Genomic DNA, 576,409 nt, shown 5'->3' with positions numbered 1-576,409 from the left:
TTACACCCTCACTATGCAGGAGGATGAAGAATACCTAATTGATAGTCTAAATTATTCATGGCCATTTTATTCCCACTTGCTCATATGCCAAGATTGCCTACCTTTAATATTTCCCCTACCTGATGTATCTACAAAGAGCAATCAAACCGCATCTCGGTCTTCAGCTGCTCGGCTAAATGAGCTGTGTACACACACTTTCCTTTCATGAAAGGTTCTCCAGTCTCCTCCATGTTTTAGCAGACCTTTTCTGTATCTGTTTCATTAAGAATCCAGCTTTCTTTAACGTGATTGATCAGAATCACGCGTTTTATTCCAAACAAAATCTTACTGGGGTCTTTCTTATACAAGGACATTTATGCTTGCCTTCCAGCTCTTCTAGAAATGTCTCTCCTATTGCATTTTAGAGTTTCAGTTGCCTTTTCCATGCCCACACCGCACTGGGGCAAACGGTTGGAAATATTTCTGTGTCATTGCTGGTTTCCTGCAGAATTTTTTCTGCTGCTAGGTCTCTTACTATTTCTGTGGCCTTGCTCTTCAAGGACATTCAGTTCTTGCTGTGGGATATTCTGAAATTTCTCTACACTGATGATACCTCCTAACTTTGTGACTTTGATAGATTTTAATGATCAGACATCTCTGTTTACCAAATGGGTCATTAGTGAAAATAATAACAATTGGTCTTAAGATTTACTTTTTAGGAGCTCTGAATAATTCCCTTTTGACACAGCTCAGCTTCTCTTCTTCTAGGACCGTGCATGCCTTGCAGTTCCTCTATAAATCTCAGACTTCTCCAGGTAGGAGATACCATTTTATACTCGGCTCCTCATCAGCTACTTTACTGAAGTCCAGACAGTCAGATTTCCCTTCTTTGTCTAGCTAATTACTTACTGTATCAAAGAAAGCTATTGAATTAGTCTGGTATTATCTAGCCTTAGTAAATGCCAATTCCATTTTATTCTGTTTTCCAGTGACTGTCATGACTTCTATAATTCTCTCCTCCCACATTCTTTCCTAAAGCCTGACATAAAAAATTCATGTACACAAAGCAAAATATATCATGACTTTTGAGTGAAATCCATGTTTTATTTGTCTTTGGTATAGATTAGTTATTTATATCAATATGTATTTTTGACTAGCAGGTAGGGTTGAGCAGCAGTTGTAAACATATTGGATGCCTTGCTATATTCACTAACAGAAAGGTATATGCATCCTTTTTTGTTCTAAATATTGCTAGTACCACTTTTTTTAAAAGGATTGGTATATAAATTCAGCAGGCTGCTCCGACTGAGACATGGCCTCACACGGTACAGGGTCTTTTCCTGAACAACTTTGTAGTCCAACTCAAACATGATGTGTGTTGCAGAAAATCAGAAGACAACATGTACAGTGACTTGACTTGTAAGGTGATCACAGGCATTGGGCATGGAAGAAATACAGGTTTTGAAGAAACAGAAGAATTGGGGAGGATTTGGCTGAGAGGTACTGGATGATTGTTCCAGATGGAGATAAATTACACATGGTATTGTCTTCTTTGTGCTTAATTTTTAATTACATTGTGGGCAGTACACAAATTGAAAGAAGAGCTGGTAAGAAACTAAATCGAGACTTGAATTTCAAGTCCAATGCTGACCCACAGACTTTGCATGTCCTTGGGCAAAATGCTTTCTCGTTTTTTTTTTTTTTTCCTCTCACTGCCTCATCTGTAAAACAGAGATAACACTACTTCTTTTTTCCCAACCTGACTATTTACATAATAAAAGCCTTTCCATGCATGACAGTCTCATATATTTGTACAGCATCTAGCATAATGAAGACCTGGATTTTGGGACTACAATACAAACAATGCACAACAATTAAGATTATACATCCATCCAAAATATACCTAATGCACCTAATACTGCGGTACCTCACCAGAGAGAGATGACTTTATTACACAGTGAACTCTGCTTCTGTGACTTCCGCAGTCCCTCCTTTTGTTCTGCTCTCTCGCCTAAGGAAGGGTTTGGCAGGGAGGTGGACTTCAGGACAGTTAGGAGCCCTCCTGTGGGTATCCTTTTATGGTCTTCTGCAGGTGGAAGGAGGGATGGACCCCGAAATCTTAAGGGACCTGCAAGGAGCTGGGCAGCATCGTGCAGAGGCTCTGCATTTCTGCAGCAGCTCTCCCGTGGCCCCGTTCTCCTCCCACCGTATCAGGGAAGGCCTGCCTTGAAGGCAGCTTGTTCCTCTTTGAAAAACAAAAAAAAAAAAAAAAAAGGCCTCAGCCCGCAATGTCTTGTCTGTATTATCACCGGGGAGGACTGTGTACCCACTGCAGCCCAGCCCAAGCACAGAGCTGTCCTTTCCCTCTCAGTAAGCAAATCCTACGCTCTTGGAGAGGTCTCAGTACTTTCTGGGGATGCCACAGGGAACACTGGACCTGATCAACCTGTTCCACGCTCGTGGCGGGTGGGCACAGTAATAAGCATCCCCTCACCAGCAACCTGGATGCTACAGGATGGGAGCTTCATCATTGTGCTGCACGTTTTGCTAGGAAATCTTAGCTCAAGAATTTATGCACATCTTGGAGAAAGACAGCTTCCCACATCAGAATTTCCCCATAACCTGTGTGGCCAGAAGATAATGCCCGAACATGGCTCCCGCTGGAGATCAAGCTGTGTCTGTGCTGCAATTTCTCTGCACGCTGAGAGAAAATAAAATGGAGGGCGCTTGGCTGGCCCTAACTGGCGAGTTCAGGCCTTGAGGCTGGGTTGGCTCTGCAGCTACTTGGCATGAAGAGGAGTAAAAGCATGCATAAATTAGGAGCTCTTAAGGCCAATTTCCTTGTTTGGTCCCAGAGTAACTGACTGAGGGCACTTAACATTTGCAGCAGTAGACCAGCTCCTCCCCATAGGCAAGGTGACATTTTTTAGTGCTTCCTTTGTGCTGGCAGAGACACTATTACATTAATTTAATTGTGCAGCACTGTCCTAGCTAAAAAACACAGACATATTAAAAAAACCTAATTTCACCCCTGTGAGAAACTATGAATATGATATTGTTTATTAAGATTTATGTCAAACCCAGTGTAAAGATTAAACTGCAAAAAGACATGAGATCACTTATGTAATAAACGGGTTAAATTTGTTCAGGAAATCAAGAAGGGGGAAGAGATGTTGAGAGTTAACATGCCTTGTGTAAATGACAATACTTGCTCGAATTATGTGTGGAGGTCCCGGAAAGAGGGCACTTGCTATAACTTACTAGATAAGGGGGGAAAAAGTAATGGGTATCACTCCCTAGATAAGGAAAGGAAGAACAACAGCTGCATTCCTCCACATCAAAAGACATTCCATATCAAAGGACAGTCATCCTTGAGAAGATCTACCGAATCTGCATGATAACAGACTTACACCAGTGAAGAAAGAAGAAACAGGACAAGGCGGAGACTTACAAGAAAAGGGTACATGAAATGTATATAAGGAATGTAACTGTAACCAAAAGTACGGCAGTTGGTGGAGCGCAGACTCCCCTGCCGTCCAGCGCTGTATTTGCTCATATTCTACTTGCTATAATTAATAAAATTTTAATTGGATTATGATCCCTTGTGGTCGCAATTTATGACAATTTTGGTGCCGTGACTCGGATAAGGAACGGTGGGCTTCTGTCCTCCGGGGAGGCGCCCCGCGGCAATCCGCGGCCCCGTGACCGACAGCCTACCTCAACCTTACCGACGAACCTAAATTCTAGAATAGTGAGCAAAGGAGAGACCGGTAAAATCCCATAAAAATTCTGTGCACGGGAGTCCGGACGAAGACGCAGGACGCGTAAGTATATTGCGAATTTGTTCGCGGGTTTGCCGTTCGGGCGGGATTGGGTTTCCTGGATTATAACAAATGAGAGGTTCGATATACTGAACCAAGCAAGTGTGGACTCTTAAGTACTGCGTTTCCCATCTCCCGCGAGGGACTGGGCCAGGAACAAGGGGAGCGAGTGAGTGTGTGTGTGTGGATAATCCAGAAGATGGGGGCGAAGGGCAGCAAGCCTTCGACTCCCATGGGAAGGGTACCCACTGTACCTAGGAATACCCCTCTGGCATATATCTTAGACAATTGGAGATATTTCCCTGCAACCCTAAGGAAAGATAAGCAGAAAATGATAGAATATTGTACTAAGATATGGGGAGGGAAGAAGATTTCTAAAAATGTCTTTTGGCCAGTCTATGGGTCAGAAGAGGATTGGGTAAAACAGCAATTAAACCTCTGGGTTAATAATAAAAAACCCCTTAACCCGGAGGAAAGTCAGTATGCGGAAGTGTGGCTAGAAAGACCGGGAGCTAGACTTTACCCACTGAATGAAATAAAAACTAAACAAAAGAAAAAGAAGGAGGAGTTAGACGAAACCCTTCTAACCCACCCCCCCCCTTACATTCCTCCTCCTGCTCCCGCAGCCCCTCCAGAGGTCCCCAGAGCGCCCACTCCCCCACCAGAGTCGGAACAAGGGTCCCCCCCCTCCTCCTAAACGCGTGACTAGAAGTCAGAAAGGGGCAGCTCAGATGTATCCTCTGAGGGAAATGCCCATGGGGGGACCTCAACCTGTGATTGGATATATTTCTGTACCCCTAAGCTCGGTTGATCTACGAGATTTTAAAAGAACCGAGATGGGAAACTTAATTGAGGACCCACTCGGAGTGGCAGAAAGATTAGATCAATTTTTGGGACCAAACCTTTATACTTGGGATGAGATGCAATCTATCCTTGGTCAATTATTTACTACCGAGGAAAGAGATATGATTAGACGAGCAGGAATGAGACTGTGGGATGCTCAGCATGCCCAGGGACCCCAAGCAGATATTAAATGGCCACTCCAAAGACCTAATTGGGATAATCAGGATCCGGTGCATAGAACTCATATGCAGGACCTGAGAACTATAGTAATTCAGGGGATTAGAGAAGCAGTACCCCGTGGCCAGAATATCAATAAAGCATTTAATGAAATGCAAAAGAAAGATGAGAGCCCTACTGAGTGGCTAGAACGACTGAGGAAAGCCCTTCAGCTATACTCTGGGGTAAATCCAGACGACCCTTTAGGGCAAGCGCTCCTCAAAACTCAGTTTGTGGCAAAATCATGGGAAGATATCAGAAAGAAAATTGAAAAGTTAGAAGACTGGCAGGACAAAGGGTTAGATGAGTTGTTGAGAGAGACTCAGAGGGTGTATGTACGTAGAGATGAGGAAAGCCAATTGGACTGGAAAGTAAAGAAGCAGGAGTTGAATGCTATTGTTGTGAGAAGAGAGGACACTTGAAGCAGAGTTGTGGAAGGAAACAGTAGGATGAACAAATGTTTGGAGGTGAATGGGGGAGTCAGGGGCTCTGCTTATTGGGGACTGGAACATCTACGGAGCCCCGAGTGGAATTGAAGTTGAGTCCCCAACGGGAGGGAGTGCAGTTTTTGGTGGATGCAGGGGCCGAAGGATCCACCGTTCAAGGGCTGCCCTCCGGCTACACCCTTGCTGGGAACACCGTGAATATTATAGGTGCAAAAAGGAAACCTCTTGAGGCCCTTGGTGATTTGCTCTGGCTCCCTGGGGCGGAATACGGTTTGTTAAGAAGGGGTTTGGTTTTGAAACTGAACTTGAGCGTTTAAGGTCAGGGAGCGGAGTCCGGCTCCGTGCGGTCGCGGTGGAGCCGGCGCTGCAGTGGCAGCGGACAACGTCCTTTGTTACAGCAGCAGAGGCAGCCCCCCCCCCCCTCCCCCCCCGCCCCGGCAACGGCCGCCGCCTCTCCTCGCGCCGCAGGGCTGTAATGAAAGTCAACTCTGTAAACAGCCAAAGAGAGTGGGGCTTTCTGTGCGACTGCTGTATCGCTATCGATAACAACAATTCAAATGGACTGTGCTACCACAAAGGTTCACAGTCACCAAATCTATTTGGACAAACTTTAGAGAAAATTTTACAAGAATTCATTTCTACCCAGAGAAGTCAAGTTATTACATTATGTGGATGATCTATTAATAACAAGAGAAACTAAAAAAAAAAAGGAACCAAAAAAAAACAACCGAGTATGAAATTGTAAAACCCCCACAAACTAAAAAGAAAATTCGACAAATATTGGGATTACTAAGATATTGTAAACCATGACTTAAAAACTACAGTGAAAAGGTGAAATTAACTAATAACCAACTTAAATGGTCTACAAAAGATGATTAAAAATTACAGAAAATAAAAAGGGCATTAATACAGACACCTGTATTAAGCCTCACAAAAAAAAAAAAAAAAAAAAAAAAAAAGACTCAGAGAAAATAATTTGTCAAATAGAGAGACCCAGAAAACAGCCCTGAGGACTCAGATCACCAAAAGTAACATAGTAATCTTCTTTATGTTCCTATATAATAGTTCTAAGAGTAAAATATGTTACTCTGCTGTAAAACTTCTGTGACAAGGAATTGTGTTTTACCTCTGAATATTTAAAGTTGCCAATAAACTATTCCTGTTAGCAGGTTAATAAGAATATAAACACTACACGGTCCTGTGTTAATACCTAATTGTGTTTATAGGCAAAATTCAAAGACTTTACTAAACTATCTGAAAAGTAATACTAATTTCAAGTTGTTAAAAATGTATAACTTTTAAACTAGTTACTTGCTTCTTACTTGATTTGAAAAAGGACTGTAAGCGATTAAGGTAAAAACCAATTCATATGACTGTTATAGGTTGTCTCACAGGTATTTATAACAGCATCTTTTTCCAAATACTTTGATAGTTGTTGTAATACATATTTTAATAATATTTCATTAAATTTATTAACTTAAGACAAATGAAAATTTATATATACACAAAACTACTTAACTTGTCAATAATGAATGTGAAACAGTGTGTATTAAAGAGTTACTTATGGAAATATCGAGGTAATCGACTCAGAGGAACACACTTTGTGTCGAAAATTGTTAAAAATCTAACAGAAAACTTGGATATTAAGTGAGAATACCATACGCCATGGCACCCACAAAGTTCGGGAAAAGTTGAAAGAATAAACGGAGAAATCAAAGGTATTTTGACTAAATTAATGATAGAAACCAAATTATCATGGATTAAGTGCCTACCTATGACACTATTAATTCTAAGAACCAGACCCCGAACAGACTTAAGAATATCAGCATTTAAAATGGTGTATGGGATGCCCTATAGAATTGAAAGTCCACAAACAAATGTTTTGATTCAAGATTGTGTAATTAATGAATATGTTTCACAATTAGCAGAACATCATAACAAGCTTTGGGAACATGGACTGATTGTGCAACGACCTCCATTGGACCTAAAAATTCACAGTTTTAAACCTGGGCACTGGATATTGGTTAAAACGTGGAAAGAAGAAACCCTAAAACCCAATTGGGAGGGACCTTATCTTGTTTTGCTTACAACAGAAACAGCTGTCCGGACTGCTAAACGTGGATGGACTCATGCCAGTCGCATTAAAGGCCCAGTGACAAGACCCCACTGGAAAGTAATCAGTACTCCAGGTGACACCAAGATAACCTTGAAAAGATAACGTAATGATAGAGACTTTATTTGATTATTTTGCTGCATTACCTTTTAGTATAAAGTGTATATTGCTGTTTATATTTGCTATAATTACTTCTTCTTTTATCTATTATACATGGAAGCATACAAAGTGTACTAAAAGAAATTGCTAAATTTATGCAAACCACACAATATTAAATACAGAAAATGTACTAATGTAAATAATATTCTAGATATACAAATTAGGTGTAATAATTTGAACTGCAATTGTTATCCATTTGCTTGTTTCAGGTGTAAGGTATGCCAGAATAAATGGTGGACACACTGTGAATATGAATACCCTCCTATAGGAGTTTGCACACAGTATTGGAAAAATCCAAAGAACTCTCACTGAATGGAAACTAAAACAATTAGAGTCTAAACAAGAAATTATTTGAAAATCCCATGAATGGTGGGAAATTTTTGCTAAAGGAATAAACCCACAATATTATTGTTACCATTCCAACAAACCAGTCCCCTTTGTAGCTGAAATCTTGGCTATAAAGTGCAGAAGGGAAATACTAACTGTGTCTTGCTTTGTCCCATTAGTCAAAGCTGCAAGGTGGGAAGCCTATTTAAACAGGCAGAAAGCCCCAAACAGCTGTTCTCCTGAAGAATTCCCTTGCTGCCGAGAAGATGATATACCCCGTGGCTCGAAGCAACCGAGTCGACGGGCAAGGCAGAGGAGGAACAAACTGTGGAGAAAAGAACCAAAACAATGGGACACAAAAGCAGCAATGGTCGAACTTCCCCAGGACTGGTAAAAATAAACTTAAATTGACAAAATTGACAGACACCCTTTTTCCTGGTATACCATTAGTTTGGTTATTGATAATGACCCAAGCAAATGGAAACCCTCATGAACCTATGGCCTGGAAATTATATAATTTACCAGAATCAAAATTAATTCAAACTCAGATTGGTCCAGGAAAGTGGAACTTCTCCGTGCATCTATATTCCCTGATACCTATAGAAGGGGGCCCCCAAGATGCAGCAATGCTTCAAGTCCAATGCAAGGCATTTTATATATGTCCAGCAAGTAACCCTGGCAAAAGTTATTGTAATTATCCAGGTCATTTTTACTGTGGCTATTGGGGTTGTGAAACTATTGCTTCAAATTGGAAAACGCAGGGAGATAAATATATAGATGTAACTTGGGGACCCCCAGGCTGCACTCCCCCAACACATGATTTTAGTGGAGACCCTATAAAACCCTGTGTCGAAGTGTCCTGTAAAAGAATTGAAATCACCATAAAAAAAACCCCAAGATGACACATGGTTAATTGGCCGTATCTGGGGAATTAGATATTGGGAACACGGAACGGATAGGGGAAGTTACTTTAGAATAGTTAAAGAAAAACTTCCTCATGATCCTTTGTTGATAGGACCAAATCTGGTCCTGAATCCACCCACTTCTTCTGAAGAAAAAGTTGCCCCCGTAATTGTTGTAACCCCTTCTCCAGACTCTCTTTCGGAAACAACTAATGATACTGTGACTGAATTCTCCTTATCCAGGGACCTAGAGTTGTCAGAATCCAAAGACCCCTTATGGAATCTAATGCAAGCCTCTTATCGTGCCCTTAATGAAAGCAAACCAAATTTAACTAAGGAATGCTGGTTATGTTATAATGTTAGACCACCATATTTTGAGACAATTGGAAAACTAGGTAAGATTCAATGGTCTAATGGTTCAAACCCACGAGAATGTCCATGGAATGACCAGAAGAATCATACGCAAGGAATCACTATTCAATTAGTAACAGGCCAAGGAAAATGTATAGGTACAGTGCCCAAAAAGTACCAGCCTTTGTGCAACCGAACAGTCACTAACACCAACATAGAGAAACATAAGAATCAAAGGGACAAATGGGCTATCCCGACACCAGGAGCTAAATGGGTTTGTTCAGACATTGGAGTAACGCCCTGCCTATCCCTAAACGTGTTTAATCAATCTCAGTTTTGCATACAGGTGATTATTGTTCCTCGTCTGATCTATCATACCTCTGAGGAAGTGCTACGCCACTTTGAAGGAGACCTGAATAGACAAAAACGAGAGCCAATTACAGTGGTAACCCTGGCTACACTGCTGATAGCGGGCGGAGTTGGAGCAGGTACAGGCATAGCCTCCCTAGTAAAAGGCCAGGAATTACAAAGTTTGCAGATGGCTGTAGATGAGGATTTAGCAAAAATAGAACAATCTATCCAAAATTTAGCCACTTCAGTAAAATCTTTATCAGAGGTAGTGCTGCAAAATAGAAGAGGATTAGATCTATTGTTTTTAAAGGAGGGAGGGTTATGTGTAGCTCTCAATGAAGAGTGTTGTTCTTTTGCTGATCACACGGGAGTAGTCCAGGACACCATGTCTGAACTCCGGAAAAGATTGGACAAACGTAAAAAGGATCGCGAAGCGAACAAATCATGGTATGAAAACTGGTTTAATGTTTCACCTTGGCTAACCACTTTGTTGTCTGCTTTAGCAGGACCGCTTATTATGTTGATTTTGGGACTTGTATTTGGGCCTTTTATATTACGCTATATTTTACACTTTATTAAAGAACGGTTAGACATGGCTAAACTGCTTATTTTAACTACGAGGTCTGGGGAAAAATATAAGAGTGTACCTATTAATGAGGATGAAGATTGTTGTGAAAACGTTATGCCACGTGAAAACTATACATATTGTAATTGTGAAGTATTACCTTGTGAATGTTATGATAAATGTTGGGATTATGAGAAAAGTTTGACTTACAGTACCGAAAGTGAAAGTAACGTCTAATAAACAATAATAGGACAAAAAGAAAAAGGGGGGATTGTGAGAAACTATGAATATGATATTGTTTATTAAGATTTATGTCAAACCCAGTGTAAAGATTAAACTGCAAAAAGACATGAGATCACTTATGTAATAAACGGGTTAAATTTGTTCAGGAAATCAAGAAGGGGGAAGAGATGTTGAGAGTTAACATGCCTTGTGTAAATGACAATACTTGCTCGAATTATGTGTGGAGGTCCCGGAAAGAGGGCACTTGCTATAACTTACTAGATAAGGGGGGAAAAAGTAATGGGTATCACTCCCTAGATAAGGAAAGGAAGAACAACAGCTGCATTCCTCCACATCAAAAGACATTCCATATCAAAGGACAGTCATCCTTGAGAAGATCTACCGAATCTGCATGATAACAGACTTACACCAGTGAAGAAAGAAGAAACAGGACAAGGCGGAGACTTACAAGAAAAGGGTACATGAAATGTATATAAGGAATGTAACTGTAACCAAAAGTACGGCAGTTGGTGGAGCGCAGACTCCCCTGCCGTCCAGCGCTGTATTTGCTCATATTCTACTTGCTATAATTAATAAAATTTTAATTGGATTATGATCCCTTGTGGTCGCAATTTATGACACCCCCCCCCCTTTCTCAAGTTTTTTGCAAACAAAAAAGAACAGGAAAAGTGATAACAACTGGATTATTGATAATACATAGTTAGTAACTGCTTAATTTGGTTTCACGTACTGTGCAAGAAGACTGCATTGTGTTGTGGCTATTGTTGTTTTATGGGAACCGAGACTAGATATCAGGTGTCTGTTACAAATGTTAGGCACAAAATTAAACACCCACACATACCGAAATGACCATCAACATGACAGAAAAAATTATTCATTTTGCAAGCAGAAAAAAATGACAAAGCAGAGGAGTGACAAATGGTCTCGATAAATCCAGAGCTGCAATTTAATGCATGGGATAAGGACCTCTTTTTCCACGTAAAGACTTCCAACTCTTGCAGTTTCTTACTTCTCCATAATTTAGCTGTGCACATATTTGGCATTTGGAGTGTGACGGATTTACACATTTGCTACCAAATGAGCTGCAAGAGCTAATCAGCTCACACAGAATTGCACATATTAATGAAGAAGGCTCTTCTGCATGCCTGTGATGTAGACACCCACTTAACTGGGGCACCAGAGACTAATTTGAAAAGATTTTGTTCATGTAGAAGCTTTTTCTCCTATGATGAATGCTTGCAGGGAATCATGTGTTGGAGGGAGGGAGGGAGCGAGCAAGCAGTATCTGCAAAATCTGACTAAACGGTTCTCATTACTGAGTGATGGAAGAGCAATAGGAAAGATAATTTATTGGTGGCTCAAAGCTAATAAGAATAATTAGCACTACGATGCTTTCTAAGCAAACACAGAGTAACTGTTCCTTAAGGAGCACCGTCTCCCTGCAAGAGTGGCATGTGCTCTGGGGGACTTCCAGGGGCCGGAATCTTACAAACCAAGGACCAGGTCCAGCAGCTGGGTGGAAACACCCAGATGTCCTCCTGGCTTTAATTATGGGCCAGCACTGGAGCTGTGATTCCCTAAAATTTGGGCTAACAGACCATCTTTTTTTTCTGACCTCAAAAACAGCTACACCGGGCTGATGAATACACAGAGTTTACAGTTCAGCTTAACTCCTCGGAAACCAGAGTCTGGAAATCACTGCCTTAGATACTGAGATTTTTTGCAACATTGCATCATACAAATACATACATTTGGCATGTCTGCCAAAACCTTGGCAAAAGCCGAGCCAGTCGAGGGTGCTTAGCAGCAAGTATTTCAGTGGCGCTCGTCAGTCAGGCGTTCCAGGAATCCCAGTTGCCAGCAGATAAAATGGCATTTGGAGTCATTTCCTTTGTAGGAACACTCAGGTACCCTCCTTCCTTAACCAGTAAATAAAAGCAGGATGCACAGAGAAAGCATAGCACCTTCTTATGACCAGCCAAAGAAAACAGCAGGAGAAATTTTAGTTTCCAATCAGTTCCAGCACAGGACAGTTATGTACACAGCCAGAGTAGCCAAAGGGCTGCACACCCATGGTTCCATCGGAGCCATGGAAGCTCAGGGATGCTGGGCTGCCAAAGGCAAAGGAAATGCCAGCGTTTGGCCCCAACGCTCAGCACCTGCTGATAAAAGCTAATTTCCCCCCCCCCCCCCCTCTCAAGTTTTCAGAATTTACTTCTGCAATCCCAGTGTACCATTACAGACCCAATCACACTAAACTAAGCCCATTAAATTAAAATGAGGTGCACGTGGACAACAGTCCCCACTCCCCTGAGTGTCGTTTTCAGCGAATGGCTTTTTTCAGTTTGTAAAATGCAGTTGGCAGGGGTTTAGTATTATTCTAGGAAATCCATATAGGCAACATTTCTTTCTCATACTATAACGCTATCAAGAATATGGAGTGATTTTGCTTTTTTTTTAAAAAAAAAGAAAACAGACTAAGAAAACACCTGTAGGCTAAGCTGCCAGGTCTTGACTTCTGTTTTGAAAAGCAGTTAGTCTCTAAAATTAAAATCACCCATGAAGCAATTCCATCTGAAATGAAACTGTGTCTGAAGCATTCTCTTAGAGCTTACTCATGATGGGAGTTGCATCTGCTTTTTTACTCCCAAATTAAATGCTGTAAAGAACATAAACCTCACCCCTCTAATCTTTTTTCACCATTAATATCAATCCATCTTTGTGGATGACTATTGAGACAACTCAGTCAGCAAGATCTGGGGACCTAATTTGGTCTGGGTGGGAGTTCAGAAAAATTCCCAAGGCTGTTTCACCCAACTGCAACTAGTTAGGAGGGACTTGGGGGTCAATGGGGCTATCAGATCCAGAATGCAATTTTATAGGGGGAGGAAATAGAAAATGGAGATTTGCTAGGTTGCTTTTCTTGATCCAGATAGGAAAGCAAGTCTCTTCCAGTCTCTCCTGTAGGAGTTGCTCTAGTTTGAACAAATAAGGACATAGTTATTGGGTAAGAGATAGATGGATGACTCCTTTACAAGAGAAGCCAAATTACCTTCTCGGGTTAGAGGGGACTGGGATATAAGCTTATGCTCATCCTGGGACTCCAACCTGGGTCTCCCATATCCCAGAGTATTCACTCTCCTGAGATCTTGTCCAGGCTCCCTTTTTCCTCCTTTTGGTGGATAAAAGAAATCCAACATCTCAGGCTCTTTCATTAGATGGGGAAAACATTTCCTATCCAGCTGCTACTAGTCTGCACAAAACGCTTGGTCCTGCTACCCTTTGTCTCTTGGTCCAACTACACAACAGGACTAACACAGACCTGTAGGCTATTTATATCTTGTTTCAGCCAACGCTGAGGAACAAAGTGCTACACAATCCTTGCTCAGCCTCTCTGCTGTGTATACGTTTTACCCCTCCTCAACAAGACTTAATCTGTTTAGGGTTAACGGTGTAGTGGATGCCCAAGACCTTTGAATCACACTTTAAATGGGCTGAAAGACCCCACCCATAATTGCAAGCACAGAATCTCTGATTCACTGCAAACCATTTTGTTATCAGCAATTAAGTTTCTTGCTGATGATTCATGATTTGAAAGCCCAGATTACTCACTTCTAACCATGGCAGAAATTCTATGTGGTTACGAATGCCTGGGCTATGCATCTACTACGACAGGCTGGAAAGTCTGAATGTATGAAATGCCCAATTGTTTAATTACACAAAATAAGAGCTCTTACATATAAGATACTTTTCATTCACAGTTTGTAGAAAAAATTTGAAAAGCATTTCAATTTCAACTTGACTGATACAAATATAAACATAAACTGACTTCACTAGCAAATATAAACACCATTTTTTGCTTTACTGGAGGCAACAGAATTACAACAGTGTTAACTGAGATGCAGACCTGGTCTACTAATTAAAAAGGCTTGGAAGCAAAGCTCCTAGCTCATGGTACACTCTAGTTCACAGTAACTAAGGCTTTTGTCAGCCATTTGATGTAATCGTTTATGGTGTTCAAAACTGTATTTTTCAGAAACCATTCAAACTATAAACCAGATGAGTCAGGACCCTGCAACAGAAGGTAAATTATTCTCAAATATTTTATATTTGTGCATTAACACATGATTAGCCAAGAAAAAATGAATGCCCAAGTCTGAGAAGTAACTGACAAAAGACTGAAGGGAAAAACGAGAATCCTTAATTTTAATTTTATTATGGTGTAACCAGCTGTAAGGAATTACTGGTCTGAAGCACAGTGTGCAATTGTCCTATCCTAAACATTTACTAAAGCCTATAATTCAGAATGATCCTGACTAGTGAAGTCACCATTGGCAAGCTATGATATTTTTTTCCTTTTTTTTTTCTTTTTTTTTTTTTTTTTTAAGAAGTCTACATTTCTCAGCAATTAGCACAAACATAGGCACAGCCTATGCACAGATATGCTCAAGCATTTCTGGACACTGCATTGCTTTAATGCCAGCTGCTTTGACTCAGAGATCAAAAAAAGTGCAGTAAGTTCTGGATTGATCATACTTGATAGTTTGCTGGTAAGCAAAAGAATCTCTATTTGAAATCTAATGGCATCAATATGTATTATTTCCTAAATGCAGGGCAGAATACTTGCTACTAATGTGAGGATAGCTTAAAAGAAAGAATTACCATGATTTTACGCAAAAGCACTAAACACAACAACATGAAGTAACTATGCTAACAGAAAAGAAAAAAACCCACCAAACACAGTAAGATACTTAATAAATTAAGCTACTTTCACACTAGGATATTATGTACTACCAGGCAGCTGATTTTTTGAGTGAAGAGACTCATCAGGTGCCTAATAAGAGAAGATTCTTGGCACAGCTCCATCACCATTCAAATTGATGTCATGGTTAACAAGCTGGCTACCATACAAGGGCAATCAGGCTACCGGTATTCCAGATTACTCACTAATGGCTTCAGCAGCTTAACGAGTGCCAAAGACACAGTGCCATTAATTGGGCGAGAGAGAGGAGGAAAAAATATCCAGGAAGGAGGTAAGATGCCATTCACCTCCTGAGCAGCACAGCACCAAGTTGTCCATTAGCATGGCCTCCACCGAGGATCCAAACTAGCAAAAGAAAATGAGATGGGCAGACCGAGGAGCAAAAGGGAATTTCAGACCCAAGGCACAGTTCTTCACTGTAAAGAGCTGTTTCGTCCGCCTGTTGAGTGCCAAGGCAGATGGAGGCCAACCCTCGCACCGCTGAGCACCCCGCCGTACTGCCCAGCACGCCTGGATGCCGGGCTGGCCCCAGCAAAGGGGCGGTGGGCATCCGTCCTGCGTGCGCTGGCTTCTCCTAAACCACCACCAGCTACTACGGTCATTCACTCAGCAGGGAAGAAGCTGAACAAGGCTGATTAATGATAAAAATACTTGTCTTTCTAAAAATTTATTTTTAGGTCAAAGTGAATCACAACTTCCTGCCCCTCCCTCTCCCCTCCTGTGAAGACATAAGTACCTCCAGATCAATGTCTTTTTTCTTTTTGAGCATCAAGAGTGTACCACATTTCAACTGCTGCTAATACAGGTTTTACAGTGATGATTTTGTCAGAAAGAGATAGTTTATGCAACTCCTTAAAGAGCAAAAAGGAAAGATCCCACATACAAATGCAGATAAACTTTTGGAATGTAAACACGTAATATACATAATTGCTGCACTATCAAAAGTATTACGCATTTATCAAAACAGTTGAGCATAACACTTTCCAACACGTATTTGATATGGCCCAATCATAATTTGCAGGGAGACTGTATACCCTATAAGGGTAACTGTATACCCCTGTAAGATAATCACTCCTGCCGTAACTTACAGATACATTTGACAATATTGATGCCAAAAAAGGAGGGTTTAGTTTAATTTTACCCATGCTCTGCTGATTTTGATACTTGGCTTAATTCACTCGATACATTCTATAAAGGTATGTAAACAGTCCTGATTTAAAGACCAGAGAGATTTAAATGAAATCAACAGATCTGGACTGGTCAGTGTTAATGTCTTCATTAACTCAGATACCTTATTTATCCCTGAGCACCTTAAAATTGTTCCCCCAAATCACACTGAAGAACATGTAACTAGTTCACAAGAATGTAAAACTGCATTTGGATAAATCTGTGTCTTACAAGTCTCATTTTTCTTCACTGGTTTAAAAAAAAAAAACCACAAACAAACCAGAAAACGTGTCCCCTCCCCTTTGTTTTTAACATGTACTACAATACCTTTAAAAAAAAAATTCACCCTATCAAACAACATCACCTACAGACACACTACAGACTACAAAAATATTGCATAGGAGTGTCAGTGGGCATAGTCTCACAACATGAGAGAAAATGCTAAGTTTTCTTTAAAACATTATGGCAACATTCTAATTTATTTTCCTTTTAAAAATCAAGTGGTTTCACTTTATTTCAAAATTGTACAAAATGGCCATGGCTGTTTATAAAAAAAAGTCTCTGTCTTGAGAATATGTGAAGTCTCAGGTGCATTAACAAAAGACCTGGAACTATTCACAGTGCAGCGGAAAGCTTCTTTTGAGGCAGAAATTACAATTCATCCTTCTTCTTTCCTACTCTTTCATGATCTCTTTCTCTCAGGGTTCGCATGAAAGTGGTGAATCCGGACTCCTGGTTTTGGAGAAAGAAAAATATGGGTCATATTTTTACAAACAAACCAAAACAATGTGTCAAGAACACCGTTAGTCTCCATATCCCACAGCAGAATATAAACTAAGGAGCGGTTATTGCTTCTGCATTGCCTCATAGTGCAGTGCTCTGGTCCAGTGCTGCTCCACTGCAATGCAAGGGGAAAATATCCATGCAGATTCCACATGTCAAACTTTGAAGAGATGGCACACAGAGAAAAAGCCCCTAAAACTAACAGGACAAGGTAAAATCTGTCCATAGAAGTGCCATTGATGCCCTTTTGTCGAAAACACTCAAAGACATTTTCAAGCTGCATTTGTATGCTACATGGGTCATTTTGAAAGCAGTTCGTGGATCATTTGTTGGCTATACCCACATTTGCCACCATTCCTCATCTCTTAACAGTTTTGCTCATGATCTTCATCCTTTTCCACATATTCAGATGATGGGAATTAAATTTTTTCAAGTTACTATCAAAATTATTGTCAAACAATTTCAAACCTGGATGCCTAGATGCCGATCTCCGTATTTCAATAACTTATGATTTCTGATTATCTAAGGCTGTTGGATGCCTGCGGTTTCCTTTTCCAAGGAAAGCTCTGAACACAATTTGCAGGCAAGTAACACTGATCCCACCCAATGTGACCATTTTTACTTTTAAGCAGTCCCAAACCACACCAGTGAAAACTGGTGATAAAGAGGGAAAATACAAAGAGGTAGAGAACAACAAACAGGAGTTTGGCTTAAAACAATGTTGCGGAACAACAAAAAAACAAAGCAAAGCAAAGCAAACAAAACAAAACCAAACCCCAAAGCTGGGAAGCTTTTGAGAAGGCTGAACAACAAAACACTCTTCTAAAACTATTCACTATTCTTCCACTGAAAAAAGTGAAGTGGCAAGTTTTGGCCATATGTCATCTGGAGACAATTGGCAATCAACAGCCCCCATGAAAAGACCCCAGTTTTCAAAGCTATGTGTCTGGAAGTCATTTAAAGTTCACTTGGTCAGAGGGTGTCCTCACTCTTCCTTGCTTGAGCTGCTTGGGGTGAAACACCCTACAGTCTCTACTCTGGAACTGCAGTTCCCTTGGAGGTGTGGAGGACCCCTTACAGGCTACCTTTGGGGGTCATGCTCTTCCCCATAGCCAGGGTTCCAGTGTGGGGTGGCAAGGAGCTGAGAGCTCCTGCTCTACTGGCCACGGCTCCTGCTGTAGCATGTCGTGTTGCTCCCACAGCAGCTGACATTGCCTCTCTTCTTCCCTGCCCATGTGAAATGATGATACAACTGGTGGATCACACTGAACTAAATGCTCAGGGACGTCTACTGATTTAGTGCCAGAATCAGGAACAGAACACAGGTTCACTGGCTCCCACTGCTCTCTCCTAGGATTTCTGTTGCAAAATAGGAGGCCGTTGGCCTAGGTGGTTCAAAAGGTGTTGTCATGCTGATGAGAAGTCCTTCAACAGCGCAGTCCCTTGTTACTGAAACAGATTTGTGAATAGACCTGGGAACTCCATGGAAGGCACTGTGCTAAGCACTCCCTCCAGCGTTACCACAATAGATTAAAAAAACCTAATTTGACGCTGCACAAGCAGAAGACCATAGGTCCCAGGAGAGGTGGAGGGGGAACACAGTTGCCAGCAGCAGAGAGATTGTGATGTTCCTGTCGGGTAATTTAATTCTACCCAAGAAAGGGTTGGCTGCACATACGGGATTAGTCAGTCCACTTTCCAGCATGGGGATAATCATCTCCCAACTGCTGTGGCCTCAGAGCACTCCTGTCTCGCTAAATTCTTTTTATCAGCCACCACAGCTCCTTCCTTTCATATATCATTCCTATAAGTATGGATTAGAAATACAAAAATTGCAGCTGAAATTTTACTTAATTGTTGGCTACTGCACCCATCTTTACTGTTGAGAAAAGATCCACAATTGGAACTAAACACAGTATCCATAACAACACCTGGAACAGCACCATAAAATGGTCATTACTGGGGTCCTAATGCTGCAGAAAACTGGGAGGCAAAGCCCCGTGAAGACTTCCTTAAGATGCTGACTGACAAAGAACCTCAGAATTTGGCTTTTTTCTTCATGCTTCTCTATAATTTGGTGAGCTGTAATAGCAGCAATAACTTTCAGGCAAGGCTGTTTTATCAAATTCACTGGATGGCTTAAGACCCCAAGTTTTCTTGCAGACCCTAGCTTCTCCAGGCTATCAATCACTGCTGAGGAGTAACCTCCCTCTAGGAGGTTATGACAAAGAACACACACAAATAATTGGATTGCTCCCTTATTTTCAGGCACTTTACAACCACGGAAGGCATTATGCCATTTCTGCCCCTTGTACTCATAGCATATAATTAGCCGGCCACAGCAGGACAAAAGAATGAAACTTCAGCCCATGGGCTAGATGGCACAACTGGTCTTTCCATCCTGAGCTCCAGGAGTGAATCTGATTCAGGGTGAATGAGATATTTAGTTTCCCCCAGTCTCCAAAGGACAGCTTTGTTCCTCCTATAAAACCAATGGTCTGTCACCGTTTGGCAGCCTGGTAGACCTATAACATGTTTGCAGTATATGCACGATCCATATCCAGAACCGATAGGAGTAAGTTCTGTATTTTCTGGCATTTCTGCACCTAGCAGCAATAAACCCTTCACTTTCACTCGGTCCAAATTCACTTGCAGACTTCAGCTTAAAGAGTAAAATATACCACAAAGTATTACCAAAACTCCTTTTTCCTCTTCTCACGTTCCTACAATAGACCAAGTATGTTCCTAATGCAGAGATGTACGGGGTGTGGTACACAATGATTCAGCCATGTAAGACAGTAACAGAAGCAGTTAAACATCCTTTCAGCATGGTAAAAATTTACTCTGCAGTTTTCATTTGCAAGGCAGTACAGGCAGAGGAGACCTTCCTCCCTCTACCAGGTGATGACTCTTGCTTTCACTTACCCCTCTTTCTCCAGTATATTTTTCCACAAATTTCCCATAGTTGTAATAGTTGAAGGTGGGGTAGCCATCAACCCCCTCCTGCTTACACAGGTCGTGATTCTGTCCTTTGGCACAGTCCACTGCAGCGTAGGCGATCTGAAACACAAGAGATCAGCATGAGGCAGAAGACAACAAAGCAAGATTCTACTTCGTGGTTATGCTGCTGCAGCTTAGACTTAACACTAGGAGAGACCCAAGTCTTCTGCCAAAAACGCAATGGCTCAGCTGTGGAGGAAGATCACAGGGTGGTCATCAGGTCAAGGCACACAAATGGAAGAGCAGAAGCCTGCTCCCTCCCAATGAAATGCTGTGCTGCTCACACAGCACCTGGCCTGTGCAGCTGCAAGGTGTGTTCAACTCGGAGCAGAAAATCACCTTCCTAGCCTCCCCATTGAGCACCGCGTTAGACTCCAAACGGGAAATCCAGAGGCTGTGTTAGTAGAACCGAATCTAAGCAAGGCGCTCATCACAGCTCTATCACGCTGCGGTATTTTTCCTGTACTTTGGTTTTAAGTGATGAACAGTGACAGGGTGACTTTAATAATGGTAACGACCCACCTAACCCAACCTCCTTCCTGTGGCATGGCTAATGCTCGGAAAGTTACCTCTTCTGTTCTTGGAGAAACACGGCTGGTCACTTACGCAGGCTATTAATAGACTAATGATTTCTGCCCCAAATAGCTTTTGTAAACTCCATTCAGTTCTCCCAAGGTTAAACAGACATGGCTGAGAGACCAGAGCACTGCCTACCAAGTAACGCACGTAGAGAAGAAGGGTGCTTGCTTGCCATCTCAGCCTGGGTTTATGTTTCCTTTCCTGTCTTTTTTCAGTCTATCCTTCAAGGTAGGGACCACACGTTACATGCAGCCATTAGTGAAGTGGGCTTTAATTCCTTTTGAAGCCTCTAGATGCTACTGTCACACAAACAAACCCCGAGTAGGAAACAGCCTGACGTGCTCTCAGCCTGCTGGCAGCAGAGCAACACCCTCTGTCCCTGCCTGCTTCAGCGCAGGCAGTGCGAGGAAGCGCGACCTCACAGCCCTTCAGCATCAGCTCAGGCTAACCCTAGTTTAGAGCATTTGACATTTGAAACCTGAATCCGTGAAGTACTGAGGAGGGGCTGCATTTCACGTTTCTGATGTTGAAACAAAATACAATTCATAGGCTTCTACTTAAAGCAGCCGAGCCCTCTGCTGTGATTTCACACTGACTGTTCCCGCGAGCGGCAGTTCTGGCTCTGAATGTACACGGCTGCTTACGCAGGCTTGCCTTCACAGCCCCGTTACGTGCCCTGCTGAAGAGCAAGCAGGTTTAAGTACAAGCTATGTAAAAAAACAAAAACAAATTAGGGGAACGATTTTTGCAATTGTGGGTTACAATGTATTACGTGCTAATTTCATAGCAGACACATCTTAACCTGAAATTTCCGTTCCACGAGCCTCCTTCAAACAATCTGATCAAAATACCTTTTGCTTGCATGACTTTAGGGTTGCAGCTGAACTGTTCTTCCATAATTAAAAGATCACTTAATATTCCACAGTGCCCTCCAGTTTCATGGTGACACTGTCAAAACGAGAAAACCTGATCTCATTATCCTAGGAGTAATTAAAGAGATTGGCAAAGCCAACTTCAGTTAATTTGCTTGTTTTGTTTTGGCTTTGAAAGCCTGACAAGACAATACTCAGTAAGATCTCGCTTGGGTCTATCTTCAGATGGAAAGCACTATATAAAGTGAACAGTGTTCTTACCTGAAATATTTGGTTTCTGTTTTCCCATTTAAAACATTAATAAGGCTATTACAGAAACAGGACTCTTGAGACCTGCTAAAACCACGCATGATCACACTTTGGTTTTTTCCCTTTTCGTAAACAGAAAGACTCCTACTCATTCAGGGCCAATTAAAATGAAAGGTTAGGAATAATACACTGCAAAAGAGTTTCATCGAAGTATTTATGCCTTCCTGACCTTAGCAGCCAGCCAAAATTTAGAGCTCTTTTGGCTACTTCTGTGTAAAGGAAAGCTTACAATGGAGACAAACATTTATTTCATGTCACAGTATTAATGTAGAAAGAATACTGGAAGTCCTGGTTCCCTGAAAACAGGAAGAATAAATAAAACCGTTTTTTTTCTCACTGCTCTAAATATCACATGGGGAGAGATTACAGCCAGAAAAAGGGGAAGGTATATCTGCACTCATCCAGATATTAGTAGCTGGTCTGAGGCATGAAACTGTTGTGACTTATGACCCGTCTGTTCTTAAATTGTCTCTTGGAGATAAAGAAAATTAGGTTTTAGTACATTGGAAGAAAGAGGAGCCCTCTTTATCTGTACCTCTCTGGAAACATCTAGACCAGCTTTGGTTGGAGCAAAAAGCCCAATTTCATTTACAAAAGGCTTTTGTGAGAAAGGCCCCCAGTGAGGAGAGAGTGCACTGGAGGAATGCAATGCCATAAGCCACTGTTAACCTTGTTCAGCACATCTTTACTTGTTGCCTCAAAACAGATGACTGATGAACTATGAGGTGGCTTCTGAAAGAAATGCTTAGTAGTCTGCTTGAGATACAGCTCTCCTCTACAGCACATGGAAATCTAAGCTGGTCCATCTGTGCATTTGTTGTGCACTGAAATAATACACAAAGATCCCAGTCTAAGTCTGGCCACAACAGTCACATTAGCCTAATGCTATAGCTAATCTAATAGGTCTAATGGCGAGAGACACGTACATCTGGAGTAGCGTTTGGAGGACATGTCCATGGTCTGTCATTCTCCGAAATGCTCATGATACAAACTCCCACACAGCCCCACGGGCTCACCGCTGCTCCTGCAAACGTCATTTTGAGCTCAGCTCTTCAGAACATACATTCCTGTTGGGTTATTTTTACAGCCAACGAGAGAAGAGAAACAGCAATTTTCAAAAGCCTTGTAACTCATACAGACCTGAGCAAAATTTCATAGAGAGACATCTAATTCCCAAGACTGTATCCAAGGCTGCATTTCAAATGCCTGCTGCCAACAGTAGCTGAGTAAGAGTACTTAGGAGAGCTTGAGTGATTACTTTAGAGTGGAAATGTTAAGGCAGCCTAAATATAGAGGTTGCTACCATCTCTATACACTCATTACCATAGCATCACAGTCCTAATTGTCTTGCCTGTCTCACAGCGGAAGATCAAATATAGCGCACTGCAAGAAAAGTAAAGTAATGCTGAAAAACATTTGTCACAAAACGCACTTCTGGACTGAGGACCAATTCCAATCTCGGTTCTGTCAACTTCAGACAGCTGAACTCTGAGATGTACCAGAATTTCAGCAAACAGCACCAATGACCTTTGCTTCATTCTGTTTGTGTTTTCATGGACTGTGACTATTAAACTCCATTTCTGTTAGAGCAGTCTCCTACGGTAGTTTTCAGTTAGGGAGAATTACTTCATTACTATACTGAAAGGCTGCACATAAAAAGATGCGGCCCACAAAAAGAAATCTTGCTTGAGTCCTGGCCCAAGTGAGCAGTGATACACTGCAGGGAGGTTCTCCTCTCATTTTCAATCTTCTTAGCAACAATCAGTTCTTCTGCATCACTAAAGAAGGAAATTGAGTCAGGAAAAACAACAACCCAACAAACCCTCTACCAAAACGTGGTTAAAGACTTCTGGAGAATATTACTCTCAGAAATTATCTTCATATTCAACTACCAGCAACAAGTTCCATAGAAGTTCACTGGAAAGCATAGGTTAGCAAGACCCATATGCTTTGCCTTGTAAAAACACTAACTTTATTCAACCTGAAATTTCAAACAGATGAAGCATAAGACACCCCTGATATGTATCCAGGAGCCAAGACACTTTGCATCACCTCTCATCATGAGGGAAAAAACCTGTAAAAATCTGTGAGGGGGGTGTCTGTGTGCCTGTGTACACACACACCCCCCCATTATGGAAAAAACAGTGTAACAGGTTTCAAAAGACAAGACTGATTTTATGAAGATTTTGACTGATAGGGCTAAAATTTAATTTCTTGCGCTTTCCTAACTTTCCTCTAACCAGAGGGAAAAAATCCACTGAAAAAAACACTTCAGGAAGAAAAACACCCAAGTGCCATATCTGCAACACGAACAAAACTCCATAGGGTTATGGATTCTCCATAACCCAAAGCTGCGCTGCCTTAGATATTGACAATACACGATTATATACAAGTTCTCTCCCCAGAGGCAATGTCATTCAGGTTTATCGCCGTCCTGTTCAGTAGTTGTAGCAGGAATAAAATAGTTACCAAATGAAAAGATAGTCAGAGACTGTGGACCCCAGAGGAAGTTCCTTGGAGTACATCCAGCTTTCTTAATGTTATTGGTAGTTCCTCACAACTGGTTTGCAGCTTATAAAATTAATAATATCGGGTTAGTATGCATAATGATTATACATAAAAATAATAAAAATTAAAAAATATTACCAGATTAGTATGCATTTCTCCTTTATTCCATAGTCAGTATAGTTTAACATGACTCTACCAACATCTGAGACTGGAAAATACCTTTATCTGAAAAGGGAAGTCCCACAGCAACATTTCATGGTTTTACCAAAGAAGTGGGAGCTTAACTACAGAGTAGCAAACTTAACTCCGCATAGCATTAGAATGTGAGCAATGTACAACCAGCTCTGAAGAGCTACTAAAAAAGGAAATAGAGCATTGCATATTGTTCAGATTAAGTGGTCTGATCACGAATGCCGAGCTGTTGCAAAAATCAGAACTTTTCATTTAAGTGCTTAAATAGAAGTGGAGCTATGCTGAAAATGTGACCATTGATCTCCGTGTGCCTCAACTGTAACAGAAGGATGAAGCCTTATTTTTTTTTACTGCATAAGTGTTAGTGGGAAAAAGGACTTGCGGTATCATCTAATCATACATCAGGAATCACAGTTCCCTTCCAACAGAATTACGAAACAACTTTTTGCTCTAGAGGGATCTTGCAGGCAAAGAACACAATTACATCCAGCGGTTCAAATAGATGTGTAGAAAATTGAAAGTGGGATCCCTTGACCTTCCAGGTAACTCGTCCTTTCTATTCTTAAACCTCTTTCGTTTTAACAGTTCGTCTCCCAGTCACCATATGATGATATAGTAAAAATACCCCCTGCAATCCTAGTTGTTCTCCTGTTAAAATATGTACTGCCACACACTGGTTTATTGATTCAAGGAAATAAATCTCTCCTGGAGCTAATATTGACTTTTGTTATGAAAATGGAAGTGAGTAACTAACTGAATATTGATTTGAGAGAGGAATGATATATGATAAGCTTAAAACAAATTAAAATAAAAGTAAAATTGCAGCATGGAAAAGAATGCTTCCAAGCAACATTTTTAAAGTATAGTCAATTCCTGTCATCAATAGATGACAATTACCTGATTATTAGAAAAAAAAGTCTGTTGTTGCCAGATGTCTTAAAAGCACCTATGAATAAGACAGATGCACATTCTCTATGATTCCTCCACAGGTTTCTATTTATATTACCTGTTCTGGACCTGAACGGCAGTTACGAGCTGGCCTGCTAAAGCCTGTTGCAATTCAGCTACTGTTCTCAATGTGAAAGGCCTTGCAAATCGAAGATTCATTATTATCTGCCCTGATGTGCCATAGCAGCATTACCATAAGCTACAATTCATCAGCTATTCTCAAGGCAGGCCTATTTGCAAAAGGAAGATCCATTAGTAGGCACCATGATGTACAGTGCTAACATCACCATATTTAATGAGTCTAATTAAAAAGAAATTCAACACATGCTTTTTAAGCAAAGGGAGGTCAAATTCTTGGCCAAAGTAAAATATTAATTCATTTGGATAACTCTGTACAGTGATTTGGTTGACATAATGATTTTAAGCCATGGTTCAAACCATGGTTCACCAGTACACACTGGGGACTCACCAGTTTCAGTGCTGTCTTGCAGCTCCCCCGCTAGCACCCCAACTCACCCCATTAGCTGCACCCTTTCCAGCAATCTCGGCCACAGCTGTTTCCATACAAACTCACTAGAACGCAGTTGCAGTGCTCTAATTTAGGTCAGTGCATTTATACAGGAACAGTCTTCTGTGAAAATGGAGAAGATTGGTCAAACAGCAGCCCCTTTGGGGGAGTTCCAGAGATTTGTTACTGAGATGCCTTGAGAAGTCAAGAGCTTTCCTTCAGCAAATCCAAGCTGGAGCATCACAAATCAGTTCCTTCAAGCTGAACTTCAGGATCAGCCAAAAGGCAAAATGCAGATTTTTTGGAGATTTAACTCGTGCCCTTTCAAGAGTCTCTGGAGTAGTTAGTGAATATGCCTTCCTGCTCTTCAATCTGTTCAGCAAAGTGACAATCCTCACATTTGCATTTTCTGACGTACACTGGTCATTGCCAAAACTCGAGCTGCGGAGCACAGGCCAAAGGCTTTCCCCTGGCAGCTGTACGTAAAAACCACAGCACCCCAAGGCAAGAATGCTCCAGATGGCTTTTTTTTTCTTTCTCTCTCTTTTTAAATAACTGAAAGCAATATGGTAACTGCTTCACTGGACTAGCCTCTCCACTGATCTGGCCCTACTGGCACTGAATTTCTCCAGGTACATGGAAAGATGCAGAGGCTCTGGTTTTTGGGTTACACCCAGAGCCATGTTTTGCAATAGCCACACAACTGCCCTAAGCAGGCGAGCAGGCTCAGTATTTCTGCTAAAACCACTAGCAGTGATGTGGCCAACAAGAAGTGACATTTGGGGCCAATGTTCTGAGCACTGCGTTTTTAAACTCCAACTCCAGCAGTGCAGATGATGAAAAAGTACACAGCATTACACACAGCCCCAGGGGAGGGGGGGCTTCTGCGCCAAAACCACCTCCTTACAGTGAATCTGCAGAGCCAAAGACATGTATTTAACAGCTTCAAGCTCTGCTCATCTTCAAAATTCCAATGTAAAGATTCAAAGTCTCCCAAAGGATACCTTTTAAGATACCATTTATAACCAATTCAAGGCTGGAATGTTTTTGATTGTTCTTTGGCTTCTGCAGAATTAAATGTTTAATTAAAGGACCACCCCTGTTGAAAAGAAGATACAGTTTAAATGCTACCATACTCTGTTGAAGTAAAAAACCTTTCTCCAGGGGACAGAAAAAAAAAAAAAAGACGACACTACTACAGACTAAAAATGAAAATTAGTAATCTCTCCCTGTTTTTGAAAGAAGAAATACTTCTTCCCTCTTAAGCAGTAATTTTACAGAAGTTTGAAACCCTACAGAACTATGAATTAGCCAAAGTTTGAAGGCTCAGCTCAGTCTGAAACATGGGAATATGCCCAGTGCTGCTTGCGGGAACAGCCATGTGCCCTTCTGAAGTCTTAAACAGGTTTATTTTCTTTTCCACAAGGGCACAACTGGCAGCAAGAAGCACCTTGGCAGGTTATGGCTGTACACAATTAAATAGGGCTTCCCAGATAATCAATCCCTGGCACTTTCATAAGTCACTGGGGTGGAATAACATCATTTTCCCTAACTGCATACACCTCTTTGAAACTGTACCAGCCTAAATATTCCCTACTGGCTCTCCTGTTCCAACTCATTACATTTTATACCTCCCCACTTCAGCCTTAAACTGAAGTCAAGAGTTGCAACCGTCAATCTCTGCTCTGCTCTCAGAGTCCTTTCATAACCTGCAGTCTGAACCGAAAGCTTCACAAGCCTTCATTTACCACCACCACCATGTCCAATAAACTGCACCATGATTCAGATTGCTTGTTAATACATCCTGGGGCTCCAATAAGCAAGTTTCACATTGTTTGGTACATTTCCTTCACCTCCTCTGACTGAAATTTTAATGAGTTTAGGAGAGAGAGGCTTCATTGGGAACTACCAGAGAAGTGGGAAAACAAGGATACTTTCTCCAAGATCTTGGAAGCAAACAAGTAACCAAAAGGCATCTAAGCACACAAATTTACAGCAGTAAGAGAACTGAAAGCTGCATGCCTCTAAATCTTCTGTGTGCCAGAGGGCATAAGTGATGGACTTCTAATTTTATGCAGTCAGTGATATAAGACTGATTTGTTTCTTGCCAATCTGATGCATCTTCTGTGAGTTACAGAAAAGAGGAGAGGAAGAGAAAAAAAACCATGACAGAAATTCTTCTGTTATGGTAGTAGGCAGATTAATAGGGATATAACTGTTACAAAATTACCTCTTCATTTAGAATATAATATAGAATAGACTATTTCAGTTGGAAGGACCTACAATGATCATCTAGTCCAACTGCCTCACCAATTCAGGGCTGACCAAAAGTTAAAGCATGTTATTAAGGGCAAATGCCTCTTAAACATTGACAGGCTTGGGGCATCGACCACCTCTCTAGGAAGCCTGTTCCAGTGTTTGACCACCTTCTCAGTAAAGAAATGCTTCCTAATGTCCAGCCTAAACCTCCCCTGGCACAGCTTTGAACCATTCCCACGCGTCCTATCACCGGATACCAGAGAGAAGACATCAGCACCTCCCTCTTTGCTTTCCCTCCTTAGGGAGCTGTGGAGAGCAATTTCCATATTAAATTGCCAAATCTTTTCCATGCCACACCTAAATACAAAGCAATTGTGAAGTTGGAACAAAATCGGAGCTCAGAATGAAATACGGTTCATGCAAAGATAATAAGCAGGTTTCTAGCTAGTTGTCTGGTTAAATCCAGTGGCTCAGATGGTTGGGGTTTTTTTAATCCCAGATATGCACACACTCAATTAAAATGGTTCAGCTGATGCAAGGATATTAACTGGTGTGCTTCAGCCACCAGACGTATTTTCAAGGGAAAAGCACAAGGGTCCTAGAATGGCCTGGCATCCTGGACTCAAGTCAGCCAACTTACAGAAATATATTATATTTATGCTATGCAAGCAAAGATTAGTTATATAATTGAGGTCTTCAAGACTGTCACACAACTTGTGGTTTCTCCACATGCACCCCAACGACTGACAAAAGTTGAAGGGGAATGGAGATGAGGCAAATTATCTTTTATTAATCTTCAAATGAGAAAGAATGTGTTTTGCTTCATAGAAAAGAACTCTTACCCAAAGAATTAAACAGAAAAGACAAAACATTAAGGAAAACAGAATAGCTTAAAAGTGTAACTCAGTTTGACCAAAAAAGATACAACCCCTCCGATGCAGACACTTTCTATTAGTGTAACAGCAATTTTATCTATAAGCCTACCACCTTCTCAATAAGGAAAGCCTATAAAGTACAAATGGTGGAAAACATCCTTAAATATTTTGGAAATAATTAACAGCAAGTTACCTTTCGATCTTCTTTAAAGACTTCGGCAGCAGTTGTAAAATGCGGAATGGCATTTTTGCAGTGGGGACACCCTGTTTGATACAGGAAGAAAAAACCAGCATAAACATTAGTTGTAAATAAGATACTGGGACAAACTCAAGACACAAGGTGAATTAGTGGAAAATTTGTATTAAAAATAATTCTAGACAAGAGCTCTCCAGTTCTGGGAAGAGCGGGACAAGACATCTGTAGATCATGCGTCAGCTACATGAACTTAGGCGCGTGTTTAAAATCCTTCTGACTTCAGGCAGTTGAAGCGTATACTTACAGTTACATGACATCCCATATAGAGACCATGATGCACAGGGCTTTTCTCTATCGCCAGTGCCTTAAGATCATTTTAAGATCACTAGCCACAAAAAGACAAACTATTTCCCTGCTGCTGTACCTCCTCATGGGTATTACCACATAGGTTACTACCGCTGTTGCCACAGATACCAGCTACATTTGGACATGGGAATAAAGACAGCGCAGTTGTGACTAGGAGGAGGTTGGAAGTTGGAAAGGAAGTCGCCAGGAGCTTTTAGAAGTGTTTGAGAACTGCCTGTGTTAGAGCCAAGCCATCGGGAACACAAGGGAGGGGAAGAGAAGCAAGTCCAACAGGATACACATCTTTTACGTAGGGAGAGCAGAGGTCCAGTCCCAGGTTGGGATGACTGCTGCTGGCCTTCCTGGAGACCTTCCTCCTGTTCACCACAAACAGGCAACCCCAGAAGAGTTTTACGGACACAGCACACTAGAACGCCACAGCTTTGTGTGTTTGATGGGCCGATACTTGTTTGTACTACCACAGCATTGAACAAAAGGCCAGTTCATCCCTTGCTTGCACTTGCGTACACTAAAGTTACTCAAACATTTCAGAAGCAGCCACAGAAAGGGAACAAGAACTGCTCTCTTGACTCAAGATTCAGATGTGAGTGCTCTTAATGCAGAAGCAATGTTTACTGTCTATGATTAATCTAAGCTACTCTCAAAATATCAATACTAAATAAGGCTTTGAAAAGGAAAATACCTGCATATGTGTAACAAATTACTTTTTTCAAACACAGCATAAGAGTTTGTTCCCAAGCAAAGACTCAGGATGCTATTCTTTGCTTAGCTGAAGGGAAAAAAGTAATGGACACACTTCTGTCAAGCCTGTATGACGCCAGCAAAGGCAAAAGAGTTCATCCTGCTATTATTTCTAGATAGGAACAGAACAGAGCACAGACGAGTTGCTCACAAGCTCTAGTTACAGCTTCTGCTACTGTTGTTTACCAGTATTTCACAATTATGAACAAGTGGCTGTGTTACTTTTAAGTCAGTACTGAACAAATGCCCTCTTAGGAAGCCTGCAGCCACCCTCTCAAACTGTACTCACCCTTTTGGCTGACAAGAAAAACAGTATCTGTGAATAAACACTACACACCTCTTTCCACAAAGGAAAGGCTGCACACCCCTTTCATCTTCACCAAAATGCAATTTCATTGCTTACATGCACTGCTTTGAATTTTAAGAGTATTTTTTTCTTCAGAATAGGATTTTCAAAGCACTGCAATGACACACATGTGCATAAATACACTGAGAGTCTACGCAGCAACTAAGAATACCAGAAAGTCAAGGGGACATATCCTGGGAAACTGAGGCACTTCTGCAAATCCATATTAATGGCTTCAAACTCCTTATGCAGCATAATGGCAGTCTATCCTGATGACAGCTGTGTTTCAGTAGGGAGAAAGTGCAGGTCCTCTACGGCTTCCAAACTGTTAACACTGTTGAGTCATTCGGCATTTGTCTGGGAGAAAATGGTCAAGAAAGAAAAGGAGGAGGAGGAGGAAGAAAAGAAGAAGGAGAAGGAGGAGGTGGAGGAGACTAGGGTTCCAGGCTGCTCCCACGTCCATCAGTCTACTTCGGTGACCCATTTTCTCTCTCACCACTTGCCTGTCCTATCTCCCGATACTGAAAAGCTTTCGGGTCAAGCCTGCCTCTCAACACATCTTGGATAATTTCCTGTACTGTGGGGTGACTGCCTTGGTTGACTTATTAACACTGCTCTACACAAATACATCAGAACTGGTGACAACATCTAAAAAGAATTCCAGGGACAAAAAACCGAGAAAGATCAGGCACCCCTAAAGCAAGAACACTTGTTCTAGTCTACATGCTTACATGCTGTAGTTTACTGGAAAACACTTCCAACTGTTACAATAAACCATAAAGGTTCCTAAAAACTTAAACCTTTCAGGTTCCCCTTTCTACTTTTGATCCTGAGCTTGAAATGTAGATTTCACCAAACAGCAACTTCAAACCCTCAATAAAAGATATTTCAAGAGAAACACAAGACTTCATGTCTTCTTATTCCCCTCTAACACCTTTATGATACATCAGTTGATGTTCTTCCCATCTTGCGGGTGCTGGTTCTACAGAGAATGGAGTATTTGATAAAGCCTCCCTCTAAGCCCCCACTAAAGTTGCAGCACATAAGAGCTCTCTATAAGTCATGCTTTTCAAGAAAACCAGAATGTGATTCAACAAATAACAAGCATATTCTTTCAGACAGAAAAGTCCTATAGCTATTAAAAATGCAATCTGCCATTTTACAGGGGCCAACAGATAACTGGTAAGAAAACAGCCCAAGTGGCTGTTCAGCTGGTGACTGCTCAGAGAAGCATCAGCAGCTGCTTAAAGTCCCTTCCACCCTAGTGAGTCACCACTGCACATGCTGCTGCACGGTGTTCAACAGGTGGCATCAAGAAGAGCTTTGAGCGTGGTTCTCAGCAAAGATGCCCATCTTGTAAGGCCAAAAGGAAGCGTCTGATTATCTAGACTGTTACGGCATTTTGGAAAAGGCAGGCAAAACCAAATATGGTTTGAGGTTGTGGTCAACACCACCACACAGAGGAAAGGCGCGCCATGTAATTCAAAACAACTGATAAAGGAACCTATGCTCACAGCTTTTGTTTCCTCTTCTCTCTGATCTTCTCATCTTCCCACTCTAATACCAAATAATAAAAAGTTACCTTCATTTACCGATGTGAAGCTCCATCCCTCCTCCCCTCACTTCTCTCTTGGCCCAACATCCTTTCTTTACTGCACTATGCTTGCAAAACTAAAACACAACCATATGGCTTTTGGCACAGCTGACTCAAAGTCCAGTAGGCATTTTGTTAGCCTTGGACATCCATCCATGGAACAGATGTGAATGCTATGCTGAATTCCCAAGGAGTTTCAAGGAGTCACCAAAAAAGGGGGAAGGAGCACATCATATGGAATAGCAGAACTTCATCTGTTACAACTTAGAAGGATTGCCAAATGCAGCAAACACTTGGAAGTCACCCAACCCAGTCATTCTATTTAAAGCACACATGCCAAAAAAAATAAAAGCAGAGGTTGATGTCTTCATTTTGACAGACGGAAAACTTGTTCTCCCCATTCCCTCTTCACACCCACTATCACACGTTTATTTTAAGTGTTAACACTATCTTCCAGATTTGAAGTGCAAAGAAAGGAAATGTACTGAGCACTGTACATGAAGATAGGAAGTGTGCAGGCTTCTTACAAAGGATTTTCCAGATGGGCTGCAATGGAAAGAGATTAAACTGGTGCCATCTGAAGGTGTGGGTAAGGTGTCAAGAATCAAAATGTCCTGCCCCTTCTCACCAGTATTTATAAGACAGTAAGTTACTACGGACTAAAGAAGTGGGAAGATTCATTCCATTTCATTTTAGTTGAATAATTTGGGTGCTATGGTAGGCACACAGGCTTTCTACAAGGCCAAGAGGTGGACTTTCAATTGAGCAGCATTGGAAGTAGCACTTCTGGGAGCAGAGCCTTCTAACATAGGTCCAGGGCTTTGCTTTACCAATTTTCTTCCTTTGCTTTTACATCATTGTCAAATTTGATCTCGACAGGGTTAACAGCAGATGTGAACTGAACAGTAATTTCCTGTGCCTGACTTGAGAAATCTGAAAGAAATCTGCTCCTGGAACATCCAGCCTTTCCACAGGACCTCAGCACTGGCACTCAAAACCTCTAATCACTTCTGCAAATCTTGAGCTAACTTAATTTCCTAATGCAGAAACACACTTGCATCGCCTGGCAGGGAAGCAAGAGAGCTTGACATCTAATGCACATGCAGTAGCATGTGTTAAGGCCATTCTCTGTTCCCAAACAGCAAACGATACAGCTTTATTACATCTCTGGCCAGATGTTCTCACCTCTCTGTCCTCAAAACTTTGCATTTTAGAAGCCCCCCCCAACATGCAGTCCATGGTGGTATCTGCTCTACCTGACCACTGAAGCCTGCCAGCAGATGAGGGCTGCCTGCTTAAACCACAGGTCTGTGGATCCATATGAGAACACCTACAATGAAGGGGTTCCAATTTCTCTTTGCCTTCACACTACAAATTTAAAATTTTACATGAACTCAGTATTTTCTACAGGTTTTTTTTTCACCATTCATGCTGTGAAGTTGGTAAGGGCTGGGAAGGCACACTGCAGCACAGTCACAGTGGGCACCATCACATTCCTCACCCTAAAACCCAAGCAGTTCTCAACTGATCCAGTACATGAAAAATATGGTTTCTGTGGGTAAAAATTCAAGAGGAATGGCTGATGAACAGCAGACAAAGGAAACCAAGTAGGCAAGCAAGCAGGCTTGATTCAGACCCATTATCACTGACGGGGAGAGGGAGTCAGATTAAATCTCCTCTAATTAGAGAGACATTTAAATGAAAGCTAGTGGGTCTTTTGAGAGATGAAGTGATGGAAAATATATATTGCCCAGCTTATTTTCTGTGGACTGAATTTACTGACAGCAGGAGCAACCGCACAGTACAGGATCTCCCCTGGGTGTCTTTGAGGAAAGAACCAATGAGTCAGCGTTGATTTGGGCACAGAAAGGTGTTGGAGAGGCCAGCGTGGAAGCTGGCTTCCTTCTCACAGAAAGACTGGTTTGAGGACTCTGAAGAAATAAAGAACTGTAGGATTGAGCTGGATGTGGTTTCATGCATGATGCTACAAAACATTTGTATACATGATGTAAAAGAAAGGTATCGCATGGGGAAATAGGAAAAGTTACTAAATGCTCACATCACCTTACAAACTTTTTTTTTTTTTTTTTTAAACAAAAAGCAGACTGAGGAAAAAACGATACAAACCCATTTGTCAGGTAAGGTAAGAAAGACACAAAACTGATACTAAAAACCAAGTACACATTGCCCCAAACATAAGAGTAATCAAGCACGTGTTGTGGTAGCAATTCAATAAATCCACAGAAATGATATCCTGTATTCAGAATTGTAAACATTTCCCATAATTGCAGGGTCCCATGGGATGCAGAAGGAATGCAAAGAGGATTTCAAAGCAATAGAACAATCAAGTGAATAACCTACATATCTTTATTACGTTCAAAATGGAGAATTTTTCATTGGACAGGGTTTCTTTTTTTAACCAAGTGCATTGTTTAGAGATGACAGCAAGTCAAAAGAAGAACTTAGAGGTTCTTAAAACTTCAATGTACAAAAGTATTAGGACCAGATTGCAATTATAAAGATGTCTCCAGAGTAGTGCATGAAACAGATGCACCCTGTTGGACAATACATTTAAAATAAAATTGTTTGAAATTTTCAAATTGCCTAAAGTAATCAAGTTCTCTTTCCAAAAAACACAGGTTTCTACTTGCTTAAATATGAAAAATGTCCTTTAAGTTACTTCATGCATTGTTTAATTTGAAACTACAAAGCCCAGTGATATAATATAACCTCTCTACAGCTGAACAGTACAAGGTTAATTCAGTTTCCTTAGAAGAGTGGAAGCTGTATTAGCATAGCACATAGAAGAAAGGTGAAGCTGTTTTTAATGAATATAAATCAAAAGCTAACAATTTGTACAAAATAGATAAAGGAAGCAAATGGACATCAAAGCAGTAACTACAGTCAGCAGAGGTAATAATGATATTTTAAGTATATAAGGGGCTTTAAATGTATTAGAAGCAAAAGAAATCCAAACAATACTAGCAATATAGCTTTGAAGGAAAATGATGGAGTTGTCAAAAGGAACTTCAGTGAATATATAAATGAAAATATTAAGTAGGTGTGGAGAGGGCCTCTATGCCTGGCACTTCCAAAATGCTGTTTGCAGTTCTGGGTCCACAAATCAAGAATGAGTTCAAACCGGAGGGGGCTCAGAAAACCCATAAGAAAAATAACAGGACTGGAAGGTGCATTTGGTGGCAAAGGGAGTCAGGAAGCTCAGTGCGTCAATAGCTTAAATCCAAAGATTAAGAAGTGATAGAAATCAAAAAAAGCCAGTCTAGTTTTCATTATGACGAGCTATTCAAGCTGGGTGCCAAAGGCTAAGTAACCTCCAGAGCTGGCTGCGTGCTGAAGCTAGTCATATTCAGACAGGAAATTCACATTCCCAATCGCTAGTGATTTCTAGTCTGAAATGAAATGGTTTTCTAAAAAAGTTGCTTTCATGCAGTGGTTCTCCACCTGATCAGACTGCAGCCAGTCCCTGACTCGCATCGCTGAGCTGAAACTGCTACAGAGATGATATGGTTTTGCTGTCCTTGTATCACCGCCTTCCGAGCGGCCGGGAGGTGCGGCGTGCCAGCACTGCCCCACAGGTCAGGTGCGGATGACAGCCCCTGCTGACCCTAACCTGAACATCCCAACTAAAATGACTCTACACCAGTGCAGATCAGGCATTTTGACTTCAGAAAGCACTGCCTTATACTTCTTGCCCACCATTAATACATAACGATGTATATAACCCCACCCATGTTGTTTCTGTGTGTGCTTTTAGCACCTTGTACATAATAAAATCTCATAAGTAAAGTAACAAAGTGGTGTGCATATATTTTACATGAGATTTTTCAAAGAGATAGTTTAAACATGCATACATTTTAATGTTGTAGACTGTTTCCATATCAGATACACTAACTTAAACTGTCAGTATTTTCATAGCAAAGTCCTGGCCAACTCCTTAGAGGAGATCTGAAAGCCCAGTGATTTGCGAGACCGTGGCATTTGTGCTGTCTGTGCTCTATCCTCAGCATGAGGAAGGGCTCTGCTCCCCCTTCAGCACTCAGCTTCCTTTAGTACTTCTCAATGGGTATCCGCAAATGCTTTAACTATTATCAATTAATTACGCTTCAAATTGCCCCTAAGAGAGACAGATGTGATTATTCCCCTCTGTCATTACACCCAAGGTTAAATGGAGTCAGGAAGAGGTTAAGTGACTCTCAGGGTTCACAGTTCTGCTTGACAGGGAGAGGGCTGTAAGGTGCTGACTCCATTCATTCAACTGCAAAACCATTGCGGCCTCAGAGGGCTTAGCACGTGGCAGGATGTTGCCCTCAGCATGCAAAGTGAAGAGCAGGGAATGACTTTCCGATTCTCCCATCTCTGCTTGAAATCATCACTGTCTAAATAACAGGGGCAGATACTGCCCTCCGTTATTGGTTTTTAAATGACTGCAATTCTAAGCAAGTGAAAGCAGCACATTGCACAGCTATCAAAGCAAACCCCGGAGCTTGTAGACCACAGAGTAAAGCAAAGCCTGTTTCCACTTCAAGAGTTCCAAGTGATTAACTAGAATTAAAACAAGAATATTACTTGGTCAATCAAGGCAAGACAGGCCACAGACAGTAATTGCACAGATAAGAGCTATAAATGGGTATACTGCTTAAACCAACGCAGTTCGTGACGCTACAGAAGTTGCTGAATCCACAGGCAGATTTGAGAAAGGCATTTGGGGATGTTACTGAAAGGTTAATTCGCTTTTGTTCTACCAGTAGAGAATTGGAGGGCCTTTTAATTGAATATCTGGAACCAAAGCTCATTTTATGACATGACCTGACACATAGCATAATCATATTTCCAAGACACGAGATAATAGTAATTGAAAGAAGGGGGATTTGTCCTTTGATTTGAAAAAGGTCATGAGGTTTTCAGTTAAGCATCAGGTCAACCAGGGCTTGCCTTGCTACTTGTAACAACAACAGGCAACCTACTACCAATTTCACAGCCTGCTGTTGCATTTTGTTGCGCTTTATTCCAAGCCATCTGAACTCTTATTCTGTAGCACTTCAGGGGTATACAGAGGAGATGAGGGATACAAAACCCAAATCTTTTGAAACCACAGCCTTAGACATGAACAATTGCAATAGCAGCAACAGAGTCATCACAATAAAGTCATCAGAACAGGCCAAATTGCAAAGGTGAGAAGAGGAGAAAGACTCAGTGCAGAACTCCTGGACTGTTTTATCCACTACAAAAGGCAAGGATATGACCAACTGCAGTGAACTACAAATTACATGACAGCACTGAGCATTCGGCAACAAGCAATCCTTTAAGATGGAAAGCTGTACAGCAAGCCATCTCTGGACAGAAAGGGTTAAAGAGCAATAGTTACATCCAGAACAAAACTTAAGTGTCAGTTCCAGCAGACCTGGATTTTTCAGATAAACCGTGTCACTGGCCCATGTGGCACAAACGAAGCTGGTAACAGCAGTTAACCAAGTCAGCATCAGCCTTGGTTAACGGCAAACATAATCAAACAGCAAACAAAATCATTTTGCCATCTAACACACCAGCAGATGCAAGTGGTAATCAGAAGATAAACTGCTCTGAGTTAGCAGAGGTCCAGCAGGGCATTGGGGGAGGCACCATTGAATTACACCTGTGTTAAGTGAGGCTCAAAAGCAGCCCCTGTTACGATAATGTTGCATCACCAGAAAGAGCATCTGTCTTATTGGAAATGGGGTTGATGACAGTGCATAAGGGTGGGTGGCATATTCATAGTCAAATGTCTCCTAATGTACCCCACACAGACTTTACGTGACATTGCACCAACACAGCTGTGTGTCTGCGAGGAGAGAATTTCACGGGGCAAGGGCAGGCACTGCTCCCTCCCCTTCCACTTCTCACAAGCCTGAACTGGTTATGTACAGGTAATATTCTTCGCACCAATTCAAGCAGCTGTAACATTTTAGGGTTACAACAGATTTAAAGCGTGGAATTTGTTTTACAAAACAAGAGGAGCTGGATCACCCTGACAAATTCTAGTTTAATGCCACAGCTCCACAACAGCCAACTCTGAGCACCTCCATCATGGCTACCTGCAGTCCTGTGAAGTGCCTCAACTTCTAAGTTGAAAGCAGTTAAACCTGTTCTCTCAGTGCTAATTAATATCCTCGACACAAACACTGGGGCTAAGAGCAGTTCTGCCAGCCTGATTGCAGAGACCACTCTATAAATTCATCCTTTATCAAACCCAGCCTGTTAATGGGCTCTGTGGCATCAGCACTATTTACACCGACAGGAATGCATCTCGCTAATGCAAGCCTGTAGCAAGAGCACCACTAATGCAGGAGAGAAACCAGTTAGTGGCAGAGCTAACATATCAAAATTCTGCAGTGCCAGCCCACGCAGGATTTAAAGCCTCATTATCAGAGGGTCCAGACCTCGCTTCTGCCTCAGTCAACAACCAGAAAATCCTTCCTGCAAGGGTTTTTGCCTAGAAACGGATTCTTTCTGTTCAGCATGTTTTTAATAATTTTTTGATAGCTTAAGCTTCATTTACAAACACGCACATTTTGTTCAGGCTCTTTGATACAGCCTCCTAATGAAAACTTAACAAGATGTGCTTCCAAGCGATGGAAAACCTCTTGGTGGGAGCCAATCCGAGGCCATCATGGGACACTGAATTAATCTGTGCTGCTGCTTTGCTCGGTGCATCTGGACCCATTAACTCAACTGTTGAGTATTTTAGCCCCCTCTGTGCATCCTTCATACAGAACTATACCACACAGGTCTGCTCAGCACTGAGACTGAGAGTGGTCATCTCATGCCCAGTGGCCACTGGCTGAAGCCTCACAGTCAAAATTGCCGTGTTTTGTTACAGCAGTCCCGCTTAGCCAGAACATTGCATTTTCCCACCGAACCTTCCTATGCAAAGGCTGAGATAACGATGCAACCAGCTTTGTCCCAGCTTACTTAAAAAAATGAGACAGAAGGAAAGGAAACATTACCACTTTAAGAGCAGCTTTTTGATGACAGCCTGGGTCCCACAGGCAAGCTAGCAGGCCTAGATGAGCATACTGGCCCTCCTGGCTGTTAGCGTCAATAGCCAAAACACAGTCTGCACCCACCCTGCACACAGTGCAACCCACTCTGGCAAGGACTTTCAACTAAGTGCTTTTTTGTCATTGTATATTCCTCAATGCGTGACTTGGACAGAAGAAACTGGGCAGTTTTTATTGTGAAAAGACAGAGAAGGAGCATACCAGGATATGGAATGATTAATATTTTGAACAAAGCCTGTGGGTAAAATTAATGCAAGTTTGCTTTAGCTCTCAGCATTTTCTGCACTGCTGATGAGACACACAGGGATGGGCAGGACTGATTTAGTCAGAACTGAAAAAACGTGATCCCTGTCTGATTTCTTACTGCTGAAGAAACCCCTATCTGATTTCTTACTGATGGCCAGGAGATGACCCATCAGACAGCAATGATATCAAGATTCCTGCTTGACTTGGAAGCCAAAGAATTCTCTTTGTTTTGTATCAGAACAATATCCAGGTACCATCTCCCACTAACATTTTAGAACAACACAGAGCTTTTTAACGGCTCAAACACCATCCCGAAGTCCTCTGTGATTTTATCAGGCGCAGCAGATTAAGCACCCCCATTTCACTTCTACCAGGTCTGAAAGAAAAACCCTACAAAAAATTTAAGTGAAGAGCTAAGGAGGCTGATGTCTCTTAATTGCACATCCTCTCATCGCAGTACAGCCACTTACTCAATACAAAAATACCTCATTAAAATCATCCTCAGTTTGTTTTATTTCTGGGTGTTCTTTGGGTAACCCCTGTGGGTCAGGCTTCACCAGAAAATAACCTCTTCCAGCTGACAAAAATAATTTCCAGCAAAGTGAAAGTTTCACTGCTGAACAGAGAACCGGAAATCAGCTCCCAGCAAAGTATTTATTAAAAATACCCATTCTGCAAACCCTGTTGAGTCCCACAAATTGAAGCCATTTGGCAAGTTAATAACATTGGCAGCTGCCACCCTTACGAACCATTAAAAGGGAGCATTTTCCCCCTATTATTTCTCATTGCCACTGAAAGTATTTTCTAAGAACACTTATTACCTGTGTTTTTACAAAAGCAGGAACTGAATGAATGTGCTCAGTGCCGAGCCCTTCCAGTAAAAGTGACTGACCTAAAAAGCAAATGCCCCCGCCCCCCGTTATTTGGGCCTGTTAATGACTGGTCTATTATATATAATTCCTGTTTCTGGCGCAGTTGATTCATCTGTAGTCTCTTTGCAGGCAGCAATCTCGATGAAAAAATGATACAAATGTGTTTTCATGTGTTGGTCTCATTCTTATGAGCCACAAGTGGATAGCTGCTGTTTCTATGCAAGAATTAGTAGGGGCTGTTATTAAGCCTCTCCTTTTATAAGAAAACCAGAACTCGATGGGAAGGGTAAAATAACCCAAAACCCAAACCAAAACCAACAAAACAAAAACAACCGCCAAAGCAGAACAAAAAACCACTGTGTATTACAAACTCCAGTGTTACTATTCTTAGAAACACAGCATTGCTGTGGTTGGAAGGCACTTCTGGAGATCATCTGCTCCAAGTCTCCTGCTCAAAACCAGGTCAATTCAAGCAGGTTGCCCAGCACTGCGTCCAGTTAGGTTTTTAGTATCTCCAAGGATGGAGACTCCACACCCTCTCTGGTTAACCTGTTCCAGTGTTCAACCAGCCCCACAGTAAAAAAACCCTCTTCTGTTTAAGAGGGTTAAACAGAACCTGCGTTTCAATTTGTGCCCATTGCCTCTTGTCCTGTCCCAGGGCACTGCAGAGAAGAGTCTGGCTCTGTGTTCTTTACCCCCCGCATTAGGCACTTACGCACACTGGTAAGATTCTCCTGACCCTTCTCGCCTCCAGGCTGAACAGTCCCAGCTCTCTCAGTCACTCCTCATATGTCAGATGCTCCAGACCCTTAATTACCACCACAGACCTTCACTGGCTTCACTCCAGTATGCCAATATTCTTTCTGTACTGGCGAGCCCAGAACTGGACAGAGCAATCCAATTGTGTCTCACCAGTGCTGAGTAGAGGGGATCAGCCCCCTTGACCTGCTGGTGATGCTCTGCCTAATGCAGTCAAGGATGCCCATCTATGGAGTCTGTGTCGCCAGCTCTGAATTGTTTCTACAAGAGCACAAAAGACCTAGCATAAGTTTGAGGGAGCATCACCCAAGAATAGCTAAAACTGGACAGTCACATCACCAAATTATGACATCAAAAAGACATATTAAATCCTAGGGACGAACAAGGCAGAAGAGGGAACCATGTGAGTTTTAGTTAGAGAATGTGATGGTCATTAATTTGGTAGGGGTCTTTGCATTGGCTCAACAAGAAATTCCATGTAGGACTCCAAGGGCCACTCCAGACAGAAGTTTGGGTTAAAAACACAGTACACTCCTGAAGAACTATCTGCATCTCCCTATTTCATTGAAAAATGCTCACCTGGCTTCAATCACTTTTTTTTTTTTTCCCTTAATTCAGTTTGAGTAATGCAGCAAAAACATCTCCAACTGAGAAGACATGTTACTTACTGGAACTTTGTTGACCTTTGTGATTCTGACAACTAATCACAATCAACTGCTTCTATTTTGCACGGTTTTCAGCGCTACAGTAGGAAGAGGTTAAAATTTAATGCATTGGCAACGTCAAATCTCAATTAGCTGGGATAATGGAGTGGAGAGAGCACATAAAAGTAAAAATGCAGATAAAACACATTCAGATAAGCTATATGAACAAACAGTGAGGACATAAGAGAAAGAAGAAAGAAAAGTCAGTGAGCTGATCCCATAAGAGGCACTGATGCAAACTGATCAGTCCAGAATGCTAGGCATTTAATGCTGTGAGTCTTGAAACAAGATAGACCACAGACATGCAGCTAGTGCACTTCTGGCCATAGCTGGTTAAGCGCTGCAGTCTAACTGGGCTGGGCTGGATCTATTCTTGTCCATTTGGCTCACTTCCCAATCTGGCCCACAGCCCCCCAAATCCTGATCACCCACATACCAGGCTATGTGTGTACACCAAACCATACTCAGACTAGTAGTCTCCTCTCCCCATTTCTGGACAAAGCCAAGCAGTTACAAAAGGAAACCTGAAGTAGTTGATGGTATCCAGCACTCCAAGGAGTGGTCTATGGAGATAATACAGACACAGATCCTATAAACCCTCCCAAAATGCCTCTCAAATGCTGATGCAATAAGCTTACTGCTTTCAAATGCTCCTCAAACCCCTCATGGCAGTCCCTGGGACACAACACACACCTGTGGCATCATGCTTCACTTTAGCAGACTGTATCATTGTCCTCCTCTTATTTTAGGCATTTTGAACTCGGAGATAAGGGAGTGGGATGATGATTACATCTTAGGACCACAAGAGCCCCACAAGGGTCCAGAGAAGAGCCAGGCCAGGCGGTGTGCAGCACAGATGCCAGCAGCCTGCTCCAAGTGCTAGCCCTGAAAAACACCAACAAGTGCCAGCCCGCACCACGAGCCTGCGTGGCGTGGTGGCCACAGAGGATACAGACCTACCCAATGGACCCAAACGAAGAGCAGGCCCAAGGCAGTCATCAGCACAAGTAGCATTAGCTTTTCTGCAGTTGGCACTTCTGCCCCAAGTCAGTACTGGGGAACCTGCCCCTACTGCTGCCTCCTGCCCCAAATCAGTCATTACAGCGCACAGAGATGCAACTGGAGAGGAATGGGAATGTGAAATCAAGAGCATCACTCTCTGTGGGTGTCAAGTCCACAAGAGTGGATTTTTTTCCCAGTAATTTCAAGAGTTTTGATTCTGATTCTCAGTCCTTAAAATATTCCACAGGCACCAGGAATAACCTTTATGCTTCACCTACATTCAGGGTGATGGAGTAATGAGTTCTCCATCTTTTCCATGTGGATGTAGCAGTCTTCTCTTCCGGAGCTAAATCACTGTGAAGCACTGTTCAGGACCATTAAAGCACTGCTCAGCTCAGTCCAGAGTTATCGGCATAGCAGGAGATTGATGGTTCTCCTATACATATTAAGTAATTTGGACTGGAAGCTGCCACAGAAAAACCGGATACGATTTTAATTTGCATGTAAGATATATATCTGTGGCCTTTGCCTAAAGGTTTGTCACTCTAGCCAAAAGCTTTACAAAGGTCAGAATATTCAACTTTCTGCTTTAAATTCTAATGACAGATGAGAGATACATTTCTTAGCATAAATATTTATATATAAACATACTTTTTATATATATGCATGTATACACACCCCCCCAATCTTAAAATATCTCAGCATATGTGTAAGTGTAACAAACACTGTCATAGAGTCAAAAGTGAATGGAGTAACATACTGTGAGTCTGCACTGACCTAAGATGTGGATCTGAATAGGAAAAGAAAATTATTTGAGATAATGGGGCCTGGCAATTTTATCCGTGTTCCTTCTGCACTAAAATAAGCAAGTTAAGACTAATTGGCAATATAAGCTCCAAGAGGTCTCAAGATTGAGAAAATGGTAAACAAAAGCTAATCTATCAAATTTAGCAGGAGGCACATTATCACTGCAGAAACACTGAAAAATAGAATGATTTGTACCGTTCTATTGCATTAATGATTGTTTCACAGAAACCAGAGATTTAACATACTCATCTGCTACTTTCCCCTGCACCCAACAAAGGGCAGGCTCGTTGCAATCCCTCCGTGCGCCTGCTTTCTCCTTTGCACAGACACTTCCACGTTTAGAGAACAAATCTGACAAATCAGAAACTGTGCATGACCCACATACTGACAACACAATAGCAACGCTGACCATCTTAGGAGCCACGGGAAGGCCAGAAGTGGTTCCAGTTAACTCCTCTCTGTCCTGTATATAGGAGGTCTCATGCAGCACTGTATCCTGAACAGCGCAAGAAGAACGTGTCTGAAGGGCAGCCTTAAAGGACCCAAAAGTTACATCATGAAAGCCTTGCTTATACAGCCCGTTCATACAGACAGGTCTAGGCTGATCTTTATTCACCCCTCCTGGTGTAAGGGTAGAAGTCAATCTGCAAATAACTGTATCATAATTAGCCCATCAGGCAAGTTTCATGCTTTCAATCCAGAGATGTACGTACTCGTTGCAGATAGTGTCTTTGTTTTAAACATGGCCTTAAAAAAACCCAAGAATTTAAGTGCCTTAAAAAGACGCAGGTAAAAACCAAAAGAGAACTGACTCTCTTCCACAGAAAGTCACTCATCAGGTAGAGAGAACTCAAGAGATGGCAAACTTCTAAACCCTACCATTTCATCTGCAATCATTTGATTTTACTGTTACGGCTTGCTCTTAACCAGTTGAGGTCCATGAATTGGAAATTCCTGGCACATGGGCAATTTTTAGTCAATAGGTGGTGGGAACTGGAGTTCAGAAGGGATTAAGTGCCTTTTCCTTTTCTTTTACAACCTTCCAGAAATCTCCCTTCTGAATTGCACCCCTCCCTTCTCCCACATTCCACATCCAGCAGGGCTTCATGGGAGCCCAAAAGCATTCATGTTTAATTCTCTAACAGAAAAGCAAAATAAGGGGCTGCCTGATTAAACATTAAGAACCTGAGCTTTTTCTCCCTTGCTGGAAAATACCTTCAGTTTAATGGCAACAAGTTAGTAACTGCTTATTTGAAGGTTATCCATGAATTGCAGGGCTGGCTGTGTGATAGGGAAGATTTTTCCTTGCATCTGGGGCGGCTGAGTCATGGTGCTATATAATCAGGTTAATACTACCTAATACTAAGTGCCAGGATTATCTTCTCCCCTTGACAGACCCCACAAAAGTTAAGAACCTGTACCAAGTCTGCCTGTCTCTGGGACAACACAGGAAAACAGAAGAGGCCCCTCCCATTCGTCTAATTTGTAAAGGGCCTGATTCAAAACTTTTCTAGAAATATTCTCAGGAGCTTCAAAAAGAAAGCATGTGTGCGGTGCACGCAAAACAATCTGGGAGGAGGAAGCTATGTCCATATTCCCAGTGGAGATTTAAATGTAGATTTATTACAGACGAAATTTATTCCATCAAAATTTTTTCTCAGCCCCTGGGGACTGATTCCTCCTACACCACTATATCGATTTCACTACTGAAGTGCTGCACTAATGAGTCAGGCTCTCCCTGTCCATTGTGCTACTATAAAGGATCACATTTTGTTATATGGACCATAAAATGCAGCAGAGGAAAATAAATCTGTTTTGGTTTTGTACCCCTGCCTGCTTTGGTGTCTGCATTAACGCGGTAACTCTTTAAATAAACACTGTATACTGTTTTGTTTCCATTTATAAAGATACAAATGATGGTGCCAGTGATGGTCCCATGCAGTTATATTCAGAAGCAGCTCTTTCCCCTTAAAAGTCTGGGGACAGCAAAGGAATTAATTCAGGATTTCATGAACTGTAGGGTTTATAAAACCCATCCATGTAGAGAGGTATTCACTCACATGGTGCATAGAACATGACAAGGGTGTGCTTCTTCTTCTTCAAGGACTCCCTGAAGTCTTCTCCAGCAAGGTGGATAACACTAGTCTGTTTTTCTTCCCATGCAGGCTCAGGCGGAGGTGGTGCTTCAGGACTAGAAAAGAAATGAGACTGGTTTGAAAATGTTTCTGGAAGCAGGCAAAGGGGCATCACATCCTGGTCGTAACTACCATGAGGGAACTGTTGTCGAAAAATCCTTCAGGGTGACAGTGCAGTAGAAAAACCTGCTCAATATTTCCAACACCAGATAACAACAAAAAAGAGCCAAGTTAATTTCTGTAACTCAATAAAAATATAATTTAAGTGATTGTACTCAGGCATATGAGTAGGAATGCAGAATAAAGACTTCCTACATTGCATCCAGCATCTGGGTGGAAAGAACATTGCTCTTGTATCACTGTGTCATCCATAGGCATGAATTGAGAAGAACAGCAAGCAGATGGAATCAAAAGGCAACCAATATAGAACAGCATCTTCCATTCAAACATCCTTTTTGTACTCTTTATCGCTATCACGCAAACTTCTGTAAAGAATTTCATGACCTTCTCTTGAATTCAGATATTAAAGCCAGGATGCAATAATCAGCACCGTTCCACTTGGAAGACTGGGAGTGACTGAACTGGAATATTTTACCTTGATAAAGAGAATGTCAGGTTTCAATTATGACTGCACATACTGACTAGATCAGAGCAATCCTGCACATCTAGAGAGCCTCTCACAAAACTTCTGCTATTCACCAGCTCACAGTCTTCTCTCAGACTCATTAAATTCATTCCTGCTGTATCTTAAATAGTGATTACTTATATAAAATCATCAGAATGGTGCCATGGTATAAAGACCTTCATATGTCGCCTTGGTAATAAATTAGCTTTTCAGACTTTCCTGTCACTTTGAATGACACCATTTTAAATTGTATCAGGTACATAAAAAGCAAGTGGAAAAAAACCTCAATTTTTTGAAGTCCTACTCAAGGTCATTTGGTGGACATCCATCATATTTCCATCGATACTGATTTGCCAGTTGTTAGTGAAAGAATTAGGGCAGCTGGTCTGAATTTTCACAGGAACACAGTTGATGTGAACTATCATTGATTACAGTTACAGTCAGAGGTGTGACTTTATCTCACACAGACTTTCCCATGCTGACCTGAAATAAGCTACCCAGATACTGGTAACAACCCAGCGTGGCAGCACAGACTACAGTCACCGCAGAGGGACCAGAGCTGAAACCTGCATTGCTGTGACTAAACCACTCATTGGGATAGGTTTACACAAGCTGTACTTTTATCTCCAGCCTGCACCCCAGATGCATCCCTATTTCCACCAACTTCAGTGCAGCTGTGACAATTTTATCCCTGGTCAGCAAACAAGGATCTTGCTCTACTGCCTCTCTAGTTGGGAGAACATCCAGCAGTCAAGAGCAGGAGACAAGTTGTCTAGGTTTCCCCTGTGTTGCTGACTACCTGAGGCTGCAGACAAAAGTATTCCAGAGGCACAGCAGGATCCAGAAGGGATTAACAGCCCTTCCCTCTTCCTCATTGCTTACTCACCTGCCAATACGTACAGACAGCATCAACCTGACTCTTTAACTCAATATAAATTATGTAGCCCTCAAAATACTCCAGCAAACCAGTGAAACTAGGACAGTAACTTAACATCCAATACTGACACAGCAGCCTGGAGCCTGAGTATGCAAGGAGGCTGAAAGGGAGTACTGTGTCTAAATGTAAAATATGGATAAAACTTCCCAACATGCTACAAAGATGCTGCCAGAGCATATCTATTACCTGATTTGAAGCACTTAGAGAAGAGACAAGACAACCAAAAAAACCCCCCCACATACAACCTCTCTCCCCCCACCAAGTAAGAGGGGAAAAATTAAGATTACATTCCTCAAGCCAACTACACTTAATGGTTAAATGATTTTAAAACTTCACAAAACACTGGCAGTTTTTCCTCCATTGAATAATGCAGAAAATACATTAGGCTTACAGTATCTAAAGGAAATGCATATTTTATTCTGGAATACTTATAAAGAGAATCGTACCAGCAATTTACTTCTCTGATATGAAATTATTTTCATAGTACATCAAACTTAATTCTGCATATTTTAGCACACCACCCAAGAAAAGTTTGTTAGTGCAGACAAAGGTGCGGGTTTTGTTGGTCTCGCTGGCTTTCCTTCAGCCCCATGTAGCTGGTATTCTAGGCGTTGGCTCTGAAATGCTGGAAAGAGAAAAGTACAACTGCAGAAATTCAGTTACTAGCAGTGAAAGATGCTGCTTAGTATAAAGAGGGAACAACAAATGTTCTGTTTATTTTTCAGAGCCATTGCTATTCCTTTTCCAGTGAGAGGCTTAGGGTGTACTTGAAAAATATTTATTTTGGGAAAGAATTATCAGGACAACTATGAAAACCCCCACAGCAAATAAAGGATTTGGTGTATTAGAGGCCATAATTAACATACATGTTTGTATGGCTTTGAATACTGGAATTCAGTTTGTTTTTGTTAGCAATGGATTTAGGCAGTTGGCAAAGCTAGGTTTAAGATTTACTTCCTCACCAAAGCAGTCTCCAGGAGCCAGTAGCCAGGAACCCAAATACTATCTCAGACCCTCAAAACTTACTTTAGCAGCCAGTCGATGATCTTCTTCTTTGTTCTGAGGTGTGGCAGAGTGTATTTCTCCTCTCCATCCTTAAAATACTTCAAAGTAGGAAACCCTGAGATGTGGAATCTTTCTGCCAGCGCCTTGTTGACGGTAGCATCGACTGCTGCAAGGACACCTGGACTCTAAAAAAGAAACCACTAACTGTAAATTCCAGCAACATACACTCACCCCTTTGGCAGGAAACAGTGGACTTGGGGGCAATCACTCGTGATCTAGGCGTCTTCACTTTCTCAGGTACTCAGCACAGACACACACAAAGACACAGAGGACTGATGCAAAACCAGGAAGGGACATCTTATGGACTAAGCATAACCAGAGTGTTACTGGTTCTCCTCCCATTTCTGACAGGATTCCCTGTATATAACTCACTTTATAATGCTTAAGAGCTGTTCCCAGGAATGGCATTTCCTCCCACAGATCCCAATTTCTCCCAGAAGAAACAAGCATTGTTAAAGACAAGTTTATTTCAAGGCAAATTCATCTTTCTGTAACTTGAGGGCACTTTACATGGACCACCTTTACAGTCACAGGAGAATAGATGCTTCTAGAGCGTGATTCGTCTGACCTTTGTTTTTCTCATCTCCTCCTTCTTCTCCAACAACTACAAAGGGACTCTAGATGTCTCTACTGAAGATGCTTGAAGTATGGGGGAGACTAATCCTACTTCTCTTCTTGCATGGAGTACACAGTGTGAGACTGAATCAATAACACTAATACTTATATTATTGGATCTCTCTTCTCCAGCCATGCTGATGGAGCACTTAAGAAGCAGCTAATGGAGTGATGCAACCATAAAACCAGGGTATTTCAAAGAGGGATCAAGCCCCTTTGTTTTTTTCCAAATCTAATTCATAAATAAAAGCCTATGTTTCTTCACATTCAATGCCTTTAAGAAAGAGAAAAAAAAAATCCATTTTGGATTTGATCATATTATGTATAAGGCCCACAGCAGAATACATAAACATTTTTCGATTTTGTTTTCATTCAAGACAGAATGTTCTTTCTAAGACTTTGGCAGGGCTCATGCATTAGCGATGAGACTGTACTTTGGAAGCACATTTTGAAGGGTCCTGTGGGAGGATGAGAACAGCTGAATTTGGTGTAGGGAGAAAAGTCACTTTTATTACTCCAGTTATTTATTACTGATTATTTGAAGGATATAATAAAGGAAATTAGCTTACATCACTGGCTACATGGAGAAACTCTGCAGCCTTCTCATATTCTGGCTTCATTTTCTTACAGTGCCCACACCCTGCCAAAAAAAAAAAAAACAAAACCAAAACCAAACCCAAAACCAAACAATTAGGTTGTAGATGCCATGGTTATTCATTGACCCATCTAGCCATTATCAAAATCTAAAACCATGTGGTAGAGTTTTACTAGAATTTAGTAAGCATTTTACTTAATTTATTTGTGAAGCCTTAGTATGATGTAGGGTCTTTTCCAAAGTGGTCACTATGGCTTAAACAAAAAATTTAATCTACTATAAAAATAATAATAAAACCCCTGAATTCACATCCACACCTCTTTCCTCCCAGAAAGTACTATAAACACAGTATTTGTCAAGCCCATCGCTTCTACCCTGCTCTCAGGAGAGGCACAGCCTCACCCATTTCAGTTTCCAAATCTTTATCTGCTTTAAAAAGAAACAACACAGGCCCTCACGTGACTTCCTGACTTTAAGCGGAGGCTTATACTAGCACAGCTTAATTGAGTAATGTAATTTGAATTAAACTGCACTGATAACAAGCCCCGTTTTACAGTGGTGCAGCATGTCCCTCTAGCAAGGATTTGCACTGATTTAATCACATCAGTGTAATTACACCACCACATATGTTCTTAACATAAGCAGGGCCTGTAAACCTGAGATAATGGTGCTTTCTCGCTCGTGCAAAGTTCTCCAGAGATCTGCCATTACTTCACTGCTAAGTGCTGACATGACAATAAAATAAAATGAATGCGTAAGCGAGAAAAGCAGATTTAAAATAAATTATTTGGGTGTCAATTAAACTGCTTTCAGCCAGTGCAATTGCTTCCAGGCAAGCTGAATTTTCAGGACCAGGTGAGGTTCCCGCCGTGACATCAAGCTATGCTTCAGCACCTGCGGCGCAGCGCGATGCCCTCGCCCCGCACAGCCCCTGCTATTGCCCCCAGGGGACCAGCACAACTGGAGACCCTGCAGGGTGAGAGCAAAGGGTCGGAGCGAGTGGCCGAGACTGACGCTCGGGCAAGGCGAGGGCCAGCTCCTGCACGCAGACCGGAGGCGCGGAGGGCTGTAATAAGGGCCGCGGCACGACCCAGACGCCCTGCACTCGCCTGCCCCTGTGCAATGTAATCTCAGCGCAATCCCTTGCCGCACTTTCTCCTCTTGTTTGCAGCAGCAGCCAGCTTTACTTTCTTCAGCTGTTATTGCTGGAACGGGCACTTGAAAGGCCAGACTTTGCTGAGCTTTTGAAAGTCGCATCAGAAAATACAGCTAGAAATCTGTCTCAATGCAGCTTCAGCAAAAGCCATTTCTGAGGTGTATGGGCAACAGGGTTGGAGCTACTTTTACACCAGTCTCTAAAAGAAAATAAACCAAGGACTCTGAACCTCAGTGCTGCTTTGAATCCCACCAATGGGATGACTGCTGAGGCCAGCAGATGCAAACCTAAGCCTGAACTCAACCGACCACGTTCTATACAGCACGCGTCAAAGAGCGTTCACAACCAAGAAGTGATAGGACATCCAGGTGTAACTTCACCACAGCAAACGGGGACTTCAGCAGAGCTCCAGCCACCTCAGCACACCATGAAACACTTTCAGGGCACGTTTATAGAACAGGGTGGATACATTTAAATCAAGACTGTAAAACCCACCTGAGAATTACAGCAAATACGCAACCGGTTGATCCCAGACCAAACTCCAGTTCAAACACCAGCTAAGGTCCATACCACTTAATCATCTGCACAGCAACCACAGCATTAAAAAGCCCCAAGTCCTTCTTTTGAGGAAAAAAAATAATGCTTTAATGTGGTAGGAGCAGCAGAACAAGGGGATTTCAGCCAGAGGAGGAAGCTTTGCTGTGATTTTACACAGTGGTGGGAGCACATGCCACCAAGCTGGGAACCTGATGCGACAGCTTTAGAGGTGAATTCAGGAAGAAGCTGGAAAAGGCTGAGGAAGAGTTACTGTCTCAGCACTGCTTGTCTTGGTTAAGAGCACGAAAGAGGCTGGCAAAGTGATTTATTTGCCACCCACAGAAAACTTGCAGGCATATGGCTTTACGGAAGGGGCTGACAGTTCCCTTTGACACCTGCCCGAGTTGATTTATTTCTCCTTTTAGGAGCAGGGAACTTTATTCATTTTGCGTGCTCCTCCTCACTTCTAAACAAAGGGCATCTCGAGTCCCAGCTCAGATACCTGGGAACCTCTCTGAATTAGCTAGCTCAAATTTATACAAAAAAAATTACTTTTTTGCAGGGCTAACTTCACCTTGGTGGGCTTTACACAGCATGTCCTCCAGCCAGAGCAAGCTTCACACCGTGCTCTTGATACAGTATCCACACAATCTACGCTATATTCCAAAATCATTAATATTAGATCTGATCAACCAAAAGCATCAAACCACCTGAGTTTTCACAAACCCATGCAGAAAAAAAAAAAACCAACACAAAAAAAACCCCAAACAAGCTAGGCAGACTTTGCCCAGGAAATAAAAAACAGTCCAAAGCATCTGAAATTCATGTAAGTAATATTTTGGAGAAAGTTATCCAGACTATGAAATGTCACTGTTCCGAGTTCTTTCATGAACATCACACAGACACAGCACTACTGACTGCCACAAAGCTAACTCGCTCATGCTTAAAATAAAGGGGAAGCAGGATCAGGTCTTTAAAGGCACTTAAATGCAAACTGAAGTCCTCAAATCTTTATCATGCAATGCTTGTTCTACCCCTGACAGAGGACAGCACAATATGCCAGCCTGGAAAAAAAGCCACCACATCTGAATCTGAAAGAGGGACAACGAATCTTTAGAGCTTCTCCCGTGATAAAAAATGCTTCTCTGGCCATCTTTCTAGAATTTTGCTGTTGCGTGCTACAGCCTGCTTCCACCTACCATTGCTGAAAAGGGGAGATATGAATTAGAAGTCAGAACTACACGCTACAAATAAATTAATCTCTCCTATGATTATTTATCCTACCTTTCAATAATCCCGTGAGGATTGCCATTAAATTCTCAAGGCCAATGAAAAAGTCATTTAAATGAATTCCAAGGTCACTGCCTCTCCTTTGACTGCTACATTAGGTTGTTCAGCAGCAGCTGTATCCCTCTGCGCTAAGCTCCTCTAGTTTTAGACGTTTTCTGTTCATAAAATGAATGGGAAAATAACAACAACCCTACAGGCCCTTAGCCCAGATGCTCCAATGTGCTGCATAAGGTCTGCTGGGACAGTGGAAGGAAGCCCGCAGGTCTGTAGTGGGCATCTGTGATAGATGTGCTCTCAGAAGATGCACTGGCATGTCAAGTGTATACCGACATTAAAACTAAAAGACTAAGCAAGGGAAGTGACTCGTTCAATCCCAGGTAAGAAGAGAAAGGTCACAGTCAACACAAGGATGCCCCGCAGTCTACTCCAAGCACTGACATCCTCTGAGCCTCTCTGGGTCATGGCTGGTGGAAACACCCAAGGGACTTGTAGGTGTCTACACAAGAGGACTCCCACAGCCTCAGTCTTTTCTCAGAGAAGACAAGTAGCTCCCCTCTGCAGGTGCAAGACAGAGTTACTCTCCATCTGGCAGCAGAAACCACTCGGGGTTCAGTGCCTGGCTCTGCTGAACAGTTCTGGACAACTCCTTTGACGTCTCAACACCTCATCTTGCTCCTCTTGCACAAAAGGAGCCCCAGGCTCCAAGGGCCAGGGCTCAAATGGAAAAGAGCACATGGAGTAAGAAGTATAAAGGAGGAATGTTACAAGACAGGAAAACGAAGTCAAAGCTTACAAAAATCAGTGCTAGGACATCTGGTACAAGACAGGCCCTTGCTAACCATTTTTAAAACATATGTCTAAATGAAACAAGGATTCTGGTTTCCCCGCTTATTTAATAATCAATCTTCTTATTTGCACTGTGCAGCCAGGCAAATAAACAGCTCCTTCCTTCAGTGCAGTCACTGTCACACAGATCAGATCAGCTGTACCCCTGGAGCGACAGCAATCAAAGGTCTCCACATTGCCCCAGCGCAGACAAGTCACTTCCCTCCAGAATCCCACTGCGGGGCAGAGGACAACACTTGCGCAGCTCTTTGTCCTTCCCAGAGTGTGACCGTATGCAAGTGCAAAGGCAAAGGTGATGCTAACGTGCAAGGGCGAACAGCGCAAGGACAAAGGGAAGGTTAAGAAATGTGCCAAGCAACTTTTTTTCCAAGTAAATATCTATATTTATTTACAGCAGCCTGTTTGGCACCATGGCAAAGGCTCACAATACAGAGCACAGTTGCTCCAAAGGTTTTTAGAAGTGAACTAATGCAAACACTTCTACTGTTAAAACCAAGTTTTGCCTGCAGAAGACCGGCAGAAAACCAGTCAAGCAGCTCCAACTAAGCTCCTGCATATGCTGTCTTAGTGCTATCCACAGAACATAAATCTCTTTCTCTCTGTCATTCACTGTTTGCTTCTTTCAGGTTATTATAGCGATATAAATAAACACCATGCTTTTGGTCATGTCCTCTCATTTCAAGACAACATTGTCTGAGGATCTGAAGTGTACGTGACAAGCAAGAGATAAAAGCCAACATCCAGGTGGTTGTGGACAAGGAGTTTCTGACGTGAGGAACCCTAGAGATAAATTAAATGGCAAATAAAGATTTTAAAGAATCATTACATTTCTGCCATTGACAGACTGCTTGAGTACTGTTATCATGTACCAGCTATTTATTGTATCATGCCAGCTCTACAACCATCTATAGCTGCATACCAAAAATACCTCAATTAGCCTGAGGAAAAAACAAATTTGAAGCACAAAGCATATCCTTCTTTCAGCAAGTAGGTCCCTTGCAGTTCAGACTACAATCATAGAAGATTTACAGACAACTTCAAGAAGAGGGGAAAAAAAAAATCTCAAAAAATTCAGATGTACCTTTTCTGTCTAAACGATTAACACCTGGGGATACACCTTTGGTTTCTCCATTCCTAACCCCAGAGGAACAGTGACCTCTCAACAGAGCAGAACAGCCAGCCCTTATGCATCCCCTGTTGTTAACTTGAACATACACCTGTGTATATAAAAGTAAGAGTATGTACATGTGTACATGATGGGGAGACACAATCCTTGGAGCCAGGGCAAGGATACACACAAGTCCCAGCTGTCTTAGCACCAATGCGAGAACACAAATGTATTCTCTTCTGCCATGGAAGTCTTTAACACGCAAAGGTTTCTTATGCATCATGTAGAATAGCTCTAAGGTTTGACATGAGGCAGCTCACAGTTCTTTCACCGGTGTAGGAGAGCATAAACTACAACAGCTGCAGATTCTCTTGCATAATTTAGCCATCTGCATTGCAGACATCTGATTGGAAATCATCCACAAATTTAGCAGGGAGTGAGGATGACAAAAGCAGCTGTTTCTCCCCATAATCACAGGTACAAATTTGCAACCGTGTTGGTTGCATGTTCACTTGATAGTCATAATAGTCATAGCCATCAGGCCATGCCCAGATCTCCAGGTTTCCGCTTTAAAAAAAAAAAAAAAAAAAAAAATCACCTTATGAAGGATCAGGGACTTAAGAAATTTCATGCATCCTTTTCCCTCTGGGTACTTACTCCTACCAAACCATCCATCTCTTTCTCACCATTAGCACTGCCCACTCAGGTAAAATTCCAGATACTTAAAAGACAAAGAAGTTTCAAGGCTTGATGCTTTCTTATAAAATCAGGAAGAACAGCTTCAACATCTTTAACATGACATTGAATTCAAATTTTCAATAGCTAGAAATATGTGCACACATACACAAATTCAGAGCCCCCACCTCACTACTATACTTCTAAAGGTAGGTTTGATTTGACCAAGTATTACATTGCTTAGGGATCAGTGACAAGCAGACAGGTTTATGGCCTTACAAAAGACAAAGCCTGTGAAAGGTCAGCCTAGAAAAGACTCTGAGGAACTAGAAGTATAGAATTAAAAGGAAAATACTTCAGCAGTCATGCTACATTTATAGGGTTGCAGCCTAATGCCTCGGCTGCGTGGGCTGCACAGTTCATCGCAGTGACAGGACAGCAGTACAGCATCTCGTCCCCACCATTATCACCATCTCACTGGCATTACCACAAACTCACAGTGCAGTCAATCTGTGCGTGCAATGATCTGTGCAAATCCAATCTCAGCATGTGCGCACAGGAGAAAGCGCCTGCCTGCTTCCAGCAGTCTTCAGTGTGAAGTCAGGGCCCAAAATGACTACAAATCGGTCACCCCTTCTCCTACCCATATGATTTGCTGAGGCGGTAGGGACCCCACCGCAGCCACCGCCTCTCTTGGGAGCACCTCGTGCTCACACGGCAGGCACAGATGTCCCCCGGGGGAAAGCCTCAGGGCACCAAGAATAGAGCAGCACAGCACGGGTCACTACCAAACGATTCGGGCGGACACCAACGAACTCCTGATCAGGCCACAGGAGCAGACCACCCCATGAACTACCTGACACCTGCCTGGACCATGGGGATGAACGCTGAGCGAGCCAAGCCTCGCCTCCCTAACTTGATCACCTTGGTTGTAGAGGTGAAAGCATTTGAAATCCAATTCTTGACTGTGTTTTCTATGCTGGCACAACTGTTTCCCGCCCAGCATCACTGAAACTGCTCAGCAGCAGAAGATTCATAACAGTTAAAATACAAGTTCGGATTATTTAATTTTTTTTAAGAAAGACAGTCAGATCACTACATTACGTAAGATAAATCAGATCAAACTGAGAAGAGAGCTTAACGAAACGTATCCTCCAAGAACCCTGCCTGCATCCATGCCATATTCACAGCTCTGGCAGAAGAGCTACCTTCAGCCAGAAACAGACCTGGGCAGGGGAAGGCTCAGCACAGAGGGGGAGAAGCACCAAGCGGGTCCTGCAGGCCGCCTCCATGGGATTTAAAAGACAACAGACCTGATTAACTGCTTCTGCCTTCATTTCTGGTCATGCTGGAGCATATCTTCTCTTGACATAAAGGCTCAGGGGAAAGGGTAAATATTCTCCAAGGCTAACCCTCAGCCACAGGCTGCTATGCAACCTCCCAGGGATCCCTGAGAGTTCAGCAGCGAGAGAGATTTCTGCTCTATCTTGCCCTCAGAGTGCGCTCTCTCTGCTTTTAACCTCACAGGGAGCCGTGGCTGAGCCAGGCTTCTGAAATTAGCCTTTGAAAAATATACCCCCATCTGCAACAGCACGGACCCCAGCACAGGTCCAGGAACTATCTTTAAGCTAATCACCATCTTTATTTAAAATAAACTAAAAACAAACAAAAAAATATCACATTGTTCCTTATTTCCATTCCAAATCTGGTTTCAGCTTCCAGCTATTGGAGATTACGCTACATGTATATATCCCCTTAGTCAAAACTATATGGTGCAACTGGTAGAAATCAGTGTTGGGAGACGATGGTGCCTCCTACCATCTCTCTTGGGTGGGAGAAGTAGTGAAGGAAGGTGGATCAGCTGGCATCAAGAGATATAAATTACACTTCCTACACCAGCTTGGAGGAACGTGGCCCTGAGTAGGTGTTGAAAATTAATCTTCTCCTATTGAAATGTGAAAGAGAGACAACAGCATGGTTGCCTTAAGGTGAAATTGTTGAGAGTTTATGAAAAATACCACCAGAAGGTTTTCTTCTCAATTAAACCATAATTATTCCACATCCAAAAAAGACACCACCCCACCCCGCCCCCTCCATTGCCAGATGATCAACAAGATTTCGCCTTAGGGAGGGAAGAGAAGTTGCACTGCTTTCTTTCACACTCTTACCCCACTATGGAAGACGACTTTATACTTCAGATTTAGCAATGAAAATGCCAGAGAACAGAGGTTAGATGAAATAGCTTTGAATGTCCAGCTCAGGAAAACAGCATAGCAAGCAAATGATTTCCTAGGATGCAATTTGTATATAAAACATCAGCAAAAGGGATACAATGCAAAGAGATCTTCCTAAGAAAGGTACATCCCGAAGCACTTAAGCTTATGGGGCAGGGATTTTAAAAGCAATGGTGACATTGGCTGTTACTGTGAAGATACATATAAAAGTCAAGTATTGGGAAGGGATACTATGCAGAATACACAGGTTTTGTCCAAAATCAGAGCAAAAGTGGTTACCAGCTGAGACACATTCACCTACTTAGGAGAAGTGTGCTGCGATGCTCGCTAACCACAAGCAGTCAGGGCCCCAGAAGACAAACCTCCACCATCAGCACAATGCCCCAGTATCAAAGCAATGGGTTCATTTATTAGTAACTTGGAAAGACAGCATCACTTGCCGACTCACCATCTGAAAGGGCACAAGGAGCAGACAGGCAAGCAAGCAATCTTTCACTGTAGGTTTCTCTGTTCATTATTTGCCCTTTAAATAAGTTCTCTACCTTCCACAGGATAATAAAAATGGAAGCCAAAAAGTATTTAGGAAGATAAACTTGATAATGAAAACTCTACTGGTAATGATTCAAGTAGCAGAAATACTGTAAGGCACTTTCCAAATGAGCGCCCTGCACTGTATATTAAGCTTATCCAGGCAAGGAAATTAATTTATTTCAGAAGAAATAAACCTGGTGCTTAATTCTTAAAGCTAATTCCTACTGTTAACCCATCATTAGAGGCAAGCAAAGTAAACCTATAAAAATAAGTTATGCTTCACTCCTACGAGAACTTGCCATGAGACTGTTAAGGGCTTACACATACACTGGAGTCAAGCTTGCAGGAGGACAGTCACCCAACTCACACACTCAAACGTGGACTTTCACAGCTAAAGTTACAGAAGTCTTTTAAAAGACCACTCTGAATAAGTAAATAATCTACAAGAGATACCCAGAGAAAGGGAGAATGGGGCGAGTCTCCCTTCAGCTGTCACCTCTCAGCTGCCCCTCGGCCCCCGGCAGCCACAGCTACTCCTCTGCAATAGTCTCAGGCGTCAAGGGCTTGTTAGGAGAGAGGGAAGGCAATAGTAATGTGAGAAATGAGGCAGCAAATCCCGAAAGAAACTAATGTTCCCTTCACATCACCTGCCATACATTCACAGGAAGATTTTTTTTTTTTCTAATTGGAATAGCCTTCACAAATGTCGTCTTTAATATTGAAGCTAATTTCTCCCTATTGGAGGCGACCATACAGTGATGCATTTTGAACAAATCCCCCAAATTTCACAAAACCCAAGTATCTGCAGTTCAGCTCCTTTCTTTCCTCCTTTAATACTGTCCTGAATACCGCCCTCGATACCCACAACTGCTAGCAACTAAGTTATTCAAAGTACACACCGTGTCCCCCACAATGGCACCATGGCACAGAGCAAGTCAAGATCCAGCCTGACAGCAGAGTAACCATGAAAACCCCAAAAGTCTGGGTTTGCCCCTCTTTCTCTTACGAAGCTGAACCAGAGCAAGCCAAGGCTCCTCCCTTCAAGTCCCGGCATGGGCAGTAACCAGGCTGCAAGTCATCAATTCTAGCTGCGATAATCTTGTCTGAGCTGCGTGCTCACCCAGTGGCAGATGGGTTTTTCTCAACTTGGGGGCCAAAAACCTGATTGTCTGCCACAAGCCAGGGAATGCCGAAGGCAAAATCCTGCTTCCTTCATGTTAATCAAGACTTTGCAACGTTCATGTGTCTTTCGTAACCCAATTCTTGCAATACTGGAGCATCTTGCAGTCTGGATGTGGCTCGCTAGATAAAACTCCCATGCAAGGTGAAATGTTATCTCCACAGATTGGAAACCGATATAAATATTTAGCAACTTGGGTCATGACTGTACAAATCAAAGCCAGGCAAGGAACTAAACTTTTACATCTCCAGGCCAAGGCTATCGCTTTTATCACTGGATCATCCTTTTTTATGACTTTACCCTGCTCAAAGAGCACAAACTGCTTCAAAAGGACAATAATCTTATATGAACTGTGTGCTCTAGTATCAAAAGACCAACCCAAAGGAGACAATGGACTCAGTCATTACTGTCTTCACCCTTTTCATTAGGTATCCTATCAAGTTTTACTGCACAAGCTAGTTATTAGCGTTTTTATACTCTCCACATTCCTATTTATATTAAGTACCACTAAAAACCCATATTGATTTTTATTTTTAAAACCTCAAGAAACGTAAGTGGGATGGTCATTAAAGGAAAAATCCATGTCAGCTTCTCCATTTTTCCAAGAACTCCTGTTTTAATGTGTGATTAATCTCCACTGAAAATCATTGCTGGAATTAGTCTAATGAGGCAGGTCGTTGCACTTAAGTGTTTACACTCCCTCAGATTTTTGGTGATATTCAAATATATGTAATATCAAGCAACATCCTGTTGTAGACTTACATGCTTTCAAATATTGATGAAACTAGTCTGAGTGCCCCAGTCCTCCTCCTCCCTGAAACCAACAGTCAGAACTTGTTCACTTCAGTGGAAGCAGATTCAGGAGCCAAGAATTTATCTGTTTCTAACTAGCTTATAGGAAGAATATATCTGTTCCAGGAGCCTGCCCGTAACGTACCGCTAGAAAGTACATACATACGATGAACAGAAAGTCAGCACAATTTACAACCATCCAGGGAAACATTTTATTATACGTTTCATTAAAAATGCGCTAAGGCAATGTTAAAGTTAGGCACCTAAGGGACATAGAGAGTCAGGAAACGCGATGCTGAAACTGAAACAGATCTCTTCATCCGTCTGTCTAGACTCTTAAACAGCAACATTCACCATCCCGGTGCCCTTGTACAATTCAATCTTTCAGTGATCGGGGCATTGAAACAGCCCATCCTGCCATCTGCACTGTTTTACCAAGAAACACAAAAGAGCTAGATACTGCCTATGGCCTACATAACGGTCCAGAAAGTTTGCCTTGTTCAAAGCTTTCTCTAATTACTCCAAGAGCAAGGTGAACATTTTCGCAGGGTTTAGTAGGAACAAGATTGATCCCACAGCAAGCAATGGATGCCTCCTTGTGTATTGTCCTATGGACCAGCATACACAGCTATATCACGTGGATATGGCATCTGCCAAGCTTCCAAATGTTAAAAACACACGACCTGCCTTACACACTACAGGCTTCCAGTAATCCTTTCAGGCTGCAGCCAAGGCAGCACAGAACAGCTTGCCTTCGTTTTTTTCTGACTACAGCATCACTGAATAACAGGCACAATTGTTTCTTAAGTATTGCCTGTACGGAAAGTCCAATTTAAAAAGCAGAGTTCATTCGTCAGGTTGGATTGTCAAAGCTTATAAAGACCTTTCAGGAAACTCTAAAGCAAACCCTGGACCAAGGGCTACATCCTGCCAAGTTTTTGGCTTCCAACTCCCTGCCATTTCACACAACCGAAGTGCCTTTTGAAAACATGGCTCTTCTTTGTAGCTTCTGGCTTTCAATTAGCTCTTCTCACACACAGTTATCTTCAATGAAGGACTGATCAACATTATACAAGCGGAAACAATGGCAGAGTGCAGATGTGGAGGAACACTAGAGTATATGCTATTACTGCAGCTGCTGATGCTCCTCCTGGGAAGCTACCTGAGACCCCTCCATGAGGACACCAGACAGATGTACGGCTTCTCTTCAAAACACCTGATCTGGCTGGTGCCAAGGCTGAAGCTCAAAGGCAGACCTTTAGTGATGAAAGAGTATTTTCCACCTGAACTAAACTGATACCATCAACAGAGACAAGCAGAAGCTTCTTATGAAGAGCTACCACTAGATGATGTCAAATAAATTAAGAGGGTTCCTAGCACAGGTCTAATAAGAACAGCTTCCCAGCTACCTACCTTTTGTCTTTATCCTGGAGGCTGTGTATCTGAATGCAGATGCCAAAAGCTCTCTACATAGCCACTGAGCACAGCCAACATTTTATTTTAAAAATCACAGATGTCAGATACAACAGGGACAAAAATTAAAGGCTATTTCCATCCATTCTATATTCAGTGCTGCTTGTTGTTTGGATAACCCACAAGCCTGCAACCTCCACTTGTGCAAGTGCATTGGTTTACATTTTAAAAAAAATATCCTTGACTGAATCATGAATTAACATGGAAAAACTTAAGGATTTATTTATATATCATGGGCTGCCAATGTTAGGCTGCTGCTGACCTGTGCTAGAAAGGCTATTTTTTCAGGCTGCACAGTAAATTAATTCTTCAGCCTTTTCAACTCGTGGCCTTTCTGTTGAGGCTGCCAACAGACGTACCAATTAGCACCCACTGCAATGGTAGCCTGCTTTCACAAGGAGCTTTCATAGGGAACCAGTGGGGGTCTGAAAGGGAGACTTATTTATTTATAGTTGTAAAACCCAGTTAGAAAAAAACCAGATTTTATTTTGTGCGCACATTTTGGATTTGCTTTACTTTAAATATAAAGTGAGCAATAGATTCCTACATCCTAATCTCACCACATGCAGCAGTAAGAAACAAAAACAAGTCTACTGAAACCAATGATGGTGCGCTGGCAGGGAGAGATCCAAGTCCATTGCTTGGTTAGAAGCTGGAGGCCTTCATCTTGTACTGGGCTAATTGGTTGGCATTCTTAATAATGAGTCCACAAAGTGGCTTAAAACCTTGGGGTTTAATGCACCAGAGGGAGGAGGGAAGGAGTGAAGGGTGTGAAACGCTGTTTTTCAAAACTAAATTGATGAAACAGCTCCCTGTGCAATTAAAAACTTGCACAGCTGAATAGTTGGCTTTGGAAAGCATCAACTGCGTAATTTATGGGGTTGGTTTATAAAGGGAGAGAAAATATCTGAGGACAGGAAAGGAATTTCACGGACATTTCAACAACACATCAAAACTATAGGACATTTTATCATCTCAAGATTTATTTTTGCCCTCCCTTCCATTGGAGGGAGCAAGAAAGATATATCAGGGCTGTATCTCCAAAGCAGTTTCCAAGAACAAATTGGCAGGGGGAGGAAGCTGCATTTACCCTGCCTTCCCTCCTTATCAAGGGTGGAAAACCGTGATGGCTCCAACATCCCACAAAGGGTATTGGCATTTTTTCTAACCTTAAGTCCTGCAACTACAGCTTATATAAAGTCTCTGAAGAAGTACTATGAAGAAGGTTGGGAAGAAGACAGGTTTAAGACAAATTTAAGTTCACATACAAGGAAGAAATGTTGCAGGAAAAACATTTTAACAGTTTAATCCTTTAAAAAACAAAGGCACACTCACACTAACAGTACAGCCAAAGCGCCTTTTTACCCTGTTACCTCTGGCACCAGTACTGGACCACAGACTTCACTATGGCTAATGGGGCATGAGATGGAGGAAAAGCAACCCCAAGCAACCATCAGAGGTGACTGACGATCACCACTAATTAGCATCAGAGACTACTCAGATCTGTGCTTGCTGAACGTACAGAGAGAGGCTACATACAGTTTATGGTGGCACCAGGACATTATTCTGCATGAGGCTGCAAGAACGGGTACACTTTAAAATGTTAGCAATGTCATTTGTGTTAACAAAACATAATGAAAAGTAACTCCTCTGCATGAAAAGCAGACACTTTCAGAACCCATTTCTGAATTGACTTTAATTTCAATCCTAGACTTTAAACACCTTTCAGTAGCATTTGAATTGACTTATCAGCAACTTGGTTAGGTTTATTTTATGCAAGAATCTGAGATGTGCTTTGGAGAACAATGCTGTGAAAAACGTAGAAAGGGCAATTCATGGGGTTTTTATTAGAGAAAATTGAGTCAGAAAGACTGCAACCTGCACTAATTTGGCAAATATTTCAGACAGAATAATTTTTAAAATTGCATTTGACTCCCAAACAGTTTGATGGGGAAACTGAAAACACAAACAGGGCTTTTTTGTGCTCAAGTGACTCAGGAGCATTTTAAGTCCCAGCGAGTCCCCATATTGCTAAAGCATTTAACAACACTTGACTGGCAGCATAACCCATATTTAGAGACATTCAGAACTCAGCTGTTGTCTTGGGCACCTAAATAAATCGATCAGCTGTAGGCACAGATATCAAGAAGCACATAAAGACATGTAGTCTTTATTCTCATTGCTAGAAGACTATCATAAGGAGCACAGGTGTCTTTATGTTATGGTACAGAAATAGCTTTGGTTGGTGCAATACATCTTCTGTTACAGACTCGGAAATAGGCCCACTAACATAACTGTGCTATCTCATGTTAGCAAATATGATCAACCCAAGCAAAAACTCCAAAACCTTTGGGGGAAAGGGACATTCATTTGTTCTTTTGTATAGTGCAGGAGATCTCAATTCATAACTGAAGGTTTTGGGTCCAACAGCAACACAGAGAAAAAACACTTCAGATGTCTGCAAGACTCCAGTCTGGATATATTCAGGATAACACTACACTCACCACCAGCAATTATGAAATTTCAGTAAAGTGCTTGACTAAGGAGCACGACACTGCACACCCTTCACAGATGGCTGGGGAGAGAGAGTGCTTTCAGACTCCTGGCTGGTTGGGTCACTGTTTACCTATGCTAAATATTCAGATTTATTGAACATCCTCTTAAGGGCTTTACAACGGAGTTTCAGAAGGTTAAAAATCCTGCTTCATGCCCCTAGTGACCTGCAAAACAAAAGCAGGATGAACTCCTGCCCACCCACACTCACCCACGTTTCTCAGGGCTGGCAGTAACGACTGGAACCAGCACATCTTCTGTTTAATGGTTGTGCTAAATTATTGCAGTAAAGGTATAAGGTCTCTGACAGCAAGAGGTGCAAGTTGCACGCTGCAGACCTTCCTGATGTATTTAAATTCCACGTAGCTGCCCTAGTTGAACCTAGTTATGCTAGGCTGCACTTAACACAAAATGCTGTGACGCCTTTAATTGGGCTAGTAAGTGCAACTGATTGTAAATAATTATAGTGTGGTCCACAGGGATGATCATTAGTAGCCACAGGCATGGAGACCCAATTGGCCACATTTATCACAGTGCCTAATTCTGCAGTTCACAGGTACTTACCAGGGATGTGTTTGGTTCAGCTGTATCTGCAGCACTCAGCAGGGGTGGGGGGTCTGTGTAGGTGGGCAGGGTGCAGATAAAAAGCTTACAATTCCCAACACATCTTTCAATACTACACTCTACTAATGCATTGGCCATCTGACTATGCAATTAAAGCATCACTGAAGTAGTTCCCCCCTCTAGTAAAAGAACTTCTCATGAACACAAGATGGATAGTACGCTAGAAAATATCCCAAGTCATGTACGCTGCATGGCAACACAGGGTTTTAAGTACTTGCTAATTCCAGGCCAGTGTTGAAATCCCCTTGCTTATTCTTAATCACACAGAAGAATATCCTTCGTTCTGGGCTTATTTTGTACATCTGTTTCAACAATTTTTTTTATTAATACATAATTTTTAGAAAAAACTTTCTCATCCTAAGCTACCAAGGTTAAAACAAGTAAGATGTCCTCTGTTTTTACTGCTTCTTTTACTGGAGTAATTTACCTCCTAATATTCATAAGGTGACTCCATTAGCACATTTAAAAAGTGCTAGGAGAAGATCTTTTAATCATGGAGATAACTGTTTATGATAGTTGTCTGTCGTTAATTAGTTTGCAAGCCTTACACTCTCTGCTGAGGATGCCCTGAGAGGATTCTTACTAACACAGACTTTTACACATGTACAAGCTGGATTCTGCACGTAGGCATACCACTACCACCTGAATGTAAATAAAATGCCCCAAATATTCAAGTTGTACTTAAAATGGAGTTGTTCTGGCAAGGAACATTCTTTATCCCAATTCTGAGCAGCAGGAACATGTTATCAGGAGATTGCAACAGCCCAATTCAGGCATTTGATTTACTTCTAAAACAGCATTTGCCGAAGTACTGCTGTACCTTAGCACAGAATACCCCTCAGTACAAAACATACGTAGCTGGAAATGTCCCTCATCTAGGTCACATAATATCATTACCCCCAAAATTGTATTACTTGTGTTTTAGAAAATATTAAAAAAATAAAAACTGAAGAGACCGCTGCTCAGATTTATAAATAACTTGAATTTACTATAAAATTTGATTGTAGGTGTGTATTCATCTATTTTTAATCTGACTTCTTAAAGGAATAAGGTTTGCAGGGCCAACTGTCCATTTCTTCCCTCTCTTCTTCCTTCCAAACATGACTGGACTCCTTTGCCCATTTACAAACTCAAAAAATGGCAAAGCTTTTAAATACAACTAAATCTCTGTAAATATACAGAAATCTGGGGCTAGAGAGAAAGGACACTTATCCCAAGCCATTGTGCACAGAGAGGGAAAGGAAGGAAATACGGCAGTTACGTTTCTGTTTGGCAGCAGTTGTTCAGCGAAACCAGCAAGCGTACAGCTCCCAAGGAGCAGCAGCCCATGCTGTCACTTGCACACTGGGGTGCATGGAAATCTGGGGAAGGAAGGATTTGGGCAATGAAGGATAACTCCTGAGCAAACCAGGCTTCATCAGTTCTGCTACTTGTGTTTTGGTTTTCAGACCAGGAGTTAATCTCCAGTCCCACTTTTATTAGTACAAATAATCCAGCGAACACAGTGACAAAACAGCAGTCAGCCACCTGCCTCAGGGGATCAAATCCCTAGGTATTTGATTGGGCAAAAGAAATTCATTATGGTATGTTTTTCAAATGAGTCTTATAAGCAGACCTTCAAAAAAGGCGTTTTGGAGCTAACTGCTGCTGGTTTAAAGGAAAGCAGGACTTCAGCCTCTGTGCCAAGACCCTCCGTTGTTCAGCTGTGAGCACACAGCCTGCCTCCAGAGCCCTAACCTTCAAATCTATGCCCATGGAGATGAACATCTCACCCAAGTGCAACTGCCAGCACAGCGGCGAAAGGCGGCAGAAGCTGTGTATCACCCAACATAGCAGATTTGAGCCTGAACTTTCCATCGCAGACACAAAGAATTGGTAGAACCAGCTATGTAGCTGAAACAAGTTACATCCTAAGTGAACTAAGTGGTTAACGCACTCTTCTACCCAAGAGCGTACAGGAGGACGACGTGGCTGGAACAGCTTTCTGAAGGCAACCTGCTGCATTTTATTGCTCAAGCTAAAACCTCAAGTCAAAAAAAAAAAAATCAGCCCAATGCATTCTCAGCCAAACAGTACCACTACCAGCTCTGCATTAGTTTTCAAAAGTCCTGGGGACTTTTCTGAACTTAGATCAAGTTTTGACATACTTCAGCACAATATGTAATCACCATCACCCCTTACCACTGCCAGAGAACAAACCGTGTCACAGGAGTGAAAATGCTCAAAATGACACATCAGCAGCCATGAGCAAGGACTCAGGAGCAAACAGTTCTCAGGTTGAGTTGCTCAATCAGAGTTCTGCTTTGAAAGCAAACAACACAGAACACGAGCTGAAAATAGGAAATCGTGCTGTAAAATGATGAGTCCTCAGACTATTTAAGCATCATTACACTCTTCAGTTATGTTTTGACTCACCCTACAAAGTGTCACTTCCAGAAGCACATCTCTGTCCTAAGCTTCAAGTCAGCAACTTCACAAATATTTCATGCCTTGTGTATTTAACAATCGTCACAAACAAGAAAAGCCTGGACTTTGAGTTCACGGCTCTGTGAAACCTCCACAGACAATCATCATTGGTTTTGTTAGCAAGCATTTGGCTCAGGGTACAGAATAATAGAAAAAGACCAAACTCACATGGTGCATGGAACATCACTAGCACAGATGAATGATCTTTTATAAACTTGTCGAAGTCCTCATCAGTCAGGTGATAAACTACATTTTCTTCATCTGCCCAAGGAGTCTCTGGAGCCTGTGGCTGAGGTGCCTGTGGGCTACAAGACAAACAGACACAGCTTAGAAGCAGCTCTCTGGTGCTAAGCAGTCATTTTGGCAAGTTGGACTGCAAGGAATCACTTTGTGCAGATGTCCATATATGTATGACACACTAACCCTACTGAACAACTTCCACAATTGTACCCACCCAGAACTCATAAGCACTGAAACTCAGATAAAACTAGAGGAGGAATAAAAAAAGTCCCCAAGAAGCTCAATGAGGACAGATCAGCAATGGAAGGGGATGGAGCGAGGAGATAACCAGACTGCTTGGGTATTACATTACAGAAATCAGATGCATCTTCTGTTACTCTTTTACCTTCCTCAGCAGGATGCTCCCTTTTTCACAGCATTCACACTTTGTAGTTCACAGGAGCCATTGCAAATGAAAGAAAAAAGTAGTGAGCAGCAACAGCCAATCTAACCAGTCACCTTGAATACCAACAGCATGATTAGGGCTGACAGAGAAAGGAGGAGCTGCCTTGTTGGGACCACAAGCTAGCTATGCAGACCATTTCTCCAGGAATATACGGGTTTACCCTGAACAACCCTGTGACCTGAGGAAGCATCTTTACGTCCTCACTTGGCAGTGGGCTCGTGGACATAATTCAGCAAAGCTACTCAACTGCATGCTTAACCTAGAAGATAACTGACATGTTCTACAGACTTCACTATGATTGCACTTGAGTTTAGCCATCTTTGACGGATCAGAGCCAGAGCTCAAAGGCAAATCTGTGGCAAATCTGGAAACTGAACCCAAGCTCCTCTGGACCAGTTCAGTGTTCATCATCCCGCTAAACAATTGTTCTTGGCTTTTATTAATGTACATGAAAAAGAGAATTTGGCAGATATGAAATAAACTATGCTAATTGACATTTTATTTATTAAAGCAGTGTTCACATAAAGGACACCCAAACATATGAACATTTGGAGCCAGACTTTGAAGCTATTTTATCCTTGCCAGTGGCAGTAATGAGTTCTAAATACCCCCAAAATTTCCCAAATTTTTTGGCAAAGTACAGGTCTGGATGTGACCCCATCTCTGGTGAAAGCAGATTTACTATTTTTGATTAAATGTATTATTGTGTTAGCTGCCTAGAAAAAGGAATGGCAAACGGATAATAACTCATTTATCCTGCCTTGCTCATTTCTAGGCTGAAAGCCTAATTTGATAAAAAAAGCAGTAGAAAGATACACAGATTCAGATAGCAAATTCTGTTGATGTAAGCAATGGGTATGATCCAAGAATATTAAGCAATCTATGCAAAACTGTGATGCACACCTCTGCTGCTGCTTATGTGATAAACGAACCAAGAAACAAAATCAAAGCAAAGACTGGAGGTGCACTCGGCCAAGCAGCCAAGAGAGAAAAAGAAGCAGGTCCCCGTCCACAAGCCTACTGTCTAAGAAGTTTAGCAGATAATCAGTTTGCTTGTTGCCAAGCCTGTAAAAGAGCCATAATCTGCAGGTATCCTGGCAGAGCGAAGGCTTTCCAGAAAACATCATGACACTTAATGAATTTGGAAGGGGAGTTGGGGTTGAGTAGTCAGAGCATGATGAACACGGACACAGTGGCTACAAAGCACTGGGAGAACGCTGTGTTTAGCAGGGCCTGGCATGACCTATTTCAGTAAGGAATTAGTAAAGCAGGGCACAGGATGTTTATTCAAATGGCCCAATTTAAAATGCTGTGCATGCTAATAAGCCTACACAGGAGTTGGTAAGAAGCACCTCAAGGCCTGGAGGAAGTAACAAGCAAAATCTAAAATGTCATTTAAAACAGAGACAAGGCACATCCAACGCCTGAAGACCAAAAATAGAATGACAGAACTCTGGAAGAGTTATCAAGAGCTAATTCAATTAAGAACAGAGAACAAGTTCTTGATTTAACTGAGTAGCTGGTGCTAAGGAAGGGCCCGAGAGGAGTTTATAAAAACAGCAAGACAAACTAAGCAGCTATTGAAGGCAGCAAGAAGCTGTCTGGCTTGCCTACCACCTAGGCTAATACAGCTGTGTATCAGATTTAGAAAAAAAAAAAAGGAAAAAAAGAAAAAACAGAAAGAATTGTGGTATGTACAAGATAGCATCTCTCATGTTAACAATGCTGTGTGTTGGAGTAAGGCTGTATGACGGTTTCTCTCCATTGCCTTATGAAAACATCTGAAACTCAGTAAGATAGTAGCCAGTGCCTATTAGGAAGATAAGAAAGGTTAAGTATCCATAAGACTGATGCATTAGCACACTTCAGCATAAGAAAGAAGCACCTTCAGTAAGTAGTAAAAGAAAAGGTGTTGGAGCCCTCCAAACTAGCAGCTCTTATTCTGAGAGGAAAGAACATGGAAAACATCCTTTCAATAACTGAAATAATTCTAACTGTAATTAAGTTATATCATGCCCTCCCCCAAAAATTAGCATAGATCAACCACTTTCAGCACTCTACCAGTAACATTTAGAGGGGAAAAAACAGAGAAGGGGGAGAGGGAAGAGAAAACAGTTGCTTTTCTGCAGTGTGTACACAAAAAATAGGTCATTTCATACAGCTCAATATCTGCTGGATTCTCTTTCAAGAATCTGTTATGACAGCACATGCACGCACAGTATAAAAATGCACTGGCTTTCCTCACAATGGGCTGCCATATACACTGTGGCACTGCCATGCCCCTGCTCCACAGAGCAACGTCTCGCATCCAAGTAACTTCCTGACACAATTTTAATGTTACACTACTCTGAAATACAGCCTATACACCCTGCAGCTATCTAATTACACTCTTTGGCTTTCCTAAAGCTCTTGCCATACCATTTGACTACTTGTACTGCAGATTCCTCAGAGTAATATAATATTATGCATGTAGCAGATTTACCCCATGTACGGTTTTAATTGCAACATAATTACCGACAAAATCCAAGTATGCATAATTTCTCAACATGGTTTCCTTAAAAGTTGTACTTGTTATACAAAAAAGGGGCAAGGCGGCTACTGCTCAGATCATCTTTTGGGAAACTAATAAGCATGCACTAACACTAAGTGAGGACAAACAGCTGTCTTTACCTCTGGACTGCTGAAATACCAGCCAAAGCCCACAGTGGCTTGTTAGCAGAGATTATCATTGGAAAGAGCTTGCAGCTGTTCTGCTTTGCCTCCAGTAGCTGTTGTGTTCACTTGCTGTCACAGCTCTGATACAAAGGCACTGCATATTACAGGGATTATCTGGATACTATGTGGGCAGACAGGGCTAAAAAACCCAGCCCAAACATCTAATGTTTCATATGTGGTAGCCAAGAGAGAACCACATCCTTGCAAAACTGCAAAGCATAATAAAGTGCAGGTGATGAAGTCATATCCTTGCTCCAAGGGCTAATCATCTCAGCATTGCTGGAGTTGCCATCTTGATCATTTATATCTGAAGGCTTAACGGACTAAATGAGGCTTAAAGACTATGGCTAAATTCCTCCTCTTTGATCCACTGGGCAGTACTTGCCTGCAGTGTTTGTATCTCCTGCTGCTAACAGGAACGCTGCTGTCGTTTCATTCGTGGGTTCCCAATCCTATAACACCTAGCCTACCACTGCTGAAGACCCTGGGCTACCTGCAACCACACACATCCTCAGCATAGCCCCACTGGTACAGTAAAACACATGTATTCTGAGCCAATTTTGCTAAATCATATTATCACAATAGTTTGCAACTGTCTGTTCCTTCCCATGCATTTGTTTCCTTTTATTAGCTTCATTTCAAGATTATTTCTGTGGCTGCAGCAAACAAGGGAGGGTTACAAAGATGACATAACGCCCAAGAGCTGGGGCTAACTGCTAACGGTATTTCTCCATCACCAGACTATCTCAGCTCTCTCCAGCCGCTCTATCGGCTTCACTGACAATGTGCTGATTTGCATCAGCTGAAGAGCAACTATACACACACACACTTTTTCTGTCTCCCTGTCTCAACTGCTAGGCCTATAGGCTCATTCAGCCCTCATAATATTTATGACTGCAAATAGCTCTCTTTAGGTAGAACAAGATGCTTTCTACACCACTTCATGTCATGACAGGAAACACAGACTTTGCAAAAATGACTAGCAATCCAGAGTGCCTTGATCTCCAGTTTGGCTCTGTGAGACACTTGAAAGGCTCCAGCTAAAGGCTGAAGAACCAATGAGAACTGCACACTTGATATATACATTTTTAATAAACAACAGAAGTCAGATCTTTTGCAAGGTATTAAGTTCAGGCACCCAAGATCGCTGGAAATTTAAGTTGGCATTTTTAATGAAGCTGAGATCTGTGCATCTGCATTTATTTTTGGTCCACAGACAGTCTCCTATTACAGACAAAATGCAATTGTGAAATGCAAGGCATGCATGCTAAAAACCAAACATTAGGCAATCTCTCTGTACTAGTTTAGCCAATCTCAGCGGGGTAGTTTTGTTTGCTCTTCTGAGCAGAGGGAATGAGGGAAAGATGGCTGTTCCTAAACCATTACATTCTGTAAATAATGAAGAGTACATAAAAGGTGGAGTGCATGAAGTTCAATGCCTTACTTTTTCAGCCACTCTGCTATATCTGCCGCAGTAGCACCATAGTTCTCAAAGTGGAACAGGAACTTTCCTTTCCTGTTAAAGCAACAAAACAAGGTTTAGTCCTTGCCCTGGAAGATAAGAATATGCAATTATAGTTGAGTGTATGATGATTTCTAAAGTAGTAGCAAAACATAACTGACTCAAAATAGCAGATTGTAGGATATCCCCGGACATTGTATTCTTCCTTTATCCTTTCAAATTCAGCAGAGTAAACATTCATCCCCGCAAGAACCTGAAAAGACAGAGCATAATCATATTGATCCTTACAATATAGCAGGAACATTACAACTTTTTTAAAAGAGTTAAGTAAAAACAACTTAGCTGTGGGCAGATTCTGATTTCATTCATGTTGCAGTAAAGCAAGGGGATCTCTGTAAAAGGCAGTGAAGTTTTTCTGAATTTGTGCAAGGGGGAAACAGAGCAATATTTGAGTCTAGACCACAGAAAGTACATGCCAATCAGCTTGTCACCTCCTCCTTGCCCCGGAAGTGTCTCTTTCTTTTTATTCACCCACTAGCAGAAATACCTAAAGGGAATGCTCTCAATCATACCACTTGTGCTCTTCTTTGCATATTTGGATTTTAAGCTACAAGCCTAACTAGATTTCTTTTTTCTTCTTCTGCAAGTACATGGCTTAGTTTGCATCCAAACATTAGCTCAGACACAAGAAGTTCCATCCTCATCTCTCTGGTTTCAACTCCAGCAATGAATTTACAATCTCAGCTAATGTCCAGAAGCTCTAACCAACCAAGCACTGGCATTATCCCAGTTCAAAAATACACTTACTGAATGGCAAGGGGAAATCAGCATTACTTTGATGTGAAAGTAAAACATACCCTATTTCCATGAGCCCAGGAAATACCACATGGCATTTACATGCTTTAAATATGTTAACTAACCTGATTGGTAGGGTGTAATGAGAATTAAGAATTAACCTTGTCCTACAGATATCAAAAGGGGCACAGAAGCATAGTAGCTTTTCAGACTAGCAAGTGAAACAAAAAGCCTCTCCTTCCCTTCCCTTACCTCTGTCCCAATCCATCTTCCATCTTAAGGGCCCTTCACCCCGAGCTTCAGGTCAGGGCTTCTACAACTTATCCTGTGCCCTGCAACTTACCCTGTGCCCTGTCCAATTGTCTTCAAAAATTTCTGACCTGAAAATTTGAAGATGGGACTGATTCTGGGTTTCTGTGGGCATAGGATTCATACAGAGGTCATTCTGCTGTCAAACCTGCAACCTGTGAGTTGCTGAGATACCACTTCATGATTAACTTAGTTTAATGGCACTGATAGCTTAAATCATTTCAGCAGCAAGGTCTTAATCCAAACCCCTCCTCCTTCCCCCTTCAAAAACAGGATTTTCTCCTTCCAGCTGAAATACCACATCAGAATTTAATACCAGGTTCCTGACTGCAGCAAACTGCACAGACCAACCAAATGTGCTCAGAGCCAGCATGACATAAATCTTAAAGCAGAAAATCCTCGTTTGAAGGTCAACCTTTTCTAAGAATGTGCTGGAAAGTCACAAAAAGATACTTTGTTTTCTCTCCCCTATCCTGAGAAAGGATAAAGGAAAGCTAAGTGAGAAGAGTACAGAAATAGGGTTTATACTGGCAGGCCAAGTCTCTTTCTTTGAATTCTCCTTGTAGTTCCAACAACCAGACTCACGTAATTCATATGATATTATCTAGACCCAGTTCTCCCCTTCCTTTATCCTCTGTGTCACCACTTGAGGGTAAGTAAATGCAATAGGATCAAGACACAGTGGCTGCTTTATAAAGCGACAACCAGGTTCATTAACTAATGCCCTCATAAACACCAGTCTACCAGATTTCATGTTTGCTATGAACTTTCAGAGGATTTCCTAGGTCTTAAATGGGCATTCCTGGCCATTTCAGATACTCTGCTACAATTTCACTGCGTCCACCCAGCCTGCAACGATTGATACAAGTCAGTAACTTGGATTCATTCTGGTATTCATACATAGTATGAAGCATAATTATCAAAAAGCCTATTACAATGGGATTAATTTTTAATGACAAAAGTAACAGCTCTAGCTGGCCTATAATGACAGAATTATGTAATATCAGGCTGTCAAGGACCATCAAAATACACCTACTACCCAAAGCCAGGATCCTCCCTCTATACCTAGGTTGTTTGTGCCAGATGTTTAGCTAATTTGCTTTTAGCAAATGACTGACCGACCCTGACTTCAATTGAAGTCCATTACCTCTTGTAATAGCCATAGACGATGCGAAGATCAGTTTATTCCTTTCACCTCTGCAGTGACATTTGACATATTTCACCACTTATCTGCTCTCTATCAAGTTACCTATAACCTAAACTGACTCTGAACTTTTCCTAGCTGGCCATGTCCTCTGGGCTTCTGACTGTTCCTGTTCTCCTGTGACCCCTCCCTTGCTTCACAGTTTTCTTGATGGGATTGCTCCAAAATTCATACCTTGCACTACCACTTGAAGCCTTCCTAGAGCCAAGTGTAATGATCAGGTTAAACAAAGGCTTCCTTTATTTGATAGCTGAAACAAGCATAGGAACTTGATGGTTTTCAAGTATATATTCTCAAACACATCAAGTCTCATGTGTTTACCAAAAAAAAGACAAGCACCAAAGGAAGAAAGCACTTAAGCGCACACTGAAGCTGGTCTTTACCGAGTAAACCATTCCGGCACACTCATGAAGTCCATGGGCATTAAGGAGATGCTGAAGTGCTTTGTTGACCACCAGTTCCTCCCTGCACTGGGCCCATAATTCACCTCCGAGTCACTTGCCAGAGCCCACCCTATCCACCAACCACAGGAATCTCTCGTGCCAAGGATAAAATAAGCCATCCTCTTCTGATTCGGAGCCCCTTTTTTCCTTCTGCACTGGGTGTAATGGAATTGTAAGATCTAAACCGAATGTAACACTAAAAATGCCACCTTGCCTTCCTGTAACAGTACCAGGACAAGAAACAAACAGTTCCAAGAGAACACAACAACCAGCAACAGGTACAGTTCACCTTTTCATTTTTATGACCTATTAAATAGGCAATACTGTATTTCATTTTCCTGCTATATAATAGCAATAAGCGCTTTTGAGCCTCGCACATCCTGACAGCTAATGACAGGTCAGATTAAAAGGCCAAACCCTTCAGTTCATCCAAACCAATCATAAACTTTCCAGCAAAGTCTGATCTGGAGGTCAACACTGCTCTACGGTACCCCGTGGATAATTTATGATGGATACAGTGCAGTTAAGTTTAGAGATGGCAAACTGTGTACACATCCCACTCCGGAAGCTAATTAGGTCAAATTTAGATGAACAAACTGATTTTTGTGAAAGACACATGTGGCAGTGTGGCAGTGGCGTAACTGGACTTTCCTCTGAACTGATCCTGCACTAAAAACACTTCAGTGCAAAACGCACCCCTGACCTGAGCTGCATCGAACACAGGCACTGTCAGTCTCAGAGCTGTGTCACAGCCCTGTCACTCAGCTGCGCAGGATTAGTCTGGATCTACAGAAACCACTTCCAAGTGAGGCAGGAAATAAACTAGAAGAGATCTGGAGTCTAAATTCTCCGGTCTGAATTTAATAAAAGCTGCACATGGACAAGGAAAGGATAACTGCAGGAGAACATAGCGCTCTGCAGCACGCCTTCTCTCTGGCACTACCTCTGCAGGTGATTCTTTACATTCCTAATTCCTGCCCACCCCACACCTCGCAATGTACCCACTGTGCAAGACAGGAGTGACTACCCAAAGACCACAGCACATGCTCCACCAAGGCGAGATGGCATTAGAGTGCTGTCTGGCTAGTCTCCTAAATGAATCTGAACAACTTCCACTCATTTCAGCCCTAAACAAACAGGGATTTAGAGAAAACACTTCCGAGAAACAACTAGTTGGGAAAACATAGAAAGTCTGACAGCACTCGGTGCTTATGAGCAGCAATGGCCAGAGCTGCCCTAGCGATGAAGAGCAGTGCTTCATCTTTGCCTCACCACGTGCTGCCTCTCTGGAGGAAGCCTGTAAACTCAGCAGTGAATGATCCAACAGGTAGGATCAGACCAAAGCCAACTAAAGCCATGAAACAACAATCCTATTTCTTTGTCAGCCATGTGTTATTGGTATCATATAAATTATACATTAAGCACATTATAAAACCTTAACTAGAGAAGTGCCTTTGACTTGCTTTGAGACATCAATACGCCTTATTAGTACAAACAGGCAATTAAATTATTTTGACTGTTGTGGATGGATTTTACTACAGTCAAAACTTACCTTCATTTCAATCCGGTATGAATGCTAACTTTGTTGACAGAGCTATAGTAAAACTGTAAGATTTTATTAATGCTTATGCTTATTGGCTAGGAGGACAATCAGTAGCTAACATAGGGAAACCCCCCCCTCCCATGACACTGATTCTCCACTAAAAAAGTGGATTAATTATTACTATAAAGGCATCCATCCCTGACCCTGCTATGAAATATCAGGCCAAAAAGCTGATCAAACCCATTATGGCAAACATTTTTTTATCTTTACCAAAATGAGCTCAAAAGGACTACAGACACACAAATTAGAGGCTAAACATAAACCTACATAGTGTCAGAGCCTGTTTTTCCATAGCAAGAACTACACTGGATCTAAAGGGCAAGTGAGTTAACACCTCATTCTCCAAAGTTTTAAAAAGAATAAAAACCAAGAAGAGAATCCTGACGGGATCTGGAACAGAGTCATTCATTTCTGTTTTGTTTCAACTTGCTTAAAAACTCTCCACTTCAATAAATAGTTGTGGTTTTAAATACTAAAAAAAAAAGTGCATTAAAAGGATTTTTTAAATTTCATATAAATCTTATCTTCTCACTTACATATTTACCCTTCAGTTCTGTGGCTGCCTGCTGATAAGATGGCATCATTCTCTTACAAACACCACACCCTGATAAAAAAGAAATTGTGTAAGTAATATGCCAACAATTCAGCCTGTTCTAAAGGATCTATGTTCCAAACCATATGAAACAACATGGTTTTATATTAAAAAAATTTTAGAACAAAATTCTTTATGTTTCATTAAATAATTATTAGATTATTAGTTTCTAAGAATATTACTCATTACACACTGCTAATTTTGCATGTTTTTCAAGTTATTCATTTTCATACTCTTTTCTCATCCCAGTTTCGGAAAGAGTAACACTATCTTATATTCCCCAGGCTCTGAGCTGAGCCCAGAAGGGAACATAAGATGAAACTCACATATCAAAAGTCAATGGAAGATGTCATGCTTGTGAACTCAAACAAAAAAGCTTTGTGCATTTCTGGTCTTCAAGGGACAGGGGGAGGTACTTCAGGTCCATCCTAGCTTAACAAGTCTTTGAAATTAATTTGAGAAGCATTTCCTAAACACATTAAACAGACATCAAAAGTTAAAACAGTGCTCTGTTAATTGAGAAGACATAACTCAGAAGCAGCAACAGCCCTTGTAAGATACAATAGCTTTATGTGCTGAGGAAAAGACAAACGGCGAGTAAGGAAGACCACTGACATATAGTTGGAGTGTACCAAGAGCTGTTTGGTGACGCTCTGGAGTGTTAAGCAGATTAGTAGTAAATCACCCTGTAAGCAGCAGATTTCACCCCTGCCAAGTAAAATACGTGCATGCACATGGGAAGAGGCAGGAGTGCAGACAGCATGAAAGGAAGGAAGCTGTGCCCAAGCACTCCAGACACTTATTGTGGAAACTCTTGGGTCCACCACGGGACAGTAGTCAAAATTTTTGTTCCAGTGAAGAGACAAGAATTTTGAAAGTAAATTCCAGAAAGGAGGAACAGATTTTGCAGCCACTGGTTTAGGATCACATCAGCATGCCTGGAGGAACATCCTCTAAGAGAGCTCTTGTTTCTGCAGTCTTTCCACTTCTGATCTCTCTGCTCAAATTGCCAGTGAGGTTGTTAAATCAGTGCTGGTCAAAATGACAATTTCTTGGTGGGCATGGACCACTCATTTGAGGTCCGCTGATGTCTTGCAGCTTCATCCACACCACTGGACAGACATCAGGAGATACGAGCTGTTAACACCATCTTGTGGATCCTCTGTTTCTTCTCTCTTCAGCAGCCTCAGGCCCCGAACTCTCCCAGCTATAGATCTCCCTCTCTTTCCTTCTTCAACCTCTTACCACTCCCTGGACTCCCTTCTGGAGCACAGGCACATACCAGCTTCCTACACCCAGCCATCAGCCCTACAGTCCTGCCATTCCCAGCTCTGCTACTGCCTCAAACTCATTACTCCCAAACCCACTTCAGTGCAACCTCTCCTGCCCATGCATTTCTGGGTTATACTCTTCAGGATGCTGTCAAGCCACACACATCCCTGTGCAGGCATAAAAGAGTAACCTCAAAAAACTAGTTTTCTTCTGTTCTTTCTTCTTGTATTTTGTGTCAAAAGGGGGAGCTTAATTAAACACACATTAGCTTTTCCACAAGTTAACACCTCTATTTTTAAAGCCCTGTTTTCAATGATGTTATAAACTGCTCCTTTTTGTTGCCAAACCAAGATTGTCTCCTGCAGGAGTCTTCTTTGACAGAGTTAACTACAAATAAATCTGAATGCCTGTAAGTATACCTAATTTTTCATCTTTAGTGCTGTCTGACTTTATAATATAGGTCTGAAAGTACAGTGAATGGTCTCCAAATGGCAGGTAATATCTTCTAAGGAAAGCATGCCTTTGCTCTGAGTTGTTTTACCCAGACCAAGCATTCCTGAAATATTAAAGAAACTACATGTAAGTTTGCAGTCGCTTTCATCTTCCTCTACACTGATACGTAACGAAAGAGCCCATTTCCTATGAATCTGCCACAATAAATCTAAAGCCCCTGCTTCCAAAAAAGCAAAGGAATAATGCAGCTGTCTTCTCCATAGCTTCCCAGACAAATCCTCTGATGTCCTCTTGTGCCAAAGACCTCCCTGAGTCACCCCTTACAAGTAAAGAAAAGCAGAATTTCCTTTAGTGACCAGCCTTGATTTGCTGCTCCCAGTTATGAAAGGTAACACCTGTATGTAACCAGTAACTTCAGCTGCCCAAAGCCAGTATTTTAATGCAACTGCTGGATGTATTCTGTCTCCAGTAACAGGAGTAAGAAAAGAAAAATTGGACAAGAACCAAGTCAGAAGGTCTGATGTGTTAAATAAAAGATGAGTTAAGAGTTGTGAAATCAGAGGGGAGAAAAAAAAAATTACAAGTAGGCTTCCTTCACAGCAGTTTAGAAAGCAGTAAAAGTATTACAGCACTGAAGACTAGCAGGTGTTTTGCTACTTCAAATGAAGAGAAACTGGAAGGAGGAGGGTTTCTGGGGGAAGGGTTCAAAGAGAACAAAGGGTTAGATAAGGCACATTTGAGGAAGAGACTCAATTGTAGAAAACAATTATTCATGAAAAAGGTAAACTGTGAAAGCACTCTGCAGCTGAACTCTCCCTGAAGGGGTGATTTACAGGCAGAGCAGGCCTATCGTCTCCCACTGATGCTAAGGCAGCAGCGACTGGGAATAACCACGCACCATGCCAGTCCACACAGGACCATCCTGCTGCAGAGTCTGAAGGCACAGAGCTGCAGCTAATTTAATTGAAAGAAAAAACATTCTCTTCGTGATGCATCAAACTAAGTCTTGGGCAATTTTGGTGATCTTGGCAGTATTCAGATGAGATTCAAAAGGTAGAATGGCATTTCAGGCAGTAATTACAAGAGAAAATACACTGAGAAACACCAGAAAACGCTGCCATGAGACACCATTTTAAAGAGCATCAGCCAGAAAATTGCTAGTGGTGCCTAACATCAATTTCCCTATCAGGGCAGTGCTGGGAAGCTTTTCTAGCTTAGGTCATATGTTCATTCCTTTCTCATGGCTCCCCTGCTTTCCCCATCTGAGCAACAACTCCGGTGCAACTCTACCTTGTTCTGAAGAGCTGGAAAGCCTCTCACATACCAGGAAACACAAAAAAGCATTTGTAAATCTGCAAAATTAAGGTACGAGTGGCGAATGCAATGACAAGATAGCAGCAATACAAGGTCAAGGTCACAAAAGAAATGCAATTACTCCAATGTGCTCTTCTCTTTCCTTCCTGCTCCGCCCCCCACCATGAAATCCTACTTGTGTTCAAGTTACTCCTGCCAATGTGAGTAGGAACACCCAGGTTACCTCCTGGATGAAGTAGGAAAGATATTCCTGCTCCTGACCACTGCACTGTTCCCTCTGCCTGCAGTTTAGAAGAACAAATATTTTGGGTTTTTTTTCAACTCCATGGTTTCCTCCAGAGATCTTTCGCTTGTGTGGAACCAGCTTGTCTTATGCTATGGCCCAAACTGCATAAGTAAAATGCATCTGCAATACTCATTTGCACTTACAGCTCCGTACAGGCCAGAGGGCTAGGCACTCTCAGACAGATGAATTAACACTTATGCACTCAGCATACAGTGTTTCTGTTTTGTACGACACAAATATAGAAAGGACAACGGGTAAAGAAATTACAGAAAGCAGCTGCTTGAAAGAACAATGAGCAAGAGTCATCATCACGAGAAAAAGGCAAGACTAGGGTACAAGCAATGGGCAACTAGGGGAAAACTGAGGACAAACAGGCAGAACAACATAAGGAGCTGAATTATAAAGGCGGGACAAGATGGTATTAGCAAAGCACAGCTGAGGCTTCTAGTCAGATTAGGACATCTCTCAGTGGAGAAGGAAGAGTGACATGACAGGACATGCTGGGTTACTTACATGGGGCATAGAACATCATAAGAAGAGGTTTGTCTTCCTTCTTCAGAAGCCTTCTCAATTCCTAGTGAATGAACCAAAAAAAATAAAAACAGACCTATACCCAAGGACGCCTCTTATTATTTGTGTTACAACTTCAGAAGTTAATATATGAATTCATAGAGTACAGGATCATTTATCTGAGGGCAGAGGAGTCATCTTTCCTAACAGACAAGACTTGAGTTTCTTCTCCTTGCTCAATTTTAACTTGAAAGAAGATGGCAAAATTTGTTATAGATTCAAGTATCTGCTAAAAATCCTAGACCAGTATCTTCACTGTTGAGATGTGGAAGTTGCATGGCTTGGTTTATTCTCACTGCAGAATCTCTGACTGGAAACTTTTTCTTCCCTGACCCATCCAAAAAAGCCATACTCTAACTCAAAAAGTCAGACAATAATAGACAAACCAAGTTCAGCTTCCACACTATGAAACCTTGTCGAATCTATGAGAAGCTATAAGAAAAGATTTTTCAGTACCAGCATGATAGAGAAACCAGATGAAGTTTTCAACTTGAGTGCAAGCCTTGGAAGGTTTGTAACAGAGCACATAGGGTGAACTTAAAAATTAATCTTCCTACAAAAACTGAATGTCAAAATAACTGTTTCTAACATTAAAAATGAAAGCTAGAAAATTGAAAAGGCCCTTTACAAAATACCAGCTAGAGTCCAATCAATTAAAGTTTTAAAAATCTATAGACTAGAAAACTAATACAAAAGACCAGGCTGATCATATTAGAGATAATATAATGGGTAGCTCTGTGGTGGCACTGGCTTTTTAAGGTAGTTTCATTGTATTTGCTGCTTTCCCACTTAACACCAAGAGAACAGTTACTGTACAAGGTTAAATCGCTCAAGATCTGGATCTTGTTCCCTTCTGCTCCAGACTTCCTCAGGCACATGAGGGAACCCAAGATTTAATGACAACTTGCAGTTGTAAGAGCAGCGGTTTACCTCCTACTTGCATCCTGCAGTGACTGCATCTTGCAAGCTGCTACACTTTCCTGAGACAAACAGGTCTCTTACACACCATCCATAATGCTTTGATACTTGCCATGTAGCTGGTAGACTAATACCATGAACACTTGTAGGGGCGAGGAAAGCAGGAAGCAGGAGACTTTATAGTTATCACAATCCACAAACTTTCTCAAATCACTTAAAACAGTTTGGATGCTTTAAACTTCCCTTCCAAAGAAAAGAAATAATGGTGCTTTATTAACACAAACATACATACTCCCTTCATCCTCTACGTTTATAAAAGGTATAGAACATCTATCCAGCTAATGTACCTTTTCACTGTCAACATGCACAACATCTTTGGCTTCAGGATCTTCCTCCCACAGTGGAGCACCTTCTGGATCCTTGAGAAAAGCCACCAGAGACTATAATAAAGAAGGAAAAAAGCTTTTAAAGCAAAATGAATGGAAACCATGAGACATCCAATCTCAAATCCATGCTGTCATGCAAACCCCATCCAGTTAGAGCCTTTGCTTTTCTGCTCATATACTCATCTGCTCTAATGCAGATGAACACAAATCTCCTATTGCAGAACCAAGTGATACATGGGTGTGTACTTTCCTCATAACCGATATCCCAACTTACCATTCCCGTTTCCACTACAAAACTGGGGGAAACAATGTGGAAGTAGACCAGCACACAGACAGTAGCTTCAAGGATCCATCAGGGAGCTCTTTCAATGGTACTAGATCTGCAAAACTGCAAAACTCCCTGGCTTAGCAGGGAAGATTTCTCTTCATGTAGAGCTCAGGTTCCCATGACCTTCACCATATCTAAGTAACCTACGAATCCAATAGGACTAGTTGGAGGCCACACTGATACTTGCTGTGAGCAAAAGCAAGTAACTCCACACTTAAAGATCAAATTGCTTATTTGGCCAAAGGAAGAAAAATCCTACCAATAGTTCCCTCTATGACCCATCTACCTAGAAACTGCACTCAAGGGATTTTTAAGTAGGATAATAAGAAGCAAATGTGACAAGTGGGAAATATGAGACCCTATGATTCTGCAGCTGCCATATTCAACAAGCTGAGTACACATGCATGCATACTTTATAACTGCTTTACCCGACTGACACGCAACAAACGATCCATTTCAGCAGACCACAGATATTCTCTTTATCATAAGAAAATACTCTCTGATGGTTCTGATTTGAGCCTGAGGGAAACTCCAGCCCTCCAAAGTCAATGAGATGCTCTCCATGGATTCCAGCAGAGTCGCACTGCCCCCCACTTCCAGCTGTACAGGGAAGCACAGGCTTGATCACTGTTATCCTCAGACTTCTGTGCTCTAGGAAACATAATACTTGGTATTCTGTGTTGTCCCACAAACAGGGTCTGTTTACCCAGTATGCAAGCCAATAACACAGAGTCGAGGTATTTTCAAATTCATTTCATTGATGTGCATGAATGGGTACCTGTCTCAAGACAGCACCCCTTTGCCTCAATAATTTCCACATTTATATACTTAAGTAATACATATTCGTTGTTATTTCCCTTAATGATTGGTTCTTTCTTCCTTGCCCTTCACGTAAATTAGTGTGCAGACTCTGTCTTCTTTCTTGTCTTCTTTTGAGTAGCTGGTATCATTTGAGTAGGTGGTCAATGAGTTGGTGGTCGCAATCTCCACCTTTTACCTACTTCTTCCCTGATCTTGGCAGTTCCAAGCGGTTCTTCGAGGTTTACTGACCAGACCCCAATCTGCTATCTTTTCTAACGTAAACATAAAGCCCCATTGTCTAATAGTTAGTTCCTAAACCCTAAGACACATCTAGTTATCGTTTCCCTATTTTAAATATTAACTGATGTGGGCTGTACACAGGACTTTAGCAGCTCCCTGGTTATTTCAATCATATTATACATATTAATTGATAGTAAGATTGACCCTGTTGCATTCTCTGTGGCATTGCTTGTAGGCACACGTCCACTTCCAGACAGGATCTCTGCCGCACCACTAATGTAGTGAGGTCCTGAGGAGCTTCCTTCAATGAAAGAGTGAGTGGATGATGCTGCCACAGCACTAAGTGGACTTACTTGCAGTTGGAGCAAAGAAAACCTTCATTAAAGCCTTTTTCAGCCCATGGGATATTTTGCCAAAGCAACTCATGACTGAAGAGCAGAGCGGAGTATATAGTAACACACACCAAGAAGATCCATCTAAAAGCCTAGGTTTGTACTCCACCTTCTCAAGAGCAGGTTAGCAGCACACCTCGTGACACATACCACTGAAACAGCCTCAGAGACATCTTTGCCAACCTCTCTGCCTTTGATAGGTCTGCTCTGGTACAACATCCCAACAGCTTATCAACAGACAGTGGAGTTCAGCTCATTTTCCTGCATCTCAGTAATGCAAGGCTCAGGAGGATTCAGAGCTTATGGCACGATCCACTTATTGCATTTATGTTTCTATCTACTTGCACAGCTAATATTGAAGAGATTTGTCTTATCACAAGCGGCAGCATATATTTAGTCACCAGACAGCAAGCAAAGCACTTAATGTACACAGTAAGAAGACCTAAGGGGTGAGGTGGTAGTGCTGGGACCACAAACACTTCAAGGAGAAGAAATTTGTTTTAATATGGCATTAACAGAGAAAGGAGCTAGCTAGGAAAAAAAATAAAATCAAGTGATTTATAATGGAGTTACAGTTGTAAAAAGCTCTAAAACTAGAGGCATTAACATCCCGAATGATGCCCTAAGAAGACTTAATACTATATGAGGAAAGGAAAGAAGACGACAAAACAGTGGAGATGTTCTACGTTTAGGAAAGCTACATCAAGTTCTGCTCGCTCTGAGTCTGCACAGACCTCAACTATACACTGGAGGGGAGGAGAGGGGGGTCAACATTTTAAACAGCTAATGAGTGCAATTGACTCTGCTAGTTTCAAGAATTCCTGCATGCCACGTTCAGTCATGTGGAAACAGATGTGGTTAGAGGATGGGGGATTAAAGAGATTTAATTCATCCAGCCTCTCCCTCTCAGCCAAGACAGAAAAAATTAGATGTGTAATGTCTTCTGGCAGGAGCAGGCAGTACATTGCCTTGCACTCATTACTCCACGCAGTGAAGAGAACTTCCTGTGTGCCTTTAAATAGGAAAAAACCACCCCCACCCCACCCCGCCAAACAAACTACAGCACTTGCTAATCACAGAAAAGCAGTGGTCCCCAGGCTGCTGGGTTAGAGACCAGAGAAAGGTCCAGGCCACAGCAAGCCCCACGTTGAAGAACCAGCTACGCTCCTGTCCTGCCATGACATGGTCAGGACCTGCTTTGATCCCACGGCACCCACAGAGCCACACTGGGCTGTAACCCGCCGCCCAACTGCCTGCAACAGCTTTGAACCTTAAGCATTGATTCAGCAGAATACAGGACATGGCTTCAGCCAGCCTATGCTGCTAAAAGCAAGCAAGTTTTAACAGCACAATAGCTGGCTATCACATATGGACCTCTGTTTTAACCTGAAAAATATGTATACATACACACACACAAATGCATCCCTGTACTTTTCACTCCTTGGAAGCATAATGCAATATTTTTATATTTATATTTTGTATTTATGCATAAAGTTAATAAAAAGACTTCCCTTGATTCCACGCACATGCTCCTTAACAACAGCAAACTTGAAAAGGATTCAGAGTATAGAGCAGGACCAATTTATTGGGTTAGTCTATTCCCTTTGCTAGTACCGAGCAGATTTATACTTTAATGAGTTTTCTTCATTTTAGAAGGAGAGCAAAACTCTCCCTGTACTTTATCCTCCAGAAAGGGCTTCATCATGTAATAAACACAGCCTGGATACTGGCCTTATGGCACTGTCAAGGATTAGGACATGGTGGGGCTAAACAACATATGAACAGACGTATCAGTTAAGATCAAAGACTCATCTAAGCTTAGATCTCCAACAGCAGCTGACTACAGATACTTGGGGAAAAACTATGCTAGTAACATTCTAAAATAACATACACTCTTATATGCTCTCAATTTCTGGCAAAAAGTAACTAAGTTTATGGACTCTGCACCAGCAGTTGTATTTGGACCTCTGTGCTTGCTAACTATCAATGGATCTATCCTTTATGATTATCTAAAACTGTTAAGATTCCTAAATTCTTGGCTTTCACAACATGTAGCTATGAGTTCCACAACTACTTTTTTTTTGGTTTTTTTTTTAAACATTGCAGTTATTTGTTTCAAATCAGCCTTCTCAAAATGCCCCTGTTTACACCCAACCCTGGAGAAAAAAAAAAAGTAATCATTCCCTTTTTCAAGCTATTCACAGTTATACAAATATCTATTGTAATCTCCTCCAGTTATCCTTTTTTCCAAGCCCAAGAATCTTCACGTGAATGTTCAAGCCATCCATGCCTCTGATCATCCTCACTGCCCTTCTGCAGTACTTCTACACCCTTCACTTCATGGGGCAACCAGAATCGCATACAAGATACAAGATGAAGGAACCCAATGGACTCAGAGGGTGGAATAACATTTCCTCTTCCATTCTCTGTTCCTTTCCTATCATTTGACTTTTAAATACTGTTAAGCGCAGGGCCAGTATTTTCAAGCCAACCACTGTCCTGTCTGGTAATTCAAAACCCATTACAACAGTCTGCATGACTCCAGCATAGCTGGGCCCGCATCCTTTCCTTCCCTCATGCTCTTTACCCCACAAGTTCCTACTTTCATATTGACAAACCACTTGGTATTGTGAGAACCTAAGCCCTTCTGCAAAGAGTTGGAATTTTTTTTTTTTTAAACTATTCCTAATAATTTGGCACCACTGAATTTTGTTATCTCACAGTCCACCACCCTTTACAAGATACCCCAGACAGCTCAGATCTAACACAGGTCTCAGCAGAAGGAGGTTCTGACTGCTAACTTCACCCCCACTGTGAACAATGAGCTATCCTTTATTCCTCATTTTTCTAACAGTAAACCCACAAGGGCATCTCTGCTAATTAGATAAAGATTTAGTTACTTTAAGAAATGAAAAGCTTTTCTTAAAAATACAAGTACACTATCAGCTGCATCAGTCACATCTATGAAAGTGCCATTACTTCAGAAGAATCCTTTTACAGTTCTTGAGAGCTGTGTCCATCATTCTCCAAAATGTCATACATATATTAGTATGTCTATTGGATGCCTGGAAAGAACATCCAAGTTTTATTGCCACAAGCTTGCTGAATGATGTGAAACAAATCCTTTAATCTCCTTGTTCTTCAGTGTGTCCACCTGTCCGTAAAATGAGTATGATACCCTACGTAATTGTGTTGCTCTGCCGCTCGTTGTTTGTGATGTACTGGGAGATTCCTGACAAACACAGCTGAGAGAGAAAGAAAGGTCACTGCCTCAACAGAAGAAAACAAGAAGTGGTATAGAGGGAGAAATATAGAAAATATTCAGGCAGCTGCGAGCAGCAGAACAAGTAAACACTCAGCTGAGTTATTTGACTACTGCCCAGATCTGATACACTGTCCAACCTGTAAATCATAAGCAGATGGTTTCACAGGGGCAGTTAAAGTAAGAAAGACTAGAGCTCCTAAAGTGAGGGAGCTTCAAAACACCTCTTCCACCCGCACTGGAATCCCACATCCCTGTCCACAGGATGCTGCTTCCTTCTCCCCAGCAGGCAGAGCAAAACGGAAGGGGGAAATGCTCATCACAAAACAGCAACTGAAGGAATAAATGGTATGGTTCCTGTTGTGCTACAATTGCCTCTCAGCCCCACGCTCCCTGGGGCTCTGCAGGTGCTTTCCAGTTGATCTGATCTGTAAAGAAGAGTCACAGCACTGATTTCTGGCTGCAGCACTTTATGGAGGGCAGGAAAGACATGTCATGCCTTGTTTAAATCACCCAAATTTAAGCAACTAACAAGTCACCCTTGCCCCACCACCCACCAAGAGGCAAAAAAATTCACCAGGTGCATTCCTTCACTAAGTGCAGAGGGAGCTTCAGGCACTTGCTGACTAGGCGGGGTATCTAACATTGCCCTTCCTAGCGCCAGGCAAGATTTCTACTGCAGGAGATGGAAAGATACACCACCCTACTCTCCCAACCTCAGGCGAATCCTGCATGACAACCCCAAGTGCAGGCTGAACAGATGATTCAAGCCAGGGCGTGCTTCCAAGACAGTCCTCCCATCACTACCCCACAACAACTCTGCCCGTGAAAGGAAGGTCCAGAGCAAGCGCGCTTAGGAACGGCCACTCTGACAGACTCAGGTTCATGTAGCATCTCACGCAGGCTTTCCTCCATCCCAGGCCAAACCCCTGAACGAGCCAGAAAGGAGAAGTAAACGCAATGATGTCAGCCTGGGGTGGTGCCACCAAGCCTCCACAAGACCAACGATGGTGCAGTGCCTGCGTTTGCTGGAGGAGGAAGAGAAATGGGAACTGGGCATTAGAGCTGGACAGAAGTCATTTCTGGAAGCCAAGACATCGCAGGGCTGCAGCCTGACGTGAGGCTACTCCCAGCGCCTCACCAAGGCTTCACAGAGGAAGGCTGCAAACTTTTGGCCTGCTTACTGTGCTTTTAGTCCACCATTTCCACAATCATCAAGATCTACACATGCATTTCATGTTTCATGTCCTCTGCCTTCCATTGCCCTCACAGAATGTTGCTTTGTGTCAAGGTTTGCAGGAGAAGGAAGGTCGTTTTATCCCTGCTGCACTCACGGCATATCCATAGGAACTGTGGTTCCATAATCCGATAAAAGATAAGGCCACTCAGCTCTCTGTAAAGTTTATAGACACACAACCTAAAAACCTCAGAGAACTCCTTATCAAAATGCAGTATCAGCTAATGCTTTTTAGTTATACTGCCTTAACAGCATCTTGTAATCAAACCAAGAATATCCCTATTTGTTACCAGCCTGCAAGTTAACTCACAATTCACATTAAAGTTCAACATGGGTTCAATCTTTTTAATAATACACAATTTTCCTAGATCTCTGGTTGGCAGACACGTACACACACAAAAACCTTTAGGTCATTCTGACAGCTGTTTATGAAGATTAACCCCCTCCCTTTCACGCCTTCAGCATGAAAAAGTACCAACACCTTTTTAATCCACAAATGTCTCCCCCATATCTAGCAAAACCAAAAGAATAATAATCAAATATTTAAATTTACCTTCAATGTGACCGCTCTGTTATATTCAGTATGAAATGCACCGTCCCTGTTGAACAAGGAGTAGGGAATAGTGTTAACTTACAGAAACGTTGCTGGAAATCATACAGCTGCTCTTCCTCACTTCCCACTAACTAGAAAAATGTTATCCTGCTGAAGCCACAGAACTAGGTAGAATTTACAGTACAGTAATTTCAGGGGGAAAAAAAAAAAAAGAGTAAGGAAAAAGGGAGGGTGCAAAAGAGAGTGTAAAGCAAACAGGTTTCTAGGAAATAATTTCCTCCCTGACACTTTAAGAAGAATATTTACTAAGGCACAATCTTTGGAGATGGAGATGCAGCTGCTTGGTGTCTCTTACACTTAACGGTACTCCCACTCCTATTATTTCCAGGAAGAAAATCTCTTGCTGTCTCACTACACTTGCCTTTCTCCACTTTATGAAGTACTATCTCAAGTCTGAAAAGCAAGCATAGAGGTGAAGCAACTCGCCCAAGGCACATGCCAGTGGGCACGTGACAGAGAAAGTAAGAGAGCTCAAACCTCAGGCATCAGCCCTGTGCATTGGGTAGTTTTAGTCCACTGGGCATCTCTCCCAGGCACCCCGCTCGTGCTTTTAGCATACTCTATTCAACAGCAGAATAAATTTATCTCAACTTCTGTCACAACACATGCTTGCAAACTGAAGAAACAGCAGTCAATTTCACATGTCAAAGGATAAAAAAATAAGAAGTCTTTCTTCATGCTGCAGCATTATGGAGCTGCAAGGAGAACAAATGGTCCTAACAGGGGCATCAACAATTAGGAACTACAAATCCCAGCCCAGCACTCACTTATAATGGAGTAATTCCACTCCTTTCTCCTTTGAATTAGGATCTACTTTCATCTTCTTGCATAATTTTCGGCTTTCAGTATCACTGCAAAAGACACATATTGGAAGAAAAATGGTTACAAGAAAGGAAATCAAATGCATTCAGTTCTGAAAACTCATTGCTGTGCTCCCTCATCAGCAACTAACAGTAATTTGGAAGCTGTTCAGCTAAGTTTGTGGGACAAGCATTGTGGAAAGCTGCATTAGCCAATTTAGTTTCTCCGTTTGCTTGGTCAGGACACAGTGAACTGTGTTAAAACCACATTCCAAAGGCAGACCCTAACCAGTAGAAAAGCAGCCCGTTCTAGCATGTGCAAGTACCTCAGTAGACCTTCTGTCCATGGGATTAACATAAAATTTCGGAAGTCAAGTTTTCAAGACCACCATACTACTGTTAGGGTGGTGTTCAGAGAGTACTATTTGTGAAAAGATTCAAAGAAGAGCAGGTCAGCTTTTATATCTGGGAGAAAATAACACAAACCAAAAAGAAACATCTTCATGGTATCTCAAAGCCCAGATCACAAGTGACTAGCCTTAAAAGGTCCTGCAGAAAACAAAAGCCAATTCAAATTTTGAAGGCCCAAGCCCAGCAACCCCATTCACTCTAGGTATGAGGGATGTGTCCTGGAGCCACACCTGGCAAGTGGAGATAAAGACCATCTGCCACAGCTCCTGAACAAGGAGGCATGTAACAGCAGACAGACCTGCTGGAGGTGGTTTTCAAACTGAACAAGAGTGAATTGCTTCCAGCACCAGATCGGCTGAGTTGAAGAAGAGAGAAGGGTCACTGGAGAAAACTGCATATACATTTGCTTAGGTGGGCAGGTAAAGGGTCTTCATGGCCTAACTGTTGTCCTAAACAATGAGAAGTGAAGCTATAAGGATACTTTAAGCTTAAGTGAATATGAAGTCAAAGACCTCAGGAGATGAGTGAAACAGTACAACTACAAAGAAAAGAGGATGATTCACACTGACAAGACTATTCTTTGCATTGACAAACAGAAAGATTAAAAAGCTTGGAAACTTGTTCCCAGCAGAGGACAACTTGTACCTTTTACGCAGATAAATCAATTTAGAAAATGAAAACACTGAAAACCCATCAAGTTTAAACTGATTAGAGACACATTAGAGACACCGAGATGCAAGGGTTGCAAGAACTCCACCAAATTAAGTGCTGCTGCCAACACCAGTGCTAATTCTCCCAATGTTCTCCAGCTGCCTTTCTGCAAATGTAAGGAACAACAAACAGTAAGTTTGCAGTGTGCTGCAGATGAGAGCACGCCTTTGTGGAAACTTCCCAAATGCTTATTGTAGAGGGAAATGAGGAGGGATGTGCCATGGATACATGCATCAAAATCAGAATATTATGCTGAAGACAGAAATGAGCATTTTAAGGGACTAACAAAGCATGCAACTACCTCACTAGGAAGGAGCACCTGTAATCCCAGTTGTGTGTTTATCTGAAGAGTCTTACTGAATTCATGTCAGTTCTGCATTTTCAGATCATAGCCAAAGCTAGGCATTGTAACCCATAAATGCCTTCTTTGCTTCTCCAGGAAGCTGGAGATCTGAGCCTGAGAAGACAGTTATTTTCCTGTTGTCTGCTGCATCTTTGTTTTCCCCAGACTGTAGTGGAAGGTGGAGCTAAAACGTGAGTAACGTGAACATGTCTCCTTGTAACAAAACTAGATTACAAAACAAATAGCCTGGATTTGGAGTTTTGCTGAAAGCTGGTTTGCCATGTGGAGTTTGTACAGAAAGTCTGCAGCAACATCAAACCCAGGGGCCAGAAGCATCCCGTCTTCTCTCACCTGCAGCCCTCCGACAGTCCCACGGGCTAAACCTAAGTGACTCGAAGGTCAGGGAATCTCAGGAGGAGGCACCAGTTTCAGATCGTCCTCCTGTCCTACCCTAGACAGATCTAGAGGCATAGAGAAGCCCTTGTGGCCCTGCTGCAGCTGACTGCCAGACAGCTAACTAAAGTCAGCCCACACCACAGTCAACATTTGTAAATGCTCTTCTAGACACTTCCAAACATTTCCAGGATACACATATATTTGTGGCCATCTCAGCCTTGCCAAGACAAATGTCAGGTGGTTGACGTGAACAAGTGTAATGCTGAAACCCACCTCCAGCAACAGGGTCTGTGAAACCCCCGAGATGTACAGACAATTGTTCCAGCATCAGTAGAGGACCAAAATGGGTATCAAGACAATTCTGCTACCAGTTCTGCCACCAATTTGGTGCAACTTCAAGCCAGGTGGGGAAAAAAAAAAAGTATAATTGTTCCTTATGTGTCATTTAGAAATCCAGATACTCATCTTAGAAAAGTTCTGCGGGCTTTATAGTAGAAAAAGGCTACAAAATATTACTACAGCGATGTACCTCTGAGCAAACAACTACCAACTCCTACCAATTCATTTTCTGTTTGCATGAGTTTCTGTTAAAAAAAAAGAAAGATATGAACAGCTGTTTCACTGGAAGAAAACAGGATCTAAGCCTGCCCTGCTTTCAGGACTGTTCCACTTGTAGAGATTCACATAGCTGCCTGAATGCACATCCATTACCACAGGAAAGAAAGCAGCAGTTTGGTCCAGTATGTCTCTTACCATTTAGTGGGCAGATTCTCTGCACCGCTGCATTGGGAGTTCAGTCTGTTTATGCAAGCTATCTGCACTGATGCAAGGGATGGAAAAGGAGCAAATTCCCAGAATAGGAAGTGTCTAAATATGTATCAGTAATTTTTTCATGCATCAGTGCATATTTTTGCACATGCCAGACCCCCCCCAGCTCAGATGCTATACTAACGATTCTTTGTAAAAAGCAGAAAAGGAGTATGGAAATGACAGAGATGGACCCATTCTGCTTTTTCTTTCTGCTTTCACTTACAGCCAGACAAAAATAACCTGCAAAGAGCAACCTGCTCTGATATCACTTGGTAATGACCATTATCTTTAATAAGAGTAAATATCAACACAGATGCAGCCTCTGCTCTGAGATTTGTCTCTTTTGGATCTCAGCCAACAGCCTCTCTCTGAAGATGAGCTCCTCAACTCTCACATGGGAGAGGGTAATTAGGACTCCAGTTCTTGCAATTTAATTATACAACTTGAAGAGGCAGTGTAAGAGTTTGTTATAAAGACTAAAAGAAAAAGAAGGGGAAAAAAGGAACAAAAAAGCAACAAAAACCCAAAACCTAAAAGTAGGCCAGAAACCACCCCCAAAATCAGCACGCTACCACCCAGACACTCCGGACAAGGCACCAGGCTCAGGAAACACTGGTTTGAGGATGAGGTCAGTAATGTGCCCCGAGCAGCCATCCTTGGCTGCCTCCTGGCATTTCTGTCCAGAGCAATTTGAACCCTCCCAAGTCCCTGCTGTGCTACTGCTGAAGGGACCCCTACTTTGCCTGCAGGCAGTCCTACAAATCATCCAGCTTCATCTCTGTGGAAAATCATCCAATACATCACCCTATCTGCAATACCACAAAGGGCCTAACCAGCAGCTGTCTATGTGGTAATAAGGTCAAACCCTAAGCGGCACCATGGCACAGCTTCCTTCCACTCTCATAGGCATGTTCCCCACGCTCCCACTTCCCACAAAACCAAACCTGGGCTCCAAACGGCTCCTTTGCTATAGAAGCAAAGACATATGGCAGCTTGGTAAAAAGAAAGATAAAATGAAAGATCCAAGTTGACCTAACTAAGCAAGAAGCCTAAGTAACAACAAAGAGTGCGTGCATCACAGGAATACTTCAACCCTTTCCATTCACATCGCCATCTCCTCTACTGGGAGACACTTCTGTCGTTTGGGGTTACGATGGAGCTGGCGGGAAGCTCGACTGGAGCAATCCCTGTAAACCTCTGGGGTCCACTGTCAGCATTAGCATGCATGAATAATCACTTTACCCAGGCAGCCAGCTGTTACCGGGGCAGGAGGAAGGCGAAGGGCTTGAGAAGGAGATCTGACCTCCTTTGGCTCACCACCAGTGAAGCCAGCCCCTGAATGGGACATGCCGCAGGCATTCCTCAGGAGCAGCACAGGATGCTCTGCCTGTGCAGGGCTGCGCACGGGCCTGGCAGCTCACAGTCGTAGGATGGAGAAGCACTAAGAGATACTGATGGCAGTCCACAGTGGCAGGAGCAACCCAGAAAAAGGCTTTTGCAGCAATGTGTCAAGGTAATTTGGAGAGAGAAACAACAGAGAACAAAGCCAGACAGGAGGAACACAAAATAAGGTCCAGGAGTTTGGCCACAGTAAGTCCACATTGGTTTCTATAAACAAAACAAGTCTGAACTGGGTAGATCCTGAGTAGAAAATGGTGCATGGAGGTGGCAGTCCAAAACACCCTTCTTGGGGCAAATTCAAATATTGTCCTGGCAGGTCCTGAAGGCAGCAGGGTAAGACCGAATATCCTCGGCACCATCCTCTCTCACAAACACAAATAAGATCTTCTGCAGCTCCTTAATTATTTCCCTTACCACGTAATGCTGCCCATTGGCTTCTCATCAAGAAGGGAAAAACAACCCTACAATCACATCAGCCCCTGAGGAGGAAGGATCTGGAATGACTGTCAAATCCCCTCTTAGGAGATGACAAAAATGCCATCCAAAACCAGTTCACGTCTCCATTTGCCAACGTAATAGCAGCATGTGCTGGCCGTGCCACTTCGATGCCACGGTGCTGGCATCTACTAACACTTTGCAACACAGACCAGACCCAGCCTTCTTTTTCACCTCTACCTACACTGTTTCCAGGCACAAGAGAAGTAATTAATAAAAACACCAACAGCACCAATTTAAGTAACAAGGTCAGTAAATCTGCTTGCACAAAACCTATCTCACTCCTCTATCAGCATATCATGTAACCACATGTGAACCACAGACCTCGCAATCTGTAAACAGATTTTATCTCTCCTATCTGTACATCTCTCGGTCTGAAACAAGGCTCAACAATCCACATAAATTACGCTTCAGCAGTCCCTTACATCACAGTTGTGCCTGTAGACCCCAACGCAACGGAGGCTCTGTTGTGTCAGTGGCTGTACAGATACAACACTGTCACTGTCCCAACAGCTGGAAGAGACAAGACTGAGCAGGTAAGGAGGAGGTACAGGCTCTAAGAGCAGGGCGATATGGCAAAGCAGAAATAGGGCTGCCTACAAAGCAAGCCTCCCAACACTGGAAAAAGCTTTAGAAGGTACCAGTCAAAGCCATCACCTTGTTACCAGCACGCTCTCTCATTATTGTCTCTGTTGTTTAATTGCTTTCATTCTTCTATGTTATGGTGAAAACCATCGTACAGAGAACAACTCCAGTTATAACTTCAGGGAAGTGCAACCGCAATTTCAGACCAGCCCTCAGAAGTGAATTATCAAACAGGGTTTCCCAGCCCAATGCGCAGCCTCTGCAATGCCCTCTGGCTACCTTCCATAGAACACCCTCTCCAGACAACAGACTGATGAACATCCTGAGAAAGCATGGAGTTGAGATCCTGCCAAACAATTAATTGAGCTTGTGACCCAGAAAAGCAGCAAAATGGGTGTCAACACCAGATATTTCCTCAAGCCACCTAAAAATAAAAAACACATTTGCACTTGCAAACCTAATCTGAAAGAGGAAGTAATTAACAGTCAGTTGTAGTTAGATGTGCTCCTACAAAGTTTCAAAATAAAAAATGCAATTCATTACCCATTGTTGGGGTCAATACGGGATTTTGACTATGCTCCTTGCACTCATCAATCCCACCCTCCAACAAGGACTGTGTGATCCCTTTACACTACAGCAGTTGGTGTACTTTGCTGACCAAACAAAAACAGACAGACCCCCTGCAAAACTCTCTTCCTCTCAGACTGCAGGCATTGCCTCCCCATCATCCTCACTCCTCCCTCCCAGCCCGGAGTGGCAGCTGCCACAACTACTGCTGCTGACAGTATGTCACATTCGTAAGGCTTCTCATATTCTCTAATGATCCCAGACCTTTCCGTATTACTCTCTTGAGAGATCTGAAATCAGAGGGGGGGAAAAAAAAAAAAAAAAAATCACTTCTAAAACCATCAGCCTAGCTTGCAAGAGCACTTCTCCAAAGAGCTGTGCTAAGCAGCCGCTGGATGGTAATGGCTTACATCTACTTGAACAGAAAGCCCATACACAGCTCTCAGTGCAGACAGGCACTTTGATACTATGTTCTGAGTGGGGTTTAAGAACCTGCAGACACCAAAATAGGAACAGGACCCAGGAGAGACAGACACAGAAGTGATCAGCACAGGAAGCTTAAAACACAAGATTTGTCTTTAAAAACAGAGCAACATTTTGCCACCATTCTAGTTTCCTGATGGAAATTATCTTATAAAAGAAGTAACAATAGCAACAGGTTTCCATAGTACAGAACAAACGAGCCATTCAAACATTGTGGCAGATTAAAAGCTTGAATCGTTTAAGGGATGGGGGAGCATGAAAACCAAAACCAGAAAACATGCTGTTGAAAAGAATTAAAGATTAGGATTGGGAGACTGACAGGACAGAGTCTCATCTGAATTTAGAGCCTGATTTTCCCCCCTACAACACAGCAAAAAGCCTCCCTGTGACCCACAAGGCAATCGCAGCCTTCTGCTCCAAACACTCCCCTGGAACGTGCCAGGAATGCAAACAGAATAATCCATGTGCTGCAGAGACCCGGCACCACTCGTCACCCAATACAAACGACTCCCTGTGCCCATTAGTCAATTAGAGAGGCCAGGAATCTATATGAATGAGATTAAAAAGAAGTATTTTCTGAAAACTAAAACCCATGAGATTAATTCCTACTGGAAGCAAGAGCGAGCCAAAGAGCAGAAAGAAACCCAAGACAAAAAGGTAACAGGTATCATCAAGCAAAAACAATTAAGGGAAAAAATTATAAGCTCCAGCCCTGCAGAAGTCAAGAAGTTACAATGAATGGTACTTTCCATGGAAACATAAATTAGTAAGAGGCACTCGGCAGCCCACATACCTGCACAGAAATAAGGTGAACACATTCACAGGAGCTACCAAAGGCTTTGCAGGAACTTCTAGAAACACCGAACACTTGAACTCTCTTTGCAAAGCAGCAGCTTTCCTCATTGGGCTCATCCAGACCTCCTCTAACTCACACAACCTGTTACAGCAGAACACTGTCCTAACCTGGGACACAAGACAGCTCTATCTTTGAGTTCACACCAATCTAAGATCCCCGCAAAAGCAGGTTTTGAATGTATCACCCACAGGCACACAGACACTGCGGCACATTATACTGTTCCCTTGGTAGCCTGTTTTATGACCTTTAGCTGCACTATGGGTCTGGAGAGGATGCTAGAGGATGTTTCAAATGAAGTATTGAATGCAGGAAAATGGAGGTAACTTTACATAAAATCTTAGCTCGCTTACTCTTCATTTTAGTCTGAAAAGCAGAAACGTTTAAGCTGTTAATGAGCAATTCTAGGCAAAATCCATGGAATACACAGTTAGGATGAAACTGAGACTTGAGCCCAGGCTTGTACACCCAATAACTACAGTGGATTTTAGTTAAACACTGTGCATTTCTGAATTAATGCAATATACCTAAGTGCATTTATGTTAGAAACTGAGAGCTTACTTAAAGGAATTTTTTTCAGACTGGTATGGCACTTCCTGCATGGTCACTCTTACAGGAAAATAAAAGGGCTTTAATGTGAATTAGCATTAACCACGCAGAGGTTATGACAGAGACAGGAGGAAGGCATTGAAAATCTATGCTGCAAATGCACAGTTTGCCCATATAAATTGCATCCACACAAGGACCACGTTGTCAGTGTAACTACACTTGTGAAGTGTTCCTGATGGACACCTGGCTTACCGCCCCTGGACCAGCTGCAAGCGGAGCCCCTGCTACCTCCCCCAGGCTGGCACCTAACATTACATGCCATCCACTCCTGAGCTGCCACTGCCCTTTGCCTTCAAGGCAACTGTCGAAAAAGGCAGAAATCCCATGCACAGCAAATCTACTTGGATGGAAGGGGTCGCATCAGTGCAAGAGCAGCACTCCTTTCTTCTTCCTTTTTTCTCTCTCTCCATTAGATCTGGTCATTTTTATTTGCAATTTCAAAGCTTTTCATCAGCTTTAAAATTCAACTACAAGGAAGGGAGATGAGTAGACTTATTCTCTTAAATAAATCCTTCTTCTGATCAGCTTTATAGGAGTGAAGGTAAAAACTAAAGAGCAAAATGACACTTAATGCCAGCAGCCTTACTTCTGAAATTCCTCCCTGCTATTTCAAGGCATTAAAGAAATTCATTTATGATTGTGTTTATGGGTAAAGCCTTTCTGTATCAATGCATTAGGAAATTAGAAATTTGGGAAGGAAGATTTCATCTAAGAGGCAGATAAACACGGAAATTGGGGGAAATCCCAGAAAAGACAACTACTCATTAGATTTGGTGCTATCGTGAACCAGCACATATTTTAGATGCATAGCCTTGAAAGGCCTGCCTTACCAGCCAAATTACAGTCTTACCTTTATGCTGAGTGTCATGGGATTGCAACAATAACAAGCAATTATTGGGAATGGGGACTACAAGAATGACGCACAGGACACACGAAAGGGACTACAAGAATGACACGCAAGAGCAGAAAAAGTGGGATTAAAACCAACCAAAAATTAGTCAGACATTTTAACCAGATGGCATTTACTCTTCCTAGCAGTCTGATGTGCTAAAGCTGAGCACACGCGCTATGACAGCAGATGGAAATCACACAGCTTTGTTTATGTTTGGGACCTACAGTAAAGGGAACCATGCAAGTTTGAACAGAGAATAGTTACCCAGAGCCCAAGAAAAGGGTGGTTTTTTGAAAACACCAGTCCACAATTAGGCAGGGGTTATAGCCAATAAAAACCTCAAGACAATTCAGTAACAGGAAAACCAGAAGTGTTCACTAAATCACGTTCCGGATGGAAAGAGCTAGTTTTCAACCTCCTCTGCCACCTCCTCAAAGCTGCACCTGATCACAATGCATTTTATAACCTGCCAAACACATTTTCTTCCCTTCAGCAAAGCCATTTTACTTTCTTTCCACTTCACCCAAACTAGTTACACTCTTCCAAGTAACATCAGTCCTTGGCCACCCCATGATCTATCACAAAACCTACTCAAGAAGGCTAGAGGATTACTTGATAATAATTATTCTTCAAAACCAGACCTCAGGGCATCACGAACTGGGACTGGAGCTTTGCCTGCTTTAAAGACAAGCAACAAAAATTTTGTCTTTCACTTAAGCAGTAATTCCATCTTATTGTGTTCCCAAGCACATCACTTTGTACCTTTTATTTGCCACCACAAGGATTCGCCAGGAGTTTCTATTTTTCATAAAACTCCTCGCTTACTTGACCACATCGACGCTTACCTCCAGTTGGACTAAGCCTCCAAAGATGGAGGTTTCAGGAGACGAGGGGGGATGTCAAGGCTCTGCAGCACACACCCCGACCATCCGTCTGCCTACGCAGCACACACCAGCTCCACTGCACCCCAACCTGCTGTTACACGTAGCAGCAGCCAGACTCTGAGATTGCACAAAAGGACATGACATTTTCTTTTTTGCAGACATCTTAAGCTTTCAACTCCCTATGGAGCCCTTCAATTTTCAAAATTTCTATCAGCCTACTACTAAAAATAATTCAGTAAAAAACCCAACCCTCTGCTTGCTTACATGCCCATCCCAATAGCATCTGAACACACTAAACAAAGAGCGCTCATTCATGCTGCTGTAGCATTTTTCCTTTCAAAGTTCTCCAAACTCTTTATAAACATTGACTAATGAATCAGGCAATATTTACCCAGTTGCCTGGAAAACAGATACACCTTTTTTAACAGCACAAAGTAACAAGAAGTAAATAATTTGCAGAGTCAGGAACAGAAGCTGGGACTCTTGGCTCCTATTAACGTGGCGACTCCCCAAACAAGAGCCCCAAAATACTTGCTCATAAGATGACTGATCCATCTCTCTGGGACGCTGAAGATTTACCAGCCTGCAACGTTGTGCTCTCTCCTTTATACCATGCATCTTACCAGGCATGATTAATTCAATGTTCTGTTGTCTCTCACACCACCATTCATTCAATATCAAACATCTCAGCAAGCACTTCCTAATTAAAACATGGAAAAGCTAGAATAAAACATATTTTTATCACATTATTTGTGGGTCTTTTATTCACAATTGAAATAGCTTCATGTCTAATTGTGTACAGACCCACGCATGCCATCTCAGCCCACAGGAGCAAACAGTGACCACTGTAATGCTGCAAGCAATTCTTGTGCTGCCCCTTCATCTCTAGAAGGAGGCTGGGCAAACCGCTTGAAATCTCCTGTGGACGAGGACCTTATCTGCAATACTGCACACAGACGCGTCCCTGGGCACATTGCACTCAGCATGGCCCTGCTCCAGCGTGGCACTTAACACAAGTGAACCTACCTGTGCAGGGAAGGGCAGGTACCTGGCACTTCCCAGCCCTACACCTCTTAAGCCCAGGCACTCTGGGGACCTCTGCTATCCTGCCTCAGTGACAAACTACGTGGCAACCTCCTCTACTCCACACTAACACTCTCAGCAAGAAACCAAGTATTTCCTCATGCCGTGCTGAAAAACAAACCTCCCTGGTCTCCCCGAGACCACTCAACCTGGAACTAAAAGCTCAAGTATAACCTCTGTCTCATACCACAGACCGAACAAAAGCCGAGGCCAAGAAGCACGGTTTCCACGTAAGCCAGCAATTCAGGAAGCCGTCTTCCAGCCGCAAACCTGCACACATCCCTGTGCTGTATGAAATACAGAACATACTGCTGAGACTTCGCAATCCATAATGATTTCCATCAGTGGAGCAGTATGTTCTTGCTTTCTCCTGAAAATGAGGGGAAGAAGGAGAATGACGAGAAACAAAAAAGCACCACCAATAAAGAAAAAAAAGAGAAAAAGACTGCCAACATCACCACAGGGAAGCAGAGACACAAACCAGAACTCTGCATGTATGCCAGCCTTGCCAATGCTTGGATCTAAAGGCAAAGAAGTCCACTACAGCAGGACGTGAAGAGCAAAGCCAAAATTCCCTGCTAAATATTGCTGCCAAACAAGCCATTTCTTGTCAGTATTTGTAAAACAAATTGAGCCTGTGCTGTAAATATCTCTGCATCTGTGCGCTGTTTGTTTCGGCATGAAGACTTGCAAATAAGCTTCACAGCATATTTGCAGTGGGAGAATAGCTTGAGGAACTCTGGTAGGACTCAGCTGTTCAGGCCCTATAACTGGCCCTTTGTGACCGGTGACAGACAGCAATACTACAGCCTCTCTCATATTATCACTGCAATGAGGTGGGCAGCAGTCTGCAGCCACCTGTATACCGGGGCAGGGGGGGGAGAAAAAAAAAAAGAAAACCAATAAGCAAAGGAAAACAATCTTTCAAGGAAAGAAAAAAATTGTTTAAAAGTTACCTCAACACTATGAGATTGACTCCTGAACCCTTTAAAGGTTTAACAAGTAGATCTATCACAAAACTCAGTTCAGGCTCAAACTGTTTGGGGGTGGGGGTGAGGGGGGTGGTTTGCATGCATCAAAACCTCCTTTGCCACAAGCTAGTCTTCCAGCTCACTTTTCCCCATGAGGCAAGTTCACAAACTCTGTTATGACATCCCTCTGCAGGAGGGAAGAATAGAAGAGACATCTCTAACAAATACCCAGCTACAGTTGGACAGATCATCTATTTTTCCCAGGTTCTTCCCAAATGAGTGATCTGAAAGGAAGCGCTGCTCAACCCTTGAAGAGAGAATTACAGCTATTGCCATGTTACAGCACTGTGCCCACTGTCTGTCACTCGGCAGTGGCAATCTGATTATGATATTACTGGCATCAAAGCAAATTTTGGGAACCTACAAATCCATTCCCAGGTCTCCCAACCTCTTACAGCATGACCTTCACCAGGCTGCTTCACTCTCTGGGAATAACTCACCTTTCATTACAAATAGGAAGCTTAACTAAATTTCCCCACCGTGGTCAGAAGAAAGGCACTGCACGTACCAAGCTTCCTATGAAATGTATTAAAGCACTACCTGAAGGAGACTTTAAAAATACATTGATTGCAAGTAAATCCCATAACAAAGTTTGGTTTAGATGACAACATTTGGAAAGGGAGACCATATTCAGTTTTGATGAATTGAAGTTTATTTTACAGCAAAACCGAACACCACATTTCCCTCCCCATCACCATCACTTACAAACTCAGGAGCAGAGAATGACTCATTGAATGAAGTACCAAAACTTCCCTGGATTTCAAATTGAAGTCCTAAACACTGAATCTTTCCTTCTCCAACCCAGAACTAAAATAAATCCTGGAGATGGTTATTGCTTAGTTGTATTATAGCAGCATTTTGAAGGGCCAGATGAACAGCCTCATCATTCCAGCAGTTGTATACACATGCCACGTGCGCACACACACAGTAAGCAGTTAAGTCCCCCAACACAGAGGTAGCCTAAAAGAAAAGGGAAACAGAAGACACAAAAAGGTAGTGACCACTCCAGAGTCACAAACAGGGCCAACTAGAAACTAAAGCCAAAAAGCTGGCCCAGCATCCTATCTGCTAGCCATCATTACTGCCAACCAAAAATTGTTTATCAGTAATTTCGTTAGAAAAGGAGACTGGATTTCAGAGGTATGCCAGATCTCCACATAACATTCTCCTCATCAGGGTTAATACAGTTGGCTTGCTTTTCAGCAGGTGCGAAGTGGTACAGGCTTCACTGACTTCCAAGGAGCAGCCCTGCTTTCTGCCAGTGGATGACTTGGAACACTGACGCCATCAGTTGGGCAGAGATTAAAGTCTTTGTGCATTTGGATGAGCCCAGCAGAATGCAAACAGAAGGCAGAAGCAGAGGACTCCACGGCAGAGATACCTGCCTGGTGGCAGGGGGGGAGCAAGACAGGTTAACCAACAACAAAAGCACGTTAACTTTGATTTACCAAATACTTATTCTGGGTCACTGCTTGATGGACGGAGGTTGGTTTCAAAAGTGTAATTTTAAGGGAGCCACAGGATTTTCAGAGCTGACTTAGATTTGTGCACAGCGTACAATTTGCTCATACTATGGCAATCCACCCAAACACACAGGTAGGCAGCAAGTTGTTCCTCTGCAGCACAGGAAGGGGAATTTGCCACCTGCAGGCAAAGCTCTCAAAGTTGCAGAGGCAGAGAGGCACTACGATACACAAGCTAAAACCACAGGCAATGTGTTACTGAACAGAACCACAGTGGAGGCTTTCACATCTGCAAACCAGAAAGTACACACCTTTTCATTCCTCCCCACACAAGCAACCACTTACAAAAACAGGTTTCCCTGCCTTCACATTAAAAATTGCCATGAACCTATACAAGCACAGAGGAAGTTCTTTTAAAAAAAAGCACATTTTATTGAGAAACACAAATGGGTGGACGCTTCAAAACCAAGCAAACAGCCCTCCTGCTCATGCAACATTTGCTGTTGGAGCAGAACTGCATTGCCTTCCAGCTGAGGCACAACATGAGGGATTCCTCCTCCCCTGGCTTGTGGGAAAGCCAGAGCAGTCAGAGTTTCCATGCTACATGCCCCCTGTGAAAGGCGATGCTAGCTGGGGTGTCCAGCTTCAGGCTGAAAAACATGCTGTCAGAGAAGAAGTGTGACAACAGCCATAAGGAAAAAATGATCCCCCACCACTGGTCCAATGGAAGAAAGGATGGTAAGATATAGGCTCCCTACAGCTATGAAGAAACTGCACAGAATGATGTGGGTTCCGTTACAGGCAAAAAGCTTCAAAGCCATCAAAAAAGCTAAGTCAGCAATAAAAGCCAAAAGGGGAGAGGAAAAAAACCGGAGAAAAACAGCATGACATACCCGCAGTCTATCCAGCTTATAGTACCTCGTCCTTTCACCTCCTGGGCCACGCTGGACAGTAACCTGAGTGAGCTTTCCGCAGCAGCAGCTGGAAAACAGAATAAAATAATAACAAAAATAAATCAACAACAGCATTATTACTCCACAGAAAAACACAATGGTGCATTCCTTTGTTCTGAAGCACTAGAATAACATTTTGTCTAATTTGAAGAAACCAGTATGAAAGGGATCAGTAAAATCTTCTGTAAACTAGAAGGAATGCTGGCTGCAGCTGAAGTTGGGTGGTTCCTTCCCTCCACCCCCCTTAAACAACACACTGAAATTCATACCTCCAGGCACGCTCCCTGACCTACATTTACAGAGCTATACTGTGTCCTCTACTGCAAGCCGGCTTCCATCCCAACACTGCCTTTTTCCTGTGCCTGGGCATTAACCAGTTTGTACCACTGCCTGCTAATTAGAGCAACCTCATTTAGGACATTGATCAGCTGTAAGGACCAAGTCATTCAGCATCTCTGCCTGCCTCAATTCTGTCCCTGTCATACACAGAAAATAACATGCTGTTATTCCCATGACCCTGGGAGATACCCAAACCAACAGTCATGAGGAGCTCAAAACTATTAGCAGAAAGCACCCAGAAAAGGTCCTTCCAAGAACTTGCTGTATTATAAATGCACAACTGAGATTTTTATAACGCCATGCCACATGTGTAGATTTTGCAAAATACTTCCATTCCAAAAGAGTCTTATAAATGGTATTACAAATAAACACAAAAGAAAAATGCGACAAGAGCTTGGGAGAGAAAAATATAGATGTTCAAACAAGTATCAATTCCCCCAAAAATCTAACAGAAACTGTTTCCTGCCTCAATAAACAGAAAAAAGAAACTCAGAGCCTCTTCCAGATCTATTTAAACTGCTGCTGCTCCACAACTACTTCAACTAATTGAATACAAGAATGGCTATATTGGGTCAGACCAAATGCTTCTATAGACCAACATCTTGTCTCCAACGTTTGAGAAAGTGAAGTCAAGAGGAGAGAAGTAGAGCCAGAGGGTAGTGATAGCCCCCTCAAATAATCTCTAAACTTCCACAGTTTTTATCACAACAATCCCCCGAGCCAGAAACAGCTTCTTTGTATTTGACAGCCTTTGCTTGGGCCTGATGCCATCAGAGATGCTAGCCCACACATGTTAGCTCTCAAGAAACTCTCCTACCCCCAATACTGATAACATGCAACTGCCACATCTCTCCAACATAGGGACGTAGACACATAGGGGAATTTTTTGCACGTACTTAGAGTGGAACAGTTTGACAAACACCCTTTAAAAAATAAGCATTCGGGATACAACAGACTTGTCCCAGAAGACTCGCTAGTTGAGCCGCCCTGGCAGAATACCCAGTTGGTAGGGTGAACTAAACATTTCCTGTACATGAGGACATGTGAAACCAATGCATTTTCTGCATGAGATAGAAATACTCATCTAGTTTTGCTCATCTGAGAAGCAAAGCCTTTGTTCCAGCAGCAAGATCAGATGCTGGCCAACAACTCATCACAGCTGGGGGATGTGTATCTGGGGTTAGAATCGCACCTCCAACTTCATATCTCTTTTTTCCCCTCCCCTCTTTCTGGGTGACAGTTAGGCAAGAGATTTCTAATTGTACAAGGATCACTGTTCTAGGAAGAAACATTAATCCCACAGTCAGCTCTGCATGCAATGCTTTAGACTGCTAAAACCAACCAATTAAATAACAAAAACAGAAAAAGAAATCTCCACAACACAGCTTTTGAACAATGCCCATAGGGCAACATTTATTTGATGAGTGTCAGAGCTGCAGTGTTCTGGTTGCGCTTCTAAAAATGAAAGCAACCATCACCTAAAATCTTAAGCGTAAAAAGAAAATTTTCCCTTTAAAAAGCTGAATAATACAGATGTCCTTTTTATCTAAAGCGTTCCTTTCAAAATCAAAATGCATTAAAACTCTTTTATGACTTTCACTTTGAACCTGTTACTACAAAACCATTTGGCCAAGTTTGAGCGCTCAACGTTTCCCACTATAGCAAAACACAAATATTTTAACAAAAATTAAGTCACATATATCATTTTAACTGTTTCAGGATAAGCATATCTTTAGGAAACGAAGTTAATTATTCCAGCACCTGCACATTTTTGTCTGCAAAATTCTCTGATATTGGGGGGTGAGGAAGGGGGGATATTGGGTCACCACATACCGCTCCAATTTGCTACACTATAAACCCAGAGCACTCTGCCAATGTCATTAAGCTTAATAGTGATAAGACCTTTGCAACAGGTCACAAAAGGAGGACCCAACCCCCAAACAAAGCATTATCTCGTATTGCTTGCCTGCAGGAAGAAAAAAGAAGCAACAAAAACAAACAATAAAGCACTAAGGAAAATCATCTTAGTGACACGGTTTACTTCATGCTGTCCAATGACTTCCACATCCATAACAGCATTCTGCACTTGCATATGGAGCTTAAAGATTGTTTCTTCATTTTACATAGCGTAACAAAAAACAACACACCAAAACAAACCAGGCAACAAAGGAGAAAAGGTACCTCAGGAGGAGAATAGAGCAAAAGAAAGAGCAATCAGACAGGTAAGAGCAAGAGTGAACAGCCAGAAAGGACAGCCTGAATGAGAGAGAAGACAGCAAAGAGATTCAAGGGGACAGGTGGCATGACATGAAATGAGCCATTTCTCCCTCTTACACAAGCAGCTCGTCTTTTATTTTTATATTTTGTTAATTAAAGTTGAAAGACAACCATGGGACACTCAAAGCTGTCAGAAGCAAAGATGGATTGATTTCAATACTACAAACACTAAGCCTTTCAGTGTGACCAGGAAATCGAAACTTGCAAACTACTGTGATAAACACACCAGAAAGCTCTGGCTGACAGCTATTATGAGCAGCCAGTTTTGGAGACAAAGCCAGAATAAAATACATTTTTGCCAATGTGACAGAGCTATTAGAAAACCAAATTAAGACGACTCCAATCTTGAAACATCAGGAGCCTCTGAGTTGGAACAAAGGACACCAGTCCTGAAGAAGCCCTTGTAGTCACGTAGTAGCACCTTGCAGTCACATAAGGCAACGCTGAACAGAGAGCAAGTAAGGGCAAACAGCTAAGTCATCTGAGCATGTACACAGGTAACCAAACGTGCACACAGATGTTCAAACACGTGCACCTGGCTGGGCGCAAAGAGCTGTGACATCAAAAAAAATAATAAAATAGGACTTACCAGATTTGGAATACAGCGCTAGTATGTTATTCCGTGTCCTGAGAAGCTTCTTAAAATCCTTGTGGTCACTTATTTTCTCTATGAGTGGAGAGACCTTCAATGAGTACATGAACGCCGGCAAGAATGCCTACAGAAACATAAAGCCAGAAACATTAGTAACAAGGTCCATGCTGAGAAACAAGACACAAACTGCTTTTGAAATTGCCTTGACCTTTTTTCACAATCTTGAGACATGCTGCCTTAAATAAACGATAATATCAATTTGATCAGCAAAAGAAAAAATAAAAAACCACACACATGACTTACTGAAACTGGACCAATACCACTCCCAGCAAGCATCCTTGAATGGAAAGATGAGATAAACAGATCAAGGAATAGAATACTGTTTTAGTTAAGAAGCCACTCCCTTTAAAAGTAGAGTTCCTTAGTCAGATAATCAGATAAAAATTCTTACATAAATTTAATATACTGTAACAAGAGAAGCAGCAAATTACCACTTCAAGAGCACTTTTGACCCTAGATCTCAGAATACACTGCAAACTCAGTCTAGTACTTAGATATCCCACAGAAGACAGTGAGAGCCAATAAGTTAAAATAACTAACCCACACTGACACAGAGCAGATGAAGGAAACGAAAACAGAATTTGCAAGTAATCCAGCACCCGCATCACAGCACTAACCACAACCCTCTCCTACCCACCCTTCCAAAGTGGATCAGGGCTGATGTTTCCCACTGGCCATACCATACCTCACGCACACACCAGTGCCTTTGCCGCAAGATCAAGTTTGGCTTCCACTGGCCACAGGGAAGGCACGGCATTTAATCTCTCTGCATCTCAGTTCTGTATCTATGCAAAGAAATCATTTTTTTGTTGCATCTTTTGGTCCATTTAAATTACAACCACTCCACAGCAGAGTCTGTCTTTTATGCTACCATGAAGTAAAACTCCTATCAAAATATGACCATAACCTCAGCTGGGGCCTCTACTGCTCATTTGTACTGTAATAATCATCAATAATAATAATAATAATCTTATCCATCAGGCTATGCTGCCTTCCTACTGTACTGAATTCATACTAATGGAATGATTATAGGAAGCTTAGCTGGAGAAATTGTCTAGTTTACATTCACCTTACAGTAAAACCTTAACACTTAATTGCTTGGCTAAAAGCTTTAGCTCATTTGCCTAACACACACAAGAGGTTCAATGTTTTCTTAATTACAGAAGTAATTTTGATCATGTCTCACTCCAACTGGGCTGGAAAATACGTCCAGGGTGGATGTGAACAAGTAAGAGGCTGTTCTTCTTGCATCCCCTGTATTACAGATTGCAGCATTCAAAACAAGGCACTAAGCCAATCAAAGTCAGAACATGCAGCCCCAGGCACTACGCTTCATTACAAATTCAGCTATTTGCAAACACCACGTCACTAAGGCACAGAAACAAAAGACTGCACCTACAAAACATACTTTGTAAGTGCCAAAGTTTTTACATGTGGAAAGGGGAGGAGGCGTATTGTGACACAGGAGGTAGAGGTAAGAAGCAGAGCTAAAACAGAGGTCATCCTCAAAACGACCCCAGGACACGTTCAGGAATTTAAAGTCACTAGAAGATACACCTATAAATAAAATATAAAAGGCCACACAGACTTAGAGCAAACAAGTTATCCCACTCCGCAGGCAGGATTCCTACCACCGAGCCCTGCTGACCAGATGGTCTAAATGCGAGAAGAGAAAAAAAAGCACATTTGCAAGTCAGCCCCTACCTTCAGCATAAATGTTCTTGATGCTTTAATTTGACTGACAGACTCGCATTCTTCTAAATCCAGATGTCCAGAGCTCAGCCTTCCTACTTCAGGCTGATGTATGTGAATCATTTGTGTATTTTCTGAGATAAATACATGGTGTTGCCAATCAAAGCAGACAAATATAGTCGTGCTAAGTGAGGTGACAGAGACATGCAAATTCCTGCTCAAAACTCATCGCAATCAGAGGCTGTACAGGAGGGATTAATCTAACATTGACTTATGAGCAGATCTCTTTAATCCTAAGTATTTTTTTTTAAATTTCCCTTCACCTCAATTTTTTCTAATTATCCAAGTGTCTTAAAGTTTTATTTATGCCTTTAGTTACAGAAGACTAAAACTAAACTTTACTGAAACTAAGGCTGAACACAGAGGGAAAAAATGAAACTGCAGGTTGCTTCTTTGGTTTAGAAAACCGGACTCAATTAAGGATACTGTAGTCTGTGAACTCAGTGCCAAAAAGAAATAATTGGACCAAAGAAGCCACAAAGGCCACTTTCAACATGACATCAAATGGTATTATGAACTTTGTTTAAACCATCTGTGCAGTTTCACCAATAGGGTGGAAGTATGTATATTTCATGTTTTTTCCAGATGGAAAGGCTGTTTAGCCAATTTCAGCAGTTCTGCCCCCCCACCCCCCTCACCCCTTATAATGGCAGAGCTATAAACCTCTTGAAGAATTGGATTCTGGAAACAGCGACAGCTTTAACTACCGTCTTGTCCGTGTTGCCACTAACCGAAAACTCGCTGCCCTGGTGGAACAGTAGGCGCCTGGAGGGAGAAGCACGTCACATTGCATATATCCACTGCTACTTTGCCTAATTCCTTCCCAGGTATCAAATCAATACATGCTACTCATTTTCCTGCAGTTTTACTACAGCAGCTCTCTCTGATCCAATGGTTTATACCAAAACCCACTGGGAAACGCATTGTGCATACAAGCACACCAGTCAGCCCTGCCGAATAAATCATCATCTCCCTTTAATTAAGATTAATGTTGCAGCCTTTCCTGGTTATAAAACCCAAAAGGTCCAAGCTGAAGGCATCCAGTTGGACAAAAACACCCTGCCTGCACATTTAAGGCAGTCGCAGCAATACTGGGAGGTTATCGGCTGAGCGGAAAAGTTCACTGTCTCCCAATAAGCATTTGCACTACATGGTGTTTGCAAACTGATAAGAATTAAGTAGTTCCACGCTCTCCAGCTTTCTCCTGCTGAAATAAATGAAGACCCTACCCAGGAAGGAATGAGAAGCCAGTGTATTGCTAAACCTCCTGAAGAACCTCTGCCTTTGCTACCAGCTCCACTGAAGGCAAGTGATGCCAAAAAGTCATTTCCAACCGATGCCAGTCCCTGCCATGGGGCTGCTTTGCCCTGCTGCAGCGCCAATGCTGCGATGAACGTACCAGCACCTACAGCCTCACCAGGGCTACAGCCACTAGTTCTGTCAACAGCGTGAAATTAAGAGGATGGGAAAAGGGAATCCTATGGAAGCAGTTACACGCTCTTCTTCACGGAAAACCAGGCTCTTATTCCTGCACAGCCCACAGGCAACCAGCAGCAAAGACAAGGTTCATTTGCATGTACTGTGCTATGTGACTTTAATTGTGAGATATGACTCAGGTAGATTTACTCCAGACATTTTGCAGGCGAGCTCATCAGCCAGGCACTCCCCAATCAAGCACACTGCTTCTTGTTTAAATCCAGGACACAAGAGGAGATGAGCTCATATTAAAAAAGAGGTCAAGAAAGGTGACAGTCCCTCCTGGGCAGGAAGCCTCTTTTCATATGCGTCAGGAAGTGCTACATTCACACATATGGAACTCTATAAATAAGAAACAAGCTAAATTCTCTTGTCACTTGAGCATCCTAAAGCTTTAAAATCTATTCACAACCACTGCTGAAAAGTTAAGAAACACTCGAAACATTTTTCTCAAGAAGCTGCCTACCTTGGTACCCGTTAAAGTAGAAGGCATATTGGGACCAACACATGCAACATCTGTGCCACTCCTGCCCTGCGACAGTTATGCTGACAAGAAATTACAACAAAACTGAGGGAAAGTCTATTCTATTTCATGATGCTTGCGCAGTGCCTAGTGTAACATGGCTGGCTCAGTGAGCTGGAACCAATACAATAGTCACCTGGTGTCCTCAGATGCACGAAACTTTGGTGGAGACCTTCAGAAAAAGGCAAACTACACACGGCAGACTATGAAATGCAAATCTGGTAGCACTTCTAGTCTACAGATTTTCCCCAGCTCAAGATCTCAATCTGAATTTATTTTCACAGAATTTTTTATGGTGTAGGTCGCATGTCAGTTGTGCGATTATAGTGTCTGATCTAAGATGCATGAAGGATACTCAAGTAAAACGTAAGTGAACCCAAACCCTCAAGACAGTCAATTCAAAACTGCTGAGAGACACTGCTATTCAAGTACAAGGTACAAAAACACACGTGCTCTAGCTCTGCCTCTGCTCTTCAAATCAAAGTATGTATTTAAATATATAATCTTGCAAGCTAGGTGGAAGTAGTCTGATCAGTCAAAAAGGTTTAATTTTCCTTTTTTTTTCCCCCACTCTCCAGCAACTCCTTGCAGAGCTGCCGAATATATGCAAGCGTTAAAGAGCAGCAAAACACTCTACAACCCCATTCCCTTAGAATTGGTACCCAAGAAACATCTGAGCTTTCAGAAACCCAGAGGCAAAGAGAGTTACAGGCAAATAACTATTTTCTAATTACACTTCCAGGACTGACACTATTGAAAAATGTGGTCATCCCTCAAGGCTGTGTTTTCTCAAAACCATCAAGGATCTGAGAAAGCAGAGTTTATTTCTCAAGTTTTTACTCTTCTCTGAATCTCATTTCAGAATGAGAAAAGGGAGTATCTTTCAAGCAGCCACAAGAACGTATTTTCATATTTTATATTTATTATTCAAATTAAATGTGATAAATGCTTAACTGCTGTTCCCACAGAACCCAGTTCAATTTATGAGCTGTGCCCCACAAAAGCTTTGTGACAGCACGGTCTTTTGCTAAGGATAAGCAGCATGCCTGGAGATTTATTTATTTATTTATTTATTATCAAGTGCAATGAAAAGTCATGGTTTTAAAAACAAGAAAATACAAATCAAAATTAAATAAGGGAGAACTATCAGAGGACTAGCATTGTACACTGGACAGAAAAACTCTCCTATTTCTCCTATTTGCAGCTCAAGAGCATGAAAAAATGTATTTCCCTGGACACAAATTATGCATAAAAAATATAAATGGATACACGGCTGAAACAGTGCTTAGGTGCCTTAATCCATATGTCAAAATACAATTTTTATGTGCACACTAACACTTAGATGTATAATTAGGTAGACAATTTGCACACTATTCATAAAGAATAGCTGGGGGTGACACGAACAACGCTGCTTCTAGCACAACTGCTGCTTGGCAGGGACGCAGTTTTACACTCAACCACGATTTCAAAAGCCCATTTTTCAGGAAGACGTTGACTTTGATTTCTGTCTTAGCTTAACCGCCCACTGATGTCATTCTCATTTTGGGACAACAACATTCAACCCACTGTAAATATGATCAATGAGCAACCCTGTACATACAAAACAGATTGTGTCTGACAAGGCATTTTATGGGAATCTAGCTGAAGAGCAAACCTGCCTCAGAATTCCAAGCAGTAATGGAGATAACTGATTTTAATTTCATAATTAAATTTCTTTAGGAGGGGAGTAGTTCACATTCTAAACAGAGGTCTCCTCTGCTACATTAAAATGGGGGGCAGGGGGGCGGGAACAGGCAAGAAATCCCAAGAACAAGACTGGATCTCACCTTCCCTTTCCCACTCACTTTCCAAAGACAACCCTGTGGCGAAGCGCACACTTAACTTCAGAAGGTAGATTTGAAGGAACATCTCTGTACTGCAGTGATGGAGGTTCGTAAACCTGCAGATCAGCCGGCGGCACAGCCAGGTCCTGGGGTGCACGCAGCGTGCACGTACTGAAAATACCAGGTCTAAGTCATCTATCTCCAGGCAAGAGCAAGAGAGAAACAGATCTGTTGCTCCCTTCCCCCCAATTTGTTCTCACTTAAAAATACAAGATGTTCAAATCCAAAGTCCCCTTGTTTACAAGAATCACAGTTTGACTGCAGATGTTTTATCTTCCTTGTTCATCATACAAACTACTCTTGACCTTGTGCAATAATTGCTTGCTTTTCACTTACAAGCCCTCCCTCTGCTGCTATTTACATTCAGGGTTGTGCTGCTTTGATCACTGAGCCATTTGTAACAAATGCCTTCCAAGATGGATAGTGATAAGTAGGACAGTCCCCTGTTTTCATTCATGATTAATATCCAAAATAGCTGTAGAAACGTTTTAATCAAATCAGATGAGGGGAGACAGGTTATCTCTGTTACCTAAAGGTACCTCAAGTAAGCCTGCTAAGAATTTATTATTTGAAAGAGGGGGGAAGAGAAAGGGTAGCACTTGGGTCTCAGACTTCAGGGGTCACAATTGAAATAGCCCCTGCAGTAGCCCATGCAATCCCACTCGGTCCACAAAAGCACATTCTCCCAAACACATCTGAAGGGGATGGCCAGGTGAGGAGCGCTCCAGAAGACACACCAGAAGATAAATAACTTCTGCATCGGAAGACTGACAGCATTAAAAAAACATGGTTTTGCCTGACAGATTTACTTTTGCGGTCACTCCCAACTGACACTTCTTGGGTTTTGTGCATTTCCCATGAGCTCCATGGAAGAACGCACTCTTACTCTGTATATAATCCAGATCAATTAACTCTCACCTCAAGCCATTCAAGGAATAAAATAAAAAAAACAAGCACTGCTGACATTTTATTGTGGTGGGTCATAGTTACAAGAGGCAAGTGTCATATCTTCTTTTGCTCACGAAGGAAGGCAAATTAAAATCCTGACACAGAGTGTCTTGGTATTCTTTAACTTAGGCTGAAAAATGCTACAAATAAGGCACTCCACTTAACATGGTGCTTGCTATGTTCATTTTCCAAATATAGAAGATAGCAAAAAATACCATGGAGACGTCAAGATTTGACTAGACTCTACCGTTCATATTGTTCTTAAACACTGGGTTTTAAGGAACATAAGCTACAGGCATAATAGACTATACTAAAGGTTGTTCTTAGGGGCTCTGCATAGCCAATTAATTGTATGGTTTATCACTGTTTTTCAAGTGCTTAGTGAAGGAAAACCTGTGCAACTATTTACTAATTAACAACTGACTGTAATAGGGTCAATTACTAATGCTGACAAATAACTTTGTCCTTATTAGGAATATGAAGCTCACTCTCTCTTCAAGCCAGGCATTGGTGCAATATATATTAAACAAGCTGTTGATGAAATAATGTTTCAGGCATCACTTCTGAATGAGTACATTTGGATGACTTCAGAAGCTAAGGGCATGAGCAAACCATATGCCACATAATCCCCCACTAAAAACTGCATTTTGAAGAAGTTTAAAGAAGCATAACCTACTCAAAAAACACATAGGAGATGCTATAAAATGACAACAAAAAACACTATTAATGGGACTTCAAAGAAGAGAGGGCAAAAAATGACACCTGAAAATCCTTAGCACTTTATATGGCACTTGTTAGCTTCAAAGCATTGCGCAAATATTAACTAATTAATCCTCAGATTTTTCTGCCAAGTGATAGGAGACAAAGCTTAATTTAAATAGTTGGAGTAAAATTCACACAGAAAGGAAGTGATCTGCAAGAGGCAAAAGGGAGGATACATCAGAGCAAGCCAGCACACAGCTGATCCTAGAGCAGCACACAATCACATGCTCATGGCGTGCCATCTCCTGAAAAGTGAGGGGCAGGGAGAAAGTCTATTTGCAGTCACCCAGCAAATATGCTGTATGACGATAAACCCAAAGACAACAGACAGGACATCATCAAGGTGGCCGCAAATGAGATTAGCTTTGTTATCCATGTTCTGCAAGTGCACAAATCACAGCCCCCTCCACCAATGCTTCCAGCTACTCTCAGCTAGCAAGTGCTAAAACTTAAGACCTGCTTTGCCATCCCAATTTTTTGCCATTCACAAGCTTGAAATGGTGGCACAATCAAGGTAAACCATAACTAACTTCCAAAGTGACCCTGTCTGCATCAAGACATTTAAAGCAATGCTAGTTTGTGATTCTGGTCGCAAATTGCATTGAATTTTTTCCATTCACAGACCTCCAAACACAAGTCTGAAGAAAGGTGAGTCTCATTACCTCAGTTTTACTGAAATGAAGGAACTCAAGGAACTGCATCACCAAAAAGCAAAAGAAATGGTCAACAATGGAACAAGAACCTCTTCAATTACCAATTGCTCATGACATCGTGAACACACCCCTGGGCAGAAACACCACCTCTGATGACCACAACACACTTGCGGCAATATCCCAGGCGCTTTGGCACCAAAGCCAATGGATTTAAAACATCACTCCTTAAGGTATGGAGTTGAGTAACAAAACCAGTCCTGAAAGCCAAGATTTGATTTGGGAGGTGGTGCTGGTTTTGGCTGGGGTAGAGTTAATTTTCTTCATAGTAGTTGGTATGGGGCTGTGTTTTGGATTTGTGCTGGAAACAGCGTTGGTAATACAGGGATGTTTTAGTTATTGCTGAGCAGTGCTTACACAGTCAAGGCCTTTTCTAATCCTCATACCACCCTGCCAGTGAGCAGGCTGGGGGTGCACAAAATGTTGGCAGGAGACACAGCTGGGACAGCTGACCAAAGGGATATTCCATGTCATATGACATCATGCTCTGCATATAAAGGTGGGGGAAGAAGGAGGAAGAGGGGGATGGCCAGAGTGATGGCATTTTGTCTTCCCAAGTAATTGTTACACGTGATGGAGCCCTGCTTTCCTGGAGGTGGCTGAACACCTGCCTGCCAATGGGAAGTGGTGAATGAATTCCTTGTTTTGCTTTGCTTGCGTGCATGGCTTGTGCTTTACCTATTAAAGTGTCTTTATCTCAGTCCACAAGTTTTCTCACTTTCACTCTTCTGATTCTCTCCCCCATACCGCCTGGGGGGAGCAAGCAAGTGGCTGCATGGTGTTTAGTTGCCAGCTGGGGTTAAACCACGACAGAAGGGCATCTGAGGAGACAGAGCATAGCCCACATCACAAGTTTTAAAAATCTGTATTTTGAAGAGGGAACAGACGAAGTAGGAATGGGATGGCAGGACAGCAAGTAAGGGATTTTCCTCTGCAATACCCTCTTCTCTGACTGTGGCAAAACACTTCCCAAAGCAGCTCCTGTAGAATAAACAGGAACTGGATGGGAAAAGGTACTCCCAAATTCAGGCTGAAGTACCACCACAGGAAACAGCACCTGAGCACTGCAGAGGAGAAGCAGCGCTCGCACCCTGCCTGCAAACTCACCGGAGGCAAAGCCACTGCTGACACGCTGCAGGGCTACCTGCCACACAAAGAGTGAGACACGTCCAAGCCCTCCCCACAGGCCTGGACTCACAAGTCCGTGTCAGCGCTCACCGGTGCATTCCTGTGATGTTACTGGGACTTGAGGAGCTAGAAGTCCGAAATGTTCTTTTCAAGCCTTTCTTTGAAGGCACCAGGTTCCCAATGGCTGTCAGTCAGTCAGACTCAGAAGACAAAATGACCTTTGCCATGTTGGCCTGAGATAATATTCATCAGTGTTTGCAAAGCAAACAAATCCCAGATGTGTAATCCTGTTGGAAGCAGTGGCTGGCCTCTGCTAGGGAAAGGACAGTACCCAATACATCAGAGGAAATGCAAATCTACCTCGGTGTGAAACTCCTTCCCAATGCCTTTAGCAGTAAATTCAGTCGTCCAAGCGTGAAATATAGTCAACTACTTGACATACCAAATAGGGAAGTATCTCTAAAGTTAAACCACAACTTCCCTATGGCTCGCCAACTCATTCAAGAAGAAAAACTTCACAGCAGGCAGAGATCACTGCAGTTTTCCTCACGTGCGTGTGTCACATTCACAGTGATGCAGAAGGTAACAACTTAACAGTAGAAGATACTGAAGTATTTTCTTCATCCAGCTTTGTAGCTTTCCTTTTACAAATGCAGGAAGTCTTACAGAGATAAGGATTTCAATTCTCGGAAGCCACCTCCAATTTTGGGTCCTACTTTAAAAATGAGCCCTATTTTTCAGGAGTACTAGGCATGCATAACTCTAACTGCTGTCCCAGGTGCACTGCAAACACTCAGCACTTGTGGGGAAAAGAAAAAAGAAAAAAAAAAGAAATCACATTTGGGTACATAAAAAAGGACGGTCTGGAAGGAAAGACAATGTTCTCATTAACCTCTGTCCTACCAAGCAGCTAGTATTACCTTCACTTTAACTTTACACACTGAGAACGTCCCAATTTAACAGCCTCACTGACTTTGCAAACATTGACTCAAGAAAAATTTTAAAGCAGGTTTTGCAATGTCACAGCTGTAGGCTAGTTTTTTAATCCTGGCGTACAGTTACACATTTCAAGATGAAAAATCGCACCTTCAAGTGCAAGATAACACAAATTGGAAGAAATAATTTAAGCTACTTGAATACAGCAAAGGGGAAAGAATTAGCTGAATCAACAGCTCAATTAAGACATCTGCTCAGCATGCAGTATCACACAGCAAATAAAATGCTGGGGCAAATCAAGAAGGGTAAGAGAGAATAATGTGGATAAATTATAAGGGCTTCATATAATTTCACTGACAACAGCAGGCTCACTCTGCTCATCTCAAAGATACCAGTTCTGCAATACAAAAGGTCCAAAGAAGGGCAACTAGAATAGTTAGGAACAACAGATTCACATGAAGAAAGCAGAGGGGGGGAAAAAAAAATAAATCTTTTAATCTACAGAAAGAAATCACAGCAAAATGCTTACATTAACATAACACGAATGTTACAGTAAGATAAGGTCTGACAGTTGCAGTAGATATAGAAGGAAATACCACAAATAACTCCGCGTGCTTAGTTATTTTAAATTAAGGGAAAATTCAGTCCACTTGTAACTCCACTTGGTCCACAGTATATACTTAATCTAAGGAATTCACTGCCAAAAAGTATCATTGAGAAAAGTACTGTGAATATTACAGATGAGCCACAGGTAAAAAAAAGCCACACTAAGACCTCTCCAACATTTTAGGAAGAATTCAGCCTGACTTCAGTTTCACTTGAAATCAGTAACTAAATTGCAGATAGCAGAGGTCTGTGCTTATAGACCAAGCTTAGAACAAAACAAAAATTGTGCAGGATGCACAGGATTTCTTTTCCCTCCTCCTGAATGAGCTGATAGCTAGGCCCCTGCCAGGGGCAAAAGGCTACATCAGACAGGGCCGATTCTTTCTGTCCCACAATGGCAATTCTAATATTAGCACAAAATAAGCATAGGGCAATCAGCAATTCCACGCTTGATCTCTATGAATTAGATGAGCACTCCTAAGTCATGCGTTTCCAAATACATTTCGGATCACGCGTGCGTAAAGAAATTAATGTAATTTTTCATTAATTATTAACTCTATTTGTCCAGGCAGAAGGAAGAACTGTAGTTCGTGCCAATAAAGTAAATAAAGGAGTGCTTTAAAGCATGCCTTTGCCAATCTTTTGAGCTATTTATGCCAAATTCTGTGGATAAAAAAAAAAAAAAAAAAATCAGACTTTAAAATATTTCTGTAAGTCTAGGAGTCTCCCTGAGGTAAGGGCTGTTCTACTTACTGTAATTTCAATGAAACATACCCTGTTCCTCCTGAACGCACTAAGATGGAGAGCACCACATTCGAGGGACGCACGGGCAGGGCCGCCCGGACTGCCCACGGCCGCCCGGACTGCCCACGGCCGCCCGGACTGCCCACGGCCGCCCGTGCCCGCGCACAGGTGCACAAAGCCGAGCGAGGCCAGCTTTGCAGCGGCAGAGCCGCGGCCGAGGGAAACCCGCTGCCGCCGCGGCACCGGTTTTTCACACGAAACTTACTCACGAACGAAGCGCCCGCCGGTCGGAGCCCCCGGGGCCGGTGCCGCCGGGGGCTCCAGCCCGCAGCCGCTCGGCGAGACGCCGCCGCACGCCGCGGTGGGTTTTCTCTGGATGTTTTTTTGAAAGGCACAGAGAAAGGGAGCGAGGGAAGCAGGAAAGCAGCGCACGGGCTGAGGGCCGGCGAAACAGCCGGGAGGAGAGCTGCCGGAGCCCAGCCATGCCGGGCTGTGCCCCGCCGTGCCGAGCCCGCCCAGGGCGGCGGCGGCGGCGGGTGCGGGCGGCGGGGCCAACCGCCGCGCCCAGCCCGAGGGGCCCCGTCCGGCTCCCAACTTTCCCCCAACTCCGCCGGCCGCGCCGCGCCGAGCGCCCCCGCCCCGGCCCGGGGAAGGGGGACACCCCGTTCCCACCCCCCCCGCCGCCCCGGGGCGCGGCGGCCGCCGCCACTCACCGCCAGGCCGAACAGCAGCAGCGGGAGCCGGCCGCGGCGCCGCGCAGCCCCCGCGCCCTGCCCCGGCGCAGCCATCGCCGCCGCCGCCGAGCCGGACCCGCTCCGGACCCGCCGCCGCTGCTGCTGCGGGCTGCTGCCACGTCTGGCGGCGCAGGCGCGCTCCGCCGCTACCGCCCGCCCGCGCGGCGGCATGACGGGGCTTGTAGTCCGCCCCGCGGCGCGGGTCGGGGCGGGGGCGAGCATCCCACCCCCCCCCGGAGAGCGGGAGCAGCTCCCGCAGGGATGCGGCGTATGGCAAAAGAGAAACAAAACCAAAAAGCACGCCCCCCCGCCCCCCCCCCTCCAGCTACCGCCGGCAATCACAATTAAAAAGCAGTTTCAACAGAGGTTAAAAAGAAAAAAGTTCCAGCTCTTCTTCTCTAACGTCCCACTGGCCTCCCTGCTAGGATTCGGTTTTTGTGCCTCCACCCCTCTCCCAGTGTGTACCTTGCGCTAGAGAGCCTTCTGGCCAATAACCTCGTTCTTGATGCTTTTTTGTCAGGGCCTTTAAAAGCTTCTGCTGGTCTGAGGTCTGGAGTAAGAAGTGAGTAAGGGAACAAAAAATAAGGGAAAAGAGATGGAAGAGAGGCTTAGAAACTAGGACCTGTTCTCCTTGTAAGTTGGTTCCACTTTTTATCATTAAATCCTAAGCGAGAACCCTGCTTTATCCTCACGTCGGCAACGATGCCAAAGTGCAAGCAAATAAATACACTGAGTCTGACCAGGATCAATGTGTGCAACCTCCATTACAATCACGCCGTTTGAATGATTGCTGCACCCAGACGAACAAATCGGTCTGTGCCCCTAGTTAGGCACATTCGGTGAGCCAGCTCTACCTCGCAAGGACATCCCAGATGTCCCGCCAGTAATCTTAAGGTCAAAGTGGGTCAGCTGGGTTATAATTGGCTTCCCATAAACAGAGGGGATCTTCACCTACCGCCCAGTGGCCGTGTGAAATTCTGCCTTGGCTCAGGAACATCAAAGGAAAATCAAAGGCATCTCTTCGAGTCTGATCCTTACAGCTGACTGTCGCCTGAGCATTAGACTAAGAGGCTGGCTGCAAGGGAGCAATTTGTAGATCCATACAGCTGACTGATCACTTCAAGCGGTGATCATGAAAACTGAATGCCGTTGACATTAACAAGTCCCCTGGTGGAGATGTAATTTTGCAAAGCAGAAACACACGTAGAGAAAGTTATTACTATTAACATTTACACTTTTGTGGCATCTTTTGCAGCAGAACCAGAGCACGCTTTTCTCAGTCACAGCTGGATAACCTTTAGCAAATCATTTCACAGTGCTATGCCTCGCTTCCCATTTGCAGAAGGCCTCAGTTAGCCTGCCTTAAAATGGGGTTAGCAATCCGTAGCTCACTCTAAAATGCCAGTGAATGTACACGAGGCACAGCCCAAGAGCCATCAGAAGGCGTTTGGGATGAGGAAGGGCACACAGCTGGAGAGAGACTTAGGGAAGGAAAAGGTAGGAATCTTTTCACCTATAGTGGAAGGACCCCAACCAAAACATCCTTTGTGTCAACTATCTGTATCCCTAAAGTATATGCTACCTGCACTGGTACTTCTCACCCGCAGTGCTTACTGACTGCGCTGGAATGGATGGAGGGGTGTGCTGTACTAGTCACCACCACCGCTAGTGCCAGCTTCCCAATCTGTAATAATCAGCCTGCTGGCAAAAGGGTCCAGATCCCCAGTTGATGCCCATTTCAAATAAGCTATCAAAACCTCCAGGAATAGGTAACCTCTTCCAGGTGCTGTTCACCTTCAGATCCCCAGCCTAGAGCTGAAAGGCTTCTGCATACAACTACCCTGACTCATCCAGACCTCTAATCTCAGCTGGATATCCAGGTCCTCAAAGACTGTTTGAATCCTCCTGTGACTCTTCTGTGTAGAAAACTGTTATACCTTCTGACACATCACATCACGGTTACCAGTATCAGGCAATGCAGAAGTAACCTCAATGTGGTGGAATTTCTGTGCTGTGTCATCACCATAGGGGATGTGCTGCCATTGTGGCAGGAAAGGATAAAATCCTGGGACATGGTTGTTTTGTCACAGGAGTACATTTTTATCACGATGGCAAGAGGAAACATTCTCGGGAAGGAAGAAAAAGTGAAAGAAAGAAAAAAAGAAGACAAGCTATTTCAAACTGTACTTCTGAAAGGTTATATAAAAAATCCAGTTTGGGAAGCTGCAATTCTTATATACAGAAGAATATAAAAAGGGTATCCATGTGGCAACTACAGCTTCTTTCTTTCAGTTCAGCTCAATAATTTGTATTGACATGACATGCATTGCCAAAACTTAAGAGACAAGATCATTGAGCATCTCTCTTGGGTCAAAATAATACATCAAGTATCAGTGCTAGACAAGGCTTTACACAGCGGCAACTACTTAATCAATCCAGTCCTGCATTACTAATGAACTCATTACAGTTGTATCTGCATGCACCGCTATCCAGAATCCCAAGTTTTGCCCTGTATCTGTTCAGTATTAATATTATATGCTGCTTGCTTGTCTGTAATATTTGTATACGGCACCACAAAACACCGGGAAAGCATTCATTAATTCACCACTGAGAAGCAAGAAAGAATTACTGCCCTTGGATTATAGATCAGAAAAGAGTAGCAGAGAGATGATATGATTTGCTCAAGGCTGTAAAACCAGACAGTTTCAGATCATGTTCATTTCCAAAGTCTGCACTGGGTCTGCTAATCCTTACTTGTCTTACTATATTCAAACACCTCTTTTACCAAGAATAAAATACAAAACTGGACTGACAGTAAGTATGTCTGTAAGGAATTACACCTTCCACATTTCCTATACGTTGCTGCTTTATTTGACAAGCTTTATTCTTTGTTCTTTTTTCAAGCTGAACAAGTCTCTGGCGGCCTCTCACAAAAGGTAAAATGAGTCACCTTTACCACAAAAAATGACAGCAGAGCAGACAGAAAAAGATACAAGCACTTTGCAAGCCCTACTGAATCCAGGGACAACGTGGTCTACACTGGGACCCCAAACTACACAGCATTTGCCCAAAATGAAAGCAGGATTTGCTCGCTGCCTTTACATAAAGTTCTCCTCCTACCTTCCAGCAACATCTCTTCCTTCTTTAGTTCAGCTTCAGCCAACTCATTTTGATCTGTGGGTTTATCTCCTGTAAGTTTTGTGACATCTGTGTCATAGCACTGACTGCATCAGCTGAAAAGAGACATACGAGCTGGTTGCCATCAACAGATTGATGGTATTGCAGCCTTTGGCTCCTCATGACCTTTTCTACAGCTCTTCAGCACATGATGAAAAGGAAAAGAGACAGGACCAGCCCCTGTAGGACTTCACATGGGAGTAGTCTCAGAGATGAGGCACAGCTGTACGTGTCTTTTCTCCAGCTGACATCTGTCAGAGGGGACAGCCTGAAGGCAGCTTGCCACTCCTGCTGCCTCCTCAGCACCTGATAGCAGGGCTGCAATACACACAACTAACAAGTTCCATGGAAGATCATTAGCACACCAAAATAAGGGATATGAAGGTGCAGCTGTTGCATAAAGGATTGTTGCTTAGGTCAAACATTCCAGTTTCATACTTTTGCATGAAGTTTTTTAACACTGTTTTGTTAATCATAGAATGATTTCGGTTGAAACGGACCTTAAGGTCATCTAGTTCCAACCCCCCCTGCCATGGGCAGGGACACCTTCCATTAGACCAGGTTGCTCAAAGCCCCATTCAACCTGGCCTTGAACACTTCCAGGGATGGGGCATCCACAACTTCTCTGGGCAACCTCTTCCAGTGTGTCAACACCCTCACAGTAAAGATTTTTTTCCTAATATCTAATCTAAATCTACCCTCTTTCAGTTTAAAACCATTACCCCTCATCCCATCATTACACTCCCTGTTAAAGAGTCCCTCCCTGTCTTTCCTCTAGGCCCCCTTTAAGTACTGGAAAGGTGCTATAAGGTCTCTCCAGAGCCTTCTCTTCTCCAGGCTGAACAACCCCAACTCTCCCAGCCTGTCCTTATAGGAGAGGTGCTCCAGCCCTCTGATCATCTTCACAGCCCTCCTCTGGACTCGCTTGAGCCGGGTCCATGTCCTTCTTATGTTGGGGGCCCCAGAGCTGAAGGCAGTGCTCCAGGTGGGGTCTCATGAGAGCAGAGTAGAGGGCGAGAACCACCTCCCTTGATCGGCTGGTTACACTACTTTTGATGCAGCCTGAAATGTGATTGGCTTTCTGAGCTGCAAGCGCACATTGCTGGCTCACATTCAGTTTTTCATCCACTAATACCCCAAGTCCTTCTCCGCAGGGCTGCTCTCAATCCACTCATCGCCCACCCTGTATTTGTGCTTGGGATTGCCCTGACCCATGTGCAAGACCTTGCACTTGGCCTTGTTGAACTTCATGAGGTTTGCACAGGCCCACCTCTCAAGCCTGTCAAGGTCTCTCTGGATGGCATCCCTTCCCTCCAGCGTGTCGACCGCACCACGCAGCTTGGCGTCATCGGCCGATTTGCTGAGGGTGCACTCAATCCCACTGTCCGTGTCACCGACAAAGATGTTAAACAGCGCCGGTCCCAATATTGGCCCCTGAGGAATGCCACTTGTCCCTGGTCTCCACTTGGACATTGAGCCATTGACCACAACTCCTTGAGTGCGACCATCCGGCTGATTCCTTATCCACCAAGTGGTCCATCCATCAAATCCATGTCTCTCTAATTTAGAGACAAGGATGTCCTGTGGGAGAGTGCCAAACGCTTTGCAGAAGTCCATGTAGATGACGTCCATTGCTCTTCCCTTATCCACCAACGCTGTAATCCCGTTGCAGAAGGCCACCAAATTTGTCAGGCACAATTTGCCCTTAGTGAAGCCGTGTTGGCTGTCACCAATCACTTCCTTATTTTCCATGTGCCCTAGCATAGCTTCCAGGAGGATCTGCTCCCTGGTCTTGCTGGGCACAGAAGTGAGACTGAGTGGCCTGTAGTTCCCCAAGTCTTTCTCTTTCCCCTTTTTAAAAACGGGGGTTATGTTTCCTCTTTTCCATTCCGTGGGAACTTCCCCAGACTGCCACGACTTCTCAAATATGATGGATAGTGGCTTAGACACTTCATCCACCAGTTCCCTTAGGACCCATGGATGCATCTCATCAGGTCCCATGGACTTGTGCATCTTCAGGTACCTTAGATGGTCTTGAAACTGATCTTCTCCTACAGTGGGCGGTTCTTCATTCTCCCAGTCTCTGCCTTTGCCTTCTGCGACTTGGGCAGTGTGGCTGGAGCATTTGCCGCTGAAGACTGAGGCAAAAAAGTCATTGAGTACCTCAGCCTTCTCCATGTCCCAGGTAACCAGGTCTCCTGTTTCCTTCCAGAGAGGGCTCACATTTTCCCTAGTCTTCCTTTTATCACCAACATACCTATAGAAGCTTTTCTTGTTGCCCTTGACATCCCTGGCCAGATTTAATTCTATCATGTCTTTGGCTTTCCTAACCCAGTCCCTGGCTGCTTGGGCAATTTCTCTGTATTCCTTCCAGGCTACCTGTCCTTGCTTCCACCCTCTGTAGGGTTCCCTTTTGTGTTTGAGTTTGTCCCAGAGCTCCTTGTTCATCCATGCAGGCCTTCTGGTGTTTTTGCCTGACTTCGACTTTGTTGGGATGCATCACTCCTGAGCTTGGAGGAGGTGATCCTTGAATATTAACCAGATTTCTTGGGCCCCTCTTCCCTCCAGGGCTTTATCCCATGGTACTCTGCCAAGCAGATCCCTGAAGAGGCTGAAGATTGCTCTCCTGAAGTCCAGGGTAGTGAGCTTGCTGTGCACCCTCCTTGCTCCCCTAAGGATCTTGAACTCCACCATTTCATGGTCACTGCAGCCAAGGCTGCCCTTGAGCTTCACATTCCCCACCAGGTCCCCCTTGTTGGTGAGAACAAGGTCCAGGATAGCACCTCTCCTTGTTGGCTCCTCTATCACTTGGAGAATATAGTTATCATCAAGGCATTCCAGAAACCTCCTGGATTGGTTATGCCCTGCTGTATTGTCCTTCCAACAGATATCAGGGTAGTTGAAGTCTCTCATGAGGACCAGGGATTGTGAACATGAGATTGCTCCTATCAGTCTATAGAGGGCCTCATCCACTCAGTCTTCCTGGTGGGGTGGCCTGTAGCAGACCCCCACTGTAATGTCACCTTTCCCTGCCCTCCCTTTAATCCTGACCCACAGGCTCTCAGCCAGTTCCTCATCCATCCCCAGGCAGAGCTCCATGCACTCCAGCTGTTCATTGACATGGACAGTAACGCTGTCTCCTTGTCTCCCCTGTCTGTCCTTCCTAAAGAGCCTGTAACCTTCCATTCCAACACTCCAGTCATAGATGCCATCCCACCATGTCTCTGTGATACCAATAAGATCACAGCCCTACAGGCATGTGCGCATCACTAACTCCTCTTGTTTATTCCCCATGCTATGTGTGTTTGCATAGAGGCATTTAAGTTGGGCCCCTGAGGAAGCTGACTTACTGGCTGGAATTCCTTTGTGCTGCTCTTCAGGTGCTCTCCTGCTGACCTGTAATCCCTCTCCAGGCTCTGGGCATCTATTGCTGGCACTGGCATCAAACTGCCAGGAGTGGCAGGTATTGAGGCTCCCTTCCCCTGGCAACTTTAGTTTAAAGACCTCTTCACCGGCTTGGCAAGCCTATCACCAAAGATGCTCTTCCCCTTCTCTGACAGATGGACCCCAACAGCCCCTAGTAGACCAGGTTTCTCAAAATGAGTCCCATGGTGTAAGTAGCCAAAGCCCTGGCTGTGGCACCAGTCCCATAACCATTTGTTGATTCACTGGATTAATGATGGAAATACATCATAAGTCTCAAGGGACTACTCTCTGTTATTCAGCTGTGACATATCTGTGCTTTTCACCTGGTTTGCTTGCTGCAGTCAATGAGAATGGCATGGAGGCAAGTCAGGATGGAGTTTAGTCTGAATGCTTTTACCTCAACGCTCTGCAAGGATGCTATACGCAACCATATAACTCAGTGCCTCCATTTTCTGCATCATATCCCTTTACATTTCTGAGGTCTAGAAGGACTGTGGACTTTTTGTACACACCTTGCACAGCACAAAGAAGAAATACACACAAGCTGTGTGCTTTCATGGGAATTTTACTTTTGTACTTTATTATTCTTGTTTCCTTCATTCTAGAATAAAAGTACTTTTGGACCACAGGTAGACAGATGCTCTTTATATATCGGAGGTAGTGCAGGAGTCAGTTAAAAGTTGAGTACAGATATTTTCCAAATATTTCTTCCTAGAAATTTTCCATTACAGTTTTTATTGCTTTCTTTAAGTCTGAGGTCTGCATGCCCCTTTACATTTAAGTGGCCCTACTGTTAAGAACATTGTCGTTTCTTTCACTGAATCTCCAAAGCTGGATATAATGTGTTCCTGAGTAACATAAAAACCTTCTACAGTATGGGCACCTTGCTGGCAGGTAGTAGATAATTTATGTCTCTCAGTTACCTGCTAAGAGAATAGTTTAAACAAGATTAAAACAACCATTGGAATCTAGCTGTTGTGCACTGACTGCAGCACTACTGCATGTTTCCAAAGTACTGTGGTCAAGATAGTTTTCTAGTGATTTGCAGAAGCTTTCTAAAATATTTGCAGGCTGTTTTACCTTTACTGCATTATCAGGAAAGTGTCGAACAATGAACTTGTGAAGAGAGCTGAGATCTGAATCTGAATTCAGTGCATAGCCCAACCACACATTTTCTGCATGAGGATTTACATGTCATATAATCTAGCAGGGGCTGACATCTCCACCTGTAAATCAGAAATAGGTGCATTAGTGGAGTTTAACTAACACCCCTTGGATTGTGATGGCATCTACATACTTTAGTAACAGGGCCCCAAGTGGTTATTTTAGAACAATATAGGTCTCTCTTCTGCTGGCAAAATATTTGCCTTCAATATGCAAGTTCACATACCAAGACTGATTCTGCAATGGTGTGCAGTGGTAGTCTCACACTAACAGCTGGCAATAGAGAAGTAGATGGGGCTTCTCTTGCAAATAGAGTTATTATGCCTCTGGTCTGGGTACACAAAATATTCATCCATATGAAGGACTGAATATAAAGGTAGGACTATAAACATACAATCAAAATACCATTTGGTGTAAAACAGTGTTTGCAATACTTGCCTCAGTCTTCAATGGAGCTGTCTCCATCCACAATAGCTGAGCATCTGTCTCCATATTATATCCAAAAATGTATTAGCATTCAACCATCAGTATACATTTGCTGCAGACAGTGTTCTACTAAAATATTTTTTGTACATCTATCCTGTGAGAATATATCCCTCTCCATATGTAGATAGATAATTTTATATCTACTTTTTTTGCACACGTGTGTACACATATACGTGCACACATATACATGGCATGTATTAAACATATGCTTTGTGTGGATTTATATGATAGTATATAATATTAGTAAATATCCAGTCAATGGATATTTACTGTTTTTTTCTCTATTTTTCAGTCTTCCTGGAGTTAGTTTGTGTGATTAAGTACTGCTTGTTTGAGCTCAAGATCAGCAGCCACAATTAAGTGTTTGACTATGTGGTTACTAGCTACTGCATGCAATATGGTGAAGTTTAATGACAGGGATTTTCTTCCTGAAAGACCTTGTCTTTGCAAGGACCACTACTCAGAGCCATATGAAAAAAGCTGTGCTGTGATGATGCTAGCATAAGAAAACCCAACCTTATGATCAAATCCCTTGGCTTTCTGCAGTTGTACAGTCAGAGTAGCAGTTTAAGCAATTCAGTATGGAATTTACTAGGTCCTTAGGATTTTATCTCTCTAAACCTCCTTCCTTCCCTGCATATTGCAGTAACCCATCTTTTAGTAGGGAAACACCACAGAGATTGCTGCATGGGAAAAGAGATTGTAGAAGAAGCAGGGAAGCAAGCAGGAATAAGATCTTGATCCTAAACTCTTTGAAGGTAATGGATTGACTTCAGCAGGCTTTGGCTCAATCCCCAGCTGTCAGGCAGAGAAGTCAGTAAAGGAAGGAGGAAAAACAGCTGAGAAACAACAGGGAAACAAAGGAGGCAGAAAGAAAAAATACTGAAGATAAAAGGAAGAAATCAGAAAGGGTAAAAGGTAGAGTGCCAAGGGAAGAGAGGCAGAAGAGAGCAGTAGTGGATACGACTAAACCATAAATAGAGAAGTGAGAAAAAAACAACAGCGAACAACCCATTAAATGGATTGTGCAGGAAGCTGATATGCTCCTGGTTTTTAAGCTGGTTGTCTACTTAGCACAACCTCAACATTGCCGTGACTGAGGCTGCAGCTACATTTACCTTTTGATCTGCTTTATGTCATGCCCTGCATCCCAGCTCCTCTGGGCAGCCATTCCAGCACTTTAGAGAACACTATGGCTTCCAATTGCTGTATGTGTCTAGGTTTACTACACAAGGAGGATTCTGCTGTGCATCTGGATCTCACCTTAAGTATGGAGTTGAGCTCCTGCAGAAGTCAATGAGAGTGGAAGGAACTCAGTGTCAGAGAAATATGGAGTCTTGCCCCTTGCTTTCACCACAGCAATGAATAGATAATTTAAGGTGCGACTTATAAGCACAAGATTGTTTTGCGGACCAAGAATAGGAGTTAGGAGACCTAAATTCTGTTTCAAAGCCCTGTCACGGAGCTCTGGCAACCATTAATAACTCTATAAAGTATTATTTTTCTCATTTTCTTCTCTTGAAATATGCATAAGTCTGGTGACAGGTGGTTACTCAGCTGCTGCTTGTGAAACAGTGAGATTTGTGAACAGTTTCCACTGTGAAACCCTCCGGTAAGGTCTGTGTTGAGAATGGACCATCATAGTAAGATTCAGTTGTTCTCCCAGATCTTCCTTTAAGAATACATTCAATTTTTTAAGATACTTAGCAATACCTCTGCATGGCTCTAGGTACCATAACACAATGATGAAACCCTTGCAACATTATAACAACATTGGGAGAGAACTCTGACAGCCAGGTGAATTCTTATCTATATTTTCATTATCAAGGGTATCCTCATGCCTGCCTTCTCAAAAAACCTTATTGGTTTTTTGTTTGCCGAAACTGAAAAAAATTTCTCACCTCCTGGGATTCATCCTAGGTCTCTGGAATTGCAGTATTGCCCCAGGACAGCCAGACAACAGTTCCCTGGGATCCAGAAGAGTGATTGGGAGCTCCAGACAGCAGCTCTCCTCCCCTTGCCTCCCTGTGCCTTTGGGAGAATACTGACTGGAAAAGCCAGCCTGACACTCCAGCCAGATGCAGCCAAAGCCAGGATCTCTGCACAAGCAGGTAACAGTTTGGATTTTGGACAGTAGCATCTTTGCTTTGACATAATTTTTGGCTTTTCAGGAGTACGCAGGCTGAGAAGTACCCCCAGGATCAGATAAGAACTAGAATGAATCTGTGGGACAGCAGGCTGAGCAAGGAAACATGACCAGGAACCAGTGTGGAAGTGTGGAAGGCAGATCTAAGGGAGATTGTAGAGATACAGCTAGGGATGGTGGGCAAAACTCATGGGTGGATGAGGAGTCTGCAACTGCATGAGGACATTGGGGACAGAGTCTAGGACTGAATGATGGGTTGAATGAGGAAAACTCAACTGAATTTTCAAGACTGGTGGATGAAGCTTAAGGTAACAAGACAGGAGCTAGCGGGACAGAAGCTGTAGGCACAATCTTCCCCAGAGCCATTAGGTTCCCAGATTTCTGCTCTCAGTAAGTATGTGCCTCAACACACTGATCTACAGAGGGCAATTTGCCATTTCTATGAGTTAACTCTGGTGTCTCAACTACCAGGATGGGAATGTTGAAGTTTACTGATGTCAAAGATGTAATATAACCTGCAAAACAGAAATCTTTTTTGTCTGGGTTGCTTTTTAAAAAAAACTAGGAAATCTCACACACACAAACTCTGATCAGAGGGAACAGAGTCACTCAAAAGTTAGGAGATGCTAGATTAAAAATGCTTGGAAAACTGTACTAGCCTTCTTGAACATGGTATGTGAGATGGGGTTTTTAACTACGTGATTATTTTTTTTCCCACAGATTGCCTAACCTGTTTGTTGCAATAGCTGGGACATATAATTAAAGGCAGGTGATAACTGGAAGGAAAAAGATGGTCTTACCATTAATGCAATGTGACCTCTATAACATTGGGCAAACTGCTTAAATGAAAATTTTCCCACATTATCTCTAAATGTTCATATCTCTGTTTCTGAGTATCCAACTTGGTATCTGATCAGATTTGCAGAAATGCTGAGCACTCATAAGAGAAACTGAATTCAATAGGAGCAGTGCAGTGAGTACTTAACACTTTGTACAGCTGACTCTTCTGAAATCAGAGATCCTAGACAGTTAGACTGTACATTCACTCAGAATAGGAAACTGAACCTTATTTTCCCTATCTATGAAGTGGAAGGCATCCTCTTTTGTCCTACTATGTATTGGAAAGGCAAACTTGTCAACAGGCATGAAGCACTCAGGCTCCTTAATGATAAACAACATACAAAAGACCCTGTGATAAAGAATATAACTCATATCAAAGGAAAGTCTGAGTAGCATAAAGTAAGGAGGCAAGGGACATATATGGATCATGGAGGTTAAATTAAAATATGAAGAGCTACACATGTACTAAACACCACCTATCCTGTGCACTGAAAGAGGAAGGGGATTGTGGAAAAATCCCCTACTGTCAAATATTAACAGATGCCTGTTTATCTAAGAAAACAGTTTTGCAGTGACAAGAATGTGTTCAAAAACATTCTGTCAAGCCTATGCAAAAATGTGTTAAGGACCTATAAAATGGAGATAATGATACTTTTCCTTGCTAGTGAAGTGCTTTGAGAAGTGCTGGTGAAATCTGCTGCAAGACTTAATGCATTTTTCTTTTCACAGAAACTAGAAGATCTTACTGAGTGACTCCAGGATAGCTCTGAGGATGGATCTGAAGACAATTGCAGTCAGTGGGAAGTTAGTTAATTTCAGAGGTTTTGGAGCAAAATCCATGAGCCATCAAACCCAGTTTCATTTTACGAAGTGACTTGATGTCATGAGCTGTAGACCCTAGAGACAAAACCATGGATTTAGGGTTATTAGGGTGACATAAGCCAGGATCTGGGTTTGGTTTATTTTTTAAACAAGTTGCATCTTGGCAGCAATCCAGAAAAAAGCAATATGTATAAAAAAATAAGAGGAAGGAGAGCATGGTAATAAAACAGCTACTGAAACTAGATCTGTGTAGACAGTGAAGTCTGTGAAATATAAGAGGGGGACAGCACTGAGACGCTAACAAGGCATTGTCCAGCTAAACTAGTAAAAAGCAATAAGATGAGGTTTAGCTGAGGCTGACGAGGTCACCTCAAGCTCATTTCCCCATGTGTGCCACAGAAGGAACATAGCCGAAACGGACACTTTTTTTCCCTTCTGTCAGTTACACAGCAGAAAAACTTAGCACCTGCTGAAGGCACTTGTCAATGACAAGCAGCAAATGGTAGCACTAAAAGTGCAAGCCAATGCAGCAAACGTGACCTAAGAAATACAGGCTGACAGTGAAAAATGCTGCAGATCTGAAGTGCGCCATAGCTCTCTGAGTTTATGAAAGCACTACATCTGGGCAGCTAGCATGGGAAACAATGACAGGACACGTGCCTGAGATGTTACTATGGAAAGACAGAAAGTGCAAGGTCCTAAGCATCATCTAGAAATGGAGTCTTACAACTATAGTGAAAAAAAGGTAACCAGATTCCCCATTTTTAACCTCTTGTTGCCAAATTCCCAGGCCCTCCTCTAAGTCTTCAGCTGGACGCACTGTTGCCAGCACTATAAAAATACTCCTTACCATGTCAAGGAGCCAAAAGCTTCTGTCTCCCACAGGCACAAGATCTGCTCCACTGTGAGTTCCCATGTGTAAGCTTTTATCTCACTCTGCACAGTTTACCTGAGCCCCATGCCTTTCTGTGGAAGAAGGCTACATATACATTAATGCCATAAGTAACAGGATGTTACTGTTACTGCAGCTGAGCTGCAGCTGCTCTGATAGGTGAGGATTTGATAGATCAGTTGTGCAGGGCCTCCAGAAGTAAAAGGACCCCAGGTATTTTCTTGAGTTGCTTATGCTTAAAGCCTGCCCTGAGGGGAACGTGAGCAATCCTGGATTCAGTAAATTTGTCTAAATGAAGAATTACTAAATACTTACATTGTTCTAGCAAACTTCCCAAGATGAGTTCTAAGCTCTAAGTTCTTTTATTCTGTTGTGGTCTCTTTGGAAGAGGAATCCCCTTTTCATTAGACAGCATCTAGCACCATGGTGTTCTGATCTGATTAGAAGCCCTTCATGCTAGTGTATTGCAACATCATTATAGTAATAGTATTTTCCATTTCTTCTTGATTCAGTCTTGAGATGGTCAGAAAAGACAGAAATGGAAATGTTGAACTATGTGTATTCTGTAGATTCTTCCTTACCACGAATCTCCTGGGTTTGTGCTTTTCCCTGTTGCACTAATATCCGATTGGTTGTGTATTCATAAATGCCAAACTTTCAAGTAGGAATGGACTTGTTTTAATGTCTACTTACAGGAAGAGTTTAAGGGCAAGGACCTTTTCTATAATTGGCATATAGACATAATTTCTTCATAAGGAACATGGATGTATTTGGGTTACATAAACCAAAACACTCAGCCATCGGTACCACAAGAGGGACAATATGACTTATGCAAAGGAAAATCATGACTCTCAAATCTGCTGGAATTACAAAACTGCAACTTTAATAAAAATCTGTTGGTTATATGCTGTGTTAATACTTTAATACTAAAATACATGCAAGCAAGGTTACATGATGAGACTCAGCAAAATAAGTTAATTTTTCTGCAATGTCAACTCATGTTCCTTGGTTAAAGCATGTTGTGTGGAAAAAGCATAGCTGACTTCTGATATGGTTTTGCTATTGTAGTTGTATTTATATACTGTAGTAAAATGCACTTTTAAATTTCCTTCTTTTTAAAGCTGTTTATTGTTTTTCTCTTATCATGGGGACAATACTACCACAAGGCCTATTTGATCTATAATTGCATATTGGCAGATGAATTTGTTAACATAAATATCAGATTTATTTGCCCACATAGCTAGTAATATATTTAAAATAATTTAAAATCCATTTGACCTTTCACTTTTGATATGTTGCTGAGTTCTGAGTTTCCTCATACACTTCACCAAGTGTATGAGTAAAACAACTTCCTTCCTTTGGAGTAATTTTATGTTTTGTGTAGTAAGCGATGCAGAGAAAATAAATGTTCTTTGTTTACAAACAACGGAGTCCCATTCAAGTGTTAAGCAACTGTTATTATTAATTATTTACATTGTGATAGCTCTGCAGAGACACCATCATGGAGTATGGTTCTATTATGTTAGCTGCTATACGAACATAGAAGAAAAAGATGATTGTTACTATTCCTTATGGCCAATATGCTAAGTTGCCCAAGGTAACAATGATTTGTTTATAAAAAGCAGCAAAAGGGCCTGGATTAATCCAAACAAAAAAGCCTAATTGTACTACTAAAATCATTTGTGGTAAGGAAGAAGGAAACAAAACTAGAAAAGAATGTGCTAGATTAACCTCACATCTGTTTACTGTTAAAATAATAGGGGGATCAGCTATTCAACTCTTCAGAAGGGCCATTAAAAAAAAAGACAGAAGAGGAATCAAGATGGTCATGAAAAGAAATATGCTAAAGGGTATGAGGCATTTTTTAATGGCTGCTTCCTACATCACCTTCTGTGTGCTGAAATACACCAGTGCACTACTGGAGCATCAAAGTCAGAGCAGAGCAGGCTGTAGAAGAAGACCTAGATGACTCATTACTCTTGCCAGCTTTGGCTTAAACCCAAACAAGCACCAAGTTCCTGTTGTTGCTCTTTCTTCTGGACCTTTTTTCTTTCTCTTTTTAGCATTTTTTTTTTAGTAAGGGTTTTGCTTAGTTGGCCAAGATCACAGGCCTTGTTGCTATGACATTAAATAGGCTGAGATCCCTGCATTCAAAATCCTGAACCCTATTTAACTTTTTAGGACTGGTCATGAACAAACTTTTGATTCACTCATCCCATCAAATTTAATGTAACAGTGATGCAGGGAGCTTACAATCTAGAAGCATTACTCTAATCTAAATTTACAAAAAGACTATTATACCTTCTAATTTTGTACCCAGACCTATTTGAAAGTGTTTCTGTTGTTAATAAAACCAGCATCGATACATGTTAGATCCTTCAGAAGATCTAGGTTTAAGAGACTGATGCAGGAAGTCTGTGGCATATTAGGATACTGAAGTCTGTAAAACTACAGGCTAGCATTCTAATTACTGGATTACCTTTCCTTCTCTTATCACATTGCTGTTTCCAGCAGATTTGATTCATTATCGTTGCTTCTTTTTCAGTATGATGCCAGTTTCCTGGGCAGCCAAGACAATATACTGGGTTCCTCTGAATTCTCCAGAAGCAACAGCCTCCCACAAAACCCCACTCCCTTCATAGTGCCTATTTAAGCATGGATTTGTATGTCAGGAAAGCAGTCAGGCATGCCTTTTTCTATATGCTTGCTAAATGATACTTAACATACTGTGCCAGAATCTAGAGAAGGTTGTTTTCTCCCCTAGACTTTCTCTGAGAAAAAATTGTTTCCTTTCTCTCTAAGAGGGTCTTTTCCATCGAGCTTTTGGGGGAGCAATCTCTGCTAGAAGGCATGATCATGATCATAAATGCATCTCCGTACTGCAATTCATGTATGAGAATTAGAGGGAGCAGTCCCTGTCATTTAATCTGATCCACAGGGGGCTGAGAAAGAAGCAGGCAGAAGCAGTGTCTGCTCAATTTATCAACAGCACATTTGACAAAAAAAGTACATTTCTAGCCTGGTTTTGGTGGAGAGCTGAGCTTTTGACAGAATTATTTTAATTAAAACTATTTCTGGTGAATGGTATTTTTTTTCTGCAGAAAATTGTAGCTGAAGCAGTGATCATAACCCTAGCTATTACAATTTTGTAACATTATTGAAGTCTTTCATATACTTACTTTGATTGTCTTATACTCTTCTTTTTAGGCTGTATTATCCCCCTTGGTGTGTTGTGGCCACATGACTGCTGCGATGCACCACTTCCCTGTACAAATAAAGTGAAAGAGGAGGGCATGTTGGTCTACTTACTTATGACAGGGAACCCAACCTACAAGTAAGAATACCGTTTTGCAACACCTGGACTACAGTTCCCAGGAGGCAGTGCAACTATGTTTAGGAGTCAAAATATTTTTCTTTTTCACTGCTGTTTCAGACTATTCTGCCTAAAAAAAGTCTCCTTAACTGCCCATTTTCCAAGCAGCTCTAACCAAGAATCCTCAATGAGACAACAGAGGAAATAACAGAGGAGAGACCTAGTTAAGGAAAAAAAAAAGAAACGTAGACTTCCAATTTTCAGATGTCATCGTCTTCTAATGAGTTTATTTTCTATTATGTGAGGTACTTAGGCTGCTTCTTTAGAAAAATTGGAAGTTAATAATGATCAATCTACATTTACTCTGCACATAACCATAGAGGTTATGATGCATGGCATAATTGCAGTGTACTGAATGTTTCCCTTTTATGGCTGGCTGCAGAGACTGTAATAGCCTGTTACTCATTTCTAGGTAAAGGAGTTCCTCCTTCAGTTTAGGTGGCAGGAATTTGTGCTTCTGCTGCTGAGATTTTCAAACTTGATCCTGACTGGCAGTTGTAGACAGCTACATTTAATTATCATACAAGCAACATTGTTTTGTCATTCTCCTTTCAAAACAACCCCAATGCACCTGACAACAATACTGTATCAAACAAACCAAAGATGCTTTTGTAAAGGAAGGAGTTTTTCTGAACACTTTTCGTTACAAGGAAGAATTTATCACATGTTTTAAGTGTTCTTGTTTCTTTGTTTCGTTTCTCTTTCCCTCAAAGATGATAAAGAAACAGAGAAGACCCAAGGTTAGATCTGGCATAATTCCAACACCAGTCCATCTCCTATTCACCAATTAATTATTTATCTATTTTCCTGAGAAAGACAATCAATATGCAGACAAAATCAGGATGTATTACGTGTATTTACAAGCAAGTGAAACACAACAAAGAAAAAAGAAAGAATTGTAAATTTAAAATATTCTTAGATCAAGGATGAAGTGAAATTTCATGAATGTATTCAAGTACATTGGCCCAAATCCATGATGGCTATTAATCCATAGCTCACAGATGAATTTCTTTCACTGTTATTTAAAACAGAACAAAACCTGATTCTGGAGCAGTTACAATGAGCTGACAACTTCGGCACAGAGCACAATGTACTGGATTAGACTAGAGAAAACACATTTAGTTAGATAGCTGCCACCAAAGAGAAAGGATGAGCTTGTAGCTATGGCTTTAGTGCACAACTGAGAAGAACTGGATTCACTTCCTGTGAAAATCATCTCCTCTCTGTGGGTCTGTTCCCTGAGTAACATAAATCTATTTTTACCTTTCTGCATCGTGAAAGACTTCGATGAAGACATGCTGTGCCGCCATTTGAGACCAAACCTAGGCCTTGGGGAGCAAAAGCCATGTACCCTTTCCACCTGAAGGACGACCCATGTGGAGCCCAGCCCCACTCACATTTACCTAGGTGACAGCTCTGGCCATTTCAGCCAAAAAGTGGCTAAATTTTGAAGGGAAGGATGTAGTGAAACTGTTATCTGTGCTGACTGCCAAAAAGGATGAGCAAAATTCACTGGAGATGCCCTGTGCAAGAGCATACCTGAGCTGGCAGAACTGCGTGGCCCTGCAGAGAAGCTGCTGGATGGGGGAGGCCAACGGGGCGTCTGCCCTGAGGCAGGACCCAGTCTGGCGGTCTGTGCATGTGATAGCGTCTCTTTTACAGAAAACTGTGAGCTGGGTGAGCATCCCTCAGCTTGCCCGGCATCCCCTTTCCCTCAGGACTTGGCACGGCACCCTCACGGCACTGGGTGGTGGTGAAGGGAGGGCGACCATCAGCAGGGCCCGCAGAGCTGGTTCCTGCTGCCATGTCAGGAGCTCTTCGGTGGCTGTCACCCGGGAGGAGGTAAGGCCTGGAAGCACGGGCTTCAGTCATCTTTGGGATGATGGGGAAATCATGGTGTTCAGAGCTCCACATTTACATTTATAACTGATTTAGAGGACTCATGAAGGGGTTTCCTGGGTTTTGGGGGGGAAACTTGAGACCGTCCCTCCTGAGCGTGACAGGAGCTCTCTGGGCGGGTGCCATGTCCCTGTCACTGCTCACCTGACCCTGAGGCGGTTTCATCAGTTGTGAAGGGACAGAAAGATGTCAGAGTGCTGCTGGAAGGTCTGAAGTGGACAGCACTGAACCTCGGGAGTCTAGACGTCCTGAGGAGTGGCTGTTGGAAATGTCCCTCTTAGGGCAACAGTCAGCACTGAGGGGGCTGCCAGCTGGCAAAGGGGGAGGAGGCCATTATTCGTAGGAGGTTTCTGTGTGAATTTCATAAAAAAGATTTGGGAAGGGGAAGAAAAAGCAGACTTTGTGGTGCTGCTCCACAAGGAACAGGTGCCAGGGAGCCATAAGGGCTGGTGGCTCCCTGGGGTCTGGGTGCGGCAAGGGCTCTGGGGCTGGCAGGACATGGCCGCCCTGCCAGGGAGCAGGGCAGTGGGGGGGAAGTGGGGCAGCTTCAGCCCCAGGCATCAGGTACTTCCCTAGGGACAGGGACCCAGCTTGGTGGGACCCATGGGTAGAGCTGTGGGGAGCTGGAGACTGGCACTGCTGTGGCATCGCTGGGGCAGGAACTGAGGGCCCCGGGTTGGGCTGGAGTGGGGATCTTGGGCCGTGGGTAGGTGGGGGGAGGCCCTCGGGGCTGGTCAGGGCATTCAGGCCTAAAAGTGCAGTCAGGACCCTGGAAGTGGGCTGTATGCTACTGCAATAACTGGACGAGAAAGGAAATGAAATATCAGAGAATTCCATAAAAGGAAGCATCTGACAAAAATAAGCGTTTTTACTGAGCATGTACTTCAGCCGTGGAACATATTGTCACAGGAAGCCAGTGAGGCCAAGACCTTAAAGAGATTGAAGAAGGTTTGGTCAGTTATGTTATAGCAAGATTTCCCAGATTTGGCATAATTTATGTCAGATTTCAAGGAGATTTTAAAGTGTGTGCTCCAAGGAAGAATTGAGTCTCTCAAGAGATTAATTTGAGATTTAGAGCAGAGGAAAAAGTATACGTATCAGATTATGGCACTGCCCTCTTAAGCTACTATTAGAGAGGATACTGATCTGGACAGATTGCCAAGTTGACGACATATGACAATTTCTATACTTTAGGCTGAGTGCAGGCATGAAAAACAACAGTTCATGTGAAGGGCATGCGATTTTAGATTTTACAAGGGCTACACCAACTTAGCTGCTGACAAATGAAAGCATATCTGACCTGAGCATCTTTCAACCAGTGAGGTTCCATCTTTCAGGAAAGAGGAATAACTGACAAAAATGTTATTGCTTCCAGAAATTAATTCAGGTTTCCTGCTCTTTTATCTGGTACATAGCCTTTTGTTCTCTCTCTCCCCTGCCCTCCCTTTTTTTTCTCGCATGCATAGGAGAAGGGAATTCTCCATCACTTAGGTAGTCACTTGTACTTACAAAACCAGTCCGGTGTTATAACATTTCTAATGACATGTGAAAAATCACCTCTGGATGTGCCAGTGTATCAGCACAGCAAACAACAAGCAGGGCATGGAATCCCGTGGCAACTCACGTATGAGTTTAGACAACATCCATACAAAAGTTACAGTATGTGAACATGGACAGCAAGCTGCCATTCGTACCAGCTGGCCTGCTGTCATTCCCAGTTTGAGCAGCAAAATTTGGTTCTTCAAAGTACACAGACTACAATTTGTGACCTTAAAAAATTACTGAGTGAGCCTTAAAGAGAAGGTTGCATTAGTTGTATCATGCCTTTCCCATAAAGCGTACATCTGTGTAAAAGGTAATAAATTAGAAACGTACTTCTTTATATACTTTTAACTCCTTTCTACCTAGCAAAAAGCCCAAGCACTTCAGGAGCTATTGAGATCCCTTTGCCTACCACCGAAGTGCAGTCATTTCTGGGCTGCAAACCAGCAGCTGCTGCATGATGCACTATTGAGCAGTTTGAACACTGTGTGTGAAGAATACTCTCTCTTGCTGAAACCACATGGCAAGTATAACCAGCAATGCGTGAGCTTGGAGATTTTCAAATACTGTATTGTCACAATCTATGCCTCAGACCTTTCATGGATTCTGTTGTTCCTTCCAGTGTCCCAGTCCTTTTCTCACTATTGTTCCAACATGCACTGGAGTTACCATAAAAATAGTTGAGCAAAATTAGAGTGACTATAGGAAACAATGTGAAACTGAGCTTCCTTCAACAGGAGGTGTGCATCTGCTTTGCTGCACGCCGTTATTAAGCATGCTTTTGGCAGAATTGTTGGGACTTCACATTTGTTATTGTGGGTTCTTTTTCTATTGCGTGCAGACATTTAATCTTCTCTCCAGGTCATTCTGCATGTTGGTTCTTTCCTCTCAGTTGTTAGATGCCGTCTTGCTTTCAGCATTGGCTGAAAGTTTGCTCATAGCTGGATTTTCATCAGAGATACCTGACACAGAAAGACGTCAAAGAAGTATGCTTATTTTGGAGCCTAGCTGGTCCAAAAAAGAAAAAAAAGAAAAAGCATTTGGAAATCTTAAATGAATCTTGACCTGAGCTCCAGGGAGCAGCAAGACATCACAGCTCTGAGACTGACAGATGCTTTACCTCTGTGACAACAGCAGTATTAGTAGATTATAGTTTGTGAGCTGCTGTGTTTGCTGAATCAGCAAAATTGACTGCCTGGAAACTGAACTGCTAAATGCTTGAATGCCTATGTGAAGATCTTGTCTGACTTCCTCCTGCTATTCAGAGGAAGAATTAGGTCTGGATTACAGATGAAAATCTGGATTAAAATGAACCTGAACTTTCATAAAATTAAGATCTTCAGGTGCTCGTCACAGCTGGCTCTATTAAAGGATGTGATTATTCAGACCTAGCTTTCAAACACTCCCAAACTTTGGGAGCTGAATCCAAATTCTAACATTGTTATTCAGGCTCATCAACTGAACACCTTTGAGTAACTCCAAGTGGGTATAATCCAAGACATGCAGTGAGGTAGAGGATATGTGTTTCAGTGCCCATCACTGAACTTCATGAACCTTCAGTGCCATCAATTGTAGCAATGTGGCACCAACCTCCAACGCTTGTTGTGAATTGTGCAGTGAAAAATTATTGCTACTTAGGCTGCATAATCTTTTCCCTTGTTACATCAGGAGCAAATGACAGTTTGAAGTGAGTACTGCTGCTTCAGCTCAGCATCTGATATGTTTGCTTACCTGATGCAGTGTTCTTAGGCGGTGATTAATGAGAGCTCTTGAGTCAGAGCCTATAACCATGACGAGCATTAACAGGTAAACCTACAAACAGTAAAGGGTAAAGCTCCTAAGGGAGGGAAAGATACTGACTGGTATCTCAGTCTGGCTGCTTATATATTGGTCCCAATCAGATTGTTCAGAATTTGTTACATTTCAACCCAAGCCTCTTAAAGGTCCAAATAAATTTATTCATGAGAATAAATCTTTGTAGTCCAATCTGAACCTACAGAAACTGGTGGCTAACTTCTCTTATTTAATCAGATCCAGACAGACAATTCATATTGGAATGTTCATTTTCTTCTGTGGCAAAATCAAAACTGCCAGCAGTATGCTTCTATGTAGAAACAAGGACATGCAGAAATGCCTGCAATATTAACAAACCTGGTGGTAGCTCCCTGTTTGTTACACAGGGGTATACAAGTAAAAATGCCCACGGTCATCAGTGCATTTAAGCACATGCCTACCTTTAAGCAAGTGCTTGAATATTACTGTACTTCCTTGAAGTTTAATGGGACCTAGGGCCACTGTTCAAGGATAAATCGATATTTATGTTCCTTGAACACCTGAGATGGGCTTGCTCATGACTTTTTTTCTTTGCTGGATCAGGGTTTATAACTCTACAAGTTGATTTCTATCCTAGTTTGTCTAAATATTTCAAGCACATTTACAAAAATAAACCTAATCTTCTGCCAGTATTCCACCTCTCTGGTCTCATGACATACAGGACACAAACCACTGATCTTTCCAATGATCTGACTTACAAATCTAGTTTTAGAAAGCATCAGCAGCTAATCACTCCTGCAGCTGGAATGCCTACATTACTGTATCTCTGTTGCATGTGACTAGCTTGGAAAATGAAGTTAAACTTGTACAATAGAAGTAATTTAATACATGATTTAGAACTTTAACCATCTTACTATGAATTAATTTGCATGCCTGCAAACCTTTACTTGTATGAGCAACCCTATGTGTTTTGACGAGGAAGGAATATTAGTGAGGTTTGGCCTGCTGACTGTAGAAATGATTGCATCATAGATCAGTGGTAATATTTACATGAAATGTAGAAGTTCCACTCATTGTTCAGGGGAAAACAGTTTCAGTTTTTCTGTCTTTTTTCCTTCCCTATCACTGTTGAATCTCACATGTTTGAAGAAAGGGAGAGAAGAATCAAGCCTCATATATCTCAGCCTGTTATGACAACCTGAATAGAATATATAGGCAATCAAATAATTGATCACATTTAACCTGATTACCTACTGAATGAAATCATAGCTGCGACTTAGATAGGTCACTGCTCTAATAAGCCAATTCTGTTGACCCCCGACAAAGCTTCAAGCACCTTTATGGCTGATGGAAGGGATACTTAGTATCTTATGGAACTGGATTTTATGTTGTAGATTCATAGTAAAATTTAGGTTGAAAGGAACATGTGGAGGTCTGTAGTCCAACCTTCTGCTTGAAGCAGGGCTACCTTCAAAATTAGTTCAGGTTGCTCCAAGCCTTGACAAGGTTTGAAAATCTCCAAGGGTGGAGATTGAACAGCCCTTTTGGGCCCCTGTCTTGGTGATGCACTAGACTCACTGAGATGATTTTTTTCCATATTTCCAATCAGTATTTCCCTTGTTGCAGCTTGTGACTGTTGCCTTTTGTTCTTTTGCTGTGCATCTCTGAGAAAAGTCTGCGTCTGCCTTCTCCAATGGATTAAGATTGTCGAAGACTGCAATGATATCCCCTCTTGGCCTTCCCATCTCCAGGCTAAACAAACCAGTTGCCCCAGCCTCTCCTTGTACATCAGGTACTCTGCTCCCCTAACTGTCTTAGAGACTCCCTTCTCTGGAGTCTCTCCAGGTTGACAGTAGCTGTTCTGCAGGCCCCAAACTCCAGCTGCGGGGCTGTTTGCTCAGCCCTCTGCCTGACATGGTGCATGGGGTACTTCTGACCCCGATGCATTTGCATTTGTTGAACCTCATGAGGTTCCTGCTAGCTTGTTCCTCCAGTTCCTTGAGGTCCTTCTGAATGGAAACCCTGCTCTCCAGTGTATCAACCACTCCTCCAGTTTGGGTGTCACTTGATGAGGTTGTGTTGTGTCTCAGCATCCAGGGCCATATGGCATAGCAGCAGGGTAACATATTGACTTAGTCAGCAAGTGATAATTTTCATTTTATCTGGCAGGAATAGAATTCTTGATAATTGTTGACCAGAATTCATGGAATATTTTTGGCCACTAGACTACACTGAATATACAATATACTTTGCAGTACATGTTATGCTAATTAGAAATATATATAGTAATTGTATTTTGATTATACGTATCTAAATATGTTTTTATCTAGTAAAGTTATTTCTGATGGACAACTTCGCATGGAAAAGGAATAGAAAATAGATAATCAGTAATATATAATTATATACACATATAGGAAGTGGTTGGAATTATCTGAGTAGAAGGATTATGAGTGCACTGCTCAATACCTGCGACTCAATACCTGACTCAATACCTGACCCTCCCCACTCCAACCCCCCTCATCTGCGCTGCTGCACTGTATGCCTTCAGAAGTCATTATGAAGCTCTTGCTTGCTTTGCTGTTGTGCCTTATATTTGAGATGCTACTGCTACATGTTGTGATGGCCAAGCTGAAGGAAGGATGTGATGTTTTGGAGAAGAAGTTATAGGGGGTTTAATTGCTGGAAATGCAAAGCAGAAAGCTTCTCTCTTAGTGCACTAGCCTGCTCTGCTGCAATCATTTTTCTTTATTGACATCCCTGGCTGTGCCAGCAAAGGGAAGCAGACACTCTCTGTTTGGAAGCAGTGCAGCGTACAGTCTAATGCGACAGTGTTCTTAGCTTTCTGTTAATGCAATGTTTGCGGTATCCCACAATCTGTTTACTGAGGTACTGCATGAAAAAAGGTGGCTGTCTCTTCCAGCTTTTTTCTTTAACAAAAACAGGCCACGTTGTAGTAACATCCAGCTCAACCTCTTCCTGGTGTTTAGGTTTACCAATGATAAAATAACAATGAATATTCATATTCCATGTATTACTAGCTCTTCTTGGGACAGCTCAGCCTAGGCCCAAGATTCCCTTTCATCACAGAACTGCTTCCACCACCTTTCTTTTTGTGTGGGAGAGAAGAAGCCGCCTTGCCTCAATGAATCAGCCAGTGAAGAGGGCAGAGAGGGCTCTCTGTGGGAGACCTCCACCTCCTTGTACTTCACAAGGAGGTTTCCCTAAAGCAGAGCCTTCCATCGCATTGCCAAGTCACAAAGGGGTACATTGCAGTTCAAGAGGGAACATGGCTACAATGTGCAGATCTAAGCTATGTTCCCCTAAAGTAGCAGGCAGAGCTGTTGGGTTTAGTGTTACATTTCAGGTTTGTTGTTGAGAAATGTCTCAACCTGTGAAATCATACCTATCCTGTCGAGGAATTTGAAACCATGTTTTCCCAAAGATCATGGATCTGTCTCCATCAGTTCCAATGGGCCTCTTAAGAGAGGAAAGATTTTGTGACTCGGTCACAACAATCATAGGTGAAGCTACAGTACAGTTTCTTTTTTAAGACCTTATTTTTAATACCTGTCTGAAAATCTGCAAAATGGAGAGTTGAAATTTAAAATAATTGGCCTCTGCCTAAAGATGAAAATATGCTTTAAAAGCAGTTCATATTTTGATTGAGAAGACTAAAAGGGTTTCATTTTAAAAATATTTTTTTTCCTTCTGACCTTTTAGTTTAAACAGCCCTGCAGCTGAAGTGGGTGAGATTTGAAAGTGAATTCATTTTGATTTAAATTAAAAGCATCTGAATATCACATACTGAGTAGGTTCAGTATGGTTTTTAGTTAAGTTAATTAAAAACAAGCAAGTATGGAAGGACACCGTATTAACTGAGTGCTACAAATTTCCTAAGTCCTCAGAATGGCTTTTTGGCCATGAGTTCCAAATACTACAGGAGAATTACAATCTGCTGAAGAGACATTCAGTTTTACCAGCATGTTCACATTCCCACTGTACCGAGAATTGTATTTTCCAAACCAGATACTGCAAGCTGCATTACCAAGACATTGGTCATCACATAAATGGGTGGAGGAAGGAATGCTAATTCTTTCAAAACCTGCTCACATTTAGACCCAGACTTTGCAGTAGAGCACAGCTCCCTGGACATAACAGTTTGTTGTATAAGTGGGTCCCTGTAGAGCATTTTAATGTAGCTGTTTAAAGGAAAATTAAAATAGGGTGAGATACTGCAAAGGTTGTAATGGGAACTTGCAGTGTTGTGCTCATCTTTGAGCTGAATTGCCTAAGGTTGGATACAAAGTCAGTAGATAAGCTGTCAACAGCCCTGGATTCACTTTCCATTCAAATCTGGTTCCTGTACAGAACATTCAGTGAGACATTTGATGTGCCAAACAACATGTCTTTAAATTAAAGTTTAAGTCTTACTGTAAAGGTACCTATACTCCCCAGGGGAAAAAAAAAATCCCACTTATATTTGCCAAGGAAGTTTTCAGTCCCTCAGATAATATATATCTAGGAGCACCATAAAGGTGTTCAGTGCTAGGTTTTACACTTCCAGTCTCAAGGCAGAAGTAATTTCCAATAAACACAGCCTCTAGGCTCAGAGCATGAGTTAGAGGAGGAGGGAAAGCAGTTTCTGATGTAGTATCAAACCTCCTAATGGTGTTGTTAAAAACTAATTTTTCACTGCTTCTTTTATTTGCCAACAAATAGGTGACTGCTAGGTGCTGTATATCTTACCTCAATGTGGGTGCTCACTGGGCAATTACAAGTGTCTCAGGTTAACATTCCTTCCCACCTGGTATATCATGTAGTTAACTTTTACATTTCATGAATCTTTGTCTACAAACAGGGACCTTTCTACTTCTGTGAGACTCAGTGGGAATACTCAGGCCTGCCTCTATTAAGTATGATGACTTTTGCTGACTTCCTCGTGTCGAGTGACATATGAAAATTGGCAATTAATAATGCCTGGCTTCAGAGGGAGAAACAATTGTATATCACTTGTCTGTAGGCAGCAGAGGCTTCAGATGTAATTCTCTGAAAATAAAGCAGTTGTCCCAATTTAAGCTCATTTGATTTCTTTCCAAGTGAAATACAGTCACTCCGGTGATAGACTCGAGTCATTCCTCTGTATTTTTCTATTTGTTCCATCACAGCCTCTTCTCTCCAGGGAGCTCATTTGTATTCTCCTGCTTTCAGGTCATCTGACTCTTAGTTCGTGTCATGGATTTAACTTTGCCTTCTCTTTAATATAAATTAAAATGTTACTGTCGCCACCAGACTGAGCCCGGAAACCACAACTGTGACTATTTAGCAACCTATTTTAAATTCAAGAAAAAAGCCATGTACCTAAATATTTTATGGCTAATGGCCATTTGGCTTCAGATCTAGATCTCAGTATTCAGGATAATGCTTACTACCACTATTATTGCATGCCATTGCTTTTGAGTATTTGCTGATACTGTATTTAGAAATGCTTTTTTCCCCTTTTGAGAAAACACTGCATCATCTAGAAGGGAGTTTAGGCTCCACTTGGGTCAGTCGCTTGCATCAGCATAAAGTTGTAAAGAACATTTTGCCGCATATATTTTGACTGTTTTCCTCATGGCAACCCCGCTTCTCCCCTTGCAGCGCTACGGGGAGATAAAAACTTGTAGTCAGCTACTGATGTGACTGGCTGAACACATGTGCCCAGCTCTAAATTTAAGCATAATTTAAAATTTTTGCCACTGACATATGCGCTTTCCCCTTCCCTCAGTCTATGTGAAATGGTCTGGCCATCTACAGCAAAATTACTTTTCTAATGAGACTGCTACTACTGTGGAATCGTGGTCCAGAGATCAAGTCTGGGTGAATATTGTCGCCTAGCCTCCAGACGATGAGGCCAGAGTCAAGATTTTCCTCCAGATCTCCCCCTAAAACATCTACCAGTAAAGCTTATCTGAACGCCCAGAACAGCTCGAGTTCAAGCAGGTCCGCACAGCCAGTTCGGTCATAGATTGATTTTCTGTGTGCACCTGCAGACTAACACAGCCTACTGCGGTTGGGCTGCAAAATGCAATGCTAGCTGCGATTCAGGGTACTGTCTTTGGATGACCTCACTCACAAAAAGCCTGGGCCTGATCTCTTCCTGCCCCACAGAGCTCTGTTCTACACTTGCGGGTTCTTGTCCCCACCAGCGCCCAACAGTGCACTTGGTGTTATCCTGCCGCCTTCTGCCCTACGGGCCAAAGACCTGTCATCCCTCCGAGTTTTGTTCCTCCTCCTCCACAGCCCGCGCCCCTGCTCCCTTTAACTCTCCCCCGTCCCCTTCGGTGCCCTGCACCGCTCCGCTTGGAGGCAGCAAAGGTGGCCCCTGTTCTCCGCAGGCAGTGGCACTCCCCCTTGCACAAGCACTGCTCTCCAAGCAATGGGGTCTTGCCCCAGCTCCCTACAGCCCTCACTCCTCCAGCCAGCTCCCGGGGAAGCGGTGCCAGACCTCCTGCTGCCCAAGCCGCCGGCTGGCCACGCAGCCCGCTCACACGTGTGCGCTACACAAGCCCACAGCGTGCGCAGGCACCCGCCTGGATCGGTTCCCCGCCGGCTAAGGGGGTGCGCCCCCGGCCCCGGGTGACCCCGCGGGTAGGGCGGCTCCGTGCCGGCGTGTGCTCGGGCCGGGCCGGCCCGTCTGGGCCCCGTGCGGCGCCGGTCGCATCGGGAGGCACTAGCAGCACCTAGCGGTGAAAGCCGGCCCGAGCGGCGGGGAGGGCGCAGCGGGGAGGACGGGGCTCCGCCACAGACCTCTTATTTTTGGTGAAACTGCACTTTGCGCTGGCTAGAAACCACCCGCAGCGAGCACCGCATCTCTCCCTCATGCGCGACTGGGGGGACAAGCCAGGAGAAGAGCAGAGTGAGGGGTGTTCCTCTAGCAGAGGTGGCTCTGCACAGAGGTGCAGGTCAACACCTCTGCGAGCAACTGTGATGGGTCTTGCCAAGAGCTCAGTCTCCGCCAAGCCTGGAACGGGAACCTGGTACATCCTCTCCCTAGTGAGGCTTAGGATTTGGAGACTGAAAACAAACTGATATAGATCACTTCACATGCAATACCCTGACTTTTCCCATGGCATTTCTGTCTTTTTCAAAGAACCTGAACTGTACTGCTTTGCGTCACAAGCCCTTTACTAAAAGGATTTGAGTAGTTTCCCTGTCTGGCCAGTGATTTTGGAGATGTCATGCTGTGTAATGGCATTACGGTGTCAGGACCTGCGTGTCCAAGGAAACATTACAGGACTTTAATTTATGTGCACCTTTATTCATGGGTGTCTGAGCAATGTGTGCACACACATGACCAACAGAAGTACTGCCAGCTTTGGGGGAAAACCAGCAAAATAGTAGCAGGAAAACACTAGAAGAAGATTTTAGGGCAAACTATGTTCTCTTTAACAGAAGAGTGCTATCCATTAGACCTTTACATGTTGACAGACATTGGAAAAACAGTTTATGTGATCTCATGCTACTTACTGTTCAATGCTCAGTGCTTCATCTGCAAGTCTTAGGAGGAAGAAAGGTTGAGCCAAGTCTTCTGGAAATTACATGTGTATTTGCGGCATTCGGTGAGGTGTTTTATCCCTGAGGCTTAGATAACCAAACCGCCCCGCTCTATAGTGAAACTGAAAAAGAAAGCCAATAGTGTCCCAGCACAGCAGTACAGCCCTGCACTGTGTTCTGCTCCGAACACCCAGGATGCTGTACATCATTATTTAAAATTTAATCTGCTAAATTGAAAGATATCATCCTGCATATTAGGGAAATAGAGGAGCTTGACAGTTATTTACTATTCACATGTAAATTAAGACAGCACTCTAAGAATATGCTATCACAACAAATCAGCTAAAGTTTTTCCTGTAGGTATTCAGCAGAGATGGGGATGAAAAAAGAGGGGCAGATGCGATGCCACTGTGCATGGGGCAGTTTGCTCATCACCTTCCAGGCTATGCCTGACTTGGGGCTTATCCCAGGGTTTTGAGCAGAATACATAGCCACATTGCAACTAGTTTGTACCCATTAACTGTCCTACACTTTCCAGTGCAAGTTTTAAAATGGAAAGCGGATTGAAAATGCTATACATATAAATAATGTATCAACTGTTTCTAACAAGCTGTATCCAAAAATGCATTATTGCATGAGTGTAGTGATATAGTTACTTGATTAAGGAAGAACTGAGAAATTAAGTACAGGCAAATAATTGCGTATTGTATTATGATCATTGCAGTGGATCTATGCTGTTACTTCTCTGAGACGTGAATTGGGAGAACACCCACTGCCACCACAATTGGCTGTCATAGCATTGATGAGCCATCATACAATTACACTGCTCTTATATAGCTATAACATACTGTCAACATGAACGACTGGATCAGTCTACAGAAGAAAAAAATCCCAGTCTCATTATATACGTACACATACATATGCAACGGCATCAGTGCAGGCCATTCTATCTGGGGATTCAGCTGATAAGTAACTGAGGCTCTTATCTTCCGATTTTTAAATGTCACTAAACCAGACCAGATGTATTTTTATCCTTTTGCTGCCAGGCTGCTTGTCCAACAGCAGAGATCATCCTATAGCTTTATGCGGTTGCCGCTAACGGTGTACAGGCACCGTGCAGCACCGCGGGGACACCGCGGCACATCAGCCACTTGCAAAAACACGTTTGATGTAGTCGTGCGTGTGTGTGTCCCAGCGATTCCCCGCGGGCGGCCCCCGGCCGGCAGCGCCGGGGCGGCGCGGGACTGCGGCCGCTGCCGACCGGCCCCGGGGCTCGGCGGGCCGCGGAGCGGAGCGGAGCGGGGCGGGCGGCGTTCCCGCCGGGCAGCGCACAGCGGCGCTGCTTCTCCCTTGCGCTCCGCGCCGCGTACGCGCCTCGCCGCGGATTTTCCGCCGGCGTCTCCGCTTCGGCGTGAGAAAACTTTGACGCGTCCCTCCTCAGGTTCATTTCGACCCCGTTCGCCCCCGGCGAGCCGGGGCACATCGCGACGGGGAGACGCAGCCTCAGCCCGGGCCCCGGGTGAGGGGAGCCGCCGCGGGCGGGGGGGACCGCGCTCCGCCCAGGGCTCGCTGCAAGCCCTGCCGGGCGGCCCCTCCAGAAGGCCGCTGCCGCGGGGTCTGCACGGCAGCCCTGCAGCCCGACGTCCGGCCGGAGGGCCCGCGGCCGCGACTCCAAGCCCCAGTCCGGCGGCTCCCCCGCGCCCCGCTCCCATCCCAGCCACCGCCACAGCAACGCTGCCGGCCCTGCCCCTTCCAGCAGGGAGAGATGGGGGGGATTTAAATACAAGCATCGCTCCGGCGCTGGCTCTTATCCTCGCTCGCGGCTGGTGCCTCTCCTCCACCCTTAGACCTCCCCACGCCGGCGGCACTTGAACCTGTCCGCCCGAGAAGTGTGCCATCCCCCTATCCCCGACCCCCCCCCACCCCCCACCCCGCCTCGGGCCAGCCCCGCCGGCCGCCCTCGGCAGGGGTCCGGCCTCGGAGCGCCGCCCTGTTCCGCGGGACCCCCCGCCGGCCCGGGGCGGCCGGCTGCGAGCGGCGGGGAGGGCGGGGAGGGCGATTCGCCTGCGAAGAAATGCCCTGTTGAACTTTGAATATATTAGTTGACATCAGTGCGAGTTGGGGCTGCCAGCCCCTAGCTCCCTCCTCCTTCCCTACCTCCTCCTCCTCCGCCTCCTCCCTCTCCTCCCCCCGGTCTCCGATGGAAAGAGTTGAAGCCGTGCTGATAGGAGCCTCCTGGAAGAGACAGCGGAGCGCAGGGGAGGACTTCGGTCCCAACTCCGGCCGCGCCGCGGGGACGCTGCCCGCCGCCGCTCGCATGGCCCGAGGCGGCGCTCCCTAAGCGCCGCGCTGGGGAGAGCCGCCGCTCCGCTCCCCTGCTCGCCCCGCGCCGAGCCCAGCCCCGCCGAGCCGAGCCGCGCCGCGCCGAGCCGCGGCTGCCCCCGCTCCTGCGGCAGCCGGAGCGCGATGTGCCGGTGAGCCCCGCACCGGGAGCCCGGCGGCCACCCCGTAAGCGCAGCGCGGCGGCGGGCCGGGGGGCGGGCGGCGGGCCCGGCCGCGGGGAGGGGGCGCGCAAACTTCCCAAGTTGGCGGGGGGCCGGGGCGAGCGGGCTGCGCTGGGATGGGGGTCCCGGGGAGGTGGGGAGAGCCGGGCTCCTGCCCGGCTCCGCCGCCCCCGGCGCAGCCCTGCGGCGGCCGGCGCGGGGCAGCGCCGCGGGGTGATGGAGGGGCCGGGGGCACCCTGCGGGGCGTGGGTGTGTGTTTGTGCATGGCGCTCGGTGCGCCGTCCTCCTGCCCCCCGCGGGCTGTTGAGCGAAAAGGGCTTTTCTTGTCGCTGTTTTTGCAGTCCGGCAGCGCTGGAGAGGACGTTAGGTAGGAGGTGGCAGTGGAGGTGGTTTCTTTCCCCTTTCTCTCCCCTCCACCTTCCCAGCTCTCCCTAAACCCGCTGAGCGGGGCTGTGGCGAGAGGGAAGGGGGTGCAGTGGTAGGAAGCCGGATAGCCTAGACGGAGGGATATTAATGATTTTTTTTTTTTTCAGATGGTAATTTGTCTTTGTGGTAGGGGTGGCCCGTTAAATTTCAGCTCACGTCCTGATGGAGATCAAAAGCGAAGGGGAGAGGGAGAGGGAAGCAGAGCGCCTTGTGTGGCTCCTTAGCTCCGTGTATTGTTAGAAACTTATGGGGCCGGGGGTGGGGGGGGGGGCAGGAGGGAGGATTCCCAGAAACAACCTTTGTGGATCCAGCTCCAACACCCACACCAAAAGTTGGAGATCTGTATTTTCCAGCACTACCATCTGCTCCCCGGTGCTGCCCAGGAGCACGCATACTGTTACGCCTCAGAGGAAACAAACAAAAGGTGTGCTTGCCAAGTCGGTGCTGAACCTGTCTGTTCATGGGCTTTTAGGTGGAGCGTAAGTATAGAGGAGTATCTTTATCCTAAAGGTTCACTGTCCTCTGTTGGCTCAGTTCAGACTCGTAGATAATTTCCTGCCCTTAAAAAAGGTCTCCAAACATGGCAGATGCCAGGTCCTGGGGGGCTTTTTGTTTTTATTTTTGGCTGGGTTTTAATTTTTTTGCTTTTTTTTTCTTTTTTTTTTTCTTTTTTTCCCTTGAACTAGTTATGCATGGATATATAAGTTTGGGATCATATTAAAGTTTCTTTTTTTTATTGCGCAAGTGTTCCCTCTCATTACAGAAAATACTTCTTTTCCTAAATTATAGTCTGAGCAGCAAGAGGTTAGCTCTCTTTGCCTCTGGATAGGTTCAGTGGTAGGCTGAGACCCCAAGCTGACTGCACTGCGAACAAAATAGAAACCAACTAAGCTAAAAGTTATAATGGGCTTTGATTCTTATTGCTGTTTGAGATCAGCAGAGATCCCGGGTCAGTGAAGGCAAGGAGCAGGAGTGAGAGTAGCTGGAACAAGCTACTCATACAGAAAAGTGCTCTCTTGATTATATGTGTGATTTGTAAGCACCCAAGGGAGAAAACTGGTCATAAACTGCAGAGAAGGCGGCAGTGGGAAAAAGAAAAATCCTGCTGATATTTAACCAGATTTTTTAATAGAGATTTCGTTTTTTAACAGCCACTTGAATCATCTTTTTTCATTTTTTCTCCCTTTTGTACTAAAACTTTTCTGTTCAGATTGGATTGGATGATAAATAGACTCTGCACTAGGCAGACTATAGTAGGGAATCTCTGCATTTTAGGTTATGCCTCTTGCGTTTTCAGTGAAGTGGAGGCGATTTCTCCTTTTTTTCTCTCTATCTTGCTTTTTTTCCTCAGAGAGGTTAAGTTTTTGTCCTTCCCTGTCAGGGACATGTTAATCCTGAAGTCATGGAGGGGAGAGAGATCCCGCCATTCAGAATATAGATATTTGCTTTGTTCATCCCCCCAGCCCGTTAGGCTGATGGAATTGGCAGTGGCTGCCCTTTGTGACCTCCCTGCCTTCCCGCAAAGAGCTGGGGCAACCAGGGAGGAGAAAATGTGCAAACTCCAGCGAGTGAAAAAGCACAACCCCAGAAGACAAAAGGCTTGAACAAAGAGATGTAGGGGATGAGTGTCTGTGTGGGGAATGACTTTGAACAAGGTGGCCCCTATCAGTTTGCATAGACTCAAAAAGATGGCATAAGGACGGGTTCAGTAGGAATACGTGTAGCCTGATAAGAAACTCAATACAAGTGGTGCCATGGGATTTTATTTGCTTTACAGTAAGATGAAACAAGCGCCCAAACAAAATGGCTTTGGTTGTCCAGTTTGATTGCCCTTTATTGTCCAGGCAGACAGCTGACTTGGGGGAACATACACGCAGACTTTATAGTCTTTGCTTCTTACCTTCTAGTTAGTTGTAAAAGTCCTGCTTGACTTGGGCTGAGACATGATGGGTCCTTGTTAGAGGAAATGTTCCTGAGAGAACAGGAGAGCAGTCTCACTCTGTGATATTAAACGTGGCTTGAACAACAGATTTCTATTTTAATGAGGATTAATAATCATGTGAGCAGTCATGCTAGGGTTAAACAAGACCATCTGCATGAATATGTTTTCCTGAAAACAAATACATGACATGAAAAGTTTCTGCGTGAAGCCTAGGCTGTTGACTTGCTGTTTGGCAAAAGGGGGCAGTATCAAACAATACCACAAAGCAATCCGCTGTGCCGCTGCCTTTCTGCCTCCAGTACTGATGTGTGCTGTATCTACTGGGATCTTGGAATTTAGGGTGTTTGTTATCTGGTACCCTTATTCAGGTGATTCCTTGTGAAGACGTCAGGGAGGTTAATTCACTGCATACAAGGTGCAGGATCAAAGCTGTCATTGTTTTACTTCGTGGTTGCATCACTTCCATGTGCTGGTTTGACCAGTGAAAGCTTGGAAATTAGGGACAATGCTGTATGATTGCAAAGCTACTTTTGTTCACATTAAGTGGGCTGACAGCAGTAACCTTAACCTGTTCTCACTCCACTGATTTTAGGGAGAGCATGATGAAGCCCTAGCTTTGGATTGCTGTTCATATAAATGCCCTTCAAGGAATTGTCATCAGTTTCCATAGTAAGAAAAGCAAACGTTTTCTTCTCTAAATTTAACTTTCTTTGAAAACTCATTTATTTCCAGCCTAGACAAATATATTGATCTGTCTTATAAAATACTGGTTTTAGAATGCATTTAAAAGCCTTTTTACCTTTTATTTATCTATATGCCTGGAATGATTAGATTAGCATTTCTTAGTTCATTTTTTACTGTGAGCCATGGGTAATTTTATTGAGGGTCTGTCATTGAAAAGCCATGCACTGGACTCCAGCTTTGTCAGGTCTCCTAAGTGCTGCTCACTGCCTTTGTGGCAAGAGCTGCAGCAGCAAGTGCAGACTGGCCCCAAGAGAGAGGTGAAGTGGTGAGGAATACAGAGTCTGTCGTAGTAACATGAAGATGTTCTGCTGCCAGGGCAGTGCTAAGATGCAGAGTTTAGGTGCAACCTAAACTTCAGCGTGATGTCTGCAACTGGATTTGCCTTGCTTCAGATCATGCCCAGCCACATCATTTCTGGTGTAAAACTGAAAAAGGGAAATTTAGTCATCTGCAGATAGAGGTGGAGACAATTCAGAATGGTTCTCTAGGGTGAAATTCATTGGTGTTTGTTGTGCAGCAGGTATGTAGTATCAAGTCATGCTGAGATTGCAAAGTCAGTCTTAAGTGATGGACTTACTTACCTTTTACAGACCGAATACTGTGAAGGTGAATTGCCACTATTTTAGGTTGAATCTTTGTGATTTAGTCCAGGAGACAAAAGCGTGGAGTATTACAGTGCTATCCCTGCTGTGCCTTCAAACAGGCTGGGTCTGAATATGAGTGTTGTTGACTTTGAGGATCAAGTCAACTGTTCTTTGTTATTGTTCTGTTGCCTTTTTTTTTTTCTTCTTAAGGAGGAAAAAACCAACTCACTGAAGGGAGTATGGCAGCTAGTGTTACTGTAGGGATTGTTTCTCTTCCTTTCACAGTGTGCTGCTGACTCCTCCAGCATGCCCAGTACCAGGACTCATCCCATCTCTGTCCATGGTGGCAGTTTTCATTAGTTTCAGTGGGAGATGTCTGAATATGAGATACAAGACTTCGACAGGTATTTGAGCCTGCAACTTGTGTGAACAGTGCCTTGCTTGCTAGAGATTATTCTTCAAGCACAGTTAGCCTCAGTATTTATTTCACCTCTATTCTCATTGTTGTCCAAAAAAAAATACTGCACGACAGCAGTTATTCCTTACCCCAGACTCAAACCATGTGAGCAAAGTGCAGCAGAGCTCCGACAGCACAACTGTGACTTTCAGTATGCAAGGTCTCCTTGACTACAGCGCTGCAACTCCCGAAGTTACGTCTGCTTCAGCACTCATATAAAGCACAAATTTTTAAGGTCCGCACAAAAACATTCAGAGTGATTTTCTGATGATGAGTGTATGAGTAGTGATACTCTGGAAGTATTACTGTTATCAAATATGTATCTACAAACCAAATGGGTTTGTTTTGTTTCAAAATGTAATAAGTCTGAGAGGTAATTTGCATGTGAAGGATGTTACCAAGTTACAGCGTATGTCTCTGAATTGGTGACAGGGCTATTCATGTACTTATAATTAAGCATATACCAAAGCACTGTGCTGGTTAAGGACTGGTGTGTCTTTATTTACTTATTAGTGAGCTTTAAATGAGATCATAAGTAAACATGCTGATTACTAGTCTTAATCCCCAAATCAATTGTGAACTCCTTGGGAGTTTATAAATAATCTGTGTAATTTCATTGTTCTTCAGTAAGGGGTCAATTGTGGAGACAGCACAGGATATTTTCTTCCCAGAAGCTGCTGTGAAGGAGCTTGATCTTACAAGGTGCTACATGTTCTTCATTTGTGTTAACGCGTCTCTGGGAAACAGCACCCTACATGATCAGACCCTGATAAACACAAACGTAGCAGTGTCTGATCTCAGTGGGTCACCTGCTTTGTTGAGCAGGCTAAATGCTTATGGGCTTGCTAGTCTCAATATATAACATACTCCCTATTAGACTGTCGCTGGAAGTGAAATAAATTGCTGAGTGCCGATTTCAAAGGTTTGATTTTATCCATTGTGCAGCAACACATGACCAGCTGGGATGGAGCAACCTGCAGAGAAGAACCATAGCCATCAGTTTCATCTCTGCCAAATATTGTGCTGCATTCAAAAGTTTAATCATAACTTCAAACCCACGAGGCAGCCTCTGTAATTGGGAATAGTATGTGATCTGGTGATGCCAAATGGATCCTCTGGTAGCCTTGAACCCTCCGTGATGTGGAGGACATACCCTGATGCTGGATATGCTCAGGTGTTAAGCAGAGATGCTGTCTGCAGTCCTGCAGACCAGCCAGGCTAAGTCCTATTAGATGATCTATAAGCTATTTGCAGTTTAAGAGTTTGTGGCTTCTGAAGTTTGTGTATTTTGCAGATTGCTTGTGCCATAGTCTTCAAAAACTGTTAGCTTTTAAGACAAGCAGATGGCTTTAACAAAATGTATTTGCTAGCACCTGGAACAGGTGGATCTGGAATCAATTTATGCAGTGTGATTTTTTCCACACCCCTTTTGGAATAATTTTATACCCTGGAGCCACCTAAGATGCTTATTATGTAGCCAATAGGGAACAGCTTCTGTCTGACTACATAAGATTTTACACATCTTTTATAGCTAATGCCTAGATTGAAATGCAAAATTTAGTGCTGGGAGTGCATGCGAATTTGTGAAACTCCCTGGAGAAGATGTGGGTCCGTGTATCAGTGAATGAATTATGCTCCTCCATAGACAGAGAGGGCTTTTTTTAGTGGTAACAAATGTCCTGTGTTTGGTGTTTGTCATTTTAAAAGTAGTATTTTTCATTTCAAGTGCAAACCTTGTGCAGGTTACTGATGTAAAGTAAAAATGAGAAAATAGCTTTAACTTTATTTGAAGGGATAACAGAATGAAAATTTCTTATGTGGTGTGAAAGTGTCCTGAGTCAGAGATCAAATTGGTGTTTCCAAAATATGGCTGTGATGGTTACAACTAGTTAGATGAGAAAGGAAAACATCCTGCCTGTCTTCTCGAGGGGCAGGAAACAAACTCCAATGAGACCTTGGCCACATTCTCATTCTTGCAACAGAATCAGGCCCAACAAGCTTACCTGGCTGTGTAGATTCATAATAACTTCAAAGAGGTTTTGAGTGGCTGCTGGGACTATCTGCACAACTCAGAGGTAGAATTAGGAACTAAATCTGGGAACACTTTTGGGCCAGCCTCTTAAGGGAAGAGGATGCTGACTATGGATGGCCTGTTGGACAGGTTTAATTGCTTTGCTGTGTTGCCTGGCCACATGGAAGTTGTTTAGTGTGCTGTTTCAGCTAAAGGTTGCTTACTTATCTCCTATGATGCTGATTTACAATAGATCAAAGATTGGGGGGTGGGGACGGGGACGAGGAAGGAAAGGGTAGGAAGTTCACTCTGGATAACTCAGTTTGACAGGATAATATAGTAAATTCAAGAACATAGAAAGAGATGCTTTTTGGAGCCTGTATATAAAATGCAGGGAAGGAAAAATTGGCTCTGTCTCAAAAGTTTGTTAGAGTGATTACAGATCTCCCCGCCCTGCCTCACGTTCCTTTCTCCGCTCTCTCTTCCTGATTGAAGATGATTGTCTGCCAGAAGGAGATTTTCAAACACATGGTTTGGACAGGGCAATCAGTCTATATTTATAAATCACTTAATATTTCACTCTCTGACCTTTTTGGGGTCCATTCCACATATGAAGGGCATTTTCATTAAAAATACAAAGCTGAGACTCAGTTTCTGCCTGTGTCTGAGGTGCTCCTCCAGTCTAAGAGAGCTTAGCTTTTAGTTGTAAGTGCAGTTAGTAACCACCTATTTAAAATAAAAGACAACAGGGGAAAGAATATCTTTAGTGGCTTGTGGTGGGATAAAGATACATACTTTATTCAATATGATGCACCGTAACTACGCGCTGTTCCAATACTGATGAAGGATGATGTCAGGTAACACATAATACAAATTACAAAGAATTCCACAGTTCCTGCTTTGTGAGGATAATCAAGTGATACAATAGTGCAATTTACCTTTATTTCTGTTTTGGCAACCATACTCAGCAGTCAGAAGTAGTAATTATCAGGGAGAGAAACTGAGGCATAAAAGGACTATGGCCTGGAGAATTTTGTGCTCATCTGTTAAAGATTTCATGAAACATAATGATGCAGATTGGTGCCAAGTAGGATTGCCAGTGACTGAAATCAGTATGAATTAGACTTTGAGCTCGGTGAAAAGTCTGGTCTTACATGACTTGCTCAAGGTAGTAGAGTGCATTAGTGGCAGAGGCATGGTTAGAACTCCTGAAAACGCTTATTCACATACTTAATTCTGAATATGTAGTTAAATCCTATGAATGAAATGTTTCATCTCATTGCTTTCCTGCATCAGAGCCCTAGACTTGTGCCTTAGAAGACTATGCATTTATCTCCTTGCTAAACATTGCCAGTAGGTAACTTGATCATGCAAATCTTTTACTCACCTAAGCAGTTCAGTTCAAGTTAACGTGACTACAGTTTGAGAAAAAAAAGTACCCTGATTGCATGTGCACAATTGGTCCCAACATTTGAAGATGAACTAGGGATCATTCCTCTATGTTGTATTTTTATATGCACACTGGACATGCATCTATATAGATTGAATTAAAACAAAAGCAAGTGATTAACATGTTTAAAATTTAACATTTTCCCTCCTTAACCAACAGAAATTGTTCCCAAGAGAGTAATTTACTAGATACCTTCTGTATTTGCCTAGGACTGTACATCAGGAATACAAACCATGATATTGCTAATGCTATGTGTTCCCTCTAATGGGTCTTTGAAATATTAAACCAACTTATATTTGGAATGAGCTTTGCACACCTCCTTGTCTGTGGTTGCTTTGCAAATCCAGGCTTCACTGCTTTGCCTCAGAGAATTATGAGTTTATTATACTTCTGGAATGCTAATAGCATTTCATTTTTTCCCTAAATTTCTTCTTTGTATTTATTTATTGATTCTTCATTTGAGCACAGTTTCGCAGATAATGATGGTACTACTGAGAATAGCTGGTGTGAGTTAATTTTAAGAAGGCTGAAGTTACAATGCCATCCTTCTTTGCCAAGAATCTCTCTGTAAAGTTCATAAGTTAAGGCATCCAAAATGCTAAATTAGTTAAGACGACTGGATAAGATTACTCCCAATGTTACATTTCATTCCTGGTTTCATAAAGACAAAGTGTATCAAGGCTGGCAAACCTAAATTTAATTTTTCATTGAAAACTCATTGGCAGATTTGCAGATGATACACTTTAGGGAAGCAGTCTTTTCTATGGTCACTTGGTCTTTACTCAAATGAAGAACATTGACTTGTGAGAGAATACATATGAACCGGGTTTTTAGCATTTCACCCTTTAGTTTACATGTGCTTTTGATTCCTGGAATTCTTCCCCATCTAGTCCCTCCTCCCACAGTGGTGGAAGGTAACTCCAGAAAGGTGCTTTCAGTCATTTTATCTGTCTTCCCTGAAGGCAAAGAAATTCCCTGAGCTGATTGATCTTCAAGCTGGTCAACTATTCTAAACAAGCACTCAATTTTGATTTAAATATTTCTGAAGGAAGATAGCATCCTGCAATTCTTGGTTAAGCATTTAAAAAATTCAGCAGGCCTTGCAATTATGTTGCTTCTTAGTTTCTCAGTTGCTAGCTTCTTGGTCCTGTTATGCTCTCATCTGGAGAACAGAGCATCACATTTTGTTCCTGTGGAAGTACTTGTGAACAGCAATCAAGTCACCTCTTAATTTCTCTGATATTTCAGGATGGTACTGGATTCTTCTGTGTTTTTTCAATCCTTATTGCCTGATGGCTCTTCTCTGAATGCTTTCTAAGGATGCTACTGGCCGAAGAAGACAGTAGTGCTGACAGCTGCAAAGGTTTGGGAGAACAAGAACAGCAGAGATTGCAGAGCAGAACTGAGCAGATAGATAGCAGGAGATAAGGACTATAAAGTTGGAAGGCAGAAAATAGGGATAGTGGTATAGGAAGCTCTTGGCATGAAGAGCCTGGTGTGATACATGGATGGTGAAGAACGGGAATAGCTGTAGTGGTAAAAGGCAACAGCAAGTTTTTACTGGCAGAGGAGGATGGCTGGGAGGTGGGTAGGGACTGCAGCAGCAGCACTGCTTATAAATCAGAGCAGCGTTTTATCAGAGGAGCTCTCTGCAGGGAAATGTCAAAACATCTGACTGTACTTCGCCTGGGCATAACCAGACTCTCTTTTTCACTCAGGAGCACTGTGATATAGGCAAAGAGAAAAGAGACACTTTAAACTAACTGAGGGCAGAGTTCAGGTTGAATTTGTGTTGGGGAAGCCATTCTGTTCTTGCAAGTGTAAGATCAGAGCCTGCAGAATAAAACTCACTTTTGCAATCTGTACAAATGCATGAAGTTTTACTCATTTCAGTGAAATGACCTGTGGATGAGAATTTACCAGCCTGAGTTCTTGATTGCTAACACAAGGCAAACACTCTTAAACTGTTTCCAAAAGTTATACTATTGTACAGTTGGGCTGCAGTAACCTTAACTGTGATACTTGTGGTCTGAGAGGACTAGAACCTTCCCAGAAGTAGTACAATTTCTGTTTTTAGTTTGGAAAGATGTTATCATTTAATGAAAACTCTTTGTTTTCTGGCAGCCTACTCTGCTATCCATTTACAAAGCTCTCAAAGGACTTGGACGTCCATGAAAAGTGCAAGAGCCCAATTCTACTTACAGATACACTAGTGCAGCCTCATTGAAGAGCTGCGGTTGTGCTTGACTGAGGGCTAGTAGTATGAGCCCAAACACTCAAAGACAAGTTTGTACCTATGGGAAAGGATTGCATAGGGATGGTATTGGTCCAGAGGCATTTTCCAATATTAGGTCTGCAGAATTATGTTGTTGCAAAACCTAGCACCAAGAGAAGCATTTCCAGTTTTAATTAAAACAAAACCCAAACCAATAAGATCTCTATTTCTGTTGAATTTTAAGCTTCGCAAATGTTTGAGCATGAGATGCAGAAGTAATTGATTAGAAACAGAAGTAGAATAATGAGGCTTGCTTTTTTTTCCTTTCCCGAGCTGATTCAACTGAGGAAGGAAAAAAAATCTCTGAAGTTTTTACTTGGACTCAGTAAGACGTTTCTACACAAATAGACCAAATGAACAACTGAAGTGCTTCAGTGAAGTTATCACAAGGACCTGAGCCAGTGGATTATTTACACGGCAGACTTTTACCTGGTAGAATCAAGGGTTTAAATTAATAGTATAAAGAACTGGAAATAATCTGATGTCTGCAGTTCTAATGGTCTAAGATATCTGTAGAAGAGATAAGGGCCTGATCCTGCACCAAGGGACATCAGTAGCAAAAGTTCCATTTATGTAAGTTAAATTTGATTTTTTTCATTTAAAAAAACCCCAACATTCATGTCTTGCAGTTCTTATCCAAGGACTATTTGCTTTTGAAATTGGCATACTACCTGAGTCAGGGCTGCATGAGTTGGCCCCAGGTTTTCAACCTGACAGTACCTCTTTAAAATGCAGCAGTATAATTTAGGCATCTCTTATTTGTTTTGAATAGCAGAGCTAACATGTCTGTCAGTTACAATGACTTGATAGACATGATTAAAAGGCAGGAGATAAGGAAAAACGCGTGCTTATCACAGCCAACCCTCCCCAATGAAGAAGTAAGTGGCTCAGTGGCATATTTGCAATTGAGGTGTAACTGAAAGCATTTTTAGAAATGTGCTTTGTAGACTGCTTTGAAATGGTGTTTTCTATTATGACCAGTTTCTGGAACAGATTATCATGATTGTAGGAAGCACTTCAAAGCAGATTGATGTAGGAAGATCTTTCCCCGAAAACTTTGGCTTCTCTGCAAGACAGAAAGCTACAAATGTGCCTGCAATCTGTGTTGTTTCAGCTACAACAGCATTTATTTGATAAAAGTGGGCTGCTATTAATTTCCTAAATGCTACAAAGCTCTTTGTATTTTGCTGGCCCCTCTGTTTCACAGAGGGTGTCAAAGGTTGTGTTTCCTTTCTCCCATATCCTTCTAAATTTCTGGTTTGTGTTTTTTTAAAGGCTGAGATTTAAACATTGTAATGAAGTATTGAGCTGCATCTGATAAACAGTCAGACACTAATTTAATATATCGGTGGCCAGACTTTCACAGAACAGGTCTTGATGCATAATCTAGTCCATTCCCCAACCTCAGACAGCATCAACTATACCTCCATCATTCAGCTGAACACAGGCTCAGCTGAACTCGGAAGCAGCTAAACCTTGGTAGGAACTGGAGATGTGCTTAAAATATATTAATCTCTGGATTTTCACCCACAAGACTTGCTATATTGCATTTCAGCAAGAATCCTAAAAATGTTACTTGAAGGCTAAAGTTTGTATCTTTGAGAATTGAAGTCTTCTACATACTTGCAAACACAGGAGCAAATGGGAAAAGCCAACTTTCTGTTTAGTATGAAACCAGGTGGTAACAGCACATTGGAGTGTGGTGGGATGCCAGTAAATTCTTCTTGTTTTTCAAGGGTATTGAAAAGGAAGGAAGCTTGTGCAGAAAATGAAAGGCAGCGGTAAGAAGAAAGACAAGAATCAACTAGAATTGTCTTGCTCCACTGTATTTAGTAGCACATGTAGAGAACAGGAAGAAGAATTTACAAAAAAATTGTCATGTTATTTTGTGCTTTATCCAGCTGTAATATATCAAGCCCATTGCATTGTCCTTTATGATTCGTAAGTGGACAAATTTCCCTTTTACCAGGGGAGACGCTGAGGCAAAGAGAAATTGAGTCACTTGTCTAAGCTTGTAGAGGGAGGCAGTGAATAAGAGTCCTGCAATCACAGTTGCTTTTCCTTGTTTGACAGCAGAAATATGATGAATTCTTTATGTTGAAGGGCCTTGAAATAGTCCCTGCCCTTTCTGGGAAATTCTCTTTCCCTATAAAGCAAGGCCAAATGCTGTTGATGGATACCTTATGAATACGTATGGTAACTGTTAAAAAATACAATTTCTTTTAATCCACAGTGTCATCAAATGAATAATTCTGACAAATTAATTTGATACCAAAATATTGTGTTGCTTTTCTCTATCAGCTCTTTCAATAACTAAAGCAATACACTCTGTGTGCTATCATCCATGGATTCAGTTCAAAGCTGCCATCTTGCTGTTTGAAGCCCCACCAAGACCTTCTGTTTACTCTTCTGCTCAAGTGTTTGTCACCTTCCGGAGGCTGGGAGTCTGTCTTGTTTATTAAAGAAAATAGCTGTTGGCAGAGAGAGTCTTCCACACAACTCGTGCTGTAGGTTGCCTCTTGCTTTCCTATAGCCACACCATGTCTGGTGTTCACTACAGAATGTGGGAACGGAGGCACCAAATATGCTTCAAGTTCATGTATCATCAAACACTCTTCAGCATTGGCCTGCTCTGCCTTGGCCCCTGTAATGCTCTCTTTGTAACTGTGCTATGTGGCACTTCTTAACCTGTTCACCCTCACACGCACATCATGTCATTGTTTAAAAACCTGCTTTATTCCTTTTCCAAGGTGCTTTACTTCTTTCTTGCTCTGTTACTTAATTCTGTAAAATTTATTCTTTAGTCTAGAATACAATTCATTTATAAAATGTGGTGAGTAAATGAAGGATGCAAAGGAGTTATTCTGGTTCTTTCTGAAAAAAATGCAGATGACTTTTAAATCAGCTTCTAAAGCAGACAACTCTGTGAACCCTTTCTTACCCTTTCTTTTCTCCAACATAGAAAATTAATAGCCAAGCACCAATTTTGCCTGCATTTTTAGTGAGCATCAATTAATCTACTTAATATGTAGTATGCTTCTTGCATCTACACATAATTAAATCATATTTGTTCTTAGAAGCTATTCATCTAGTGTAAACCTGCTTCCTGAGTAAATATTTCTTTAATTAGTAGAACAAATAGATTGCGGGATTTGGAGTTGATTATCACAGCATTCCTTTCCCTGATGTCTGCTTCAGATCTGCACAGCGGAGAGGTCTGCTAAATACAGCCAGGGAACACAGCAGCAAGCTTTTTTGCAGTTTGAAAATAAATACATCTTATGAATACTTCACACCTACAGAACCTTTCATTTGGGGATTACAAAGTGCTTTGCCATGCTGTGTGGGTATTATTTATTTCCATTTTAGAGGAGGATAAAGTGAAACAGAGAGAGATTAGGGCCAATACGCAACATCCCTATGTTGTATTAATAGGTGTAGCTCTACTAAGATGTATATGGTTGTACGCTACTCGTGTAGAACTGCAGAGGACATGGCTTTTCATACAGGCTAATGAGGCACGGTGTCCATTTTTGGATGCCTGGTTGTGCATTTCTGGTCTCAGGGGTCCTGAAAGCTCAAAGCAGATGGAAGTCATGGAGAGTTACAGACACGGGGGATCTCAGAGCTATACCTTTCCAGCAAGGCATCTCATTTTCAGGTTTGGCTGCTGACAGTTTAGTGCCTTAGGACTGGGATGTGCAGTCAATGGCAGAGCTGAGAGGAGTGCAGGCGTCCTGCTGCCTGGCCTTGCTGTGCCAGAGAAGAACAATTTAGTCACAGATGCATACCCTTGTCTTCATTGCACAACTCATCTAGCAGGGTGGAAGCTCCATCTGAACAAGTATGATAGCAAAGCCATGTGCATGTCCTTAGTGTTTCTGCACTTGCCTCTGGGAAGTTGCGTGTATTTGTGGGTGTCACTGTTTCCCAGGATTTGTTATGTAGAGACTGCATAGGAGTAATTCCCCAGAAGTTATGGGAGAAATACATTTCTTGTGGGAGGAGTGTTTAGGAGTCGTCAGCAGCTTCATGTTTCTTACCTGGAGGGTAAGAAGTTTCTGATAGGGGACAGTAGATTTTGAGCTCTGACTTTCTCCTGCTGGGTTCATTAGCCAGAGTTTAAAGCACTTCCCCTCCTGAGCTGGAGTTTCTTATGTGGGAAAGAGACGTAAGAGGCCATAGCCAGATGAGAGCCCCAGTTAAGGGTGCAGGTGAACAAGGCTTGTAAGTGGATGTCTTGAGTCTGAGCAGAAGACTGTGTCTGCCAGTGAAATACTGTTTGGACATATCCTTAATGGAAACAAAGGGTTTACTGTGGAGTCAGCAGCCAAAACATCCTTTCTGCTGTTAGAATGCAGTATGCCACATGTGCTGCGCTTCCTTCTGGCTTTGCTTTGAACAACGGAGCTGGCATTTGGAGGAGACTCATGAATGTCAGAACTGAGAGGGGCAACTGGATGCTGTGTGATATCACGTTAATGGCGGCAGCTCTTTGTATCTGCTTGTCTTTGGGTGGGTTAAATTCATAAAACCATGTCCACTCACACACATACTGACTTACAAAAATCCTCTCTTACAGTTGCTGTTTTCTTTTTTTTCTCACTGGAGCTGTTAGATGTAGCTAACCTGGTCAGATAATGGACTGTGAAGGAATGAATATGTCACTTAAACAAAAACATCCTTAGCAGCTAACTGGTTTAGAGCCTTATTTCTCTATGCCTTTTGGTTCTGAAAGCTCAAGGGCTGTTCCCTCATGGCTCTGAGGGCTTTATTTTAAAAGCAAAGGCATCAACTGCCCAAGTTAGTACCTAGGATGTTGTTAGTGCTGATACAGCTTGTGCCTTGTCAGCTAGCACAGGTATTCCTACCTGTGCAGTGGTTGCATCTCCTGCCTGTGGTGGAATGATAACTCAAGAGTGTCTTTATGTGGTTTAGTGTAATCCTCTTAACCACAAGAAGATGTTCTGACTGTGTAATACAGTATCCACTCAGGGAGTTAGCAGGAAATGCCTAGTGCAATTTAGATTTATGTCCTGGATTATTAGGCAATAATTTCCTTTTTGCAGGAAGTTCTAACTCACGCACAGGTCAGATGGTGCAGGAACAGGAAGTTTAAACCAACTCCAAGAGGATGTCTGATGAGTGCTCTCTGCCTCGACTTTCCACTGTGAATGAGTATGTGTAACCTGTTTTGTTCATTGAGATCAAAAGTTGTTTTGGGATGAGAAGTTGCTCCGTGGATAGCAACTTGTGCTGTGCCACTCATGTGGAACATCCACCTGTCTCTGTAACACAAATAGCAGTGGGAATCCATCTGAAATCCGAGTGCCTTGTGGTTTAAATGCTTTCTTTTTGTTTTCAGATAACAATCTCTTTAGCTCTTTGAGGCATTTAATGAAAATTGTTTTAGCAGGACTGCAGTATCTTAGAGAGCATTGTGTGTGTTTTTATGTGGTTAAGAGTTGAAACCATACAGTACAGCTGGAGCCTTAGCGTTTTACTGTGCTGTGATAGGTAGCATCGATTTTACAGTTAGGTGAGACTGATTTCAAATGTTCCCTTATTGAGTTTATTGGCACCTACAACTAACAATGTTAAAAGGTTAAATGGTACACATGTTACACTGCACACAGCCCAAAAATTTGTTTAGAGAACCAAAACAATAGATTCTCTTGTGACTGGTCCCTTCACCCTACAAAATTTCTCTGTGTGGATGTCTAGCCTTGATGAAGTTGTTCAAGATCACTGGATGAGGTCTTCTTACATCTTTTCTGTGCCTCTTGTGCAGAATATTTCTGGCTGAAAACTGAATTGAAGGAAGGGCAGAATGGGCTTTTGACCTGAACATAGGTTGAAGACTCAGAGCATTCCTGACACATCTGGGAACAGCCTGGCATCCATGGCTAGCATCAAGTCCTGTTACAGGCTTACTGTGTGAATATGAGCATGTCCCATAAAGACTCCATGCTTCATTACTCAGACCCCTTACAAAGAAAATAGTACTTCACAGAGATGCTGTAAGACTTTGGTCACTGGGATTTGTAAAGCTCTGGGAACACTTAGTCTGGGCCAGCTACAGAATTGCAAGTGTTAATATTGCTTGGAGTCAAGTAATCCTGTATAAATGTCACTTGCTTTGGTCTGTGTTAATGGTTAGAAAGGGACATGAATTGACTGAGAAAGAGAGATATGTGCTGTGATTGCTTAAATACAAACCTGGGAATTGTTAAGTTTTAACTTCTAAACTCATACCTACCAGGAGCTCACTCATTGCCTTGGGCAAACAATGGGAAGTCAGTATCAGGTTTCTCTGTTGAAGTAATAATGCATAAGAAAAAAAGAAAAGAAGACAGACAGCATTTTCTAGAGTTGTGAGAATCGGAGATTATTTTAAAGCATTGCATGAAAAGTGCTATATATTTTAAAAGGTTTCCCATCTCTGCATATTAGTTGTGTGCATAGGAAAAAATCAGTCTGAAGCACGGCTCCCATTTGGTGATTTCTGTTTGAAATGACCCTTTCTTTCATCAAAACAACAGAAAGGACAGATGTGTGCTATTAAAACCAAGATGTTCTTGTTCAAACTGGCAGCATTATCTCTGAAACCCACCCTGCTGGAGCAGTGCTTGCAAAAAACCTAGATTCCTACCAGTTAGCTGCTGCTAACTCTTCCACTTCATTCCCCAAATTACTTGCAGAACAGCTGGCATTAGCCACCCTTATTTCCTTTGATGCAAGAAGTTTGCATTTCCCATTCTTAGATTCCTCCACACCTGTGCTCCCAGTAACAAGCAGTGATCAGCGGTGAGTCACTTGACACACTGTGTGTCTAGTGTTGGCTTTGCTCCTAGTGACATGTGCCAGCCTGGGCAGAAAAAAAAGAAATTAAAAAAACATAAACCCCAAAGGCATGATAACTTGAATTGTTTCCTTTCAACCCTTGCCTTTCCTCCCCGGAGTGGAAATCCAGCTTGCGTATGGAGTTCACGAACTGGAAACAAGCTGCTGACTCTGTGGCTGCTGTTGGCTATGATCCTCCAAACCTCAGCATTCGAATTGAAAGCCAGACCTCTCTGGTGCATTAAGGCTTGCATACTAGCTTTAACTGTTGAGCTTCCTTTCAGGACCAAGAGATTACAAAAGAGTTGCCAAAGCTCTCTTGTCAGTGCTCCTGTGATAGCCTAGCTAACTTGACTTTGAAGTGGGCTGCAAATGAAGATGATCTCCATTCTTTCCTCTACAAGTGCACATTGCAAGGGTCCAACTGCCACTGAAGCTCCCGTCAGCTTGATTTGTTGGCAGCAGCTTTGATGTGGACTGAAATGCTGAGACCAAATTGTCTCTTTAGAACTACACCTCTAAAAGTTACTCAAGAAATTACTGTGTTTGTTCCTTCTGAATTTAAAGCCTATGAACTGGCTATGGGCCTCCTGCTATGGACCTGATCCATGGATCAGGTGATCCAGAGATGACTGAAATAAAAGGGGGAGGGTGTCTTAAAATTCCTTCCATCAGCTTTGGATCAGGCTCTTCTTTTAAAGATTCTTGTCCTCTCTTCTAATCCAAACCAAGTATTCTTGAGGACTGTGCATATCTTTTCTGTTTCAGAAGTTTTTGCATTTCCCTCCTACTGGCATGCCCAGTTCACAGTTCCTCTCATTTAATGTGACTCGTGGTCTGTAGAAGCAGGTTGGTTTTCATTACTGCATCAGACATGGATAGCTACCAATATTGTATTTTAACAGAAGGTGGAATACATCAATGTTGTACAACTGAAGTTAGAGCCAATAGCATATTTTACCTTTAAACTAGTGAGTCTACCAAAGCCAGTATTTTTTTAAGCTGAATGGGGACTGTACATCTGTTGCGGTACAGCTGGAATACACATCGTTAAGGGCAGGGTGCCTTCTCCAGGGGCTGGGTGTAGTGCTTTATATGCTGTCCACCTGCAATGGACTGTTTTCACTTGGCTGCACTGAACTGTGGTCATGGTTGAAAATAAGCAGATTTGTTATTTAATACCTTTGGCAGTCTGACAGAGAGTTACAGTAAAAAATCTAGAGTGCACTTGGTTGGCATCCTGTTCCCATCAGGAAGGGCTCACGTAACAGCAGATCCCTGTGCTTGTCCTCTTCTGCTAGGGGTGTTATACCTGCTGGAGAGAGAAGGACCTCTGGGGTGTTGCTGTTTATTGACACCAGTCTGCAAAGGATAATCATAGTACCACTGCTTCTCAGACAGAGCCTTTTGGGCTTGGCTGCCCTCTTTGGTGAGGGGAGTGAAGACAGTGTTTTGTAGCCTGGAGTTCACGGCTTCCTGATGCAGAGAAGAGCTGCTGTGTTAGGTTGTCCTTAGAGGTCATGGATCTGCTCTGCTGAATGCAGGAGGGCAGGTCTCTTCTGTTTCTCTGTCAGAAATCCCCCCAAAGGCAAGAGCACACTTCAGTCAAATTGCTTCTCTTACAGGCTGGTAAATTATGTCGCTCTTTTGGCTGGAAATGGGCTGAGCTCCAACCTTTCTCATGCTGTTTGCCCTGTAACCTCTGTTCCTTTCCCGATTCCCATCCGCATTGTCAGAAATGGGCAAGCTCCCATCTGCTGCCAGCCGGGCTGCTGCCCTCCCGGCAGGGCAGGGCTCTCCGTGGCCCTGCACAAGATGCTGGCAGTTCCCTTCCCTCCCTCTGCCCAGTCCCTGCAGACTGCAGTGCTTGGATGTTGTCCTTTGCTTTCATCCTCATAACCGTACCTAATCCAGTGATTACAGCTGTTTGTGTTTCACCAGAAAACCTCCGCATCTGTCTGACGGGCTGGCTGGAGTGGTAAGGGAACGAGGAGTTTTCAGCCACTCCAACCTTGGGCTGAAATACACAGACTTTTAATGACATTTTCAACTGAATGCTAACGGTAGCTGCTTATGAAGCCAAGAATGTGTCTCTTCATGCCACTCGAACACTTTACTGAGGGTGAGGGCACAATTAGTCATTCAGCAGGCAAACATCTGGTGCTTTTGTGTGCCCTGCAGCTCTTCCTGGTTAGCAGGCCTCACCTCGGCCTGGCTAAGCTAGGAATGTGTTAGTGCAGACATTTTAATTTTATGCTTTTAACCACCACCATAAATGGGCAGGGGGTAAAACTTGGTTGCTCATGTGGTCTTTTCCAGTTCTGTATCCTTGTATTTCTAGATCCCAGCTCATTCTGGACAACAATTTATCTCTCTAGGGATGTGTGATAGATAAAAGAAATAGGATTTTCAGAGGATTTCTAATGCATTAACTCTATCCTTTCAGGCAGAATAGGAGTCAGAAAACCAGGGAGAATAAAAAATGCCCTTATGCAATCTCTGCTCCTTTCCTCCCCATGCTTGGCTTCTCTTCTGAATCCCAGAGTCACCCTTTGAACATGGGCGATTCATGGCTGATAGTTGAATCCTTGCAAAACTTCTTCCTTTTGTTCCTTTTCCCTGCCCTTGTTTCCTTCATTTTTGGCAACCCACCTAGGCTTTTAATCCTAGAATGACAAGTTTCTTTGTTTCCTACAATTGGGGGAATGCCCTTTTCCAAATGCTTCTTCTTGTAGCCCACCTGCAATAACTGGCTTCTTCCACCTCTTCCAACTCTTAGCACCCTTTGGCCTGTCTGCACATAAAACTGCTTACTTTGTCTTTTGATTATCTCATGTCTTCTTCCAGAAGCAGTATGAGATGTGCGATGGGCTCCTAGTCCACCTAGCCTATGGCTGTTGGAAGGTGTCTTGAAGTTTGGAGCCTGAGCTGAAAATGCATTACAGCTGCTGGGAATGCAAACGGTGTTTGCAGACAGAGCCCTGAATTGCTCCAGGTATCTCAGTAGATCTTCAGTAGATCTTAATCGAAACCTGTTTTCTTCATCCAGGCATAGCTTCAAGGCACACTCAGTCTCAGAGAAACATGGTGCAACTGCTCTGTTGTTTTGCAAAGTGCAAGGAGAAGTTCCAGTTAAAGTGACCCTCACCATCATTCAGAAAGTAAAATCTTTGTGGTGAAAAGGCTTTGCTGCATGAAATTTCAGTAATTACAATGTGACAGATACAGCATATTGTACAGGGAGAAGTTGTGCTCTTTGTCTGTTGTATGTTTATGGAGACTAGTAAGCAAAAGGTGAGGGTCTTTTGATGTTTTGACCCAAAGAAGAATTATGAGTAAATCATAAGCTAATTAGAATTGGAAAAAGGCTGACAGCCTAGCCAGTTCATCCCTTGTTAATGTGGGATTGTTCCCTACAATGCATTTTCTCCTGTTGGCTTTAAATAACTAAGCGTCTATTGCGTCCCTTGAGAAAGCATATCATTCACTAGTAGTGAACTCTGTCTAACAGCCAGCCTAAACTTTCCTTCATTTCTTTCCCCTTCTCCTAACTAACTCTTCTAAGATTTTTACACTTTTCCAGTAACTGTAGATAGCTCTGTTGCTACTATATGTGATGTTAGTGATCAATGATCAGTGTAAGCTTCATTCTTATAAACTGCTGTTTATGCTGCTTCAAGTTTCACTCTGGAGAAGTACATCTTCCAGTGCCACTAATTAATGCTCAGCTTAAACTCCAGTATGTCCTTTAATGAAGGCACTTGTGCATCTTATGTGCTCTGAATAAAGCTGTAGCTCTGTTTACCTTTGAAAATGTGGCACCACAGTTGGAGCAAGATGCATCCACGCAGTGGAAAGCCACTAACCCCTTTTTTAATGTGACTGTTAACACCTGTTGATGTGGAAGCCCTAGGAAAGTGATTTTACTTGTCAGGATAGAATCATAGAATCATAGAATGGTTTGGGTTGGAAGGGACCTTAAAGATCATCTAGTTCCAACCCCCCCTGCCATGGGCAGGGACACCTTCCATTAGACCAGGTTGCTCAAAGCCCCATCCAACCTGGCCTGGAACACTGCCAGGGATGGGGCATCCACAACTTCTCTAGGCAACCTCTTCCAGTGCCTCACCACCCTCACAGTAAATAATTTTTTCCTAATATCTAATCTAAATCTACCCCCTTTCAGTTTAAAACCATTACCCCTCATCCCATCACTACACTCCCTGTTAAAGAGTCCCTCCCTGTCTTTCCTGTAGGCCCCCTTTAGGTACTGGAAGGCTGCTATAAGGTCTCTCCAGAGCCTTCTCTTCTCCAGGCTGAACAACCCCAACTCTCCCAGCCTGTCCTCATAGGGGAGGTGCTCCAGCCCTCTGATCTTCATGGCCCTTCTCTGGACTCAATCGAGCGGGTCCATGTCCTTCTTATGTTGGGGGCCCCAGAGCTGAAGGCAGTGCTCCAGGTGGGGTCTCACGAGAGCAGAGTAGAGGGCGAGAACCACCTCCCTTGATCGGCTGGTTACACTACTTTTGATGCAGCCTGAAATGTGATTGGCTTTCTGAGCTGCAAGTGCACATTGCTGGCTCACATTCAGTTTTTCATCCACTAATACCCCAAGTCCTTCTCCGCAGGGCTGCTCTCAATCCACTCATCGCCCACCCTGTATTTGTGCTTGGGATTGCCCTGACCCATGTGCAAGACCTTGCACTTGGCCTTGTTGAACTTCATGAGGTTTGCACAGGCCCACCTCTCAAGCCTGTCAAGGTCTCTCTGGATGGCATCCCTTCCCTCCAGCGTGTCGACCGCACCACGCAGCTTGGCGTCATCAGCCGACTTGCTGAGGGTGCACTCAATCCCACTGTCCGTGTCACCGACAAAGATGTTAAACAGCGCTGGTCCCAATATTGGCCCCTGAGGAATGCCACTTGTCCCTGGTCTCCACTTGGACCACAACTCCTTGAGTGCGACCATCCGGCTGATTCCTTATCCACCAAGTGGTCCATCCATCAAATCCATGTCTCTCTAATTTAGAGACAAGGATGTCCTGTGGGAGAGTGCCAAACGCTTTGCAGAAGTCCATGTAGATGACGTCCATTGCTCTTCCCTTATCCACCAACGCTGTAATCCCGTTGCAGAAGGCCACCAAATTTGTCAGGCACAATTTGCCCTTAGTGAAGCCGTGTTGGCTATCACCAATCACTTCCTTATTTTCCATGTGCCCTAGCATAGCTTCCAGGAGGATCTGCTCCCTGGTCTTGCTGGGCACAGAAGCGAGACTGAGTGACCTGTAGTTCCCCAGGTCTTTCTCTTTCCCCTTTTTAAAAACGGGGGTTATGTTTCCTCTTTTCCATTCCGTGGGAACTTCCCCAGACTGCCACGACTTCTCAAATATGATGGATAGTGGCTTAGACACTTCATCCACCACTTCCCTTAGGACCCATGGATGCATCTCATCAGGTCCCATGGATAAGTTTCTGAATGGAGCGTTGTGCATGAGAGGTACAGATTGCTTTTCCCAAACTCTGTATGTGGGTGTGTGTGTGCATGGGATATATGGTGCAAATGTAGCTGAGATATTTCAGTCTTCCCAGCTGTGAGTTAGGGGTAATGATGTCACTTGTAGGTGCTGTTGTAAAACCTTCAGAAACCAAATACTAATCACTACTGTGTCAAATGGTGCCTTATCTTTAAAATACGCTCACCTGCCACCAAATCCTAGAGGACCCCTTCCTTTTGGCTGTGTCAGATCTGAATCTGGACATAGAGCAAAAGGGTTTCAGTGGAAAATACTCCTGTTTAGACTATCCTCGCCATCAGTTTGATTATTAGGCTACCATTTTCTTTTATTTCAGCTCAACGACCAAGCAGCAATCAGGAATTATACATCAACCTCTGTTTCATATTTTATGATTCATTGTAAATTAAAACGAATCCTTTTTTGGAAGCCTGAAATTTTACCAGTGGCCAAAGATCCAGACAATCCATTTAGAGGAAGAATACTTGTAAAAGTAAGAGCGCATAAAAAGCATCACTGGCTGTGTCTTTTGGTGTAAATCATATTCATTTCATTAAAAAGTTTTGAACACATCCCTTAAACTTTAATACCTGAATTTCAAGCCCAGCAGTCAGTGGAGTTTTTAGCACCAGCCAGAGAGTACTCATAGTTGGCAGGCAGATGGTCCTTTCCCCTCTTTTACATTCTTTTAATGCACTAACACTGCCAGTTGGGCGTTTGAAAGCCTCATTAATTTTCCTCGCTGTTTGGCAATAAGACCTTGCTTGTTCCTTGCTGTCTTCCATTACTGAAACCTGTGCAGTTTTCAGATTGCTCCTACTTGTTGCTTTGATGTGGGGCTGGATTATTTACCTTGCTCGGGAACCAAATGGTGGAGATGTTGAATGATGTAGAAGCACACTGGGATGTGATGTCAAAAACACAAGTGGTTAGAGTGTGGAGAGGAGAAATTTGGTGTGCGGTTGCAAGGAGGGAATTAGAAATGAGAGAGAAAGGGTCATGTCAAGGCAATATTGACATTAGATTCAGCAAACTCAGAGGAGACTGTAACTTTCTCTGGTTATATTATGCGTGTTTTGATGTTGTGGAGTAACCAGCGATGTTTCTCCATACTTTCTGGAGAAGTCTCAGTTTTCTACAGAGCTCTGGAAGTACATGATGCATCTAGACTCCTGGTGTTGCATAACTTCCCCCACCCCACCCCCCCAGAAGAGAAATGCTTTACAATGTAGCCCTCCTTAATAAAGTGAATCTGCAGAATTGGCAGCATGGAGCTGCATGTTGAGTGGTTTCGAATGGTCCCATATCTCATTATCCAAGTTACAGGATGGGTTTTTTGACTGCCTCCCCTGCAAACTCATTTTGAGACAAGTGTGTTAAAAATGCATGTGTCCTTGGTTACCTGGAGAGAGCAGAGGTGCTTTGTAGCTCTGAGTTAAGTTAAACGAATAAAGCCTGTATTATTCATCAAGACAAAATCATTTTCTGAATCTGAAAGAAAGAAACTGTCTTGTCTTTGAAAATCATTTATCTGGCCTTGATTTTCCTGAGGGCAGCAAGTAGAAGTCAAGTTTAAAACGGAGACTAAAACTCCTTTTCTGTGGGATCAAGAAAAGTAAATTGCCATCAGAACCACTTTTGATCAAATGAGTGTCTGCTGCAAGAATTGACTGTGCTGCCGGCACAGCACAATGTTACAGTGTTCATCTGCTCTCCAGTCAGTTAGCATTGCTTTGTGCTCATCCTCTTGGTATGCCTGGCAAATTGAGAAAGATGGATGTGTAAAAGGTTTTGTCTTTCTCATATGGACTTCTCAAAGGTGAAGAGCTTACTGATGGATCAACAGTAGTTGCATCTGTCAGCACGTGTACAGAGAAACCACTGGCACTAGGAATTCTTGGTAACAGCACCTCTGCTGATGGCGTGGAAAAGCATTGCTTGTTATGTCATGCCTTAAAGAGGATGTGACTAGCATTCTACAGATGTTGACCTGGGGTGTGATTGTCTGGGTTCTCACAAGTTGAGAAGAGTCAGATATGACCAGATCTTCAGTGCAGAATTGAGGGTGATAATCATGATTCATGTGCTGAGTTCCTCTGCCAAAGGGTAGGATGTTGCTGGAGTCATTATCTTTAAGGTAAGAAGTAATTCTGACATCCGAACTGTCTTATCATGGTCAGTATCCATCCATTTCATACCTCGGTGCTCTTTGATTTTGAGCCCCTGAGTCTTGGACAGATTGCAAATTGGAGCAATTTATATTCTTGCTGCCATGGTGAGTTACAGAGGAGAATAAATCTCCAGAGAAAGGTGCACTGGACTTGTGTGTGAATAGTCACTAAGCAACGTCACCAAGGGGACCAAGGCAGCCACAGCTGGGGGATGTGTGTGTGTGGCAAATAACAAAAGTAATATATTGATTGATTTTCCTGAGCTTTTGCACGAAGAGAGAGAGTCTGTGGAGAAATTTCTCCATACAAAGAATTAGGATTGATGAGTTTGGAGAATATGGATCCATATTCACTTTTGGCCTATCAACCAACTCCTCTCTTCTAAATTAACTTCCTCGGACTTGTAACAAGTAAGCTTACCAACAAGCCAGTAAGGCACAGCAAAAAATAATATATATTTTTTGCACTAAAAATTCAATTGATGCCTTTTAATGCTTGATGCCAATGGTATTGTTATTACTTTTTTACTGATTCTCTTCTACCATAGTGGTAGGTAGTAAGGTAAAACCCAAACAAGATACAAGAAATATTTAGCTTCCTCTCCAGGAGGAAGAGTTCCAGATGTTCCCTATACAAGGACTGTTCAAGATATCCTGTATTTGTGTCTGCATGTAATTCTCCATAGCATTTCAATTGGTTGTAGTATTCCTTATTATCTCTCCTAAAATATTTGTGCATCTGTAGGATATGCTGTTAAACAGGTACTGTTTTCCACTCCAAATGTGACTGTATTGCTGGACAGGGTGGAATGTCTCCTAAGCATAGTTCACAAAATACTTCGTTACTCTGAGCGTGAGATTATTCTACCAGTAATAGAATGTATTTTGCCTCCTTAATAGATATCAGACTTATTTTCTTTAAAAGGTTTAAAGAAAATCTACCATTTTTCTTACTCTTTTGTAAACTGTATTAGTTCTCACCCAGATTCTTGCAATAGCATTTTGTCTGGCTATTTTCTCCTCTTCATTATACAGCAGAACTTAATTGAACTGAATGAACTATACATGAACATGAAGTGGTGATTACTCAGCCCTGCTCGTGTTAATTCACAAATGTAATTTAACAATTTAAAAAAAATCTTAACTGCACTCAGTAGCTTTAGAGCATCGATCACAAAATTAATTAGAGCTTTCTAAATATGTCATGCAAATTATGCATTACACCCCAAATACATATACCATATAGAATTCATAAGTGTCGGGGAAGGCTTATTGCTGCAGCTGCCTGCAGTATGCCGATGTGACTACTTACATCGCAGGAGTTACTTTTTGGTGGCTGATGCTCTGTGCGATGGAGGCTGCCGTCAAATGTGTTGTAGTTGGAGTTGAGCTGGAGTAAGATGTTATCACTGCAGCTGCTCATCTCCAAAATCTTGCTGGACGTTGTTTTATTTAGGTTAACATGCTTCACTTCTCATTTGCAATGGGTTAGGAGCACTCATAGAGTTGATTTTTATGTTCATCTGACAAGTGGTAACATGCTACCACAAGGTTTATTGTTGTTTTTTCATTGTCTAGGCATAGGTATTGCTTAGATTGTAGTTGTATGTTTTTGTTTGCCCTGTATTAACACTCCAGTTTTTGAAGTCTTTTCTTCCTCAGCTGCTACTTACCTCCAATCCTTCTCTCCTCAAATCTTGTAGTCTTGACTTAAATTTTGGCCAGATTGTTTTATTAATTTTTAAGTAAGATGCCCTTTGAATCTATCAGGTATGACAAGACATAGAAAAACTACAGTATAGTAAGAGTATCATTTTGTGGTAAGCCCATGTATAGTGCATAGCACAGTGGGACCGTGGTTCTTCACCAGGGCTGTGAAGTCTCAAGTACCCCACAGAGATGCAAGACTGGGATGACATTCCAGACTATTGACTCTGCTCCCTGCTCTTGAAAGATGGTGTGTTGTGCAGTCCTTAATACATCTAGCAAGACCCATTTTTAAAGCATGTAGGTGTCTTGTCCTCGCTATCTGCACTGGAAAACTGTTAAAGAAACTCAGTCCTTTGATAGTCAGAAATATTTTCTAAAGTGTATGCTAATTCTATTCAGAGATAGCTTATACCATTTATTTTCTTGTATGAACACTTTCTGTTAACCTAAATAGCTCTTTTATACCTGATACATTTGTAGTCAATAATCATCTCCCCTCTCAGCTTTTGTTCTACTAGGCTAAACAGTCTAAGCTCATGAGGTTCATGAAGTATCTGATAGCATCAGTAGGTTTTCTCTGGACCTGCTCAAGTATTGAATTCCTCTTCTTTGGGTACAGGATAGAACTGTACTGTACAGCTCCCTTAATGCTTTCCCACCTCTGCTAGAAAAATGTGTTTTAATACAATGATGTGGTTTTGTTTGTCCTTTTAAAAACTAAGCCCTGTTAATGGCTCAGGTGCTCATGAATGCAGTTATAAACCCAGGCCTTTGTTTTCCTCTTTCTAGCCAGTGATATCCACAGAATCCTTGCTGGTTTTAAAATACATGATCTTGCCCTTTGCATTATTAAACTTCTTGTTCCACACCTCTTATGTCATGTATGATATCACTGTTCTCTTCTGTATCACCAGTTTTTTTGAACTATGAATCAGAATCGCCTTTCATTAGAACATGCCGATGAATTGAAAGCGTGTGAAATGTAGATCTCGGGCTGCAAGTTCCTTGTGTAGCTCTTGCTGAGCGTCTGCCTCATCTGCAGGGACTTAGGCTGTAATGAAACTACAGAAGTTGCATTCTGAAAGTTTTCATCTTTCAGCTCATGGTAGCAGACCACACATTTATCTCTGAATGTCTTTAGTTAAATCCCTAACATACCTGTCATGTTGGTTTCCACAGTGTTGCAAGATCTTGTGCTGTGCTGAACTATTTCAGTGTGTGCACACTTCAAGGTACTCAGTGTTTGCTAAGATAAAGCTGCTTTGCTCAGGACAGCTTTTTAACAAATGTTTCAAATGATACATTTCTAGATGTGCCCATGCAGGACTCCTTGCAAGACTGTAGCCTAAATCACTTTCAATTTGATTATGATACAGAGGGAGTCTATGTCAGGCTGTGTATGGGTATTTACGCTTCCCTGTATGTGTAGGATTCAGAGGTTGCCTGCTGTGACCCACTGTCATTCCATTAACAAAGTTGGAGCAAGCATGATTTACTTCAAAGCAGTAGGACTCCATATGGACAAAATTTATGCCTATGTGGAGCTCTTCACTGGAGTAGGATTTTATGCAGTATTACTGAATCTACTTATCTAGACATAGGTTGGGCATTCCACTTATTGGCAAAACCTGAAGCTGGTCAAATTCCACATTAAAATTGTCTGTTGCAGGATCCCATTGACCTATTCAGTGATTCAAGTGAGGTTACACCAGGGGATGAGTCTGGCCAGTTAATTTACCCTTGATGACAGCAGTTGTGCCACTGATCTACACAGTCAGATTGTGTTTTGGCATCAGAGGGACTCCGGGGAATCTCACGTGATCTGTGCTGTGAAGTTAATTTAATAATGCACCATTGTTTTCCCTGAGCTTGATCATTCATTCCTTGCTGAAGCTAAGGCCCTCAGGATCATCACATTTAGAAACCAGCTACAGCTTTCCATTTACAGGATGTCAAAATCCCTGTGTGGTCTTTCTCTCAAAAAAACCCCCAAAACCCAAAGCACAGTGCTGTGTGCAAAAGGAGGCCTGATGGAGGTTTCTGCCAATGAGGGGCACATTGTCATCCCTCAAGCTTTACAATTTACTAAGAGCACTGTAATCCATAATCACTGCCCCATGAAAAGCTGGCATCGAGTTTCTTTAGAGCTGATCATGGGTGAATCTGCAGGTGCTCATTCATGAAGGAGCTGATGCCATCCATTCTGATGAACACGAATCCCAACAGGTTCAGGGGGGAACATCCAGTCCCTCCAGGCTGCGGTCTTTCCGTATCATGCCTGCAGATTTTAGCTGTGCCAGCTAGAGGCATTAGGCCAACTTTAGCCTTGGTGTAAGTCCATTAACATCAGTGGAATTGCCTGCACCTACACAAGGCTAACTTTGGCCCACTGTGGATAAACAACTGTCAATATTTTCACTAAGCCCTTTTCTTTATTCATGGGTTTAGAAGCTGGCTGTAAAAATGTGCTCCATGCTGACATTTGGCATACAGCATCTCCTCATCCTGGGAGCACGGATTTTCTTCCTCTGTAAACCAAACCAAAACAAATAGAAAACCCAAACCCCATTGAGGAATTTTAGTCTGATTTCCTGGATTAGAAATAAGTAGGAGTTTGTTTCAGATTCTTTCTTATTCACCTGTGTCTCTGGGGTGGATTTGTGTTAAAGATTATCATATGCATCTGTATGTACATACAGCGAATCTGTTCTTATGTGTGATGTCAGCTCATATTGCCTTGCTTTGGTAGTCGGGGTGAGATGACCCTTTTAGGAAATACAATGTATTGCTTAGGCCACTGTGTCCATACATCAGTGGCTTGTGCTGAACAGGTAGCTTCTTTGTGGTTCTGTATCCCTTACCTAAATCAATACAGCTCTGCTTTTGTCTTCATGCAAGGATGTGAGTCTTGATAAATTTGTTTGTTACTTAAAGTAAGTGTTCACATAGGCTTTTATGCAGACAAATTTCAGTTTTAGAGTTGCTTGAGAGTAATTCTTTGCGGTTTTGCATGGCTATTGTCTGTTGGTGGCCAATGGTGTACTGCAGACAAGTCACATGTGAGTCTGTCGACAGTCTGAGTGAATGGCAGAAGTGTTCACAGTAAACAAGGGGGGGGGGGGGGGGGGGCTTGAATGAGTCAGTTGTGCAGACGCTCATGCCAAAGCATACTTACATGAGCATTCATGAAACTGCTGGGAATTCCTGTGTGCAATTTCTTTGCCTAAGTTTTTTTTGCAAATTCAGTTGCTTTTATGGACAACAACAAAATCAGCCTCACAGCTGTTTGTAGACAAAAATGCATTTGCAGTGTTTGTCAAGAGGAACTTGCTGGAAGGAGTTCAGATAAAAAGGGAACCTGCCTGGTGCTACTGCTAACATCCGGGGGTGAGATCAGCCGAGAAGTGGGTGCAGTAAGGGCAGGCTCTGGTTTCTGCCCTCAGGTCTGTCCTGGATCCCGTATGGCTACAGCAGACCACACAAGGATAATTAGGAAATCTAGGTGTGGGAGGGGTGTATCTATTAGCATATTTATCTATTTCACAAGGATATGGCAAATTTTGAAAGATAGTCATGCTCATGCCTTTTAAACAGCTGTACTTATTTAGGTTGTTACTGTCTCTCAGCTGTTCATTATCTGCTGCTCAGCTGACTGATCATGTAAGTATTCCTAATTTGTTTCAGTACAAAGTGAAACAGTTCATTTAATGAAGCTTTTAATTAAGCTGATAGCAAAAAGGAATGGCCAGATCTTAAAGCACCATTGTTTTCAGAAATGAGGATAGGATGTTGGCTGCAATATTTGCAAACACCTATGGAGGTGCAGAGGTAGAAGTGATGGTTCAGTTCATATCTTTAAGATATGTCTTACTCTAAATCCATAGGATATACTGTTTCTAACGCACTTTATGGACTGCTTTCTCTCCTCTGCATCGAAATACGAAGGCCTGGAAAATAGAGCCAAAGAAAACTGGAAAAAAATTATGTTATTGTAAAGTGCAGGCTTACTGGAAATTAAATCCAGGCATCACAGGAAAGCTGTAGATTCAGACTTACTTGTGTTCCTTATTGCAGCAGTGTTTACATGGCCAGTGGTGGAAGAATCCCAGTGTTCACAGATCCTCCTTTTTAGACTAGAACACCTTCACAGGTTTATCTAGTGCATTGCCTTTTTTAGCTTATAAAGCATCAGTCCTGGGGAAGCATGTGTTCACAGACCTGTGAGCAGTAAGACCTTGTCTGGTTCTTCATAATGAAAATATCACAGCCATCTGCTTTTCCAGTTGTAGAGCTGTCCTGGTTGGTGTCTCACTGGCAGACCAGCTGCAGGCAGCACTAGATAGATACACATTTAGTATTAATTTAATGTACACTATACAATCTAGTACATTTTCACACACTCCTTTGATAACGCTTATGCTTTAGTTTTCAGTGCTTCTGGGGTTGGGGAAAAATCAGGCCCTGAGGGCATGCTGGCTCTGCTTTTGAAGACTCTGAGCTTCAGAGGGAGCTAATGGAAGCTGTGGGTGCTCAGGACCTCTTAAAGTTTAGCCACAGGTTGTGCTATATTTGCTCATACAAAATTAGTATCTCATCTGCAAATAGTTCCACTTGCTTCAAAGCAGTCATGAATTGAAGAAGGCACAGTAGGAGCGAGCCTTAGGGCCAGAAGACTGGAATCATTAGAATAGAGGAGCATGAGTCTCCCAGGGATGCCTCAGCTCTTTTTGAAGGGGTCGGTCCGAGGGTGTCTCAGATCCTGATAGGACATTTCTGCATGCTGCTGACCTGCACCAGCTGAAGATCTACTGGCCAAGCTGATGAACTTATTCTGCTACGTGAAGACCTATTGTTACATTACATTATTGTTTACAAAATAGAATGTAAAATGCAATGTTGCCATTATGTTTTTGATATGTTTTTTTGGTTTGGACCAAACCCTCAAAGCTAGTTTTGCTTTTAACTTTAATCAATTTCCCTTTCCAACCCTGTGTTTTCTTCTTTATTGTCTGCCCTCTACACTCCTGGAAGGATCTTGAAGTATTTGCGCAGAGATAAAAACAAATGGAACTGTGTCTTGGAGTCTTCCTTGTGAAGAAAAGCTTGACATTGTTATAAATGTTGGAAAAATAACAGGTTTATACTTCAACTTTGAAAGCACTTATTGATGCTCACCATGTCATAGAACATGTATTTGTTAAAACAATGCAGCATTTTTCATGGCCTCTGGTTTTTACTGCTCTACCCTCTGTACGTCCTTTACTCAGCCTCTGATGATTTTGGTACCTGAGCACAATTGGAGCTTGATGCATTAAAGTATTATGGATTTGTTTCTCTGTTGGCTGTTAAATATGCGCCCTAGTTCAACCTGAAATTATGGCCCAAGTGCAGGAATTACAAGTGATATTCTGTACCCAGGGTAATTCAGGAGGTCATCATTGCCTAATCTGGCTGTAAAATACAGTAATTTGTCTAAACCTTTGCAAGTACTTTAAAGTACTGCAAGGTGCAATATACTCTAAACAGAGTGAAGAGCCATCATTAGAGAGGAAACGAAAATAGCCTGGCGTGCTTAGTCCAGCAAAGCTGAGTTAGAAAGGGGATATGAGTGTCCATAAATATATCACGGGTGTTAATACCAGGGAAGGAAAAGGACTATTTAAGCTAAAGGACTAGGCTGGCACAGGATTAGATATGTATACATTGGTTGTGAGTAAGTTCAGACTGGAAACTCTAATCTTCTGGCCACTAGAGAAGTGAGGGGCAGGCTTCTGTCACAGCATTTGAAAGGGAGAATGTGTTTAAGGTGAATCATGGTTGTTTATGAAAGGGATCAATGATGTGGTTGTGTGCGAGAACAAGAGACTGGATGACCTGGTAGAGTTCAATGAGAGAGCATAAACAGCCAAACTTTTGTTACATGCATTTAAGTGTCCAATTCAAATCAATGTCAGCAAACCCCAGCAATGTTACAGCTCAAATCGTCCTTAGTTTACCCCATTGCACATATTTCCATGACTTTGTAGGGGGTGAGATCTGGATATTATGTGTAAGATCTTACCTTGATAAAGTAAAACTTGACATTCTCATGATGGCCAGCAGACTGCCCAGTAGGAAAAGGAAGTATGTTCGCCTGCTTGTCACTACTCTATTTAGACATGACTGGGTAGAGTAAATCTCTCGAGTTGTCTTCCATATGCAGTATTCTGTATCATATGAATCCCTTGAGTGAAGTTTAATGAGAAAGCAAGGTCACAGAACAATAAGGGAAAATTGCTGTGTTCCAGCTATGAAGACAAAAAGATTGATCGAGTCAATAGCCATTCAAGTCAGAGGAAACCTTTACATTGATTTCAAGGAAACCAGATCAGAGCCTTAGTGAGTAAATTACTGTCTGGTCTCAGCACCGTGTCTGTCTAGTATCGTGATATAACACAACTATATCTATGAAGACATTTTACTCTGTGTCTGTGCTGTAAGGCCTAAGAAATAAAAGAAAAAGTTATCCCAGTTGGAGCATTCTCCACACCACAAAGGTCATTAATTTTTATCTGGAGCTGTGAAATATAATTCAGAATTCTATAGAAAATGCACGTTGGCGTTTGTGATCTCTTCTTTAGGAACAGTCATTTTCCTTCTCAAAAAAGAGCAGATAGTCACTTTTCTTCAATCAGTAAGGAGAGCTCTGTACATCAGGGGTTTCAATCAAATGCTGAATTTTCTTCCTTGGTGATTTAAACTAAAGACTAGTCCAGGCTGAAATGTTGGATCCTAAACCCAAGACTCTGGGACAGGTTTCTAAGTTTACAGCTCAGTTACCCTATCAGAGGAGTGGCTGTCTCAGCTGGCATGTTATTCTTGTTAGTCTAGCAAAAAAAGGTGAATCCAGAGCAAGATCCACAGAGTGGTATTGTTATACTTGCCCCAAATTATCAGTACCCTCTTGAAGTAGCTGTAGCACAGGCACAAATGGTGTTGCTGAAGCCCTATTATGAACTCCCTTTTTTGAACTCCATTTTCAAGACGATGATATGGGGCTCAGAGGCTGAGGGACTGAGCAGGCATCACTGGCAGAGCCAGTACTGAACCTAGGTTGTCTGTGTCACAGTATTTAATTGTAGGTACTATCACTTAGGTCACTGAGCTGCATTTTAAATTTTCAGCTTGCTCTAACCTCAGGGGCCTCCCATGTCTTCTGAGTTACATGTGTGGAGAAAATGGTATTTTTCAGAAAAGCCTTCTTTCTCCTCATTAACCCTGAACATTTTTAGAATATGTTGTATGTTCGGGGCTGCCAATAGAAATTTCTTTTTCATGTCTTGCATTGTCAGACAACAGACCAAAGCCAAGCAACGGAAAAAGACATGGAAAACTGCATGGCAAATGAAACCATATTGCAATTCTGAACATTTTAGGTATGCTGGCTTACTTTCCAATTATGCAGACAAGACTGTCCCTGTTTCTTCTGCTATATAAATTGAACTACCAGGTCTTCAGGGATAGGACCCTCTCATTAAAACACTGTTTAGTGTGTTAGCATTTTGTTTCAGAGCTGTCCACAGAGAATAATTGAATCTGACTATTGTGTTTGTCTGTGCAAATAGACACCTCGTGCATTCTCTTCAGTAGCACTGCAAAGCCTCCACTTAGTATGCACACGCTGCAATGGCAGCTTAGCCTGCCCTCCCCTGCATGGGATATGTATGTATCCTGGATGCATTTGCATGCACTTACATCAAGATGTGCTGGCAGTTTTTTATTTTGCACCATCACTGTGGGCTTTCCAGGCCACAGAGAGATGGCTCTGTGGATGAGGAAAAGCTGATCCTTTTTCTGCCTCATAGCAGGTACTTGAATGTAAGTGTTTAAGCATTGCTAAGTTGGAGGTGTAAAAATTTTAGGTGCTGTGTGAGAAAATACTTGGCGCAGTAAGGAGCATGGGCTGTACTGGTCACATCTACGGAGACCCCCCTTAATCCCCGAGAGCCATCTGCCATCCACTTGCTGTGGAGTGCTGTGACCTCTGTCTCATTCAGTGAGCCCCTATTGAAGGCGCGGCTTGTCAGTGGATCACGCAGCTCACCAAGGGGCAGTGCCTGGAGCACAGGGTCAGTGCAGTGTTGCACCCCAGCATGGTGTGTGGTTCCCAAAGGGCTCCAGAGCTTTTTTCTGTTGTGTGATCCGGTGTGTCAGGAATATCCTGTGTTAATTGCTGGAGCAGAGGAAACGAGAAGTCTGCAAGTACCAAAGTTAGAAGCACGTTCTCTCATATTGCTCAGAAATGTAGGGGACGTTCCCACGGTACTGCTGCTTCCCATCTTCCACCCTCCTGAGACATTTCAGAAAATACAAAGCTGTCTTCACCATTTTCACGATGTTCTCTCCAGCTTGTAAATGTCAAATCTGTGTTCCCATGTTCTCTTTGGGCTCTAGCTGTGTTGGGGTTACTGCCCTCTTAGGTCAGCTGCTCATTAGGTGGTGTGAATGCTCCCTGCTGTTTTAGTGCAGATGAGCTGGGTTAGGGTATATACTATTTCAACCCAAGTTAAATGACCTTTCTGCTTCAGCTCTCCATTTGTTGTTGATGTATGGCTTCTCTGGTCCCATTGCACTGGGAGCTCATGTTGAGTTCCTTGTTTGCTCTGACCCCCTAATTCCTTTCCTGGAAAGCAGTGGTTTTGCAAGCAGTTCTTTAGCCTTCAGGGATGGATTGCGTTCTTGTCGCTAGATGAATGATCCTCCCCATTTGACTAAATTAACTGTATTTTTTTTTTTGAGTGGAACCAACATATAAAGAAGTCTGGAGCACATTTTACACTCACCTAGACTGTGGAGACCAACTGAATACATCCCTTCTTAAAGGCAGCTCCTAGTTTCTTTGTGTTCCTTAGCTAGGTTCCTTTTTTGGTTTTGGTCCCAATCTGTTCCTCAAGAACTGAGAATATGATCAAATTCAAACAGTTAATGTCTGTGGACCTAAGTGTTACTATTCCAGGTAGGGGCCCAGCTCTGTGTTCCAGGGTCCTCTTTGGCATCTTAGCTCTGCAGATGTTCTCTCTTGTCACTCTTTGTCAGATGTCACTTGTCACCCCGATCAGCTCTGTGCCATTGGGGTCAGGCAGCTCACACGCTGTGAAGAGAACAGAGCTCAAATGCTGCAGTGGTCAAAAGTGCATCTTTGAGATGGGCTGCATCAAAACCGTCAGGGAAAAAGAGACCTGATGAGTGTGCAGATTTGAGAAGTGTCTGTCTCCTCTCTCCATATTGACTCATTTAGCTCTAATCTTTGTAGCTCCGATGTGTCTCTGGCATTTTCAGCAGCGTCACAACAATGTTGGTAAGGTAGGAGCTTCTTTAGGAGTTGGAGGTGAATAGTTTTCCTTTCCCTAAACTGGCATTGGGCATACACAGCAGAGATAATGCACAGGAGCCTCACTGTTAATGTGAACAGAATTGGAACAGATAGGACATATTTGCAAATCAGTTCCTGACTTCTCCATGCATGTCTTTATCCTCTGCGATTTCAGCAGTGTGGTGGAAGCAGATAGTATCCTGAAGCTTTTTTTCTTCTTTCTTTCTGGCGTAAAATATGCAGGATATTATAGACATCAACTCTTAAATGCATACTAGCATATTTTACGCACAGCCTAGCTCGCTCTCTCTCCCCAGGTAGGAGATATTTAAAATAAACCCAGCGCATTCAGAAGCACTAATGCAGCAGTTAGTTGAAGGGAGGTGACCACAGCAGCTTCCTCAAAGGCAAGTGTAGCCTAGTGTACTTGGCACTGGCCTGGGACTGGGGAGCTGAGGTACTATTTCTGGCTCTGCTATCAGTTTTTCCTATGCAGTTTCCCTGTTAGTAAATACAGACACGTATCTATCTCCTTCATAAGAGCTTTAAAACCAGTTGGGGGAAGTCATGGGAGAGCTGTGGGAATGAAGAACATGCTTGGAGCTGGAAAAAATCTGTATTTTTTAATTTTTGTGCTAATATCTAAGCAGGCTCCTGTTCTGCCTTGCCTGAGAGGCCTCTGTTAGGAGAGGGGCTTCAGCCTGTGTGATGCTTTTCAAACATGCAATGTAAGTCAAACCCAGCCCTGAACAGATGGCAAAGTGCTCCATACAGCTAGACCTCATGCCCTATTGCAGTGAATGGGACACTGCTGCTATAAACAGCTTGCAGGATGGATGCCTAATTAAAGAGAAGAGGCAGTAAGTGAGCATTGCAGTAGCGGGGAAATGGGGAGGTAACTGGAATAAGTGGGAGTGGTTGAGTAGTCTAGATTGCACACAACTGGATTTCAGATTCTGGTTTCACTTAGAAAAATTCAGCTCTTTATGCCTGTGTTTCTGCTTCCATTTAAAACTAAAACTATTTTTTAACCTCTGTTTATCTTCAGAAACCTTTTTCTGCCTGTTTTCATTCCATTTTTTAAAATTACTAGTTTAACCCAGTAACACTTACCATGGATTTTCTTGAGGGGAAGAAATGGATTCCGCAATTTCAAGCCAATAATGATCTGTCCGTGTATAACATGAAAGAAAGAAATCGAAGGAATTTTTTTACAAGGAACAGACGTCTCCGTAAACTAATCTTTTCTAAGCCAACTGTGGAGTGGTGTAGTTTTCTGGTGTTTCCCATGAAAGCATACATAACTCAGTGCTGTTCAGCAGTTTCAGGTCATTTGATGGGATGTAATTAGCATTCTGTAATGAGCTGGCGAGCCCACTGATGATCTTGCCAGGGAAATGTTTAGGAATCTGCAAAATGTACTTTGTACATCACACGGAATTGTTAGATCCATTAAGACATTTCTCCTCAGCTCACAAGGTGCATTTGATGCATATATACAGATGTGGTGTGTATATGGGGTATGGTGTGGCTGCTTAGAAGAATGTGATGATATCAAAATCGGTGGTTCACTAACAATTCGTTTTTTGTGAGCTGCAAGTACTATTCTCATTGATGGCTTAGAAAGGAGAAGCTGACAGTGTAGGATGAGTAGAAGAGAACCTGGTGTGTAGAAGAGCTGCGCGTGTGTGTGTGTAGGGCATAAAGCCTGAGGTAATGGATATAAAACCCCACTGTGAGTACACAGGGAATGCCTGATTCCTGCCCATTGTTAGAGGGAGATGCTCCGTGGGGGAGCAGGTGTCTTCTTCAGAGCTAGTCACTGGAGTTTGGAAAGGATCTCAGGGAAATCCAGTTTATACTCAGAAAGCAGTATATAGCACATGTTTTCTGAAATACTTTCTGACTGTGCATGTTCAGCACTAGCAATAATTTAGGCCCCAATCCAATACCCACAGAAGCTAATGGGTGTCTTTCTGTTAACTTCTTTTTAATAGACCAGGCCCATAAAGAGAAGACAAGCGTATTTTTAAGAGCCTGCTAATTTGTGGAGCATGTGTTACTTTGAGTGAAATCCCCTAGCACACTGTGAATGGAACATTTCCAAAAAAAAAAAAAAAAAAAAAGAAAAAAGAGTAAATATCCATTTGTGGAAGCTAGGAAACTGTAACGGCTGAGAAAGGAAAGGTCAGCTGCATTGCAGGCTAAAGACTGAAGATGTTCATGGTTATATGAATGTGCTTTTTCCATGTGTGGGAGTTTTGAAGATGCCTCGATATTAATTATATAGGGGAGAAATTAATAATAACAAGAAATCCACCCAAACAAAGCCCAAACCTCCTCACTTTGCCTCAAAATGAACTGCATAAGTGTAAGGTGTGAGGGAGCCAACTTCCTTACAGACAAAAAGAAAAAAGTTTTACCTGCTCTTTCATAATCAACACGGCTTTTGCTGCAAAAATATATTCTAAATGTCAAAAAATAATTTGATAAGTGGCATTATTACATTGCATGTTAGTATAACTCTATTTCATATTGTTTGTAGAACTCTATTTTATTTTTATTTTTAAAGCCAGAATGGCCTATGAGCATCAAACCTCATTTTCTGTTAAACTGCAGAACACGGAATTCCACCTGCTAATTCCAGCATTAAATCCAATAGTATATGACTGTGCTAGAACATACCTATAGTAGGAAGAAATTCAAACTTAGAGCATGCAAGAAATGGACAATCTGTGACATCCCAGGTTGAAGGGCTATGTAAAGAGTAAAAAGTCTGCTTTTCCAGTTTGTTTGTCTAATTTCACCTTCTAGTGCTTTGATCTGCCAGATTAAAGAACTGCCTAAGATCAGACACCAGATATTGTGTAGGTACTTACAGACTGTGATCAAATCTCCTCTTAACCTGCTCTTTGATAAGCTAACAAGATTGAATTTTCTAAATCTCCCACAGAAAAGCGTGTTTTCCAGACTGTGAATCATTCTTGGCCGTTTGTTTGATACTGTTGCACCGGTGTGAAACTGGAGGTGTCCAGTGGAGAATCAAGCTCTGTTGCTTTATTTATTTTGTAGAGGCTCTTGTTCTTTGAAAAATATTAGGCTTTAAATACCTTCCAAAATGTGACAAGCTCTGTATTTCTGCCAAAGAAAAACAGACAGTAGTCTAGAAGCGTCTCCCCTTCTTGAGTAAACTTACAATTGTACGTATTTGCATACTGGTAAATGTTTCTTTAGCACTGCAGAGAGGCAATGATGGTGAAGTAATGCTCACTAAGTCCCACCCAAATGGTGCTTGAAAAGCTTCTGAAAGTACCAGGACATGTTATGGTTGGGACCAATGTGATAGCAATGCCAATATCATGTTTTTATCAGCTAGGTAACTGAATCATCTATCCACATGATCCTGTTGCTACTGAAATCAGTAGGGAGTTCTCCACAGATTCCTGTGCAAGCAAGAGGGTACCTAAACACTGTCATCTCCTTGGAGGCTGTGCCTGCTCAATCCTGTCATCTCCTTTCTGTGGTCAGTGCATTTCTTTGGAAATCTGAGCATTACAGTAATACTGTATTATAAGTAAGGAGTGACTTTCAGCTGAGATCTGGCTGCAGATTTTGCTGGCCCAGACAGAAGGAGGGTGCTCACATATTTATTCAGTGTGCCAGTAAAGAAGGAAAGTTGGCTATTGGCTGCAGTGACACAGGGTCAAAACTGACAGCCATCAAAGCCATCAGAGTTTAGGAGAAGTTCTCTGTGTCATTCATTAGACCTATCACACTAAAGCCCCTTTTCTCCTGGTGTCTGCCTTTGACAGCATGCACCCATAGATGCTTAGGGCAGAACCTATGCAGCATGCAGTGCATCAGGATATAGAGAATTCACCCCTAGAAGGCTCTCCCTGCATCCAGGGCTGATACCTTTTTTAATGTTCCTAACATAATCCTTTTTAAGTTATATCATTCGAGCTCATCTTCACCAGAAGATAAATCCAAACATCCTAGCTCATGCCAGCATTAGATTGCGGAATACAGGTCTGTCCAACCTACGTGGTGGGTTGACCCTGGCTGGATGCCAGGTGCCCACCAAAGCTGGTCTATCACTCTCCTCCTCAGCTGGACAGGGGCGAGAAAATACAACCAATGAGATAAGGACAGGGAGATCACTCAGCAATTACCAGTCACGGGAAAAAACAGACTTGACTTGGGGAAACTAATTTAATTTATTACCAAACAAATCAGAGTAGGATAATGAGAAATGAAACCAAACCTTAAAAACGCCTTCCCCCCACCCTTCCCTTCTTCTCAGGCTTAACTTTACTCCCAATTTTCTCTACCTCCTCCCCTTAGTGGCACAGGAGGATGAGGAATGGGGGTTGCGGTCAGTTCATTAAACATTGTTTCTGCCATTCCTTCCTCCTCAGGGGCAGGACTCCTCACTCTTCCCCTGCTCCAGTGTGGGGTCCCTCCCATGGGAAACAGTCCTTCATGAACTGCTCCAGCATAGGTTCCCTCCATAGGCTGCAGTTCTTCATGAACTGCTCCAGCATGGGTCCACCGTGGGGTCACAAGTCCTGCCAGCAAACCCGCTCCAGCATGGGCTCCTCTCTCTACGAGGCCACAGGTCCTGCCAGGAGCCTGCTCCAGCGTGGGCTTCCCCCAGGGTCACAGCCTCTCTCGGGCATCCACCTGCTCTGACGTGGGGTCCTCCCCGGGCTGCAGGTGGACATCTGCTCCACCGTGGACTCCATGGGCTGCAGGGGAATCTCTGCTCTGGTGCCTGGAGCACCTCCTCCCCCTCCTTCACTGACCTTGGTGTCTGCAGAGTTGCTTCTCTCACATATTCTCACTCTTGTCTCCAGCTGCAATTGCTGTCATGCAGTAACTTTCTCCCCTTCTTAAATACATTATCCCAGAGGCACTACCACCATTGCTGATGGGCTCAGCCTTGGCCAGTAGTGGGTCCGTCTTGGAGCCAGCTGGCATTGGCTCCATCAGGCATAGGGGAAGCTTCTAGCAGCTTCTCACAAAAGTCACCCCTGTAGCCCCCCTGCTACCAAAACCTTGCTGTGCAAACCCAATACACCCACTTGTTTGAGAAGTAGATTAAATTTTTAACTGCTTTTTGTCTAACTTAGTGCCATTTGGTGCATGGTTTGGAAGCTTATGCATTCTGAATGGGGAGAAGGATTTATGGTTTAGCCAAAGAAACAGTATGTGTGCTCTCAAATATGTTAGGTGGAAAGTAGCTTCTGAAAGGAAACTCAGATCCCTCATCTGACTCAAATAAAATCAAAGTACAGTGTACACAATTGTTCTTGTGATTTCCTGGTTGTAAAAAGGAATAATTCAGCTGATGTCAGGAAAGTTATACCTGGTTGATAACTAAGTAAATGACAGCAAAAGCTAGCAGTGAGTCTTCTTTTCCTATGGACCTGTACCCCAGAGTCTGTTCTTGAAGAGCTTCCTGGAACTACAAGAAGTCAGTGAGAGCTGAAGGCATTCAGGATGTTAAAACTTACGTTACACAAACATGAGGAGTTTGGTCAAGGCCTTAAGATAAGGTATTATTATCTGTGCTAAAAGAAGTTTAAATTCTCCCCCTGTAGGCCGGAACCTGTGTTGCATAACACGTGCATGAACATTGTCAAAATCCAGCTATTACAATTAGTGCAAGTGTGGTTGAAGTTGTATTGATGCTGAATGAAGAAGAATATCTGCAAGAGGCAGCTTGCTTGCAGGATTCACTGGAGTTGGCACATAAAGCACTGTTCAGCCTAAACGCATGAACTTCAGCCTCCTTTGTTCCTCTTAGGTCTGCTTATATTTCAGATAAACCACCAGCAGTTTGATGTTTATAGTGGAATGCAATCTGAAAATCAATGTTCCCTTGTCTGCTTTTGCCATTGTGCTCCATTGCTCTTTGTGGTCTTATGTTATTAAAATTACATCAGGTGTGTAGCTGTATTGTATGATTTGGTAGTTGGAACGCAGATAACACTTGGATTATTGGGTCAGACGTATTTATTATCCATTCAGAGAGGGTGGATATCTGATGTGAATTTCTGGAAGTGTCTGAGTCGATTTTGTAAGCTGAGAACAGCTTCCCCATCATTGGCTGCTGTGTGCAGACAGTCCTCTGGCTGCCGCTTACCTTTACTTTATTGTATGCTCCACTGGAGCATAATGAGCATGTATATTGGAAATAGCTCGTTGTGTGTGTGGTGAGAGGAAAAAACCTGTAGATGGAATCCAGCATCCGCTGATTCCCTGGCAAAGGAAGAAGGGAATGGGTGTTTCTCAATCCTTTGTACATGCTGTGTGGGGCTAGCACTTGGCTTCAGGGTCAGACTCTTCTCTACTGCTGGTACTGATTGAGGGTCAAGGGCCAGGTAGAGGCAGGTGTGGACAGAGGGGAATAGCTCCAGTGAGCAAGACAGTCATGAGCACTGACCAATTGGGTGTGTTACAATGATCGCCTACTACATCTACCTGTCTTACTGTTACCTTTTTGTCATCTCTGAGTTGTACTCAGTGTCTCTGGATGCTGCCTCTCTTCTTTCTGGGTGTGTATATTGTTGCGAGTGGGATAGCACGTATATCTCTGCCTGTGCTACAGGTAGGAGTTTTCAGCTGTGGGCAGCAACAGGTGATATGCTACGGTGCACAGCTTAGGTGGTGCAGAGCAGCATTTCTCAGAAATGCCCAGGTGAGCGCTGGAGGTGCTTGTTTAGCAATCCAGAGCCAGGTGATGACACTAGTGTGATGCCTTTTTGGGTTAATTAGTCTTCCTTGGAAGCAGGTTGCATTAGCTTGGCAGAGTGGTTACATTGCTCCCAAGTGCCAAACGAAAAGTGGTTACGTTGCTCTCAAGGCTCAGCCTAGCTTGTTGAGAGCTGTCTTGGGTGTCTGCCCAGCAGTGCACTCCAGACACCTACTCTTGGGGATGGAGACAGGTTCAAACAGACTTGTCCTTGCATGGTGAAGAGAAGGGAATCATCCAAACCAACTCCACAGCACATGGCTGGACTTGTGCAAAAAAGGAGTCAAAGCCTGGATGAGCAATCTGGCCTCACTTGGAAGCTAAGTAATGGAGAAGTACATGTGCGTGCGGTGGCCCAGAACATAGCAGGCGGCACATAAAAATTCCCCAGCCCCCTCCCTCCCTGCAGTCCTCAGTTCACGGGCAGAACCCTGCAGGTTTGGTTCAGAGAGACTGCGAGTGAATCCCCTGCAAACTCACATTCAGTTACGTTCCCCTCCCCAAGAGCCAGCTCCCTGCCCAGCCTTTTCTTGTAGAAAGATGCACAGTTGTCCTGTACCTCAGCTTTTTCACTCAGGTGCTTGTATGCTGAAGAGGGGAGGTACAGTGCCTTCCAAGTGAGGAGAGGTGCTCAGCCAGCAGCTGCTGAACTTCCCTATCAGGAGCTGAAACTCATAGACGTAAAACGTTGAACCCAGGTTCATCTGAAGTCTTGAGAATATTTTACAAAGCTATATGCATATTACCCAATAAAATGGATTGCACCTGGCCAGCCCTTGCAGCTCTACATCAAAGGGATGCACACACGGAGGAGGGGAGGGAGGGAGGGAGCTGGGGAGAGATTTCTCATTAGATTGTTATCTAGGAGATGATGCTTGGCCCAGCAAGCCTGTTGCTTCCAAGGTTATAGTTGAGAGGGGTTTTTTTTGCTGCCATCATAAATAGCTTGTGGCTCCTGAGTCTGACTTGTTGGATCTGCTCCCTAGGATCAGGTATGGTCTTTGTCGTACACGTATCTGGCTCTTCTCTGGCAAGGTCCAATTTGCAGAGCAGCTCTTTTCATCCCAGTCGGTTCATCAGGAGGGACCTAGCTTCCTAAGGGTCTTGTTTGTAGAGAGCTGTCAAAATCAGCTGGGCTTAATCTATGCTTCAGTATCTAGTCTGTCTGGGACTTTGTGGTCCTTCACATGCTTTCTTCAAGATTTTGTTTCCTTTCTAGTCAGTCCCACCCTTGGGCCTGTGTACAAATTGTTACTGATTCTTTCCTTCTCTGGTAAGTTCAGCCGAGTTGTCCTCAAAACCAGTTTGGTAAAAACACCAAGCTCTTGGTGCCCTGTGGTGTTAGCGCTCATCTCTGGGCAGCTGCAGAGCTGGCTGCCTGGGGGAGCTCTCTCAGTGTCAGGGAAGAAGCTCGGGCTGCCATATCCCTCTCTGCAAGCACCCATATACTAAAAAAAAGGAGGCTTACACATGCCCGCGGAGAGTCCGGAGGTTGCAGAGGGGATAACTGGCAATATCAACCCAGGGTCTATTAGTGTGCCATACACCTCAGCAGATATTTCTGTAAGCAGCAGTGCCTACATTAATTTTGATCTACCTTGGTTCTGGATTAAGCTTTTGCAGAGTCCCAGTTTTCTTTTCACTGAGTCCAAATTTCCAAAGCAAAGGGAACACCTGGAGTGGAAGATATGGCAGATGTCAGCGATTTAGGCTATAAAATTATAGGATATCTTATTTCTCTCAGTATGGGGTTCATCAGCAGCTACGCATCCAGGTATTTAATTTTAAACTATTAACACATAACATGGATTTGCAGCTCTATTTTCAGTGCAAGTATTTTATAAAATATTGAAATTTAACACAGCTCTATATTCCTTGTTACAGTACAGTTAAACCTGTAACAGCAGTTTCTTTCTCTATCAAATCCTGTAGAATCCTATTAGCTGTTGAGCTATAAAATCCAATTGGCCTTTTTCCCATAAGATCAGCTGAGAAGATGCGATATAAATTCAAAATATTAGCACAGACTTTAGCCTAGGGCGAACACTGTTCTCTGCAAGGATATAGGGCCTTCACTGTACTTACACTAATATTTGTGACATACCCTTTACCCTCAGCTTGAGACTTCGCTTTCCCAATCAACAAACCTGTCTGCTTGAGACTTAGTTGATGAAGCAGTTGATGCGTCCTGCTGTGAAAGTAAGCACAGCATTCAAGGGTCATTTGAAGTCCAGCGTTCCCAAGTCCTTTCTTTAAGACCACTTGAAGAGGGGGGGAAAACTGGAAGAAAACTCTGAAGAGGAACTTCGCACCGAATGAGCAATTTGGATGAGAATGTTATGCAGCCGCGTGAAGCCGTGGGAAGAGATGACCACACAAGGTTAATTGCATCTGCCAAGTGTTTCCAGATTTAAAGAAAGAAGAAAAATGTTAAATCCTACACATTTTCTTTTTCTTGTCTGCCAAGTCCATTAGTAAGCTTCTTAAACTAGCACGTAGCTCTGTGGATTCTTTCAGGCCTTAAGCATGTTACAGGCGCGAGTAGTGTGGCCCACAAGGCACTTGCGTTTTCCGCAGGAGACAGGAGGACCCATGCTGTAACCACCGCACTGATCATGGGGTCAGTGATGGCTCTGGCACAGCTGGAACTCGTAAACATGGCTGGGCCTGGGTCCAAACCAAGCAGACCGCTCGGAGAGCTCTGTGGCTGCAGCCCCCACGGTCCCAGGGTCCAGAAGGATTTACTCGCACGCAGTGAACGTACAGGACCGGTGTAGAGACTGAGCGTGTAAACTCAGCCTAACGAGAGCTGGGGAGTTAGCTCAAATCAGGCAGGGCTTTTCAGCTTTGTCTCAGAGCTGGCCGTGCTGGATCTGTGCTGACTCATAGTAGCGAGATGTCTCTTTACTATTTTCATTGTCTTTTTTTTGTTTTCTGTTACCTGGGATATTCCGACTTCTTGTTACTTTGGATAGCAGAGTGTGGATGGTGTATGTGATCTGTTTTTTTCACTTAACTAGAACGTAGGAGTTTAACACACACCTTATCATTGGCATCCGTTATACCAATAAAACCAGCAATTAACCTGTTAGCCCTGTCTGAGGTTGACAAAACGAGTTGCATACAAATTAAAGTTGTTGCCCAGCAAAATGGGATCTTTTTCTCTCAGAAATAGGAAAGTTTCAGAGGCAGTTCACTGAGATCAAAAGAGAAACTAACCATCCAGGGGCTTGAGCCAAGTAACTTGAAAACACATTGATTGCTTTATTGCTAAAAATCCTTTCATTACATTATGACGTGGACTAAATATGTAAAAACAGGCTTGAATTGCTAAGCTGCTTGCTCATTTAGTTCAGTAGCATAAACACGCAGTACCTCACGCTGTAGATGAGGTTTGGGTGTCCTCTGGTTGTACGTGGTTGGTAGGAAGCAACTTGAGGATCAGAGCTGGTTCTTGCAGGAGATTGTTACTTCTTTGGCAGGATGTGAGTCAGTAACAGGTAAGGTCTACAAAGACATGACTGGAGGGGTGAGTTGGGGCAATCTGGGTTACCAGTAGGACAGAAAGCCTCACCTATCAGCAGCATGCAGTCATAGCTTTGGGCACATTGTGGTCTTGCCAGATCTTGTGTAAGAAATGAAGTTTGAGCAGGCCTGCTCCTAAAGAAAGACACTTAGGGTTGGCAGATGATGACTCGGACGAGAGAGTTGTTCCTGCTGATTTGGTCAGGCATGGTGTCACTAGTCCTCCAGGAAAGGTATTAAATGAAGTTTCTGACATTTGAAATCATTAATTATCACTTGGCACTTTTCAGAAGTGAAGAGGTGTCAGTTCCATTTTGCATGGTTATTTCTTGGCAGATTTAATGGAATAAGAAGTCCTGTAGGATTTTCTTCTCCGTACCATTAAACAGCAACTGTGTGCATTAAGCAGTGGCCATGGTGACCTCCAGCCCCAATCCTCCTAAAATTCATCCCCTTTTTCATACATGAAGCCTGAATAAATTCAGTGTAGAACTGTGGCCATAGTGTGTAAGACACCATTATACCCTCCCAAGAAGAAAAGTACTGTAGAAATTCAAGATCAGTATTTGAAAACACCCTCCAGGTCTGGACTCCTGCCTTAAACTCTATCTGAAAATAAGCAGAAGTGCCAGACACTGCCTGTTTTGCCCTGCCGCTGGCCCCCTTCCTTCAGAGCAGATTAGGAACAAATGTGAAACTCACCGGCTTGCTTAAGCACTCCAGTGAATTTAAAAGCAAACGTGACGATAAAAAATAAACAGCCTTTTGATCAAGTTTTAACTCTGTGACTCGTTAGTAACAATGGAGATGTATTACATAAAATAGACATGTAATATGTAATAATTTCTTCATCCCATTATTAAAATTCTTTGTGATGTCTTTTTATAGTTAGTAAAAGAGTAATGGGGTAATTGAGGGGAACTATTCACATATTGTTGGAGGAGATGAACAAACTTTTCTTCTCATTGCTGTTTCCTCCTGTGAGAGAAAACGCATTCCTTCTCTGATGATGTTGTGACTTTTGTCACGCTCTGCTTCTGAGTGTATTTGTTAATTGGCACCTCTTGGATGAGCCTGTCTGTCAAAATCACATGTAGCACCTGGATGTGTAATGTAACAAAATACTCTGAATGTTTGAAAGGAATTCAGATTTAATATCATATTCTATAAATAAAGTCTCCTTGTTGATAGGAGATTGATGTGATATGCCTTTAATCATAAAATTTAAAAGTCTTCTGTGCATTTGCTTTTTAATGTTGAAGCTTTCAGATCCCCAAATTAAGACATAACTTAGGCCCATGAATAAGTGCCATTGAAGATGATGACCCCTAGGTATATGCTTAATTTTAAGCACATGCTTCTTAAGTGCTGCACAAAGTCAGGCCCCACTCTTCTTAAAATTAATCAGATTTTCTTCTCAGACTTTATTGGTGCTCTTATTTCTGTGGATTTTTGAATGTCGCTAAGAATGGGGATAGACTATTTGGTTTCCATAATACTCCTTTGGCCACAGTCCTGCAGCCAGATCCAGAAGAGTGCAAACTATTATCATAGGAACAGAGGTTTCCTGTCTGCTGTGCAAATTTATAATCCCCTTTCTTCACTCATAGAAAGCTAAACTTATATCCAAGAACAAATGACCATGCAACCAAGCTCATGGAAAAGATCACTGACATTGAAGGAAGGGATCTCTATTAGCATGTTAAGTTTCCCAAATGAATTACAGTTGTCTCTTCTCTTGTGCTGTGTTCCACACTAGTGGCTTTGCGGGTTGCAAGGTACGCTCAAGCCTCTTCTTTAGGAATAACGATTGTAAGAACTTCAACTAAAGTCCGCTGGGGTCAGTGCAAAGGTCCTTACTGACTGGTTTTGATCATGCCCTTGTTTTCTGTTCAGATCAAATTCCTCCTGAAGTAGGAGCTGGGTTTAGGAGAAAGTGTCCAGCACTTCATGTGGAATGTAGGTGCGGGTTTGGAGTCCTTTTCTTGCGAGGTGGAGATCTATGCATTTTGGAAGGAGAAGTATTCCACATTCTTACAGTCGCGTACACAATGTGGAAGGCTGAAGAAGCATGTGGCTGAGCATAAAAATGAAGGATAAAGTGCTTTCCTTGCCTTGGCGAGAGTGAACACACAGACAGAGAAACGCACACAGACAGAATGAGCCCTTTCATGCGGGGAGTCATGATTTACTGATGCGCTGACTGCATACCAAGTGCAGCCGTGTGACAGGAGCAAGGCTCTGTCCCTCGGGAGGCCGGGGGAGCTGACACCCAAACACCTTGAATCCCATTTTCTTCTTTACACTAATATTGTTCCACTGCCTGCATGAATTTACTGCTGACCTATACCAGTCTGTATATTAAGATTTAAGCCCTGTCTCATCTTCTCTTCCCTCTATTTCCAAACTGGTGTAAAAGACAGTAAGGTGATATCAGCAGTTTGCATAGGGAGTGCTGGGCTGTCAGCATAATGTACTTTGCTCAGGTGTGAATGACTTTGGTGGCCGAGATATGGGCCTATTTCCTTTAGTACTGATGATCACTTATGTTGCTATAGCCCCCGCTGGGTCCCATTCTGCTGGTTATTGCAGCAACTCTGAGGAAGAGGCAGTCCCTCTGCCAGATCAAGGGCCTGACTGATTTCACGTCCTCCGTGACAGGGTAAATGGGTTGAAGTCAATGGAGCCGTGCTGGGGTGAGAGGAGAACGGAGCATCGAGCGTGAGGATCTGCCTGCTTAAGGAGTTTTTATGGCTCCCAGTGCTGTGATGTTTGAATGCCTCACAAACTTTAAGACCACTCCTGTGAGAGTGGGAAGCAGTGTCATCCCTGCTTAACAGCTGGGGAGCTGAGATACAGTAAGATGAAATACCTTGGCCAAGGTCGCTCTGGAAGTCTGTGATAGAGCAGGGTCTGCCAAATAAAACCTAGCCAGATCTCAAGCTGGTATGTGGACGGCTGGGCCAGCTTTCCTCCTAGCATGGGGTAAATGGGCTGTCCTTGCCTTCCGTCCCCTTTTCCCTCATCTTCCTCCCTCTCTTGTGTTGCGGTGGCAAGAGCTGCTTACCTGCAGGCCACTGAAAAGGATCAGGCAAAGGCCAGCCTCTGGGATGGTGTCCCTGGCACAAGCCGGCTGTGATCCCCCAGGGTACAGGCGGAGGATGGATGCCCATTTCCCAGGAGTGTGGGAATCCAGGGTCAGCACACCACCAGACTGTTCATTACCAGGGTCTGAACTGTAGCACCTTCCCCTCTCGCATTTGTATTATTTAGGGTGACTAATCATAATAACAAATTGATTAAGGTTAACTGGATAAAGTCATCTAAGTCATATTTACTGCTAAACTAACTGCCCAGGGAGGTGAATTAATGATCTTTACAGAAACCTTTTATGGTTATTTGGCCACAAGGTGCGATCTGGTTTGATCTTTTATGCAACATAAATCAGTTTAATGGTTAAATCTGTGCAGCTAGCTGTTGAATTTAAATGAGGGCTTTTTAAATGAAGTATGATGCTTTTCCACACACAGAGGGACATTGAGCAGGTGTATATTGCAATTAAATGGGAAAACTTACAATTAGATAATGTTAAGTTTGTGACACTGGCTGACAGAAGCCTGGAGATTCATGGTGAAGGTCCATGATCAATCATTAATTCATGCTACTGCGGAAGGAGTAAAATTGCAAATGGTTTCAGTTGAGGTCAAAGCAGTGTGGGAGAGCAATGCAGGTCGTGCAGTGGATGGCTGATACCAGCCATTCATTTCAATAGCCTTGGGTTCAAATACTCTGTTCAGTCACAGATGGAAATTATTTGGTCTTAGGAGACAGCTCTCGCCCTTTCTAGCATTTATGCTTCTTTTGGCAATACCCAGGAAGGTCCGGCAGAAACCAGGGACGTGTTATAATAGGCAGGCTACAAACACGTCCTGGGAGATGGCTTCAGGCAGTTGCAGATTTTCCAGGATGGGAGAAAGCTAAAAAGGCATTAGCAGCTCTGCTGGCCTTCCTGCACTTTAACACTGTGCTCCTAAATCGCTTGATGTAGTCACAGCTTCTCATCCCTCATTTAGACAGCAGTAGTATCTCTCCCAAGAGCTTATTGTTTAAATGGTGAATACAGTTTGGGAGGTGGAGGCTGACAGACCTCTGCTAATGCGTCCCAGGTCAACAAACCAGATCTGAAAATGAAACCAGCACTTCTGACCTACACAGCCCTTTTGTCCAATCCACAAGACCACATGCCTGCTGGGTCTCCCGTGATTCCTGTCTTCACCCAAGGATGGAAAAAGGGACCAACTATTAGACAGTACAGCTTAGCCATGATCTGCTTCCCAGGGGATTTGCTGAACTTGAGAGCAGTCTGTTAGACACACCTATTTACTCAGGTGTTTCCTGAAGAAAGGGAGAAGTATTTGGGAAGTTGATTGAGCACTGGGGAAAAGTTGTTTGTAGTTGCGAAGGCATGGAGAAGAGTGAATGGTTCCTATTTGATTGACTTCTGTTCTGAGTGTGCCTATGTTAATGTTTTACTGGAAATATTAAAGAACAGGCAAAGAGCTTTGGGGCAGGTGGTGAGTGGAGGTGTGTGAAAGGATTCATGAACACTCAGGTAGGGATTGGTTCAGGCAGCATGAGACACTTTTTTCCGTCCAAGTCAAAGTGGCTGATGGGGCACAGTCCTCCCAGTCTTGTCTCCTGTTGAGCAGAATACAGTTGCCTGGTTTTCCTGTAGGGCTCAGTCCTGTTGAGTAATGGAGCTCAAATACTCAGGGATTCTGCCAAGCCTTCCTGCATGTTTGAACTCCCTGGTGTGACCCAGGGCAGGCAGCACAGCTACATGCTCACAGTGTTGAGCTGGGTCCTGGGGGACTTGGGTCATCCAGTTATAGCCTTAATTCTTTTGCCTGGATGACTGTGCTTACTGTGTGTTTCTCTTCCATCTCCCATCATGGAAGAGAAATCTAGTAATGCAGAGCTCTGGGTAAATATTGGTTGTAAGTATGAGCATGAAAATGGCTGTATAAGAGTTAAGCCTGCTTACCATGGATGTGTTAATTTTACTGCTTGAAGTAATACAGTGTCTGTAGAAGATCCACCTGTGTGCAGGATCAGAGCACATCATGGGTGCTTCTTGGATTATGGCTTTTCAGAACTGCCAGCCAGTTTGTTTTGTTCCTCCCTGGTGGATCACCTGTGCTGAACTTCTCTCCCAGCAAAGTCAGTAAATAATATTTTAAACACTTAAAATAATAATTTACATCTTCAAAGCTCTTTGCAAACACAAACTAATTGAGGAATCTTTGTCAACCAAGAAGTCACAGTTTTGTCTTTTTGGTTTTTAACTTACTATGTTACAAAATGCACCTGAACGTTGTAATAAATGCTGCTCATAGAGCAAGAAAAGGAAAATGTCATGGATTTCTTTCTCTCTTTTTTTTCTGGTCAAAGCTGTGATTGATGAAGTTTTAATTCCTTTTTTCTTTATTAACTGGCTCAAATCACAAAAGAACAAGAAAAAGAAATTAGCTACATTCCCTCCAGCCTGCTTCTGCTGTGAATTTGCAGTATTGGAAATTGGGGCTGTTCAGATTCTAATGCTTTTTACCTTTTGTTTATTACCCTTTTGCGCAGAACAAAATAGAAAGAACATCACAAAAATGTGATTTTTAGTGCCTTAAAAACTGAAAGGGAGGGTTCAACATAGCGCCTGAAACTACTTCAGACAATATCTTTTTGTATTGCACTAAAATGCAAGTTGGTGCATTAAGTCTCCCACCACTTTGGTGAGGTAAGTAAATATTATGATCCTATTTAACATATGCCTCAAGCCACATAAAAAGCCAAATAGAGACTTGGCGTACTTGGATGTAAATCATTAAAACTGCAGCTCCTTAAATGAAGACTGAATTCAGTCCAAAGAGAGATGTTAGGACTGGAATTAGACTCGGTCTGCATCCCATCTCCTGTATACCAAACTGTGATTTAATAACATACTGACATATGAAAAACTGTACTGATGACTGTGATGGCATTTCAGATTTTCACTGCCATGTTTGCTTTCCTGTTTTGAAATCAGATCTTGTTGTTTCTGCTGTGCTTGGGCTCATATAAAGGGTGATAACCAGTCTTGGATCTGGCTGGCTTACCCTTAGAGGGGCTGTTGTCTGGAGCGCTGGTATTGTATGAAGCTGGTATCTCAAAACAAAGTTTGAAAACTTGCTTGGTTTCAAGTTCAGTCTATACGATGAGCAGTATAGGATTTCCACGGAAGTACATAAAGAGGCTTGGACTCATGCAGAAATTTTTTTAAAGGATGAAGCAGGGCTGTTGTGGGAGGCTTGGAAACTGGTTTTGTTTGGAAACAGTCTGTTTTCTGTAGAAAGACAGTCTGAGGCTGGGTGGAGAATGCAGGGTGCCAATTTCTTTGTTTCTTTAGTCAAGTATTGTTCTTTACCACTTAACAGAGAAATTAGCTTATTTATTTTTATTATCACGACTTTCAGGATTCTGAAAATGGACATTATGATCACCGTATGCCAAGCCTGCACTAGTCTTTCAGTAACCTTTATCTATGATTCAGGATGGACATCAAAACAGAAATCAGAGAAATTTTGTTTCATTTCCAGATTATTAGAGTAGGCTTGTTCATGTGGTTCTAATGTGGGGTTTAGATTTGATAAACATCAAGATATGGTGGCTTAATTCTGTCAGGAGAGAGAGTGGTCAGCATCTGAAATATCTGGCCCCGACAAAAATTACTCAGGGATGCATAGGTTCATCTCTGCTCCGATTTTATGACTTGATTTTCTTGATTTGATATTTCAAGTCTGATTTTAAGAATGAGGTTAGTCCATTCTGCTGGAGGAGAGATGTAGTCACAAATCATCATAGTCTCCCAGTTTAGGAAGGTCAAAATGCCTCTTCTCCTTTCTGTCCCACTGCTCAAGGAGGAGGCTGAGAGGTAAGGATTGCATGGGGACTCTCTCTCAAAACACATGCAGAGTCTCAGCAGTTACTTTGGTTGTGCTTTCAGATTTGCCCTGGCAGAGTTGTCCAATTAGGAATAAAAAATAGTGTTGCAGCCTGACTGTGGTACCCAAAGAAAGAGCCAGTTACTGAGCATTCAGCATTGCTCCCAATTAAAGCTGCTATATAAAACATGAAGCAGATGTTCTGTGGTGATGCAGGCATCGGTGAGAAGCAAAGCAAGTGAAGGTAAATCAGCTCTGCTAGCCCAAGTGTCCACCTCTCCGTAACTCCGCCAGATACACTGCAGGGAGGGAGTGGGGAGGTGGTCCAAACTGTTCAGGAGGTGGAAGCAACTCACAACTGGGGGTAAGGAGGTCTCTGGCTGTAGCACATCTTCATTAATTGCCAAAAAAGATTACCCACTTGACACTGCTGCTCCAAGTGTTCTGTCTTCAGTCCCACCTAGCTGTGCTGTAACTCTAATTTTCTGCTTCTGCTGCAAGGAGGAAGCAAAGCACCATTGCCATTTTCCCTGCTTTGCCCTTGAAAGGTGAAGATGCTCCTTCACGGGCAGAGAGGAAAGGCCTGTAGTAAAGGCACTAGCATAGGACTTGGAGGATTTTGGTTTAATTCTTGCCTCTGCCACAGACTGCATGTGTAACCCTGAGCAAGTCGGTTAATCTCCATGTCCTTTCAGTACTGCAGTTGCAGGATAATCCTCCCCCAGCCTTTTCCTTTCTTGTGTAGTGTATATGCTATTCAGGGCAATTGCGGTGTTTCTTTTGTGTAATGCAGTAACTGGACAGTGGGACTCCATGGGCTGCAGGAAAAATAGAGCAATAACGCAGGCCACCCTGAGCTGATTCAGGCCTGGGGCAAATGAAATTGGAGGGTGAAAGGCTGGTGCTTGCCAGGTTTAGGAGCAGGGCTGTGCCTGGTGGGCGCCTGCAGGAGTGGGGCACTGGCACCTCTTGAGAGAGCTCTCACAGCTGTGCTAAATGTTTCTGTGCTGATGTGCGCTGGAGACGAGGACTCTGCACCGTGACGTTGCAGTGCCGCGTCAGCCACGAGGAATAACGAGGTGCTCTGCTGATAGGAGAAACTATGTGTGTGCTGTGCAAATTCCTGTGGGTCCAGATACCAGAGTCATTTCAAAGCAATAAAATTCCACTTGCAGTTCTTGTTTCATTTCCCAGACCTGGGACTTGCTTTATTTACCTGAGGTTCACAGTGCCTCTAGTAAGGCTTGGAGGAACCTAGAGGCTAAGATCAGATTTGTAACTCTGTAGGACAGTCACCATTTGAGTTCAACATCATGCTGGACACCTCACCAAGAGGCTGTCGGTTCTTAAGTTGACAAGTCACCCCCAAGCTAGAACCTGAAGTAGTTTGTCACAAATCCCTATGTCCTGCTGTGGCTGAATTTTAAATGGTCCAGTGATGCTAGGTCACCCTTACATATTGTTGTATCTCTTACAGCATCGTGCGGCTGTCAGTAATTTGCTGCTGAACACTTCTGAAACAGAAGAAAGCTCTGCAGGGTGGCCGCTCCCCAGCAAGATAAAGCAGAGCACAGAGTAGAAAACAAACGACAACACAGAGAGATGGCCAGTGGCCAGGTTTGATGATACAATTTTTAGAAAATTGTGAGTCTGTAGAGAAGATTTCTGTTTTCCCTGACACCCTAATGATTCTTGTGGCTCCAAGGCATTTGAGTGGAGAGGCACCATGAGAACCGCTATTCAGTTCTGCAGGAATAAATGGAAACCTTGTACTGCTGTGTGACAGCCCCAGCCCTTCTTCTGCAGGGGAATCGCTACATCTGAGTAACAACTCAGAAGTGGCCCAAGCACGTGCTGCAAGCTACCAGACCCAGCCGTGCTGAAAAGCCCTTGAGCGCGTTTTGAGGAACCTCAGAAGGGTTTGTGTGTTCGATTCAGATCTGGCATTACTTCTGTCACGGCCTGGATCCACAACGTCCCTGCAGTGACTGGGGCCCAAGCAGCGTGATTTACAAGGGAAGTTACTATGTTAAATAAAAGTTACATAAGGAATAATTTACCCCCAGCCGCACACAATAATGCTGCTGTAATGCCACCAAGGCGCTCTGCTGACATCAGAAACCGCCTGTGTGAAGTTTCAGTGTCTTGTTAATCTCCCTAGGCCTCACGGAGGGGCTTGCAGCCACAGCTCGTGCTCCTTCATCGCGCACCCTCCCCTCGAAGGCAGCCAGCAGCTGCAGCGCGGGGGGCACGGGCACGCAGCCCTTCCAGCACAAGCCCTGCACCTCCCAGCTCAAGTCATCCCCCACGCGAGCCGGTGCGGTTTGGTAGGGGGAATTACCCCCATCCCTCCACTCCTCTGGCTGGCTGGGTGCAAGCTCCAGCCTGGAGGCTGTAAGCGGAGCCTTGGCATGGCACTGGGCTAAGCGCCTCCTCGGGGCTTATTAACTAACTCCTCTTTGATGCTTGCTGCAAAAACAGTTCTGTGGCTGCTGGTTTGCATCCAGCGAGCCCAGGGCGCGTGTAGATGTGGTAGGAGCGCGCCCACCTAACCTGCAGGCATGGTCGGCAGCGTGCCAGAGCAATGGCCTCGCGGGCCCGGAGAGCAGCTCTGCTGCCGGGCTTGCCGGATCCTGACATCTGGCTGCGAGACCTGCGAAGGGCTGGGAATGCGGGCTGGGAGCGCGGGCTGGGAGCGCGGCCGCCCCATGTAGAGAGCAGGGCGAGAGTTGCTGAGCCTAGTGTGATTTACACCGGACCCTCGTGCCGCCCCCTTCATCGGGCCCCTTGGACTGTTTGAGTGCTCCTGACCCCCCAGACCCTCTCCAGTGGGACTGTAAGCTATAATGTTTCAAGTGAGAGAAGGATGTCAGGGGGGATAAAGAGGAGCAAGGGAAAGGCACCTAATACGATTTCAGAGAGCCCTCTGGCAGTCTGTCCGTGGGAGGCTGCCATGTATAATAAGGAAACGATTTGTCTGGGAATGATTCAGCGTGTAAAACTCTCCCTCCCTGACCTCTTCCTAAGCCCCCAGCACGGGATTGCAGGAGGTTTCCAGCAGAGGAGAGCCGATAAGACGCAATAGTTTTCATATGCTTGGAGGAGACGTAGCAGTGTCCGTCTTGAGGCAGTGTTCTCACCACCACGCAGGACTGTGTGGAGCCACATTTCACCTTTACCCCGTGTAGGGAGGTGGATTTTGCCCTGCTTGAAGACACAGTAACCATCAGGGAACTTTCCTTTTCTCCCCATCCAGCCATTGGGCTTGTGCTTCCCACAGCCTCTCCCCCTGCCCCAGGGACCGTGGCTAGCAAAATCCCACTGGCAGCTGCAGAGCTCCTTCCCTGCTTATTTTCACACGGCTGCCTCCACACTCTGAGCTGGCCCACTGGTATTTCCCCGAGGTTTCCACCCCTTTTGTGGGTGACCATGGGGAGGGCTGGAGGTTGGAGCTGCTGCCCTGTGGGAGCCTGGCAATGGGGACTGGTTTTCAGCAGGGGAAATCTGTGTGCATTTTCTGGAGCTCGCTCTAGACACAAGAGTTGAACTGTTTTTGCTTCTCGGGTGCTCTGGGAGTTCCTCCTGTCCAGCACTGTAAGCCTCTACCTGACTTGCACAAATGATTACAAAACTGCTGTTTCTTGGGAATTGAACTGTTTTTATGGGTTGTCAGGTTCTCCCAGCAAGTGTGGTGCATACTTCCCATTCAGCATTCACCGTGTGTGGTGGAGGGGAAGAGGAGAGATAGCAACAAAATAAGCTCAGCAGTGTTGAGTTTGCAAATGCTGACTTTTAAAATAGTAGCCACCCATGCATGCTTCCTTGTCCCCTAATACTCTCATTGACATTTTTGCAGCTTTTTTTCTTTGAAAAGCTTGATTATCTCTTGGGGGGGGGGGGGGGGGGGGAATCCTCTTTTGCTGCTTGCTTTCTGCAGTTGGTTATACCAATGCAAAAAGGATATGAGGTGTGAACAGATCAAAATGGGCAGGGATTTCTGGGCAATCTGAGAAGGCTGCAGGTCCCTGCCTGCTGCCACTATCACGTGAGGAAGGAGCAGCTGTGCTTCTGTGCAGTTCCCTTCCAGAGCAGCGCAGCTGTCTCCAGATCTAGCGTTGCTCTTTTCCTTTTCATTAGCTGAATGTAGAGATGGCCAAGATTCCTGACCCTACAAGTTCTGGGCAGTCTAAACTCTCCATGTGGCTGAAGGCCATGAAATGCATACAGCATCCCTTGGGGAGCTGGAGGGGGAACCGAGCCTAATTCAGAGATGGGAGAAGAGGCAAGCTCTGCAAAGGAGCGACCATTCTGCTGCGGGATGAGGCTGGACTGGGCACGCAATGGTGTTCCAGGGTGAGAAGTTAGTGACCTTCATCAGCTCACTTCCCCTACAGCAGTGACTTATACCTGCTGCACTGCTGGTTTGTAAACAGCCCAGCATGTGGGCTGCGTTTGAACTAGTTATGAGTGTGCCGCTAAAAAGCTGCTGGTGGGCACCACAGGTGTAGTGAATTCACAGGGTGCAAGACCAAGGTGAGTGAGGCACCCAGTGTTAGCCAGCAGTGAGGCTAATGCTCAGCAGTAAAGGAGATGTCAGAAGTTCAAACCAGTACTTAGGGTTTGTGAATTCACCTTCTGAATGCATTGCTCTCCAGGTCCTTCAGAGATACCACCATTGACTGTAAGTGAAATAACTCCTTTCCCTGTTATTAGGTGATATCTATTAGCAGACAGCTCATTTTCTGTTCTGTTCCTGGCGGAGACATTTTGGCCAGAAGGAGTTTCCAATCTGGCAAGCAGAGCGAAAGTATTACAGGAAGAGAGAGAAGTCGAGATCCATGGAGGAAATATTTTTATTCTCTTTTTCTCGCCGGTTTGAAAATAGCCCCTAAGCAGTATATGTCAGCCAGGAACTGAATTGTTTCAAGTTGCCTCTACATATGTATCAGCTAGTAACAAGTCCACTCTGCACTTCTGTCTCTTTTCTGATTTTGGTGGGAATTTTGGGAAAAGCAGCCTCAACTGGGGTTCCTATCTGGGCTGTGTATTTGCTGGATATGACACTAGCTGAAACCTGTTGCTGTGGGGGGTCTGTGTGTGCAATAAGCTGTCCTTTGTGAATGTCCTGTCCTAGATCCTAATATCCAGAGATTGGCTCTGAAATGTGTAGTATTTTGTCAAAAGCTTTTGCCTCTCAGCAGCTACAGTTTGCTATCACAACGCTGGATAGACTTGTTACCAATATGAATACCCAGTCCCAACTTTGTGTATTGTACTTTATTCCCATAGGTGCCAGTATGAGTGCATTGCAGTCTGGCAAAAACCGATAGCGGAGTCAAAACAGGGAGTGTGGAGGAAAATCAGTGGCTAGCTGTCTGTCAGTCATCATCTTCCTTGCTCTGCTGTTCACTTTTGCTGTGTAGAACAAATCATGTAACCTTTCTGTGTATCAGTTCCTTCCTGTATAATGAGGACAAATATTAATTTGTCTCCTAGTGACAGCGAGAGGTTGCGTTCATACTTACAAAGTGCTTTGGTAATCACAGTTATTCCGTCAGTGCCGTATATTGTTATCCTGCCATCTGAATGATCACCGTTTCCCAATGTCTGGCTGCCTGGAGCTCAGTCTGTGGGGTACTGGATGACCAGCTTCCTGCTATGCCCATGTACTGAACACGAGACAACCAAGAAACTGCGGGTCTGTGCTACTGGTGCTGGATGTGACACCTCGATCTACGCTGTTACTTTTTAGGCTGGTGCATTGGTAGCACAAGGAGCCGTTGTGGCAAGGACAGTGTGTAGCTCCACCGGGAGAAGAGGCTTGGTGTCTCATTGCCCTCCCCGAGCAGCTTACACATCTCTCTTCTCCCCCCCCCCCCCCCCCCATCACCCAGCCCAAGAGCCTTTTTCACCACCTGCCCTGTGAGCCCCCTGAATTTTCTGCTCTCCACCCATGGCTTGTGATGGGATGGTCAACAAACCCATCTGCTCAGGCTCTGTGATTCTGCACCTTGGCATGGTGGGGGGCTAGTTCAGCAGTAATTAACAATGTCCACTTCATTAACACTTCTGCCATGACTTTTCTATAAATGCCACACCAGCCCTTTCTTCATTACCTTTTCCCCACTTTACTGTTGAATTAATTCTTTCAGACCTCATCCCAAAGGAGCTACTGCTCGCTCACTGATATATAAGGATTTCTTATCCTCTGGCTTTTTCTGGTTTTCATACCTGGAATATTATTTCCCCTCTTGCCCTGTCCTCCCTAGACAGTTAATGCTTTATGTTTCATTTATAGTCCCTGCCTGATATTTTCTCTCTGCATTTTGTCATCTCAGTCTTGGTTTTTTTGCTTTCCCAGTCTCACTCTTTTGTACAGGAAAATGGAGTTTGGAGTTTTTCTAAATCATCCTGTAAAGCTACACAGAGCACAAGCTCCCAGCAGCAGCATTCTAGGTGCTGGCTAAAAAGTACTCCCAGAAACCTTGCATTCTTCTTTTTCTATTTAAATACATTTTTCGGTCCCTCTGCAGAACTTGGTTGCAGTGCTGCAGAAGCTGTTGGTTGCATTTCTGTTGAGAAGCCCAGGACTCTTCCACACAGACAGCTGTGCAACCACAAGGGAAATACTTTATTTTTCTTCTCCTAAGAGCCTTACAGAAGCTAATCTTCACAAGAGCCCCAGGGCCTGGGGTCTTGCACAGATAGGAAAGCTGGCACACGGAGACTTAACTAGGGTCACAGGAGGAAATCAAAAGCAGAACTGGGATTAGGATTCTTGCACTGGTGGATCCAGGCATGTCCTTGGAACATCTTTGACAGGTCTTCTGCTGCCCCGGTGCATGCACACCACCCACCCTCTACAACACGCAATGGAAATTGCCACCAGGCGTGGAAAGCTAACAAACTTTGATGCAGGAAGAGCAGTAGGACTGAGGCATAGCTTTGGGAGAAGCATGGATTTATTATTATGGTACATATTTTGATACATGACACATAGGATACATTTTATGAAATGTCCCTTTTAGTTGACTAAAAAAATCAGTTACTTGCATACAAGATTACTGCTTGAAAGGCTTTCTGTTTGCAAACACCCAAACAGCATAGAAGTTAATTGCTCTAATGTAGTCAGCAAGCCATTTGCCTCACACTCTGGTGTTGATATGAAGCATAGAGGCTTCGCACAGGGTGGGAAATCCGTAGGGGTCATTTTTAGGACTCATTTGTCAGGGTGTGTGCAAACCTATCTTGATGGGTTTTCCTGGGCTTTGCCTCTCTGGAAACACCGCCACAGTGCAGCAGCAAACCACGACTAGCTCTGCCTTTGACTGCAGACAGTGTGTTGTTATGCTCCCTCCCTGACACCGGCTTGCCTCTCTTTTCTGCTGCATAGGGTATGTTGGGGGTATCTCGAGTGCTGCAGTGCTGTGGCTGAACAAGCATTCCTTCTTGTTCCAGGAAAGACCTGGAACCTGGGGATAGCCTGTTTAAGGTCACCTTGGATATTTCTGGTTGTTGCTGCAGTGTGTTGCTCTGACCTATCTGCACGCCAGTGGTCCCAAGCTGCTGGTTTGTAGGCAAGAAGTTGGGATGCTGCTGCTTGCTGTATATTGTCTTTTGAATCTTGCTGCAGAGGGGTGTCTGGACCCTGGGAGGGAAGCTGCTTTGGTTTGGGAGCCATCCAGAGCATATATTCGCTGATCCCATGGCATGTGAATTATTACTTTTTAATCATAAATGAAACAAAGCACGAAAGCTGAGATGTGATGTAGAACTCAAACACCCAGCAAGTCTGGATGTTCGGCTTTCGCAGCTCGGGCCAGTATCTGCAGAACATAAAGGGTTAGTTATTCTAGCAGTAGCATGATTAGGTGCTATGAACACTAATGATCCAAAAAGCTCACTTTTAGCTTACGTGAGAATTATATCCAATGTTTTCATGCCTGTTAACTTTGCAGACAGCAGGTTTCCTAGAGGAGCCAGAGATCCAGGCAACTACGTGAAAAGTTACTGCAAATGCACGTAGTGTCTGACTAGAGCTGTGGTCTGTAGTGGGAAGTTAGACAAGGTGAGACTGTAAAAGGCCAGTAATTGTACACAGGAGATGGCTGTGATTGCTTTGAATGTGGAGCCATTGTCAGGAACACAGAGGGAAAAGCATAGTCTATTTGAGCGCTCTTATCTCAAGCTTGTGGCAAAGTGAAGTCAGGAAACGATTGGGGGGTGCTGTTGTTGTCTGTGCATTTTCACCTCTGGGATTTATAGAAACTTGGGATTTTGTGTTGCCTTTGGCATGGCTTTGCTACCCTTTGCCAAGTTTCATTAATCAACAGCCAGGGGTTACATGAAGGGTATGGTGTCTATCCGATGGGAATTCAAGGACCAAAAGGAGAGGTTTCAATAACGTTTGTTTAAAGGCACTTCAAGGTTTGTTTTTTTTTTTTTATTTATTTTTGGCTCCTGAAACATAACTGCCATCCTTTAACTATTATCAATGGCATTAGAGCTTCACGTAGTAACAGCATGCTGGGATCCATGAGAGAGTGTCAGACTGGCTTGCTGCTACATGAAAAATGTCAAATCTTCCAGCATCTCAGCTCTTGATTTTTGTCTGGTTTTTCGCACTTTGGAGTTTGATGCCATCATCTTATCAAAGGGAAAAATGTCTGAAATTAGAACTTCCTTTAAACAGATGCTTTGCGGTCTCAAATAAGTACAATTTATAGGCATAAATTGGAGAGAAATTTAAATGTTGCAGGCAGCTACATTCACCAAGTTGCTGGGATCCAGCTAAACAGATGAATTTTTACTCCAGCTTCCCATCACCCCTTGAGCAGACCTTTCCTTCCGAGATATTCCTCTTGATTTGCTCTTATCCCTGAGACTCTGGTCTGTCTTCCGTGCTGAACAGCACCGCTATCCCCTTGTCTTCATGTCTCTTGGGCATCGCTGTTCCCGGTTGTGTGATAGTGTTGCACTTCATACATTGCTGCATGTGTACAGAAAGCCTTACTTATGGCACATTAAATGAAACAGTATGTAAAGCGTGGGCTAAACTCTGCGATATTTTTAGTCTTGGCCTTGTCATGGCCCTCACTCTATTTCTCTGGGAAACAGTTGCTGAGTAGCATCATTTAGCTTGTCCCACATAACTCTGGGCTCTTGGAAAGCCTGAGTTTCCTGCCAGTCTTGAGACTTCTGGGATGGCTCTTTTCCCACTGGGAATGTGCCCATTTTAGCATATAAGACCTCATGCCTTATTAATTTTGATGAGTATTTGGGGTGCAAAGGCAATCTCATGACTAGATGTTAGTTGTTGTATTTATTGGGGGGGTTAAAACCCAAAGGTCATGAGTTTAAACTGGCTAGGTGATGTGTAGCAAACATCTGTATCCCCTTGCTCCTTTTGCAGAGCAGTTGGAGACGCGCTGCATCGCTACTGTCAAGGGTTCCTGATGCATAGATAGTCCCATGAAAAAGGACAAAAAGCATTACTGCCACTGGCAAATGAAGATGCTAAGGATGAGTGGAGGACAGAGAGCCAAAACAATGCCTCCAAGGAGAAGCAGTCACTTTAGTCCCACAGTGGCTGACTGCTGGCTGGACTGTCAGCACAGCGGATGGACAGCATTCAGCTCAGCAAATGTCCAGCTGCTAGTGAGGGTATATGGGGAGAGAGTGAGGGTCGTGGCTGCGAGTGTGGGAGAGAGTTTGTGATGTGGGGATGTCAGGAGATTTGGAAGAGGGATATTGAAAGGCCAGGATGGGATTACAGGAGACATAAGAGAACTGGGATTACAGGGGTGGCTGGGCGTGGAGGGACACCTGACCAGGATCCCATGGCAGCATTAGCATTACTGCTTCCAAAACAGCTTGCGTGAAATGCTGGGGTCCAAAATGAGGGCTGATTAACCTGGGGCTGGAGATGTGGCCCCTGTCTGCCCTGCCCTGTCTGTCAGGATCCCTGTTTCACAGCTGAATAGGCAGAGGGGCAGATAAGCCTGTACTGCCTCCAGCTCCTGTGCAAAACCCATCTTTTAGCCCAAACCAGTGAGGATGATGGGCATGAACCAAGCTCTCTGGCTGTAAGCTGTTGTGTTTAAATGCAGGCACATGTTCTACTCTGCCCATTGCTTCAAGCAGTTGTAACCTCTGGCAAATGGTAGAGGCAGACATCTGGGGATGGTGATGCCTTAACTGCCATAACATGATTAGCTAAGGCTCATCTGGTTTTTGAACCTGTAGTATTCACCTTTGCAATCTCCTCTTTCTTACCCTGAGCACTAAAAGCTTTTTTTTTTGGTGTAATGAGAATTTCATGTAATAACATGGCTGCAGAAACTGCAGCTTTATAAAGAAGAAAAAGTTGTGAGATTTTACATCACCATGATCTATTATATTACATAAAAATTAAATAATATTTTTCCCATTTTTCAGAGACAGAGAGAAGCGCTTTTATTAGCTGAGAAAACACACATGAAATTCAAGTTTTACATGCAACAGCACAAAAGGTGGGTGGCAAGGTTGGGAGCAGAGCTGACGTCTTCCATGTCTTAACACAGAGAGGGGAAAAAGAGAGCAGCTGAAGATCCTGAGCATGGAGTTTTTCCTCTGCTGGACAAAGTATTACATTAAGAACTAGAGTAATATATTTTCTGCAGTCATTATACTTGCTTAGAAAAGGAAGACCTTTATATATTTTAGTTCAAAACTAATTGTTCACTTTTAAAACAGCTAATAATCTGAGGAGTGAATTTAAGAATGAGTTTTTTGAAGAAAACACTGCTGGTCCCAAACTGAACCAAGAATTAGATTAATCACAGTCTTCTGTGCAATAGAAGGCATTTGAGAATCCATCAAGTTCATGGGAAAGTGATCTTGGAAGAGCAACAAATAAATACTGTGACCTTTTGACCCTACTAGCCCTGGAGCTGTGGTAAGTTTGCAGTCAGGCACTTGGTTCCAGACAGGAATTTTCATTGCTGCAGTGAAGTAAATCACCATGAGGAGGAGGCCTCGCTGGCCCTGTCTGCATGGAGATATTTTCAGAGCTCTAATTCCCTGTGGGTGCCCCCTCCATCAGTGACAGCATAAATGGGAGCCGAATGATAGATCTGCGCAGGAAGCCTGAAATACCAGCATCTTAAACGATGCTAGTTAACACAGTACCAGAAATGCCAGTGTTATCACTGCTGTGGTCTGCAGTGGTGGTTCTGGCTGAATTCCAACAGTGTGGGATGAATTTGTCCCTGAGGCAGATTTAGTGACAGGACGAAGGGTGCTGTAGTGCTCTGCAATAGCACCGTCTTGATGTGGCACGTGAAGGACACGGGAGGTTCACCATTCCTATCCACATCTCTTCAGCAGTTCAAATAAGCTGAATTAATGATGGGAAGTGAAATAGCTTTTGGAAAAATAATTGTTTTTCATGATTATTAATTTAATGATCCTTAGAAACAAATGCTTTTTAAACCTTATGTTAGGGGGGGGAGAGTTCCCCTGCAATTAAGTTGGCTGATTTGGGGTTTTTGGCTTTGCTTTCTGGAGCCTAGGCAGAGCTGTGTCTACCCTGGTTTGGACTCTTATGTCTCATGTTTTAATTACAGTTAAGCTGCAGACATTGAACTAAGTGTCATATTGCCAGACTGGTTTTCAGACCTTGTGAGATCAGGCCTGGAGAGGTTTGATTTGTCTTGTAGAGCCTGAAAACTGAAAAAGTGACTAGAGGTTCTTTTTGTTTTGACTTAGATATTTTATGGGGATGGAGGCTAATCTTTTATTGTTCAGATTTTCAGTCTTCTCTCTCCAGCTTTAGTTCCAAATAAATTCTGGAAGAAGCCTGGTTTCCTGCAGATTTGTGTCTTGTGGTTGGTTGTGAACCCTGATGAATGTAGCTAGGTCTCACATATAAGGCTATTTCCTGTGTGGTTTAGTTTAATAAGGCATGACTTCACATTTCAGCCTTTCTTGAAGCTGCTAGATCTATGTCCTCTCTGGAGCTCATGTTCATGTAGTTTGTAAGAACTTACTTATCCCGGAAATCTCCACTTTTCTCTGGTCTGGATTAAAACTAGTCCATGAGTTCCCAAATTATAAGGAAGAAGAGACAGTCAGACTGCACATTGGGTCTCATTTCCTTAGGAATCAGGAACAGCACTGATTTTTGTGTAACTATAGGAACTAACACTTTAAAGAAATGACTGGCTAGTGCAAGACTTGGGATAAAATTGAGAGTTGAAAATGATGGTTTCTCCTGATCGGTCATCATGCGCAAGGGAATAAAAGGCGTGATTACGACTGAGACTGCTTGCAGAGACAATACAACCAGCCTGGATGTTGTTTTGTTCTGCTTGATTGCCGCCTTCTCCATGTGAGCTCAGCGTGGCCATGTCCAGGATGTCATGTGAGGAGAGTAAGAGGAGTTTGTGCTCTGTGCAGTCAATATCAGGTTGTCCATGGAGGATATGGTTAATACAATTCTTCTCAGCATTGTAGCTCCTGCTGGGGGTTCTTCTGCACCAACAGGCTTCTTGAAGTTGCTCACTGATACAACTGTATGAGCAGGAGTCTATAGGAGATGCCCTGCCTTTGTCTTTGCGGTCTGTGTGGGCTCTGTCCCTACCCTCAGTAAAAGACTAGGCATGTCAAATGTGCTGAGATCCATTAAAATGAGTCCTTTTCCTCTAATCCCAGCAAAATCAGTGCTGCTAAAAGGAGTCTTGCAGTCATCATGCCTAAAAGGCTGTTATGGAGCAGTGCACAGGACTCAGCTATGGAGCAGTAGAAACCTCTGGAAGGAAATCATAGGCTTTTTTGTCAGTTGTAGAAACCTCCTCTCCTTCCTCAACATACATGCGCAGTGTGAACCTGTGAAATGCACAAGAAACAACAGCTATAAACTCACTTCTCTGAAATATTTCCCCTCTTTTCATCCTCTCCCATCTGCTCTTTTCTTGTGTTTCTGTTCCTTTGGCGATGATAAAGACCCCCCACATTCATTCTGTGGATTCCCTGCCCCTCAGGCAGCCAGTGAAAAGTACAAATGGCATTTGGTGTAAATCAGAGTAAGATTCTGCTGGTCCCCCCCCCCACCTTTTTATGCTCTAGGCCTTAGTATAATGAAGGAGAAGGCAATGATTCTTATTTAATTTACATTCTTTAAGGCAGATGCCTTTGGCATGTGTGGGACGCGAAAAGACTGGTCACTGTGGCAATGTGTGAATGACTAAGTCTGGATTGAGGGCTGATCTTTCATTTATTTAGGCAAAGACAGGAATGTGCCCCCTGCCTGCCTTCCGCAGATTGCCCTCACCTGCCATACCCTCCCTTGTTGCCTCTTTGTGAGCAGTGATTCATGGGCTCACCAAGAACGTAGCAGCTGCAGAGCATCCTGGTTCCAGAAATGGTGACAACAACTGCGATGCTGCTCCACCACCAGCTGAGAGACGCCCCCATAACTGGCCAGAGCAATCATTCAATGAAAGGAGAGATCTTTTGGCTGAGAGCTGTGCCGGGAACTTTGTTGTACTATACACAGAAAAGCCAAACTAGACGAGCTAGGTTGGCCTGACCTGTCCCTGTGCAAGAGGGAGTAGAGTCTAGTCCCCCACTGTGCCTTACGCAATATTTCCTCTTACTCTGACTCATTTTACCACGACAGAGCAAGGGGAAGCAACAAGTTTGGTTCTGCCCCTTGTTTTCCCTGTAGGGCGGCTGCACCCAGCCTGATATTTAATGTTTCTTACAGTGAAGTGGATGCAGCTTTTCTGTGGCAGGACTGAAGGACCTGGAACTGCCTGTGCCACTATTTGTTCCCTGGGTCCTGCTCACTAGGAGAGCTGGTGCCAGCCTTTACTCAGAGCAGATGATGTCTTACAATCAAGATGCAAGTGATACACTATTAGGATTTTTTTCCAAGTAAAAAATGGCTCTCCAGTAATGTAAAATTCTTCATCCCTGATCATACTGTAATGGGCACATGGTAGTTCTTCTGCTCCCCCAGCATATCATCCTTTTTGATAGACAAAGGTTTGCTGATTCGTTTGTTTGCCATTTTTTCTCTCTTTGAAAAACTCCTTAAATTTCCTTCACTGGTAAAACATTTAACTGCCTTAAGACTGCACCATGGGTTTGAGTCTGATTTGTTGAGGCTTTGAGACCAGACAACTTTATTAACGACAGTGGGTTCCTTTTCAGATAAATCCTCCTTTTCAGAGAACATCTTTCCTAAAGAGTTTCACAGCTGATTATGGACACAAATAACTCATCAGAAAAAGTTAGTGATACTCAGTGCTTGGCAAGCCCTGCGTTATTATCCAGTTAATGCTGCGGCACTGTGCATTTCCAGCTGTGTTGCAGTGGCACGCAGACCTCAGCAGCTGTTGCGGAGCTCATCAAATAGCTGTTGAGCATCATCCCTGATTTGTCATAAACCTAAAGGTTCCTCTGGGGAAAGAATGTTATCGCCTGCCACAGCCTGGCTACACTACAGTGATGCTCCCGCACTGTTGTTATCTTGGGGACGCTGCTTGTTTGAATTCTTCCCCTCTCCCCTTTGCCTTTATTATTTTTCCTTTTTTTGGGAGTGTTGTGCTCAGATTATTCATAGCCGTATGCTTCTGACTGACTTGTCTGGAAATGCAGTTTGGTGTGCACTTCAGGGCTACCTGGCTTCATTTCTTGCTAACCAGCTGAGTTTACATTTTAAAAAATATTTAGAGGTTGAACAATCCCAAGAGGCATGGAACAGAGGTGTTTTCTGAAGTGCTTGGGTATGGTGTGCCTATAGAGAGGAACAGAGTTTCAGGTGTAAGCTGTGGGATGGACAAAAGCTATGTTTTATGTAGGATTTTAGTGTTTGCACTTATTCTGAGTAGGAGGAAACCCAGAAAGCTTCAAAACTGGAAGGGAAATTCTGAGGGGGGAAAAAGGTTTGTTTGGGGTTCACAGAAAAGTTTTGTTTTAAGAAATGCTTATCTTCAGATGCATAATACAGAACATGCTGATGCAAAACCTTATTTCAGTATATTTTATGCTTCTCAAAGTTTTCCATGTCTGATTTTCCCATTTCCAGAACTTTTCCAGTTTTCTTCCTTTTTTTCTTTTCAGACACAATTTCAGCAGAACTGATATGATTTCCCAAATTGTTTTGGCTCAAGGAAAAAAGCTTCCAAAGATTTTCTGACCACTTCAGTCTTGGTGCTGCTGAAAACCCTATTTTGGTATTCATGTGCTTCCTAGATACATGAAAAATCCAGCCCAAGGTCTGGTGCAGAAGTGTTTTGCAAATGCAAGAGATCACAATTAAGTTTCTGATCCTGGTGGCCAGATCACTTAAACTCTTGATGTTTCACACATTTCTTGATACCATGTGAACAACAATAAAGTTGTTTTGCTTTTTGGGTTCTATGATTGTCTAGGCAGGGTCCAAGTTATTGCAGTCCCTAATTTCAGAGTCCAGCTTTTTAATTCAACCAACACCCCTTCAGGCTTTTAGTTTGGAAACACCCTGTTCAAGTCACTGCTAAGTGGCCCTTATGTTTGTATGGAAACATTATCAAAGGAGACATGGAAGTCACTCCTGGCCAAATCCCCATTTGGCTGTCTCTGAGAAACACCTTGGCAACAGTATTTTTCCTTCCCTAATTTCCACTGCAATCCCAAGAGATTTGCAGTGATCAGGTCCAGGGACACCCAAGTACTAGTGACAGGTGAAAGTATTTGTGTGTTTTCACAGAGAATTGCTTCTTTCCTGACTGTGCTTCTTGCGAAACTTGCCAAGTCACCATGATTGGGCTGTGAACATCCCAGTGACAGTGGTCTATAAATATCCTGGATGGATAGAGACAGTGCAAAAAGCAGAGCACTTAAGTGGTAAGGACTTTTCTGTTGGGCCTGCTGGGTTTGTGAAAGTTGTCATTGTGACTGTCACAAACAGGCTGCAAAACATATTTTCAGCTGCTTGAGATAAAATGGACAGAGGTGGAGGCTTTGTGTTGGCTCAAAACAGTGAGATGCTTTTGGGCCAGAAATGTTCTTTCTGCTGCCAGCCCCCAGAAGACTTTTTTGGCCTGAAGGCTCATGTGTAACAGCTTATATATTAGCCCAATAAAAGATACACATGATCTATGTTGTCTCACTATCAGTCCATCACCTAAAATGTTGCTGCAGCTAATGGTGGCTCATATTTGATTTGTATCCAGTGTATTTTAAGGCTGCAAAACCATCCAGCCAGGATAGATGTCTGTCTCAGTGCTGTCCTCTGCCTGTTATTATATATGTTTGTATTAATGATGAGCTATCCTGTAGCGTTAGTTGATTTAAATATTGAAAACAAATGTTCTCCTATTTCTCTGCCTTGGGGCTAGGAGTGATTATTTCAGCCTCTTCAGTGTATATGAATCTGCATCTGTCAGAGGTCTCTATTCTGCAGTGAGCCCAACAGATGAACTCAGTTTGCAAATTCATCTGAGAAATGCTAAAATTGGCACCTAGTTCTGCAAGTACCTATACTGGTAATGTATCCAATAGTCTAAATACCACATTGCTTTGGAATTGCAGTTTTTTAGACTTAGCTACTTGGGTCGACGTCTTTCTGTGTCTTTGTTGTTTATATCTTGATGTTTCAGTGTCACCAGGATACATTATTATGACCCTGTGATGCAAACAGCCCATTGCTGAGGGTTTTTTTTTAGTAACTTGGCAATGTTATCTAAAGCAAAGCAGACTCTTGAAATTGGGACATACTGCAATACACAGGGACAATGAAAAGTATTTGTGGTACAGAGTATTTCTTTCACATTTGAAATCTCCGTTATATCAATCTTAATCAGAAAAGGAGTGGCTGAAGCAAAAAGTAATTTTTTTCTGTTTAATGTTTCTGATAAAATTAGCATTCGCAGAAAATACACTTAGAAATGGTGTAAGAGTTTCACACAATAACCTTAATATTTATAGTGCTGTTTATAAGTATGTGTTTAGGGAGATATAAAATTGTAGATCATTGACCTGATAAGCCATAATATCATTTTGAGAGCTCTTTAGGTGTGTCGGCTGAATGAATGTTTAGAATTGGTGCAGCACATGTAGTAAAAGTTTGCATGAAAACCGTATTGATTTCAGGTGCAGAGGAAGCATTTCAATGCAGAATAGATAGGCTGCTAGATTTATCTGTGTTCTAAGATGGGAGCAGGCAGAATTTGCCCAAGGGACCCCTTGTAGTCCTAATGTGAGACAGCGCAAGGCAGTGGGAGGCATTGTGTATGAGATGTAATGAAAGACTGTGAGCTGCAGCTCCTGGGTTCAGCTCCTGGGTCTGTCTCATATACCACGACGAGGCACTCTGTGATGGACTCTCTCGAATGCCCTCATTTCTAGCCCTTGACATGAGGGAGAGCTGCTCCCATGACTACAAGCAGAGAGGCAGAAGTAGATGCTGCAACTCTTCGTGCCGCTCTTGACACGAGTCTAATGATAAGTCCCCAGCACTTTTTGGCTGCTGCATGCTGGTTTCAGCATTTGGGGGCTGCAGAGCTGGGATGCCATCAGCAGCAGAAGGCGTAGCCCCTCCAGAGCAGTGCATCAGGGGAGAACCTACATCCCTAGTGAGTGGGCTTAGCCCCTCCAGAGCAGTGCGTCACGGGAGAACCTACATCCCTAGTGAATGGGCAGTGGAGAAGGCAGAAGGAAAACAAGAAAGCTTGGGACACATTGCTATGAGTTGCAGAAAAATAACAGGAATTTTGCAAAACTGATACTCGATGTGGTGATGTGCCATTTGTGGTGATGTGCCATTTATGATGAAGTGACTCGATGTATCCAGATAATTTTGAACATTTTGTTTCTTCAAGCCAATGTCAAGATCTTTTTGTATCCTGCAGTCTGGAGCTCATTAAGTGCATGACGCATGGAAAACTGTGTTTGCCTCTTAATAGTGTAATACTGGGGAAAACAAGTTCTTAACCCCATTTTCTGTTGGACACCTTCTGCATTCCAAATTCAAGCAATTTTATGTATGTGCACTTGAACGTTTGTAGGTATGTCTCGCTGTGTCTGAGTGTGGATTTGAAAGTCGCGCTCTGTGCAAAAATCTCCCCTAGTCACCAATCCTTGGTTGAAGGCAGAGGAACAAAATACATAAAGCGCAGTGCTCCATCCACCCGTCATGGCCTGAGAGATGGAAATGCCCCCTTACTGCCAATGTTACAAACGGGTATTTCTCCAGAGGGAGATATTGAAGGATGCAGTGCATTTAGGAGTTTGTTGTTGTCTGCTTCAAAGTGAGGAGAGAATCAATAATTTGTTAGGCTGTGAGCTGACGGCTTGTCTGAGTGCCAGCTCCGGTGCCCTCCAGGATAAGCTGCCAAAGTGACTGAGGGAGCAAAGCGGGATGTAAATTCCACAAGTCATTTTCCTGAAGCTCTTATGTGGGAAACCTTTAGAAGCCTCTCGGTAAGGACAAAATCCTTCCAGGCTTAATTCTTGTTTGAGCAAAATTCCTTCTGAGGTCACTAGACCTAATCCTGAAGTCTTATCACTTGTTTACCTTGATGGGATTTGAGTGTGTGTGGGGTGGGGGGGAACAGAGGGAGGCATGGTCTTGGCATAGGGTGTGCTGGAAATGCTTTCCTGGGAGGCTGGAAGAAACCTGCCAGGCTTAGGCTCTGCAGAATTGGGTGTATATGTGAAAGGAAGGCTTGCTTCAATAAAAACAAACTTTGCTTCCTACTTTCTCAGCAGTGGTAGAAAGAGCAGGTGAGGATTCTTCTTTTCTGTGGAGGCTCTTTGGTGCCTGGGGGTGGCACAGCCCCATCTCTCAGGGATGGTACAGCTCACACTTCCACGTGTGTGCTTCATTCAGAGGTGGTTTGCATCTCAGACCTTGCTTCTTTCACATCCTGCAGGAAAAAAAGCCCCCCAGGCTGGTGACCCCCAGGCTGGTGACCCCCTCTTGTCTTTTTAATTGCAACACAGTCCATCAAAGTGATAAGTAGCATCAAATGTAGAAGCAGGTGAGAGCTGGAACATTGGTTTCTGTTATCCTCAAGCTGAGAAACAAGCTCTGGGTTTGCCATGTGGCACTGGTGAAAGAACCTTGCAGGGGACTTTGGAGCAAGCCCTGGCTCTGCTTGCCCCACACGTTGTCGTGGTGAAACCCCGTAAAGGCCCCTCATCCCTGCTTTGCAAATTATGGCATGCCAACAGTGCCCTCAGCAGATTTCTCCTGCCTGTCTTTCCCCCCCTGCCCCTCTTTCTCCCTGCAAGTTGAAATGTATCTCCTTTATAACAGACTCAGCGTTTATTAGCCAAAGATCATGCCTCTTTATTAACCTTCCAATAAGGCTACATCAGCTGAGTGAAACACCATTCAGCAGGCCATATGGTATCATAAAAGTCACTGCTGGTGTCACACAGCTGTGTACAATGCAGGAAATGGAGTTCCTGCTTTTTGCTTTGGTTTGAGGCTTTTTGCTTTTTAGTAAAGAGATGGAAATCATTCTTTTCTTCTCTTCTGCTTTCTGGTGAGTGACTTATAAATGGCCTGTGTAAAATTGGCTCTAGAAAATATATTCAGAAAAATATATAGGCTGTTGCATTGTTTTTATGAATCCCAGGTCATGATACAGGGGAGATTCCATGGTAAAGTTTCATTAAAAGTAAAGGAGGAACACTAAAAGCTCTGCTGCTGATCCAGGGAAAGTAAAACTTGGTCGAGCCAAGTAACACTGGGCCATCTTGTACTTTATTCCCTGCTGTTTATCTAAAGCACATTTCTTACATTCAGTAGATTTCTACTTCTGGCAGTTTATATCTCCATGAGTTTAAGAGCCTTTGACTAATTAAGAGCAGGGAGATTTTAAGCATGCTGCCACAGCCCCACTGAAGGAATAATTTCCAAGTGTTTTGCTCTCTGGGGGTATATGAGGCCAAAATTATAAATAAATGTCTGTGTACATATACATACGTATATTTAGGTGTTCAGATTATATTTATATCCTTATACATATTTGTTTAAAAAAAGTCTTAGAAATGACCACCTTCAGATGGCAGAATATATGTACTGTAATGCAGTCTTCTAGGTGGGTCTCCAGTTGTGTTATAAGCTGTTTGCAAATTAATCATGGAAAAAATTTAAGAGGTTTGATCCTATGGGTGAAGAAGCATGTGTTTGTGTGAGTGCATGTGCATGCATGCAGAACACGACTGTGAGGTATGCCTGTGCTTAAACTGATCAGACAAGTTTTATTACTTCTGTCCATCGATGCTGCTTTGAAATATGGCAGGCCGATCCTATTAGGGTAGCTCAGAAATGTCTTTCCAAAATGGCTTTTGGGCCCTGGTTCCCACACTCGTTTACTTCCTTGATTCACTTCAAAATCTGCTCCCCTCAGCATTTGCTGCATTTGTTCACACAGATGCATTGAAAAATGGATCGTTACCCAGCGGTTTTCTGTAACAAAAGGTGGGGTTTGGTCCAGATCCAGAGAAAGATGTACAGGAAAAGATCACAACCGAGGAAACTACTGTGTCAAATTGCACATGAACAATGAGAAGGTAGTATGCATATGAAAGAATACAACTGAGTTAAAAAGATATACAAATGAAGGGAGAGGTAATTCAATTGAAACTCACAACTGCATTAACCTTACTGGGGTTGGACAGTGCCTGACTCCACAATAAATCCTGTACACCAAAGTTCAAGATTCAGTTTCAGGAAAACATATGACTTCTTAACTTCTTCCCTGTTTGGCAGCATGATCCAGTGCCTTTCACATCACTGTGAACCTGGTTGTCAGCTCTCATGAGGCTTGGGGCAGCACTGAGAACCCCACGGATTTTTAATTCCATGTACAGATGTTTGCGGAGCCACAAGGGACGAGGCTGGTCTGAACCAGAGCCTGCAGCAAATGTATCCTGAGTATGAGTGAGGATGCAAAATGAAAAGAGTCAGGGAAAGAAAGATTTGTTGATGGAAGTTAACAAAACACCTCTCATTTTAGTGCGATGTGTTTGAGAAGAACAAAATCACTCATAAGGCCTGAAGGTTGAAAAACAGCTTTGTCAGGATAAGAGAATTTACAAATGCGTTATTATGCTGTTGCTAAGATCACACCTGTAGTATCATGCACCAAGATCATGCACCAAGTTCATGCTCTTAACTTTAGAAACCAGTCTCCAAAGGGAGACCACAACATTCAAGGAGATACAAAAGTGGGAAAGAATTTAGCCAATTTCATCTAAAGAAATGTTTAATGGCAGGGTGATCATCTTAAGGGTCATTTAATACTGGGGAAAGGAAATGACACATAACACAAGTAGTAACACAAAGAACAATGAATTCAATTTAATAAAGGGCAAATTCAAATTGGAAATGAGGCTAAACTTTTAGATGGTTAAGGGCAGGCAGAAAGGGAAATCGTTTGCTTAATGAGGTAGTTATGACAAACTAGATAGAAATATTCTGGTTTCTGATTTCAGCAAGTGTGGAGTTGAATCTTTCCTGCCTGATACAGTGAGCTCAACCGGGGAGCCCAGCAGTGTTTTGTCAGCCTTGTGTATCACGACCATTAGCTGCATTAATAATCCATGTTTGAATAAAGGCACTACAGTAGCATTGGTACATGTTGAGAGTCCTTTTGTCTCTAACAGTGAAGAAAGAAATCAGATTTTTTGTGGCTTCACAATATGAACGAAAAAGTTAAGTGTGCTGTGGTTGTACAAGCTGAGGTTTATAGACCACGTGGAGATTTACAGCCCTACAGCATTTGTGCCTGGTCAGAATCATGTTATAGAAAGGCTGCTGGGCATTTTTCTTAGGGTTGCATGGGACTTGGGTGATTCACTCTGCACTGTGTTGCAGAGACAACTGGACACCCCAGAGGTACCTGTTCAAAATCCTACTCTTGTATTCCACTTCCACTGTTTCTGTGAAGCAGAGCTGACCTGATGGCTATTAGTAATGCAACGGTTGATCTTAATTAACCACCTACAGGTCTCGCTGCTCCAAATGGGCTCTTAGTCTCCTGCCTGCTATAGCACTTTTTAGGAGTGTGTCTGAAAACAGCCTCGTATCTGTGTTGCCAAGAAGGCTTTATGGAAAAAAAGACTACGAATGCATACTGCTAGAACCTCGCATCTGAGTAAAAGTGGACCAAATGTATTTCTAGTGTAAACTTACTGGAATTAGTGAACAATGCAAGAACTGATATTGATATTTAAGTCAGTGATTCTAATACGATGAAGACAAGTGATTAACAACAATGTCTATCTCTTTGTGGCACAGATATACAGTTGATACTTCTTGCTTTATTTTAAATATATTGATGGGCACAAAGTATCTAATTAATGAGGTTTCATAGGGATCCCAGTTAACAGGTAATGATCACCAACTGGTGGGTTTTGCAATGTCTGAAAATGAAATGATAGCATTCGGTGCATGGAAATGGCTCATATTGTCCAACACAGCTGATGATTACTGTATTTAAGTAACAAGAGTTCTCATAAGGATTTGACCTGCACAAAAATTAATGCAATTTTTCCAGGACCTTGATAATGATCAGGAAGTGAATGTAAAACTGTGATCTCATGTCATTTTGAAAGTTAATGGAATAACCTGATGGGCAAAACTTGCTAGGGATCTAACTGTACACTGAAAAAGAAAAAAAAATCTTAAGGCATTGGTCTCTGCCAGCAGCAATGGAAATGGAAATGGAGAAAGCAGTAGATTTTATTCTGCAATTTAGCTGAGATGAAAATGGGTGGTGTCCCGAAGAGACATAAAGCAGTGTTGCTTTTTGTGAGGAAAATAGGTCAGCCTAAATACTAACATTGGTTGTTAACATCCTACTATATATGTGTATGTTGGAGAGCTGGTTGGAAAATTAATTTATTCCTGTCAAACCATTGCTTTTATAGAAATCTTTCTTTCACTTCGAGATTTTCATTGGAAAAATTGAAAATTAACAGTTTCTGGCTACCAGAAAGTTTCGGATGGAAACCTCGTTTCTGGTCAAGTTTTTTTCCCCAGTGCAAACACATAAATGCTTGCAGAAATAGCCATCTTCACTGGTGTAGATGTTATTTCCTCTACAGCAGAAATGAATCAATTTTTTCAATTTATTCTGTTTTGTCTCTTGATTCTATACATCCCTTACTGGATATACCGTCCACCTTAGCTGCTAGCTCCTTATTCCGGTTGTGAGTTTCTAAGTCTTGGTTTCTAAGTTTCTGTTCCAGTCATAAGTATGTAGGGTGCTCAGAGGGCTTGTCATCCCAGTTGCTCTCAGATCTCTACTTTTTGCAGATGAACTGAAAATTAGTAATAAAGTGTTTGTGATGTTCAGTGAAAACAATGGCAGCAGTTGCCCTGGCAGTGAATGTCAAAGAAAGAAGCTGTAAAGGCTGAAGAAAGTAGATGCAAATTATCAAAAGTAAATGCAAGACTTTTTTTTTTAAATAACTCACTCTTTTTGGCTGGGGTCAGATCACAGATTTAATCCATCCCTCATATGAGTCGTTGAAGTTGTTGAATAATAACCCATAAAATTTATACTAGTAGAGTTGTTCCAGGACCCTGGGAAAGGTAATGCTCCCTGGGTGTTTCGCGGGAATAGTTTTTGGACCTATGTAGCACATTAACAGTGTTCATCAGCTAATATGTAGCACTTACTGGACTCCGCTGTGTAACTGGGGAAGTTGAATTGTCAGCAGGAGGCCAGAGAAAATGATCTGTTGGTTCCTTCTTGCCTTCACTTGTCTGAATAATGGTCCTAGATGCCCCTATAAATGCCCACAGGCATGTGTGTGTTTGCACTGAGCAAAGAAAGTATGGAGCTGCAGAAAGCTGTGTGATTAGCATGAAAACATGCCTTCATGCAGGCAGTCCTCTGTGTTGTTAAAAGGTAAAAGCATGGATGTTTCAGAATTTGTTGGGATATTTTATATAGCTTAGGCAGACTGGTGTCATCTATTATTAGCAAGCAGAGCTGGCTGGGAATGTGCTAGTGGTTGCAGGTCCCTATTTAAGATACAGATACATACATCTCTCTGAATAGCCAGTAACTTTGTGGCTTAGTCTTTCGGCTGAGAAGTGAAAGATGAGTGTTAGAGGGTCTAGTTAAATTAGGCAGCACAGAGATTTAAACTTAAGCCTTTTGGCATCGAGTTGTTCCTTGGGGTGCAGATGCCAGTTGTACTTTCCCTAGAATGTCTCATTTTTATCCCCATGTAAAATGGGAGAAGCTTTGTAGGATGAGAAAACTCTTCCTGTGTTGTTAAAGTAAGGACTTATTTCCAATATCTTCCTTCCTTGAAGTCGGTGTTGGTAGCCTTTTTTTGGTTAGATACCACAGACTAATTCCTATCTGCTCTGGGTCTGTAGTTGAACAGAGTAGTTTATCACCAAGGGTAAATAACTTTATAACTGCTTCTCTTCATTTTATCTTGGCTTGTCAGTGTCTGGCAGATTCTCCATCTTTTATGCCATTCCTCTTCAGCTCACTAACAGAGTCATCATTAGCTCTGCATATAGGGCAGACTTGGGGATTTCATCACTTCTCTGAAGTTTGGTTCACTCTTTCTTGGGTTTTCTTTGAACTTTATTTTCTTTATAGGTGAAAAAGTCTGGGTTCTGCTCTGAATCTGGTCTTCACTTTGTATGGTCTTAACACTTGTAATTACTACTGGACTGGACTGACCTGAAGTGGTGCTGTAACTGTTTGGAAAAGCATTTATGATGTTGGCATGTATCTCTCATTTTGTTAAGTTTACTTGTACTGTTTAGAACAATCTGAGGAGATTTATAATTGCTTGTTTTGTAATACAGCCACAAAGAATTAAGTAAAGGCTTTATAAGTAATCTCTGTTTTCCTCTAGCCAAAGAAACACTGTCATATTTTCATATATCAGTTTATTTAGGGTCAAAGTTTGGCTTCTCTCTGCATTTGATAGGCATATATAAGTGCTGCATCTGAATAGTTCACAGAGGAATTTAGCACTTTGATTTTTAAATGCAGTGCCAAACATGTGGAGACAACAGTGTAGCTTGATTAGAATGCAACGATGGGAGGTATATTTTCATCAAAAATTACTACGAGAAGAGACGACAACTTAGGAAACGAATTGCAATTAAAATTGTAACTGAGTTGTTGATACTGGAGATGGATAACTGCTAGCTTTAGATATTTGCCAGCTAGGCAGAAACTCAGAAAATAAGTGTTTTCTGAGAACACAGATATGGAGGAAAGATGGCTTATGCTTAAGACTCTACACTGGGACTCAGAAAATTGACTTCAGTTCCATTCCTGGCTGCCTCACAGGATGCCTCTGTAGTCTTGGGGATGATTACAAACTTTTTACCATATGTTTATGCTGCATCTAGTGATCTGGAGCCCTTATTTTAGTTGGGCTTCATGAGATTCTAACCTACTGAATATTTACTCATTAGTCTCTACCAGCAAGTAAACAAATGGTCTTTGGAAAAATTAAACTGAGTCATGTTTACACTGACAAGGGATTCTGTGACTTGGTCAGTGAGGGATGAAAAGTAGGGACTTTGGAGATGATGACTATATCAGACCCGACGCTCAGACCAGGCATGGGATCATTTAAATTGTTTCCAAAAGTGTTGTGAGGAGGGAGAAGAGAGAAGGGGAGGTGTTGCTTACCATGAACACTATGGGCTATTTTTCCAAGATCTTAGTCATATAACTCAGGAAAGAGGAAGGACCTGACAGAAGTAGAGAAAGCCTTCCTCAAAGAGGACTTCATAACACCATCATTGTATCAGCCAAATGCAGGCACTCTTCTTCCTTAATCAAGGAAAAAAAATGCCTTTTTTTTTTTTTTTTTTTTTAGATAAATCATCCACAGACAAGCTTATGAGAAAAATAGAAGGAAGAAGGCCAAAGAGGCATGCCAGAGAAGGAAGTTTGCAGAGTGCAAGGGGTTCAGAGAAGACTGCAGTGGGACTGCCTCTGAGAGGGAGCGTTTACATCACTAATTCTTGACGGGTTTACCTTCTGGGACTCTGACCTTAGACTGCTGCTGGGGCATTTGTCTTGGACTTGGCCTCTGGGCTGGTGAGTTAGTGATGGAATGACACATGTCTCTGTTGTGCTGAAACATGACATTTTCAGATTGCTCAGTGTGAGGAGTTTTGTCCTCTGATCATTCTGTTTCTCCTGCTCCAGTGGTGAGAAGATATGTCAAGTAGTTAAAGCTCAAATCTGGGAGCTGGAAGATTTGGCCTCTGTTTCTGAGGCTGCCACAGCCTATTTGTGATTTTGGACAAGGCAAAGGAAGACAGATGTTAGATGTAGGGTTTTCCAAATGTCTCAGGGCTCTCTTAACTCTGCTGTCATGGGACTCAGTGGGACTTTCTCCCTTGACTTTGTTGGGAACAAGGACCTTATATTTCAGAATGTGCATAAAGTAGGTGGGTTTCTGTAATCATTTGGATAAAAAATATGTGTGCCTGCTGCAGTGCAGGGAACTGAGGCAACTTTTGCAGATGCTGTTTAGTGGGCGGGGAAAGCACAGTTTGAATAAAAAGGTAGGTCACATTCAGGCCCTAGTTATACCAGTTCAAATCCAAAATAATATTGTTGGTGTGTTTAGCCAGAGGTCATTGTTACACAAATACCTACTATTTCACAATCACTCAGTATAGGTAAATGTGATGCAGTGTGGGCAGGGGAACAGTGAATGGAAATTGGCTAGTTTAGTCCTAGAATATATCCCAGACAAAGTAAACAGCATCGCAAGGGGTTAGCTTTGTAATACTGCTTTTCCATGGTAGCATTACAAGAAGATACTATTTACAGCTTGTGCCCAGTTTGTGCTGTCTGAAACTAGGAAAAGTTTCCACTTTTGAAAGGTTGGAGCTTCTGTTTGGAAAATAGAAAGGCATTTTTAAGTTCCATGTAGAAAATTAATTTTTTATTTTGACAGAAATATACAATGTTTCCCTCTGATTTTGTAGAACGATGGACCCAACACAGAGTTTTCCAGAATAACCAATCTGGTCCCATCCTGTTGATTCATTTCACTTTGGACTGTCTGGCAAAGAGATATGGGTCCACACGAAGTTGTTCTAGGGGAAGCGGCAGTATTGGTCCTGCAGGCAGCTCCCAGCCTGGGAGTCCTCTGAAAAAGAGGCGGCGTGAAGGAGGGTGCAGGAATTGATCAGGTGGTGCAATTTGCAGAGACCAGTCTACAGAAAGCTCTTCAGTAAGCCCCAGAAATCCCAGATGCACTGTTCATTTGCAGGTTGCTATGCTGAGCGCAGATTTGGTCATCTGACAAGGGAGGACAAGACCATATGGCCTAATCCTGCTGCTGGAAAAGAATACACAGCCAGAGGGACCGACTGCCACTGTCCCCAGAGAAAAAGGAATAGTTGTGTGCTCCTTATGCTATGGAGGCTTGCTCAGGCAAGTCCCTCCTGTACTGTGGGCAGTCTAGAGGCAGAGGAATGTTATCTTATGAGAGCTATTTAACTGCTTATTGTGGATCCTAGAAGCCCTGTGAGTTTGATCTTAAAATTTGCTTGGACTTCCAGTACTTTGGTTTGTGGCATGGTGCTGCAAGCTTGGGGTTGCTGGCCTGGAGCCATCACTGCTGTAAAAGCACAGACCCTGTTAGCTGTTTCTCTGGTGTCCTGCAGTGTGAGCTGGTGAGGAGCCGCACAGGGTGCCAGTAGAGACCAACAAGACAAGCTTGGTCCCCTCACACCTCTTTCTTGATAGACCTGCCAAACCCAAAAGACTGGATGTGTCAATGTTGACAAATCAAGCTTTACTGTCAGGAGAGTCGTGTTGGAAATTTCCTGGGCAGATCTACTTACTGCATCCTGGGTCTGGTTTAGAAACAATGCAAAGAGTTTTGCTCAATGGGTTTTACTTCTCTGATCTTCATTGCCCAGAATGGTGCACAGCAGCTGTACTCTTTGGCGGGGGAATAGCATTTTCTTTGACTAAAGATGTTTGCAGTTATTTCCCATCTCCCCTTGAACTCCTTTCATATTTATATTCATATTTTCAATGCTAATGAGAATCGTGACTAAATGCGAAAAAGGTCCTCTGTCCCTTAAAGCTTCTCTTGGAATAGCCAAAGAGAAAAAAAAGTAATGAACTAAAGCTCCTTCTGAGTCTTTGACTCATCCAGTCACCTAAATTGATCAGTGTTAAAGAAAAGTGTGTGGCTTGGTGTGACCACGCAGGGCACTCTGACTGGCTCCATGTCTTACATTGCTTTAGCTGGGTATCACAGCATGCATATGGTGCAGGATTATGCTCTGTCCTCCGATGCCTGCCACACTTACACTCTGTAATCAGACTGAATTTGGGATGAATGTCGACTACAGCAGAAAACTATTTCCAAGCAGCTGTAGGTTTAATTTAGGCCTTTTAGGATCAAATTTTCATCTCCATATAAATCCACTGGAGGAAAAAGTTTACTTAGATGCACACCTGTTGAAAGTAGAATCTAGACTTAAATGTTGTCTTCAAGCAGTGTCCTGGGCCCTGCCTCTGTGACCTTCCATGTATATAGCCATGCTTTTGGTGACAGCCTTAAATTAACAGTCATGGCTGTATGTGGACTAGGCAGGAATGAAAACAGTGCCTAACTCCATGTTGTTCTCAGTAGAAACATTGCAAGCAATGGGGACTTGTGTTTGGGAGGCACCGGCCCATAAGTTGGGGTTCCTCCCTTTCCCCAGCTGTGCCACTGGCTTGCCATAAAATCCTTTGCAAATCACTCACCTTCTCTGGAGGTTCAGTTTTGCTTTTGTAAAGCAGGAACAATGATTCCTTTCAGCTGTGCTTCCACAGCAGTGATTGAGCAGGGCTAACAAGCAGTAATGCAGTCTTCAGGGAGTAGCAGCGCTGAAGCTACTCTAGTGAGTGTTTTGTACTAGGAGAAGAATGGATCCTTAAAATATTTAATCAACAATCTCCGGCTATATATACCCCCCACTTCTGCATTAAATACTCTTAGTGATTTAGGGCTTTATTATGTCTTTTCCTCTTTTGTTTATCTCATGTTCTTATCAACAGGAGCTTCACTTTAGACCATGATAAAGCTTTTTAACTGTACTTTTACTGGCTATAGTTGATAGGAAATCTTCTGCTTACTTTTTTTTTTAATAGTAGTGACCCCATTCTCACTTTCTGAACTATCTTGACTTTTTTTAAAGGGAAGCAATAATGAATTTCCATATGGGCTATACCTTGTAAAAAGATTATCTCCATTTATTCTTTTTATAAAGTTTTCAGAAGGGAAGGCACTGTCCCAATGCACAGAAGCAATTTTTCTTTTCAATGGATGCTGTGACTCAAATCTAAACCTTTGCTCTCAGAGGAACACTTTTCAAATGTTTACTCACTGCTTGATTCCTGATAGGCAGTCTGGAAAAAAACCAGATGAGGTGTTACTCCTGAAAGTTATACTGCTTTATATTGTTTGAAAGGCAGAGATTGAACTGATTTGTCTAGCAGCTTGCCTTTTCTCAAATGGGGGAAAGAGTTCCTTTGTAGCTCAGGCTTTTATCAACAGTCCAGTTAAAGTGTTTTATATATATACATAAAAAATCATACATTTATATAAAGCCTTTCATCTTGATGGCTCCAAAGTAGTTGACAAATCTGTCAAGTAATTTGTCAACTATCTTCCTCAGAAGTTATCTCTTACTCCAGCACAAAAATGGAGGTATTTCTATGCTGGGTGAAATTATTCGTGCTACTAATAGCTTTTTAAAGTAACCATCAGACTTGGGATGCATGTGTTACAAAATTTTAATCTAAGAATTTTAGAAACTTTTTCCTGGTTATCTAAGGGGATTTAATTAAACATGAAGCCACCTTCTTGTTCTAGTGAGGCCAGGGAGAAACTGGTGCGTGAGGTGTGCTGAGCAGGAGATGATTAGCACTGTGTGTGTGCTGTGGGTAACTGGGGGGAAAAAAAAATACAACACTGAAGACAAAACCAGGGCCTTAGAAAGATCCCCTTCTGACAGTCACTTGGTGGCAAATTCCTGTTTTGCAGTACAGCTGGAACAGATTGTTGTATGTGGGCAAAAACTGCATGAACTGATGGGGATGCCTGCTCCTCTCCGGTGCCCCTGTAACCATTCCAGGCTTGGAGAGGAGCCTCTGTGCCAAGAGCGGGTTGTCTTCCCGGGGCTGGTGATGCTCCTCACAGCAATTTGCCCTTTATCTCACTGGTGACACCGTGAGCTTCCGTGGGCAGTATTTCCATGTAAGCCTTATGTATGAGCAGTGTTTGCCTCTTCTGGAAGGGCTCTGCATACACATCCCACATACAGGCACACTCTGCATCTGTAAGCCTTTGTCAGAGGATTCTCTTGGCTGTTGGACCTTTCCCTTGTGCAAGTCATTGGCTACCTCATGAACAAACACGTTGCAAGGTGACTAAGGGTTTCATGATGGGGTCCGTAGCATGAGTGTATTAATGGCGTCAAGTGCTATTTATTGGCTCCAGTGTATTTCACTGCGCCCTTGGCGCATTCGTGCTTCCTGTATGAAACTTGGCTGAAGGAGTCAGAACTGCAAGACATCATCCCAAATTCCAGCTGGGATGCATAACTTGGCTACATGACACTCTCCCCTCTTTGCCCCCCTTAGTCACTTCCCATGTTAAATAGTTTCTCAGGACTCAAAGGGGAAGGGGGAGATAATCTCCAGGCCAATGATTCTGATAAGGAGAAAATTGCATAAATAAATTAGCCATGATGAATAGTAAGAAATTGTCACTTGTCTCACTTGCCTGGAAGTTGTAGCTTGCTGAAATGACAGTCCTTTTCTTGCTGTTGGGGGGTAGGGATGTAGAGAGTGAATGCTGGGGGTAGGGATTTATTTTAAACATATTTTCAAATTGAAAAAAAAAAGTGTGATTTATTTTCTTTTGCTGCAGCCTGCTCCCAATTTTCAGTTTACATTAATAGCTGTGGGAACAGCAGTTCTTATTGTCATGTACTTTAGCTATTAACACTGTGTCTGGTTTGACAGTACATCTCTCTTAATTTTTTTTTTTACTCCCTTGCGATCATAAAATATGTATCAGCCTTCCTTTCTAATATCCTTTGGCATGTCCAGCTAGTTAATTTGTGTCTTTCTTTCCTCCTTTAGAATTTGATTTTTCTAACATCATATACTTAATCAGAAACAAACCAACTCTATTAAAATTTCCTTTTATTTTTTTTTAATTAGAAATTTGTTTGAATTCATATTTAATGGAATGATTTCTCCAGGAGCCCCTAACGGCTTTCTACCCCAAATGTTTGCTTCATTGATATTTTAATTGCTGTAATAATCAGCATTCTGAATAAGAGGTCTTTCCCCTAGCTCAGTAAACCCGTCCTGGCTGAGTAAAGCATGTCTGTGATTTATGTGCAGATAAACAGCTTTGGATCCTACCCAATCACTTCATCAGTTTTAATTTGGCTGCCTAATCAGTAGCAAACAGGAGGGTTGTTTTTTGTTGTTTTTTTTGCTTTGTTTTGTTTTGAACGGGGTGGGGGGGTGTTAATATGGGGTTTGGCCTGTTCCCCAGAATGGCACAGATAGCTCCCCATTTCTCATCATGTTTGTGTCAAAGCCAGCTCTGACTTTCTGAAAGAGTTTATAAGAAGGGGATGAGATGCCAAGACCTGCCTTTGGGCTTTCGTTGGTATCCAAGGAACCATACAGATATGCAGTCTTGAACAACGAATCTGCTCTTATCTCATGGTTTATAAAGGACATCCCTCAGATGCCTGAGAAAAGTGGAAAGGCTCATATAGAAGCAGATTGTATTTTCTGTGCGTGTTTAGGGGTTGATGTCTTCAAAATTATTTTCACAGCAATCATGTTACTGCTGTTGCTGTTACTTAATAGACATAATGACTTTGATGGGGTCCAGGAGGTGGAGGTAACTGGAGCCTGTGGGGTGCCCCTGTGCAGGGGTAAGAACAGTACAGCCCACTCTCACCTTTGCAACTCCAGCCTATAGGTTGCTGTTACGTGTCAGCTATGGGCAGGGTGGTCCAGATGACCCCAGACTGAGGGTCTTCTAACTTCAGGCTTGTGACCAGAGTTCCTGACCTCATTTTTGTCTACCATAACCCAAGCAAATGCCTGTTAAGGTTAAAACATTGAACCATTTACATTATTATCTGTTAGTGCCATGTGTCCAGAGGTGAAGTGTTCTCTGATTTATAAGCAGCCTCTGAAGGATTATGGAGGGCAACCCCATTTTTGTCATCAGATCTAGGGCAAGCAATACCATCTGTAATAATAAAGCTTACCTAAAGAGCTTAACATGGTTTGAGTAGTAAACCATGGCTTTGTGTCTCTGAACCTTGTCAGCTACACTGGCTGCCCTTAATTTCAGCGTGTAACTGTGCCTGGCCACCTCCCTTACACTGGGGGACTGCAAGAGATATTAGTAGCTGTTCTTCTGTATCTTTTTTTTGCTCTTTCACAGCAGCCCTTGCTATGTAAGCAAGCAGCAGGCTTGGGAAAGTAGTGCTAGGCTGGGTGGCCACCACTGGACTGTTTAGGAGACAGGTTAATTTGGAAGGAGAAGACATTGGCATTGTTACTGTATCTTCTTGGGGGTTTACATCATAACCCAAATAACGTATACCACCTTTTTTTCCACTTCGTGTTAGAACCCCACAACTCTATGTTTCACTATTACCAAGAAGAATCCCAAGAAGAGCTGCTAAACTCCAACTTTTTGGCTCAGCCTTAATTCCTTGCACACACCCATAGCTGTAGGGGCTTTAAATAGAGCTTTGAATCATCATGAAATTCAGAGAATTAGGCTGGGCTAGAGGGAAGGGCAGCAGGATTTGTGGCAGTTTGGGATCAGTTTGCAGTGCAGATGTGCATGTCCTGAGGGACCTTGGGTGAGGTGTTTAATCCATCTGCTGTGCTGGGTTTTTTATAGCTTGCAAAAGGGCAATAGTGTCTCCCGCCTTAGACTGAGGATGAAGAAAGGATAAAACCATGAATAAAGAGAAGACATTCAGATCCTGTGGTGGCTCTGGTACAGCTCCACCTCTGCTACAGCAGTCACTGGGCTTTTTATCTGCAGTGCTCAAAGATTTTTTCAAAAATGGTTGTGAGCTTTTTTATAGTCTTCCTGTGCATGGTCAGGGGAAGGCAATGTGGCTTGCCCAGGGTTGGGGAGCAGTCAGTGACAAGGTGGCAGTCATGCCCCTGCCAGCAGATCCCACTTAGCAGAGCTTAGCTGGCAGCTCTGGAGATGCAAGCATAGCCCTGGGGAGAGCGAAAGTGACTGCTTTCTCCTGCTCTGCAAAGGCTGTGAGCCAGCTATTGTACTAGTCCCACAGGTTCCTTGCCTCAGGATGGGCAGTTTATTCTTTTAATTTTGGAATTCCCTGCCTTTGGCTAAGACAGCATGGATTTGGAGGTGTGTGTGGAGCGGGAAGTTTGACTGTTATACTATGCTACTTATACTATTCTGCTTCCTTTTAATTGATGACAGCACTATGGAGGTACTACCAGGCTGGGATTTTCCTGGCTCTGACTGGGAACAGTCTACAGGTCTGGTTCTTTCAACCTCAACAGGAGCTCTGAGCATCCTGTTCATATTAAAATTAATGTGAAACGAGCTTCCAGAGTCCTGAAAGATGAAGACAATCCCATCTGTCTACCTGCTGCTTTAATGGAGAGATAGGAAAGGTTTCATGCTGTAACCTGAGAGGGAATTCAAACATCTGAGAAATAACTTCAGGAGAAGGCCCAGTTTCTTGCAGATCAAAGGATGAGTTTAGGGAATCCTCTATTCTCTGATGAGAAGGGAGCTGTTATGTTTAGAGTTAGGCAGTTTGCAGACCAAAAGTCCTTCCGGTGATCAAACCTGAGAGTTTGCGCTGACCAAAGTGGCTTACTTTTTAGAAAAGACTACCTGTCCTGGAGGTTTGAGCTAACAGATGCATCTTATTTTCTTACAACCTGGTATGCTGGGCTCTGAACTGCCTCCTGGGATGTCACCAAAAAAGCATTTCCACTGTTATCATTTTAAAGAGCAAGAGTCAACTGGCAGTGAAGGCTGAGTCCTTTTGCGGGGTGCTTTGTCACCCTTGGGTTCCCTTGGGTTTCCCACCTTTGGGACTCAGCCCTGGCAGAACAGCTGCAGAAATTTTCTCATCTTCGTCCCTTTCCTATGATTTCTTCCACAAGGGAAGACTGATAGGAGAAGGAAGGAAATGTGAGAGTGTGTATGCATGTTAGTCTTAAAATCTTGAAAGAAGGGACTGTGAGAACATTTTCAGGGTTATGGAAATATGATGAATGAGGCTTCTTGTAGAAAACAATTGCTTCAGTCCTCTCAGTGAACTGGGTGACTGGTTCCTCTGTTGCTGCAGTTTGCTTTTTTCAAATGTTGCTACATTTATTATGACTTTTTCTTTATTCTTTTTTATTTTCCCTTTTCTCTCTCCCTTTCCCCTTTCCCTTTTCTCCTTTCCTGTTTCCTCTTTCCCCTTTCCTTTTTCTTTGCCATTTTATTTTCCTTTTCCTTCTTCTTCTTTTCCTTCTTTTCCTTCTTTTTCTTCTTTCCCTTTCCCCTTTTCCCCCCTTTCCCTTTCCTTTTTCCTTTTCCTTTCCTTTTCCTTTTCCTTTTCCATTCACGCTATTTAGAAGCCATTGTTCAAGGCATAATTACCAGGATGGTGAGAGGTCTGCCTATGGCTAAAGTCTGATGGCCTGTCTTTGAGTGCGGCACCTTAACCCATGAGAGCCCTCTGGCATGATACAGGGTTTCGGCAGACCAGATTTTAGTTTCTCTGGAAAAAACGTTTTGTCTTTTTAGTATCTCCATTCCTTGTCTGTGATGTAGAGTTAGCAGCAAGTGCTCTTTCTCAGAAGTGTGGTGAGGAAAAACCCATCTGGTTTGTGAATGCTCAGATATTGCTCTAATGGAAGCCATATAAATAACTAGATAAAAAATTTCAGTGAGATCATCTGTCGAGCACAGGTAGTAGGGTCAGAATGTCTTCACACTGAATCAGTTCTTACTGGCTGAGTGGGATTTGTGCTCACAAGCCATTGTGCAGAAGCGTCCTCTGATTTTTGCTGTCTCTGTCTTTTCCCTTCCTAAACTTTTAGCTCCTTGATCTCTTGCTGGTAAGCTCCATGGAGCAGAGACTTCCATGGCCAACGTCTGCACTGTGCTTAGCACAAAGAATTCAGGCATAGGGTAGGCTTTGGGGTGCTGCCGTAATATGAAGCTTAATGATAAAGTATTAGAAAATAATCTAGAATTTGTTATAATTTGTTACAAGTTTTGCCTCTTCCATCAGGTTGTGGTGGAATTGGGGGGTTTGGATAAGACAGAAGGGTGAAAATATTGAAAATAACCTTTGAGGTGTGGGTTTCTTGAGCAGCTTTGTTCATTCTGTGCTTTGCTTTGGGATCAGTACCCTTGGTGTTTCAAAGACGGGGGATATGGGCTCACAGCTAGTGTGCTAGCTGTCTGCCCTGCCAGGCTTGCTGTGAGACCTGGGGCAAATTATGTAGGCTGTGTTCACACGTCTTCATCCGGCTGCAGCTCCTGGATTGACTTGAACAGTTTAAATAGGTCTTTACCAACCTGTATCTGACTGCATTTGTGAGGTCTGCTGAACAGAATGGAGGGTGCAATGAACTCTGGCAGGGGTGAATGATGAAGCAGGGTGATGGGTGGTGGGGACAGGAATGTCCCCAAGCAGGGCACTGCAGTGAGGAATAAGATGTGTATTCACAGCCTACATTTCTCACTGGTGCAAATCTCCCACTTGGAAACTGGGACAAGAGCGATTCCTTGTCTCTTCCATGAGGAGGAAGCATTCAGGACTGTGAAAAGTTCAGGAAGCGCTGCACAATTTCTAAGTTAGATTGAATGTGTTAAAATATTTATTGTTTCTACAAACACGTGCTGCTAGCAAATCTGTAGGCTAGGATTTTTGCAGAAGGCAAATATGAAGAAAATTACTGCAACTGAAGCAAATTTTGGAGCAACCTTCAGATGAGCATTAAGGAAAATTTTTACAATGCTTTGTGGTTAAACCTGAATAATCTGTTCTTTACATTTTGCTTCCAAAACAATGTAAAAATTTGATGTTAAATTATCTTCCGCATCGGATAGAAGATGTAGTTAGAAATATCCACTGAAGACTCTTTTTCTGATGTTTCCACAGGATTTTCCCTGGAACGTGACTTTGAGTATGACACTTCAGTAATGCAGAGGCTGTAAGTAAATAATATAGTGTTTGCAACCCTTCTTTAACAGCCATGTTTACACTCTTTCCAGAGCTTTGCTAGAACTCATCTTTGCTAGGCTCTACCTTGTGAAGAGCTTGCAAGGAAGTGACTGAAAGATGACATGTTTCTAAAGTGGATTGTGCCATTTTAGACACTTTGCTTTATCAGCTTCTTGTTTCATTTAAGAACTCCAATAATGGTTGCTTAATCTGCAGGAGAAAAGCCCAAGACATCTGTCAGTATTGCAGGAAATGCCACGAGCAGAGTAAAATCAAAATACCTCATTAGCGTAGATGAGCAGTGAATAAAATGCAGTGATACATTACCAAAAGCTGGCATGCAGTTGGTTCCCAGGAACAGAACAAAGGCCAAGAACCTTATTTTGCTTGTGATACCACTAATTAAAAAGGCCTACTAGAAGCTGAATAAATGAACCCAAGGGGCTGCTGACCTGGTCATGTATTTGTTGGCCTTTGGTAACTTGGTGTCAGAGTTGGGTATCTGAGGAGTCTTATCACAGAGGCAAGCTTTTGTGCAATTCCTGGTTGTGAATGCTTGAAAAAGATAAAATTTCCTTCTCTTCCTCAACTTTTCCCATTTTTTTCTAAGGTGAATTAGTGAGCTGATAGTTTTGGTAGCTCTTTTCTGAATTCTGCATTGTTTTTCCTAATCAGTTCTCTCAGATCTGCTCAATCTCCATTTAATTCAGTCAGCTACTCAACATCCAAAGCTTCTGTAATAGAGAGTGCTAATTTTTCCTTTTATTTCAATTGTAGTTGATGGCTTTTGTCAGGTGTTATCATATAACTCAATCATCCACCGTTGGAATTTGTAATTTAATCAATAAGGGAGGCCATTTTTCTCAATGAGATCAAAAGAGAAAGAGCTCAAGGAAAACACACGGTAAAAAGGTGAAAAACAAAAAAGGGTGATAGGAACTGTGGTTTGTGCTTAATAGCTACACACACTGGTGGCTGTATCTGCCTGGCAAGTTGCAAGCAAAAGAGATACGATTGTTTTAGAATTAATGTATCTAATGATTGCACCTCTGCACTCATCTTGCAAAATCTAGAGGGAAAGTCATGGATGTTACTTCAATTGCTATGACAAGTACTTCGTATCAGTTCCACCACACTGAATGGTGTTAGCAACCCTGTACATGAGCAGTAGTGTTCACACTAGCAGTTTGCTATCAAGAGAGACACCAGGAAATTGAAACTCTGTGCTATGTGAGATCCTCCAACCCATCTGTTCACATGCCTTTGTTGCATTGCTGTTGCTTTAGACAAGGGTAGAGGAGGGAGTAGCCACGACATCAGGCCACTCTTGATGCGCTTGCTGAATGGCTCAAGGCTTTGAAGCACAGGGTTCTCCCTGGCCTCAGTAAAAGGTGGCTGCGGCCTGTGTACCTCCCCTGTCCCCTGCCTCTGTGTTTGCTTCCACTGCTTCTGTTGCCCCAGAGGAGGGGGTGGTACTGCACTGGCTTGGCAGGATGAGAGAGTGGCTACTCACTACTAGCAGTGAGAGCTCTCTTGGTTTCATGCCCTGGCCAATTTGAGAAGTGCAATGTCTGGAAGAACATCTCTGCCAGTTCTGCTGCAGAAGTGAATTTTGTCCCAAGGTTGAAGGTTTATTTTGCTCTCAGCCTCTGGAACGCAACATGCCTTCTTCACACTGCCAAGCAGCTTTGAGCAAGGCCTGGGAGGGAGATTGAATGCCCCACTGGAGAAGTACTTGTGCTGGGTCACAGCTGGGAATCTTTCCTTGGCTCCTTAATTTCAGAGGGAGATTGCCTGGACAGGTCTCAATATCAGACCTCTGAAGAGTCAGCCATGGTTTTGCTGATAAATTACTGATAAGTATTGTGGTCTCAGCTTGGCAAGGTTCACAGAGCTCAAGTTGAAAGGTACCAAAATTATTCATTCAGAAAATGTTAAGATTTAAAATTACAGTAAATCATTCGGTCTTTAAGGGACATCGAAACACTGATTTGCTTATGTCCCTCCCAAAGCCCTGTTGCTAGTGCTATAGCCGCATTTTCTGCAAATGAAATGTTGAGCCAGCCATTGAAACATGCACCTTGGGGGATTTTTAGAACATGTTTTGTAATTGAAGCAGACAGATTTGTAAAGAAAGGCTTAAGAATACAACATTTGGGGGAAATTTTAACATGCAATGTGTGGCATTTGTCTCAAAGGTTTTAGTATTCCCCTTGAGTGCTACTCCAGACTGAGTAAAGAGGTAGTTAGAGAGTCTTTAGGTGCTTATTTTCAACTGGGTTGACAAACTTTTCCTGTGATAAGCACATAATTTCATAAGACAATAAGACAATCAGCTGATGAACTCTATGGTGAATAATATTTAAAAAAACCTACCCCAAACACTACAGCAGAAGCTACTGCTTAATTGTGACAGAGACTTACCTCAAGGTTTGTTAAGTGTTGAACATCGTGAATTGAAGAATGGCTGGACAAGTGCTGCATTGGGCTTGGTCCTAATTTCTCAGCAATTCTGCCTTTTTGCAGCCCTCTTGAATTCAAGTGCTGCTCCTGTTTTGCACAGCTGTACCAGAAAGTTTTGGACAAGGAATGTGTGAAGTGTGCCAATCAGACGGCTACAAAATCTACAAAACTGCAACTGGCCAACTTCTGACAAATCAATCCCTCTGCCCTTGGAAAATACCGTAGAAGCCTTTTCTTGTATGAGCAATATCATAAATATTGGTTGGTCTTTTTTTCATAAACCTATGTTTAAGTCTATTCTCCAACTTCTCAACAGTGCCAAAGAATTACCAAACATGCACCATATGATTTCTTATGATCTCTGGTTCCTTCTGGTGCACACCACATAATGTCATCAAAGTCAGTGCCATTCTGTCTGTCGTGTTTGGCCAAATATGAGAGCAGAATTTCTCCCACTGAGTACCTTAATGTGCTGTATTTGAAGATTGACTTTTTGGACCAACCAGAGTTTGACTGGCCAAAGCAATCAGTGTGTTGCCTAGCCAGGCAGCCTAGGGAACCCAACTGTAAGAAGTGAAAAGCTTCTAATGAGAACTGAGGTTGAAAGCATTTCTCGGGGTTGATTTAGCACTCAAGAACTCAGTGCTTTGTGGAATTGGAGCATCCTCAGAAATAAGCAATGGCACATGCAGACTGCCCCTCTGTTCTTCCCACAATAATGACTTCCTCTTTTCACCTAAAAAAAGAGAAAATAAGTAATTATGCTTTAGTCCCACTTTTCAGTGGTATTTTGCACAAAATGCCTCCCACAGAGCAGAATAACTGGGGGGGTGAGAGCCGTGCATGTGTATAGTATGCCCAGAAATATTTACGTATATGTTCATTATTTTTTTCCCCCGTAATATCTCTTGCTTTGAAGCGGATACAACATTTTGAAACACTTGGATTGGCTTTTCTGTCCTGCTCCCAGCACCAAATCGCCCATTTTAGTGATTCCATGCAGATGAGGAATTTGGAAAAAAAAGAACATTGCAGCCACTTTCAGCTCATCTCTTAAAGGACATTGAGTTTTGCTTCCACTGTTTTTGAATTCAACAGGCTGCAGAAGGACTGGGTGTCATTTAGCTATTAAAGATTTTTGTTTTCCTGATCATTGTGAAGTAGCATCATTAACACAGGCAAATTACCATGCTTCACTGTGCTGTATCCATGGTACATTAGAGGCCCTTTCCCATTGGTAAAGCTGAGTCTATTCTTCTGTAAAATGAGGGGCCCATTGGCAGTTCTTTGGCAAGTGAGACAGAGGGACTATTTAATGAGAAGAGTGGTCTAATAAGGGGGAAAAAGTTGAACATGACAAGTGCAGGGAAAGATAGCAGAAGGCTGATTTATAAATCACTGCATAATTGGGCCAAAATATTCATCTGTTTTCAGAGGGCCAGGGAAGAAGGGGGCTGCAGTTTGGGGGTAAATGAGTAACATGATTTTTCCAAAGTACATTTTAGAAAAGTCAAGCACTCTATTCCATTTCTCTTCCCCATACCAAGTGCTGTGCTTTCAGACTAATGGAAACTGGTTTGTATTGCTTAATTTTCTTCTTTGAAATGGCGTATTGGCTTTTGGTGAAGAAATTGGACTTATGCTTGAATACGTCTGGATTTTACAAATAGGTTTTTAGTTTAATAAGATGAAACCAATTAACCAGAAAAGTCATTGCCAATGGATTTTACAAGTACATAAAAATATATTGCTTTTTCTTGAAGCATTTCATCACCCTTTTAAATGTTCCCTTTTCTTTCCTTTGCCACCAGTGACAAAGCACTGTGATGAATTTATCCCCTCATGCCTTTTCCTGAAGACATTGATCTCTGGCCCTGATCATGTGTGTGTATGTGGGGGGCTGTAGGTATGTGCATATGCATCTATTTATTTCTGTCTCACTTTGCCCTTGGTGGTGTTCAGTGCATTTAACTTGTGGCCTGAGAAAAAACAGAGCACACAAGCTATAAAAAGGTGTTCTTAAAAGATGACTTGAAGCGGCACAGGACCCAAGGGCTAATGAGCAATCTCTCAAAACCAGGTGTTAATGCAACCGGTGAAACATTTAGTGCAGCAGCGACGTTGAGGAAGGCAGTAGCACCTGTTGTTACGCCACTGCATCCCTGGGAGAGGAAGCATCTCCTGGAAGCTCTTCTGTGGTCCCTCGTTACGCCAGCTTTGCCTTGCAAGTGAGGGTAGGGACAGGGACAGGGACACATCGTCCTGCAGCAGCATGGAGGTCTGTGGAAATAAGGTCTGGTCTCTGCCTGCCTGTCTCTGAACAGTAGTGCTCATTTAATCACCTTTAGTGATATTTTACTTCCACTCTGAATAATTAAATTGGAGGGAATTTCAATATGAGGCCCTGCCAGCCTCCTCTACCCCTAAACTTCCATCAACTGTCTGCCTGCAAGAGGGCTGGATGACACACAGGACATGGGTGCACGCTGAGGAACTACAGGATTTCTCCTTCCATTACCTCAGCCTTCCCCATTCCCTCATAGCCTTGCCTTCTGCTTAAATTGCAAAGGATATTAACTTCTATGAGCATGTGGGGCGGTAACCCAGGCAGGCATCGCCTTGGGATGACATGGTTTTCCCTGCTCTGATCAGCTCTGTGTAAACTGAAGCAAAAAGAGTCTGCTTTGATCCCTAATAACTTTGCTAGTTTGCTTTAGTTACCAGCTGATACAGAGATGACTAAAGTGTGGTACTTTGGGGTAAAACAGGGTGTCTGTCCAAGTACATGGCATATGACACACAAAATTAGCTGTTGCAAACAGACACCTCTGTTCATACCAGCTTTGCCCGATCCTTCAAGAAAACAACTGTATCATCTGAAAGAATAACAAACACTAAATTTTGGTAACAGGAAAAGCTTTAATTCTCTTCTTCCGTAAGCAATGGGAGTGTCCTGCAGGGTAGTGCCCTTTTTGCATCCTTCCTTCCATTTAGCAGTGGTTCTTACATTTTAAAAATAAGTCTAGATATTTTACCATCAGCCTGACATCATTACTAACACTCTGAATATTTACCATTTAGTGGTGATCTAGTTGAAGGAAGTGATTACATGGAGGGCTTTAAAGGAGATACCCCTTTCAGTGGGGTGTGAACTTCAACACAAACCAAAAGTCCTCCTGGATTTGTGAAACTCTCTCAATTAGCCACACCAAGTTGTGAATGATGCTGCCCTTTCAAAAAGCCAGGGCAGCCCAACACCTCCTTCCAGTAGCTGTGGTGTGAGCAGCATGTGCTGATTTACATCCAAGCTCTTCCATTGCTTATTTAATTCTCACTTTTTTTTGGCCTTTGTTGAATTCCTAGGCTGTCCCTCATATTAAAATGACCTTGTTCCTCCAGGGAAACCTCCCCCCATTCAAACAAATGCTACCAACACCAAATAACTGCTTTGTGGTATCCAGTTTTGTCCTGCATTTGTTTTAAAGCTTCCCAGGAACCCTTGGCTACTTCGCGCAAACTGTTAACTTGAGGGTAATAATTTTGTCTGGGTTTTGTCACAGAAATTCAATTAAGGAGGATTATGAACACAGTTGTAGGCCTGTTTCATTTACAGTTGCAAATGAAACCCAGGCCACACACTGATCGTTTATATAGGAAAGGAGATGCTGTGTAGTTTTGAGTGGCTGAATTACCTGCATGTTCCTTTGTGTGGCTTCAGTTATTGCAGAAGGGAGGGGAGGGAGACTTGCAAAATGAATAAAGGACTGACGGAAAGGCGGGAAGGAAATCACCAAGGGAAAAACTACCCCCACTGCTTTTCCCTAGGAGGCACACTTCCCGTCTACACATAATAAACTCCACGGGGAATTTCTTCCTCCTTAGAAAACATATCCCGAAGGGCAAGAGTGAGTAGTCCTTTATTTATTTATTTATGGTTAACAAAGAGCAATATTCTGTTTTCGTGGCCTTGGTTTGGCTCCAAGTCCCAGAGCCACCAGGGGCAAGGCATACGGTTTCACTTTTTTTCAGGTTTTATTTCTGGGCCATGCAAGCCAACTTTTTTATTCCTTTTTTCTCTTTCCAGGTTTCTCTGTAAGCAGCTGAATTCCCCAGGTAGGAAAGGGGAGAGGAGGGGGAAGGGAGGAGAGGACCTTTACCAGATTGGAGCAAAATGATGGCTGCTGCAGAGGCTGGCTCCTGATGGAAGTAGTGTGTTTGGAGATAATGAAAGAAGAAGGGATTTTGTTTATTTTGTGGGATGCCTTTTTTAGTTATGAAGGGCAAAACAAAGGCAAAACTTGCCTTGATGTCCTCTGATGAAATGTCTGTGTTTGTAAAGGAGCAATATATCTCAGCTTTGCTTTGCAACAGTAAACTTTGGAATTACTTTACACCACTCTGGAGACATGTGAAGGGCATGTCACTTGGTCATCTCTTTTTCCTTATACAGGCTTTGTCCCACAGCTTTGGGCTCTGTCCTCTAACCCTTTGGCTGGGAAATCCCACATTGATTTCCCTGGGGTGTTGCCTGCCTGAAGACATGGAGGATGTGGCCTCCTATTACTAATAAGGCTTAGCTCTCATCTACTAAATTTTATTCATAAGGAGTTATCACCTTTTTGCAGGTGGGGAAGAGAGAGGTAGCCAAAGGTGGAAACACAGCGCCAGTTGAGTCAAGAACACGAACAGTACCAGTCTGTTCCCTGTCCTAAGTATCTCCTGCTAGTGAGCGCTGGAGTGTCTGCTTAGGGATCTACACCATGCATCACCTTTGATTAAAGCTCTCCTCAAGTATACTCTATTTAACAACTTGTTTTCCTCTTGATTTTTACTTTCTTCCTGATTCTTCAGTTCCAGGAAGGGTTTTACTGTCCTTACTGTGGTTTCAACTATGTGCCCAAAAGGCTTACTGGATTCTTCACCAGATAAGGGGAAATAAGCTCTTTTGTTTCTAGCTTTAGATCAGATACGGTTTCCATACATCTCTTTGTATAGAGCCTTGACACTGTTGAAGACTGAAAAGAAGCAGGCAGCTTATTAACTCTCAAAAACTTCAGCGAAATTCACTGGAAGTGATGCAGTGAAGTGTGAACAATATCTACTGTTGCTCCACATCCAGGGCAACTCATCCTGTGGTGAGGGGCTGTTACAGTGATTTATATTTCTCAGTTGTTTTGTGGTGGAGTTGTCTTGTGTCAGATTAAACTTGTTGTGAGAGCTTGTTGTTGAGGCAAAACCTGGATGAAACAAACCAAAAGGCCTTATGTAAAGGATGATCTGTGAGTCTCTTGCTTTCGGGGCATCTTTTCTGAAGAAGTTGGGACAATTGAATTCAGTGCCCTCAGCATCTTTCAGTCCGGATGAACATGACTTTGGAGCGGGTATTATGGCTAGATGGATTTGAGTTTGAATTACCTTGCAAAAGTCAGTGGGTTCATGTTGACACAAAAACAGTGGGGGAGAAAAGGAGGAGAACTGAGATTTTGCATAACAGGTTATTTTGTTACAACTGATTGAGGTGACATATCATAATCCAGTTTTGTTGTGTAGTGGAGGAAGGAGACGAGCATCTCCAGGGTGTGACTCATCAGAAGGGTGTTCCCACAGGTGACAAGAGCTGACCTTTGAGCGTGCTGATCTCCTCCTGCTGACATACCAACTGCCTTGCTGCCTAGCCTAGCCCAGCTTTCAGGTGAATAAAGTAGGGTGAGATGAATCTCTGCCTACGTTTCAATCACATGTTTTATATTTGGTAAAACATATAAAATTAGCCCTTTTTTAGCATCTCTCAATCTGTAGATAGTAAATTTAGATCCTTAGCCAGCATAAATGAGTTAAACTTAAGTGCTGAAGAGCTGATTTTGCTGGAGTAACTTCTGCTTTGCTCCAGTTCAAGCAGAGTCAATTCTCTGTGGAGTTCTTGGGGGGTTGTTCCAGTAGTACCCCTAAGCTTAGTGCCTAAACGTCAGCAAAGGGCTGCATGGTATGTAAGGTACACATGATTTCATATGATGCCTTATGTTTTGCATAAAGTGCTTTTAGATTCATGACATCTGGCAGCTTTGGCCTCTCAAAGTGTAGCAGAGATATAATCCTTTCAAATCAGCTCTGATGGTGAGTGAAATGTTTTTCACTAGCCTAGTTTAAAAATCATATCAGAGTCTTTCCCTCCTGTGGCTGATAACTGTTTTAGCACAAACAATGCACACCGGCAGTAGCCATTTTAGCAGTTTCCCTGGAACTTGCTGTACATTTTTCATTCTTTTCTTTCTTTTTTTTTTTCTTTGAGCAAGCTTTTTTTACACAGAAGGAAAAGCGTGTAGTTGAATCATAAAGCTAGATAAAGTATTGTGAGCCTGTGTTGGACTGAGGTCCTTTTCAGCCAAATAATGACTTTTTCTACTTATAATAGAAGAATTGAAAGAGATGTGGGAAAGTAAGACTGAAGCACACTTGGGAGCCTATATTTCAGTAACGAGGAGGAGGCTGACCGTTAATATGGGAATTAATAACCCTCCAAAGCCACCTCTTTTGAGCAGCTGCAGTAGGAACTGGCAGTGCAGAATGCACAGACTAATTCTCTTTCAGAGCAGCTAAAATTAAATGTTTGTTACAGCTTTATGTACGTACACTCTCAGCGGGGGCCGTTTTCCTTCCCTTTAGGCAAACTCGGAAGGGGAAGAACATTTAACAGCCTCGAACCACCCAGTCTGTGTGCCATATGTATGCACCACTGAGCCATGCCCGGGTTGTCAGTGCTTAGACTTCCCGAAAGGTGGAATCTGGGCTGGTTGCTAGCAATCCATGTCGTTAGAGGCACCAGAGCAAAATGTTAATGTTGATCAGAAAGGGAAGGTTTGCAACTGTAAGCAAACGGAGAAGATCCATCATGTGTTTTCACAGATGATAAAAGGCTAACAGTGGCAGTCTGCTTATCAAATAACTAGATTTATTGAAATAGCCTGTGCTCTCATTAAATAGTTTTCCTTTTATGTTTTCATTTTATTTCATCTTACTGAAGGTGTCTGGGTTTTTTTCCAAACCTACTATTACTGCCATGGCAAACTGGCTAATTTAGATAATTTCTTCTGTTAATGCTTAAAAGAAGCATGGACTGCAGTGTTCTCTTCATGCTGATGTAGGGGGACCTCAGCGCAAAGCCAGTCCCTGTCATGAAATCTGAGCTTCCTGGAAAATTATAAAATCAATGTAATAATTATAAGTTTGTTCCATGCAAGATGATAGTGCTAGGGGAAGTGTGGCTACACATTTCATTTAGCGTAAGCCTAGTGCCCTCTGCTATGCACAGAAAATGGGGTAGGATCGATCATTTTTAATCACTAGAGAGGAATAAAATGCAGAAACAAAAATGTTGCTAGCATGGTATGACATCCCTGTGCTGAAGGGACTGTTCCTTTCATGGCTCAGTAAGGTACCTCATTTTGTGGTTTTGTTCCCAGGGGAACAAGCTGCTGCTTTCCTCCTTTTCTGAAAAAGTTTGTAAGATGAGAAGTGGACTATTAATAATTGAAAATGCAAGTTGCAGTAATGCCATTTGCATAAGGTTGTTTCTTGACCCATGGAGGATATTCACTGTTTGTTGGAGAAAAGATCAGCAGAGGAACTGTGGGAGCCTGATGGATCTAAAAGGCTACCTGGCAATAAACATGTTTCTCAAATGAATCTTAATGTGGTTCCCAAGTCTGGAGTTCTCTATTTATAGTCTGCCCTTTTTCCTGGAGGACCTGTGATACTATCAAGAGAATCAATTCCCCCCAGCACGGAATGTGGTGGCAGTAAGTAGGCATTAGAGTGGAGAGAGGGTTTTTCAACAAAGGACATGGAGACAAATCCTTCCTCCTGCAGAATTTGCTTTGTGAAGTTTAACAGTCCCAGTGACCTTCACTGGGAAGGTCCTTCTCCAAAGACATTTTAACGGTGAACTGTATGGAGTTCACCTGTCTGCTGCAGCAGGGGTTAAGACTGAGTTGACTCTGCTGATATTTTAACCTATAGTTTCAGGAATTGTGGTGGGGTTTTGTTTGGGCTTTTGGGGGATTTCTTTGTTAAGCCAGGTGCTTATGCTGCAGAGCCATCCTTCCATGCTGTTTTGAATGCTAGCGGTACCGAAACATTACTCATAAAGTGCACACACTGTTACGATTCCTGACTTTAACTCTTAGCATATTTATAGGCCTCATTTCCATTTTTTGTGGTCTCATTAATGGAACAGCAATAATAAATTGAAATGTTAATAGGCGATCATTTCACCAACAGCAGAAGGTATTAACGAACTTGATAAGATAGTTGAAAGGAAAATAACTTTTTAGTAGCGTAATTTTTTTTAACCATAGCCCCGATTGTCTCCTTCCAAACATGTGTAATTGGGGCAGTTTTGAAACTGTGAACATAATTTCATATGGACATTTTTTTAATCGGCTTTCTGGATGCCTTGCATGGGAGATGGGCCATCTGCAGAAATTCCAGTGGGGGCAGCCAGTCTGGAAGTTGAAGCATGAGCAGACTTTGCTGTAGTCATGGAGGTAATGATAGAAACCCAGAAAGCACCTTTTCTCTGTGTGAGTGAATGACCTTCATTAACACGGTGTGAAAAAGTGGTCCTCCCTGTATGAAGTGGGCAGTTCACATCCTGTTGTGAAGCACTTGGAGACAGTGTACAGATATGGTCTCATATAGGAGTTAAATTCCGCAACAGACAAGGGAATTGTACTTACAGTCACAGATTTGCTGAAGGACCCTGAGAAGTCTCTTGGCGGTACTGTATATCACTTTTCCCACCGGTAAAGTGGAGGGCTTTGAGTTAATGGAACACAGTAGGATTTTCAGGCTTGGTCAGTTAGTATCTGTGGCGAGTTAGTATCTTCTGAGGGAGAGATGGTACACTGCGGGGCAATCCTCAGCTGGAAGTAAACAGTACCAGATGCTACCCAGGACCTTTCCCAGTGCTATACCTTGTTGAAGACCTCTGTGCTGGAGTTAGTAACAGCTGTAAGGACATTTCTATATGCATGTTTAGAAATTAAAGGCTAAAATTTGTAATAAATTTGCAGTAAATTTGCAGTAAATTTGCATTCTGGCCCCTGGTACAAAGCACCTGTTCAAGTCTTTTGCTGCTTAGTTCTAGAAAGTTTGTTCCCAATGAGTTTTCATCTCTCTGAGCACATGCATTAATGCTTTTTGGATTTTGCTTACCCACAAATATAGTATAAAAGTTTGAAGTGGATTGGTTTTCACCACCCTTCTTTCTTTCTTTTTGTTAAACTGTAAGCTTAAAAGTACTAGAGTGGGTCAAGAATTGCATATTTGAACTGGTTGTTTCCTGCAAGAGAACAGAGATTGGCATTTAAACATGCCAATCATCTCATAATCAGTAACCTAGAAACTTAATGTAGTCTTGTGAGTACAAGTATATGCAATTTTTTGACAAAATAGAAAAAAAATTTTCAGATGAGGGATGTGATTGGTCTAATTCTCTCTTCTTTTGCAGATATTATTAATCTGAAAATTACTTCTGCGTGGTGCCGTTGTCTTGCTTCCATGCAGGCAAACTGCATGAGCATAAGTCCACTGAGCTAAGCACAGGATGAGCAAGTACATATGGGTGCAGACAGATAAATGCCAATGCAGGGACATTTGAAACGGGGTGGGGGTGGGGGGTGGAAAGAGAGATTATCTGTCTAGCCTTATTGGCAAATAATCAGAAAAATGACTGGAAGTATTGTATTGCATTTTTTCTTGCTTAGGGCTTGATCCAAAACTCAACAGAATGAGTGGGAAACTTTCCATGATGTGCTTGAGCTTTGGGCTGGGACACCTGAACCACGCTTACTCTTTCTCTGTCTCACTGCAACAAATCGCTAAGTGCCTCAGGCAAATAAAGATATTTTCATCAGCCAGCACTACCAACACTGCCTGGCACTGGCAAAGCAAACTTAAATCTGCTGTGGCTGTAATGACTCTTCAACGTACAGAGAGGAAAACAGTTGCTCTGAGTAAGATGACATGGATATGGATACGGATGGGGATATCACCCAAGCACGTGGTGTAGGGTTATGTGTTTGATAAGGTGTCATTTTTAGATATACAAGTGACCTTAAAATGCTTATACCAGTTTGCTGCATCATTGTCTTTTAAACTTGTTACTCTTGAGATTCAGTTCAGTTGTATTTAATTTTCCCCCAGTGTTTTTTATGTCTTATAAATTCAGTGTGTGCAGATTTGGTTTGGCGATGGAGGTGGAGCACAGCTGGTGGAGTGGAGGAGCAGGGAGGGAGCAGATCTTTTTAAAGCAGCTAAACTTGTAGCCAAAAAAGATACTGCATTTATAATGTTCCCATTCTTCTCAATACTTAACAAGAAAAATGATTGTGTGTGTGTGACGTGAATATTCAGCACAGAGCTTTGGTAGCTGACCGCTCTCTTTTCACAGCCATCCAACCGCACACACATTCCTAGGGGATTACCTCACTGCCAGCGCTCCTCAAAGTGTGGGATACGCCGAAGCGGACCAACTGCAAAGCTCCTTTCTGCTCACTGTGGTGCTGATTTTAGGCAATGACCTTTAAAACCACAAACCTAACCCTACATCTACCTCCAAAAAGATTTTTATCTGTTAGCTAAGTGGGAGAGATGCTGGGAGTGGAAATAGGGTAGAGTCTATAGGTTACATGTTGAAATTCCTCTCCAAGCTTTCTACTCCTCTTTGGCTCTAAACACGCAATAACTTGCCAGCCAGAGAATGTTTGTCCCTTCCTTCTCTCTCTCTTTTTTGTGTTCTTCCCTTGTTTTGCATATTCTGACAACACTGTTTACTTCAGCCCGCAGCTCCCACTGCTTTGTGTGCTTTCTCCCCATCTCACAATTGCACAAATAAATCACTGAGGAAAATTTGCATTTGATGGAAATTTTTAGGTGATATTAAGTTTTATGGGTGGAATATAATGTATGTGAGTTAGCTTAATTAAACTGAATTTTCATTTGTGACACAGAGGTCTTTATCTGTACAAGGCTATTTTTGTCTCTCATCTTTTTTGCTATTAAACATGCCAGTGGATTTGAAAACCCAAGGATGACAGGTCTCAGAAAGTATCATCTCTCTTGTATCAAAATATCTGCTTATGCCAAGCGGAGCAAATCGGCATCATCACAGAGCTGAACAGTTAATTTGTGCCAGGAATTTCTGAATGCCAGGCGGTCAGAGTCTGAGGCCCATATGTGTTGTAGCACCCTCTAGTCGCTCCGTTGGTAACTTGCCTCACTCTAGAGGAGAGATCAAGTCTGGCAAAATAATTTAGATCAAGTGGAAGTTGATTAAAAGTTTGTCCAGAGTTTCTGTGCCCTGATACACTGCATATGTTGAAAGCGGCGTCCTTCCCCCTCCCAAACAGTAGCGTGCATCCCGGAGCACTGCTGGATTCAGCTTTGGTGAGCACAAGGTTTCTCTTGCCCCGCTGCTTGTCCTGCTGCCACGGCAAAGCTTGTGGATGGGGCATGGTTCGCCATTGAGATTGCTGGGCCTGCGAACACATGCTGCCTGTTCTGCCACCCGGGTTGAGGTTGTAACACCTGCAAAGCCGTGGGGAGCACATGGGAAATTCGTCTCATCGGCTGCTGCAGCTTTGTTTCAGAGAGATGAGGAACCACGCTCCCAATTCCCATTTTCATCCAGCTCTTCATACCTGAATTTCATACCTGAATTGAAGGAAAGGGCAGAAATACCATTATAACCTGGGTCATCCACCTAACTAGAGCATGTTTAATGCATACCATGGGCCAGGAACTCGGTCTGTGATATTTCTCCCTCCATGAGCATCAGGCTGGTCTGTAAGCCTCCTGCAGGATCCCCAGATCAGGCCTCCCAGAGCACAGGTACTTGAGAGGGCTCCATATGAGTTCTGACTTTTTGACTGTTTCTCTGGAACAAGACTGGCAAATTATAGCTTGAGATTGTCACACTGATTAATACTAATAATGCTGGTGCAGCTCCCCAAAGTGCATAAGGCACTGATGAAAGTGCTAGTTTCAATTTATTTATTTTTCAGGCCAAAGATTTCCACATTTGCACAACTTCCTTCGCTGCCATTTTCCATGCAAAGGGCCTGCATGCCCCTGAGACTGATACTGCATCTGCTCCTCTGCGAAGACAAAGATAAACTGCTTCATGGTGTGTTGTTATTTCGCTTGCTCTTCAGCATAAGAACAAGCAATAAGAATGCATTTAAGATGTTAATGAAATTAATGAAAGCCAGATCTTGGAAACAGCTGAGATTGTTGACTGTCTCAGGCAGATTTGTACTTCATTTTAATTACAGATGAGCCAGAACCAAAACCCTGATTAGAATTGCTCCAGATTTTGGATCCACATCTCTCAGCTTTGCAGTTTGGACCAGTTTCCAGTGTTTAATTCGCTTCCCATTTTATTTTTCCTTCTGGTTTTACTCCAGGTGTTTTAATGTTTTCATTTTGTTTTTGTGAAAGACTGGCCTCAGTGACGGACATGAGACCTGCTGCCACAAGTCCCGCTGGGACTGCAGAGGCATAATTTGGTAGCAGGATGTGCTGATACGCACCAGGGGGAGCGTGTACTAGGCTGTGGGTTGATAAACATTTCTGTGCCATCTACGCAGGCAGGTGGCTGCCCCTACTGGCATTCTGGCAGCTCAATAAAATATGGTTCCTGGGAAGACCTCCTTTGGTTAAATGGCAAATGTCTTTCTCTCTGGCCTGAAACGGCCGTGAGTCTTGACCAGACCCCAGCCGCAAATCTGACTAATGGTTTGTTACCATGCCTTCGCCCGTAATGCCAGAAGACCCCATCGATGGCGCGGTGTTCTCAGTTTGCACGTATATCAATTCCATTGCAGAATTTATACTTTGATTAAAAAGAAAAGCCTCTTGGAGACAGTGTATTAATAATGAACAAATTCCTTTTTATGTCTCCTGGATATAAGGGGACCTGAACCCTCTCCCTGGGGAGAGACAATGGTCTGAACAGCCCAGTTAGAAACCTCAGAGGCAGCAAGCACACGGAAAAGGCTGGTTTATTATCTTTGTTCTTTTGTTGCTATACTCAAATCCCAGGAACAGTGTTACTTTGGGCCATGGATATCGTGCTGTGCGTTTTTAGGGTAGGTTGAGAAAAACACCTGATCATAATGGCTTTAAAAACAGTGATAAAAGAGGGAGAGGAAAAAATAATTTACATTAAATGCTACAGTGCTTCATTTACACAATATAATAAAAAGCAAATTTTGTGATTCAAGTAATGATTGCAGGTTATTAAACTAGGTTTTAAAGACTATATAAATGAAAAGCTTTTAATATGTGATGAACATGGATGATAGTGTGCTTGAAAATAGAATCTTTATTAAGTTTGACACATTTGTTCTCCACCCACCCACTTCCCTGCTACTTTACTTCGTCCCTGGATCACTATCACAAAAATGCGCCAGTGAGACAAAGCTTTAGCTGGGAAACTACATGGGAAAGCACCACCTTCCATTGCTGCCGGGGCCTGGAGAACATGACATTTTGGGAAGAGGCCGTAGCACCATGGATTCCTACTGATTGGAGCAGGGGTCGTGGGGCAGCTAAGGCAGGTGGGGCTCTGCTTCCAGAGCCAAATTCGTCGCAGGATGGTTTCCATCTACATGTGTAAGAGAACTCTCCTACACCGATCGTTGAAAGATTAAGCAGAGAGTTCACTGAGATGTGAAAGTTGCTCTCCCTGGACAGCCGTTCAGTTAGAAAATTGGCAGCTGGTGATGCTAGCAAGCGTTGGGGTTGATGGGCAGAGCTGAGCTGTGCTTCATTAGGGCCTGATTCAGAGCATATTGGCATCAGTGGGTGCCTTCTCACTGGCTTGAAGGATCTGGCCTGGGCAGTGGCGGAGTGAGAAACTTTGACTGCTTCTTTATCTTTTGGAGGGTTAGTTCTGACTGTCATCAGATTGGGACTTACTGACCTGGAGGGGAAGTGGAAGAGGGAGAGGCAGAGCTGTGCTGCTGAGCCATGCAGCAGATGGTAGAGCCTTCCTTCTCTCAACCGGTAATAAACTGATGCTGGTGTAAGGGAAACTGTTCCCACAGGTACTGCCTTTTGATTAGATATCTGAGAGTCATAAAAAACTTCCCATAATGAGGGTGAGCAAATCAGACAGCCCTGCCCAACTACAGTTTTGGATAACTTAATTTTACCTGCTCAACTTGCCTCCTCGTTTCAGTGGAATATTCTGCTCTATTTTGCTAAATTATTAAAGACTGATGAGGTTTCCAACCTAGAAGTGGCTGCATTTCAGTGATGGATGAGTTGATTCTTCTGTGGATATAGTAATCAAGGCATTTTTAAGCATCTTCGGCATGAAAGGCACAATATAAATGTGAAATATTATTTTGTGCCATGCAGCTGCTCAAATCTGAAATACACATTATGTCTCGGTAATATAGACAGTGCTTAAGACTGTTAAATTAAACTATTAAAGCCTATAGAAAAAACAGAGATGACAGAGTGCAAATTAAATCTGAATTATCGTTAAATTGCTGTGCCAGTAGTTTTCAAACTCATTCATAGTGACCTGGAAGAGAGCAGGGGGAGTGGAATGACATTCACATCTCCTAATTGGAATCATTATCTGTACTTTGTTATCATGCTGCCCACAACAAGGGCATGGCTGGGACAGTGGTGACTTGGGTAGGGCAGAAGGATGCCTGTGGACCACAGGGAATACATAGGGATGTAGTGAATGTCCTGCCATCTTTCTGATTTAAAGCCAGGACATGGCCAGGCAGTCACTTTGTCAGATAGATAGTTTTTAAAGGCGATAAATGACTGCAGGCTCTTTTCTGTGCAGGGCAACTGAGGTGGGAAAGGGGGGGCATGGTGCATGGCTGGGTTGTGCTTCTGAGAAATGTCGGTGTCCCAGGGACATGCCAGTCCTTCCTCCCCTCTTCTCTCCCCTGCTAACAGCCCAGGCTCAGTGGGGGGCCTCGCTGGACCAGGAGCTCGTAATAATTCCAGCTATGGGCCTTCAAGGAATATCAGGTGGAAAAGGAGTTTTTTAGCTCCTCTAAATGAGCTGCCTGCCAAAACGTGAGCACATCTGACAGTATGTTCTCAGGTGCTTTGTCCGGTTCATTTATATGCAGTTGCAAGTGATGAAATTTTCAGAGCTTCCATTGGAAGTTTATCGCTACCCCATTCTCTAATAAACACTCCACAGTGCATTTTAAAATTAAGATTTTGCCTTTGTTTTCCTCCTGTCATTACTCATGATAGTATCTCCGTGTACCTCTAAAAAATCCCTTTCCATCCTTAATCTTTACAAGCACTTGCACGCATGTGGGTATCTGTTTATTGTAAGTCAACCTCGTGCCAATCCATCAGTTTGCCTCTTGGAGCATTTTATGACAGCAGAAAGTGATTAATTTTCAAAGCAGACACAACCTTTAATCTGCAGAAAAGGAAACAAACTTTCCCCTGCTCCTTTGCTGATTGAATCTGGAAATGAATGAATGATACCCGACTCAAATGTGTTTCTAAAATAGTTTTCATTAAATATAATTGGTCAGTGCTGATCATCAAAAGTGTCTTGAAGATTGGCCTATATATATATATATGGTACTAAAGTCAGAATGAGCTCAGTGATCGATATTCATCCAACATCTTAATCTGCTCAACAGTATTAAATGGATTTTCCCAACGTCCCCACAAAGCGAGGAAATAATGTAACTCTTGAGCAGGAATATTAAAGCAGAGAGGATAAATGTGATGTCCAAAGCAATGCCGAGCAGCTCCTGACTTGTATCTTTGTACCTGTCATCCTGCTGTTTGTCATCATCAACTGATGCAGTTACAGCGGGGGAAAACTCCTTAGGCTGGCCAAGAAAAGCTGGGGTTTGGCAAAATTGGAGGAAACACCTCAATGTGGCTTTCTCTGTATGTGCTTTTGTAGACCTAGATCTGTCAGCTGCTCGTCACCAGTGGCTGAACTGGGATTAAACCTGAGCGCACACACGGCCTTAGTTCTGAGTATAGTTTATCTGTTTTGTGGGTGGTTTATTAGCTGCTGGGCTCCAGTACAAACGGTGGGGACACAGATCCCTGTCCTTAAGTCCATCCTTTGCTATACTGCTAAAATACATTTCCTGCTTCCAGCATGGGGCTGAACCTTGGTCCATGGGAAGCTAAACTCAAATATGCAAGTCATTTTACATACTGCTGCACTATAAAAATCATACTAATTTTATATACATATACAGTTAGCTCAGTAATGGCTAGAGATCTGTGTTTCTCCCTAGACTTACTGTAGGAAATCTTTTCAATTTCCCCGCTGCAAAACGAGAGGGTAACTAACAGTGTATTTAATTTAGTTATTTAAGGCCAAGCCTGCTACGGGACATTTGTCTGTGGCTATGACTTCTGGAGAGATTTGAATGAATGACCAAGAAGAATCTGAATCATCCAGTCATGCAAATTAAACTATTTCAATAATATGAGGGCTACTTTTCCTGATCCATAGTAATTGATGAGGCTCATTATATGTTAATATCACTCCTTTTTTTTAATCTTACATGTAATTTGCTACAGTGTTTCAATGTGAAGGTATTATTAAGATTCAGATGGCAATTTCATTCTAGACTGCTCTCTACAGTTGCTTAAATAAAAATTAGCGCTTGGGATGCTATTTTCTCTAGAGGCAGAAAAAAATATTCTTTTTGATACTTCAGATATAAATCCATTCAGCCACTGCTGAGTTTTCTAATTGTGAAAAAATGCAAAGTACTACCTCTTCCAAGCAAGCACTGCTTCTCTTCCCCCTCTGTGGTTCAGTGCCCCTGCTGAAGGTCTTGTGTTCACTGCAGCAGCTGGGGCTCAGTTCCTAAGTGCACAAACCCTCTGACTTTCATGTTGGCTGTGACCAGTGACCACTTCCACCATCCGTATGTTAACGTTAATTATCAGTGTGCATGGCGCCTGTGGGTACAGCAGCCAGCCACTCCAAGATCTGCACGACCAAGCTATTGGTGCACACATCCTGGCATGAACCTTCATGAAATGTCATTGAAATTTTGCCAGGCTTTAAGGGTTTATGTGGGGCTTAAACTGGGCAAAAAGCCTTGGTGGTGAGGGCAGGAAAGGCACGTTGCGTGTCCATGTGCTTGTGTGTGTGTCATCGCTTTGCGCTGATCCTCTTCTTTACGACCAGGCTCTGGCTGTATGTGGGATTTGATGTCTGCCTACCAGTTGACTACACACATGAGCTTACGCCGGGGATGCAGCTCGCTGTTGACAGAAACGCTTTGGAACGTAGCGTATGAAAAGAGCAAAACGAAATGTTTCTGTAATATCATGTGAGGAAAGACAAATGTGGGTGTACATGAAAACATCCAGGCGAGCCTGCTGACACAGGCGGGGGGGGAGACGGGAGTTTCTGTGCTTTTGTAAAGCAAGTGAAATAGTCACCGCCTGGTAGTGGGAATTTCTGAAGTGGATGGCAAAATCTCATCTTTTTTTTTGTAGCAACCATTTTTTGGAAGAGATTGTTTTGTCATTATTTCATTTAGGCTGCCATTAGGTGCTTTATGAACCCCATTTCAGAGGTCTTCTTTGCTGGCTGCTTGAAGAGTCCTGGGCCATGTGTCCAGAGCACAAACCTTGTGCTGGGGTGAACTACAGCTGCCTGGCAGTGGTGTTGCTTGGCAGGGTAGACCAGGTCGTTTCTATACCCAAAGGGAAATGTGCATTTTACAGTGCTCTCGGTGTGAGGCCCCATGGGGGTTCATAGGCTGTAACATACAGAAATTGTCCCACCAAAGCAATGCAGCTGCCCCAGGGGTAGAAGAAGAGCGGAAGAGGGGAGGCTGCCTGTGGCGGGGGCTGCAGCCCCTATGTGGGCAGGGGGCAAAATCCCACCTCCACCCTGCTGCTGGAGTGGACCGGACGATGTGAGAACACCTTTTTCAGTGAGATAAATGCTGGGGGGTCTGTAAGAGCCAGAGTGATCATCAGCCTGCTGTGCAGTGGGGAGCACTGTGCAAAATCACCGAGTGGCTTTCTGCCTCAGTTTCCCCTCCCATAAATTGGAGGAGGTTTTTCCAAAGAATGCTGTAAAAATTATTACGTTACAGTGATGCCGTGGTGTGAGGGACCATGTGAGTCCTTCAGAGAGACAGCTTTCTGTCTGACAGCTGCTTTAAAGATGTAGAAAGAGACGCAAAGATTTGGCTTCACTTTGCACCATGTGGGAAAGCAGGATGTGTCTTTCAAAAAGGAATTTATCACAGCGTTGTAGTTTTGAAGGACTGCAAGTGGTGTGGGTCCTATTCGCCCCTGGTGTAACTGCAGCTCCTGGGCCTGGCTCACACAATAGCAGGGGTTTGGGATTGCCCGTCCATGCAGGTAGCTGCAGTGGGAGCGTGCTGTCTCTGTGCCACGTGTTGTACCATAACGTGAGTTTTGGAATCTGGCCTGTTTTTAATAAATTGTACCTTTTCCTCAACTGCTTCCTGTCTAAATACTGTGCACTAACCCAAAAATGAGCAACCATCACAGCAGCTGTCAGTGGATTTTTGTATGTTCTCGGCAAAGACCCTCTGAGGAATTTCCTTATTAAACAGCCAAGCTATCAAAAGTGCCTTTTCCTGCCAAAAAGGGCAAAAAGCAGAGAGAATTGAATGAATGTTCAGTGAAATTCTGTTGCAGTTTAATGAGACTGGGCCTTGGAAGGAGATGTCTCCTGGCTGGTCCCTGCTGCAAAGAGAGTAAAAAATAATATGCTGGAGTCTTGAGCATAAAACCTTTAGCATCTTTGCTTTGACCCTTTCGGGGTATACCGGTACTTTGACATACTGCTGATGGATACTGTCAGCCCTGGAGCTGAGCTGGGCTGGGGGGGCTTTGTAGGGCATTGTGAAGTGAAATCTTGGCTACCCATGGACAAACTCTAATCTGGGAGGCTGGGGAGTGTTGCTTCAGCCTCCAGTGCATTTCAGACTTTATCTTCAGGAGAGAAAGTACTGACCTCAGTTGCAAGAAAACAAGTTTAACACCAGGTGTGTCTGTAACTTTTGGTGATTGAGTAGAATGCACCAGGACTCTCCAGCCTGGAAAAGAGCTGGACCAAGTGGGCATGTGGTGGAGATCCAGCAGACAGGAGAGGGCATGGAAGCAGGCAAGGAAGGGGGAAAGAGGAAGGATGTGGCTTCAGACACCTGGAAGTCACTGTTTTGCTTGCTGTGTTGTTTTATGGCTAATTCTAAAGGAGCATTGGTTAGATAATTGCTCTTGGAGGGAAACTGTGAGAAGATCGGGGCCAGGGGTGATAGCGGAGGAATTGGCCTAGAAAAGCATTAGGACAAGGCTTGATAGAAGCAGTACCTGCATTTTTGCAAAGAAGGAAACAAAATGATCTGATTTGAAACAGAGGGTGATGTTAAAGAGAAATACCGTGTCTGAGAGACAGATGAACCGATCACATGAATTAAGACTATTCATTTCAGTGGTAGCACAGAAATGTGCTGTCTGCTTTTATTCCATCTCAGCCTGGTTTTGGCCATTTTTATTCTGAGTCACTGCTGGAGAGTGTCCTTTAATGCTGCCCTCCAGTACAGAATTCAGGAGCAGGGCTCTTTTCCAGATCTAAGTCTTTCTATTATCTTATTTCTTTCCCAAGGGAGCAAAATTGATTCCCAATAAAGCGGCTGGTTGATTTTTAAGATTCTAGCGCTTGCCTATTTGTTTGATCTTTTGGTTTTCCATTTAACAGGTTGCTTGCTCCGTCCCGCCTCTAAATGACTTTCATCCAGTCTGTGGGCACGGACTGCAGCTCCACGTCCTGGCTATTGCACGCTGCACCCCTTCTCCAGGGCTTCCCACCACATTGTTGGATATGAAGGCTAATGAAAAGTGTTGTTTCTCCTTGTCCTTCAGTGGATTTGATTTTTATTCATTTTGTCCATGTCTGTCAGGACGGGATGAGTGGAAAGGAAGGGGGAGTCACCAAAGCTCTTTTGTCACAGACCCTGAGCAAACTCTGCTTCACTCTCCCCTTACTCCCCAGAATAAATTACCACGTTTTTTTCATACCCTTGCATTTTCTTTAAGTTTGTTTTTTTCCCTCCCATCATAGCCTTTAATCCTTGTTGCCTTGATTCTTTCTTTTGGCACTGAGAGATCCTCAGCTTTGAGGCATTTCCTATTTTAGTGAATATGTTTGGCAGTGATAAACATCAGAGCATGGTCCAGGCCAACAATGCAATACATACCTTGATATTTCTTATTTATTTCTGATTAATGTTCACACACTCAAGCCAGCCAGTTTCCAAGTTAGAACACTTTTTTTGTCTGTCTCTGACTGCTGCAAACTCTTCCTTTTATGTAGAGGAGGAAACGTTTTTTCCTCCTGCTTTTAAAGGGGTGCAGTAGCACTAAGGAGGCTGGGTTAGGAAGCTGGCTGGTAACTTTGCACATCGTACACAGGTTTGAATAGGACAAAGTCTACACTCCAGAGTTACTTTGGTTGTGCAGCGCTAGGTATTTGTTTGCAAACGATGCAAAAGTGAGTGTAGCTATGTCTGATATTCAGCATGATTTTTTAATACTTTTCTGATGATAACTTTATTCAGCAGGAAGTCAGTTATTTAACACACATATCCTTCTTGGGGATAGTACATCCCTACAGGATTCCAGAAGGCTACTGGCAGAACAACTAAGGGTGCAGATTTTAAGCAGTGCTTTAGAGAGTTGCTTGCAACTCTCATTACTTGTTAGGAGAATAGGAATTGCCATGCCAGGTAAAACTGGCAATCATTCTTCTCTGATGTGCTGCCAGTGAGAGTATCCAATGTCGGATGCTTTAGGGAAGATGCAAGAAACTACAGTGTGCCATAAAGGACCTTCCTCTGACTCACACCCATCAGAGCTGGCTGGTGCCCTGAAGCGTGTTGATGTAGCATAGACAGTGATTTTTAGCTCATGACTGATGTTAGGAGTGAGTCGTCAGTGTTACAGAGCAGAGCAGTGATGGACGCAAAGGTAGCTGGAGTGGTATGGCTTGGCCAAGTGTGGAATCGGGGAAGGTCAGGGTAAATTGAAGTAGTGCAGTGGAAATTCTCAATTTTCATTACATTTATCACTTACAATCCATACAGTCTAGTCCTTTCCTTTAATTGAATAAATTAAGTAAATCATTTATGCAAGTCCATAGGCAAATATTGCAATAATGTGTGTCTTAATTTGCTCAGAATTAAAATAATCTTTGCTAATGAGTTCTTCTGGTCTATCATGGAGCAGTGGAGACTTGTGAGCCTCTGAATTACCGTAGAACTTGAATGAAAAATAGGTGGGCTTTTTTCCTCATTGCTTAACTAACCTAATTCTGCTCTCACTTTTAACTGCTTTTATATGTTTGGATGACTGGGATTTTGTTGTTCTTTCCTCATGTATTTGAGCCAGCAGAGCGATCACTCAGTTTTGATCTAATAACCGTGTAGGAGATGGGGGCTACTTGGCTTCCTGTAATTTCTTGACCCACCACCTATTAAACAGAGAAGTAACACAGAATTGATACAGATGACTTGGCTATAAGATCTCAATATATAGGATGTCAGCATCAGCCTGAAATATCCTGCCTGGGGAGCGTCAGACGTGAGCATTGCCAACCCTGACATCACCTGCCTAGGGAGGCTATGCCATATCAATTATTCTGGCAGGTGGTTCCCTGGAACAAAGAGAGATTAAATATCCCAAAGAATTTTACTCAGCTTTGTAAGACATTATTTAAAGGAACTTTCAAATAAGGTTTTTGTGTTTCTTGCTCTCTGGCTGTGTAATGACAGGACGCCAGGCATTGCTGGCTGATTTCATAGGTGCGGGAGACACAGATGCTGGCGTGGTGGCGAGGTGCTGCTCCTGTTTTTTAAGAGGACATTTGCTGAAGAGAGGCTCGCTCAAGCTGCAGAATTGCAGCAGCTTTAGCCATGGTTATGTGGACAAATCCATTTTCATTCAGCACTATCAGCAGAGTGAAACTGGGTAAGACTGCAAATTGTCAAGTACGTTGGCCCGTGGTGTAGCGGCCAATTTCACACTGCTGCCCTCAGGGACACGGCAGACGTTGCTGCCGAGGCAGACTCACAGGCACTGCGATTCCATCTCTTGCTCTCCTCAGAAAGTAATCAACTTGACTTTGTGGGTTTGGATTTTTTCTCTTGTGTTTCAAAGCTTCAGCACATCTCTTGTTTTTGGATACAAATTGTCCCCTGTAGAAGACTCTGTTAACACAGGGACAATGCTTGTTGCCCTCTACATGGAACTCTTGTATTCTGGTTTTCTGGGAACTTTGCTGTGTGTGGGATCTTCATCAGTAAAGCTGTGGTAATGCAGAAGTCAGCTTGTGCTGAATTGCCTGAATTTGGTGGCTAATCTGTACTGATGTCCATGCTGTCCCAGCTTGGCTGCTTTCCTTTCCAGATGGAGCTAGATGAGAGCTGGCCCATTTTTGTCTACACTGTGGTGTGAACTCTCTTGCAGTTGCATTAGAGTCTGTGATGATGACAGCACCTATTTTGGGTGCAAAATGATCCTTAAAAAAATTTAAAAGGCAACTTTCAAAAAAGGAAAGAACAAAGAAAGGAAACGAAAGGAACATACCTAGGTCAGCTGCATGCACAATTTTTCACTGTTCTTCCAAGAGAATGGCAAACCTTTCTTTCCTCTGCAATTCCAAGCTGCTGAATTGCTCTGGGATCTCTGATTTATCCAAATATCCTCTCTCACACTGAAACCAGACTCTTAATTGCTTATACACTCTTCTTACAGTTGAAAATCCTAAGTCATTTTAACATTTCATCTACTGTCTTTACTCCATTGAACAGAAATAATGGAAAGAAGATAGAGTGATAAAGAAAAACACCGATGGGAAGTAGAATGAAAACTGATTGATGAGACACAATGTAGTTAAGCAACAGATGTTAAGCACTGTTAACTGATTGTCTTATTATATTCTTCCAAAGGCTCATCTCCCCCGACCCTCACAGGCCGAGTGATCTGGATGTGCGTACGGCAAGTCAATGCAAATCAGAAGCAAAACATTTGCCCGTAGACTTATAAGGAGCTTTTCATTTAGACAGTGGTGGTATAAATGCCAGCCTGATCTGATCTATTAGTGCAGTTGAATCTAACCTCTCTAGCCTTTTAAACATGGGAAAACAACAGCTCTAAGTGGCTGTGAGGTTTCAATTACATTTGCACCCCAAAGGGACGCAGCAGTGACCTGGTGCTGATGGATTCATGAGTATGTTATCTGACAGGAAGGCGGGTTTAAAAACAATTGCTGCAACACGTGCTTAGTTATTACATTAGACTACTTTACTTGGCTTGGATGTCTCTATTTTCTCTTCTCGGCAGGCTCAGGTAGTCCAGAGGATTCCTACCATTGATACAAAGATTATTTTCTCATAGTTGTTCCAGAAATCGAAATCAAAACAAAAGTCATTTTAGACATTAAAAAAACCCACACCAACATTTGAATCATCAGCATGGTGAGAAGCCTTTTACTTCAGACGGTTTTTTAAAAGCTGAGAAGATTCTTTTCTCTGACTAGTCTGAACAAGAGTGATTTCAAATGTAAAAGGATGAGTTAGATTTTTGTAAACACTTTTACATTTAAATCCCTAGAATAAACATGCTTCATTGGTGTATAGTCTTGCCCACATTATGTCATGTAAGATCTTGGTTTACTTAGGTGGAAGCCATAGAAGATTATTCTTGAAAGTTATGAATTTCTTTCCTTATTCCTCTGGAGCTTTTTATCCTTTTTTGGGGCTAATCGTTATCAAACAAAGAATTAAATATTGATGGGAAATAATGAAAACATCTTAAATGGGCTGAAAAATATACAATTGTCATGGCTATGAAAGTGTTCAAATAGTAGTGTTTCAGCATTTTCTAGTATGTCACAAACCTACATGTGTACATTCTAGCTCAAAACAACTGTCCTGTGTAATGGTTTCAGTTTTACAGATGTATTCACCGTTAGGCTATGTGTGAAGACTACTAAACAGTTTTTAATTAACTTATGTCAAACGTTGCATAGCGGTACATCAACAAGAACTTACAAGAAGAACAAATCTTCATTCAGCTCAGATCAATACATGTACATAATTCATTACACCTGCACAGAAATATCCTACGAAGACACCTTAACGCTGACCCATGAGGCTTTGCAGACAGCAGATGTCTATTTTAATAATTATTGCAGTAACAGGGATGAATAGGAATATACCCTCAGATGCTTTTGCACGTAGTAGCACTTAATGGTGCCTATATGTCATCTATCTGCTTGCATTAAACTGTGTAAAAGTTACCTCTTGCAGAGCTAGGAGCTGAACCAGGTGTTCCAGCCATATTAGCCCCAATTAACATCCTCTTTGATCTTGTAATAGCTTGATGGAAGTGAATGGCATGGACCTGAGCTTGGATTCATCTGAAAGCGTCTCTTTCTTCAGCAGACCCTAATTTTGTCTTTTCAACTCCTCAGAGCCTGTCTACCAGGCAGTGTCAAACGTACAGCTATATAGTATGAGTTTGGATCTTTCCAGCAGAACTATGGCCCAGATATTCTCAGGCGAGTTGTGTAGCTGTCCTCCATTCTGCTGTGACTAAGATACTTGTAGTACACATTTTGAAGATGGTGTGAGTATATCTGCATGTTGCACAGGGATTCCAGGGTAGATCAGTCCTAAAATGTGAGGAGCTCCTCACTTGAGCTGATAAGATTGCAAAACAATATTGGGCTATGCAGAAGAAGGTGGTATTAAAGGTTTATAAGCTATTATTTTTGTATTCCAGTAAGAAATACGCTTCGGGAAGAAAGAAGTCCCAATACTATTAACTGTGTAACGTCTTTGAAAACACCTCCTACTGTTTTGCTACAGTTTTGTCTGGGCCATTTGCTTTTTCCTTCAGTGGAGGACAAGTGGTTGAGTCTCTGATAGTCTCAGCTGGTTCAGATATCCCTGAGGACCACCACCAAAGTTCTTGCAGTGGACTGGGTGCCAATACATAGCAAGTGAAGGTCTCTGCACAGTTAAGAGACTGATGCCTGAAGCAAGTGACTAAAGAGGTCCATGAGTGGGTATTTTTTGATGAGAGCCCACCCGCAGTGCTGCAGCAAGAGGAGGAGAGATGAGAAGAAATCAGAGCACGGTGACAGACAGTTATGTGGGCTTTGTCTCCAAGTTGCACAGAAAGTAGTTTGACGTAGCCAACAGCTTTGCAAAATTTTCTTCTTAGCAGTCTGTGCGTGGATCAGTCAGGAACGTGACATCTGCTTTAATAATTCTTCCTTATTCCTATTGCCCTTCAAGTGTCACTGAGGTACAAGGACAAGGAAATTTAATTGTGCAAATGGCCAATAACAAGCAGCTTTTGCAAAACTCACTGCCTTGATAGAGCTCTGTGGTAGCAGCATTTCCAGTCCATTTTCTTTAGCTGATCCCTGCTGCTAACCCTACTATATAAAACAAACCAGCTTGGGACAAACAGGAATGTGTAACTTATCCATCCCTCCACCTTTCCAGCAATAACCTCTTGATGCATAAATTAATGGACTTTTTACCTGATGAGGTGGAGAATATGAAATCAGGAATTTTCACTTTGCAGTGTGGTTCCTATTTGAAACTTGTGTGACCTCCCTGTGACTGCCAGGTTAGTGGCAGTAACACATTTTACTGAGAATGTTTGGCAAGGAGGGGTTTTATTTTGTGCTTTTCCTGTCTGACAGATGGTTTTTGGTTGAAGCAGGGGTAGAAATTCCCCACAGTAGTTGCAGGGAGACTTGGCCACATCCACTGGCATTAATTATAATAATTGTCCTTCATAATTAGCCGCGCGCCAGTGCTGGAGGCACAACGTCACGTCTCTGCTGACTCTGTCTGATTGTCGGGTCCTTTTGTGGATTGCTCTCCCACAACTGGGAAACAGATTGTTTGGGCTGGAATAAGAGAGTTGTAGGTAGGCAGCAGCTGCTCTTGAGCTTTTTTTGATATGCTAGTTGGATGTGTGAGATCAAATTGATTTTGTTCATTTAACAGCCAGTTCAATGGAGGAGGAAGAACAGCATGAGCCCCTGTAACTGGTAATGCTCTGTTCTGATCGAGGCTCTGCCTTAGATGACACTTAGGTGTATTTATGACTCCGTAAATGATTGGTTCCTGTTTGCCTGCAAAACAGCCCCTACATGTACTTACTTCTGGCAGAGAAGCCCTTACTCATTGCATGCCATACCAGCTTGTGCAGGTGGTATTTGGTTTGACCTGAACTTGCTGTAAGTATTTACTCAGTGAATACAGCACTGCTGAAATGACACAGGGATTTTCTTCCTTGTAATTTAAACCTGGAGCTATCCTCACTGTCAAGACCCTCATATTTAACATGTAAGCCTGTGTACAAAAAGGAAGGCTTTCATCTGAGCCCTGAGCCTCACTGATGGTGAAGAACCCAGGCTTATACATTGCTTTATCAGGGTCCTCTGCTTTCTGTGTTAGCACACAGGTAGTCTAAAGCTTAGCAACCTTTCCTAAAAGGATTTCACATCAGTGGGAACAAGGGACTTACTGGGTACCTCTTAGACAGGAGTGATAATCTTCACTAGGAAGTGTGAATATTGCAGGTGGGTTACTGCAATACACAGAAGCTAACACCAGTCATGGGGACAGCAAGGTTGGGATGATGAGGCTTACACTACTAAATTTTCCTCTGAAACTTAGTCCTTCGTATCACACGTAGTCAGTCATATCAAGCTACAAAGTGCAGAACTTTGCTGTCATTCCTACATCAGCAGAGCTGTAACATCCTCCACAGCATACAGCGCATTTGATCATGTCTGCAGCAATGCTCTGAATCCCCACAGTTCGTTTCACCCTAAAATCTCAAAGCATTTTACAAACCTAAGTAACTAAGGTCTTTTGTTAAGATGGACAGGCAATATAAGCACCACATTATCAAAAAGCAAGTTAGTGTTTAGAGAGGTTAAAAGAACTGCCCAGTCTGTGCTGAGATTCAAGTCCAAAGTTCTTGCTGGCCAGTCCTGCCTCTAAGCATCAAACCTGCACCAGGTAATCCACTAACGTGAACGATACCCTTCTGCTCTTGCCAGTGGACTTGGACTGAGTTACAAGTGTGCAGATCTGGCTCCTACAATATTGTGTGAAAATTGGTGTTTCATGTTCAGGGTACAGCATCAATGCAGTGCTGAAATGAAATCCAATTTGTGTCAAGCAGCCTTGACAACGTAGATACTGCGGTGATGCTGTAGTGAGTGAACAGGTAACCAACCATGCCAAGCCACAAGATGGATGTTTTCCAGAGACACTCCTATGCAGTATGTTACGAAGCCTCAATGATAAAATGATTAATTTCTCAAAGCAAAACAAAGACACTCCACGTTATCTGGAGAAGAAATGCAAGGTGGCTGCCAAACCTGAACTGTGGAAGGAAATCTGTGCTCATTGTGCTCAACTAGGTCTTTTAGAAATGGCAATAAAATCACAGTTTCTTTTCCTTTTTGGCCTCATGCCAAGCCAAGGCTGACACCAGGGGTGGATCTGACTCTTTGCTCTGTTCGGTCTGGTGATGCGGGAGCAGCACGATACAGCTGACTGTGGCGCTTAAACGAAAACTTGCAGAGAAAGTGAGAAAATCTACATTTCCCTCCTGCATCAAGTGCATCAAATGACTTCAGCTAATAATATTGCATTATATTATTAAAGCTAAACTCCAAGGGAGCAGGTGGCCCAGTGATGTTATTGCACCTCCCAAGTCTGTTGGCAAATGTGTCATCTTAATGTCAAGTGGGAATAAGTTTTGGTGGCTGCAGTCTAGGGGTTTTTCAAAAGCAGGGAGTTAATGGTGATGGCTATTAGTGTTAAATGTTTGCTTTTTGCAAAGGAGTTGAGTGTGATTTGGACTAGTCACTGTAGAGAGGAAAAAGAGACAGTGTTTTCTGTGAAGACATTCAATTCCCAAACCATTTTGAAAGTCTGGGGGAGTTGGGACTACCTCTTCTCTAAACTGTAGGCAATGTGTCTACGTCCAAGCTTGGAGGGTTATTTCTGCAGGCTTGACTGGAGGAGAAGGCATGGATCAGAGCAGGAAATCCTTACTTGTTGCCTGTCTGCATTATGCATAGTTTAAATCAGCTCCAAATTGAAAAGAGAAATTTAAATAGAAAGAAAACCCATATCCAGTGTTCTCAGTATTCAAGAAAGGAAACCAAGGGAAAGAATCTGCATCTCAATCTCATCGTTGCGTTAAAGGAGATGTACTGAATTTGCAGAATGGCTGCAGCAAGTTGTGAATAATGTATGAAAAGGAAAAATTGCTTCCCTGTGCACAGAGAGAATGCAAACAGCTGTGCTGTTTGCTCCGTGCTGGTTACACAGATACACCGGCATCGCTGGGGACCCATGAAAAAGAGTGTAGCAAATCCAGAGTTCCCGAGTTTTCCCTCCTGCTCTGGCACCATTCCTTAAGAAAGTTTAAAATTGCTTTTATGGCTTATAATTAATTTTTGTTCCTTTTCTCTTCTTTTCTCCTCTGTTGGCAACTGGCCAGCTAAGGGGAGGGAAAGGGAATGAGAAAGATACACAAAGAGGCCAAATAAGGAAATACAAATCTAAATACGTTATAGCTAACGTTTTTAATTTTTAAAGCTCAACCTTCTCTTTTTCAATGTTGTTGTTTATTTACTGTAGATGAGAAATCGGGATTAGTAGGCTTGCAAAAGCCAGTGTCTCCTGGTACTACAAACTAAACCTTGATTTCTGTTGCCTCTGTGTTCACCCACTACCTTGAGCAGTTAATCTAGAGAATGAGTCTTACGAGGAGCGGCTGAGAGAACTGGGGTTGTTTAGGCCAGAGAAAAGGAGGCTGAGGGGAGACCTCATTGCTCTCTACAGCTACCTGAAAGGAGGTTGTAGTGAGGTGAGTGTTGGTCTCTTTTCCCAAGTAACAAGCGATAGGACAAGAGGAAATGGCCTCGAGTTGCGCCAGGGGAGGTTTAGATTGGATATTAGGAAAAATTTCTTCACTGAAAGGGTTGTCAGGCATTGGAACAGGCTGCCCAGGGAAGTGGTTGACTCACCATCCCTGGAGGTATTTAAAAGATGTGTAGCTGTGGCACTTAGGGACATGGTTTAGTGGTGGACTTGGCAGTGTAAGGTTTGCGGTTGGACTTGATGATCTTAAAGGTCTTTTTCCAACCTAAAGAATTCTATGATTCTATACTTTGATATGACAAGTCAGAATCTGCTCAAAATAAGGTTTATGCTTCAATGCGTCACAGGTCAGACCTTCAAACATTTTTCATCTTGATAGTCTCCTGGCCACAAAATGAGACCTGTGCCCAGTTATGTGACATCTTTATGGTGGTGTTAAGTAAGGTTGAGGACCAGCAGCGCACCAGTCTTTTTCAGAAAGTTGTCTGAACTCTGGTCTTTGGGAGAGAAGGGGAATGAATGCAAGTCCATTCCTTACTTAGCTTTCATTTAAATGAAATAAGCTTTTAAAAATATTTAAATAAGCTTTAAATCCTACACTCTAAATTTAAACAGATGAGTGAATAGTGAAACACAGCTCGAAGAGCTGTCCCTCACTGCCAGGAGAACCTTTTGTCTGATGCGGTAAAGAAAACACAGACAATTAGTCATTTTTATGCTTTCAAAGCATTGGTTTGATGGTGCCAAACTTTTTCTGACAGATCTCATCTACTTCAGTTATATGCCACTCCAGCTTATGAGGTTTCTAGGGCAACTGACATCTTCATAGTGAACCACCCAGTGTATTCTCAGGATTCACAGAAGGCTGCTCTTAGTGGCTCCCTTTCCTTTAGCACTCATAGATTTCAGTAGCTCAATTTCTAAAATCACAACAGCAAAGTATTATTATTATTATTTATGAGCACAGGTGAATGATTTCTTGTGTTGGATTTTTGCAAGGCTGATGGTTAGGAAGGCTTCAGCTTTCTCCTCTTGTCAAGTGTCTTCATAGGCAAGGGGTCTTGGCCAAGAATATTGCTTGTAACTCTCTTGAACTTTGTTGGGAGTAACATTAGCTTCACTGCTCTGGAAAAATGTAGTTGTCTCAGCCTGGGAGCTGGGCTTCTCATCTGAGGAACAAGAGAGGAGAAGAGAAAGGCAGTAGAAACAAAGAGCTCTGGGCTGGGGTTGCAGAGAGAGGGAGCTTTTGCAGACTGTCCATGAAATTGCTTCTATCAGTGACTCGGTGCATCCGAGTAAGCTGATACAGAATTATTGGTATTGGTGGAACATGGTCCTAAAAGGAGAGGAGCTAGTTTCCTGGGTAAAGGAGAAGGAAACCATTGCCCTCTAAGTCCGCAGCCTGGGGGGATTTCAATGGGATGCTGTGGTTGCAGAATGCTTGTTCAAGTATGTTTATTCTGTGGATCAGGAAAACCATTAACCATGCTACCTAGAAGAAATAAATAATCTGATTAGCCTGAAATTCCAGATTCTGTGGGATAATGTGTATACATGTTACGATAATTAACTATGTTTGGCTCCAAAGTCAAGTCTCAGCTCTTAAAACACTTTCTTGTGAAATACGATCATTTTATCATTCCATGTAAGATGGATGGATAGTGATAAAGAGATGTAAGGAAGCTGCACCACAGCTGGGTGCAGTCAAGACAAGAGGCATGGAGTTACACTGATGTATTCACAGAGACGTTCCCCTGTGTATTAATACTGTGTTCCAGTGGTGTCTGAAAGCTCTTTGACAACACTTTTAGGCTGGGCATTGTGTATTTGAAAAGCATCTAGCATGTTGGTGGCAGCTATTTAGGAAGCAGTATTCTTCATTGCCCATTGGTATTATTCTTCCTGCACTAGTGGCTGTGTAAAGGCAGAAGCCAAACAGCATTGATCATTCAGATCTGCTCATGGTTTCCAGGGCAAAATGTAACAAAGAGGCTTGCTGGCTCATCAGCTAGCCAAGGATAAATGGGTACCATGCTTTTCACCAGACCTTCTCTATGAGGTGGTAGAGGGACAAGGAAATGCAGAGTTAGCTGTTGAAAATAAATGATAAAGTTACTTATAATGCTTACACTTCCAGCTGGAGCCTGTTTGCTAACACCGTCCACCCCAGCCACTAATGCTTCCCGCTTCACTGATGAGTGTCCATTTTCTAGTCCTGGCTTGGTATAAGAATATCATGAATAGGATTTTTTATTTATTAGCTCTGTTAATGTGGCACATAGGGGCTGCATTACGCTGGGCATAGTACAAACACATTTATTTAGACTTGTGTGAAAATTACTAATGAGAAAAGATGGCTGGCCAAATCTCTAGGCGTTCTGACACCTCTGAACAAAACAATGATATCCCAACAGTGTTTAAAGTGATGATTCCAGCAGAAACTCAGCCAGCTGCTTCCAGAAACTCCTACAGCATACCATTAGCCTTCTCTAAATAGTCTGTAAAACAGAAGATTTGACAAATGTTGGGAGATGGTCTTTACCCTGAAGTGTTTACTGTCCAAAGCCTCCACCTTTCAGAGAAGTGTCTGCTTATATGAAGTTGTCCAGTGAGAAGATGTTGTTACTTGTCTTCCTCAAAATTATGCACATCTCTGGATGGTCAAGACAGAAACCAAAGGGAGAGGAAAGGAAAACTCTTGTTTGCTTGAGAAGAAAGAAAAGATGGAGACTTAAAGCTGAAAGGACTTGCCTGAGGCCATGTAGAGAGTCAGTAGCAGAGCCCAGAATAGAAGCCAGATGTTCTGAGTCTGTGGCAATATGCCTTAACAAGAATTTAACAGAGAGTTGTTTTCCCTCAAAGTCTGTTTTCATCTCCCTTTTGAATTATCTTTTGGTTGTCTTTTTATTTTTTTAAAAAGATATCTAAAGAATGGCATGGGGAGTTTCAAACAAAAATGATACACTGAGGAATCCAAGCTTTGGGACATTTGCTTGGGTTCTGATTTACCATGAGCAAGAAGAGCTGCTCTGATCCTAATTCTTAGGCAGGAACCTCAAAGATTGCAAGAGTCTATAAATATTTGCTTTATTTGCAGTGAAGAGTACAGGAAGTTCTGAGTTAGCCTAATTTAGGTTTCAATATAGGCTATTTATGTACTACCTCCTGGGACCACCTCTGATTACTTAAAGAGTGACCTTATTGGAAACCAACAAGTAAGTCTGCAGTTAATTATAAAGGATTCAGAGCTCACTGCAGAACCCTAACAAAGGTATTTTTGTGGATGATGTTACGTGTTTTTATTTAACAGCTCACATCAGGAGAGCTAAAACAGATGGTGTACTTGTTACTGCTCTCTGAGAACACCTATAGAAAAACCCTGATAATAACTGAGACGGGCCAAGCATAATAGGTCAGGAGTAATGGCAAAGATCAGGCTGTCTGGGCTCACTAATTACCATCTGAAAGCAATAATGAACTGGTCAGTGGGGTCAGGAACAGGTGATGCTGTGTGGAGGAGGAGAAAGAGGGTTTTGTTTGTCTTCTGCATTTGGAAGAAGTGGTTTCAACATTGTTGCCTCTTCTTTGACTTTATGATAATGGCAGTGACTTAATCTAATCTAAATGTGGTCTTTGGAGAAAATCTGCTCTAGGACTTTTCAAAATAATTTCCTGAAGGAAAGAAGATTCTCTCTGAGTAAAGTTCAGAGTAATGTCTTAAAGAGAGACACGTAAAAAGCTGACTTATGGGGCAGCAAGTTTATACATGGGATGATGCTCCTCTGGGGCATTACAGAAAATTATTATACCAGATTTTGTTCATCAAGGCAAAGTAAGCTAAGTCAGATACAAGGCGAAGCCCTTAGGAGGGGGAGGAACGTATTCAATTTAGTGAGGCAACTGTGATAGTAATTAAAGCCCAGATGGAAACCTTTGAATGTGTCTGGCGTCTGTGTATCCGCTGTGTTTTTTCTGTTAACTTGACATTATAAAAGGAGCACCCAAAGAATAAAGAGATGGTGTTTGAAATTTCATCAGTCAAGCACTGTCCCATATTTGATTTATTGTAAACAATCTTCAAAAATTGCTTTGGGTGTGTATGATACAGGCAGGGAGTTTTCTCAAGTGGTAATTCACAAAGAGAGAAATTGTACGTTATTTCTAGATTTGTCTTCACTGAAATGCAGTCAGGATTAATCATTTGCCAGCTCTGTCTGTGAACCTCTTGTACTTCGGACATATGGATAGAATTTTATTCTGCTGTTATATATTCGCTCTGAAGCAGAGTGCCATGCTGTTTACTTTATGAGCATATATACTGCAAGATTTCAGTAAAAAACCCTATACAATAAAACTAATGTAAAAATCAAGGATTAAAAAGGTAAACGTTGTCCTACTTTTCCCCTCTAATACACAAGCCAAGAGCAAAGGATGGTATTGTATGGAAACACTGTTAAAGGGTTAGAAAAATGTAAAGAGTGATTTGCTATTACTGCTGAATGGAGGGCTGGGAGTGGCTGTAACTCTGCTGGGCTGTCGCACGCACCGGGACCCTCCAGTGTCTCCTGCCTTGTGTTTGAGTCATTACTTTATCTGGAGCAGACAGACTGCTTCCAGTCCCAAATCCTCCAGCATATGCGCTACTTGATGTCTAATACAGTCACGTGTGTTGCGCTAAGATTTACTGCTACCACTTGAGTAATTGGAGAATTGTAGCCCATGCTCACATTTTTCCTGGTTTGATAGGCCAGGCTCAGGGTGCCAGCATCACTGACCAGCCTTTTGTGTCAGAGCAAGGGGAAAGAGTTAGTTGTTTGGAGCAAGTCGAACGTCCAAAAAAAAAAAAGAAGGGAGAGGGGAGATATTCCTCTTCAGGTGTGTTAGATCGCTTTTTCCCATGTAAGCTGTAAATACATATTTAGGGGCTTTTCAAGAAGTCTGTTACTCCCTAGACAGACCAGTTTATTGGCAATTTTGTGATGTTACAGTTGCAGGCAAAGCTGTAGTTAAGCATGTGTAATTAGTGGCAATATTAATGGTCTTTAACGACACTAACTCCAGGCAGTGGTGTTTTCCCCAAGTTTTCATTACCTTTATGCTGATAATGGCTTACATCCTTTGTACTAAATCCATGTTGCCAAAAACCTTCTGGTAGTTTTCACTTAAAAAAGTATCTCCATGTGAGCATATTTCCCCCATGTATGCTGTCAGTCTTCATTATCTTTTTTTTTTTTTCCCCCCACTGAAGAACACGGGTCCTCTTTTGCAGTCTGTATTCTGAAATAATGACAACAAAAAAGCCACTTCTTAAAAATATGAAGCTTTCTTTTAATGGAGATTTTTTTAGGAGCTCTGCTCTTAATTCACCTGCTCTGTGGCTATGTTAACTCCTCTGCTCTCTGCAAGTGGTTTACTGCTCATTGAGAGAACCCAAAATCCTGAGTTCCACGACTCATAAATTTGAGACAGATTCTATTTCACATCTAATTTTTTTTTAATCTGCATTTTGCATTCATGTTTAATATTAGAGGGCATAACAAGAGTATGTTTCTATGGAAGGTGTTTTTTACATAAGCCAGGTTGCCACCTATAACCTTGGAAGTGGAGTCACAGTGTTTGTGGGCTCTGTGATCAATCCTCCGGAAAGGGATAAGAGACTTGCAAGTCGATAAAAGACTTGAGTGTAGTGCAGAAGAGGAGCCTATTCCTGATCACCTTTTCAATCAGCTTTTCACCTGCCATCCTGTGACTTTGCTTTAAGCCAAACTAATTGTAATTAAAAAAAATATCCTTTTTTTATTCCCTAAAACCAACATCCTGTAAAGTTTATAAGACCACTGGTTATATTTATGGCTCTTATACCTCCAAAGAGGTGCTGCAGTGCTTTTATCTGCAATTTCATTGCCACCACGGGACTGAGGTCTGAATCTTGCATCATCGTGTACATAAGAGGAGACTTAAGAGATTTATAATGGGAAAATGCTGACAGCTTCGTAATTTATTGCAAGGCTAACGGGCAGCCCTGTAGTTCCTGACAGCTCCAAACCCTTGTTCTCTGGGATAGTTTGTTTCTAATCCACTCCCTTTGCTGGGTCTACCCCCCTTTCGCTCTGAATGAATGGACCTAAGTTGATGAATATCTATATTGCTGCATTTTCCCTTGGTATTTTAACAGCCTTTCACTTTTAGGACTTCCTATTGTTGAAATTTGTAAGAGATTTCAGGAACTTCACAGCAGAAGGGCTTTTTCATATAAGTTGCCTTTTTTCTTGTTGTTCCTTCCTCAGCCCAGAGTATCTTACATATTCATTGTCACACCGGATACTCCAGCAGCAGCTTTACATTTGCGAGCCCTGGTACTTTGCTGCGTCCAAAAAATGGGTAGACACCGAACAATACCTGCTTTTTAACTTATTTGAGGAGAATGCTGTGCATCTGCATAATGGTCTCACACAGAAAGTGCTTTATCTTCACGAGTTAGTGAGTCAGTTTAGGGGTATTCTATTGGCAAAAGCTTTCAGAGAAATTATGCATGGTAAATTAATGAAGGCCGTCTGAGGTATTATTGTGTGTGAATGCACATGCCATTAGAATCAATGGCTGGCTGAAAAAAGTTAACGGTCATTAAGGGACTGTTAAAAAGGCCAGTGGACACAGATTTACTCTCTTGCAGGGCTCTGGTTGGGTTAGGTGAAGACAGAGATTGCTATTTGCCTCCAGGCCACAGGACAGCCCAGGCTTTGTGCTTTCCTGTCCCCATTTCTCTTGGCTCCTGTCACTGGCAGATTTACAAGAGCCTGCAAGAGACAGTCTTCTGAGCAGGTAAAGACCTTTGCGTCACTTTTCCTTATTTTACAAGTGGTTGGTAACAGAAAATCCAAGTGGGCAAGCTTGAAAGGGCTTAAAAGCTCTGACCATCTCCGTGGGGGTGTGAAATGCAGCTCTTTAGTGGAGAAGTTGCAAAAGAGAAGGTACTGTTTGGTTTTGGATGATGCTACCCTATCTGATGGCGAGTCTTTAAAATACTGCTCACCTGAGTAGTGGGGTATTGCCTCCAATTTATGTTCAGATAGCAAGAAAATAAATCGAGCACTGCGACAGACCTAACCATTAGCCAATGATACGGGAAATGGAGCACTAAACACCAACTGAAGATTAGGCAACTGTGTACTATTACTGGCAATTCGGCTGTGAATTTGTCATACACAAAATATAAGCGATGCAAGCTGTTTCCTGCGCACCTATATTCCCCTGGGCTGTGTCCTTTCCCTTGAGCACTATAGATTTTTTTTTCCACATTGTATTTTGAATGCAGTGATTCTGACTGAAATAAAATGCATGGAGAAAATTAATGATTTGGTATCTTCTTGGTGCTGCCAAAAGAAATACAAAAGAGTCTTTGATCTGGAGGCTTTTAAAAAGTGAGCTGGACCAGTTACTGATACTTACTTACTGGCCTAAGTAAGTGATAAAGCGACTGTGTCGAAGTTTAATTAGTCTTGATCAAGATAAGTTTTTAAGATTTAGAACTAGTGGCCTTTTGAAGAAGAAAGGCTTCTAGTTGTCATTTATGCCACAACATGTCCTTTTATCATACTTCATGTGTCTCCAGCACGAACAGTTTTTATTTTAGAGGAAAAGAGAAATAGCTCATTTGATGGAGATTAGCACAGACAAGCTTACTAATATTTGAAGGCAATTTCTCTGTCTTACCTTTTTCTCTGTTTCATATCCCACAGAGATTACCTCAGACTGCCGTTGTTAGTCACCGTTATTTATATAAAGATATGTAATGCATTTGTGCTTGAGGGGTCGTCTGTAACAGGGTATGCAATTTCAGGCTGTAGAGACCGGCAGGAATTACTGTGAAGAATTGCTTTCCAGTGACAGCTTTATCCTGCCTGTAATATGTCATTGTGTGTGACTTTCAATTAATCACGCAATAACAAAACATTGCGTCTGGCGACAATGGTGTGTCCATTAATATCGAGAAGTAAGTCTCAGCTTTATGAACACAAATGCTGTTGCGGTCCCCTGCCCACCCGCGCACTTTAATCAGCAAGTTTCAACCCAGAAGGAACATTTCTCTCTTCTCCTCTCCCCCATCATCCTCCATTGCGATCTATTAAGCTGCAATCCATAATGTCTCGTGTCTCTGTAATGGTCTGATGGCGTGCGGTTTTAAATGATTGCATGAATTTGACTTTGTCTCACTCTGCCTTGACCTTGGTGTCTTCAGTGGCTTCCCTTCCCTCTGTTTTCAAATCAGTAGTGGGTGGTTGGGAGACGAAATGGAAGAGTGACAGAATGGACTTTGGAGATATTTCACAGGAGGTTTAATGTTATTCTTTGAGGAAATGGGGGAGACAAGAGGTAAGAGAGAAACCATTACTAGAAGACAAAACACAATGATTTGCAAATTTGCAGGAGAAAAGGCATCATGCTGTCGAGCATAACTGGCTCCATAGATTGAAGCCGCTTGTGTGCAGGACCTCATTGGTAAGCACAGTGGAAACCTTGCAGTAATTCTTCTTCTTGCTCACTCTCCCATTTATAATAAGATTGCTAAGTAATATATCAATTTAAGTAAAACCCCCAAATCTCATTGTGTTTTACAGCTGTATCTATGTCCTGAATGGAAACATAAAGAGGCACTTGGGTGCTCTGTGCTTGGGCTACAAAGAAAGACAGACACCCTGGTCCCAGTCACCAAGTATTTATCCCTAGTACTATATCCAGCCAAATTCATGAGTAGATTCTCACTCCACTGAAATCCTTGGTCTTTCAGTTGATTTCTTCTGGGTTTCACATTGAGGTTTCACACCTGGTGCAACATAAATAGGAAGCCTGGTAGTAATTAGTGTCAACGCTTTTCTTTTTCCTCTAAGAAAGAGAGGAACTTAATTTTTAAAAAGTGCTTGGCTGGACAGTGTCAGAAGAATCTCCTGAGTATCCCGAGCGCTGGTTTACAGCAGAGCATTAGCATCTTACATGAAACAGAGGAAACTAATTTTTATATCTCTTCCAATGGATTAATCCTGTTCATGAATTTGTGACACATTTGGCTGGTTGCCTTGAGAAGTGCACAATGAAAGAGGCATTTGTGTTAGTCGTGGATTTTGACAATGGTGTTTTGGGTGGGTTGGAGTACTTTCACTTTTTGTAAATAAAAAGCAAAAGTCTTTGGGATTCTGAGGAATAACAACAAGGTTTGTAGCTCCTTGGGGAAATCTTCGTGCTCTGGCTTGCTGAATCTCCCCATTGTCTCCAAATTATCAGCCAGACAATAAAAAATAGTTACTCAATGGTTTATCTCAAACATGGTTATTCTGGGGAATATGCAGTATTATACCAGTGCCATACAAGGTTCTTACTCCCTCTGGGCAATGTGACTTCTGCCAGTTGGCAAGGGTATTGGTTTTGGTTATTTAATTAAGGCTAACCCCGTCTATCCTGCTGGATGAACAGTGGATCTCACAAGATGCTGAACTTGCTAAACTATATGAAATAGAAGCACCTGCCGTCTCATGGACTTGAGGGCATTCACTGCCACAGAAGGTGATCTCCTTGGTGATTCCTGGCAGATGCAAACCAGCACAGCTCCATAAAGCCATTTACTGCCAGGTGGGGGGCTGTCTATTTGCATCAAGCTTTTCCATCAGGTGAAGGCTGTTGGTGCGTGTGTTAGGATCCAAGCACACACAGGGGAGGCCTCCAAGAAGGAGGGTTTGTAATCAATTTCTTATTCCCAAATTATTTTTCCAGGATACCCACAGTATGGTGTTTGAGTAACAGAGTAATTTCCTAGCTATTAAGTACCTGAAAATCAGCAGTAATTAACTTAGCGCAGATTCTTCTCTTCCTCTCCCTCTCCCTCCTCTTTGCTCAAAAAAACAAACAAACCCCCTTTCTCAGCAGAGGAAATGCAGATGGAAGCAGTCTCTTCCGCCTTAGTGCAGCCGCGTACAGACTACATCTTTTTCCCCCCCCTTTCAGTTCGGTGAATAACATAATTGCTTTGTTATCCCTCAGGGGATTTGTAATATTAACATTGGTTAATGACATTAATTCAAGTTTTTACCATTAATAAAATGGCATTGCTTAAAATTAAGCATTACATTTCAATTAGTAGTCCATCAAAGACTTTAATAGTCTGGAGCATTAAAGTGGTATTTTTTTTTAATTTCTTATTAATTTTTTATTGTATCATGCTAATTTCCAAAGAGTGATTGAAAGCCCAGCTGATCCAACAAACGACCCTATCTGCCATGTTTCTTGAGGGAACTTCTTTCTTTTATGACATTATGCAAAAAGGTCACATTTCCACAAAGCAGGAATCTGTTTCAGTCACCTCTTGAATTCATTATCATCCTTTTTACTTTTTAACATGAGGCACATGATATACAGGCACCCCAGGTGGACATGTTTAAATTAATCTAGTAATAATTGATTCAGAAGAGATTTGGAGGACAGAATTTGCATAAAAGCCATAATGAGAGCAAATCCTCCAAGGCCAGGCTGAACAGCTAAGTCCCTGAATAACTTACATCTCCTAAACTAATTTGGTTATATATGCAGGATGAAGGTGTGGGGGCTGGAGCGCCATGTGATTGGAATTCATTACAAATAATTTATCTTCTCCAGAAAGTCTGGCCTAGGAGTGTATTAAAATGATATCAGCCCCCAAACGCTTGCTCAGACCCTGCTTCCTGGAACACGATGGTAAGGTTTCTGTCCGAGGGATTGTTTGGGTTTTTTAAAGCATTTCTGAGGAGGAGAGCTGGCACCCTGGGGCTGGGGCATCCACTGGCAGGCTGTTACTCCTGCCTGATGGGAGAAGATTCAGATGTCCAGTTTTGGCTGGACATCTGAATTTGTCAAAAACAAATGAGTGTGGAGGATGATCCCAGCTTTCGGTCTCAGATATTCCTCCCTTCCATTCCAGCATGGAGCTGCTTAGCTAAGTTGTAGATTGTGGGGTTTGCATTAAATCCTGGATCACCTTGGTGTCTTTGGGAATTTAGGGAGAGGGACACCTTACAGGATGGGGACTGTACTGTGTACTCTTTAGGTAAAATAAATCTGTGGACAGTGAAAATTACAACTGCAGTTCATTAAAAGAATGCAGCCAAGGGCTTTTTGAAGGTCACCTGTCCTGCTTCGCTTTCCCTTTGCCTCAATACCGTTTTTGAGAAAAGCTCTGAAAGGATGTTGCTGTAAACCAGCATAGTAATACCTGTGTTCTTAGGCTGGTGAGCTTCAATTAGTAGGTAACACAGTACCATGCTCCTGGTATCAGGGAAGTTGCGTAGGATATTTGGAGGAAGAAAAAAATGCAGCTCAGCCTTTTTGGAAGCTGTTGATCACCAGATATTTTTCAGGGGAAAATTGATGTCACTGGTGTTTTCAGCAGATGAGGAATCAGTCCCATTTTGTTTACAAACAGCAGTTGGTAATGACCTTTCATTTGTGAGCTGTATATTTTCTACACTGCTTCCCTTAAGTGCTGTCCTGCAGCCAGGTAGCTCTGGGGAGAGCCACTCTCCTCTACAGTATCCCAAGTGCAATGCGAGGTCAGGGCAGACCAAAGCAGCCCAATGAGGCGGAACAGGTGACTGCTGTTCCAAGAAATATGGGAAAAGCTGGGCACAACAGGAGAAAAAAGAGTCTGGCTGACAATTATTATTTTGTCTGTTCAGATTTGGGCCACATATAGGCCATTTGAATGCCTTCTAGCCAAAGTTTTCCATATGATAAATGATACTGTGCAGTGCCAAGAAGACGCTGCAGCGAAACATATTCTTGTTTCTAAGCAGGCTGAAACTTGGAACTGCACTACAGCAATGCTTTATGCTTATTCTCCTGGAGTTACAGTTAAACCATGAATATGTGTTATGTGGCACTGGGTAATCACAAATCTTTGACAAAAACAAACAAGCTGTGGTTTCTCTCTCCTGCATGGGCAAGCATTAAAAGAAATTGTTCTTCTCATCCTGTTGGTGCAACAGTAGAGGAAGGAGCCTCTGGGAGGGATGAGATGTGTTTGCGACGTGGAGCAACCGCCTTTGAACCTGGCGCATGGGGCTGCGTGAGTGATGCAAGAGGATTTGTGGGATGGAGCAGAAGGGGGTTGGGTGGCAGGAGCTCTAGCCCTGGAGCTAGCACTGGAGTCTTTAAACTGGAAAAACAAGGCTCTAGGGAAAGTCAAGCCCATATGTTATGGTTGACTCTCAGGCAGGAGGTTGATTGGTGTGATGATTTCATGGCTCAGTTTTCATCTGCTGGAGACTTGAATTCTGAGATTGCATCAGGTCAAAGGAGAATTAAGTGGTTTTTCTTTTAAATTTCATCTTCTTACTGTTTTCCCAACTGCGTGGTCACAGGGTCACCATAGTGGCTGCTATGTAGTTTATCAGGATTGCCTATCTGCTTGACACAACCTGGGGACTGCAGTTGTCCCCAGCTTGCCCTGATGGTGTTGAAGAGAGAAACCTTGCAAGTTACCACACTATATTAAGTCTGATAAAATTTGGAACCATTGTCGCTAACTTCCTTACTAAAAATCCCATGGGATGTCTCCAGTGGACCCTCTAATTAGAGCTGAAAAACCCCCTAGTGTCAGTAAAACAACAATTAGTACTGTAATAAGTCAAAAATTCAAGAACATTTGTGGTTTTCATCTTAAACTTTGAGACAAAAGAAAGCCCCGTACCAAAAGCATTTGGAAGAGTCAGGAGGAGTTTACTTCTCTTTCTGTCTCTACCAAAAACTGGCTGCATTTACTAGTGACTGAGTCACAGCGTTGGTTCATGCCACAATTGCCCCAGCTGTAGCGTCACAGCTCCAGTAGGGAGGTGTGTCAGCAGGAGCACCGCACGTCTGGAAATCACTGGGAATAGAGGACCGTCTCCAGGCTGTCAGGCACCAGAGTGTTGTGGAATGACATTGGCTGCGCAGTGTGGTATTAGGGGCTGTGGCTCTTCTAATTTGCAAATTTACAAACCATTCCCACATTGTGCAGGGGAGCAACCTGAAGAAAAGCTGCGGTGTTAAGTGTTTCTACAACAGCTATAGGCTTAGGGCATGTATCTATGGGCTTAAGTACCAAAACTCAAGCCAGAAAGAGCCCTCGCAGCCAGGTGACTATTTGCAGTAAGTCTGATGCTGAATCTACTATACTTGCATTATGTAGCTGATCTGCATGTAAACAGCACTTCTGGCCCCTTGGATTTACAGCACCCATGCAGAGGACTCTACGTCACACATACAGCAAGAAAGGTGACTGCACTGCAAGGGATGCCAAGCCCTGGGCATGCTCCCCTGCTGCAGATAGGGCCTCTGGAATAGTTATTCTTGCTGTGTTGCTGCTGTCCTGTGAGCCCTGGGATGGCTCCTCTCTTGGACTGTGTTACACATGCATCCTCTCCTTTTGATGGAGCATCCGGGGGCTTTGACTGGGAGCCAGGAGCTCCTGATTTCCAATCTAGGCTGCAGTAAACTTCATGTCTAGATTGCAGTCGTGCTAAGTACCATAGCATCCACTGCGTTCTGCTGTTATGCTAGCCTCTGCCTTCGTCTCTGTGTTTCACAGATGGAGCACATGAAAAATAATTCCATAGTCAGTCCAGGTCCTAGAATCACCAAAAATACCTCCACTTTGACGTCTCTGTTGACAGCCTCTCAGAAAAGCCATTCTGTGACCAGCAAATAGAAGGTCTTTCCATCCCGCCTGTAGAAGTAGTATTCTAGAGAACGGTGGAGGCGTACCACAAGGGAAGTAAATGAATGTAAGCCTTCATTGCCAAATACGATCTTTGGATAAACAGAAGACTTCAGACTCCAAGGCACCTTTTCACAAGTGCTAAATTCATACCCCAAACAAATGCTAACAAGACTTCTCATGTCTATATTATGTGTAGCCACTAAAAAAAAGATGTAGAGCCCTTTGGGGAGAGCCTCTTGAAGCACTTGGGGACACACTCAATGTGTGGTCAGGTTAGCGCTATTCAAAAGCAGGTCTGAGTGTCAGCAGAGCACGTATTTACTTATGCCTACTGGGTTTGGCAGGAACCCAGCATTACGGTATATTTTGCTCTGTTACATGGGCTTTTATTGTTGAATCAGCTTTATTTAACGGGAGCTTTCTATAATAGGCTCCTGTTCTGGGGGGCCTCCACTAAAGGTGAGGAAACAGTTCAGTTTGAAGGACCATGCAGCCATTGACTATGCTATTGAGGCCAAGTAACCAAGTGGTGGCTGATGATGGCTCATTGAGGGTGTACACCTGTCCATAAAGAAGTGGACTGACATCAACCAATTAATTTTGTATCGAGCTGTTATTAAGAGTTTTGCCTTTGTTACCTGATCTGAATGAGAACATCCTATTGCATTTTGTGGGCTTGGTTTGGGACCTTGACCGGTCCTGGGTGGGTTTGAACAGCAATCAGCAAGCGTTCTAGAAATAAAATGCTCCAAAGTGCACTGTCAGTCTTTGGTGGTTCCAGCTCCACTACAGGCTTGACGAGCCATGAACCTAACAGTATATTAGGTTGAACTGATTTCTCCTTTGCATAGTATTACCTGAATTATTTATATAGGTAACAGAAAAGTTGCAATAAAGTGACCTGTGTTGTGAGATCTTGATTGTTTATTCCTGATATAAAGCCTACTGTGATATAAAACCTACTGTGTGATACTGCAACCAGTGCCTTGCAGACTGTGCGAGGCAGGAGCTGTGAGAGTACCCCAGTGGTCAGCATGGAGCTCGAGCTTCTGCTTTGCCGCAGGAAAGCATATTACCTGCACACTCTTGCGATCCATCCTGCTGCTGAATTGTAGGGGTTTTTTAAAGATAACTGTTGGATTATAGTCATGAAAATGTGGTTCTGTCTTCCTGGGGTGTTATGAGAGTGAGTTCAGTGTGAGGCTTTTAGATGCTGTTGTAGTGGAGGCCATGGGCAGCCCTGAACGAGGCAGGCACATGAGAGCACGGCAAAACCCAGCCAGAACAATGCAGCGTGTAAGCCGTTGTGAAATTAGAGGTGAGCTTGCCGATTCTTCAGGAGACTGTACGGTGATTTAATTAAAGCAAAACAAGATCTCTTTACAGATTCTCATCTGAACAGTAGTTAGACCATTCCCATATGTTTGCCTCAAAAGTAAATAGATGAGAAAACCTCGTTATGCGGGAGCCCGGTCTAAGTGTGCACATGAGATCTGATGCGTGGACGTGCAAGTGCAGCGTGCCGTGTTTCGGCTGTGAGACAGATCCATCTCGCCAGCGCAGGCATGGCTGAGGGCTGAGTGTACGGATGTGGCCAGGGGCAGAGGGAAAAGTTGTGCCTTTTCTTTGATAGTGTGAAATGGCCCTTGGAGCCAGTCTTGTGGAATGAATTCCAGCTGGTGAGGGTGGGAGGGGAGGGCAAGGAGCGGCGCTTGAATAAAGGACTGAGGTTTTGTTGGCCTTGGAGTTTTCTAGGGCAGAGCTGCCTGTGCCAGCCTGTCATAGCTGCATTGCTGAGCTGTCTTGCTTTATGATATTTATATTTATTTCCCTTATTCTTCCAGTACTTTTTTGAATACTTTAATGTCCACCTCTTTCCATTGCTCTCCTTCCCCATTCTAATAAAATCATAACTGTGCCAATCACAAAAGATCCCAAACAGAAGAATTAATGCTTTTACAGGAGGTTCCTTTTTTAGTCCTTTTAAAAGGCATCTCTTTTCTTTAAAATGAAAGATGAAGCATTTTCTTTTATCCTTAAACTTTACTGTCACGTTTTATTAAGTCAAAATGATAGTTGCAGTCAGAGGAAAGCAGGATATGGATTCCTGGAACAGCCATTTTTAAAGTGTGCTTTGTTTTAAAGCCCTGAAGATTGATTGAAGGTATTTTTCTTTAGACGTGGAGCTTTAGTGAAAGGGGGCCTGATCTGAGTTACCCTCTGTAAATCAGGATTAGTTCCTGTGAAATCAATGGAGTTACAATGATACAATACAGGGCGAGTTGGAAAAGACTCATGCCCCGAGAATGAATAAGGGAGGGACTCTGGGTGATCCCTTGAATGCTGCGCTTGTGCGAGGGGGTGAAGCCACGAGGCAAAGCAGAATTATACGCTTTCCGTATCAGGCTGCCATGAAACGGCCTGGGTGAGAAATGGGCAAGCGGCAGTGAGTTTGTGCTCACATGGGTGCTGTGGTTGCAAATCTCAGCTTTGGGGACGCATTGAGAGTGCAGACAGACCTCCTGCTTTACCCAGAAGGAGCAGCTCTTTGCCCATCCCCTGCCACCGCCACTACAGTCAGGGAAGCCCGTGAGCTAAGAGAGCCTGATTTAAGAGACAAGAGGATGGTGGCAGTAGTGGTGCTCTACAAAATACCTGTCTCTGGAGCATATTTCACCGGATCCAATGGAGCCTGAATTTGTTGACCTTTTGTTGGCAGAGGGCCAGAGGGATTCACTGTGCAGAGTAGAAGAGGGGAGAGAGACGCCCCATCACTGGCCCTTGGGACCGTGCAGAGGCGCAGAGGACAGGCTTTCCTGAGGGAGAGGACAGATTAACTTGGACAGATAATCTTATTGGACATTTTCATCCATTTTTTTTTAACGTGTCTGCATTGTGTGTGGGGGGGAATAGCTGAGGTGGTAAAGATACATGAAAATGAGCAAATAAAGAATTGAAACGATATGTCCTATCTGAGATTTGAGTTTAACCAGGGATTTGAACTCTTGTCTCTCATCTGCACTGAAACCTTGACAGCTGATTTCTTGAGCTCTAAGCCACTTTGAGCAAAGAGTCTAATAAGAACAGCTCTTCTTATAGCATTTAACTGTATCTAAACGGCTTAACGCTAGGGCAAGTTCCAGCAGTGCAAACCACGACTAGCCTGGGCTGTGCTTAGGACATGCAGTGTTTTAGCAGCCTGGATGAGGACTGGTCCTAAGCACGGGTCATACGCCAGCCCTCACAGTGAAAATCTGCAGCTTGGGCAAAACTGGAGGCTTCAGTTTGGCCATCTCCAGTAGAATTAAAATATTTACACTTCATAACTAGCTGCTGGACTCTCCCAGGCAGTTACTAGCTTGCTCCTGGCATACAATTGACCTGCTCTTGCACATGGCACTGCTTCATATTCGGAGTATGTATTTTTCAAAAATAAAGTTGCAGCAGCTGGGAATAGCAATTACTAAGTTAGAGTCTCTCTTAAAATATTGAGAAAAAAACGAGCAAGGCAGCCTGGGAAGGGACAGGTTGAAGGAGTAACCTTTTGCAATGCTATCCACTGTCTGAATATTGTTTAGCTGGTGCTCTAGGGCTCAGGCTTCTGTCGTCCTTGATCAAGCTGGCATTTACTCATTGACTCTGACTCCAGTAGGCACCAGTTCAGGGCTGCACACGACTGATTTTGTTCAACTTCCCAGCACATGAGAGCTCCACACATTTGATGGATGCAATTGGACGTAGGAGATAGGGGACATAGGGAAGGATACAAGTTTTTTATAATGTTTCTTTTTCATCTTTGTTTGGTCATATATTACTTTCCATTTCACATCAAGTTTGAAACCATTATTTTCATGCACACACTTTGGATTTCCCTATGACAGTAAGGAAAAAGAAGATGGAACTTTACCCCAAATACTGCTTACAGCTTTCTAAGGAACACTAAAGTCTCTTGGACTGTGGCAAAATCTCCCAGGGAAAGTGGCAGAAATCCAGCTACTTGGCACATTTTACAACTAGTCCAGACAAAACACTAGTAAATGTACTCTGCTTTGGCACAGAATAGGCTGTGGGATGTTATGAAGCTTTCCTGTATGCAACTTTTTATCATTTCATGACCCTGAAGAGTGTGAAACTTGAATTTACTCATCTGCTGATTGTAGACCTCACAGGGCCTTAGAGGAACATACCGTGTTTGATTTAACAATTTTTTTCACCTAGCTTGAGATCATTGTTTGGATGATTAGTACGTGGAAATGGCCATATTGGCTCAGACTAAAAGTCTGTCTAGTTTAGTACCTTATTTCTAGGATTATCCAGTAATGGCTGCACTGGGAGGAGTAGAGTATGCATAAAGTGAGATTTCCATGACTGTCTCTTCCAGTTTCCAGCAAGGATATCTGACAGTGAAGAAGTCCTTTTGCCTTCTGTGCATTTCCCATGAGAACCATCTCCAATCTAAGGAAAGTTTGGCTTTGTCTCTTCTGGAACTTTAAGCGGATCCGAGCGCTATACAGAATGCGTCTCTCTGGGGTTCATATCTCTGTGCTGTGTTTCACCTCTGGATCTGTACTGAAAAGAGTGACCATTTAAACCAAGGGCTGAAAATACAGTCCTATGCTTCATCATCGATTATTTTTATTACAACATGAGTTGCACAACATCTCCATCATGTGAGATGCCACAGTACTCAGCGACGTACACCCTGCAATATGCTTGTGCTTAATGAATAAACGCTGTGCTGGCCTTAGCTTTGACTGATTTCACATCTCTTACTTCTGCCAGTCCCATTTTTTAATTTAACATATTTGCTGTGTTTAAAAAAAATCCACCTCCATAGTGAAGTGCTGTAAAACCTCCTTTGGAGAACTGGAAGGGGATTTTATACATCCCTGCATAAAATCTGCATGTATATGGAGGTGGAAAAAATATGAAATGCTGTATTCTCTCGGTCACACTGGTTGGGAAACCAAGTCCCTAGAACTACCCCAAATCCTGAATGCCAGTGCTATTTTCAGTCAATGGTATGTAGCTGCTGCTGAGGACACGCATAATGGATGCGCTGGCAACTCATCTTCATGCCAGTGTTTAAAATCACAGAGAAATACAGATAAGAATAAAACATAGGATCCATCTTTCAAACCAACTGTCTTCCATTGCTGCTGTAAGCAGCCCCTTATTACTCCTGTGATGCCCAAAGACCTTTACAAACTTCTTCCAGCTCCTTAATGTCACAGTATTATCCCCTATATTGGAGTTTGCTCCATACCACAAGTCTGTCATTGTGTATCAGTGCCTCATGTTACCAGCTACCAGCCTGGCCACTTCAGCTCACTGACGGTGTTTTGGAGACTCCAAACAAAAATATAGAGGTATCAGGCACTGCAGGTGTTGATTGTTACACTACTTTTATGAATCATTACACCTGCAGGAACTGAAAATCTTGTTATGTGTGAATTTAACCAGAATCAGCTTTATCACTACATAAGATTTAAGGGTAGGAGACTCCATGTGTTTGCAAACACGTGTTTGCAATAACTGAATGAAGTTACATAGGAAAATACAATGCGCATATCAGTAAGATTAAATTTGGCAATGCATATTTTCCTAAGCTGCAGCAGCATCTTGGGGAGCTTGTGGCATGGGCTAATTAATCTTCCATCCCCTGCCTCAGCCCTGGTAGGCCCGGGGGAGTTTTAGAGCTACAGCTTTTCTGCTGCTGTTGTTAAAAATGATCACGTAGAAAAGGCATGACTTTCCTCTCTCCTAGCCTGAGAATGAGTGCTCCTCCTCTTTAGCAGTGCCTCAGCTCTTGTGACTGGGAGCTATAGCATCCCATGATAATGCAGGCAATTGACTCACTTTTCACCATTCTCCCCATTAAGCTCTTTTAATTTTTATGTTACCCTAATTAGCACTTTCCTGGCAACACCTTTAAATTGGCTTTTCTTGTTTCAAGACATTTAAAACAGCAGTGGTAAAATGTATAAATCCCCTATTTGAACACTGTTAGTTGCACATGTGTTTTCACGACGACTGGTGTTGGCTGTTCCTTAGCGATCTCTTGAATGTAGCATGATATTTAAACATGGACATGTCATGAAACTGAGGAGTGAGTTGTCCACACTGGGGGACACATTTACATCATCTGGAGTATTTGAGATTTCATGTTGTCAGCACTGGCTATTGCACACCAGCTGCTGTATAAGGACATATACCTCAAAGGTATACAGAGATATATATTTAGGGAGCTGTGCGCTTCCCTTCTTTTTGAAGTTAGAAGCCCAAACACAGTTGTAAATTGGGTCTTTTTTTTTTTTTTAGATGCTGTTTATGGAATATTATCTTGTCTACTTAGCACAAGTGGGATTGGGATGAAAGGGGAACCTCCACCTTTCTCTACCCGTGTTACACACTCTAGATAAGTATTCATCTTTCTGAAAGTGGAATTATTTGTATTTCAGGTATCCTCCCTGGGCCTACCTTGGAAGCTAGATCTGCAGCCGCCCTTCAGTCATGGTTGTTTCAAGATTAAAGGCCATTTCCCTGTCATTGCCAAGCCTTTTTCTTCTTGCTTTTCATCTCTCAGCATCACAGAATGTACCTGAATACTCTGAAGCTGAACATCAGCAATGCATCAGGAAAGAACATCCCACAATTGCTTTTGAAGGTAAGAGCTTCCATTCCTGTTTCAAGTTCCAGTAGGATGAGCCATTTTGAAGTCCTTCCTGGTGGTGTTAGGCATGATGATTTAGTCTGTGCTGTTTTCCTTACACCTGTTTTCTACAGGCTAGTGCAAGTGGTCTGATGAATCATATTCTCTTTGATGCTTTACAGAGTTTTAACTTTCAGGTTTCACAGCAGTCGCTTAGTTCAGGCAGTTTTGGGACTTCTGGTCTAAGAATCTCCGTTTTCAATTCTGCTACAGCTCCCTGTAATCTTGTGCCATACTGAAACTGTGTTTCGGTTTCTTTTTCTCTAACTGGATTTAGTAATGCTTATATACCTCACCTGGCTGGTTGGATCCAGAGACTTAGTAAGTGAAAAGTGATAGAGAATTTGGACATACCTGAATCCAAGAGTAGTAAATTGTTTTCAAATTGCAAGGAGTGGCTGCCTTTTTGTTGCTTTGTTTTGGTTTGTTAGGTATTTATCACCTCTGCTAGTAGTTTTTCTGTCTTTCATCTGGGCATTTAACTTGACAAGGTCTTAAGAATGTGAGAGGGGGCCTTTGTGTTGCAATGGGCAATCCTTTTACTGTTCTTTTACAGCATGGAATTTCTCTTGTCCTTATCCCAGTTGGATTTTCCATGAGTGTACTAAGTTGCTGTCTGTCCAGTCTGTCCACTTACCCATGTGACAGTTAGATCATTATATGGGTACCACCATTATTTCTGAATTCACCCCAGACTAGTGTGCTAAGCTCAGTGTGCCAGCATCATCAGCTGCTGAATCGCCTTGCTAAAAATGGTTTCCTCCTAAATGTTGAAATATCGATTTTGGTTCCCATTTAAGACTTTGCAGTGCATCTACAGTTACATTCTTCACTAAAGGCAATTAAGTACCTTGTAGTGTGTCTCTAGTTAGGTTCTTTGCTAAAGGCAATTTAGTTGTGGTTCTGTGACCTTTGAGATAGGGTTTCCAGGAAGAAAGTAGTCAAAGGCTTCCTTGCTGACCTTTCAGGGTTCTTCTAGAGAGCTTTACTCTTCTTTACAGAGGAGGAAACTCTTGTCTCTTAATTTGGAAAGTGTAAGAGATTTCTTGTGTGTTTTCCATTATCTGTGCTTTAAAGTAAATTAGCAAAATCTTTAAGCCTACATGATATGGCACTGGCTTTAACTTTGCTTTGGTGGAATGGGTAAATAAACCTTGATTTTAATCGTTAAATAAGTCTAACCATCTGTTTAACTGGGGAGGGGTGAAGGGAGAAACGGTTGGGGTTGAAAATGTGGTGGAACTCAGTTGGATATTTAAATAGATAACACAATAATGAGGATGTTATAGGTACAGAAAAGAGAAAAAGTGTGTGCTCTTCCTATTAACCAGGAGCACCAAACTTTGAGTTTACAGAGGGTGTGTTTGCAGGATCCAGCACTGAGATAAATCATTCTGCAGGGAATATTAGAGCCCTGATTCTTGATGTTGAGGCATTGGTGGGCATTTTTTGGCACTCAAAGTGAGTGCTTCTGTGCAGAAGTGATGGCTATGTAAACACACCCATAATCTGCCAGTTTGCTTTGTTTTAATCGGGCATGAATTTTTTCACAGAAAAAAATAATCTCTCCTCCCCTTTCACTGTACTTGTTCCCTTCCTCTCTTTAATGATAGAGGGCAGGAACTGGTATGAGTTAGTTATAACTTGACAATTATACAAACAAAATAAAGATTGAAATTGCAGGCAGATCAAGAAAATGACCCAGATTATCATTTGGGTCTCTTAAACCCAAGTTAGATTCAGAGTTATTGTTTTTTCTCAGCACCTGTTTCCTCATGATTGTTCATGATACAGTTTGATCCTGTATTTTCTGCTGCAAAGCTCAGCTGGAAAATACACAGGAATAAAATTAAAGGCACCATATTGCCACTGCACGTAGTATTTAAGTTCTATGGAAGAGGGCTCACATCTCCAAAACCACATCTCAGTTCATAATATAATTTATCTTAAAGCTTTACCCTGTTCTGATGCCAGCACAAGCAGGTTTAGGCAACAAGGGGAGACGAGCAGGGGAATCTACATCTTATGTGCTGTTCCAAATTGCTCTGAGGATGTCTCCGCTTAACAGTGTGGCTCATGGGCTTTCTGTGGGTCTCCAAATTCATCGTCCCATGGATCACAACCTGCTATACAATGGGAATGCCAAGCCAACGACTGAAAGAGTGGCCCCAGCAGCAGCTCTGCTGATGCTCCCGCTGCCAGGGGAGAGGATTATGTTACACCAGCAATTTTCAGTGGATGGGCAGTAATAATAAGTACGGCCCCAGACCATTCAGTCATACAGGATGCATTAATTTACTGCCAGAATGAATAGATTAACAAAACAGTTTCTGTTACAAAGGGGTTGAATAGCTTCTTTTTCACAACCTTGCTAGCCAGGCTTCCCATCACAAGACAAATGTGATTCCATAACATCTTTTGTTTTCTCCAGTCTTCAGTTCTTACCTTGGTTGTTCTCAGCCTCTCTTTTTATCGTACTTTTCCTCCAGATTACAATATTCTTAACATCCAGTTAGCTGGATAATATCCTTGTCATGGAAGAATCCAAGTAAAACTCCTTTCTGTGTACTTTTAAACTTATTTCCTGAGAAATTATGTATTTTCTATCTCTCACCTCTTGCTTATTGTATTTCATCCACACTAGTCAACTGTCTGTTTGAATTGATATCTCTTTGTATTGCTATGGGAGGGGTAAGAAAGCAAGAATACAGTTGCATGATCTACTCATTTAAGTAGAACGGAGTCTACGTATGCAAAATACTTTTACTTTAGCTGTGTTTGGACCTGAAGAAATGCCTGTTTCTTTACAGAACCCATTCCCCAAACCACCTGCTATTACTTGTGACCTAGAGAAAATGGTCTAGACAAGTCGAAGGACATAAATTCTGGTCCTAAACATGCTTTTTTTACGTGCTGAAGATAAAGTTTGCACTGCTGGGAGAGATGTGGGCTGGGAAGGGGCTGTGAGCTGAATGACTTATCCTAACAGACTACATAGAGATAGTAAGGCACAGGTTAGGAATTTGTGCTGTGAGCACCGTCCTGTGTATTTGCACAGTACCAAACTAACACAATGGTGTCCCAATTTCCCTGGGGCTTATAAATGATGCTGTGTCCTGGGTTTGGCTGGGATAGAGTTAGTTTTCTCCCAGGAAGCTGGGAGGGGGCACAGCTAGGACAGCTGATCTGAACTAGGCAAAGGGATATTCAATACCATATGGTGTCATGCTCAGTATATAACTGGGGGAGCTGGGCAGGGGGAGGAGGAAGGGCAGCTCGGGAATGGACTGAGCATCAGGTTCCAGGTGGTGAGCAATTGCATTGTGTATCACTAGCTTTATACATTCTTTTATTAGTATAATTGTTGTTGTTACTTCTGTGTTGTCCTATTAAACTGTCCTTATCTCAACCCATGAGGTTTTACCTTTTTCTTCCGATTCTCCTCCCTATCCCACCAGGGCAGGGAGGAGTGACCGAGTGGCCACATGGTGCTTAGTTGCCAATGGGGCTTAAACCACAACATGCTCATTGTACAGTTCACCAACAATAATAATGTACCCAGTTTGGGCTTTTCATAATTAGATTGTTCTACTATGTGCTTATAGGAAATCCAGTTAAAGTTTGATTTCCCTTGTTAGATCAATAAGAAAATGATCTCTTACTTCCCAGGAGGCTGTTTCTGGTGTCTTATTACCTATTTGGCTGTGAGTGGGTAGCTACATTAAGGATCTTGCATGCTTGCTTGTTTTTCAGTGAGTTGAGAAATTAGTGAAACAAGTCAAGTATATCCTTAGTGCATCCTTTTCTTATTTATACATGCATGTACACATGCGTCCAAGTCCCATTTCACTAAACAGTATGTCATTCTGGCACAGCTCCACTGTGGACCACTCTGGTAAGCCAAACACCAGAGAAATTGTTTCTAGTTCTTGTCAGTCATGCTCATCTTTCTTGTCTTTTCCATATGTATATTGAAACCAATAGGTTGGTCCCTGCATTTGCAACTGGGCTATTCCCTTGCCATACTGTCCTGGTTCTGAGCAGTATCCTTCATTGTTATACAGCTGTTTCTTGGACATAAAGCACCTTTGCTATTCATTAAAGAACTTTGGAGCTCCTTTGTAACATGCCCTTTGGGAAAGCCAGAAACATCTTCTGCCGCAGCAATACTCTGTAAGATTTGTTATTTCGAGAGCCAGAGCCATGACTGACATGTATATATGTTTGTATGGGTGCAGAGTGCTCGGTTTCAGCTTGTTTACCAAGGAAATGCTTAAAAGTTTGCAAACTCCTCTGTGTTATATGAATCACTTTGATGTTCACAGCGTAACTGGAAATGAGTTGTAGACAGGTTTCCACTTGCAGTTTCTACCATTATTTATTTCTCATTAGTTTTATCCATTAAATCGCTATGCTTAGGAAGAAGTATGATAGACTTCCCAGGTTTTTCTCCATCCTGTCTCCCAGGGCTTTCTCCCCTGGGTCGTGGCAGTTAGGGTAAGCTGGAAGAACATAATTTGTCCCTGCTTTAATAATTGCAGCCTGTCTTCATCCATAAAAACTGATCCCATCCTGAAGCACAAGAGAGAGGTGGACTTGGTTAAATAGCTTACATCCCAGATCTTCTCAGGACTGCAAATCTCAGCTTTGCAGACTGTATCATCACAGCTGGTGTGAGTTCTCAGTGTGTGGCATTTGACCCATTGTCTAATCCTCAATCTCTCCTAGATGCAGACAAGTTGTTCTGTCTGTTGCCTCAGGTTTTCAAAATGAATTAGTTTGGGAGTGTTTAAATCTGGGATTTTACTTCAGACTGTCTGTAATTATTACTTCCTACCAGATGAATGTGATTCAGGTTGCTTGAGTGTAGCTTGCTGTATATTTTCTCAATATTTTCTTTCTTTAAACAACATTTTATTGAAAAGTAGCCAGCTTCAAACACTGAAATCTGTGGGGAGCAGTTAAGTGTTCGCTTGTTGTATTGAAAGCAAAAGCTGTTTTAACTTTGTGGGCTGAAGGATAATAGGGCATGATTTATTTCTTTTGAAGGTTCTTGACATTTTACCAAACACCCCCACTATTGTTGAATTGGTCACTAATACATTATTCCCCTTACTGTATATTGATGGAAGAAAAGCACATTAGCATCCATCAACTCCAAAGGCCAGCTAGGAAAGCCCCTTAGGAAATTCTGATAAAGATTTACACTTTTCTTGAGCAAGTGAGATTTTGACTATCCAAACCAAAATTTTAGTTAATGAAGGATGAAGATTGTGGGGTGAAGTATGAGAGGCATATCTGGCTAAACATCAAAGGGAAGGCAAAATACATTATGGGAGAATTGCCTTCTAGCTCATAGCCTTGCTGCCCTTGAATCTCCATACAGGGAGTCCAAACGTTAACTAATGATGGAGTGTTGACCAGAAACTGGTGGCATCCTCTGGGTGCTATAGAATATTTGACCTTTGGTGCATTTCAGTATAGATTTTGTTTTCATTAAGCAAGCCTTGTGGCAATTTTCTTTTTAATCTTGAAGAATGGAACTGTGGCAAATGAAGCTGGTATTTTATTCTTTAGAGTTCATTTAGGATTTGTTTGAAAATTATGACTGATAAAGCCATAAATATACAGTGGTTAGGGAAGTAATTTGCTCTCAGGCAAAACTTCTGAAAATTACACCCAACAGCTCTCAATATATTTTACATTCCATAATAATAATTATAACAATAATGCTGCTAGTTCTTTGACACTTCCCCATTAATGGTGCCCAATGCACTTCACAAATAATTGCAATGAGATTTGACTGAAAAAATTATTCAGTGTGCTGTTCCTTGGGGCCTCAAGAAGAAAAGGGGTTTTGGAAGAGTGCCCTTCATTCACAAAATGCTTTAGACAGTGTGAATCATGACAAGGAGGAAAGAAAAGGAAGACCTTACGCTGAAGCTTCAGGAAGCAAAGTGATTGAGTAGCTCTCACATATTGGAGTGAGGGAAGGTAAAACTTTAAAGAGGTACGATAGCTCAAGTGAAGGAGCAGCCTCTGACCATGAGTGGTGGTGATGATGAGAGGGAGGGCATCCACAGCAGCAGGACTGAGTGACGTGGACTCACGGTGTGGAGGAAAAGGTGCTCAGAATGTCACCAGTGCAGTATGTGTGGACCGAGGCCATGAGAAAGTCTTGTCGGCAGCAGAGTAGCTTATTTATATTTTCCAGAGGTACTGCTGGTGTAACTGGGGCTAACAGCAGCAGCTAACAGCAGCATGTGCGTGGTCCTTTCTTTGGCACAGTGGTTGGTTCTAGGACATAGAAGTGGGCTGCCTCTTTTCAGATCCTAGGCACACCTCAGAGAAAGGAAACAGGGTCGAAAGCAAAGCAAAGTGCTTTTCTTCTTTTTCTGTGGTTCAGTGCAAACAAAGGCATGCCTTACAGAAACCTCATTCTCAATTTAAAGTTTACTTAGCACAGTTCCCTAACTGAATAAGTTTGTGAGCCAGTGGTATGGCAGACCTCATTTATTTAGCACATCTGCTTCTGATGAGCGTTAATATATCACATTCTCCTAAAACCTTCCATTCAAGGATGTCATTATGCTTTGATAAAGTTCACTTTAGCACTAGCAATCTCATAAGAAATATTCTTATTTAATCGTGAGGGGTTCACCCTGGAAAGCCATGAACAGTCTCAGCTCAGTCAAGCACTTAATATGTACTTACCTTGAAGTCAATGGGATTGTGTACTTGAAACCAAGCGTATGCTTATGTGCTGAGCTAGGCTACAGTCAAAGTGCATAGCACTGAAACATCAAGTTTGTAAATGGAAAGCCTAGCATATCATTTTGTTTCTAGAGTGTTCTGCTACCATAGGTCCAACTTGCCAAGTTGTTCCTCTAACATGGCTGAATCAAATGGTTAAGAAATCCAACACATTCCTTGGCTTAGTATAGGATTAGCTGGATGAAAGTTGTGATCTGCAATGCACAGTAAACTGGGTTAGAGGTTTCTATAATCATTTCTAGCTTTGGGAGGTACAGATATAATCCTGAAGAAACTCTTGTGCTTTGGCTTAAAAAGCTCTGACTTCATAGATCATCCATCCTTTCTTTTTTATAACATTGGGAGATCCTTAGAATGTGTTTTAATGGAAGTGCTTGAGCTGCAAAATTCAGATCTGTATTTTATACATGGGGATTGCTCTGGTTTACAGCACATGAATAAAAGAGGTGGAGGTCATTGGTGAAATGTGGTCTCTGATAATCCTTTACTATTATTAGCCAGCTTCCAATTTAAAAATACTGATCCTTATGAGAACAGGTTCATTTCAAAAGTCTTTCAGGATTTTACAGCCTCTGCTCTGATTTATTGGTGTAACTGACTCACGGTGGGACCTTTGTTCAGAGAAGACAGGAGTCCTCATAAGCCTGGCTAGCTAAAAAGTACAAACTGAGTTTGACTTGGCATCTCCAGTTCAGTCTCTGGTGAGCCAGCAAAGAGGGTCAACTTCTGTTTCAGATGTTTATCAAATCAGACACATCTGCTTCTGTGGCAGATCTGGCTACCTGCAGGTGAAATTCAGAGTTTAGCCATGCTTTCTCTGCCCTCTCCTACATTCTCACTAGTGGTAACAGTTGTCCTGAATCTTGCATCATCTCTGCTGGCACAACTGGCTGGTGTAGACATGTAACTGTAAGGATAGTGAAAAAAAATTTGCCTCCAGATGTGGGGGAGGCAGATTGAATGATGGTTGAATGATGACAAAGAAGTGTTTTTTCCATCAGACTGCAGTGGCTGTAGGAGCCAAGATGCAGCTTGCTTTCCTGTCTGAAAAGAGGGATTATACTGATCAGAATGTCATAGGAAGCTGCAAGTGATGCATGAGCACTCACCTTATCTTTCTCAGCAAGGGAGATTGCGTGACAGCTGCAGGGCTTGTCTCAGTAAACAATGGATCACAATACTTAAACGCTCTGCAACATCCTTAAGAAAACAAGAAATCTCTGGGTTTTCTAACAGTGGGACTGTGTGTGGCAGCGGTTAGCTGAGTTTCACGAGGTGGTGGTGGGGCACAGGGCTATGGCTGCATGACACCGTGCAGTGCTGTGTGGGGTAGCAGGCAAGGTTTTTGAGGAGGGTTGTTGAGGAGGGGAGGCAGTGTTATGGTAGTGTTTGCCCTGGTTGGTAGCCTGCTGAGGAAAGCCAAATCCATTCTTTCCACGAAGTCCTGAGCTGTTTAGACACAGACCTTTGGTCCTGTTGATCTCAGGCATGGCAAACGGACATGCTTGTGGCCATGTATCCATATCCGACACTCCTGCAGCACTGTGGCATCTCTTCTTGCTCTTGATCAACCATTGCCATTGAGGATCTGCAGTGCTGTATGTTGAGTCAGCATCCCTTGAGGTATATAAAAGAAGTGTAGATTTGGCACTTAGGGACATGGTTTAGTGGTGGACTTGGCAGTGTTAGTTAACAGTTGGACCCGATGATCTTAAAGGTCTTTTCCAACCTAAGTGATTCTATGATTCTATGTTAGTTGCGGTTTCAGGTCTTGTGGTGGTCTGAGCAATAGAAGCCATGCTGAAGAGGGAAGACCCTCTCTCATGTTGCACGACTTCTTTCCCACTCCCCCAGCTTGAGGCCTGGGGACTCACCGAGTGGAAGTCTCCCATCGCTGCCCTCAGGCAGATCTTGATTGAGCTTCTGCCTGCCCTCCACCATGTGCAAATAGGAACCCAAGTGAAAAGTTGAAGGGGCCAAGACTGGCCTCTCTGATGGAGCAGAAATGCTGAAGAACTGTAGAAATGTGCCAAACTGGGAATGTGACTTGCAGTCCTTCAATCTACTTCCTTGGGGGGGCCCCGGACAACTTAACAGCAGGCTGTCCCATACTGGAAGTGAGCACTAGTTCATGCTTCTTATCTGTTTTCTTTATCTGGGATTGAATCCCTGGGTTCTTCCTAGTAGATTGGTGTGTTTTGCCAGCTGCTCCAAATTAATAATCAAAAAGTAAATAAACAAGCAGTCACAATTGTACTTTTGCAAAAATTAGGTTTAGACTAAGTTCGTTCTTCTCCATATTGAAACAATTTAGCAACACTTGTTTTGAAGAAATGATTAAAATTTAGGAAACAAAGAGTCAAGATGCTTGGTATGCATTAGCAATAGTTAGTGCTTCCTGTATATCACATGCGTTACAGATAATTAGGCCTTGATGCACCAGCCAGTATCCCTAAACCCATTTAACAACTGAAAGCACTGAGACACTAAATAGTTTCATGATTTGCCCAAGACAGAGGACTCCAATATCAGTGCTATTGGGCACTTAGGACCATGCCTACATCTCCAGATGTCATTTCTCTCTTGGGAAGAAAGAAACTCAGCAAAGTCAGTTCAAGGATGAGCTGTAGGCAGTGAGGGGAGAGGCGCAAAATCATCTAGATTTGACATAACTTCATATGATAACATGTCTAGATTACTATGATTATTGTGATTCCTACAGCTCTGTGAAGGTACAACCTGAGTCTTTGGTTCTTTTTTACCCTTCAGGGTGGTAAAGAGCAGAGCCTTTTCTTCTGTCCCCTTCTATTCCTTGGTAGCTGAGAGATAGGACTATTCCATCTTTCACGATACCAAGAGAGAAAAAGTCTTATTCTTTCTTCTTGCAGTCATCTCCTATCCACATATTCTTGGACAGGTTTGAGAGGGACATGTGCAACTCTTTTGCTTCTTGGATCTCATTGAAAGGGAATGGCTCACTGCAAGCAGCTATCACAGTGACCCTCAAGCCACTCATGGGGTAGCTCGTTGCTTCCCTCATCTGAGGAGAAGTTTCATAGACAGGAAGAATTGACCAAGTGGGCAGGAAATGAATTAGAAACACGTCTGGAAGGTAAAGACTGCTAGAAAAGAAAGCGGGAGTGGGAGGGGAGGTGAACGTGGGGTCAGAGGGGTAAACTAAATGAAACGATGAAAATGAGACAGCTGGAAGAACATCCGAGTTGGATTCAGGTATTGAGGAAAGACAGAAGGAAACTGCTGGTTTGGCCCATTTTGTAGAAGGGTGCATACTCTGCCAACAGCCTTCTGAGCCTTCATAACTGTGAGTGGAGATCAGACATTTAAGAAGGCAGTGAAGCTAGAAATTGCAGCAGTTGGGATGAGAACATGTTTAATGTACAATTAAAGATTTCAATGGATCAGGTTAAAGAAAGAGAGAATACCAGTAATGAGGTGGAGGTGGTGATGGGAAGACAAGACTGCAGGGTGATATGTATGTGTAGGAGGAATTCTTGGGTAAAGCCAGCTTGATTTTTTTGGCCTCATGAGTAAAGTTGAGCTCTGAGTGCTGACACATTTGTTTGCTCAGCTCTGCCCGCGCAGCAAAAGATTTCCCCTTCTCCTGATAAATTTGCTGAATTGTGGAGTGGTTTTGTGTTGTGGAGGCTACTTTTACATCTCAGCATGGGGTAGGAGTGAAAGTTATTTTCCAAAGACTATTGCACTAACCTGTAGTGTGACCTACAGCAGAGAGCTAAAATTTAAAATGAGGCTGATACTAAAATATGATTCATTGCCAGTCTAATAAAGATAATACTGTAATTTGACTTTAACTTCTATGCATTCTTGGAAGTGTCCACACTTGCTGCGTTTGAGAAGACAGGTGGTAGCATGGATAGTCATTAGCCTTCTGATCTTTGGTTACAGCCTTGTTTGCTTTGTCTCTCATGGGTTCTGGTTGGTGACCCGCACAGAATGGAAACTGTGGCCTCAGCCTTAGCAGGCAACTGTCTACTTACTTTGTGAAAAATGCTCTGAATACTGAGGATAGTTGAAGCAGAGGATGGTCTGAGATGGTAGGTCGGATTATGAAAAGGGGACATTTCATCAGTCTGTACCAAGAAGACAGCCTGAAACCTTACCTTCTGTTATTTATATCTGTTGGTCATGGTTGGGATCCAGCACTGAGAGTCTTCCAGGCTAGTGGGTGGTCTGAAAAAGATCTAAGTGGTTGAGTACTTGCAAACTGGAGTATCTGCCAGTCACTATATATGGTTTGCCCTGTTCCAGCGCTGAAGCAAACCAAAAGGGGCGGAGATTGAACAGTTACAGAAGTCATAGCTGTTGTCTGGGTCTCCCCAGGAATGCTGAAGTACTCACACAGAGTAATCAAACATGCCACGAACTAGTAAGCTGAGTTAAGAGAACTTATAAGAGACCATACTGAGGCAGTAAGGGAAGCACTCAATGTGTGGTCAAGTTAACACTGCACAAAAGTAGGTCTGAATAGCTGCAGAACAGGTATTTATTTATTCCCATTGAGTCTGGCAGGCCCCAAGTGCGATATGTATGCCCTACTTCATTGCACAAACTTCTATTGTTGAATCAGCTTATTTTACAGGGGCTTTATGTAATATATGTGGTTCAGGTGGTCTTTTCTGGAATGGGGTCCCTCGGAATCTTCCTTCTTGTTCAACTTCCCTATTTTCCTCCTTTAAGGTCTTTTTATGATATCTTTGAAGCTTTTCTGTGCAATCCTAGGATACGAGCGTTGTTAGATAGGAGCATGGTTAGTCTGTATATGTAGGTATACCCTTATTTTGCACAACGAATCCTTGGTCCTGTTTAGTTTATTTTCTTTTGCTCCAGCCTAGGAAATCCTTACTGAGAATTATTCCGGAAGAGGTGTTCTTGAATAACACAGTGGTTAGCCATGCTCTGTGCACCTAGCGATGCCTTTGCAACTTCAAGGCATGGCCATTTACCCTCTCTGCTCTTGCGTGATGTGTGCTGGATGCACAAAGCTGTTACAGCCTGCTGGAGTTGGGAGCTACAAGTGGGCTCAAGTAAGATGAAGCAGTAAATGCTGTCCTTCAGACCGGGAAGTCTCAACTCAGTGTTTACATGTAGTTTTTTCTTTCCTCCAAAACACACAGTGTAATGGTGAGGTGGGGAGCAGCTGGTTTTGAGGAGACGAAGGCTCAAGTATTACCAGGTTTACCACATCTTTAGAAGCTGATCCAAAACCCATCAAGCTCAGTGGAAAACAGCCAATGATTTGAAGAGCCTCTGGATCAGGCCCTTAAACTCAGCTCCTGCAATTTGGCACGCCATCCTTTGTGCAGCTGACTAATCCTCGTCCCAGTCCTGTACTCTCAGGAAGCCAGTGCAGAGCAGCATGTTAGTGGACTGCAGGGACCACCCTCCGAAATGGCAGAGGGCCTCTTTTCACCTTGTGTTATGCATGCATAATAGCCTGAGCACAGCTGTGTCTGCAGACTTGTATTTCCTGCAAAGCTTTGTCTTCTTTGCAGCTGGATACCTGAACCACCTGGAGCTGTGGAGGGACTTGCAGAGCTTTAGAGGCTCTGAATCAGATGTCTGGCGATGGATAGTGTTGGAAACTATTAAACTTTTGTTCGCTGGTCCTTGTGTGGAGGAAGTGAGAGCATGGATCTTTAACCCCCTGGAAATGATTAGAGATGAGAAGCACAAAGGAGGCCTTGATGAACATTTTGCCCCTAAGCCATGTGGTTCCTAGCTTTCCGGCTCCTACTGCCGACATGCAAAGCCAGGGCCTTGGTTTTTAATTTTTCATACTGTTTTTAAACAGATACTTTTGCAAATGTAAACATGCCCCAGCACTGAAGGTTTCCAGCCAAATTAAAGAGTCAGCACTGGAAAAATCAGCCTTCTGAGAAAGGTCAAATACAAGCAAACTCTGGAGTTCATTGGGTCCATATGTGTAAACTTCAGCTAATATGGGATAGACCCAGGGCAGCACTTACCTTGCAGAACTGAGCTAGTTTCAGAACGAAAGGCTGGAACTGTCCTTGGGGATGCCTGTGGTCCGAGCAGTGGATTTGAATGTGTCAAATGAAAAAAGACCCATGTACTGACTCTTGGTTGCATTTCCATTCCACTTTATCCCTTCCCTCTTTACAGGAAGAAAGAACGTTGGGAAGGAAAATGTGCCGTTTGGCATTAATTCTGACAACTCACACTTAGACATTCTTATCTGGGACCATGCTGGGTTTAATAATCTCCAACTACATGCCTATAAAAGCTTAATTTTGCTATGAGGATGCATGCCTTGCAGCCTTTAATTTAATAACCGGGAAGGGTTTCTTTGTAAGTTGTACCACCTGCAGTAGTAATAGAAATCAAGACACTGCCTGTTATTTCTTGGGCTTGATTGACATTTCAGCCAACATGGAAAGATTCAAGCCACCTACTGCCTTTAATTTTTTTTTAATTATTTTTTACCTGTAATTTGTCAGAACTTGCCATTAAAAGGAAGAACTGATGAGTGTACCTCTCTGAAGTGAGAAGCTTTTGCTTAGAGCAGCAGATGAACAAATATTCTTCCTGCCACTGCACTGTAATAGTGGGTTAGTTAGTAGGAAAGAGTTGGTAGGAGAGGAGGTAAAATGACAAGAGAAATTATGGCCTAAAAGCAGGATCTTTAAAAGGTATCATCATTATATAGCAATCCCCTAATCCCACCCCCGTCAGCCAACAGAAATGCCAGGAGATCTGCAGCACATGTCAGCCGGCTAACCTGCCTGAAAGGTGTTATTGTTGCTGGTTCTGCTGCTTGGCTCAGAAATGTCTCTGCCGCTAAAGAGCTACAGGAAAAGAAGACAGAGCCCCATTAGTTAGGAGAATGCCGGAGGTGAAACTGCGTTGCCTCCCTGGTGCTAGTACATCATTAAGGGTCCCAGAGGAGTGTAGGAGGTGGAGATGCTTGAAGGTTAGATGGGCTGAGTTATTCCTTAACTCATGCCTTTTCATTGAAGAGCAGAGGAGGTACACGTGTTGTGTGCAGTGCGACAGGAATGCTGAGAAGGGCTGGAAACGTTCAGCTTCTGGTGACTGGGTTTTTAGATTGTGAGCCTGGAGGTCTTGTTGTCGGAGAGCCCCTGGCAGTGTCCAGTTAGGTGGGGCATGGGACCAGGCCTGATGGTGTCCAGCTCCATAGTGAGGGGGCTTAGGAGCTGTTATGAAACATGGTGGTGGTCAGGGCAGAGGCAGAAGCTCCATGACAAGATTCTGCTTTGGGAAGTGAGGCAGGACAAGTGGAGTGTAGGGACTTTTATATGTGTTTTCTTAAGGTTTTGATAACTGAAGGGCTTGATTAGGTTACATCCATGCCTGGAGGCAGAAGGGGCTTGAAATTGCTCAACAACTATCCCTACGTCAAAGGTTTTAAGCTGTTGCACATCTGTAATCCTACAAAGCATGCCAAGACACCAAAGGCCTTAATAAGATTCCTCATCAGCGTTGTCATCTCACCCCTGTGGAAAGGGGAACTAATACCTACAACAAAACATTCAAACCTGACTGCCTTCAGTGAGATTTCTCAATTTATCGTTGGGGGTATAAGATGACAATGGAGCATGTTTTTTCAGAGCTCTTTTGAACTGGTCTGAACCACATCGTTATTGTTATGAGTCATCAGGTCATTGGCCTGTGTATTGCTAACCTGTTGGCATGAGGCCAGAAGGTATTACTTTTCACATTGAGCCTCTTGGATCTTCAACATGCAGTCCTTGAATGAGCCAGGGTTACTTATCAACAGGTCACAGAAGGATTACAGATATACTGATTTGCTCTCATTTGTGCCTTGCTCCCTCAGATATTTGGTATTCTGCATGTATTTTAACAGCCAGAGTAGTTAACAGTTGGAATAAATTTGTAAGAGAAGTCCTCACAGCAAAGCTGGATGGCTTTCTGAAAGATATGTATTAATCTATCCCCAGTTATTTCATGCAGTAAAGGTGTAAGGTGAGAGGCTGAAATTTTGTGATCCGTGATACAAACAAGGTCAAAGTTGGTAACTGTATTGAAAGCTGGAATTCTGGGAATGCCCTAGCATCATGCCTGAGAGTACCCTAAAAATAGTAATTCAGCTTTTTCTTTAAACAGGTGTATTTTTTATTACATCAGGACTATCTGCCCTAGATCTCTCAATTGATGTTGTGTTAATAGATGCAGCTTCTGGAAGAGCTTTGTCTCCGTGAGCATAGCGCAGCCAAATCGATTGCTTTGCATTTAACCTGTGTGATTGCAGTTTGGACAATTGCCTAGATTGGCAAATCCAAGCTAGTTGATAGAGCCAGTCTCAAGCTTATGCAATCTCACAGCCACAAAGATGCTGTGATGACCCTCACCCCCAATCTAAATTAAGGGGGATTTAACTGATAGGGATCCCAGATGTTAGGTAAAGTGAAACCTAGAAGAGAAACCTGAAAGAGAAGGCAAAACCTGTCATTGGAGCAGCCAGGTCTTCAGTGCAGATCATTTCTACTCTAACTTGGTTTTCAATCAGTTGACCCCATCTTCTCTTTCTGGAGGGCAGCAGTTTCCCTTTGCTTAGCACAGAAGGCAAAGCTATGGAGGTACTACAGCAGGCAACCTAGTCCCTGTACACCACTTAACCCTGGCGCTGAAGATGGTTCCCCAGTTTTAACAGAAGTAAAATTGAGCTGCTGTTGTCTCTGAAACCAATGCTGGCGCTCCATCTTGGATGTGAAAATAACTGCTGAGACAGCCCCGTGTTTATGTGCAGTTTTTTGCACGTTCTGCGGAGGATCAGAATAAATAGAAACCCTTTAAATAGATTATTAATTAGCCTTCTCCTGACAGATAACTCAGTAGGAAATCCATTAGTGGATGTCCGGGTAAGCTCACTGCTTCTAGAGCAGCTTTATTGTTTTCTGCTTTCTCGTTTTCGTTGCAGATCTGAAGCCCTGGGTGTCGAATTTCACCTATCCAGGTGTGCATGACTTTTCTCAGCTTGCACTGGATGCCAACAGGAACCAGCTCATTGTGGGAGCAAGGTAAAGATAATCTTTTAATTAGCCCAGGGTTGCTGCTCAAGCTCTTTCCCTTCAGGTTCTGGCTTCAGAAGAGAGTGTGTTTCCAGCTTATGTGGCCATTCTCCACCTCAAAAAGAAAGCTATAATTTATGTAGAGGGATTTAGATTCCTAGTATAATTGCAGAGAGAAAATCACTAGATTTTTTTTTTTTTTAAATGCAATCAAAATGACTAGTTAATGAAGCAGAATGCTGGCATCTCCCTTGGCATCGTGGATGTTAGAAGAGTTATAGTAAATCATTTTGCACCCTCTCTCTGCCAGCACAGAATTTGACTTTATGGTTTATTTGCATGGCCAGACTTTCCCTCTGTACCAAGTTCATCTACACACCTTTGTATAACTCATAATGACAGTGTAAATGATTGCTTTCTTCTCTTTTAGAATTCACTCCATAACCTCTTTGCTTCATCTTGCTGATGTAGCCAGATCCTCACCTATGCATTTTGGTGCAACTGTCATGTTTTGGCCCATTGTATATAACCAGTGTATATTTTCCTTTATTTTCAAACATTATTTTCATTTAGGATGCCATAAGAGTAGGTTGGAAACACACAAGATGAGCATAGGCAAGCTCTAACAAATTTAGAGCTGCATTTGTAACAGGAGAAGAACTATAGTTCAGTGAAATAATATACGTCAGGAGTGGTTGAATCATGAGCCCCAACAGCAACTAATTTTTGTTGCATAATAAACAGATAAGACAACCCAAAAAGAAAAGACTAAGCATGGCCTAACAAATCAGTTTAAGTATAACATTTAGAATCAGATAACATTGTGGTAGCAGTCTCTGCTACTAATGAAAATGGAGGAAGAGACTGCTTTCTTCCCAGGTTATTCAGCATTAGAGGACAGGAGGTGAGGAGCAGAGCTGGAAGAACTCATGATATGAACAAGAGAAAAGAGCAAGATGTGTTGCAGAGGGAGAGTTTCTTGCTTCACAGAGTCAACTGAAGTGTGATTTAATATACATTTTCTGTGTGTATTTGTGCAGTAAATAATAACACTTACCTTCCTGTAGCTGTTCAAATTGCCAGAGGCCCTCCTGCTTTTCATACAGAAACATTTTACTTTTCAAGCCGCAGCTTTACCTGTGCTGGAATCTTTAACTAGCAATTATTAATATTTATTACTTCAGAACAGCATTGCTTTGGGGACAGCTGTGAACAGTGCCTTCTGCCAGGCATTGCACAAACACAGGCACGTCGCTCTGAGGAATTTATGGTTTACATAATTCGGCTGCACGGCAGGTTTCCCCCTGCGCAGACGCTGCTAACGCTGACATGCTTCACCCCTGCTCAAACCCCAGCGACATGTCCTGGAGGGAGTCTCTGTCTCCACAAGAGTTTGTACGAGCGTGGTTAGACACAAGGCTACAATATCATTATAAACAGGGGAATGACAGCAAATTTGGCTTCCTGCTGGAAGTACAATATATTGCAGTGTATTGCTTCACGAGGAAGCAGTAACAAGTATTTATAGAATTTCCTTGGAAAAGTCAGTTTTTATGAAACGCTACCCACCTGACTGGGAGGCTGCAAGTTTCAATGGTGCCACACGGCTCTGCCGAGCAATTCTTGATAGAGTTAATGGAGATGTCATTTCCCAGGGTGTTTTTTTTCGGGTTGGATACAGGCTTGGTGTGGGGAAAGTGGGGAGTGCCGAGCCCTTTCCCTCTTCACCATCTCATTTCCACCCTGTGCGAGGTGACAGGGAGAGGTGCCTGAATATGGGCGTGTGGATGGAGTCCTCGGTGCTGCACAGCTCTGGGTGTGCTGAGCTCCTGGAGCTGTGCCAGAGAAATGGGAAGGGGAAGTAAAGCTTTTTCTGTTCCATCCTTCCCTGATAAATCCACACCTTGTTCTGGACTATTTTTAGGGGTGATTTTTTGAGTCATTAGTTGCTCGTGCACCATCTGCTTGAATTTGCAAATGAAACAATACCTCAAAGAGATAGGAGCTGTCTCTATCCATCTCTACAGGGTGTAATTTATGAAACCTAAATTTAAATGTTAACCATGTTTAAATGTGCTACTGTAGATCATATTAGTAGTAACGCCAGCTATTCTGGGGTTGTGGAAGGAGTTTGGGATCAGGGTGGAGTTTATAAGTACTCCCACTTCTCAATTTCCTGGTTAATATCATTCTATTAGATGATAGCGTTATAAATTATTTCAGACTAGTTCTTTCTGTCTATTTAAAAGCAGTATGACCTCACCACAGCATCTCTTTGGCTTAGTTCATCCTGTGTTTCAAAGCTTCACAGAAAATGCTTCCTAGAAGAAAAGAAGATCCTGGGGCTCACGAGGGTTTTTGGTTTCAGGAATTGGACACAGCGTGACTGAAACTGTAAGAGGTATTGAGGGCATGCCATGCAGACAGGGAGCTGGAATAACACGAGCCTCAGATTTTTAAGCTTTATCCTTATCTGAGAGCCCTCCCCAAGTGACTGGTGCTGTCTGAGAGCAAACCAGAGGAGCTTGATAACTCCACTGCACCAAACACCTGCCAAGTCAAAATCCCAGAAACAAAAGAATTAGTTTCAAAAGCCCACCATGGTTTCTAAGCAACGTATTTACTTGTCACATCATTTGTAAAATCCAAACACTTGCAAGTAAGGATATGAATAGTTTAGAACATTGTAAATCTCACACTACCCATATTATGAGCCACATTTCATTAAGTATAAAACCACACATTTCAAAAATTCATAACCTTCATTTTGACTTGTAGTTTGCATGTTTTGTTTTTGTTTTAAATGTAGTGTTAGTGTTTTAATGTACTGTTTTTCTTCTGTGAATGAGTGATTGTTTTGAAATATTTGCTGCTTTTTTCAGCTCTTGAGCACATGTGATTACTATTTGAGCTTATTTTAATGGGAGGAAAAACAATTTTCTAGACCTTATTACTACTGAGAAAAAAACTTGAAAATATGATCTGAACAGCTCAAAAACCAAGACACATAAATCCCCCCATGCATTAAAAAACTGATGATTTTTGGGAACTTGAATCCTGCTTTTTCTGTGCTAGCTATCAGCAATGCCATTTTTGTCCAATTGTCCTGCCTTTTTGCAAAACACTTTGTTCTTTTCATCAAGAATAAGCCTTGAATTTTTCAGACCTGAGAAAACTTCCAAGTCAAAGCCAATAAAGGAGCTGAAATGGAAACTGATTGCAGCCTTGACTATGTAGAAACTTCCATCCCTCTCTAACAGCATGATCTGGAATGCTTATTGTCTTTACTTTCAATCTCTTTCCCATTATTAGATTTCAGATTTAACTCTGCTGTACAGCATTCCTAGCGAGCAGTTTGCTTTTATTAGCTGAGGGTCTATTTGCTCTATCTAAACATCTGAAATCAAAGAGTAATGGTGAGGAAATGGGTGGCAGTTTCTTGCAGATTAGTGTCACATAATGAGCTATAGTTTTGAATTATAGCCACAGGTTGTATATATGCCGCCATGGCAGAAGAGCCACAGAGGAGATTATTCTGGTACCAGAACAAAGGCTAGGAGACTGGGACACTGCTCTTTTGTCAGTAATACAGCTGGTGAATGGACTGGGAAGAACAGCTTGAATGAGCTGCTGTATAATAAATGGTTTAACAAAGGAGATAAGCTGAATTTCCTAACTCGATGGGCAAGCAAAAGAGACCCGTGTTAAAAAGTGGAGACTTAAAAGATGAAACTGTTTGAATTGATGGTATCTGCTTGCTGTAGCTCAGGGTCAGATCTAGACAGAGTCAGTAGCCATGGAGAGCAGCAGCCTGCCTGGCAGCCAGACAGCTGCAGACCCTTTGCCTATGCCAGTGTGCCCGTGCTGTGATGGGGATGCCAGAGGTGATGGTGGTGGGGCAGGAGGAAGCCAGCTCGCCTCTCCAACGTTCTTCCTTTGCCCTTACTCCTCCCTCCTTCCCTTCCCTGTCTGTAGCAGAGGCATGCTGGCCTTCTCCCATCCCCACGGCAGTGATTTCATCTGCATGTTGGAGAAGCTGTGCTCTGTTCTCTCACCTGTGCTGTAGGCAGGGTGCCCAGTCCCCGGGGAGCGTTGGTTTTGTGGAGGAGGTACATAGTGTAGCTGTGACATCCCACCTCCTCCAGGCGCCTTACTCCTTGGGACTATCTCATTACTGGCTGGGCAGACGCAGGAGCCGGCAAAGAAATGATGATATGAAAGACCCTGCTTGGAGTCAAGCCAAAAAGCATGTTTCACAAGAGCTCCCTGGCGAGGAGAACATAAAAAGTTTAAAGGAGGATGGTTGAGACACCGTGTGACAATCTGGCATGGCAGCAAGCTGAAGGGAAACAGCTTGGACAACAGGAGGATGTTACCCAAACAAATGGCTGCACAGAGAGTGGCTGGGAAGCCCTAAGGGAAATATTTGACTTTTCCCAGAAGGAAACTGCGGGGGTGTCAGCTCGGGGCAGTAGCCTGCTGGGGCTGCGGATGTGAGAGGCATGGCTACGAGGGTTGGCCATTTGCAGGGAGTGGAGGTGTTACCGTAGAAAAGCAGCCAGAAAGTGTCGATGACCAGAAGTCCTCATAGTTCTGCCAGCCAAGAGGGCCGTCAGCTCCATCAGGAGATTGGAAAGGATCGTCTCGCATGGCTGTCGGACAGGGAGCTGCAGCTCAGGAGCCCTTGCCACAAATAGTCATTACCAGGAAGAGCCCAGAGGTAGAGGGTAGTGAGCAAAGGCTGCATCAAGGGACTCAAAACTGCCAAGAAAAGTGCACGTCATTCTGGTCTGCCAGACTTCTCTGCAATAAACGTAAAGCTACTAAGCTGCTGGTGATGCAAGTCTGGACACTTTGACAGGTGTGATTTTCATACTTGATTTAGAGCTGAACCGAATGTGCCTGTTAATGCCAAATAGATAGGCGCAAGAAAGGAGATATGGTTAGTCTGGGCAACAGGGAAGGTGCTCTATGAACTTTCAAGGGTTGTTTTAGGGGGAGCACAGCAGCCTGGGTGCACCCCTTCTTGGCTATTATTGCTCCTGGCTGTATAAGCATTAAAACAGCTCTGGATCATGCAAGTTTAGGAGCTGAAGATGGAATGGAGTGACTGATGTCCCAAAAGAGTTGCTTCAAGTTGCAGCTTGCAGAAATATGGCAAATTGTAAATATACTCCAGGACCCTCAACCAGCAGGTTTGACACCTTGAGTTTATTGAAAGTCTCCTGTGTATGATAGATTAGTCTGTCAGACACCAGGTTTCATGCAGATTTCTGGCTGAACATAGGCTCTTTCCTGCCTGCTTGGCTGAAAGCTCCAGAGCACTGCAGTAAAACTCTCAAAACCTGCGCTGCTTGGAAAATATCACTCTTACCCTTGGGCACCTTCAATCCTGTCCAGATCTGGACTGCCACTGAACCCTGAAGAGAGTAAGTCTCTGCAGATTATGTTGCCTGGGCAAAAAGCATTTTGCAAACCAGGAAGTTCAGTGGCAGAAGTCAGGTCAGAGTTGATCCATAGATTCAGAATATCAGCTTTGGGTCTAAAGTCTGTCAGAGTACTTTTTGCCAAATGATCAGGGCCCCTCACCACAGGGCTTCTGTGAGGCCCAGAGGGATGAAGAGATCCAGCCTGCCCTGTGATACTGAGTGATACTGAGACATGTGAGTTTATAGTAGATCTGAAAGGTAGTGCAGTGCTGAACCTAACACGGCTACTCGTGCAGCAAGGCTACGCTTTCTGAAGGTTCCAGTGAAAGTCTGCACAACCTCAGAGGTCTCTGCACTTGGGTAATGTGGACATAGTCAAACCCCTTCTATGGACTCACAGGAAACATGGGGCAGAGGTGAGATTTGGACACTTTACTGTTGTATTTCCACCTGGTAGTTTAATCACTTGCCCTCAGCCTTGCATCTCCAAAGAAGACGTAAGTCTTCAAAATGCTCATTAAAGTCTGTGAGTCCCATATGCTAACACTGTGGCAGTGGGGCTTCGGCATGGCTGAAAAAGTTGTCTCTCATACAGCATGGAGAGACTAACATGCAAACAAGTTAACATGGGCCACGACCACATGGGCATAGCCAAAGGTTAAATAGTCCACAGGCTTGTCCTGTTATCAGCCAGGAATGACATGCCATTTGTCCCTGACTACATGATTTGACTCTACTTCTCTGAGACAAATTGACTGAGCTGAGTTACTGCCATTTCTGATGGCTTGCATTGGTATCGCACTGTCTTATGCCAGCTTTACCCCCTACTAAGTCACGTTTGGCTGAGAAATTACCTTGCCAGTTGAGGTATTAATGAGGACGTGAGCAAGCAAAGAGCATGATAATGTTTTTGATTATATCCAGATCGTAGGAGGGTAGCTAAAAGCGCTGCTGCAGAGAAGCCTAGAAAAACAAATACCATCCTTTCTCACTGTGATTTTTCCTATCAGACAAAAGAATGCTCTAATTAAAGTTGCATCCTTGTATTGAGGGCTGGAGGGGGGGCAGATAACATGGTGATGTGAGAAAAAAAGGGACAATCAGTCTCTGAAATTAACAGAAACTTTCAAAGGACCACTGATGTTTTTTAAAGAAGCTGCCTGACCTGTATGGTAAAGAATATGATGAAGGTGAGAGACCTGTGATTAGACATTGCAGCTAGTTAAATCTGTAACCGGGGGTGCACAGCTTCTTTTCACAGGGAACAAAAGTGTGATTTAAAGTGCAGGTTTTAACCTCTCTGACTGAGCCTGGGGTAGTTCAGAGGGAGATTTTCCTCTCTGATACTGTGCCAGGTGAGGTCGGCTCAGCCCTTGTGGGTTGTGAAGGGGTGAAGCCCCAGTGGGGTGTTTGGTTCTTACCTATAGAGTTTGCTTTCCTCTGCTGGTCTGCAAGGACTTTGAATTTGCCATACCCCAAATCTCTGCTGTCCCTGGCTTATAGCCCTTGAGGAGGAGAGGAAGAGGTGTGGACAGGAAACGATGGAAGGACAATTTTTGTAATTACGGGATTCTGGGAACTTTGGAGCCTGGCCCAAATTTTGTTCAAAGTGTAATTTTTTTCTTAGTAAAAATGTGTGCATTTTCTCAAGCACAGAACGTGAATTTTAATTAACTCAGAATAAATGAATCAAATAAAATGCTATGCTGCAGCACTGTCAGGTTGCTGGGCTGGACCAATGCACAGAAGGAGCCGCAGCTGTAGGAGCAAAGAGCAGCTTTGCCCCAGATGTTGTACATGGAGAAGAGAGCGAGGCAGTGGCAGTCTCTGGTCTGTCATCTTTGTTGGCAGAGAAAACAGTTGGTCCTTCAAATGCCTGCGAGGCAATACCATCTTCCTCTCTGCAAATGACCTCACGGGTGTGGTAGTCCATGTGCTTTTGCTCATCAGCAGAGGAGCCAGGCTTTCAGCTGAGTCATGGCCACTGCCTGCGCAGCCAGTGCTGCGTGAAAGGCGACCCTGGCGCAACGCAGGCTGATATGAAGCATCCTTACACAGGCAATTGCAGGCCTGACTGGAAAAATTTCATATTCCAGGTAAAATGAAAATTGGTGATACCCCATCACAAAAGCAGCCACCCATGAGAGGCTAACTTCCTTTAGTAACACACTGAGAAGAATTAAGTTTGAAGACTGTATTTCAGAGAGTGGGGTGCGAGCAAACACAAGGTCAGGATATTTTAGCAAAAGCCTTGGAGGCTTGGACCTAATGTGTTTCACAGCATCACAGGATGGGCCTGCAGAGCCGTTTCCTTTGGCATTACTGAAAAATGCTCTCTCTTGCTCTGGGTAAGTTGGTGATATGTCAGTTTTATATGGCAGGGCTTACCACAGTGACTTGCATATCACTTTATATCCAGATGTTTAGGTGCTAAGCCTACTGTTCTGTGCCACTGCAAAGGTATAAAAACCACAGCAAAGAGAAGAGATTGGCTGGCAATAACTTAAGCTCACCAGGCAACTCTATCAGTATTTGCATACAAGTCATGTTGAACTCATCCAGAGTTTGAGGAAAGCCTGACAGAACTGAGCACGTTTATCAGCCTAAGTAGGCAGGTAGGGGGGCTGGCAGGGAATATTTGAACAATAATCAGTGCATCAGAAGAAGAGGAATTTTACAGTATGACTTACTGAAAGCACAACTAAAAGTGATGGGCAAATAGGAGATCAAAGGTCCCCATGCGGCTTGGGGCCGTATCAAGGTACTCTAAGTGCTCTGTGACTCTGCCAACTAGATGAGAGGGGGAGAGAAGAGCTGTCAGCTGCATGTCAAGAGAGACTTAAGGTGGCATGTGGGATAATACGTGATGGTCTGAGAGATGGACTTACTCTTCCAGGAAAATAGGAACAAACCCACACATGAGTTTTGAAAATTTGGCTCAGTTTCTATCTCTGAGGTTTTGAAGAAACTCATCTAGTGAAACAGAGGGAGGGAAATGTAACAACAAAAAATAAGGGAAATGTTCAAACAATATTACAAAAAAAATCCTGCTCCTCATTCTCCGAAGTGTGTACATATGGCTACACTCCAGAAAACAGCTGGTTCAAGGTGTCTCAGGAGCGTAGGAAACACTGTCACCCCCAAGGAGGTGGGATCACATTGGAGTGAGGCTTTGCCTCTCCTGCCCTGGGAAAAGAGAAGGGCCAGAGACACCAGACCCAGCTTGCTGCTCCCCTTATGAGCCGATGGAAGAGGGGACACGGCTGTTGATTCAAGGGCCGTTCCCCTTTCTGCTTCTCCCTCCCACAGCAGCAGCCATCTGCCTAGATTTCTGAATATTGGTATAGTCCAAGGTGCCAGAGCTTTGCTGTTGTCCTGCATGCTCTGCAGCTATAGGCATCTGCCTCTTGTGGCTCTTCCTAGAACTGGCCCTCAGTATACAGCATCGAGCCTGAGCAGGTCTGTGCCTTGCGCCCTGCGCTGTTAAAGCTGATGGTAGTTATCCTCCATTGACTGGAATATAGACAATTTGATTTTCAACCTTGTCTCCAGTGAGAAGTACTAAATGGGCCTCAGTGGCAACCCAGAAACAGTAGCTGGAACCTTGGCTTAATTTGGAAGCTGCTTAGTCAGAATGATATGCTGCCTGCATAAGGAGCCTCTTCTAAGAGGATGCTCCTCTAGCTCTGGCTGGATTTATCATTGAGATATGTTGCTTTAGGAAAAGCAATTGCTCATACAGCAACTGCATCATATTACTGTATGCGATTTAGTATGGTTCTCTTTTGAACATCTATTGATTTTTAAGGAAGAATGATGTAGAGGACAAGTTTTTCTTCAATAGAAACAAAATTACTGGTGAATAAGGATCCAGCTTGCAAGGGAGATGGTAGCTCTCCACCTTTTCTCCAGCATGTGTATGCTAGGCCCTTCAAATGAATCACTGGAGTAGCATTTGCAAACGGATCATCACATCACACTCCGGAGCAGGCATATAATTAACTCCTTCTGAGAGCAAAGGCCAGAATCATGCTTCAGGAGCTAGGTTTCTTGGGATGGTTGGCTAGTTCAGAAATGTGGATAACCATCTGAAAAGTTCAGCCACAGCTGGACCTGCGCAGAGGCACTGTGCGTTAATCTAGCATGAGATTTAGTAGCCAAGAGCCCTGGGGTCTGATCTCAGTTCCGTCACTGACTTGCTGTGTGCTTTGGAGAAGGTCATTTAACCTTTCTCTGGTTCATTTTCTCCATTAGTATAAGGGGGGAATGATACTAACCAGTTCCCAGGGAGTCGTGAAGCATGACTAAGCTGTGTTTGTCATGTACTGTGGAAGTACACAGTATATCTGAGGCTGCCAGGAGCAAAGCTAGGAAGAGCTGACAGGACTTGCTGGCTTCTAGCCCAAGGCTCAGCCCCAGTGCGTGGCTTCCAGGAGTGCCAGAAGGGAGCATTAGGTTTGTCACGTGCATAATTCTGTGTCTTCTTTCGTATCACCCAAAGGACCCTGTTCTGTTAATTATTTTTCTTATTATCTAAGTTGTAACAGTTGTGAGTCCCTCTTGCCGACCTGGCTCCTGATTGCAGCACAATCCCCCCCTGAGGAGGTGAAGCAGAGGGAGGTGCTGGTCTCTTCTCCCTGGTGTCCAGTGATAGGACATGTAGGAATGGTTCAAAGCTGTGCCAGGGGAGGTGTAGACTGGACGTTAGGAAACATTTGTTTACTGACAGGATGCTCAAACACTGAACAGGCTTCTTAGAGAGGTGGTCGATGCCCCGAGCCTGTCAGTCTCTTAAGAGGCATTTGGACAATGTCCTTAATAACATGCTTTAACTTTTGGTCAGCTTTGAATTGGTCAGGCAGTTGGACTAGATGATCGTTGTAGGTCCCATCCAGTGGAAATATTCTATTCTATTCTATTATTCTATTCTATTCTATTCGCATGGGTAATGCCTTCCCAGAGCACCACGAGCCTACTTGAGACTCCAGTACCTCACCTGGGCTGTGTTGGATGCCTGTTTCAGTGCAATAAAAGCTCCCCAGAGGGAGAGCAACTCTTCACTCGGTTCTCTTCAGCTTTCCCTAAATGTATTTTTTTTTTTTTTCCTGATCAAACATTATTATCAGCTTCTGTTGGCTTTGTTTCTACTTGCAGGGCAATTGTCTGAGTACAAAGAGAGGGCCTTGAGATAGCCCGCCCTGTAATGAGGGAAGGGTGAGCTTCGCACGTCTACTCTAAGGTGCAGGCAAGTAGCAACATGAGAGCAGTTGTACCTGTCTTGTAGTGATACAGACCAGCTGAGATAAGGCAGCATATTGTTGGTCTGTGTGTGTGTGTGTCAAAGTCCTGAGAGGTTCTGGTCATGGTCAGCAGTAGGGATCTCATGGCTCCCGAGTTGCTAGCAGGGGTTGTTCTGAAGCACGGAGAGATTGTCTTACCTGCTTAGTGTGTGTGGAGGGGGACAGAGTTGGGAAATGTGAACAAACCTCTCTCATTTAAATAGAAAAAAGAATCTGAAGCTAGAATAGCCTTTCATTTACACCTGTTCAGTCCATCGACTGCAGAGATGTTCCTCCTGATCTACCACAGCAGAACTGAAAAATGCGTTCTCTTTTAATTAGAAGGAAGCACCTTTTAATCAGCCAGCACAGTGCTGACAGATGTAGTGCCTGAAAAGAAGCACTGAAGAAGAGTCCTGAATGAGTGTCTGAAGCACATTGCAACCCTTATAATTTCAGAACTCCTTAGGGGAAGGGTCTCTGCTATTATTCAAGCGTTCTTGTTACGTGGCTTCCCATTGGAAAGGCTTAATTTGTCTTGTAGCTCTGTTGCTCAGTGGCATCCTGGAGGAAGTACTTTGCCTTCACTGTAAATTGTTTCAACGCCAGGCAACGTGTGAACAAGTGCATGGGCATCAAGTTACAAAGCTCATCTGAGGTGCGCTTGGCTATGTGAAATAAACACTTAATAAGCAGCTTTAACTTGGGAATGCCATGGCAAGTAGATTTAAGTGGATATATTCTTCCACCCTTTCTTGAAACACATCTCAGCTGCTTTCTTGCTCTTCTGGTACGTACGCTTTGTGGTACCAGGCACAGTGAGCACTTAATCATTTTACGAGGCAGCCAAATACAAATTATGAAGCCAATTAACAAATACTTTCATTGACAGGATTTATACTGCAGCTTGGCTCTGTTCATACGCAGACTAGTATAGAGGGCCCAGTTCAGGAAAGTAATTCAACATCTACCCCATTTCCATGAGTGTAAATGGCACTTCAGCACAGGTTTACATTCTGGGCCCCAACATTGAGGGCAATTTATTCTCCTAACCAGGGCACAGACTAATGGACCAGGAGATCAGCTCATGGTTGTACTGCAGATATGCTCTGTGATGTTGGCTAAGTTGCTCAATCTATGCTTTAAATTTAAATGAGAATGGTGCTTCTTTTTCAGTCTTCTGTATATATTTAGATAGTAAATTCTTCAAGACTAGGTTGTATGGAGCAGGACGGTCTTTACAGCAGCTAACTTCATATATCTGAGCTGGGGGATAATATCCTCCTGCAATCAGAGGTGACAGAGAATCCACCCTCAGGTTGTTTAAATAGGCATCTGCTGTGAATCAGTCTCCAGAGGAACCATCATAAACCCACTCTGTGTCTTAACGCAACAAAACCACAGTCGTGGCTGAGACTTCAGGGTATTACTGTATAAAATGGGCGTTTTCAGAAATGCTCTGATGTTCACGAATAATCAGGTTAGTAGTAATAATAATTAGCAGTTTGAGGCACCTTTTAATGTGTATAATATCATTGTCCCAGAGTACTTAGAGGGGTGTAGTCACTTGCTCTGGAGATGGCTGAAATGCAGCCAACTCTGGGATGAAACAAAGCTCATGTTTTAATACCACAGAGTGAAGTTGCATGACCTTTTAGGACAGAAGGTGAGTAAGAAGGCTGTCCTATCCCTCCAAGTTTATGCACTAGCTTTTTATACAGGAGAAGGAGGTTATTAGAATAGCTGGTTGCACCAGGCAATCGCTCTTCTGGCCTAGTCCAGATGGGTTTAATTTAAGAGAGAAAGGAATTAACCAGTGTTCACTTACAAGACAAAATGGGAGGAAAAAAAAGGAAAAAAAAGACCAAGAAGGCAGCTCATCCATTCATGCAGAGATCTCAGTGTTCTCATGTATTTCTTAATCCTACTCTTTCAGCTGCTTTAAATTATAGTTCAGCAAGGTATTAAACAGACATAACTTCAAACACAAGCAGAAAAAAAGGACACAAATGGGGCAATTCTAGGTACAATAAACCATGCCTGTCATTCAGAGACCTTGCTCATTCTTGGACTGAAATTGCAGTTAAAATGCAATTCATAAAAATGGCACTGTCTTATTCAGCAGATCTTTCTCCTTGGCTTTTTACTCCTGGTATAGCTTTACAGAACAAATATGGTTAAAAGAGCATGTTATTAAGAATTAGTCAGTTCTAGCTGGGCAGGTCAACTGCAGTCTGGAGTTGTCTCTGGTTGATAGCCTGGTCTACCTACCGGTCGGTGTTCATATTACTGCTGATGAGATGTGAGAAGGATCAAACAAACAAAAAGAAACTGCCAGTGGCTGTGCAGACACCAGGTGAGGCAAGCGATGAAAAATGTAGGGAAACCCTCCCTCCTGTAAGAAAGCCACAAGGTCAGGCTTTGAGAGCTGAGGTTAGTATGAAGCCTTTGGAAGATCATTGTGCTATTCACATTAGTACTATGTTCCTGCCTGGTTTAGGTGTCAGCCACCTGAGTGATCTCACCACTGATGCTTTATCCAGGCACTACACAACAGTCACTGAGAGGACAGAGATTGGCTTTATTTAAATGGACACTATCCCTGTCTGCAGCTGTTTTGGCTGAGTGCAATGAAAATTGTGTCCTTTAGATACGTCTCTTCCATTAAAGATATTTTGGTTGAATTTGCTCTGCAGTGCTATCAGGGAAAACCCCCTAATATTAAAATATATTACTCAGTCAAACTGTCCAGCTTTTTACAAGACTAAAACAAGGAGTTGAAATCTGCATTATAAGACTTCCAAAATCAATGCATTTAAATAGCATGCTTAACAACAGGATAGCAACTTCAAGTCCCTAGTTATGAGAACTTTCTCCTCAGGGTGTTGTAAGATTGGAGGCCAGTGACATGCTTAACTTCTCCAGGAGAAGGCTTATTCCATGATATCTCATGTCCTGGAGTTGCATTAATATTTTGGTGAGAGTAGCATGTGTTTTTCTAAGAGAGCTGTCAGGTCAGTCACTGGACGAGAATTTGTCTCCATTTTGAAATTTTAGCTGTATGTAAGCTTAGTGCCTCTGGTCTGCTGCATGCACCCACAGGACATAATATTTAAGTCTGTAGCTGATGCTAAAGAGTTAACAAATTAATCGGGAAAGAATGCAGCCCTTTGAGGCGGAATAGGGTTTCAGACTGTACAAAAGAACTGCTGGATTTCCAGTGATAGGACCAGGAGAGAAGATGGAGATTTTTTGTATGTGTGTACTTCTCTGCGTACTTACAGGAGGTATAATAATTACTGATATATTTTGTTCAAATATTGCTGATGGGTCTCATTCTTCTCCGGGTAACCAGTCCCAGTATAGAATAGGGTGGTGCAAATCAGAGATACATCAACTGAAGATTTGGTACCAGGAGTTTGACTTCTGGAGTTCCCCATCATCCTTTTTCCCATCCATCTTTATTGACAGTCAGCAGCAGTTGAGACCTTTTGGTTTATTTATAGAACTGGGACAAAGTATACAGGCAACTCTACGATTATGACTTCAGTGATATACAAGTGGGAGATTACAGAAGAAGGAAAAATTGCTCAAGCCTTGTAGTGGTCATTGTGACCCAATATGAATCTGTCACATGTCGAAGTTTGAATTACTTGCTTTGCTTGGGCAGAGTGTGCTGCTGACTCCAGACCCTAAACAGGGCTCTTCAGAAGAGTCTTTAGGACCTTTTCATCACTATAGGTAGGAGCTTTCTGCTGATTTCTCTGACTTCACTGACCTAAGACTGGAACATGCATTTTTACTAGGCAGGGGAATGTCTGTATACTGGCATTTCTAGAGCAGATGAAGCTATATCATCAAAGCTGTATTTTCTACTATTTAAATAGAGCCACCTCCAAAAACATAGTTCACCTGGTATAATATAAATGTGTCTTCTCTGGGAGATTGTGGTGACAGGGTTGTTGGAAAAAGATCACAGCTCTTTAGACTCCCTGACAGATGGGGTGCAGAAATATGAAGTTAGACATGGCCAAAACCCTCAAGCACACAATCAAGTCCTATGGCTTAATATGTCAGCTGATTCCTGGCGATTGCATTGTCTTAGCATGTAAAAATGTGAGATAAATCCTGTTAACTAAGCCTCACCCATAGATGTTCATGCAAATGTGTGTTCCCTCCTATTTGTGACAGGATATGAACATGCAGAAGGAGGGTTACAGGAGCTTCACTGATGTGCGGTATCTCATGCTACAGTGACTTCTGTCAGGAATTCCCTTGCTTTGCCTGTGGAGATACAATGACAGGAGGATTGGGAGTATCTGCAGTCACTGCCTTGATTTCCCTGCTGTTTTTCTGTGCAGAAAGATTCTGCTGAGAAGTATCTGTCCTCTTTTCTTCCTTTTCCACAAAGTCCTGAATGGGAGCACTCACAAGGACGGGCTTGGAGGGGAGCATACTACAGGAGTCAGCTTTGCTCCAGCTGGCTTCTGTCCAACCCCAGTTTTCTCAGAATGCAGAGAAAAACATGAGTGCAGCCCATACAGGACTTCAACTAAAGCCCTTTGAGGGTTTGCAAACAGTCCCTGTGTTGTTGGGATTTCATTGTGGCTCTTCATTATGCGTTCTGGAATATTTTACTCCAGACCTGCTCAGAACTTTGTTACGAGGTTCACGAAGACACTGGTGAACAAGAGGCATATAACTATTTTTGCATTCTGTGGAGTGGAGTCCAAGAAAAGCTTGCTGTTTGTAGAATTGAATGACCAAGAACTATACCTTGCTTTTATAACTTTTCCCTTCCTTCTTTGGTAGCCTAACAGTTTGTAATTTTTCTGCTTGTTCATGCAGGAACTACCTCTTCAGACTTAGTCTACACAACGTTTCTCTTATTCAGGTATGTTCACTTTTTACTCTTTTGTTTTATTTGACTTGCTAATGAATGTCCTGTAATATTTGATGTACATTTTCAGAAGGCTGTATAGTGTAAATTTGCCCAGGGTGATGGAGCAGGGAGAAGACAAAGTCAGAACCAGATGCTTATTCCCACTCCAGTGATCATGCTGGGGGAAGGGCTCTTCTACATGTACCCATCTGGACAGCACTCTCTGCTCTTGATTCTTGAGTGGGTGGTAATGGGATCTGCCAAAAATACGGCATCTTAAGGAACAAAGCATATAGTGTGACTGATACAGGCTTAAACACAACAATCAATAGAAATCCTTGGCTTTCATTAGAGGAGATGTCATATGCTGAGGAGCTGTGTTTTGCTGAATGCATTACTAAAACCAAGATTGGACTAACAAGCATTCAAGAGGCAAAATGGGTTGAAAAACATATGTTACCCATGGCAGAATGGAGGCAAAGCAGCTCAAGTTTGAAAGGGCTTGCAAATATCCAGCAGTATTAGGACTTTCCTCCCACTGCACTGAATCTGGAATTGGAAGATGCAGCAAAAATTATTAGTGAAAACCCCAACTGGTTTTCTTTAAATAATTAAATACTTACGCTCTGGGATACTTACCGTCTCCTACAGTTGCTAGAGCACCAAAGATATATTTGGCATTTTTCAGACAGATTGAAGGGCCTTCCTCCTGTACCTGACCACACAAAGAAGCCATTAGAGTAGTATTGCCAGTCATTCCGATGTGCACAAGCCTTTTGCTGTTAGTAAAAGTTACAAGTATAGCTGCAGAGAAGAAAACGTGTTTAATGGTTGTAAAATGCATTGAATCTTCCTTTAAAACAAAAACAAAGTCCAGAGTTACCAATGACAACAATAGAGTTAGAGAAGCCGATACTCTCATTTGGCAGTAGTTTCCCTTTGCAGAGCCACATTAGCATGGCTGGACAGCTTCCAGCGAGCACACAGGAGAGGGAAGTCTCTAGTTACGTGAGGTGTCATACCTTCTGCAACGCCTGTTATCACACTACCTCTTGTGCTTGTCAGACGAGGGATCCTCTTCCATGAAACCCAATTGTGAATCTCCCTTATATTGTTCTGAAGTCAGGCTTGGCTTGGGTGCTTTTCAGTGCAGCGAGTTTCCTTTCCTACACTGCAAAACATGGGAAGTCTCCTTCTATGGCACTGGAGGATGCTGTGGGATCTCCGGTTAACATAATGAGCTTAGTTTGCTCCTGCTTTCTGGGTGTATCCGGTCACTTTGCCAAGACTTTTTGCATGACAAAGAGAGCATGGAATTATGTTGACACACGTGTTGGGAATGATGGAAGCGATTGTTTCCCGACCTAATGGTTGCCTAAGTAGCTGCTTGGCTTGTCTCCATAAAGCACATGATGTGGCTTAGAGGCACCCCCTCCCACCTTCCCTTTGCCATGCATCATTTTAAAGATTGGATCAGAATGCAAGACAAGAAATGCAATGAATTTGCAGTTAGTTCTATAGGGGGTGAGTTTTACTGCAGTTTAAGAAGTAATCACAATGCTAATTTGGGTTGGTTTGTACCTCCTCTTTGCTTGTAAGTAAAATACAGTGTGGATCTTGTCAGGCCTGATTTGGGGATAGTTTTTCATCTTGAGATTGTGGACTGATTTATTTCTGGTTATGGGACTTACTTACTCTTCAGGTTGCCAGTGGTGCTAAATTTGTTTCAAGGTGCAGGACTGTGTTGACAGATGTCTGCTCCCTTGCATTTGTACTTCTGTGAGGCGAGGGCAGAAACATGAGGAGCGCAGTCTACAGAGAGAGCAGGATATGCCGGTTGTGAGGCAAAGCCTGGCAGTGTGAGGAATATACCTCTCTACAGCAGGGTTAGGTGAAGTTTAAAGCTGTTTTTCACTGAGTGGTCTTGTGCAATCAGCTCTATCCCTAGGCCGCTCTGTCCCTGTGGGGAAAAGGCAAGGGCACATTTCAACCCCACAGCTGTCATGGAAAGGAGAGGAGGCCAGGGTGTTCCTGTGAAGGAGATGACTCTTAATTGTCTTTTCAACAAGGGTGGCAACAGCATCTTGCAGGAGCAATACCCCCGTGCCACCGCTTGCTAGCACAGCAAATTCAGTACTTTAGTCTCTCATTCTGTAATGGGTAGATTTGCTAGCTCACTCTACCTAATGCATGTTTTCCTTGACAAGTTATGTGTTCTTTAACCAGAAAATGAGTATTTCCTGCCACTGAGCAGGCCATAATGATTTTCATCACAGCATTACTTTATTCATTGCTTTCCAATGGGAATACATTCTTCTTTTTCTGGATTGTAATCCCCTTTATGAATACTGCGTATCACAAACCTAGTGTTAGCCATATCATTACTCTCTGATTTTAGAAAGGTTTTCAGCTCCCAGACTTGAAAAGAAGGCACTCTTTCCTTCTACCTGTTGAATGACTGTGGAGGCCTTTCATTTAAGCCCAATGCAGAATCAATTAAAATGAGCAAGAGTTCTCCATCAACTTCAAGGATTGTTTAGTGAAACTGTCACTCCTGAAAATACATTTTAGGAATCTTCGGTTCCAGAAGCTAAAGTTATGGTATTACTCCTGAATCTGTGTGGGACTGCCATTAGTATAAACTTAATTTTGTAATCTCCACAGAAAAGAACACTGGAGTATCACGTAGCCACTCCATGTAGTCTGGATAGGAAGTTATTGTCTTGGAATTGCAGTAGATTAAAAGACAAAACTTAGCATTATATGGGCAAGTTACTGGATAAGAGCTCTGTAAAAAGATAGGATTACCCTATAGAAAAGTTGAGATTTCAGGGGAGGGGAGGAAGAGAGGTAGATTTTGGGATGTGTCAGCTGTTGGACCATATTATAAAGGGGTAATTTCTTTTACTTTCTTAGCTCTCAGCAGAATTACCATGTGCCGAAGTTTTCTTCTCACTTTGAATTTTCTGTTGGTTCTACTGAGGCTGTTTCTCCAAGACCGTAGCACTGAGCTTTTACATGGGAACTAGTGAGTGGAGCAGAAACTGAAGCAGGACAAGCTTGTTTCCTGCTCTGCAGAACAAAATGTCCCAACTTCTCTGAGATTTTTTTCCCCCTCTCTGTTTCTGAAATGTGTTTCAGAAATCCCATTTGGGGCCTAAGAAACCTTTCACCAAATGAGTTTTAGTTGCCTGAGAAACTTTGGTGTTGGTTTGTTTGGGGTTTTTTTTGTGAGAAACATTTTTGGCTGAATGTCAATATCTAGAAGGTAATTGAGGCCAAGGTATTTTGAGGATCACTTGTCATTTTGTCTACCTGTTTTTCTTGCCAAAACTGAGGCACATCATTGTTAAAGAATTTCTGAAAATCAGCATCTTGAGATGCCCCAGGTCAGGTATCCAAAAGCACCTGTTAATTTTGGAAACTTTGGCATGTAGCATTCAAATTCTTGCAGCAGTCAAGAAACATAGTTTTAAAATGGATACTGTTCTCTAAATCTTTTAGAAGCTCTTTTAAACAAAATCCCTGCAACATGTTTCATCTCCATCTTTAAATGGTCCTCTTGTATGCATTGTAAGCTCTAAGTATTAGACATTTTATAGAACATGTTTTTAAAATTATGTGTGCTTGGAGCATATGCTGTTTAATTTATGCATGGGTCTGAAACAACTTTAGCTCCTAATCTTCAGCTTTCACAGTGAGGCTGTAGAAAAGTCAGTTTTATACTGGAGTTTGTAATTAATAGAGTAGGTGGAAGGGTCATTTTAAAAACATAAGCCTTTGAGCAAATTTTTAAAAATGCACAATGCTGATTAGGACTTCTTAGTAAGGAATGCTATTCTCTGGTGTGCATTAAAAGCAGGCTACTTGGCAGGCATTTCATAAATCCCAGTGCAGTGCCTACCCCCTGTTCACCCTGATTTTACCTGGAACTTAGAGTTCTCAATTGAACTGAGTGGGAAATTATTTTTCCAACCTTTTTAAGATGCCAAGATTTCCAGCCTTGTTGCAGTGAGATGAAAACATGACTTTTTGACATCTTTGTAAAATCTGAAAGAGAAGGAGGTAGACACATGGTTACTTGGGATGCAAATATTCTGGGTCAAGTATTTTGTGAAGCATCGAGAGAGGATTTGAATGTGCATTTCTCTCATCTGAAGCGATTGACCTGGTTTGTCTGGGGCATATTTTTTCCTTTCCTTTCCTTTCCTTTCCTTTCCTTTCCTTTCCTGACCAAAAATTTCCCGCCGGATCCAAGGTTCCCTTCTGGACTCTCATCTGATAAGTTTAATAGAAACTGTTAGAATGTCATAAAATGTTTTGATTTCAATTATTTGTTTTAATGGAAGATCTCCTGTGAAAAAGTTTCTAACCAGCCCTGTGAAGTTTTTATGCTGACCAGTTATAACAGGTTAATAGTATTTAAAATACTTCAAGAGTCTGTATGTGTTCCCTTTCTTAAAAGTAAACTGTATTTTAACAGTATATGAAAGAATGAATGGGTGCATCTATTGGAAAACTATTTAGAAGACTTAAGTTATTTCATCTGTTAAGAAAGATGCAAAAATTTTGAGATTAAAATATGCTTTAATTAATGATCTAATATTTTTTTTTATGAGGACAAAAAAATTAAGTGAGGGCTAAGTTCAGAGACAGAGCATGTTAGTTCCCCAGTAGTCATGATGCTGAATTTGGTAGGATTGCCTGTGGAGTTACACCCTGTCCAGTACCACCTGGGCTGCCAGAATCTAGATCTCCAATTACAGACCTACAGTTACCCCACTGCAAAACATGAAAATGCTACAAAACACATGACTTTACATGCTTTTGAAATTTTGCTCCAAATTTATAAATAAGAGCACCTACATTAATGTGGGCACTTTGGAGAATGTTAGGCAGTCACTAGGGCAAAACTTGATGAACTTCTCAGTCCCACTGGAGGCATAAGACTTAAACCCAAGCTTAAAGTCAACCATGTGCTTAGGCAGCATCAGCTTTTAAGGCTTGATCTGAAGCTTATTGAAATCAATTTCTTTCTGCTGATATCATGGGGCTTTGAAATGGGCATTTTTTCAAACCTGAAATATGGACAAAACATTTCCATATGGTGCTGCAGCAGATGAACTACAGCTACATAGCCAGTGCATTTCCGGTAAGGAGGGTTTTACTCCAGTTTTTCCTCCCTTAAGCTAAGAAGCAGAAACATCCCTCCTACAGAGATGAAGGTCTGAAACTGCACAGCTGCTCCTGAAGGCACACTTCCCTCCTTGCTAATCCCTGGAGGGATCTTTAGCTCTGTGGCATAATCACTGGTAAATCAACAGTACGTATCAACAAAGTATAGTTAATAATAATAAAACTTGCCTATCAGTCCTCAATATGTCACATAGCAACAAATGGAACAGGTTTCGTATTTTGCACTTTGAATCAAACCGAGCATTAAATGCATTATTTTCTACTTACTTAGGGCTCAGTAGTGCCACATTTATGTGTGCTGATGAGAAACATGCTCTGCAAGTGTAGGAAAGTGTGAGGAGAGGTGGCAGAGTTTAACTTCATTTTTCTCTCTATAGTTGGATAAAATGATAAACAAAACCAATGGGGAGCAGCGAGTAATATAGTTTACAGCACAAATTGTCACTCAAGTAATCTTTCCTGGTGAAAATACTTCACTGGGAAATTTTAAGGATTCAGAATACGTTCACAAAACCCTGGTGCTCATCAGAAAACTTACAAATAGTTTTGTAAGATCAGTCTCACATCCCCAAGAGATGCTGCATAGGTACCAGATGGGGCTTGGAGGCCCAAATTCATACTGCTGGCTCTGCCTGTGGGCACCTAAAGGAAGGTTAATCTGCCCCATTTATCTGCCTGGTGTTTGCTTGCATGTGAAATAGGGATATAGCACTCCTTTATAAAGTGCTGTGAGTTTTGTCAATAAAAAGAGGTAAAAGTATTGTATTTCAGATTTACTTGCAGAAATGTCCTTGAGACAGAGCTGTTCCCATTTTTCAAAATATCCTTTCAAAAATCATGAAAAAACTAGGCATTGATATGCAGCGCAAACCCATGGGTGCTTAAAAGCTGGCCCAGCTTTGCTAAAGATACTTATTTCTTCAGTCTAGTTGGAGTGTCAAGATTATCATCCAATTTAAAATCCAGTTTGGGAAGTAATTTTGGGAAAGAGTGAGAATACTGTGCCTATCTTTATGTACCACTGAGCTGCCTGACAGGAACTCCAGTTTGAAATGTTCAGGAATAAGCTTAACTTGCCAGAAGTAATTTTCTTAAAAGCAGTTTATTATTTGTTTCTTGCAGATTCCCAGATACATCTTTGAATTATATGGCACATAGTTCTAGATAAAACATTTATTTCTTTATTTTTAGGCCAATGCAGTTCCCTCATTTAAAAACATAATCAAAACCTCTACTAGAGCAGATGCAGTCTTTAATATGTGGCTCATAGCTGAGTTGTGATTGTCACATATTTTATCAGTACGCTACATTTTTTATTAACAGATTAACATATAAATCTATTCATAAATCACCTTCCAAAGCTGCACCTAAAACCTCTCACTCTCAGCCTAGAGGTTTAAAGCTATTCCATAATAAAGCATATATTGGCTGAACAAACTTTCTGGCAAATTCAGCTTTTTATTCTTATGGTTTCAGGTTCCCAAATAAAATGTACTCCCTGAAAACACCCTTCCTTAAAATGACTCATCAGGAGCTAGATTGCAGCTTTCAGGTGCAGGTCTCCCTTCCCAGGATTTATCGAGGGGAGAAGTTTCTACCTGGAGTGGGAGATGGGGGAAGAAAACAAGGCATGTCAGACTGGAGGTGACCATGTCTGAAGGCCACTCTTCATCCTCCAAGGACACACTTCTCCAGCTCCTCGCTGCAGGGAACTGTACTCTTTAATAGGCTCCAGCATATGCTGTTGGGAACCAACCTTGTTCTGACGTTACTCATCAGCTGAAATTCAGAGAGCAGAGAAAGCAGATCTCTTCTCACACTCTGTAGCACTGAGTGATTTCTGAACACAACATCCCCTCTGTCTGAGAGAACCCAACTCAGGAGTCCATTTATAGCCAGCAAAGCTTTTAAGCCCAGGTTTAGCTTTAAATAAATGCCAGTTTTCCTTTGAGAATTATCTGAGTTAAGAGCGTGCTGCATGCTCTACCGAGTGAGAATACGTTTCAATATGGGCATTCATAGATTTGCTAAACTGGCTCAGAATGCACTGTGTAGTTGTGATCAGTGTAATTGCCCTCTAAAGTGAGTATTTAGGCATGGTATAGGAAGTTCTTACATATATATATATATATATATATTTTTATGCATACGTACGTATGTACCCATACAGAAGGATCATATACATAAGGTTGTATAGCATGTATAGGAAGTTCAGAAGCTATACTTGTTTGGATTCAGACTTGGCATTAGAGCAGGGCAGCCTTCTTGGAGTCAGTGAAGGCCACGGAGCTGCTTTACATCTGGAGGGGAACTACCCTGTTACGCTCACAGGCTGAAGTGAGGTTTGGGTGATACCTGTCAGCCATGGATTGCCAGCCCGCTTTCCCGGGTAATTTGTTAGTTGTCATTCCCTCCTTCCCTGTCTCACCTCACCTAAAAGCCAAAATTACTACAGGGGTTTTGGTCTTTGTCAGCAAACATTATGAGCAGGATTCAGAAACTGAATTTAATTAGCTGCTGAAGTCACTTACAGATAACAGTAGCATATTGGGCTCTTTATTTGATAAAACCCTGTCAGGCTTTTTTTGTGTAGGGAATGAAGACTAATGTTCTTATTCCTTGCAACTTACAGTCAGGACCATTAAACATCCTTTAGAAAGGGGAGGGGAAAAAATTACAATAAAAAAAAAAATCCCTTGGACTTCTCATTTCTTGTCACCAATGTTGCTTCTGTATCTGCAAAATGTATTTTGGTTTGCCTATTTAGCCCTTTTTCTCTGTGGGCTCCTTCCCACTCCATCAGCACCAGGAGGCTCTCAGGGATCTGCATGTACTTACGCCCTGGCTGTCCCCTGCCCTGACACGTGCATTCATCTGCGGCTGCTGTCAACAAATCCAGCTCTGCGGATGTTCCTGAGAGGCAAATCAGCCTCTTGTTGTAGGATACACCTTATCTAAACTGACATTTATATAAACTGAGATTTATATAAATATATGCTGCTTTTTTGTTATTATTACTTTAGGGATGTGGGATATTTTCAGACATGGGAGAGGTTTATTCTTTACCTGCAAATGCTGGCTCACCACAAGGCACAGGAAGCGTTTCCTAGTTGCTCCTGTCCCAATTAGGGCACTCTGATGCAATCATTAGTGAAGGCTCTAACGCAGGACAGGTTTAATGCAGCACCTTCCCTAACAGCAGTCGATGTGGCGACAGCGACCTATTGAGTTTCACACGCCGCCGAGCGCAGGGTTCACGCAGTCAGCTCCTGCGTCATGCTCTCCTGGAGAGGAGGTGATACCTCCTGCAGTCTCTCCCCTGTTCAGCAAGCCGGGGTTTGTGGAGGTGGTGAGCTTCCAACTGATGGAGCCTGGGGAGAGGTCCTGGCACCCCGCTGCTGTTTGCCGCTTCTCAGGGCTGTGAGCTCAGTGAAGTGTTCTTTCTACCTGGGACCTGTCCCTGGCATCGGAGCTGAGCTGCACATGCTGGGAAGTCAGAAGTAAGAGGAGACCTTGGAAACACAAAGCACTGCATCTTACAAGATGAACAATGGAGTATCTGGGCCAATTACTGCAAAAATGCAGCAGTTTGGGTTTTTTTAAGACTGAGAAAACAGAGAAATATCTACATTTTATTCTCAGAACAGAGCTTAAGAGAGATCTAAATGAGTCACGTCCCTTGCACTGGCTCTCTGCACAGGATTCAGTTTGACCCTGATAGCATCTAGTCATTTATAATGAGAGCATTAAAAAAAAAAACCCACCATTTATTGATTTGCACCTCTAAAAGGGCCCTTGAATGACCTCATATGTTTCCTTTAAACCCAACTATTGAGCTCTTAGAAAAAAAGAAAAGAAATATTTTATAGCAAATACATTTCATGTCAGTGCGTGCGTTTTTTTCCCTAGATAAATAATCCTACTTTTCTCTGTTAGTAACAGTTCAGCTGATGTGTGTTTTACAGCTTCTTTTAAATGCAACGGTTCTGAATGACTAATACGAGGGGATTATTGGAGCCTGGAGCTACACAGCAGAGTCACTAAGATGGCCTGCACAGCTGTTTCCAGAGACCCAGAGCTAGGGAGCAGAGACGGGAACAGTTTGCTCATCACTCCCACAGGACATCGATCCTGTCTCAGCACGGCAGGTGCAGCTTCCCTGAATCCTTCGAGATCCTCAAAGAGCTTTGGCCTCCAAGGTTTCACCTGCCTTCCCCAGGCTGGGCTCAAGGAAAGTACAACCCATGTGCTAAGAGGACAGATGAATAAACAAGCACACACTTGACTATGCCTATGGTATCTCCAGCCACCTTAACTGGAGAAAGATGGCAAGATTTCAGGCTCAGAGGCCTTTCTTCAGGGCTGCAGGAGGAGGAGCAAACCTCCAGCTAAGCAACATCAGGCAGCAGCTGCTGTGAGTTGCCTGCTAATGGGAGAGGAAGGATGGGTTGTACCTGCTGGAGGAGGGTGAGGGATGTGGCTGTGGGGTATTAATGAGATGCTGGGTGCTACCACAGCTTGAACAGTCGATAGGAACAATGATCTTACAGGTATTCTACTGTCACTGACCTGCTTCTTTCATCTAAAAGTTAGCACTCCATGGTTATATCTATCCCATGGATTTTTATCAGTAACATGACTGAGTAAAGACTCAGATATTCTGAGATTCGGGAGACCAAGCGTGGGGAGTCAGTGGAAGAAACTATGCAGAAAAATCGCATATTTCTCTCCATTCTCTATAAGGAGAGTTTGGATAGCATGGACTGGCTATGTCACTTTTAGAGAGCTGCGGGGATGTAAGGTGGTTTCCAGCCATCTCCAGCCTGAGCTTTCCTTTCTCCACACGTGAAGCTGAGATAATGATACTTGTCTTTTCGAAGTGCTTTGAAATATATGGCTTTCTGTTTAAGACCTGAGTATTATACATGATGATATACACTTGTAAATATAGGGAATTTGCCTTAATCGTGAGTCTGCAAGGTTGTTACATTCTGATTCATAGTCTATGTAATATTAAGCAGTTGTTATCTTCACCTCTGCTTTCTAGGTAAGCAATTATGCAACTTCAGCCTTCCCACATGCTTAAAATGGGCCCATTTTTTGCTGCTTTTTTCTAAACTTCTTAAATGAAAACCTTTTAATGTAAAACTAGAGTAGCTGGGGTCTGGTAGGGGAAAAATGCAAAAGAGATGTATCCCTTCAGTTAAAAATACTTAAAGTATAAATAATTCTGTAATTATTTTTTTTTTTTTTAAGAGAACAGCTTGGAAAGAATTTGGTGGGAGGGTGAATAAAGACATGTTTTCATCAGAAACACTTTAGTGTTAGGAATGTGGATCAAATTCCATACATTATTTTAATTATTAATTAATCACTTCAGACAGGAGACAAAGTGTGGTTTTGAGAGTTTTGAAAGAGAGTGTTTTAATTCCATATAAGTAAAGAAAAAGAAATAACAGGGCTGCAGCCATTTGAATAGGCTGCAGGGTTGCTCAAAGAGAAGTGATTTAAGCTTTATTAAGAATGACAAAAAAGTTCTTAAGTTAGCCTGGGAGTATTAAGAGACAAACTGCAGTTGCCTAAGAGGAGAGGATTTTGATGCATGGGGCAGAAAGGAATGATCAATGGTTCATAAATATAATAGTGGTAAACACAGTGACAGGAGAAAAAAACGTATGTGGCTAATATAATTGTTACAAATTTAGTAGCTTTTGCTGTGAGATCAGTTACTGAGGATTTAAGAACAAGGCAGAAAAAAGAAAAAGATTTTTCTCTTTTCAATACAAGATAAATGTGAAAGCATTGAAAACCACCAAAAAGGAGTTAGAAGAAGCACAAAGAAGTATGCTGCATTAATCCTGTTGTAGAATCGTTTTGTATTCTCTCATCTTAATTACAAGGCATATTCTCAAAACTCATTTGTGGAATCTTTGACCTTGGTAAAGGTCAAATGCAAACGTGCTGGAGGGGAGGTGAGGGAAGAGCCAGGTGGCAGGGGGAATGTAAGGGCAGGACTCAAACTGAAGGAAATTGGAAAATAAATCCTGGGTTGGCAGGAGAGTGCAGACTGGAGAACAGAACAGAGGAGCTGGGAGGAAGGAATAAAAGGCACTGCATCAGAGTCATCTTCGCAGGAGAAGGAGCAAATAAATTCCTTGTTGAGATGAAGCTTGGCAGAGCTCACTACGGCATCAGGTGCTGACGTCTGGTGTTTGAAAAGAGGAGGCAGAAGCAAGGCAAACTGTGACAGTCCAAGCAGGGAGTCTGAAGGCATCTGTTTCCCAGCCTTAGGAGGAAGCTAGGTGGATTGATGCTACGCACAGTGGTGGGGCTTTGGCCGCTTGCAGTGGCAGCAGGCAGGGACTGCATCCAGCTGGGCTGGGCGGCGGGTGGACAGCAGGGCTTAGAAACACTTGAATTTTTGACGGTGGGACAGGAGAGGGTCAGAGAGCCACCTTCCCTAGCGTTGCAGTCCAGTTTTGATTTAAACCGTTGTGCACTTCCGTTTTGCAGCAATAAACAAAAGACTTGAGAAATGTTTTTGGGCTCTTGAAAAATCAACCCCATCGCTTCTTTCTCAAACTGACTCCTTGTGCTTCTCTGAGACAAGTATTTGATTTACATTGAGCAAGTGCTGAACTCAACCGCTGCCTGTGTTGCTGGTGATGTGATGGTATTTGAAATGTGAAGCTTTTGATGTAAAGAAATGCAGAGATTCAAGTCCTTTCTGGCTTGTCATTTCCCCACTGACCACTGAAAAGTGTTGCTGCATCTGTAGATAACTGTAGCCTGCTCAGAGCCTTCCAGCATATTTAGGACTGGATGGATGTTGGCTTCACACTTAATTGGAAATGCTGGGGAAAGGAGTTGGGGGCAGAGTATGGGGAATTCAACACTGTTGGTTCTTCACTTTCTCTGTATTTAAGTGTTCCTTGCTGATGGAGCACAGATGGTCTTAGATTAAGGAAAAAACATGCCAGAACTGCAGGCTAGGCTCAGACTGGGGAGTTAAGCTTGACATGAAATAAGCAGAAGGCTGTAATTAGCTTATTAAGAGCGTTAGGCACCTGGCAGAGGAAAGCAGATATGTAATGCACAGTGTAGCTATAGAACAATAAAAAAACCCAACAAAAACCAACCAAAAACAACCAACCATGAAATCTGTTTTATGAAACATGGGGGACTTTTCATCACTGACTTCCTCTTCCAACCCAGCCTGGTAAGATCTGAAAGGTCCTACTTGTTCTTGGTTATTAGTGATTTATCAGAAATGACATTTTCTGACAGTTTGTGATGCTAAGCACCAAACCCCATAGAAGCCAGAGAGTCTAAAGGTCAAAATCTAGGTGTGTTGCCAAAAACTTTCCTGGGAAGCTTGCACCACACTTGCCTGTGCACCACGTGTACTCCCCGATTGCAAATATCAGACATCTCACTGCTCCCTCTTGTTCTTTCTGCCTGGTTTTTGGAGGCACACATTGTCTTTCACCTTCACCCTAGGATTCAGGCTCACTGGGGCAAGAATTGCCATTTAATTTTAAGCAGAAATGCCTAGCAGAGTGCAGCTGAGTATTCCAGGTGCTTCCACAGTACATGTCAAAATCCTGGTGTCTAGGAACAGGAGTCTCGATCCTTTCTCTAGGTATACGAAACAAATTCAGACATACATCTGATGAACTGAATAGGGAAAGTACAAAGAATCTTTTTTAGCTGAGGATTTAGAATTTTTTGCCCATATTCTTGAAGCTCAAAAACTATTACTTTAAAATCAGGAAGAGCAGGAGGGAGAGTCTGGTTTCACTTAAGTTCCTGTGGTACAGGCAGGCTCAGGCAGGATCTCTGTTTTCAGCCTGCCTTGCAAAACTTTCCCAATCTCTCTGGCTTGCATGAGACTGGCCTTGGCTAATTAATCTCAAAGCTTTCATTTGGTCTCAATAATGCATCTTTCACTGAATTAAAGATTTCCAGTGCCTTTTTTCCCTTTTGGTTGTAGTACACCAAGCTTAAGTGCACAACCAGAAAAAGAATGTTGATAGGATAACTTGAATCACATGCACATTTATTTGTTTAATTGCACGCTGCCCCCTTTTTTCAAGCCAAGACAGGACTCAAACCATGTTCAACCTCTTACACAATTTTAATGAGAATATATTGCAGTGTTTCTCATCTGAAAGACTATTGCCCCCCCCCCCCCCCCCCCGCAAGAGATGTGATTTCCCTAAAGAAAAACAGGAGGCACAGAACAGTGAAAATGTCATCTTGAGTTCTTCATTAGTCTCTTTAATGCTGCAGGATGTGCTGATTTTGATTCCTGAATCTCAGCCTAATTGTTGGGAGAATCAGATCCAAATTGGGCATTTCCTCAAACTTATTTTAGCTCCTTCTCAAAGCAAACAAATAAATGCTGAACCAGTATATTCAATGGTGTAACCTGGAGAGGAATAAAGAATGCAAGACTTCCCCACTTTAGAAAGCTGATAATACACAGAGGTTTCACATGTGTTTCAGTGATTACATTTTCGGTTTGAAGCATATATGGGAAGATGGCTTTTCATAGCACAACTCTTAATGTGGGTGCACAAAAATGCACTCAGTTGACTGTGCAGGATTTGTCCAGTCTGCCTCAGAAGCAGGGGGGGAGGGAACACAAAAAAATGTATAGTGGAGAACCCTTAACATCTCTACATAGCAGTGAGCTTCAAAGAGGCATGATGGCAAGGAAACCCAGAGCAGAAAAATGAAAGAGAATAAAATCGCCTTGCTTGATGCAGAAATACAAAGGAGTCTATAGCCATGGTAAATTGATTTTGTACTGAATATGGGCTGGTCCCTTGGAAGGGTTTTTGAACCTCCTACTCCAGAGATCATTGTGCAAAACAGTAAGAGGAGGCTGCTTGGAAGTCTTGTCACATCCATCAGTGGAGCCCACAAAGAGGAAGGAGGGATTTAGTTCTGAATGGCGACTCTGCCAAAGAACATAAAGGGGTGGAGATGGACATCTTTTGGCGGTAGAGGAGCCTCGAAGGAAGAATTGCCTCCACTTTATCAAGGGCGACCATGGCTGTGACTCCGTTTGTTGGCTCGCTTCTTAGAAATAGCTTGTTGTACCTTGTTTGTAGCAACTGAAGGACCACCCACCCCCCCAACAAAACCTGTTCTTTACAGAATAAACAGTGCTGGTGGTGTGGGAAATAGTGCTGTGTGGTGCCCACCTGGCCAGTATCAACTGCACCTGCATGTCCATTGGCTGTACTTATATTCCTGACCTGTGCTTGACTGCAGTGGAATTCTTCTTTAATTGTTTTTGACTGAGTGTATTTTAACCTCTTTATTTAGTTATTTTATTGATTTATCATATAATCTTATGTCTCTGTAATCTCCAGTACATTTAGTAAACGTTTGTTGTCATAAGCTATAAACTGAATGTGACATGGCAAGAAACTAAATTCCACCATGGCTGTTAATTACCCAGTATGCTAAAAGTCTTGTCTCGGTTTCTGTACGCTTTTGATCTTCAGTAATAGGAAGCAATGTAAGTCATCCATCCCTAACATCCCCTGTGCTGTTCTCCAGCTCTGGATGTTGTCATTCATTCTAAACTGGCTACAGGTGAGAGCTTTAAGGTCTTTTTTTCACTAGCATGCCATATGTCCCAGTTAACTAAGATTATCAATTTGCATTTGGCCCTGTCCATGCTTTTGCATGCTTAAAAGTAATAGAAATACCCAATGGATTAAGTTGTTTTCAAAAAAAGATAAGCATTCCCATATAGTACTTGCAGCTAAATCATTGCAGCGTTAAGCACTTTCAAGCAAAATGAAGTTGATCATCAGCGAAATGAAATTGTTGTCACAGACTGACATTTTTCTTTACACAGAATGATAAAAATGCAAACACTAGATAGTGGAAACAGAAATCCAGTGCCATCTTTATCTCTCTTCTTCAGAGCTGTATCTTTCTTCCAAAGTGTCATGTTGGCGTGTTCATCTAACACTGCTGCGTAAATATGTAGCTAAGCTCAGCATATAGCCACAGCAGAGTGTGTACTCCTTTCTTTACCCTTACAGACAGCGCTGCAATCCGGTCTGTTGCTAAAACAGTAATCTGGGCATCATTCCTGGCTTCCGCAAGCCCTTCTGTTCAGGTATAGCATCACATCCATAGCTTCTCGAGTTGCCGGACCACCGGTATCTTTGCACCCTTCCACTGATTCTCCTCTCTTTGGGCGTATCCTTGTTGCATTGCGTTAGTGCTTGTATTAATTTTAAGGGTCTTTCACAGACCTGCTGATCACTTCCCATAAGAGGCGCACCCCACTTTGAATCAGCCCATGAAGCCAGCAGCTCTCTCCCCTTTGGTTAATGCGCCTTCTCCTCTTGCTTTCTCCCATGTGTCCCCTTTGTGTCTCAGAAGAGTCCCATCCTTGATATGCTAAAACTCTTCTGGTTACAAAAACCTCACAACGAGTTATGTGGCTGGTGAGCCGTGACCTTCCCCTGTTGTGTGGTTATGCTCCATTGTCTCTCTGTGCTCCACCGTCCACTGCTACCTGATGCCTCGTATATTATTACGCTTTGCTTATAATGCATTTTGGCAAGGCTGTACCTACGCAGGCTTGCACAGGGCGTCCTGGGCTATGACGGATGCTCATAGGCACTGTGAAAACTGCAAATTTGGATGACAAAGGAAGTTCCATTGTGTAAAAAAAGCTCAAATTCTTCTCTGTGTGGAATTCAGCATCAAATTATAGATGTTTTACACCAGGGTTACTGAAAGTGTGCTTAAAGCACTGGCAAGTCAATCTGTTTGCTTCAAATATGAATTTTAATTTGACAGTACCTCCTCAAGGTTGAGCTGGCTGCTCCATTGTAAGCTGTCCTCTGTACACTAAAATTCCCAAAGAGCTGAAAACAGTACAGGTTGTAACCTGGATGTGACAATCTTTATTGTTTATCTTAGAAAACACCATTTTAGTTTTAGTACTTGGTATCAAATGTTCTTTACTAAAGTTTTAGACAATCGTCTTTAATAATAAAACCATGTACTTGTACAGTGATTTCCATTTGGGTACCCTGTAGAAACCATGATCTGTTAAGCCTCATACAATGCTCCTTTCAGATAAGGAAATGCAGGGTCTGGAGTTGCCAATTCCTACCTGACACTGCAGAGAGAGGGGAGTGTCTGATTTACAGACCTTATGTTATTTAATGGAATCTCCTGCAGGACAAATGGAAGTTGAAGGCACCAAAACTCAAATTTGTTTTTGTACATGAGACTATGGCCTTTCCCCAGGATGTCAGAAAGAAGAGGATGGGATGTGTGGCATCTTGCCCATTGTTCTAATCTTTAAACCTGCTCCCTTTCTGCACCACCAATTCAGTGGATGCATTTTGTAATAACAGAAAAAAAAATGCTGTCTAAGAACTCATTTTGTGCTAGACAAGAAAGTTTTTAGTCCTCAAGAGAGCAAAGTTCAGTGCTCATCTCTGCTTCTGACATACTCGGTGGCTTTTCCTAGTCAGTTGACCTCTCTGTTCTTCTGGTTTTCCTTTCCTCCCATGTGTCTGTGTTGTCTGTTTAGCTTGTAAGTGCTCTCAGACAGAAATTCTCTCCCACAGCATGTTTGTATATTGCCTAGAAATATGGGGTCACAATCTCAGTTCATGCCTCTATGTGCTCCTATAATACAAGTAAATAACAAGGGATTTTGAAGCTGTGAAAGAGAGAAAATCAGTAGCATTGACCATCCAAGAAGAACTCAAAGCAGCTGAAAACTTTCCCTCAAAAACTAACATTTGCAGTGGAAAACAGGTTGTTTCTGTAGGCGCAGACACACAACAGAGGCACAGGAGCTTACCTACTTACTGCTTGCTGCAGAGCTGCGTTACTGGAATGTGCTCTGTGCAGAAGGAGAGCTGTGAAGCATTTTACCTTGCACTTGAGATAAAAGAACACCATGAACAGAGTGGGTTACCATGACTCAGCTGATGTACAGTAGCTCATTGGGCTGGGATAACTTGATCAAAGAAAAGTAGAGCTCCCATACCTGGAGGCTGAGGCCCTGTTCTGCCAGGTGTTACAGCGATGCGCCATCCGGGTGTGCATAGTGTGAAAACATAAGGTGGGAGGACAGACTCTGCTCTAAGTCAGTGAGGCTTAAGAATGAAACCAATAAGGAGAGCATAGTCAGTCCTCCTGGAAATGCTCCTCCCTGTCTCTTGGGTGCAGATGTACACTGTTTCTGTAATTTTTGTACAATAGGTGAGCCAGGGTGGAGGGACTTCCCTCAGACCATTGGATGTCTCTTTGTAAGGAGCTTGTGAGATGGAGAAATACACATATATGAAGATGGTATTATTTGGACCCGAGTTAAAGATCCATTCTTAAAATGAGAAAGTCCTTCTTTCTGATGAATGATTCCTTCCTTACTGTGCTAGTATGTAGCTTCCACTTCTGCTCTGACATGAACAGAGTGAGTGATCATGTTCAGCAGCCAATAAATGCCTGGCCAAAATCAGTCCCAGTATAGTAAGTGGCTGGCTTTTGTTTATAGACAGAAGGTCTGATTCAGAGATTAAGGTTATGGGAACTGGAACCCACTGATGGATTTTTTTTTTTTTTGCATGTTTGCCAACCTCCATCTTCTAAGTGTCCAGCCACTCCAGAAGAGCTGTGCAACTGGGCCAGTCTGTTGATAGGCACTATGGGTCCTTAGTTTAAATGAAACATACAGCTTGAGTTTTACCACATCCCGAAGGATCTGAGATCACTTAAGGGAAATCAATTAATAATTTGATAAAACACAATGCAATTGCCTTCATCCAAGCCCCCTCCTTTCCCTGCGATGAATTGACTGAATCCTGTGATCATTCCTCATACCTGTCACTGCACACAGCGGTGATCTGTAATTTGTATACTGCAGTATGTAGCAGAACCATTTGTTGAAGCTTGGCATTATGTTCTTTCGGTATTAGTTATCTGTTTATCAGACATGTTTATCACAGTTTTAATAAATTACCGGTGTTGGAACTTCAGAAATGGCCTCTAGGGTATTAAGCTACTGTGCTTTATTATTAAGAAGTTAGATTTCAGTAAGTTATTATTTATAGAGCACTGTAAATGTGCCTTGTCCTCAAGAGACAAAAGCCAATGCTTAAGAAGGGGAATTTAACTTTCTACTTTTAGACTAAGGCAGTAAGTCTTTATGGAGAAGTCCTGGAGGATTAAATAGGGAAGAAATAGCTAAAGTGTTGTAGAAATGTTTTTACAGTACACGTCATAGAAACCAAAGTTAAACAAGAACCTTTTCATGGATTTTCTGGATCCAGCCTATAAAATTGTCTTTCAAGGATTTTTTTTTTTCTTCTAGGTGCTCTAAGACCCAGGACTAACCAATTGCTTTTAAATGCTGTAGAATTTAACCAGGGAAGGGTAGATTTACACTGGTGCTATCTTGTGTAGAGACTGCAAGGTATATAGAAACATAGAAATAAACTTATGAAATGGATTTGTCATTATCAGCAAAAATCTATGGGTGATACTCCAGAGGTCTGAAATCTGTTCATCAGTATGGATGAAAAGATTGAGGCTGACATCTTGTAAGAGAATGAATTGGCCTCTGAGCAGCCACTGCGTGAAGGACTTGGTCTGCACCCCAATTTAGCAAAGTCCTTAAGCATGTGGTTAAGCTAAACTGGTCCAATAGGTATGTAAATATGTGCTTTATTTCCATTAAAGTTGGCAGATATTAAATACACTGCAGAAACATGGTCCCTCCGTGTTCCTCTCTCCCCAGACTTGGAGAAAAGTTTCCATACCTTGCTGTGAAATGAGCTGATCCAAAAAAAATTTGTAAATGTAAATAAGAAATGCAGAGATTTTGGGCCAGTATAAGGAATCCAGGAAGCTGCCTTCAAAGCCAGTCTTTTTTTTTTTTTTTTTTTTTTTTTTTTTTTTTTTTTTTTCCAGAGTTACATTTCTCTGAACATACTAGTGCCTTGTACAGTTACTGGAAAGGAAGATGTAAATAAATACACAGGGAAAGAAATGAGTCTGCCAGCTCGGGTCTCTAGTGCACAATAACTGTCATATCACACCACCTCCTGCCCTCCTTCCTCCTGCATAACTCAGCACAGGGTGATGTGACTGACAGACTCTGCTCGGGGTGCCCTGCATGGCACAAGCGGAGAACAAAATCACCTCATACTCCATGGGCAGATAGAGAAGTCTCCTGTGGGCACTGTGGAGGGTTGATGGAAGTGGAAGCTCCTGCCACTAGCAATCCCTGCAGACCTGAGCCCGGGACACAAGGTGCTGCTTCTGCTGACATTAGCAGGAACCTGAGGAACTCAGTACCTTTTAGGAAATGCTGCTGGGCATGTCGCAGAATCAGTCCCTGGGGTTTTTTTTGCAGTAAGCCTGTACCTGGGGTTTTTTGTCTCCTTCCAAACATACACAATGTACATTTTTGTATTACACTTTTTCCCCCTGATAGGAGAGAATAACATGATTCTGGGTCTGTCTGCAGGCATGCAAGGCTGCCAGTAGCTTGCACGGAGTACTTACTTAATGGAAGTGAGGTTGGTAACAGATGGATAGGTTTGTAATAAAAGACTTTAGAAATTAAGAACGGGTTTAATTTACCTGATAAATATGCATGTAACCTATTCTCTTCCAGTCTTCACTTTCCAGTTTTAAAGCAATGTTCTGGTTTTGCACAAAAACCTACAACCTCTGTTGTGCAAGTATAGTGCAGGGATTAGTGTATGCTTAATCTATTAAATTCATACATGATGTTTGAAGAAATTGTGAATTGCTGGCCTGAATGTAAAAGCTGGTCCATAGAAGTCAAAGAAATTTTCACATCAGCATTTAAGGATGCACATAACTATTGATAACAGGACTTGCTAGTGACAGGCAGGTACTTTGGATGCCAACACTGGGATGTGCAGGTAATTAAATAAATCTATCTAGAAAGCTTCTCTCAACAGTGCGTGCTGAATAACTGATTTGACAGCACATGATGAGCTAGAATTTCTAGAGCACTGTTGGTTTGCAGTCTGAACTGGGAGCAAACCGTGATGCTCATAATTTATTAGAGGAGACATTAACTCTTTCTTTCTCTGTCTGAGTGTGACATTTGAATATTCAGATCTGCAGAGAGCTTAGCCATTGTGGCCCATTTCTGTTAATTTCTAGTTGGGCAGTGTTGCACCAGGTACACATGGTTGTACACATGACTGCTTCTCCTGTGATTGTTCTCCTTCATGTGACTTCGGGAAGATGCAGAGATAACACACAACCTCCCCCCTCTTTTTTAATTGAGAAAATCTGCCTGCATAGAACTCAAGGACAGAAATAGAGATGTGAAGAACCAGGTGTCCATGCAAATAGGCTGAATGGAAGGCACATTTAATTGCATTTTCAGTTCATAGAAAAAGTTGCTAGTACTCTCATGCCTGTCTGCACAGATGGCTGGGCAGTCCTGCTCATGGTTTGCACGGCTCTTGTCTTACACAGCAGCTGCAGCCCTGAGCTGGTTGTTTCATTTGTATGGCATATGAATCTGGTCCTCCTCCATTCTGCACATGGGCCGTGTGGTTGTAGAGGAGGTCTTCAAAGTGGCTGGGAACACTGTTAGAAACTGCATTTCCAGAGGAAATGCAGGAGGGAAGAGATGCTGGAAAGCTTGTAAGGAGATAGCATGGGGAACTGGAGTGCTCTTGATAAGGCTGTAAGGGGAGGAATTGCTGATGTCCTGACAGCCTAGAAAAGTGTTTACTTGGTTGCTTAAGCACATGGCAAGTAGGGGAGCAGCTAGGAGAAAGTACATACTGTCCTGTGTTTGTATGTAGCCATGCTCCCAGGTTTGTCACAACTTCATCCAGACTGTTTTCCATGACCCATGCCATGAAAGTTGTTTTATTGCCGCATGGGTCCAGTAGTGTCTACTCTACTGCTTTTGACTGACGTGTAGCAGGAGGTACTGAAATAATCCCAGATGTGTTTTCTGGAGCTGTGAAACTTAAATCATAGAATCATAGAATCATTTAGGTTGGAAAAGACCTTCAAGATCATCAAGTCCAACCATCAACCATGCCCACTAAACCATGTTCTGAAGTGCCTTGTCTACGTGGTTTTTGAATACCTCCAGGGATGGTGACTCCACCACTTCCCTGGGCAGCCTGTTCCAATACCTGACAACCCTTTCAGTAAAGACATTTTTCCTAATATCCAATTTAAACCTCCCCTACTGCAACTTGAGGCCATTTCCTCTCATCCTATCTCCAGCCATCTGACAGAAGAGACCAGCACCCACCTCACTACAACCCCCCTTCAGGTAGCTGTAGAGAGCGATAAGGTCTCCCCTCAGCCTCCTCTTCTCTAGACTAAACAGCCCCAGCTCCCTCAGCCACTCCTCATAAGACTTGTGCTCCAGGCCCCTCACCAGCTTGGTTGCCCTTCTCTGGACACGCTCCAGCACCTCAATGTCTTTCCTGTAGCGAGGGGCCCAAAACTGAACACAGGACTCGAGGTGCGGCCTCACCAGTGCCGAGTACAGGGGAACAACCACCTCCCTGCTCCTGCTGGCCACACTATTTCTGACACAGGCCAGGATGCCGTTGGCCTTCTTGGCCACCTGGGCACACTGCTGGCTCATATCCAGCCGGCTGTCAACCAGCACCCCTAGGTTCTTTTCTGCCGGGCAGCTTTCCAGCCACTCTGCCCCAAGCCTGTAGCGCTGCATGGGGTTGTTGTGACCCAAGTGCAGGACCCGGCACTTGGCCTTGTTGAACCTCATACAATTGGCCTCGGCCCATTGATAATGTCTCAGGCAACTGAGAAAGTAAATCATAAACTCAGGATGATGACCCAACTGAGTGATGGAGAACTTCTGGTGGATACTGTTTGTACCTCATCCAGGCATGCAGAGGCAGCTTTCAGCAATAAAAAGCAATAGTATTAATTAGGTTTATTGAGGGAGACGAGGAAAGGGAGGGGGGGCACCTAAGTCAGTGTGCAAGAAGCTGGCTATTGAGAAGCGTTATGATCAGGTAAGGAGGCAAAAGTACAAAGCATCCCTGACAGTGCTGTAGTGTTACACAAGTGTTAAGTAGGTCTCTGCCTCACTGCAAAACAAATGGGTACACACAGATGTACTCCAGAAGAAAGAGATCTTTCCAAAGACATCTCTGTCAAATGTCCAGCATGTAGTCTGATGCTGGGGCAAAATGAATCTAAGGCAGAGGAATAAAATTTCATCTGGCAAGGAGGGGCTTGGGTTGGACGTACCAGTGAGATGCAGGAAGCAGAGCAGCAGCATTACACAAGGAGTTTGCACAGAGAAGCCCAAGACAACAGCGATGACGAGTGGGAAACTGTGATCTGAAAAGACAGCTGATCAGTCAAGTGAAGAAACCCAACAATGCTGGAAAGCTCCTGTGAAAGCCTCAAGCTCAAAGGTCTGAGCCTGCCCAGGACATCTTACCAGGCCCAACCCAAAGGCCATGAGCATAGATGTGTGCTGGCTCCTGGAGCCCAGCAGAAGGACTTGCCTAGGCTGTAGGTCAGCTGACTGGTGCATGTTCATACCTTGCGGTGCGATTATTTAAACACACATTAGCTCCTTGGCTTTGCAATTATGTTTTTATTATTGACAAGATGTTCTGCTTTGCAGGGTCATGAATATTTTCTTTGAGTCACTAGAGGTCATTGGAGTTATTCAGCCCTCAAACTAGCTCCTCCCTGTCCCACCAAAGACGTGTGGGACTTGTAAAACATGCTCTGGATTGCCATATTGCTTAATTATCCTCTTAGCTCTAATGAAGTGCACCCTGACTAATGGTGCAGTCACAAACAACATGTTCCTATAATTTGGGCCGTCACCAAGAACTTCTGTTATCAGTAGACTCATCAAGGTACTGCTTCAGAAAGCTGAAGGGCAGTGTTGCCTCATAAAAGAAAATATTTAGTCACAGAGAACATAGCTGGAGGGGACCAGTGCTCTGACATGAGCTATGTTTACAACATGCCTCAGCTCTGCGGGGCAGGTGTCTGACAGGAAGAGCTAGGTGTCCCCTAGGAGGCCAAAGTCTTTGTTGCGTTGCTGCAATCCCAGAAGACCCAGAGTATTTGCAGAGAAGCAGCATCGACTGCTGAAGTAACCAATGATTTTTGTTTTCATTTTGTCCTGTCAAGCACTGCTAAGTTAAACTTGGCTGTATAATAGAGAGTGCTGTCTCTGTTTTTGAAATGGGAAGAAGAGCCACCTAATAAGCTGTCTCTTTTCTGGATTATTATTATTTTTTCTATTAAGGTTGTCACAAATTGATCCAAGGTGCAAGGATACTGTGGTTAAGCGAATATGGGCTAGGTTTGGGACTGGGGATCAAAATGCTGCTCTGCAGTTGTTTTGCAGATGTCAAGGGCTCCTGGGAGTCACCAGTCAAAATTCCTTGCTCTCCTGTGATGGCTTATTGAGGTGAGCTCTCTCATCCAGTGACATATCCCCTCTCAGGATATGACTAAATGACCCTTTCCAGCAAGGACTTATCCCAGCTCTCACAAAAACACTTCTGAGGCACAAACTTTTTGCTTCAGCCTGGATTGGACTGCAGTACATGGGAGGTATTTCCCAAGTGACTCCCGGGGAAAGATCTGTGCTCTTCCCTTCTCCCAACAAATCTTTGCCTGTGCTCATAAAGTCCTACTTCAAGCCAAATTGAACTGAATGCTCAGCTAGTGGAGAAGATACCTTTTTTTTTTTTTTTTTTTTTTTTTTTTGAAATGAGGTAGAAATACCCCTTCCCAAAATGTTGTGTATAAATGCATTTCCTGGGTGGTGGTATTTCTTGTGCTTCTGAGTGAGTGTCTTCATGGACCTGAGCTGGGGGTGGGAAAATTCTTCCCCTCTTCTTATTGGTCTCCCATCTTTCCCCTGTAAAAGGCAGGATTTAGCATGTGTCAAGGGGACAATTTCTATAGAAGCCCAGAATTTAAAATAATGTATTGGCTGCAGTGAGAAGGTTCAAGAAGAGTTCAGATCCGGACCGAACTTTGAAGCCATTTCCTGCATTGGTAATGGACTGGGGAAAAAAAAAGAAACCCTGGCTCTTCTAGAGGAGCTTTGGATCTGTATCTGAACTTTGCGAGCCTGGTCCTTCCCTGTGTAAAACAGAGCTATTTTTCTTGTACTCAGAATGATGTATTATGTATAGTATAGATGTTTATATGTATTTTCACCTCCAGCTAACAATACCTGCTTGAATTTGTTAGGACTATTTTAAAAAAGTGCTGAAGGGAGGAAAATTGCAGAGGGCACTGAATGGTTAGGTATGTTGCTGAATATTTTAAATCTAAAAGTTCTCTCTAATCCAGCCTTGCTGGTCTTGACTTTTCTTGCAAAGGAAGGGGCCTCTTTGCTCTGAAGCAGCCAGTCAGAGCCAACTGGGGATCCCACGTGCTCTCAGCCCCCAGTCAATTGTGTTCTCAGCCCTAATGTGTTTTACTCTGCCTCAGGATCTGACCCCACTTTTCTGGCATCACAAATCACCATCCAACTTTTCTCCCTGCTTCTCGTCTCTCCAGGTTTTGCCTGTCAGCTCCTAGCTGTTGTTTTATCCAGCTCACTTCACAGCAGGATTACTTAGAAAGTGATAATCTTGTGGGTAAATTTAAGGAGGCCAGCAGATTTGTGCGGAACTACTGGACTTTGCTGTAGGGAAGGTTTTCATTTTGGTGATGAAAGCTGGTGGTTTTATACAGCACTGTCCTCTTCGAAAAGAAGGTGATGGCTCGCTGTGTGGGCTTACGTGTTGGACCTTCCAGCTGAATGATGATCAGAAGTTGTATTTACATGTAAATTAAAGTCTGTCCTCTGTTAACATTCCAGTTGCTTCTGCCTCTGGACTTCTCATCTATTTATCATTTGTGTGCACTGTGAGCACAGTGGGAGCGAGATACATGTTTACCGTCACAATGCTGCTTTTAAATTGGGCTGCGTAAATTGGCTGGAGATACTTGCTCTTGTTTTGGGAGTCTCCAGACATGGTGGTTGGTGGCATTGTCATGTGACTTGTGCATTTTGGTTTCTCAGGCAACAGCATGGGGTTCAGATGAAGACACCAGGAGGTCCTGTCAAAGTAAAGGGAAAACAGAGGTAAGTTTTGCTTTGCTACAATGATGCTATGGGTAAATTCATTTGCATCATGTGAAATCCACACAGGGAACATCTGACACCAGCTTGAGCTTGTAAATTTGCAGCAGTTTAGCTCTACCACCACAAGTGTATAAGCACCACCGAGCAAGCCATTTCAAAGGCCCCCTGTCCAAGTTATTAGACTTGCTCTGCATGAAATTTAAAGTTGATTTCACTGCTGGAGAGGACACAATTTGTGACACGTCAAGGAGCAGAGTGGTGGCAAGCCAGGGGTAACATCTTGCAGTGGGATCTGAGGCTGGACAGGTTGCCTTAGTCTAGGTACTCAGCAGTGAGCCGCTGGCATGCAGCCACGTGGGCTTCAACGCTTCTTTGCAGTTAGAATTCATCTTTGTATAATTCGCTTGAATGTGCAAATTGAATCAGCTAGCACAGTGCAGTCTGTTCAGGTGTAATATCACAGAGCTCCTTCAGAGGCAGGTGCCACCTGCTAAACTGCAGTTTAAAGTAAGAACTGCTTGAACCAACACGTGCCATCCCAGAAGTTCAGAGTTTGCAGGCATTTCTGATCCAAACACAGGTCCTTTCTGCCCCTCTTCTGAGAAACTAAAACAAAGCCATCTATCTAAAAGCAAGAAATAGTTTGAAATATTTTTGCTGTTCAGAAAGCTTCAGGCCTCAACTGTGAGAGAGTGTCCTGTTGTCCTTAATACTACACCGCAAAGAGTTCTCAGTCTAAACCAAAGGAGTTGGACAAAGGATAAGAGAGGATAAGCACGATCTTTGCTTAGACATAGACAGTCAAGCAGAGAGTGATTGTGTGGCTGGCCCAGAATGCTGGAATTCTGCCAAGTTCTAGTTCAGTGCTTTAAACAGAGGATTATATGATCTTCCATTGGCCATGTTCATTTTATATAATAAACTTTATGTGATTACTGTATTAACTTGTATATACACAAAAAAGTTAGCTTAAATTTTGCCTTATAGGCAACAATTTGCTTCATGTGGCAGTGCAGAGCAGGAGTATGGGTATCCTAGAACATCTGTTCGAATTTCATATAAGATCCGTGTTATGCAGGAAAACACCATGGAGGCACAAAATGGATTGGGCTAGGTGAACACCAAACATGGCCAGTCATGAGAAGAAGAACCCAATAGAAGTTGGACAAAATTAAAAAACTCCAAAACCCAAGACATGAGGATTTTTTGAATTTGTAGTCTTTGTACTTTTAAAAGTGTAAAGAAAGGATTTTCCTTTTTTCTTACATTGTAAAGTTTGTGAGATTTAAATTGTATCCTATTGTTCCTGAATAATTTGAATTTATAACCCAGAATTATTTTGTCAACCCGTGGATAAAGCCATGCATTTGACTGAACAAATTCTAGGATAATTTCAATTTATCTTTTTTACTGTCATGCCAAAAGCAAGCAGTGGTCTGAGTATCTTCACTGCTGCTGCCTCCTCACACTGCAAAGAGTTTGCCAAAAATTTCATGAGGATAATGCTCTGAACAGCTGAGTTTATGCTGCTTGTGATCCAGAGCTTGAAATTGTTTGGTGGGTGCAGTGGCCATGGGTGTGAATTTCTGAGGAACAATAATTAAGCAGATTGTTAGACACATTTTGGCATACAATTAGTGGCAAACAGAAGTGTTGACTAAGAGTCTGACAAGAAGACATGAAGCTACAAACAAAGGCAGAAAGATTCTGCAGTAGCTAAGTAAACTCAGATCTCCCAAGTCTGTATCCACTCTAACCTGTTTGTCCATGGCTGAGTCCCTCTTGGGACGAGTCTGCACAGTCATTGTTTGTTACACTGCAGACAAATGACTTAGCACTAGCTTCAAAAATACCGAGTTTAGCCTAGCCAGCTGGTGAAGTGCTCTACTCCAGCTAAGAAGTCCAGCTCTGACCCAGCATCTCCACCCTTGGCTAGGTAAATGCAGCAACTGAAGGCAGTGCTAGTGTGAACACTTCTGATTCTGCTGTGCAATTGTGGTACAAGGTGCAGAGCTCTGTCTGCCTCAGCTCTGCTTTGTCAAAACTTGACTAGTGGCAGTTTTCTACCTAGGATGGATGATTTGATGGTAAATATGTTATGGATTGTCAGGCACTTAGATATGTGGTGGTAGAGGCTAGAAATAAGGACGACCTTTGGCTCTTACAGTAATTCGCAGTGTAGTTTGCGTAAGTTATATGACCGGTCCATTTTCCTTGCCCATTTAATAATATATGTATTTTAGGGTGAGGTTTTCAAAGCCACCTAGTGTATTAAAATGCTTTTTTTCCCCCTTCATTCTTATGCCTGTCAAGTATCTAAATCAGATTCTCCCTGCTGCTGAGAAAATCTCTTCCTAAAATGCTTAGAGCTTTACCATAAGGAAAATAAGAAGTGCAAGAATAAAGGCCACAAAATGCATATTGCAGAAATATAATTATTATGGCATGATGGCTACTCCACATTTGAGTATCTATTGGTGAGAGAAAAGGGAGATGAGAAATCTGGGTCACAGATTTAAGGTTAGATGGTACCATTTCTTCTAACACCTTGTGTAGCGCTGGCCACAAATTTCACCAGCTTATTCCTAAATTTTGCTCAGTAACTTGTGTTTGACTGCTGCACTTTTTTGAGGAAGGAAGAAGTTTTGAACTGAAGGCCTGACGCAAGTGGGCTGACTGTGTGTTTTGGAGGCTTGTTCTAATGGCAGATCACCTTCCCTGTTAACAACATGTACTTTATTTCCTCTTTGGATCCGGCTTCAGTTTTGAGTGGCTGGGTCTCATTTTACCCTTCTCTGCTAGATTAGAGAGCCCTTTAGTTACCAATATTTATTTTTTTACAAAGGCACTTATATGCTCCGTCAAATCAGTACTTAGGCTTTTTAATAAAGTAAGATGCTGAGTTCTCCAAGCCTCTTTCTCTAAGTCATTTTTCTACTGCCCTCGAATATTTTTCTTCTGTTTTCTGCAAACTCCAATTTTTCACCTGTATTCCCTTGTCAATCTCTCTAATGCCTGAGTGTGATTAAAACAGTCTTCCTCCTCTGTTCATACATGTTGCAGTTTCATAAGCTTTTCTGCCATAGGAGATCACACAGAATTGCCTAGCCACTGTGACCACTAAATCCTTTTCACAGTTGCTAGTCTTGGGATGTAATCTTCCAGTCTATACATGGAGCCCTTTTGTTCCTTGCTCTTTAATACATAATATCTTACAAAAATATATTTTGTTTGTTGGGTCCAGCTCACCAGCCATCCTAGAATATATCAATATATATATAGTGAGGCATTGGCCTCACTGGTAATCAGTATTTTTGTAATCTTTGGGTTATGCACAAATGTTTTTTAAGAAAAATGTTGATGCTGGGCTAGTACCACCCCATCTGGTGCCCTGCTAGAATAGCAAGTTTATGAATTATTTCACTCTGAGGACTTTTTTCAGCCCAGTAATTTATCAGATTTTAATCCATTAATGTATAAGTTCTTGAACCTGATTTTAAAATTAACTGTCTGCAATATATCATGTGGTATTAAAAGAAACACCTCAGAAAAGTCTCTTTCATTTATGTTATTTTTATCATCTAAAACCTGTGATTTCCTCAAGGAATTGTACATGCTTTACTTGCCATGTCTCTGGAGATCCATGCTGGCTTCCATGAGTAATCATTTTTTCAGCATTTATAAAATGTATCGTGACCAGCACCTTAAAATTGTCCCCTGAAAAAACCCCACATTACTGAGAGACAATGCAGAGAACAAAGTCAGTGTTATGCTGCCTTTCCTTCTGTCTTCCAAACAAAATCACTCAGAGGTTGTAGTTAAAATGAGTGATGGATAGAGCAAAAAGGGAAGAGGTATATTTAATTTCATTAGGAGCTGCTTGGCTTCTAGTTTGTAATTCATCTGTCTCTGCACAACAGTCCACGTCCACCACATCTAAGGAATTTTGCCTGACATGGAAAGTTATGGCTTTCCAAACATGAGCACCTTGATCCTTCTCTCGTCTAAGCACAGAATTATTTGTTAACTTTCCAAAAGCAGCACACCATCACTTCAAAACGTGAAAGGGAACCATTTGTGAAAATGGCAGTGAAAGTGGCAGCTCTTACGTGCTGTCCTAAGAGCTTTGTGTAGCTAGGAGAAAGATGACACGCTAATAACACTTCTGGAGCAAGAAAGAACCGAGAGAAACATCTGATAGGCATCCAGCTACCGATTGTCCCACCATATTGCCAGAATAGTTTCTTCCTTTTCTTGTATGATGTTCTGATGCTGGGGGGTCTTATGATTCACACAAGGTTACAGGGATATCCTAAGCCAAGGCTTCAGCCCAACTAAATGGGTTTGGTGCAGAAATTGCTGAGCTAATGGAGGAATCAGCTGGTTTAGGCCTTCAAGTGGCTGTGCGTCACACAGAGGATGTGCCCTCTGGTTATCTAGTGGAGCTGGGAATCTCCACGCCGCTTACAAATAATAGGCATCCAGGTAGGACAGGCACCATGTAAACCCCCAAGCAAATAGAAATAACTGGGAGGCGGTCAGGTATTTTTCTGCCCTTTGTAACTGTTCCTAGAGACCTGAGCCTACTTTCCTAGTAGAATGCAGAATCAGCCCCCAAATTTGATTTGAAGTCCATTAAAGAAAACTTGGCTGGAAAAATCATTAGCAATTCTCTTTGCTTTCTGTTGCACTTGAAGGAGAAAGACAACTTGGTCAGGGAATTGGCTTAAACTGATTAAAATAATTGTTTGTTCAAAGAAATAAATATAGATATCTGAAAGTGTGTTAATAACAGTGCTTGAGAACATGTTAGGTCTTGATTATTTTTTAACAAATTGGGATGAACTGCAACAGATAAATTAAATGTTTGCTGCTCTCCAAAATGTCATTGAAGAGGTAACATGGAGTTCTGCTGGCTGATTCTCTGAACTCCAGGTTGTAGTCTAGGAGTTTGTGTTTCTTTACTGTGGATGGCAGACCGTCTGAAACAGCTATTTTTCTCATACAGCATATAACTGTGCTTTTAATCTAAGATTAAAATAGATTGGTATGTGATAAAATAGTTTTAGCCTAAAAAAAAAAAAAAAAAAAGATTAGAAAGGAGATCTCTGACAACAGGGCTTGAGTGGTTTATGCAAAATAAAAGGCCAATTAAAGTAGTGCCTATATATGGTTATATTTACAAGGAAAAATACATCTGTACAATGAGATTAAGGGCTTATAACGTTGCAGAACTCCAGTGTTCAGAGATGACAGAAGAAACAACTCCAGAAGTACCTGCAGCTGGCTTATTTGCAGCATCCTGAAAATGTCTTTTTAAATTTTACCTCAAACCAAAGCCGGCAGGAGTTCAACCCCTCCATTTGCTGATCTGTCCACACAAATGAAGGGAGTAACAGGGCACCACTCTCGGTTCTCAGGTTTGAAATGTGCTTTCAAAGCAGCCTGACATCTCTATGAGCTAGAAAGAGGCCTGGTCCTGTCCACAGTCATGGACATTACAGCATTCACAGACAGACACATTTAAATCTCAATGTTGCAAAAAATGAAATAAATGAGGATAGGCTTAAACAGGGGGAGATGGGAGAAAAGGGCTTCAGTGAAGTTTATTCTCTTAGTGACAGTGAGACCCTGTGCCCTGTAGGGTTGAGCATTAGATGTCATGTACTCTTCCTTTCTAGGAAAACAAGAGTCATTAGATGGGAGAAAAGTGATACCTGCTCAATTTAAGGCCTTATCTCAAAAAAGGGACCAGTACCAGGTAATTTTGAGGAAGGAGCAAGAACCCCAAAGTGGGTAACATGCAGTTTGTAGGAAAATCAGAGATATGCTTAATGCTCTTGCAGAGAGCCACAGGTTTTTATCAGCTCTGGCATATATTTAACAGTAATCCCAATTAATATAACTGGGTTATTCTCATTAACCATATAAATTACCAGTCTTCCACCTTTATTTAAAGCCTTAATCTCTTGATCCCAATAGTATCTTCTGGTGATGAGATTTGTAGACTGATCATACACAGATTTAACTGTCTACTCCATAGTGTGAGAGCAGGATCCAAACATTGTCTCGTCTGGACAGAGTTGAGTTCAAGCTTGCCAAATTTTCTGGCTATATTAAAGCCCATCTGAATTTTGCCTCCTGCACGCCTAGAGTTTTCCAGCCACATGGAAGAAATTGCATTAAATAGCTCCTATTCTCTGTATGGGTTTGTGAGATCATTTTACCAACCAGTTGCCTCAGCTACGAATTGTTGCAGAGTGCAGCGTGTTGAATGACTTCGGAGCAAATCCAGGCTGGTTTAAAGAACGCAGAGAGGAGGCTGTTCCTTGCTAGTTATTTTGAGAACAGGGTAGAAAGAGGATCTAATATAAATCTCACCAATGATGTCTTGAGAAAAATCCTGCAAGCTGGAGCATTTAAGTGGTTTGGTTTCTTCTTTGCTTTTGTTGGAGGTTTTCATAGACTGACATGACTGGCAGTGTGTACAGCAATAAGAAATAGGAGATGAGCACAGTATTCCTCTTCAGGCTAGGCAGGTTAGAGAGATGTGGTCTGGTAGTTAGACCTTTGTTGCTGTCCTTCAGCATCTCTCTGAGTCAGTGTGTCACTATGGCAAGTCCTTTCGCACCTGCATGTTTCAATTACCCAGCTGAGAGAACAGGGCAGATAATGTACGTCTGTTTCAGAACATTACTTTAAGCTTTATAAATTGCTTTGAGACCAGTGTATGAAACGTACATATTATCATTGCTCTTCCTCCAGGAGCATAGAGCGCTGTTACCATCATCAGTAAGGCAGGTCCAGGGAAAATGCCTACTCAGTTAAATCCTAGGAACAGCTACGGTTAGATATGGCCCACACCTAGTAGCGTCATTATTTAAGCAGAGTAGAAAACATCCACTAGTGACCCCAGTTTCTGCTCCTTACAGCCAATGAAATAATTCATGGGCTTGGTGCATCCAGTTCCCTCAAAAGTATCAGCTGTCAAATGTTTCCAGTCTAACACCTCATCTGTACTGACTGTGCTCTTCTACTCTTTGCTACCGCAGTTGGGAATGGACTGGAAGTCACAGATTAAATATTCACGTGCAGGTTCAGGCAGCAGCAGATATATTTGCTCAGTATGGTTTCTCCTCTGTTTCAGTAAATAACTTCTGCTTTGGACTGAATGGGTACAAATAAAACCATGCTTAATTAGGCTAAAATAACACAATATTTTACCAGCTTCCAGAGTCCTTACCAAGCCAGGCTACTACGCCTTGGAGTATAGTGTGCAACAGATGCGTCCTCACCAGTAGACTCCAGAAGACCATCCAGCACATGACCTCGCGGGGAAATGCTTTTTTGTATGCTAGCTTCTCAGCTAGGAAGACTTTTATAGAAATTGAAGTTTGTTAATCTGTAATATAGTTCTGTGCAAAGAAGAGAATCCTGCAAATTAGGATTTTAGATTTCTGCAGGACAGGGTTTTAGTTAGGAATATATTGAAGTACTTAAGCAGGAAAGGGTCCAGCAACGTAAATGGTATTAGCTGGTCTAGGTCAGAAGCTATGCTCAGACTCTGCACAAAGCAGAGAAATGTGGAAGTGGAGGGGGAACAGATGGGTACTCTTTTATTGTATGAAATTTGGGTACAGAGCTGCATTCTGGGTTAGACGCCAAATCAATCATATTCTGAAAACAAAACCCTGTTGGGAGAGGAGCCCGTACCTTTTTTTTATAGCATCCCCTCAAGAATTTCTAGTACTTTGCAGTTAAATATATAGTGGTCTTAGTATTATGTGGGATTGAATAACTGTGCTCTAAAGAAAGACGAATTACTTAACCCACTCATGAAATGCAGACATCTCTAGGGCAGGGAATAACTAACAGGGCTCACAGCACCATGTAATAATGACAGGAGAGGGCAGAGAGGCTGGCAAGCCCTTTGTCTTGTTGAAAGAAAGCGTGAGACCTCTATTCTCAACACACAGCAGGTGGGACGGTGCTTCTCACAGTCCTATTTGATAGACGGATGCACAGTCACCATGACTGATCCGCTTCCGAAATACGAAGTGCTGAATAGACCCAGCTATGAATTTAAGCTCTCATTTTTGGGTGCCAGGCGTTATGTATCTGATCCCCGATGCCCCTGCTGAGACTCAAGACTGGCAGCACCTGCTCTATGGCACTCCATAGCCCCAGCCTGGGCTAGGTGAGTGCTCCTGGGCTGGTTCTGGAGGGCAGTTCCCTGTGATCTTCTCTGTTCAAAAGCAAGCCCCACATGTCACCCCCATGCAGTTGCTTGTCTACAGCTAATGCTAGTGGGTTTCTGCTAAATGCCGTCCTTCAACAAGTTGATTTCCATACAGCAAATGAAAGGAGATAGTACGTAATCCAGCTAAGCAACCCTCTTCCTTTCCAGATGATAGGGAGTGTTTTTACACTGCTGAATCTTGCAAATGAAGTCTTCAGGGAAATGATCAACAGTCTGGAGCGTTGTGAGACAGGGAAGCTCGCAGAGTGATTGCTGCTTACGGACGGAGCAGCAGTGTCTGCAGCTGTAGGCTCAGCTTAGTGGCAAATTATGATCTATTGGAGGGAGGAAAGCAAAACAGCCACGATAACCCAGCTGAGGTTGTTATTTTTTAACAAGTTTCCTTTTCTGTTTACAGTAGAATATAACAGACTTCCCTCACGTGGAGCTGTGTGGGTGCCAGTCATTAGCAATCGCTCACATCCTTTCTTCTGAGGTGACTCCAGAGCCAAGGGCAGGCAGGCTGGTGCCGGGCTTGCTGTACATCTCTCATCGGGGCTGTTTGGATGAACTTTGGGACAGGCGGCTCTCGAGCCTCTTGCACTGCCCGTGGGAGTTGCACACTAGTCTCGCAACTCCCTTTCCCTGTGTGTACTGTTAGAAAGTCCCTGCCTTATGTGGCCTCTTCCTCCCCCACTGTTAACTCCCCGGAGATGCTCAGTTAGCCAGATCTGCAGTCCACAGGTCTCTGGATACGAGGCTGTGGGGAGGAAGACTGTGGCTCTCCAACAACATGAAGGAGATTTTCTGAAGAAGCCAACTGCAGCCTTGTGCTGCCAGCCCTACTCCAGTGTGGAGGGACAGGAGCCCCACACTTTTGGGGACTGGCACAGTTGCCTGTCTGTGGTCGTGCAGCTGAGAAGAGGGGATTTGCTATTTCTCACTGGCCTGGCCTGAAAGATAAACTCCTTCTACCATGGAAAATCCTGAGCACACTATCCTTGTGGGAGGCAGGAAGTAACAGCCTGTTCAAGCACGAGATTCTCCTGACCAGCCTGGTCTATTAAAGAGAAGTTCCTGCTGTTTTCCTGCTGGCACTGGTGTGAATTATAGTGCAGACGGACCCGCTGTCCTTCACTGGAGTTTGTGTCTGGGTAATGTTTTCAAAGCTGCAGCATTGCTGGGAAAAATAGGTCAGAAGTATCATCATGAAAAGAGGGAGGATTCCTCCTCCAATCTAAGCAGAGCACAGAAAGAGGCACTTGTGTAGCTGATACAGAGTCAACCTGATGGATAACATCCTATCCAAGGACTGTGCAGGGTTATGATTAGAGAAATAACCAGCAAATTGGGTTTGCTCACTTAGACTGCTAGCTCCCTACAGCTGTGCGCTGCTTGATGCAGCAAATCTCAGTCCGAGTTAGAGCTAAGGAAGGTGTATTCCAGCTGCAATACAGGTAATTTTTTTTAATGTAATAAATAACCTCACAGCCTCCTTTTCAAAAATCCTTTGTCTCTGTCTTGTGTCCCTATAGGAAGAGTGCCAGAACTATGTCCGAGTGCTGATTGTTTATGGCAAGAAGGTTTTTACCTGTGGTACCAATGCCTTTTCACCGGTGTGTTCCAGTCGACAGGTCTGTTTTGCATCTTTTACAGTGATAGGGAGGGCTGGATACATGCTCTGGGGAAGGCCAGTCATTTGGCAGGGCATCACGGAGGCAGAGAATATGTTTCAAATGTAGCTGTCTGAAATTATTTTGGTTTTCTTCTTTGAGTTCCTTTGAGCTGCTTCGGGGCAGTGCGTGTATCTGCAGGTGGGGAACAAAAAATTGTTTTATGGGTGAGCTGGATCTGGACAAAGCGCTGTTTATGTAAACTTTGTGTATGCCGCTGAAAATGGGCAATATAGACAAGCTTAGCTGTGAGTACCTCCTAAGCTGAATACTTAAATGTCTCCTTAAAATAAATGGCAAAACTCCCTTTGGCTTCAAGGGAAGCAGGAGCAGGTCCAGAGCAATGTTTATTTTTATATTTTTTAATGCCAGTATGCATTCAGGAGGTGTCTATGGAAGATTAGAAACCTATGCTAGCAGCAGGAGCACCTGATTACAGTGAGTGCGTTGGGGCCTAGAGGCTTTATTGGCTGGGGAATTACCCTTCTTACAAAGCAATAGGATCAGTGAGGCTCAGACACAACTTCTTACGTTGGCAAAGGATGGATGTAAAGATCAATTTACAGTCATCGCTGACATTACATTCTTACTACATTGGCAAACGATGGATGTAAAGATCAATTTACAGTCATTGCTGACATTACATTCTTATAGCTGCCTGTTTTTTTAAAATCAGGGTTTTGCTCGTAGGTACTCATGGACGAACTGAATTCTCTTTACCAGTAAGAAAGCCAGATGCTCTTTAAATTCTCTCCTCTCTCCTTTTAAATACAGGTAGGAAATCTTAGCAAAATCATTGACAGAATTAATGGAGTGGCTCGGTGCCCGTACGACCCTCGGCATAACTCGACAGCTGTGATTACATCACGAGGAGAACTCTATGCTGCAACTGTAATTGATTTCTCTGGACGGGATCCTGCTATTTACCGCAGCCTTGGAAATGTTCCCCCACTTAGGACAGCACAATACAACTCCAAATGGCTCAATGGTAAAGTCATGTGGGTCGTATCTGAGCAAGAGGTGTATTAAAGTCAGCTTGACAGGCTTGTAAATCTTTCCCTCTCTTTTCATGTTGAGATCCAGAGTTACGATGGGGAAGGGCTTCCGGTGCAATAATCGATGCATCTTAGAAGACACTTAAAAATAGCCTGGAAGTATTTCAGAGAAGTTGATTTAGAATATTGAAAGTGGGTCTTTCGGTCTACTTAACATATATATGGGTCTCTGTCTTGCGAGATGACCAAATACATCATTTTAACAAGAAAACCACTCGAAGATTTGAAGATCGAAACCAACTTAAAGCATCATATTGTTGACCCAGTTCTGCACAGTATTAAGCACCCTCTACTTCCACTGACTCAGCTGAAGATGGTTGGTTTCAGTGCAAAATCAGTCTGAAAATGAGAAATTTCACAGCACGTTATGTTCCATGTGAACCCATGCTGTTGTGGATTTATAGTTATTAAAAGCAGCTGTTACCCCAGTGTGATAATACCCTGCATCAAGCAAGCTATAGAATTTCAACCAGTAATTTGTGCACTGAGTCCACACCTTCTGACTGGGGCAATGCAGGCTGTAGTGATGAAGACCCCAATATTCCCCCTCTCTCCTTTGACCCAGGTAAGTTGACAAGATACTCAGAATCTTTCTATTGGATTTCAGGACCTTTCAATCAAAGATACGAGCAGTGGGACTATGTGCTCTCTGGAGCTTAAGAAGACTGAACTAGGCTTCTGCAGACATACTGAAGTCAGTATGGCGATCCAGAGTTTTAGGAGAAGGATGTCATCAGGCAAGACTGTGAATTAGGACAAAGAAGCAGCATAACCCCTATACGCTCATTAGAAATATGTGCCTCTTGTCGGTGCATGCATGAAGAATTCGGAAGGAAGCCACATTGGAACAGGGGAGTTTAAGGAAAGACAAACAGAAACTGAGTTTCTAGTCTGTGACTGGAAAAACTAACACGACTCTTGGATTTATAAGCTTGTGCAGCGTTGGTGACACTGGAGTAATTTCATCCTGTTCTGGCCACCTTTCAACAAGAAACAGAAAACTTGAAGATGATTCGGAGAAGAGCCATGGAGTGATTTGAAGCTTGGAAAGCCTGCCTCACAGTGAGAGACTTAAGGAGCTCAATTTATTTATCTTTTTGAAAAGGAGATAAAAGGTGTTTTGTTCGTGATATGGAAGTACTTACATCAAGAGAAGATTTCTGGCAGGATAAAGTTCTTTAATCTAGCAGACAAGTCATGACAAGAGCCTATGATTGGAAGCTGAAGCCAGATAATGTCAAATGGAAAAAGAAGTACAGGTTGCAGCTGGGGCAGTCTTTAGTCATTTGAACAAGTCACTGAGGAAAGTGGTGGATGTAAAGCCACGTGACATTGTCCAGTAAGATCAGATCTCCTTCAAAAGATGTGGTCTAATTCACCTGTTAGTTACAGGATCTGATGGTGGAATTACAGGGTGAAATTCACAGGTTCGTGTTAGCCAGAAGGTCAGATTTGTGATCACAACGGTCCCTTTAAGGTTCACTGTTTGTTTGAAGGAGAAAGTTTGATGGGAGATGCTTTGCAGTGCTCTCCCCTCTCTACCATCGTCTGCCTCCCAAACCTGCCTTGCAGCAGCATCAGCCTGCCTTCCTCTCCCTCTGCCATGACTCTGTTCTCCTTTCACTCCTGGGTTGCAGCAGTAAAGGAATTCTGTACTTTCCTTTTTTCTTCTTCCTTTGAGCATTACTCAGAAATGAATGTTGTAAAAGCACCCTATAAAACCAACAGGGGTTTTTTTGTTTAGTCAAATATTATTCATTGGCCAATCTTTTCCCTTTGCCAAAGAAGCTGTTGAGATAAAAGACCGTACACTTTAAAGCTTTGTTAAATACCCAGTTAAAATATTCACTACAAAACAAATTCAAGGTTCTTTTCAATTCTTGTGAAAATAATAACAATAATTCTAGGAGAAAAAGAATTAAGGAGAGCTTGCTTCGATACTGTCAGTCTGTGGCATGGTTTTGTTTTACAGACATAAGATAATCTTTTGTGCATAGAAACTGGAAAGGCTTCGTGATAAAAGCCAGATGTGATTGCGCTGGGAGAGTAGGTTGAATGTTTCAGTGCAGCAGTCTGGGGAATCGGGCGGATGCACACAGCATATTTAACACATCATAAGGTGCACTTCAGAAGTGAATAGGTGAAGGAACCCAATGGGAAGGCTTTATGTTGTAAAATGAGTGTAGGTACATAGAATAGTCATGCATATGCAAAGTGTTGAACTCTGTTTTCCCTGAAATCAGTAGCAGCTTTGCCAATAAAGTGGGGAAACAATGGGGTTTTTCCAAGATCTGAAAAATGGAGCTAGAGCTGTATCCCCATATATCATTATTCCCATCTACAGTTTTTATGTCCTCTGCTGACTCCAAACTCCCCATGGTCCCAGCTTTGACAGCCTGCATAAAGGGAGCTGGTGGTGCAATGCATTGAGCAAGTCAGTGAGCAAGGATTGATTTCTGACCTGTATAAATCTCTTCAAATGTTTGTTTTTCAGAGCCTAACTTTATTGCTGCCTACGACATTGGTTTATTCACCTATTTCTTCTTCCGTGAGAATGCGGTAGAACATGACTGTGGGAAAACAGTGTATTCTCGTGTGGCAAGGGTTTGCAAAAATGATATTGGAGGGAGATTTTTGCTGGAGGACACATGGACAACTTTCATGAAGGCCAGGCTGAACTGCTCCCGTGCTGGAGAAATCCCTTTCTATTATAATGAATTGCAAAGCACCTTCTACCTTCCTGAGCAAGATCTGATCTATGGTGTCTTCACTACTAATGTGTAAGTTGCACTGGTTTTACTGCCCTTCTTCTATCCCCAGCAGTCTGAGAGTGACAATATCCTGATTTCTTAGACAGTCTGAGCAATCGTTTTTGAAAGATCCTTTGGTTAACGTGAAGGAATAGATAGGTCTGTGTTATCCATCATGGCAACATAGCCTTTAGGGCAATGTTTTTAATCCATGGTTCATAGATTCCTGAAGTCCATAAAAGGTGACTGTGCAGTTCTGGGGTAACTTAATTTGATATAGACCTAGGCTGTGACAGATTTCTGACTTTTTGTAGTGGCAAAGCTACTTGTGTAGTTCAGAGAACTGGTCTAAAAATGACCCAACAGAAAAATGTAATTAATTTTCAGCCAGGTTAACTGCCCAGACAACCTGACACAACTGTGTGAACATCGGGGCTGGCCCATGAGATGGACAGGTACATATGCTTAGGAGAGAAGGACTGGAAGGAGGAGAATGAGGCAGATGGGATCACAACAGCCTAGACTGAAATCAACGTAAATTACTGTTGATCAACACTTTATAGAAGCAAGGTCATGCAGGCTACACAACATTTGACATTTCCAAGGGGGACTGTACCTCCACTACACACTGTTTCAGATCCACAAATCAAAAGCAGCATTGGAACTCTGAGGGGAAGGCATGATTTCTGAAACTTCATAATCGCCTCTTTTTGGCTTGATATTGAAAAACCTTGTAATTGGTATGATTTAGTGTAGCTGTGAAAGCAGAAAGGAGAAGAGGAGTTAATTAAAAAATATATTAAAAAACTCATAATGTATATTTTTAAGCCAGGGAAACTCAAATAACTTTTTTCTCTCAAGCCCAAGGCTAGGATGATGAGTTTCAAGCTATAACCAGTCTGCGTGGTATTGAGTTTCAATAATACATGTTCTCCAGGGGGGTGTTATCCTGATGTGTAAACTAGAGAATGAAAATCTGAGTTAGTTACTTCACACGACAAACACCCAAAGTGCCTTACTCATGCTGGGTAGCCAACTTCTTTGGGGTTTTTGTGTGCAGTGGTGTACTGTTGAATGTAAATAAGGGTCTGTTCCCAAGAAGCCCACAGCAAACCAAAGAAGTGAAGCTCCATTGAAGTACAGGCCTTCCTATTTTAATGTATCACCTGCTGGTGTGACAGGGCTTGAACTTCAGCCCTTGAACTCACAAAGCATGAGCCCCCACTTCTTGAGCTAAAGCACTGTTGGGAGCTTCACTGTGAGAGTCAACAGAGCCTGAATGTTATTCCTGCTCTGTAAATGCCAAGAAGTAGGTTTTTGGCCACCCTCATCCATCTTCCATGTGTTGTTTCTGCACTACCATTGCCAATGTCAGCCAAAAGTGAGACAGGGGAGAAGCAACTAAAAAAACCCAAACATTATTAAGCACTGCACCTTGACTGTGGACTTCGGGGAAACCCGTCCTGTGATTGAGAGCAGCGTGAGTCATTCTCTAAGAAAATTTAGAGGATGTTAGCCAAACTTCCTGAACATTAAAAGGAAACCCAGCTACTTCTTTGGGCATTTGAGATGATACTTCCTCCCCCCGCCCCCTGAGCGGACTTCTGTGCCCATAGTGGTAACATTTTATCTATCCATTTGTCCGTTCATCTAGCCAAGAACAGAAGTTGGAAATGAGAAAATTATTAATAACTGTATTATATTTATCAAGTCGGTATAGTTTTTGGACTATAAGTGGGGAGACATAAGCTAGCTCTGGTTGGAACAGTTCTCTTCTGCTGCATCTGTCCCCCAGGTTTAACATGAGACGTGATGAGTGTTACTTGTCTCCTTTGGATTACACTTAAGTCACTCTTCATACATTACAGGTGTACATTCTCTCTTGTATCTTCTGAGGACAATATAATATGTAACATTTGTGTAATTGAAGAAATGAGTTATTGATAATAGCTGAAGTTAGATCAAGTAGCGTTTTGGGTCTACAACATGATGTTCTTTTGAGAGTTCAAAGAGAAAATGTTCCAATTTGTCATCTGACTAGAGAAATAATGGTAATTATTCTTTTAACTTCCACTGGGACTTATGTCATGCTGCATGAGCTCTGCATACCAAAGAGCGTTGATGTATGCTCCAGTCTGAGTTTCTTTTTAATAGAATACCAATGCATCACAAAACTATGATTTTTTTTTTGTTTAAAGGTATTTTTATTTTGGAAAGTTCATGTTTAATGCATTTAGGGTCATCTTATAAGAAAGCGATATTAGTGGTTGTGGTAACACCCACAGGTAGATTTATTGCTTCATGTTATGTTATGCCCAGCTGAATCAGTGGGAAAGAGAGCTTTTGGGGGAAGCTGCTGATGAAATATTTAAGATGTTTTTATTAAAATTTTTCTGGGAGGTAGTAGAGACAATGTTAAAACCTCCTTGAACTTAACCCATTCTCTAAACCACCTAGTTAATCACAGGAAGTAGGAGGTGGGAATAAAGGACGTTGCACTTCACAACAGGACAGCACAGGGGCCAGCTGCACAAGTTGATGTCACTGGCTTGAGACTGGGATCAAACTTTTCATAGGGAGGGAAGGGAAATATGCCAGGCCACAGATGGAAAGGAAAATGGGCCACAGGTTTAATGGAAAACCTCTTTTCCTTTCTCCTGTCTAGCAAAGGGAAAGGGCTAAACTGTGGAGTCCTTAGCGGGGCCCTAAAAATACACTTTTTTTTAAAGTATTTTTGTTAGACTAGTGGGGTTTTATTCTTTCTTTTCCTTTTTCATTTTCTTTCTCATTCTCTTTTTTTTTCCATGTGTGCCTGAAGGCATTTACTTGTCATCCATCATTAGCTTTGTCTTAAGAGCTGCCGTCTGTGAGCATGCACTGCGTCAGCGGTGTTCAGACAAAAGTGGAGAAAGGTTCGCCTGGCGTTGCTTTGACATGTTCAAAGTGAGCTACTCCATCACTCTGGGGATGGAAGGGGCAGGGGCACGAGCAGAGAACGGGAAGGCAAAGCAAGAAGTTCTTCCTGACGTTGTATTGCTCAGAAGAAATATGCAGTGAAAGAATCTGTTCTTCTGCTTTCCAGCCTGGGATTGTGAAGCAAGGCAGTTTTTTTGTGCAAGAGAGTGTAATTATTGGTTTAGTAAAAAAAAAAAAAAAAAGTGTTCTTTTCAGAGAATTCAAATTGCTTTAATTAGCAGAAAGATACATACAGCAGCACTTGGGTTATTTAAAAGGCACCGTGACGAGTCAGTCTCTGGTGCTAGCACTATTTTTAGTTTTATTCTGATATCTTTTGCTCTAAATGTTTTTCTTTTTCTTTAAAAAAAAAGCAGGAGGGAAGGGGAGGGCTGGGAGCAGGTTTGAATTTCAGGTTACCACTTAGCAAACATTCCTTTCTGGGCCAGCTTCACTGAGGTGCCCTCACCATCTGGGAAGCACCCTCCAACCCTCCTGAGGCAAAAGTTGCTGAGCCCACTCAGGACCTTGCAGAAATGGGTCCTCCGTGACTGAAACGAGACAGCGAAGGCCGACTAATCTGGGTGCAAGTCTGACTGGGCAGTGGAGCATTGCTAAAATAAATTCCCTTCCAAAGAATCCTTCCTACAGTGGCATTTCCCTAGCCTTGCCTCCCCTGGCTGCTACGTGCGTGGTGAACAGTCTGCCTGAGACAGATGCTATTCCCAGCTGGGAACACAAAGAAGTGAACTGTGATCATTGAAAACAGAGGCTTTCACATATTAGCAAGACCTTTTTGCGTGCTGAGCTGCTGTAACAACCAGCCTGGCTTGCACTGTCACCCTTTCCCTTCCCCTGCATGCATATGCATGCATGTGTGAATTTTATTTTTATTTATATCTATCTATCTATCTAGATAGATAGATGGATAGATAGATAACAATATTAGGAGATATATTTTATAGCTGAATATTTCAGGAGCCTGTAGAAACAGAATTTCACCTTGAGAAACACCAAGAGATTAAAAATTAGGTTGTTTGTAATCAATAAAGATAGATGGGTTGTTAAAAAAATAAAAATAAAACCAGACACAAATAATCCATGCAAATTAAACTGTATTCACCTTTCTTGTCAGAACTGCTTCCATGGCCCTTAAATCACAGACATTTTAAAACCAAGCTTAAAATTGATTCTCAAAATTGCCATGCAAGCCATCTGTATTTTACAATTTATTTATTTATTTTTACTCCCTGTGAGATTGGTATCACTGTACATCCACCTAGCAATTTACATGTATTTTATTTGAGAGGAGTTTGGTGTCTGTTATGATGAAAATGTCAATGTTCTAATGATTAAATTGATTTCTTTCTCCCCTTTTTTCAGAAACAGCATAGCTGCCTCAGCAGTGTGTGCCTTCAATCTTAGTGCCATTACTCAGGCATTTAATGGCCCTTTCCGTTACCAAGAAAACCCAAGATCAGCCTGGCTGCCAACATTAAACCCCATCCCTAATTTCCAGGTAATGCTGCTGCCCTTCATTTACTCCAGTCCCTTTTATGTTCTGTCACTCCAGTGGGTTGATTTGTATGGAGCTCATTTTTCCAGGTAGACCCATGGTGCAGGTAAATTGTATTTCTCCACATTTATGAGTGTTTTAGTCTGTGGAACTTCTCGCCATGTGTTATTGAGACTATGGGATTCATGGCAAAAAATGAATGGTTTTACCGATAATAAGAATGTTCAGATTTTTTATAATAATGAATAATTTAAATCTTTGTTGCAATCATCACTGACACATAAACTCCAAGAATGTGATCCTCACTAGGGGACATATAGACATGTCCCCACTGAAACTGGGAAGGATTGAAGCTGAAGCTGGACAAAGTCAAGCTAGAACAGAGACAACCTATATTTCTAAACAAGAAAGGTAATTAACCACTGTGAGTGTGTAAGGATATGATGAATTTTCCATCACTTGATAGGGCCCCTAAGGCTACCAGTGTTTCAGTGCAAGATGGTTGTCTTTCCAAGACACGGTAGCTCAGCCAGAAATTATGGACATGTTACAGCAGTAACTGGTGAAGGAGGACACATGAAGATGGTCACAGTGGTTCCTTCTCACCTTAAAAATCTTTGGGTTTATGAATGAGCAACTTTCCAGGATTATCAGTTAAGGCCAATTTGAAAATTCTAGAACAACTTCAGTTGCTTTATGCCCAGATTCAGTCAGTGCGGTGCAAAGTATGCGTGTGACAGCCACCGCAAACCTGAGTCTTCTGAAGCATAAGCCCATTTCACAGGTTGGTCCCTTCCCACCTGGGGAGTCCTAGGGAGGATGGACTTGTCTTCCTGTCCTCGCTTCCCTCTGATGAATCCTTTAGCCTGATTGTGTGAATCTGGCTCTCCTTTATTATGGTAAAGGTGCTGAGTCTGCCTGCAAATGCCATCTCCCTTCAAGCTGGTGATGTCAGGAAACTTCCAAAAAGGACTCTGCAGTTGCCTGAAATCCCAGCAAGAGCAGATGGGAGGCAGGTCCACGCTGCAGGCAGGGATGTGCTTGGGTTGCTGCTGAGGAACCTGATTTTTCCCCCTGAATTCCCTCATGGCACCTGAGTGAGGGCTTCTGCCTGTATAAGGTGGGACAGGTTTGGGCTCTCAATTGTCCCCTCTGCTTGGTCCACTCAAAACCAAGGAACAAAGCTTCGCTGAAGGCCCTGCCGTGCCAAACATGGACAGTCTTTTTTTCTTCTCTCTTTTTTTTTTTTTTTTTTTTTTTTGAGTTTAAAGGGAATGTTAAGGTTAACTGAGAATCAAGGACTTTCTGTCCCTTGCTGGGCTAACCCAGGAGGAATAGAAAAGGACTTTGGAAAGCATTTCCATGTAGTGAAAAGTATCAGATAAAATGTGGAGTGCAAAGATTGCAGCAGCAAGATGAAAGAAAAGGGTCAGAGGAAAATAAGGAAAGGAAAAGGAGGTATGTGGCAGACAAAAGGAAGATTGCAAGAAGAGATTAAGATGTTTTTCAAGTGCAGGAGGAACAAGAGGTCAGTGAAGGGCTTTTAGGAGATGACAAGGGTAATTTAGTGACAGAAGAGGCAGATATCGCAAAAAAATTAAATTAATTTTTTTGCCTCAGTGTTCACAAAGGAAGATGAGGGAAGCATGCCAGAATTATTTTTTTTTCTTGCAGGGAGGAAGGAGAAATACTGAAGGATATAGAGGATCAGGGCAGTGCAGATAATCAGGAAATTAGAACAAAACAAAATAAAACCAAACCAGAGGGATGCTGTGTCAGCACGTGGGCTGTCAATAGACCAAAAGGATTATCTGTGACTTGATGAGAATAGAAAACAAAACCAACAATGACATTCCTGCCACTGGGACTCCTCCTTCAGTGACACTCTAGAACTGAAAGTGAGTGGGGATAAAAGCATGCAAAGCAAGACAGTACTGTAAACCAGAAGGAGTACAGGATACAGCAGAAGAGAGAGATCTAAAAACTCTTTAGAATGTGGGATGAGTCATGAACTAAAAAAGACCATTGCAATAGAAAAAAAAACATTAAAACCCACTTGAGGACACATCAAAAACCCACTGAAGTTTCCTTTGTCTGGCTACTCAGGAAGATGCCTAAGCTGATAAAAAAATGACCATGTTCATAGGTGGTGGGAATTAGTATCACCCTGTTCACCTAGTTCACACAAGCTCCAAAATATTGTAGGGCTTAGTGCACCAGCCGTTAGGATCTGTATTTATTGTTTAAATGTGAGCTAAATTCCTGTCAACTCATTTTAGCACCTTGTAAAGAGAAGCTCTGCATGGTGCACCGTGGAAAGGTGGCCACACTGCAAAGAATTGCTTTGATGCATATCAAGAGTATGCACATGGGAAATTTGCACACTGTAGCTGGAGTGCTGTAAATTGACATCCTAATTCACAGTATACTAACTTCTTTTCCAAGGAAAGCCCAAACGCCTGGACCCAAAATGAAGAAAAATAAATTTGTGGTTTCTTTTCTAATGAAGTTACTGAGGTGTGAGCTTCACTTAGTGAGAAGCAAAGTTTTCCATGGACTGAGTATGGGAGTCAGCAGGATTTCTAGTTGTACCACTGACTCCCATGGCCTTGGGCAAGATATATAACCAGTCACCCAGCTGTCTTTTGGGGTACTAAATCTTTTGCCCACCATGCATGGCATCGTGGGGAAGAGTGAAGATCCAGCCCTGATTACTGACGTGGACAGTTTGATCTTGCATTGGCTTTTGAAAATGCTGAATTCTAGAGATTAGCGTGAGATAGCAACTCAAGCCTTAAAATGTGCTATCCACCTGGTAGGAGTTACATTGGTGTGGAAAAGAACACAAGATGAGCTCTCTTCTTCCCTCCTATTCTGGATGGACAAGGGCAGTGGGTCCTATTTCAGTGCACCCCTTGGTGCCGGAGGATGGATGAACACAGGCTGATCTGCCATTCACTGTGGTGACAGAAGAGCTGCATGTGGGGAGGGGGAGCTAGTCGCTAACCTGACTTGCTTCAGATGAAACCAGAGGGGTCTGTTCAGAATGGAGCACATCAGAGAAAAGCAATGTGGTGAGTTGGGGTCTTTGATGCAAAACCAACCCGTTTTTCAGGTTTTTTAACCTCCAGTTTCCATGCATTGTGTAGACTGAGATGCCAGGTAGAGTCTGAAGATTATTTGAAATGCTTCAAGGATTTATCACCACAAAAACTTTCTGTCCACTGCTAGCTTTAAATCTTTCTACAGCTAGTTTTAATTCTTTGTTTTCCTCCTCGGTTTGTTAATGCCTTTTGCCCTTCTGATGTGCTGGCTGCAGGGTATCACAAGGGAATGAAACACCACATCGCTGGTCAGTGGACCAGTAGGCTGAGGACCTATGATCAGGCTAAGGGCCTGATCCTGTGACCCTCACACAGACCCACCTCCCCAGGAAATCAACAGGACATGGGTTTCCAGAAGAATTCCAGGGTTTGGTCTTAGGCTGCTGGAGTGGGGAGAAAATGCAGGTGCTGAAGTGCAATCTTCCATGTTTAGTGTGGGACGCTGAGTGATGACAGCCCTAACGAGAACCTGACGGAGAGAGTCCTGCAGGATGCGCAGCGCTTGTTCCTGATGAATGATGTCGTGCAGCCGGTGACTGTAGATCCGTACGTGACTCAGGACAGCATTCGATTTTCCAAGCTGGTGGTTGATATTGTTCAGGGGAAGGATACTCTCTACCACGTGATGTATATTGGAACAGGTAAGAGCATCAGGGCTTGAGAAAATTCCATCCGCTTGCTCATAGACCTAGCAGCTCTGGGACCCTGGTTGTGATGTCATTACACAGTTGTCATTCAATACCATTTTGGCACAAAACTGCATGGAAGTTAGTTTGCCTGAGTAAATTAAAAGCAGGATGGAGGACCTGAGGCAGAGTCCCAAGTGAACAGACCATAAATCTACATTGTGTTTAAAAACAACAATAACATTTTTCTCCCTTGTATAAAAACATGTTTCAACTAATCAGGCTAATACACAACAGTGGGGAAGAGCAAAGGTCACTGAAATGCTCTGTGGTTTCGTGCACGTAAGTAGCCTCCCTGCGCTATGACATACTCATCTCTAAATAAGCAATAATAATACTTAACCTCCAGGCTTGCCCAAGGTTTTAATTATGTCTTTCTTTGCACTTCCATGTGCCTACTGGCATATGACTCCCAGTGCTTTCGGGAATGGGCATGCACTGAAATGTAATGCAGATGGGGAAGCTGAGGCAAGTGCTTTTTCGTGGTAGCATAGCAAGCCAGTGGTAGAATTAAGTATATGATTTAGTCTCTTGATTTCTACTGCCATTCTGTAATTAGCAGGACACATTGCCTCTTCTGAAAAGCACAGAAATCTTGGATAAATGAAAGATGCTGAAGAAGGACAAAGTGTTATAAATGGTTGTCTTAGCCCATATTCATACTAATGATAGAGGTTAAATTAAATAGTTTGATTAATCAGAGCATATGGCCAGCCTCATGGGTATAATGTTGTTATCCTCTATTGCAGAAGCTTTGACTTTAGAATAAGATGGATTGCCTCCGTAAGTGTTAGTTTAATCTCACATCTGAATGCAGAGTCATTGCCTCATTCTCATGTTACCACCTTCCAGGACTGTGTCATAATTTATCTAACTTTTACCACCACTTATTTCAAAAGTGATCATCTCGGATGTGTTCTAGTAACATTCCCCCTGTGGGAGCCTCCATGGACATTGATTATGATGAGAAGATTGTACTTAAATGGAAACACAACATGGTTCTGCCATTTTGATATCTTGATATTTTAAGTGAGGAGTCCCAGCTACAAAGCCTGAGAGAAAGCTGGGATCCTTTCTGCCTCATATCATTTGTGTAGAAATGTCCACTGCCATAACCTTACCTCCTTATTTATGTTTGCCTTCTGGCCCTGGTTAGTGGTGACTGAAGAGTAAGTTCTGCTGGACCTGAAACATTTAAACCAGTCAAATACTTCAGTAGACGTCCCTGCCCAGAGGCAGCCCTGAACACAAACCCAGTCCTGAGACAAACCGAGCCCCAACTTGGGCCTCAGTCTTGTTCCACACTTAAGGCCCTTCTGAGTGAAAGAGAAGCATTGCATGGCAGCCAACCCTGCCACGGTAAATTGCCGAGCTTTGGTGCCAATACAGAAGTTACCGGGATAGAAAAATTAAGCTTCAGGAACAATCGGGGCTGACAGACCTCTTTGGGGTTTTAATGAAAAACGGTGTGGTTGCCCCCTTTTCCCCAGCGTAAATCTCCCACAGTTTATCACATCTTTAAATTGTTTAGGTAAGAGCACTGTGAAGACAAACATATAAGTTTCTGTGTATGCACAGCTCATGCCCTAACATCCCCTTGTCAAGCTGGCAGGACGGCTTCTTCCAGGAAGAGGATCAATTAGATCCGTGACCCATGCAGTCATTATGGAGGCCTCTGAGATTTCCAGCAGGGCCGCTGCATCTGTTGTCATTTGTCATGGCATCAAATCACACCGATCTGCTCCATAAACCAAAAGAAATACAGACTCGAGGCACCAGAAATGATCCCTGCTCTCTCGGGTCACCTTGCTCTATAACTCACTGGTAAGGGGAGCAGAATCTTTTCTGCCTCAGTGCTCCAACTGGGAAATATTTCCAGGTATTCACTCTCCAGATGGTTCACATCCTTCTGGATTCTCATTAAAATGCATTCACAGGCGGTTTCTGGAGTGTCTGAGAACTGCTGAGGATTGTAACGATGTAGCTGGAGCTCTTTCTACCACATGCAGCAGATGACCCAGAACTAGGTTTAAAGTGGCTGTGTAAAGATGACATTAATATTTCCCTCTTTAGGCAGGTATGAAATGAAGTCAATGCCTCCAAGATTTACTCATGTCTTGTTTCTTGTTCCATTAGAGTACGGCACCATCTTGAAGGCCCTTTCTAGCACTAACAGGAGCCTAAGGAGCTGTTATTTAGAGGAAATGCAGATCCTCCCCGATGGACAACGGGAAGCAATCAAGAGTCTCCAAATCCTGCACAGCGACAGGTCGCTCTTTGTGGGCTTAAATAATGGAGTGCTTAAAATTCCTCTGGAGAGATGCTCCATGTACAGAACAGAAGGGTAAGCAAATTTACAGCTCTGATATATTCCACTTCAGGTTAAAAAGAAAAGCACCAGGGAAACATATTATAGTCTGATTCAGTTTAGAAGGCTTTTTTTCATCACTACAAGACAAAAGACACTGTTGAAAGTGCATCTCCTGATAGATACATTCATGACAGGAGCAATGAGAATGAGCAATATTTTTTTTGGTAAATATTAATTAGTCCTCATCAGAAATTAATTGTATGTTTACCAAGGAAAGGCTTGCAATATTTACTACTTTTTTTTTTTAACTTGACATTTTCCGTGTTGCTTTTATTAACTCCATGTGTTTTGCTAGTAGTTCTTATTGGCAGTATGGCTGCAGGTTTCTGAATTTGGGTTGCAGCCAGCATATCCTGGCTTATCTGCGTGATCACCTCACAAACATCTGATGAGGCAGGGCTGGGCTGCATGGCAACTTGTTATTGCTTTTGGAATCCAATAGCTCATCTCAACTATGTGTGACACCCCTTACACCTGGGTAGATTCTGTGCCTTGATTGTACCTTTTAAAGGGAGTAGGAAAAAAGACCTTTTTTAGTTGTCAGCCGGAGCTGGCTGGCTCCGGAGCAGTGTTCCACCCAGAAATGTATGTAGAAGGTTTCTGCATCCAAATGGTATCCCCCCATTTCAGCAGGTGAAAGAGTGTGTTACCAACTGATGGAGACATATGCTCAAATAATCTCCCTGAGTGTGTAGTGGGGTCTGCTGTGGGTAACTGCTTGTTTACATCTCTTAAAAACATTCTTCCTTTTCCTCTCTTGCCTTTGCCTTGCTTTCCTTGACTAGAGTTTTGTCTGAAACTGATGTCCTCTGTGCTAGACGAGAGGAAGGATTTTGTTAGCAACGTCTGAATGGATTCCCTCTTTCATGGCCTACTGCAAGATGTCCCTGTTCTCTTGCCAAAAAAAAACTGATACAGAAAATGTCACCATCATTTTATTTTCAACAAGTAGAGTTTATCTATCAGCTTGTACTAAATTCATGTCTGTCTAAATATAAAAATACCAGCCAGCTCTTTCTATTTTCACTGAACCTCTTAATTATCCCTTTCAGAAAATGTAACTTGGTCATTACTGCAAGTTTGACATAGAAGTGTTTAATGTGTAAAGGTTTAGTTGCTTATACAGACAGGCTGACACAAAAGTGTTTAGTAAGAGAAAGAGAACCACAGTTGGAACATGCCATCCTGTCCTCAGCCCTTGAAAGCAGAGATTTAAAAAGGTAGAACATAACAGCTGTCCTCTTCAGGCTGTCCTGGAGAGTTTCAGTTTGAGAATATTTATGTGTATATACATATATATGATCCAATTTCAAGAGAAATGAGTTCTTCCTTTTCTTTCTTTTCCTAATCTTGAGTTCAGGTTTCCGGTAATTTATAGATCGTGTCCCAGTTTCAGCCTGCTTAAGTACTTTGTATGACACTTCCATTAAAACTCAAATGGTGGAGGTTTGCTCGACTCTCTAAAAAAGGGACAAGCAGGCAAAAAGCAGCAGTGCCTGGAGGGCAGATGGGTGGGGGTACCTCACAGGAGCACCATCAATTTGAGACCTGGGGCCGCAGGGCAGTGCCTTGCTAGTATAAGCTTAACAAAAACCAGGCTCCAAAGAAGTTCCCTTGCCTGCTGGTGGCCACAAGCAGCCTCAGTTTTATGCATTGTACAGCACTGAGTCCTGGCTGAAATTACTGGCAAGCTTGTGTACAAATACCGTTTTTTTCTAAACCAAACTTTCTGGAGGCATTTTTTCAGTGAAATAAGGAAGCAGTCCAGCTCTTTGGGGGATGGAGAGTCAAACTCTGCCTCTCTTGACTGCTTTCATGATACTTTTAGGCAATTTAAGCCAGCCACTGGGCAATACCAAAGTACATCAGGTAGGGTCACCTGAGAGCACGGTGGGTGCATACATTTGGCGATGTGGGAGGTCAGAATTTGCTGAATTCAGGTGTCGGCCAGCTAGTGTACTTGTTTACATTGCAATGGATCCTTTGCCCCACGGCTGAGTCTCGTGGAGGGACTGTGCATTTGAAAAAAGGAGGAAAAAAGGAAGAAAACTTGGGAAAGCCAAGGAAGGCCATTATTTATTTATTTGTTTGAAAGGATGTTTGTTATATTATTATTACTTTTTAAGCTAAGCTCGTTTTTTGTAGGAAATTATTCAACTGCAAATTTTTCAGCTGCAAATGTTGGAACCCTTTTTGCCCTTAGCATCCTGGCTATGTAGGTGATAAGTCAACTTGGCCTCCTTTGTATTTCTTTCAATACTGAACTGTATCGAGAAGGATGTTTTAATTTCCTCCAGTGCATTCCACCTGGCACTTCTCCTGGGCTGTGATTTATTGCTTATTGTTGTGTCTGTGTTTAATACATGCCAATATACAGCCACCACAGGAAGAAGGGCTCCCTCCCTTACAACATCCCCCCCCCCCCGCCCCCCCCGCTTACTTTTTTGTCATGCTGTGACTTCTTGACTGGCCTCCCTGAAAAGCTCTGGTTTCAGCAGTTTTTATAATGTAATCGTTTTGATGGGGGCTCAGGAAGCTTGGAGGTGATGGAGAATTTGTGCCTCCCAGGCAGGAATACCACAACATTGTTTGTTTTCTTTGGCTCTGCCCTATGTTATCAGGAAACTTTTCAGCCTTTTACACCCTGGGGGCTGATGTGGGTTCCTGATTGCTGATACAGAGCTCTTGCCTTCACCCTGCCTTCTCCCTTCTCCCTGGAACAGGCTATCAAGTATCGAGAGAAAATTGATCCTAGCATTGATCCCCTCCAGCAATCCTTGCTGCTGTGCTGCTTTAAAAGCTTGGGGCTTGGTACTGAGGCTCAGAAATGGGGCAGAGGAAAAAGTAGCAGCGAAGGGAAGAGATGGAAAGGGAAGAAGATTTCTGCAATCTCCTTTACTGTTTGTTTATTGACACGGCATCAATTTAATCTCTTAAATGGTGACCAGAAACTCAGTCCCATGTCTTGATGTAGTTCATTGACCCAGTATACTTCTAGGTGTCTGAGCAGTGTTTTGTGTGTGCCCACTGACCTGTCTCAATCTGTCTTTTCAGAACAGCCAGTCTTAGCAACAGGGCAATGGGAAAACATCTGTAATGTCAGCTGCCCAAATATACAGGCTGGACTTGGCTGCAGGGACCTTGCCTTGTGCGTGTGTTTTCCTGTTGTGCTTCAGTGCTGCCATTCCCCACTCTCACTGGAGACTATTAGGAAGATGCCCAAAATGAGGAAAACCTACAAGCCCTTTGAACATGCAGTGTGTTTTGAAGGCTGCTTTGCTGGGTGGTAGCTTGGCTGTGCTTGCTGCTGGATTTTGCATGGCTTTGAAATCTTTGTAACCTCCCTACAATTTTCAAATGAGCTTGGATTTTTACCTCAAGTTGCACCCAAGCTTTAGGGAGGGATATTTGGAGAGGAGCACAGCAGCTTTATCACCGACACCACCATTTCTCTAGAATGTGTCTGAACAAAATCCTGAATCTGAATTTTAGAGAGGTGAGGACTTCAGATCTGGAGCATTATTTTCAGGCAGAGCCTTTCTGTAGGGGTAGTTTAGTAATCTTTTCAAAGAGCGGGGTGAGATTATTTTAGGAACTGCAGTTGAACAGGTAGGAAAATGAAGCTGGTTGTTGCAGGGAACACTTTGTGATCTCTTTGTATTGCCGCTTTGCAGCATCAGGACCATGGGCCTCTGCGCAGACAGAAACCCAGAGGCAGGCCTTGGAGTGATTTTGTAGACATTTTTTTGATTACACATTCAAATGAGGAAAAGAAAATGTGTTTGGGAATGAGACCAGATGGTCTCTTGAATACCCACCTTTTCTGCTCTCCCTGTCCTGAGCAGTTTATTTTAATGGACTTTATGTTGATATTCATGCTCTTTCCTTTTCCTCCATCCAGTTTTCTGCATAAAATTTGCACTTCGCATGATACAGGTTGCAATTTTGGGGTGTACAGTGTGGTTCTGAGAATAGTTTGTCTTGCCTGTCCTCTCCCTGTCATGCTGTGCTTACTTGTGGGTATCCCATCAGGTTGTGTGAGTGACACCTCAGGTCAACCTCATGCCAGTGGAGATACTCCTGCTTCCGAGGCTATCGGGAGAGCCAGATCTTCTTGCATGCAGCTATGACATGCTCTCATTTGAACTCTGCCTGCTTTTTTGACCCCGTTGCATGGAGTTTGCTGTTGAGTGATGCTGAGCTTTTGCCCTCCTACTTGGCCTAAATTCTGCCGTACATCCCCTCCAGCCATGGTGCTTAATGCAAAGCTAGCAGAAATGACTCAGCTGACAAGTACTCTTATTTGCTGACTTGAGATCTGTGTGAGAAACACAATTCACCTCTAAATAGCTCTGGGCCAGTGATCAGACAACTAAGTACGTATAGGTGAGTAACTCCTGAAATGGCTCCAGGGAGTTTTTGGAAGAAAAGGGTCAGCAGCCACCGTAAAGAAGCAGAGAGTTTTGTGCTGTCTTTCTCTCTCCAAAGTGCAAAACTGGAGCTCCAAGCATGGTCCCTGTACCATGTCCGTGCTACACTTTAAGGGGGTTGAGATATCGTATGGAAGATTGCTTTGGTGGTTATTGTTATTTTATTCTGTTTTTTACTGCTTATATGGTGCAAAATCCTCTGTAACAAAGGAATGAAGCACTTGAATTTAGGACTGCAAAACCAGAATTACAGAATTGCCAGATTTCAGGAGTGGGAAGAGATCTAAAAATTTCCCAGTTTGGGGGAAAGAGTAAATTGAATATGGCCTGGAAATCCTCTGACCTCTTCATCAGAATGATGATAATTCCTCAAAGGGCAAACAAGGAACTATTGTTGAGTAAAAAGCGCAGGAGAGAAAATGTTAAAAGCAGTAGGGGAGGCAACAAAGCAGAGACTGTTGTTCAGTGAAGCCCAGCATCCAGCAGATCACTGAGGTGACGCTGATGGACAGATTGTTCATCAAAGACCTTGGAAATCCAGCCCCTTCTTCTGAGCTGAGGCTGTTGAAAATCTGGCCCAGATTTAGTTTTGAAAATCTTCTCCCTGAGAGTTTTAAAAAATATCCAGCGCATTGAACATCCTTTTAAAAACAGAAGCAAAAGGAAAGGTAACAGCCTACAAAAATGTTGTGATCAAGCTTAATCATCAATTTCCATCTGCTTTGGCTGATACGGCCTCTCCAAAATTAAGGGAATTAGCTAATTATTGTGCCACCAATAACGTTGAAAAGCTTTGGAAGACTTCATAGGCAGAAAGGAGAGTGCTCAGCCCAATGTTTTGTCATCCACGGTACCCAATAATACATCAGAATAAATCACTAAACATCTGGTTTGGCATTCTGGTTTCATTTAAGTAAATAGCGAGACTCCCACTGACTGAGAATGAAGACATCAAACAGAACCACGATCACTAAAGCTCTTGGAAAGAATGAAGTTTGGTAGATGAAATGGATCTGTGTTCTTTAAATAGAAGTACGAAATTATACCATTTTCTCTATCCTGAAAACACATTTGCATCTGCTGTAGCAGGCAATTACTCCCATTTTCTTTAATGTAGCTGCTTATATATGTAAAGTTAAGCGCATTGCCACTATTTGCAGGATATGGACCTTAAGGATTTGAGGGTATGGTACAGGTCTAAGAAACCTGGATTTCAGGATAGCAGCTGAAGAGCTTCATTTGAACTGTCTGGGAAAGGGACGTAGCCACATGTGTCTGAAATTGGAAAAAAAGAAGGCAAGGGTAAGCAGTAATGTAGGGAGCAGGGGCATGTTTCCAGTAAGATGCCAGAGAGATTGGTTTTCAGTTTCATCTTATTTGACATTATCTTTAATGGCATGGAAGAAAGAAAATAGCATACTTTGTAGATGTCATTTAAGTATGAAGGAATCACAAATAACAGGGAGGAGAGGAATGCAATGTGGGGCCAGTAGGGAAACCAGCAAGAGGTTGAGTTTGAGGAATAAGCCTGTGCTGAAATTGCTGGTGTTTGCATCACTGAAAAAGAGAGGACACGGGGATGAAAGAGTGGAAAGGGGCTCTGCTCTGAACCAGATGAATTATTACAGTTTTTCCCATTTCTATTAAATGCTTAAACCGATGACAAGCTTTACATTCATTTTAAGCTGCCTGTACACTTTTAGGCTCCCACTTTTAGCTCCAAACTATGTAAATGGCCGCAAGTGAACGGTGCGGTGGCAGAAGGGGAATTTAGCAGTAGCCAGAGTCTGGGGTTATACTACTGCTGAAACAGATGAAGGTCACTTCAGAAAAGCCAAACAAAATCAGCTAATTTCAGGGCTCAGTGCCTTTTGTCTCCTTACTATCATGACCAGGTTGCCAGTTTGTTTTGGGGGGCTTTGGATTTGCTAGGAGGGAGGAAAAAGCGGGGGAGTTGAATGTGCCAAGGGCTTTTGTTTGCTCCTTATTTTTAAAGCGTACTGCCAACATGACTTAGCTCGCAAGATCAGGAACGATTTAGCATATGGATCCTTTTACATCTAGCAGGCTGGCTTTAGGCCAACTCAGATCAATGATGTCTAAAAGTCATTACCATCTGATGCCTGCTAGGTGGGCTATGTGAAATTAGTTTCAACGCAGTGGCGACTGACAGGAAAGCAGGTAGTTTTCTTGGAATATGTAATGTTAGGATGACATTGATGCTATTGTTATACAAACAAGATTAATAACTAAAGCTACCAGCAAGCCCCAGGGCAGATATCCGTTGCATCTGTCAATTCTTGCAATTTGCTACTATTATGTCATAAGATTTGTATTCTAGGCAATGGTCATATTCAGTGATACGGCTCCTGATGCAAAGTCTACAGCCTTACTGCTGCCATGGGTGGTTTGCTTCATGTCTCAAACTTCCAGTCAGCATTTGCAATGTAAAACACAAATGTGTCCAATGTTAATACTGAATGAATATATTGCTACAGATGCATCATTAACTTTTTATTAGGAGATGGGCTGTTTTACCTGCTTGGGGAGGAGGAAGTATCTGGAGCCAAAGCAAATTTGTTATTGTTGGTTTAAGTTTAAATTTAAGTACATATAAGTACATAAAATATGTATACGTTGTAGAAAAACGTAATATTGTACTGTCTGGTGTCTTTTACATGTCAAAATACCTAAGTACTGTAGATTTATGGGAACACTCCAGTCTGCAAAGGGATAGGGCTGGATTTCAAGAATATCCATTTACTTAAGTGATGTTGTCTCTTGTTAAAAAGTGGCATGGGCATTGCTTGATGGCATTTTTGTAACTACATGGGAAAAAGCGATGGGGAATATGTTGGCAGGACCATTTTGGCCCTTATGCAATGCTAAAATAGCCCTGCATTGGACAAGAAATGTGTTAGATCCTCAGGGTGTAGTAGGTGGTCTAATATTTATTTGCCTTTTTCAACATACATTAATCTACAAAGGCTCTGTCTGGTTGAATCTACGTCTTGTTGAGCAGAAAATAATTACCCAGAGCGTAACAAAATCCAACTTTCACAAAGGAGCTGCTTGAATATGGATTGCTTTGTGCAGCCTGGGTGAACAACTGTAGACTGTTTTCAGGTTTCTTTATCATCACTCACATTTCTTTCTAAGTTTCCTACCTTTGCAGTTTTCTTTCCCTTCCTAAGTTTCCATTTTAGCATAATTTGTGTTCTTAAATCATCAGCATCTTGCAGAGGCTACATAAAGCACCTGTCTGTGTCCCTTACAGTGGATTTGCTCTTACCTAAACCACCCTCTTTCCTGTATCCACCTATGCCACCAGACTACAGGAATTTGCCATGTTCACACAGAAGTCTCAGATCTGCAACCCAGAGCAGAAATGCAGGAGCAGAGCACATCTTAATCTGACAGTCGCCTCCAGACACTGACTGACACAGGGCAGAGACAGGGAATAACACTTGAGTGCACTGATTTGCCCAAGCTGCCTTTCCAAAAGGATGTCTAGTCCCCTCTGCCTCTTTCCATATGGCAGCCCTGGGGGGCATGTTTTCTTAAGGCTCAAACTCCTGCTGAGGCTAGGAAATGGTTGTGCTTCGCAATCCAGACAAACATGCCCAGCGTTCAGGAATTCCTTCTGGCTATTCCTCTCATTAGGACTTTAATAGTATCTGAGTTTTCTTGTGGGTGACTGATCTCATCACTGGTAGTCAGAGGCCCTCTGTACTTTTGTTTTTATTAGAGGTCAGCTTTGTTTGGCACAGTGACAAGAGTTTCCAATAGTGTTTGTGGAGGAACACTTATTCATTTTTTTTTTTATAACCTGCTTTACTGATGTAAACATAAATCCAGATTTAATCAGAATTTTTCTCAGGGTGGCATTAGTCTTCATATTTGAATAAATGCAATGTTGTTTTATTTCACAGCTTTAAAAATAAAAATAAACACCTATCCAATAAAGAAGTCACTGTTGCTAAAATATGATGGAATGGGATGTCAGAAAGTAAAAAATGGAATAGTTTGTTGTGTAGATTGCGTGAGGCCATAATCTATAAACCACAATCGATTAAAGTGGTATTGAAAATGGTAGGGCAGGAGGTGGAAACTAGCAAGCCAAGGTCCCTGATGCGGAAAGGAAAATGAGGTGAAACTGCCTCTGAAAATCCTTTGTCTGTGCACTGCTTCTTTCAAATAAGTTACATGTGTTTGGCTTATAAGCGGACTTCAGTTTTAGAGGTCGTTTTACACCTTGGCTTTAATTTATGCATTCAAAACAAATCATGTGCAGAGCAGCAATCACTGATGCTAAGCATGTGTGGGTGATAAATTACACACACACACAACGCATGCACACTTCAGCTTCTCTGCCTCTGCGTCCAATATCAAATGCCAAAATACCAAACCTTGTCTGTCCAGATTAACATCAACTGGAGCCCTCACAGTGGTGGTACCTGTGAGCTGTAGTACACTCTTCCCGAGTAGTGCCTTGCTCCACAAATAGCCCCATTAATTGCTTATGAAGTATGTGGCTACTCATCTTGAGGGAAGGGCAGCAGCATCTGGCACGGAATATGTTGTATTCACGAGCTGAGAAATGAAGCTGCTACTTGACCAGCATCTGACTAAAGCAGCTCAGTTCCACTTGGCTTCTCTTCTCAGTGGGGAAAGATAATGGATTTGTACAGATCACTAACTCATCTCTGCAGTTTGAATTTTTAAAGGTATCGAAATTAGAGGAATTGTTTGAAGGTCTGGTGCTTTTTCCCCCTTTCTAATCTTGTTTTCTTAAGCCACGAACATTCTTTTGATTCTTATTCTCTTTTCATGCCATCTGGCTTTAGGGAAGACAGAAGTCCGCTCTTCCTTGCACAGGCTATTGAGGTTGTCAGTAATTATGATTTGGTTGGCTGGAAGCTAATATGATTATTTGTTTAGTTCATCCCCTCTGCAGGTTGATAGCAATGGGACAGTAAGCTAACCTTGTCAGGAAATGCCTGTCTGCCAAACACAGCCTCATGCTTGCAACTAACAGGCACAGCTAAGACCCCCTTATTGCTTGCAAAGGGCTGTTCTCTTGGAGTTAACTGCTCAAAGAGTGCAACAAACCAGTGTGAAATTCTGAGGTCTTATTCCCCCAAAAAGCAAGGTGAACTCTGGTGCTCCCCATGCTCCTGAGATGCTGAGCAGAGATGAGCGTTGCTCAGTGCGTTGCAGGATCAGGCTTATAAATGTTTGCACCGCACCAGTTGATAGCGCTGCTATCTCTGTGCCTCTCATGAACTAACCAGTGATGGCCATAGGGGTTTAAAGGACTAGGTGCTGTGACAGTTATCATATCTCCCTGGCAAACGTGATGTTCACTGCAGGTTCCTAACTCACCAGCAAAAATGCGGAACCCTCTCCTGGTGCAGTAGCAGGGTTTCGTGAGCAAACACAGTTTGGGAAGGGAGCTTCGCAGTCTTTGGGTCTGCCCTGCAGAGCCCTGCTTCTGCAGATCATCACGTCCTGTCGTTCCATTCCTGTTTGCTTTTAGTCATCAAAGAGGAGAGAGAAAGAGGTAAATGAAAAGAGAGGAAACAAAAACTGGGAGAGCAAGCACGTCCTGGCAGCTGAGAAGAGCAGAGTCCTTCAGTGTGAATGCTCTGGATGACAGTTTTGTGGCTTTTGGTGCAAAATGGCATTTCTGTGTGTCTTCTGTCTGGTAGTAAGAATGGGAAGACGCAGTAGTAATTCTTTCTTCCCTTTGGCCTGTCAAAGCCTAATGTCTTGGGTCTGGTTCTATTGATTTGATGATCCATTTATTACACAGTCTGAAGTTTTAACTCTCAGGGAAAAATGACCAAAAGATGAAGTTATCTAGACCCAGAGGAAATGAAAGAGGGAATGAAAAACTTTTGAACTACAGACATTTAAGCTTTAATGAAGATTCTGAAAGAAGACGTCATTCAGGCTGTTACAAGAAAGGAGATCTTGGGCAGGACCAGCATCTTGGAAGCAGAAGCCTTTTTACAGCCCATGTTATTAGTGAAGGCTCAGCAATGCCAGGCTTCAAAGGCCCCATAAAAACTCCTTTGAATCATAGGTAAGAGTTTCCATTGACTTCAGTGGGCTGTGGATAGTGCCCCACTTGCAGGCTCTTAATCCTTTGTGTTATCCCACATCACTGCTGTAGAAATGATTGCAACAGCCCACAACAAGGAGGCTTACAGCTCCCAAACAGAAGGCAGCAGGTGAGCTCTTATGAGTAAGATCTTATTTTCATGCAAATGTCCTTGGTAAGTGAGAATAAGGAACCGGAGAAAAAAATACCTTGAACAGGAGATACAAATGAAATTGTTTTTCAATTGAGCATTTTCAGTGTATGCCTTTATGCCTCAGATAAGACATTTATTGCGAGGCAATGAATTAAAGTGAATCGCAATTGATGATAATGCCCTGTCTTAATAAATCCAACCTCTTAGATATCCGTCAAGAGGTATTCTCCCGAGTCCTCACCGAATACACTACGATTAGTAGACAGCCAGAGGGGAACTGGGGACACGGACCCGGACCGTGTGGTGTCATCACTGTCTTACTTCCACAAGCATCCCACTTTGTGGGATTTCATTAACTAAGTCATTAGCATTAATATAGCCAGTGTTAACCTGCTATGCTCGGGTAGTCTTCTAGGATAATAGGTTCCCTCTACCTGTGTGAATTACGATGGGAGACAATAGTCTGTCATTAGTTCCTTGAGTCATTCCCAGCCTGCCACGGAGGAGACCTAAGTGTGGTGTTCCCTGTATGTATGGTATGAAATCTGGCCCCACCGAGCCAGTGGCAGAAGTCCCATTGCCTTTGAAACATCAGAATTTCATTATAGCATGTAAACTCCTATGTATCTTATTTCACAGTATTTAAATACTGCCCTGAGAGACTTGGGGTCCCACAGCCTGTGTGAGACTTTTCAGTGGTATCATAATACGAAATGGTATTTACATGTAAACATTTCAATTTGTGTTCTGAGCACAGGGAAATGCTGTGATATCTTTACATTTTTTCCACACCGTGGTGCCTGGTCTACTAAGAATGACAGCATATTTCTGAAGCATTTTGATCTGTGCATGCATGTATGCATACCTGTATTTGCCTTTTGGTGTGTGTGTTTGCTGGTGTGTTTTTATCTTTTAATGACATAAATAGTGATATATATTCTAAAGATATGGTAAGGATATAAATTAGGGTGGATTTTGAAGTGTTCACTTAAAGTATTTGCCAGAAATGTTATTCTCTTGCAGTAATGCACATTGTAATGCTTTTCCTGCTTACAAAAGGGAAAAAAAATGGAGCAAATTGTGTGTAAGTAACTACATTCCTCCTCACCCTTAAGTTTATCGTTGTCATCTGGTATAATAGGTTTCTCACCAGAGTTGAGGCAGATGAGTGGGCTCTGAATCCTGAAGGGAGGCAACCAGCATAGCTATTTTGTTTTTAGATTTCAAATGGTTTTGAGGGCCTGCCATCAGACGGGGAGAAGTCCCGGACTTTGATGGTTGTTAAATTACAGAGTGTGCGTTTTGACAACCCAGCAGAGCCGAGGCTGGGCAGGAATTCATTACACCCAGGATGCAGAGCGCGGGATGGACGTAGCTCCCCGCCAGCAAGCACTGCACCGGGCTTTTCCCGGGGCCCGGCATCATGGCCTTCTGGCGGCTCTGCAGCTCGGTTACTGATGGCCCATCAGCTGGGGGTCAGTGGTGGTGGCAGGGGACCGCAGGCTGTGATTCATTGAGTGCACCGTTGGGGATCTGTAGCTCGCCACTCTCAGCCAAGAGCAGCACATTAGCTACATGACATACATTATGATAGTGCCAGCAAAGTGGTCAGTGCCTAACCGGGATATATTGCAGCCTGCGGAGTGGCTGAGGGCTGCAGCACAGAACATATGGAGATTATTTCCTGAATTTATGCAGCACATGTTTTCCTATAAATTAAATTCGGAGAAAATGTGTATCATAATAGGGTGATGCTCACAACAGCCTTCCCTGTTATGAATTACAATGACCTCTCTCAACTCGCTGGGTGCCCAGCGAAATGGCTTCATGCAGTTAGAAACAATAGCGTGTACACGGTGTCAGGGTCTGAAAGCCCGACCAAAAGGCGCTCTAACTAAAAGCAGGGGCTTTTTTCTCCCCCCCCCCCCTCCACCCCCCCCGTTGCTTCTCTGCTGCTGCTGCTGCTGCTTCTTCTTCTTCTTCTTCTTCTTCTTCTTCTTCTTCTTCTTCTTCTTCTTCTTCTTCTCCAGAAACTGCCCAGTTTCTTCCTGAAGTGCCCAGTTGCCGAGAGGGTGGGCAGATGCCCGGGAGTCTGCTCCATAATTAATTCAGTGCTGCCCTTGCCAAGGGACTTCTAGATGGCAAAGGCAGCTCTGGATGTGGTGGCAGCCCCAGGTCGTAGGTGAGGGCGGTGGGGGCTGCCAAAGCAGCAGGATGGGGGTCCTTAGCCAGAATAATGAACAAAGCAGCACATGTCCCTTCTGTGTCCTTGGACTGAGGATCCCGAGTCTTTTCTAAGCAAATATTTGATGTTGTTGCCTGGGGCTGGGGCAAAGTCATCTTTGCCTTTTCCTTGGGTGTGCTGAAGCAGCTGAAGGAAAAAAGTACTAGAGATAGTCATTGTAACTACCTTCCTAAGCATGAAAGATAAAATTCCTTACAAGTCTGTGTGTGAAATCTTTAATAGAGGAAATGTAGGAGTTGCCATGTAGGAACAAACTGGAAATTCATAATTAAAATATAATATATACACGTGTATGTATATATATATACACATATATAAAGCAATGGGTATCAGACAGCAAAACAGTCTAGTGTTTACTTTGGGGCAAATGGCTGTGGAGTCAGTACAGACTGATAGAGTGTTTTGAGCTGTGCTTAAGGGACTTGCTTTTTCATTTGCAGCTGATTACAGGCTAATAGGATTTCAAAGATTTCTGGGAGGCAACAGTTCACATCTCGTTGCATTTGATTTTTTTTTTTTTTTGATGTTTCATTTATCATACTGATACCTACCCTTAGAAAAAATTTTATTACTCTCCTCTTTAGCATCTTGAACTGATTTTTTCCCCTTGGTCCCTTGCTGCTGTCTAATTGGCAGTTTTCAAATCATTTGGGTCTTTCGGAAAGATCCTATCAGCCATTTGTGTGATAGAAGAGAATGATCATTGGAATAAAAAATAATGTTGCAAATCTTTTTAGTTTTAGTCCTCTCTTCTTTGTCTTTCACTAATACATGCATGATGTGGCTTGTACTGTTATGTTTTCTTAATGAAAATTAACAATTTGAAATCAACTCATGGGAACAACTAATACAGCTGAATTTTATCAGTACAGACTAATTCTGTGACTGACCTTCTCTGTTTAGTGGCAGTAGTAACCCTAGTTATTTTTCTTTAGCAGCTCACATGTTGGGAACACACACTTAGCCTGTAAATATGGATTCAGGAGGAAAATGAATACGGCAGTGTTCAAAGCAGCCAAAAGCTTAGAAATAATGTTCTGCTGTGACTTTTCCAAACTGACATCTTGATGTTGGGATTATAAATGAAACCATTGTTCCAGCAAAGGCCAAGACTAATAGAAAGCCTTTATTACTGGTCCATTGGCTAATTCTGCTTGTCTAACCCCTTTGGATGGACACAGTGTCAGAAAACATACTCACAGAGGTTGCTTTGTGTGAGATTTGGCCTGCTGAGTGATTACATGTGGGCACAAAGATATCTCAATGACAAGTGTTCTTTGACTAAAATTTGTAAAGTCATTTTCTTTCCCTTAGGCCTTGGAGAGGAGTGAACTGATTTTTAATCTACAGCTTCTATGAGTGATATTTGCTTTGTGTCCTATCACCCTTCTATTCAACCATTCTCCCCTTCCAAGCAGGTAAACCTCTGCTTAGAAGAAATTGTTTCTTCTGCTGAGCCTCGGTGCAGTTGACAGCTGTCATATACAAGCACTATACTTGTATACGTGTCTTCAGAGCTAGACAGTCTTAAAGAGCTTTAATCTTTTCTCTTTGCACATGCAGGGAATGCCTAGGAGCCAGAGACCCCTATTGTGGCTGGGATAACAAGCAGAAGCGATGCACCACCATTGAGGACAGCTCCAACATGAGCCTGTGGACTCAAAATATTACTGAGTGCCCAGTAAGTGGAAGGAGTGGAAATATTTTATAGATACTGGGGTGTGAGTGTGTGCGTATGTGTAGAGGGGAGAGGGAAAGTGAGTGTGTGGCAGCCTGGTGAGGACTGATGGGAGAGCATGGAGAGCCCAGTGGCACATACCATTATCTCTGCACAGCCTCTTGTTTAGAACACAGAGACCCCAAATGTATTTGTTTGCTCCAAAAGAGGGATCCCAAAACAATCATTCAGTCCTCCTCGTGCCCACCAATGCCTTGAGTGAAGAAGATTGGATCATGCTGTTGGGCTACTGCTGAGAACCATGTAAGCCCCAGATGAAACTTGAGCTTTCTCAGGGCCGTTCCACAGTCTGTGCCATCTCCTTGGCTTCCCTGCACATAGGGGAAATCAGAATAGCTGACTACAGCGTTCTTGGGCAGCATTCAGTTAATTTTCCTCTTGGATCCCTGAGCTGGGACCAGGAGACAACACTGGTGAAGAAGTCTTGCACTGGCAGGAAAAGGCATCTAGGGAGCAGCAGAGAAACCGGGCATGCATGGATGGTTTGCAGATGGCACAAAAAGATACAGTATGCACTAGAGAACACAAGGGAAGGGGAGAGTGTAACCAAGAGAGCGAGTATGAGAAAGAGACTGTTGGGTTCTAACATCACTTCAGCAGACCAAAGACCAAATCTACGCAATGTTGCAAGGAGATGGTCTTCTTTCCTTGCCCTGGTCTTCATCAGATGGAGCAGTTAAAAAAAAAAAGTGTCTCTGCTTGAATCAGTTTGAGTTGGCTCTCCAGCTCCCTTCCCACACACCCACCCACCCACCTTTGACGACAATATCCAGTTCCTGGCTGTGATCCCCAGAAGCTGTCTGGCCAAATTTAATTCCTACTGCTTGAACGGTTCCTGCAAGGTGGCTGGGGAGGAAAACCAGTCTTGTTAAATAAATTGGGGTGGTGGGGGGTGGTGATAAATTCTCATTAATGTCCATCGTTACTATCTAACGTCACTTAGCATGTTAATACTGCTAAGTCCAGTAGATAGAGAGAGAGGACTGGATTGGTTATATCTTCAGTATGCTGTTTCTGTCTGGAGGTGCTGGGATGTTTATTCCCCTTATCTTCCTTACTTCTCAGATATTTTCCCGGGAAGTATTAGTCATTACTTCAATCCATCCTCAGCTTGGCAGGCTTAAGTTTTTCACTGCTGGATTCAGAGGCTTGTGTGTTTATAACCCTCTTGTGTTGAATTGGGATGCAGTGCTTCTTGATTGCCCATGCTGTTATCTCGTCCTGCTTAATGTGTGTGTCTGTTGATAGGTGTGTGAGGTGTTAATCCTCTAGTTTGAACATGTCTGCTGTGGTGCACACTAGGGAACAGGCTACTCCAGATCATTGTTTCAAGGTCATAAAAACACACAGAATATTCAGGAGCTTTGGCTGTTCTTGGGGTGCTAGTTTTACATTTGTTTTAGCATTTCCATTGTAGATTATTTTCCATATAGGTGCTCTCATTCTGGTGCATATATCAGCCTTTTGCTCTTTGACTGACGGGCTGCCAAGCTGTTTAAAATCCACATGCAAGTGCTTTCTTTTTCTTTCTCCTCTGCCCCTCGCTGGAATGAATTCACCACTGGCGTGGAGTGGGATGGCTCATTTAAGCACCTACATTAGCAATATCCAAGTATTTCCTTGTGTTCAGTGCACGATGAAGGTCGTAGTCAACAAAGGCAGGAGTCTAGGACAGCATGTGCAAATGACCACTGGAAAGGTAGGGGAATGCAGTGACCCAGTGCCAAATTTCACTCCTGAAAAAGACCTGTCTGGGAGTTTAGTTGGATGAGTTCCCATCTTAAGAAGTCCTGGCTTTTCTCACCCCACTTTCCTGGGCCGAGCACCAGGCGCTCAGCTGTGCTGGTACAGCTGTATGTGAGATCACAGTCAAGTGTGACATGGCATAGATTAAAAGCACCCCTCCCAAGTAAACTTTTCCTAACCCAGATAATGTCAGTGAGCTCTTCTGCTGCCTAGCCCACAAACAGATGTCCTGGCACAGCTGAGAGGCTGGCATGCAGCAACTTTTAAAGCCAGAACTGGCATATTATTGAATTATATCCTACAGGGTCCAGGCATTTGTGCGAGTTAACCACAACACTAACACAACTTGACTGCTGTTCTTGTGCAAACATGCTTGTTGAAAGCTAGTCTGAACATCTTCATACAGCACTATATTGTATCACAGATTCTTACTCTCCAGCTTTAACATTAAGGGATCATAGACAGAGGGTTAATCATATAGTGTTAACCAAGTACCTTAGGCAATGGTTAATATATGTTACTACCAGGTAACACCCAGAACCTCCTTAAAGGTTCGTTGCTAAGGTTGCAATGATGTCAAACATTTTAACATTAAGAAATGATAGGACACATATTGCACATGCTGCTCTTATTTTTCCTGTATGTGCATGTGTCATATCAGGGAGTTCTGAATACATGATTGCATGCTGTTTATTCTTAGGCTTGGGAGAAGGGAATGACGTGCTTTTTGGTTTTAGGAAAACTGAAAAAAGCCACGTCCTACTCTATCTTACTGATCCCAACATAAGCCACCAGCAGGAAAGGAACTTTAGATTTGGCTAACAAACTCCATTAGCCAAGCTCATGGGGTCACTGTTGATGGTGATTGGCAAGTGAGGAACTGAGTATTCCCAATAAAGTGTACAGGCCTTACCAGGAGCCAAATGGTGCTCTTCATCCCAGTCCCACTCTGCATGTCCAGCAACCTCTTACCTTAGTCATCTGGCATCTGCTCTATGCTACCCCATTTACTTGCTAATCAGTGCCAATCTCCCCACTCCTTTTTTGCGGTGTCTAGCAGACTTCTACCCTGCTCTCAATTCATGTGGGCTCAGAGCTGCAGTGCCCAGGATAACCCTGCTCTGGCCCACACTGCATGCCCAGTGCACAGAGAAGACTTCAGGTGCCAGGATCAAAATCTCTGAGTCTCTGAAAACTGAGAATTTTTGTCCCCACCTCCCAAGGACTTTATACCCTAGACAGATTTGAATGGCTTTTCATGGGAACTGCAAAAAGCTGTTAGAAGGACATAAAGTTCAGTTCCTTGCTCTGGACACTAGTTTGTTTCAAGGAAAAGGTTGCTACTGATGGACATTCTTTTTCCCTAGATTTGATTTTAGAAATGGTTGAAATATTTTGACTGAAATTTTGCAGGAATTTTCAGCTTCTATCAAACAGCTAACATGGAAACTTCCAGCTGAAGTAATTAAAACTTGGCGAAGTTTTAAGCAGTTGACATCTGAATCCTAAGAAGAAGCATAGATGAATCGAAAGAACAAGGAATGCTTCTACCCTTATCTGTAATATCAGAATAAACATTGAAAATATCCTGGTAGCAGGGGCTAGGAATGGTCAGTCTGAATTTTTAGATCCTGCACTTGAGCCTTTAGATGGTACAAGGAAGAAACAAAAAGGTGATACCTTTGGTGGGAGTATGGCAGTTTATAAAATATGAGAACTCTGGAATTGGTAATATTGCGAGGTGAGAGAAGGGCATTTGATCACATGTGTTTTAAAAGATGTCCTCTCTGTATGATGGGCACTGTGTTGGCTACAAAGGGTTTGCCTTGTAAAGATATTCCTGAAAAAGATCAATGCATATGGGTTTTTATCCCACTTCCCAAGTTTGCTCTTTTGAAGATATTTTTATGAATTTAAAGATGGAATAATAATACATATGTAATTTCTTAAGTATAAAAACTTCCCACACTCACAACGTGACATGTTTATAAATCTCAGCATTTCAGTTATGGCTGCTTATTTGTTTAATTTTTGGGTTGCTTCCCAGTATCACTTATGAGCCAATAATTATTTGTCAGCTTTTTTTTTTTTAATTGAAGCCACGGGCCATATCATACCATTGATTTCTGAACAGAACTCCCTGCTGGAATCAGCAAGGCTTTCTGGCTCAGAAATGAATAGAAATGATCCAATACTTGGATTATGACTTTTGTAAGGCAGAAGGAAAAAGGAGATAAAAATCTAATATTAAATATCTCAAAGTAGTTCTTTTGATTTTTTCCCCCCTGACTTTCAGCAACCCAACTGTATTGATTTTTGACTGCATGCATGTTTAAAACAACAAATTCAACAACAACAACAAAACTCAGTGTTCTCTTCTCTGGGCATCTTGCCTTGTAACCTGCAGCCCAGAGCAAATTTTTATGACGACATGATAATCTATTGCAAACAAAGGTTTACAACAGATGCTTGAAACCCCCCGACTGCAGCCTGATGAGCGCAGTAACAGATCTAAATTACTTCCATGCCACTGCTGCATATTTCTGATGCTGCTGTAGATGGGTGAGACGGGAAGATGACAGCCCACCGGAGGTGCATTGTGAGTGTTTAACGTAGTGCCAGACTTGGAGAATAAGCACAGAACAGCATGTTTCAGAGAATGAGTGTTTGAATGCACTTCTTCCGTGGCTGTGGTTGGCTCTCTGCGTGGCTCCCGAGCAGCTCACAGCCTCTTTGTGCCTCGGTTTCCTCGTCTGTAAAACAGGAGAAATTATTTTCCCCCCTGGGGCGGCCCAGGGGACTGATCCTGCTGACTGCAGAGCTCAGTGAAGCATGGCACAGTGGGGTTTGTGAGTGGTAGCTGGCTCAGATTTGGGGCCAGGGCTGTTCACCAGGGCCCCAGCCTCTTCCTGTCTTCACCCTTCATTGCGTGTGACACCAAGGCCAAGTCCAGCGTTGCCTTTGCCAGCGGTTTTACCAAAGCTGCTGAGCATCCATCGCACCACCCCATGGGTGACACCGGTGGGAATGAGCCACTTGCAGGCAGCTGCCATCCGTGCCATCCCGCCTGCGAGGGCCTGCGCTTTGGGACATGGGGTGAGAGGATGGAGGGAGCCACAGGGGAGAGGGCATCATGGTCCTGCACGGTAGCAGGGAAATAAGTTGTACCTTGGCAGGGCCAGCGTGGATGTCTTTCTGCCTCATGTTTCTGAAGTCAGGAGCAGAGGGGAAGCCAGGGCAGGGGTGTTCAGGGCAGCTTTCCAGACATGGTCCTGGAGTTGCTGGATTTCACAGTAGCGGTGGAGCGGGCAGAAGAAAGCAGCAGTGGCCCGGGAGCGATCCCGGGAGGAGCAGACAGCAGTAATCTCGAGTCAGCCTTGGCGGCGAGGGCCCTAGCAGCTTACTCCGCCAGCCCTCGGCTGAGGGCTCACTTAGCAGCACTGGTTAAAACAAGGCACAGAGGAGCAAAGTCTGGAAGGTCTTCGCTGGTCCTGGGCTGAAATAGTTCTGTTTCTCATGCTTTTGGTCTGCCAGGACTACCGTATTTTTACTTCTTTACAGTGCACAGCGAGCTCAAGCCCCAGCCTGCTTGGGGCTGTACAGGCATGAAGCAAAGGGCAGAGGAAACAGATAGCAGCGTGGTCTGGTCTATAAATTGCCTTGAGATTAATTCTTTCTCTTTAGCCCACTACGTGATCCTCAGCATTAATTCTAGTCACCACCATCTCCTCTTAGCCTTTTAGGCTATGGCTCTACTTAGAAAGGGAGCCAGTTCTAACTGCGTGTTTGGACAGGGCCAAACTCAGCGAGGCCCTGGTCTCAGTCGGTCACTGTGGTTATACAAACGCTAACTAGGAAAATATCCTGCAGGAACAGTCCCAAGCACTGCAGAGGCAGGAGCATAATGGAGTGGGGACAGTCGGCACTGGCCGTTGTGTTGCTTGAAAGGCTGAAGCTGTGCAGCGTGGGATGAGGGAGTGTGGTGGTTTTGTGGCATGGCAGATAGATGCTTGCGCCTGGTGTGCTGCTGGCTGCGTCGGCTCGGGTGCCTGTACGCACACGTTAGGTATGCGGGGTGGAATTTGGAGGGTAAATATTGATGCGGCATTGTCTGAAAACAGCCCTCTGTTTTGAATCCTGCTCGCAAGCACAGACAGCTCCCATCTAAGCTGCATCTTAATCCTCCCAGCAGCTTTGTTTGGCATTTCTATTGTGGGGCTGTCTCCAGAAATGTAAACTTGCTATTAATGACCTTTTTTCTTTTAAAATTAGGTGAAAAACCTGACGACAAATGGAAGACTGGGGCCTTGGTCCCCATGGCAACTGTGTGAGCATTCAGATGGGGACAGCACAGGCTCCTGTATGTGTAGGTCACGTTCATGTGACAGCCCTCGTCCTCGCTGCGGTGGTCGCGGCTGTGAAGGGGCCAGGATCGAGGTCGCAAATTGCTCAAGGTACCTCGGCATCTTTGTGCGTTTTAGGAAGGGAACGAGAGTTGTCCCTGTCCACAGCTTAGCTCCTTCCTTGTGTTTCTGTGACCACGTTGTTGCATCCCAGCCAAACTGAGGTATGTGAGGTCCAGCTTGAAGTCAGTGAAAAATGAAGAAGCCCAAGGGCTCTGAGAGAAGGGCCTTCAGCCAGGGCTCTTGGGAGATGAGCACCCCAAATTAGTGTACACATTAACCTTCCCTGCACTGTGCCTCGACTTCCCCCAACTGTACAGTGAGTAGTAAGTGACCCATCAGGAGGAGGTGAGTAAGGCAGAGATAGTTTTTAGCCAACTGAACAGCAATAAGCTAAAAAATCCAATAAGCTCATCATTTTTCGGAGTCTGGGTTCCAAGGTTGCATTGCCAAAAGCGAGCAGAGCTCCTTCCGAGCAACACTTGTAAAGACAGGGCCTAGCCTAGCTCCAAGCAAGGCTTGTTTGCCTTGTTCTGCGAGTCTGTGAACTGTCTGCAGCACGCTGGCTAGGTGAAAGCAACAGATCGTTGTCTGGCAGCGAGCAGCACTTAGGAGGCGTGCCTGCCGGGGACAGCACTTAAACAACGCATGTAGCTCAGCTTGTGTCGAAGTGCTGCCTTTCCAGGGAAGCCTGAAGCTTGTGCTTGAGCAGTATGGAAGCTGATGTCCTCCAGTCAGGTGCCCAAACACAGCCACAGTGTTTGTGTCCACGTTACCCCGCCACCCTCAGACTACATCATGTCGTGACTCAAGGAAAGATGATGCAATAGTGTAAGCACTACTTAACTGGGGTGGGGCCAGCCAGAATCTTGGTAAATATTGGGTCAGTACAGTTTTCATCTACTTTATCTTCTCCATAAACATTCATTCCATTGAGGACAGCTGTCTCTTGACTCATCCCTGGAGATCAGTGCTGGTCTTGGCACCAAAAATTCAGCAATACTCATGTTTTAATTGGCATCTCTCCTTCCAGTTGTGGGCTGTGCTGCGCAAAAGGCGTCCAGTCATTCCTGCCCCTGTGCTGCCACTGTGGGCTGAGCGGAGCTTTCCCCAGGCAGGCTTTTTATGTCAGTGGCAAATGGAAAGCATGCCAGTGGGATGGGTTTCTCAGCACTGCTCTGATGGCAAAAGAGGCAGGAATGGCTTCTAAGAAGGGGATGAAAAATAGATTATTCAATCTTAAGACATAGGAAAACAGCATGGTTTGAAAAATAGGGACATCTGGTCATCCTACATCCGCCTCAGACCTCAAATTTCCTTTAATTGACTTCATATGGCATTGAGATTTCTTTTTGCAAAGAGGAAGCAGAATGCTTAAAGATGAGTTCTATTAGAAAGCTGGAGATCTGAAAATGGAAGGTTTCTTTATTTCTTTTAAAAATCCTGAAACACAAATAGATGCTGAGAATTGCTGGGGTTTTGAGGAATTTTTAGTAGAAATTACTTTCCCTTTTTTGCTGCAATAACAGCAACCTACCATTTTTTTTTTTCTTTCTGTAATTTTACATATAATCTTTCTTTTGGGTTAAGGAATGGAGAGGTAGTAGGTGGGTTAAAACATGGCAAAATAAGATGGAAGAGTAGGATTTTTATATAAGTGAGTTTCTTGTTCTTTGACCTTGTTTGGGGCTGGAGAGGGGAAGGGAAGGAGGGAGAGGGATGAGAGAACAAGAGGAGGAGGGGAGAAACATCTAACAGGGTTCTGAAATAAAGCTGCCAAAACCAGGCAAGAGTTGATAACAAATATAAAAAGTGTGAAGGGCAATGTGGGTTTTAACTTTCATCCTCTGCCCTGATTGGTGCTATGCCAGAAAGTGTTTCTTGCCAGCAGTGTTATTAGTTCAGTAAATGCTTTGAAAATTAACATCTGTTTTCAAGCTTAGCTTTCAAGAACCAGAGAGCACCTGAGTTGTTTTTTGACTACACTTTTTAGAAAGGCTTTTCTTTATTAAAAAAAAAAAAAAACAAAACAAAAAAAACACCAAATGAGATTTTTCGGCTTAAGGCAGTGAAGTGTCAAGATTAGGCAGTCCTGTAAGACAAAGCATTGCCACTGGCTCCATATGAAATGAAACCTGCAGCACAGAAGAGATGAGATACAGTTCCTCCTCTCCTGCTCCAAGGTTCAGTAGTGCTGCCAAATCAGAGGAAGGTGGGCTTTAATAAATGCAAGATTTTAAAGATGAAAATGTTGGGTTCTGTGTAAGCACGTGGTTGAGTCACCGCATGGCAGCAGCATCGCAGGAGCCGGCCGCCTGCACGTGCTCAGCCTGTTGCAGGAGCGAGGCACAGAGCATTTGCCACCTCTGTCGCTGAGCTGTGAACTAAGGGGTTTTACATCACTTTTGCTTCAAGCTAAGTTACCACTGCTCAGCAGAGATGTGATCACTCATTAAACCATGAAACTCGATCCTGCCTCTGAGCTCTTAATTGCCTCTGGTTTCTACAGATTTAAGGTCACACTACAGTGACGTCTGCTGGTGTCCATGAAAGCTAGAAGCAATTATTGTTTTTTTAAATGAAATTTGAGATTTCCACTTAATAGGATTCAATCCTGAAGGCTTTAGGAAAACACCTAATATTATGAGGTTTGTATATAATAAAATCATGGGAGCTGGCAGTAGTATTTCTGTAAGAGATTTAAAGCATCAGTACCTACTGCATTAGCAGAGGGTAGGTTTTTTACGTCCTTTGGCACAACTGGCATTCATGAGGCTCAAAACCTGCACTCTTTGTGCGGAAGAGTCCAGGAGATAGATACAACTCTGGGATCAGCCATTGGCTCAGAAAAGTGGGGTTATGAGACATGGGGGAGATGATGGGGGAATAGTCAGTGAGAGTCATAGCAACCACACTGTTGCCCAGCAAATCCTAGGAGGCATTTTCAAAATCATTCAGCATTGGCTTCATTCTCTTCTTTTCCAATTCTTAGAGACTTCAATGGGAGGAAAGTTAGGCCAATGCTAAGCACTTTTGAAACTCCCTTTTCTGAATCTGCACTGATATAAAGTCTTGTGGAAATAAATAATCTCTTCTCCAATGAGTTCAATGATTACCTCGTCAGTGCAGTGCCTTACATGTTTTGATGTTAAGCACAGCATTACGTGGGCAGACCGCTAGGTCACCCTCATACTCTGTTCTCTCTTGCCTTCTTTGTTAGAAATGGCGCCTGGACACCCTGGTCTTCCTGGGCCCCGTGTAGCACCTCCTGCGGAATAGGCTTTCAGGTCCGCCAGCGATCCTGCAGCAACCCCGCTCCACGGTACGGGGGCAGGGTCTGTGTTGGACAGAGTAGGGAAGAAAGGTAAGAGATGTCCACAACGCCGTGTTTTCACTTCTGTGGTTATAACAGTAGCACTTGGAAGCAGTGGCTCTTATGTGAATGCAGATTAAGGCTGTTTGGCTGAACGTACAAAGCGGAAGGAATTGCTGAGCCTGGGAGGGATGAGGCTGCTCACATTCATGGCCACTCTCTTTCAATGAACATCAGAGAGTTCAGAGCTGCCTCCACTCTCAGGCAGGACCTTTCAGACCTTCACAAGTATTCCTGTTCCTGAAACAGAGGGCTGACCTCCTCAACGAAAGGAAAAGCTGTGCCTGCTGTTAGCAGTGTAGAGTTTATAGATACAGTTACACTGCTCTGATCAATCCCTGAGGAGGCAGTTGGATATGTGCAGCTTTCATTGCCAATTGCACAATTCCTAAGTCTCTATTAATTGTGCTGATGCACCAAAAGAAGTTCAAGACAAAATACAGCTTAGCTCACAGATTCAGGGTTGAGTTTTTGCAGGGCTTGACATCAGAAAAACATCTCCCCCCCCCCGTCGCTCTAAACTAAGCAATTTTCATGCAAAATCACTAAAAGGCAATACTTTTTGAACCTACAGAGCCATCTGCACTATTACACTTCTTCAAGCCCAACCCCTCATTAAACACACGCTTTAAGGCATCCCAATTTGGTTTCCAGATTTGACATTTCATTAAAGGCCACCTCTGCTTGGCAGTAGGCTGTTGTTTGTCCCTTGAGTGGTCACTTAAGACAGATCTCTCTGCATTTCTCAGAATACAAAGGGCAATTCATTTAACTTCCTTGATTCAGGACATTTTAATGTTTGGTTTGATTTGTGGCCATTCACAATGGTCCCTTTTGGCTTTTAAAGACTGCATCTGAGTCAATTGCAGTCCTGTGTGATTCAATTTGAGAGCAATATTGATTAAAAAGCTGAACAAAATTAAAGTTACCTTTTGAAAAGGGAACATGAAATAGCATTAATTTAGGGCCTGCTTTTAGATGCATATAGCATCTAGTTCGTCTCCAGTTGCAAACACTAGTTTCTTTAGGGTCCAAGCAGCAGTAAGGGCCAGATCATGTGAAGAGAAGATTGTCAAGTGTTTAGAACCTGCCATTAGTAACAGATCACTGTTGAGTTGACCTCCCACTAGTCATCCCATTAAAAATATGTACCATCCACTCTCTCTCTTTGTGACACATGGGCTTCAGCTTATTAGCTCTTTTGTGAATTCAATGCATAAAAGATTTGAGTTTAGAGCATTTTCAAAAACTTGATCTTGACTATTTACTCCACATGTCTCACTGAGGTCAGCCTGCTTAACCGTTCCCCATTCTGTACAAAGGGTACAGTTCTCTGCTGTCAACAGGAATATTGCTACTCTGATTGTTGTGTCAGCCTTCTGCTGGCTTTCTGTGCATGCATGAATTGCACGCAAATGCAGTGTGCAGTCTTGCATCCATCACCACTTTGGCCCTCGGATGTGCTGACAGGGGTATTTTTTGAGCAATGCACTTTCTTCTTTCAGATTCTGTAATGAGAACAGTCCATGTCCATTACCGATTTTTTGGTCTTCATGGGGTCCTTGGAATAAATGTAGTGTGAACTGTGGTGGAGGGATTCATTCAAGGCAGAGGTCCTGTGAAAACGGAAATACATGTCCAGGCTGTGCTGTGGTATGTATTGTTTATTGACATTGCATAAGGGGCACCTGTTGACATCTAGCATCTAGAAACTTGGTATTTAACTCCTCTCTCCATCTTGGTTTTATTTCTCAAGCTAGAGGAAAATGCTATCTTCAGCTGTTGCTAGAGAGGATGCTGAAATGAACTGGGAGGCAGAGAGGTGGCAGATTCCCAAAGTCAGTGAAGCTGGTGTGAGAGTCAGTGTGTTTGTGTGTGTACAGATGGGGACAGACTGGTGTACGGAGGACTTCCTTAGGCCTCTATAGGCTTAGATAGCAAGTCCTTTACCTGAAAGCATTATACAATTTTTTCTTTGGTCCCACTCCCAAGGATGATCCTATTGAGTCAAGGAGGCCCTACATGCATCAGAAATGAGTCTCACTGTCATACTTGAGCAAACAACAGGTCGAACACCTAGTGCCAGTGAAGCAATGGCTACCCATTTTCTCTCTTTATTTTCCCTTTCATATTCTGGCAGCTGTTTCATGCAGCTGTTTTAATTAGTTTTGTGGAGAGTCTTCTTTCAGTGTAAGCAGATTTGATCTGGAACCTCCCATCTGTTCACAAGCTGTTTGGCATTTACTCTAGAATCATGAAGTCCTGAAGCATTAAATTTCTTTCCCTCTGTCAGAAAAGACTGGTTTATTTATTTCTTTTTAAACAAGAACGCAATGTTTGTCACTGGAATTCCTCCCACTGGCGGTGAGAATTGTAAAGACCCCAAATCACCCCATCCCCAGCCAGCCAGAATGTACAGCCAGTCTGTACTCAATGGGTGCTCTACACCAAGGATGGCAAATGGTTCACAGCCCTCACTAGAGAGTTAAAAAAAGCCAACGAAACAAAAAACAGCTGTAAAAAGAGATAATCTAAATCCATAAAACAATAAACTTTTCAAGGAACAAACTTTACTGACATTTTGTCCTCATGGGGCTCCTCTAGGCTGACCTGAGAGCAGCATCTCAGGGTCACAGCAGAAAACTTGTTTGCTGTTATTATTATCTATTGCCCGAATTATTCTTCTGCCCATAATGTACCAGGCTTTTGAAGCCCCACAGGACTTTGAGTCAGCAAAGAAACACAAACCTGAGGGAGACATAAAAATAGCAAGCATAGTTCACCCTTGAGGTCCACCTGAAGCTATGCACCACCACTGCCTCCATAGTCACCACATTTTGTGCTGTGTCCAGCACTGGTTTGTGTCTGTGAGGTCACATAAGGTGGATGGAGGTTGTTTTAGATCCAGACCATACCCACTTATTTTCTGGAGTGTAAATAAACCCATCAGTTAGGCTGCTGCGGTTTAATAAGTAAGGAGAGAGTGGTTTTCCTTCCTGGCAGGAATATAAGACGTGCAACCCAGAGAGCTGCCCGGAGGTGCGCAGGAACACACCCTGGACCCCTTGGATGCCTGTCAACATCACCCAGAATGGTGCCCGCCAGGAGCAACGCTTCCGTTACACGTGTCGTGCTCAGCTGTCTGATCCCCACGAGCTGCAGTTTGGGAGGAAGAAAACTGAGAGTCGATTCTGCCCCAATGATGGTTCAGCAGTGTGTGATACTGACTGTACGTCTTGCCAGCTCTGGGGGACCATAGGGCAAGCCTAGATTTGGTGGTGGAAGGGGGATCCTCTCAGAACAACAAGAACCTGATTGTGTCTACATAAGTCTCAACATGTACAATTAGTGCCCCTGCAGAATGGCAGGGATGGAGTGAGCCCTGTGACTTAGAGATCAATACAGTTGTGAGCTCTGTGCTTATGGCAGTGTATAGACTTGTTCTTGCTACTGCCAGGCTGCCCCAAAGAGAACAGGCAAGTAATGAGGGTGTAGAGAAGAAAAGAGCCATTCTATAGGACAGTGTGTCTTCACTCTTCTTTCTCTCTGGAGGTCCCCTTGTGCACTGCCTGTGGGGTTATTCCCTTCAGTACCGCTGTGATGCAAGGCAATGTCCTGAGGCACAGCTTCAACTGCCACAATATGCTGCCCAGAAAGGTCATATGAAGGTTATCAGTAGATTCAGTTTGTGTGTGTACAGATTTCTTTTTGTGTCTAGCTTAGCTGTAACCCTGTGGAACAAAACTCTTGCTAAGGGCTTTCAGCAGAAACTCTTCCCCAGGGCACACAAATCCTGATTTTATTAATGAGCTGAAGCCATTTTTAAAAGCCCAGCAACTGATTGATTTGTGATGTCGCGGTGTCTTGTTTGTTTTCCTTGAAGCTCTTGTTGATGACCTCCTCAAGACTGGTAAGACTTCTGCACGGATTATCAATGGGGGCTGGTCCTTTTGGGGGGCCTGGTCTTCCTGTTCCAGGGACTGTGAGTTGGGCTTTAGGATCAGGAAGAGAACATGCACAAACCCTGAACCTAAAAATGGTGGCTTGCCCTGTGTGGGGTCAGCGATGGAGTACCAAGACTGCAATCCGCATCCCTGCCCAGGTAACCATGATCATCTTTCTGCATGAAATTCAGAGGTTTTCTTTCCCATCTTAATGGTAGAGCCACAAAAAAAAAAAAATAAAAAAATCAGTATTTCCAAGCTGCTTTTTTTTTTTTTTTTTAATTTGGGGGATTTTTCCTTTATTTTTTGTAAAGCTATTGTAATGACCCATGTATGTGATCTTTAGTGCTATGACTTATGTTTCACCTTGGCTCAGAGGGTAACACAGCCACATCCTCTAGAGGAAGTAGTATCGTGGCTTGTCTAGCAATTTTTTACTTCAAGAAGGTTTGATGCTCCATCCAGTGGAGGGCATCACGGTGCACCTGCACCTTGCTGAGGAGGCAGGCTTAATAAATGTGGCTTAATACTGTGTAGAGATGCTTGATGTGGCGGTTCTTCTTGTGAACACTTGTTTCTTCCCCCTCTCCTGCTTACGTATTGTTCTTGCGATGGGCATCTACTCTTGACATCAGTTACCATTTCCTGCACAGCCAGCAGGGAGTATTCTTGCCTGGTTTCCTGGTTTTCGAGTTTGTCTTCATGTTTATGTTGCACTCCTGGTCCAGAATAGTAATAATAGGCCATTGACTACTGTATTCTCTCTCACTTCTCCTTCTCCTTGCTCTGTAATAACTATCTATCTAAACTAAATTTAAGTGATCTTACACAAATTACCTTGCCTCTTTGCAGTTCTAGCAATTATCTACCTCTGGCAATATAGTTTGTGGCCTACACTTGAAAATGCTATATTAGAATAGTATTATTATGATTCTAAAATTCAATACAAAGATAAAATTCCAATGCAGATATAATCAGAATGTGCAGCAAGAGCGTAGCAAAAGTGTCAAATATTGCACTCTATGACTTATAAAAAGAAAATAATTCTAGCACTATAAAGGCAGCTATTAGTACTATTTTGGAAGCTCTCAGTGGCTTTTCACTAATGTCTGTGCCCTTCTCCTGTGCTGTTTTCTCCCCTTGGACACTATGATGTTTTACAATCTGTTCTGAGTGCATGATTACTATTTCTCTGTGTCTCCGTCTTTCCCTGCCTCACTCAGTGTGTATACACAAATCCTGGGTTTATCTTGCACTGTCATCAGGTTATTATCTTCTGAATTAACGGCATGTGGACCTGCAAATCAGGCAGTCTAGTAGCCTGACAAGGGGTGGGGTGGGAATCAGGGATCCTAAGTCCCTCCCTAGTTTAATTATTAACCTGTTATGGGGCTGTGCTCAGATCATAGAATCATAGAATGGTTTGAGTTGGAAAGGACCTTTAAAGGTCATCTAGTCCAACCCCCCCTGCAATGAGCAGGGACAATAAATAAAGCCTCTGAGTTTCTGTTTAGTGAAGGTTGGAATTAGAGGACTCAGGGGCCCCCACAGAATGGTGCCATATGAGCTCCACTTAAGTTTTACAGCACTTTTTTCCCAAGTAAATCTGCTGTTGTTGTAGGTGAAGCGTCAGGAGACAATATAATAATAACAATGTTGTTTTCTAAAAAGGTGTAGAATAGAATAGAAAATTTCAGTGACTACCCTAAAGAATATGCACTTTATGATGCAGTGTCTTTTTGTGCATAGACTTCATTCTGCATCCACAGAGTGCAGCACATTTGTACCCTCTCTTGATACGAAGTTCTTGTTGTCAGGCCCAAATGTCCTGGGGTGCAAGAAACTGCTAGCTAGTCTGGGCAGGGTGGATCTGGAAGGTGAGATATTGGGACTCTCCAGCTTTGTCACGGTGAGAGGAGTAACCAAGAGCATCTACCTTTCTCTCCTTGCTTTTCAATGTCCTTCAGTGAAAGGCTCATGGTCTTGCTGGACTCCTTGGTCTCACTGCTCAGCAACCTGTGGAGGAGGACACTACCAGCGCACACGGACTTGCACCAATCCAGCTCCGTCTAGCGGAGAGGATATCTGCATTGGTCTGCACACCGAGGAGGCCCTTTGCAACACGCACCCATGTGAAGGTAGCCAGTTCTCATCCCTGCTCCAGCTGGCTTGGGTGGTGCTGGGAGCAAGGCACATCTGCAAAACGTTTAAAAATTAAGTCAGAAACACCACCAGTTAAATGCTTTTCTGTCCATTCACTAGATGTCTGTTGAGCCAGGTAAAAAGGAGACGTCCCAGTGTTCAACTGCTATGCATCACCTTTCTCTTTACCTGTTCACTAGCCCATGCTCTGGCATTCTGGTGCTGGACAGGAAAAACCTCGTTAACAGCTGATCCATTTAAAGTAATTGAAAAAGCAGGAGCTTGGTTCTTCAATGTGGAAGCTTACAAGACAAACAAAAGGAATCATGAAGCATCAATCTGTACAGTTGCTGAAGGGACAATCCTTCCTTTTTCTCACACAGGCAGATGAGCATGTGCTACAACTCAGAGGACAGGGTTTGGATCTGTGCTGGTTTTGAACCACCTCTGTGTACTTTCTGATCCAGTGCAGACTGACTCCTGCCCTTACGAACCTCAGCAAAACTCTCTAACTGCTGTAACTTGTGCTGACTGCTTGAGGTATCCCTGGGAGGCCACCTCAAAACTTGAAGGTCCTGGTGCAACATTGCCCCATCCAGCTCCTTGTATGTCTTTAACCAGAGAGTCGATAGAGGAACTTTTAAGACAACTCCATGCTGCACAGTGCTCCACCAAGGGTTGGCTCACTCCATATTAAGAAAACTACAACCTGACAAGTAGGGTATGATGCTTGCACTGTTATTTGTGTTGAGGAAATTAAATCCACTAAAGGCCTCTGGATTAGATGTGCAAGAGAGGCCCAGGCCAGGATCTAGACATTCTTCAGGAGGGGAGAAGTTTGGTATCTACAAGGGAGCCTTTTCCTTCTTGGTGATGTTGTCTGTGTGTTTTCCTGATCTTGGATTTCAGGTGGCTGGTCAGAGTGGTCAGAGTGGAGCCTGTGTAATGAAGAGGGCATCCAATACCGCAGCCGTTACTGCGAGGTACACAGCCCAGACTCTTCTCAGTGCATCGGAAACAGCACGCAGTACCAAGATTGCCTGTATAATGAAATTCCTGGTATGTACAGTGTCATTGAGGAGGGAGAGGGTGGGCCAATTCAGGAGAGCAGCTCGTGCCCAGACTGTCAAGCTTGGCTGAGATTTTCTCTACTATAAATTGGGTTTGGATGCTTCTAGAAAAACAAGCAAACAAACAAATATGTGGCAGGCACAGGGTAACTGGCACACCTTTAAGGCAGCTTAGCATTTCTTTAAAACAGAATTACCTAGATCTGTAATAAATAACTAGTATTGCTTCACCTGAATTGAAGCTTTTAACCTTACAGAGTTCATCTCAGGCTGGGTTATAAAAATTGTCTCTGTTCTCAGCATGGATATGGGCAACAGAAGGTCCTTGAGTTCAGGTATCAAAAGAAGTATCCCAAAAGAGCAAAGAAATAAGGTGAGGCAGATGGAGAAAACTGGTGTGTGAAGTGGGGAGATTAATCAAGGGTCTAACAGCGACGCTGTTGATGGACAGGTGGTCATCAACATCTTCCACCCTGTGTTTTGTGGAAATTGAATCTCTCAGGCAAATATTTGATATGGGTCTATACTGAATAACCCCTTTCCACATGTTCTTTTCTGGATTACAGTGCCCTGACTTAAAAATCTGAGGTCTCTAGGCAATGGTATTCTTCTTTTTCATGGTTTTCTCAGCTATCTTCTTTCCCCTAAATTGAAGCAGCTAAGGAGTGATCAGGTAACAGTACTGGAATTGTCAGGTCTTTGGAGAGGTTTTGTTGCATGTATTTCACACTCTGAGTTTATAATTTGATTTAGAGAGACTCTCAGCTTGCTGCAGAACACGTGAGCACCTTCTCGTGTCTGGAGCACAGGGGGTTTAATTACTTAAAGAAGTAAAGTGATGGCAGAATGACAATTTTCTCCAATCCTCTTCTCTTTGTTTAGTGATCCTGCCAGCCTCCAGCATTGATGAGAGCACGAACTGTGGAGGTAGGGTACCACTAACGATATATCTTATTTTTATCTTAACCTGGCTTCTTTTCTCCCTGTGCAGTATCAACCAAACCATTAATCTATACAGCTCATATCCCACTGATAGCCTTAATTCCACTGGAGTCTTGCTGTCTGAGTCAGACTGGAGGAATGTATCGCATGTCCACTTGTCAGTTCCAAGATTTTTATTTATTTGGGGGTTTGGGTTGGCCACTGAGACTCATTAATTACCAGGGAGCACATTGCTTGTCTCTCTACCCACAGGGTAAATGGTTCAGGAGAAAGGAAGGGATATTCCTCATTCCACCGCTATAAGCCTCCAGCTGTTTGGAGGCAGGTGTTTTTAAATAACCTATAAAGATTGCAGTGAACAGAGTCTCTTAGACAGATCCTTTGCTGATATAGGAAGAGATTAGAGTTCATACTTGTCCTCCAAGCACTTCTTTCCATTTGAGTCCTCACCTCTCACAGAATTGTGTCTCCTTTCTGCATGTAACTTGGAAAGATCCAGTCATTAGTGTCACTTTTCCACTGCCCTAGGAACCCCTATGATAAAAATGCAGACTGAAAAAAATGGCAGGTTCCTTCAACATTTTAAAATGCTAGTTTCACACTAATGACCATGACGATTCTTGCTAGCATCACATCCCTGCTTTCCTGAAATCTAGATGATCTGCAGGCTGCCAAAATCTCTTCTCCCTGTGGAGATCATGGCAAAAAAAGGCATGCCGCCTGTGGCACGGAAATGTGGCCTCTCAGTTTGTGACTGTGGGGCAATCAATGGAATTAAGATTTCAGCACCTGCAATGTAACAGTTGGCTTTCTGCATCACTCCTTCTCCCTCAGAGGGTGCAACGTATCTGTGTCAGTTCCAGGACTCCTTGCTATGGCTTGCACTCTACAGTTATGCACTGTATCCACATTTCCTTCTTTTACCACCACCATTGTATTTGCTGTTGCAATCTATGGTTTACCATAGCTAATATTATTTATTACTTAGTGTTCTACAATATTTGGTGAAGAAGCCAATCAATAGAAATTCTGTTGATGCATCTCAGAAAATCTATATTTTCAAAGTGATGCACCAGAAAGCTTCCCCCCTGGGGACTCACATGCTGCAAACAAAATAATTTGGGTTTTTCCCTAAGATATGGCTAAAAGTCACCGGAAAAATCAGATGGGTCTTTCAAAGGTGAGAGTGAAATGTAAGAGAGCTTTATGTTTTAGAAAGGATTTCCTACTGTACTGACTTGCAAATGTAGCAGTTAAATGAAATATTCACTGCAGTATAAACAAAGCTGGGCAGAAGGAGAATGTGGCAGAGTGTCATGTGGCGTTACTGAGTTTTAGCTCTCATGAGTGATGTAAAGCAGACAGAGGTTTTTAGAAAGGAAATGTCTTTTTGGAAAAGTCTTGTAACATTTAGTAGGAAATTATCATCTTTCTGCTGGTTTTTTGGACCATCATCCAAAACACAATAGAAAGTGGTAATCTTGCACTAGAATTTTATAGTGTGGTTTAAAAAATAAATGTAGCTCATCATTCTAATAAATTCTATATGTTCCTTACTGTAATTATGATTGAAGTGCATTACTTTGCTGCAGAACTCTATTGGGTTTGTTCTTTTTAAACTCAGGGGGATATTTTCTAACTAAAGATTAGAGGAGAGCTGTAGACTAATGGGCAGAATTCTCTATTTGAAAAGCATATCAGTTAAAATGTAAGATGGCACCAAAAAAATGCACACCGTGATCAGACTAAGAATGAAGCCCATTTAAAGCCGCTCTCCAAGTAGTCCCTTCCATTTCTCTGCACACGGTCAAGTCAACACAGCAGTCTGTCCAAATGAATTGGCTTTTTAAGTATTACAGGAATTTTACCGCTGCAGTCGCCACCAAGCCGATGTGGCTGTCCCCTGGGACAGCTTCCCTGGGGGGCCAGCAGTCAGGGCCTCCCCCCCAGGCACTAGGGCCCCTGTTATTCCTGTTTGAAAGATGACAGAGCAAAGGCAGAGGAAAGGCAGCAGCATTTAGAGTCATCCTCACTGATTCTTTCTCTGTAGATTCCTCCCGGCGCATAGCAAGAGACAGCAGGGTCATAAAGTTTTGCCACCCATGATTGCCTCTGGTGGTTCGTTAATGTGGTGGCTGTAAAGGTCGCTACTGTTTGTTCTGTTGTCAGTGGAGATCTGTTGGTGGTTGGTTTTACCATGGGATTTGAGACTCTCTGAGGTGAGAGAGGAATGAGGAGTACTGTTTGACTTTGTCTTCCCCCCGCTGGCCAGAGTTACGAGTTAGGTACCGCACGGCGCGTGGGATGCACAACTACAGCTCCTTCCAGAGGTCAGCGCTGTGCTTGGAGGGTGCTGCTGCAATCCCATGCAGAGAGATCTCTGTAGGAGGCTTTTATAGTCCAAGATTTTTCTGTCTGAAATATTTGCACTGTAGCTATCCCGCTGGCACATGCCTGCAACTGCCTTCCTATCTTTGCAGTTTGTGGAGAAAGCCAACAAAGAAGTGTTTTTCAAGCAGTTCCCCCATTTCCTTTGTCCACGTTATCTTTCCATTCCCCTGAGGACCTCTATTTCACTGTTAGCGGTACAAATACACCTCGGAGGTAGTACAGACATGGCCAAGGCAATGCCACCCTGTGAATAAACCAGAATGCTGAGCACACTTGGATTACACGGGGGAGGAATGTGTATCTCCCCCACCCCACACACAGTCCCATAGGCATTTTGGGCAGCCGACAAAAAGGGCTTTCGCCTCCCTTCCTTTCCCTTCAGAGAAATGCTGAGCATTTTTATCCCCTTATTTCCATGACATGCACATGCTTTGGAATCCATTAATGTGCATTGTTTGTACGGCTCATTTCTTTAGCTGTCAGCTTAACATAATGTTTAGTTTCAATATCAATAGAGGGGAGAGAGGAGAGACAGGGAGGGAGCTTTGAGAAAACAATGCATAAACCTGTTAAACTGCACAAGGCAGAGCTGCAGTGGGGAGACCGACTTGCAGGGAGATTATGTCAGTTAATGTTAGAACGTAAGACTGTGGCTTCAACAGCTTATTAACGTTGATCCCGAGATGTCATAGCTCTGACTTGCACCTGTGGTCTTGTCAGGGGAGGGAAAAAGGCTGTTCTTTAAAAATAGCATCTCTTGTCATTTCCCTTGCAGGTTTTAGTCTCATCCATCTGATTGCCACTGGAGTCTCCTGTTTCTTCGGCTCTAGCCTCTTAACATTTGTGATTTACGTGTACTGCCAGCGCTGTCAGAGGCAGTCCCAGGAGTCGACTGTTATCCACCCAACCACTCCCAACCATCTCCATTACAAGGGCAACACAACCCCGAAGAATGAGAAGTACACCCCTATGGAGTTCAAGGTAGGGTACTTGATGAGAAATACCACAAACAGCTTGATACTACCTGAACAAATTCTGTATTTATGTCATGGTTGGAATTGGGTAGGTTTGTGTTTCTCTGCCCAGCTGTTGGCATTACACGTGGGGTTGAAGGGGCATGTAGCTGTACTGTCACAAGGGGTTTAAAAGTCCCATTACTGCAATGGGATTTTGTTCTGTTTCACAGTCCTGATGAATGCCAGTCTGGCAAGTACATACCAAGATACTCCAGCCCATTCTGACTATTGTATGTATACATATTGTCCTCCAAGAAATCAGTAAGAGCTCAGTTCAGTGCATTGTTAGTGTGTGGTAAGAGGAAACGGAGGGGAGGAAGAATAAAAATGGAAACTTCATTAGAAAAATAGCTGGCAAAATGCTTCTGGAAATGCTTTGGGAACTACCAAATTGGAAAGAATGAGAAAGCAGAGAGGGTTCTGCCCCCTCTACCAGTGCTGGACAGAACTTACCCCAGGCAGCCACGCAGAATTCAATGATAGCAGCAGAATTGGGAGCTGAAGCCTTAGGAGAAGATGAGTGTTGAAGTGGCGTGCTCTGTTGGCATGTCTGCTTGCTAAAGAGAACACTACCCATTATCTGAGCAGATAGGACAAAGGGTGCAAGAGACAATACACTGAGATGGTAGCGCATTGTTGTATTTGAGCATCAGTCTCCAGGTGAAGTGTGGGATCAGAGAAGTGAGCAGTGGGATGGGTGAAGGGGCTTCATGTCACCACGGGAGGAGCAGCCTGCCTCAAGTCACTTGAACAGTGTGGAGCATCATCTGGGACATGAACACAAAACAGAAGGAAACGCTGCAGCTGCTTGTTCCTTTGTATAGCTATGTGCTGTTGACATTTTGGTTGTCTGTTTCTGCTGATGTGGCCTGGCTTCTGACTGAGCCCAACAGTAAGATCAATGGTGGGACCGTTGCCGTAGTCTAAACTCCCTGGGTGTTGGGGACTGTTTCTACAAAGGGATTTTATAATGCTGGGCACAGGACGATTCCTGATACATGGCCATGATTTGCAATGTGAATGCACATCAGAACTAAGAGCTTGCATCTAATAATTTGAAAAGAGTCGATGTTTTGGTGTTTTAAAGGAAAAACGTTTGAGCTGGGAAATAACAGACCAGTTTGGTAATAAGCATGTGCTGAATTCCTTGTGTTGGGCATTGCAGCCCCTCAGAAGATCCCGCTGCCTATAAATGCAGTCTCAAAAATATATTTCCTAGCAGCATAAGGCTACAGTTGCATACAGTTTCATAAGGGTGCAGCATCATAATGCAAGTCAGCATGGATTTGTGGAAAGTAAATCATGTCAAGCAAATTGGATTCCTTTTTTAAATTAAATAAATATTGATCTAGATAGGAGGGAAGCAGCAGACATATTGGGATTTTCAGAGGCTTTTAACAAAGTTTCACAGGATGTATTATTCTACACACTCTGCATATAGGGGTTAGGTAATAAATTATTAAGACAGGTAAAGAACTCGGACCTGATCCTGGAAGCTTCAAACTGTGGGAGTAATCCTTTCAGTTATGCGAACAGTTGTGGCAAAGTCTATAGAAAGACCCAGATGAGAAAAGCTTGCAGGAATAAAGAGATAAGCAAGAGCATCCCCTTGTTTCTTACCTAGCAAACAATGAAGAAAAGAGACACATTTATTTTTGTGGCCAAAAGCAGATAATTACAGGCTGTGCGTTAACATTTTCTTCATGCTTTGTATTGTGTTATCATGTATTATCAGATGATGCTAAAATAGGAAGAATGGTCAAAATTTAGAAGGATGAAGTTGTTCGCAGAATGATCTTGATCAATTGGGTAAATGGATTATGAAATGCAATATGTCTATGCTGAGTGGTGCAGTGGAGTAGAAGTAATAACAAAGCTAAGCAGAGTTTAAAATAGCAGCAGATTAGTTAATGTAGTATCAGGAGGGAGTTGACCTCTTTGATAGATCCATCTCTGGATGCTTGATCTAGTGTGTAGTAACAGTGAGCAGCTGTTAGAGTCTTCTTTCGAGGGACGAAAAGAGCCTAAGCATTAGATCAAGTTTTGAAAAGTCTAGTTTATTTAAAAGAAGGCATTAGCTAACTGGAACTGTATGAGGTAGGCTGGGGGGAGAAGGGACTTGAACACAAGGAGAGATAGACCAGATGGGGCTTATTTATAGAATGTTAGGAAGTGAAGGAGTTCAAGCGAATAAATCTGCAGTCATTGGACAGACCAAAACAAAATGTTTAGGAGCAAGGGGCTACTTGCTAAGAAGAACTCAAAGTCATACTCTTTCAGTGTGGTGAATGAGGCAAAGAGATTTACAGAAAGGGTAAAATCTGCTTATCAAGTGAAGCCCCTTTTCTCTATTCCTGTTGAATATTTCCTTATGTTTGTCTTCTCTATTGTCCCTCCTCTCTTAAACTCTTGCCTGAAAATGTCTCATTTAATACTACAAATTTGCCACCCCTCAGTGTTCCATTGAAGAATGTAGCATTAGTGCAGTAAGAGAAAGGCTCTGTGTGCTCTGTGCTGTGTAATTACTTACAGAACTTGTTATTAGCCAGCTTTAAATTTAGGAATAACTGGCAGATTTTTCTAAGGGTCAGGAGGGAGTTTTTCACGCCTTCAAGGAGCATGTGTGGTCTTATTGTGATGCTACACAATTAGCATGCAAACGATGGAGGAGCTAAAATTCACCTTCTGGAAGATGAAGGTTGGTCTGAGCTTGGATATGGGCCCATGTGAATTGAACATGTGTAGGTATGAAAGAAAGTGAAAACACCTGAAATTCCAGATTCTAAACCCAAGCAAGTTTCTATTCAGCAGGTACCAAGGAAACTGCCCCAAACATTTTTTAAGTGATGAAAGCAAAAGAATCATTGTAGGTTTGTGTGTGTGTGTGTGTGTGTGTGAAATAGTGAATAAATCCATGATTAAGGAGATACATGGTGTGTAGACTACTTTTCAGTAACGGAAAATGATAATAGACAGTGACATGATGGTAGCAGAAGGCTGAGCATATGCACAAGTCTATTATTTTCCATTCTTTGATAATAATAAGCCTTCTGCAACCGTCTTTAGTTTGTTTTCATCTTGAAATATCTCTGCTCTCCAACCAGCAGGTGAACACAGTAGAAAGTTTGGCAGTATTACATTCAAATGTACAGCAATGAATACAAACTCATAAATCAAGGTGAATTTTATATGAAGGCAGATTTTAATGAAGGAAGTGCTAGCTGATATGAGCCTTGTTGGACATTTCAGCACAGCCATGCAGTAATGCAGATCAGATGTAAATATCATACACAATGGTGACCTATTGATCATTTAGCTGATGCTAACTTGCCTAGGCAGTGTTCTGCAGAAGAGTGTTTTATTTTTGCTGGCTTCTTTTCCCTTCCTGTTTTGCTTTCTCAAAAACGCTGTGAGGTTTATTATTAGCTATTTCAGCCATGATGTCTTAAAAGATTTCATGCATATACATTTACCAGCAGCACGTTGATTTTGATTTGTTATTCACAGATTGTAGGGGAGAGACCTTTTGGGTCACCTAATAAGCAGTTCATGTTTAATTAATTGGTTAAAGTTCATACAGCACTCTGACAATATTGAAGACTGTGCAGAACAAGAGCATAATGAAATAAAAATTATCTGCTTTTCACATTTTGGCATGATGGGTTACAGAACCACCTACAACCTTCCCAGTACTGCCACGCCGATTAGTTAATAGCTGGCTATCAAAGCAGAGAGAGATCCTCTTTTTTAACATCTTACTTCAGCTTCTCAGTGACTTACTCGTGTGAGTTACTTATTAGAGTCATGCTGATGGAAAGCCAGATGATCCTGCAGTAGAAATGGGAGGATGTCGAGGTCAAGGTTGAGTCCTTGTGAATTAGGAGCTCTTGGAACAGCCACACATAGAGAAAGGGCTTGGACTGAACTTCTTCCTATTGCTAAATCCTCCACCAATAAAGAGAGCCAACATTTTATTCTATGCGCGATTTGGACAGACAAAGACGTCTGCACCTTGGTCCAAATCCAAAATCCAATGGCCTTTGGATCAGGCCAGATGGGATTAGTGAGAAATGTAAGTTTGCAGAATGGTTATGATGATGATTCTGCAGATTTTCTTCTCGATTGTGCTGGACAGACCTCCCTCTGTCCTTCCTTCCTTAAACACAGCTTTAGTCATGAGTCACGCACTCAAACTCTTGCTGTAGTGATGCCTCAAATAAGCTGAGGAAGCACCTGAGCATTGCATCCGCTCGGGGCATCACTGCTGCTCTCGTAGAAGCTAAGGGCCAAGCACTGAAGTCGTGCTCAAGCAAAACGGTCATTTATGTCAGTGAGCAAATTTATTGTTGGGGAAGATGAAGTGAGAGCTGAGTGAGATTGCCGGATATTGCAATGAAAGAGGGAAACGAAATATTTGATGTATCACCTGATACCTGAAGTTTCTAGGAGGACATCAGAACAATAAACATTAACTTTAGTAGGACAGAGAGTCCTGCACTTGTGCAAAATTATACAGCAAATATAAATGCAGCTAACAGAAAATGGGGGGAATAGTCAGTAGGTCACTTTTGACTGTATAAATTAGAAGCTGCAATGAATATTTTTAATAAAGTGAGAACAATGCTGTTGAGAATCAAATAACAGTGCAGAGAAGACACCCCTTGTGAAGGACTCCGGACACCATGATCCACACTTCATTACTAATCCCAAATAATTTAAGGCAATAAAATACCAACGTGGATGGCTGTGAAACAGAAACCAATTCTGTCTTCGGAAGAAGAATCCTTCTGAATAAAACAACAGGCTGGGTGTTTGGTGTGGCTTTCAACATTGCAAAAAGAAATGAAGCTCAGGGTAAAGGAAAATGGATCCCTGTGTGGATTTTAAATGTCTCTCTCTTGGTGATGGTCATTTTAATTACTGCTGAAAATCATACCTTTTTTGTAGTAGGGAGACAGCCAGTGGTTCAAGTTTAAATGAGCTTTAACTACTGTCAAGTGCCCTAGAGGAATGTTTGTCTAAGTCAGCCTTTGTCTCTGAGGATGTTTGTTTCTCTCTGCCATGGAGAACTTAGGGCTTCAGTGTCCTATCGCTTGATTTGATATCTTGCTACTTCAACTAAAATTGGCTAACCCATTTGTTTGTAGTGATCACAGCACATACACTGATAGCACTGTGATATAAACTTTTTTCTTTTCCTGATGACCCTTTCACTGTGCATCATTCGAGTCCCAGAAAGTGGCTGTAAGGTTCAGACATAAGCCAGCAGTTGATGATACCCAACATCATCAATAAGTTCTCAACAGCATCCCTTAGGTATTTGCTTTAGCTGTATGGCATTTTAGAGAGGGATTTAGCTGACGTAATCAGCTGGAAAAAATAAATACATATATATATATGTATATAAAAATATAGTAAATCAGATTTGAAACATAAATTTTGCTCCCAGTGAATTTCATGTTTAACAAAGACGATTTCCCCTGAACAAAGTGGCATTTAAGAGCATTAAGTGCTTGAATGGTAGAGTACATATTTTTAGTACTTACCATGAGTATAGCATTATTTGAAAAAGAATAGTAGGGGCAGGGGGTTGTATCGGCAAAGGAGCATTGTGCCCTTTCTTGTATGATCCTGCAGTTGCAAATGTCTCTTCAGGGGACTCTCAATTTACATAATGCCTGCTAGGAAGGGAAAGCAAGAGAGCTTACTGATGGGGAAAAAAGGATTAAGTGGTGCGTCTCAGTCAAAATCTATTAGTGTCTTTTCTCCCCTTTATATCAGTGGGTCAAGTCAAATTGAGCAGTCAAGCATGCCTGGAGGTGTGGCTGTCCTAGGAGGATTGTGCCTGTAGAGAGATGTGCATCTCTTGGAGGTGTCCTCACCCCATGGCAGCAGTGGCTCGGCGGGTTGCTGTGTGCAAGTCACAGATATCTCCCTCTCATAGATACATTATTTAAGCATAGGGGAAACTGCCAGTTCAGGTCTGAATGTTTCCTTGCTCCTGCTCCCTCTGGGATGCTAACCAGCTGCTCGCAATGGTTCCCAAATGGGAATTGGTCCCCGCTCCATCCGCTTTTCATACAAACCCTTCATTACTTCGCAGGGCTGTTGCTGCTCACCATGGGGTGGGAATCCACATTGTTCCTCCTCCCCACCATTTTGAGAGAGTCTAGCTTTTGGGGTGACTTTTTGTTTTCTTCTTTAAGCCATATTGAGAAATTTTAAGTGTCGCTGGGCGTAAATGCTTCATATTCATCCTGTCATGTTTTTCTTTATTGACTCAACCTTGTCTCCTCCTCCTCGTATGGCCAGGCGTATCTCCTCTACACCCAGGTCAGGGATATGGTCCATGATCTGCCTTCTTACAGGCTAGGCTAGTCATCATGGATGCTCACACTAGCCTTTCTTTGGGGTTGTATTACTGCAGCTGTGATAATCTATGGATGCAGGCAAGACAGGTTTGTAGGCAGACAAGTTTTGTTCTGTTTTGGTTTTAATTAGATCAATGAGTATAGCTGGAAAAAGCGGGCAGATTTTTGAACATGTGAGCTGCTATTTCAGACCTGAAGACAGACAGATCTGTTCAAAAGTTTATCTGATTTTTCCAGCTACACTAATTGATCTAATAATTGATATTACCTTTTTTCTTGCAATTTTTGCCTTTCCTAATTTCTCTGAGGTTGACATGTATCTGCCCCCACCCACCCACCTGTGCTAGAAGAAGGAGAATTACATGAAGAAGAACTGTGGGAATGGGAATAACAAAATCACACTGCACTGACTGTTGTGTATTTACATGACTTCCCTCTACTGGTCAGAAGAGGGCTGTTTCAATTATACCCTAGACTCATTTGCTTCAAGTTAAGGGTTCTCCCTTTGTCCAGGTGGTAGAAGTGGTTCTTCCCTCCTTGTCTCCGTGAAGCTCTCTCTGGCAGTGTTAGGCATATTAGCCAAACTGGGAAATCCTCAGTGCCGCCAAGATGTGCAGGAGGAATTAATTATGTCTTTGCAGAAGAGTTTAGAGAAAGCCGTGGAAGAGGCAGGGAGCTAAAGTAAAGGGAGAGGATAATATTAGACAAAACATACAACCTTTGTGGTACGCTTGGAGGGGAGCTGCCTCGCTACTTTTCTGGAATAGCTCCACCAGCAAATAACAGCTTTTTAGGTAGAATTATAAAGAAACGGAGCTGCATGCTTACAAAATAAAGATAGCTGTGTCAGTATTCAGAACTAGAGCTCAATGTCCAGAATGTGTTTGGCAGCTCTGAGAGAGGCCGAAATACCTGAGCTGTTCTTTCCTGAACCATGACCGCCCTGTCCTGAAGAGCAACTGAGAGCTCAGGGCTGCTCAGGATGTGCTGGCTGCTGCCACGGCACAGGCTGCACAGGCTGCAGCAACACTACATCCATTGCCACTTTTCCCTGCTGCATCATTTATATATGCACGATAGGTTTGGCGTAGTGTAAGCAGGAGTAGCTCTGCCTGCATTCCCCTATAGCTGGGGGAATCCTCATTAAGTCAGCTCTAACATCGTCCTGAGGTTTGGCACAAAGCATGTGAATAAAGAACTGAAAATCTGTGGATGAAGGAATCTAGATGGACCGTATCCCAGAGTCTGTGAGAACCAGCTAATGAACAACTCCAATTACCTTTATAAATATCACGGATCTTGGGCAAACCCCCAGTGCCATGAAATGCAAAGGTAATACAAAAGCGTTTGTAAGAAAGCAGGCCAATTTCCTCCCAGCTAATTGAGTCACTGTTAAGCTAGTGAAGTCCAATGCACTAAAGTCACACAAATAACTCCAGTAAGTCTGTGTGGGAAATGCCAGTTGGATTTGGGGGTAAGACAAAATATCTGTAAGCATACAGGCCCGCAATCGATAGAGTACACCTGGACCTTCCTCGTTTAACAGAGCATATCGACAGGGTGTTAAATCCTGCTTGGTCTTTAAGACTTGGCAGAGTCGGGGCCATACTAGAGAGTGAAACCAGGAGAAACAAATGGGATTGACTCAACTGTACTTTCATTTACAGCAATGGAAACTCATTGAAACAAATCTGTGTCAGTGTTAATACGCAGGCAAATTTGAATTAATATTTGAAAGGCAACATGTCACATACCCTGATGAAATGAAAGGTGGTTGGGCTGAACTGACAGCTGAGCCGGGACCTAATGCTGAGCAGGAAGAAATCAAACACTATCACTTTTTGCACAGAGTTTCAGCATTAGAGAATGAAGAGAAAGCACAAGCTGCATAAGGGCAGATTCCCAGCTGGTTAAAAACGTAGCTTTACTGGTCCATGTGCCTAAAGAAAAGAGGATAGTATTGGTGTCTTAAATAATCTTGTGATGTGTAAATAGAAATTGGCTTGGACAGGAATGCTGCTGTAGAGATTGAAACGTGGCTAATGGACTGTGAACATCGGGCAATCGTTAATGGGAACGTACAGGGCTATGGGGAGGAGTTGTTTGGGACACTGCAAGCAGTAATGTAAGGTTTGGCTTTATTTAATACCTTCATTAATGACCTTGGAGAGGGTGCAGTCAGTGTGTTAATTAAACTAGCAGAAGATACTAAATTGGGAGGTGTGTCAAAAAACCAGCCACTGGTATAGACATAATGGAAAATGACCTGAGGAGGTTATAAATGTAGAGAGGAAATAACAAGGTGAGATGCAACATGGGGAGAAAACAAAGCAGTCTTGAGGAAAATAATCAAAAAGCAGCTATTCAGAGGGTGGGAGATATTTGGAAAGCAGACTATAAGAGACTGAATGGAGTTAGCAGATGGCAAATTAGGCCCAGTTTTCACTTTTATTTCTATTTTTACTACTTTTTTTTTTCACCACTGCAGTTACACCTTTGCAATTCTTAGTCTAAATGTAGCGCTGTGGGCTGGCACCTGGCTGCATGACTTGTGTTGGTAATTCAGCAGAATAAGCAGCTCTGAGACCATCTGAAAACTCAAGGCTGCTTGCTCCAGTATAATTGCAATGAAGCAGTGAGAACTGCCTTTCCTGGACAGACCTACAGCCAGTCATTGTGGCCTTATTAGTTACCATCAGCTGAAGGCTGGTGTAGCCAAGTTGCTCTAGATGATCATCTGCACCCAATTTGAACTATTAAAGTTAGTTTTAGAAGGCAGTGTTTATACCTCTGGTGAGTTAGTCTGAGTACTAGAGCATGCAGAAGGGCAGGTCCTGTAGCTCAACTGATGAGCCTCTGTAGTAACACTATTGTATACATGCGGGATGCAGGAAGGCCATACACCAAGGCATAGTAGTGCAGCAAGGAGACAGTTTACACCTTCCCACGCAGCTGAGATCATGTCTGCTATATCCTGTGCACCAGCTATATTGGGAAGCAGCTTGGGGCAGCACTGAATTCCTTTTTTGTGTCTGGACGCCTCGTCATGGTGTTGCCACCATCAAATTACTGGCAAGCCAGGGATAAATAGCAAGCATTAGGCTAGACACCTGCACTCGCCGGTGGGAAGATTTCCATCAACTCCTTGGACTTCACTTCCAGTTCTGAAAAATACTTAAACCTGGATTTAGCTCTAAGCAGGGACTCAATTCAGTTTGCCTTACTATTACATACAGTTTGTTTTGTCACCTTACTTATGTGCTTAAAGTCAGAGTTGTGCCAAAGCATCTTTCTGACAATGGTCCTTTATGTTGCCAACTCTGAAGGTTTTTATAAGTTTAAAATGGCAGTAATATAACCTTACTCCCTCTTAAGTATAAGGATAAAATAGCTATTTTCAAACAGCTATAGAAAACTGTAGCTATTCATTTTCTTATAATTGAATGTTAGTTCCATTGTCAACCTGAGCACATCTACAGATGCTGCCATCATTTGGGGGTTGTTTAATTTATTTACCAGTAACAGTGAACAAAGAATTTCCAGTCTAAAAATATGGTAAGCTTCCATCCAAAAAGAACATGCAATCATAAGTTTAGTATCCCAGTGGGATTTTTTGTATCTCTCTTCAAGAGGAAAAACCTTCTTATATAGAAAATAGGTTCTTCATCTGTACATCTACACTTCACTGTAAATCCTGCAAACAGCCTTATTGAATTAAGCAGAAAAAACTCAATAAATAAACCCTGGCCACTGCTACCTTTGACTTCAGTATAGGCAGAGCTCAAGAGATTTTATAAAAGCATCAGGTGAGATTGTTTAGTGTTAAGACACTAAGCAAATTTTTAAGAAAGATTGGAAAGAAGAATCGTTAAAGTCTTAAAAATCACTCTTGGCTTGCAGTAAATACATGGGTCTCATAAGGTCTTTCTGGCAACTTTCCGTCTTTCCAGGGACATTTGTAATGCATAGCTCAAGAGGCACAGCAGTGTTATGGCATCCAGTTGATCAGAAGAAAGGGAGCATGTGGGTGGGCCAGACGTCATTTATTTTCTTGGTGTCAATTATTGCCAAAAGAAGTTATTTTAGTTGTAAGGTTTATTTTGTTGAAATGTAATTATTATGCTAATTATTTCCAAACTTACTGGTTAATTATAATTCTGAGATCTTTGCCTTAGTACTTTCAGAGATGTACAAACTGTGGGAAATATTTCATAATATTAATATATTTCCACAACCCTAAGTCATTTGGTTAATGTTCCTAGAAGGCAAAAAGTAACATCCTTTAACAAGAAGGCATGGCTAGCTCCGTAAAACAGCTGATCTGCATCGAAAAGGCGTTTTGCTCAATCTGATTTCACTGCAAGAAGCAAATTACTTAAAAGAAGCACAAAAGAACCTCAATGTTGGATCTTGGCTTCATTACATCATTGCACAATTCCCTTATCCCTCCATTTTCCTGGGAGTGAGGGGGAGTAATGGCCATCCCACTGTTGCCACAGGAAGTCTGTTGGATGCCGTTCCAAGGAAAATTGGAAAGGCTACCTCAATTCTTTTAGGGCTAATTGTGTAACGGAGTTCAATGGGAATGTTGTCCTCGATTTCTGCAGAGGCAGGATGCAGGGTGCACATGGGCTTCATTTGGATACTGCTAAGAGGAATAGATTGACTCCAAAGTTGCCATCTGCTACCTGGACCCTGATTTTTGACCTTCACCTGTGTCCACAGTGGATGACCAGGGGTAGCAGTGATTGGAGTTGTTACCCTTAGTCCGTTAGTGCCCGTGCTCAGTTTGTGATGAAGGAAAGGGGAAGTTTTTCTTTGTAGTACACTGGGACATTCAACATTACAGGCAAACTTGAAAGATGGAATCCTGCAACTATGCAGGCCTGGCACAGGTGACACATCTCTGATGAGTCATGCCCATTGGAAAGGTGCGTGCTTTGTTTTTCAGCCTCTTCAGAGATTGAAGTGGTGATAATTTAACCATAAATGCTAGACAGAGTGGTTTGAAGCTGCCTGGGAACATCACTCAACTTTTTCTTTCTTCTTTTTACCTTTTTAAAGAGGAAAGTGTCACGGGTGGGAGGTGGAAGAACTGAAATGACACCTGTCAGCAGAGAAATAGTGGAGAACTGTGAGGTTGGGGGAAATTGTCCTTGCTCACTGACTTCCCAGCGACTGCGGTGCTGCGTAGCTGGTGAAGATTAACCTACAAAACTCTTGGGAAACTTGCTGACTCTTCCCCCACACCACCCCCAGAACAGAAAAGACGACCTGGAGCTCAAAGAGAATGCTGAGCTTCAGAAAGCTGAGTGCTTTCTGCATGAGAAGATTAAGGAAATCTTGCCATTGCATGTCATCCTGTGGGAACTACTTTATGGTCCTTATTTTGGTATTAGTTGTATGTGTATCAGATGCTTTTAGAAGCACCCTTTTCACTTTAACTTCTCAAAAATTATAGGAATTCCTTTTAATTGGGGGTGGGGAGATGTTAATCTTTTTAAATCAAGTTTTGAAATTTTCATGACTGTTGATTGAAAATTGAAACATTTAATCTGTTTATGTGTGTAAGAAATGTTTATACAGTTTATGCATGCAGCTGTAGGATGGGAGTAGTACTGAAAGTCCCATACTGTTACGCATGAAGATGTTTTGATACATCTGGGAGAATGTAAGCAAATAGGTCAGTGGATTATGACTTAATGATTTGGAGCAGAGGCAGAATTTGGGGGAGTCATGGCAAGGCATTGCTGGAGAAAAAGTAACAAATGGAAAATCTGAATGATGACTTAGGCTAAAAATACCAGTGGAGAAAGCTGAACAAAGTTAAATGTATGCATATGGCACAATACAGTCATGTTTAACACACCCAACACTTGGCTCTACCTTGGGAGAAACAACAGCCTGTGAGTGCATGTCAGTATTTTGCCCCCGGTCTGAATACCAGGGGGCAGAGCAGCACACAAGGGGGAATATCTGTAAAGTTTCCCCTCAGACTCTTCCAGTTCTAACTAATTGCTGATACAATAGCAAGAGTGATAACAAATTGTTTATATATTTCTGTAAATATTGAAATACGCAGGATTCTGTTGTGCTTGGCATAGACATGCAATTCACTGGCAACAAGATTGGACCTTTTGATTAGTTGACAGATCACATAAAATGGAGAAAGCTGCTGCTGTTTCACATTCCCTTAAAACGATATCCATCTTAGTCTATCTGAAAACATCCCTGCTTGACAAAGCAGAGCTCCTGGGTCAGAGAATTCCTTGCATATATTAATCATATGCCAACACAACATAATAAAGGGTCTTTTAAAGAAACCATTTGAAGTTGTGCCTGCTTTTGAGTGATCCACTCGGTTGGGTTAGTGTGTGCTAGTGGCTTACCTCCTGCTAACAGGTTCTTGAATTGAGGTTAGTGGTGAACAGACCAGAAGAAACAAATTATATCAAATATGCCATGGCATGGCATGGCTCATACTGGAAGGGAGGAAGCAGGTAAAAGTATTTGATTGATGCATGTTGAGCTTCTAGTTATTAGTTGAATGGAGCACTTTTTCTAAGCATAGCCCACAGGTTTTCATATTATCTCAGGTTATAGCCTCTCCTTTTATGGGGAATATCACGCTTGCACAAGTATCAGAAGCTTCTTTCTTCTCAAGGCAGTGTAGGACCAAAATGACGGCCTGAAATATGTTTCCCTCAGTGTTTGAAATACATAATGTGTATGGCACAGAGATTTTGCAGCAAGTGGTGTTCCAGCAGTAAATGTTGATCAGGCTTTTGGTTCTTTCTGATCCTGCTTACTGAGCAAAGGGAGGCATTAGTGTTTGATATGGGAGGGAGCAGACAGCAAGAAGGGGAAAATACAGTTTGAGTATCAGGAAAAGTGTCATCAGTAAGGTCTCACGGGTGCTCAGATGACTGACACATCTCCCTGCAGGGTGCAGGATGGTAGTGCAGATTGGCTCAGGCAGCAAAGGCAAGTCTCTCCTCCTTCTCTGAAACCTCTACTGAGGGCAGCCTGAGCTCTAGGGCTCGCGGTGCTGCTTTAGTCAGCTTAGTTACTGCAGACACAGACAAGTCCCTGCAAAAGCACCGAAGGATTGTCCTTTCTAAGAGGACTTACAGGGCATTGTCTTCAGCAAACACTTCTTGGCCACCGTCATATCGGCAACTTGGCTCAGAGGTGGCTGAGGTGAAGAGGCACTCGTAGGAGTTGGGCTGTGAGCAAGGGTCTGGTCTGTGTTGGTTTTTGTGATTGACTGTAGTTGTGCGGTGGTGACGACTCTTAGCCTTTCCTGTCGGGACTGGTAAATATTGGTGGGAACACCTATGGGTGCAGCAGGCTGTTTTCATCCCACACACGCTCCAGTGAGTTCAAGTTGTCAGGAGGCTCTGACCGTGACAGCATAACCTATATAGCGTTGTTGGAATATCTTCTGAAGGGAAAGTTGTTGGCCATCTCTGTACTGTCACAGCAAAGATTTGCAGGACGAGATCAAGGGTTAAAGCTCTGAGTAAAACGGCACGGGAGCCCACCCAGAGAGATTTAACTGCGTGCCTCTTCTCCTGCAGTGCATGCATGTGTGTGTGTGTACGTCTCTAAAATTCACTGCTGCCTAATTTCCCTTCTTCAAAATATCAACCAATTTCTAGTGCCGAGGAACCTAATCATCTATTTATTAAAATGAGACAGACAATAAGTTTGTGTGGGGAAATGTTAAGGCCGTGCACATTGATCATGCTGATTTAGGACAGTACTGCCATCACAGCGTTTCCGGAGACAAATTCTCTGCAGCTAATTGCATTATAAATTCCGCTAAACCATTTTCATAAGGTATTTCCCTAAGATATAAGCCCTCCATCAAAAATAAAACTAAAAAGAGCAAAGGAACAGTTGTGGGGTTTTTTCCCTAATTAAATGTTACATGAAAGTAAGACGAGAGAGAGAGAGGAAAAAATGCAGATCGTGTTAATTAAATGCGAAGTCTGTTGTAAGGGCCTTGTTTTAAACTCTGTGGGACATGTTGGAACTCCTACAGATTTTCCAAGTGAAAGCCAAAAAAGTAGAGTCCTGAGGTCTTTGTCCTCAGATCAAGATGGTCTTGGGCCATCCCAGGTCAGGATTTTGATGTCACTAGATTTCAGAGGTGGTAATCCTCGCATGTTATGAATCTTAACCGTCCCAAAAAGTGACCCAGATGAGGCCTGGATGCTGGACCACCTCTAGGAGAGCCCAGAGAGTGCGGCAATGGGACTCAGCCTCTTCCTTCTGCTGTGCTGGACCATGGCCATGGCGTTATGCTGCCTGCAGTGGGTATCCTGGGCTAGAGACACCGATAGGAAATAGCAGCCATCGTGTACAGCCAGTATGAACACCTGTGGTGTTTGCCAGAGAGCAGTTCCCCCAAATACTCAGTTGTAGTAGTTAGCAAAGTGCATTTTTACAGGGATCTCAAATGTTTTTATCAAGCTGGGTCAGAAGACACTGAAGCACAGAGCAGTTAATTGGATTTCCCAAGGAAGCATAGCAAGCAGCGGAGGACTGAGCCTGGCTTCCTTGTTTCCCAGCCTCCAGCACAAAGCAGCAGACTGTTGCTCACACTATTTTAATATTTCTTTGGGTGACTAGGAGCAAAGCATGACATTTCCTTTCTTCCTTTCATATTGAAGGGCACAAATTCTCATTCATTGGAAATATTTGTCACTTTGAGCGTGCCTATACAAATTCTCTCTTTGGTTCCTACAAGTGATGTGAGCTGTGAGCTCATTTTAGAGACTCCAGGCAGGGAGAGATCGCAATCAGACCAGGAGGAGGCTGGGTCTCCTCCGTTTTTCATGTATGAGATGTTTCAGGTAGTGCCTATTTCCAAAAAAGTTATTTGGTAGTTCAGCAATTGGGAAATTTCTTTGCCAGGGTGCTTTTGCCATAGGAAAGCCTTTCCTCCTAATGTCTTCTATGAAGCTGGGGGTCGCAGCTCCTGGGGTAGCTGTAGCTTTCAGTCTGCTATCATCAGATTAGAAGAAAGCATTTTCTTTTCTTCCTCCTCCTCTCCCTCTCCCCACGCAGTAAAATTATTTAATTACAAAGAAATTGAGAGATAAATGTACTGCCTGTGGTCTTGTTGTTGAGCCTAGGGGTAGCTCTGATCATTACAGCGGTCACAGCTGGGATACGGCCGAGCCCTGACTGTGCAATGGGCACAGGGCAAGACCCCGCTCACTAACTGTAGCCTCCTAAAAGTTGGGCACCCAGTGTTGGCAGTGTTGGGGGGGGGGGGGACACACGAGTCTGGGGCTTCCCCAGAAAGCAATTTTCATCTGCAGCTGCCTTCACGCAGGAAGGAGACTTCTCCTCGCCTTGCTGACAGAGCCACAATGCCTGAAGTTTAGGTGGCTGAATTTAGATGGGTCAAGTAAAGCTAATGGAGCTGGGTATTTCATGGGCTTGAGAATTAGTTAGTTCATTTTCATCTTGCCCTGAGCTGGGTCAGGTACAAGGTGTTTGTCTCAAGGGGGAACTGAGGTAAAGTGGTTTCCCCCAGGAGCATTGGGTTGTGGCAGAACAACCATTAGGTCCCAGGACTAGTTGCCTCATTAGACCTCTCCATCTCTCTGCTCCAGACAGGAGAGACGCTCATACCCTCCTTAAATGTGCTGTGTCCCGATCGTGTGGATGCTGTAGCAAACATGCCTAGTGTTGACTCCCAGATCAGAGTGAGTTCCCTGCATGACAACCATTAAAGGTGCACATAGGAGCAACATAGGCCAGAGACATGTATAAGAAATCTAAGCCAGGGGTTAGTTAAAAAAAAACTGTCATAAAAGTTCCTCAGCCAAATTCACAGAAATCGGATGACTATAAAGATGCAGGAGAAAGTTCCATAAAATTATTGCATCCCCCCCCTCCAAAATGGGATTTTATCCTTGTGCATCGGTAACAGCTGGCATAGCGATGGGCTTTAGTCTGGGGAGAGGGGGACATCTGCTTGCTGGTGGGAAGAGTAATAGTAATTCTCGCAAAAAGCAAAGAAGGGGGGGAAGAGGGGAGGGAGAAAAAACCCATTTCTAAATTTTGATGGTAAAAGGGGCATTTGTGGTTCTCATTTTTTATGTTATTGTTGCCAACAATTTTTACATGGTTGTTAAATTTTTTAAGTCATTTTAGTTTTTCCAAAAGTGACCATGATTTGTTACTTATACTGTAGCTTACAGAAGTGACACACTTAATATCGGGGGGTCCAAACCTGGATATCTACCAATGGAGATGGAGATCAGGTAAATGCACACCTGCTCTTCCAAAGAGAAAAAGCTGCCATTTGGCAACTGGTTTGAAAGGGAGCCGCAGGCTATAACATGAGCATTTTGGAAGAGATTAGATTGAGCGCTGCCATTAATCACCAACTTTTCGTGTAGGCCCAGCATGGTTTTGTGTGACAATGATGTTCAGACAACACGCCATCTACCAGGAGACTCCGGGTCTCTGGAGAAGGCTCTGGGTTCTGGCCCTAGCGGTAGCTGAGCGCAGGTCCATTGAAGGAGACCTGGCAGGAGCTGTGGTCCCGGACAGACTAGCCCCGTAGCGAGTACAATGTACCGTCTTACTCTCCCAGCTGGAGGGAAGGCGGTGGTGGCTACAACAGAGACCACGATGGAGAAGGCAGGTGAGAGGGAGGTGTCTGCAGGTAGAAAAGAGTAATTATGTGGCGCCATTGCCATGCCTGTCATCTCCTCTTCTCTTTTACAGACACTTAACAAGAACAATTTGATACCAGATGACAGGACCAACTTCTACCCGTTGCAGCAAACCAATGTGTACACGACAACCTATTATCCCAGTACACTGAATAAATATGACTACAGGCCCGAGGCCTCCCCTGGAAGGACCTTTACCAACAGCTGATGATGGACAGGTCCCAGAGGACTGGATCACTTCCTATATGAATTTTTTTTAATTGATTTTATGGACCAAATACTGGCCCAGCCTCTAGATGTAAATATTGTATAGTAGGGTCTTTTTTTTCCTTTGGTTAATTGTATTTCTTGTAAACAGCACATCTCCTTACAAGGACAAAAATGCATATGGACCATTCTACAGAGCTTTTGTGGATATTTGGCTGGAGATGGCTCTTACTACTGCAACTGTTTATGGCTGGAAGATCAGCGTTGCTGTCCAAGGCCGACATTGTCAAGGATGTGGCTGTGTGCTGGGCTCAGTGGCCATCATGCAGCAGCACACAACACACGGGCGCACTCTAAGCAAGGCAAGAGGTGGCCTCCTGGGGCAGGGGTGTCTGTCTGGTGAGGAGCATCCTTCCTGAGACAGGGTAGCAATGGTGCACTGGATGACACGCAGCTCATGAGACAGGCCGAGCGGGACTCCATCGTGCCAACAACTTGAAGAACGTTTTCTTTTTCTTTTCCTTTTTTTATTTTTGATTTTTTTTAATGTTTCTGCAAAAAAAAAAAAAAAAAAAAAACCAAACAAAAAAAAAGAAGTAACTTTCTAGGGCAGTGTTCCCTGTATCTTCAACAGAATCTTTTCATATTACAGGAAATACTTTCTGCAGCCTTCTTTGGTAACATGCAGTTCAGCTGATGAGAAACAACACACGAACAAAGTGTATTACCCGAAGAAGCTTTCCAGAATGTTTCCAGTCTTAATTAAAAGAAAATTATAGAGGCAGTGAGACACTGAGAAAAGTAAATGTTGGAATAACATCGGAGACGTGAACTTGGAGTGCCTAACAAACAAAAAGATGTTTATATCACTGGAAAAAAAAAGATGTGATGATTGCCGCACAAGAGCCATGGGCTTTTTTCTTTCTTTCTTTTTCTTTTTCTTTTTTTTTTTTTTTTCCTGAGACAGTGTTAACCCTTTTTGTTCTAGCTTTGATCCTGATTGCGTCTGCCAGGAAAGGCAACTTTAGAAGCCATGCTCTTCTTGTGGGAAATCACCATGCTTTGGGCTAATTTTTCCTCTTCTTTTATTGTTGGTTTTTAGTTCATTTACTTTCAAAGAGTGAATAATCCTGACTTTGTGGGGGGAGGGTATTTCTTAAGGAATGTTTCCATAGTCTGACATGACCCAGAAAGTCTGCTGCACATTCTTATAGTGTCTTCCAGTCAGTACTCTATGAAATAGTAACGCAGCTGAGTAATGTGCGTTGTTTGCCAATATTTCTTTAATTTTTCTGAACAAAAACAACCCAACAAACAAATGCTGCTGCAGCTATTGAAGTAAATTGGGGCAGTAGCATTATTAAACAGTATATCCAGCCTTGAAATGTAATTTTGTGTATGTGTGTGACTGTGTCTATAAGAACTGTATTAGTTTGATGCAGAAGCCATGTTGTCTACAACCAGATGTTTGTCTGACATAATTGTTTGGCAAAAAGGAAACTTATTGCTGGTGCTTAATGTACAGTTACATCCAATGTGTTAGCAACGTGAACAAGTTCACCGCTGTTATCATTTAGTGTTTCTAAATATTTATAATGAACTCCTGATGCTAAGGATTTTAGAATGTCGCAATACTGAGCATGAGATAAAAGTACACCCTGAAACACGCATGAGCTCCACGTGGTCCCGAGCTTGGCTTTGTCGTCTGCATCTTACTCGAGCAATTGCCATGCCCGTGCTTGGCCATTGACTCGGCCGTGTTCCCAGCAGTCCCGTTTGTCTTCGCTTTATTTCAGGTTTCACTGTAAGCCGACACCGGTCATTTCTCAGTGCTATTCCTTTGCAGTTGCTTGTTTGGAAGCCCAGCTTGGGCTGTGTACTCAGCTCTTTCACGTAGGCAGCCGGCAGGCAATGAAGAAAGGCTGTGTTGCTCGTGACAAGTACATTGCTTTTCCTGTGAGGAAAAGCCAACATGGCTCTGTAAGCCTGTGTTATGGTGGTTTGACCAGAAGGCAAGAAGAAAGTAGCCTCCCATTTTTAAATTACTTTGTTCGACTTCAGTTTGCAGTGATTGAAGGCTGTAGGGTATTTGTAATAAAGTGGGGTCATTAGCACTGCCACGAGGACACCTTAGGCTCAGTGGTGCCCATCATTTTCAGCAGTTGTTTTTCTAATTTAGCAGCTCAGCCTGCTTCTGCTCTGGCCCCACTGGGTGAAATAGAGGGAACAGGGGGAGAGAGAGAGAGGTGCCCTTAAATAGGTGTACTCACATTTGAAGCAGCAGGGTCAGGAGCTGATGCAGCTCTTGAAGCTCTGTCTGAAGCAACCTGCTGCAACCCTCCACCTCGGCACAGTGGCTCAGCAGCCCTAACCCTGCCTGGCAGTGTGGCCGGGGCAAGAGCAGCAGGAGTGAAGCAGGATCGCCAGGGAAGCGGGAGAGCACAGGTAGCAGGGACCAGCGCCTGCAGGAAGGCTCTTCCCAGGCCCCTACATCCCATTTGAGGAGAGATGCCTTTGTGCCTTGTGCCCTAACGAGTTCACCCCATCTCACCGAATTTCCACATCCCCCTCAGCAGCACTGAAAATTCTGACTTAAAGTTGTTCTAATGAGTATGTAGCCCAGGGGTTGAAAATTATTACATTAGGCTATTAGGATGGGACTTCCCAGCTTTAATTTATGTGATTCAGAAGAAAACATTGGCGCCCAAGATCACTCTAGCTGTTGTAAAATTAAAGCATTCTCTGAGCTTCCCCTTCAGAAGATTCCCCATAGCGACACAGTCTGCAACTACCATGCACGTGGCAGGATTGCAGCTGGAGTTTGGGGGGATGCAAGCAAGCAAAAACCTTGCAATTATTTTAATTTTCTCTTTTTCCTTTCTTCTTCTTTATTTTCCCCCTCCTTAAACATTTTTCCATTTTTGGCTTCACAGAATAACACGATGTAAACTGATTATGTTTTTTTTCCAAAGTGCTACATAGCAGCTGAAATTATTTAAATGTTCAGCTCACCAAGATAGGTCATTACTGCCATTGTGCTCAGGAGGTGGATATTTTGTAGGCTATTGCAGGGCAGATGCTTCAAGGATGGTGCATGTGGTTATAGTTTCATCAAGACATTCCTCCTTACCAGCCATCCAAATAGATTCAGCCCTTTTTCATATAATTGGCAATCACAGCAAGGGTTTGTAGACTCCATTCGAGCAGAAAGTAGAATCCAGGAGAGAGAGGGAGAGAAAGAAAGAAATCAGAACGCTTATTACTCGATTAATGTTTGCATGAGAGTGCAGTTCTTTAAGGACAATGTTATTGCAGTGTGAGGGTTGCATTTTTTATGAGCTCTCTAATGCGTGGCAGGTTAATGACACCATGTACAGTGATATTCTTGTGATCCAGGTAATTCGGCAGCTTGATCATCAGGTCTGTAATATCTGTAGCAGCTTGAATTGCTCCTGCAGCTGGATGTTAAACTTGCTAAAATTTCCTATTCCTAAGGCCATCTTACAGTACACTGGAATTGCATTTAGTTCGGGAACATTGCTTTCCAAAAGACTCATCTTGCTGTATATATATTTTTTTCTTTCACTCCTAAGACAGAGAAGGGGAAACCCTGGGCAGTTCCTGTGTTGGTCTAGAGGCACTGGTTCTCTGCACACCCTTTGGATAGGATTCAAATATACAGTATGTAAAATATGATGGAAATCTTACAGCCAAGTATGTAGCGGAAACATCTTTAATTAGGCCATTCTTCTTTCTTTTTCCATGGAAGTGGCTGCCTTTCTCCCTCCAGAAGGAGTGTGCATTACGGCATTATCCAGGCTGTGTTGTGCCGTTGCTGTTGGGCTTTACTTGATCAACCATCACCCAGCAGAAATAACCTGTGCGGCTCACTAATAGACAAACCACTTGACAATCAAACCACAGCAGAAGAGGTGCTGTTGCTCTAAAGGTGCACTCAAATGTTCAGTATATGAGCCAGGGCTGCTCTTAAATATATGAACTGTACAGATACTATAGGAGAAGAATACATATTGTCTTACCACCACTGTTCCTAATGCCTTACGTTCAGAAAATGAGATGCTTGGTTTGAAATCGACAGAGAGTAGGAATGGAGTCCATGTCTAATGCAGACAATTTGACGCCTCCAGTGTTAATCTGATGTTGAGCCCACCTGGAGAGAAAAATGCTGTCCACTGAGATTGATTTATTCTTTGTACCAAATGTAGTGGGGGGAGAGTTATATATATATAAATACATATATATATATATAAAATGTAAATGTAAAGTTTGTGTAACAACTTACTCTTTTTTTGTAATAGTGTATACATCTATCAGTGGATAGATACAGTATATATTTATAATATATACACACACAATATATATATTTAGCAAAATGCCTGCAGAGAAAACTTAGAGTAAGAAAGGCAGTGCTGGTATTCAAATTCCACAGGGACAGAGTGAAGAAAAAAACCCTGTAAAAATCTAGTATCCTTTCCATTGGGTTTAAAATAACACTTTTGAGGTAAATAAAATATAATTTTTTAATTGAAAAGAAAATTGATTTTTCTAGTTAGAAATGCTGATTCTCCCCTAAATCATTCTGGTTAAGAATGATTAAGAAACAGATTCTTGTTGCTGCTTATATTTTTCTGAATAAGCCTCCCAAATCTCTCATGTGTATCACTTCATTGTTTTTGTAATTATAAGTAGGGAGTAATTGAGCAAAGAAAATTAAAATAGCAAGTAGGAGTAACAAATATTGTACCATTAGAGCAAAAGACATCATCTACTAGAACGGGGAAAATGTCATCTTCCATGTTAAAGAATTTAACAACTGCCTTCTGAGTTATTGATTGGTATTACAAGCTTTGCCTTATCGTCACACTAGGAGGTTTTAGTACAAAATTTAGGGAGGAGAAACCCTGCAAGCCCATGGCTTTTGGTTTTTCAGAGGGGTCCAAAAAGCCACCAGGGCATGGGAGTCAGGCACCTGGTGCCCTGCGTGTCTCTGGAGATCCCAGCGTTAGCAGCCAAGGCTGGGCATCTATTCCTCGCCCTGTCGCTCCCGCGAACCAGCCTGCGTGCACAGCACCCCTTGGAGCTCTCTGGCATAGCAGAGAAATACCCAGTTAATTGGGTTTGAGGGATTTTTTTTTTTCCCCCCAACAGATCACTTTAATGCCCTCGTGACCAAGGCCCAGGCTCAAACAGGTAAATCTTCCCCTTAAGCTTGGTAGGAGGAAACTTCAGGCAGCTTCAAGAGCAGATTAGGGTTAGGTGAGCAAATCCACGAATTTTGATGCTGCCTGATTGCCATAGCCTTCAAAACTGGACAGAAACCCCGCTGGAGCTGGGTTGTCGTGGGGCTTACCCCATCTCAGCCATTCTGCCTGGAAATCCCTCCTTTGGGCCCTTTGGGAAATTTTAGTGTCTGCTTTAGTCATGGCTGGAGGAGCAAAACCAGCAAGCCACTATTTAGATAGCCACAACTATAAGTGCTCAATAGCATTCAACGTAAGTTTGGGTCTTGCACTTGATTTTTTTCTGTTCTGCCTCCAGCCTCAGCTGCAAATTCACCCCTGCTAGTCGAGAGGGTTCAGTGCTGTAAGAGCAGCATTTGGCTTTCTGCAAGTCCCAGCCGCAATTTGGTTTTAAACAAATCTGACAGTGAAAAGTATTAACACTGCACTCTAGTTCTGCAACCTCCATGAGCAGGATGCTGTTAATCCGCATGCCATGGAGTCAAGCAGAGGTTGGCATGGGTGGGCCATTAAGAACTGAAGAAAAAATGTTTTTAGTACCAAAATATCAAACAACATAAAAGCCAGCCAGCTGCATGACAGTGTGATTTCCATCCCCACACCCCTCCTTAGATAACAACCAAACCTGCGCATCCTTAAAAGCGAAGCAGTTAATTAGGAGCATTCCCACAGAGGAAGCTTCAGGGAGGCTGAACGGTATGTGAGATGGAAATGGTAGTATTTAGCTTGTAACTGAGGTGGGAGAGTGACAGATGCAATACTGGATCTTGGATACATGGGAAATTATTATGCGAACACAGAACGCTTGCCCCAAAACAGCAAAACCTGGAGAGTATTATTGGACTCTGTTGTGAAGGCACATCACCCTTCCTATGCAATTGAACTTGATGGTACTTTAGTATAAAGGTGACCTAGACTGTAATCACTGCCTTTAGACACTGTGAATTTTTTTTGGGTACTCTGTATTTTTATATATTGTACAATGTAAAGAATAATTCAGAAATAAAACAGACCAACCTGGCAAGCCTGTGAGTTCTTTCACCTCCGTGGCTGATGCGCGATGTGGCCGGGGCTCCTGAGCTGCTCTGGCGGGACGGGTCGGGGGGAACGCGGAGGAGCTTCCTCCTGATGTTGGTGGCCACGGGCAATGCAAAATTCACTCAGCTGCTTGTGCGGGGATGGGGAATTGCAGCATACGTCCTTCCTCCCTGTCTGCACTCCAGCTGCATCCGGAGGCCCAAGTTTGGATTGTATTATTTGTCTCGAGTTGTAGACTATGTGGTTACAAAATCGTGTTATTGAGTATAATGCCAAAGTCTGTCCCTGCAGTTCAACTCCCCTCCCACACAGCCCTGAATGTTGGAGTACAGCTCCACACCAGTCTCGGGGTGCATTTGAAAAATGGTATTTCTGAGTAAGGTGCCCAATGAGGTAAGATCAAATCCGTCTGAAATTTGGGGTGCCAAATCCACGTCCAGTTCTGCAGTACGCATCTCCCCTCTGCTCCCCAGCTCTCCGCACGTGACACCGAGTCTCCAAGGACACAACTGCTGACCGTGCCAAGGAGACTGGCTGGCTGCAGCAAGCAAAAATACGCTCGTCTTCTGCAGAGCCTTTCAGGTGTACGTGCTCAGTTGCAATGAATTCCTATTGCTGCTCCTTCTCAAGCCCTACATATTGATGCGAAAAGTTATAAAAAGCTGAGCGACACATTTTGATTGAAAGATGATCGCAGCCTCATATTGAAGAACGTTATAGCTCTTGTTGCATTTATTAATCAAAGTAAAGACCATGAAAAGTGACAGAGTCAGGAACATTTTAGTTTATGTTCCGATACAGCTCAAGACTTATATTGAAGTTTCATACAGAAAATTACACCATAATGTCGTAAAAAATAGATTGGATTACTAATAACCTGAAACGTGCTACACCTGCATACATAATACTTTAATCCTACTAAATCATAAGCTATCATTTGGGTGTTTTCATATTCTCAAGTGTGCATACAGGAATTTCTTTTCAATGCAGACCATTAAAAAGTAATTGAGAGGCGCAAGATCAGTAAAAACAAACTTGCTGTGAATAAGATGGATTTTTTTCCCAGTTAGTTTGCACGATAACACGGGGAGGCCATTTCTGAATGGTTTTGTTTTGCATCAAGACACCTCTGCGTGCAATTAGAGCAAATTATCACGTTGGAACCTATTTCCAGTTTCCTTAAAATCTACCACAATATTTTTTTCTAGTTGCTAATTTCATTCATTAACATAACAGTTTCACTTGTAGCATTTTGTTCTCTCACCTTCACTACACATCCCAACCGTACCCTTTTTCCTCTTTAATTCTTAACTGTGTGTAGTGAACAGCGAAAACTTTGTTACCTTGCAGGTTCCCCATCGGCTTTTTATTAAGCCAGAGCCTCAGGATTGCGCTGCTGGTGGTGGGCTGCCGAGGAGCATCTGCTGCCTATGGGATTTACTGGGGAGCACCCCCAGCAGCGCGGGCAAACGCGTGGCCCTGAGGCAGGGTGCAGGGCTTTCTGTGGGGAACGCAGCGACTGCTGCAGCACCACGGCCCCCTCAACCTGCCTTCGGCAGCGCTCGGGGCAGGGGGTGAGTATAAGAAATGGAGGAAAAGGAACAAGCAGAAGGTTCCTCGTGATTCGTAGAACCATAAAATCATAGAATGGTTTGGGCTGGAAGGGACCTTAAAGATCACCTAGTCCCAACCCCCCTGCCATGGGCAGGGACACCTTCCACTAGACCAGGTTGCTCAAAGCCCCATCCAGCCTGGCCTGGAACACTGCCAGGAATGGGGCATCCACAACTTCTCTGGGCAACCTCTTCCAGTGCCTCAGCACCCTCACAGTAAAGATTTTTTTTTTCCTAATATCTAATCTAAATCTACCCTCTTTCAGCTTAAAACCATTACCCCTCATCCCATCACTACACTCCCTGTTAAAGAGTCCCTCCCTGTCTTTCCTGTAGGCCCCCTTTAAGTACTGGAAGGCTGCTATTAGGTCACCCCAGAGCCTTCTCTTCTCCAGGCTGAACAACCCCAACTCTCCCAGCCTGTCTTCATAGGAGAGGTGCTCCAGCCCTCTGATCATCTTCGGGGCCCTCCTCTGGACTCACTCAAGCAGGTCCATGTCCTTCTTACGTTGGGGGCCCCAGAGCTGAAGGCAGCGCTCCAGGTGGGGTCTCACGAGAGTGGAGTGGAGGGCGAGAACCACCTCCCTCAACCTGCTGGTCACGATTCTCTTGATGCAGCCCAAAATGCAATTGGCTTTCTGGGCTGCAAGCGCACATTGCTGGCTCACATTCAGTTTTTCATCCACTAATACCCCAAGTCCTTCTCCGCAGGGCTGCTCTCAATCCACTCATCGCCCACCCTGTATTTGTGCTTGGGATTGCCCTGACCCATGTGCAAGACCTTGCACTTGGCCTTGTTGAACTTCATGAGGTTTGCACAGGCCCACCTCTCAAGCCTGTCAAGGTCTCTCTGGATGGCATCCCTTCCCTCCAGCGTGTCGACCGCACCACGCAGCTTGGCGTCATCGGCCGACTTGCTGAGGGTGCACTCAATCCCACTGTCCGTGTCACCGACAAAGATGTTAAACAGCGCCGGTCCCAATATTGGCCCCTGAGGAATGCCACTTGTCCCTGGTCTCCACTTGGACATTGAGCCATTGACCACAACTCCTTGAGTGCGACCATCCGGCTGATTCCTTATCCACCGAGTGGTCCGTCCATCAAATCCATGTCTCTACAATTTAGAGACAAGGATGTTGCGTGGGACAGTGTCTACATCTTTCCTCCCAGCTCTCTGCAATAAATGCTTTAGGGATGCCCCGAGCCAGATGTTGCAGCGACAAACCTATCCTAGCCCTGTACCTCTGTATGAAGCCCTTTTGCTGGTGTTTTCTTCTCCATCAAGGGCTGGAAACGTCCATGGCTAGTGGAGCACTTGCCTGGGCAAGGGCACAGCCAACACTCAGCATTATGGAGGAAAAGAGGGGCAGTGAATTGCAGCCTGGCCCAGTTAATGTCAGTGCTTGTGAAAATGCCTCTTTTGGGTTTGTGTGGTGGAGTTTTGGTAGTGGAGGAGGAGCTGCAGGGACGGCGCCTGTGAGAAGCTGCCAGAAGCTTCCCTGGCTCCACGAGTCAGACCCACCTTTGGTGAAGGCTGAGCCCATCAGCGACGGTGGTCACACCTCTGGGAGAATGGTTTTAAGGAGAGGAACCTGCAGCGGGGAGGGGAGTGGGATGTGAGAGAAACCCCTCTGCAGATACCGAGGTCAGTGAGGAAGGAGGGGGAGGAGGAGATGGAGGAGGAGGGGATGCCCCCACAGCCCGTGGTGAGGCGGCAGGCTGTCCCCCCCAGCCCATGCAGGGGAGCGGGGGAGCAGATGCCCACCTGCAGCCCAGGGAGACAGGAGCCCACGCCGGAGCAGGGGGATGCCCCCCCAAGATGGCTGTGATTCCATGGGAAAGCCCGTGCTGGAGCAGCCTGTGCCTGAAGGACTGCAGCCCACTGAAAGGACCTATGACGGAGAAGTTTGTGAAGGACCATCTCCCGTGGGAGGGACCCCACGCTGAAGTGAGGAGTCCTCCCCCTGAGGAGGAACGAGCAGCAGAGGTGACGAACTGACCGCAGCGCCCATTCCCTGTCCCCCTGTGCTGCCAGGGGGAGGAGGTAGAGAAAAACGGGAGTGGAGTTGAGCCTGATAAGGAGGGAGGGGGTGTGGGGGGAAAGTGTTTTAAGATGTGGTTTTAATTCTCATTATCCTGTTTTGATTTGATTGGCGGTAAATTAAATTGATTTTGTTTATTCCCCAAGTTGAGCCTGGTTTTGGCCCGTAACCATAAGTGGTGAGTGATCCCTCCCTGTCCTTGTCTCAACCCACAAGCTTTTCTATATTTTCACCTCCCCATCCCCCTGGGGGGGGAAGGAATGAGTGAGCGGCTTCGTGGTGCTTCGTTGCTGGCTGGGCTGAAACCACGACAGCGCCAGAGCGAGGGCTTGGATGAACGAGCTGTAACCACTGCAGAGTGGCTGAGCAGGTGTGTATTGGCACCAGGGCATTATCAAGAGCAAGTCGTGTCAGACCAAGTTAATTTCCTCCTCTGAACAGGCACCACGTCCTGCAGATAGCGCAGAAGTAAGAAATATCCTGCAGCCTGATTTTTAGCAAGGCTTTCGCCTCTTTCATATGTGACCCTCATAAGCTGCTGGGAGCGGTGGCCAGGCAGAACATCGTGCAGACACCCTCCTGGGAAAGCAGCCAGGCTGTGGCAATGAAAAAAAGCCCCAAGCGGGTCTCCTACTCCCATGCCCAGCATGCCTACTAGTGCCCAGCATCCCCACCAGTGGCCCCCCCCAGCCCCACCAGTGCCCCAGCCCCACCAGCGCCCCCAGCCCCCCCATCATCACAAGCCCTGGCTCCGACTCCTGCATTTCCCTCTGCCCATGCAGGCATTTTGGTCAGCTGTAAAAGCACGTGTGGCTGTGCTGCCGTGGCAGGGCACAGGGACAGTCCCCAAGCTCAGGGACAGTCCCCGAGTCAGCTGAAATCAGCTCAGTGCAGCCACCACGGCACGGAGCTCAGCACAGAGCAAAAGCACCTCCTCAACGTGCATGAGACTCAACGCTGTCCCACAAAAGCATCGCGTCCTGTGATGTCTCCTATGTTTTTTCCCCTCGAGCGTACAGCCGAGAGACCACATGCTCTCAAACACAAAGCTCAGTTACCGAAAGCTTTGGAGATTCGTTAAAAATGCTGCTTTGCTAACAGTTGAAATGCATTTTGACATGGTTTATTTTGTTCATTCATCAAAAGCCACTTGTGGCATTGTCATTGCACTTTCTGTTTAAAAAAGCTGAGGTTCAAATTAATCGAGAGGGCGGCAGAGCTCAGCGCTGCCCACGCCTGCTTCCAAAAGAAAAAACCCAACCCTCCCTTACCCCCCCATCCAGCATGTGAGGTAAGGACAGACAATAAATTCCCTACATCGTCAGAAATGGAGAAAAATCAGGCTAGTAGGGTAAAACATCAACCCATTTCCCAGGACACCCTGCAGAGACAGTCCATCTTTGGTCAGATTTCAACCCTTCAATCTGCTTACGATTTCCCCAAATGAAACCCTTTTCCTCTGGAGAAAGGACTGAATCAGGCTAAGGTAATTTGTTTGTTGAGATAAAAATGTGAAGCTGGCTCGTGGGGGGCTGACAGCAGCTGGGTAGACTCTCACCTTCTCCTGCTTTGCCTTGGCGTGCTTGTAGGGCAGGTTTATATCACCCTTTTTTTGTTGTGACTGACCCTACATTGACCACCTCATGGCAGCAACTCAAGCACATGTAAGATTAGCTTGCTCTCATTTTAAAACTAGAAAAGCCAGAAGGAAACGTTTGCATGTTGTACACCAGCCACATCCTCCATCAACTCCATGGTGTGTATCTGTACAGAACATGGAAGATGCAACTCGTCGGTTCCTTGCACCAGCTGAAGCAGATCTGGTACTCAGTAAACACTTAAAGCTCTTTCTGGCTGGGGGGCAGACATGTCTCTTCACTGAGGAGCTGTGCCGTACCACCGTCACGCTTCAAAGTAAGTTTTCTGGAGATTTTCAAGGTCAAACTTCACAGTTTATGAACCAGCAATTAGCTGGAAGCAAAAAGTAGTCCTGGTTTTCCATCACTCTGGAGACAGTGTGGTGTCTCCCAGACCCGGGATTAGCGTTGACCATAGTGAACAGCAACAGGCTGTTGAGGTTCGGTACATCTAACCTTGCCGTATTCTTTCATTTTTAAACCTCCCATAGTCATTTCCTCGCTGTCGTGGAAATAATGGAGCCAGCAATGGATTGCTCCCCTCTCAAGCGCAGGGTAATGAACAGCCATCAGAAACATTTGATATTTCCATGATGTGAAGCATCAATGGCCACAGAGAAAACTGTACCCATTTTTGCAGTACTTAATTTACTGTCACAAGCAAGCGATCTGTACGAGAGAGCAGGCATAACACTGATACACCTTTATTACCCTGGCAGGAGCCACATTATTGTTTTCTGTTTTCACATTTCTTAGCAACAACATTTTTTTGTTCATAGGAGCTCGGCTGAAATTATTTTTATGTTGTACCCAATTTACATGCTGACTTACATCAGCCTGTCCGCAAGCGAGAGCCTTGCTTTCTGCCTGAAAGCCTCCAGGCAATTACTGCTGTCTTCTGCTGATCCATCGCTCCTCTGACGCTGGAAGAGACAAACCTCGCTGCCTGGCAGAGGCCGCCCATCCTGGGCAGCAGCTTGGTCCCTGGCAGTCCCCACCATGCCGGGTGCTGTCACAGCCAAGGAGGGTCTGGAGCTAATAGGTGCGGACTCATGCTCCAAGCATCACTTCTGCACGCCAGCCCAGAGACGCACAGTCCCATCCCAGCCAAGATAAAATCATCTTTAAGCACCATGTGAGCGTACAAGGTAGGACGAGCTGCGATGCTTTAGCAAAGGCTAAGACCTCTTCTGAAAATCTCTCTCAAAAGGGTCTTTTCTGCATTTCACTTGCAGTTGAAGACATTTCTGTATGAGGTTGTGCTGTTTTAGTTCACGCTTCTGCTGCTCATCCGCTCACCACAAACCCTTCAGAGCTGCCCTTTCCTTTGCTCTTTCAGCACCAAAACTCAACCGCCGCAAAGCTACATCCATAATCCCAACCTTCGGTTCTGCAATCAAAGGCAGGTTTAGGAGAGCCCTGAGGAGAGTTTGGGGTTCAGAACACGGCGGAGTCAGTTTGTCGGCTGCCAGCATTCCTCCGCCTGCGCTCGCCTGAGCTCCACTCACCGGGGTCCCACCAAGGTGGTGTTTCCCGATGTGCTGCCCGTGGGAGGCTTGCGTCCCCTGCCCGCTGCATTTTAGTGCCTGACCCAGGTACTTATCATGGCTGTGTGTCTAGGGCCAGGCAGACAGATGGACAGACAGACAGACAGAAGGATACACTTACAGCACAGCCCTTGTAGCCCCCAGGGAAGTGGTCCAGCCCATCCTGGTGCCACCAGCAGAGTATCTCCAGCCCCAGGACCTGCCTGCAGATATGGAGCAAAGCAGAAAACTCCCCAAAAGAAACCTCGCTGCGGCCACGGGACCTGCTGCAAAGCCTCCTGCTGAGAGTCCGGGTTGAGCCGGGACTGCACCACCACCATGGGGCCGTGCTCCCATAGTCATTTGGCTCCCAAAGAGTTAAGGTGGTTTTTGCAGCCCTTATCCAAGGATGACTTCACTGGGTGACTGGCCCGCACCAGGAGAGGAGAGCATGTTGCTCCTGGCAGCTTGCATGAGGAGTCCTGGCATGGTGCACGCTCTGGGGCTTCCCCTCTGCCGGCTCAAGCCCAAGCTGTAGCAAAAAAAAAAAAATAAAAAAAAAAATTCCTGGTTGCAAGTTTGTGTTCATATGGTGGTGGGCGCAGAGTAAAGTCAGTGGCATGCGTCAGGTAAGGGCTAATGCCTTAGTTCCTGACAGAACTCCCCAGCTGCAGCCCAAACTGTGCTCCTGGAGCAGGTAGACCACCACAGCTGCTTGGCCCTTGCAACCCCTGGCAGGAGAATAAAGGCAGGCCCACCTGCATTTGGGTGCTGCTGCTGCTCTTCCCCAAAATCAGCATCCCCCAGCGCTGGGCTGCAGCCCAGAGATGCCAAGACACCCATACCTGCTATCTACAAGTGGCCCTGACTTTTCCCCCCACCTCTTGCTGGTCCCACGGCCAAGAGACATGAGGTATGTGTGAGGGGCTCCCCCACATCTGGGCACATCTGGACACGACACAGAGTGCCTGCACCCAGCCCAGCCCCCAGCCCAGGTGCTCCACAGGGCCCGTCTGCCCATATCCAACTCCAACGTGGCTGGAGAGGAAGCCACCAGCAAGCACCCAGCAAGGATGTGCCATCGGGAAAGAGAGAATAAATGTCATTTATATGCTAGGGAGACAGCAGATTTCAATAACAGGAAAAATAAAACAGAAACCAGGTTAAAAAAATATCTCTTTGAGAAAGGATGAGCATAGAGGGTTCACTAACACACAAAACTATGGCAGGGATCTGAGATGGACCAGAGATCTGAGATGGGGGACGATCAGCTCTCATCCCGCCAAGGACGGAGATTTCCGTAACACTGCAAAGATAAATACAACCGGGAACTGTATCATTAGAGGAGCCTTAAGCTCCCATATATAGCCTGGAAAGAGACTGTTGCTAAGAATAGTGGGGCCCAGATATTCCACGATACAAGAGTTGACAGATTTCTTCCCAGCACTAATAGGATGTGAGGCTATTTTAAACTTGCCCTGGTAAGTAGTCAGGGCGTTACTGAAGAGCTGGTCCTAGAAAATAAACATGGATCAAGAGATCCTGGGTTGGGGCCGCTTCAATTAAGTGCAGAATAAACACAAGGAAGGTTATTACAAAGGGTCTCCTTTCCAAAAGCCCGAACAGAGACGTTAACAGTGGGAACCAGCAAAATCAACCAGCTTGCAGCGTCCTGAGCTGTGAGCCTGGGTGAGTCAGGGTGTGAAATCAGAGTTGGGACAGCGTGGTGGGGCAGCAGGGGCTGCCACCGCCGCCAGTGCCTCCCCCTCCCTCTGTCCCCCGCTTCCTGGGGACCCCGCTGCCCCAGCCCACCCCCTGTGTCCCTCGGTCCGTGGGGACCCACAGCCCAACAGCAGTGCCAGACCCACACCCTAAAACCCCACTGAAAGTGATGGAAATATTTCTGTTGACTGGGTCGGGTGTTGGATGAAGCTACATTCGTTTGGACTAAGCAACTCCCATTCCGTAGCAGTATCTGCAGTAGTTTTCAGTGATATTATACCAGAAATAAACTATTCCCTTGTATTTTCTTGGAATTAATGAACAGTGATGGCAGCACATCTGAGTAAACCTCTTTAATGTGCAACAACCAGTACGTAAAGTAACACGCACTTCATGGTCAGATTCCAGTTTTAAAAAGAAATGACACAGTGGATGTGTTACGTTGACAAGTATATAGTGGTTTCAACATTATTTTCTTAAAAATAAAAGTACATCACATTGGAATATTGCATACAAAAAGTAGAATTTGCCCTAAAATAAAATTTTATCAAATCATTTAAAAAATTACAAAAGTAAAATGCATACAAACTCCAGTAAAAGTGAACAGTCTTACAGGTCGAGGAGAGTTTACAAAGATGCTCTCCAACATGTAAAACCCTCTTCCTTCTCCATATGTTCATGCAGTTCAAAAAACCCAACTGTTAGGTGTGTCACATAATTAAAAGCTGTTTTTTCCACCTTATCAAGTACTTGTTTCTAAAATGCACAGTGGAAGACATTAAACTTGGTAGAGGAAAAAGAGGTTTTAATCTAGCAAATATCCTAGGCAGAGAAAATAAATATATCTGGACAATACAGTGTTGTCCTGGGGGGGAGCAGCAGCTGGTGGCCGGCCGCCCATGGGGACGCCCTGCAGCTTTGCCGGCCTTGCTCAGCCCCGGTGACCGGTGGCAGCAGAAAGGTTGGGGCAGGCAGAAGAGATGGTGCAGGCAGGGGCCAGGGTGAGGGAACCAGCTCGTTTTCTTGCGGCTCTTGACTGCACATCCAGGGCGTCCAGAGAGAGCCAGATACAGCCCAGGGGCACCGCACCCCCTGACCGCTCCAGGCGGACTGGCTCTCTGAGCATCCCTTCCCTAAACATAATTATTTCCCACCGGTTTGTTAATGCAACCTGTCCTGCCAGAGGGGTTTTCTATCCATGGAGTACATACTGTCTATGCCTTACAGGTTATGCGGACCAGGCAGAGAAAACCAGGGTCTGCACTCCCCACAAAAGTCTCAAGGCTGAGGACACGCAGCCCATTAAACAGGGTATTTCCCACACCCTGCTCCAGTCCCCGTCCCTCACAGGATCCCAAAGCACTTCCCAGCCCTGACAGCTGCGTGTCCCTGCCTGGGGAGGGACATGGGGTATCCCCCTCTCCTTTTACAGGTGGGGGGACCAAGGCACCCCCCCCACAAGCATCCCTTCCCCAAGCCCCCGAGCAGCTCTGTGACCGAGCAAGCGCAGAACCCAGGCTCTCGCTACCTGTCCCAGCGTTACACAAACCTGCACATCCCCTCTGCAAAGAAAAACATGGGGTTGGGGTTTTTTAGCTTTTACAAGCAGGTGGGCTAAGTTTGAAGAAGTGGCCTGAGCCTAAAGGGAAAAGCTGCCCATAAAGAATAAAAGTGGTTTGCTCGTGGTTAGTTTCTTCATGTAGCGATACAAAGTGAGTGCAATGAGTCTGTCCAGATAAAACAAACAGAAAAATCACACGGGGGAAGCCAGTGGGGAGAGAGACCGCAGAAGGAAAAGCTGTTATTGCAGGGAGAAAGTCCCACCTGCATTCTCTGCCACACCTTGGAAAACCAGCGCCATGTGCCACAGCCATAGCTGTTCCTGTAGAACAAATCACGTCACAAACATAAAACGAAGGTCAGAACCTCCTTCTTGAGGAAGTAAAAAATGAGACCCTGCTAAAATTGGGCTGCAGAAGACATCCCTTCTGTGCAAATAACCCAGGCGCCCACTGACGTTGCACCTTCTGGGCATCCTGGCTGCAGTGCAGTGCTTCCCCTCTTGCCCTCTGCCCCGACCGCTGCCCCCCCCAGCCCAGGCACGAAGCTTCCCGCGTTGCTGCTGGGGGCTGAGCAGTGGCAGGAGGAGTGCTGGGGCTGTGGGACCAGGTCCACGCTCCAGGCGGGCATGAATTGCTCCAAACACATTGTGATCCCAAGTAAAAGGCAGGAGCCAGCACATCTGTGCAAATATTTGCTTTTGCTTGTCAAAACTTTGGACAGAGTTACATTTCTTCCTCTATTTATTAGTTTCATCTGTCCTGAAACACAAACTGCAAAAATTATAAGCAGATTGACATCATCTTCTGACTTTAGTGGGGCTGCCACCTGCTCTGCAGCAATTCTCCTCTGCTGTCTGAAACGACAGTCCTGGAGGAAGGCAGGCAGATATTCCTGTGCCACCTACAACCCACCTCGCAGCAGTCATGGCTGCAGGGAAATGAACGAAGCCTGTGTTGATACTTCTGATCTCTCACATGTGAAGCAGTAAGCCTGGAGGCTGTCTCTGTCGGAAGGGAGGCAGCAGCCACGAGGCGGCTTTTCTCCCTCCACGTGCCCCCCTTCTCCTCCCAGCCCTGATGCTGGAGCCCACAGAAGATGATGAAGTTCTTGTTCATCTTGGCAGGGTCAGCATCTACCCTTGCACGGCTGTGCATCCACGAGCACCGCTGCCTCCTCGCACACACCACATCCCTGCTCCCCAAGCCTGGCACTTTAACACCGAGAATGACGGCACCAACATCAAATACCAAATCGATACCAAATATTCATGTACGCTTTCATACCAGTGTAGCAGTTGTCTTGGCAAGTTATTACAACAATCCATACTTAGTCTAAAAGAAAACCCCTCAAAACTAATGAAACATAAAAATGTCTTTGTCATAGATACTTATTAAATATTTGCAAGTGACTCAATGGAAGAAATGAACAATTAAAACCCTCCTGTCATAGTATTACAGGACAGTTATATCCACTGTGCAAACTGTGTAATTCCCATTTATATTCCAGTCAATCCTCACAATTAAATAGCACTTCAATTTCCACTAACAGCCAATATATGCATATCAATCAATTCAGCTTGTTTATATTGCAGTGTAAGGCTACACAGCCACTTGCTAAGTTTACTGTAGAACAAGCCAGGCATTAACAACCCTGTCACCACAAAGTTTCAAATTTTATATGGATTCAATCAACTCAACGCAGTATTTCAGCGTTGAAATGCCCTCTGGAAATCCCCCCTCCCCTTACTCAGTCCATCAGCATGGCGCTCCCCCGGGTTACCAGTGCGAACACTGACGCAGCCTGGGGTTTTCCAACCCCCTCCAAGATTAAAGACGTCCCACTCCCATTCATTTCAGCTCTGTCAGATGGTTGGGAATAACTCCGTGATGCTGTGAACCTGAATACCTAACAGGCATGGTGCCTATCAGCTTGGCCTCTCTAGGTGTGGGAGCCAAAATTACAAGTTTCAGGCAAATTACAGTCTGCTCATAACAGACTATCTTCTCACATATGTATAAAATCCTTTGGGTCTGCACTTTATTTCAGCTTGCATGATTTTCTAAAAATCACTATTTTTATGCATATTAAGTACATAGTCGGCCAACCCATCCCTCTAAAACTGGCTAGGGAGCATACAAGCTCTTCTCCATACCTCCAGCTCAGGGGAGCAGGTGGCCACATGGGAAGGCAAAGGAATCAAAAGGAAATTAATGGGTAACAGCAGTGACAAGAAACAGTAAACAGTGCCGTAAGTGGAGCCTACGTCTACTAAGCCTGAGCTTCCTCATTAGCAGCATGAAAGCCAGCACAGCTCCGCAGCTCACAAGAAGAAATGCCAGCAGCACTGGAACCTGAACTGAGAGTTGTTACCAAGCCAAGCACAAACCTGAGGAGCAGCCCATACTTAAGAACTATTGAGAGAGAGCGGTCGCTACAGAGCATCCTTCCTAGCATTTTCAATATAAAACCTAGCACAAATACTTGTATGTTATGGGGCTCTGCACTGCTGGGAAAGAATGTTCTTCAGGGCCGTGAACTTACAGGCCACGAAGAGAAGCAAACAGTGCGACTTCCCAGGGCACCTTTGTCCGCTGGCAAGTCACAGGCCAAGCAGCAGCCAAGGTCAGCTGCTCTGTGGCAGTGCAAGGTAATGCCTCGTTTAGATAAAAACCCCTGTTGTTACCGACTCAAAAGTTAGAGGGACTTAGAACTTTCACTAATTAATAAGATATATATTAACTGGTTTGAGCCCACTCTGTGCACTACTGCTGATTGTATCAGCACTGCTTAGGGCTCTCCCTGTGGTCTCAAATTCTAACTTCTAATAAAGTGCAGAGTCCTGACAGCTCGGACCCTTCGTAAATCCAAACAAGGGTGGACCTAGTGATAACCCTTCTCAAAAAATATTCCCAAGGGTCACGTTGGGTTACTGACAGGAAATGGACTGCTCCTCCACAGAAGGATGCTGCTGCTTGTCACAGATGGGGATAAAATATTTTTCAGAGATCTCAGCAAGCACATTTGCAATCCTCATGTCCATCCTGAGCCAGACTTGCTAATCTAATAAGATCCTAAAGCCTGAACACTGTACGGAATGCAGCAGCGTCCTGCACAACTTCAAGTAATTTGGGAGCAATCCTTTGGTTTTCACTCAGGCAGACTTCTGTCAGACTTGCTGGGAACTCTGGTTGAGCCTTGACTGCAGAACGGTGCCTGCAACCTCAGTGCAGGTCTCCAGCAGAGCCCTGCCATGCCGCTCAGCGCTGGACAATGTCTCTATTTTGGTGCAGCGGCATCGAGGGCTGCAATTAAGACCACACGCTACAGTGCCCAAGACAGACACAGTGTATTGGGTTTGCATGGCAAGGTTTTGGTAGCAGGGGGGCTACAGGGTTGGATTCTGTGAGAAGCTGCTAGAAGCTTCCTCCACATCCGATAGAGCCAATGCCTGCTGGCTCCAAGACGGACCCACCGCTGGCCAAGGCTGAGCCCATCAGCGACGGTGGCAGTGCCTCTGGGATAACAGATTTAAGAAGGTGAAAAAGTTGCTGTGCAACAAAAAACTGCAGCCAGAGAGAGGAGTGAGAACATGTAAGACAAAACTCTGCAGACCCCCAGGTCAGTGAAGAAGGAGGGGCAGGAGGTGCTCCAGGCGCCAGAGCAGAGATTCCCCTGCAGCCTGTGGGGAAGACCACGGTGAGGCAGGCTGTCCCCCTGCGGCTCAGGGAGGTGCACGGTGGAGCAGATCTCCACCTGCAGCCCGGGGAGCACCCCACGGTGGAGCAGGTAGATGCCCGAAGGAGACTGTGACCCCGTGGGAAGCCCACGCTGGAGCAGGCTCCTGGCAGGACCTGTGGCCCCGTGGAGAGAGGAGCCCACACTGGAGCAGGTTTTCTGGCAGGACTTGTGACCCTGCAGGGGACCGACGCTGGAGCAGTCTGTGCCTGAAGGACTGCACCCCGTGGAAGGGACCCACGCTGGAGCAGTTTGTGAAGAACTGCAGCTTGTGGGAAGGACTCACATTGGGGAAGTTTGTGGAGAACTCTCTCCCGTGTGAGGGACCCCATGCTGGAGCAGGGGAAGAGTAAGGAGTCCTCCCCCTGGGGAGGAAGGAGCGGCAGAGACAACGTGTGAGGAACTGACCCCAACCCCTATTCCCCATCCCTCTGTGCCGCTGCGGGGGGAGGAGGTAGAGAATTTGGGAGTGAAGCTATGACTGGGAAGAGGGAGAGGTGGTGGGAAAGTATTTTTAAGATTTGGTTTCATTTCTCATTATCCCACTGATTTGTTTGGTAATAAATTAAACTAATTTCCCCAAGTCAAGTCTGTTTTGCCCATGTCAGTAATTGCTGAGTGATCCCTCCCTGCCCTTATCTCCACCCATGAGCATTTCATTATATTTTCTCTCCCCTGTCCAGCTGAGGAGGGGAGTGATAGAACGGCTTTGGTGGGCACCTGGCACCCAGCCAGGGTCAACCCACCACACAGAAACTTCTACCAAAGCATCAAAGTTCAGGAGAGCAGTGAGCAATTCATACCAACTCAGAAGAACTATCAACAGGGTGTAAAACAAGATGTTCGCTCTTCTGCCTTGACTGTATGGAGAGTCTGCATCTGGCAGCACTGACAAATATTTTGAATCGTTCAATGCTTTCTGGAACAGAGGCAAAATAGGTTATAGTCTGAATACTGCCTGAAGTGCTTCTCCATCTTAAAATAGTCAGGACAGTGAAAGGATTAGAAATCTCTGTCACTCGGGACAGTGCCTGAGCTGTACAATTTTAATCTTAATATAGCTACAGTAAATTGCAGAAGCAGAGCTCTGAAGAGTCATCCGAGCTTGCAGTTCTGCCATGACAATGCAACTCCAATCAGACTCTTGGCAAGCGATCCTTGGTTTCAGAAGACAATAGGTAGCAGCAGCTACTGGATACAGCAACTATTCCAGGCACTAAAACACAGTAAAAAGAACTTGGACAGTTAATACCATTCATCTGAAAAACAGTAAGAGGATAATGCCAGCAGACCTGAAAGTTCTGGTTAGATTGATTTAGTTATCCCAATGTAGGTTAGTTCCATTCCTATAAAGACCCTGCTTCAAGACAGAAAAGATCATTTAGTAGCCGATATAGGCAATAAGCTAAGTCAATTTTCTGTTACTACAGTAAATACATCCATTGCTCTGAAAACATAAAAGCAGGGAACAGCTTGTTTTATTTTACTGCACAGATACACTCCTGAGTTAAACGTATTAGTGGCATATTCTCTCTGCAAAAAAAGAGCAGACAGAATGAACAGATCTGTGTCTGAAAGGTAGCGCTCAGTTCAGGGCTTATTTGAGTGAGCTTACAGTGTTGGTGTCACCCCAGGGTGGCAGAGAAGAGCCCCGCACAGGAGCAAAGGGCGTTTGATTCAGACTTCTATGGACTCAGAACCCTGTACACCAGCCTCCTCCAACATGTGCATGCACCCCCTTGCGATAAAATTGCTACAATAGGAAATCATTCACCCCCTGAAAAAAATTCATGTCGCAGACAGTGTATCTATGCGTTTCCATTCACGGCAGTGACTGGTTTAGTTAGAAACAGTGGCATACCACCATCCAGAGATGCGATTACTTAAAATAAACCTATGTAAACACATACCCTTATATAACTTATATATAAATCTTTTATATATAAGTTTTATTTGTGTATACATAGATATAAATACGCACACATACACACACAAACACACACCCCTAACACAGAGCACAGAACACACACATGGAAATACTGTAAATGATGCTGAACTGAAATCCAAGAATATAATTAAGAAATTATTAGCAGGTTTAAAATTGAGTTAAAAAACTATTCAAAGTGTCTTTAATATTTATGTTCAAGTAAGGGCCAGAATGACCACAGGTTAGTACTGATAAAAAGAGCTGGCATTATATTTCCCATATTATGCCAAAACTCAGGAGTTATTTCTCATTGTCAAACTCATTGTCATTTCGCCATCAGGGTGCCTCATCAACAAGAAAGATTTTTTTCAGGTAACAGTGATTTTAAAGACTTGGGTTAACAAACAATATTGTTTCGTCACCCTCAGTCATAAACGAATCCCGAAAACCACACACACCTTAGAGTATCAGAAGAGAACTAGTGGGACTCGGACGTCCACACCCACAGTATTCAGTGGCATGAACAGGTCTTCACAGTAAAAATGGCAGTACCAGAGATGAGGGATGAAAACATGACACAGTGGTGGCCTTTAAAACAGCAACATTTACCAAGAGTGACTCTCCAGTAAACTTCTGAGATACCACAGATGCTCCATATTCAGGAGATACAGAACCATGGTGGTATTTCAGAGGCGACTGCGGGTACAAGTTGGGTTTCAGTGGCAGCTAAAGCTATCGTTTAGATGTGCTCCAGGGTGATAACAAACACCTCTAACAACATTGCAAGGATTGTTTGGGATATTTAGTATGGCTAAAAACCCTGGTACCAGTGTCTTATATCAGAAATCACTTTATTAGAATGTAATAGTAGTGTACAAGCACCAAATCATTTTAGCTTAACTGTTTAATGGACATTCACTATATAAATGACTAGCCATTTAAAAGAGAGATCTTTAAAAAAAAGATTTTTTTCTTTCCCTTTTTTTTTTTTGTTTTAATCTTTTGTTAAGATTATTCACTATTTCTCTTCTGATAGAAGACTCTGAAGATTACTGGTACCCCAGTGTGTATAACCGTGAGTCGGCACACACACACACACGCACGCAACTGTACACCTCACTGCTACATCAACAGCCTTTTAAATAGAGAGCCCCAGCTCTGGCACCAGGACCTGTATATCCTATATATTATCTTTGTGCATTTCAGCATCATTATCACCACTCAAGTTCCACGTTTATCGCAAATCGAGGTGGTCTTGAACATAAGAACAGACTGTCCCTCACCCTAATAAAACCACGATTAAGTCTTGTAATTTCTTTGCTCTTCTGCTGTTCAGCTGTGCAAATCCAGGCAGATGTGCAGACTGCAAAGCTGACTTCCAGTCTCTTCCAACCCCTCACCAGTCCGGCATTATCACACAGAGACGACAACGTCGAGATAGAGTCTGTCGTAGGACTCGCGGAAGCACAGGATGAGGAGCAGGCTGAGCAGACACGATCCTGGCAGGCACCAGTTGAACCAGGAAAACTCTGTAAAGCAGAAAACAGACCAAACCTCAGAGTTATCAAACATGTTCCATGTTTAAAACGACCAAAACTTTCACTGATGGCAGGTTTGAAGGAAATCGCTATGTTCTGAACAAAATCCTGACAGCTCTCAATCAATACATGGTTAACATGGTCTATGAGACTTCCCCACGGCCACCTTATATGTGTGTGTGTGTATATATATATATGTAAAATATATTAATATATATATTATATATATTTTAAAAAAATATATATGTAAAACCAATGCCTCCAGCTAACGTTAATCCTCCTTATTCAAACTGTCAGTGGAGAGAATGGGGAGAGGAAATCTATCATTGCTAATGGTGAATAAACCACTTCTGAAGACTCTAGTCATTAGTTCTTTGATTTCTATGGATTGAAAACTAAAATAAATTAAAAGCGTAAGAAGAAGCAGGATTTGATTTTGAATCAAACCTGCTACAAGGTATAAGGAGGGAAACCCAATTGCTCAGCAGAAACTTGTGAGTAGCACAATCAATTAAATTTGAAACTAGTTGCACAAACAGCTCCTCAGAAGCCTCTTTTTAGCTGTTACACGTAATGTACTGCTCTTAAAAGCTTGTGTTCCACATTCAAGAAATCCTATCATCTGATATTTGACTACTAATTAGCAGTTTTACTGAGTTCTTTTTTTTTAAAGAAGTGCACCACAATTTCCTTTTTTTTTAAATCTGCCAATTTACTGAAGAAACGTTAATTTTACTGGAGATGGTGTTTTATCTTTTTTCCCCTAAGTTTCCTTTATTATTATTATTTATTTATTTTTACAGGATCTAAACTCTCCTTCAAGGTCTGTGTTAATCAAAATCAAGACTTCAGCACTACTACTTTCTTAAATCTGTAATTTATATTGCTAAAACAAAAAGCACAATTTATATTACACAATGCAAAGTACAAAAGTCAGAAAGCCTAAAAAATCAACCTTCCAAAGCCAGTAACCTTCAACAACACCTTCCCTCATCCAGCAAAAACCCTTACAGATTTGTTTAGGCAGTAAACTTATTAAAACCTTAGTAAAATTTTTGTAGGCTTGGAGAAGACCATGTTATATGATGCCAGAAGTCAATAGACAAACGCTTTGCTACTATTTTCCTTATAATACTCTTGCTTAACTGGATTAAACGGACTTTAACCCAAATATTCTAAAAGATCAAATTTAACTTGTGAATCCTTCGAGTCTTTTGTAATCCAGAATTTGTGACAGCATGGGCAATACACACTAACACATTGATTGTGTGAACCTCCAGGTCAATTTGCTTTTGTTTTTCACTTGGAAGTCCCTGCAGAAAAGGCAAAGGAAACTGCATCCAGAAGCTGCGGCTTTGGGTCTCAGGGCACAGTACCAGCAGGGAAGCTGAGCTTTAGAAAGGTTTACATCTCCACCGTGCTAGCTGGACCAAAAATCTTCAGTGCGCTGGAAAGTTTCCAGGGCTTGGCTCTTTCACAGCCTTTACAATATCAGAGTATGAAGAGGAAAAGAGAGAAATCAGAATTAAAACTACTGAAGATTATTTGGCCTAAAAAAGCAAGACCGAGGGAACAAGATGAATTTGACTGAGTTCTGGTTTATCTGTAAGCTTCTTAAATGCCATTAGAAGATGTATTTGAATCAAATTAAAGACAAATGTTTAAGATTGTTATCTACATTCTAAAGGATTTTTTTATCAAAGGAGCCAATAGCACCCACTGGCATTGATCCCTCCCAGTGACCACGTGTGCTCTTGTACTTTTGATCATTTGTGAAACTGCATCATGGAGAACGGATTGTCCTAAGCACAAATTACTTTATAATTTTTTTTTTTTTCCTTTGAAGAAATAGGGAAAATCTTCCAAGTGTATGAATATACTACTTTCAGGTTTATCTTCACCTGCATGTACTGATACCTGCTAGGGAAAGAAATACTAGAGACAAAAAATGGGCCCAAATACCCTATTTATAAGGGAACAAGTTTACTTTATCATAATTCCTTCAGTCAGAAGTGAGATGCTGTATTCCCATCCTCAATTATTAAGTAATTCCAAACACGGGATTGTTACTCTGAAAAGTGCTGAAAAAATTCTCAGAATATTCTGCATAATCTTTTTAGTTCAGTTGTAAATGTTGGAAATAATAGTATATGTGAACAAATTTAACACCAATAAATCGTAAAAGCATTCTTTAAAACGTAAAGACTAAACATCATGCCAACCAAGGCTAGCAGGGATGGAATTCAGATTTTACAATGATGCAGTTCAATGTCAGTAAAAAAAAAAAACCCAGAAAACCAAAAACCCAAACATTTCTCTCAGTTTGTGTTCACAGACCACAATTTGGAACAGGGTTGTCAGCCTGCTTGTGATTCCCTGGCAGAAACACACAAAAACCACACTGAAAATTTGCCCCAGGCTGTAACCTTCATAATTTCAAGCACAATTCATTCTGAAATTTGTCAGTCTCCTCTTGGTTATAAAACACACCATATTAAGAAGTACAGGTACTCATGATAATATATAAAAGCTCACAATTTCTAATGCTTTCAAAGCAGAAGTAAAACACTGCTTTACAAATCTTGCATCATGAAGCAAATGCTTACCACAGCAACAAAATACAAACCAAAAATCTGCACGTTTGAAAACCATTAATAAAGACCACTTCCCTTTGAAAGCAAGATGGGTTCTTATTTTACACCTTAAAGTAATAATATATGTTATAGCCTAATAAATAGCAAGTTGAAAATTAGGATTATGAGTTATGAGGAAGCAAATAATACTTGAGAAAGTCTGAAGAAGTTGATGAAAATGTCAAGCAAAACACTGTTGTGCCTGATTAGGCCACTGGATTATCTAAAGGAATTAATATTTCATCTTTGAACAGTGATCAACAGATGCTCTCTCCCCTGCAATGGTATGTCCAACCCACTGAACGGAGCTGATCAGAAAGGGAGCATTTCTTCTTTGCCCTTCCTGAGCAATAAAGTTATACCCCGAAGCATGAGATTGGCTTAGTTTTATTGTGGTTTTGAACACCCACAGATACAAACATCATTAATGATCACATTACCCAGGCCTTTATAAAAATATGACAACAGTGTGTATCTTGAAGGTTTCTGGCTACAGCAAATTCTAAGTGGAATATGACTATATGCATCTTGCACTAAAGCATTTCATTTTTATTAGCATGCATATAGAAAAGAACAATTAAAGTTCTCCTTTACTGCTACATAGGGGGATTCAAACATTTGATTATTAACAGAAATTGTATGTGCAAATCCTCCCTTTACTGACAAGGGTATGTCTTAATGGAGAATTATATTTTCAAAGTAGCTTATATTTCTTACCTGTATGGTAAAATGTGAGGAAAAACAAAAGCACTCCCATAAACACATTACTCAAAAAGGTGACAACTCCGCAGGTAATTCCTTCTGGAACAGGGTAGACTGTCTCCACAAAGAGCTCAAAGAATATTGGTACGCTGCTGTTCAGGAAAATACCCAACAAAATGCAGGATGTGTACAGTGTAGCTACAACAGAAACAAAACCAGTTATTAATTTCATGCTGGCATTTTCCCCCCCTATTCAGAGCTGCCGAGAATACCAATACTAGAGTAACTGAAAAATGCATAGACTTATTTTTGTCCTCTGTGTATCATAAAGCATATCACATACCACTAGTTTTAGGCAGAATGCATGCATTGATTTGGGGTGGGAAAAAAAAATAATAATCAGATATACTGATTTTTTTTTTTTAAACACAACCTGTGAAGACACATTCAGTGATTTGGAATTCACTTGTAAGTAAAACAAACAACTAAATTATGAATGCAAAGCATCACCTACAGTTTGATTTACCTCTGAAATGAACAGAAACTATTGTCCTACGCACAATTAGGAAAGGGAGCAATTAATGCACCAAATTGGAAATGGACATGGATTAACCTTTTGACTTAGCTCTAAAGGTCAAAACTAATTTTGCTTCCATTTTACACATAAATACTAATGATCTACCAGATATCAAGACATTAGTATTCAGCACTGTCCAAGCTGCAACATGTTGAATCCCTTTTGGCTTCAAAAAGAGATGAAGGGCACCTGGCAGGAATGGGACCTATTTGATAATGCAGATTATTCACTGCTGTACAACAAATTCTTTTTCTTGGACAAATCAACAGAAGAATAAAGACATTTCTTCAGTAGCCTCAGATATTTTGTTCTACAATTTCTGACACCGCCAAATAATTTACAGTGCTTAATATCTTAATATAGATACTTAATATACCTATATTATCTACTAATAAACCTATTACAACCATTTCTGAAAAAAAGAAAACTTCAGAAGAATTTAGTACCTATGGAGAAATGTAAATAAGTCTTTGCTGACTGCTGTCTTGGGAAGGGGAAGATTTCCCAACCTGCCTCAACAACCCGAGGTTACTGATCAAGTAAAGAGTGTAAGGAAATGATTAGATGGCTTGGAAAAAAAAAAAGAAAAGTCTGGAATAATTTCTGAGGTTTCCACCAAAATGACAAGAAAAAGTCAAGAAAAACCTTTCAGATACAAAAGTGTTACCAAGTCATAGGGAATTTATTTATAGCATCTTTTCACTGCAGTATGGTACAAAATCCTTAGACAATTTTTTTCATATACATGTATATGTTTATATAAAATAGAAACTGCCTTTTCAGTTTAATTTACATTCTTGTGTCTTGGAAAGGGGAGAACTGAAACAGCTCTGCTTCATCTTCTGTTAAGCATTGCTCAAGCTTTCAACTGAGAAACTGTAAGGAAGCAGGAAACTTCCAGCTTAAAAAAAAAAATAAATTAAAAAAAAAAAATCACTGTTTCTTAAAATATGAAGAATCATGGAAAAGAGATAAAGGCACTAAGAAGCAGAAAGGGCTATCTATCAGATCCTCCATTTGATGTGGTTTGCTTCCAAGGCACAAAGACATATTTCTTTCTCCACAGAGGATTTGCCTGGCCCGGAAAAAGAGGACAGAAGCCCCAGCCAGAAAGATGATATAGACAGCATGACTTCAGGAGGGACAGCTGGCCCCTGCCTTTTTTTAATATATCAGAATGTTCCGAGTTGTTAAGAGAAAAAAGAAAGTAAAAAAGAACTAATAAACCATGGTAACTTTTCCAACTCTCAAATTCTCTTATTATAAACTGCAGAATAAGTCAAAGAAATTGATGCAAGGTATGTTCAAGAGTTGTCAGAGAGGAAGGAAAAAACCAAACCAGCATTTCCCAATGGGCTCTTCCAGCTAACACTGAAGAACTGAGTCCCTAGTTACAAGATCCATAGATTTTTGCTGCAAGTCCCCATCAGTATTTAAAATTTCATGAACCTCTCTTTCAACTCCTGTTTACCTCAAACACCACTGCACATTGTTCTGTCTCTAACTGCTGTCAGGTGTAGCCAGCAAATCCCAACATATTCAGCTACTTGAAACTTCTGTGTTGACTTGAGAAACCAACACGTAGATGAAACAGAAGAATCTCTTAAGACAAATGAACATCTGTCCCTCATTACAATCAATTGAAGATATCTACAGATAACTACTTGTAACTTCTGGAGAACATTTTCAGAACTTTCCCTAAAGAAGGTGGTAGCCAGCTGCAATTTTGTATCAGAAACTCAAACAGTGGAAATAGTTGTGAAGCTGCTGAAAGCCACAACAGCATCATTGAAAGTGGAGCTGCATACAGAGAGTGCCAGAGGCAATACCTCTGAAGAAAGACCAAAACCTCTTCCATAAAAAGCAACAGCTGGGAAAGAGGAATCATGTGTCTCTGAGTAGAGGTAATCTCTAGATGTATATTTTCCAGAAACTTAGATTCACTTGAGATGAAGGCAAAAATACACATCTAAGATTATCAGCCATTTAAAAGATCAAGACTTCAAATTTTAGTCAATACAGTAGATGCCAGAGTTTCCATAAAACAAACAGAAGCCTTCAAAATAAATTCAATAGTTTAAAATATGCTAGTTGAATTACATCATTGCTCATCACTTACTAAAATGTATTAAGCAAACAAGTGCAATAACTCTATACTTTAGAAACTACACCCTTACATTTCCTTGTCACGACAGCTTGCCTCAGTCACACAAATACAGCCATCAGCACACACCTTACACTTCCATACTACCATGAGCAAAGCAGCTTTAGCACTACCTTTTGATTCTCCCCAAAGTATCACCCGCCTCCTGTGTGCACACCAAAAACTGCCAGCTGAATACCAATGACATCACTTCAGCTGAGATCGATCACAGGTACTTATAAAACAGGGTCTATCTATATGTACACACATATTTGGAATTAATAAGCGGAAATGTCAAGGCAAAAGGACAGGCAGAATATAGCGTCCAGTAGATGCCGATTTAAGTTCTAAGATCTGATGGAAATGACAACTTTTAGCTGGCAAACCACAAAAAGAAGCTCTGAAAGTGAAGGAGATGTGTACATCTGAAAGCCTCCCTTAATGGGTATATATTGTAGTGATGGGAAAATATTTTTTATTTCATGTTCCTGTAAATCATCCAGGGTATTCCTGAGTGCTATACAAATAAGCTTATTCCATTAACTTGGCAATTAAGTCACAAATCCAATTGGTCAATTAGACAGAAAGGCAAAGATAAGATACGCAGTTTCAAAAAATAAGGTACAGGAAGAAGTCAGGTAAGAGTTCAAAAGTGTTTTTTGCCTCCTGTTTCATACACTAAACAGGACATCTCATATTCCAGCTCATGGGCAACAAGATACTCTAGCAGAGAGAGCACCACCTATTAACGGAGACCATTTACTTTCCATTACAGCGACCCTGCATCGAATGAACACAAACAATTACCAACATTTTATACTGTAGAACAGCTGCTAAAGTTACAGTGAATGTTTTTTCAATTAAGACAATCTTGATGACAGTCATTGGAAATTAATATAAGGATATGAAAGTGCTGACAATAAAAAAAAAAGAAAGATGATTTACCAAGAAGCTAATATTATGTCCTAAAGCCTAACAAGAACAAACAACTAGCTTGGATAGGCATACACTGGGGAAGCATGTCATGCTATTATAGTATGAAAAAAGATCGCTTTTTCTTAGGAAAAGGAATTAACTGCCTACGAAGCTACGCACAAAGTTGTGCACCCGAGACAGTGGCAGCTGTGGACATCAATAAATAATGGAACTGGGCTGGGTTTCTTTAAACTGTTTTGATTAATGTTGTGTTTTAAAGACATTTGTGTGAATTAAGCAGCTATTTCTCAGCCTGGCCACTGCAAAAAGATGAGGAAAGGCAAAACACCCATCCGAAGCACAGCTGCTTCAGAGAATTGGCCTGGAGCTGCCGCAGCAGGAGGCTCAAGCTAGGCTTTGTCACGTCATGTTCATGCTTGAGGTGTGAGGCAACCCATGCTATTCCCTCAGTGCTCGTTCTCCTCCTGGCCAGGAAGGAAGCGAGGAATGAAATATGCCTTGATAATAGCACCAGAGATGTTACCAGTTAGATGAAGCAAGGTACTGACTAGGGACTGATGGTGATACAGTGGCTTCGCACAAGAAGGAGAAAAAGCAGTAAGAAGGAAGGTTCCTTTCTGGCTTCCTATCCCCTGCAGGTCTTCAGCTACCAGATGGCAAATACATGCCCGTATCCCAGAAACAGACTTTCTTTTCTCCCAGCCACAAGCTGTGGCAAAAAGCTTTACACCATTTAAAAAAAAAAATTAGGGAAAAAAAATTTACAAGTTCAAACAGCAATGTGATTTAAATTACAGTGTACACTTGGTGTCCCCAGATGAGCTTCCAACACAGCAGAAGGAGTCTCAAGTACCTCTGACATCCAAACAAGTTCCCAGAACTTCCCAGGAGGTTCTGCAACATGTTTAGCAATTTACTCTTAAATTATACCATCACTAAATGTATAACTACAGAGCCCGATCCAAACCCAAATGAAATTAATGAAAGGACCTCCACTGATGTAAATAGTTCTTACCAACCCATTGGCACGTACATCTTGGCTGATTTTTAACAAAGAATATGAAATACTACCATTTCTTAAGGAAAAAAAAAAAAGGTATTTTGCAGATAAATTTACAAAGTAAATGCAGATACTGTAGAGCAGTATCAAGTGCAAGCAGGTGGTACAGTATCTTCTTCCAAAGTCCTCAGTATCTTCTTCCAAAGTCCTCTGCCAGAAATTCTTGAACTCTGTACATTTTGTAACAGTTCTCAGACAAACTGAGCCAAGATTCACACAAATTTCGTATGGATAAACAGGAAAGTAAATATAACTGAGTATGTTCTCTTGGGTGCAGCATACAATTTAAAGAAAAACCTACTGAGATCTAGGGCACTTTGTTATTGCCCATTATAACAGTATCCCAAATGCCAGAATGAAAGGATAATGCCTCATGTGGATGCATGCCTCGTTGGCTTTAGTACTTTAGTAGGCCCATGAATGATCTGAACAATTCAGAGTTCATTCCCACCAAACTCTCTAAAGTCTGTTAAAGTGGAATGAAACTTCCCTATAATTTAATTCTTGCTACTGGCCATGGTAAGAATAGTCATGGAAGAAATCCCCCTTAATTTTTCCATGAAAAATGTGACTCCCTCAAGGTAAGACAGTAATTTTTACTGTAATTCATTTATAGGAATAAAAAACACAATAGAGGAAGGATGTCCCTGTAGCGCACATTTATAACATCAGTATGTTTCATTGCCTGGATTTCCATTCCAGCACGCGTTGATCAAATTCTTTTCTCATGATATAGTTATGAAAGTAACCAAAAATCTGATCGAATTGGATTTGTTCTATATAATTCCCAAGAGAAAAGCAAGTGGAACTTGCTTTGAAAGCAGAGCATTCACTTCAGAGAACTAAAAATTCAAGAAATTACTGAGTGAGTCTCAAAAAAAAAAAAAGGGGGGGGGGGCAGCTGGAAATCATACAATATTTGAGGCTTGCTATCAATGGATATCTGAAGTGGTCAGATTTATAGATATTCATCCCTCAAAGGCTCCTCCCAAATTTCAAGCATTGTATGCTATTTAACACTGGGGTTTTTAAATGCTTTTAAATAAAACACTTAAATAAGTTTTTCTTTAAGCACTCTTCTACCTGTGGATTTACAGAAGCCTTCAGGAAGCCAGAGGTCATTATTCCGATCTTAGGAGTGCAAAAAGCACAACAGAAGCGGGGGTAATGATTTGCCCACAGCCATAAGCAGGTTAATGCTGAAGCTAGAAAAAGAAATGTTTTCAGGCCACTGTTTTATCCTCTGGTATCCCCCTGCCTTATATTTACCAAGCACATCTAGTTTATAGTAAAGAAATTAAACTCAAAGAATAAAACAATCAGTATTAAATCATTAACGTCTCTCTTTTTTAATACTATGCCTTGTAGATGAGGACAGGGAGACAGATGTGTTTATAATATTCAGTGTGTTGAACCTGAAAATAAAGTGTAGGATGTTTAACCTAAATATAGTCATCAACTCATGGAGTTGCCACCCTATTCAGAGTATCTGCCATGCAGCACTAGAAAAGAATTTGTAAAGCAAAATTCTGCTGAATGTGCTCATAAATATTAGAATATTCTTGATATGCTATGCTGAAAACATTCAATCTGAGCTGCGAGCAACTAGCGTTGCATATCAATTTTTGGAAAATGCTAGTATTTGTATCCAGAGATACCACCAGCAATACAAAGTGGCAAGATACTGAAACTGGCAATACAATGCCTTACACAATTATTTTGGGTCAAAGTATCCCATTGTACATAAATTCACATAATGAAGTTCAGTACAAAGCAAACTAACAATAAACTTGGCAAAGAGAAACAGATCAGCAGCTGCATTGGGAATTCAATGGAGAAAACTATTTTAATGCTCAATGTGTACATAAAATTGTCTTTGAAACTTGCCGAAAAATGCAAATAATATACATTAAAATTAAAATTTCTTAAAAGAAAATTCAAGCTTGCTTAAAATATAAACCAATTCTAGAATCAAGGGTTTTTAAGAGCTGTGATTAGCTGATGAGAGGTGTTTTAGACAGATGATATAGTAGCTATGATGACACTATATCGTTATTGCCTTGCTTCCTTTTTTTCCCCACACTGGCAGTTATAGTTCATACACATGACTCTGAATACACTTTTTATAAAATCTTTTGGAGATACATTAAGAAGTCAGCAAATGACAGAAAACTTGTCTTGCTCTGTGGCAGAAGAAAACTGAGCATATTATGATAATGCAGAGCAACGCATGCATTACACAATACAAACAATGCTAAACAGCATCATTTAAAGAAAACACAAAGCAGTCATTGATTTTTAATATCTGCATTAAAGGTCCGCATTCTAAGTAATTACATTTTGTAGGAAATATCTTTAGATGATGTCGTGCCTATTTACAAGGAATTAGGAGAATATTACACAAACAAGTACAGGAAAAAACCATTTTGCTGTGACCATTTTTTCAAATACAATTCCTCCCCCAATATTTAAACCAGACATTACTACAACTGCTACAAAGAATACTGATTAGAAGAACGGGGTTGTTTGTTTGTATTTTAACGACAAGCCTTTAGAGATTTTCTTCCCTTTCCTTTAGGGTGAATAATTGGCCAAACTCCCTCATCTTTTTAGCATTTCAAAAGCCTGCTTGTGTGCAAACATTCCCACCTGAGCGCTTACTCTGGAGACCAGGGGAGAGAAGACAGGCAGAGGGTTTTCAGAAGGGGAATGAGCATGTATGCCACACAATATCCACATGCTAAAGGAAAAGACTACATTTGGACCTGGGAAAACCACTGGCAAGGTCTACCTATGGATGCAAACTTTATTCATGGGTCAAGCAGCTGCCAGGTGAGATGACGCGGATGACGATGTTCTCTAACCAGCCTTCACCTCGAGGGTGAAGCCTGCCTTAACCCCTGGGCCAGCACAAAGACTCCCATGAGGTATCTTGTTTCCTCATCAAAATGATGGTCCTGTCCCATGGCAGAGCTCTCTTTTAACTGTACCAGCAGTCCCTCAGGTCACGTGGCTATTTTTAGCAGTTTCCAGGTACTGCTGAAGATGGCAACGCTTGTGGTTTTGTAGGGAAAAGTCTGACTTGCTCAAGAGAACATCGGAGGCAGGGCAAGAGAGGAGAGGGAAGCCCCTCACAAAATGGGAGGTAGATGGTTGGAAGGGAAAACCTCCTTGCAAGATCAAGTGTACGCTCCCGCAAGTTTCCACAACAGTCAGTTTTGAACCCTGCCCGCTCTGCCTCAGTATCTGAATAAGGCTGAAAGTGTGGACCGAGATCCATCCCTGGCTCTGTAGTACCACCAAGGCACTTGTGCTCTTTGCCACAGGACGGGAAGAAGTTGAGGAGCCCACTGCCTTCTGGCAACATCAGACCCTGTTGCCCTCAGTAACACAACAAACCCTGCTTTGCCCCAGGTGTTCAGTGATGCCTGCAAAGTTGCTCTGGGATACAAAGCATTAGATGGACCTCTTCTAAAAGAAAAAGGAGAAAGAAAAAACAAAGGAGGGGAAAAAAGGAGAAAGAAAAGAAAAAGGAGAAGAAAAAGAAAAAAAAAAAGATGGCTGCTTTTGTTTTGCACATCTTCCAGCTCTACAAAAACACACAGAGGGTAACTACCTGGAAGTCCACTGTCAACACCGGTCCATTGAGTATGCAGAGTGACTTCCACCTTAACCAACTACCTCAAATCACTTCCCAAAACTGCCAGCCAATGGCCTGCATTTGACCTCCTACATTTATACTCTGATATACTCTACATCGCAAACTTTTAATTAAAAGAAGAAAAAAAAAAGTTCATCCAAGTCAATTCAAATGTACTGTTTCTCCCAATTGCTGTGGAATGCAGAGGGCATCATCATATTGCATCATTACATTGAGGAATAATCTAGCATGAAGTCCTATAAATTAGCTTAAATAGCTTGTGTGTTTTCATCCGTAACAGCATATTTCATAAAGATATAGCACTGCTTTTCTGTGTACAAGGATCTAAATTGAACAGGTGCATTACATCTATTTTATATGAACTTTAATGAGAAAAGGCTGATATGACACACACACACACCCCCCACCCCCCACCCCCCCCTGCCCAAGCCTATCTGTGAACTTTAAACATTATGCAACAGAAGAAAAAAGAGATCTTATTTGGTGGCTGCACATTAAGCCCTGATGCTTTAGACTGCCTTTTTTTGAGGAATGCACCATATTGCTGGCATTTCTCTCCAAAACAAGCTTGTGTTTTATAGAAAAGGGTTCAACATTTACAGTGACATATATTAGAACAGCACAGACAGAAAACTCTAAAATATAGTTTACAACTCAATCTAAGGAATCATCCATTTTAAAAGAAACGATAACTGCATGAAAAGAACAACCCAATCCCTAGATTTTTATCAAGGGATGCTAGTTTAGGATACTTTGTATCAAACCCCAAATACCTTACATACTTTTATGTACTGACAGTGATTACCTTTCCAAAAAAAACCAACCCCAAGCCCATAACACACCTACATGCTATAAACAAGTAAGAATTCTTCTAGAACCTACGTTGCATGCTGAGTTCGTTACAGAAAATAAAATAAAATCAGAGACAGAGCTCCATCGGTTTTGTTTTGGATCATTGGTGAGTACATACGTAATGACTTTCACCTCTTGAAACCTCTCTACTTCATTCATATGCATAGACTTGAAGGAACATTTACGTGTTTGGCTTGTTGCATCAATTCAGAGGATAGAATTACTGTAAAAATCCACATTACTGCAGGCTTGTAGTGATGAAGCAGACAAGCACAAGAAACAAGCTATTATTGCATTTATTTTAGATTTGATGGAAAAGAAAAGTGTGGTCATTTGTTATGACAAAAGCCACCATGAAATTTGATTTGTTTATCGATTAAATTGTTTTATTTAAGCAGAATTTTTTTTTTTAAGTTGAAATTTCAAGGTAAGTCACAGATTTGACCTATCCATCCAGATGGTGTTTCTCCTGAATTGATCATGTATTTCAATTTGCAGTACCCACTTTAGCTTATAGTTGTGACATATGCAATGCACCAAGGACACTTACTGAAACTCAGAGTTAATTTGAGTAAAACAGTATTTTATATACTACTCTCCACACCAAGCTCTCAATTAAAAATGGGAAAAAAACCACAATTTTCATTTCTCCTATAATGCATAAACTTGCCTATAACAAAGATGGCACTTTATTAAAAATGGATTTACAGAATTCTTGAATAAATATTTTTAAAAATCTCGATGGCTTAGTTTTACTGTAACTCATTACTCTGTTGAAGGTCTTGGAATCACAGGTGGATCAGTCCTTTGGTGCCGATAGTAAGGTGAAGGACAGATTTTTAAGAACTAAGCAGTGCTAATTTTCAACTAAGGGTATAGCTCGCTGGCAGCTTGAGTAGACCTCTGAGCTTTTTTTCCCCCACTCCTGAAAACAGCTTTTTTCCCATCTTTTTGAGGAGCAGGCTGAATTAATTTTGTGCTGGAAGAGTTCCCTGAACCTGCATGCAGGTGCAAAAGGGAGGACAGCACAGTGCAGGGATAGATTTAGATGGCTGAAAATACTATGGGTCACTTTGGTTTGAACTGCACCACGTTTTTCCAATAATTAATATAATTTTCAAAACCCTAAATTCCCACGTCATCATTTCTTATATGCAATGCTACTCACATTCAACTGACTTTTCTAGGTTTATTTCTCACCTCTGTTATTCCAAAACAAAACAGAAAAACTCTCAGTCCCAGAAATAAATTTTAAATTTATATCCTGGGTTCTTATTATTGGTTTTTTTTAGTTTTTAATCTTTTTATGAAGTTATTCAAAGCTGTTAAAGATATTTCAGATTCAATAGGTTTCCTAAAGCCTTTTTTTTTTTTGTCTTGGTAAAACTACTGTATTACTAAAGATACCAAAACCGGTTATAATACGGTTGATTTAAGACTGCAAATATTTGCCTGCAATACCAATTATAAGTAATAGGAATTAAAATCATTGTCGATACCTGTGGTTAAAGGCAGATGAGTGACACTAGTTAGACAGGTGAGAGTGAACCAGGTTGATGCTAATGTTGCTCCAGATAAAAGCAGCAGCAGTATGAACTTCAGCATGCCCCTGATAAAATCTGCAAATCTAAAATAAAAGCACAGATCAGAGCACTACAAATGCTGATTTTCATATTATTTAAATGTGATGCTTGACAATTAATTCGGTATATTGGAGGCTATAAAAACAATTCAAAAATCATTTCTCATTTTCAGAAATAGAAAAAAGGCATTTTTATAGAATGGTGATATTTCTAGCTGTCAAGCTGAAGAGCCATGGATTTTTTAGCTGTCACAAAATAACAACCAAACCAGAACAATTCTCAAGACATCAATTGAAAACACTTGGTATAGAGGAAGAGTGGGTTTTTTTCTTCTGCATTTGTTGGACACAACATCACACCACTACTTATATTGCTGTTTTGTCAGTGTTTGCCAGTCTCCCTTGGAAGACACACCACTCAATTAGCATATGAGGAGGTTGCTGCATTTCATTCAAGACATAGTTAAGTGTCAAGATTCATTCCTGTAGGAAATGACAAAACTCAAAATACCAGAATCCCTAGATCGAAGATGACAAGGAACAGCTTCTGAACCCTTGGATGCATTGGTGATGAAGCTCTTGATGGCTTATGCAAAGCAGGAACTCTTTACACAGGTGGTCACCCTGCCAGTGGCTGTTTTGGGTTGAAATGTTCCAGAAACCAAGAGCTTGGTGCCACTCCTCTCCTACACAGACCCCACTGACAGTCTGGGGGAGGACAGCCCCTCAAGTCCTTGGGCAGTCTGGCTGTTACACAGAGGGAAATATGATCTTTATACCACCTGAAGATATAATGGCTTTTTTGATCTTTTTTCCTTTTTCTTTAAAGGAGACAGAATGCATTTGAGCAGCGCTCACATGGCATAATTATCAGTGCAACTGCTCTTTTCAAAAGGGATTTCAACACAGCTACTAAAAAAGATAGCTTAGAAAAGGCAATGTCATTTATCCACTAGTAATTTTCTATAATCTCCTGCTTAGGAGATGTGATTTTGGGCCAGACAGGTTAGGTATGTATGTCTAAAGAGTGTCTTCTGCCCTTATAGCCTCCTACCTTGATTACGCTTAACAGTAGCCCAATCCACCTAGGTTTGTCCCTGATGAAATCTGTCTGTCTGTCAGCTAACTGCCTTCTCAGCCCTGACAAACATCACTTTACAGGCAGATACCTTATAGCTTACTTGATAAAACAGATAATGCTACCAACTTTTTGAGAACTAGGATCCTCAGCTCCACATATACCATAAGAGATGTATGAGTAATGCAATCAAAAAAACCCCCACACTTTTCTCTTCTTTTCATTCTCCCTATGCTTTAATTCCACATTGAATTTAACAGCGAGTAACGCAATAAGCAGTAGTGGAAGATCAATGCTGCATATAATCTTAAAAGTTTATGACTGCAGTGTTCAAGTGGCTTACGCATTAATCTCCAATAGTCAGAGGTTAGCTGCTACTGTTGTTTTTTTCTGACAATTCAAATCCAGCAATCAGGATCACCTCTTCTCAGTGGTTTGCCAGTTTCTTTAATTATTCTTGGGGATCACTGGGGTCAAAATCAGCAATTTCAGAAGCTTCTCAGAAGCATCTCAAAGTGCAAACTTTCAGCTCCTTCCACAGAGACTCACTGCTTTGCCTGGCAGCAGACAACGTCACTATTCCGTCTCCATGCAGGCAAGAGCAGTTACGTATATCCTGCCTAATGAAACAGCGTGAGAAACACCAGCCTTCAGGGAGGGATATTCACAGGCAACAGGTCTGGAAGGGATCTCTAGGGGGTCCTCTATCTCTATCCTACCACCAGGGATATGTGGGGATGGGAGGATGATATGCAACTAAACCATTCAAGATAGTTAAGTGGAGCAAATATCTACCTTTTCTATGCAGCTGGAGCTCTTTTTGACACAAAGATCCTGGTCTGGGTATCAATGGTAGCAGTACACTCCAAGGAACTCTCAGATATCAAAGGACTCCAGAAGGGTCAAAGAGAAACTTAAGGTTTATGCAGCTACTGAATTCAGCCAGTAACAGAAATAATGGGAAAAAATGACATAGCAAACGAGCCTGAACCTGGTAATCGAGGGACTTTTGCTTCTTGCCCGGTTACAGGAGAATAAAGACAACTATAAATCTACTCAAGTCTTCAGAATACTTGTTTCAATCAAAAAATGAGAGAAATTATTTTTATCCTCTGGCCCCAGTATCTGCTTTCAAAACCTCCTGTTCTGTTTAAATCCTTCTTCATCATCTAGCGTGTAAAGGGATGTCTGCAGCTGCTAAAAAAGTAGGCGCACCGGGAGAGAAGGTGTATACTTACCCAGACACAGACTTCTGAGCCTACTGCTGGTGTCTCCTGCAACCCAGCAAAACCAGCCCTAGGCTGGATCCTACAGTTAATCACAAACCTGCATTGCTGACAATACTGTCTGTTGCTAAGGAAATTATCACCATGCCATAAAGTTTCAGCATTTTGACTACAATGCAGGTTAAAAGAAGGAAGAAAAATTGAGCCATGGAGGACAAAACCTCAGAAATATCTATGATCATTAACAAAAAAGATGTGGCCAAAAAAAATAAATCTGAGAAAAGGAAATAGATTTATGTTTCCATGCAGTGATATGAATGTTGCTTTTTGACGCTCCTTTTCTTCAAACCAGTATCATTTGAAAGCTGCCAGCAAAGGCTACAGCACCTGCCAGCTGCCCAAAATAGCCCAGGCTTTTCAATTATAAAAATGCACCACACAAATTAGCTAAACATATCTAAGTTCATGGCTATTGGGACAGCACTGGGTGGAGAGCAGAAGGATTTATGTATTGTGCTGAGGAAAACTTGCACCATTTTGAAAATGAGATAGATAAACAAATTTCCAAACTGGGCATTACTTTAAATATAGATGATTTAACACCTACTGTGATGTGCAGGACCAAATGCTCCCGGGCAAGGCTCAGGTTGTTCCAGTTCTAAATGGCAGAACATGTATTGACAAAAATGGAAGGAGCCAATTCCTAAACTGCACCAATTTTGCTTTGATAAATTAGCAGAAGAAAAATATTAGGAAAAAAACTCTAAAAACCAACAGCTTCTTGAGACATGGTTAAGGGAGAGAGCTGCTTGCTTAGCAAATCACAGTTCTGACACTGAAATACATCAACTTGTCAGCCTTGACAAGAATCATTACTTAATTTTCCTAATTACAACTTTCAGCAGATTACAGTCAGACTCGTCATTGATTCAACCCTACACAGATAAATGCTGAATAGGCCTAGGACGGAGAGTCATCCATCAGGAGAGACAAATCACCTCCTCCCTTCCTTTCTGTATGCAAACCCTCCCATTTGAACTGTGTATTGCCAAAGTTAGAAAGACATATTTGGAGACAGACTGTTGGTATTTTTTTAATTTACTCAAAAGCAAAGCTCTGAATGCAACAAAATACTGGTATTCAACGAGGTTTGAAATCAATTTTGAAGCAGTTAAAGAGACTATCAGCATTTCTTGAAACTTAACCCAGGCAATATATTAAATAAATTAATCTACCATAAAGATTGAGATTTGCATGTTGGCATTGAGTCAGCAGATTCTCTCCTAACAAAGTTAAGTGAGCTGCTAAGGGTGCCCCTCTACTATTGAAATGTTGCAAATATACCAGAGATTAATTCATGATGGAAAAAATTAAATTGGCATGCTACCTGCTTCAGCATGTAACCTGCTACGGCATCTGTGTCATTTATCGCAGCTGGTTTTAAACATCTACTTCTCTTACAAAGAAAACCTCATATTTGAGCTTAGCTAATCAAAAGCAACTCTTTTTAGAGGCAACCAGGGTTAGAACTTTGTTTCAAGTCCTTTGGCCTGCATCTGGAGTGGATGGGTGAGTGGAAAGCGCTTGTTTCTTTTCCCTAGGTCAGGAGTTTTTTCCTCTCCCTCTGTTGCAGTTGCTAGGCAGCCTGCAAAATGTCAGGATGAGAAACCTCACATTTCTTTATGCATTGTGTACTCTGACGATGCACAGCAAGTGAAAAAAAGAGAGCTTCAATTTCTGTCCTAAAAAGATGCCTCTCTGGGTCCACATCCCACAATGACTGCAACGATGACAGACCCCTGCACTTCTGCTAAATTCATTGCAGAACTGGACTCTAAATTTAGAGTGAACATAGAGAAGCCAGAACAATGTTTAGATATCCAGATGCAAGGTGAACATGTGATTGGTTTTAATCAGTTTTATAAACTCACTGCTCAAGTACCTCCTGAAAGATGTTTTCTCCATTCCCCCCACTCCCTTTTTTAAAGGGGATCTCAATAGAAGAAAAAGCAGCAGCCTTTTGGAAGGGCAATTCGTTTCTTGCTTTTCCACTCCCCATGTCATCAGCATTCATGATGGCCAGAGAGCGCTGTGTTTGGATATATAAAAAACATAGCCAAAACAGGCCCAGACTAATTTCTCTGTGGAGGAATGTAATGGGTAGGCTGCCTGCGCTACGTTCTCAATATCCCTTTGGGAGTCAATATGCCCAAAAGTGTTGATGGAAGGAGACAGACACTAATTTCTTCAGTGCTTTCCAAATGTGCTACAACGGGTTCTCCCTCATACCAGGCAGCTGAATTCACAAGAACTGTGTTTAAAAGGAGCACACAGGAAACACTTGTCAGGAGTAACAGTACGACTTGCCAAACTGAGGCATACACACGTGGAGTTCTCAAGCCCCAGCAAACACTAACATGGAATATACAAATTATTGCTCTACGAGAAACACATTGTAACCCCAGAATGCATTTTCCATTTCAAGTTTCTAGACGATGAGAGAAAACAAGTTAAGTTATTAAGAGGATAAGCTAAATGACAATCACAGTTGAAGAAATGGAGAAGGACATGTAATTATTCCTACCTTGCCATTGCTATGCCAACAACACAACCTCCAACTATAGACCAAAATCCAATCCAGCCTGCATCTACCTGACAGGAAAAAAATCAAAACAAAACATAAAGAAATGTGTTAAAGCTGAGAAAACAAGATGATAAGATGTTACTTTCAAAACAAATGGTGTGCAGGAGCTGCAAACTGCTAGCAACAGCCCCTGACAACAATCTGAAGTACAAGACTTTTCCTTAGATATTCAGAAGGAAATAAATTCACCAAAAGAAAGTATGGCTAAGTAGCCTATGCCCTAAATGTGACCTCTTTTTATAGAATCTGAGTAATGTCCTCTGGATTTTTATAATACTCTAGAAAAAGCTTAGAAATCCTCTTCTCCCCACTTCATCTTTTCCACCTGGTAAACATAATTTTCTTTTACTAAAGGTGCAGCAGCCAACAATACTTGCATTTGTTTACCTGCCTCTTCCTTCTTGTCAAAAGGTACATATGGTTCTGAAAACATCTACCGCTGGTGGAGAGTCAGCAGGTAGAATCATGACAGTTTAGGATGCCAAAGCTACAGTTTATTTTGTTTAAAATTTCAGGAGAAAAGTGGTCCATATGTATTAATATCATCCTAAACATAAAAACCTGATAAAATTGTATGCTAGTGCAAAATAGAACATGCCACTTACAAAACAGCTGCCGATTATCAGCCAGGAAATACTTACTTGGCTTACATGAACTGGCGTTAATATCAAATCCAGAACACCAGACCAGCCAGAGAAAACACCCAGTGGTATAGCATAGGCTAAAGCAACCATCAAGAATCGGAAATTGCTGTGAAGACAAAACATATGCAATTAGCTGCAGCTTGTATTAGAAATTGTACCAAGATTAGCTGCTAGATTAAATGACACCCTAGAATCTATATTCTGCCCACCAAGAAAAATAGCAGAGGTCTGAAGAACGAGTGAGCCAGGAAAAAACAGAAAGGTATCCAGCCATGCCACTGAAATTCCAGTGGCTGAGATGTTACTGCCTTAGCACTGTTATAATAAAAAAAGCCAGTCTCTCCATGTAACTCAAAGATTTTTGTAACTTGCTGGGCTCATGTGTTTCTCATTTCCACAAGCAATTCTTCCATGCATTTGCATGGGCAACCTACTTAGCCTAAGTGTATGTTAGGAATAATAAGCACTAATTTAAATGACAAAAAGCATATTTCAAGAATAAAATCAGATATTCATACTTTTTGAACTGTACTTTTTTTTTTTTTAAACTGTTTTACTTCCTTTTATTTTGGTGAAAGGGAGGGAGAGCTCTGGGAATGAGATGGGTATAGTTGCAAGAGTGGAAAATTTTGACAGTTTGAACTGTCAAAAAACAGAGACAAGTATAATATTCTGCTCTAAATAGACAATGTGTTTGCTTTTTCTTCCCAATTAAAAATTATTCAACCTTTAGTATTCAGTGAAGATGAAGCAGTCAAAGCTGTGTCATCATCTTCATTGTACACAGCTAAACAGGAGTTGGCAGACAAATATCACCTCCAATTTCCCCCCCACACCCACCATAACCAATAGCAAATGCAAAATCTTCGGGAAGAGACATCCAACTTTTCCCCAGAAATGTTTCAATTTGGGAATAAAAACAGAAAACATGCTTTGGACTCTGCAACAGTGATATTTTAAAGTGAAGAGATTTTTATGGTGATTCCAAGGTTATCCCATGAATATCTGTGTCACCACAAAACGTGTCTCCCCCCATTCCCAAACAATTTACAAAAAATTGATATTGATCAGTACCAGTTCCTTGGCATGCAGTGACAATTTGATAGCACAGAGTTACAAAAGCCAAGAGGGGGAGAAACCTTCAAATACTTTCCAAAACATTCAGAGGTTTGCAGCTTACGCTGTTTTACTCCCCTAGAAGATCCATGCACAGCACACCAGCCAGCATGTTTTTGCACTGTTCTTTTTCACACATCCTCTCCTTGAATAACACATTTCTATCACATGAACATATCCTCCTCTTTCAATATCATTCATGTCAGATTTATTTTTTAATGCAAAGAAAAATAAATCCCAAACTTTCAGCTTTTCCACACACTGCTTATATTTCTCTGAATGCTAAACTGTTTGCTGTCTTCCTGACAACTTTTTTTGCCTCTTAAGAATACCATACACTTATCCTAGTCTATCTTCTATCATCTTGCATGTCTTAAGGCAGGTTTTCTGATGCTACTTCATACAACCCATGTAAAAGCTAATTCTACATCTGTAGAATAAAATGAAAGGGAAAGCGCCCATTTTGCCTGGATGTTACATAGCCATGTCGTAGATTGCAAAGAGGGAACAAGTCTGAATGTACTTTTCCAAAATAACGCTTGCTCAATATTCAAAATCTTTGGCTATCTGAACCTCAACTTCATTAGAGCTACTTTTGACGGGGCGAGTACTTTGTATCTTACTTGACTGAGATCTCCTGTGGCATATTTGTCTCCTGTAACTCAGGCAATGAGACAGATAGAATGGCACGTGGGATAGCTGCTCTGTGCCATGCCCAACTCCTAATACCAATACTAGAGAACCAACTCTGCAACATGACATCCTGCAGTGACAAAGGCTGCAACCCTCCTTTGTCTCCAGAATAAGGAAGGTGACCAGGAAAAAGGGTGCACAGCAGTGACAAAGCAGCACCAATCACCAGATGTCATTCTGTCCCCTTGTCCAGCAATAGCTAGCACTGGCTACATTAGAGTGCTGAAGCTATTTGAAACATGTACCTTAAGAAGCAGCTCTGCTTTTCATGGCTCCAGTCACTTCTATTTGTTTTTGCAATTTTGCAATTGCTCCACTGAAAATAGAAAAATGTGCTGTCTGTCACACCATCATTTGGTGAACCCACACTGTTTTCCATCGTATCAGCCCTTATGACAGAATATCAGCATTAGCCTCTCTGTTAAACCATTCTGCCGGAATACGAATTCACTTTTTCTGCTGTTTTTTCAGAAATCTACTTAACACCACTAGAATCTGTAAGACAGGCTGGTTCAGAGGGGAGCCCCGTCAAAGTCAGTCACCATTTTCAGAGTAACTTTGACAGTGCCTATTAACATCAGGCACACTCTGAGCAGCTTCCATCACTGGATGGTGATGTCATATGAAAGTTTCATTAAAGAAATAATTATGCACAAAACCCCTGTTATGAAATTTCAGAATTGCTTACATAGTCCCTTGAAAATATAAAAGGCATGTCACTGGCTAAAAGCATCTAATTATTTCAAAGCAAAAATCACAATATTTTCTTAAAGCGGATTTTAAGACTTATCAACAATTTACTTGTATTATAATTTTTTCCATGGAAATTTGTGTCATATTGTGAAATGGGAGGGGGAAAAAAAAAAGTCATATTTGCTTCACTCAAGAAAATGAGAAAGGGCACTGTACTTTTTCTAATGGAAATTCAAACTACACTTGTCACAGTGTGTGATAGACTGTTAAAAGATTTGGGCTTAGCTCCCAAACCATGACTAATCTGTCATCTCCCACTGCAGGCTGAGAGAGCTGGTATCAGGAGATAACCAGAGATCAGCTAATCATTATAATCTGTCAGAAGCAGGAATCCTCCAAATCAGGAGGAAGACCCAAGTTCCTAAGCAAGTCCCCAAAAAACGGCCTATGAGGGATGGTTGACCCTAAGATGATATGTATAATACAGCTCTGCAAGAAGCAGCTTATGAAGATGACTGCTCAAGGACCTGAAGGCAGGAAGGAGTGTGGGAGTTGCAAGGATGTGATAGTTCCCTTTGGCATCCAACGAAAAAGGTCAATGACTTCAATGGTAAAGTTACGCTATGCAACTTTATTTTGAAGTAATAAAACTGCAGCCCAGGGGAGAGAAGAGGGAAATGATGAACATCTCAATTCTCATGAGTGTTATTTGGTGCATAGTTGGGTCAGCCCACCAGCTCACACACGTCCTAAATGCCTTATACACAGTTCTTAAACCAGAGAGTAAGTCTGCAATAAGGGGAAATCATGATTTCCTGGTACCCATCAGCTGATTACCTTCAGTCTACATTACTAAGTCAAAAGAAAGGCTCTCTGTGCCAAGAATTATTAAGCCTAGATTAGGCAGGCAACAGAGCTTAGAAGCCCAACGAGCCAGATGATGGATTTCTCTTGAAGCATGGCAGATACCATTTTTCTTTTATAAACCCCCCTTGCTTGATGGATTGTTGCTGAAAGGCTCCCCAAGATAAGTGGGTTTAATGATGAACTGTTGATTGTTTCATGTACAGAGGAATGAAGAAGTGCCTTTGATATGGGATAGCATGGAAGAATGCATAAAGACCAGAGGGAAGTGAGATATAATGATCTACCTGACCGCATTTTAAAAAAGCTCTTGGTTCTTGGAGACACTATAAACTATGCTCATTATTTAAGTGTCCAGTTTGTTTTCTTAAGTTTCATTGATTGTGAATAGTAAGCCAGCTTTGCTGTTTACCTCCTGACCTTACCAGTATCTCAGGTCCACTGTTTACAACACTTTGAACAAGGAATCTAATGGTTATAAAGCTCCCAAATGGAGTACTGTCAACAGAAATTTTATATTTCACCTGCAGAGTCAGTTGCTGTTTGGATTTCTGTTCAACAGCAACATTTTTACAACACAGCCCTCAGGCAGGGTCTCACTGCACACCAGCTTGGGTGCGTAATAGCATTATTGTGTGTACTAAGTGTCCTTATGGGAATTGCTATTTTTTCATATCCTGAGTAGGTCACTTTGCAGACTAACCAGCCAGCTGTATTCACACCTTCTCCCAACCGCCAGCTTGCTCCAGGATGAACGCACAGGATTAAGCATCTTGTCAACTATTTACTCCCTCAAACTGAAATGAAAGCCTCCAAAAGCAAAAGAAAAAAACTCAATGACAACAAGGGATGAGCTGCTTTTGCTGGCTCTAAATACACTTAGAAAGTACAGCCCACGATAGGTCTGTAATAACTAAATGCCTAGAGCTCCACAATTATCATGTTTCAAGCACCCCTTGGTATGCAGATTCAGCTCCTATCACTACATCACCCAAGAAACAATTACAGCAAGAGTCTGAAGTCCCCCAGTGAAGTCAGCCATACTCCACACCATGGGAGAGGTTCTTCTTTGCCCCAGGAAGTTCATCGGTGCAGTATCACCTACAGGGCACAGGTCTTCACAATTATTCAGCATTAATACTACAGTTGCTTTAGCTGTTCCTCTGAGATCAGATTCCCATTACACAAGACATTGTACAAACACTGCAGGGGACAGGACCATGTCTTACCAAAAGAGCCCAAGTGGGAGAAGTTGCAAAGCTGGAGATGTCACTTTCTTTATAAACTTTTTTTTTTTAAACCCCAAATTTAAGGGAAGCTAACTCATCTTTGAACCTGTCCAGAAATACATCTGGAGACACCTCTCCTATTCCCACTTCATGTTTTACCATACAATTAATGAGATTTAATAGATTATATAATGGTTTCAGACAGTTCATTCATTGCTCCCACAGCTGAATGAAAGCAGCTGAATACTCCTTTGAATGACAAGCAAACCCCAAATTCATTCCAACATAATAAGCACAGAAGAAACCAGCTTATTAGTTAGTTATGCCCAGTGTTGTTAATTGTTATCTCACACCTAGCAGTACGCACACTGTTAACAATCTTGTATAAGCTGATGTAACAGAAGCATTGCATAAGAAAAGCCGTGCTAACAGCATGACTAAAGCAGTGTTGGTGCTGAAGGACTCTGGCATGAAGGCTTGAGATATACCCTATGATTTAAAATTTAATGTCTGCTTTTTAGCAGTTAGCATCCTTTTATGTCTCAGCATTAATATTTAATTTTATTTTGTTTAAAAGCACTATAAACCAACTTGTTTGCTCAATAAGAAGATTAAAGCACACTTGTTTTTATTTATTTAGGTGCTGATCTGCTTTGAAGTGGAAACCCAATGAGGGCCTACCTTAAGAGTCTGCAAAAACTTCTCCTGTAGCTGAGCCGTTGGCTTGCCGCAGCCACGCTGGGAGGGAATGGCGGGCGTGAGGGGAAGTAGGCCAATGCTGCAGAAAATATCAGGGAAACCATTCCAAATTCTAAACAAGAGGGCAAAGAAAAACAAAACCAAGAACAGGTGTTAGCATCAAAAGACTTATTTTGGTACAGCATTGTTATCAGTCAGCCTCTGATACATAAATCCCACCACAAGTGCTCTACTGCTCCTGACAAGAGAAGTCTATAACTTGAAGGAGAATTTCCTTTTTCCTCCCCAAGCAAGATTTCAAATTGAGATGGAGAATCAATGAGATGGAGAAGTACCAGCAGTCGATTCCAGTGACAGGAGTTGCAGAGAACCAGACTCGCACATGGGGAACTCAGTGAAGCAAAAGGAAAGCTTTTGCTTTTTCTCTTTAGAGAAAACTGCATTATGAAGATTTGGCCACATTTTCTCATGATGGAAGTAACGCAGTGCAGGTAACAGCGTGCTAGAGACTTCAAACAGATGGGACTGGGGAAGCCCCAGGGCATGGAATGACAATTACTTGGTGCACAGGATGACGAAGGCAAACGAAGGTCAAGCAAGACAGCATCTCGGACACAAGCAGTATTACATGACAACAGAATATAAAGAGAAAAGCACAGGAGCACCCATGGCTCAGGAATAGAAAAAGCATAGGTAATAGGGAGAAAAATGAAAGAATAGAGCTGTTTGCAGATGCTCCTCTTGTTCAGCAGCAGGTATTCTAAATATTTGAAAAACTGCATAGCAGAAATTTGGACCTGAACTTGCAAAGTGATGAGCACTTCACAGAAAATACTCTGCAAGCCCCGTGATCAGACATTCCGAGGAAAAACAACTCTACCCACAGTCAGCCTAATTAATTTGTTTTACAGGTCTTTTACAATGTATATCATGTTCTCCACAGTTCTCAATCCCAGTATTTCTCCTATCCCCTTTGAAAACAAGATTCTTTGCTGCTGGAGAGAAAAACGTATAGCTGAAGTGTGTTATCTTAAAAGAACCTGTGATCTTGTAACAAAGAAGTGTTCACCGACACCACAAATAAATTCCAGCAGAGCTGGATACTCAATCGCGTTCATTTTCTTTTTTCTTCTTTTTTAATAAATCGATATGAACATGGCACTTTGCCAGCTCTTCTGCTAAACCAGAAGTAAATAAATTCAGGAAACTGAAAAGTAAATAACACTCAGAGTCTAAATGGATCAGCTGGAGATGGGGAAGGGAAATGAATGCTTCTATTTGGTATATGGAAAAAAAAGTCTACACCAAATTTCTTTTGAAGGCATACCAGGAATGTGGCAATGCCATTCTTCACAATCAAATACTAAAGGATTCATTTTGAATTATGTGGTGTCTCTTTTCCTGCTGTGGTCTAACTGCATGTTTTGAGGGTCAAGGGCACTTTCACTAGACCTTCTCACTCTATCTCCTCTGTTCTCCAGAAAATAGATTAATTTCCATCTTTGTGTACATTGTTTTTGAGACCATGAGCAGCAAACAAAGAACTGGCTGTAACTGATCATCCCTGATCTAAGAAAGGGATGAGATGTTTTGTCACTATAGGATGATACTAGGCAGGGAAGCAAGGCTTGCCAGAAGATGTTTATCCCCTCCTCCTGCATCTAGGTCTACATATAGGTTTATAGGTATACATATGTACATGCATATGCACACTTTAATCACGTATTAAAGGAAGATTTCAGACTGCAGACAGGTAGAGCTAACAAGAATGTGACCACACAAACCCATAAACTTTGTCCAAGGTGCTTATTATTTAACTTTATTATACTGCAATGCCATAAGGGGAAAGGCTAGGTCTTTCTTCTAAAGAATGTAAAACACGTTGATAATTTTTTTAAGTCACAGTAATGTTTTATAACAGGTGCCCATCTGGGGCCTCTTCTACAGGTTGCCTCAAGATTCCTGCCAGTCAAATTGCTGCAGTAGGAGCAGTATAGTAACACTTAATTTTTATTTTTTTTTTTAATTACTAAATACAGCATGCAGTCCTTGTAGTACCTTCTTGCAACTCTTTAATGTTTCCCAGTGTTATACTTTCCAGGCTAACAAATTTGCCTCGCAAGCACTGCCCTCATGCACAAAAGAAAAGAGCAGAATTCACTTTGGAAACTAAAGCAGCTCCCTCTACTGCAGAATAAAAATCTTTAGTGCCATCTTAGCTTTGTGTATGACACTTCCATCTCTATCAGAAGTCTAGGTACTGCCAAACACATCCGATTTCTTACATGCTCCATTCCTTCCTCATTAGGAAACCCAGACCTTTATCTCCATCATCATCATTTACTCTACCATACTAGATAAAGAAAAATAATTCCCAGGACAAGTTTTAGATTGTTAGTAGGGAGTAAAAGTAAGCAAAAGAGAAAAGGTAAGAAACAGGTCAATATTGAGACTGAGGGAGCTGCAGTCACAAAAGAGGAGCTCTTCCACAGGAGCTACTGGCTTCTCAACAGTGCAATGGATGCAGCATTCAGAATTGGGCAAGTCAGCACAAATTAGCGTGCAGAAACACATCCATGTGTATCTCTTGTTGAGAAGTGAATCTGGAACGCTTCACAAAAGCTGGGTACCACACCACAGGGACCTGTGATTGTCAAAGTGGAGAGATGCCTGCATCTTAGCCTAGGAAGCAGGCACCCTGCTGCCTGTGTAAGCCCCAAACTGGAAAAGAAAAGAGGTTTAGAGACGCAAGCCTCCTTGATACAAGGTCTTTTTCCTTCAGATAGGCTACTCATAGCACAAACACCTACCCAAACCCAGGAAACCCTCCTCCCCATCTTGTCCTGAAATGTAAAGGGGGAATGAGGGCACTTTACACACACATGCTTTTTTTTTTAAAAAAACAAATAATTGTTTGACATTGATATTCAGGAAAGCACATTGCTAGAAGCTCTGGCTGCAGTCCATAATAATTCAAGCTTCCTTATGCGATTCAGGTAACACAATTCAATCCTGATTTGCTACATCTGTACTATTTCAGTTGTGAACCAGAATGTGCAGCAACAGAAATGACACAGAAAGAGGCTGTGGTAATTCAGCTGAGCTCTTAGTCCACATTTGAGATAAAGGGAGAGCAATTTATTAAAACACAGAAGAGACTGGAGTTAACAGAGCAATTTCAGAATGGATTTATAAGCAATTGCTTCGTAATCATGTTTGAGGTTAAGTCCTTGGAAAATTAGCACACTCTTGGCATGCTACTGATCCCAAGTTAACAATTCACATCATTACCATCTTTTAAAACTCATCACCTAACTTTTGGAGGCTGCTTATCTAGCACTACCTCACACCAAAGCAACAAGCTCCATCACAAACACAACTCCATTAGGAACGCAGAATGCTTATCCTGTGAAACTGGCTTTCCCATAGTATCTGAAAGAAGTTATACCAAGCCTGACCACGCTCGCTAAAGAAGTGGGGAAGCGGGATGTTTAGGTCCAGCTCCTTGTTCTGCTACATTCTGTAACACTTCTACTAGTAATCTGTGAAGTCAATTTGAGCTTTGTTTTCTGCCCAGCTGATGAAGGGGACAAATAGTACCCTCCCACACCTACCAGGTATTTTTTGGTCTGCAGGTGAACAGAGCCATACATACATACATACATACGAGGCAGTCGCCCACCACGAGGCAGCCTTCCTTCCACCAGAGCCCACCAGGCATAGCAGAGCACAATGGATGCAGACGGTGGGGACCTTGCTCCTTCAGCTCTCCGGGGAAACAGGGATGAAGGGAGACAGGACAAATCCCACATGAGATTCAAAGCAACCTCCTCTTTGACAGTTCCTACCAGTTTTAAACCAGTTGGATGTTTTGCCACCATCACTGCAATTCACTGCAGGCCAGTAACATTCACAAACCAGCTCTTTTTCATTGCCTCAACAGCTAGAGGGGTTGCAGCTCCTGAACAGACGCACCCTGTACGACACAACCACAAACACAGCTGCACAAAGAGACCACCTCTGTTCAAAGCACTTTCGAACATTAAGAATTACAGGTGCCCCACAAAACGCATTTCCTAGGAAGCTGAAGAGCTGCTGCAGGATCATCTTATGCTGGGACCAACAATCCCAAACAGGGTGTTCCCAAACCCTTGCCGCCTCAGAAAGGCAGAAAAAGCTGTGCTGAGGCATAGGGCAGGCAAGACACACCTCTGAACCTTGGTGGCAAGCAAGATACATCCCAGTTTCTGAAGAAATTGCTTAGGAAAACCTCCCAGAAGAGAAAGTGAATCTAATGGGCTGCTGAAAGCAACATTTCTAGTGCTACCAGCCTCAAAACAGTGGTTTTAGGCACAAAACTGTACTTTAGGCAGATGAATTCTCTCTCCATGGAAAAATCTGAAGAGGGAGAGCTAAAGCACTTCTCTAATCACTAGACTTTTCCTCCTGTTATCTACTGCTCCTCAGGACAAAAGCTGACTTGCCTTCATTTTTCCTTCTTTCACATTGGCTATTTTCATGTGCCATGAGATTTTTGGAGTCTACCATCATGTTTACCTCTGAAAAAGGCCTAAACAAACCCAAACTTCTTTGTTGTTCCAATACATTTGAGTCCAGTAAAAAGGAGGTTACTCAAAAATACTTGCTGAAATAGTGATCCAACTTCTACTATGCTTTAAAACAAACAGTAAAGTGGCCCTCACCCAACAGGAGTATTAACTTGACAAAATTTCCATAAGAATAACGTCCAGGAATAAATGATCACAAACAGCTAACTCAATCCCATAAACCTGCATATAAACTACACTATATATATATATATATATATATTTTAAGACTTCTGGAACACTTAGGGCTAACTCCTGGCTGAATTTCAGAGGCTGCAATTATAAGGGGGGGAAGAACCCCACCAAATCTGCAACTGCCATAACATAGTAAAGTTCAGCTGCTCTTAATGCTATACCAATTCATATCTACTAAGAATCAGATCGTAGACTCTTAAGCCACTTAAGCAACTCTTTTTCCTTAAAACTTGCTGCTAATTTTTCTAAGTAACACAAAGCGCCATAGAAGCCATTGCATGAAAAAGAGCAAGGACATAAAATCTATCAGGTGAATATTTTCAGTGTTTTTTTTTTTTTACACTAAACTGTTGTCACTTCATTGAAATTGCTCATCACAAGAGAATTATGTGGGTTTAGTTAAAAACAAAATCTACTGAGTTTTAATTTCAATGTTAGATTCTTAAATATTAATAATCTAATCACATTTGAAAGGCATATGCAAGTCATAAATTAAGGCTGATTTAAGCAGGAAAGAATTTAATGCTGAAAGACTTAAAGATTTCCATCCTTACAGAAACAAAGGAAAAAAACTCCAACCTGTCATGGACACATTTTTTTGATGAAAATTCAAGAAGCAAAAACCAGTTTGGAAGCTCAGGGAAAGCATAAGCTCTCCTAGCAGACATTTCTCCTAAGATTAGCCGATACAAACAACTGAAATACTTCATTTGGAATCAGCCTGTACAAAAGGCTATTTTTAAATCTTTCCTACACAAAAGGGAAAAAAAATTAACCCTTCCAATAGTACAACATTTTACCACTTCATTATTTTCATCACTCAGTAACTCTTCTGTGCAGACCAGCCACTAGAGGGTAGTGGTTCACAAGCACCAGACACACGCACAAAAGTATGTAAATTTTTCTTTTTCTTTTCCTTTTTCTTTTTTTTTTCCTCAATTTTTACTTTGAAACTACACCTGCATACAGCACAGCCTCAATGCGGTCCTTGATGTGCTCATTGTTGCTCTGCGATAGCAGCGAGAGGTGAGATGTTCCATTAGGAGATGGCACTACAAGAGGTCCCACTAGAAACGCGCCAGCAGCACCCAGGTAATTGAGCAGCGATGCGATGGCTGTTGCTGTGGCACGTTCATCTGGAGAAAACCACGTCGTGGAAAGAAATGGTGCTGCATTCATCACAGTTGGGCCCGCCAAGCCATTTAACAGCTGCCCTCCGTGAATCAGCCTGGAATAGAGAATAGACACCACAGTCATTTGGATGACAATTGCTTGCCTTTTTTTTTTTCTTCTTCTTTTTTTTTTTTTTAATTAAAAAAGCATGTAAGATATTGAGTGCTGGAGACAGAGCAACTGCACAAAGAAATTAAAGTCCTGTGAAAAAAAAGGATATTCTATACACTAAGAGAAGCCCAATTAGACTGATTTAAAGAATCCAGAGCTACTCTGGTCTCATTACCTCAGATAAATGGAGAAGCAAATGTTCTCTTCAAAGCAGTAAAGGAAGAGGGAATAAAAGGGACTTTCTTTGCAGAAAAAAGGTATCATGATAGGATAAAAAAGTAGAAAAGGTGTAGCAGCAGGAAAGCTTTAAATTACAAATGTCTTAAACCTGACCCCTTGCCTGCAATAAATCCCAACAGAAGATTCAAATTAGTTACAGCAGATCCAAAACTGAAACACTTCAGAAAAATACTCTGCATATTTTTTCACTGCATTATTTATTTTTATTTACACACTCAGATGAGCTCTATGTGCCTACAGATGAGGAGGCTGGGCTGTTGAGGTTTCCAAGAGAATCATCTTCTCCAGCAATCTGGCCATTCTCAACACACTTTTGAAACAGCCAAGCAAACCCAGATTTTTCTCATTTCTCACACTCATTGGGATTTAACAGATAAGGCTGGTGACAGAACAGAGAGAGTACTTCCAAGCAGTGAAGTCTCTGCAAACTTTGGCTTAATATTACTACAATGAGCACATACAGAAATGACTTTTTGAAGGCTCTTCTACACGTGGAAGTCAGCCAGAAACCTTCCACTGTGACTTTTCCAAAAAGTGATCAGCCATGAAAGGCAAAAGCATTTTTAAATTTATATAAAAACTTCATGTCTAAAAAACAACTAGCAAGTCAAACAAAACATTGCAACCCTCCAAAGTAGATCTATCCATTGTGCAATAAAATAGTGGCAGATGATATTTTTAAATGGGTGGTGTTTTTCTAAGCATAGCAGGAACTTGATGTTATTGCTGCAAGACTTGAGTTGTCAGACATAAAAAGCTACGGCCTGAAAATGGGGAAACATAAGCTAGCATTTAGGCAATGTTTCAAGCCACAAATGGCTGAATAATACAGTGTAGCAGGAGTTTTTTAAAGCACACAAAGGAACAAAATATGCAAAAGAAATGCTGACAGTCTCTTTATCAAATTAACAAGCTAGATTGCAATAAAAAGGAAGAGATGCTACTGATTCTCAGAGGATTAGAAATTAAATTTTTAAACAAAATTTATAAAAATATACAGAAAAAAAGAAAAAGTTATTACATATCATCTGAATGAAACACTTTCTGGGCTGGGACTGAAGTAATACCCACTCTCTAAATAAGATTGCTCTTAATAAGCAATTTCAATTATTATTTTTTTTTTAAAGTTCACATAGTGAGGATAGATTTCATTGCTATTTGTTCATGATGTGGTTCAGATGGACATCACCAAGGCATGGTCAGGCCTTTTTAATGCTTGTTAAACTGGGGGCCCCAATGAAATAGCTTTAAATATACAAAAAGCACTACCTAAATAATGCTCTGGTATAGTTTTCTGGAGGACACATTACAGGAATCCCTTATGGTTATTCTCCAACCCAGTGTACTTTGGACAAACCAAGGTATCCTTGTGCACTTTGGTATTTTCATTCTACTTATCTCACTACAGTAAGTTATTCTCAAACTTGTCCTAAACTGTTCCAGGGTATTTTCAGAGCTATGCTACATCACCAGAAACAGCTGCATTTCAGTAGCCAGTGACGTAACTACTACAACATATAAAGATTTTATATTAGTATTTCCTTTGCTCCAAAGTGAATTTAATGCTTAAAATTTGGTTTTGTTATTGTATGCTAAGAAAACCGCATCACCACAAAAAAACCTTTATAGATATAGGTGCCATACTAACAGTGCTGTTCACTTATACCACTATGATAATATTGTTTTAATTCAAATATGCCTATTCTATAGAAATCCTAAGGGCAAATAAAACTCACTAAAATCAGAAAAAAATACAATAGTTCTTCCGCAGCACCTATGGGCATGTAAACACTTCATCTGGTAGAAAAAGAAAAGTTTCGTAAAAAAAACCCCAAACAATCAACCAACTCTCTCCTGCCTTGCCCTGCTTTGTGTGCTGTTCCCACAGATTTGCCTTTCCATCTGCATTTTTGGCATTTACCAAGCTTGACATCATCATCCAGGGTTGAGCATCTCCTATCTTCACATTGCTTAATATTTCAGGTCTAACATATTTGGGTTAACAAACACTATTTTCAGACTAAATTGCCGCCGATATACAGACTACTACTTCAAATACCTCTGCATACGGTAACAGCTTAAACCGTATTTTATCTGTTTTTCAATACTGGCTTGAATTAAGCTACTTTTTCCTGAGAAAAAGATTGTTTGCATTGTTCCTCTACACATCCTTAACTCATTTCCCTAGAGAGGCAGGGATGAGAGATTCAAAATGCAATTCAGTGCATTTACTATGCTGCTACTCCAAGAGACATACGTAGCAGCCGCGCCATCTGACAGAAATAACGCAAGAGTACTGGTGGCTTTTTCTGTTTGTTACAACATCTTATCATCACCGTGCTAGATTTTGGTCTTACAGCCCATAGGAGTCTCCTCTTGTACACCATCAGTGCTAAAAATTGCTCCAACACCAAGAGACACTTGTTTCTGTTACTCCCCAATTTTCTTCTTGTTTCTGCTACTGAAAAGGTGCAAAAAGCAACTGCATTTTCCCCTGTCACTATTTCAGTTTCATTCTGCACAAGATATGTCTTCCTTGAGAAAAGGGCTAAAACGATAACTTTAGCTCAGGACCCTACCCACATGGAAGAATATTTTTCAGTCTTATTACACTAACTGGGTAATTTTCATCTGTTATTTATCCAGCTCTGTTCTGTTCTCAGGTGCATTATTTATTCAATCATCATCTAACTATTTTCATGTATCAAAAAGCAGAAAGTTATCAAGTTCAAATAACAGAAAATAATACAAGAGTAGAAGGCTTTTTAATCACAATCATGAAAGAGAAAATTGGAAAAAATAACACCACAAATTCATCCCTGACTTACAAAATAATTGATGACTGTCTAGCTTAAAGCAAAAGTGGGGAAGTAAACACCTACCCCAAATATCTTGGTTTTAACTATTTCAGAAGCCAGGTCATGTAGCCATTTCAAAATTTCAAGGTTTTTGCACACCTGACCTCTGCACTAATGAATTTGTGTGCTCTGCCAAACTTGTAACTTGCAGTTGAACATGAGTCTTAAGAAAATTATCTGAGGACTGGTTAAAATGCTAGTGTGAAATATCACATGCCAGAGCATCACATTAATGGATAACTTGCACATTTACATTAAATATATACCTATCTATCTATCTATATACAAAAAAAATACACAGATGTATATATACACGCACACACCCCCCTTTGCACAAAATAAAGATCACATTTGTTCCTAAACTGGCCTCTGAATTGCAAAAAGATAGAACAAGGGATAGCTCAAATAGAGCAACAGAAATTAAGAGAAGAAAAACTCTTACTGTACTATATTGTCACCTCTTTTCCAAATTTTTGTCAAGTCACATTATAAATAACTTAAATTATATGGTTTTCATCACTTCCCTGAGAGAAGACTTTATATGAGTATTAAGTAGTAACCTGGTTATACCTGCTTTATTCATTCCCTGCTGTCACAGTTGCAATATCCTAATAGGCAACAACAAAAAAAAACATGTAAGGCCATAAAGGCTGAAATTACAGTATCACTGAGCAAACTGGGTATGAAAAAAGTGAGATTATACAGAAAAGGTTTTAGTGATTGATGATAATACCATATAGTTAAGATGGGAAAGAGCTTCCGTTTACCGTCAGCTTTATTTATCTTTTTCTCCCTATATGGGTTTTCATGCATGGTCACAGTCCTGTCAGGTATTGGATTTGTTAAGCTATTTAAAAGCTATATAAAAACCCCAGACATTTAGTGTTTCTACCACAGTATGCCCCATGCCTGGATTTTGGAGAATTTTAAATGAAAGAAAATCTCATTCATTTCTTTACTCAGATGGGGAAACAAAGGCAACAGTAGAGGGAAAATTACTTACTCCAAAAATTACTTTTAATACAATGGATTTAAACCACAGCACTAAAATCAGTCTCCAAAGCTCAGTTCTAAGACATGTTAATTGAACTTGTTTTGGGAAGGCTAGGACTGGAGAAGTCGGATCAGTATTTTAACGCTGATTAACAGAGTGGAAAAAGTGTTTTCATCTTTTCTTTGGCAGGCAACACAGGGGAAGACTGAGGCCATCGGCCCCAGTGAATTGCTCTGACTCTCTAAACATGGATTTTCTCTACCAGCCTCTGATCAGCCCCCACTCAACTGGGAAATTAGGTTTCTCTGGGTCCTAGGAGGGAGCAGAGCTCATCTTGAGAACCTTGTGAAGATGTGATTTTGGTGCAGGTTTTCTTCATTCAACTCTTACCATGCTTTTCCTAGTAGCTGCCATGAGAATTGACCACTTAGTCACTATTCAAACTTCTATACAAATGCAATATAAAAAAACCCCGCTAATTCAGTTCTGCTACTGTTTGGCAAAGTGTGAGGAGCAATGAAGTTGCTGATAGTTCTAGTCTGCTGCTGCATGAAGACAGTGCTATAGCGTGCCTCTTAGTCTGGAAAAGTTTAGTAGATTAATTGCTGATCCCAACAATTAACGCAAAAAGCGATTCCGGATAAAGAAGTTAATGTTTTACAGAAATAGATGTCTGATTTTTCTTTCACATGCCTGACATTTTCACTCATTGAAAGAAGTGGATTGTTCAACTCCTGCTAATTTGGAAGACAAATAAGTTTATATAGTGATTAGCTCATTGTGGGAACTACTGGAAGCAAATGAAAGAGACCCTTCCACTGGAGGACTTCAGAGCACTTTTCAAGTGCTATTGAATTTAGCCTCACTACATGGCAACAAAGCAAGTAAATACCTCCTATTCTAGAGCATCTACATTGATGTATGATGCAAGTTGCTTGCCCAGGAAAAGCAATATGAAAAGACAGGGACCACATTATACATTAGGAAATTTATTATACCTCGGAGGGAACTGATACCAGTTCTGTAAAGAACCACCTCTGATTTTTCACAATCAAGTTACTAGAAAAGGATAGAGCTTTTACTTTAGACTCAAAAATAAATACAACAAAAGAACCCTCTATTAAGTGGAACATTTTCAGGTACTTTTCAAGGCAAAGAGAGAATTAGGGAAGTCAAATTCATGCTTTACAGCAAGTCATTGCTACGGAGTATGGGGAGAACCCAATGCAAATGCTGTTCTGTTCATAACCCAAAAAGAGTGCGGTAAGGCTCTATCTATGTAAAAGGACTGGAAAGAAAAATACCTCTGGGTAAAGCAAAGAATTCATCTATTAAAAATAACATTCTGAAAGATGAATTTCATGGAAATGCACTTCCTTTCAATATTTTCATTAAATGATATATTTATACTACAAAAGCTTTATGCCTTCTGGATATTCATGGATTGAGGCCATTAGCATTTTTTAGCTTGTTTTTGATGCATGCGACCATTGATATGTGGAATAATTTAAAGCTGTTTTTCCCCATCAGTAAGAAAAATTATTACAAGCAGAAAGCCTGAGTCACTGTGTGGTACATTATCTCCAGCAATAAAGTGAAAAAGAAAAGAGAAAAACTTAAAAATGTACTTTCGACCATTTTCATCAGAAACTGGGCTCACATTTCACCCCCTGTACAAACCATGGCCTCAGCACAGTCAGTCACTTCATTATAGGAGCAGACTTGGAAAGGACCATAGCATCTCCCAGACATCCCAGCCTCATGCCTCCTCTCCCACTCTTAAAGAAAACAGCAAACACATTTGCAATGGTCTGAAAAATGGTGAGTTATGGTTTTAAATTTAAAAGAATTGGAAAAATGGAGTTACTTCAAAACTATTATTACTGAGAGCCTGCCAAGAGAGAGACAAGGATTTGGAAGGAGAGGAAGCAGCAATCTCAGGCCAAGACCCTGATGTCTCCGTCACACATCCTGATGGAGAAAAGGGACAAGGTGGGCATACAGCAAGACCCCCGGCAGTACAGTGACAAATTCACTCACATCTCCACTTCATCATGCCATGTTATTGTGCAGCCATCCCAGCTGTCACATGGCTGAGAAGGTTTCTTCACTTAAAGCTTTATCCAAGTTTGAATGATGAGGGCACATGAAATCAAAGCTTCTTTTTGGCAATTTTTTTTTAATTAAAAGTTGGGGGGTTTTTTGGTTTTTTTTAAAGCTAACCTACTCCACAAACTCATTATTAAAAGAAGACATCTTTACAGCAACACTAATGGAAGACACACTCATCAGATATGAACAGATCCATGATAAACAGCCTTGCTGTACACACAAAGCAGGCAATTACATTATGGGCTAATGAGGCAAAACATACTGAAACAAGTTATCAGGGAAGGGCACCAGGACTGGCTGCTATCAGGGCTGCCATGTGAGAAAGCTGATGGAGATTACTTAGCACAAGATAGGTCCTCAGTAGGATTTTTTAGTAAAAGACTAGGAGTATACAGGAGATACAGAAAATTAGGGAATGGGATAAGCAAGACCTATTTAAGCATTCCTGAACAATTTTTCTTAGGCCAGTGAAAGAGCAAGAGCGTGTTTTTGATTAGAATGCACCAACTTCAATATAAATTCAATTAATATGAATTCTTCTTTAAGGACAAAAATTAGCCAACACAGTATGAGTCACAGGACTAAGGCAAAGAGCTCAATATGATTAAAAAAATTAAAAGCTTTCTACAGTTGAGGATAACACCTGCCATTATATTAGATGGAGCTAAATATCCCACAAAGAATATAAATTCTCTTCCCTTCCAGCATAGGCTTATACTAGCTGAGGCCTTGTAGAAATGCTGCCCATTAAATACTGCTGCAATACTAAGCCCTTTCTGAGATTTCAGAGTGTCCTTTAATGTACCTACTGGACTTACCACTCAAAGAACTTTCACAGGGTCCGTAAATTGCTAATTCAGCAGCTACCTCCATCACTATGGGAGGCAGATGACACCCACAGTGCCACGGCCAAAATCCAGCACAGGAGCAAGAAGAAAGAGTATTTATCACAAAACTGTCAAGCCGTCTCCATCAACAAATAAGCAAAGCAGGAAAAAATCGCCACCACTTAGGAACAACTCACAGGACCTCTCATCTAAAACAGCAGCTTCGGAACAGAGGTTAAAAAATAAAACCTGTGTACAAGATGAAGCTGGTGGAGGTAATAAAAACAAGCTAAACTGTTAAGTTACTGGGGTTTAAAAATTAAACATTACCCATGAGAACCTACCTGTGAATGACTTCTTTCCTTTTTTTCCCCCCATTTACCTCTTTTTCTGATACTATGGATTAACCCAGCTCAGCCTTCCCCCAGCACTGCAACCAAATCACAAACCAGCAAGTGCCATCAGCACCAGGCAAGTGCTCCATCTTAACATCTTCCTCCTACGCTCACTGAGCTGCAGCACACAAACAGGTATGTTTATTCATCTTTTTACTCCCAGAACCACACTTTAGATTAAATACTTTTTTCATTTCTCTTCCCCAGTGAGTTAGGCAGTGCACAAAATGCTCACTCTCTCTTTATTTCTTACATGCAGATTCTTCTACCATCGTCTCCTAAAAGGCTCTTTTCATTCCCTGGAATATTTTAATCCCTTGCCTCCACAGCTGCTCCAGTTGGGGTGGTTTTTTGAGCACAGAAGTGTGTTCAGTATTGCCAGGGACTATGAGAATCCTAATAATGTCTTGTCTTTACTGGAATTACCTCTTCCTGAGGTAATTCCATGCATGAGAATGGTGGCTTATGGTTGTTTTAGGATCAGGAAAGACAAATAATGAGATGATCCCATGCCATTCTTTAGGCTTTCAGGGCTAAAAAAGGGAAAACGTGGAACTATTAAAGAGTAAGTCTAACAAGAATAAAATACAAACTAGGTTGCTAACAGAAACAAAACGTACCAAAGATGTGGTAAGAGCAAATCTTCAAATATAATAAAGGAAAAAGTTAGCATCAATATATCTAAGAGTAGGCAAAAAAATTCAAAATCCTAAGAAGTGGTATTATTAAAGAAAAAACCCTTTACAGGATCTACCAATTACTGCTGTGTCCCCCATAAATGACTTTGTAAATAACCGCTCCTGTTTCCACTGTAATTCTCCATGTTATTGTTTTGCTGGCTTCCCAACAAATGTTTTAATAGTACTTATTGCCAAAGAGTGCCCTCTCACTGCCATGACTCAAGGACGTCAGTAACTACTTCTCTGTTGTGAAATCTAAAGTGAAGGCCAAACACAACCAGCCCACAGCATACTAAGTTCTATTAAATTGCTTAATTAATAGATTCAATACAAATGACAAATTATGTTACATCCTTTACTTCCATGTCTTTAATTATCCTGTCTTTCAAAACATTTTAAGAAGTCTTACATCACATGGTCAGTTTTAAAAGCCACAGATTTATGGCTATGGGCTGATTTCATCATTTATTTCCTTCTTTTTTATAAGTTTCAGCTAATACAGCTTTTTGCCTAGATTTATTATTTTACAATTATATGGAAGACCCAAGCTGTATGTAAACCTATTCCTAAACACAGAATATGAGATAAATATGAAGTGTTATGTGGGGAGAAAAAAGCAATCCTGATTTTGTCTATTAAAAAATGGCCTCCTAGTAATGTTCAGGATAAAATAGTCACATTCTAAAAGAGTCCAATGAGAATATTCACTCAGTGCCAAGCAGTAGTCAAAAAGGAAAGGACTGGACAAAATGCAGGCAAAAAGCGTTAGCGATGCTCTTGTAGGGAAGGGAAGAAGGTACAAGTTCAGGAATGGTACAATTTGATAATGTCTTTTTTTCATGTTCTATATAATATACATTAACTATGAACTAAAAAAAATAGGTGTGACAAATGAGGTTTCATAACATTTAGAAAGGAATAATGGTTTGGGGTTTTATTTTTAAAAGTCAAATTTACTGTCACATAACTGGCACATTTGACAAACCCAGAAGCACATGGTACATAAGAAAAATTCTTTTTAACCTCCTTGTCTGTATGATACTGAGATGGGTTGACCCTGGCTGAACACCAGGTGCCCACCAAAGCCGTTCTATCACTCCCCCATCCTCAGCTGGACAGGGGAGAGAAAAATATAACAAAAAGCTTACGGGTCGAGAGGAGGACAGGAGAGATCATTCACTAATTATCGTCACGGGCAAAACAGACTCAATTTGGGAAAATTAACTCAATTTGTTACAAATCAACCAGAGCAAGGTAATGAGAAATAAAACGAAGTCTCAGAACACCCTCCCACCACCCCTCCCTTCTTCCCGGGCACAACTTCACTCCTGGATTTCACCACCAAGCCCCCCCAGCAGCACAGGGCGACAGGGATGGGGTTTATGGTCACCACACGTTATTTTCTGCCGCTTCACCTCCTCAGGGCAAGGGCTTATCACACTCTTCCCCTGCTCCAGTGTGGGGTCCCACCCATGGGAGACAGTCCTCCATGAACTTCTCCAACGTGGCTCCTTCCCACAGGCTGCAGTTCTTCACAAACTGCTCCAGCATGGGTCCATTCCACGGTGTGCAGTCCTTCAGGAGCACACTGCTCCAGCGTGAGTCCCCCACGGGGTCACAAGTCCTGCCAGAAAACCTGCTCCGTGGGCTCCTCTCTCCACAGATCCGCAGGTCCTGCTTGGAGCCTGCTCCAGCATGGGATTCACAGCCTCCTTCGGGAACCCACCTGCTCCAGCGTGGGGTCCTCCCCGGGCTGCAGGGGGACAGCCTGCCTCACTAGGGTCTTCACCATGGGCTCCGGCGCCTGGAGCATCTCCTCCCCCTCCTTCTTCACTGACCTTGGTGTCCGCAGGCTTGTTTCTCTTACATGTTCTCACTCCTCACTCCGGCGGCAGTTTCTCCCCGTCCCAACTTTTTTTTTTTTCCTTCTTAAAAATGTTATCACAGAGGCGTTACCACTATCACTGATTGGCTCGGCCTTGGCCAGCGGCAGGTCCGTCTTAGAGCCGGCTGGTATGGGCTCGCTTTCTCTCGAACGCAGGGGAAGCTTCCAGCAGCTTCTTACAGAAGCCACCCCTGTAGCGCCCCCCCCCCCCGCTACCAAAACCTTGCCACACAAAACCAATACAGATACACACAGTAACCTCACAGGTTATTGGCTGGGGAGGAAAGCAGGAAAGTAAGAACATATGTGTACATGAGAGGGATTTTACTAGTCCATGTATAGGTTGGTTCCTCAACTTCAGACGGAAGTCCATACTTCCACATTTTTGTCATGCACTCCCTCTTCAGCCTTCACTGAATTTATGCAGTTCTGGCATGGATTCCCAGTACGGTTTTAGGTCACACACTGGCAGAGAATGAAAATTGACCATAAGGAACAGCTGCTTCAAAAGACACACTCAAATATGCAACGTGAATTCTCCCTCATACAAGCCATGCATATACATGGGCATCAAATGAACTGAAAACAGAGGTTAACATTTGTGTTTAAAACATGACTCAGAGAACTGAAGACAGGCTACTGTTACACGCTAGAGCCAAAAGAATAATTACAGACTAGAAAGGAGCTTAAGAATGCACTTGGATATTACAGGTCTGTGTGAGATAAGGAGCATAAAGCAGTCAGGATTAAAAGTCAGTCTTAACAGTGATTTCCTCACGTCTGTGATTGCTCTGATAGGCAATGGGCTTTAGTAGCTCTCCTTAATGTTAAATTACAAGAGCTTAGGGAGCAGAGAGAACTACAAAGTAGAAAAAAAAAACAACCTAAACCTGACAAACCTCATGAACATTCTTGTAATTTTATGTACCTTAACTCTGACATAAATGTCCCGTGGAAATCCTTCAGCATATTACTGCAGATTATCCAGGGACTGACAGAATACATTACAAAACATGCAAAAACATTTAAAGAAATTCCAGTTACACAGACTTCTGAAATACTCCAGTATTAGCTTGTGTGTGATCTTGTTCATCTGACTGGCTCTGTAATGTTCAAGCTGTCATATGAACGGATATAGATATTCAAAGTGCATAGTTTAGTGCTCCACCGGTTGTTGCTAATGCATTAAGCAGTAATGCTCATCTCAAAAACACTATTTTATTTGGTATTATGCTTCCAGTAATTGATGAAAATCGGCCTTCAGTCTTAGCCCTCAAAACAGTGCACGTTACCTGGTATAATATTGTAAGTCTGTACAAATATTTAGGATGCCTCAGGAAACCTTCACTGAAAACCATCCTTTTGCTTCACACAGTTATAATTAATTCTCTATAGATTTTTAATCAAACTGTGTAAAAGATCAAACTACTTCCTCAGGTAGAGCTGCAATTCTTAAAAATGTCTCTTTTTTTGGAGTAGGCCAAGTAAGCAAATTTATCAATTTCAGCTGAAGATGATGCATATTTTCATAGCATGAATAAATGAAATCTGTAACCTTTTCCATCAGGATTCTGGTCATGCTCTCTTTTTTTTGCCTATATAGTTTTCAATAAAATGTTTCATCATATTTTAGGCATCTCATCAGACTCTATACAGTCCACAGACTTTCTTTCCCCAGTTAAAGAAACTGTTCTTTTGAATGTTTCTCCTCAGGCATCTATTTCATTGTTCTCCTAGGTCTCCTCACTCCAGTTATACTGGAAAACCTTGTTTAAAGGTGATCAGAACATGTGGAAACTCTCCTTCCCACTCCCCAAATGATACCTCACATCTAAATCTCATTTGGGAATTTCTTCTCGGGTTCTTACAGTCTTCATCTTTGCTTTGGTAAAGTCTAGGGCAGCACAAGTCTTTTGGCATAAATCATAAATGAAAAGCTAAATAAGACACCACATTTTATTGCATTTAAGCCACCTAGCCCATTTAAAAGATATATATATTTAATCCAAGATTGGTCAGAATGGATGAACTGGATGTTGAGCACCCCTTAGCATCTTGAGAAAAGGTAAAACAAGGGCACAATGAGGACAGCTCTTCCTGACCACCTTAACAGTACATTTTCACCTTAAAAAGGTCACTGTGAATGGTAGCACAATACGGTTAGTTCAGCCTCTCCTGCTCACAAAGTCCTTGAACACTACATTGAAATAGGCAACGCTGGGCAGCTAACATCAGGAGCACCTTGGGTTTCCTTATACCCTCACTAAGCACCCAAGAACTGAAATCGCATCCCCCCCTCTACTCGCCACACTGCACTTAGTTTAATAAGCCATTCATTACATACTAGGTACTTACTCCTGATCAGGGCCAGTTTTACAATCAACGCAGTTATTACATTCTCAGCCCTCTGAACGTCTTCCTTTGGTTTACCCATGGTACCCAGTCATCTGCTTTCTACTTCACACCAAACATTTTGTTTCTCCACTTAAAGGCTTCCAAGCAGATTTTCAGGGTAAGCAATACTAAGGGGAAAAAAGGAATTTGCTGAAATAATACAAGGACTGCTTGGAAGCTGACTAGAATTCAAGGGGCGGGAGTGGGGGTTGGGGGTGGGAGCAGTGTTCACATAAAAACCTTCTGTGAATAAGTTCTTTTCTTAGTGCTTACATATTATGCAAGCATAACTAGTGAAGAGCTAGTGCTACTACTGTTTTTAAAGAGGCAGAAAAATCTAGTGATGCCTGTACGCCTTCCTCCTTCAGCATGAGAGGCAAAAGAAAGTTAAGTGAACAACAAGTGATCCATATTCCCTGGCTGTACAAAACAAGTGCTACTCCTGTACTTAACGAGGATTCACAAGTTCAGGATACATTGACGAGATGATTTAATTGTTTGGATTGTGTGATTTTTAGGAAGGAATCTGTCTCTATCACAAACTCTTAAATTGCATGTGTACAGAAGGCATTCATTTCAACCACAGAGAAAGTACAAGACTACTTCGGAATGCAGACTGGAAGATACTGCATGAAAAAGGCCATTTTGCGTAAATTCATCAAGCTCACTGCACAATCCCATCATCCAATATGAGAAACATGAACTAATTATTTAATATTTACTACAAACTACATATTTTAGGGTTTGTGGCATGGTTCCCTGTGTGATCTTGGGCTAGTTTCTGAACCTCTCTAAATCTCTGCTTCCTTGTTTGCAAAACAGATTAATAGTAGTTATGCAGGATGGGGTGAGGCTTAATTAACTCAAGTTTGTAAAGGGCTTTCTGATCACCAGATACTACGTAGAAAGCCTAGAAAAATCAATTTAAGAAGCAAAGAAGCACGTAAGCCCATGTCCGCACCAAACATTTGGCATATCAAATTCATACAGAAAATACGTACGAACATTTCTTTGCAGTAGCAGCAAAAATTATGTTAACAGAAAGTATAAAATATGTATATTAAAAATAACTAATTCACTTACTTCTTCCTAATTTCTAGGTCTGAAACTGGAACACATCTCAGGCCAGCTCCCAATACCATGAGAGATGATGTTAGTAACACCGTTACCCTCAGACCTGTGATGAAAAAACAACAGTATTTTACAAGTTAAGTCAGCGATGTTGTGGGAAAAAAAAAAAGTTGCCTAAATACATATATTTGCCTAAATATATATAGTGTCACAGAACTAATGCTATCTCTTTCAAATCATAAACAGTTAGGTGCTGATATGAATACTGATACATTATGAAATCCTGTGTTATTTTCTACACTTACACTCCAGAATTACAAAGGCTTACTCTCGGCATACTATTGCACAGGACTGTACCCAAAATCTTAGAGACATTCTTGGGGTGAAAAGTGGTAATGAAAGTATCATGAAAATGTACAATATTTCCTTTAGAATTAGAAGGATCAGGGAATACGCTCCAGTGTGGGATCTGAAATCTAGGTAGATCCAACGAAAAATCTGGACTCGTACATTCTTTTCCAACCACTTAATGAGTGCAGACACAGCACTGTTATTGTTTTCTTTCATAATGCAGATATGCATTTCATCCTGAAGAAATAACCATTTACTCAGGGGAAGAAAGTGCAAGTATTTTTTAGCAGTCCTTGCAATTAGGCCAGGTTTTCGCTGCGCTCAGCTCAAGTTGTCAGAGGTTGTAAATACAGTACATTAGAAAAAAGCTACAATTGACTGATTCCTTGAATATGTTTTTTCCCCATACTGCGATTCTCGACTGAGAAACACTTAGATTAGAAACAACTTTATCTTAGTGCTGCAACTCCTTTTGCCAGCAGTTTACTTGCTGCTGCTAGAGTGTTTCCAGCAGCAGCAGAGAACAGTGACAGCTGAGGGGCTTAACCTCCAGAATCTTGTAAAACACTAAAATCATAAATATCCACAATTAAAAAATGCTGATACAGTCTATATCTGTGAGGTCATAAAACTTCAAACAATTTCACAGCGACAAACAGAAAAGAAAGGGCTTCCATGTTCTCCGAACATAATAAAAACAATTAAACGATGACAAACACAGAGCATCTCTAATGTTTAGGTGAAACTAGTAACTACCCAGAACACAGACTGCAGAAGAACAAGTCCCTATGATACCTCGCCCAACAAACAAATAAAAAGATTTTGATTCTAAACCTGCCAATTCTCAGAAATGCGCTCCCTCTATGTTAATGCCTCCTCTAATCAGTACAATCAACCAGTACTCACATTAAATATTTTGACTCTGTGTGGATTGTAAGGGGGGGGGGGGGCACGGAATTAGAGCATGTATTTTACCAAAATGTAATTTTACAAGACAAGACATCACTTTGCTTTTATTGCAACAGCTCTTAGGGAACCTAACTCACGGGTATGCAATTCCTTGTGCTGGACACTGCACAAACCAAACCAAATACAGCTCATCTCTCAATCAACCTAGTCCAAGACAACCCAGGGAAAAAAAAACCCTGAAATTAATGCTACAGGTTTTCTGAAATGGAAGTACGACTTCCTTTGGCATGGCTCAGTCATTAAGGAAAGGAATGCAACCCGCAGTCCTGTGACTCTGAAGGACACCTCACATCCCTGATGCCCTGAAGAAGTATCATCAGCTGAGAATATTTGTTTCCTTAAAGGATTTCCAAGTCCGCCCACACTTACTTGTTTGACTCTGTGCTCAGCCAGCACATGTTGCTGTTTAACTGGTTTTTCAAGTGTGCATGTTCAGAGCGCCCTAAGTAAAAGTCCAGACAATACAGCTGTTCAAAATCCTGTTGCTGTTCATGTTTGCTGGGCCACCATGTGAGCCTTCATGCCTTGCTTAACCCCATATTACCATACTGTGTATGTTGTGGGAGTAATTATTTGTATTAGGATCACATATGTGATGCTTTTGCCTTTTCTCCTGGGCAATGAATCTCTGTTAGCATTGCTTTTGTGCATAAAGAGAACTTGTACGCAATGGGAATTAGAATTTTATTGATGGAAAATTGAAACACAAATCTTTCAACTGGAAAATCTGAAGTTTTCCATTTGGAAACACCGCTGCAATGTTTCAGGAAAACTCTAGTAATGTACATACCATCAGGGTCTTTTTGAATTACATTTCACAAAACACAGCATGTTCTGCCTTTCAGGAGACACAAGGACAGAGACAGCCTGGAAGGTCCTGCTCACAAGGTACCACAGGAGGCATAGACCAGGTGCAAGCCTAGGGCACAGCAGTAAATGAGCATTATACAGAAACTTAAGTTTAAATCACTAGAGGACACCGAGGAGCGTTTCCAAATCAAAAACTTCTATTTGATTTTTAATTAAAAACAAAACCAAAAACCACACAAAACAAAACAAAAAAAACCCACAAAACAAAAAAAAACCCACAAACCATGAAAAGGTTTTAATTTAAATCTGCAGAAAAGTTTCCTAAGAAAAACAACACACAATTCAGTGAAAACTGAATTGGATGCCGAAGTTTTCTCCCAGCCCTAAATTTAGGCTTACCTTTAATGTCAGCCTTACATGTTGGTTAACTTTAAAACAAAATTATCAGTTAAAGCCTCACAATCATGTACGTTTGGTCTCTCCAAACATTCTTTGAAGTCCTCATCTTGAATACTATACACTGTAATGCACCACTTATAAAAGTTTTGATTGCATAGATTATTCTTTGGCCCTTCTTTTCTTCTACCCTAACATGTAAACACACTTCCATTAAAGTTGCATGTTGAAAATTATGACACCAAAGCGAACAAGTAAAAGACTGTCAGACAAGCAGCATATTCAACATTTTCTTTGCTAATTACATGATGAATTTCTACCCTCTAAGCACCTTCCCCTTTTATTTTGCTTTACATTTGCATTCCCTGAATTCATGCTCCTTTTCATCTTTGTTAGAAATTGGTCTTTAATAATATTTTTGTAATTATTTCAGTATTTTTGCTTTGAACGTTGCAGTGGCCCTTAATCTGAATTGGACATCTTGTATTACTCCAAAAGGTGCACCCCAGAGTGTTTCAGATAGCAGCATGCATCATGGGGACAATAAACCAAAGTAACCAACCAAGCCTGAAGAAAAAACCCATGAACCCTGCAAACAATTATTTCTCCATTTTAAAAGATCCAAGTAATTCATACAACCAAGATTTTGAGTAGATGTAATTAACTTCATTCATTTTACCCTGTAAATGCAAGTGGTTATTGATGGGGGGAGGGGGGACTACAGCTTCTTAAAATCTATTTTTCAGTCCCGTTCTATCAGAGGTTTCTGACACATGGCCGGAAAGGGAAGAAACTCCTTTAAAGGGATTTTCTGCCAATGGAGGAAGTTTCCTGCTCTTTGGAGCCTTTCTCATTAGCTGCTCATTCCCACCACGTTCTTGCTGGAGTGTTCTGGGCCCCACAGGTGCCACTGACTGTTGAACAAAGCATGGCCATGTTCAGAATGGCCAAACAACATCAACAGTAACAGAAAAGTCCGAGCTAGCAGAGGAAATTGAGTCAGTAATTAAAAAAAACATATTAATTATCATTTAAGAGTGAAACAGTTGATATTGTTCAACTGTTTAACCCTCTTGTGGCTTTACAACTTCTGGTTTTATTTCTTTTTAAAACAACCACCCCCAAACTCCTGCCACCATTAGAGATTTAACACAAACTCTCAACCCACAGTCCCCTTAACTCTCCTGCAAAACACAGACTTTTAACCCTGCCAAGACCATCTTGTACTAGTAAGCCTAAATGATTACCTGTGCTGGCAGGATCTGCTGACTGGATCGGGCCCCTGGGACATTTCTAGCTGGCCCACTAATTTCCTTTCCTCTCTGCTGAGAAAGCAGCTGCTGCAGCAACGCACACGGCGTGATGAACCCCGGGTCCCCCACCACCCACAGCCCAACACAGAAAACGAGCACACCCCAACCACACCGCGCTGTGGTCTCACACAGGAGCGGGCGGCAGCGGTGGCTGTAGCCGCTCGTCAGCTCCCTCACCGCAACATCAAGTGACGGCATCCAAGACGTGGGTGTTGGATCCTCCTCCACGGCTCTTCCAGCACACCTTACTTCCAAGACACTTCAGTACATGAAAAGAAAATTCTCCCCCCGCCACACACACTGCATTACTGACTTGTAATCCCGTTAAGTGATTTATTATGCCCAGCTTAATAAGAAACTTCATAAAAGGTGTTGTACAGCTATGAGGAACTCCTCATTCCAACTATTTACACATTATCAGTTTGTCATTCAGAAAGAGAACGCAATTAACAACTGTTTAATGCTTGTGTGAGCTTTTGAGAAGTATGACCATTCCTCCTCTCACCTGTCAGTCAGCCGTTACGATAAAAGATCATAAAACAAGTGACTGACAGACTGTAAAAACCAAATCCTTACTCACACAAAAGACACGTTCAAGTCAAAATTGTCCTCACGTCGAGAATCGGGAGTTCCTACTTCTGCTGTGTAGTGGCAGCGAACACCCTGGGCGTCCCCCGGCATGGGCCCACAGCAGCACCCCGGTTCCCCAGAGACTGCGACAGACCCGCGGAGAGCAACATGCCTCTCGTTCAGAGCCTCACACAAATGTCAGATACTGACTTTGGTTTTTCCCTCCCTCCATCTTAGGGGGAAATTCCAGTTGGATGCGCAGAAAAGTTCTCGCCTTTCTGCTAAGATTAATTGAAGTTTGGCCAGAGGAAAGGCCGCCAGCTTCAGGCCTCGGCCCGGCCACGGCAGCAGCGGGTTTCCCTCACACAGCTCACACACCCCGCTCTCAGATGCATTAACATTTGAGGGGTTTCCTTCCCTCAGCTGCGATACTAGAATCAGTGCTCACAAATATAGAATATAACAAGGCTCTAATTAGCAACGAGTGACATCAGCCTGCTGCACATTTTCACAGTTTTTAAAGACCAGGCTGGAAGCAAGAACGGTCCCTTCTGACACAGAACTAGGAGCATTTGCTTAACTACTCTACTATTATTTTGACTAAACGATATCTAGCTAAAAAAAAAAAATTAAATCCCATCTTGGCGCACACACACCAGGAAATGAAAAACTCCCCAATTTCAACAGATGTTCCAACAATTCACTGTTAAATTGTGCTTTTCCTTCCAATTCAAAGCAAATGCAGCTTTCAGACAAATTCTCGCTTTGCCTTTCTTGACAAAACAAACCACAGGCTCTTGCATTTTTCCTTCTATGAAATTAACCTACAAAAAAGAACTTTTACCTTTGGTTTCCGTAAGCAAAGCACTGAGCTCCATCTTCTACAACTTTTCTTTGATCCTGGAATTGTTTTTGTGTCTTGTCTAAATGCCCTCGTTATAGTTCAAGCATCCTTTTTAAAATGGATTTCTTTCTGGATACCAATTTTCCATTTCATAGGATGGCTCTGTTTCTCTTCCTCCTTAATGCGTGCCTTTATGTTTAGCCATAACAAACCAAAAGCTTGATTAAACAGTTGACTTTGTCAGGGAACCCTGAAAGCTCTGCACAGAAGTTCCTCCTTCATCATTACCTACTGCTCCAGAAATCTTTGTATTTTAAATATAATTCTAGCAAAATTATACTAATAGCTGTGCCATTTACTCTCATAAGATCAGTTATCTTTGTCATGATTAAAATACCAAAAAAAATTTGCTACCTTTCTAATAAACACAGTGAATAAAACTTGCGTTGTGTCTGTACTTTGCCAAATTGACTACCGTCATTAAGAAGGATAAGCAGCAATCCTCCTTAAGAAGTATCCTTGCATCAAGCAATACAATTCTCAAAAGAAAATAACCTTTTCACTGATGTAAAAAGACTTCATAGCCAAGATGTGGTCCCAATCTTTCTGCTAACACAAGGAACAAACCTGAAAATCAGTGTATCAGACCTGCCTCAGATTCCACAAAAGCACTTGATTGCAGAGGAGTACGAATTGTGTTTGGAAACTCAACGGAAAATAAACACATTTTGAAGAATAGCATCAACTAGACTCAGAAGCAAGAAAAACTGGGAACCAAATACAAAGACTGCATCCAAGAGAGAACAACTACCAGGTCACATGTAGTTAATAAAAAATTACTCCTAGTTTGATGGCCAAGATATCATGGGGTGCTGTTAAGCACAATCTGGATCTCCCTTTCTCTCTGGCTGCATTATTCTTATGCTCCTGTTACTGCCCCATCTTTCGTAAGCTGTGTTTTTAAAACAAACTGAGGCAAATTGTTTCTATCCATTCCCCTGGATCTATGTGGTACTGCCAAAATAGCACCCAAATTTCAACTGAAAATGTGTAGGACTTCAGTACTTTTTTCCTGATTGAAAATGAAGCAAATTCAATTTACGCATTTTGCAAGACAGGTGACAGCATCCTTCTGGTATCAAATAGTAAGAACCAAGGTCCATCATAGAGGACCTGTTTGAAATAAATTAGACGCAAAGCTACGTTTCAACCCCCAGTCTCATCTAGGATGCAAAAATCGGACCTCTTCCTACAGGAATCCTACAATAAAGCCCAGTTCCACCTTTCAGTGGAGGACTGCACAGCAAGGGCAGATTCCACTGGACACTGTCCTTCAATTTTCATCTGACATAAACAGCAGGCAGATTGAGATCACCAGACAAAATATGTACTAGAAACCTCTTGAAATGTAGATGTAGGAGGTAATGATCTTCAGAGGGGCAATTTCTCTTTATAATACTGTACAGCTGTTGCAACAGAATCTGTCAGCAATAGCTGTCCAGTTAACACCCAGGCTATCAAGAGGAGTTTGAAATTTCTTAGAAATTAATTTATCTGCAAAATTTAAATTAAAGGAAACAAACTTTGTAGGTACAAACACAGCAGCTTCAAGTAAAATAGTTCCTGTGGTTTGATACAGACTCTCTAATTGGGGTCAGAAATTCAGAAGAGCCAATATACCAGCCAATATACCATCACCAGCAACATGGGGAACCCACAGGGAAGTCCCTGCCAAATCAGGAAGAAAGACTGGTGCCAAGGACCAGATCTCATCCAAAGATAAAGTTATTTCTGCTGCTAGCACTTGTTGGACAGACACAGCAAGGCTGCATGCAAAACTGAAAATGAGGGCCAATACTCGTCCCCACCTTTTTTCAGTGTAACTCTCAGATTAAAAACATGCATTCTCTGCATAAACGTCATCATGCGAGTCCTTGTAAGAAGAGCATCACTCCCGAATTTTGTGTTTAGTTAAGAATCTTGTAAAAAATCCCAGTATAACTAAGAGACTCAAAGCATAAAATTTAGCCAGCCAAGTGTTTCAGAGAAAAGACACTCATCTTGAGGGAAATGACTGGATACATGTAACAACTAAAACAGATACAGAATCTGCTAGGACATAATTATGAGAAGTAAAGCTAAATATAATGCAATTGAGAATTATTATGACAATCACGCAACTACTCCCCAATTCCTGAGCTGCTGAATCTTTCTCTATGTGTGATTGTAAGGAAACCAAGACACTTAAGTAGTCCCACTCTAACTGCACCATTCGCTTCTGGTTTGTATTGTAAATACTCCTCTTGGGGTTGGTTTTTTTGTTTGGTTTGGTTTTTTTGTTATTGTTTGTTTGTTTTGTTTGGTTGGGTTTTTTAAATTTGTTTGGTTTTTCTCTCCCCCCCCCTCCCCCATTCACTAAAGCATATTACAATCCTTGTTTTTCTGTTTAGTCTAGATATAAGAATTTGACTGCACCTGTTAGAAGGAATAACAAGCTATCACAACCACGTCAAAAGGCTGCAGGGTGCTTTTGTCTCATTTGCATCAATGAGGTCAAGCCAATGCGATCAGTGGACGCATTCTGTTTTTAACATTATCCCAGCATATTAAGCAAGCACATAATCAATCTCTAAAAAGATTTCAAGAATAGTATAGCTTAATTGTCCAGCTCTCTAATCCTCTACACTTAGTCGTTACAAACTTAATGACCCAAGATCTTATAAGGTGTCTTGCAGAGTTAGGTCCACGACCATGGATTTAACCACGGTTGGTGGCAGACTATACCTGTAAATACAAAGTGTTTGTGCAGCAGTTTAGAAGTTTGGTACTGTAAATAAAGTAGTCCTGATTTTAAGAACTGACCAGGCTTAATCTGAGCTTTTGGATATATGAAAAGGTAGTTTGTAAGTATTGAAGTTTCCTTCCATATGTCAGCTAAGGATTTTGAGGCATCCTAACAGTTTAACATCAACAATGGAAAAACAAATGGCAAAAGATGCAGATTAAAAATCTGCATTGCAAGTTTCTACAAGTGTTGTAAATTCTATTTATCAATCGAGAGGCTGACATTTTGCCTGAACAGATAAACAAAGTGCTGAGTTGAATGGTATTTGCCTGGAGATCCAAATGCTGATTTTAGAATCAGTTTTAGACTCTTTATTAAATATCTCTGGCATGGTTTAATACCATATTTCTTGGCTTCAAACGAGACCAATTATTGTAGCTGTTTATTGATACTATACATTTTACTGCAGAGAGCATCCATTTTCTCTGCAATTAATCCAAGTGCAATGAACCTCTCTTAATGCTTGCAGAGCACCTCTGAGAGAAGAGAGCACTGGCCTGGGCAGCGGGACCTGCATCTCTTGACATGCCTTATGAAACTGGGCAGGCCACTTACCTTCTGCTTCACTTCCCTTCCCACCCCCCCTTGTTTATTCAGGCTATAAACACATGGCAACAGGAGCCAGTCTCACCATTAGTATTAGAAAGGCTACTAAATCAGGTCTTCTCTTCACCTGGGGTCAGTGCAGTGCTGGGATACAACAAAAAAAACAACTATGTGAGTGCTTACTAAATGTGTGAAATTAATATGTAAACACTTTTAAGAATTGTTCTTTCTTCCTTCACCTCAGGTATCTGCTTTCTACTCTCAACTCCAATATTTACTGAAACATGAAGATTCAGGTGAATCATTTAATCTGTCTTTTCCATTTGATAAACTAAAAAACTACGTGTGTGTGTGTGTGTGTACACGTGTGCTAGTGTATACATACAGAGAGAGATGCAGAGCAATCGACAAAAACAGCTAATAATGCAGTTGAGGACTAAACATCTTCATTAATTTTGAAGCTAAATTACGGATGCTCATTAACAAGTCAAAAGTACAAGACAACAAGCCTTTCCTCTAGCTCTCATTGTTGTATTCCTGGATGAACACTGGCAACTCAAGCCCTTTCAGCACCAAACAAGGGGAAGGAAGCTTTTTCTTTTCTCTTCCCACTCATTTGAAGGACTCCCAATTGCCCAGCAGGCTTAATTACCACACAACTAACTACAGATCCTTACCTGTGGCGACAAACAGGAAAAACAATCTCTCTTGTACACATCTATCAGGGAAAATGTTCTGTCATTGTCTTAGTGTACTTGCCCACACCACCATGAAATTCTTCATTTCAAGAAATACAGAGGCATTTTGCTTTGCCACAACAGAGTATCAAGAAGCAACCATGCAGCAAGGACTGGCAGCTATGCTAGATACCGCCTAGCGCATCCACTAAGCAGGACACTAAGTGCAAAGTTTCTCCTTTTTACTATCCCTGCTGCAAGCTGGGGAAAAAAAGAGCCCGAAGAGTCTCATCAATGTAATATCCATGCGGGTCTTGTGACTTGTAGGAAAGGTCACTGGAGTGAGCTCTCAATTTTCCTGTGTGTCAACAGTTTCAATGTTACTTTAACAGTAAAATGCATCAGACACTATTTAGGGTACCGAGATCATCCTAAAAGGCACCCTTTGCAGCACTGTAATGGATCCTAAACCCATTACATTTTTTAAGGCTCCTAATAAATTCTTTAGGTTCCCATGATTAATTAAAAATATAACAACTCCACCGTCCTCAAATATTCAAAAGGGATGGCGCTCGACAAAAATAACCGAATAAAACAAAAAGAGTTTCTAAATGCAGTTGTACTCGACATCCTGTATTCAAGAAAAACATCAGCAGACTTTGCAAAAAGCAGAAGACCTCTCACTTTCAAAACATATGACTCCCTCAGGCTGAGTCATATGAATCTCCAGCTTTAAAAAGAAGAAAAATCTAAAAATCCTCTCTAGTACAAATCTGCATGAGAAAGCTTAATTTGTAGCTTTTGAGGAAGTTGGAGCATCGACCACAAGCTTTTGCAGCACAATTATAGTTGCAGCACAGCTACAGAGCCACAATAGCACATGCACGTGAGAAGCATTAAAAAACAAAATTACAGCAGGAAGTGATGGAATAGCTCTGAATGTCACCACTGAGAGACAGGCAGAGCAAGCCACTACTTCCCTTGCCCCAGGATTATAACTAAAAAAATTCTTAGAGAAACTTGTACCATCAAGGCATTTGGTCTTCTCAGCTGAGGCTATACTAGGTTGACACTGGGAGAATTCAAACAACATGCTCCAAGAAAATTTGCAAAATATCCTAACAGAGAATTACCAAAACTTCATGTTTCTTAAATTTACTTCTGCTCATCTCAGCACTGACTTTGGTTTTGGAGGGTTTGGGTGTTTTTAAACAAATATTTTATCTAAAACAAATATTTCTGGCAATGTCAGACTACAGATTTTCACAACAGAGAACATTATTTCCGCACCTGTGCTATGCACTATCTAATTCTTCAGCTCTGAAAAGGCAAGCAAATAGCCCTGTTTTACAGAGCTCCTTTCCCACAAGCAAGGCATTTCTTAACAGAAAAAAAAAAATATAGGCAGAAATTGACAATGCAGAAAATATCCGAACTTTATTAACAAGTAATGAACCTCATTTTTGCATTTGCTTCAGACTAGTCTTTCACTCCTAAAACGTAACATGAAACTAACTTCTAAAAACAACATCAGCCAAAAATAATGAATAATTTTTTTTTTGTTTGTGAAATGGTAATGCTGTTACTGGAATTTAGAAATCAGTAAAGCTGGGTTAGTTCAGCATTACCAAATTAAAATGGTCTTTCTTTGTTCATACTTAGTTTCTTCTGATAGGAAAAATAAATAGTATCATATTAATTCTTTAAAGGAAACAGTTTTCTGTAAAGGAAGCAGATTCAGCTTTTGCAGGCCAGAACCTGATCTACTCTTTTTTCTCTTTAATGGAATTATAAACTAATAGCTATGAATTATAAATACAGTATAAACATACAGCTAGCAAAACAAATGCAATACAACTTTCCCATGTTTAATACTTCCATAATAAAAATCTATGAGAAAGCCCAAGGGACTTTGCTAACAGTGGAATTATTGTTGTCATTTATGTTAGAGAAGTTAGCATCAGCTGCCATTATGTAGCATGGCTACCACACTGTTAAAAACTTCTAGAAGAAAGGAGATTGGCAAAATTTAAATGTTTCTAAAATGCAGCAAGGCAGCGGACAACGTAACAGTATTTTAGCATTTTCTGTTGCATTCCACGAGGCTTTCCAGAAGGGGAGAGACACCAGCTAGAGGGGCCGCATTGACCCCAGCATCCCGCTTGTGCCTCCATCACGAGGCCAGACATCTGTCACCACCAAACCCAGGCAAGAAGGAACAGCTGCCCTCCTCTGCATCGGCAGCACCTGGGGAGCCCTGCAAGGAGCAGGCAGCCGTGGTCCAGGGCACCTCGGGGAAGGGGAGGGTGAAGGAGGGTCCGATACACCCTCTTGCCAGCAAAAGGCACTGCCAGGTGCAGTTCAGAGGTTGGGTTGTGCAGAAGCAAAAGATGGGGACCTTGTTGGAAATAAGAAAAGGCAAAAAAGGTCAATGGCATTCAAAAAGACTTCCCAGCTCCTGGTTTTAAAAGCGCTTCTGTAGTCAGTCCACAAAAGCTGTGTTTGCTGATCTGCAGCTAGGGCGCTGTGCAGGCAGCCCAGGAGGGCTGCAGGCACCTGCCACCCCCATCATTTGCTGCTGGCTACCTAAGTCACATCTGCAACCACCCCTTGCTCGCTCAGCATCTTTTTCCCTGTGCCTCCTACTCATCTCCTTCCTCCACCTTTCCCATCCCCACCACTCCCTGCCCTCCAGCTCCAGATCCCATTTCTGCATCTGTGCCTCCCATGCCTCACCCACTACCTTGCCCCCATACTCTCCCCTTCTCTCTATCTCTTCCCACCTATCCAAGGGCTTTTCTCACATCTGCTCTCGCTCCTTTGAGCCCTGAAGCTTCTCACACCCAACTTCTTCTACTTCTCAACAAGTGGAAGGAGTGGATGGCAGAGGAAAACGGAAGGACAAGATGTGCACACCACAACAGCAAAGAGACACACAGGTGAGGCAGGAGACAGAGAACAGGAGTCAGATTAGGAAGAATTTTGGTCAAGAGAAGGTTATGAGGGATAGTAAAAATACATGAGCATACAACAGGGGAGATATCAGTGCATAGCTACCGTAGTATTATACTCTCTGTAGTCAACATCTAAAAGCTACTGTTGACAAAATATCTTCCCAGCTGGAGCTGTGTCCTGACCCAGTTCTGGGATGCTTAAGTGCTTTAACTCTGCTTGTGTTAACAGCTGCATAATAAAAGTAAGGGATCGTATTTACACTGGTAAATGATTTCCCTATTCATCAGTTTGTCAACATCAAGGTATAGCAAGTTACATACCCCACGCTCACTGTGCCTGTATGCTCAGTGCACAAAAGCCTCAAGATAACGTTATCCTCAGATTACATGGCCATTACTGTTCTCACATGAGCTATGCAAACACGTTAGGATTTTACTTTCCATCATGAAAAAGTTACTTTAAATCCAGCATGCAGTTTTCTGATATTCTTCAGTATGTGGTATTTGAAGCAGCTGTCCTAGCACCACTGCCGCAGCTGCAAAGAAGTGTGCAAAAAGCACGGCAGTTGTGTAAAGGGTAGCAGTATAAAGAGAAATGTCTGTGGAAACACAGTACAAAGAGCCGGGGGTGATACCATCTAACAGAAAGAGCTAGCTCCAGAAGAGGACATCTGTCTACAGCCATGATTGATGCTTTCAACTCAACCTGGCCCATCAGGAGGTATGGGAAGTGCTGCTAACAATCAAGCTAGTATTGCTATGATGAATCATAGTGTCATCAAATTAATACAACTCATCAGATCCTAATTAAACCACTCTATGTTGCTAATCACTCTGTGTATCTCAAGTGGTCTTTTACAGCATGCCTGACTCCAGTGAGGGTGGGCCAATCAATTCTCTAATGACTCCTCACTTCTGCAAGCACTTGCACAAATGCTCTGTGGACTTCCATGCAGCCACAGTGTATAAAATTAAGCAACAAAAGCTAAGTTTGGTTCAGTCTTCCTTTTTCTTTTCTTCTGATGGTATAGAGGAAAAGTATGTCTATCCAAACACACATACACCAGCAACTCATCAAAATAAGTTTTGTAAAATCAAGCTGATCAAATATCTGCTCTAGTGGGATTCACCTATATTCAGCTCTCTAATTGCTTCTTTCATCTTTCCACATGAAAAACAACACTTCATCTCATTTCTTCCAAGATTTGTTAGCTTAGGAAAATTAATCCCATTCACAAAATTTGAGAGGTGTGGATCAGTATCACTAATAAGACAATGAAATATGCATCATTCATAGCATGCAGTAGATGATGTCCATGAGAGAGAACAGACTGCGGTAAAACAGATATTTTCCTTCAAATTTCTTTTGCATTTGGTTGAAGTGCATCAATCACTTGCCTCTTCACCAAATCACTTGCCTTTTCTCCCTGTCGTGGAGAATGCCTGGACTCATATGAAGCAAAAGCTGTATTTCATAGAATCGTTTAGGTTGGAAAAGACCTTCAAGATCATCAAGTCCAACCGTCAACCATGCCCACTAAACCATGTCCTGAAGTGCCTTGTCTACATGCTTTTGAATACCTTCAGGGATGGTGACTCAACCACTTCCCTGGGCAGCGTGTTCCAATGCCTGACAACCCTTTCAGTAAATAAATTTTTTCCTGACATCCAATCTAAACCTCTCCTGCTGCAACTGGAGGCCATTTCCTCTTGTCCTAAACACTAGTTACTTGATAGAAGAGACCAGTACCTGCCTCACTACAACCTCCTTTCAGGTAGTTGTAGAGACCGATATAAATGTAGAGAGCATATATTTCAATATATGCTACTAAGTAGAATCAGTTGTTTATGATAAGACTACTTTCTGTAATCCTAGCATATTTCAGTCAAGCACCAGAAACATCACACTTTCCTTTCTCACTGGCTCCTTGCCATTCTACACACATTTTCATACCTGTAAGTTTTCCCATAGGTATTTGTTTCCTGTAGGCTGTACTAACCTACCAAAACCATAATGTCCGTATAAACCTTTTCTATTGTTGAAGTGTGTAAATCTGTTTAGCTTGATCTCACCAAATTATATTAAAAGTTTTACAGCCTCACACTGAGCCTTATCCTAGGCATCTGTAGCTGAGGTTCACACTTGAACTTGAGCCATGAATTATCAAACTGGTCATTTTGAAATACTGGCCACCTATCTTGCAGTCATGCATCTGAGATAAGAAAAGTCTATTTCTGAGATCATGACAAAAAGGAGCTGAAAATGTGTTTCTTTGCCACAATGTGAAAACTCGGACTTTAAAGGTTCATAATTCACCTATTTTTGTCCTCCTTCTATTAACCAAAGCCCCACGTGTTTACGATCGCTTGGGACACGACAGAACTATGAATATTTCCATTAAAAACTCTGCACGTTCTTGTGAGTGCCACCATGGAAAGTACTTCACACTATCCATCTATACCAGCAGCAATACCTATCAGCAACTAGACCTGCTGTAATTTTTCCAAGTTATTAGTAACATGCTCCAATTTATATTTACTACCATGTTGTCTGACAGCCTGAATGACAGATATGAACCCTGAAATGACAGCCACAATGGAAACACTTAAGGGAAAGAAAGTCTTCCCCATCTATTGGCTTCACTTGAGCATTCAAGTTTCCACTGGCTTCTGAACAACCACCTGCTTCCTCTTTGCTCTCTGTACCCACCTTTACATCTCTCAAAATAAAACCCAAAGGCATTTTATGAACACTTCCTAGATGAAATTCTAAGGGGAGAACAAGTTAACTTGAAGTCTTCTCCCTTCTGTCCCAGTGACCCTAGATGTGAGTTAGAGGAGTCCAAAGGTCCCCTGAAAGTAAAATCGGTGTTTCCATGCATTCAGCACAAAGTGACAATCTGGGAACTTCAAACATGAAAGCTGCTGTGCAGAATTCTCTTTATCCATCATGTGTAGTTTATTTTGTATAGAGAATAGTTATTAACACATTTTTATATTAGTAAGGCCTGATTTAGTACTCGTACTCAATATTCATGACTATTTTGTCAGACTGTATTAAAGGATTCAACCTCAAAATTCCCAGGTGGAAGAGATAAGAACTATCAAATGTCTCAGAGAAGGAAACTGAGAAGCATGATTTAGGAAGACAGCAAAGAAATCAAGAGTTTGATATTCAGGAAAGGAATAACTATTTGTACAAGTAAAAACATTAATGGTTTTAATAGACAAGCCAATCTCCATTAAAAAACAAAATCTGATTATTGAAGTTTTCTCTCTACTTCACAATTTAATCACTAGGATAACAATGCCATGTAAATTTAATTTCAGCAAAATAAAGTTACTAAGAACTAAGAACTATGCAACCCATGTAAGCATATATCATTTTATAAGAAAGGACCAAGAAATAGATTACATTTCACTGTTACAAGTAATGTGTCACATTTCTTCAAACTCAGTATAGAACTGTGTTCACTGTATTCCAAAAATTAATGAAAAATATCACCATTTTATTCCATTTGTTTAATGTAAGTTATCATAAAGTATTTCATTCTTCATTGCCTCTACTTGCTTATATGGGAACATAATGAAGACTGACATATATTGCTTCTAGGTCTCACCTTGTAACTATGAACTTAACTAATAAAATAAACCAGTGAACCAGATCCATAGAAGTATGTAAGCTTTCGATTTGCAGTTAGATATATAAACATCCAAACAGTTCTGTATGCTTATATTTACAGTTCCCAGGAAATGAAACACTCAAGGCACAAAACATCCACAAACACTCAAGCATCATGTGACAAATTGTAGCTAATTTTAATCATGTAAACAACAAGGGTCCATCCAACTGCACACTGAAGTAATTTCCCATTTCATTTCAGTCTTATTGAATCTCTAAAAGGTAATTATCATTTAAACAAGGACTCTCTAATCCTATTGCTAAAGAAAATGCACCAGATAAGACACATGTAGCTCCATGGCACACCCCATCTTTTAACCTTTCTTCCCTAAGAAACCAACCAAGACAACACCTGTAATTCTACTTACAGAAAAGGGTTTTCAAACCTACTTCAAAATGGCACATATTCAAAAATGATGCACTCAAATGTAAATCCTGAATTTCAACATGCGCCCATCCCAGAACAGGACTAGGACACATTACAGGTGGTACTGCTGTCCCTATTACAGCACCCACCCAAGGAGCATGGAGAGGTCCCCCAGGCACCCAAGAAAAAGCACGCTGACAGAAGTCTCCATTCAGCCAGAAGAATCTGGGAGAGACAGCAACAGGAACGGGGCTTGCTCCCCAAAGAAGAATTTCCAACTGTGATACATGAGCCTCGCTAAGCATCTGAAAACGAATGTATTTTTGAGAACGACAAGAGCTCAGCAAAAAATACAACCTAGTTTTCAATTGACATGCCTTACAGAAACACCAGCTAAATCCAGGCTTCCTCCAACACCTCAGGACCCTTTAAAATACAGTGTTAACACCCTTCAAAAAAAAGTCTACTCATTCTGAGTCTGTTCAGACCTTCAGGTAAGACTCTTTTGCAATTACAGCCTTGTGAAGACCATCACTACCCTTCTGATGAAAATTCACCCTCAATTTCATAAAAACCAGGAAATCCCTATAGATCCATAGGAACACAGGCTTTAGCCAACCAAGACTGTTTGTCATGCTATTTCTGACACCAACACCCATTCTGGGTCACCAGAGTCCTTGGCGGAGGCATGCAGTTGCCTGTAGTATATACTGCAGAAACTCCCCAGGGAGCCAAAAGTGACACCATCAATACAGCTCTCCCAGCCCAGGTATTGCCTGGGCTGCAGGCATTGCCTGTGTCAACGGCAAACAGGCCTCCACAAAAAATCCAGGAGACACACTTGGCAGGTCAGGAGGGAAACGGTCACAAAGACCAAGAAACCCTTTGAAGGTTAGAAAAAAACATAATTGTCATTTTTCCATTTAGATCCCTTCTATACAGAACCAAAGAACAGATAATTTGGAGCTTATTTAGCATAACTTTTACTAAAAATAAACACTTGTCCTCTCTTCTCAGTAAACCCCACACTTCTCTGAGAAGCTGTGATGGAACTGAAGCACACAGCCCACGAAATGCTTCTTCCAGGTAGGATTATTAACATGCCTATTGCTGAATATTTAACCTTTCAACCTCTAATTAGTTAAAAAGTAAAAAAAAAAATAAAATAAAAATTACCAAACCCTTATAAGCAGTACTGAAATAAGAAACAAGTGCATAAGAATTACAACAGAAGTTTAGTATGGAAAGAGATCTACGTTTCAAACTATATGCTACAACGAACAACTAAAAACCAGAAAGACAAATACTTTTGGACTTTGTCTGAAGCATCATAACACAAAATCAGACTTAACTGACAGCAGGCAGCTACGTATCAATATCAGTTAGATATACTTCTGACTGTGAAGTATAGGATCATCTAACAGCAGAATCACCTCTCAAATTCTGACATGCATCATCTACAGTGTCATACTTCTGATACATGCCAGGTTTTACATGTTGACACTTCACAAATACATTTTTTTCCTGACAATTCTTTACTAGCTAAGTCCAATGACAGATGATTGAAGCCAGTGAGTAAATGGTGTCACTTCTCTGTATTTTTGGTACAGAGAGTAACTTTGGTATAACAACAAGCATTTATACCCCTAAGCAAGTGAAATACTGCCCTTGCAAGGTCAGACCCAACCTTACAGCTTCAAAGCAGTAGAGTCATGCTCCTCCTGGAACATCTGTATTCCAAAGAGCAGATGCCTCCCCGCAACATGCCTCCAGTAGAAACATGCCCCATGGGAGAGTTGGGCAGCAGTAGCTCTCCTCTTTGCTCCATGAGAAACCAAGTGGCAGGACTCCACCATCACTTCCAAAAGTGAACAGCACCACTTTCTCTGTGGGAGACTCAGAAACCAGCACGAAACACAACAGGGCCCACACAAAATCTGCTGCTATGCAAAGAACATGCTCCAGAGCTCTTATGTACTCCTTATGCATAAAGCCAATGAGTTGAGATGCTCTATTTAAGCTATCAACCAAAATTCAACAGAGAAGGCAACAAAGCAAGAGCATAAGGGTAGTATCAATATCTCCACTGAACATGGAAATTAAAAAAAAAAAAAAAGAAAAAAGAAAAACAATCAATCAATCAGTTAAGCTAATGTGGAAAACACTTGTATACCTATTCTCATTAAAACAAGCTATGTGTGAAACCCAGAAATCCAGCCACTATATTACTAATCACATTAAAGAAACAACAAAACACTAATGCTTCTTCTCCCACGAGTTACTTCGAAACTTCTCCAGCCTTTTTCTGCATTGCTTAGAATCAACTTCATAGAAAATGGAAGAAATAAAAATACAGACTCGGTTCTACAAGCACAGGTTCAAGTTTAGCTTTATTTCCTTCATACCATGAGCAGAATCATTGTCTTCATTGTACAAAACAACTTACTTTAAGATAATTAACAACACTATTATACAGCAGTCTAAACAGACATTGTCAACTTAAGTCTAAATTGCTTGAGAGGAAACTGGCTGTACAGCCACCATGGACTCATTTGGGGGAACGCTTTTTCTGCCCAGTAGTTTTTACTCCCCCAACGCCTCTTCAGTTTTCGGAAAGGCAATTCCAATCCTGAGACACAGGCCTTCTCAGCTACCACTCTTCTCCCTGCCTGCCTGCCTTCACTTCCCCCCTTCTCTCCCCACAAATGAGCTATTAATTCCTAAATAAACGGAACAAGTAGCACTTAATATTGGAAGCCACAAGGGTACGTAGGCTCTTATCTCCTGTTTAGAGGCCTGTGTAAGCAGGAATTAAGCAGGAATTAAAAGACTAAATGTTTCTGTGGATTTAGGCCCAAAAGCTCAAATCTGCAAACATAGGTACTTGACCTCGCCGGAGCAGTCCCCGGGGGTGACCACAGACGAAGTGCGCAGGGCCTGGAGAAGTTCTCCAGAGACAAATACCATTTCCAGAAGTTTGCTACCGTGACGCAACGGCCTGAACACAAATTAGGAAACTCTCCCTTGTGCTCGTCTTCTGAAACCCTGAAGCACAACTTCTGTTTTACGTTCTCTGTCTTTGCATCTCCCTAGCACAACGAAAAGCAAACCGACTTCGTGTTCAGTCTGCTTTTAAAAACAAAGTATTTCTTTCGAGATGCAGTGGCCGCCCTGAGCACAGACTGACTCGATCCAAACATCAACACGGGTGTTTGTTTCACAGCCGATTACCAGAAAACAAGACCATCTCCAGGTCAAACATCCGCACGGCAATGCCAGACTGGAGCACATCTCCTCCAGACCCACACCTCAGCCGCGACGTAGGATGCCGTAATTCCTCTGAGCTTTAGGAACGGCGTACGCACCTCCCTTGCGAATGGCCTTCGATGCGCCTTTGTTTGAGCCGTGTACTGAAAATGGCACTCAAGATTCCTTCAAAGTGCTGCTCATCCCCTTTCAAGACCGAGGCCACCAGCCCCGAGTGCAAGGGGTGTCCCCGGGCTGGCGGCGCCCCCTCCCCCGGCCTCGGGACCACCACGCCGCCCCTCACCGCGGCGTCGGCGGGACACGGCCCCGGCCCCGGCGGCCCCGGCCCCGGTGTCCCCGCCTGGCCCGGGGGAAGCCGCAGGAGCGGGGCGGGGAGTCCCGACCCCCCGGCCCCGCCGCCCCCGGCCCCGCTCACCCTTCTTGTCCATGAGCCACATGAAGAAGAAGCAGGGCGCGAAGCCGATGGGCCCCCAGAAGACGAGCAGGGCGATGTCCCAGCCGCTGAAGCCGAAGGCCAGGCGGGCCGAGTTCTGGATGGGGCCCCAGCTGTTCCACACCAGGCCCTGCGCGAAGCCCAGCAGCGAGAAGAGCAGCAGCACCAGCCACCGCCGCCCGTAGACGCGGCCCGCCAACGGCGCCAGCCGCCGCACCGGCACCGGTACCGGCACCGCCGCCGGCACGGCCGGGCCCCCCGCCGCCCCCCGCGGCTGCGGCGGCCGCCGCCGTTGCTGCTGCTGCTGCTGTGGCGGCGGCGGCGGCAGGAGGGGCTGCCGCTCCTCCGCGCTGCTCCAGCCTAAGCCCATCTGCGGGGCCGCTGGCGGGGGCCCGCCGGCGAGGGGGACGGGGACGGGGGAAGGGACACCCACACTTCAGCCCCCGAGCGCGGCGGCCCTGCCCCGGCCCGGCACAGCACAGCACAGCCGCATGCGCGGTCGGGGAGGGCCGGCGGCCGCCTCCTTCCTCCGCCGGCGAGGGGAGGAGGGTAAGCGGCGCCGGGGAGGAGAGCCGGGCCCTCCGCCGCCCGCGGGGAGGGAGCCGTGCCGGCGGACGGCCGCGGCCTGGTGGGGGGGGGGAAGACGGACGACGTGCGGGGCGGGGAAGCCGCCGGGTCGTCGCCCCCGCGGGGTAGAGGGGGCTCGGGTTCCGGGGCGGCCCGTGGGAGCTCGCCGCTGGGGGGCGAGGGGCCACTCGGGTGTCACCGGAGGGGCCGGGGGAAGCTCCCTCCTCGGGGCCGCTGCCAGCCCCGGCCGTCACGCTGCCGCCGCGGCTCCGCCCCGCGCGGCCGGGCTCCGCGGGCCGGGCTCGCTCCCGGGCCGGGCTCCCCCTTCCGTTAGGGAGGGCGGTGCCGAGGGGAGCCCGCCGGAGCCGCCCCGGAGGCGAGCGCCGGAGGAGCATGGCCGGGGCAGAGAGCCGCCTTCCTCCCGCGCCGGGTAGGTGCCCCTCGTCCCTCCGCGCCCGCCACGCCGCCGAGGGCGCCGCCCGGACCCGCCGCGCTGCGGCCTAGCGCGGCCGAGGCTGCGCGGCGGGGCCCGGGCCCGGTAGCGCGGCTCGTCTCCAGGCCGCGGGGCTGGGGGGTGGGGAGGCGAAGCGGGGGCGTGAGCGGGGCCTCCGTGCCGCTCCTTCAGCCCCTCCTCCGAAACGTCCCTCTCGGGCGTGGGGCTGGTAGCGCTGCGGTCGCGTAGGGCTGAGCTAGGTTGGCCCTTCAGCAAGTGGGGGTACCCGCCCGCGGGGAGACACTGCGGCGGAGCTTCTCCGGGGCATCTGTCCTTTTAAAGGGAGAAGTAAATTGTCTTGTGTTGAGCGGGGTACAAATCGGCCGTGGCCCGAACTGGGGGGAAGGAACCCAGTAGGATTCAGTTACAGCCTGCGCTGAAGTCCATTTTAAAATAATTCGGATGAATATACCATCATGTGCGCTACACTAAGCTCATTAGAAACTATTATCATTTAAATAGATTGAAGTATATGTTCATTCCATTAGGTTGCATGAGTATTTATCTGTATATCTACCATCTGCACTTGTCGTAAAATTAATGGCTCATATGCTGCACAACGCTTCATCTTCCACGAAAAAGCTAGGTATTTCAGTTTGGCTTGCTTAGGCATTCTGTCACAAAGTCTGGAAGTTGACTTGATAAATGCCTGTGTGCTTAATTGGGGAGAGCTGAACAGTGGGATCCATGCGGGCTGGTTTTAGATCCAGTGTCTGTGCCATAACTGTTGATGTGCTGGGCAGCACACAGCTGAATTTCACACGCGGTGCCTGTCCCACGGTTTTGCAGCCAAAAGCAGACACTGCCATGAAATTCCTTCCAAAACATACAGACATTGCGTTTTGTTTAGCCTACACAGCTCTCTTTGCTAGACTGAGGTTCAAATTCAAAGTTGCACTGAAGGTGCAAAAAGGAAGTTTACACCAACTGAAATCAGCAGAACTATGATCAAAAATAAAATATTTTGTCTAGAAAAGTTCAGGAAATTCCCCAGGAAAAATAAAGTTCACGCACAATTAAATAACGGGGGGACATACAGATAGTAACAAACTAAAATTTGAGCTTACCGTGTAAAACTGTAGTGATGAAAATACAGTAAAAAGTATTGGATGAGATTCAGATTTGGTTGTGACCGATGCATATTCCAGTAGCACTTTGGGGCTCCAAGTAAGATTAATTCCCTGTTTTACTAGGTCTTTTTCATACATTACCACCTCAGCATTGTTTAGCCCATGCCAAAATGTTCTTTCAATCTAAAATGGCTATGTTACTACTATAATTTAATTGATTTGGTGGCATTGTGCCAAAGACAGAGTGCTGTCATTTGCAGAAGTAAACAAAGTGAAAAAATATTTCTCTCTTTGAACATTTTTCAATTAACTGTAGTAGTTGTGGGGGTTTCATAGTTGTTCTAGTGGCAGGAAACCCATCCAGAAATCAGGCAAGTGGGGCTTTGCAGTGTCCTTTAACTGCAAAACTTGCCTCTTGCCTCTGACTACCTGCACAGTAAAATGAAAACTTGAATATAATCAGGATAACTCTTTGATAAGTTATCCAAGCCGCCTTACCTTATGATGGGTTTAAAGATATTTTGACTCTTGCATGGGTCAGCAAGAAAGAGAAATTTCTGAGGAGCAGCGAGAAAAGAAAGGAGCTGTCAAAATAGGCTCAGAAAATCTAGCTGTATTTACTGTTGACTTAATCATGATTTAAATAATTTATTTTAATTGCTTGATTTGAAATCGCTCCATCTTTTCATAGCTTCACAACCCATATGTGCATCTTTCAGTCATGGCCTGACCTTTTCTATTCCAGCTATTTAATTAACACAGTGTAATATTCTGTGTGAATTATTCTTGTTTGCAGGATATGGTACCATTTAAATTTGTTAATGTAAAGGAGCAGTGCATTGTTGATAAACTGTTGGAAACCAAATTAGCTTTATCTTGCAGCTAGCTGATTGCATTATTTCACTCATGGGTATAATACTTCTCTAAATATGCTAATTTCACTCTTTTCTCCGTGTGGTGACATTTTTACTGTTTGCATTACTGACATTTGTAGTATTTGGGGTGGGGAAATCTTTTCTTGCTTTAACCTCATTATAATGTAGCTAAAGAGATTTGAATATTATCAGATGAAGTGCACATATATTCAGGCAAGTGAAAGGTTATTTTGTCTCCTGGCCCAGAACTTTCATGCCCGTAGCAGGACTTGCATGGACTTAACAGCGCTTAGATTCAAAATTGTGATACAGAAGCCCATCCAGTTACTAATTGCCCAACCACAACAGCGTATCCATTGATAGGTGCCTCCATTCAAACCTAAAAGCTCTCAAGGTGGTTGCATCTCTATTAATGTCTGTCTGCCTATGTCTGGTCTAAAACCCTCTGGAATTCATCTCAGGAGGAGTTGGTGGCCTGGAGCTCTGATAGTCTAGTGGTGATGGATAAAAATTATATGACTGAAGCTGTTATTGCTGCCAAATGCTCATCCCATCCCTGAGGCAGCCCTGGCTGATCTGCTTATGAGCTGGCACCTAGACTGTGCTGATTTAAGCCTGGCTTATTAAGATAAACTGAAGGCTTTGACAGGTTTGTTATAACCTTGGGGCATCTGGAGAGTCTAATTCAGCTTAAACACACCTATCATGTAATGGTTGAGCTGAGCAGTCCAGGAGAGCATCCCCACCACGGTGCAGCCCCCAGTTCCTAGCGCATTGGCAAGTGCCTTTTGCTCTCTCCAGTCATCAGGTTTTTGACAGATTTGCTCACCATGTGACTTCCTTTAGAGATATTCGATGAACTTCAGCATCCCCTTGTTTCTTACACCTCTCTCCCAACAACTCCTAACATCATGTGTACAATCTTGCACTTTCTTGCATCAACTCGTATTTTACAATCCGATAGGTAGCACTTCATTGCATACCCTATGAAGACTAGGAGGATTTTGGCACAAAATGGGCAGGACCCGAAATTCATTCAGATTCAAAAGTGGCATTTAGCCAATTTTGAGTATTCCTTGCAGCATCCAAAGAGAGGCCTGTTTTCCAGGGATCTCCCTCAACTTCTAGACTTCAGCTGGAGTTGTGACAATGTAGTTTCAGAGCTGCCATAAACAGCACTATTTTAGCAGGGAGCTGTAATGGTTCTCTTCTTCACACCCCCTGTCTTGAACAGCACCTTTGAAGGTGAGCCTGTGAGGTGTGAGCAAATCCCGTTCTTCCCTCATCAAGTTTTGACATGCCTTTCCTTTTAGTTACTTAGGAACAGGTTGTGCAGGATCTGCTCTGTTTTGGGCTTGGTTTGGGCACCTTCCAATCTTGCAGCATCTTTTCTCACCTTTCTTTGTTATTGAGAGGTAGGTAGACTTCCAGCTCAAACATCATGCAATTATTTCCTTGTACTTCAGGAGGAAAAAGGTTTTACAGTGCTTCCTTTGTCTTTTTTGTAATATCAACAAGAAACAAAAATACAGACACATCTTCAGCTTATGAAAGCTGAATGATTTTATTGTTAATTGCAAATATCAATGTTATCCAGTGGATATTCATTTATATCTTTTGATTGCAGGCTGTGTATATCCGCATTACAAAGTGACCATTGTAATGGAGATGATTCTAGGTTTGTGGTGAGCCAGAGCCCATTGCAAGGTCCTTTAGGGACATGTAGGGTAGCTCCTTTTTCTTGTGGAGTCTACCTTTGTGGTTGGCAAATGAAAGACATCTCACCAGATTCCCTGCAGACCACGCTGTAGGTTCATTCCTGTAGTTCTTAAAAGGAATATGCAAAAGTAACACTTTTCTGCTTGTTCTGCCATTTATCACCTGCTTAACAATGAACATTTAGATGATGATTGCATCTTCTTTGAGGGGGAGGTGGAAGCTGCATGATGTATTTCATCCAAGCTCATTTTGATGGCTTCTTCCTAGGCAGCCTTCAGGCTCAGTGTCTTAGGTATTTTAGGGATGTTATATTGGAGCTCCAACCTCAGCAGACCACGGTCCCTATGTTCTTCAGTTTTATTCAGGGCCACCATGTACAAGTAACTGGAAACAACATCAATAGAGTATTTTGCATCCCAAAATTGTGTTAGGGAAATCTAGTTTCAAAGACTTACGGTTTCGTGTCTTCCCAAAAACTTGAGAATGATGGAAATGAACTGAGTCACACAAAAATGTTAGGCTTGAGTTGCCAATACAGGTGAAAATCTCCACCTGTCTCCTTGGGCTAGGACTGCCTCAGTGTAGATCTCATTGTCTCTGATGCCAGCAAGAAGAGTTAGTCATGTCACTCTGGTACTGGTTCTGTCCACTGTGTCTCTGGTGAACGAGTTTCTCATTTCTGATCAGACTTTGTCATTGTTCTGCTATTGTCTTACATCGAAGCAGCAACTTCATTATCGCTCTGATATAATTAATGATGTAGGCTTTAGGGATTTTGTTTCTATTGGTCTGGCTAGTCACGCTTGGCTGTCACACAATAGGTATGCTGCGTGCTCCCCAAATGAGTCTTCTGAAGACCTGATCGTTTGGGTAGGTGTTTGGGATCAGATCCATATTGAAGACATAATGCTCAGAAAACATTGTTTGTCTGTTTGGAAATGTGACTATCATGTAATTCTGTATAGAGGCTAAACTGATTGCGTCTATGCTTTTCTGAACAGGGGCATATATGATTTAAGATTAAGTTATTCTGTGCTTTATGGACACAATGAGTGGATAACAGTAGCACGAGATTTTGATTTCTATTAGAGTATTTCAACAAGAGCAATGGTAAGGCAGTTCAGGTGTCTTGGTATAGAAGTGCAACTTTAACATTTTGCAATTTTATTGTTTTGCTAATGTTCAGGGAGTTATCTTAAATTTCTAAGGACCATGTGCTTTTGAAGACTGGATATAGAAGACATTGCTTCTAATACTAACATTGAATTAGTCAATGGTTGACGTAGTGGCATTACTGTTTAAAAGTAATCTGAAAATATTGAAGCTCCTCTACTGAAAGGACTTTTCTAGATATACTACTGAGTTTTGGTAAATTTTGCATATTGCAAGAAGCTTACAAAATTCAAAGCAGCAGCACTGTCGTGGTTTCTTCTAAAATTAAAGGTCACCTTCAGTCTCCAGAAAAGCAGGTGCAGCTGATTAGAACAAGAGTTCATGCACATCTGAGTGGAGATTTGGGCCTGCAGAGTCCTTGATCTTTTCTGATATTTAGCTCTTGGTGTTTACAGATAAAGAAACTTTGCAGGCAGTTGTTATTTGAAAAAGAAAAGAGAAGGAAATCTCTGGAGGGAAGATGGTAAAGATACGTTGACACCACTAGCAGCAGCTTGTAGTATTATAAAGTTGTGAAAGATAAGCTTCTATGTAACAAGGCTGTGCTTTTTCAGTAAAATCAGAGTTTCTTTTATGTTTAATATTTATCTTAAAAAACAGAACTAACATTAATGAAATGTTGAGGTTGAAAATAAAATTAGAAGAGCTTGGTAGTTCACATTTTGGTGAGCTGTATTAGGTCGAATGTATCCTTAGCTCTGCATTATGTCAAAGCAAGATTTTTCAGTCTTTATATGAACCCCAAGATTCAAAACATACACTGTTAACAGTTTTTCACAGACAAATCTCCTGTTGCTGCATGAGAACCTTTATAAAGAGAAATAGCAACTTGAAACAAATGTTAAGCTCACTTCTGCTTGTTTTACCCATGCTGAAAGAAATTGAATGATGTAAACAGATAGAATAATAGCCATGCTTTTTGTTTAATAGTCCTATAATAATGGCAATCCCTGAATCTAATACCCTGATTGTGCAAGTTGGTTATTGTACACTTCAGAAACTGTTCTTGAGGTTCACATGGTGGGTCTCTCTGGTTTCTTTCAATTCAATAATTTATGTAATTCAAAAATACTTCTTTTATTCTTTTAAAGTATAATTTCATTCTGACAATTACACCTCTAATTCGCTCAGTCATCGTAATTGGTATCCTATGTAGTATAATAGTGAACAAAGTCATGTATACTTCCATCATAACCCTTTTGTGGATCAAATTCAAAAGGCTCAGTTATATTACTGGCTATTTATTACAACAGCTTATGGGGAAAACCCAAATTTTTAGAATACTATTGACTATTTACTACAGTTGCTTATGGGAAAATGGTGTATTTTAGAAGATTTAGATTCCTTTGTTGCTGTTATTTTGAAGTTCTTGTCAGTCAAGTTTGCAGGATAGGACAACAATAAAGTCATAAATGGTTACAGTTTCTGACAGTGAATTTTATACAGTGCATTCATCAGTTTGAGTAGTGCATTCATATTTACTACTGACAAGGAATAGAAAAAGAAATAAACTTTACTTACAACGTGAACAAATTCTTTTTTTCTTAGAAATATAGATGTTAGTTCCCTGATGTGCCAGTTCCCTTACCTTCAAACATGTTATACTAGTATTAAGTTTTGTATTAAATTTCCCATCTATTAGGAAATGTTGTAAGGTGAGAACTGTGTATCAGTGCTCCTGGAGCATTGGGAAGAAATGGCTTTGCTACTAAATATCCTCAACAGCAGGTGGGTGTAATTTACAGCCCAAAGAGACAGAAAGGTGGAATTATAGCAGCCTAGCTTAAGGAAGAACAGTCTCTCTTTTGGAGAAACTCAGTCATATCCTGATGGAAGGTTTTGGTCAAAGACCATGGTCTTTTCCTTCAGAAGAAAATGAAATGCCATTTATCCAACAAGTGCTTGAGTTTCATTGTGTTTCACTATGCTTTCAGCAATTTTGCCAGTAAGAAGTATACAAAGTTCATTGGAAATAAATACCTTTAGTATGACTTCTGTCAGTTGTACCTATCCTAATTTTCGTGGGTTTGGGGGAGTGAGAGGGGAAGGGTTTTTTTTTCAGATGGCAGAAGATGCAGGCAGGAGCTGTTAGGACACAGAGAGGAAGGCTTTTCTTCTATTAGAGGAGACCAGAGGAACTGAGGTTATTCAATATTCAGTTAGTTAGCTGAAAACCAACATAACTGCATTCTAAAAGTGTGCTACAGGATGGGAGGAGAAGAGACAACAGGCAGAAGCTGGCCAGGGGTTCAGGAACAGCTTTCTAGGAAGAGCCCTAGGGAATTTAAGGAGGAATTTCTTAAATGTATGCTTGAGATGCTGTCATTTAGAGCAGGGGTGAGAAGTCTCTCACAGTGCTGTATTCTGGACTCAACCTCTTACTCCACCCCTAAGAAGTCTAGCGGCTATTTCCTTTTTTTTATCAGAAGGACAGTTTGAGGTTTGGGGACATGCCCATGCTCTTATCTTACTTCAGGTCTTGAGTCGCTCAGACTTTTTGTAAGAAAAAAATGTAAGATGCTCGGCACTGCCATAGGAGGACTGAAAAGTGAGTGCAAATACAAATTCCTCTTTTGGCCTCTTTCTTTTCTTTTGATGCCCTCCTTCCGTGGTAGCAGACACGGAGGGCAAGGAAGGGTGTGTTGACTTCAGGCTACCAGAGTAAGCTTCAGGTGCTAGTCTTACCAGTGCAGACCAGTCTGTCCTGAGAGGCTCCATGCAACTGCTAGCTATCCTTCAGCAGCCAAAATATCTATGCAAATCTAGGTTAGATGCCCCCTGGGTATGCTGCATCTGCAGTATTGACATTCCTTGAGTCAAAAATAATAGTAACCACAATAACTAGTCAGGAAGTAATACCTAGATGTTCATGCGGTATGTCCTGAAAACTACTCATGTATATTTAGATGCATTCTGTTTGCCCAGAGTAGGCTGATTATAGTGCATGACATTGTAATCACATGCAGATAATTTAAAGTTGTTTTTTAATTTACAGAGTTAATGTACTGTGAAATCATTAGGTCTGACCTCCAAACCAAGTCACTTCTCTTTGGTTTGGGGAGTTTCCCCATCCTCCCCCACACCTTCTCTTTTCCCACTCCTGGTTGTTGGATAGTTAAGATTTTGGAGGTTAGTTGATATTTTGAGTGACCTGGCTGCTCTGTATTAATGTCTTTAAAATGCCAATTCTTTCTTTTAACTTTTTATAATTTTCTTTTTTAAAGAAATAAAGGTAATGAAGCACTACAGATTTGCAAGAATAACAATTTGACAATGCTTTTGCCAAATACGTTACCAGGATTTCCTTGTACTCCCTCTTTTAGAAAATAATTTTAATACCTCTCAATTAAATCTCATATTTAAGCAGCAGGGTGTTTTGGCAGAAGTCAACTACCAGGCACTAATGAACTCTTCTAATTTGCTAAATTATTTTAGATGAATGACAGTACATTTAGCTTTTTAATGACAGTACATTTAACTTCTGAACAACTTTGATCAAGTCCACTTTTCGTCAGACTGCCTGCTGTGCTAAACTCTTCATTCCCAAACCCCACTCAGTTATTCAGAAAAATTGTTAATCAGAAACGTTAAATTATTTTCTCTCTTAGAAGCACAAAGTCTACTGGAAAGTACTTAGCCAATTCATCGCTTTTACCTGCCCTCAGTGCTGAGTTTGGATGAGTCTTCATATTTGACAACACTTCATGTAAAGACGACTGGAAAGCTTTGTTTTTTTAATTGGAAGATCTGTATTTCGCAATGTGTTACCTTTCTAAAGAACACCTACATTTTTCACCAATTATATAAGCTGTCACAGTTACAAAACTTGAGCTAAAACTTGGTTTGGTTTTTCAGTTCCTGGCTGGATTCTATACATGCCTTGTGTAAAGTCAAAACATGAGACAAATTATTCCTGCTTCCTTTTGTGTGGTGAAGCCACATCATTTGTTGAGCCTGATAGAAAGAACTAATTTAAAGTATTCCTTTTCTCTTTTGGATCAGAGTACAACTGAGAAAATGAAGACTCCAACAGAGCTTTTCTTTTCAAAGGGAATATGCATTTCTATTCTCCTTCTACCTGATCTCCCCTAGGAATTTGGTATCTTAATGCCCAAGATGTGCCATGGTCATTTTGTTTCTTTGCAATACCTTTTATTTATACATCTTTTACTTACACACATCTGTGTCCAAACTATATGCCCTTATATATGCTATAGAACCTCAGGTTTTGCCTAGGAATCAATTGCCATCAATTTCAGATTAGGCAATACTGAGAAGCAAGAGCCCAGTTTATGAGGTTTTTATGAAGCTATGATAACTAAGGAAAAGATTATTATTATTTTAAATTACATTTTTTTCTGCTAATCTCTCTTTCAAGAGATATCTTCAGATCTCTCTTTTAATTACTTTTTACCACTCCTACAGCATACAGTTCCATCACAAGTCTCTGTTGGTCATGAGCAGAGTTCTCCAAATTATGATAATATCTATTTGATGTAGTATATGATATTTACCTTTTATCATGTGCCTTTTCTCTAACAGGCATTTAGATATGCATGATAAATATTATGGGGAAGGAATTATGTTAGCTGACTGCTGTTCTCACCGAGGAATACATAAAACTGAATCAAGACACTTCAAGATTCTTCGCACAAAATCAGCAAGAATCCCCATTTGTCTTTGCAAAAAACCCTAATGATCATTTATCTAATGCTTTAAATTTTCTAAAACGTTTCAAACTTCACTGCTTATTATATCATATGTATTGTATATGATAATATCAGGAAAAGATACATACTCATTTAACAATTATTTTAATGCTGTGAAGATAGGAATGATTAGCATTTTACTAAGATAGACTATCCTCTTTCATTTCTTCTAAATTTTATAGGTAAATAGGTTTACAACTGAATAAACTGTGGTGACATGACACAAACCTCCAGCTAATGGAGGGGGGGCTGTTTAGTCTGACTGTGTTTTTTTTGTCTGGCATTGATACAAACTCTCCCAGTAGCTTGAGCTCTGAGCTTCCCACTGTATATTCACTGCAGTTAAAACCACACCTTTCAAAAGGACAATATGCATGTGGAAATCACATTAGAAAGCCATGCAGAATCAACAGTTGGCTTCAATGAGCCTTCCTATCTCTCCCAGTAGAATTTCTGCTTTTGTAGCACATCCCAACTGTTGACTGAAGTTACGGGATAAACCTGAAGCTTTTGCCATAAAACTCAGCTTTACAAAATTGTCCAAAAAAGTGCCACCGATTTCTTGCGTTTCTTTGGATTTACAACCTCTAAAATAATTAAATATACCACCCTTAATAAAAAACCAATTGGGTAGTCAAAAAGACAGCCATGCAGCGATAAACTTGGCCTAAGCAGGAATAATTTAACTTTTGAGTTGGAAAACGTGAAAGGTACGTCAGGCCAGCCAGCTCCTGCATCGTGAAAGCCGCCTCTGTACAATATTATAATTGCACCGGTTAAAGGCGGAACAAGTTTTGTAAACCCTTGCCTTAGTCTTTGAACAGCATCACTGTGAAAAAACATGCTGAGCTCCAACCTCTTCCCATGCCTACAGCCAGCTCCTGGGAGCTGCACCGGCACGTGCTCTTGTATCTGCAGATGGTCTTTCTGCCTTCTCTGGACCTGCTCCCTTTAGGTGTGCTAACCTATTGCTCAGAAACCCCCAGAGCCTCCTTCCGGGGGTAGGGCAGGCCATATGGTAAGACATACGGTCCCCGTGAGGCCTCCTTATGTCCTGGTTGTGCAAGTTGCTGGAGCGCGAGACTGAAGGCCAAGTGTTGCAGACATCTCTGTGTCACAGCAACACCATCCTGTCAAGTGTTGCTCTGCGTTTGAGAGGAAACGTGGAAAACAAACCAAAACCCGAACTCCCTCCTGTCATCTGCCTTGAGGGAAGCCGTTTAAATATTTTATGTTCCGTGAAGGTAAAGTATCAGAGGTCTTTAGTTTTAAAGCTTGAAGACAGAGTTTTAGTGAGTGAAAGGAGAGAAGAAGGATTCAGTTTTCCTGGAAGACCATGGCAGAAGGGACCTCTTGACTATAGGAAACCCCAGCTCTGATACTTCCCAATGAATTTGTGTGAAGACAGCAGCTTAATTTAGAAAACTAAAAAGTACAGCTATGCTGGAGTATAAATCCTGTTGAAAGAAAGGGGACTCACAAAAGTTGCCAAAGAGACGTGCCATACAGCATGCACAGGGCTCCTCTTATTCCTGTCACTCGCACTTCAGCTTTCATATATTTATTTTAAACTGTTATGTTTGAAACAATCCTGAAGAACCTTCCTCGGTGACCCTGTTCCAGTGGGTCTTTTGTGTCGCCCAGCTGGCACCACAGGGCTGCTCTGTGTGGGACTGGATGGTTCTCCACTAACCCGTCCCACCGCCCACACACAGGGAGGACCGAGAGGCAAAATTAGCACCCAGCAGTAAAGGGAATTTTCTTGTCCTGTACTTATTTAACCCATTGTGCATACCAGACCATAATTTGACCCCTAAATAGTGTGATTGAATTGGTTTGTTTGTTTTAAATGAGCTGTTAGGAGTCATGGGGAACCATACATATCAATTCAGTGTGTAAAATCTTAGGCATTATATGGATGCAAATTCTGGATGCGTTAACTTCAATAGAGGTTAAAATAATGAATGGATTTTTTTTATGATCCAAAGTTGTAGTCCACTGCTTCAGGTCTATGGAGCTGTTACATTTTATTTTTTTAAAAAAATGAGGTTTTCCTTTTCAATATGTCCCTAAAGAAAAGTTGTTCTGAAAGTGCTGAGTTTATTCAAGATTGCCAGCATTTCAGCTTGACAGTTTCAGTGGGGCATATAAATCTCTAAACAGCAAAGGAGTAAATGGAAATCTTGGGTTAGTTTAGTTCTTGGATTGGCACGATTTCCTTTTTCTAAAATTTTGCAGATGAAATTTTAAAACACTTCAAAAATACCTGCTGTTTTGGTTACGCTGCTGTTCCTTGGTTTAAATCAAATGCATAGGAACCTGGTGTGCTATCTGACAATGTGCTACACTTCTTGGAAAGAATCCTATGCAGAAAGACTGTTACTCATAAAATTTATGTTCTCTAAACTCTGTACATTATTTGTAAGTTTTTTTTATTGTTAGCCTAATTCTAAACAGTTTGGCTACAGTGCTTTATTGCCTAAGCTACAAGTGAAAATTCTAAGCACATGCCTTTTTTTTTTTTTTTACATTTTGCGTGCTAATACACTGCTTTAATGTAGTGTAAGAATGTTCTTTCAATGTTTGCAGTAGAAATTTGACTTAAAAAATCTACAAATGTAATCAAACAATCAACCATAAAAAAAGGAGGTGTTAGTTCTTAATGTTTCCTGTGCTGTGGGATATGGTAGGTAACACTTCATGTGTCATAAATCATCTCTTTACAGCTGTTTTTTTCTTTACATAGGTGAAGATGTCAAACCATTTACTCCTGAGAAAACCAAGGAAATTGTGATGTCTCTACAGCAACCTGCAGTCTTCTGTAACATGGTTGGCGACTGGCCAGCCCTGCACTGGAATGCGAAATACCTTTCTGCAGTGTTGGATGGAAAGACAATCCAATTTAGGCTAGGTCTGAAGACAGTGGATTTAGGTGAGACTGAGGTGGACAGATGTTACATGTCACAACTCTCTTTTTTAGGTTCTGCAATCCTCTGCCTCTCCATTATCATTGTTCACTCTCTAAGGTATTGCTTTTCACTGCAGGCTTTGTTTTTAGGATATGGGATTTGCCCAACAGTGGAACTCTCCTTTCTCTTTCTTGTGTGTTTATTCTTAGTAGGAAGTCTGGTGGGTAACACTAACGTATAAGAATCAAGTGTTTCAGTTTTCTTTCCTTGCTTTGTGGTGTTTGTGTTTGGTCCTGGTCTTATACGTGATTCAGTTGTTCGCATCACCTGAGCTTCCACATCCACAAACCTGAGTGTATTAAAGAATTAGCCAATTAACCAGTCTGTCTTGTTTTTTTAATCTGTAAAATGGTGGTAATTCTCATCTTCCTCCAGAGGTTTTATAAGACTCTAGTGGTTTTCAATACTTTAAGGTCCTGTGATGAAAAATGCTATAGAAGTAGCCACACAATACTAGTCATAATCTGTCCATGGACGAAAAGAGTTTCATACCTGGGAGGGAAGACAGAGGAGATGTGCTCCAAAGTGGCAATCTGCTAGCTGCTTTAGAGGTTATGCATTGCTTTATTCGTGCCCTGTACATCCTTTCGCCTCTCAACCACACACCAAAATACATTTTGCTGTGTACTTTCTCCCTTTTGCCTAAAGTATCTTGTCTCCCTTCAGTCTTGTTTTTTTCCTAGGCCAGACAAACTCAGTTCTTAAAAGATGTTCAATATAAGTCATGGGTTTTTAGACCCCACCTAGTTATTCTTTCTGTACTCTTCTAACCTTCTTCAGTTGGACTATCTCTTTCTTGGAATGTAGGGTCTGCACAAAGACTCCAGATGAGGGTCTGCCAGTTGCTGTGGAAGTAGTAGGATTACATAACATTATCTTACTTAACAACTGTATGAAATGTGCTTTCTTCACAGCATCATGACCATATTATTTCATGTTCAATTTTTGCAAGAGAAGTGATGAAACAGAAGTGTTAGAGGGAAAATGCTTGGCATTTTAGGATTTCAGAGCATTTTACCAGCATGGATAGATGATTCCTATGCCATTCCTGGGAAAACAGATGTTATTTATTCACTTTTTACAGATGGGATAACTGAGGTGTAGAATTAATACGCTGGTACACATTTTCACAGCAATGTCTTTATAGTCCAATGAGGTATCAGCCAGTTCTTACACTACAGGTAAAAGGCATTATCCCATTGCCAATAGGGAAGACATTGCATATACATGACATTTTCCTTGATACCTTGTTGACATATCTCAGTTGTAATACGCAAGGCTTACCAGGTAAAAGGGTAGATTTGGTCCTAGTCTCCATTAATTAGTAGGCAAATTTTGAGAGCCAAATAGGTGTGCCAACTGGGAAAGCTTCTGGTGGGTTTTGATGGCGTGTTATGTAGCTAGGTGATGGATGGATTGATGCTACCAACTAGGTAGATAAGAGTCATCACTTAACAGTAACTTGTAGTCACTAGCGATATAGAGTGGATTTAAATTGGAATTTGTATCCTGAAGTTGCATCTATCTGTATTTTGCTTTTTCCTAAAGGAATCAATCTCTAGGCAGCAGTCGGTTTGTCTCCAGGAACCTCCATCATATGCTAATGTGAGCTAGAAATGTCTTCAAGAAGATGGGTAGAGCCTTCAGGGGTTATACTGTAACTGAATGAGACCTGTGATGCTATAAAAAATTTGCATTGTAAGGATATATTAGTGAAGACATTAGCCAGAGTCTGAAATAATGCAATACATTTCATGTGCCACTGTCATTTGGAAGATGGTTGATCTCACTCTTGCATGCTTAATATTGTTTTTCAGCGAGGGCCTCTCTTCCTTATCATTGTTCACGCTAACTTTCCCAAATGAAGCAGAGGCAGTGATGTGGCTAGAGAAAGCAACAGGAGACTAAAATTAAAATGGTATTGATCTCTCTGCATATTCCTCCCATGTTTACAATAGCTTAATTGCCTTAAGACTAGACGGGACCACTCCTGCCACTGAGTCAGAAACATGTGCGAGAAAGAAACTGTTCTCCTGCTTGTAGGTATATTTTGGTGTCACGCTGAAATGGCTGCTTCATAGTTTCTGAGATTATTTAAGCCACAAGGTTCATCTGGAAGATCTGAAATTATTTGAGACCTCTTACTATGACAACTTCTCGTCTTTCTTTAGTGCCACATCTGCAGCCTGGGTGGGGATTCCCAAAATGAAGATTACTTTATATAAGGAAGTGAGAACTACAAATGGGGCAACTCGATGGGAGTTGCTTGGATTTTATGTTTCTTTTCTTGCTAGTTTGGAACTTCCTGAGGCATAATGGATGTGGAAGGCACATTTGAAACATGGAAAACACGGGAGCTAGCAGTATTATTTGTGTGAATTATTTGTACCTGCCTAAGTTTGTGTGTTTGATAGTATCCTGTCTGATTACACAAGTTAAACAGTATGTGTCCATAAGAAGGAAAAAAATACAATCAGAGCATTAAGCATTGACAGAGATAAGATACCTCCAGAGAGAGTACCAGTGCTCATTACAAGAACAATGAAGGTGCTATTATTAATCAGGAAACCCCTACCCATCTAGTTCCAGCCATGCTAAAAGATTTATTTTTCTGAGGTGGGATGAAGGGTGGGCAGCAGCTACGGAAGTTGAGTTTCTGGCAGAGAAAATGCAGCATTATAGCCCGTCTGTCTGATGGCTACCTGGAGCACATCAGCAATTACAAAGGAAGAAGAAAGCTTACACAAAACTGACTTCTGTATGCAGATGTTTCTTATTTTGACCGTTTTCTCTGGTTGTGTAGTAAAATGAATAAACAATGAGTTTACTGTGAAGAAGCTGGAGAGAACAAGAGGTTGTCATGCTGATCAGTTATGAGTCACAAGATCTCTGCAGGAAATTTCTCTCAGAGATGCTGGATAGAGCTGATGCTGTCAGATACGCAGTTGGATAGAAAAGGCCTGCAACTTGGACAACTGCCCAAAAGGTTTTACCACTAAGGACAGCAAAAGAATTCAAACCTCTGAGGTTTGATATAGTGAGGGACTGCAAAGGTGGCATAGACTCAGTAGCTGAATAGGAGGCTGAAAATATAGCACAAATACCGTAGGCTGAATAAATGTCACATAAAGCTGAGTTTTGAGGTGGTTATTGGACCTGGATGTGGATGGTCAGTTTTTTTGTTTTGTGAGTATGCCTGTGCTTTGTTATAGAATTAAATGGTTTTTCTTTGCTTGGATTATTTGTTTAAATAATTTTAATTCCTCAGCAGCTGTGAATAGACATTTGGTTTTCTTTAAAGAAATGGAGGAGACATTTCACTTACATTCTTACTCGAGCTTTAGGGTATTTTCTAAGGCTATTATTTTTTCTACATTTCCCTTAGCATACATTGCAAACACTGTCTTTCTGAGTAGAATGGAATTTGGCGTCTGTCAGGACCAGACCTTAACTAAGGAAGGGAGCTGCTTCCTCCAAAAAGCACTTCTTCCCTCTCCCTCCCTCTGATTTCAATCTGTGGCATTAGGTGGGAGAGAGGAAGACTGTCATGCCTCCAGATACCATGTCATCAGACAGCACTGGTAGCTTACTTTAGACTTAGGTGTCTTAATCTATGATTTATCAGTTACAAAACACCTTCAGCTTTTAGTCATTAAGTATTAGCAAACTGGTTAATAATGTTCTTGCTTCCAGCTGCCCATTGCTAACATTTTCACCCTAGTTGCAGTCTACAAATCCATCTAAGCAATCTGTCTAGATTGCCCAAATATGGTTTTTATTACTATTTATTTTTCCATCAGCACCCACACCTTGGTACTGTACAAGTTATAAATTAAACCAGTAACCCTGCCCTGAGGAGATTGTGTCCTAGAAGATAGTCCTGCCTTTCATAGTTGGAATTTTTTAACTGAAGCTCAGAGTGAAATGTACTGTGAGGTAGAAAGGGTATATTTCTTGCCTTTAAAACACTTGGTCCTGAGTTATCTTGGAAACTAGGCAGTGTCCTGAGCACTCTTTGTTCTCATCAAAATAATACAGATACTGAGCCACCTTCAGTAGTGCTTGTATCTTTTATCTAATTTTTCCATCAGACCATCTTTTAGTAAAATGATGTGCATTGCATTAATGACAGTATCAGGAGGGCATTGGACTGCAACACAGACAGAGAATCAGATATAGGGGCCTTTGGTTATTGCAGGTGATTTATATGTCTTGTATGCAGTTCTAAGGTAGGGAGCCCAGGCTACAGATTGTGGAATAGTGGGGCTTATCTGACATTTTTGGTTTATGAATTTGGTAGTGAGGGGAAGGAAAACCACTACCTAGGCTACTACAATGGAAAATGGCAAAGTAATAGTGGTAGATGTTTTAAAAGCTGTTCTCCCACCCAAAGGGAATAAGAACAAATGTATGAGAGTCTGTGGGAATAGCTGCGATAACAAAATGAGAGCAGTAAAGAACGAAGAACTGCTGCCATTGCTGCACAACGTTGAAAGGATCCCATTTCTGAGCAGCTCTATGCAAGTTACACAAGGTTAAATTGCAGCTCTGTCATTGTCATTCAGGCAGGCTGCAGTAATTTTTCCCCAGTAGTAGTTATAGTAAAGTGAGTGAATGGGTTTTTTTAACATCGGATAAGTCTCTTTGAAGCTAGCACAATTAGCGGCTGTGGGAAACGAAGATCTCTGATTAACCAGAAGTATGCTGTGATGTGGGTTATCTTGTAGGCCTTCCAAGTGACCTGACCTTCAGCTGAAAGGCTGTATCAGTCAGCCCGACCAAAGCAACAGGAGCAAAACACTGCTGGTAAATACCTTCATGTCTGCCAAGGAACACCACAATATGCTTTTGTCAGTCCCAAATGAAAATTAAGGACACACAGCATTTTAAATGGATCGTTGCCACATCTGTGCCTCCATAATTTGCTTCCTATGCATTACTGTGCTGATTTGGTTATCCTTTAGGTGGGAAAGGGAAAAGATGAACATGTCCATCTACATAAATCCATGGAGACAAAATAAAGGGTACACAAATACTTCTGTGCACATTTGCAGCTCACACTTAAGAAGGGAGATGAAGCAAAGGACAGGCTCTTAGCTGTTCAGGGAACTTAGGCGAATTATTGAGTTACTGTGCTGAAGGGTGCCTTGCACGTGAACAACAGTAACTATTGGTGTGCTTTTACCTCACAGCAAGTGCGTGGTAACAGCCACTCACTTAAACCTTAATGAAAAAGCAATAGTCTCAGACTTTAATTACGAGTTAGGTGGTGAGAACCATTTTATTGACCAGAGTCAAGCCACCTAGTCCCGCTTCATATCTCATGTTGCATTTAACCAGAGCCTGGAGAGAAACTGCATATTATTTTTACTGGTTCTGTGCTTAATGCTTATGTAGTATTTGGCTTTTCTTTTGTTGCTCTAGTTCCCCAGTTTGAAACCAGGTGTAACTACGTGAAGGCTACACTTGAAGAGTTTTTGGCTTGGAGTTGTGGGCAGCCGTCTTGTCTCTCTGGACCATTCAGTTGTTACGAGTACTCCAAATATTGGGCTTATGCTGACTACAAATACATTGCCAGGATATTTGAAGACAAGCCAGAAATTTTCCAGGTAAAGCATTAATATTATCTCTTCCTAGTTTAATCATTGCAAATTACCTAGTGTAGCTTTTGAAGCCTCTAATGCTATCCCCTCTCTGCTCCTTTGGCCATTTATTTTAAAATTTTGAAATAAAAGCTATTGGCTCTCAGGCTAATGGAGGACTAGTACCAGCTGGCAGCCATCTAAAATTCTGGGTCTCCTTATATGCTTAAAAACATCACCACAAGTGACAAAAACAACTACCACATTGGCAGCACTCCCCTTCCCATTTAGCCCAGCATCATTTTGTGGCTGGGCAGGCTTGGGGAGCACTGAGTTACACCTGTGACCTCTGCAGCTAAACACCTTCCCTACACCGTTGCTGAAGGTATGGAATTGAGGTGGGAATAAGGTGTGGAGATGACAGGCAGCCAGCAGGTCTGGCATGTTGCAAACTTGAGACACTGCTGCTGCCCCAGACCCACCTTACACCTGAACAGCACCCAAATTAACAGCTCCACTCAGGAGAGAGGATTAGATGGCAGGGGTTCACTTGTAGCAACAAGGCTGTAACATGGTTTCACTCCGTGTTGTGCCTTGTGGTTTGTTTTCTCAAGCAGTACAGTTCCTTCCCTTAATATATTTAGATTAACTGTTTGTGAGGAGGAGAGATTCTGAGTCTGTGGGATTATTGTAACTTGATTGTCTGTGGAGGCAGTAAAATACCTGAAGGAACCTGTCCCTGGAAGTACATAATCTATAGTAATTTCCAAATGCAGGTATTAGGACAGCTACCTGGGATATTTTCTTTTACTTTCTTCATGTCTATCTGTGATTTCAATGTATTGGTTCATCTACATTCCTGCTAATTCTCCTTGCAAATTGTCAGAGGGCAAAATTAAGGATAGCTGTACAAAAGGTGTATTTTTTTCAAAAGATGTAAAGAAAGAATAGTAAATGAAGCCTTATTCATTTCTGTACTTTCAAATGTGAAGGTGGAATCATAATTCCCTGCAAACACTGTATCAGTGGGATGAGAGACAGTACAAACTGATAAGCCCTCTCAAATTAATTATTTCCTCAGAAAGCATTTCCCATGCTCCTTATATGTATTCTATTCTTTTATACCAGTAAAATTAGTATTTTTCAGCGCGCGGTCTTTTTTCAGACTGTCTCCTTTCCCAACCCCTGTTCTGTGGGTCAGAAGGTAAAGTTTGGGCACAAAGACCATTTTACCTTTCTTTCTCCCCTCCCTTCCTAAACACACTGAAACACAACCAGGATCACATAAACTTGGGCTGCACAACTCTGATACTGGGTCATGTTGTTTGAACTAAGTTGGGAGCTCTGGGGATGTATCAGGCTTCCCCAGACTTTTGAGTGACTTCCTCTCTCTGTGGTCCTGCCTTGGTCTTCTCTCTTTCTGCCTCAACAGACAGCATTTTCCTGTGTTTTATGCCACAAGGTAACAGCAACTCAGAAGACCTGAACAGCCTGCTGCTTTATTCGGTCAATAAAAACACACTTGAAGGAAACAACCATTTTCCTCCCTCCTTCTTCTCCTTGTCCCCATTCAAAAACAAAATTGAGGCTCCAGGAATTGCATTTCTGTGCAGGTGTCACGCCACAACCTCATCACCTGACCTATAACAAGCAACAGATTGTACCGCAGTTTTAGAATAGACACATGTAATGGTTATGCTGTGGATTTTTTTTAAAGCAGAATCTGGGAAGGAAAAAATCGATGGTGTTATGCAAGCAAATATGGTGTATGTCATCTGCCGGTTTCACAGGCATGGGAGTGAAATGCATCCGTCAGTTCCAGACTCGTATGGCTTTTGAAACACTGCTACCCAATTTATACCAGCCAGAAGAGTTCTTTGTAGAAATTCTCTTCCATTCTTGTGTGAATTTGATGATAACCCCTTTCTTCTTTTTAGATTTTATTTAGATTTACGTAAGGTGATTTGAAGGGGAAAAGAAGGCCAACTGCACTGTTATTTATAGTGATTAATAGGGCCATTTAGAAGTTGTTTGAAATTTAGATTGCACTGTTTATCATTTACAGTTGTGTGGGCTAAGGTAATGATTCCATTATTCTAATCTATGAGCAGTATCTAGCATCTTACGTTTTTTGTTCAGTTGATATTTCATTACAGAATTTGAGATATAAATCAGAAGCAAGATATATGCGTGAAGTTTAAATAGAAATGAGACCTTTTAAAGTGACATACGGGTACAGATTAACTTCATTATAAGCAGCAAATGAAATAAATATAATTCACAAGTAATGTGCCATCTGTTATGGTTGGAACACCTTTTAGTGCATTTCTTCTTACTGTGGCTTTTTATTGTAGAAAAGGAACCCACTGTGACAAGATTTCAGTAATCCTACCAGTTCCTTTTCAGTTCATTGGTTAAAAACTATTTTACCCATAATCACTTCAACTATTTACTACAGCTGCAGCATTTTCAGAAAGTTCTTTTAAATCTAATATTGATTATGTGTGCTTTCTTTCCACTTAAATTGTAACAAAATACAAAAACTATTTAGGTGTGAGATTAAAGTGTAGAGATGGTGTTACGCTTAACTTTATCACTGAAATAGTTGTATTGGATTTTAAATTTTATGGCTGCTGAAATCTATAGGAGCAACTTTTTCTTTTTGATTTTTTGCTGCCTTTGACAAATGTTTATATTACACTTCTCCATTTTTTTCAAATGATATCTTTAAAATCAATAACTCTGAAATTCAAAATCTTGAGCAACACCTAATTTTGGGGAGGGCTATCGCTCATTTTGAGGGTTTCCTGATACAGAGTCATGGTGAAGTCATCCTTATAATAATGTCTAGCTCTAGTTTTCCTCATTCATAGATCTTAAAAAAAGCATAGTCATCCTCCTGTCTGCAAGCAGCTAGCTTACATACTTAAATTAGGAGGCTAGACTCCTATTTTCTCTTTATAGACAGCAGAAAGAGAGAGGCTGTTCCGAGGCGTGATTGAGTGCTTTGACAAGAGCAGGAGCCAAGCTTAAATTAGGTTCCTAAAGTTAGGTGATGTGAATGACCCCAAAGTGCTTTACTGAAACGGAGCAAATACTGTTATCTTCCTTTCAAGATGGGAAAAATAAAGCTCAGAGATGAACTGATTTGCCTGAGACCATCAGGAAGCCAGGAGTTGAATTTCTGTTTCCTAAGGCTCAGTCTGGGGCTCCAGCCAAAAGGCAGCAGTACCTCTGGCCGGTATACTTCAAGTGCTTTCCAGTAAACAAATGATCGGGCCCTGCAGGTGGCAGGGTGAGCTACAGAAACATGGGAAAGCTTTATCCAGCTGTACAGAGCCATCCTGCAAAACCCTTGAACTATCTGAAAAACACCTCACTGTCCCTCTCGTTCCAGCTGTCATCCCCAGGGGATTACTTGTGGGAGGATCAATGGACTGGAAAGCTCCAGGATCATGTTCATAACACATGCATACCTGTTCTGCCCTTTCTCACCCGGTAATCAAATTGTTTTAAGTTCCTTGCCTCCACAGTTGCAAAGGCAGGAGAAGAATATGTCCATTAAATAATAAAAAAATTTAAAAAACCAGCATACCACTGGGTCAGAGATGGGGTAAAGTCTGCGTTTCCAGAATACATGGAGAAAGCTGAGACATGAGCAAAGAGAGAGCAAATATGCCACATGGATTATCAAATCAGTTTGAAAAGGGAATAGGGATTTTTCCTTCCTTCCACTCATTCTTTTTTTAAATGCTCTATATCAGAATTTTTCTGAAAGCAATCCTGAGCTTGGGCGGATGGTTAAGAGTGGAGAAAGGAAAAAAGAGTGAAAAGAAGGAAAAGAAGCCACGTGTGGCAATGAGCAGTTGGGCAGTCCTTCTGTAGAGCAAATGGGTGACTTGAGTGATAGGAAAGACCAACATGAGAACTGGAGACAGAGCTCTGGGAGGCTGTGTAGTCAGAAAAAAGAAAAAAGTCAGCAGAAGAAATGCTGCTAGAGAGGAGAATTTTGGAGGAAGGAGCACAGGCCATGCATGCAAGAACCCCATCAAAGAGCAACAGCTGCAGTGGATAAAGAGCGACTGAACAGTGGAGGGGAAGACAAGAAACTCCGAGAACTGAGGGTAGGATGTGAATCAGTTCAACAGCTTACATAAATAACCTTTTCATTGCTGTAGGATATAAGGTGGACTGACTTTGGTTTTCCTGGAAGAAGCGGAAAAGAGAGCACGCTGTGGATTGGTTCTGAAGGAGCAAACACCCCCTGCCATTTGGACTCCTACGGCTGCAACTTAGTGTTGCAAGTACAAGGAAGGTAACAAGTACATATACATACAACAAATACAGGGGAAGTTGCACTGTGCTATAAAGTTCGTTTTGGACTCTTGAGTATTAATTCTGGGTCCTGATTATGTTAGTTTTCTGAGCTCTCAGCGATTGAAGAGCATCAGAACTATTTTATAGGAAATAGCAGAACTTCAGGGGGTTAGAGTTTGACTGGGTCATGGAGGTAACAATTTTATTCTGTTTGAGGAAGATCTTTGCTGTGTGTTATGTGGTCCGATAATAAACATTTTAATCTTCCTAGTAGTTACAAATTCAGGGATTTGGAAGTGGGAGATAAAGAGTTAAAAACAAAAAGCCCAGAAACAAAATAGAAATAAACTACTTTAGACTTTTACAATATTCTCTGTGCAACAGCCTCTAATAGCCTGCTAGAATAAATTTAAAAGGGGAACATCAAGATGGGAGCAGCCAGCTGTGAGCAAAGTTGAAAGGGACATTTAAGGTTCCAAACTAATTTTGGAGCATGTAGCTTTGTTGCTGTATCTTTCTGCCTGTTTGCATGCTGTCTCCCCACCCCACCCCCCCCCCCCCTTCTTTTTTTTCTTCTTTCCTTGCATATTGGCCTCAGGGGTTTTTTTGTTATCTATTATTGCTAGAGTAATGCTGGAGTAACAAAACAAGTTGCATGCATTTTTTTAGGTTTGAGAGTATAGAGTGGAAGGAGTACTTTGCCAGCGGGATTTTAATGTGGTTAATTAACATTTTATAGAACAGTAAAATCATGGTGGTCTTGTGATTAAGGTGCAGGACTGGAAGTCAGGCATGCTGGCTTCTATGCTGGGCAGTGCCACAGGTTGACTGGCTTTAAGGCCCAAGGCAAATTATCTGATCTGTAAGAAGGGTAATTCTGTTTAGCTCTCAGGTGGGTTTTCATTCATGTTTACAAATAGCCTCAAGATCCTTGGGTGAATGTGCAACAGAGACACTCTGGAAGCAGCCCTCAGCACTGTGCTTTGCTGCAGTCGGTCCTGTAGACTTCAGATCTCATCAGTAAACATTATGCATTGAAGTCCAGACACTTAAGTGTATTTAGGAGCCAGAAATCTCATTGAAAGCCATGAGATTTACATGCCTAAATATCTTGTAAGGATCCACCTAAATACTGGGTACTAAATAAGTACAGTAATCTAGCAGACCTGATACCTGCCCTGCCTCTTTGATCTCTACCTTCAGGTGTTGAACTTGAGCCGGAGTTCCAGCATCACGTAGCAATTTTGCCTGCCTTCCCAAGACACTTCCTCCTCCTCTGGTAGAACAAAATCCTTGTTCCTCTCAGGGAAAGAAGCAGCCTTAAGCCTTTGCATGGCCTGAAAAGACAAAGTTGTTTTCCTTTCAGAGCAAAGCCTATAAATAGATTGCAAACTTCCACAAGCTTGTGAATCCTCTGCTTCCTCAGAGCAGAAAGATTCCCTTTTGAGACTCACAAACAAGACAGGCTTTGTAATAGAACATAAGCTTATGCTAAACTTAAATAGATTTGCCTTTGCAGGAAAGCCAGGGATGACTTCTTAGCCCTTTGTTGCTATCTTGAATGTCTTCCTTGCATCCCTCAGGCTTCTTAATTTTTTGCTTCATGATATTGCTTTGTCATGAGCCTGCAGGATTAACCCATGAGCCTCCTAACCTAGTTACTCTCTGCCCCTTCAGAGGGTCTATCTTGGAGGGCAAAGTTGCAATAGGACTTGAGTTTCAGGGGAACTATTTTTTGTGCTTCCACCCAGCAGTAGCTTTGGTAATTACCAAGAAATGTCAGCAGCCTATGGCACTTCCATCTGTGCCAGTCTCTGAAGTTCTGGCTATCCTGCTATTCCTGTGTCTTCTGGTTTTGTGCCATTTGGTTGCTTTTCTCCCATTTTTAGATCTGTGACTTAGAACTGACAATTAGAAGCAGTAGGCAAAAAGCAGGAAGTGAGTACCAAGGAAAGAGACAAAAAGAAAAGATCTCGCTAGAGTCTGAAACAAAGAGAAGAGCTGCACAAATTGTCCAACTGTGCTGTAAAGTACTGCCTTTACTTTTCCACTGCTTAGTGCATGGGTCACCGTTGTACTGATTGTCTGGCACCTTTTCAATGTAATAAATTCTCTCTTTGTGTATTCCTTTCTGGTTATTTCCATCACCTAAAGTACTGCCATATAAAACTCCTCTTTCTAAATAACGTATGTACCTGCTAAGATATTTCATTTATAGTACCCATAAAACTGGCACCACCAGTTCTGGCATATTCTTTTTGTCTCCTTGATCTGGTCTATGTAACTGAAAAAGAAACATTAGCTCCTAAGGACGAGGTCCGTGTCTCAGCTCTGCTTGGCCCTGCACTGTGGTGTGTTGACCCAATTCTCTGGGCGCATAGAGAGCAACCTGCAACACAAGTGCCCTGATGAGCAGAACGACCCTGTCCTGCTCCATCTGGGCATTTAGTCACACCAGTGAGTTCTTAACCCCAGTGGCCCACACAAGCCACATTCTCATCATTTGGTACTAATAACCCCCAAAAATACAGGTGTTTCAGGATGCTTATGTCTGCAAATGTCTCTGTTTTTTATTTATGCCATCTGTGGTATAGAAGCATCAAGGTGAGTTTTACTAAGAATGAGGGGTTTGCGACTAACAGCCAAGTATTGTACGTGAAGGTAGGAGGCGGAAGATCATGTCCATACCCCTTTACGATTACCATTGTAAACACACAATGCCCTCCTTTTAAAACATGGGTGCAGCAGCTATTCATTCCATGAATGAAAGTACGTTGTCTGTAACAAAACTGTTTCCCCTGGTTTATAGAGCAATTTTTAATGCTCTGAGCATCTGTAAATGCTGCATGTTGTTCTGTAAAAGGGAGGAAAGAGGAACCAGATGGAAGAGCTTTTTTTAAAAATTTTATTTTATCTGCCTTTTAAAAATAATTTGTGAGAAGCTGTAGATCTTTTCAGTTAAAAAATTAAAAAGTGGAATATTTTAAAAACACTTTCAGGAGACAGCCTGTAAGCACTGCCTGTGTTCTCACTGCGTAGGAGATTCACACAGCAAGGCAGATTTATGTTTTATTGAAAACCTTGCTACTGCCTTTAGTTCTTTGCTGTAACTGACATGCACTGAATACATTTTTATCTTCTCTCTATTTTCAGGAAGAGATGGCACCTCTTCCCACCTGGTGACACCAGTTTCCTTTATCCCACCAGGATCCCTTATGAGGAATCCAGCATATTCAGCAAAGTCAACGTTGCCAACCCTGACCTGAAACGCTTTCCTGAGTTTAGGAACACAACAGCCCATGTGGTTACACTCAGTCCAGGACAGGTACCATTCACATATGAGCTTCACATTACTTTAAAGATTCTAGTAAATTGTTTAACTGGCTAATTATGGGCTAGGAAATCTTAACAAATTGACTGTGGAACTTCCCTCTACCTACAGTCTGCAGTCAGGCTTGATACATTTCTCTCAGCACAGGAACTTCCTTTGCTCACAGTTACTTTACTAGCCCTTTTTGTACAAAACCTGCAAACATTTGGAGAGTTAGTTCAATCAGCTGCCCAATTCCATCACAGTTCTTGCCATCGCCTCCAATTTGTCTGCTTTAAAAGTTTCTTGAACAGTACTCTAACCTGTCTACTGTGAAACCAGTATGTTCCATAAAATGTGTTTGATTAATGAGCGTGTAGAGCCAACAAAGGAACTCATGTTTTGATAGTGAATAACCTTCACCAGGGAACATTGGCCCAACTTGTTGCTTTAGTAGCAGGGTATTATAATGATGATACTTGCATTTAAAGCACACACCATCCAGAGGTTTCACAGTGCTTTACAAGGATGTGAGGATATTATTAACCCTGTTTTACTGAGAAAGTTCAGTTTTAAGTGCCTGCCTTACAGCCACACAGGCAGTCAGCAGCAGCATGAGAGTAGGGCTCAGGACTCTTAATTCCTAGTCTTCTGCTGTAAATAGCGTCCGTCTTTATTTAATCAACATGGTTGGTATTTGGAGTCTGAATTACCCTTTTTCATTTGTTCAGCAGTGCATGTCCTTGTAAAGCACCCCTGCGCATCTCAAACTGTCAGGACTTTCCAAAGGGATTCTGCAATGTTCATTGCTCTGACTGCTTAAGACGGTGGAGTGGCTGCCTTGTAGTGCCTTTTCACCCTTCTCCTACCAGATGTTGTCACCTCTTTTGGCCTGCCAGCTCAGCAACTTGTGCTAGTTCTCCTTTGCCCCTGGCTGGCAAACCCACCTGCCTTCAACAATTGGAAGAACTGATTTTTGCTAATCTAGCTAATTTTGAGGAGGCAGAGTGAGGAGCGCTCCTGTGAACTGGTGAGATCACAGGCTGGAGCAGGATAGTTTTTTCCAACAAGAGGATGATGTCTCTTGACTGGGAAGAGTATGCTATTCTGCTGGTACAGTTGCAAATGGGGAATCCGTGATCAACCTTCATTGTTTGCACTACATTAGCTCCTAGTCATACTCCTAAAATAAATGATTAGTTTCACATTCTACACTTTGTAAGGTTGCAGTGTTCAATAATTTAAAGCACAAAGAACAAATTTTTACTACTGATAAAAATGCCACATCCATTCAGCACTGTATTATCCATGATCCCCAACACTAATTCAATTTATAATCTCCTTTGGAATGATCAAGTATGGTAGTAAACCTTTAATATGATCTTCATTTTAATTAGGCTTAAAGCAATTACAAGTTAATCTTGCTAGGAATAAAGATCTTGAGCCAGCTCAGTAATACAAGTTGTCTGCATTGCCATGAAGGAGATACTGTTTAGATTTCTGTGGAGAAGGTAATGTAGAGGCAATGACGGAGCCATGAGGTATTGCCTTCATCCATTTTATCAGCACCTTTTGGGTGGTGCTTTCCTGCATCACATCCAGAAGCTTATGGGGCAGGTGACTGGAGACTGCTGCTGCCTGATGGAGAGGAAAGGAATGACCTAGAAGAACTTCTTTGTTAACAAGGGAGAGGATCCCTAAATAATAACAATCTTGATACGTACTTAGCAGTGGTTTTCATGTGGAATTAATACAATTACTGCAGAATTTGCAGCCAGCTTTATTTTGTAATAATATATAGCATCTCCACTCCTTCCCAGAGGGTACACAGAGCATTTTGGATTAGATATTGTAGCAATAAAGGGTTGAAAAATAAAGACAAAGGTGTTCTTAGGTATTCAAGAGAGCAACTGCATGTAGGCTGAGTGCAGCTTTGAATATCAAAAACTTCATGTGTAAAATGCCACCTTCTGGTCGTTGTTTGCTACAAGCCATTTTTCTACACCCATTTAAGGCTTTAAAGCAGAATTCCTACCTATAACATTGTACCAATGCACGATATGTACTTCGATTGCATCCTTTGTGCCTTTTCACTGTATTGTTCAGAGGTGAATATCTGTTATGAGTTTAGGTAGTTGGCTGAGACTTTTTTATAAGGTTTCATCCTTTACTTGACCAGTGACTGTGGGCTGAATTTCCACAGAGGTCTTAACATGGCCTCTGGTTATACATGAGTGATCTGTTCTTGATAACAAATTATGATAACATTTAGATCTCTGATTTATTTAAATAGGCAGCTGACTAGTTTTAGGGTTTGCAGCGGTACCTGACTATATCCATGAAGTTACAAGCTCAAGTTGCATCACACAAATGTAGGGGCTTCTTATAAATATTTGGATCTGGTCACCTATGCGATGATTGCAAGGCTGAGTGGTAAGTACGGAGCAGGAGGTTGACTCCTGGTGGATTTGTGCTCACTGAACTAGTGATTTTTCACCCAAAGCATTAGTATTTTGTTTTATTTCTTCATAAATTCTGCAGTATTTCTAATAATGCCTTGATTGTTTTCACAAATATACAAATACTGCTTAAAAGATTGCACATGGGGCAAAACATGTCTGTTCTAGTATATTCCACCCCACACTCTGGGACAGGTGTTAAGAGAGTTAGGGCAAGATCTGCTACCCTCAACTTAAACCCTTCCAGGACAAATCTCCTGTCTGCCTTCACTGGGAAGAACCTGGCACCTCTCAAGGTGATTCATCCTCCTTGTCTTATACAATTACGGTCCTACAGAATCATTCATCCCATCTTGTCCTTCAGCACAGGCTATAAAAGAATGCTTTTAGATGCATAGATGCTTAACTTTTTTGATGATTAAAAATAGGAGAGAAGAATCCCACCTGAAAAGGCTACAAAAAAATGAGATGCTGTAGAAATACAAAATCATTGATCATTCTTTCCTCTGCCCCACTTCTTACCAGCTTCTTGCTTCCTTCCTGCTCAATAATGTAATTTTCTTAATCCATCTTCCTCTTAATGCATATCCATATAACTAGACAATGGTAAAAAGACAAAAAAGCGCATCTCGGCTTGTCTGAAGGTAGACACGTGAGGCTCCACACATCTGCCCTCCTAATGGAGAGCAAGCACCTTGTACACTGGGCTCCTGTGAGCAGCGCCATTCCTTCTCATGCTACCCCAGACCGGAGGGGTAGTGGACACCAGGACCCATGGTGTTACAGGCAGCACTCAGCTGCCCTGCTGCCTCCTCTCCTGCCTCCTTGCGTCCCAGGCACAGAGGAGTTGCAGTACAGCTCTAGATACCAGAGGTGCAAGAAAAGGCCTAACTGAGCTAGTCTCAGAGGCACATCGAGTCTGAGAAGGATGCTCCCTTCCAGCCTTGAAAAACATCATCACAGTGGGGAAAAAATTACTTTAAAAAAAGATCAACGTTACTGCTTGTTGTCTCTCACTGCGGTCTGCTGCTCAGAAGCTCTCCTCCCCTGCTTTTGCTTGCCTGCTTTCTGAACACATCTCAAACTCGGTCTGTGTCCACAGCTACAGTTATCACCAAGTTCCTGTGTAAAGCTGCCAGGTTTTCTCTTTCTGTGCTCCTGCTGCAGTATCTAACACACCGTGGGATCCTGCTCAGCAGCCAGAGCTCTCAACAGCACAGGCAGACCTCTGACATCTAACCCAACCCTGAGCAAGCAGAAATCTGCGTGAAGTCAGGGAGGGATTTCCCTGTATGCCACCTTTAAAGAAAAGGGATGAGAGCTTCAGACTGGGTTTAAAGTGGGCAGCAGCAGAACAGACAGTCTGAATAACCAAGAAAAATGTAATTGATACCAAAAAAATAAAAGTGTTGTTGTAAGTCAGGAAATGCAGTAATTCAAACTTTTTAAAAGGCAATGAAATAAATGTTCCAGCTCAAAGTATAGGAAATACTTTTTTAAAGGGGTTGCAGTGAAAACCTACTTTTGTTGGAGAAAAGTTTAAGTGATTTGAGTAAAGAAGAATTCAGAGTTGTCCACAGCATTATGCATAGTAGACAGTCGATAATTCCGTTGTAGGGAAGGAAGAAAGAATTTTCATGTGTGAGGCTGCAGAGCTGGCCCCAAGTCACCCCACAGAGAAGGCAGAACAGCCCAGCTCAGCCTGTAGACACCAGAACTATTGTCTCCATCAGAGAGAGGCAGAAAAGTCCAGGAGCTGAATTTACACTCATATTGGTGATGAAAACACCACTCAGCCTGCAACACACATGGAGAGCCCCACGAATGCCCAAAAAGTCAAGCAAACCAAAGGTGAAAGCTGCCAGTTCCTAACTTTATTTTTCCACCTCTTCCCTGAGCTTCCCTCAGTCCCTCACCTGGGTCCGTATGGACACAGCATGATAACAGCCCCATTCCCTTCCTGTTCGCAGTGCTTTTCCCCAGGGTTGTGCCCGTGTTTCTGGCATCAGTGGCCCCTGTTGCTCTGAGGGAGGAAGGAGGCAGGGTAAAAGCACTTTCCTAGCACCAGGGCAGCCAGGCACCAGCTGGGACAGGCCATAGGCTGGGGTGGCAGCGCCCTGCCAGAGTCCTCACATGGTGCTCCCACAGGGTTGACTATGCATTTATTTATTTTATTTTTCATTGCCTGGGTTGCAAGCAGCTGTGGGATTTACTTGGGTCCCCCAGCAACTCCCCATCTTTTTCTTCCCATCATGCTGGCGTTCTTTGGTGCTTCTTTTTCTTGCGCATTTACCCCACTATCTTTTTCTAAAGAGCAGGAATTTCTTGGTATAATATTTCACTTCAGGGTATGCTCTCTTTTTGAAGCAATTCCACCTTTGCCCTACCTTTGCACTATATCGAGTTAATCATGTCCATTGAGAATTTAAACCTCTTCTGTTCTGTGTGCTGTACAAGTCTTCAGCATTGCTCCACTTGCTCTCCCAACTGTTCTCTTGGTTTCTTTCCTCACGTTACAGACCAGATTTTCATTTTATCTTCCCTGGGATTTCTGTCCTACTTTGACTTCATCTACCATATTTGCCTATCACTAGCCCTATTATCTGATTGGTTGCTGTTTAGATCAGTACCTTCCCAGGCCACAAAGCTAGATAGATTCTGTAGAAAGCAGGCTAACCCAAGATTCTCTCTTAGCTTGGAATAGTTCCGTCTTGCTTTGGCACTTTAGGTTTTCCCTGTAAAACATTTGCTGCATTTTTGTGTGTGTGTATTTCACTGTGGTTTACTTTCACATTTCCTATTGAAATGTAGTTTCAAATGTAGTTAAATCTGTTTCCCATATTCATAAACATATAGAAGTCTTCTTTATTTTATTGCGGATTGATAGTTGGGGGGGGAGGGGGGACGTTGCTTCTAGTTTGCAAATCTCAAAGAATACTAGTTTGTAAAGGTAGAAGAATCCTACTATGCTTCTCTCTCTGATGATTTTTTTTGGTCTTGTTAGTTCTCCTGCTCCCTTGCCAGCTGGATTTTTTGGTTTTAATTTTTTCCATTTCCTCATCTTCCTTAAAGTTTTAGTCCTTTTGCTTTTTGATAATTTCAGTTTTCTTGCTGCTATAAATCCTTATTTTAACAAGCATAAGCTTGCCCAAAAATAAAAGGAGAGCAACTCTTTATGGTACCTGTTTTGCCTCTTGGAGTCACAGCTCTGTAGCTCCTGTATAAATGGCATCAGCTGTGGAAATACACAACTTTGCAGTTATTAGCCTTAACCTGCTGGCAAGTAAGATCTGCTTAGTCTCCCCAAAGATCAAGTTCCTCCTCTCTGGTTTGAAAAGACTGGACTAGTTGGGGGATTGTATTTTCCTCCTAGTTATACCTCCTCTTTCCAAAGCAACTCTGTCTCTGCTTTGCATGAGTCGCATTGAACCAGCACATTCCATTCCTAATTTCCATCTTGTTTTTCCAGGCAGCCCCTCTTACTGAAACATTCATACACTTCCCTTAATTTGCATCTTGTTTTTGTTCCCTTGCTACATAGTCCCTCTGCACCATACCCCAATTCCCTAGCGTCTTCATCCACTTCTTCAGCATGTTGCAAGCTCACTATGCCTTCTTCTGCTGTATAACAAAGTTTTTGAGGCTTCATCATTATATCCTATCATTTGGAGGGCACCCAGATTCTTTAACAGAGTTCAGTATAGGAACCCCTATAGAGCAGATGAGCATTTGGTTTTTTGGTGTGATTCTGCAGTCAGTGAAGTGAAGGCAAACACTTGGTAACAGATAGACCCATTGCAGCTAATGTAACTGCACTTTTCATTTGAAGTGTAGGTTTCTGTGATAAAAGCACCACTCAGAAACTTGCTCAGTGTAGAAAGCGTGTTTTGGCTTCAGACTGCGTAGGGTTTTGTACGCTTGTAGGTGTCAGGAATAACTAATTGGTGATATTTTTTGAATAATGGCCCTCCATAGACTGACTTCCTTCTGTTTTGTGTGCTGTACTGGATTAAAGTACAATTTCCAAATGTTTTTGACCTTTAGAGAGCCAATAGTTTTTTTGTTTGACTTAAATTGAAACTTGTGGAGAACATTTTGTCCTCTGGCCCAAAAATGACTCTGCTCCGACTGCCCTGTAAGTGTTTGCAGGACTGGGGCCACAGTCATTGTTCCCTACATAGACATTTTCTCATTAGCCATGTTTTGATATAATGAAGCACAGGGCTATCTAGGTAGCAGAATGTTCTTTTAAGTAATTTGTGTCTACCAAGAAAAGGAATTGTCTGCAATTCAGATACAGATCATTGCTTCACTTTCCCCATTCTGAAGTGTATATTTTTATCTGTCTCTGACCATTTTTATTCCTTGTCAAAAACCATCTTTTATGCTTTTCTTGATAGCCCTGTGATAATCTTATGTTCAGTAATCTGTAAAGCTTGTCCTGTATCATCAAAACAACATTAATGTATTTGTACCATAAAAGCCATGGGTTGGAATCAATTTTATGTCACAGCTATCATCCTGATATAGTTGTAAAGCTCTGATCTAAACTAGATTGTCGTGATTTCTGGGACACCTTCTTTTAAAAGCCTATCTGCTGAAAGTGACAAGTTTAATTCTGGTGATTATTTAGCAGAATTAAAGCTACATACTGTTAATCACCTAGATGAGCATTAGGATACCTGCTTTTTGGGAAAGCCAGCTGGCAGTCCTTCTAAAGGAACTGGGAAGTCTGCTCAGTTGCAGAGTCTACAAAAGAGTTCTTGCTTGGCTGAGACTTTCTCTAAAGCCCTGCTTTACTGCTACACCAGTTGCACTCCCTTTGTACAGCCAGACCTTGCTTACCTAGAGCAGGTAAAAAGTTACAATCCTGCTTCACATGAGAAGTAGTTTGGATGGGAGGTAGTTCTGGATCATGTCCACTTCTTACATGATAGTATTGATACAAAGGGAGGAGAGAGTGGGCATTTAAGTCTTGAGAAAAGGCTAGAAGGAAGTGATAAAGATGACCTCCTACCCCTATTCCTGCCTCATTCTGCCTCCGAATCCCACACCACCTTAATTAAAACACCTTATCTTTCTTCAGGCTTCTGCTAGTACCCTAATGCAATGTCTCCAATTCCAGGTCCTGCTCGTTCCAAGGCACTGGTGGCACTATGTGGAATCCATTGATCCCATCACTGTCAGCATAAACTCTTGGATTGAACTGGTATTTTCCATTTTATGTCATGGTAACAGAGCACTTCCACGTCTGCATGGACTTTTGTCCCTTGCCTGCCAGGTTCAGCCCTATTGGGTGTGCTGTATTTAGAGGTTGGGGAGGGAAAAGCCCTTATGGATACAGATTTTGCTGAAGAACCTTCCAAGGTTCCAGATCTGAAGCCCCAGTTCAGCAGAAATCACATTCAAGTTTACATCAATCAGGCAAACAATTAAACACAAGCTAAACTTTTCACGTCCAATTTCTTGTGGGCTAACTAGCTTTGTGTTGAATAGGGGACAACAGAACAGCAACTTCACCGCAAGCACATGCTTACATGCAAAGCTAAATTAGAATTTAAATCAGATTAATGTGATAGGAAGGGGGTGGCAGAGGATTTTTGAATTTTCATTTCTCTGTGATAGTTTTGATTTGCCTGGAGTTGGATTTTCTCAAGTATTTAATTAATTTTCTTTTCCCCAGGCTTTGTTTTTTCTCGCTTATATTAACCAGTATGTATAGGATGGTTCCAGGGATATCATAGTTTGGGTTGGACTGGACCTTTAAAAGGTTATCTAGTCCAGCCCCCCTGCAATGAGCAGGGACATCTCCAACTAGATCATCCCTACGCTCCAGAAGGTTTTCTGATTCAAATTACTTTATCATTAATCCTAGCTTAATATAAAAAAAGACCCTTTGAAATGGCCTGTGAAAGCTGCCTCACTAAAATACTTATTGCCTTTTTTTTTTTTCTTTTAAACCTTTATTAGTCTGGAAGTCTGCAGGGGGATGAACACATGCATTCAGCTGCTGTTCAGAGACCACACAATACATTTCTCATACCAACATCAAACCAAGCGTTTGCAGAGCAGAGGAACTCACTTGGGTGTTTCCCTCATGGAAAAATTTTCTAGATGAGACTATGCATTTAGAAAGGACAGCAGGCCCACAGCCCACACCAAGCTCTTACATAGCCCCAAGTACAGTCAGGCTGTGTCCATTGCCAGAGAAAGCACTGATACTGCAGAGCAACCATTTAAGCCTTCCTTAAATTTGAGCAGCCTTTGTGGTAATTCAGAGGAGCTGGCTGTGTGCCCTGTGCTTGGAAAGACCCTGATGTCAACACACACATACTTGTACCCTAAGCTGTGCCTCACAAATTGTTCTCCAGGAGCAGGTCCGGATTGGATCAGCTGTGCTAGGCTGGTAACTCCCAAGTGGCTGGGTGTTGCATCAGCTGTAGTATTTCTAGCTGTTCTTATGTGCTGGAGGAAAAAAAACAAAAAAGAAGTGGAGCTAAACTCCATGGCCTTTCTGGTCATAGAGGTCTTGCAGAAGTCACCAAGATCCTGTTTCGTGACAGCAAGAGCAGGTAGTTGTGTGGCATCATAAACAGAGGCATGTTTGCTGGATCTTGCTAGTGAATGACACACATACTGCCCCTCCCCAAATATCAAAAGCTGCCATAAACAAGTACAGCTATTGCAACCCAGGTGAAAGTTCCTTACAGAAATTATCCCTACAGCTGATGATGGTAGCACTGGATGCTAAAAGACAATACTGAGAACATTTCCATTACCAAATCAAGCAGTTCTTGCTTGCAGCTGTTACCAGCTGCCTTCGTATTGACAGATGTGAATCATGCCAACATTTACAGTTCTAGTGAAACCATTAATTATATTGGCAGGACTTTAGAAGTTTAATTTGTTTTCAGCTGGATGTGAGCTACTCAAAGTATTCCATGCTTCCTAACATACTCTCATGCGATCAGTACAACCCTGTTATTCAGCAGACAAGGATGAATACCAAGAGTGCAACACCTTAAATAAATTTCCACATGTAGATGCCAAACTCTGTGTTTTGGGGGCTTGTTACACGAGGCCATTAATAAGCCAAGCATCCAAAACCACAGAATGCTAAGAGCACTTCTCCCTGCTTCTATCCCAAATTCTGCTCAGAGTTCTAGGATGAATTACTGCCTTCAACACTCACACTGGAAAGATGCATGGTTTGCTTGACATGTTCCCCAAAGCCTCACTTAGGCAGTTCAGGACTATGGGTTGACTAGGTTACATCTTTCCTCCAAAACTTGTATGTCTAAGCATCTCAATGAAAGCAAATTTATGTATCCACTCGTAGGCGCTTGTCATGGAAATAACTAAACCACCCATCTTGTTTGGAGAGTCTTACTGTCTCCTTCCACATACCCTTCCCTTCCATATACAAGAAACTCAGTTAAGTGGCTTTTGTGCTGCTATCCCAAACTAGCTAGTATCCAGCTGCCCAAGGGGATGATGCAGGAAGTGAAGGCCTGAAACAAAGAGCCAGTTACTAATTTAGTTTTGCAGGAGAGCTTTCAGAGGAAACATTTTTTTCCTTCTGCTGATGTTTAAAACTGCAGCAGTATGTCAGCTGCTGTTACATGATAAAATATTTCCTGAATTTCCTTGACTCACTTTTGTGCCTCTGTCGCCCCCAGATAGTTGCTGCCTTGCTGTAACATCCTGTGTTTTAAGTACTTAAACTAGACATAATATGTAGATATATAAAATTTGCTATGTACTTCCATGGTCTTTCTAGTCCTAAAGAGCTATATATAAATGCATACATTAATTAAACGCTAACATTGCATTGTAATTTCAAGGACCAGATTCAATTAACAGAACACTAATAAGGGAAGAGATTATATACACACACTAGAATCTACTTTTGCAAATCCTTATTCAGATGAGTAGTCACACCAGAGCCTGTGTTGTTAATCATGTGGGGGCTGTATGCATGAGTAGGAGCATCAAAACTCTGAAGCCTTTCACTGACTTCGCATACATGAGTATGGCTTTCAAACTAAGACCATCCATTCAGTTCCTCCCAAAATCTTCGAGCTTTCTGAAGAGACCCAAGTGCTAACCTATCTCCAAACACTTTCTCTTCCCCTGAGGCAGGATGCAGATCATGAAGCCCGTGTAGAAGAAGCAATAACTCGAATGCTAGTATGTGCCATAAAATCAGCAGAAAATCCTGGTGCTGGAGACGTGTGGCTAAATCCCACAGAGGTAAGCCCTCTCTTGCTCCCATTATAACAGTGATAACAGAGAATTACTGACATTTTGCTTAGCTCCCCCTGAGTCTTTCTGCTGCCTGAGAAAAAGAATTTTGAATTCCTTCCCTTCACAGCAAAAGTAATTCATGGAAGATAATCATGCAATGTTGAATTGAAACATATCTCCTTTTAACTGAGTGTATCCTGGGTGTTTTCTTAGGTTGAGGCAACATCCCATGAAATCAATCTTCAGTACCTGAATAAAGCAGTGTCTGCGTATATCAAGTGTCAAAAGGCAAGTGTGTCAGAGCAGGCGTGTTCCAGCAGCACTGGCACAGAACAAAGGACAAGTGCCTCACGCAAGAGGAAGAAAAGGGAAGTTGGCTGTGAACCAGAGGGCTGCAGATTACTAACCCATGAATTTGGCTTTTCATCATTTAAAGCAGAAAAGCTGCAGAAAATACCTTTTGGGCCTCATCTTATTCAAGTTTTACCACAGCCTCAAGAAACAAGCTCAATGGGTGCAGTTGCAGTTGAAAGTGACAGTAGAGATCTTCTCCATGAAAATGAAGGAGGACATTTTGGAAAATTACACTGCACCAGGAAGCAATTGGTAATGAGTAATGACTGTGAAACACCTGCACATCAAATGGATTCAGACGGCAGTCCAAATGCCTCACAAACAGCCCTTTCTACCAATGATTTGCTAGACTGTTTGGTTAATCCGCATGTCATCAATTTAGTGGCTCGGCTGCTGTTAGAGAGAACAAGAGTTTAATGCTGGAGTGCTTTATCATTTCTGAAATAAAGAAATCAAATGGCAGCCTTGTTCTGGGTGTTTAAGGTCTTTAATAATTGAATGTTTTATTTCAAATAATTTTAGGTACAGATAGACAGAGTTAATGGTAAAGTGGCAGATTTAAGTTGAGCTGAAAGAAGAATAACTAGTTACTGATGGCTGGGAAGAGAAATGTGTGTCTCTGAGTCAGAGAGCTCCTCAGTGTTATGAACAAAACAGAGCATACACAGTTATACTCCCACCATGATGTGTGGATGGGATCTTTAAAGCGTTCTACAGCTCTGAGCTGTCAAACAAGTATGGCTTGATAATGGGAGCGAGGGCTGGGACATGGTTACGTAGCAGAGGAGGACTGAGAGTGGGAGAAGATAGACTGACTGTAGGCTGCAGCCCTTGACCACATTTGAAGTGAAATGGTCAATAAGTGATCAGTTGATCACACTAGAAATATTAAGCTCAAATAAACCTAACCTCAGCCAAGAGGCAATGCACTCACTAATGCATCTACTTCCTCCCTTCCACAAAATAGCTTCAGTTTTGTCACAAAGCTCTAGGATGGAGTGAGACGAAAGCCGTTAGCAAAAAAGTGGCCTTCAGCTCATTCAGAAACACTTGAAACTGGGAGAAAAAAGGCCATTGGGAAGTTACTGTTAGGATTTATTTAAGGCTAGTTGCACACAGTTCCCTGTCTCTAAGGAACAAAACAAAGCAGTTACAACTTTCTACCTCTGTCCTACTCTTTACCGTAACAATAAAAATATAATGATTTTTTTTTTCTTTTGGTTGTAAGTGGTGGCGATACAAGACCATCCTTTCTTCCAAGTAGAGTGGTCCTTGGATTTGTTTTTGAAGGCTGGGTGGTCCTTTGATTAAAAGGTTACAGAACTTGAAATATAGGCAAGCATGTGGGTTAACACTGAACCTCTGCACAGAGGCTTGAAAAAAAAATAAAATTGAAAGAAAGCTGCTGACATCTTCTGGGATGCTCTCGCCTCCTCTGCTTTCTGTTTGTGGTGGCAATAGAGAATGGCATTTGCCCTAGTCATAGCTTCACAGGGGTTCTGGAACAACTCCTGTGAAACCTTTGCTTTCAAAACTTAACTTTGCTCATGTCTACTAGCACCTACAAACCCATTTCTGTCATTAACACATTCATAACCGTGCACCACCAGCCCTCTAGCAGATACTTCCTTTGCCCGATACCTGTTCCCTGCTAAATACATGAAGCTAGTGCTGTTTTTACAAAGATCACCTTCCGGCAAATTGTAGTTGAAAAATCATGATGGCTGAGGTGCTTTCTCTCTGCTTTGACACAGGTGGCATGCTGGCAGGGGCCCTGATGGACAATGCTAAGCGCTCTAGGTATGCACCAACAGGTCAGAAATCCATGAAACTTTGCCATTTAAAAAATCCCCCCAAAAATCTAATACACTTGGAAAAGGATTAAATTTAAAAGCCTTGAATGTTCACATTTAACAAGCACAGAAACCTTATCTTCATGGGCCCTTTTGTGTGTGGTTACTTCAGCTACAGAATGGGGCAGGATTTAGCTCTCATTGCTTCCCAGGCAGCCAGAGCAAAGAGGAAACAAAAGTTGTACATGTAGTTTGCTGGAGACCTTGGCTTTGAAAAGTGACTGTGAGTTAGTAGCAGGGGCTGTACCAGCTCTGCCTTTGACCCAGAAATGTGCAGTTTCAAATATCCTGCTCTACCCTTGTAATTGGGCTCAGACCCCGATGACACCTATATATCATCTTCAGCAGCAACCTGCAGGCAAGATGCGATTCTCAGCAGCACACAAGGAAATCCACTTTCCTTGTTTTATGTTAATACACCAAAGCGTCTCGATGGGGTTGCACCACTGCAACAAGACCAGAATTTAATAAACAGTCCCATTGAAACAGTTCACGTTTGTGTGTTGCCAAAAGTATTAAAAATTAGTTAGGAAACATCTTAATCACATCTGCTGCCTTTAGTGATTCACCAGGCTCCTAGGGAGCAGATCTGTGGAAGAAGGCAGCCCCGCTTCAGTGCAGGGGCTCATCTCAGCAGAGCTGGGCTTTAAGCGACAGCCCGCTTGGCTCCTGCTGCTGCCCTTGTCTCCTTTCCCAGGCTGACCAGAGGGGCTGGGACCAGCCAGAGGGCACCGCTGCTGGGAGCACTTGTGCTGGGGCGGAGGGGTTGCAAGTGCTTCATTTTAATAGTCTTGCAATAAAAAAGCTTTTATATCTCGAACAGGTTTAGGTGGGGGAGGAAAAGCACAGGCAGTAAAGCGGAGGAGGTGGATGGTAACACCACCTCCCAGTCCCCACGATGTGAATTAACTTCCTTAGCTTAAGCTTTCCTCCCAGCGCAGAGATCATCTTAACCTACCCCCCGACAATATCTACACCAAACTTTTCCTCCCTTTGTATTCTGAATAACTGTCCTTGAAAAGGCTTGCTGAATATTTCAGAGGTCTTTGCAGGACCTGCCCCCGTGGGCAGAGGCTCCGGCGTCCACGTCGAGGGACCCATCTCAGACCTGGCACAGGAGCAGCCGTTCGCACAAGGCTGAGCCGCATCACTCACTGCTCTGAACAAATACCCTCTCTCTGGGGACAGTTGCAGTTTATGCCTGTCCAGGTGCGGCCTGTGATTTAAAGGCCAGGCTGTGGCCAGAAGCCATTAGCAAAGGGGACAGGGAGGAGAGGTAGCAAGCCTGTTTAGGATGCTAGGCAAAAGCAGCAGAAGGGCTTCATGTCTCACAGGCGCAATATAAAATCTCAGTCATACACTCGGCACACAGGGTTAGAGAGAGAAACGACCGCAAATTCAGGAAGTCATGTATGGCAAATGGCTCACACACCAATAAGAGAAATTTATAGCTCTGACCTGATTCGCAGGGTACTGAATGCCTTGGTTTCTGACGCCGTTTCTAAATTCACGGCCACTGTGTGGAGAAGCTCGGACAAGTTTCTACATATTCATAGCATTAAAAATAAATGATTTCTGACCACCCCTCTGGTGACAGCCTGGCTCAACGAAGAGCAGGAACCCAACACCTAGCCCTCTGCAACCACTAATAGAAAACTTTCTTTCCTCCCCCAAGAAAGAGTATTTCCTACTCACTGTCAGCAGCGGACATGGCAACAGTTGAGCTCGTGGCCTGGAGCCATCACCAGGGAGGTCACAGCGGTGACATGCTCTTCCTCTCTGCTTTAGCAGGGTGACAATAAGAGATTACCACTGCACAGCTCAGTGATGAAGTTCAAGCCGTGCTCCAGCCCAGGGGCCAGACCAAGCGGTGGGCTGGGCCTGCGTGTTCATCTCCCCACACGTGTCCAGGTCATCCTCCTTGCCTGATGGAAACCCTGGGTCTTCCTTGCCCAAAAAGCAGGTTTACAGAGTGGTTCATGGGCCAGCCTGGTTCACCTCTCCTGGACTGTCTTGACATTGCTATTCGCTGTTCCTGAACACAGCCCGCACCTAAAGGGATTTGCACTTTGCTTGTCTGCAAAGAAAAAATAAAATAAAATACCCAAAGCAAAAAGTCCCGCCTCTCAAGACAGCAGGAAGGGAAAAACCCAAAGAGTTACATCTTCCAGAGTTTTAGTCTTTCACCGAAAACCTCCCCACTACATTTCACTGGGTACCATTTTATTTCACAGCACTATTTCCCCGCCACGTTCCTATCTCTCAGGACTTCTGCTCTGGCACTGTTTGCTTGATGCCACAGAGCAACTCAATTGCAGAGCTGTGACATATGTTACGATATGGGTGTTAACTATAAGTTGAAGTTTTAACTAACAAACATGGCATATTGAAGAGGCAGAGAGAATCCTTCCACAGTACTAATTGCCCTTTAAAATAAAGGCAGTGCTACATATGAGTCCTTTTGCCAACTAGTAAGCTCCTTGCTGTGTTTCTTGGCTACAAATGTGAACTGTACACCTAATGTACAGCGTGGGCAGGCTTCCTCTCTGAGGGAGTTTCCTGACATTTCTGGTGTTACTACATGAGTGGCTGATGAGGAAAGACTTTTGCGAATGGGCAGGCTGGGTTTACCACCCAGTTCCTCTGAACAGTTGAGGAAAAGGAGCCTAGGTCTTCTGCACCATGCTTTTCTGTCCTCCAGGCAAAGAGGTCTGATCCTGCCCATAGTGAGATGGGGACAGATGTTGCCACATCAGCTGAAGGGGCAGTGGGAGGATGGCACCTCTGCATAAAGAGCTGCACATTTTGGAGCTGTGTTTTTGGAGACGTCCCAAGTGGATTCTCTGCTAAACATTCATTTCTCCATCCAATTGGTGGGGTTTATCCATCTTAATGGGATGACTGGAAGCTAGAAGCTCTGGTCACCTTGGGACAGTCAGCTTGGCAGGACCATGGCATCCAGGGCTCTGGGGAGGACCATAAGGCAGTGGGGACCAAGGGTGGCAGGTGCTGTGGGTCAGGGACGGGGGATGATTTTTGTGAAAGTCTCCCAGAGGCCCTGGGAACACAAGCAGAAACCCAGGAGCTCTGACTTCCCGGGGCCCCTGCGCTGAGGGACCTGGGGAGCCCTGCAGCAGGTAAAGCCAGAAGCATTGCTCCGCAGCCAAATCTCACGTGCATTACAACTGTCCCAGTCCTTGTGTTATTACTTACCTATTTACAGGGACAGTGTGATGGAGAAGACATGGCTAGCTCCCTGCTCAGCATGTGTTAACAGTTTCTCAGTAAAATCTAGCTCTAGGTTTTGAGGGCACAAACTTTGCTCCTTCCAAAGCTCTGGTGAGATTGTCCCAGCAATGAGTTCTGATTCCTTGTGATGAACCCTGAAAACCACTTCATGAAGGTCTGAAGCTGACGCTTCAAGCACCAAAGCACTTTTAAACCCAATTTCCCAGCAAAGGAGGTGGGCCTGCATCTTTCCAGGTCAGAAAGGTCACTTGTAAAAAGGGTTTTCATCTCCCTGAGGGCTGGCTCATGTGGAGCCACCCTCTGCCCTATCACTGTCACGGGGTGGGCTCCTCTGAGCTTCCATGGCAGCCAGAGGGTTAAAGTTGTTCCTAAATTTCTCTCACCCCTACCATGCCCCCTCCTCCTGCTCCCCCCAGCCTGGGGATGCTCATCCAAAGCACCAGGCAGTAAAACTCGCCCATCCCATTTAACCAGCACCAGCCTTGTCCTGCCCTGGCAGGGCACATGAATCTAGTCCAATTAGCAGCAGCCCTAACAAAGCTGGCTGAAAAACCACAATTAAAATGAAAAACGGTGTTGTGTAAAAAGAAGGCAGAGCAAGCAGGGCCATAATACAACTTACTGCCATCCCCAGACGAACAGCCTCATAACTTACAAGGAGCTCAATGCCTCGCCTGAGTTTTAGCGTGTTTTTCCCTGGGGAGGTAATGCATTACCTCCGCCCCACGCTCTGCGTTCACTCAGGGCTTTGGGGTTTTATCTAAAGAGATTAGGATCTCTGCCGCAGTTAAAAATGGAGCTTTCTGCTATGTAGCGATAGTTTATTGAAATGTGGTTTAATTCCTTATTTGCTGCTACCTTGACTGAAAGCTAAAGGATTCCAAAGATTGATGCCACACACTGCACATCGATCATCACCACTTCAGCCATGACTGCCTTCTGTCTTCTTCTGATAACCCAACAGCCCCATCTTCCACCCAGCGGCAGTCCCATCAGGATAAGCCAGCCTGGGTGAGCCCGCCTCTTCTTCCAGCCAGGGACATGATGGGATCAAAGGTCTCTGAATCACCAACATACTCGACTCTAAGCACGTGAATAGACCTGATTGCCACCAAGTTACATCCATGAGGAGGAACCTTATGGGTAGATCAAGGCCAGAGAGCAACAAGACCAACTCCAGGATACAACACATGCTATCAGAAGCATCCCCAGCCCTTTGGCTGCTTTCCTGTGTCTGCAGCCTTGTTATTACCATTTTTAACTTCAAAATAATGTTTAAAACTCTATTAGAGGAAGCACTAGAGCATGGACTAGTAAAAAACAAGCCTGCCCTGGCTAGGGTGAGAGAGGAAGGAAGAGATGGCCAAGCAGGCCTTTCCCATCTCTTCCTCTTTGGAGAGTTAATTAGCAAGCCAAGGTAAAAGCATTTGTGCATTTACTGCATGCGCTGATTACAATAAATTTTGTCCTGCATGTTAAAGTAAAAAACATCTCACATCCGCCAAAAAGCAATCAGGACCAATTAATGAAGATGTAATTTCCCCAGATGCTGCTATTAACATAATTCACAGTGTTCCTAGCAACAGGAATATAATTAACCCAGTTAACCATGGCTCTCGTCACCGCTGCACCAAGCTGCCCGCGCTGGCAGAAGAGCCTTGCTGAGCCCCATGCCCAGGTGGCACGTCCATAGGGCTGCAGGTCAGAGCTGGGCCCCATTCCCCCTCCTCGGGGGGGTAGGTTCGGGAGTTACAGACACGACCCACAACCCAGCAGCGGCAAAGACTCTTCTCAGAGGCAGGACAACACAACAACCCTTACCCCACGCAGTTCACGTGACTCAAATGCACCTCTCCCACTGCAGCAGACCCACCCCAGTCCTGGAAAAGGGACACACGCAGGACAGCCAAACACGTGGAAAAAATTAAGACAGTCCTGTAACCCAAGGTGTCCTCCAGCTCTTTTTTTTCAGATTCGGACTCTGCGTAATGACAGGGTAAGCACACGGCATCACCTTCACCACTATGCAAAGTGCGACAACTTACTCTTGGGGAGCTGCAGGACAATCCGGGAGATAAGGGTGACCCTCACCGACGGGGTGCAGTCCTACAGGGGCTGGTACCTGGGTCCGCTGACACCTCCACACGCAGCAAGCCATGAACCAGGTCTAGAGTCCCACCAGCTGGGAGCAAAAGGAGACAGGGCTGGAGAGACACCATAACAAGGGTCTAAAATCCCTTCTGAGGGCAGGGCTCAAGCCAGGACAGCTGAGCTGAAATGGGGCTCCAGAGCCTGCGGGCACCTGTGGGTCCCAGGTGAGGCTGGGCAGGGCCATTAGGACCTTCAGGTGCTTCTCCCCCAGTGGTAACAGAGCAGTGAGCAACCACCAAAGTTTTACATGGCACAGCCTGTGCTTGCTGTGGGTTGAGGACAGGTGATGCTCCCGGTGCTGATGGAGAAGGGCAGCAGCCGTGGGATTTCCTCCCTGCTCCGTCCTAACGCAGCTTCCCCCCCCTCCCGCTTCTCAGGCAGCAGCCTGGGGTGAAGAAGAAGAGGAGGAGATGAAGGTTCAGGTGTTCAGACCAAAGATCAGGGGTCTTCTCAGTGCTTTGGTCCTTGCTGAGCCGAGGCAAAAGTCTCATCCCGTGCCTGCGTCTGTGTTCCTCTCACCTGATCGCTCCCCAGACCTGGGAGGCAGGAGCAGGAGCAGGAGCTGCCCTTGGGCAGGAGAGAATTGAGCCTCTTGCAGCCCCCCTGGCCATGTTTTAGCGGCACAGCAGGATCGCTGCTGGCCTTCGGGGCTGGAGGGCGGGTGCAAGCAAGATGCTTTAGCCAGTACTAACATACTGCACAAAATTATGTCAATTTTTCCCTGATTTGAGAGGTGAACTGATGTTTTCAAGTGGTCAAAATCGGGCAGAGGCAGCAGTTTCACCCACATCTGAGTGTGCCCTGAAAGGCTTTCTGGGCTGGGTTTTTGGGCTGGGTTTTTTTCATTTCCCCCTCCTCCCTTTCATTTGCAATGAAACATCACATCAAAAAACCACAGGCAGTATTTCTAAAAACTTGGAAGGGCTTTTCTCTCCTGAGGGAAGAGCCTGTGATTTCTCTCCTAGCCTTTATTCTGGCGAGAGAGAGCACAAGAAAGGGGACATTAAAAATTAATGAGTGCTTCCCCCCCCTTGCCCCAAAATTGAAATGCTGAAAGTTTTCAAATGAATGTAAACTATTCAGTTCTTTCTTTTGATAGCTTTGGTCAATAGGGAGTTGATTTCCCAGCCAGGTCCGGGAACACCTTGAAGCTCCTAAAATTTGGAAAAATGTTGACCAAACTCCATTTCCTAGCTTGAGACAACCAGCGCTTTAAAGAATTCATCTGGTTTCTTGCAGATTGATTTAATTCAAATCACCTGAAAACACTAGGCTTAAAAAGATGGGTAATATGCCAGGTCAGAAAAAGCAGGACATTTTAATGAAAGTACAGACCTCTCTAAACCAGTAAGTAGTTTAACAATTACCCGATATAATAACATGTAAAAAGATGCTATGGACAAAGGTGAAATCATTCACGTTAATTAAAATGTCTGAGCTGCAACACTCCTGCCTTAATAGTGGATTTAAGCTGCGGCATTGTAAAGCGATGATAGAACCATCATTGCCTTTCTGTAATTAAGGAAGAAATACAGAATTAACAAGTGCCTTCATGAAGGGCCAGAGGAACACTGCCAGCTCCTCACCATCACTGGGCAGGTGGTATCTGGGGGGTTTTCCTGGGCACTAGTGGGAAAGCAAAGTGCCAGGGAGATGGGTGTGGGGGTGAGAGGCCGCCACCAGCGTGGGCAGCTGCTCCCCCCGGGCAGCGCCTGAACCCAGCATTGAGAAAGGTGAGGATGCCCGCCGATCCTGAAAGCGACCCCCATTTGCTTTTCCCCGTGGCTGCAGCCCTCCCACCTTTTGCCCCTTCTCTGAGAGATGCTGTCACCAAACCGGACTGGCTGCGAGCGCCAGGGATGACTTGGTGACATATTTCAAGGCATTTTCTGTGTAGCGTGCCGCCCTTTCCCATCCTCTCCCCACGGGAGAGGGGTGCTCCCCTAAACCCCGGCAAGCCTCGGCCACGCAGGCTGCCGGGGCTGTGCTGCTGCCCCAGGGAGGTATGAAATATTCATCAGGAACAGTGAGTGAGAAAGCGAGCGATTGACTCCGTGGCCCGGCGATTAGGGCACGAGCGAGGGGGAGCTCAATTATTCATAGCCAGCGGAGCAGCTTCGATAGCAGGGAGAGCAAAGCCTTCGAGTACCTCACTGCCAGCGGCTGGAAACCCCCCCGGGGGCAAGAGAAACCCCTGCTCGCTGCTCCCTCATCCTCATCCCACTGGCGTGTGTACCCCTTTTGCAAGGGATGCAGTTTGGTCCCCAAACCCCAGAGTGGGGCCGAGACTCTGCACCCCCAAAAGGAGGGAGCTGGAGGGAGGGAGCCCCGGTCTCCCAGCAGCACGGGGGGAGCACGGCTGCTCCCCCGGCATTGTCCTGCATCCATCTGGGTGCTGGGCTCTGCCTGCTCCCACCACAGAGCACCCAAAAACATGCTCGCATGGTGGTGCAGGTGGGGGCCGCAGGAGGGTCATCGCCAGCGCCCAGGAGCACCAGCCCCACCGATGCACAGCACGTGCCAAGGTGGCTTTTTGAACAAAGTTTTCTTCTTTTTTTTTTTTTTTTTTTTTTCACCATGGTAATTCTTCTTTTCCATCAGCTACAGAAAATCGATGCATCTTTTCGGTTAGAAGTCCTGGCTTGAAGCTTTCAGTCCCTTAAATCATCTTCCCATGATTTAAGGGGAGACAAAATCCCTCTCCGGTGCCAGCTGCCGTCACGCCTTCCCAGGAGAAGGCCCACCGCAGAACGGCGACGTGACGGCACGAGGCGCGAGAGGGGCCGAGCCCCCGTCCCCTGCCCCTTCGCCCTCCTGACCCCACCGGACCCCCCCACCAGCCCACAAGCACCAGTTCACGACGGCGGCTCTGCCAGGGTCGGCTCCTTCGCCTTCCTCGCACCCTGCAGCCTCACAGCACCAACGGAGGGGATGGGTGCTGGCGTGACCCCCGGCTCCCAGAGGGTCCCTGCAGGAGCAGCCCTGTGCCGCCGGAACCCCGCAGCATCCTTTTGACTTGCAAACGGCGCAAACTCGGTGGGGAAATCACCCAAGCACAGCAAACGTGGCGTGCCGGGAGGCCATTTCCAGCCCCGCTCCTGGGAGCGCAGCAGCACCTGCATACTAATCCAGCCAGATGTTATTAAAGCCTCGATCAAATTGAACATAGAGAGCTTTTAAGTTCTCCCTTTGGATTTATCCAGAATAAATTCTTCTGAGAGAATCAGCTAATTGATGGGTTACTTTTAAAAAATTTTGGCAGCCTGCTGGGTTGGAGCACTGGTGCAAGGGAGCTGCTATCCCTGTGCCCAGCCAGGGATGGCCGGTGGGATGCTTATGGGGTCCACGTGTTTCCCTAATGCTTTATGGACTTGGCTGAAACATCGGGAGGACGTGGAGAGCCCCAGAAATAATTTTTTAGAATTCTATACTGAAGCCTTTTCCCTCCTTCCAGCTTTCAGATTCATTTATTTAATTTCCCTCCTTGAAATAAAGACTAATGTTGCCAAATCCAAAAGCATGGCTCCTTTGTCTCACTTCACAAGGAAAGAAAATAGCCTTGCTCCCCTTTTAATGCTAATGCATGAAAAATCTTCCAGCAAAATCTCCATTTATCAAGCCAGATTGAAGGACACACAATGGAGGAGCTTATTGCCCTGCTGCCTTTTACCTTGTACCTCTGTTTGTATTATCAAATGGTGCGATTAAGAAGATTGCTTTTTCTTTTAAGTGTCGCAGGACATAAAATTTACAGCGGGGGGAAGCAGGAAAGGACATGGGTGCAGCTTTACGTCGAAACTGGAGCGTTTCCTAACAATTAAGAGGGAGATGCGACATTTAAGGCACAAGGTGATTTTCAGCATCGATGCACCGCGTGCCCCGTGTCACCGAGGGGCTGTGGGAAGCTGTTGGGGGTGGAGGGCTCAGGCTGGTGATGCCGACAGTTCAGCTACCCGCTGTCCCAACTGTGGGGAGCCACTCTGCCACGTTTATCAACCAATAATGGAATAATACTGATGCTTTTCGCTGGCCTCAACACAATCTTTTAAACAATTATTTATAGAATTAATAGAGAAGTCAAATAACCCAAATGAATGATAACATTTTAAAGTAATTATTTGCTACAAATGAACACAAATGGTTTCAATATATAATGCATTAACTCCAGCAGCGGGGAAATTCATCCTAATTAGAGGTGTGCTTGGGCTGCGGCATGTTCGTCGGGGTGCTCAGCTCTGGGACCTGCCTGAAACCCTTTATCAGCTGTAAATCCATATTTTCTTCCCTCCCATATAAACACCTCATGGCTTTTACTTTTGAGTAACACGCATCCATGGCGAACTTTTTTTTTTTTTTTGTCCCTTAACTGCTCCACTTTGCCCCATTTAATCCCAGAGGAGGTATGGCAGCGGAAGGACACAGCCCAGCCATAAGGCTCATCTGCTCTAAAGTAATTTTTTCTTGCGTGGAAAATTTGTAGCAGACAATGAGAGCATTTTAATGCCGGCCTCCCTCTGCCAGCAGCCAAATTCGCCAAGACAAGGGGGGATGAGCCCAGGTATCTACAACAATTCCGATGGCGCCAGGCGGGAGCTGCTCCCCAGCCCTCCCAGCCAAACCCCATCACTTGGCCAAACAGGGACCATGCCTCAAATCGATTGTCAGGGCAGATATTTTGTGGGCATAATGCAGTTTCTTCCACTTAATTCAATGACTGCAAAATCAGATTACCTTTTCTGGCACCTTTTTATTTGTACCAAAGGCACACGCTTTCCACCTTTTATTTTTATCCTTCCAGGCAGCTGGCATTGGACGATGCAATCAGTGGTGACACAAAGTTTCTGTTTCGATTAATGAGAGAGCAAAGTTCTGGGGGAAGGAGAGGCAGAAAAACAGGGATGGAGGAGGACTCTTGATAATTCAGGATGATTAGGGCTAATTGCTGTGTTTTACTGCCAGTCGCAGTTTCGGAGGCAGAACTATTGGGCTGTGAAGGTCTGGGGATGTCCCTCAGGTGCTCGCAGTGACGGCGGGGTGGGCCACCTGGCGCAGGCTGCCCAGTTGCCCATGGGACTCCCTGTCATCCCACTACTGCTCATGAAGCCCTGCCGGTATGCACGGGGCAGGGCAGGCAAAGGGACAGGGACATTGTCCTGACAGATCCGGCCACAGCAGCGGGATGTGAGAGATGGAAGAAGCAGCTCGGTTTGCTGTAGAAGTGCCATAGGGGGACCGTTACTAGCCGTGGTCCTTGGTGCACTGCCATGGCACCGCGTGGGCAAACAGCAAACCCAGCCACGTTTCTTGCCAGCGCATTTCCCCATGGGGAAAACCAGAAAGTGCCGGTCTGCCCGCAGCATCCTTCCTTCTCCTCTCCCTCCGATGTGGCTGGCTTGCTCCCGAAGTGTGGCAGTTTATGTCTCTCATTACACACAGTGCTTGCAGCGATCATCATCCCCATAGCACCTCATCCTTTCATGGACGTGTTGGCTCTTAATTCCAGTGGCACCTTGTGGCAAATGAGTCCAGTTTAATATTTCCCGTAGCTGTGTCAATGCTGTCGCAGTGTAACCGTCTGGCCTTCCCTCTTGTGTCTGCCTGACAGCCGCGGATGGACGTGGTCACGTTTGCTCTCCTCTAATCCTCCTCTCCCACCGTCTCTGTTGGCCTCATCTCCATCAACCCGCTTCACTCAGTATCTCATTGAAGACTGAGGCAGTGAAATCTCATCTTGACAGACCTCAGCAGGAGCAGGATTGCACCCAGACAGCTTATATTTTTATTAAGCAACAAGGCACATCTACTCCTCCAGCCTACATGGGTCACCGTCATCCTGGAGCTACACCAACCAGGAGCACCTGGATTGCTGGGCTGCCTCAAATGCCTGTTTTGCCAGTGGATGTGTGTGATGACCCCGCACTCGCGTTAGCCTATTTTTCAAGGCGTCTGATTTGCTTTCGGAAACTCCCAATCCTCAGGAAAGCAAAAGGAGAAGAGACTTGGCTCCTTCCCCAAAAAAAGCACAGTCGATATATAAAATGTTCCCTGAGCGCTCCGAGTTTGCCTTGCCCTTGCGCGGCTTAAAAATCGCGCGAGGATCATGGAAATGGGGAGAAAGGCTTTTATCATTACTAGTTTTGCCTGTTTCTCATTAAGTTTCTCCATCTCCATGGCCTCTCTGGCCAGATGGGATCCTGCTGGCAAGGGGTTAATGTTCCAGGTACCCTCCAGGCTGCTGTCCTGCAGAAAACCTGATGAGCTCCTCCGGCAGAGCCCAAATCGGCATGGAAAGCATCTCCTGGGATACGGGATATTCATGTGCAGCAAAACCTTTTACCGGGAGAGAGCTGACCTCCATTGCGGGTCCGTCAGGAGTGATTTCAAAGGGTTTCCACCGGCCAGCTGCCCCACTGCTGCTTCCCCAGCACCATCACGCAAGCAGGGCTCGGGGGGCACGAGGGGGATCTATAAGGGCATTTATGGCTGCCCGCCGTGGGGCTGGCCTGCGCAGAGATGGGTCAGGCGCGGAGGCAGATGATGGTGATGGGAACAACATGGGAGCAAGCAGAGTTCCCGCTCCCAGGCGTCTGTGTGCACTTGGATATCTGCGGAGAGACGTCCGCACTACTGAAAGGGATGGTGGTAAGGAAGGAGCCTTTTCCAACAGAACTATATCCTTATTTATTTCTGGGACCTAAAATTTTACCCGTGCCTCACGCCCTGTGGCAGCCTTAGGAGCAGACCTGCCAAAGTCGTCTTTGTGGAGAACAGAAGTTTGGAAATAACAGGAAGCTTTTATCCAGAGCAAAACCTTTGTCATAAAACTTCAGAAAATGAATTTCTTTTTCAATGGGTCCCCTGGGGCCTAAAAAATAAATATCTGAGGATTCATGTAGTAGTAAAAGTCGATAAAAATCTTTGAAGCAAATGGGCTATTGAGGAATTATGTGTGGAAATGAATGGATGGATTCTTCTGCAAATCTCTTCATAGAGGTGCCCTGACATAATGAAGACACAGTAGGTGCATTAGTAAAAATCCTCTTTTTAATAATTGCTATACCTTATGGTTTTCCTAAAGCGACAGTTTACCAGATGGAAAATCCACTTAAAGATTTTTATCTAGAAAGGAGACTGCAGTCGTTCAGCAGGAAGGAGCCAGCTTCGTTCTCCATCCCCTCCCTGGGATGGGGGATGCCATACCTGTCTGTGTAAGACTCGACAGCAGTAAAAGCCTTCCTTTCCCCTGGCAAGAGCAGGTCAAAAGATGATCTGGGGTCCACAGCCAACTTTACGGCAGCAAAATGCAAGGAGAAAAACACGACGTGTGGAAATACGGTGATTCCTGGCCAGGGCAAGGCCAGACACGTCCCCCACGGAGCACCCAATAGCCAGAAAACGCACCAGACCGACCCCTCGCTGTCCCAGAGGCTGGGCTTGCTGCGTGGAGGTGTCCCCGGGACCCCCAGTCCTCGGAGAGACGGCTGCACCCTCCCCATCGCCCGCCCCACATCCAAACCAGCTGCATAAATAAGGTCCCAGTATGCGGCACTTGTTCTGCAGCTTGTAATGGTGTTTACCAGCCCTCGCGGGGAGTTTTTCACGCACCCCCTGAAGAACATGAGCCGAGTTAGTTTTACATAAGTGCCGAGCTTTGCTGCGGAAACAGCGCTCCCTGGTTTAATTATTATCGATTTTCATTTTTCCAAGGAAATGCTGGGCCTCTCTAAACCCCACGCTGCTGACTCCAGAGATCTCAGAACACTTTTGGCTGAGCAAGCATTTCTCTTGCAAATCTAAATATTTATGCTACAGCTGTGTAAACAGCCAAAACTCAAAGGGGTTTTATTTTTAGTGTTCTTGAATTGCAGCAAGGGATTAAGACGGACACGTCGTGCAAACTCTGATGTCTTCTTTTGCTGTTTATTGCACATTGTTGCTGATGGGCTCAGCCCCCTCAGCCTCCTTTCTAAAGGTGTTTCACTCTAATTATTTATATGGTGAATCCAGATGGATAGGAATTAGATGGTCGTTACTTTATGTTGCATCGTCTATCCAGACGCCAAACGTACATCTGCTTGAATGCAGTGGTTTAAAATCATACAACATTAAAAAGAAAAAACCCCAAACAAACCAGCCTGTTGTTAAAACACGATATGCAGGAGGGAGAAAAGTTATTCCTTAGCGTACATCCAAAGAATATGTTGCCAATCTTGGCATGACCCTCCACAGATTCTTCTCACAGAGAAATGATTTACTCAGCATCGAACAAGCAGGAGTTTTGTTTACGAGAGCTGACCTAGAGGTTATGTTGTCCATAACTTGCTGCTCAAAAGCTGGATAGGAGCGTGTACATGTACACGCCTGATAAGGCAGACCCCCTCCCTGATTTTGGCCAGGGTCTCCCTGCATGGTAAATAAGGGTTTTAAATGCGTATGCGTGCAGCATCTCTGCGGAGTCGCTCCCAGCTTTGGCCAGCTGCCTGCAGACATCACTGATGATGGAAGGAAGCGTGAGGAGATGGGAATTGCAGGGGATGAGCAGCCGGAGTTAAACACAGTTCAAAATAGATAAAGAAAATGAAAGATTTTTTTTTTTCCTCTGGTTGTAGTGAGAAAAGCTGCAGCTTGCTTTCGGGACTGTCACACCGGCCAGGACAGCCTACAGCCTCAGGCTTGCCGTCGGTGAGGTTTTAACTCTATTTGGGGCTTTATCTGAACAGTGAAAATGGCTTGGTCCCCTTCTCATGGGGGACAAGCGAGGCATCCCCAAACCAGCCTCGGCCCCATCAAGGAGTCTGGGGGGGGAGGTCACCAGGGACGGTGGCAGGGAAGGACCCCCAGGACCACATCCCACCCCCCCACACCACTGCTGTGCCTCCCGGGACGAGCACCCGCACCTCACCGGGCGCGTGGCGATATCTGACTTGAACAGCTCAGCGGGGAGGGGGATGCAAACACCCGGCGATGGGTTTTCCCTAAATAAACACCTCACTCCCAGGCGGCAACACTGCTGCTGGCACCTTGCCCGGGCAACGAATCGATTCCCCTAATTAACAGCCCCGTTGGTTGCTTGGTGGCCTGTCCGGGAGGCACGTGGCGTGGGAGCCCGCTGCTGGTGGGGGTTACCCCGCAAGCCCCCCCAGGGAGCATCCCTGCCCGGCCGGGCGTGCAGCACCTCTGCAGGCTTCTGACGCAAAAGCCGGCATCATCCGTGGGCACACTGGGAGCTTCGGCTGGGGACGAGCCCCTCACAATGAAACGGGGGGGCAGCTCCCCTGAAAAAAACTTCACTAGAAGAAAAGCAATGGAAAAACCTCCCAGAAAACCAGCTGGTTTGGGAGCGTAGCATTCACCCAAGAAGAAAAACATGAAGATCAAACCCCCGGTGATCGGGGGGCTCGGACAAGAGTTCTCGGAAGCGGTTTTTGCTCAGCTTTCTGTGTTTTGGGGCCTCAGTCACCTTGAACGGGGGCAGTTCCTCGGGATACTCCAGCATCAGTCCCATGCAAGTGCTCAAGCCTTTTGACAAATTTGATTAAAATGAGACACGTGCGCCCAGTAACATGCAGGAACGGAGCTCAAATTTCAAGCCAGGGAGGCTTTGTACCATCGGGGGTTTGTCTGACACGGTTAATATTAGGCAAACAATTTCTAATAGGGTAATGTTCCCAGAAAGACAGGATTTAAATTTTCAGGTACAAAAGAAAAGCTGGCGAGCGGGGGCTCAATTTTCTCCTGGTTTTCGCTGGGGAGGTTGTCGCGGTTTGCAAAATGCTGCTGGGGGAAGAAGGACTGAAACCAGCTCCTTCTGCTCTGCCACTTAATTAATTTTAAGCACTTCACAGTAAAACACAATTTGGCCCAACTTCTACAAATGAGAAGACGGAGCGGTGAAAATGCCCAGCTTACCCAGCTGTGTTGTGCACCCCAAACGTGCTGCAGCCAGACATGGGAGCTTTTCCACCTGAATATTAAACAAGGAATGGAAGGTAATTCAAGCCTCCTAAAATTAAGGGTCTAAATCCATTGACATTTACAAACTCTGTAATTAAATAATAAACCAAAATATTACGGCTTACGCTCTAAATGTGAATTCAAGAGCACATATCTAAAATTACATTACAGCCCTTTATTTGTTTAGCCTGCTGCGGTCCCTGCTTGCAGGAAGGAAAAAATTGCACGGAGAGGAAGGAATGAAATCCCCAAGTCCCACAGCCACGGCAGGTCCCTTTGGCTTTAGTCTGGGCAGGCTCAGCCAGGCTTTTCCTCCCAAAGCTGTCGAGGCTCCTGCGGCAGCACAAGCATCTTTGTTCCCCGTCAGCAGCTGAGCCGGTACCCGACCCCATCAAATGCCTGACCCGCTCCAGCCGAAACCCTGTGCAGGAGCCTGTCCCCCCTGCGTGACCTGTCCCCGAGGTGACTGCTTGGAGATGCTCGCGCTGCCCCGTCACACAGGCTTTCACGTGCCAAAACACGGCAAAGACCAGAGTGCTGATCCCTCCTCCGTGCCCTGCACCGGCAGCGGCTCCTCTCTTTTTATGGACTGGTTATTTCCTCTTGGGGTGTCCTCTGTCTGCTCAGCCCGAACCACAGCCCCGTGCCGGCACCACCAAGGGTCCCGCCGGTCACTTAGTGAGGGCTTGCGGCGTGGCCAGCGTGCAAACATTTTCGGTGCAAACCTTCTCGGTTCTGAGTCTCTCCCACCTGTTGTCTCAACGTCAGTTAGTGATTTATGAATATTTAAAGGCCTCATGTACATGTGCACAGCCTCCTGCAGCAAAGTCTCCCCCCCAGCACGGCAGGGAGGAGACACCAGTTTGTCCCAGTGACATTCTGGGACCGGCAGCCGGCAGCTGGGCTGCCCTGTCCCCTCCTCTCCATCCCCAAGGGAAAGCGCCCAAGGCCCTTATCTCCCCATGGCAGGGTCACCTAAACTCATCTGTCAGTCCTTCCCCTTTTTCTTTTCTCTTTTATCCTGCTGCGCTGCTGAGGCAGCACCGGCAGCCGCTGCTGTTCAGAGCTTCTCCTTCATTTCTCTGCGTGTTTTAAGATCTGCGAGGCAGAGCCGAGCGCCTTTAAAACCACGTACATCAATTATCGCCGCGGGGTTTTTACCCTGCGCGAGGGTGCAATAGGCAATTCAAATAGCACAAATAAAGTGTTTGATATTTAATGATCCCACACTGGATGGGGAAGATGTGCTCTTGAACAGGAGTCGCTTTCTCAAGCCGGTGCAATGCAGCAGGACCCCTGTCTTTCATGACTAATTGAGCCCTAATGATTTTCCCTTATCATCCAAAATGAAAACAAAGGAATTAAGGGATATTTCATTGCGGCACTGTGGGTCCTTCTATTCACCTATTATTCCCCACGTTAAAAGCTGTGCTTTGACTTGTCCTTCCAAACCCACTTCTTCCTGGTGTTGCTGCTGCTTTTGTAGTTCTGTCCCTTTGCCTCCGACGGCCCGAAAACAGCCGCCAAGACTCATGCAGCCTCTGCCAGGACCGAAGGCTCCCGGACCATCTCCATTAGCCACACCATCCTCCAAAACCTTGTGGATTTGAGCATTTCAAACCCAGTGTGAATTCCCAGGGTCGCACAGGCAGGCTCCGTGCCGGGAGGGAGGCACGGGCGCACGGCTGGCCCCAAGGCACAGGGGGACGAGCTCACCCCCAGCTTTCATGGGGACAATGGAAATGCCAGAAAGTACCAAAGCAGAGCAGATCCTGAAACAACGATGCTCCATTCCTTGTGGCCGAGGGGCAGTGATTTGGGATGAGCTGCTTGCTCGCCCTGGCTTCCTGGAAGCAAAGCCCACCACCTCCCCCTCCCCAGCCCACTCGTGCACCAGCTGCAGGGTGCATATTTAACAGGGAGAGGAAAGGGAAGACTTGTTTTTGCCAGGAAAACACCCAGGGTGTGCATTGCACGCACCTGTCCCTGCGCTGAGCCCTACGTTCAAGAAGAGGCACCGATGTAAGGGAAGGATGGCAAGTCAGGAGTGGGACTAAAGGTAATATCGCAGCCAAATCGTTCCGCAAATGGCAATGGCTCAAATCATCATACAGCTCTTTCTGGCCGTTTGCTGTAATTAAGGCTGGGCTCCGAGGTGCCTTCGCAGCCCCACGACACATTTCCGAATTGCCGCTCTTCTGCAAACCCACCTTCAGAGCTGTCCTTGAGACGTCAGCGCTGGGGTTAATTGGAATCGACAGAAAATAGGCCTCCGGAAGGAGAAGCGTGGATGCTGGGTGTACGTGAGCTAGCAGGAACGGAGCCGCGCTGCTGCTGGGGCCCTGGTTGTCCCCTTGCACAGCAGCAGTGGGTGCCAGCACCCACGAGAGCGGCGGCTCCGTGTCCAGCCTTCGCCTCAGCAGCCAGACGCAGCCCAGGCACCGGGGTGGAAACCCCACGGGCGTCAGTGCCACCGAGCACACGTGTTTCCCCTGTGCCCGTGGGAAAGACTGAGGATGAGTTTGATCCTTCCGGCTGCTGCCCCTCCAATCCCAGCGTTGACACCGAGCTCAGCACCAGGGCGCCGGCAGCATCTCAAGGGGGATAAAAGCAGAGCCAGAGTGCGGCCACAGGGTGCCAAAACACGAAGGCTGGGCGCTGCGAGGAGCATGGCTGCCCTCCGCCTCCCTCGCCCCCGAGCGACGCACGGACCATGGCACAGAGCAGCGGACTCCCATCGTTTTTCTAAGTATTTCTCGTCTTCTTCAATGCCATTAATCACACTATTTCAATTAACGGACCTGAACTGTTGAACAGACCTGTCCTGCGCTAATATGTTATTAATTGGGTCAGGTTGGATGGCAGCAATATTGAGTGCCATGCGGCTCTGAGTTTTCATCTTCTGGTCCAGGCTCATTTCATTTATCTAATCGCCTCCCCGATGCCACAGGGGCCCCCTTCACTTTTTCCCTTCCTGGCCACTTTGAAGCTAATCTGATACATTTTCTGCATTGTCTGGTATCAACTACACACAGACGAGAGTCATATCTAATTTACAGTACTCTCCCGAGAAAAATCAATGATTGTTTACATTACTATCCTACAATCCCTATTTTAAAGTAATTCATGGCAGGGCCAGTGCTATTAATTTTATTAAGCCATTATTAGTGGGCAGATATTATTCTGCTCCATTGATCCTAAGTTGATGCAATTACCACTTACAAAGCTAGCACTGTATGTCTGAAACTTTCAGTTCTGTTTGGAACCTGAAGCTGTATATTAAAATCGTGCCAAGTCAGATGCTGGTGGTGGAAATTGGGGAAAGCTGATTCAAAACAGAAAAGGAACTGCCCAGATTTTATAACTTAAATCCTTTTAAAGCAGAGATACTAATATCAGTCTGGACCCCAGCTATTCCCAAACGCCCCATGCCAAAGGGAGAGACGTATTCAGATACTGTCTTCAAGCCTCCCGGGTCCTATATATAGTTCATAGAAAACTCATCATCGTGGATCACCAGTTAACTGAAACATCCTCTGATGTGAATGGGAAATTTTCCAGATGAAACTAAGTTTAGCTCTATCTGCACAGAAAATAAGCCAAAAGCAGGACAGGCCCATGTCCAGCTGAGTGTGAATTTCAGTCCGTTTGCAGAGGATGAATTTTACCCAGAGGCCTCAGATCTCCTTTTCCTCTTTTGGATGTGAAAAAATTAATAGCAGAGCAGTGTGGGGAAATTGTGCAAATCACCTGGGTCTCAAACATTTCCAGGAAATCCAACAGCACAGAGTGAGCAGCTGATCATGAGAGGTGTGAGGGGTCCTGCAGGGCGGGAGGGTACAGGAGTCCCCATCGGTGATGTCCACCAGGTTGAGAGGCCATGTTGGTGCCCAGTGTGGTTCACAAGGCAAAACCCCCTCATTTTAGTCAGCAGAAATTAGAAACTGCAGTTTAAAATAAAAATAAGGGCTCATCCTTAAGCAGTTTGGAAAACATTAGTTCAACCACGTCCTCTTGATCGTGGACAGCAATGCGCTTTCTGTGTATTTGCAAGTCAATAAAAACCTGCCACTTAAGGAATGGGATAAAAGAGAGAAAAGAAAGACAGTCCCTGCCCCAGGATCTTGCCCTCTAAATAAAAGGGGATGGATGGATGGATGGATGGATGGATGGATGAAGATAGTGGAGAAGAGTGATCCAAGGAGGAGATACAAGCCATCCCAACAGGTTGCAACGCTGGCAGCCTCACCACTGTTAAGCTGAGGATAGACGAAGGGTTTGAAGGAAAACCGTGATGCCTGCTGGGAGCCTCAGCAAGGCAACCAGGAGGAAAGTGAGCCTCTAGGAGGCCTGGCTAACTGGGACCAGTAGCTTTTGGAGTATGTACTCCTAAAGAGGGACCTCCTTTCTGCTAGTGCTTTGGCCTGGACTTCTTTTGGAGTGAGAGATGCATTTGTTTAGGATATATAGTTTGACCTGTGGCAAGTAAGTGCTCTGCCAAATATATTTAAAAAAACCACGAAGCAGTGTATGAATGAGGGTAAAAATTAGGCCAAATAAAAATTTTAAACTATTTATATGAGAATACTTGCAGTAGCTCATACCACCACCATGTAGCTAATGTAAATCACCTGGATTTGGAGAGTGAGGCCAAGTTACACCAGCTTTGACTCTGGCCCCAGAGTTCCCCTAGAATAACATGAAAAGGTATCATAAAACTGCTGGTTCCTGGAGACTGGTTAATGCTCTGGAGAGGGCAATTGATTTATAAGACCTACTGCACTCAGCTAAAATGGCTGTTTAACATTATAAACCAGCAGCCTTGTCTCCCATGCAAAACAAATAAATGAAGAAATAAATTACGTGCTTCTCTCCACAACCAAGAGATGTTCTGCAGCCGGAAAGCTCCACAGGATGGCTGCATGGTGCTGCGGGAGGGTCTACGCCGGCGGCTCAGTGAGCCGCCCCACAGCCGGGATGCAGGAGCAGAATCCGTGCTATTCGGCTGCGATACCCCTCGCTGCCCACCTCCTGGTCCCAGCTGCTGGCAGGCTCAGCCGCTGAGATTCACTGCGCAGGGCAGCCGTGGGAGCATCCCTGAGTGGGCCTGGCCCCCCACGCCAGGGTAGATCAGGGCACATACCTCCCCTCAGTGGGGCGCTTGGGGGGACAGAGGAGCAGGCACAGCAACTTCCCAGACCCAACAGTTCTTACCCTGGTCATGAACAAATTCTCAAGGTGGTGCTGAAACAGAAGTTCAGATTTATGAGCGTTTTTGCTGTTGAAAGGGTGGGTTTTAGCATTTCCTCTCCCTTGTACTTTTAAAACCATTTAAAGTATGCCTAGATGGGTTTTTTTTAACACTTTTGGAGAGTGGAGGATTGGGGTTAAAGCCTCCCTCCCTGCGGGAACCAGGCTGTTAGCAGCAAAAGCAGTGTGACCCGTTTGCTGTAGAGGTTTTGGGAGCCCAGAGCGCAGACCAAGCCTGTAAACAGCCCTCGCCAGGCAGACCAGAGGCACATTAGCCCGGTGCATGCCCCTGATGCTTGACACCCTTCACCAGGGGGGTATATTATAAGGGAAGACCTCCCCACCTCTTCATCCAGACAGCTCAGAGTCCCTTGTTGGAAACTGCGATAGAGTTTGGCTCATCAGCATATCGGGATCTGTTTTATTTTATCTGCCTTCACAAGCCTGCATGGAGGGATAGATCAGATAAACACGTCTGATGAAAAACATCCTCCTCTTTATCCCCTCTGACAGCAGCAACCCTTTATCAACAGTCTGAAGACAAAGTTTTCTTAGCCATAAGTTTTTTGCCTTGGGGGTTCTTTTTTTTTTTTTTTTTTTTTTCCTCCAGTAGAAGTTTTCTACTTTTTCTTCAAGAAAAATCAAAACATTTTGATGGAAAATTTTTCAGCATTCCTTATGCATTAGACGTGGTGGCAGACAGGCCTGGCACATCAACATCTGCTCCTTCTCACTGGATTAAATTTAATATCTGGTGTATTAGCGCTAACCCTCCCTTGGAGCCACGCTGGGGTCAGCTCAATGAGACATAGCTGGCATGGAGAGAAGAAAATAGCTCCTTTTCTGAGGGTTTCCAAATGCTTTTCCAGAGTGACCCTCTCATCATTTTATCCCCTCTTACAAAGCTAACTTCGTAATGCCCTACAATGAGGCTTTGGGGAGGGCAGTGTTATAAATTGCAGCTCAGTGAATCTGCCACTCACTGCTGCTAATATACTGCATTTATCCTCGCTGCCGCAGAGGCTGTGGCAGCAAGAGCAGGAAAGAAGGAGAAAAGTAATTACTTCCCGCTCAGCTTGTTACCAAATCCCTTCATCAGCCCTCTCACGTCTTTCTCGGCTGCGTTAGCGACTCGCCATGCTCTGCCGTGCCAGGGCTGGATTCAGCAGTGCTGGTGTTAACGGGGCATGAGGATGGGGAAGGGGTTGGGTACCGCAGGCACTGAGAGCCCCCTCGGCACCCAGCACGCCCCGGGCTGTTCTGCTTGCGTGCACCAAGTCCCGTCAGCCCAAACGGCTGCTGCTCGAATGCCATTAGGATCCCCTAATCAAGACGTGGGTTTATTTCAGCCAAAAGGTCTTACCCCAGAAGCATCCCCAGTGTGGAGTGAGGGAGAAGAGGAGGTGTCTTCTCTGGGTGGTTTTTTTTTAAATATCCTTCAAAGGTTACAGATGTGAGAGAGCCCAATGTTAAAGTCTCTGTCTCCCGGAGAGGACTCAAACTCCACATCCTCATTCAGCGATGTGGATCAGTCAGACACTGGGTTAAAAGCAAAGATACTGAGTCATGAAATGAACTCAAAATGAGGCCAATTTTCTGGTTGGTGCTGAGATCCCCAGGAGCAGCAGCATCTTCCTGAGACCTGAAATTAAGCGGGATATCAGAAGCCCTTACCTGGGGCATGTATTAAAATGAAGACAAATATTTTGACCAGCACCTGATGGGCCACTTTACCATTTTTCTTCAAGTCCTGCAAGGTCAAATAAAAGACCAACAGCAAAGGCTGTTTTCCTCTGGGGAGGTGGTGGACATGGGGACCACTGGCAATGCAGTGAAGTTATCCCGCTTAACTGGCCTGGCACTGCCGTCGCTGGGGTGTGAAACCAATGTGCCATGTGATAAAGTTGATGCACTTCACACTGAAATTGATGCATCACCTTTGGAATCAAATTTATCACCTCTGCCGTCACACTCCATATACTGAATCA

The 576,409-nt window shown here is 42.9% G+C and overlaps 4 protein-coding genes across 11 annotated transcripts; 2 read left to right on the top strand and 2 right to left on the bottom strand.

The window, feature by feature from the left end:
* Positions 1 to 16,691: 16,691 nt before the first annotated feature.
* On the bottom strand, positions 16,692 to 119,818 carry PDIA5 (protein disulfide isomerase family A member 5). 3 transcript variants are annotated; one of them, XM_049804079.1, is made up of 17 exons: positions 119,792 to 119,818; positions 107,062 to 107,188; positions 103,797 to 103,884; positions 89,854 to 89,937; positions 89,027 to 89,072; positions 82,175 to 82,267; positions 80,853 to 80,913; positions 76,959 to 77,026; positions 72,230 to 72,321; positions 72,051 to 72,122; positions 67,375 to 67,511; positions 49,716 to 49,786; positions 48,493 to 48,656; positions 45,830 to 45,960; positions 29,272 to 29,342; positions 19,954 to 20,088; positions 16,692 to 16,977 (listed from the first exon to the last, which is right to left on the bottom strand). In XM_049804079.1, exons 2-17 carry the CDS (start codon positions 107,168 to 107,170, stop codon positions 16,897 to 16,899), a joined length of 1,503 nt encoding a protein of 500 aa, XP_049660036.1. In that variant the 5' UTR covers positions 107,171 to 107,188; positions 119,792 to 119,818; the 3' UTR covers positions 16,692 to 16,896. The 3 variants fall into 3 exon arrangements, with proteins under 3 accessions (XP_049660036.1, XP_049660033.1, XP_049660034.1); XM_049804076.1 differs by lacking the exon at positions 119,792 to 119,818 and adding an exon at positions 119,306 to 119,388; XM_049804077.1 differs by lacking the exon at positions 119,792 to 119,818 and adding an exon at positions 118,858 to 118,879.
* Positions 119,819 to 150,598: 30,780 nt separating this feature from the next.
* Positions 150,599 to 432,197, top strand: SEMA5B (semaphorin 5B). Of its 2 annotated transcripts, XM_049804051.1 has the most exons (25): positions 150,599 to 150,910; positions 229,493 to 229,716; positions 239,847 to 239,898; positions 291,572 to 291,777; positions 307,559 to 307,658; positions 323,206 to 323,251; positions 348,531 to 348,593; positions 358,368 to 358,466; positions 359,280 to 359,493; positions 362,055 to 362,340; positions 366,649 to 366,784; positions 370,319 to 370,526; positions 372,708 to 372,915; positions 387,441 to 387,558; positions 393,634 to 393,815; positions 396,985 to 397,128; positions 398,643 to 398,790; positions 400,141 to 400,366; positions 401,021 to 401,239; positions 403,049 to 403,219; positions 404,133 to 404,282; positions 405,176 to 405,220; positions 408,402 to 408,607; positions 425,227 to 425,296; positions 425,766 to 425,871. In XM_049804051.1, exons 4-25 carry the CDS (start codon positions 291,624 to 291,626, stop codon positions 425,771 to 425,773), a joined length of 3,201 nt encoding a protein of 1,066 aa, XP_049660008.1. In that variant the 5' UTR covers positions 150,599 to 150,910; positions 229,493 to 229,716; positions 239,847 to 239,898; positions 291,572 to 291,623; the 3' UTR covers positions 425,774 to 425,871. The 2 variants fall into 2 exon arrangements, with proteins under 2 accessions (XP_049660008.1, XP_049659999.1); XM_049804042.1 differs by lacking the exon at positions 425,227 to 425,296 and having other exon boundaries at positions 425,766 to 432,197.
* A 7,356-nt stretch (positions 432,198 to 439,553) lies between these two features.
* On the bottom strand, positions 439,554 to 514,582 carry SLC49A4 (solute carrier family 49 member 4). Of its 2 annotated transcripts, XR_007506596.1 has the most exons (10): positions 514,103 to 514,582; positions 494,109 to 494,202; positions 480,316 to 480,584; positions 474,537 to 474,666; positions 469,258 to 469,366; positions 468,557 to 468,624; positions 463,586 to 463,713; positions 452,873 to 453,055; positions 446,861 to 449,513; positions 439,554 to 439,569 (listed from the first exon to the last, which is right to left on the bottom strand). XR_007506596.1 is itself a non-coding variant. In XM_049804078.1 (9 exons), exons 1-9 carry the CDS (start codon positions 514,488 to 514,490, stop codon positions 449,398 to 449,400), a joined length of 1,485 nt encoding a protein of 494 aa, XP_049660035.1. In that variant the 5' UTR covers positions 514,491 to 514,582; the 3' UTR covers positions 441,098 to 449,397. The 2 variants fall into 2 exon arrangements, 1 of the variants encoding a protein (XP_049660035.1); XM_049804078.1 differs by lacking the exon at positions 439,554 to 439,569 and having other exon boundaries at positions 441,098 to 449,513.
* Positions 514,531 to 552,426, top strand: HSPBAP1 (HSPB1 associated protein 1). Of its 4 annotated transcripts, none has more exons than XM_049804010.1 (8): positions 514,531 to 514,669; positions 527,473 to 527,658; positions 533,120 to 533,304; positions 537,456 to 537,592; positions 540,802 to 540,919; positions 548,489 to 548,572; positions 551,506 to 551,616; positions 551,824 to 552,426. In XM_049804010.1, exons 1-8 carry the CDS (start codon positions 514,612 to 514,614, stop codon positions 552,379 to 552,381), a joined length of 1,437 nt encoding a protein of 478 aa, XP_049659967.1. In that variant the 5' UTR covers positions 514,531 to 514,611; the 3' UTR covers positions 552,382 to 552,426. The 4 variants fall into 4 exon arrangements, with proteins under 4 accessions (XP_049659967.1, XP_049659690.1, XP_049659782.1 ...); XM_049803733.1 differs by having other exon boundaries at positions 540,748 to 540,919; XM_049803825.1 differs by lacking the exon at positions 514,531 to 514,669 and adding an exon at positions 514,786 to 515,117 and having other exon boundaries at positions 540,748 to 540,919.
* The last annotated feature ends 23,983 nt before the right edge of the window (positions 552,427 to 576,409 follow it).

Source organism: Accipiter gentilis, chromosome 1 (assembly GCF_929443795.1).
Source record: "Accipiter gentilis chromosome 1, bAccGen1.1, whole genome shotgun sequence".
Lineage (NCBI taxonomy): Eukaryota > Metazoa > Chordata > Aves > Accipitriformes > Accipitridae > Astur > Astur gentilis.
The sequence above is the reverse complement of the archived record's forward strand: the minus strand, read 5'-3'. Positions and strand labels throughout refer to the sequence as shown.

Bases quoted from the DNA above. Each gene is read 5' to 3' on its own strand.
- PDIA5 (XM_049804076.1), bottom strand. From the start codon at position 119,380: ATGGCTGCGCCGGGGCAGGGCGCGGGGGCTGCGCGGCGCCGCGGCCGG. The intron at 48,657-49,715 runs GTAAGCTAATTT...TTTCTTTTTTAG, and splicing joins TTCTCCATGTAGCCAGTGAT to AGTCCAGGTGTCCTTGCAGC. The intron at 29,343-45,829 runs GTGAGTGAATAC...TGTATCAAACAG, and splicing joins TGTCATGTTCTATGCACCAT to GGTGTCCCCACTGCAAAAAT.
- SEMA5B (XM_049804042.1), top strand. From the start codon at position 291,624: ATGGTTGTTTCAAGATTAAAGGCCATTTCCCTGTCATTGCCAAGCCTT. The intron at 398,791-400,140 runs GTATGTATTGTT...CCTTCCTGGCAG, and splicing joins CATGTCCAGGCTGTGCTGTG to GAATATAAGACGTGCAACCC. The intron at 401,240-403,048 runs GTAACCATGATC...AATGTCCTTCAG, and splicing joins CAATCCGCATCCCTGCCCAG to TGAAAGGCTCATGGTCTTGC.
- SLC49A4 (XM_049804078.1), bottom strand. From the start codon at position 514,490: ATGGGCTTAGGCTGGAGCAGCGCGGAGGAGCGGCAGCCCCTCCTGCCG. The intron at 474,667-480,315 runs GTGTAGTTTCAA...CCTCTTGTTTAG, and splicing joins TGAGGCTGTGCTGTATGCAG to AATTTGGAATGGTTTCCCTG. The intron at 453,056-463,585 runs GTATCGACAATG...TTTCTGTTGTAG, and splicing joins TCATCTGCCTTTAACCACAG to CTACACTGTACACATCCTGC.
- HSPBAP1 (XM_049803733.1), top strand. From the start codon at position 514,612: ATGCGCGGTCGGGGAGGGCCGGCGGCCGCCTCCTTCCTCCGCCGGCGA. The intron at 527,659-533,119 runs GTGAGACTGAGG...TTGTTGCTCTAG, and splicing joins TCTGAAGACAGTGGATTTAG to TTCCCCAGTTTGAAACCAGG. The intron at 540,920-548,488 runs GTACCATTCACA...CTCCAATTCCAG, and splicing joins TTACACTCAGTCCAGGACAG to GTCCTGCTCGTTCCAAGGCA.